General features: G+C 32.7%; 5 protein-coding genes across 10 annotated transcripts; 2 read left to right on the top strand and 3 right to left on the bottom strand.

The window, feature by feature from the left end:
• Window positions 1–19,853: 19,853 nt before the first annotated feature.
• LOC114341213 (V-type proton ATPase subunit H) lies at window positions 19,854–117,451 on the bottom strand. 3 transcript variants are annotated; one of them, XM_028292008.2, is made up of 9 exons: window positions 117,269–117,451; window positions 116,865–116,946; window positions 94,985–95,174; window positions 89,906–90,124; window positions 74,731–74,874; window positions 35,883–36,242; window positions 34,934–35,068; window positions 30,569–30,768; window positions 19,854–20,294 (listed from the first exon to the last, which is right to left on the bottom strand). In XM_028292008.2, exons 1-9 carry the CDS (start codon window positions 117,342–117,344, stop codon window positions 20,093–20,095), a joined length of 1,608 nt encoding a protein of 535 aa, XP_028147809.2. In that variant the 5' UTR covers window positions 117,345–117,451; the 3' UTR covers window positions 19,854–20,092. The 3 variants fall into 3 exon arrangements, with proteins under 3 accessions (XP_028147809.2, XP_028147815.2, XP_028147822.2); XM_028292014.2 differs by lacking the exon at window positions 74,731–74,874 and adding an exon at window positions 69,636–69,746 and having other exon boundaries at window positions 117,269–117,450; XM_028292021.2 differs by lacking the exon at window positions 74,731–74,874 and having other exon boundaries at window positions 117,269–117,449.
• Window positions 117,452–117,527: 76 nt separating this feature from the next.
• Window positions 117,528–118,573, top strand: LOC114341233 (COX assembly mitochondrial protein homolog). 2 transcript variants are annotated; one of them, XM_028292038.2, is made up of 2 exons: window positions 117,528–117,863; window positions 118,212–118,573. In XM_028292038.2, exons 1-2 carry the CDS (start codon window positions 117,812–117,814, stop codon window positions 118,514–118,516), a joined length of 357 nt encoding a protein of 118 aa, XP_028147839.1. In that variant the 5' UTR covers window positions 117,528–117,811; the 3' UTR covers window positions 118,517–118,573. The 2 variants fall into 2 exon arrangements, with proteins under 2 accessions (XP_028147839.1, XP_028147831.1); XM_028292030.2 differs by having other exon boundaries at window positions 117,537–117,863; window positions 118,203–118,573.
• Window positions 118,574–120,477: 1,904 nt separating this feature from the next.
• Window positions 120,478–138,119, bottom strand: LOC114341201 (tRNA-splicing endonuclease subunit Sen2). Its single transcript, XM_028291997.2, has 2 exons — window positions 137,326–138,119; window positions 120,478–120,790 (listed from the first exon to the last, which is right to left on the bottom strand). Exons 1-2 carry the CDS (start codon window positions 137,933–137,935, stop codon window positions 120,516–120,518), a joined length of 885 nt encoding a protein of 294 aa, XP_028147798.2. The 5' UTR covers window positions 137,936–138,119; the 3' UTR covers window positions 120,478–120,515.
• A 97-nt stretch (window positions 138,120–138,216) lies between these two features.
• Window positions 138,217–157,570, top strand: LOC114341192 (dehydrodolichyl diphosphate synthase complex subunit DHDDS-like). Its single transcript, XM_050651657.1, has 2 exons — window positions 138,217–138,663; window positions 156,855–157,570. Exons 1-2 carry the CDS (start codon window positions 138,397–138,399, stop codon window positions 157,491–157,493), a joined length of 906 nt encoding a protein of 301 aa, XP_050507614.1. The 5' UTR covers window positions 138,217–138,396; the 3' UTR covers window positions 157,494–157,570.
• An 11,115-nt stretch (window positions 157,571–168,685) lies between these two features.
• LOC114341169 (sodium-independent sulfate anion transporter) lies at window positions 168,686–295,777 on the bottom strand. Of its 3 annotated transcripts, XM_028291953.2 has the most exons (11): window positions 295,616–295,777; window positions 264,394–264,558; window positions 230,331–230,540; window positions 227,921–228,141; window positions 222,701–222,875; window positions 218,158–218,322; window positions 215,693–215,995; window positions 208,642–208,940; window positions 201,037–201,184; window positions 178,752–178,871; window positions 168,686–168,791 (listed from the first exon to the last, which is right to left on the bottom strand). In XM_028291953.2, the coding sequence occupies exons 1-10, from the start codon at window positions 295,653–295,655 to the stop codon at window positions 178,801–178,803; spliced, it is 1,797 nt and encodes a 598-aa protein (XP_028147754.2). In that variant the 5' UTR covers window positions 295,656–295,777; the 3' UTR covers window positions 168,686–168,791; window positions 178,752–178,800. The 3 variants fall into 3 exon arrangements, with proteins under 3 accessions (XP_028147754.2, XP_028147775.2, XP_050507611.1); XM_028291974.2 differs by lacking the exon at window positions 178,752–178,871; XM_050651654.1 differs by lacking the exons at window positions 168,686–168,791; window positions 178,752–178,871 and adding an exon at window positions 182,315–183,021.
• Window positions 295,778–497,544: the final 201,767 nt, after the last annotated feature.

Here is a 497,544-nt window from a genome sequence, read left to right as displayed (position 1 = left end):
TTTCTATAATTTGTGACGCACTGAAAAATGTTCATGAAAAGGAGAATATATTATACATTTTAAAGTAGAAGACTTTAAAATGATATCGCCAATATTTATGAGTTGCATTCCTGGGACGACTTTACTAAAATTGCCAATATAAAAGAGTCAGATTAAATAAATTATTAGAAGAATTTTTTTACTTAGCAACAACATGTTTGTTTATTTTAATAGTATTTTGTATTTTGACAACGAACCCCGATTTGGGCTTCGAAACGTTAATAAATTCATTTTTTAGTAAAATTGTGGCTTATTTCCCATAAAAAATACGTAATCATATATAGTTATTAAAAAAATAGCTGAAATTATAAAATTATTTTATTTTCGATCTTAAATAGAAAAAAATATATTATTTAAAAATAAAAAACCTGATACATACAAGTTTTTAATTTGATTCAACCCCTAAAAACTACCCCGTGTCATAAAAATTGGGGAAAAAATCTTTTTGAAAGCTTGAAGTAATGGAATTCGTTAAAACAATAAAAATTAATTATTGCTTATGAAAATAGAATGATATATTTATAACATTTGTATCCCATAAAAATATATGTTTGAGGGAAATTAAACTTTTTTAACTTCACATTTTGATGGCAATGAAAAATATTTATTTTACAACATTAAATTAAGTATAAAATTAATATGATTTTTAAAGTACATATATATATCAATAACTTAACTTCAACTTCCAATTTCGTCTATTTTTTCTGCATCAACTTCCTGTTTTTCTGGGTTGACAGGAGGACAATTTTGGCAGCTATCACCAGAGCAAGAATCTCAAGATTGATTGCAATATAATCCAAGTTTGCGACACCCACAAGTTGAGCCACATCCTTTTTTGAAATTGCAAAATATCATTTTAAGTAGTTCTTCTGTTGCAGGAATATCAGTCATTTTGTTTGGCACCAAGGTGCCATTCACTTTTGTCCATCCCCAATCAGCAAAATTAATAGTTTTGTTGCCCGATATGTAAATACAAAGCAGTCACTGCATGTGTAAAAGAACTCGTACATGTACTCAAGAACATGTACCCCAAAAACATCAAAATTTAGACGCTCCGTAATTTTCAAACATTTTTATTGTCATTGTCATTTTTTCTCTTTTAAATTCGAGGTATTTGACTAATTTTCGTCATAGCTTAATTTTCATGCTAGAGGCTTTTATCGAAGCTAATTTTGAAGGTCTAAAATAGTTATTTTCCTCACAAGTGCAGAAAGTCATTCTTTTCCGCACGCGACTGCAGTTTGCCGAACGACGCGAAGCGGGAGTTTGGCAAGCAGTCGAGTGCGGAAAAGAGACTTTCTGCAAGATTTAGGAACAATATTTTTTCTAAGAGTCTTTAAAAAATTACCAAATCTTAATCAATTAATTTAATTAATATGAAATTTTTTTTTTTTATTTTATTCTGGCCTTGGTTCAGAACCTTTAGCCACGTAACTACATATTATTATACAATTATTATTCGTTCATAAGTATAAAATTGTCCAGTATACACTTGATACACTTTAAATAAAATAAAAATTTTATTTATTTTTTTTTCATCTTCGTCTTTTTTCATCTTTTATCATCTAAATATTAGTTTATTGCATGTATTATAATTACTTTAAGGCCATATTAACACGCGTGCGGAAAAGTAAAAACCGCGTGCAGAAAAGTAATACGCATGCGGAAAAGTGAAACTTTCTAAACTAAAATGCGTGCGCGAAAGTAGACATTTTTGCACGCTCGTAATTTTATTTATTTTTTTTTTCATCTTCGTCTTTTTTCATCTTTTATCATCTAAATATTAGTTTATTGCATGTATTATAATTACTTTAAGGCCATATTAACATATTAACACGCGTGCGGAAAAGTAAAAACCGCGTGCAGAAAAGTAATACGCATGCGGAAAAGTGAAACTTTCTAAACTAAAATGCGTGCGCGAAAGTAGACATTTTTGCACGCTCGTAGAAAAAAGTACTTTAATAGTATAAGTTCCACTTATAAATATTCCAATGTAGTTATTAATCAATGGTCTCTCATAACGTTTTCTAACGCTAAGTTGAACAACGTGCATGATGATGATAGCGCATCTCTCTGACGCAGTGCTCTGTTAGTTTTAAATGGCTCTGAAACGTCCCCGCCCATCATACTCAACTTTCCTCATTATCATTTTAGTTAATTCTATTACCTAAACCTTTTAGCCCGGTACTTTATGTGGTAATACTATATTATTAATCTATGACTTTATGTCTCCGTTAACAGCCGGTTAGTTAACGGGGGTTTAATCGAGACTACTTTAGGGTCTCTTGCGTTGTAATAAATGCAATTATAATTATTATTATACTTACCTATTTATAATTATAATAATACTTGTAATTGCATTTATTACAACGCAAGAGACCCTAACGAGGTCCCGATTTAACCCCCGTTAACTAACCGGCTGTTAACGGAGACATAAAGTACCGGGCCTCAAATTTAATCATAGCAGAACATAATTATGATCTGTCAGCAGTATCGTCTACGAAGGTGTAGTGGCAATCTATGTCATACCTTTTCCTCCGCTTTTTATAATATTTGACAGATGGATCATATTATAATCGTAGATCTGTTTTTCAAAAAGCCCCTTTAGTGGCATTCTATTATATTTTCGATATAGTATACCACTAATTCGTTAAGTATCAGCAGTTTATGATTCCATTATAACCCTTGACTTGGTTTGCTTATTGTCGCTTGAAAACTTTTCTTTTTGTGTTTGTTGTAAAATTGTTTGTAAAATTAAAATTTTTTGCGTTCGTGTTCTCTATTTAGGTTTTTCATTCCTTAAAACTCTTTATTGATTAATCGCTGCTTTTTCTGTTTTTCTTTTCTCGTCTTTGCCCTCTTCTATGGACGATGTTGTACAAAACTATTCACTAAGTATACATGCAATGTTTGCAACTCCTTGTGAAGTTATTCGATAAAAATGAAAGCTTAAAATATTTTTTGTTTTAGTCTGAAATGATTTTTGCTAACGCTCAACAACTAAAATGGTACTACTGGAATAAGAAAAATCATCGCTTATGATGTTTCTTTTAGTAACGCAACAACCTCTAGAATTGCATTGTCACGGATTTCTCGTTGAAAGTCGCGAGATGTTGCTTAAGGTTATAAAAAGTTTGTTTTACTAAAATACTAAATATGCAAAATATAAAGATATTTTTATCACCATTTAAAATTTTGTTCCTGCAACGCTGTAGTTGACAATTTGTGTGTTGTTTATTAAATGATTACCAGTAACTCACTCACAAGAGTGCGAATAAATATTGCTTTTAGGCTTTGATGGACGTTTGCCCATTTTTTGTATTTACATGTATTAGTACCTAAGCGTATCTACGAGTACCTTGTGTCACTACCTGAGCTTCTTACTTGTTTAGTACATTCATTCAAGCAATTCACCTCGCAATTCATGGATTTGTTTGAAATTTTGACAGTAGCTCAAAAATGATGCATATAACAAACCTGACTTGATGCCAATGTATGCGTCCACCCCGGGGGTGAATACCATCCTTTCTCGGGGGTGGAAGTTTAAAATTAAGTGACACCGGGAATCGGTAGAGAATTAAATTTTATGAAGAAAATGTAGAATACAATTTTTTACTTAACTTAATAAATTCTGAGTTATTCGCGATTGAAGATTCCAAAAAATACACGTTTTTCAATAGTTTTTCGCGAATATTAAATTCCTTCCTTATTAAAATTGAAGCTCATAAAAAAAACAAAGAAACTAGTCAGTTTTGATTAAATTTTTTAGATAATATTAAACAAACTTATGAGTCATTGAAAACGAATTCTTTGTTTTTCGTAAATTTATGCAGAGATTTGAGCTCAAATAACGGAAAAATGATTAATTTTTCATAGAAAATGTTAATAAACATTTTTTTCTTCAAACGTCAAATAATGATGACATTACTTATCTAACTTGATCCTGTCAAAGTTTGATGTCTCCGCCGGCAGCAGTTTTTTTTCCCATTTCTTTACGGCAGGGAAAAATGTTGTCATGGCAACAATATGAAACATGTCACAAAGCAACAATACAAATGTCATTAACCACAATTAAACATCATTTTTATTTATAGTAATATTAAAAGTACAATTAGTTAATGAGGCATTTTCAAAATTGAAACCGTGCAAAAATGTTCCCGACTCTTGATACGCATTGGTAATTGTTGATGATACTGATGGTCGAGCACAACTTTCAGCAATCATTCCCGATGTTGGCGAATCATGAGGGTTTAAAATTTTTTGAGCATTATCGTTCTTATTTCTTATTGAATCCTCTATATATCCTTCGGCAACCGTGCTTGATTTCCAGCCCCCATGTCGTTTGAGGCATTCTAGATTTTGCTACGTTTGAAGAAAAAATAGTACACTTTATTCGGCAAAGAAGCGACTTTTCTTGACTTGCCCTCTATTACGCGCCTCACTTCGTTCGGCGCGTAATATCGGGCGCGTCAAGAAAAGTCATCCTTCTCCGCCTCATAAAGTAATATACTATTAAAGTACTTTTTTCTACGAGCGTGCAAAAATGTCTACTTTCGCGCACGCATTTTAGTTTAGAAAGTTTCACTTTTCCGCATGCGTATTACTTTTCTGCACGCGGTTTTTACTTTTCCGCACGCGTGTTAATATGTTAATATGGCCTTAAAGTAATTATAATACATGCAATAAACTAATATTTAGATGATAAAAGATGAAAAAAGACGAAGATGAAAAAAAAAATAAATAAAATTTTTATTTTATTTTTAATATTTAGATATTATTTACTAATTTATTTCAAATATATCTTATTGTGTTCCTGTTTTAATGAAATTAACGCGACAATTCGATGAAATAAAATTATTTTGACATAATATTCGAAAGTCAAATCGGTAGACAATAACAGTCGTTTTGAATCATCGTCATGGAAACCAAGATCGTCGTCATGCTAACTAATTATATTGAAAGTTTGGTTTTGACAACCTTGTCAAAGAATTAATTTGTGTATGTATTTTCATATTAATTAAATTAATTGATTAAGATTTGGTAATTTTTTAAAGACTCTTAGAAAAAATATTGTTCCTAAATCTTGCAGAAAGTCTCTTTTCCGCACTCGACTGCTTGCCAAACTCCCGCTTCGCGTCGTTCGGCAAACTGCAGTCGCGTGCGGAAAAGAATGACTTTCTGCACTTGTGAGGAAAATAACTATTTTAGACCTTCAAAATTAGCTTCGATAAAAGCCTCTAGCATGAAAATTAAGCTATGACGAAAATTAGTCAAATACCTCGAATTTAAAAGAGAAAAAATGACAATGACAATAAAAATGTTTGAAAATTACGGAGCGTCTAAATTTTGATGTTTTTGGGGTACATGTTCTTGAGTACACGTACGAGTTCTTTTACACATGCAGTGACTGCTTTGTATTTACATATCGGGCAACAAAACTATTAATTTTGCTGATTGGGGATGGACAAAAGTGAATGGCACCTTGGTGCCAAACAAAATGACTGATATTCCTGCAACAGAAGAACTACTTAAAATGATGTTGTTCTGAAGCTATTTTCTTGCGGCATTTTTACAATCTTAACTATTTAGAATGGGAAATAAGCCACAATGCTATTAAAAATGATTTTTATCAACGTTTTACTTAAAATGATATTTTGCAATTTCAAAAAAGGATGTGGCTCAACTTGTGGGTGTCGCAAACTTGGATTATATTGCAATCAATCTTGAGATTCTTGCTCTGGTGATAGCTGCCAAAATTGTCCTCCTGTCAACCCAGAAAAACAGGAAGTTGATGCAGAAAAAATAGACGAAATTGGAAGTTGAAGTTAAGTTATTGATATATATATGTACTTTAAAAATCATATTAATTTTATACTTAATTTAATGTTGTAAAATAAATATTTTTCATTGCCATCAAAATGTGAAGTTAAAAAAGTTTAATTTCCCTCAAACATATATTTTTATGGGATACAAATGTTATAAATATATCATTCTATTTTCATAAGCAATAATTAATTTTTATTGTTTTAACGAATTCCATTACTTCAAGCTTTCAAAAAGATTTTTTCCCCAATTTTTATGACACGGGGTAGTTTTTAGGGGTTGAATCAAATTAAAAACTTGTATGTATCAGGTTTTTTATTTTTAAATAATATATTTTTTTCTATTTAAGATCGAAAATAAAATAATTTTATAATTTCAGCTATTTTTTTAATAACTATATATGATTACGTATTTTTTATGGGAAATAAGCCACAATTTTACTAAAAAATGAATTTATTAACGTTTCGAAGCCCAAATCGGGGTTCGTTGTCAAAATACAAAATACTATTAAAATAAACAAACATGTTGTTGCTAAGTAAAAAAATTCTTCTAATAATTTATTTAATCTGACTCATTTATATTGGCAATTTTAGTAAAGTCGTCCCAGGAATGCAACTCATAAATATTGGCGATATCATTTTAAAGTCTTCTACTTTAAAATGTATAATATACGTCTGAATTGCCAATATAAATGAGTCAGATTAAATAAATTATAAAAAGAATTTTTTTACTTAGCAACAACATGTTTGTTTATTTTAATAGTATTTTGTATTTTGACAACGAAACCCGATTTGGGCTTCGAAACGTTAATAAATTCATTTTTTAGTAAAATTGTGGCTTATTTCCCATAAAAAATACGTAATTATAAAAATGCCACAAGGAAATAGCTTCAGAACAAAACTATATATGAGGGGTAGTTTTTAAGGGTAGTTACATATAAAAATATTGAACTATTAGTTACATTGAAAAAACAACAAAAATTTAACAAGTTTAAACATTTATTAATTTTCAATTTTTTTCCTAAGTTTTATTCTGAAGGTGGTTTTTGGTGGTTGCATTATTAAAAGAATTAAGTGTCAGATTTCTTGTACTTGCAGGAAAGAAATTCTTCTATTACGATCCAAAATAAAAAAATTTATGTTTCTTGACCATATTTTTTAAATAATCTTTGTATGAGGGGTTGTTTTTAAAGGTTGTGAGCTGTAAAATATCAATAAAGTCATGATTCAAAACAATTAACATTTAACATATTTGAACATAATTATAGCCCATTACCGCTTTAATTAGTTTTCAATTTATTGGAGTAAGGTGTAGTTTGCACCCCTTAAAAATAAAAAGCATACTTTGCGACCAAGTCAGGTTTGAAGAGGAGGGTAAAATGAACTTAATTCCAAAGGACATCGCACACATCTTATGGAAAATATGTCACTCAAATTCAATAAAATTTATACGATTAGATTCGTTTTAATATAACGATCAATTCTTATCATTGCGCCAACTCTTAATTATGATTAATTACGGCGCAAATTGCAATTAAAGTTTATCGAAATCACATTTTTGGAGTCCATAAAATGTTAGTTTACAGTCATTATTGCTCTGAGTGCTATTCATAACAGCTTAAATCCCGCTGGGCCTAAGCGGATTAGTGAAACTAATCCGCTGATTTATGGAGTACCGAAAATCTGGGTATTTTAAAATATTTTTTCTCACTCTAACTTATGTACGTACCCATTTGATTTCAGATTTATTTATATCAATTTCTGCTCTTATTTTTGAAAATAGAGAGTTGGCGCAATGATAAGATTTGATCGTTAATTTAAAACGAATCTATTGGTATAAATTTTATTGAATTTCAGTGACATTATATTTTCCATAAGATGTGTGCGATGTCCTTTTCAAGAAGATCGATGAAGGCAATTACAATTGCGAGGTATGGATATTTGGATCCATTTTAAGCTTGAATTATTGTACTAGTTATAAATTTTAGTTCTTTCCTCCATAACGACATGTCTGTATAGTCCGTCCGCTATAACTTTTCCCATGCGGTACGATTCATTTTTAATCAAATTAAGTCAAAACAGAAAGTGAAACGTACGCCGATGTGTGTAGTATATAGTATACAGTATACAAAATGTATATACACATCGACGTTCGTTTCAATTTATGTTTTGACTTAATTTGATTGAAAATTAATCGTACCGCATGGGAAAAGTTATAGCGGACGGACTATATATAAACTTTTCCTGTCACATGTCACATCTCGATGACCATAACGAGGACGCGGATTGGTAGATGGTGGTCATTTAGTGACGGAATTTGACGTTTTCATAAGCTAATAGTTACTGTTAAATATTATTACGATATAAAATATGCAGCAAAATCGTTTTGAATTTCTACACTCTTTTCAGGTTATTATTTTTGTAAGTTTTATTAGTGGTTGCTAAAACCTCTTTCATTAAATTGGAGTCTCCCTTTAATTAATATAGGACTATGCTCTAATTTTAGTGAGTTTAAAAAACGGTAATTTCCTCAATTATCAAAATTTTTCGTTTTCTGTCTTATGAGTTTTTTTTCTAGTCCTGTTTGTAGTTTTTTTCTAGTTTTGTTATTTTTAAAAGATGTGTCTAGTGTCTAGAGCAGTGATACTCAACCTGCGGCCCGCGGGCCGCACGCAACCCTCTAGCGTTTTTCATGCGGCCCGAAGGCTCACTAAAAGGCCCTGTAAACGAGTAAATTATTTGTCAAATTTCACGTGTTTGTCAAATTATTTGATAGTGTGCCGCTGTGTTTGTGCGTGAGGCAGACAATTTGATGACTTTAATTGTGAAATTATATTCAAATATTTAAGAACTCTGGGATTAAAAAGCAGGTAATATTAACTTTTATTAATAAATTATTAAAGTTAGTGAACAAATACCCATTTTAAAAATAATCAACACTTATTTACTACACTGGAACAACCCATTTTTAGTAATCACAAGAAAAATCCAAGTCCGGATTAATAAAAAAAATATAAAGTCATTGTGACCTTGAAACAACACCCTGTATATTTAAATTTTCAAGATTCATTTGCACATTTGAAAAGAGCACAAAAAACTGAGTTTACATGTTCGCTTTAATTTTGGGCACAGAAAATTTACTTTTTGGGACTTTAATTTTGACATTAAATATACTGAAATTTTTAAGAACTCTAAGATTAAAAAGCAGGGTTTTAAAGCACTTTGAATAATAAATTATTAAAGTTAATGAATAAATACTCATTTTAAAAATAATCCATAATTATATACTACATTTGAATGACACTTACCTACTTATCACAAGAAAAACCCAGGTTTGAATTAACAAAAAAATATAAAATAATTGTGACCTCGAAACAACATCCTGTATATTAAAATTGTCAAAATCCGTTTGCACATTTAAAAAGAGTACAAAAAACCAAGTTTTAATACCGCTTCAATTTTTTGTGCAGACAATTTAATGACAATAATTTCGAAATTTAATCGAAATTTTTGTTATGAGTGTGGTCTTTTCAAATGTGCAAACGGGTTTTGAAAATTTCGAGATATACAGGATACTGTTTCAAGGTCACAATGAATTTAAGTATAATTTTTTTAATCCGGACCTGGATTTTTCTTCTGATTAGTAGTTCTATCGTTTGGGTTCTAAATAAGACATACTTGTATCAAATATCAAAAAATATACATGGTGGTTATAAAGTTATGGATCCAGACAAAAATAAGCAAAATCGATAAAAACACCCTGTAACTCGGTTATAAAAATGGGTGGGGCAATAAATATAGAATATCTAGAACCGCCTCAGTGACCTTATTCACCATTTAAGTAGGTATTTCCGTTTCTTAATGAAACACCCTGTATACTACTCCACGTATATGGCCCGCAAGCTGTGGCAATAGCTAGGATGTGGCCCAGGGGGAAAAAAGGTTGAGTATCGCTGAGTCTAGAGTAAAGTGAAGTAAAAAAACGTGGGGTTGAGGTTGACATGTAAGTCGAAGGGGGAATTTGAGAAGCTTTCTACTCCAATAACGGCTTATTTTAAGATACGTTTTCCTTATATTCGTTATTCATAGTTATACTAACTTTTTAGGTAGGGAAAATAATACAAGGATTTGTAACATACTATCAAACAGTCAGTGCTTCAAACTAAAACTAGAAAGGTCTGGTTTGTATCTTTTATGGATTAAAAAAAAAAACGAACGTAATTAGAAACTTTACGTACTAATATATGTAGTAACAGTAGAACCCCGATTATCCGTGCTCCACGGGACCGGACGTGGCACGGATAATTGAAAAGCACGGTAATCCAAACATGTAGTTCTTATATTAGTACGTTCTTTAAAGGTAAAATATTGCAAAACCTCTAAATTTTAAAGAACCACTTGGATTGACATGGAATTTGGTATACACATAGCTAACAAGTCAAAGAAAAAAAGTGATATTGTGCCGATGTGTGCTTTTGCCATGGGGGGTGAGTTTCACCCCCTTTTGGGGGTGAAAAATATATGTTCGAAATAAGTCAGGAAATAGATAAAACGACTAATTCTAAGCAACTTTTGTTCTATAAAGTTTTTTTACCAAGTTAATACTTTTCGAGTTATTTGCGAGTGAATATGTTAATTTTTCTACAAAATAACCACGTTTTCAGACGGTTTTTCGCAAATAACTCAAAAAGTAAGTATTTGGTCGAAAAAAAATTCTTATCAAAAATATAGCACGTAAAAATGTAAAAAACATAGTGTATATATTAGGTCACCATACCTAGCAGAAGCAGAGTTATAGCTAATAAAAAATAGGTTCATATTCGTCAAATTCCAAATCGAATATTCTAACGTGCGATAACCAAAAAACGAAGCAGTTTTTTGTAGAAAACTCATTTTAACTTTTTTAAAGTGTTTAAAAATGCTTATTTTTGCTTTTAAAAAAAAATTTTAGCATCAAAAGTAAACAAGTTACGCTCAAAATAAATTTGTTCACTTTTTTGGTAAGAAATCGGGAAAATCACCCCCTAATTAGCATTTCAAATAAACTTAATTGTTACCACTTCACAAGTTTTTTACTCGCATATGTATTTATCATATGATATGTAAGTCTCATCGGTTCAAAGTCCTTATTTTTGAAAAAGCTGTAGTTAAAAGGGCTTTGAACGCGTCACTTAACACGAGTTTATGCAAATTTAGAAACACCAAATCTTAACCAATTTTTGTCTTACAGAAAAACAAAAAATACAAAATATTCAGAAAAGTAAAGCCGACTTTTTTTATTGTTTAAGATTTTTGGTATCTCTAACAATTTTTAAGTTATTTTGAAAAAAAGCATTTTTTTCAAAACTAAAATTTTTAAAAATTTTACTTTAAAACCAATTTTTTTTTACAATAAGCCATTTGAATCGATGAAACTCAGATCATATAAGCACAACATAAGTAAAGTAACTTGTGAAACGGTAACGTTTAATTTCATTTAAGTTGCTAATTAGGGGGTGATCTTCCTGATTTTTTTTGCCAAAACAAAAGGGACCAACTTTATTTTGAGCGTAACTTGCTTACATTTGATGATAGAAATTTTTTTTATAAAAACAGAAATAAAGATTTTTTTAAACACTTCAAAAAAGTTGTAATGTGTTTTCCCCAAGATTGCTCATTATTTGGATATTTCACATTGAATTATTCTATTTGGAATTTTTCGAATAATAACCTATTTTTCACTTTTTCATAGGCTATAGTTTTACTAAGAACATTTGCTTAAAATTAGTCAGTTTATCCATTTCGGTACTTATCTTGGACATATATTTTTTCACCCACGAGATGGGGTGAAACTCACCCCCAGTGCAAAAGCACACATCGGCACAATATCACTTTTTTTTCTTTGACATGTTAGCTATGCGTATGCCAAATTTCATGTCAATCCAAGCGGTTCTTTAAAATTTACAGCAAAAACTGTGAAAGAATGTACTATATATTTATAATACATATGTATATATTATGTAGGTACATACAATGTACCTACCATAAAAGGGTAACGGAAAAAATAAATCATTCATTATGAGTCTCCCTCTCGGCGTATAGAGTTTCCGTCGAGTGATTTACGGTGATGTTACTTTGATAAAACCTCAAAAATGCAATTTGAGTAATAGAAAATCAAAGCACGGTTAATCCGCAGCCCGGATAATCCGCACAAGCATAATCGGGGTTCTACTATATAATATTTCTACAAAACATTTGAGAAGAAGTTTTTTCGTAATAGTTGTTATTCATTTATAATTAGTCCCACAAACTAAACTAATAAATAAAAAGCTATATATGCTATAATTATAATATAATAAATAAAAGCTATATATTTGACTAATAAATTTTGTGTTTCATTTTGATCACTTTCTTTCGAAGTCTCATACACCTAAGCAGACAATATTAAACCAGGAGGATATAATATCTTACTACAAACATGACAATGATTAATATATACCTACAATAATTATTAGTCCAGGAACCGAAGCTTTTCACCTCACAATTTTTACAGAATGGATAGATTTGCTTGAAAATTTGAGAATAAGTAGTGGATAGTCCAAGGATCAAAATCTATATGATGTCGAAAGGTACTTTTACCATGGGGGTGGTTGCCACCCCATCTCGGGGGTGAAAATTTTTTATTATATTTTGACCGCAAAAGTTGATAAAAACATTAATTCTAAGTAAAAAATGTTCTATACATTTGTTTGATAAAATTAATAGTTTTCGATTTATTCGCTATCGAAAGTGTTAGTTTTATATCGAAAAAATCAATGTTTTTCGATATACTTATTTACGATTCACTCAATTTTTGCCGTAGACAAAATTTTTTCAAACCAATTTCTTGGGAATTCTACAAAAATTCGTTATTCGCTTTTAACTCCAGTTTTTTTAAAACTTATCATTCTAAGCCAATCAAACTTCTAGAATGTATTAATAATACATAAATAAAGAAGAATGAATAAGGTCAATGACTAAAAACACCGCTAACTTACATTATTATGCTTCCAATTGGATTTCTCCTCTTTTTTTTTCAAAAAATATATTGATTTTTTAACCGTAACTTTATATTTTTTATCTTGTAAAGTTTGGTAAAAAGAGTTTTGTAGGTTTTTAGAAGATCTATAAGCGTATTTATATTAAATCCTTTTAAAATCCTCAGTCGCAAAAAGAGGTGTCTTTGAAAGGGTTGGTAAAGATGTTTTTTGCATGTTATTACAAGTTTTAATTGTCAATAGCTCACTCAATTTTTGCCGTAGAAAACATTTTTGCAAACCAGGTTCTTGGAAATTAAATAAGCTACAATTTCATATTTAAACATGTTTTCGTATCTCTGATGTTAATCTTTCTATTCTGAAGAAAAGTACATTTTTTTCCAAACTACAAAAATTCGTTATTCGTTTTTAACTCCATTTAACCTATTAATAATACATAAATAAAAAAGACCAAATAAGGTCAATGACCAATTTTAATTAGGGTGGTGATTAGGGGGTTGCTTCCGATCACTTTTTCACTGAAAAAAATAGGGACTGACATTAAATTCATTATAAGTCACTTAAGTTTTGAGCTAGAGACCTTATTTTATTTCTGGAGAGATATTTTTAAATACTTTAAATTAGTTTGAACAAGTTATCCTCGAAAAATGCATAGTTTTCCCGTCTTTTGACTTTGAAACTACAATATTTAGCATTTGACGAAGAAGAGCTAACATAATAAAGTATAGCTCGATTACTATTGGCCTTAAAATTAAAAAAAAACGGTTTTGTTTATTTTTTCAAAACGTACATTTTTGTTAAGTAAAGTTGGTTTGATAAAACGAAAACTTTAGAGTTATTCAGAAAACTTATTGAAAGCATTGATTTTTTCGATATAAAACTAACACTATCGATAGCGAATAAATCGAAAACTATTAATTTTATCAAAAAAATGTATAGAACGTTTTTTGCTTAGAATAAACGTTTTTACCAACCTTTTTCATTTTAATTTCATTTTTTCAAAATATAATAAAAAATTTTCACCCCCGAGATGGGGTGGCAACCACCCCCATGGTAAAAGCGCCTTTTGGCATGATATAGATTTTAATCCTTGGATTATCCACTACTTATTCTAAAATTTTCAAGCAAATCGATCCATTCTGTAAAAATTGCGAGGTTTTGCCCTATTTTAAGCTTTATTACTTGGACTAAATATACTACCACGTACACACTACCGCATCAGGACGCCGTTATTAATACGAATTCACAGTTGGCACAGTGTACAAAATAACTGTAATTTCGAGACGAATATATTCATGTAAATTTTATTGTACCTATTTGAGTGACATTACATGTTCCATAAGATGTGTGCGGTGTCCTTTACAAAAACAGTTTATTTACAATAATCTGCTATGGAAACAGCTTTGACCATTTCGTTTTTTTTTTAGAATCAAGCAGCCTGTAGTAACTTAATAAGAAACAGTGTGATACCTCTTTTAACGTGCTATTCTATGCCATTGTCTAACATTTTCAAAAGTACAAATCTTGGAAATACAATAATCAGTAATGAAACCAAAATAAAACGACAACATATACTTTATTATAAAGGCTGTATGACACTATGCATTTTCTTGTATTATTTCTAATATCGTTTCTGATATTAGAAAGTTATATACATTTTCTTGTATCGTTTCTTGTACGTACAGCTGGTTCCAAAAAAAAACTGATACGACTCTCAAAGCGTATTTTGTAGAAAATTGAGCAATGTACTTTCTTCTTCTTTTTGTTTTTGGTCTCGCCGCAAGGCAATTATCAGCACGATTTATAGGCGATCTTGATGTAGTCTGGCTCTAAGCCATATCAAAATCGCTGACTACATTCTTGTAAAAAGATTTTGACGAGGTGTGATATAATGAATATGAGTTTAATTATATTGAATTTATTATATTTTGAAGGATAAATAGTTATTATTTACATACTGTCACTGTCACTGCCAAATCTTAAAATTTATCAGATAACTTCAACCTCAAAAAATCGCTGTTTGTTTGTCTATTTTATTATTTGTCTGTCATATAATAAATATAATATAATGTCAGACCAATCATACACTGCTCTAAATGATCAACTCTTACTAAGAGTCGTATCAGTTTTTTTAGGAACCAGCTGTACATTTGTGCCCTGTATGACACTATGCAAGTTCTTATATCGAAAATTGTATGAAATTCGGCACGTGATTGGTCGAAATTTTGTTTGTCACCCTGTGTCACGTTACATTGGTATGGTAGTACTGCGTCTACAGATGATTTTAAGGATTTTATAAAATTTATAAACTTTTAAAAACTTATAAATTGAACATTTTAATGTTAACCAGAATATTTACGTTGACTGTTTGAGGTTGATTATTTTTGTATTTTTATTTTGTTTTGATATTTGTGCTAAAATATTTGCATTAGAATTATCTTCAGTTTGATCCAAATTAGGAACTATTGTATTTTCTTCTATTAAAATTATGCAACATGAAACCCAAAGTTATTCGCAAAATTAAATTCCAACAGAGGGCGCTCAAAATTTCAAAGATGGACGACAACGCTAGGAAAACAATTCATTTTGTCATTTGAATTCACAGTTCTAAAACGTTAAATTAAAATCATTTACAGGAGTGTTTTGCCAAAGTAACCACTAAGCTTTGCAACTAAGACATCTTATAAGTTAAAGACAACTCAAAATTATGTTTAATCTTTATGCATTCATTAAAATTTGATGCTAACTACTGATTTGTTTTTACCTTTTTTTTCATAAAAAAATCTGGCCCCCTATAATCACACAGCGTTCTAAAAATTATTAATCTATCTTAGGATTTCTAATTTTGTTTTTAATTTAATTAATAGGTGCACTACAGTTTATTTTACACCGACAGATAACAATTTTTAATTAAATTAAAACTGGAAACTTGGAAACTAAGTAGGTGAATTTATTTTATGATAATTGTGTTCTGGAAATTACGAAGTGGTCGGGATATTTTTCATAACAATGTACATTATATGTACAGAATATATACTACATTTTATTCATTTATTTAATTTTGCAGTCGCTTAAACATTAAAAAATACTACGTTTAATACAAACGTTAAATTAACAAAATGTGTGATTTGGCATTGGTTAATTTAGGTCATTACGTAGAGTATAATAGGAATGAATACTGAGGAACACTGCAATAGTTTTTTTAAGTCGAAATTATTGTTAATTACAACATAAACTGACCGCAAATATGTACACAAGTTAATGGCAAAGTCAATGTTTTCCTTGAGTTGATGCTTTTCAATTTCGCCACCAGGCGTCGCCCACTTTGCGGTTCCTCGCCAATAGTTTGAACTTTACTAGGAGCTAAATATATGGTTATTAGTAGAACAGCAGTCCATCCTAAACGGTATATTAAGTATCAGTAAAAGATTTATAAATAATACCTACAAAAAACACAAATAAATTCATCAAGACATATTATGATCCTATTTTCAGCCGCCATTATGACATTTAGATGTGTTACCAGCAGGTTTTACGTTTTTGGTCTTTGCGCAGAAATTGGCGCAGTTCTTGTACAAGAATCTGTGTCTGACACAAATTCTTGTATCCGTGTATGACACTATGCATTTTTTTTGACATATCAGAACCGATACAAGAAAATGCATAGTGTCATACAGCCTTAATACATACTAACAATCAGAAAAAAGTTACTTTAAAAGAAATATTTTTAAATGTTTAAAATGTGCATGGTTGATTATTCGTTATCGTAACAATAATAAAATATGAAAGGAATGTATACATTTACAGGAAATCGATAAAATTTTTACAATGATTTTTAAATTTTCTACAATTATTGCAGTAAACATCTTTAAATACTCTTCCCGGTCGTATTTACGCCTTTCCTGCGACAGGAGCTCCACCCTTTGCCGCGTTTTTACTTGTACTTTGTTTTGTCCTGTCCAACTTGTTCTTCCCATCTCATTCTTGGGCGGCCTACTTTGTTGTTATTTTGTAACCTGACTTCATACACTTTTTTGTTATGCTTATTCGTTCATTCTATGGATGTGACCTAGCCGTCTTTCCCCTATAATTGTCTCTATGGGTTTTAACTTCAGAGTTTGAGTTATTGTGTCGTTTATTATTTTATCTCTTCTTGTGAACCCTTCTACTTTTCTTAAGACATTTCTGTAGCTTTGATTTTTCTTTTGTTGTTCTTTGTTAGCGTCCACGACTCACTCCCATATACGATTCATGGCCTTACCACTTTTTGGTATACTTGTGTTTTTACTTCTTTGGGCATCTCTTTCTTTCCAAAGAACGTATTTCTTAATGTATTATAAATTGTCCCTGCTTTTCCTACTTTATTATTTATTTCTTTGTCTATTTTACCATCTTCCACAATAATTGTACCTAAGTAGTTGTAGCTGTTTACTTGTTTTAAAATTTGTCCTTTTACCTTAATTTTTATTATTTTTTCGTAGTTGTCATAAGCATTGCTTTGCTTTTATCGGTGTTTATTTCCATGTTAATTTTCTTAGTTCTTTTAAATAAATGTTTATTATTTGTTACAGTTTCTCTTCCGTATCAGCTAACAGCACAATATCATCTGCAAATAGTAATTCTTGTATTTCTACATTATTCATTTTCCATTTCCCCAGTATCATGTCTTTACTTTTCTACTTGCATTGCTTTATTGCATCATCAAGTACTATTGAGAAGAGTAATGGACTTAGTACGCAGCTTTGTTGTACTCCTATCTTTGCCTGGAATTCATCAGGTTCTTGATTATGAGTCCTTATCTTTATATAAGGCTTTTATGATTTCTATCATATCCTTTTCTATTCCATTTTTCTTCAAACATTTCCATATATCTTCCCATCTTATTCTATCAAAAGCTTTTTTCAAATTAATAAAGGCCCTTTGCCTTTCATCAATAGTTTTTCTCCTATTTGTCTCAATATACAGTGTGTCCACGGATAAGGTGCCCAAGAGGGAAAACTTTTTTATTTTCAATTTTAGCGAAAAATATCATTCTTGATAAAAAGTTTTGCTTGTTCTAAAACCCCATAAAACGAAATAAAATTCTAGTTTTTCAAAACCTGCTCAAATTTGTAGCCAATTTTATGTAAATTTCGATAAATTTTTACACTAAACTTTTTCTCATGAGCATCTTTCAGTGCGTCACAATGTTTCGATTTCTTTCTAACGCAATTAATTGTATGTGACAGAAAAAAAGGCACGTCGGTGATTACAGACATTTATAACATTTATTCTAGTTGTCGATAGATGGCGCTATAATCGAAAAAAAAATTTACGAATTATATAATATATCTACGAATATAATCTGTACAATTTATAAGACTATACAAATCAAAGAAAATACCATCTGATAAATGCAATAAACACAATTGATTTGTTTTTATGCTAAATTGCAAATAAAATTTGACAACTGTCAGATTTAACTAAAATGTCATGTTATAATAAATGTTATAAATGTGTATTATCACGGACTTACCTTTTTTTCTATCATTTGTGACGCACTGAAAAATGCTCATGAAAAGGACTACCTAATAATCTAGTGTTGCCAAGCTACAATGTAACTTAGTAACTGTCAATTCCGATAAATAATTTGCCAATTATCATTTTTTTCGACAATGTTCAGCATTCAGCAATTATCTATCACTTAAAAAAAAAACTTAAAATTCATGTCGAAATAAATGATAATTCGCAAATTATTTATTGGAATTAACCGTTAATAAGCTACATTGTAGCTTAGCAACACTAGATTATTGTTATGATTTCGAATTTAGTGCAAAAATTTATAGAGATTTACGTAAAATTGGCTACAAAATTTAGCAGGTTTTGAAAAACTTGTTTTAAAACAAGCAAAACTTTTTGTCAAGAATGATATTTTTCGCTAAAATTGAAAATAAAAAAAGTTTTTCCTCTTGGGCACTCCATCCGTGCACACACTGTAAAAATCAGATGTCGAGTACTCCTTCCTTTTCCGAAGCCGTGCTGAGATTCTTCTATTAAATATATTGGCAGGAACGGTCGTTAGTGCAATACCCCCATAATTTTCGCAATTTCTTGCATATCCTTTCTTAAACAGTGGTACTATTATAATTATATCTGTTTTCCAATCCGATGGTATTTCCTTTACTGTGATTATTTCATTTAGTAATTCTCGGAATTTTTCTTTTTAATTTTCACTCATGTACTTAACATTTCAGCTGTGATTTCATCTTGGCCTGGAGATTTTCCCAATTTTAATTTGTCAATAGCTTCAGTAATTTCCTCTTTTGTTATTTGTTGCATTTCCTCTCTATTTTCGATCATGTCTTCCTCTCCTTTTTTGTTGATATTGTTTCCATTCTGTTAGATCTTCAAAGTGCTGCTTCCATCTTTGCATTATTTCTCTTTCTATAGTTAATATATTTCCTTTTTTATCTCTTATATTTCTTAATCTAGGTGCGTTCTTTTGTCTTAGTTATTTCAATGTGCCATACAATTTTTGGTTATTAAAATAGTTTTCATTCATTTTGTGTCCAAAATCTTCCCAGGACTTCTTTTTTGCCGTTTTAATTTCTTGTTTAACGTCGTTTCTGACTATTTTGTATTTTTCGTAATCGTCCTCCTGTAGTTTTCGTAATGGTTTTTAAATCTTTTTCCAAACCTTCATGTTCACTCGCAAATAACTCAAAAGTATTAACTTGGTGAAAAAACGCTGCAGAATAAAAGTTACGTAGAATTAGCCAGTTTATCCATTTCCGGACTTATTTTGCAAGTAAATTTTCACCCCCGAGAAGGGGTAAAACTCACCTTTAGGCAAAAGCGCACATCGGCACAATATCACTTTTTTCTTTGACATGTTAGCTATGCGTATGCCAAATTTCATGTCAATGCAAGCGGTTCTTTAAAATTCGGAGCAAAAACCGTGAATAAATGGACCATAATCAGTAATGAAACCAAAATAAAACGACAACATATACTTTATTATAATACTAACAATCAGAAAAAAGTTACTTTAAAAGCAATATTTTTAAATGTTTAAAATGTGCATGGTTGATTATTGGTTATCGTAACAATAATAAAATATGACAGGAATGTATACCTATACAGCTATGTACAGAAATCGATATAATTTTTACAATTATTTTTAAAGTTTCTACAATTATTGCAGTAAATATCTTTAAATACTTTTCATGGTAGTATTTACGCCTTGCCTGCGACAGGAGCTCCACCCTTTGGCGCGTTTTTATCTGTACTTTGCTCTTTTTCAAGTTGACGACCAAGGTATTCCCAATTGTGGACCATCAATTTTTGGACTGCCAACAGAGCTTCATATCGTACATTGGGATCTTCGTGGGCTAAGAGTTGCATAACTAATTGCTTTCCTCCCAACTGCTCGATTATGCTACGAAAAAAGTAAAAATGATGAAGTTGTGAAAATAAAAACATTTATGCATTCGTGTCATAGTTACCGTGCTTTAATAATATACAGTGCGCTAGAATAAGTCTAATCCTCCATATTAACTTATTTGTTTTTAGCACATAAGCAAAACGCTCGGATACGTCGATTTTTAAGATAACACTGGTAAACACACAATTTGCTGCCGGAATTTTTTTTACCGTTTCTAGGTAATTTGGGTCTGCTGAATCCAAAAATGCCACCAGATTTGCTCCATAAGATCGTTTTCAGAAAATTCGAAATCAGATCACATATCTAACATATAGGGTAATTTAACGCAGCACCACCTACCTATATGATGTAGTGCTCCTACCCATCAAATAAACAAAATACGAATAAAAATAAGATATTTTTATTGTATAACAATATACTTACAAAAATCATTACATACAGTCCGTCTAATTTACTTACCGTTGCACGTTATTATCTACGTTAGAGATCTAAGTTGACATTGTTGCCCAATTACAAAAAATTCTTGAATTCATTTTGAATCAAATACGTCACACATTTTTTGCGGAAGTGGATTATACAGCAAAACAAATTAATATTCAATGTAAATAAATAAAAACTTTAGAAATAGAAAACAATAATTAATTTATAATCTTACATTAAGGTACATAATAAAAACAGTAAATATAATGAAACAAATACTTATAGTAAAGAATATAAACAAATATGAAGTGTCATCACCGTCAAATAAATGTTACCAATTTATGCCAAAATATCACCTTCGTTCGATTATAGTTACAGTGTATTCCGAACAAATGTGCTTCATACAAACGCTTTATAATCCATTTATACAAATTAAATGAAACATATTATTGTGTATTTCTTTGAGTTAACATTAATAGAAATCTTTAAATATTATTTTTACGCGTATATATTAAAATATGTCTAGTGGCTGTAATGCCAGTGTACTCGGCAAAGTGATTCTAAAAAACACACCTACCGCCTAAATATTTCGTGTTGGTATCATGTGACGTCACGGGCTATGACGCGGATGACGTGCAACGGTAAGTAAATTAGATTGAGTATATATCTGCCAAAAAAACATAACTTTTCATCTAACCTAACCGGCATCCCAGGACAAATCTGTTATTCAGAGTCACCTAAAAACTTCCTTTTCTATGATTTTCTTGCAATGGCTTTAAAAGGACGGTCCCTTTGAAGACTTCAGCAGTAATCCTCTATCATGTGAGTGTCCCATCTCCCCTGATACTTCTCTTCCATCGTTTTGATATCTTGGTGGAAGCGTTTCCCTTTTTCCTCACTAAGGTCACCAAGATTTTCTGGGAAACGGTCTAAGTGGCTGTGGAGGTAATGAATTTTAATACTCATATGACAACCGTGTTTGTTAAAATTCTTGAGCCTTTCTTCCACTATATCCCGGTAATTTTCCGATTTATTGTTTCCAAGAAAATTTTTCACAACTTTCACAAAAAAACATCATGCATTACATTCAATTTCAGTCATCGATTCTGTAAAATGCGAATATTTTATAAGTTCATATCTGAGGCCCATCAAATATTCCGACTTTCAATTTTTCTTTACTTAATGCAGGGAATTTGCTGGACAAGTATTCAAAACAAGGACGATTCTGGTCTAGGGCCTTTACAAATTGTTTCATCAGCCCTAGTTTAATATGTAACGGAGGTAATATTATTTTCTCTCGGTCGACCAATGCTTCGTTACCTACGGTAGTTTTCCTTAATCTAAAGCATCTCTAGAACTCCATTTTCTTCTATTTCAGTGCTGGTCCTTAGCCCTGCTATCACAAAGACACAGGAAACAAGGATATTTTGTATAGCCACCTTGTCCCAGGAAAAAGTTCACCATTTTAAAATCAACACAGATCGCCCACTGATGTTGATCATAATTGATGTTTTTTAGCACCAGCGATATTGTTTTATGTTCTTCTTTCATTTTTGTAGAGTGCCCAATTGGTATACTTCCATATTTGTTGCCATTATGTAGAAGGGAAGGACACACTTTAAACTTCGTTTGTAACTGTCGATAAAAAGACGCCAGTGATCTGGTGTCTACTCCGATACACTTATTTTTCTATAACAGTCCTTTAATATTGTTACAAAATACCATATCATCTTGCTGAGAAAAAAAAGGCAAAAGTTATAGTGCAGCTATAGTGGTGGAATATACAGAAATGTAAGAATATTCTGTTTGTTACATTCTGTTTGATGAGTATGTTATATCTCAAAAAAACTAAAGCTGATACAAAGAAAAGGTTTGTATTTTTGGAATCAGCACAAATGAATTAACCAAAATCAGTTGATTTTTTTTCGGCAGCAAGACAAAAATGTTTTTTTGTTGGGCTGTGTAATCATAGTATATTATAGCATCAATGTTTTGAATTTTACCCGATCCCTCTTCAGGTGATAGTCATAACTTTGATTTTTTTTTGTATGAGAAAGTACATCACGTGACACCTCATTTAAAAGCTTGTGAAATACTTTTTACAAAAATGTATAATACTTGCGCAAAATTTCGGTCCAATGCTTTTTTTAAATGCATTCATTTTTTTAATCCTGAGAAAACTAATAAGAATTTTTGAAACATTTAAACGCAGAATGAAAGATTATATTATTACCGAGGGCCGAAAGTTACTAAAAACTTCTATAACGTTTATTTTAGTAAGTTACAGGGGTGAAAACGAAGAAAAAATTTAGATTTTTGGTCCTCGGTAATAATGTAATCTTTCGTTCTGCGTTTAAATTTTTCAAAAAGACTCATTAGTTTTCTCAGGATTCGAAAAAAATGAATGCATTTAAAAAGCATTGGACCAAAATTCTGCCCAAGTATTATACATTTTTGTAATCAGTATTTCAAAAGCTTTTAAATGAAGTACTTTCCTATGATGAAGAGGGATGCGTCACCTGAAGAGGGATCGCGTAAAGTTCGAAACTATAATGCTATAATATACTATGATTATTTTAAAAATCGACCTGTCCGAGCGTTTCGCTTATGTGCTAAAAATAAATGAGTTAAGATGGGGGGCAACACTTACCCCAGCGCAATGTATATTGATTTTACACAAAAATCAGAAAAATATTTCTACTCCAATTGATAATATTTAAATGTTCACTCAAATCACAGCGTAAATATCAAAAAAGGAATTATCAAATCATTATAATATGATAGCAAAAAACCTACTGATTGTCGTCATATTTATAAACAAGGAATTCCACATTATAGAAGAGAGAAAACAATACAACTACTCTGGGCTAATTAACAAAATACAAGGAAAAGTTATTTACCAGCAATTTTATTGCTGGAATCGAATCTTATTATTGTATGTATTAATAATATAGGTATGCAAACTGCGCAGATAGTGTGCTACTTTTTTATAAACAAAATGGCGCCCGAAAATCGTGTTTTTTTCAATTTTTGCTCCATAACTCCAAAGATTTTAACTTTACACCAAAAATACCCAAATAAAAATTCACCGCAATTAAATTCTGCATAGAGAGGTGTTTTCCCGATTCATTTTGACGAAAACTTTCCCCGAAAAAGGCGGGTTTTTCCAACTAAAATTTTAGATAAGTAATTGTTAATCAATAATTAAATAACTTGGTAATGTAAAAGCCCTTTTCACATAGATTATAATTCCACAATCCGATGGAAATTGAATGAACAGTTTAGCAACAATTGAATTGTTAATTAAAAATTTACGTTCGCTATAATAACGACAATAATTATGATGCATAAGAATAACTATGATTTTTTCATAAAAAGACACTATACCTATCTAATGTACTTTACAGAATTGAAATTGGACTATTTAAGCGGCCTCAGGAATATTTTAAAATTATAAAGAATTTTTTGGTTTATAAACAAATAGAATATCTCAGGAAATATTAAACTAAATTAAAATGTGAAAACGGCATTCGAAAAACAGTGGCAGGACGCTTCTTTTAAAAGAAAAATCGTGTAATTGTGACGAGTGGTTCCTGAGATACAACCGGTGAAAGTTGACCGGACTTTACGGCAAAGATATAAACAATAGGATCATAATTTTTAAACCATCACCTTTTTATTTTTGTCCTCTTTCTCCACACCAATTTTCATATCTTTAAACGACTCATAACATATATTATTATAATAAAAACTATCGATAATACGTGTGAAAATTGCCAAAAATAGCAAAATTCCTATCAAAAATTAGGTTGGAGAAAATGTAACCCTCAAAGTTCAAAATCGGTATACGTTAAAAAAATGCATTTTCTCGGCTTCCCATGCAGCAATTTCCTTCATTCTTTTTTTGTTTACAAGTAACTCGAGTAGAGACATCGAACTAATGCATTATTAAATGTCAAACTTGCTTTTGTTTTGTTATAATAGATTAATTTATTTTGTAAGAACAGAAAACTACATATGTTTTCCAGTTGTAGGCTTTTTTTTAGATAAACTTACTACAAGTGTACCTTTTAAAGTTAAAAACATAAATATTCTCATTTGAAAGCTGTATAATTATTTAAACAGTTTTTATTTAAACAAATTAAAATTTTGTGTTATAATAAATAAATTAATTTATTATAACAAAACAAAAGCAAGTCTGACATTTAATAATGCGTTAGTTCGATGGTTGTACTCGAGTTACTTGTGAACAAAAAAAGAATGAAGGAAATTGCTTCATGGGAAGCCGAGAAAATGCATTTTTTTTAACGTATACCGATTTTGAACTTTGAGGGTTACAGTTTCTCCAACCTAATTTTTGATTGGAATTTTGCTATTTTTGGCAATTTTCACACGTATTATCGATAGTTTTTATTATAATAATATATGTTACGAGTAGTTTAAAGATATGAAAATTGGTATGGAGAAAGAGGACAAAAATAAAAAGGTGATGGTTTGAAAATTATGATCCTACTGTTTATATCTTTGCCGTAAATTCCGGTCAACTTTGACCGATTGTATCTCAGGAACTGCTCATCATAATTAAAAGTTTTTTCTTTTAAAAGAAGCGTCCTGCCGCTGTTTTTTGAATACCGCTTTCACAATTTAATTTAGTTTAATATTTCCCGAGATATTCTATTTGTTTATAAGCCAAAAAATTCTTTATAATTTTAAAATATTCCTGAGGCCGCTTAAATAGTCCAATTTCAATTCTGTAAAGTACATTAGATAGGTATAGTGTCTTTTTATGAAAAAATCATAGTTATTCTTATGCATCATAATTATTGTCGTTATTATAGCGAACGTAAATTTTTAATTACCAATTCAATTGTTGCTAAACTGTTCATTCAGTTTCCATCTGCTTCTGGAATTATAATCTATACGAAAAGGGCTTTTACATTACCAAGCTATTTAATTATTGATTAACAATTACTTATCTAAAATTTTAGTTGAAAATTAAAGATTTTGTTGGAAAAACCCGCTTTTTCCGGGGAAAGTTTTCGTCGAAGTGAATCGGGAAAAACACGTTTCTATGCAGAATTTAATTGCGGTGATTTTTTATTTGAGTGTTTTTGGTATAAAGTTAAAATCTTTGGAGTTATAAAGCAAAAATTGAAAAACACACGATTTTCGGGTGCCATTTTGTTTATAAAAAAAGTAGCACACTATCTGCGGACTTTGCATACCTATATTATTAATATATACAATCATAAGATTCGATTCCAGCAATAAAATTGCTGGTAAATAACTTTTCCTAAAAATGGCCTATTCTCCGATAATCAGCCCAGACTAAACACCCACAAGAAGGGACTCAAGGATGACGACAATACCACATGTAAAGGGCTTATCAGAATAACACACTCAGATATATTCTATCTAAAACCAAAACCACAACTGCATCTAGAAAATACTCTGTGAATGCAACAATGTCTATGTGGGAGAAACTGTTATGCTGAAGTCGCAATTTTAATCTCCGATAACGACGATAACCTACAGCGAATGGCACAGATTTTCAATACAGTGGCGAAGAAACTAGCTACAGCATGAAAATATCAACAGCTAAGACCAAATCCCTGGTAGTGTCAAGGGAGCCCGTAAGATGCAAAATAGTAATTAACAACGAACTAATTGAACAAGTCTCGAGATTCTAATATCTGGGAGTCGAAATGTGTAGTTATGGAGATGTTAAAGAGAGCGTCCGAAAGCATGCAAATAAAGCCAATTACGGGTCAGGATATGTGAGGGATGTCATCTGGAGAAATAAAGATATGAGGCTGGAAGGGAAAGTATGCATATACAAATCATCTGTAAGACCGATCATGACGTACGCGTTAGAAACAAGATGTGACACAGCAGAAAGCAAGAGGAAACTGAAAACATCAGAAATGAGAACGTTGAGGTCAATAACTGGGAAAACACTAAGACAGAATACTGAAAGATAGAATAAAAGATCTCTGTAACATATAAGACATAGTACGGTTGGGAAGACAGAGAAGACGAGAGTGGAATTAGACAAGGCGAAATCGGCGGGTTCGAAGGGAAAAATATTCCCATGAGATTTTTTTGCATAATCACATTCGTGAGATATCCCAGAATAAGGTTCAAGAAGTCGCCCACGTGAAAAGTGGGCCAATTTTTTTTTAACAATTTTTTTTTAATCAAATTGCAAGAATTATTATTTTTTGCCCGAACAATTTTTTCTTTAATTTTTTGGACCATTCTGGACAAAAAAAGTATCTTATAATTTTTCTCTAAAGTTGATCGTTTTCGACTTATAAACAATTTAAAATTGAAAAAAACGAAAAATGGCGATTTTCAAGGCTTAATAACTCGGTTAAAATTTATTATTATGAAAGTCAATATATGACTAAATTAAAGTTTATTGATTTCTTCAGGATCATGTAGCGGCGACTTTAAACTTTGATTTAGTCACTTTCTGACTTTCATAATAATAATTTTTAACCGAGTTATTAAGTCTTAAAAATGGCCATTTTCGCGTTTTTCAAATTTTAAATTGCTTATAACTCGAAAAAGATCAACTTTAGAGAAAAATTATAAGAAAGCTTTTTTGTCCAGAATGGTCCAAAAAACCTAAAAAAATAGACCGGGCCAAAAATATTGATTTTTTGCAATTTGATTAAAAAAAAATTGTTAAAAAAAAATTGGCCCACTTTTCACGTGGGCGACTTCTTGAACCTTATTCTGGGATGTCTCACGAATGTGATTATGCAAAAATATCTCATGGGAATATTTTTCCCAACGAGCCCGCCGTTTCCGCCTTTTCTAAATGAGCATGTGGCGAGAATGGACGGCGAGAGAATAGCCCGTATAGCCAGAGATTCAAAGCCAACAGGCAAGAAACCAATAGGAAGGCCCTTTAAAAGGTGGTGAGACAGCTGGCAGTCAACATCACAGCTACGAATACAAGCTCAAAATCGGTTAAGAACAGGTCAAGAGGCCTAATATAAGAAGAAAAAGAAGAAGAAGACGAAAAAGAGAAACCGTAAGACCACTAAGAGTCAGGATAAACGAGCATGAAACATACACAAAAAATGGGAACTTCGATAAATCCCAGATATGCAAACATGCCTGGGACAATGAACAGAGGCCACAGTTAAAAGATGCATCATAGACCAGTAAGGATCTGCGAAAAAACGTCTATTTTTGGATGTGAGAGGTGGCATTCGGATTTTTGCAGATAATTGACTTATGCTCCTTCTCAAATATGCCCGGAACATTAATAAAAAAATTAAAATATTTAAAAATTTCGAAAAACATCGATTTTTTTCTGCTTTCTTTGCTTATAACTTTAAAACGATTCGTTTTGGAACAAAGTCGTACAGAAATAAAATAAAGATAATTGAATTTTGTATGATATACGACTGATAAAAAATGTCTTAAGGTATTACCTTTTCTGCAATATAGCAATAAATACAAAATAAGGGGGCAAAATAAGTCTGTTGTTATTCAATATTTTTTAACCACTTTGGTGGCACTTATAACCTTAGTAATTCGCTTAGGAAATTATTTGTAACATACTTAAATCGTGTACCAAATTTCATTAAAATCGACCTAATAAATTTTGCATAATAAATTTGCAATCCAAATGTTTTTAAAAAAGTTCAAATTTTTTAAAATCTTTCTGAACAAAAAGTAGACCATTTAGAAGTTGGCTAATTTTTTTACATATAAAGAGGTGCTCTACCTATCTAATACACTTTAAAGAATTAAAATCGGATTATTTAAGGGGCCTCAGCAATGTTTTAAATTTATAAACAATTTTTTGGCTTATAAACAAATAGCTTTGTTTAATAATAAAAAAATTAATTTTTAGCAATGCAAATAATTAAAACCAGTATACTTTGACTTAAACTTTCAAATGCTGTCAGCAGAATTGCTATTTTATTTTTTAATCAAACGTTATTCGCGTTCAAAAATTGCAATTTCTCGATTTTTTGAAAGTTCCACCGCGTTTATCTCGAAAACTATGCATCCTACGAAAAAACTTGTAAGAACATTTTTTGCTTAGAATTACCCAAGAAATACAAAAAATTTTTATTTTGCGAAAAATCGATGTTACGTAATTCCTCAACTTCTTTGTTTATAACAATCTTATCGACATCCGGATCAATTGTTACCCAAAAAATTCGTGTTCTACGGGTCAAAATAAATAAAAAAAAAAAATTGGGTAAGTCCAACTAAATAAAGGAGCCCGTAGCACCCCCTCCTGGCCACAGCACTAATTTGTTTATAAGCCAAAAAATTGTTTATAACTTTAAAACATTGCTGAGGCTGCTTAAATAATCCGATTTCAATTCTGTAAAGTGCATTAGATAGATGGAGTACTTCTTTATATGTAAAAAAATTGACAAATCTTTGTATGTTCTAGTTTTTGTTGTGCAAGATTTTAAAAAATTTTAATTTAAAAAAAAAAGTATTATTATACAAAACTATTATACAAAATCTAGTAAGTCAATTTTAATGAAATTTGGTGTACGGTTTTAGCACATTACAAAAATTTTCTAAGCGAATTAGGAAGGTTCCAAGTGTAACCTAAGTGATGGAAAATCATTGAATAAGGACAGGCTTGTTCTGCCCCCTTATTTTATATTTATTGCTATTTTGAAGCCAGGGTGATAAATTAAGACATTTTTAACCAATCGCATCTGATAGAAAATTTAATTATATTTGTTTTATTCCTATACGACTTTGTTCTAAAATGAATAGTTTTTAAGTGATAAGCAAAAAAAGTAGAAAAAAAAACGAAATTTTTTGAAATTTTTAAATATTTTATTTTTTTTATTAATTTTCCGGGCATATTTGAGAAGGAGCATAAATCAATTATTTTTAACGAAGTTATCACCTAACTTTATCCGCAAAAATCTGAATGCCACCTCTCACATCCACCTAAAAACAGATCCTTACTGGTCTATCAATAATCATGAAGGAAACAGACATGAGAAAGAGATAATGGTCTAACAAATGGTAAAGTTACAAAAAACCAATCCTAAGTCTTTTCTGTTATATCTACCGATACCTCGAATAGGCTGGCTTGTACACTGAAGTTTATAGAGTATGAAGTTATGGTTAAAACTCCGTTCCAGCCAGAAATTTGAATTCCAAGCGTAGCAGTTAAAATCTCAAGTGGGCCTGTGAGTTTGAATTGGTAGTCACGAGTATATGAAGTCAGTCGATAGATGTATAAATAATAGATATATAAATATTGGCAAAAGGTATCATTTTAAAGTCTTCTACTTTAAAATGTATAATATATGTCTGAATTGCCGATATAAATGAGTCAGATTAAATAAATTATTAGAAGAATTTTTTACTAAGCAACAACATTTTTGTTTAATTCATTAATATTTTTTGTATTTTGACAACGGCATCCGATTTGGACCACAATCGGATTTGGACCACAATGGATAAAAATGCCACAAGAAAATAGCTTCAGAACAGTCGATAGATGAGAAAAACAGTCTCATCCATCGCATGCAACTGTGCTTACATAAAACAGTACTTTCATTTGTAACAAGGCCACCTATAGGCTAAGTCGACAGCTCTTACCTTGCTTGAGCACATATTAAATATTTGCTACAACAGAAAAAATCGATATTATTTTCGTTTTTGATAGCTTTAGATAGAAAAATTCCCAAAAAACGTAAAAGATATTGTTTACAGTAAAAAAATCGATATTATTTTTCTTCTAATAACAATTTCTAGACTTATGGTAACTCTAGATATAAAAATTTACAAAAAAAGAACGAAACAACTAGGATTTGATAGTCAACGAATTGAAGAATACTTACTGTTTGCCGCGAGGATAATGGCGAACATACTCTCCAATATCGAAACTAGCTACGCTCAATACCAAGGGGTCCTTGCTGGTTTCTAACAAATGAATGAGAATACGGAGTAATTCGTAGTTTTTCTCGTTGAGGCGTTGCGCATTTTCCCGCCAGAACTTGCTCTTGTGTACTGGAGACCATTCCAAACGTCCAGATTTGACCTTGAAAAATAAGATTTTATTAATTTGCTCACTTGCGTATTTGGGAATTGACGATACAGTATTTATTTCAAATTTAGTAGGTACGAGTTTTTTATTCAGACTGAATTTTTACAATCAAACTTTCCCTGTATATCTTTAGTGAACCGTTATCTGGAATTCCCCTGACCGGTGTGGAACCCAGATAGGCGTAGCTTCAGCCTGACTATTGTCGAACTCTTTACCAGACGGGTTTGGTAAACACTATAACAGTCCGAAGGTCAACGACCACCCCTTAATTTTTTTGTGTTAAGACAATAACTATATTACGACCCCAGTATAAGCGTTTTGTCTAATAAATTCGTTAAATTCATATTTGTTTATCGAAGATCGTAAGTTCTCACAAATCTTTCGTATTACGTGATTTATTCTTGATTCTCACGAATAGTCGAATGTATAATCTGTTTCTACACAGAATGTGACGTAATTATTTTTAAGTGTATCAGCGGTGTTTGCCGAGAGGTTCACCGCCAAAAAACATCAAAGTCATAGATCTTTCAGTAAATTGTTTTTACCGAGAGAAAGTCGGGGGTTTTATCTATTTAGAGTTGGAATATCGATAAGAGCTTTTTGAGTGTGTTTATATAATGTAACAAGTGTCCTTATTGCTGACTTAAGCATTTTTGATGGGAGCAGGCCTGAGTTGCGATTGTAGCTGATTTGGCACTTTCCATGGAAAGAATGGGTGGAGTGAAATATTGAGGTCTCTTTGTGTATTCTTTTCATTGATTGGATGAGCTGTTTTTGGTATACGCCAAAGGGATTACCCTGGTGCGTAATTTGCAACTTCTTATTGGTTAGGATTTGATTAATTGAGTGTTTTGGATCTGATGTTGGTAGAATGGGAGGTAACTTCTTTTTTTTGAAAGAGGGAACCCAAGTTTGAGGAGATCGGTCAAGTTAGTTCTGTTAGAGAGTTCCATCTGGGCCGTCTTCAAGTTTACTTCAGGAAAGAGAGAGAGAGAGAGAGAGAGAGAGAGAGAGATAGAGATAGAGAGAGAGATAGAGGAGTGAGAGAGGAGAGAGGATGAGAGAGAGGAGAGGGAGAGAGAGGAGAGAGGAGAGAGAGAGAGAGAGAGGCGAGAGAGAGAGGAGGAGAGAGAGAGGAGAGAGAGAGAGAGAGAGAGAGGAGGAGAGAGAGAGAGAGAGAGAGAGAGAGAGGAGAGAGAGGAGAGAGAGAGCGAGAGAGGAGAGAGGCGGCAGAGGAGGAGAGAGAGAGAGAGAGAGAGAAGACGAGAGAGAGAGAGCGAGAGAGAGAGAGAGAGAGAGAGAGAGCGACGAGAGACGAGAGAGAGAGAGAGCGAGAGCGAGAGCGAGAGGAGAGTCGAGAGGCGATCCGAGAGCCTATCGACAAGTCTAAGCTCTTGCGGTTGCCTCGGGGCCGCGATATGCGGCTACCGGCAAAAGTAGCAAGGCAGTTCCAGCTAAGTTTTGCAAGTGTATTGCAGAAGTTTTTTGTGATTAGTTAGTGTTGGTCCCATCATGGTCTAAGCAAGTCGTGGACCACCGCGTTTTCGCCGTTTCAAGCGAACGCGATGTCCTTGTACCACTGTTGGTACCACCGTTCTTTACAAGCAAGTAAAAGTTAAGAAGTTTTTGTGTTTTCAACACCCTAGTTAAAGCACGGAGTTGCTTTCATTTTAGTATTTTTGATCCAGTTTAATGAACTAGATAACAAGATTTTTTTAAATATTTTTGTTCGAGTACCTAAGTGCTAATTGATTTAGACAATGCTGAATTTTTCTATAAATTTTTTTATGAACTATTGGTTTCATCAAATATGTAGGTACTGTTGCTGTATCTATTAATATTGTGGAATGACTTTTGTGCAGTGAAATCGCGCCTTGGGCAACCACAGGAAGACTCAAGGACAATGATTACAAGGTATTTTTTTTATGTAGAACTTTTCTTTCATTTATTTAATTGGTAATCTCGATCTCAATCTGTAACACCGTGAGATCGCAGATTCATCATTTCATCATATATATTGTATATTTTTTATTTGACTGTTTTTTGTTTTATCTTGATTTATCTATCTTTCCTTTATTTCTATTTTTTGTAAAATTTTTGGTTCTCTTTAGGTAACCAGTGGCGCCCAATATTTTATTTTAATTTAACATCCTTATTTTGTTTTTTCTATTTTTTTTAAGCTAATAAGAGTATACTATAACATCCCTTAAGAATCCATTTTTCTTAGATCTCTGAGACTAGAGCGACCGTGGCCATGTTCTTCATTGTGTAACATCCCCTTATATGACATATCAACATCTTGTCAAAATTCTATTACCTTTTCATGTTATAACACCTCCATAGTCGACACTCCTTGTTGCCATATTCTACATTTGAAAAAATATATAGGGAATAATAAGATTTTTTTAACATGCCTGACATGCCATTCCTGTTATAGAGGGCATTTCATTGGGTAGAATAAGTGACGAGTTTATATGACGTCATTAATATATTTGGAGAGATTGTAAATAGTAACTGATGTCTATCATAATATTGGAGGTTAAATATAAATTTCAAATTATATTTTATTTATTTAGTTTATGTTTTAACAGTGGGAAAACAAGAAGAGACAGAGTGAGAAATACAGACATTATAGAGCAATGCAAAATTTAAGATATTGTAAGATGGGGAAGGCGGCGCAAGAGGATGTGGTACAACCATGTAAGACGAACGGATGAGAATAGACTCCCAAAAATTGCCCCTAGAAAACAACCCGCCCCGGTTCAAGACCCCTCGGAAGACCACCTAAAAGATGGAGGGATAGTTGGCAATCTACCTCCCAGGAAATTAACCAGAGGCAGCTTCAGAATTAAACAGATCGAAAGATCTCCAAGAAGTAAAAGAAGAAGAGAAGATGCTTTAACAACAGTTTATTTTTTAAACCTTTCCCTTCCCTATCTTTGATTGGTCGATTAGATTCATAAGAGTTTTGTTGTATGGTAGGTTTAGGCGTTAATTTTAGAAATGTTGCTGGCTAAATGGACACAACTCCCATTGGCCATAAAAGAAGAAAAAAAAATAAACAAACAAAAATTTTACATAACCTTCTATATTACAACATGACTTTGACACGTATATTACAGATAGTTATCTTTGTTTCACATTCTTAAGGAAAAAGAGAAACAGCGTAGCCGGTAGCTGTTTTCTTAAATACATATTATGTTTTCTATTTGGCAACAGTGCTTTCCTGCTAAACCTAACGGTAGCTAAAAAACTAACATATGAGGGAAAATTTGTTGAATTTGTTTGTCATCAAGTTTGTACTAGTGATACCATGGATCGACTTTATTTACAGAGATATAATGCAAATGTCATTCTCTCTTAGGGTGTTTGGTAAAGAATGGGCCATAGCTTAACCTTAGATTCCTGAGCTTAAAATAGGCCGACTTAAGCTAACTTACCTTAGTACTAAAGTTGATAATAACCGAACTACACGGTGTCAAAGTTAAAGCTCTATTTTATTCATTTTTTAATATTTCGTGACAGATATGGGATAACAAAGCGAAATTTGGTAGGCGGGGGTTTTTTGAGACGAAAAATGTAAATTCGCCACCAAAAAAGCCTTATTTAATACGTTTCATTTTTTCTATCCCTCTTTCTACATACTTTTTGACTCAAAACTTTTATTCTCTTAATATTTTTACTTAAAAAAAGGTATAGATACTACCCGAAAAATAAACTAGACACCATAATATTTGTATAAGTTCTCATATTTATGTCATTGCATCGCAAATTCTATTTTAAGGAATTTGCGATACATTTTTTAAAATTATTATGGTTTTAAGTTTATTTTTCGGGTGCAACTCCAATGATATTATGCAAAAAAAGATGTTGTACCTCAGATTAAAATGCGTTTATCTCGAAAACCGTTGAGTTTAGCGAGATGCTTTATTATGTGTTTAAATTTTTCAAAAATATTTATTAGTTTTCCCAGGATTCGGACAAAACTTAAAAAGCATTGTAGCTGAAATTACTTAAGGTCTACCTCTTAAGGAAAATTTAATTGGTAATGGACTAGATATATCATGAACTTCTAATGAACAAGTAAACCCCTAAATATAAAACTTATTTAAACCCCTAAAGATAAAACTTATAACTAAAATCAAATCCGTATACTTACTTCAGTTGAATATTCATCGAAGGAACTCAGATCCTGAACAGAACTCTGTAGTCTTTCAGTTAGAAATTCGACATCAGCTGTCACATCTTCATCATCGAACTTGCGCTGTTCTAAAATGGCCAATTGTTTCAATACCTGCAAATATTTATACATATTGAGTGAAAATGATTATAATATCTTAAATTTTGGAGATTTAAATTCCCAGGCAGTGTAAATATTGCTTCGTCGGAAAAACATATCTTAATACCGAAGCTTTCGTAAGGTTTTTATACATCATTACCTACTAAACTGTAATCTACGGCCATAGTCATTTAATTCTTGCAAAAATGGATTTTGTAGGGTTTAAATGGAAACAGTAATTTGTTCTTTTTCATTTAACACCATCTTTATTGTAGAGATTTTAAAAACACATAAAACAACTGTAGTTATTAATAAAATGTATTTTACAAAGCTTTTCAATAAACGTCATAAGCTATTATTAGTTTTATGAATTATTGGGTGCGTTCGGACGACCATAGCGGCTGGCTGCCAGCAGAAATCGGCTGAGTGGTTGCATCCAGCCGTGATAGGGAAAGCTTAGTAAATCTCTCAGCGGCTGACTTCCAGCGGTGACGTCTGACAGCTACTGCTGGCTCAGCTGTCCAGCCGCTGTGGTCGTCCGAACGCACCCAATGTCAAAAGCACAGCATTATATTTTTTTGCTGAATTACTTCAAAATTATTTACTGGGAAGTCTTATTTATTTAAGACATTCGTGAAGGTAAAATACCAATTGTTCCTACATATGGTTGAACTCGTATTGAAGTGAGGATTCTAATGCTAATATAAAAATATATTATAGAGTGTTGTACCTGACCTAGTACTTTTAGCATAATTCTTTTTTTGAAACGCCCTGTATATAAATATGATGATTTTAAAGTAGATTACGAATACTATCTAAAGTAACTTACTTTGCATTGCACCATAGCTATACAATGTTCTTTTGAAACTTGTTGATCTTCGGGTTTTTCGATCAAATTCCTGAAAACAGCTAAAATAATTCTGGTTACTTTCTCCTTTACCGAATCGCTCAAAATATCTGCCAATATAGGAATAACGTTGAATTTGTTCATCTTTTCGGCTAACAACGGGTTGAAAGTGAGTACCCACAAGCAGAATATCAGCTGGTACTGAACTTGGAAATTTACTCTTCCAGAGAGTACCGACAACAGAGTGGATATTCCATCGACGGACACGAAGGCAAAACGGTAGTCGTCAATTCGGAGCATCATTTGAAGGCATCTTGCAACCGATTGGATGTATTCGTTGTTCTAAAAAGTGAAGAAAAAATATTACGATAAATACACATTAGAATTATTGTTATATATTCGATCCACAAACTCGCCTCATACAAGAAAAGCTAGATCAGTTATATGTAAATTACGCCAAAGAAAGCTAGAGCTCTTTAAAGACTCCGGCATAACGTACGCTTACTGTATGTATCTTGAATAATTGTAAGAACGACTGAAACAGAGGATGAAACGAGAAGGAAAGTGTATCAGTTCGGCTAGTTCACGAAGACGTACCAAAGCTGTGGGAGGTGGCAGAAATCATAATGATACCAAAATCAGGGATATCTTCACAAAAAGTTTCTTCACATCGGCTATTTCACTAGTAACTATCATGGCGAAATTATATTATTACCCTTAAACAGCCTAAAACCGATTATAGGTGCACAGTGCACAGACGTTAGATTGTAAGACTGAAGATTATTAGAGGAAAAAAATCTAATTCTTAAATCAGTTTGAATTTAGAGAAAGCCACTCAACGATAGATCAGGTGCATAGAATAACAAATATAATAGAAAAATACTAGGAACGAAACCATCCATTATTCTCAAATGTAGTCTAGAGGTAATGAAGAATTTAACTCTAAGATAAACCACAATAATTTTATTAAACCTAAAGGTTAAAATATTGGACGCGTTTCGGCCCAGAGCCATCATCAGCAATTACAAAAAAAAAACAAACTGACCAACAGGAAAGAGAGGAAGCATCGGTTAGACTAAATCAGATAAAATCCACATTCCACATACACAAATACATTAAAATTAGACTAAGTTTTCACTCTAATGGCATATAAAACAACATAATGCTATTCTACATCCCACCAGAATGAAAACAATGGGATTTTTCTCTGGTTACACCTCCGAGGCTTCTACAATTTGCAAGCCATACGGATGCTGAGACTGAGGAAGATGAGGGAATTCTACAATTTACAATTCACGTCCCATCTGCTCAGCGCGGTAAAGTTCCAACGAGAATGGTTCCCTTCATACTCCAATCAGAGTAAATGTAAATCAAAAATGAATAACCATTTTCAATTTCGTTGCAAAACGAAAATACAGCCGAGCCATATTCCAGTCCAATCAGAGAGTGCAGCAAGCACCTCTACCGGTTTCGAAACTTATTAGTCTCTCATCGGGAGGCACATATGCTGCTCTCTCTGATCCAACCAAAACAAACCTCAGCGGGCAGTCCCGGATTGCAACGAACGAAATGGCATAGATGCCTAGCGGCAACTGCTAGCAAAAAGACTAAGTTTTCACTCTAATGGCATATAAAACAACATAATGCTATTCTACATCCCACCAGAATGAAAACAATGGGAACCTTCTCTGGTTACACCTCCGAGGCTTCTACAATTTGCAAGCCATACGGATGCCGAGACTAAGGAAGATAAGGGAATTCTACAATTTACAATTCACGTCCCATCTGCTCAGCGCGGTAAAGTTCCAACGAGAATGGTTCCCTTCATACTCCAATCAGAGTAAATGTAAATCAAAAATGAGTAACCATTTTCGATTTCGTTGCAAAACGAAAATACAGCCGAACCATATTCCAGTCCAAACAGAGAGTGCAGCAAGCACCTCTACCGGTTTCGAAACTTATTAGTCTCTCATCAGGAGGCACATATGCTGCTCTCTCTGATCCAACCAAAACAAACGGATGTGTAACCAGAGAAGGTTCCCATTGTTTTCATTATGGTGGGATGTAGAATAGCATTATGTTGTTTTATATGCCATTAGAGTGAAAACTTAGTCTTTTTGCTAGCAGTTGCCGCTAGGGCATCTATGCCACTTCGTTCGTTGCAATCCGGGACTGCACGCTGAGGTTTGTTTTGGTTGGATCAGAGAGAGCAGCATATGTGCCTCCTGATGAGAGACTAATAAGTTTCGAAACCGGTAGAGGTGCTTGCTGCACTCTCTGATTGGACTGGAATATGGTTCGGCTGTATTTTCGTTTTGCAACGAAATTGAAAATGGTTATTCATTTTTTACATTAAAATTAAGTTAAAAATGTAATGGTTTACATTTTGTTCTCGACTAACGCAACGGAATCAAAGAGGAAGATACTGCAGAGGAGGAATGGAGACAATTAAAAACAATAACAACGGAATCTGCAGAGGAAACTGTCGGAAAAGCCAAAAGGCAAAGAAATGCGGAATGGTATGATGATGAATGCGGAACTGTAGTAAAAGAAAAAAGGCAAGCTAGGCTTACCGAACTCCAAATAAACACAAGAACTAGCAGGGAAATTTATAACGAAAAAGGAATACAAGCGACTAGAATATGCAGAAGAAAAAAGAGAGGCTTTGAAAAAACAAGTACAAGAAATCTTAGAGCATAACAACAGACACTAAAGCAAAAAATTATATAAAAGAATAAAAGAAAGCACAGAGTCATTTAGAGAAAAAATGCAAAGACAGGGACGGAGATTCACTAACATAGAAGCAAAAAATTATAATGAGATGGAAAGAATTCTTCGAGGAAAACCTAAATGCAGAAAATGAAAACGATTAAAACGAGACAATATATTATACAGCGGAATAGCACATTGAAAAACCGAGTTATGAAGAAGTAGTTCAAATAATAAAGAAACTAAAAAACCATAAAGCACCAGGAACGGACACAATTTCGGCAGAATTATTAAAACATGGAGGATCCGAACTCTGGGGAAGAATTAATTACCTAATACCATTAATATGGACCAAGGAGCAAATGCCGGAGGAATGGGCAGTTGGCCTTATACAGCCAATATTATATAAAGATGTAGATAAGAGGGAATTATGGGCAAATTACATTGCTCAATGTACTATACAAAATCATTTGTGGTATTATCTACAATAGTCTAGTCCTAGTCGCAACATAGGGGGTCCCGTGGGCACTTTTAGCCCGCCGCGATTTGATGGTGGTATTATAGGTTTTTTGGGTCTCTGAATCCAATGGAAGTGGTTTGAAAGCCCAAATGTGGTGCGTTTATTTGTTATTAACAAATTATGGTAAAATTAGGTGTTTTTCGGGAATTATTAGAAGCCCTGTAAATAAATTGATAGTGTTAAGGTCTTCTCTGGTGTATTTTTGGTCGCTGAATCGAATGCGATTAGTCGCGATTACTCAAAATGTGTTCTTATTTTGTTAATAACAAAATAATTGTTTATTCGCCGAAAAGCTCGAAATGCGCTATCTACAGCAAGTTTGTAGTCTTTTTCATAGTATTTTTATACGCTAAATCGATTTCCACTAGTCGTGATAGCTTAAACCACGTTCCGACTTTGTTATTAATAGATTATTGCAAAAATAATGGTTTATAGTACGTTAACTCATGGTTTTTGCTCTAAATTTAAAAAACCATTTGGATTGACATGAAAATTGGCATGCACGTAGCTAACATGTCAAACAAAACAAGTGATATTGTGCCGATGTCTGCCTTTACCCTGAGGGTGACTTTCACCCCTTTTCGGGGGAGAAAAAAAAAACCTTTAAAATAAGTCCGGAAGTGGATAAACTGGTTAATTCTAAGCAACTTTTGTTCTATACAGTTTTTTCACTAAGTCAATACTTTTCGAGTTATTTGGATTTTTTGTTGAAAAATGAACATAATATTCACTCGCAAATGACTCGAAAAGTATTGACTTACTGAAAAAACTCTATAGACAAAAGTTGCTTAGAATTAATCAGTTTATCCAATTCCGGACTTATTTTAAAGGTTTCTTTTTTCACCCCCGAAACGGGGTGAAGCTCACCCCCAAGGTAAAAGCACACATCGGCACAATATCACTTGTTTTGCTTGACATGTTAGCTACGTGCATGCCAAATTTCATGTCATTCCAAGTTGTTTTTTAAAATTTACAGTAAAAACCGTGAGTAAACGTACTATAAACCGTTACTTTTGCAATAATTTATTAATAACAAAGTCGGAACGTGATTTAAGCTATCACGACTAGTGACAATCAATTTAGCGTATAAAAATACTATGAAAAAGACTACAAACTTGCTGTAGATAACGCATTTCGAGCTTTTCGGCAAATAAACAATTATTTTGTTATTAACAAAATAAGAACATATTTTGAGTAATCTCGACTAGTCGCATTCGATTCAGTGACCAAAAATACACCAGAGAAGACCTTAACACTATCAATTTATTTACAGGGCTTCTAATAATTCCTGAAAAACACCTAGTTTTACCATAATTCAGCGACCCAAAAAACCTATAATACCACCATCAAATCGCGGCGAGCTAAAAGTGCCCACGGGACCCCCTATGTTGCGACTAGACTACAATACGATTGTTAGAATACTCAGAAAATATAATTAGTGATTATCAAAATGGGTTCAGACCAAAGAAAGCCACTACAGACAATATATTCATACTAAGAATGATACAATAAAAAGCTTATGAATGCGACATAAAACTTTATAATATGTGTATAGACTTTTAACAGGTTTTTGATAGTGTGAAAAGAGACAAAATGCTGGAAGACCTTCGTAATCTAGGTATACCAAAATAATACATCAGTCTATCGTATAAACGCGTCCAATATCTTAACCTTAAGTGTTTAAATAAAATTATTGTGGTTAATCTTAGCGTTGAGTACATACTTCATTAGTAGAAAAATTCCAGACGAATGAAACGATTGTTCTGCAGCTTTTCTCGATGCAGTGTAAGCTTTTGACAAAGTGTGGCATATACTGTATCGCAAAATGAGATGCTTCTTCCAAAACATTGTTCTCAACTACTAGCATTATATATACCCGACAGATATTTTCGTGTTAAACATGGGTAAGTATATACAGAATAGGAAACTTGCACATTCTTTTTATTATACAAGGTGTCCCAAAAGTAGGGGAACGGTCGAATATTTCGCGAACTAAACATCGGATCGAAAAACTGAAAAATATTTTTTCAATCATTTTCAAAAATCTATCCAATGACACCAAACACCAACCCCCACTACACCCCCTGGGGGTGGGGTGGGGGGTAACTTTAAAATCTTAAATGGAAACCCCCAGTTTTTCTTGCAGATTTTAATTCGTTACGAAAAAGTAAGCAACTTTTATTCAAGACATTTTTTCGAACTGTGGATAGATGGCGCTATAATTGGGAAAAACGATTTATCCTGATACCATAGGTAAATTATAGAAACGGTCTAGTATCTCACGAAATGCACTTCCAAATGAGAAACTAAAAAACAGATTTTTAATCTTTTCGAAAACCTTTCGAATAACACCAAACGTGACCCTCCAGCCCACCCCCTGGAGGTGGGGTGGGGGGTAATTTTAAAATCATAAATAGCGGATTAGCAGAAATAGCTTAAATATTACAGATTCGGATACGTCATAAAAAATTAAGCAACATTTATTCGAAACATTTTTTAGAATTTGTTAATAGATGGCGCTTTAATTGGAAAAATACGATTTATTAGCGCCATTTATCAAAAATTAAAAAAAATGTTTCGAATAAATGTTGCTTAATTTTTTATGACGAATCCGAATCTGCAATAAAAAGTAGGAGTTGCTATTTAAGATTTTAAAGTTACCCCCCACCCCACCTCCAGGGGGTGGGTTGGAGGGTCACGTTTGGTGTTATTCGAAAGGTTTTCGAAAAAGATTAAAATACTGTTTTTTAGTTTCTCATTTGGAAGTGCATTTCGTGAGATACTAGACCGTTTCTATAATTTACCTATGGTATCAGGATAAATCGTTTTCCCCAATTATAGCGCCATCTATCCACAGTTCGAAAAAATGTCTTGAATAAAAGTTGCTTACTTTTACGTAACGAATTAAAATCTGCAAGAAAAACTGGGGGTTTCCATTTAAGATTTTATAGTTACCCCCCACCCCACCCCCAGGGGATGTAGTGGGGGTTGGTGTTTGGTGTCATTGGATAGATTTTTGAAAATGATTGAACACGTATTTTCAGTTTTTCGATCCGATGTTTAGTTCGCGAAATATTCGACCGTTCCGCTACTTTTGGGACACCCTATATAATAATGTTCAGTTTTGTTTAAAAATGAGATTTCCAAAATTGCACGCTTCAAAAACTCATAATAACTAGAAGTACAAATTTAAAATCTTCTGTGATTTAAAATAGTTCAAACGACCCGTGACGTCACATAGTTTTACTATATGGTTATGTTTATCGTTATATTTAGGTATATTATTCTTCCTTAGTTTATTGGCCTCCACCTACTTGGGTATTTGGCCAGCTCATCGTCTCGGAATAAGGGAAAATATTTATATTCTAATGACATCTATGTTATGTCACTGTAATAATATATACCAGTTTGTTGAGATTGGAGTTTGATTTAGTTTTTGAAGGAAAGGAAAGAAGGTTTACTATGGAAAATAAAAGAAAACAATATAATTGTTGTTTAGTGCCATTTTGTAAAAGTACAAGTTGTCTATGTATTTAAAATAGTACAAACGATCATAAACACTTGTGACGTCACATAACTGTATTTTATACTGACGTTTATAAGGTCTAATTTAAAATTATATTATACAATTTTGTTTACTTTGTTGGTGCAGAATGTAAACACACAACCATATGACGTCACGACGCGTTTTGGGCTAGCTGCAATAATTTGAATTTAGAATCGTCTTTAGGGGCCAAACGGAACACAAAAACAACTTTTTTATCATTGATACATGTTTTAAATTATGCTCTGTTGCGATTTATAACATTTTTTTCGAATTTAAAATTTTATGCAAGTTCCCTATTAAGAGGCTACAGTAGCGATCAACAGATAGCAACAAATGCGTTCCAAGATGGCGGCTGTAATTTTGAATATTTTGTCGAGATATTTGGCACACATATTCGTAATATACTAAAGAATGGCGGTACAGAGCCCAAATTGAGAAATATATTAGTATGTGTAAATTACTCTGTAATTAAATACAATATTAAAAAAACGAGCATGTACCGCCATTAAGAACAAAAAAATAAACTTTCTTCAAATACACTTTTTATCCCATGTCTAGATTTTGTGTAATCTTGGATTTACTAAAATTTTTATTTCTAACAAGAAATCGAACTTATTATAACTAATAACTAATTAAGCAACATAGAGAAATTATCACTGTCATTTTGACAAACCTGCGTCAGATTTTCTTTAATCTGTTCTGTCATCTTTATCGATATCTGTTCAGTGCAGTAGTGTGTTAAGGGGGGAAATAGGTTTAGGAGCCCGATTTTTCATGTATTTTTGAAATTTTATTTTAGGTAGAATTTTTTTTAAGTTATTATATTTAAAAATAGAGCAGTTGTAGGCCGCAACCCGTGGACGTTCGCCGCACGAACATGTCGCTTGCGTGACATGTAGAGGTCGTAATTTCCGCCTAAAATGAAAAATCCAAAAATTTTTACGTTTATTACAAGTTTCTCTTCGATATGAACCTCAAATCGGCTAAAAAAATCAAAAATTTGAAAAATTACGCAAGTTTGAAAAAAAAAAAATAAATTTTTACCGTTTTTTTTTTCAGGTATTTGCCCTTAAAACTGCGCTTAAAACCCATTTTTTATTCCGATTAGAGGTTCATATCGAAGACAATTTAATAATGAACAATAATCACTTTGGTTTTTTAAAATTGGTTTATTATTTTTTGAGCTAGACGTCACGCAAGCCGAAAAAAAGTCGTTTCGAGAAAAACGCGTTTGAAAAAAATCTCATCGATTGCGCTCTACACGAGCGCGCTGCGTATAATTCTCATAACTTGGGAAGGACTTCGAATTTTGCTTTGAAATTTTCAGAACACATTCTTGAATAGTAATAGTATAGATTCATGCTAGTTCCAAAAATTCGAAATTTTGAAACCTCTAAACCTATTTCCCCCCTTAATTTAAGAATTCGTTATTGTTGTTTCATAGGAAAGTAGTGTTTATTGATAGTTAATTTATTATATTTTTGTTGTTGTTGTATAAGTTGTTGGCCTCTTTGAAAGAATAGATCGTTGTTAATTATTGTGAGTTTTAGTTATATGTAGGTAGGTAACTATATTTTACGTAAACATATTTCGAATTCTAATGCGAGTATAGAGTATATAAAGTTTTATGAGGATTTTGTATTGTAAAAATATTATCAATAGTTTAACAAAATTGAAAAATAAATCAAACGAAAAATACAGTGAAACCGTCCAAGAAAAAGTCCATTAAAAACCGTGCCAAAATTATGCGAAAATCGAAATTTGTTTCGCTTCACAATGAAAAAAAATGATTATTTATTATTGTTTTATTATTACACATTTCATGCAAATACCTATCTTAACATAAAATTTTCACCAAGTTTGGTTTATTTTTATCAACATTTATTTACTAATAATAAAATCGTTTTGTATTACTTCCATTTAGCGCGACTATGACATTGTCAAAATATTAATCTTAGATAATGTCAAAGATTACCACTGTTGCCAAAGTTTATGATACTATCTCCCGAAGTTATATTTTGTTGCTACCTGTTGATCGCTACTGTTGGCTCTTAAGAAAAGTTAAAGTTCCACCAGGAAGTGTTCTAGGATCAGTGCTATACCTGCTCTATATAAGCGATATACCAATATCAGAACCTAACCCAACTGCAAAATTTGCAGGCGACACATGCATTTTAGCAGTCGGTAAAAACCACGAGGAAGTAGTAACCAAACTACAAACTTCTGTTAAAGAAATTAACATCTGGATCAGGCAATGGCGTATCAAGTTGAATGAAACAAAATCTGTTGATGTCAACTTTACCAACACAAGGATGCAACATATTTCAGTCAGTATAAATAGGGACAAAATAACTTATGCAGATAGGGTAAAATATGTGTGTATGGCATTAGATTCAAACCTACGTGGAAGACACATATTAAAAGAAGAAAAAAAGGTTGAATTAGGAATTAAATTCAGAAAGACGTACTGGTTGACGAGAAAAAAACTGCGCTCTGTCTACTTACAACAATTTGTTATTCTACATATAAGAAAGTCTGTAATAAACCGATATGGCCATAGAGATACAGCTATGTATAACGGCTCTCCAGCTTAGGACTTATGAGAACAAAGCAGTTTGAATTAGTGGGATTAGTGGAAATGGCGAGCAAGGTACGACTAAATTGTAGAAATTAGTGATTAGTGTAATTATGCATTATTAGGTGTTGTTGGTGAATATTACCTTACATGAATCTCCTGTAGTGTTAAATTAGGATAGAATATTTGTGTGTGGGTGTGTGTTTGTGTTTTATTGGCAATGATTCTCACAACCAACTGACCTGTCAATTTCATAATGATTTTAGACTATTTGCGATTAGTTTATCACTATCTCAGGGGAGTAATGTATAGTGTGTGTGTTGAGTAAATATCTTGTTACTTAGTAAAGTCGACAAAAAACTGGAATCATTCGAGCTGTGGGTGAACAGAAGAATTCTGAAAATATCGTGGACAGAACACGTCACAAACAAAGAGGTTCTAAGAAAGATGAATAAAGAAATGGAAATCCTAAATATCATCAAAACAAGAAAATTTTAATATCTCGGAGATATTAAACGTGGAGAGAGATACAACTTGCACCAATTGATTATTCAGGGGGAGAACCTAGAAAAAATAAGCATAGGGAGACGCAGAATATCGTGGCTGCGCAACCTGACAGAATGCTACATCAAATGAACTTTTCAGAGCAGCCGTTTCTAAAGTCCGAATAGCTAGGATGATTGCCCGCCTCTATCGCGGAGACGGCACTTGAACTAGAAGAAGCTCTTTACCTGTGGGAAATAGGAGTAGGTACACGCCAAGATTAAGGTGAGAGGGATGATGTAAACGAAGACAAGAGGAAACGGCAAATTAACAACGATTAGAAATGATCTCAATCCCAACGAAACTCGACCAAGGTTTTAGTACCAACGATGAATATTTTGATGATTTAACTATCTGTACAGTAATTTTGGTCTCTAGACACATGTCTGCATAAAATAGTCACGATATTGGCCGGACATCGTCCTATGTGACTTTTTCTATTCTCCATGATCAAAATAGTCTAGCTTTACCATTTTTAAACAACGATGGGCAAAATCTTTAACTAGAATGGTAGATCACATTCCAGAAGAAAAAGAGGTAAGTAATTTACTGAAGTGGATTACCTAAGATTATTTCATTCATAGGAGATTCTGACCAATAGAAAGCTACATAAATCTAAATTAAATCGATAATTTTTGATAATTTCCCGTCAAGTATATTACGTCAGATGCCCTTCGTTGCTACGAAAAAATACATTCAGTGACATTAATGACAATTAATGTTTTAAAAATTATAAAAGTGATGACTTTCAACCGTCAAATTAATATTTATAAAAACTGTGTGTTTAATTGTACTAATTTGTACTTACATACATAAATTACAATAAAATTTTGGTGTTGAACAGTCTTATTCATGAAATAATCGCAACAAATTGCACTCGATCTCTAAAATTAATATAGAATTTTTGCCCTCGTGACACTTTGACATAATTTCACTCGCCTTCGGCTCGTGAAATTAAAACTGTCAAAGTGTCACTCGGGAAAAACTCAATAATTTTAGAGCTCTTGTGCAATTACTACTGAAAAGTTACACTACAGAAAACTGTATCGTATAACAGTGATCAAATTTATAGAACCTATTTCATCAAATTATCTAATAATGTAATATTCGCCTCAGTATTTTTACAAAATCCCCTCATGCAGTATTGGACAATGCTGTAGCTACAGCTTCTTCAAAAAGTTCTAGCCATCTTATGGAGAATTTTTATATAATTTTCCAGGTTTTTCTTTTTTTTTATTTAAGAGTTTGTGGATACAACATTTCAGACCACACAGACATAGTCGACTTAACGAAAAACTTAAACACAATTATAATTCTATTCACAAGTAATGAAGAAAGCATTTCATCCTAGAATGCGTTTAGTCTTCAAGGTTCAATCAATGTTACCGCGACGAATTAATTTATGCTATACAGCTTATATAGTTTATTCAGCTTTATCTACTATGTCCTATTAAGTTAGGTACAAAGTAATAATAATAACAATATTGGTAATAACAGATATTAATAATATTTAACATATCGAATGCTGCCTTTGATATTAAGTGTTTATTTCAAAGTTAACCAGTTTTAAAACATTAAAACTATAAACTTATAATTATTATCACAAATATACAGGGTGTAACAAAAATACAGGTCATAAATTTAATCACATATTCTGGGACCAAAAATAATTCGATTGAACCTAACTTACCTTAGTACAAATGTGCACATAAAAAAAGTTACAGCCCTTTTAAATTACAAAATGAAAATCGATTTTTTCGAATGTATCGAAAACTATTGAAGATTTTTTATTGAAAATGGACATGTGGCATTCTTATGGCAGTAGCATCTTAAGAAAAAATTATAGTGAAATTTGGACACCCCATAAAAATTTTATGGGGGTTTTGTTCCTTTAAACCCCCCCAAACTTTTGTGTACGTTCCAATTAAATTATTATTGTAGTACCATTAGTTAAACACAATGTTTTTAAAACTTTTTTGCCTCTTAGTACTTTTTCGAAGTCAGTTTTTATCGAGATATTTAGAATATTTGTCAAATCCACCACATATTTGTATATGGTTAAGTACGATTATTACCCCAGGCTGTGGGTGAAAAATAGGTCGATTTCAGGAATTTTTGAAAGCTATCAGGTGTTGTAAAGGACGATGCCAGGAATACCTTCTACTAAAATGCAACCAAAAATGTGCGCTTTTTTTTTATTGCGATTTTCATTTGTTAAATTTGCAATTTTTAATGATTTTTAATTTTGCAGCTTAGGATATTGATTTTAGAGAAAAATTTTTTAATAGAAAGTTGTAGTAAATTAAAAAACCTACAATTTGAGGTATGGTAAGTTTAATTTCGTTAATTGGTTATTGCAAAACAGCCTGCGAAAGGTCCAAAATGGCCGTTTTTTACAATTGCAATATTTATTGTACAAATAATTTTTTTTATTTTTTAAAGCTTTAAAATGAAGATCTTTCAATTCCAAACATAAAAAAAAATTGTAAAGCCAGATTAACGAATTTGTTGCGTAGATATTATAAATTGTTTATCCCAAGAGGTCAAATGTCGAAGGCTACAACTTTTTGAAAAAAAATCGTAGATAGTTGGTGAAACGTCTAATCTCCTTCTAAAGCGTTATATTTTCATATTCTGATGTAAATAAATGCATAAAACATTTTTAAACCTCTAATTTTTGGGTTTGAAAATAAGGGGGCAAATTTCGTTATAAACATTTAGAGCTGAAGCGGCCCTGTACATCCTATGAGTTTTTAACTTACATATTATTGTTGCTGAAGATGAAACGAAGATTTATAAAAAAAATAAAAAATTTCTACGACCAACTGAAGCCGAGATAATTTTTGGGTTTGAAAATAAGGGGGCAAATTTCGTTATAAACATTTAGAGCTGAAGCGGCTCTGTACATCCTATGAGTTTCTAACTTACAGATTATTGTTGCTGAAGACAAAACGAAGATTTACAAAAAAATAAAAAATTTCTACAACCAACTGAAGCCTAGATAATTGTTTTTTTTTCTTAAGTCGTAGTGCCTTTATTTATAACAATTAAGAAATTATTTTACAGTCATTGACTAAAGAAAGACTTATATTATCTTAAAATAAAAATTATTATAAAATATAATTACATTTAATTATTAAAAATTATTTTTAAACTCGGTGCTTTTGCGAGCGGCCGAATTTTGCAAATCGCCAGGCTCGCTTCAAATCCGCGCGGTCGGAAAATTTTTACGTAACTTGTATTAAATTTTGACAGAGAACAATTTAATAATATTACCATTATAATATACAGTCTATTTACCACTGTTATAAACTTTGTTTTTCTTGATAAACTTTTATATGTGAAATTTCATTTCTGAAGAAATAATATTACAAAAATGATACATATATATGAAATATATAACTTAATTTTTAATTTTTTCATTGTTATATAAATATAATAATAATAATGTTACTTCTTACTATAATATACAATATAAAACTTTTTCTTCTTGTAGTGACTATTCTTTTTGGATTTCACATATACAAGTTTATCAAGAAAAACAAATACAGTGGCAAATAGACTGTATATTATAATGGTAATATTATTAAATTATTTTCTGTCAAAATTTAATACAAGTTACGTAAAAATTTTCCGAGCGCGCGGATTTGAAGCGAGCCGGGCGATTGGCAAAATTCGGCCGCTTGCAAAAGCACCGATTTAAAAAATAATTTTTAATAATTAAATGTAATTATATTTTATAATAAATTTTATTTTAAGATAATACAAGTCTTTCTTTAGTCAATGACTGTAAAATAATTTCTTAATTTTTATAAATAAAGGCACTACGATTAAAAAAAAACAATTATCTCGGCTTCGGTTGGTTGTAGAAAATTTTAATTTTTTTATAAATCTTCGTTTCGTCTTCAGCAACAATAATCTGTGAGTTAGAAACTCATAGGATGTACAGGGCCGCTTCAGTTCTAAATGTTTATTAACGAAATTTGCCCCCTTATTTTCAAGCCCAAAAATTAGAGGTTTAAAAATGTTTTACGCATTTATTTACATCAGAATATGAAAATATAACTCTTTAGAAGGAGATTGGATGTTTCACCAACTCTCTACAATTTTTTTTCAAAAAGTTATAGCCTTCGACATTTTGACCTCTTGGGATAAACAATTTATAATATCTAAGCAACAAATTCGTTAATCTGGCTTTACAATTTTTTTTATGTTTGGAATTGAAAGATCTTCATTTTAAAGCTTTAAAAAATAAAAAATTATTTGTACAATAAATAATGCAATTGTAAAAAACGGCCATTTTGGACCTTTCGCAGGCTGTTTTGCAATAAACAATTAACGAAATTAAACTTATCATACCTCAAATTGTAGGTTTTTTAATTTACTACAACTTTCTATTAAAAAGTTTTTCTCTAAAATCAATATCCTAAGCTACAAAATTAAAAATCATTAAAAATTGCAAATTTAACAAATGAAAATCGCAATAAAAAAAGCGCACAATATTTTTGGTTACATTTTAGTAGAAGTTATTCCTGGCATCGTCCTTTACAACACCTGATAGGTTTCAAAAATTCCTGAATTATATCACGTTTTTTCACCCACAGCCTGGGGTATATGGAGACTTGGTAATAATATGAACATTTATTTATGATTTACATTTTTAGGGATATTTTGAACCATGTTAAAAAAGAAGTCACATCTCGATAAAAGGTGCCTTTTCAAAAACAAACAAACAGGCAAAAAAGTTTTAAAAACACTGTGTTTAACTAATGGTACCGCAGTAAAATTTTAATTGGAACGTACACAAACATTTGGGGGGTTTAAAAGAACAAAACCCCCATAAAATTTTTATGTAAACATATTGAAAAATAAGCCTCAACTAGATAAAAACTGCCGTATCGAAAAAATACTAAGAGGCAAAAAAGTTTTAATAATATTGAATTTAACTAATGGTACCACAATAATAATTTAATTGAGACGTACACAAAAGTTTGGAGGGGGGGTTTAAGGGAACAAAATCCCCATAAAATTTTTATGGGGTGCACAAATTTCACTATAATTTTTTTTAAGATGTTCCTGCCATAAAAATGCCACATGTCCATTTTCAATAAAAAATCTCCAATAGTTTTCGATATATTCGAAAAAATCGATTTTCATTTTATAATTTAAAAGGGCTGTAACTTTTTTTATGTGCATATTTTGTACTAAGGTAAGTTAGGTTCATTCGAACTATTTTTCGTCCCAGAATATGTGACTTAATTTATGACCTGTATTTTTGTTACACCCTGTATAGAGGGAAAAATATCTGCAACAACTTGGTAGAAGATAAATCAATATGTCTCTGATGATATACGTCCTGTTGTTTATCAAAATGTATTAGGTAGGTAACCATTTGTGCTATTTCATATTTATTAGGAAAAAATGTAATGAAACCAAGAGAACTAAACGTGACATTAGATATAATATGAAATTTGGATAAATACCATTGTTCAGCGCCGACAGTGAAATACTGCTATACTCTACTCACTGAACAGTCTCAAATATCTATACCATATTTCAGACATGCGATTCAGTGTACGGAGAATAGGGCCACTGCAAACTAAATGAGAATTTTGTTGAGCGGTGCCGCTCTCAACGGTAGCCGCTGTGGAAGGTAGTTCCATTAGGCAGGTACTTGTAGAGGATTATGGCTGTTAACTGCTGTGAAATACTAAAGGAGTATTTATTTATGATAATTCACAGCATGGCAATCTCGCTTGCAATATACAACCATACTGATTCTAACGTTTGAAACGGAGAATAGTAACTTTAGTAATTAATTTTATGTAAATTTTACACTTCGACTGGAAGGGGCTGGAAGTTACTATACAACCAAGCACACGAGCCCATTGTCAATATTAATAATCGTAAAAAATATCCACATGCTGTTTATGAACAAAATAAAACTGCATCAATTAGAACAAAGGTTTAAATAAATGTTTACTATTGAAATTTTATAGTCGTTCATAGACTAGCATTGACATATAAAAACTTTTTAATCAAAATTAATGAATATACACTTCCATTATTCATGATTATTTTTCTTTTGTCAAATAAAGAAGTTTGCAACAATAAGTTTATTTCAGGTTTTAATAATGAGTCGTGGGAATTTTTATGTTCTGTGTTTCCAATGACTATTACGAGGTTTGTCTTTTTAGTTTAGCATATAGCCGCTTTGAGGGCGTCACCAATAAAACATTCCGACAAAAATGTAACCTCAATAAATAAAGAGTTTCATTGCGATATAACAAATCGTGTAGATACAGTGAATTTTTAAAATTATAGTGCAGCCGATATGAGAAACAATTCTGCATTTAATGATAGAAGTATATAATTTGGACCACATATACTACACCTTAGTCCTGTCGCCAGGGGGGGTACAACGGCCTCGTTAATTCAGATGGACTTACTCAAGTTTTTTTTATGTATGTTGACCCGTAGAACACGAATTTTTTGGGTAACAGTTGATCCGGATGTCGATAAGATTGTTATAGACCAAGAACTTGAGGAATCAAATAACAGCGATTTTTGGCAAAACAAAACAATATTTTGTATTTTTTGGGCCATTTTAAGTAAAAAATATTTCTACAAGTTTTTTCGTAGGATGCACAGTTTTCGAGATAAACGCGGTTGAACTTTAAAAAAATCGAAAAATTGCAATTTTTGAACCCGAATAACTTTTGATTAAAAAATAAAATAGCAAGTCTGCTTACCGCATTTGAAAGTTTAAGTCAAATTATATCGGTTTTGATTATTTGCATTGGTAAAAATTTATTTTTTTATTGTTTAACAAAGCTATAAACACGTAGGGTTTCCCGTGCTTTTACATGCGTTTTAACGCATGTAACGTAGAAATAGTCTTGATTGCACTAGTACCTATTCTACCTACTCGTTCGATTTTAAATGAGAAATCATAGAAACATCACTCACGCACTAGTTGTTTGTAGCTTTGTTTAACAGTAACACAATAAATTTTTAGCAATGCAAATAATCAAAACCGACATAATTTGACTTGAACTTTCAAAGGCGCTAAGCAGAATTGCTGTTTTACTTTTTAATCAAAAGTTATTCGGGTTTAAAAATTGCAGTTTTTCGATTTTTTGAAAGTTCAACCGCGTTTATCTCGAAAACTGTGCATCCTACTAAAAAACTTGTAGAAATATTTTTTGCTTAAAATGACCCAAAAAATACAAAATATTGTTTTGTTTTGCCAAAAATCGCTGTTATTTGATTCCTCAAGTTCTTGGTCTATAACAATCTTATCGACATCCGGATCAACTGTTACCCAAAAAATTCGTGTTCTACGGGTCAAAATACATAAAAAAAACTTGGGTAAGTCCATCTGAATTAACGAGGCCGTTGTACCCCCCCTGGCGACAGGACTACATATAAAGGTTCAAATTTAGATATGAGGCCATCTCAGATTTTGCCTTTTACAAAAATGGCGGGCATTCAAAATGGCGACTATACATATGTGACTAATAGCACGATAACTTTTGAACGAGACGTCAGATTTCAACCAAATTTGGTATTAGGACCGTGCAAGGTCGGAAAAGCGCGACACCTGGTTTTTTCGCTCTGCACTTTTATTCGCACTTTTAATTATATTGGCCAATCATATGGTCCTGGTTACTGGATAATTGTCAAGGCCATAGTCCAAAAAAATAATAAGAATAAAAAATAAGATTTAGGTTATGTTATTAAAATGTAAACAATTGTATGTACATAGCAAATAAAATTAGTTATTAAAATGCAGTACTGCAAGCAAAATACAATTAATTAAATTTACCTTTATATAATAATTGCATATCATATCAATATTGCGGAGCAGTATATAATTTTTCTTCTTAAATGACAATAGGTATAAAATGTACGTCAATTTGACAATTTTAATTGACAATATGAATTATTTAAGAAAGTTGCAATATTTCTCCGCTATTCGCGCACGATCGTTTCGCGTATCCCTTCCAAGTACTTGCACGCCGCGAATGTAGGTTCCTTTTTTGATGTATAAGATCGAGGTCTTAAACTGGAAGAATCGGTTTACCAGAAGTTGTGTTTTTCCTGGTTTTTATGTAAAAATATATTGTTTTTTTTTTTCAATTCTTTCACCCTGTATGTATTAATTTTTCAAAAAGTTAATACTGCCATTGAAAAGAGCGTAAAAATATTTTTTAGGAAATATTTTGAACTTTTTAGTTATGTCAATTACCATTTAATAAATGCATAACTTATCTTCACATGTACCTACGTGCGGAAGATTCGTGCAAATATATCTAAGAATTATTGTGCATTTAATGGTAGAAGCATATAATTTGGACCACATATACTACACGTATAAAGGTTCAAATTTAGATATGAGGCCATCTCAGTTTTTGTTCCTTTTACAAAAATGGCGGGCATTCAAAATGGCGACTATACATATGTGACTAATAGCACCATAACTTTTGAAGGGGACGTCAGATTTCAACTAAATTTGGTATATAAATTCTTTTTTTGATGAATAAGATCGAGGTCTTGAATCGGAAGAATCAGTTTACCAGAAGTTGTGTTTTTACTGTTTTTTTATGTAAAAATATGTTGTTTCCTTTTCAAAATCTTTCACCCTGTATATATAAATTTTTCAAAAAGACAATACCGCCATTAAAAAGAGTGTAAAATTTTTTTTAGGAAATATTTTGAACTTTTTAGTTATGTTAATTACCATTTAATAAATGCATAACTTATGTTCACATGTATCTATGGGCGACAGATTCATTTTGAAAGCAATCCATTTTTGTAAAAGAAAAAATTTGAGATGGCCTCATATCTAAATTTGAATCTTTGTATGTGTAGTATGTGTGGTCCAAATTATATGCTTCTACCATTAAATGCACAATAATTATTATATTATTATTTGCACGAATCTGCCGCACATAGGTACATGTGAAGATAAGTTATGCATTTATTAAAAGGTTAACAATTAACATAACTAAAAAGTTCAGAATATTTCATAAAAAATATTTTTACGTTCTTTTCAATGCCGGTATTACCTTTCTAAAAAAATAATATATACAGGGTGAAAAATGAAAAAATAAACAACATATTTTTACAAAGAAAATTAGGGTAAATCACAACTTCTGGTAAACCGATTCTTCCGTTTCAAGAGCTCGATTTTATACATCAAAAAAAGAACCTATATACCAAATTTGGTTGAAATCGGACTTTTCGTTCAAAAGTTATCATGCTATTAGTCACATAATATGTATAGTCGCCATTTTGGATGCCCGCCTTTTTTGTAAAAGGCAAAATCTGAGATGGCCTCATATCTAAATTTGAACCTTGTATGCGTAGTATATGTGGTCCAAATTATATGCTTCTACCATTAAATTCACAATAATTCTTATAATATTTGCACTAATCTGCCGCACATAGATACATGTGGAGATAAGCTATGCATTTATTACATGGTAATTAACATAACTAAAAAGTTCAAAATATTTCCTAGAAAATATTTACGCTCTTTTCAATGCCAGTATTACCTTTTTGAAAAATTAATATATACAGGGTAAAAGTATGTATTAAAAAAAACAACATATTTTTACATAAAAAATCAGGAAAAACTCAACTTCTGGTAAACCGATTCTTCCGGTTCAGGAGCTCGATCTTATACATAAAAAAAGAACCCATATACCAAATTTGGCGGAAGTCGGACTTTTCGTTTAAAAGTTATCTTGCTATTACTCACATATGTATCGTCGCCATTTTGAATGCTCGCCATTTTGAATGCCCGCCATTTTTGTAAAAGGTAAAATCTGAGATGGCCTCATATCTAATTTTGGACTTTTACATATGTAGTGTATATGGCCCAAATGATATGCTTCTATCATTAAATTCACAATTCTTATAATATTTGCACGAATATGCCGCACTATTAGCAAATCGGTCGACAAATGGATCTTGGCCGAGAACATTTTAGAGCAATATTTGTTTACAATTTTCGGAATGGATTATCCCAACAACAATAGTTGGCTGGTGTGATGCTTCATTCCCAAACACAAAAACCATTTCAGCGAGGCATTGCTGTTGCGATAATCCATTCCGAAAATTGTAAAAAATTATTGCTCGAAAATGTTGTCGGCTAATATCCATTTTTCGACCGACTTGCTAATTTCAAAAATTCACTGTATTCACTTGTTTAAAAACTCTTTTATGTCAACAAAAGATTAATAGCCCGATCAGGGAACACAAAATTTTACGAAAACCTCCAAAAAAATAAAGGAAGGATGAAAATTTGGGAATAGGTAGTTGAAATTAGGGAGTTTTTGTTGCTACGTAACGTACGCATCTCCGTATACGTAAAGCAACTAACGTGTCGTAGAGTATGAATGTTAAAATAGGTAGTTTTTGTAACTGCCTTAACGTAACGTAAAGCAAATCGTAAAGTCACTTTTAAATTCCGTTGACATTCAAAAAAATAAAACAATGTTCACACAATATACAATTAATATACAAATGTAAAAAAAGATAAATGAATAATGAAATTGTATGGTTTTAATTGCTTCTATTTAAATATAAAAATATTATTTTTCCTTAGGTTAAAATTTTTTTATTTTTGTTTATACCTACTTTTTAGTTGTAAATTATTGTATTCCTACATCAGAATTCCAGTAGGTATAATGTAAATAGTGTGGTAATATTTATTTGAAAATTTTACTGAAACTAGGTCATTTGTTTATCTAGTTATTAATTGTGGTGATCACTGTATTTCTTAAATTAATACAAGATTTGTTTGTTTTGCTTTATTAATAGACAACTTAAAAACAATAAAATTTTAAATCTATTATGAAGTTCCAATTTCCAATTACAAACAGAATAATTTTACTCAAATAGACTAAACCAATAACCAATATAACGTTAAAATGTTTATAAACGGATAGCACGCTGATGAAATGTTCATTTGGTAGGTAATCGGGCAAGATCCTCGTGTGCATTCGGTGACTTTCGGCTCGATAGGGATGCGTATGAACCTAACGTACCAGCCCGTAACCTTAGGTAATACGTATCGCGATACGGGAGTTCAACCATTAATGCGCAAGCGTATATGTCAAAAAGATGCGTTACGTTTACGTATTTGTGTGCACAAAAACTCCCTAATGTCTATTATTATACAGGGTGTTTCATTAATAATTGTCCATATAGTAACTGGAGAAATCTTAGCACAAAATACGAAGATTTAACCTAAAACACTTAAATAAAATGTGGTTCCTTACTGAGTTACAGGGTGTTTTATCTAAAAATTTAAAAATTATTTTTGCTCAGCATTTTAAAACTATTCGACGTATCCTTTTCATACTTGGGAGAAAGTGCGACTACTAGACACACTACTAAATTAAGATAAACAAACGTTTCTACCTACTACTAAAGACGTACGACAGGGGATGGTGAATGGTTGACCCTTCTCAAATTCTACGCCACTGGAGGAATTACTATTTTAGTGTCATTTTTAGATTCTCCAATACTTTCTACGTAAATAATTTACTCTTGATTGGTAACGATAAAGTCATTAGTTTTCGAGATATTTGAAGTTAAATATGAAACGGCACAGTTATTTTGATTAATTTATGATATGATTCATATGATTAAAATTTAAAAATTATTTGTACCCAGTACTTTAAAACTATTTGGCGTATCCTTATCATACTTGGCAGAAAGTGTAGGTACTATACACCGTACTAAATTAAGATAAATAAACGTTTCTAGCTACTACCAGAGGCGTACGACAGGGGATAGTGGCTGGTTGACCCTTCCCAAATTCTACACCACTGACGAAATTGCTATTTTAGTGCAATTTTTTGATTTTGCAATACTTTTTATGTAGATAATATACTCTTCATTCGTAACGATAAAATGATTAGTTTTCGAGATATTTGAAATTAAAATGAAGCGACACAATACACTGATCAAAATAACCGTGTCGTTTCATTTTTTAACTTCAAATATCTCGAAAACTAATGACTTTAGCGTTACGAATGAAGAGTATATTATTTTTATAGAAAGTATTGCAGAATCCAAAAATTGAACTAAAATGGCAATTTCGCCAGTGCCGTAGAATTTGGAAAGGGTCAACCATTCACTTTCCCCCGTCGTACGCCTCTGGTAATAGCTAGAAACGTTTGTTTAACATAATTTAGTAGTTGGTACAGTACCTATACTTACTACCAAGTATGAAAAGGATACGTCGAATAGTTTTAAAATGCTGAGCAAAAATAGTTTTTAAATTTTTAGATAAAACACCCTGTAACTCAGTAAGGAACCACATTTTATGTAAGTGTTTTAGGTTAAATCTTCGTATTTTGTGCTAAGGTTTCTCCAGTTACTATATGGACAATTATTAATGAAACACCCTGTATAAGAAAAAGTTTACAATTATACATCCCCTCCATTTTACAAAAATTGGGAAATACGGGGTGAAAATTATTTTCTCGGGGGTGAAAAAATATATGTTCAAAATAAGTCCGAAATTGTATAAAATGACTAATTCTAAGTAATTTTTGTTCTATAGAGTTTTTTCACTAAGTTAATACTTTTCGAGTTATTTGCGAGTGAATATGTTCATTTTTAACAAAAAAAACATGTTTATGGACGGTTTTTTGCAGATAACTCAAAAAGTAAGTATTTTAGCGAAAAAAATATTCCTAGCAAAAATATAGCTTATAAAAAACTGAAAAAAAAAAAATGATGTATGCATGAGGTCTGTAGACCCAGTAGAAGCAGAGTTGTAGCTAATGAAAAGTAGGTTCTTCTTCGTCAAATTCCAAATCGAATATTTCAATTTGAAATAACCCAAAAACGGAGCTCTTTTTGGGGAAAATTCATACAACTTTTTTAAAGTGTTTAAAAAAAGGTTTATTTTTGTTTTTTAAAAAAACTTCTAACATTAAATCTAAGTGAGTTGCGCTCAAAATATTGCTGGTCTTTTTTAGTTTTTGCTAAAAAAATCTCGAAAATTACCCCCTAATTAGCTTCTTAAATAAAATTAATCGTTACCGCTTCACAAGTTACTTTACTTATGTATTGTTTATATTATCTATAAGTTTCATTGGTTCAAAGTGCTCACTTTTGAAAAAAATTGGGTTTAAAATAAAACATTTATTTTTAATTTTGAAAAAAAAAATGGAATTTTTCATGGAATTAACTTAAAAATTATTAATTATATTAATTATAATTATTAAGTATATAATACCAAAAATCTCAAAGAGTAATAAATGTTCGTTTTGCTTTTCTGAATATTTTTAATTTTTTTTGTTTTCTTGTTAGACAAAAATTTGTTATGCTATGGCTGTTCAAAATTTGCCTAAACTCGTGATTAGTTACTCGTTCAAGCCATTTTAACTACAGATTTTTCAAAATGAAGCAATTTGAACCGATGAAACTTACAGATCATATAAATAATACATAAGCATAGTAACTTGTCAAGTAGTAATGATAAAATTTATTTGTGATGCTAACTAATTATGGGGTGATTTTCGCGATTTTTTTTACCAAAAAATAAAACAGACCAACAATATTTTGAGCGTAACTTACTTACTTTTAATGATAGAAGTTTTTTTAAAAAACAAAAATAAACCTTTTTTTAAACACTTTAATAAAGTTGAAATGAATTTTCCCCGAAAAGTGCTCCGTTTTTGGGTTATTTCACATTGAAATATTCGATTTGGAATTTGACGAAGAAGAACCTACTTTTCATTAGCTACAACTCTGCTTCTACTGGGTCTACAGACCTCATGCATAGACCGATTTTTTCAATTTTTTATAAGCTATATTTTTGCTAAGAATATTTTTTCGCTAAAATACTTACTTTTTGAGTTATCTGCGAAAAACCGTCCAAAACCATGTTTTTCTTTGTTAAAAATGAACATACTCACTCGCAAATAACTAGAAAAGTATTGACTTAGAGAAAAAACTCTATAAAACAAAAGTTGTTTAGAATTAGTCATTTTATCCAATTCGGGTCTTATTTTGAATATTTTTCACCTTTGAGAGGAGGTATTCCCCTCCATTTTTGTAAAATGGAGGGGATGTAGAATTGTAAACTTTTTCTTATATAATAATAGACAATTTCAACTACCTACTACTAAATTTTCATCTTTACTATATTTTTTTGGGGTCAGATTGTTCTTTGATCGGGCTATAAGGTTACATTTGTGTCGGAAGGCGTTTATATCGGCGCTATTTTATTTTGTATCTTCTTCTTTGTCAACCATTTTTGAGGTCTTCCCATACTTCGTATCGTCCCCCTTCGTCTCTATTCTAGGATTCTCTGTGTCCACCTGTTATTATCATATACGTATCAGGATATGTGACCGGCTAGCACCATGTCATTTTTATTGTTTCTTACACGCTATTTCTGATCTTCTTTCATCGTCTTATCTCGGTGTTTCTAACCTCTCTCAGTGATATTCCAAACATGTATCCTTCCATTGCCCTTTATGTTGATTCTATAGTCCGTCCCACCTTGACTTTACAATATAGGCAATGCAGCCCTATGAGAGTTTTTAGCGCGGTGATGCCGATTTTATCAATAGTACGTTCTTTAACGGTAAAATATTGCAAAACCTCTCAATTTTAAAGAACCGATTGAATTGACATGAAATTTGGCATACACATAGCTAATAAGTCAAAAAAAGTGATATTGTGTCGATGTGTGCTATGGTTTCACCCTACCTTGGGAGTGAAAAAATATATGTCCAAAATAAGTTCTGAATTCAATAAACTGACTAATTCTAAGCGACTTTTGTTTTCACCCAATTTTGAAAAAATGTGAAAACTTTGAATTATCCACGTCCGTCTGTCTGTAATCACAACTCCTTCGTCAATATACCAGCTAGAATGACAAATGAGGTGTCAAATGAAAGCTTATAATCCAAGGATGGTACTAAAGGTGAGATATTTGACCTAGGCTGTCTGTCCGTCGGTCTGTCCGACCGCGAATATAACTCCTCCGTCATTATACCAGGTATAATGACAAATGAGGTGTCAAATGAAAGTTTATAATCCAAGGATGGTACTAAAGGTGAGATATTTGACCTAGGCTGCCTGTCCGTCGGTCTGTCAGACCGCGAATATAACTCCTCCGTCATTATACCAGGTAGAATGACAAATCAGGTGTCAAATGAAAGCTTATAATCCAAGGATGGTACTAAAGGTGAGAAATTTGACCTAGGCTGTCTGTCCGTCTGTTCATCCGACCGCGAATATAACTCCTCTGTCATTTTACCAGGTAGAATGACAGATGAGGCGTCAAATGAAAGCTTATAATCCAAGGATGGTACTAAAGGTGATAACTTTGATCTAGGCTGTTTGTCCGTCGGTCTGTCCGACCGCGAATATAACTTCTCCGTCATTATACCAGGTAAAATGACAAATGAGGTGTCAAATGAAAGCTTATAATCCAAAGATGGTACTAAAGGTGATAACTTTAATCTAAGCTGTCTGTCCGTCGGTCTGTCCGACCGCGAATATAACTTATCCGTCATTATACCAGGTAGAATGACAAATCAGGTGTCAAATGAAAGCTTATAATCCAAGGATGGTACTAAAGGTCAGATATTTGACCTAGGCTGTCTCTACGTCTGTCGGTCCGTCCGACCGCTAATATAACTCCTTTGTCATTATACCAAGTAGAATGACAAATGAAGTGTCAAATGAAAGCATATAATCCAAGTATGGTACTAAAGGTGATAACTTTGATCTAGGCTGTCTGTCCGTCGGTCCGTCCGACCGCGAATATAACTCCTCCGTCATTATACCAGGTAGAATGACAAATGAGGTGTCAAATGAAAGCTTATAATGCAAGGATGGTACTAAATGTGAGAAATTTGACTTAGGCTGTCTGTCCGTCCGACTGCCAATATAACTCCTCCGTCATTATACCAGGTAGAATGACAAATGAGGTGTCAAATGAAAGCTTATAATGGAAGGATGGTACTAAATGTGAGAAATTTGACCTAGGCTGGCTGTCCGTCTGTCCGTCCGACTGCGAATATAACTTCTCCGTCATTATACTAGGTAGAATGATAAAGGAGGTGTCGAATGGAAGCTTATAATCCAAGGATGGTACTAAATGTGCCAAATTTGACCTAGGACTTCCGGTTTTACAAATGCGACCAGAAGTACTGTTTTAAAGTCACCGGAATAGTACACGTGATATATTATTCGACGCTACTTCGCAAGAAGAGAACAAATATATACTTCCGGTTTCATGACTGTCTGTTCATCTGTCTTTACGTCCGCGAATACAACTCCTCCATTATTAATACAGATAGAATGACAAATGGGGTGTCGAATGAAAGCTTATAACCCAAGGATGGTATTAAAGATGAAAAATTTGACATCGGATTTTCGGTTTTAGAGTTCAACCGTATGAACTGTTCTAAACTCACCGAAATAGTATAAGCGATATATCATTCGACGTGCCTTAGCAAGATAAGAAAAAAATTTGGTTTTGGTTTTTATATCATTTCCGCTTAAAAAGGTCTAACCAGAAGTGCCGGTATAGTCGCAGAAATAGTATATGTAACACATCAATCGAAGCGTATTGAAAAGTTGAGTTGTAATCTTTAATTCCTGTTTTGTAAACGAAGATATATAAAACAGCCAAACAGAGAGCAAAGAAAGCAAAAGATTTTAATCAGATTAGATGTATCCGAGATGAAAATAATAAAATACTAGTTCACGAAAGGGAAGTCAAAAAGAGATGGAGAAAGTACTTTGACAGCTTATTAAATGAAGAATTTTGACAGACAGCCTGTAGAGTCAACGGAGACAGTAGCAGCAATGGCCACCAAAATAACCAACGAGGAAGTGGCTCAAGCGCTTCAAAAAATAAAGAAAGGAAAAGCGGTAGGACCAGATGATATTCCTGGGGAAGTATGGAGAGCATTGGGAGAGACAGGAACAAGATGGCTAGCAGGTCTATTTAATAGAATTATGGAAGTCGGACAAATGCCAGACGAATGGAGAAGCAGTATACTGGTACCTGTTTACAAAAACAAGGGAGATATACAACAATGTACAAACTACAGGGCTATAAAACTGCTTAGCCACACCATGAAAATATGGGAAAGAGTAATTGACAGACGGATACGTGAAGAGACCGAAATATCCGAGAATCAATTTGGCTTTATGCAGGGTAGATCAACAACAGATGCAATTTTCATTATAAGGCAGTTGATGGAAAAATACAGGAGTAAAGAAACAAGCGCTCATATGGTATTCATTGATCTTGAGAAAGCATATGATAGAGTTCCTCGAGAGATTCTGTGGTGGGCACTCAATACGAAAGGAGTCCCTGGTGAATATGTAAAGATTGTGAGGGATATGTATGAGGGAGTTACGACTAGTGTTAGGACAGGTGTGGGAGAGACTGATAAATTTCATGTGAAAGTAGGATTGCACCAAGGCTCGGTGCTTAGTCCGTATTTATTCTCATTAGTTTTGGACCAGATAACAGCGAAACTACAGGGTAACATTCCATGGTGCTTAATGTATGCTGATGATGTCGTGTTAGTAGGAAATAGTGAAAGAGACTTAGAACAAAAACTGGAACAGTGGAGACATGCTCTGGAGGAAAAAGGTTTAAAACTTAGTAGGACAAAAACAGAGTATTTGGAATGTTCATTTAAAGATGGAGCTACTACAAATAAAATGGTATCTTTGGATGGTGAAATGATTGTGAAAAGCAATTGTTTTAAGTACCTAGGATCGGTATTACAGAGTAATGGAGAAATAGATGGAGATGCATGCAGTAGAATTAGGGCTGGATGGATGAAGTGGAAAGAAGCGAGTGGTGTGTTGTGTGACAGAAAAATTCCAATGAAGCTGAAGGGAAAATTCTATAAAACAGCCATAAGACCGGCTATGATGTACGGAACTGAATGTTGGGCAGTGAAAAAGAAAGAGGAACAACGAATGCATGTGGCGGAAATGAGAATGCTTAAATGGATGAGTGGAGTGACAAAGAAGGATAAAATTAGAAATGAGTATATTAGAGGAAGTCTAGGTGTGGCACCAATTGATGCCAAAATGAGAGAGCATAGGTTAAGATGGTTTGGTCATGTTCAACGTCGAGACGTTAATCACCCAATACGAAGAATAGCTGAAGTGCAGATTCCTGGAAGGAGTAGGAGAGGAAGACCAAAGAAGACCTGGGGGAGGCGATAAGGCAGGACATGTTGGTAAAGGGGATTAACATTGATATGACCCAAGACAGAATTGGGTGGAGAAATGCAATTAGGGAAGCCGACCCCGCATAGGGATAAGGCAAAGAGAATGATGATGATGATGATGATTTGTAGTCATTTCTGTTTAAACAATGATGACCCAAAGTTTAGTTAAAATGACTCAAAATTAGTAAAATCGTATATCGATCGACGCAAAGTTACACGAAGCGTTCAAATATCGACTTTCGGTTCTACTTTAGATTACTTTGGGTGAAAACCTAGGACTTACGAAGTCCAATTACTTGTTGTTCTATAGAGTTTCTTCACCAGGTCAACACTTTTCGAGTTATTTGCGAGTGAATATGTTCATTTTTCAACAAAATAACCTCGTTTTTAGACGGTTTTTCGCAAATAACTCAAAAAGCAAGTATTTTGTCGAAAAAAATATTCTTAATAAAAATATAACTTATAAAAAAGTAAAAAAATGGTGCATATAAGAAGTCTGTAGACCTAGTAGAAGCAAAGTTGTAGCTAATGAAAAGTAGGTTCTTATTCGTCAAATTCCAAATCGAATATTTCATCGAGAAATAACCAAAAAACGGAATACTTTTCGTGGAAGACTCTATAAAACTTCTTTAAAAAGTTTAGAAAAATGTTTATTTTTGTTTTTAAAAAAAAACTTTAACATTAAAAGTAAGTGAGTTACGATCAAAATATTGTTGGTCCCTTTTATTTTTTGGTAAAAATAATCGCGAAAAGCACCCCCTAATTAGCATCCCAAATAAAATTAATCGTTACCGCGTCACAAGTTACTTTGTTTATTTATTTTTTATACGATCTGTAAGTTTCATCGGTTCAAAGTGCTTATTTTTGAAAAGGCTGTAGTTAAAATGGCTTGAACGAGTCACTAATCCCGAGTGTATGCAAACTTTGAACAGCCATAGCATAACCAATTTTTGTCTAACAGGAAAACAATAAATCCAAAATATCCAGAAAAGCAAATCGTACATTTTATTACTCCTTAAGATTTTTGTTATTGCTAATAATTTTTAAGTTATTTTGAAGAAAAGAATTTTTTTCAAAATTAAAAATTTTAAAAATCTTATTTTATGAACCTTGAATCGATGAAACTTATAGATTATAAAATATAAACACAACATAAATAAAGCAACTTGTGAAGCGGTAACGATTAATTTTATTTAAGTTGTTAATTAGGGGGTGTTTTTGCCCATTTTTTTTGCCAAATCAAAAGGGACCAACTGTATTTTTAGCGTAACTTGCTTACATTTGATGCTAGAATCTTTTTTTATAAAAATAGAAATAAAACTTTTGAAACTCTTTAAAAAAGTTGTTTTAATGAGTTTTTTCCAAAAAGTGCTTTATTTTTTGGTTATTTCACGTTAAATTATATTTATTTGAAATTTGGCGAATATGAACCTATTTTTCTTTAGCTATAACTCTGCTTCTACTAGGTCTAGATACTTCATGTGTACACCATTTTTTTTTTTCACTTTTTCACAGGCTATATTTTTGCTAAGAATAATTTTTTCGATAAAATACTTACTTTATGAATTATTTGCGAAAAATTGTATAAAAACGTGTTTGTTTTGTTGAAAAATGAACATAATTCACTCGCAAATAACTCGAAAAGTATTGGCTTAGTGAAAAAGCTGTATAGAGTAAACGTTGCTTAGAATTAGTCAGTTTATCGAATTCCGGACTTATTTTGAACGTATGTTTTTCACCCCAGAGAAGGGGTTAAACTCACCCCCAGGGCAAAAGCACACATCGACACAATATCCCTTTTTTTCTTTGACATGTTTGCTATGCGTATGCCAAATTTCATGTCAATCCAAACGGTTCTTTAAAATTTACAGCAAAAACCGTCAAATAATGTACTACAAAAAGAATTTGTAATCGAACATTAATTAAAACTGTTTTAGAAAGGCAATCTACAATTTTACTATTCATATGCGTAAAACCTGTAGTATATTAAATAAACTTAAACGCATACGAATCCTAAAATTGTAGATTGTCTTTCTAAAACAGTTTTAATTTTTTAATCTCTCTAATGTTAGATTACAAATTGTTTTTATAAAATCGGCATCACCACGCTAAAACTCTCATAAGGACTGCATTGCCTATGTTCCCTATACTGTAAGGTCAAGGTGGGACGGACTATAGTGTTTTAGCAGATTTCAGGGTAAGGGCTACGGTCTCCGCGATGTATTCCACACAATGTCAATGTAACCTGACGTAACTTTACTAAACCCACAAACCATCATCATCTTTGGCTCTACAGCCCATGCTGGGTCTTGGCCTGCTCTAGAATCAGCTTCCATCCCTTTCTATCCTTCGCCTTGGATTTCTAATTTCGTACTCTTAACACTCGTAAGTCGTGTTCCACCTGGTCTTTATCGTGATCTGTCCCTGCCTCTTCGCACTCAAACCGTTCTTTGGTTATAAATATATTTCGACGGCTCCATCTCGTTCATTATCTCTTAAGTGGCCTAGCCACCGCAGCCTGTTTATTTTCATGGACCTACCAATACTAGGCTCACTATAAAGGCGGTAAAGCTCAAAATTATAGCATCTACACTACACCATAATCCGTTTTCCTGCACGCCTTTATAAATATGTCTGAGGATGTATTGAATAAATATCACGTTTATTGAGCTCCACGGCGGAAATTAACTGGAATAGGCTTGAAACCACAGAGACGTCATGCTACCGGCTCATCCAATGCAACCATCCGAGAAACGTTCCAGTAAACACCACTGAGGGGGGTGGCCGAAAACATGACTTCATATTTCTTCCACCAGGCAAGAAGAAGACTCCTAAAGACCAGAGACATCAGTGTGATCAGACAATAGTCAGGTGGTTGCAAAACCGGTACATAAAAGATGCCACAAAAAGTATCTACAGAAGATGTCTAGACCAGGGGTCACCAATTAGTTTCCCTGAGGGTCCGTTTCGAAAACCTATGACACTTCCGGGGTCCGGATTTATACTGCCTGTGTCTGACTGTTTTGATTCGGATTCTTTGTCGATTCTTGTTAAAAAATATCCCCTATAAACAAATCAGAGGGTGCCGGTCGAAATTTTTGGGCAGAAATTGTTTAATATATTTTTTAACAAATTCAAAACATCACCTTTTTTGCCCGCGAAAATATGTTTATAGCATTTTTGGGTCATCTTAAATAAAAAAATCTGTCATTTAAGAGTTTTCAAGCCTCGCAAATGCATATTTTCGCATTCTTCAGATTTTAAGTCGCTTATAACTCGAAAACTATCAACTTTTCATAAATATGACAAGAGACCTTTATTGTTTATAATTAACCAAGACACCTAAAAATACATTTTTCGAGGCAAAAAAGTAATTTTGAATATGCTTAAAAAATTGTTTCACCCGGCACCCTTCTGATTTGTTTAAAGGGGACATTTTTGAACAGGAATCCGCAAAGAAATCGAGTCAGAAACATTTTTCATACGAAAGTGGCGTCACAGATGGACGAATATGGCAAGGAAAACTAATAATATCTGATTGTTTTTTGGTTACTGTATACTTTTCTGCAAGTTTTCCTGGTACAATAAATAAAATATAAATTCATTGTGTATTGTTTTGATGTTATTATCAGTATATTTTGAAAACAGCAGTATTGTAAATTGTTACTGAGAATATTTTAAAAATTAGGAATTTATATTTTGAATGCTAATGAAGTTTTTAGATATCTTCAATTTTGTAGAAAGGAAACTGAGGAATTTAAAATAAATAATCATAGTACAAAATGCTAATTAACATGTTATCTTTTCTACATTAGTTTCAATGCAAGGTGTTTGTTGCAAACTTAATAAATCTGAAAATTATTTTAATTAAATGCACATCTGAAAAGTACATCTTTGAACTATACAAAATATACCAGGATCCGGATATCATAACATTCATTAAGGGGTTACATAGGTCTTGCGGGTAAAAAACGTGACTTTAAAAAAAAATTGTATCTCGAAAACTAAAAATTATTTTTATTTATAATTGGAACATGTAAAAGTATAGTACTTACGGTACTCTCAAAAAAAATTTCAGCAAAAAATATTCATTTTTGTAGAGTTGACTTCAATTTTTAGACAACAGCCCTTTTTTGCGGTGGGCAGCATAACTAAGTCCAGTTTCATCTGAAATCAAAAAATCAAAACATTCTTGTAGTTTATACCTCTGGCTAGTGAATGAACGAAGGAATTTTTATTAGGTGAAGTTGTTTTTGTTTTATAAAAAAAAAACTACTTTAAAAATGGTCATTTTTGAAAAAATGAGAAAAATTGGGGTCGAAAATGTGTTTAAACTTATGTAAAATCTTCAAATTTCATTTTTTTTTAATTCCTTCGTTCATTCACTAGCCAGAAGTATAAGCTACAAGAAACTTTTTGATTTTTTGATTTCAGATGAGACTGGACTAGTTGTGCTGCCCACCGCAAAAAAAGGCTGTTGTCGAAAAATTGCAGTCAACTCTACAAAAATGAATATTTTTGGCTAATAATTTTTTTGAGAGTACCTTAAGTACTATAATTTTACATGTACCAATCATAAATAAAAATAACTTTTAGTTTTCGAGATATAATTTTTTTAAAAAGTCAATTTTTTACCCGCAAGACCTATGTAACCCCTTAAAATAGGACGGCTGCGTTGGATGGGAGATGTAGAAAGAATGGAAAAGGCGAAATACCAAACAAAATATTCAAACAGATGCCAGTAGGAAAAAGAACAAGAGGAAGACCGAAGCTGAGATATTTAGAACAAATAGAAAATTATATAATAACCTTAAAAATAAAAAACTGGAGAAAAAAAGCACGAACCAGATCAGAATGGAGAAGAATCCTGGAAGAGGCCAAGACCCAGAAAGGGTTGTCGAGCCAGTGATGACATCTGAAAAGTACTCCTACTTAACATATAATATAGTAGAGAGGAAATGAATATAAAAAAATGCACATGACAATTTTATATTACAGCTTACTTAATTTCAAAATTAATGATTAGTAATTATATCAATAAGGGGGAAAACTCATTACAAAATTAAATTATCAGGGACAAAAATGACATTTTTTTATGTACAACCTGGCTGAAGTTTGGAGCGAGTTTAGTGCAACTGAGTCTCATTAGGGAGTCGAGATATTCATCTGTTAAGTGAGATCTCAACCGATTTTTAATAAAGTTCATTCTTGATAAAGCGGCTTCGCACATAAGTTGAGCCAAACATAGTACACAATTTCATGGCCAAACATTTTCAAAATTGCCAAACACTAGGTACATTCTGAATTTATTGGTACAAAACTATCTCACGGTCCGGATGTGGACCGCGGTCCGCTAATTGGTGACCCCTGAGTCTAGACGACCAAGGCAAGAAAGATCAGGGATCCACAACGGAAGCGGTTCAAAGGAGATGGTGCAGCAGCTAAACATCGAAAAAGAAGAAATGAAATATCTTGATATAATGATATATTATTAGGCAATAAACGTTTTTATTTTTATTTTATATATCACGTTTAGTTCTCTAGGCGAACGATGCATGAACTCTACATTCTATTAATAGATACAATCGTATACCGATATCTCTTGAGAGGAGGATTGCTGATCGAATCCTGATTCCGTGTAATGTTCCGTAGCCGCTCCCTTTAGAGTATCTGAAACTGCTTGCGATGCAGCCAGTGCTTCGTACTAAAAGTGACATCTAAAATAATTCTTGGTACTAAAGTTTTTGACTTACCGCCACCAAAACATAGCTTGGTCGGTTAAGAGTTTGTTATTTCGCTGCAGGAATATTGTTAGTTAGTGTTAGAATTGACAGATCAATAGAAAAGTTACTGATTAAAACAATGATATACTACTACAAAACGTTCAACACGTTACTTATTTTTGAATGTATATAAAAAATTACCTAAAACACCCTGGTTTTCCATACCCCAAATTTAAGTGTCTTAAACTGTGTCAACACAATAACTCACATTCCGTACATTGATACACCCACTATTTGCACATAAGTTACCTTCAAAGCATGTTTTATTTTCTGTTTCACGTATGTAGACCACTGATATAGTTCTTCCATTCTATATTTGCACATGCATGAAATTATTCACGAATTACTTTTTATACTAAATATGTAGGGTTACCATAATTTATTACGACCAAATCCGGACAGGGGTAGTCCAAGGGGTTGTAGACAATGTAAAATGTGAATTTGACTGCGTTGCTACCTCTACATTGTACATATATGCGAAATGCATATGGCAGCATTACAGCTGTTTCGCTACAATATGCAACTAACATTGAAAATCTCTGCCAGTTTAAAATACATATACCTATGTTTTAACATATTTTAGACCTAAGGTGCTGCGCAGAATGAAATTTCCCACCGTTGGGCCTAGTATTTACCATTTTTTTAGTAAAGCAAAAAAATCCGGACATTTCTCATATCCGGACCCAATCCGGACATGTCTTTCAAATCCGGACTGTCCGGACGAAATCCGGACGTATGGTAACCCTATAAATAGGTATCTTTTTTACTCACAGAGACTAGTATCGCAAAATAAGGGAGGGGGGGTATGGTTTGAAAATTTTGAAATATTTTTTTTTTGTTATTTTAAATAAAAGCACATAATTTTTCACTTCAAACTGATTTCATCAAAATTACCGGAAATATAGCATATTGAATATAAAACAGTTGAGCGTAGTGATAAACGTTCTACCCTCCCCTTCTCTTTTGTAAATTACTCCACGATTATAAAACATTCCGGTGTTCATCACTTTACGATTTGACAGACGAAAAATTAATTTGAAATAAAGTTGTCAAAAACTTTAAACGCGTTTTTCTCAGAACTTCTTTTTTCATTGTGGTGGACATTATAACTCAAATACTACTTGACCGATCTACCTGAAATTTTGCATAATTTTCTTTAGACATTTCATGAGGTAACACTGTTGAGATATTTTTTATTTTATGCTTATTTTTTGTTTAACAATAATAAATACAGTTGAGTCCGCGAGTCTTTACCCGTGCCGTACGTCATTAATACTTGGGAGATAAAACACATACTTTTTTTCTAGCATCATTTTCTTCCACGCAAGAAACTAATGACAAACCAGCTGCCTCCTGTTATTAAGTAAAAACACATGTTATTTTTATGAATGGTCTAGACTCAGTGCATTGAAAAGAGATAGGTACAAAGAAATACGACTGGGGATGTTTTCACATATTTTAAGTACAATTTCTGACGTTTTGGTTTGTTTACTTTTGTGGCCGTCAGTTTGTTGAATTTTTTGCTGTTATTTTGTCGAATTTTTGCATTTTGAAGTTTTTTATAGTATACAAACAGTTGGTTTCACAACTAACTTTATATTGGAGTTAGAAATTTTATAAGTTTGTTATTTTACGATAAATTTTGACAACGTACAAATAACCTCATTGTTGACAAAGTTAAGGAATGCTTGTATTTAATGTTCCGCCAAAGTGAATAAAATAACAAAAATAAAATATGTTATCGAGATTTTTTTTATAAATTGTTTATTTATTTATTAATCAATGATAATAAAAGAATTTATTAAGCTAAGTCAAATGTAGCTGTAATTATGCACCAAAATTTTAAAACAAAACCTAAATTTGACATTCTATTTATTTGATAAAGTCAAATTTTATACTATAACCCGTGATCGGAATAATACCCACTTTCTGCCACTTACTGTTGCGTTTAGTAAATTTCCGACTTATTTCGTATGCTTTAAACTTTAAATGATGACGCACATGTCAATTTCAAATTAACCATACCCCCCCCCCCTTAAACCGCTTGTCCATAGAAACCACACTATGTTAAACATGGATAAACAATACGGCATATCTTTGATACCTTGTTTACTATGAATTATAACGTTTATCATATTCAGCAACAATGAAATTAGCTTATTTGTTGTGTTTATTGGAACTTATATTATTGTGTTTATTTTATGAAGTTATATTGTGTTAAATATATTATTATTATGACATAGTTCAATATAAATGTACCTATATCAATGATATTACATATCGACATACATGTTAATGTTTTTATTTAACTTGTTTGCAAATGAATCATGACGTTTGTGCAATGCAAAGGTAGGCATAATGGAACAACTACACCTTAATATTAGACCATAGGATTTCAAATACAAGTTCAGCCACGATTTTATTCCTCATGCCTTTGAGAATACCGAAAGATAAAATCAAGGAGAGCAAATACGTGAAAACTGTGGAGCTTCTTAGGAAAACGCATATTTTGTAAAGAAAATCGCATGTGCTGCGACGTTTTTCTTCAGTATGCCATTTTACGAATGGGTAGAGTAGTATTGATTCTATTGACTGTATCATAAACAATGGTAGAATGCGTCTATTACATCTCATCATGTTTCTCCAGAAAGAAATATAATATGATTATTTGCCTTAGCTCTGCAACACTTGCTGGTTTAGTTTTATAAATTCTACTTTTCAAGCATCCCCAATAAACATAATCTTTAGGATTCAAATCGGGTGAACGAGGAGGCCATTCAACACTACCTAATATACCAATCCACCAAAATGAGCTGGAGCTCCGTCTTGCTGAAACCATATCTCATTAAAATTGGTTCCAAACTTGTTAGTCCTACTATAATATAGTATTATCCGACCATACATTTAGGTTTTGTGGCCATTGAGTATGGTTTTCGCGTATCCAGTGGGGATTTACCTCACTCCAATACCTTAAATTTCGACAATTTACATTCCCACACACTATCATAATATACATTTAATTCTTGCAACAACTGGATTTTGTAAGGTTTAAATGAATTCTTATGGCAAATTTCTTATTGCCCAAATAGAAGCAAGATTGAATAATGACCTACATCATGTACTTGCGTAGCTCTGCGTGTGGATGTACCTAGATCTTCAAGTTTCCTCAAATAAATTACATTCTCCTATCCTTATAGATAGGAGAATGGTTTGGGAAAGTATCGTTGAACAAGTTGGCTACTTCACTATAAGATCTTTTTCTATTGCCGTAGCCTCTCACCATTAAAACAGTAATTCTCTCTTTTTCATTAAAAACCATTTTTATTCTAGTGCTTTTAAAGCCCATACATAAAACACTTTGTTACTCTCCAACTGGTTCTCCCATGTGACGACTGCATGGGAGAAAGGACCGTTAAAGAATATCTTGTATACTAAGTTCAAAAGAATTATACTTATTTAAGTCTTACTGTTGAGAATGAAGATGTAGATTCCTTATACACTTTAGTCAACTTTGGATAAATATTATTGATTATACACTATTTAAAACGCAGGAGAGTCTTATGCGGAACATTTATAAGAATTGATTTATTTTATAAACAAAAACTAATTTTGCAACAATGCCAATCTACGAGCTAAGCACAAAACAGTTGAAAAACTGATAGATTTTGTACACACTTCAATGAATAAAGGAAGTGAAAAAAATTCGTATATAAAAGTGTGTAAAGGTATTTTATTTTCCTTAGCTAAGCGCTTTCGACAAAATTGTCATCTTCGGAGCTAATGGTCAATGTATAAAACACAAGTAACACTACTTAGGGTTGTGTGTGTGTGCGCATCGTATTGAACATTGGATATTGGATGTTAAAAATGCATTAAAATATGTAGATCTAATGTTGCAGTTGTCTACTGTGCAACTCCGGAGTAAATAAATACATATAAAACAGCCACTCGAACATTACAAACACATAAAATTTTTGTTCATGGTATGGGTATTTTTTCACCCAACCATTACAGTTGAAGAGTAGTTGATTGACTACTGGTCTGTCAGTAGTTGACTGGCTGACTAGGTCAGTCAACTACTTCTCTTCAACTGTAATGGTTGGGTGAAAAAACCATGAACAAAAATTTTATGTGTTTGTAATGTTTTGCATGTATTTATTTTTTCATCCTCTCGAGTTGCAACATTAGATCTACATATTGTAATGCATTTTTACATCCAATATCCAATGTTCAACACGATGCGCACACACACAACTCTAAGTAGTAGTACTTCTTTTTTATACATTGACGTAAGTTAAAAAAACTTTTTGTACTAAAACATCTTTTTACTTATTAGATTAATTTTCATTGTAGCATTAGCTCTGAGATGACATTTTTTTCGAAAGCGCTTAGCTTAGCTAAGGAATATAAAATACCTTTGCACATTTTAATAGACGAATTTTTTTCACTTCCTTTAAGAAAAAAACTTTTCATTATGACTGCTCGTGTATTGATTCTGGATAAATAATCACGCGCATGCCAATCGAAAAATTTATATCCAACAATGTATTAAAGCTAAAGCATAAGCAGAGTCCTCTTCCAATTTGTTACAATACATTGCTTGGTCTAATAACAAGTATAATTTTTAAAATATTTTACTTTATTAATATCATTAATAAAAAAACATGTGGAATGACTGAATGCTTATCATGTACTAAGATACTTTAAAGATAATTATCAGCAAATATACGGACAATGTTTTAAAAATACAACACTGTAAGTCAAGTTCAGTGTGACGTTCTACAGATTGTACTAAACAAGTGGCTGTTAGTTTTAAAATTTTGTTAGAACACCGAAAACACAACACCTAACGTTACCAGATGGCGCCAGTGTATCGATTATATTTTCAAAACTAGTAAAATGTACCTCTTGGGCAACTCTCGTTGCATCTTCAAGGGACATTCCAAATAATATGGAATTGGCACCGTGAATGATGTCGATGCAACTACGTTTATCTTTTTTGGTGGGAATACTCGGAGTGGCGGAGCATGCCATTTTGTACTTGTTTTCCTGTAGGAACGTTTCATTGATAACATATAATTTCAAAAGAATTTTACGCAGAAGCGAATATTTTTGCGCCAATTTGGGCGGGTCAATTATATGTAACAGTAAGAACATCGAAGGAAACAACGATAGACTATAGTCCAAGTAATGAAGCTTAAAATAGGATAAAACCTCGCAATTTTTACAGAATGGATCGATTTGCTTGAAAATTTGAGAATAAGTAGTGAATAGTCCAAGGATGGAAATCTATATGATGCCGAAAGGCGCTTTTACCATGGGGGTGGTTGCCACCCCATCTGGGGGGTGGAAATCTTTTATTATATTTTGACCACAAAAGTTGGTAAGAACATTCATTCTAAGCAAAAAACGTTCTATATATTTTGGTGCTGAAATTAATAGTTTTCGATTTATTCGCTATCGAAAGTGTTAGTTTTATATCGAAAAAATCAAAGTTTTTAATAAGTTTTCTGCTAATAACTCCAAAAGTTTTCGTTTTATCAAAACTACTTTACTTAACAAAAATGTACTTTTTGAAAAAATAAACAAAATCTTTTTTTTTTTTTTTTCTTTAAGACCCACAGTAATCGAGCTATACTTTATTATATGAGGCGGTGAAAGGAAAAGTGGTGTAAGTCACTTTTTTATAGAATAGAGATAAGTGCATATTCAAAATCTCCATTTTTAAATCTATCAGACGCAAGAGTGGTGTACGTCATAACTCCTCCATTTGCTCATAGATAGCAGCACAAACTTGACAGTCAAACAAAGTCTCTGTTGTAGTAGAGGGAAAAGTGGTGCAAGTCAGACTTACACCACGATTCCTTCATTCCTGTGACAGTTGTTTAGTATTTTTCAGTTGTGATTTTTCAATACAATGGATGACGACAGTTTAAGTGATGTGAGTGATGACCTTAATGTTACATTGCTGTATCGCTTGTACAGTGAGTACTGTCAGGAACAAGGTACTGTCCCCGTTTCCAGTGATATTTATCGCCGTACATTCAATAATGAGTACAACCTTCATTTCCATGTACCACAAAAAGATACGTGCTCTAAGTGTGATGCTTACAAATTAAGAAAAGCTGCAACAATAGATAATAATGAGATAAGACAGATTGAAATTGAGCACGAACTCCATCTTAGGAAGGCCGAGCTTGCATGTACTTCTATGAAAAATGATACAGAAAAGGCCCAGACTGACTATGATTCTTACTGTGCATTCACTTTTGACCTAGGAAAGCCATAGTTTTCCCAAAACTAACCACATCTATCACATACTATAAACGTAATATGTACATTTACAATTTGGGCTGCCATGAGCTATCATCTGGCTTAGGCTACATGTATGGATGGGATGAAACAGCAGCTTCGAAAGGATCTCAGGAAATCAGTGCCTGTGTCACAAAGCACATAAAATTACGTGCAGCAAACTCAAAACATGTTGTATTGTACAGCGACAGCTGCACCGGCCAAAATAGAAACTGGAATTTTGCCTTGGCCTTGTTACAGTTAGTTCAGAGTGAAAATAATAGTATCGAAGTAGTCGATCACAAGTTTATGGTAAGCGGACACTCTTACTTACCAAACGACTCAGACTTTGGTTCAATTGAAACTCACTCTAAAGGTAAACAGATTTATGTGCCTGAAGATTGGTTTTCCGTCATAGTTCGGTGTAGAGAAAAAAGCTTCTATTTTCACAAAAATACTTAGAGAAGACTTTAAAGATCTGAAAAATCTCACTAAATCAATTACAAACAGAAAAACCAATACGGATAACCAACCAGTGTCATGGTTAAAAATGCAGTGTATTAGAGTCAAAAAAGACGAGCCATTTTCATTGTTCTATAAAGAAACACTAAATGAAGATTTTTCCTTTTCACAAATTAATATCCAAAGCAAGCAGAAGGGAAGACCAACATTGTTGAAAAATCTTCAACTGGATTGCCTGTACACAGCACCTCGACCAGTCACGCCAGCTAAAAAACGGGATATGTGTGATTTACTACCATACATTCCTCTAGTCCACCATTCTCATTTTAGAAATCTTAGATCATCTGATGAACTCAATGACGAAGCTGGACCACTTCCTGATGTAGAAGAAAATAATGACTAATAAGCTAGTGAATTTATTTTTGATTTTCTAATTTAAAAACAATAAACATATTTTGATTTCTTTGCGTTCTCTTTAAACTCTTGAAGGAAAAGTGGTGTAAGTCATTTCACCCCTTAAAAACTACCCTGAACATAGTTTTATTTATACAAAAATGTTAGTAGAGTTACACATGTTCTTTATAAATAAAAAAATACCACAAGCATGTTTATAAATGTTACGTAGATTTAATTACAATGTTTCTAGTAAAACCTTTTATATCTCAAAATCATGCTCATGTGACTTACACCACTTTTCCTTTCACCGCCTCATATGTTAGCTCTTCTTCGTCAAATGCTAAATATTGTAGTTTAGTTTCAAAGTCAAAAGACGGGAAAACTATGCATTCTTCGAGGATAACTTGTTCAAACTATAAAGAAGTTCAAAAATAGAAAAAAAGTCTCTAGCTCAAAAATTAAGTGACTTGTAATGAAAAGAATGTCAGTCTTTATTTTTTTCAGCGAAAAAGTGACCGGAATCAACCGCCCTAATCACCACCCTAATTCAAATTAGTCATTGACCTTATTTGGTCTTCTTTATTTATGTAGTATTAATAGGTTCGAGAAGTTTGACCGGCCTAGAATGATTGGTTTAAAAAAAATGCAGTTAAAAGCGAATAACGAATTTTTGTAGTTTGGAAAAAATGGCTTTTCCTTCAGAATAGAAAGATTAGCATCAGAGATACGAAAAAATGTTTAATAATAAAACTGTAGCTTATTTAATTCCCAAGAGCCTAGTTTGTAAAAAAATTTTCTACGGCAAAAATTCGGTAAACTATTGACAATTAAAACTTGTAATAACATGCAAAAACCATCTTTACCAACCCTTTCAAAGTCACCTCTTTTTGCGACTGAGGCCTTTTAAAAGATTTAATAATAATACCCTTATAGATCTTGTAAAAACCTACAAAATTATTTTTTACCAAACTTTCTAAGATAAAAAATAAAAAAGTTACGGTTAAAAAATCAATATATTTTTTGAAAAAAAAAAAGGAGAAATCTAATTAGAAGCATAATAATGTAAGTTAGCGGTGTTTTTAGTCATTGGTCTTATTCATTCTTCTTTATTTATGTATTATTAATAGATTCTAGAAGTTTCAGTGGCTTAAATTGATTAGTTTTTAAAAAACTAGAGTTTAAAAAAAAAGCGAATAACGAATTTTTGTAGTTTGGTAAAAAATGCCATTTTCTTCAGAATAGAAAGATTAGCATCAGAGATACGAAAAAAGGTTTAAATATGAAATTGTAGGTTATTTAATTCCCAAGAACTTGGTTTGAAAAACTTTTTTCTACGGCAAAAATTGAGTGAATCGTAAATGAGTACAATTGGTAAAACATTGATTTTTCGATATAAAACTAACACTTTCGATAGCAAATAAATCGAAAACTATTAATTTTATCAAAAAAATGTATAGAACATTTTTTGCTTAGAATGAACGTTTTTATCAAGTTTTGTAGCCAAAATATAATAAAAAATTTCCACCCCGAGTTGGGGTGGCAACCACCCCCATGGTAAAAGCGCCTTTCGGCATTATATAGATTTTGATCCTTGGACTGGCCACTACTTCTCTCAAATTTTCAAGCAAATCGATTCATTCTGTAAAAATTGCGAGGTGAAAAGCTTCGGTTCCTTGACTACTATACATATTGCAGTCTAAAATCAGGCCGATTATTTCTTTTAATCCAATTTTAATTTAATTTTTATAACCGAAAACAAAGAACTGTAGAAATAAGTGGCTAGATCTTGTATCACAATAATTTAGTATTAACACCAGTGTAAAACATACTAAGTACTTGTCTTCAAATTGTGGGGAATCCTTCGAAGATAATTTCATTAAAATTACAAGACAGTCGAACCTTCTATAACGACTCCCCTAACTAGCGACCACTTGCTACTATTTCCCAAACTATGGTTTATTTTTTAACCAGGAGGAGTAAGACAGATTCACGCCCAAGAAAGTCACTAGAATTATCACCAAATACATCTTTTTTGGTTGATCATGTCGGCCCTCGACGGTAATCCATAAATATTTTATAATATTATATAATACGTATAATTATTATACAAGGTGTCCCAAAAGTAACGGAACGGTCGAATATTTCGCGAACTAAACATCGGATCGAAAAACTGAAATACAAGTTTTCAATCATTTTTAAAAATCTATCCAATGACATTAAATACGATCCCCCACTCCACCCCTTGGAGGTGGGGCGGTAGGCAACTTTAAAATCTTAAATAGAAACCCCCAGATTTCATTGTAGATTTGGATTCATTATGTAAAAGTATGCAACTTTTATTCGAGACATTTTTTCGAGTTATGGATAGATGGCGCTATAATCGAAAAAAAACCATTTATCGTGATGATACCACAGGTAAATTATAGAAACGGTCTAATATCTCGAGAAATACACTTCCAAATGAAAAACCAGAAAATACGTTTTAAATATTTTTCAAAGACCTATCGCACAACACTACATATAACCCACCACCCCACCCCTAGAGGTGGGGTGGGGGTAACTTTAAAATAATAGCAACTTCCATTTTTTATTACAGATTTGGATTCGTCGTGAAAAATTAAGCAACATTGATTCAAAACATTTTTTAGAATTGTTGATAGATGGCGCTATAACTGGAAAAAGACGATTTATTAGCGCCATCTATCAACAATTCTAAAAAATGTTTCAAATAAATGTTACTTAATTTTTCATGACGAATAAAAATCTACAATAAAAAATGTAGATTGCTATTGAATATTTTATAGTTACCCCCACCCCAACTCTAGGGGGTGAGGTGCAGGGTCATGTTTAGCGTTATTCGATAGCTGTTTAAAAAATATGAAATAAGTATTTTTTGGTTTTTCATTTGGAAGTGTATTTCTGGAGATATTAGACCATTTCTATAATTTACCTATGGTATCACGATAAATTGTTTTTTCAGATTATAGCGCTATCTATCCATAATTCGATAAAAGTCTCGAATAACAGCTGCTTACTTTTACATAAGGAATCCAAATCTGAAATAAAAACTGGGGGTTTCTATTTAAAATTTCATAGTTACCCCCCACCTCTAGGGGGTGGAGTGAGGGGTCGGGTTTAGTGTCATTCGATAGATTTTTGAAAATTATTGAACACGCATTTTTCAGTTTTTCGATACGATGTGTATTTCGAGAAATATTCGACCGTTCCGTTATTGTTGGGACACTCTATATAATACGTCACTAAAGAGTTCTAAAAACAACTGCTTTTTATATAAAAGCAGACTAAAAATCTAAAAATTAAAGGAATAACGCAGAAAATTCAAAAAATCGCCGATATAACATAATTAACCTATGAAATGACAATTGTGTCAAAATTTGATAAATGTCATTAGTGTCAAAATTTTATAACAGTGGAGTAAACTTGCCTGCGGTTGAACCAATTACAAACAAGCGTTACAGTGCGGTAAATTTGAATCACTCCTCTTGGTTTAAAAACAAACCATAGCAACGTATAGCAGCTCCGACTAACGTGTATTTCCCCAATAAATTTTATTAAGGTGAAACAGTAGCGAAAACGCGTTCCAAGATTGCGGCTGTAATTTTGAATATTTTTTTCGAGATATTTGGCGCACGTATTCGTAATACCGGGTGTCCACTTATATTTTCCCCCATTTTAACTGCCTGTAACTTCTAAACGGCTTAAGATAGAAATATGCGGTTTTCAATGAAATGTTTTATTTTAGTAAAAGTTTTGTCTGAATGGATTGAATTTTTTATATCGCTTTCAAATACGAAAAAAAATGGCGGATTTTTGAAAAAAACGTTGTTGACTTTTTTTTTAATGGAACACCCAGTATATTTTTTTGTAAATTGAAAGAAAGGTCATTCACCTATCCAGCGATATAAAGTTTTTCAAAATCGGTTGTCAAATCACTGAGTAATTAATTTTTAAAATGAGCGGTGCAACGTGGATATCACATACCTAAATAACATAACTAAGCAAAACTAACGTAGCAAGACTAACGTGTATTTCCCCAATAAATTTTATTAAGGTGAAACAGTAGCGAAAACGCGTTCCAAGATTGCGGCTGTAATTTTGAATATTTTTTTCGAGATATTTGGCGCACGTATTCGTAATACCGGGTGTCCACTTATATTTTCCCCCATTTTAACTGCCTATAACTTCTAAACGGCTTAAGATAGAAATATGCGGTTTTCAATGAAATGTTTTATTTTAGTAAAAGTTTTGTCTGAATGGATTGAATTTTTTATATCGCTTTCAAATACGAAAAGAAAAATGGCGGATTTTTGAAAAAAACGTTGTTGACTTTTTTTTAATGGAACACCCAGTATATTTTTTTGTAAATTGAAAGAAAGGTCATTCACCTATCCAGCGATATAAAGTTTTTCAAAATCGGTTGTCAAATCACTGAGTAATTAATTTTTAAAATGAGCGGTGCAACATGGATATCACATACCTAAATAACATAACTAAGCAAAATGATGTGATTTCCACATTGCATCTTTCATTTTAAAAATTATTTGCTCAGTCATTTGACAACCGATTTTAAAAAATTTGATATCGCTGGATAGGTAAATGACCGTTTTTTCAAGCTACAAAAAATATACTGGGTGTTTCAATAAAAAAAGTCAACAACGTTTTTTTTTCCAAAAATCCGCCATTTTTAATTTAAAAGCGACATAAAAAATGGTCATTTACCCAAAAACTTGAAAAAACGGTCATTTCCCTATCCAACGATATATTTTTTTTTAAAATCGGTGGTCAAATGACTGAGCAATTAATTTTTAAAATGAGAGATGCAATGTGGAAATCATATAACATAATATCAATTTGCTTAGTTATGTTATTTAGGTACGTGATATCCACGTTGCACCTCTCATTTTAAAAACTAATTACTCAGTGATTTGACAACCGATTTTGAAAAAATTTATATCGCTGGATAGGTGAATGACCTTTCTTTCAATTTACAAAAAATATACTGGGTGTTCCATTACTAATGAAATAAAAAATTTTAGTAGTTCCAAAATGACAAAATCTAGGCATCGGATAAAAAAGTTTATTTGAAGAAAGTGTATTTTTTTGTTCTTCTTAATGGCGGTACAGGCTCGTTTTTTTAATATTGTATTTAATTAGAGAGTAATTTCCACATATTAATATATTTTTCAAATTGGGCTCTGTACCGCCATTCTCTATTATATTACGAATACGTGTGCCAAATATCTCGAAAAAATATTCAAAATTACAGCCGCAATCTTGGAACGCGTTTTTGCTACCTGTTGATCGCTACTGTTTCCTCTTAAGTAAATACTTCTTATTGCTTGGTATGATGTTTTTGCAAGGGTCCGAAATAATACGTGTGGTATAAAAAAATTATAACAATTCAGGAACAAAATATCGAAACCTCATAACTCAAAAGCTAGAACTTTTTAGGAGAGCGAAAAAACTTCGATAATAATTAGTACATAATATTTTACTTTTTAGGTATGCATTTCATTATTTGAAAAAAATACTAAAACATACTTTTCTTGAATTTAGGGTTTTGCCAGAATATTCGGACAATATGTTTAACCCAAATCGTCATAAATTTATAAGGGGACAATTTTTGACTTATGAGGTTTCGACATTTACCCGTTGATATAGTAAAAACGCGCTATAAGAAGTATTTGCTTCTGTCGGCACTACCCAAGTGCCACGTCTCTTTTTTTTGTTGACCTGAGACTACGGGCTACACCTGTATAGTAGCAAATTTAAGCATTTCTCATCAGTGGTCGTTATTGGAGGCTAGGCTGTAGTACCTATTATTCATATTTACAACTTTTCAATTAATTTTGTTCTGAAACTATTTTCTTGTGGCATTTTTGCAATTAACTAGTTTTGATGGGAAATAAGCCACAATTTTACTAAAAAAATGATTTTATTAACGTTTCGACGTCCAAATCTGGTGTCGTTGTCAAAATACAAAAATTATTAATGAATTAAACAAAAATGTTGAATTTTCGTTAATAACGAAATAATTAAATTAATAACGAAAATTCATTCTTAGTAGAAAAACAATTGTTAATATGTTTTATTAAAAAATGATTATCCTTTTTCGTTTATAAATAAGGAATTGTCAAGATTGGATCGAATGGAACAGAACAACTTAGAACGGGATCCTATAGCATTCACAAGAAATAATACGAGGAAAATATCAATACTATATATAAAAGGACTATCCGAGAAACTTAAAACAATAGCAAATAAATTCAACATTTCAACAACATTCAAAACAACAAACACGTTGAGATCTATTCTATCTAAAACTAAACCTAACAGTGAACAAGAAAAAACAAAGAATTGTATTTATAAAATACCTTGTGAATGCGAACAATTTTATTTAGGTGAACACATCAAGACCATTAAACGTTAGAGTAAGTGAACATCAGTCTTATATTAAAAATAGAGAATTTGATAGATCTCAAATATGTCAACACGCATGGGATAATGAACATAGAGTTCAGTGGAGAGATTCAAGTATAGTCCTGAAAGAAACAGATAGTAAAAAGAGAAAAATCAAAGAAGCGGCTTTAATTATGCTAAATGAAACCAATTGTGTCGCAAATTCCTCGGTAGAATGCAGTAGGATGTGGTTACCCATACTAAAAGAGGAAGTCAATAGAAAGAAAATACCAGGATTAGTAAGTCAATAACATCTAGTTAGTACATATTTTATATTTTAGTATTGTTTATATATCTATGTATTATTAATATTATTTATAATTTAAAATAACATATGTACATATTAAGATCAGAATTTGGTATTAGTTTTGAGAGTAAACTAACATAAGACCTAATACTTACGATGTCGGGATAGTATCACAAGGTTTTTTCCTGGTGTTCCCTCGTGATTTACTATGCAATCTCTAGCGCGATAATTTTACTGTAACCGTTGCATGTGGTTGTCTTTCTAAAGACAGATCACATGTTATGAATTTTTTTGTGACGGATATTCTTGAGTTGGGGTTGAATTCATGTAATCGAATGAACTATCTTTCAATAAAGTCGTCCCAGGAACGCAGCTCATAAATATTGGCAATATCATTTTAAAGTCTTCTACTTTAAAATGTATAATATATGTCTGAATTGCCGATATAAATGAGTAAGATTAAATAAATTATTAGAAGAATTTTTTTACTAAGCAACAACATTTTTGTTTAATTCATTAATAATTTTTGTATTTTGATAACGACACCCGATTTGGGCGTCGAAACGGTAATAAAATCATTTTATTAGTAAAATTGTGGCTTATTTTCCATCAAAACTAGTTAATTTTCAATTAATTATATCATACTTTCTTAATGTTTTCGATTTTTTTAAATATCATTCTGAGAAACTTTACAGGAACAGATAGCAATCCCTTGTCGAAACATAATTAAGGACAACCTCGTTAAAATAACCGAATTCAATTTCAGAACAATATTTACAGGAACAGATAGCAATCCCTTTTCGAAACATAATTAAGGACAACCTCGTTAAAATAACCGAATTCACTTTCAGAACAATATTTTTCAGAAGCATAAATTAATTTGTCTAAACTTTTTCAAGCCATATGTAGCTGCAATCGAGTAAATCGCTTTGAAAAGACTAAAGCTAATACATTTAAGTATATCAGACTTATAGTCTAAGAGCTAGTGAACCCTCCCCTCCGACTAACGGTCTTCTTGTAAGGCTAGAAATTTGTATAGTGATAATTCATAGCACACCAAGGCTAAAAACCATGACCTGGCAGGCATCAGCCCTGCACGTGTGTCTACCAGGTGAATCGAAAAGTGCATAGTTTAGGGGAAAAATAAACTTTCTCCTGTGAGGTTTAAATTTAAGTATGTGTTTCAGTAATAGACCAGAAAGCCACTGCGCATCCGCTAGGAAAAATATTCTAATTCGGATTTTTTGCACAATCTTACTCAAAAAGGACCCCTTTTAACAAATTTGCATGTTGCCAGGACCAAAAGTTGGTCAAAAATTCTTTAAACGTTTTTTTTTGTTTTTTTCCTAAAATTATTTTTTTTGCATGGAACAAATTTTTTTAAAGTTTTTTGGATCATTCTAAACAGGAAAGGTATTTAGTGACTTTTCTCTAAAGTTGATAGTTTTTGACATACAAGCGATTAAAAATTGAAAAATTGCGAAATCGGCCATTTTTAACCCTCAAAAACAATGTGAAAAACTGAAAATTTGAATGTTGCCAAGGTAGGTAGATATTATTTAAACATCGATTGATGAAATCCCGAAGAGTTTTTTGCAATACAATATCAAAAACCCCTTTGTTTTTTAATTGCCAATCAAGCGTGCGCGACACTATTTTCCGTATTAAATGTAAATGAATAAATTCGTTATTTCGTAAACCGGTGACTTTAAGGAAAAATTCCAAAACAGGTCGGTTTTTAATTTTAAGTTATGATATTGTGGCATATATAATATACTAGTGATGTCATCCATCTCGGCGTGATGACGTAATCGATGATTTTTTTAAATGAGAATATGGGTCGTGTGCTGGCTCATTTGAAAGGTTCTTCAATTCTCTATTCAGTAATATAAACATGTATATAATTATTTATACAGGGTGTCCAAAAATGTTTTATTAAATTAAATCATTTGGCAAATTGACAAAAAAATTAAATTATTGGACACCCTGTATAAATAATTATGTAAATGTTTACATTACTGAATAGAGAATTGAAGAACCTTTCAAATGAGCTGGCACACGACCCCTATTCTCATTTTAAAAAATCATCGATTACGTCATCACGCCCAGATGGATGACGTCACTAGTATACCATATATGTCACAATATCATAACTTAAAAATAAAAATCGACCTGTTTCGGGATTTTCCCTTAAAGTCGCCGGTTTACGAAATAACGAATTTATTCCTTTCATTTGCACCATACTGCATACACAATAATACACATGCAACGGTGGAAAATAGTGTCGCGCACGCTTGATTAACAATTAAGAAACAAAGGAGTTTTGAATATTGTATTGCAAAAAACTCTTCGGGATTTCATCAATCGATGTTTAAAGAATATCTACCTACCTTGGTAACATTAAAATTTTCAGTTTTTCACATAGTTTTGGAGGGTTAAAAATGGCCGATTTCGCAATTTTTCAATTTTTAATCGCTTATATGTCAAAAACTATCAACTTTAGCGAAAAGTCACTGAAGACCTTTTCTATTTGGAATGATCCAGAAAACCTAAAAAAAAATTATTCCATGCAAAAAAAATAATTTTAGGAAAAAAACAAAAAAAAACGTTTAAAAAATTTTTGACCAACTTTTGGTCCTGGCAACATGCAAATTTGTTAAAAGGGGTCCTTTTTGAGTAAGATTGTGCAAACAATCCGAATTAGAATATTTTTCCTAGCGGATGCGCAGTAGCTTTCTGGACTATAAGTCATTTAGAAGAAATGTGCACAATGCCAGGCGATTCTAAACAGCATAATACCTTGCAAGGCGAGGGGAAAGATTAGGGGTTTTTCCTAAAATTATTTTTTTTTGCATCGAACAAAGTTTTTTTAGGTTTTTTGAATCATTCCAAACAGAAAAGGTCTTGAGTGATTTTTCTCTTAGGTTAATAGTTTTTGTTATATAAGCGATTAAAAATTTTGAAAATTGCGAAATCGGCCATTTTTAACCCTAAATCGGACATTTAACTAAAAATTTCAATGTTGCCAAGTAGGTAGATATTCTTTAAACATTGATTGATGAAATCCCGAAGAGCTTTTTACAATACAATATCGAAAACCTCTTTGTTTTTTAATTGCTAATCAAGCGGGTGCGACACTGTAGTATAAGTGAGGACGTTTGAGTTTGCATAAATTCATTATCTCGAGAATGGGAAAATTTGAAGAGAAATACTCAGACAGGTCGATTTTTATTCTTAAATTAGGACTTTTTGGCATATATATAATACTAGTGACGTCATCCATCTGGGCGTGATGACTTAATCAATGATTTTTTTAAATGAGAGTAGGGGCCGTGTGATAGCTCATTTGAAAGGCTATTTAATTCTCTATTCAGTAATATAAACATGAACATAATTATTTATACAGGGTGTACAATTTTTTTTTTCTTTTTTTTGTCTAAATTAATTTAATAAAAAAAATTTTGTACACCCTGTATAAATAATTTTATTAATGTTTATATTATTGAATAGAGAATTAAATAACCTTTCAAATGAGCTATCACACAACCCCTACTCTCATTTAAAAAAAATCATCGATTACGTCATCACGCCCAGATGGATGACGTCACTAGTATTATATATATGCCAAAAAGTACTAATTTAAGAATAAAAATCGACCTGTCTGAGGATTTCTCTTCAAATTTGCCCATTCTCGAGATAATGAATTTATGCAAACTCAAATGTCCTCACTTGAAGAGTACAGGGGAAAAACAAGGAATGCAACATTTTATACACATTGAGATAAACACCAATAAAGGTTTAATTCTTATGATATCTAAAAACTATTTAGGAGATTCTTAGCAGAATTCTAGCAATTATTGGTCTATAACCTTAATATAATATTAATCTATATTAAGTTATTAATTTAATAATGCACCAGAAAACTTCTAACATTCCTTGTTTTTGCCCAGTGGCGTGCGGACAATCCTGGTCCTTCGCCTGGATACAAATTCTTAAAAAATTTATATAGACTTATCTTTCTGGTTATTGTTCTGAATCGATAGTCTAGTCGATAGTACTCATTTTTTGCTACCACATGGCGAGAAAAGCCAAAATTCATGAAAAAGTGACATTCCTTGTTTTTCACCTGTACTCTTCACTTATACTACAGTGTCGCGCCCGCTTGATTAGCAATTAAAAAACAAAGAGGTTTTCGATATTGTATTGCAAACAACTCATCGCCATTTCATCAATAAATGTTTAAAGAATATCTACCTACCTTGGCAACATTGAAATTTTTAGTTAAATTTAGGGTTAAAAATGGCCGATTTCGCAATTTTCAAAATTTTTAATCGCTTATATAACAAAAACTATTAACCTAAGAGAAAAATCACTAAAGACCTTTTCTGTTTGGAATGATTCAAAAAACATAAATAGACTTTGTTCGATGGAAAAAAAAATTTAGGAAAACCCCTAATCTTTCCCCTCGCCTGGCAAGGTCTTATGCCGTTCAGAATCGCCTGGCATTGTACACATTTCTTCTAAATGACTTACTCAAACACATACTTAAATTTAAACCTTACAGGAGAAAGTTTATTTTTCCCCTAAACTATGCACTTTTCGATTCACCAGGTAGATACACGTGCAGGGCTGATGCCTGCCAGGTCATGGTTTTTAGCCTTGGTGTGCTATGAATTATCACTATACAAATTTCTAGCCTTACAGGAAGACCGTTAGTCGGAGGGTTCACTAGCTCTTAGACTATTATTAAGTAACTGACAACACATTCTGATATTCAGAAAATGTATCGAAAACTTTACTAACCCATTCGCTGCCGATCACGCGCCAGATCGTGATATGGTTACTTCAGTTAGGTGCCGTTAACGCATCATCATCATCATTTGGCTCTACAACTCTATGTGAGTCTTGGCCGCGTTTACTATTTCTCTCCATTGTTGTCGGTCCTGAGCAGCTATTTCCCACTGCTGTACTCCCATTTTGCGTAGACCACTGGCCAGTGCGTCCTTCCATCTCTTTCTTGGGCGGCCAACTGACCTTTTGTCATCGGGCCTTTCCCAGAATGTGGCGTTCAGAATTCTTTCGTCACTCGATCTTAGCACGTGACCCGTCCATCGTATTCGGTTTGCTTTAATGTAGCGTACTATGTTTTTATCTCCATATATTATCTGGAGTTCATCATTGTGTCTTCTTCTCCATTCTCCTGTTGTCTCTTCTCTGCAAGGCCCATAGATAGTACATACGGCCTAGTCATAGTCCATACGGCCCATAGATAGTCTCCGTTCACGCGCCAGTAAGTAATTTGGTTACTTCAGTCAGGTGCGGTTCAACAGAATGGCTCCTAGCCGAGTTCCATCCTCTTCGATAGGCAGCGAATGGGTTAAATTTAATGTCGTCAGAAAGAGTGTGTGGTTTCGAAGTTATTTTGAATCGTGTTATTTTATCTTCCACATTTAAAATGCCTCTCTGAAATTATTTCCTTTGCAATCGTCCCAATTAAGCGATTTATACAGTTCCAGTAAACAAGTCACGAAAGACCAATATGTTAGATGTCAAGTTTTTCATCGAAGTTCTTATTTTCAGAATTATTCCAATATGTACGATAGAGGACAAAATCTATTTTGAGTAAACATTGACTTTTGCGTGTGCTGTGCGACTGACTCCACTCGATGATACACTCAAACGTTGTAAAACTTCTAATTTCAATCTATTACGAACCTTTAGTTTTCGTAGATTGATAAAAGCTGCACAGAAACGAATTTTTGACTTTATTTTGTAGGGGCAAAATTTTTGGGTTCTCGACCAATAATTCCTTTTATACATGACTTAAAATTCTTACTACTTCAATTACAATATTATCGTCAAGAATTAAATTTAATGATTGCCGCCTTTGAGCTGTCTTTAAGTTTGTGCAATCATTTGTAACACCAAAACTTTTTAGTTGCTGTCAAAAACTTTACCTTAAGAAATGTCAAGATGAAAGTGTTTTACACCTAACGAGACAATGTAAAAAAATAAACTATATTACATATTTCACGTCGTATTATAATGGCATAAATATAGATTATACAAAAAAGTTTAACATCAGAGTTGTTAAGCTAAAATCAAGACTTGCGAGATATTAAAACGAAAAATAGAAGCATTTTATAACAAAAAAGTAAACATAAGCAAGCAAAAAACCTCTGAAACCAATTAAATGTTCCATACCTGAGTTTTTAGTTGGTCTTTTAACCAGGTCAAGTAAAAATGAAGGTCAGAACGATCCATAAGTGTCTGCGACCAACAAGCAATTTTAGCGATGATCCTAGAAGTCATGTTGGTAATAAATCCATCCTGGCGGTTAAGAAGGTTCAAAAATGGACCCCAAACAGATTCTTTCTTTTGGTTGGCATATTCGTGAAATATCTCTACACGACTTCTGTTCTCCTGAAAGAATTATGGAAAATGCTATAAAATATATTAAATGTACAATTTAAAACAACCATCTTCAATGCATTATAAGATTAATAGGAATTTACAGTTGATCCCAAACCCTTTTTTGGGCACGCGAGCTTTCCCCAACACGACTCTACCTTATCGGCAGAGTCTACGAGAAGTGTACGGTAAATTGAAGCTGTAATTACAAAGGAACAAATTTGTATGTCTTTGTACTCACTTTATAACGCCTAAAAAATTACGGGATCTGGATTTCAATAAATATTTTTTTTTATAATTCTCGTATCAAAGTTACGCGTGAAGTTAGTCGTATTGATGACAGTTGGGGAAACATCCGCGACCCCCCTTTTTTCAGTGCGTCATAGTTTGTCGAATTCGCTCTAACGCATTAAGCTCGAAGTGACAGAAAAAACGTACGTCCGTGATTATTATACATAGCACTTCGAAAATTATATATTTATTCAAGGGTAAGTATTTCCACATTAAAGCGACTTATACTTATAGATGTATATTTGGTCGACAATTACAATACTCTAAATAGATAACCAATCCATGATGCAAATAAAGATAATTTGAAACAAAAGTAATCTATCGTGACAGTTGCTTCACAATGTTAACGGATAAAATGACAATATTGTAATTCTAGGTTAGAAATTTGTCAACAATGCAAATATAAATATTTTATGTCATTGGTCGTGACCAAGCATCTCGTAACGCGACGAGTGGTAACGGACAACTCGTAACGGCGACAGTTCGTAACAGCGACACTTCGTAACGGCGACAGTTCGTAACTATACAAATTCCTACCGGACAATTCGTAACGTCAAAATTGAATTATTCTGTTTATTTTGTTAACGTGGAAACTAACTGTTATTACAGTTATAATTAAAGTTATGTTTATCAATTTAACGAATCATTACCGGGATAAACATCTTTAACACATTTTATATTTCGTGTTTCAGAATATATTAAAAGTCTTTAAACACAAACAAATATTTAAATACATACAAACTTTTAACAAGATTTTCAAAAGTTTCTTCCTCTTATTGTTCCTTAAATTCGCATATACCTAGACAAAGGAATAATTAAGTAATTCGTGAAATCTTTAAGCCGACAACTGTCTTTAGACATTCCCAACTTTCTAAGTAAACATTGTGTAAAGGAAAGATTATAATTATGTTATTATAATAAACCTTGTGATTGGTTATAGCGTTGGGATATTCAATCAACCCATATACAGTACCTGGCCAAATTATTAGGCCAAGCAAAGAAAAATTTACTATATGAAGTTATTTCTCTAATGATTATGAATATTTGAGAAAATACCGTTTTGTTCCTTTTTTGTGAATATGTATTAACTTTAAGGCGCGTATCCATTAGGTTTGGTGCTCCGTGCTCCCTGCAACTGCTCTAATCGATACGGCATGCGCTTCTCTACATATAAACCGCCACCGATTGGAGCGCCGAGGCGGAGCGGCCACTGTTGCATGGTCCAGTTCAACTATGTAGAGCAGTTGCAGGAGCGCGGAGCGGCGAACCTCATGCATACGCCCCTTTATATGTAAACGAGCGCATGCCGTTGGAACAGTTGCGGCGAGCGCGGAGCAGCGAACCTAATGAATACGCACCTTAAGAGTTAATATTCGCAAAAAAGAACAAAACAATATATATGTTTTCAAATATATTCATCATCATGCATGAGCGAAATAACTTCATATAGTAAATTTTTTCTTGCTTGGCCTAATAATTTGGCCAGGTACTGTAGTTATTAAGAGATAAGAGGGATGGCTTCAAATAATATCATAACACGAATTTGATGCTGATTCGTTAAATTGATAAACATATTTTCATTTATAACTGTAATAACAGTTAGTTTCCACGTTAACAAAAATAAACAGTAAAATTCAATTTGGGCGTTACGAATTTGTATAGTTACGAACTGTCGCCGTTACAAACTGTCGCTGTTACGAATTGTCTGTTACCAGTTGTCCGGTTACGAACTGTCGCGTTACGAGATGTCATGAAACCGTCTTTGGTATATTCAGGCACTGTATAGTGAAATTATTGTATTCTATATTTATTTATTTTTTCTTTAAAACATTTTAAATATTAATATTCTGGCAAATATTTATACAAATATTGATATTTATATAAACATAAATATAAATATTCTGACAACTGTCAGATTTAACTAAATTGTCATGCGGCGATTCGCGACATTCTTAAAATCCTATATGACGTTAAAATTAATGATGCGCTGAAAGAAGGGTTTGATATCAACTGTAGACAAATCAAATGACACCAATATTCGTCTTCAACAATAGTTATTAACGAAAGAAAGTTACTGTTTTGTCTAGATTCCGTGAGATGCTGCCGAAAGAAAGTCATTACTGTGTTGCCTGTACTCCGTGAGAGGTTATAAATATAATCTCATTCGCAAGCTTTTTTGATCCTGATAAAAAGCGAGAAATCCATTGCACACAAACTTTGTTTTAATTCAGTTTTTGTATGGTACTTGCCCCTGATTATAATTCAAATTTCGACTCAAAACAAGTCGCAATCAATATGGCGACGTTGAAATGCGACTGTGCGAGCCTTGTGGATTTTAGTTGAACTAACGAAATTATGTCATGAAATAGCGACTTATCGAAATTAATTGCGACTCCAAAAAAGTGGTTGATATTATAATTTCGGGTCAAAATTATTGTGACACGGACATGATGAATGACCGAAAGCGAGGTTAGGTTTAGTTTAGGAGATGTGTTTTGTTTGTTTCTTGCAAGGAAAACTAAAGCAAAAGGTATTAATATGACTGGGTTTTATGGAAATTTGCTGGTTTGGAGGAATTAGATAGAATAGTATTAAATTAGAAAAATAATTGAAAATGTTCACAACGTGAATTATTATCAACTCAATGAAAGATGTAAGGTAATAATCTGGGAAAATTAACAAATTAGCGCTCCGAAATCTTTGTTTCAATTGTTGCTCTGTAACTCATAAGATTTTAACGTTAAACCAAAAACACTCACATAAGATTTTTTTTTTGATTTCCTTCGGCAGAAATTTTCCTCGGAAAAATCGGGTTTTCCAAACAAAATTTTATGTACAAAGAGGACCGGAATAAAAAGGTAATGGTTCAAAGATTGAAATCCTGTTGTTTATAACTCTGCCGCAAATGCCGGTCAAATTTGACCGGTTATACCTGGAAACACTCAATTCGATTTTCTTTTCTTCGAAGAAGAAGCCGTGCCCTTTTCAACAAAGATACTTATTTAATTTAATCTGATATTTTCTGAGGGGTTCCATTTGTTTATAAGCCAAAAAATTGTTTCTTTATAACATTCCTGAGACCGCTCAAATAGTCCAATTTCAATTCTGTAAAGTACGTTGAATAGGTAAAGAGCTTTTTTATACGAAAATCATAGTTATTCTGGTGTACCTATCATAATCTTTCTGGTTATTATTTCGACCGAAATGTTTTAATTAACATTTTAATTATTGCTAAACTATTGGTTAGATTGTCGCCGGCCTCCTGATATATAATCTACTAGGTATAAAAAATCTTTCATGTCACCAATTTATTTAATTATTGATAAATAATTACATTCCTAAAATTTTAATTGAAAATTGCACATTTTTTTGGAAAACTCGGATTTTCCCAGTAAAATATTTGTTGAAGGAAATCGGAAAAAAATATCTTTGTGCAGAACTAAATTACGGTGAATTTTTATTTGAGTGTTTTTGGTTTAAAGGAAAAATCTTAGGAGTTACAGAGCACTTATTAAAAAAAAGAAGATTTAGGAGTGCTAATTTGTTTATAAATAAAATAACACACTTTCTGCGGACTTGTCATACCCCATATTAGTAATATATGCAATCTTAAGATTCGATTTTAGCAATAAAATAGCTGGTAAATAACTTTTCCCACAATGACATTTTTTTCGATAATTTGCCCAGACTATCAACAAACGTTGCGGTGGTTGCATAGCCAATAGATCCAATAAACAGGAGAACCAACCCAAATTCTGAGCAGTGTCAAAATGATAACGTTAATATCCCCAGTTGGAACTAATATCGAAATGAATAAGAATCGCTATAAATTGCATCTGTCATGGCGGAGTCGAAATTAAATTGCGACATCGAAATGAATTAGAATCAGGCCCCTGATTGAAATTCGACGATTTTATTCCATCAAGCCTTCCACACATGCCACATTTCTGTCTGTTGATGCAGTACTCAATACACCTAGTTGATCACCACAAATAGCACTGATTTGCAAGCTATTTATGAGCTTTCATATCCCGCAAATTAAAAATTTTGAGCTCGTTACACTGGGCAGGAATTTAGTATTTTTGTGTGAGTGTGCTGTGTCAGCCTCCCCAGAACTTGAAAATATTGAATCGATCTTTGAGGCAGAATTACGAGCTATTTATAAGTTTTCGAAGTGATATAGTTTATCCCCTTATAGCTCATCCCCTTAACCCCCAAACAAACTTTAACTTATTCAACCCAAGAAAAAAAATGTTGACAAAAATTAAAATATTCGTATTGCGGATGTAATTTTTACAGCGTATAAATTTTAAAAATAAACTCTTACAATACGCGTGTTTCGATTATTCAGCTACAGCCCCTTCGCAAGAAACCTCCCAACCTTCCCGGCCTAAGAGGGAATTGTACTTTAAATAAATAAAAGCAAATATTGTAATTTTGTAAGTTAGCTTAAATTGACCTATTTTAAGCTCAGGAATCTAAGGTTAAGCTATGGTCCATTCTTTACCAAACATCCTGTATATTATACAAAGTTTTTTCGTTACATTTTACTGATAGCAATAATGTACTTCGTTACTTTACCTGTAACATATCATCAACCAAAACTAAAATGTACTGCAGAGTTTGGTCCTTGGATACATGCCCCAAAAGGTTCAACAATGTTTGAGCACATTGGTTTCTGTCGCTTTTCAGGAGAGCTTCTCTTTTTGCACTATCAGTCACATCAAAAGCTACTATGAAGTTGTAGTCTTCCTGCGAAATCATTTGTGACCTAAAAAAATAAGTTATTTTATATTCTGTTTAAGGTTTTATAACAAATTTAATAAATATTCTATAATGGTAAATGTATAGGGGCATTATGTAGGTAGTAAACAGACCTCATTGAAGTGTACTGCGAAAATCGGATGCTTTTGTTTATGGTAGGGGAGCCCAAGCGGGGATTTTTGCAGTTACTCGAGCGCGTCAGATTATCATATGGAAAGAAACCTGGTACCCTGCAGATGTACCTCTACCATATATTGGCTCTTAACACAGGGAAGTTCGTTAAGGGAGGCCCGAAAAAAAAATTTATACTTAAAAATACTCGAAATTGTCAGATTAAGATAAGGTAAGTTAAGTACATACAAAAGAGTGTACATTTCAAAAATCTGACGATCTGAGTAAGTAAATGGTTGAGTCAAAAAGTTTCACAAAAAAAAAGCGAATATTTCGCGGAATGAACGTCAGATCGAAAAACTAAAAAATACTTCTTCAATGTTTTTCAAAAATCTATCGGATGGTACTAAACATGACCTCCCACGGAGAGGGGTGAAGGGTAAATTTAAAATTTCAAATACAAACCCCGCGATATTTTGCAAAATGAACATCAGATTGAAAAACTGCAAAATACACTTTCAAAATGTTTTTGAAAAATCTATCGAATGGTACCAAACACGAACCCCCACGGAGGTGGAGTACTTTAAAATCTTAAATGGTACCCCCAAATTTTTATTGCAGATTTGGATTCTTTACGTAAAAATAAGCAACTTTTATTCAAGACATTTTTTCGAATTATGGATAGATGGTGCTATAATTGGAAAAAACGATTGTTGGAAATGGAAAATTAAATTAAAAAATGGAAAGTCCCCAGTAAAATGGAAAATTTTACTTAAGGTTTTAGGACCTAATAACCACAACCCAATAGGTCCCCATAACGCTCGAGTGACTGCCAATTTAGCATACTTTGCTCCCCTACCATTATAAGATTAGCCCTTTTCACATATCTTTTCACAATAAAAAGCTGTCTCAGAATGACACCACTGAATTCGAAATTTTCATGAAATTGAACACAATTTTGTAAATATGTTTTTTAACCGATGAATGGCTGATATATATTTTTTAAGGAATATTCTGAATACGCGTTTGATTACAATGGTTTCATACATAAATTGAAAAATTGTCAATCAATTAGAAAGAGAAAGAAAAAAAAACAAAAAAAAGAAAGAAAACCTGGCAATGTGTGTTAAAAAACTGAAAATAGGCAGTGTGTAAACTTAGTTAAAAACATCAGAGCTGTTCGGCAGATTCTCAAACTTACTTTACTTTTTCGTGTCTGGATCCGACTACAGTTTTTCTGCTCAGTATCGGGCTACGTCTACACCCTTTGTATTTGCGAGCCATAAATCATCGAGGGTGCACTGTGATGGGCAAAGTCTGCATACTCTCAGGTGCTCCACATTCTGTATTTCCCCACATTCGTTATCTGTCAAAGTGCGTCGTTATCTGTCTTGATGCCCCATTTAATAAGGTTCTGTTATACAGGGGCAACACTTGTATGTATGCGGTTGAGTGTCCGCCAGGTTCTCCAGTCCAGGTTCATTCCATTAGGTCGTTCTGGATGTAGGGGAACAGTTCGGGCGGTTCGACGCTGACATTTCTCATAAACATTTTCCTTGATTTAAGTCGGCTGGTTCCTGGCGGTTCATCAAACCCGTATAATTGGTGCCTTTCATCGAAAGTTTGCCTGAACTTCTCCACATATTGTGAGGCGCATCTACGGTCGTCTGGTGATGTGAATCCAGCTGACCGGTACAGTAGGGGCAGAGGGGTAGGTTGCATACAACCAGTAATTATTCTACATGTTTCATTTAACGCCGTGGTGACTTATTGGGCGTGTCTAGATCTACCCCAGACGGGACAAGCATATTCCCCTGTTGAGAACTGTTGACTTTAAGACCTGGGTGTTTGCACCCCACTTGCTCCCTACAAGTTTCCGGAGAAGGTTGTTTCTCATAGAAACCTTTTCTCTTGTGCTCTGACAGTGGAGTTTATACGTTAGTGACCGGTCTAGTATCACTCCAAGATATTTGGGCCTATCAGTATGTTCCAAGCATTGTCCCTCCTAAGAAACATTCAGTTTTACATGCGCCAGATGGTTGTTGAGACGGAATACACATACTCGGGTTTGGCTTTAATGAGTTTTGTTTGTGGTAAGTTGACATCATGTTTAAAGCCTCTTCGATTGTCGACTCTACTTGTGTGAGTGTTTTCCCCTTTACGGCGATACCAAGGTCGTCAGCGTAAACAAAACTCTCAGTCTGGGGTGCATTGGTTGGTCGTTGGTGTAGATGTTAAATAGGGATGGCGCTAGAACGCTTCCTTGAAGTAGGCCATTTTTTTGGGTTCTTCATCTGCTCTTCTTTCCATTTAGCACAACGTGGAAGCGTCTATTACATAACAGTGATCTAATGATATTTACCAGGTCATAGTCAAGCACAGTGTTATAGGTCTTAGTTAGCAAGGTTCTGTGGTTTATCGTATCATAGGCCGCTGTGAGGTCTATCAAGGCCACTCCCACTATCTCTTTCTGCTCAAATCCCTCCTCTATGTACTCTGTTAGGTTCAGCACTTGGCCTGTGCATAATTTACCTGGCCTGAAGCCTGCTTGTTGTGGGATTAGTTTTGCATCTATTTTTTCCTGGATGCGGTTCAAAATGAGGCATTCATATAATTTATACAAATGGCATAGAAGAGATGATATTGGACGGTAGCTACTCGGTAGTTCAGGGTCTTTCTCAGATTCTCAAAAAATTGTGTTTATGGTGAGTTGGGGAAGAGTTAAATTTAGTTTAGGCATCAGTTGGTAACATATTCAGCAGCATGTTATTCTCTCGGTGAAATCTCTATCTCCATATGGTGAAATTGAAAATTATCAATAATTAGTTTTTTAACCATATTTTGGATGTAGTAAGAACTGAGTTGCTCAAAATTCATCACAATAATTTATCTTTTCAATCCCAAACTGAACAGAAAGGGGAAAATCTATCCTCGTTTTTAAGCTAGGAGTAATTCAATTTACCAATTACAAACAATGCTTGTTTGTAATTGGTGCAACCACGGGCATGTTTATTCCACTAAATTATGAGATTTTGACACTATTAACATTTATGAAAGTATGACACTATTGACATTTAAAATTCATAGGTAATTTAAGTTACATCGTAGATTTTTTGTGTTTTCTGGGTTATTCATTTAGTTTTCTGTTCATGTTCTTTCGTTATAATTAAACAGTAAACAAAATTACTGCAGAATGTCCTCGACAGGTGCGAGAAGAATAAAAATTGAGATATTCCATGACAAGCTGTACAAACAAAAACCACAAAACGACGTCAATGTAGGTACAACCAAACAAAGAAACTATTAAAAATGATAACAAAGAAACTAAATCTCCTCCAATCTTTGTGTATGTAGTAAGAATCTATGGGAGATGGTAAATAAACTTAAAACTACAGTAGAGGACAAGCAATACACCACTAAATGTCCAGCCGATAATCAGTCGTGTGACGAATTACCGAAGTTATTTTTAACGTGTGCGTTAAAGTTAACATAACTATAACATATAACTATCTCCATAACTAAAAAACGTAAATTCGGTGTGATGGATCATCCACAGTTATGAGATGAGTTAGCAGTTATAGACGGAAGAAAATATTAAGTTGTCTAAAAAGAGAACCTTATATAGAATCAGTACAAGTTTGGGCGAGAAAGAGAATCACGAGAAGTTGGTATACCTACCCACGGCTACCGATGACCGAACAGCTGTTCGATGTTGGGTGTCGTTCGGTTTTGAATCGTAAAAGTAGATAGACAGAACAAAGAACAGTATCTACTTAAAACCCTTGGATGTTTATAAATAAAAATTTCCATTTGTATCTCTCGTTCGCCTTCTTTTTGCTCTGACGTTGTATACATATTGTTTGCAAAATTTTTAATTTTTTAATGTGTACTTAATAACTATAAAATTATATTAAGTAGTATAACTCACGCCATTTACTTGTTGTCTGTTTCTGTTTTTGTTTTGTCTGTAGTTTTTTATTACTTTTTGTTTTTTATTGTATTTTTTTATTTTGTATAAGCTTTGTCCACAAATTGGTAAAATTTTTTGACAATAAAGCATACCTTACTTTCTTACTTACTCGATTTGATTTTTGTATAATTTTTAAAATGCAAAATTTTTAAAAAGAACAGTATCTACTTAAAACCCTTGGATGTTTATAAATAAAAATTTCCATTTGTAATCCTCGTTCGCCTTCTTTTTGCTCTGACGTTGTATACATATTGTTTGCAAAATTTTTAATTTTTTAATATGTACTTAATAACTATAAAATTATATTAAGTAGTATAACTCACGCCATTTACTTGGTGTCTGTTTATGTTTTTGTTTTGTCTGTAGTTTTTTATTACTTTTTGTTTTTTATTGTATTTTTTTATTTTGTATAAGCTTTGTCCACAAATTGGTAAAATTTTTTGACAATAAAGCATACCTTACTTTCTTACTTACTCGATTTGATTTTTGTATAATTTTTAAAATGCAAAATTTTTAAAAAGAACAGTATCTACTTAAAACCCTTGGATGTTTATAAATAAAAATTTCCATTTGTAATCCTCGTTCGCCTTCTTTTTGCTCTGACGTTGTATACATATTGTTTGCAAATTTTTTAATTTTTTAATGTGTACTTAATAACTATAAAATTATATTAAGTAGTATAACTCACGCCATTTACTTGGTGTCTGTTTCTGTTTTTGTTTTGTTTGTAGTTTTTTATTATTTTTTGTTTTTTATCGTATTTTTTTATTTTGTATAAGCTTTGTCCACAAATTGGTAAAATTTTTTGACAATAAAGCATACCTTACTTACTTACTTACTCGATTTGATTTTTGTATAATTTTTAAAATTGCATTACCCTTCAATTTTTAAATTATTAGCTTTCTTTTTCATTTTTTTTATTGTTTTAATTTTATTACCTACGTGTTTTTGTTATCTTAGGTCTATGTTTTTGATAATTTTCTGCTGCTTTATATTCGATATTAAATTTGATTTATTAAATTAATAAAATGCCGCACAAGGTCCTGGGACAATCTGAAGCAGCATTCTACATTAAATTAATATTCACTTGATTTCTATCTAAAAACAAATCAAAACATAAACCTAACCTTACAATCCTTAACATAACTACAGAGTTATCTCATAACTTGAGGTTTAACGTCGCGTTATAAAGTGACATTTGATATATCAGATAACTCAAGACTGTCAAGAAATAACGCAAGTAGTTAAGTTAAATATGATACATCACACCAATTCGAGGATTATAACTTAACTACAGGATAACTTTACGTTAAAGATAACTTTGGTCATCCATCACAGGGCTGATTGCCACAAAAATTAACAGTGTTACCCCAGACATCATAACCTGCTAACTCAAAGAAGACAGTAAAGACTCCGCCTAAAGCATCGCCATAAAATATTTGCATTAAAAAAATCAGATGCCAAGTTAGAAAAACACAATAAACATTTGACATAGAACAACAATAGAGCCTTTGAACTTGTTAAGGGGTTACATAGGTCTTGCGGGTAAAAAAGTGACTTTTTAAAAAAATTATATCTCTAAAACTAAAAATTATTTTTCCTTATAATTGGAACATGTAAAAGTATGGTACTTTTACCATAAAAAAATCTCAAAAAAAATTTTTGGCCAAAAATATTCATTTTTGTAGAGTTGACTGCAATTTTTCGACAACAGCCCTTTTTTGCGTTGGGCAGCATAACTAAGTCCAGTCTCATTTGAAATCAAAAAGTTTCTTGTAGTTTATACCTCTGGCTAGTGAATGAACGAAGGAATTTTTATTCGGTGAAGTTGTTTTTGTTTTATAAAAAAAACTACTTTAAAAATGGTCATTTTTGAAAAAATGAGAAAAATTGGGGTCGAAAATTTTTTGGTTTGAAAAATTGGGGTCAAAATTTGGGGTGTTTAAACTTATGTAAAATCTTCAAATTTCATTTTTTTTAAATTCCTTCGTTCATTCACTAGCCAGAGGTATAAACTACAAGAAACTTTTTGATTTCCGATGAGACTGGACTTAGTTATGCTGTCCACCGCAAAAAAAGGGCTGTTGGCGAAAAATTGCAGTTAACTCTACAAAAATGAATATTTTTGACTGAAAATTTTTTTGAGAGTACCTTAAGTACTGTACTTTTACATGTTCCAATTATAAAAAAAATAATTTTTAGTTTTCGAGATATAATTTTTTTAAAAAGTCACTTTTTTTTACCTGCAAGACCTATGTAACCCCTTAATGTCTATTAGAACTAGCCAACAGTAACAAGGACATCTACCAACTAAGATACCTATAAAATAGAACAATTTTGATACAACTGCCAGAAAAGATCAAAGGAATTACTAAACAGTGCATAAAATGTCAACAATATAGACACTCCCGATCGTACTGCAACAGACCCTACATTTGTGTTAAATATGATGGACTACACAATACAAGATTTGTATAAAAACCCAGCAAGATGTGCCTTATGTAAAGCTCCGCACTTTGCCAACTACAAGAAATGTGAATTCTGCTACAGTCTCCTGAGAAAAACCAATGCAAACAAGAGGCTAAACATACACATAACCAAATTTATATGGAATCACCATGTATTTCAAAGCAATATTTATTTCTTTTGAAAAATCGATATAACAATCGGATAGTACAGCTCGGTACGGTATAGATTATTTGCTTGAGTTGCAAATTGAACGAAAATAAATAAACTAACTTTTGTGTCCAAAAAAACGAAAATATGCCTCATGTGTGGTTATAGAACTTACAACGGGGAAATATTATTGTGGTCTTGTGGAGCAAGTAATGTTCAAAGGGGGACATAGCTGCAGAGCTAAGCGTAGCACAGGGCGTTCTGTCCAAAACCTATGCTAGGTAACAGGAACTAGGAAAGCTAAAAATAAAGCAAGGGATGGTCGTCAAAAAGTAATAACGGCTCGCCACGATCGTTTAATTGTCCAATTAGCTGGAAGACACCCAACCATTTCTCACCTGCAGCTCCAAAGGCAGCTGTTGGAAGCTACAGGTGTAAATGTTTCAGTTGAAACAATAAGAAGAGTTCGTACCAAGACGTATACAGCAACACACAGTTATGGGTTCCCGAGTTATCCAGGCAGCACAAGATTGATCACTAGTTTTTATCGACTGTAGTCCTGTAGTAGCTAAAACTTTTAATGCCCGGTAGAAGGGAAACGACTCTATAAGTCAAATACAAAGAGCACTTGATTCATTCAGTAACGCCCGGTTCCACCAACGTGATCTAAGTAAAATCTTAGGTAAGTTTTGCTTAGTCAAAAAAATTTCTTAGTAAAAATTTGCGTTCCACCATACAAGTTTTTACTTAACTTAGCCAAGAAAAAACTTAAATTATCAGAGATACCAACTTTGCCAAATTGTCAAAAGTTCTTAACCTTTTGACTCGTTTTTAATGAAAAAACACCAAAAAAGAAGAAAATTTGTGCCATTTTTGACATTAATGTCATTAGACATTAGAAAATGTCATTTCAATATTTATTGTAAATTGTTATTAGGTATACCTCGTCCAATTTACTTACCGTTGCACGTCATCCGCGCTATAGCCTGTGACACGATACCAACACGAAATATCTAGGCGGTAGGTGTGTTCCCCTTTAGAATCATTTTGATTCTAAAAAAGAACGCACCCACCGCCTAGATATTTCGTGTTGGTATCGTGTCACAGGCTATGGCGCGGATGAAGTGCAACGGTAAGTAAATTGGACGAGGTATATATGATTCTTGTCATGTTCTTGTGTATTTTTCGAAATTATTTGCCCATTTAAAATTAATCTAGTTGAGAATTACTAATTAGTTTAGCATTAATTTAGTTGCTAGTTTTAAAATATAATTGATGTATGTAATATTTTTGATTTGTCAGAGTATGGAAATGGTTTATAAGAATATGAAAAAATTAAAAAAAGAGTAAACTTTTCTGATCAAAAAACGGGGAATTGGTTTCCTTGGTGTCCAAATACAAGGACATCATTGAAAATAAAAAAACCAATGGTGTGTATACCAAAGATAAAGAGACTACACTACACTATATTATATACTATAAACTATGATATACTACTTTATACCATGATACTCTTTATATTATATATTAGGGTGGAATTTACAAAAAATAGGAATATATAAATCAAAATAGATCGCAAAAATGCGAGTTATCCTAACGTAATATCAACAGAAGAAATTTAACCTCACTTATTTGTCAATATATGACAGAAGATGAATTTCAATGCATGCGTGAAGTTAAAATTTTTACTTAAATCGTCATAATAGGTGACTTAAGCTTAAGCAAAAATATTTGTTCTTAAGTAATTATTTTTCGTTGGTGAAACGAAACTCAACGGGACTTAAGTAAAAATTGTTTCTTAAGATCAAATTTTCACTTAAGTCACGTTGGTGGAACTGGGCGTTAAAAGATTCATTGACGATTAAAATTAATTGCTAAAGCAATTTTTATAGTTGATAATATTACAGTCTTATCTACTTTCTCAACGATATCACGTTACATGCGATTTCATCACTTTTTTATGTACAATATATTTGAATTTTGATTAGTTTACAGGGAAGCGTTGTCCACACCCGTCCTGCCGGTCATTCTTGCAAACCGTTGCCGTCCCGAAAGGGGAACCGGGCCTTGGTGCAATCCTACTTTCACATGAAATTTATCAGTCTCTCCCACACCTGTCCAAACACTAGCCGTTACTCCCTCATACATATCTATTTATTTATTTATTTTCAACGGGCTGCTGCCCAATATGATTACAAGTTTATAATATAATATTTCGATATACTTATATGTGTCAACAATTACTAAAATATAATAAAATAGGTACAATAATACAATAAAATATAAATATCACAAACAGATTTACATATCACAACAATGACCATCTATTCCACAACTACTCAAATAAACATACGCCTGAGGCCTGAAATGAATTCAGCTTTCGGCGCAAAAAATCTAGTTCAGGGCAGTGGTGTCATGGCAAAATTAGCAGTGCCGGAAAGCACTGATAATTTTTGTTTACAAAACCTAAATTCTCTATTTATTTTTTTCCTTTCCTTAACCAGTGCCGGAACGGCGCTCCCGCACCATCACACCACTGGTTCAGGGTGAATATTTGCCCATCTTAGTGCTCGAGATAAAAAGTTTATATAAGCATAGTTGGTTCTGTGAACAGGAACATAGAAAGTTTGGTTTAATCGTGTTCTGCGGAGAGGTACATGGAGACCAACCTGCTCAAGTAGCTGAGGACACAAAACTGTTGAATTCATCATCATCATTAGTAGCTCGACAACCCTTTTTGGGTCCTGGCTTGTTCTAGGATTTCCGCCATTGTGTTATGTTCCTTGCTTTGTTCTTCCAGTGGGTAATTTCAAGTGTTTTCAGATCTTGTTCCACTTGTTCCATGTATCTAAGTTTGGGTCTTCCCTTTGACCTTCTCCCTACTGGTGTTTGCTTTATTATATGTTTTGGTGTTTTGGTCTCCAACATTCGTTCAACATGGCCCATCCAGCGCAGACGTCCGATCTTTATGGATGTTATGACGTCGGGTTCGTTGTATGCTGCGTATATGTAGTTCAAAATTATATCTTCTGCGCCATACGTCATTTTCTTTCACCCCCTTATATATGTGTGTAAGGATTTTTCGTTCAAACGTACCTATAAGTTCTCATCGCTTTTCGACAGTGTCCATGTCTCTGATCCATATATAAGAACCGGTTTTATCAGGGTTTTGTATATTTTGCATTTGGTTTTTCTCGTGATGTTGTTAGATCTTAGATATTTAATGAGTCCATTATATGTTTTATTAGCAATATGTATTCTTCTCTTAACTTCTTCGCTGACATTGTTATCTGCGGTAACTAGTGAACCTAGATATGTAAAAATGTTGACGCTTTCGATGTTATAGTCTCCTATTGTCAGATTCTGTAGGTTTCTTTGGCCTGTCGATTTGCTGGCCTTCATGTATTTGGTAAAACTGTTGAATTAACTATGCCATAAAGCACCTTTGCATCTTTAATTATTCGTCGGTTTCGCAATGAGAAATTGCCAAGTTGGGTTTCAATTTGATGATAATTTACTTGATTTAACTCAAAAGGTATACCCAGTTTATATGCTACATATTTCAAGAACTTGTCTTGGACTGTCTCGATTTTTGATATGTAAATATTATAAGATTGAGACCATACACAAGAACAATACTCTAGATGAGGTCTAACTAAAGAACAATATAGTAGTTCAATTGCTTCAATATTCTGAAAGTCTCTAGTGCATCCTTTTATAAAGCCAAGTATCTGTAAAGATTTGGAAATTTTTGACGTATAATGTGATTCAAATAAAACTTTACAGTCTAAGTTAATTCCCAAATCACGAATTTCACTAACCCAGTCAACAGGAATATTCTGTATATTATAATTATATTCCATTGGGTCTCTCGATAGTCCAAAAGAAATAGCATGACAGGGCCATGGCATTCAACATACACCACTCACTCAACCGATCAAGATCATGTTGAAGATTAATACAATCTTCTGTATTGTTGATAATTGTATAGAACTTTAGATCATCTGCAAAAAGAAGAGGTGAACTGTGCCGGAAGCAGTGGTGTATATCATTGATGAATATGTTAAATAACAGAGGCCCCAAATGCGAACCCTGAGGTACTCCTGAATGAACCTTAATCTCACTGGAAACAAAATCCCCGATACGCACCATCTGAACTCGGTCAATCAAGTATGTTCTCAGCCACTCAAGAAGTGAATCATTACCTTGGAAACCTTGGAGAAATTGGTGTATAGTGCATGTACCCTACAGCCCCTCTCCAAGGCCTTCCTCAGGAAGTCCACAAACACTAGTATGTTACATTCGGTTGATCTGCTATTCCGAAATCCAAATTGTTGGTCAATTAGCTGTTTTTCAAGTGAAGCTTTAAGATAGTCACATACAAAACATTCAAATATCTTTGGTATTACACTATTTATACTAATTGGCCTGTAATTATTCACCAATGAATTATTTCCCGCTTAATAAATAGGTGTTAAGAAACTATTTTTCCAACATTCTGGAAATTCACCCTCATTTAAAGGTAGATTAAAGATGTGAAAAAGAGGTCTGGATAATATGAAACAACAGTTTTTGAGAAAGCTGGGAGGCAATCCCAGAAAGACCAAATGTAGGTGAGTCGCTGGGTATGACACATTGAGTTGAATATACTGTAGAAAAATATTCTGCAAAAAGATTTACAATATCTGGTCCATGATTGGATTCAACACCACCATACCTTAACACAGCGGGCAATGATGGCTTTTCTTTCAGTGAGTTCACAAACGACCAAAATCCCTTCAAATTATTTCTTAGTGATAATTCTGTTAAGTAAATATGATTTCTGTAGCTTTCAGCTTTTAACAATTATTTACAATTAGCCCTCAGTTGAGAAAAAGTCTGATAATCCAGAACTGATTTAGATAAAAGATATTTTTTGTGAGCTTTCTTTTTCTCAACTATCAGGTTCTTTAACTCTAAAGAGAACCAAGGAGAGAATCTACGTTTTGAATACCTTTTTAGGGGTATGAATAATTCTATAGCTAACTAAACTATATCATAACAATATTTACAATTTGATTCAGTGTTTTTCCTAAAAATAAATTATCCCAGAACTGTGACAAAAAATCAGTTATTTTCACATAGTCAGCCGACTTGAAGTCCCTATAGAAACCGTCACTAACCAAACCACTATCATTGGGCCGCCTTTTGGTCATCTCTATCTCAAATTCTGGGGGTGGGTGATGCATATCCTCCCTCAAAACAGATATCTCTCACAATCTTTACATATTCACCAGGGACTCCTTTCTTATTGAGTGCCCACCACAGAATCTCTCAAAGGAACTCTATCATATGCTTTCTCAAGATCAATGAATACCATATGAGCGTTTGTTTCTTTATTCCTGTATTTTTCCATCAAATCAATTGCCTTATAATGAAAATTGCATCTGTTGTTGATCTGCCCTGCATGAAGCCAAATTGATTATTGGATATTTTGGTTTCTTCACATATCCGTCTATCAATTACTCCCTTCCATATTCTCATAGTGTGACTAAGTAGTTTTATAGCCCTGTAGTTTGTACATTGTTGTATATCTACCTTATTTTTGTAAACATGTACTAATATATGTCCTGCTTCTCCATTCGTTTGGCATTTGTCCAACTTCTATAATGCTATTAAATAGACCTGCTAGCCAACTTGTTCCTGTCTCTCCCAATGCTCTCCATACTTCCCCAAGAATATCATCTCGTCCTACTACTTTTCCTTTCTTAATTTTTGAAGTGCTTGAGCCACTTCCTCGTTTGCTATTTTGGTGACCATTGCTGTTACTGTCTTTGTTAACTCCACGGGTTGTCTGTCAAATTCTTCATTTAATAAACTGTCAAAGTAATTTTTCCATCTCTTTTTGACATCCTTTTCGTGAATTAGTATTTTATTATTTTCATCTCGGATACATCAAATCTGATTAAAATCTTTTGCTTTCTTTGCTCTCTGTTTGGCTATTTTATACATCTTTGTTTGGCCTTCCCTAGTATCAAGTTGATCGTATAGGTTTGAATACGCTACTGCTTTAGCTTTTACTACTGCTAGTTACGAAGATCTGTGTCCTTTGTTATTATTCTAATTAATCTAATATCTGTTGTTCTGAAGCTATTTTCTTGTGGCATTTTTATAATCAAGTATATTCAAATGGGAAATAAGCCACAATTTTACCTAAAAATGATTTTATTAACGTTTCGACGCCCAAGTCGGGTGTCGTTGTCAAAATACAAAATAATACTAAATAAACAAAAATGTTGTTGCTTAGTAAAAAATTCTTCTAATAATTTATTTAATCTGACTCATTTATATCGGCAATTCAGACACGTATTATACATTTTAAAGTAGACGACTTTAAAATGATATTGCCAATATTGATGAGTTGCGTTCCTGGGACGACTTTACTAAAAGATAGTTCATTCGATTACATGAAATCAATCCCAACTCAAGAATATCCGCCACAAAAAATCATAGCATGTGATCTGTCTTTAAAAAGACAACCAAATGCAACGGTGGTACTGAAATTCTCGCGTTAGAGATTCCATAGTAAATCTCGAGGGAAAACCAGGAAAAACCTCGTGATACTATCCCGACATCGTAAGTATTTGGGTTTACATTTAGTTTACTCTCAAAAAATTAATACCAAATTCTGACTTGATATTTTAAATTTTAAATAATACTAAAATACTAAATATGTACTAACTCGATATGTTACTGATTTACTAATTGTGGTATTTTCTTTCTATTGACTTCCTCCTTTAATATGGGTAACCACATCCTACTGCATTCTACCGAGGAATTTGCGACACAATTGGTTTCATTTAGCATAATTAGAGCCGCTTCTTTGATTTTTCTCTTTTTACTATCTGCTTCTTTTAGGACTATACTTGAATCTCTCCACTGAACTCTATGTTCATTATCCCATGCGTGTTGACATATTTGAGATCTATCAAATTCTCTATTTTTTATATAATACTGATGTTCATTTACTCTAACGTCTAATGGTCTTGACGTTTCACCTATATAAAATTGTTCGCATTCACAAGGTATTTTATAAATACAATTCTTTGTTCTTTCTTGTTCACTGTTAGGTTTAGTTTTAGATAGAATAGAATTTAATGTGTTTGTTGTTTTGAATGTTGTTGATATGTTGAATTTATTTCCTATTGTTTTAAGTTTCTCGGATAGTCCTTTTACATATGGTATTGATATTTTCCTCGTATTATTTCTTGTGAATGTTGTAGGATCCCGTTCTAAGTTGTTCTGTTCCATTCGATCCAATCTTGACAATTCCTTATTTATAAACGATATGGGATAATCATTTTTTAATAAAACAGATGTTAACAATTGTTTTTCTTCTAAAAATGAATTTTCGTTAGAACAAGTAATTTTGGCTCTATCATATAAGGATTTAATGATTCCCTTTTTAATTAATTTAATTAAGAACACTTTTATATAGGTGAAACGTCAAGACCATTAGACGTTAGAGTAAATGAACATCAGTCTTATATAAAAAATAGAGAATTTGATAGATCTCAAATATGTCAACACGCATGGGATAATGAACATAGAGTTCAGTGGAGAGATTCAAGTATAGTCCTAAAAGAAGCAGATAGTAAAAAGAGAGAAATCAAAGAAGCGGCTCTAATTATGCTAAATGAAACCAATTGTGTCGCAAATTCCTCGGTAGAATGCAGTAGGATGTGGTTACCCATATTAAAGGAGGAAGTCAATAGAAAGAAAATACCACAATTAGTAAATCAGTAACATATCGAGTTAGTACATATTTAGTATTTTAGTATTATTTAAAATTTAAAATATCAAGTCAGAATTTGGTATTAATTTTTTGAGAGTAAACTAAATGTAAACCCAAATACTTACGATGTCGGGATAGTATCACGAGGTTTTTCCTGGTTTTCCCTCGTGATTTACTATGGAATCTCTAACGCGAGAATTTCAGTACCACCGTTGCATTTGGTTGTCTTTTTAAAGACAGATCACATGCTATGATTTTTTGTGGCGGATATTCTTGAGTTGGGATTGATTTCATGTAATCGAATGAACTATCTTTTAGTAAAGTCGTCCCAGGAACGCAACTCATCAATATTGGCAATATCATTTTAAAGTCGTCTACTTTAAAATGTATAATACGTGTCTGAATTGCCGATATAAATGAGTCAGATTAAATAAATTATTAGAAGAATTTTTCACTAAGCAACAACATTTTTGTTTATTTAGTATTATTTTGTATTTTGACAACGACACCCGACTTGGGCGTCGAAACGTTAATAAAATCATTTTTAGGTAAAATTGTGGCTTATTTTCCATTTGAATATACTTGACTAATATCTGTATTCACACCCACATATTTAAATTGATGTTCAAAGGGAAAAACTTTTTCAGCACATAAAAAAATACTATGGTCTGTTTTTAAACCAAGAGGAGTAATTCAAATTTACCGTGTTGTGATGCTTGTTTGTAATTGGTCCAACCTCAGGCAAGTTTACTCCACTGTTATGAAATTTTGACATTAATGACATTTATGAAATTTTGACACTTCTGACATTTCATAGGTTAATTACCTAAGTTATAACAGTGATTTTTTTTTGTGTTTCTGCGTTATTCCTTTAATTTTTAGATTTTTAGTCTACTTTTATATAAAAAGGAGCTGTTTTTAAAACTCTTTAGCGACAGGTAAAAATTTACAGAAAGGGTAGACCTTGAAAATGCCAATTTTTTTATGGACTTTGGAGCCTGAAAATTGCAAAAAAGCTGACATTTTACTGTTTTCTTTGGGGGAAACTAGTAAAAGTGCCCAAAAATGAAGAAATGCATACTTGAAAAAAAAAATCAAAAAATGTAATAATAACCAAAAAAATTTACGTGAAAAGGATACAAAAGTATATAGAATGTCTTACTAAAACAGAAACATAATAAATATAACCGATTTTTACAATTAAAGAAAAAATACGTAATATTGGTTAAAATAATAAATTTTTTTCATATTTCAAAACAATATGGCGGACAGGTGCCAAGAAGTCAAATTTGACAGTGTTGCCAGTTGTAACCTTTAAAAGATCTAAAAATTTAATGAAAATTACTTACAAAACAGATATAGATGGATGCAAATGAGAGTCCAAAGCCAAATTCGTGGCTTTAAATGTAATAAAGTTTCCACCAACATAATTATTTCCTCTGCCGGCAGTTTACTCGCTTCCAAAAAGGCCCTTTCTTTGTGAATATAGGTATTAAAGCCACACCTTAATTGTACTTAAATTTACTTTCGTAACACCTACATTCCATTTAGTCTCACTTCACCTTTATTTAACGACAAACTCACTTCACTTTATTACAAATTTGTATATGATGCAGCAGACAACGCCCAAAGCCCAACTAACAAACTAACAACTAACAAGAAACTGTTTAAAAATGCGTGGATCTACCAATTTTTCAAAAACAGTTGCCAAATTTAGAGGTTTGCATAAATATGAAGATGAAGAATTTATTCAAAATTAGGTAACCCTAATATACAGTTACAATTGAGATATTTTATAATATGTATATACAATTTAAATTATTTGACAATAGAAAAGTGTTAAGATACAATATCCAAGTTATAATAATAAAAATAAAACAAAAAACACTTAAAATATTCCATTACAATACAAGCATTAAAAATACTACATTACTCAAAATATTACATTAAACTACAAGCAGTTAAAAACACATTTAGAAGCCACATGAGACATTAAATACGATTTGCAACATAATTCTTTAAATTTTTCCTATACATGTTAATTGAGGTCTTCAACCTGAGTTCCTTTGGCAACTTACTGAAATTATCAAAACGTTTATAGAGAAGTGAGTTCATAGCACCTGTAGTATTGGTTCTTCTGATGTAAATATTATTAGAATTTCTCGTAAAATAAGGGTGAATATCTGAATTGTAACTAATAAGATCGAGAAAATATTTAGGTGCCAATCCATGTACAATTCTAAAAATCAATATCATAGTCAAATAAAAAAGACGTTGCGATAGAGAAAACCACTGCAAAGTATTCAACATCAATGTGACAGGTGTTAATCTACTTGTACGTAAAATGATCCTCATTCCACGATTCTGTAATTTTTGTAATTTGGCTAGTTGGTTAAGATTATTGGTTAAGTATTATTTTGTATTTTGACAACGACACCCGACTTGGGCGTCGAAACGTTAATAAAATCATTTTTAGGTAAAATTGTGGCTTATTTCCCATTTGAATATACTTGATTATAAAAATGCCACAAGAAAATAGCTTCAGAACAACATTAGTTGGTTAAGATTTAAAAGATATAAGATGGATGCACAAAAATCAAAATGAGGTTGGATTATCGATTTATATAGAGTGATCCTTGACTGAAGTCAAATTCTTAGAAATTCTTGTAAAGAAATACAATTTTTTTTGCGAGTTTTTTTCACGTATACTCGAGATGCTTGTCGAATGATAGAGTATTATCTAATTGAAAACCAAGATATTTCATTTGTGTCACTAGTTCAATTGGTTCCCCATCAATGTCTAACATTATATTGTTAGTATTAAGACTCCTGTACTTAAATTTAGATGTAACTATCATGGCTTTTGTCTTACTTACGTTTAATTTAAGTTTATTAAGTTTTAAGTATTTAGACACTGAACATAAAACGTGATTCATTTTGTCAACCACCCCTTCAATAGAACTATCGCTACAAGCCAAAAGGGTATCATCAGCGAAAAGGTTAATAAATTCACAGTCCAAAAACAAATTTATATCATTTAAATATAATATAAAAAGCAATGGTCCAAGTACACTACCCTGCGGTACACCAACGTTATTACTGACAGTTTCAGATAATACATCAGAGATTTTTACTCTTTGCTTTCTGTCAGTTAAGAAGTTCCTTAGCCAATTCAGAACAGCTCCATTAATGCCATAGGTTTTTAGCTTATCCAATAAAATGTATCTATCAATCGTTTCAAACGCTCGTTTAAGATCTAGAAAAACTGCAACTGTATAATTATTTCTATCTATTTCTTGTTTAAATTTACATATTGAGAGTTGAACAGCCGCTTCACATGAATGATTCTTATGAAAACCGGATTGATGATTAATTAAAATATGGTTCAAATCTATGTGATCAAGAATTTGCTCGTATACAACCTTTTCCAATACGTTCTCCAAGAAGCCGGTAACATGTTGGTAGGTCTAAATTCGCTCGACTTAATAGTATTTGTCACTTTAGGGATAGGAACAACTGTACTTATTTTTAAGTCAGATGGAACAATGCCACCATCTAGGGAAGTATTAATTAAATTTAAAATAACATGACCTATGGTTTCAAATACTTCTTTAATCATTTTACTACAAAGAATGTCTTGTGGATTGTACTTACTATCAAGAGAGTTAATGATGTGTCTTAGGTCAGAAAGTGATATTAATTTAAATTTTGTAAAGGGCATATATAAATTACTATTAACGTTAATCCAAGAATCTTGTAATTCCATACTGTTAACTATATCCTCTATGCTATTAACACAATACACATTAAAATTGTTTGCAATGTCCACCTTATCATGACATACGCTTTTCTGACCATTAAACTCAAATTCTATATTATTTGGAAAATCCCGACCGTTCCTGTTAACTAATTTTTTAAGTCTTCCACATTAATTTATCAAAGTAGTATTGGTCCTTTTTGACTTTCAACACATTCACAACCTCATTTCTAAGTTTTTTAAAAGTTAACCAATTATTATCCCTCTCTTGACCCAAAGAATTCTTAAACACGTTGTAGCTGCTATCCCTAGCTCTTATTTTATTGGCTACTTCATTATCAAACCATGGCAAGTGACCCCTATAACTACACATTTGGATGGGAGCTACATTATTTAATGTTCTACCACAAGTATCATGTAACTCTTGGTATAAAATATTTACATCAACATTATCCAAAGACCAACGGTATGAAATCAAATCAGTTTTAATTTTATTCATATTAGTACTACTTAAGTTCCTAAAAGATCTTGATAAATTGGTAATGTTATTAATACAGTTTGAAAAATTCACTAAAATTACTGAATGATCGGTAAATGCAGGTGAAGAATGGACATCAGACACGCAATTATTTTGATTAACTAACACATAATCAAGAAGAGTTTTACTTACATTAGTAATTCTGGTGGGCTCAGCAGTTAGCTGGCTAATCCCATACATTGTTAGTATATTTTTAATTTTATTAGTATAAAAACTGTTGCTTAAGTAATCCAAATTAAAATCCCCTACTAAAATACATAAAGAATCAGATGCAAAAAGTTCACAAATATCCACAAATTTATCCAGAAATATTGCATCAGAGGAATATGGAGAGTGGTACAGACAACCAATAACCACTAGAGACGAACCAATTGCTATTTTTATAAATTTGCACCAATAGTTTCCCTCCAGAGTAAAAGTTTTAAAAACAGAGTAGTGAAAACAGTTTTTTACATAGATATTAACACCACCGCTATGACGACTCGTCGAATCACATCTTACTGCATTGTACCCCTCAATGTTAATTTCGACATCTTCAATGTCATTAGTTATTCTAGCTTCACTTACCAAGATTAATTTAGGATCATATGGAACCAAACATCCTTCAATTTGATCTTTATTGCATAGAAGACTTTGGGCATTTAAATATAATATATCAGTATTAAGACGTATACTAGGGTCATATTTTAGTTTTTTCTTCTAATAAGTCCATTATTATTAACAATAGTGGGTTTGTTATTAATGTATTTAATAGTTTTGGTATTATCCCCTGCTGCAGTGATGTTTTCAAGGTCTTTCTTTATTTTCTGGAAGTATTCTCTTTGAAGCTTAGTTTCATCTGCCGAAATTTTTACTCCAGGAACTTTAATCTCCTTTTTATTTTTTAATATTTGTTTAACATCTTCATTAGATTTTAAAATAACTTTAACTAGCCGAGCTTTGTTGACTGTGAATTTACCAATGCAAAATACTTTTAGATTGTCTTTTTCTATTGAAAAATTTTCCAAAACCTTTTTAACCACTGCATTATCCTCTTTATTACGTTCGCTCTGAATGTTTTTGTTCAATTCATTGATGTTGTAAATAATTATATCGTTTGCTCTATTTTGTCTGTCCCACAACTCCAAAATAACATTTTCCATACTACAATTATCAACAGTGTTTACCGGACTGGCAGTACTAGTGTTACGTTGATCTAATAATTTATTAAGATTTTCTTTCATCTCAGCAACCTCCTTAATAAGCATTGGAACTTTGTAAAAACCTTCCTCACAGGCATCACAATAAAATTTCAATTTTCGTTTGGTTTTTAACTGTAAGCACTTGATCTCTGATGCCGTTGATATTCCAAATCAATGGTATGCTTAAATGGACAAAAATCCATGTTTTCAGTAGTAATTGCACAAGAGCTCTGAAATTATTGAATTTTTCCCGAGTGACACTTTGATAGTTTTAATTTCACGAGCCGAAGGCGAGTGAAATTATGTCAAAGTGTCACGAGAGCAAAAATTCTATATTAATTTCAGAGGTCGAGTGCAATTTGTTGCGATTATTTCATGAATAAAACTGTTCAAAACCAAAATTTTATTGTAATTTATTTATGTAAGTACCATTAAACACACAGTTTTTATAAATATTTGACGATTGAAAGTCATCACTTTTATAATTTTTGAAAACATTAATTGTCATTAATGTCACTGAATGTATTTTTTCGTAGCAACGAAGGGCATCTGACGTAATATACTTAACGACGGGAGATTATCAAAAATTATCGATTTAATTCAGATTTCTGTAGCTTTCTATTGGTCAGAATCTCCTATGAATGAAATAATCATGTGAAATTATCTTTTGTCATTCACATGGCAACATGGTTTCAGTTATGATCTTTGTAGCTTCGGAAATTAGTGACAGTACATAACTACGAAATACATAAAATGTGTTTTCAACCGTTAAAACTGTGTTCTGGGAATCCTACAGAATTTATTTATTACAAATATAATCATAAATCACTATAATATTAATAAACCTATTGTAATCTAACCTAACGTAACGAAACCAAACCAGAACTAACCTGACCCTTGTAATAAAGCAGTTATTTTGTGTTAAAAATGGGTCGGAATCAGTAAAATGACATATTTAAAATTTGAAAAATTGTAATTTTCATAAGAAAACATATTTTATATAACTATGGAAACACTGTTAGGATTTCCCTTCTTGAGTTTATAAAACGGTTGTCATTCCTGTCGTTTCTTGTTGTTTCATGGTATATAATGGCGGAAAATGGCAGTGGTTTTTAAAAATAAGACCTATTTTAAATTGCAATTACTTGAAAAATAACGCTCGCCCCCCAATAAAAAATTATTGTACAATTATCAGTAAGTGAAACAGAATTCATTGGTATAAATTTCATATCCATAATCCGTCTACCCATAAAGTAAACTAGAACCAAGAAGATGTATTTAGTGATTTTTCTAGTGACTTTCTTGGGTGTGAATTTGCCTTTTTAGTTTACTCCTCTTGGTTTAAAAACAAACTATAGTAAGAAAATGTGTAAAACAGTAAAACCTCTACAAATAAACAACTATGTGTCTTTTAAATAATTAAACTGGCAAAATATGTTCCATATCTGCTGTAAGAAATAGTTTACCTACATCCACAATTGTTTAACAGAATTGTGTATTGTTACGACTTTAACAATATAGCAGATTAAAATAATATAAACATTATTTAAGGTTACCAGGACACATAATATAACCTATTTTACAGTTTTATAAGACCAACTCATCAAATCCATCCTACAAGTCTTCATCCTAGTTTGATATAGCAATAGTGAACAATGAAAATTCCATTGTTCTATAATTATCTTTTAGTCTTGGAACTTTTTACAAAGGATTAATTATTTATCAAAATATCTCAATGATTGGTACTTACTGGAAATAGGATTGCCAGTTTACATGTTGATTTCTTATATCTGTAGCTCTTTGCTGCAATACACTTGTAGCAGCCAACATATCTGGAACAATCATGATAGTTAAAATTCAGTGTACTACAATTTTGCGAAAATATTTTTGGATCGAGGTATAAAATATAATGACGGATCGAAATGTTGGTGGTCACTGGTACAATAAACCAAACAAAATCAAAATATTTTGTTGTCACGTGAGTTATTACACCCGTATTCTGTTTTTTTGTATTATTTAAATTGTCACATGAATTCTATCAAGAATTAAACACAGTTTCATTTTTTCTAATAAAGTTTTGAATTTTAATAAATTAAAAAAAAATTATTTAATTTATTCCTGCAAAATTTTATAAATTAAATTTTAGTTAAATACCTGTTTTGTCATCGTCCAAAGACGACATTATATCCTGTATTTTAGGATTTGCTCCCGCAACTAAATTGGATGCCATTTTTTTAAATTAAAATTACAACCCTTTTAATAGAAGACCTAAAAAATTAACTCTGACCCAACTCCCAACTGGAAGTCTTGTGATATAAATTTTGACACTGACAGAAGTAAAATAATTATTGATTAGATCAGTTTTGCCAACTTCCTGTCATCCTATTGTCTATGATATCTGTCTCATGGGTCTCATCATGTACACATTTGTTCATAATCCATAAATTGAAATAATTACCATAACAGTGGAAAGTTACATCCAAACAGCTGGTGAAAAGTGCCTTTATAAGAATATATATTTTATTATTATTTCACAATGGATACAAAAGTTTTGTAGTTGTCTAGCAAAACGCATAACCGTACCTGTAAACACCAACCTTAGAAGACCACAGTGCCACAGAAGTCAAAGTCAAAGGGAATAACCAAAAAAAACTATATTTTATGAAATAATATATTTTTATGTGAAAAATAGTTAAAATGAGCCCTACTAGTGTGTATGAGAAATATAAATCAGGACCACATGGCTTGGGTACTATTAAATGTTTTATTTTTTTTACCTCAGATCAAACATGATTCCTTTGATACTAAACAATTTAGGGCCGGTACTTTATGTCTCCGTTAACAGCCGGTTAGTTAACCGAGGTTTAATCGGGACATAAATATATGCAAAACATAGACATAAACGCAATTATACTTATTATTATATTCATAAATAATTATAATAATAATTATAATTGCTTTTATTACAACGCAAGAGGCCCTATGGGGTACTTTTCTGTCCCGATTAAACCCCGGTTAGCTAACCGAGGTTTAACCGGGACATAAAGTACCGGCCCTTAATGTTCTTTAGTGCTATAACACATTTCAGGTGATCCAGATGATCTCTCCTTAAGAAGAGTGGAAATAGATGTAATGGTTCCTAAAAAGATGAGGGAAATAGCAAGAGTAGAAAAATGCTTCAAAGAAGTAGCCGAGTTTTCTACTTGTGGTAAAGATGCAGGCCTGTTAATGGTTTTTAAATGTAGGCAAGAAAATGACAAGCTTAAGAGTTGTTTAACAAAGTGGTATGAAGATGCAGAATTTAAAGAGAGGTGTAAAAAGGAATATCTGCAGGAAAGATCTGAATATAGACGAACTGGTATAACAACAAAAGAGAAACAAAGAATTGCAAATTTGATGTAAAATCTATATCATTAGTTATTTTACAATTTTTTAAAATAAAATATGTTTTAGATTGTTTGTCGTAGGATTATTAATTCATGAACTCATCATGATTCATTGATGTTGTTTTTATCATTTATTGGTTTAGATATCTTAAAACGTAATTCAGCAAAAGATGAACGTAAAAATAGAAGAAATCCTGATACAGTAGACTCCCGTAAGTTCGGTCTCCGCTTAGTCCGGCCGGCTCTCTAAGCATTAGTCACACACTTTGCACATCACAAATTATTAGAAAATAAAAATTCAGACAAAAAAATAATGACTTTTTTAAGTGTTTAAGAAGCCAAACCACCAATGTGCAATATTTTTAAATTTTATTAGGCCTAGAGTTCTGCAAGTCTTGTTTTATAGTATTTTTGTAACGGTTTATCTTTTAATATATGTTAAATATATGTCAGAGTATTCCTCTGTGTTGTCTAATGTATAAGTGTTTTGTTTTTGCTAGATCCATACAAACAATAAATGGACATTTTTTAGATAAGCATCGGTTAGTTCGGCCACTTTTAAGTTCGGCCTAGGGTCCGGTCCCGAGGTGGCCGAACTTACGGGAGTCTACTGTATATGAATAAATCTTATACTTTGCGATGTGTATTTAAAGAGTTTCTCTATTTATCTAAATACTCCTCACACTAGTCCATTAGTCACTCAACTTGGGACTATTTTGACAGATTCGTTGTTTGAAACACAAAAATTCTAAGAATTAATAGCTCAAATAAACTTACTGTTATTTACCATTTTACTTAGGTTATTTTTTAATGATTTCAACTTCCAATCATCTAGTAAGATTTTTCATCACATCTTTAATTTTGTCCAATCAGATTATTATTATACTGGGAATATTTTTAGGTAGATTGTTTCTGTTTAATTATGAGTTTCCTAGTTTTGATAACTGTCACATTTAAGAAAATGAACCCTAATAAACTTTCAGTTCTCCATCTAATGTCAAATTGTCATGAGAGCAATCAAAATAGGCAATTTAAGCTCTTGACTGTACTTCGTGGGATTATTTTATGAATAAAACTGTATTTATAATTAATTTTAAGTAATATTTTATTGATATTTTCGTCTGAATATTTGCTAAACTGTGCTGTTCACTTTGACAAGTTAAAAAATGTGTGTCACAGTATTTGGGATAAATGTCACTGAATATTTTTATGCAGACTTGAATTTTGTATTATTAACACGTTGAACGCCGCACAAATCATATACGAATCACGCTTGTTTTACTTACAAGGCCGCGCGAATCACACTTGTTTCGCAGGGACTGCTATACTGTATGGACCACGGCTAAGTCGGCCCAGAGGGCCGTAATATTATATACATTACGGCGTTTAACGTGTTAAAAATAACCGATCGAATATCACACGATAGTAAGGATAACTAAGAAAATGATGCCCAATTTTCCCAAACTTGTTTCCATTCAGCAATAATCACTCAAGCCCTCCTGGCTCTCTTAGAGTTCTTTTTGTATTGGCTCCATACGAAAGTGACTGAAATATAAGTGGCAGTGAATGTGTTAATAACAAGTGTACAAATTTTTATATTGTATGTTTCCAATTTCCAACAATAATTCTGCCAAAATTTTTCCTAGCTCACTGACTCAACTATAGATTTCTTTCATTGTCTATTAAGGAATGTATGGTTTTTTGTTTTCATTATGAAGCAAGACTGTTTTTAACAAAAAAAAAACTTAAAATGCTACTTTGAAATTGAGATCACTTTTTAAGCATTTCTATTTAATGAACTTTACTAAATTTATTTCTGTTAAATTTTACTAAAAAATTCAGATATTACCGTAGCAAAAATCACATGGATAATGGGTTCCATAGGAACCCAAAAACAGAATTTCCCTTTCTGTGTATTCTCAACAACACATTTTTCATTTGCACTCAAAACAGAGAATGGGAAAAGCATACAAAACGCATTATAAAAAATATTTAATATACTATAGTAAAGATATTTAACAATCATGATTTGTCTTACGTTTAAACAAAATTTCTTTTATTGTTACATTTCGTAAATTGTCATAGGATATACAGTTACTTTCATCTAGTTTTAGCTGGCACACCATGAGCTGTTTACCAGCAGTTTGGCATAATCTATTCAAGCATAATAATGAAGTGTTTTCCAAAGGGCGTCTACACAATTCTTGAATTCTTTGTAGTTTGTTGTTCAAAACATCAACTACCACCACATAAGAAGCATGGTAGAACATAGGTCCTTGTTTATATAACACTGGAATAGAAAATTTGATTAGGATTGATTGCATGTTTATATAGTGTTAGTGAACATATAGAAACTATGTAAAAAAATGTGGACATTTTAACATCCTCCCACCCCTTCGTTGTAAAGTGTTGTTTAAAGTTGAGGCCAACTTCTTGTCAACGTCGTAGTTGCAACTCATGACCCCCCCCCCCCCCCCCATTTCAATGATTTTTAACAAAATCCAATGTTATTTTTGGATTTTTTAAAATGTACTATAAAACTATTTATGAATAATGTATCATAATAATAATAATTAGCGTGTCCAGCCTATTAGGCCCATGGCTTGATTAACCATTCTCCTCCATTCATTCTTGCCCATTGCCTTCATCCTCCAATTTGTAACGTCAAGTCTTTTTAGATCCTCTTCTACATCCATTTTTCACCTCGTTCTGGGTCGAACTCTTCTCTGGCGTCCTCCAATTGTACTTGACAGTAGAATTTTCAGTCTACCCTCTGGCATCCTCTGTATGTGTCCTAGCCATCTTAGTCGTTGGGTTCTTATTATTCCTAGTATGCAGGGCTCCATATAACTCTCTCAGATCTTCATTTGTCCTTTGGATGCAAAGGATGTTCTCCACTTTCCTCCAAATATTTTCCTTAGTACTTTTCGTTCTCATATCTGCACCATTTCTTGTTGCTTTTTATTTAATGTCCAACAATGTATCATAACAAGATTAATTAATTTAGATTGATAACACAGCCCAACAAAAAAAAATTTTGTCTTGCTACTGAAAAAAAAATCAACTGATTTTAGTTAATTCATCTGTGCTGATTCCAAAAATACAAACCTTTTCTTTGTATCAGCTCTAGTTTTCGAGATATAGCATACTTATCAAATACTTAAGTATTCTTACATTTCTGTTTATTCCACCACTATAATTGCAATATGTTTATAAACAAACTTAACAAATTCTAAGACAAATGGGCAAATGAACAAAAGGGCCTATTTTGGTGTTCATTTAGGAGATCAAGATAAATCCTGAGCTCCACATGTAGTGTGCAAAATTTGTATTGAAAACTTGCGACAGTGGACGAAAGGACAACGAAAATGTTTAAATTTGGTTTTCCAATGGTATGGAGGGAACCAAAAAATCATTTTGACGATTGCTATTTCTGTCTTGTGAATACAAAGGGCATTAATCGTAACCATCGACATACGTGAACATATCCTGACCGGGATTCAGCAATAAGACCAATTCCACATCAGCTTGAGCAGATACCCATTCCAATATTTAGCAGTCTACCTATGTTACCAGAGCATAATGCCGAAACGTTATTTGACGAACTGCAGACTAATATATTTGAGGAAGACGACAGTGATTTTAAAGGGGATTCAACAATTCAACACGTCCGAGCGCTTTACTCAGGAAGAGCTAAGCGATCTTATCAGAAATTTGAACCTTCCAAAGGATTCTTCCGAGTTGCTTACCTCCAGACTAAAACAAAAGAATGTTCTTCGCCCAGACACCAAAATTACATACTACCGTAGTAGAGATAAAAGATCTTTTGCCTTTTTTCTCAGCAAGATGATATGGTTTTTTAAAGGACTGTTAGAAAAAATGGGTGTATCGGAGTATACACCAGATCACTGGCGTCTTTTTATCGACAGTTCCAAACGAAGTTTAAAGTGTGTCCTTCTACATAATGGCAACAAATATGGAAGTACACCAATTGGGCATTAGAGTGGAATAAATGCTCAACAGTTCTAACAAACACGGTTGTCATATGAGTATTGTATTAAAATTCATTACCTCCACAGCCATTTAGAACGTTTCCCAGAAAATCTTCAACAAGATATCAAAACGATGGAAGAGGGGTATCAGGGAGATAGGGCTATCACATGATGGCGGATTACTGCTGGAGTCTTCAAAGGGACCGTCCTTTTAAAGCCTTTGCACGAAAATCATATAAAAGGAAGTTTTTAGGTGACGCCGAATAACACTTTTTGTTGCGACGCTGCCGGTTAGGTTAGATGAAAAGTTAAGTTTTTTGGCAGATATGTGTGATGATTTTTGTAAGTACATTACTGTACAATAAATATCTTACTTTTTATTCGTATTTGGTTTATTTCATGTATAGCAGCACTACATATAGGTATGTAGGTAGTGCTGCGTTAAATTACCCTATATGTTAGAAATGTGATCTGTTGTCGTATTTTCTGAAAACGATTTGATGGAACAAATCTGGTGGCATTTTTGGATTCAGCAGACCCAAATTACCTAGAAACAGTAAAAAAACTTCCGGCAGCAAACTGTGTGTTTACCAGTGTAATCCACTTAAATAATTTACTCTAATAAAAAGATATGAACCTATACTTAATAATATAGGATACATATAAAATATTTTTAAAAGCCTTTTCTTTTCCCAACCACCCGCTAATGTCATTAAAACTTATTATTTTTTGTTTTACTTTATTTTTTATGAGAAAAGTTACTTCAGGATATATATTTTCTATGTAAATTTATTCTAAATATTCAGACTTATCAGAATCTTTCAAAGTGTTTCAGCTTCTCTTCTTTAGAGCACATATTCTGTTTTCCCATAAACTATCAATCCACATAGTTCTGGAGCTTTTTGGCGGGAAAATATATACCACATTTTACACTTACATGTTCCCCCAATTGGCATTGAATTGAAGGACAGTAAAAATCGTAAGGATATTTCTTAAATCAGGCAATACTAGTTAGTCTCTGGCACTTGGTTGTAAGGCCTTTGTACCTGATCTTGTTTTCCCTTAAACTCTAAAAAGTTCTGTGACCCCAATGAAGGCCAACAGTTTTCTTATTGGTAGGTTTAGGATCTCTTCTGGTTCAAACCTCAGTTGACCAGTGAATTTCTGCCTTACATCACTTAGCACATTGCAATGGCATAGTATGTGTAATTTTTTATTTATTTATTAAAAAATATAGTAAAAGTAAAGATCATGTACAAAAAACATCAAAAATCAACGAATAAAAGACAATTAAACAATAAAATTTCGACAAGGGAAAATGACGAGCATACTCAGTCCTATGAAAAGGAGTATAAAAGAGTGCAGTGTGTCGAGTTCTATGTATTGTGTTTAAGTAGACATTATCCAATAACGAGGGACAATTAATAGCATTGTTTAGAATTTTAAATAGAAACAACATATCCGCTCTCAACCTGCGGTTCTTCAGTGTAGCAACATTAAATTGAGACATTCATCATCATCAGTAGCTCGACAACCCTTTTTGGGTCCTGGCTTGTTCTAGGATTTTCCTCCATTCTGTTCTGTTCCTTGCTTTGTTCTTCCTGTGGGTAATCTCAAGTGTTTTCAGATCTTGTTCCATGTACCTTAGTTTGGATCTTCCCTGTGACCTTCTCCCTACTGGTGCTTGCCTCATTATATGTTTTGGTGTTTCGGTCTCCAACATCCGTTCAACATGGCCCATCCATCGCAGACGTCCGATTTTTATGGATGTTATGACGTCGGGTTCGTTGTATGCTGCATATAGTTCAAAATTATATCTTCTGCGCCATACGTCATTTTCTTTCACCCCCTTATATATGTGTCTGAGGATTTTTCGTTCAAACCTACCTAATAAGTTCTCATCGCTTTTCGACAGTGTCCATGTCTCTGATCCATATATAAGGACCGGTTTTATCAGGGTTTTGTATATTTTGCATTTGGTTTTTCTCGTGATGTTGTTAGAAAATGGAGACATTATTCCAGAATAATCTATGACGAAATTTTCAGTATTTCTTATATGTATTAGTATGTGCTTTATAAGCTACAGATCTTAGAAACTTCCGCTGAACGCTCTCCAATCCATCAATATAAACTTGATGAAATGGAGACCAAACAACAGAGCAGTATATTCAAGTCCTGAGCGCACTAGAGAGCAGTACAGTAATTTGAATACAGTAGGTGAGAGATCATGACTGTTGCGATAAATAAAACCAAGATTGCGAAATCCTGTTTCCTTAATTTTAAGATAATGGCTTCTAAATGTCAATGCACAATCCAATAATACACCCAAATCTTTAATCTCAGTAACTGAATCCAAGAGTATATCATTAAGAACATATCTATTAGCTGTTAGATTATTTATACGACCAAATGAAATACAAGAACATTTAGTCGGATTTAGGCTTAAACCATTTTGTTTCGACCATAAACATATATTATTAACATCATCTTGCAGAAGATCTCTATCTGATGTATCATGTATGTAACGAAATAACTTAAGATCATCAGCAAATAGTAGAAATTGTGAGTTTTTGATAGCCTTACCAATATCGTTAATGAACAAGTTAAAGAGCAAGGGACCACAATGAGACCCTTGTGGGACACCAGAACAACAATGTAATTCTTTAGAAACATAATTGTTGATACGAACTTGTTGTGTACGTCCCATCAAAAAGCTTTTAATCCAATTAACAATGGGTTCACCAAAGCCAGACGCATGAAGTTTATGAACCAACAGGTTATGATTAACCCTGTCAAATGCCATTGAGAAATCAGTATAAATGCTGTCGACCTGAATCTTATTCTCAAATGCACCCAACAAGTATTGTTGGTAGTTGACAAGGTTTGTTACAGTTGACTTTCCATTAGAAAAACCATGTTGCTCATCAACAATTATGTTTCGGCAAGCCCAGGTAAGATTTATCGATACCAATTTATCTAGAAGTTTTGGGATTGCTGATTGAATAGTTATACCTCTATAATTATTTACACACTCACGATTGCCAGATTTATAGATAGGTGTAAGAAAACTATTTTTCCAATAATGTGGAAACATAGATGATGACAAGATAAATTGAAAATTTGTTGTAAAGGTTTACAAAGGGAAAACATACAGTTCTTAATAAGTGCTGCAGGTATACCATCAGGCCCTGAAGAATATGTAGTTTTTAAACTCATAATTCCCTCAAAAACATCTGTCAGACTAAATTCCAGAGTTTGGATATCTACACTGTACTCTAATTCAAAGTTAGGTAAATTATACTCACTATCATTATATGTACCCGAAAAATAATTGGCAAATAGATTGACTATTTCCTCACCACACTGAGCTATTACATCCCCACCTTCATTAGACATTACATTAGGATAAGCGTTAGACCCACGTGTAGCATTAACATGTCTCCAAAAAGAGCGGGGATTGCTTAAAAGATTTGCTTGAATATTCTCTAAATAGTTTTTATAACATACTGCTTGTAATGATTTACACCTTTCCCTTAACACTGAAAATTCCTCATATGAGTTGCCTGACGATTTAAAATTCCGGTGAACTATTTTTTTCTGTATGACAAGTTCAATCAATTCTCGTGAAAACCAAACTGGAAAGTTCAACGATTTAAACCGATTGACAGGAACAAACATACTGATGGCGTCATGTAAAATATGGTAAAAATTTTCTATGCAGCAATTAATATCTGATACATCTAATACCTCGTTCCAAGGAATTGATGCTAAATGTTCATTTAAAACCTGATAATTACATTTTTTAAAATCATGATAAAAGACATCATATTTAAGAAACAAATTTAAATTAGCTGCAGGTAACAATATAGTATAAGCTGAATGATGTTGAGAAGTATTCAATAGAATATCAGTAGAAATCGACACAACTGCATCCCTCTGCGTACAAAAAACTAGATCTAAAAATTTATTATTAAGGTTAGGCAAAGTATTTACTTGTGACGTATTAAGAAAATTGTAGCAAGTACAAATAATATTTGCTGGATAGTGTTGCGGACACTCAACTGTTACACCATCACTAAGATTATACCAGGATGCCTCAGGTAGGTTGTAGTCACCACAAATACAGAACTCACAGTCAGTGAATCTATCTGCTAAGTCCAATATACAGGTGGAATGCTCCTCATATAATGACCCGGATGACCGTGGAGGAAAGTACACAGCACCAATGATTAACTTTTTACAGAGGAATCGATAGGCTTAATCATCATTGAATGAAAGCGCTTATGGATAGCAATAAGGACACCACCACCACGAGTCTTCGAACTAGTTTGAGTGTCTCTGCCGTGCCTATACACATTAAAGTCACTCAATCCCAATTCAGCATCTAAGATTTTAGAAGTAAGCCATGTTTCAATGATAATAATAATATAACTAGAAAGAACCGCAGCATGTCTGAAATTTTGAAGTTTGGTGCACATACCCCCAGCATTCTGAAAATATAATCTCAATGATCGTTTTTTGAATTATTGAATTTCTTGACGATTCTGGGCACCCCATTAAAGTACTTGATCCTCAAGTCCTCTTCACCCTGTGTTTTCCTGTGTTCCAATTCCTGATAAACTGCCTTCACTTTCTAACGTTTCAATAGGGTAAGATCAGCTCCAATTCGCAGATTTGAACCCATTAAGGCTCTGAGCTGTTTTAAACAAGAGATAACTAGGGCTGAATCATTGAATGCGACTTTAAGAGGTCTTGTTTTATCCGCTAGTCGACCAAGACGAAAGGCTTTATAGGTGCTGTTGGTTACACCCATTTTATTAAGAACTCCACGTACCTCATTTCTGTCATGTTCGGCACGGATGTTAGAATCACTTGAATGGTTTTCAGGTACATTGTATATAATAATATTTTTGGCTCTCCGGCTCCTGTCTTCTATCTCCTCAAAAACTGCATCAGTATTTAGTGTTGGGGAAGATTTTAACTCCTGAATCTCCTTTTTAAGACTAACCACCTCTTGTTGAAGTACCTGGACAATCCTGACCACCATGGGCGCTGATTTAAATGTATTACTACACTCAACACAAAGATAGAGAAGGTTTCTTTTTTGTAGAACCACAGCCCTTGTTTCTGAGCTAGAGAGGCCTGAGCAACCCTCTGACAAGTGAAACACTACACGGCAGCAGTCACAGTATAAGGGTTTATCTTCACCTTCAATGGAATATTTGCATTTAGTACACAGTTCTGAAGGCATGGTTATCCTCACTTTTGAATTTTAATTTAATGCAGAAATGACTATTAACAGCTAAATCTTATGTGTAAAATATAAATAAATAAAGATATTAATCCTGATCACGGAGTAGGCAGTCTCGTCTTCCATTTCACATTCTCTGCACCATGATTTATTCAGTGTACCTAGTTTGTATAGGTGGTTGCTAGAGATTGCAATTGCAAGAGATTCGCAATCCAGCATCCAGCTGGATCCAGCGCTTTTTTTACATGCTGGGTCCAGCAAACCGTGCTGCATCCAGCAGCGCGGATCCGCAAATGTGTCAAATTTGAAATAAGTTACTTAATGTCTTCATTAGCCTCTTTATTCAAAGCTGAGAGTCGGCAACTTGCCATTCTATCGCGCTGGCAGTAGCTCAGTATGCTGCAAAGTTTCTATAGCTTAAAAGTTTGAATCAATAAAGCGTTAATATACATTGATTCTGCGATAAAATTCTCTGCTGGCGAGTGGTCAATAATCAATGAGCTGTAGAAGCTCTTTGCAGAATAGAGTCCACTTTGTTAACGGCTGACTCAACCATGAAATTTGTCTTAGACAAACTAAATAGCCAGGACTCTAGCCTTAATGCCGATCTACCGGACGCACTACGCAACAGAATCACGGAACAGCGCCTCTCTGAGATTACAGGTACATTAGTGTATTGACAAAATCAAAAAAAGTATGACGAAGGACTAAACAATCCTGGTTACTTCCCCATGCCGAAAAAGAATGCAATGCAACAAGAGATGAAAAATTTGTTGATTCATATAAATAAACAAGTAACTGTGGAACCAGTGCAAGATATAATGGAAGAAGATGGGCCAACTAATCCGGAGCCCGTGAATTTTACTTTGGAACAAGAACTTGAGATTGAATTAAAACGAGAAAGAGAAAACATTTATAGCCAAAAAAAAAACTGGGTCTCAAAAAAATTACGAAAAGATTTTGGAAAAGGAAATGGCGGTTTATGAGACTGCAGGAGAAGGCGATCGTTTGTCAATGGTCTATGACTATTTGATGACCTTAAAACCGACCAGAACAGAGGCCGGAAGGGCTTTTTCCGCAACCAGCTATATGTGCAGTTCTGTGCGAAGTAGGTAAGGCCTATGTATCACTTTCAAAAAACTAAATAATTCATGTTTCTGTTGTTTAAAAATTTAGCATACAGACAAAAAAAAAACATTAAAATCGTGTTTTTATTTTGATTCCACATTTTGCTGGATCCACGCTGGATTCAGCCCATCTTGCAAAAATCCAGCTGGATTGAAAATGCTGCTGTGAATGCTTAAATAGCTATGTCCAGGCACCATTTCAGTGACTGTTTTGATCTCTCATTTATTGAGGTTCATCAAATTGATTGAGAGTTTTTCTTATCAATATTCGTGATTATTTTTTTAGTCTGGATTTGCCTTTGAGCTGCTCTCCATTTCTTTTGATGATTCCTTATAAACCATTTCTGAACCTCATTTTTTGTAGCATCTTTAGTGATGCCATAAAAAGATTCTGTGCCTTCAAAACTTTCTCTCAAACCTTGTTTAGAAAACATATCTACTTGTCCATTCATTCCCATCCTCATGACCTGGCACCAGTATTAAAGACACCTAGAAGACAGATAGCAGCCTGGCTATCTGTGTAAATGTTGATTCTCTTAGCTATAGGGTCTTCCAAAGCAAAAACTTCAGCCTGGAATACGGTTGTAGGCTATAAGATTTATTATAGTTGCATGTTTGCCCAAAGAATAGTAATTCAGTACCAGATGCAGTTTTAGATCCATCAGTGAACTATATTAAGTACCCATTAATATTTGGGACCTTTTGTTCCATGGATGGTACAATAATTGTTTTAATCTTCTCAGTGAAGATTAGGTGTCATCATATCCGAGTTTATCATAAAGATGGATTCCTTAAATATACCTATTCACAGTAGTGTTTGTGTGTATATTCAATACATAATTCTGCCTCTAATTATTGGTTGTTTTGAGTCTCAGAATGGTCATAAAGGCTACCACTGAAGTATGTAATTCCAGTGGAGGGGTGATAGCCTCTAACGAAGCTAACTACAATGACGCAGATTTACTTGCTACATTAAATATGCCACCCATTTCTATGCGTCATAAGAAGAGGGATTTTATTACCTTTTACAATATTCTGCATGGTAGAGCTGCTGCTTCTTCTTTGCTCAATAAAATTAATATACATGTTCCATCTATACCTACCAGATCTATATCTAGTTTCCATTACCCTATACATCGAACTTACTATGGATTTAACAACTTCATTTCAAGAACTGCTAGACTAGTATTCGATTGACTGTCGGAAGAGAAGCACGTGAATGTGACTCTATTCTGTAGTGAAACGAAATCAGTATAAAAGCGGTAAGCCGTTCTTTTATTTGAATATAATTTATTAGTATCTGCAATTAGTATACAATAGAAAAACAATAACAACAAAAGTTGAGAGCAGGTCTTGTCTCCGCAAAGTGGGACTGGACAGGCCTGCTATCGCTATGTATGTTTTTATCGTTTTTATCGCATGTGTTATAAATAAAAATAAAATAGGCCAGTCCTTCAAACAATAATTATTAAATTAGTCAAATTGTTTATTTATATGAATTATTGTAAATATGGCTTACAACCAGCAGCCTGTGCTTGACACACAGGAACCAATGGCAGAAGCCAACCAAAATATGATTATGCAAGTGAACCAGGCGCTTTTTGAAGAAAATTATAAAAGGTCGCAAAACGAACAGACTCTATTTAATGCTTGGAAAGCTGCCGAGAGCCACAAAACCAAATTGTGTGATACAGTAAGCATACTTGAAAGAGAACTAGCACAGTTAAAATCTCAATATACAGAGTTGGCAACAAAAGTTAATTTAACTGAAAAAGAAAATGAAATAGAATATTTAACAGATGAAGAAGAGCTCGCTAAGGAGACAGAGTGGATTAGGGTTCAATCAAGAGCCAGTAAGAAACGTAAGATGGATACTTCACCATACATCTCACCACAAAAACATAGCTCCAAAGAAACTGCAGTTAGGAAAGCCAAAATGCCTCCACCTGTGGTAGTGGAAGGCTTCAAAGAATATGAAGTCCTATATAACTTCCTTAAATCGAAGATAACAAACTTCACTACTAAACTGGTGAATAGTGAAGTGATAAAAGTTAATGTACAAGACGGTGAAGAGTACAGAAAATTAATAAAAGCTTTAAGAGAGGAAAATATCCAATATCACTCATACGAAAACAAACAAGAAAGGCCGATAAAAGTTATAGTAAAGAGATTACATCACACTTGCTCGTCCCAAAAAATTGTTGAAGATCTGCAAAAAAGAGGCTATAAAGCCATAGACGCAGTTAAAAAGCTAAAGTGGCAAACCAAACAGCCATTAGACATGTTTATGTTAACCTTCAAACCAGACGAAGATATCAACAAAATATATGGGATAACGGACATCCTAGGAACAAAAGTTGAAATTCAGCCTTTTAAAAATTCCAAACTAATACCGCAATGCAAACGATGTCAAGCATATGGTCACACATGGAAGTTCTGTGCTAGAGGGCCAAGGTGTGTTAAATGCACAAAGAAACATCTTACTAAAGATTGCGACAAACCTGAAAATGTTAAACCAAAATGTGTCCATTGTGGCGAAAACCATCCTGCCAACTACCGAGGATGTATCGTCGCAAAGGAAATGCAGAAAATAAAAAACAGAGGTCTGAAAAAGACGAATTTGCCACACCCTCCAGACAGAAGGTCAACTGAAACCAAGTCAAATGCTGGTGAAAGAAAACAAGCACAGAAAGTTACTAGTAATAAGACATATAGTGCGGTAACAAAAGGTCACAATGAAAATTATCAGAATGATAAATACCAAAAAACAACAGAGATTGAAAAAGAAACAGAACAAACCCTACAAATGATATTATAGGAGTTGAAAAAATTAAATGAAAGGGTCACTTCCCTGGAATATAGAGCTCAAGGTGCTATTCCAAAGGTAAGAAATGGCTAATGATCTTAGAATTGTCGCATGGAATGCCAACGGGTTGCTTAATCATCAACAAGAACTACAAGCAATCCTTAACATCGAAAAAATTGATTTGTTTCTTGTCTCTGAAACGCATTTCACAAATCAATCCTACATCAAATTTAAAGGATAAAAGGTATATCATACAATACACCCTGACAATGCGGCCAAAGGAGGCAGTGCAATCATCATAAAGGATAATATATGTCATCATGAAGAGTTGGAATATAAAACTGAACATATTCAAGCCACTACAGTACACATAAAAACTAAAACTTTTAAAATAAATATAAGTTCAATATACTGCCCACCTAAACATTCCATTAAAAAAGAGCAGTATAATGAATTCTTGAAAAGCTTAGGGGAAAGGTTCATTATTGGAGGTGACTTCAATGCAAAGAACACACACTGGGGCTCTAGAATCACTACTACTAAGGGAAAGGAGCTTTTGTTAGCCATTAAAGAACAGAGGTGTGAAGCACTATCAACTGGTATACCAACCTACTGGCCTACGGATAGAAACAAGACCCCTGATTTAATAGACTTCTTTATTATTAAGAATATTTCAACTAATTTCATAGACATTGATGACTGTTGGGACTTAAATTCTGATCATTCCCCTATAGTACTAACCATGAGTGACAGGATTATTAAAAAACAAAGTAACCCCACATTAACAAATAAATGGACGGATTGGGATAGTTTTAAGCTAAGCCTTGAAGAGAGAATAAATCTAAGTGTACCAATACAAAACGCAGAGCAATTAGATAAAGAAGCAGAATTGTTGGTGAACAATATCCAGCAAGCAGCATGGGAAAACACTCCTACGCTGAAACCTAGGCTAAAAGGAAATAATTATCCAAAGGAAATAAGGAACATGATAATTGAAAAAAGAAAACTGAGAAGAATCTGGCAACAAACAAGGTCTCCTCAAGATAAGACTAAACTAAATCGTGCAAGTCAACAACTCAAAAGAACTATCCTACAATTAAAGAATGACTCGATTAATTCTTACTTACAGGAGCTAACAGATGACGGTAGTACAGATTATTCCTTATGGAAAGCTACTAAAAGACTGAAAAGACCTATTATGCACTCTCCTCCTATTAAACTAGAAAATGGTAACTGGGCCAGAAGTAGTGCACAAAAAGCAGAGCTATTTGCCATACATCTTGAAAATACATTCAAACCAAATGAACCTCAAGGGGATGAAGAAAGATGGGAGGAACCTGTTCAATTAGAGGAAGAAATTAGGCTAACTACACCAAAAGAAGTACTTGAAGAAATAAGGGAAAATATTAATCCGAAGAAAGCTCCGGGCTATGATCTAATTACGGGTGAGCTGTTGAAAAATCTTCCCCGAAGAGCTATCGTAAAACTAACAAACCTCTTTAACGGTGCATTCAGATTAAAATATGTACCAATGATATGGAAGATGGCGGAAGTCATTATGATTCCTAAACCAGGAAAACCAGCACATGAGGTTTCGTCATACAGACCGATATCTCTGCTTCCTGTAATATCGAAGCTGTTTGAGAAACTGCTCCTTAAGCGAATAAAACCAATTATTGAAGCAAGGAATTTGATACCGACACATCAATTCGGATTTAGAAATAAGCATTCAACAATTGACCAGGTGCACAGAATCACAAATGTTATCGAAAGATCCCTAGAAGAAAAGAAAGTCTGTTCAACTGTATTTCTTGATGCTGCACAGGCTTTTGATAAAGTCTGGCATGAAGGTTTAACATACAAACTAAAATGTTTTTTACCTATACAGTACTCAAAACTTTTACAGTCATACATAAAAGGACGACATTTTAGAATTAAGCAAGAAGACTGTTTTTCAGACTTAAAAGAAATTAGAGCAGGTGTTCCACAAGGCAGTGTGTTGGGTCCGGTCCTATACCTACTATACACGTGTGATATACCTGTAATGGAAAACAACACAGTTGCCACCTTTGCTGATGATACAGCTATTCAAGCAGTAGGGACGACAAGTGAAGAGGCGACCAACAAGGTCCAAATAGCAGTTAACCAAATCTATAAGTGGACACAAAAATGGAGAATCAGGCTAAATGAAGCTAAATCTGTCCATGTTAATTTCACCAACAAAAAAATACAATATATACCAGTTATAATCAGCAATATCCAAGTACCATATGCAGATACTGCTAAGTATTTGGGTATAACATTAGATGCAAAACTACGCTGGAAGGTGCACGTTAAGAAAAAAAGGGAAGAACTAAATATAAGATATAAAAAAATGTATTGGCTAATTGGAAGAAACTCCACACTGTCGATGCATAATAAGTTACTAATTTACAAACAAATATTGAGACCTGTATGGACTTATGGATGCCCACTATGGGGGTGTACTAGACCAAGTAATATAACAGTAATACAAAGATTCCAGAACAAAATACTAAGAAATATTGTAGATGCTCCTTGGTATGTTACAAACAGTGATCTCCATAAGGACCTAGGAATGGAAACTGTGGAAATAATCATCAAGAAGATGGCAGGAAGTCACGAGCAACGACTTCACATGCACGAGAATATTGAGGCAATCCAGCTCCTCGATACTATTGGGCAAGTTAGAAGACTGAAGAGGACAAAACCTTATGAACTAGTTTAAGTGATAGGTGATAGTGAAAAGCAGAGCATAGTGCTTGTGCGCGTTAGTGTGTATGCTAGAATAGTGCACTATTTTGTTAGGTTAGATAAGCAGGGGCGTCATTTGGACGTCCAGGGGGGGGCATTTGCCCCCCCCTGGCCCTAAAAAATGACTGAAATTTACAAAAAATACATCAATATTCATCATAACATCATATATAATGTATTGTATATATAGTGCTTGCCCCCCCCAAACAAAATTTCAAATGACGCTCCTGTAGATAAGAGACGCTATGGGGCAAGCTCTTAATTTTAAGGAACAGTAATAATTTAGGTTAGATTAAAATTGCTCATTGGTCAAGTATGACCAGATTGTAATTGTAATAATCATCATCGTAGTGATGATTATGGGAAAAAAAAAAATATATAAATAAACAAGTAACTGTGGAACCAGTGCAAGATATAATGGAAGAAGATGGGCCAACTAATCCGGAGCCCGTGAATTTTACTTTGGAACAAGAACTTGAGATTGAATTAAAACGAGAAAGAGAAAACATTTATAGCAAAAAAAAAAAACTGGGTCTCAAAAAAATTACGAAAAGATTTTGGAAAAGGAAATGGCGGTTTATGAGACTGAAGGAGAAGGCGATCGTTTGTCAATGGTCTATGACTATTTGATGACCTTAAAACCGACCAGAACAGAGGCCGGAAGGGCTTTTTCCGCAACCAGCTATATGTGCAGTTCTGTGCGAAGTAGGTAAGGCCTATGTATCACTTTCAAAAAACTAAATAATTCATGTTTCTGTTGTTTAAAAATTTAGCATACAGATAAAAAAAAAACATTAAAATCGTGTTTTTATTTTGATTCCACATTTTGCTGGATCCACGCTGGATTCAGCCCATCTTGCAAAAATCCAGCTGGATTGAAAATGCTGCTGGATTGCAATCCCTAGTGGTTGCTTAAATAGCTATGTCCAGGCACCATTTCAGTGACTGTTTTGATCTCTCATTTATTGAGGTTCATCAAATTGATCGAGAGAGTTTTTCTTATCAATATTCGTGATTATTTTTTTAGTCTGGATTTGCCTTTGAGCTGCTCTCCATTTCTTTTGATGATTCCTTATAAGCCATTTCTGAACCTCATTTTTTGTAGCATCTTTAGTGATGCCATAAAAAGATTCTGTGCCTTCAAAACTTTCTCTCAAACCTTGTTTAGAAAACATATCTACTTGTCCATTCATTCCCATCCTCATGACCTGGCACCAGTATTAAAGACACCTAGAAGACAGATAGCAGCCTGGCTATCTGTGTAAATGTTGATTCTCTTAGCTATAGGGTCTTCCAAAGCAAAAACTTCAGCCTGGAATACGGTTGTAGGCTATAAGATTTATTATAGTTGCATGTTTGCCCAAAGAATAGTAATTCAGTACCAGATGCAGTTTTAGATCCATCAGTGAACTATATTAAGTACCCATTAATATTTGGGACCTTTTGTTCCATGGATGGTACAATAATTGTTTTAATCTTCTCAGTGAAGATTAGGTGTCATCATATCCGAGTTTATCATAAAGATGGATTCCTTAAATATACCTATTCACAGTAGTGTTTGTGTGTATATTCAATACATAATTCTGCCTCTAATTATTGGTTGTTTTGAGTCTCAGAATGGTCATAAAGGCTACCACTGAAGTATGTAATTCCAGTGGAGGGGTGATAGCCTCTAACGAAGCTAACTACAATGACGCAGATTTACTTGCTACATTAAATATGCCACCCATTTCTATGCGTCATAAGAAGAGGGATTTTATTACCTTTTACAATATTCTGCATGGTAGAGCTGCTGCCTCTTCTTTGCTCAATAAAATTAATATACATGTTCCATCTATACCTACCAGATCTATATCTAGTTTCCATTACCCTATACATCGAACTTACTATGGATTTAACAACTTCATTTCAAGAACTGCTACACTAGCCAATCAATATGACAACATAGATTTCTTTGCAACCTTTGGCTCATTCTTGGGTAAGGTTTTGTGTACTCTTGGCTCGAGTAATAGAGATAGAGATAATAGATATAGATAACTTTTGTATTACATTGTAACCGTAGATACAGTTGAGTCCGCGAGTCTTTACCCGTGTGTCATTAATACCTGGTGAGATAAAGCACATACTTTTTATCTCGCATCATTCTCTTCCACGCATGAAAGTAATGACAAACCAGCTGCCGCCTGTTATTAAGTAAAAACACATGTTATTTTTATGAATGATCTAGAGTTTCAAGGCTCCTGTTATATTTAGAAGTGTCTGTTTTTGTAGGGTGGTAAGAGAGGTCACAAACAAATTGCAAAGCCATCTTTCTCCACCAATGTACTGAACCATAATGTCATCGTCAGAGCCAAACCTCATATGTACATACATATTTAATAGTATAGGTATTTAATAGGTTTGGGTCTGATGGCGATGATAAGTAACTATCTGTTATTGGAATAACACTGCCCTCTGGTAGAAGCTAGTATCGGATGTGCACTTATGCCTTTCCTCCCACCTGTCATATACCATTGTAATAAGAATGTCCCCCTTCCTCTTCTCTATGATGTAGTTTATGGATGCTCCCTTATATCTGAGCAGCTTAGAGAAATAGTGGTATAACTGCATGTAACTTAACTTTTGGTAAATGAAAGATTTTGCATGTTAACAAACTAAAAAATCTCAGTAATACTAACTGAGCCAATTGTGACGGATTATTGACAAGAATTTGTTGAAATTTATAAGTATGGGATGCCAAATTGCAATGATTGAATTTGATTGCAATTAGAAAAATACCATTTCACCAACAAATGTTTGTAGTGAGTTACCTATACCACTTTTCCTCTGAGTGGCTCATCCATTGCTTATATGTTAAGGAATGTTTTATATACATACCAAAATCACCTCCAAATTTAATTCCTGGTTTTACTACCCAATTCTTTGCTCGAAAATAGTTATATACTGCATAATTATATGGAAAGTATAAATCAGTGTCTGTAAATAAAGACCACAATTTCTCAGAGTTCAAAACACAGGAGTTATGAGAAATTTCTAGCACTTCCACACAGTGTGAGAGAAAAAATGCTTCTTCTAACCCTAAGAAAACTACTTCTTCCAATCCAGATGTATCTTTCACACACTTAGGTTCAAGTTCATTAAAATATTTCTCATATTCGTCATCGGAATCTGGCACTACAAATACATCTGTCTCTTTACTCTGGTTAGCTTGTCCCCAGTACTGTCGTATTTGATACTGACGGTCCCTCAGAATACTATGTCTGCCATTATTGTTGAATATTGGGTAACTTCTTGAAAAATTCCCTTTGCCAAAATAGCCCATACCAACAACTTTTTTGTTATCTTCAGTTTCATCTATTTTTACAGAGAAACCATTAAAAGTAGCTTTTATCTTGTATATTTCATTATCTTCTGTAAAAATGATGGGAAATTCTAAACCTGGAGACAGTTTGCAGTTTTTTTGGGCTCTTGGACTATCATGTTCCATTATTTTGGAATGTACATAATAATTGTATTGACTATTTCAACTTTAAAAAATCTAATAGAATTAGATTGAACTAATTTCAATAATTAACACAAGTTACTTTTCCTTACATTTTAAATCATGGTACTTTTGGCCTAATATAAAATAATATCAATTTAAAAAAAAAGATAGGTTAGTTAGTACCGTCAATTCTTCTGTTTGAAAAGCACGTACACGTAAGCACCATAAGACCAACAGTTGTGTGATAAATATAAATGGCTGGCAAATGTATCTGTCACTGTCAAGTTCAAGAAGTCAGGTTAAAACATTAGGTTAAGATCATTATCATTTAAGTTTTTTGTCCATAGTATTATCCATTAATTTAAGAATATAAGTATTGTTGGTGATGTTATCACCATTATCCATTACGTGTATGTGTTAATCTATCAACGTGTTATTGGAGTGTATGACTATAGATTTCCAACATGTCTTGGTTAGGCCAAAACAATTTAACTAGTTTCCAAAAGTTTTGTATCAAAGTTTTGAAATATGGACCTGTGCCACAACACATTGCAATTATCATGGATGGCAATAGAAGATTTGCTAAAAAGACAAATGTCCAGAAAGCAGAAGGCCATTCCAAAGGTTTTGAAAAACTTGCTGAATGTTTAAATTGGTGCCGAGAGCTGGGTATCAGAGAAGTAACTGTGTATGCATTCAGTATTGAGAATTTTAAAAGGTCACAAGATGAGGTAAGCATACCTATATCATGAGTACCAGTGTAGTAAGAGGTAGAATTTCTACAAACCTGAAATTTGTATCAACTGATATGGCTGATTTACCAGCAGTATACCTACTGTTGCACAATATCCACTGTTGTTACATATGGAGAAATATGTAATGTAATGTTTATTTACGGACTTGCTATTTTGTTTACAATTTTCCTTAAGGGGATGGGTACGAACTTTCGGCTTCAATACTATTTAAATGGGATTCATTTTTTTTGAGTCCTGAGAAAACTAATAAGTATTTTTGAAAAATTTAAACGCAGAATGAAAGATTACGTTCTTACCGAAGGCCAAAGGTCCCTGTAAACTTCTATAATGTTTATATTAATTAGTTACATGGGTGTAAAACTAAAAGAAAAAATGTAGTGTGATTTTTAATTTTAAATATCTTGTTCAAAAGAAACATTTTATTTATTCTAAGGGACTTTCGGCCTTCGATAATAATTTAGTCTTTCATTCTGCGTTTAAATTTCTTAAAAATATTTATTAGTTTTTTCAGGATTCGAAAACAATGGACACCATGTCCGTGGTGAACATTCGCTATCTTTGTCGTACAATGCACTGAGTCGAATAGAATATATGCTGACAAGACAGTGACAATTTTAAATATTTGACATGGCATCAGGAATATTTTGAGTTGTTGATTAATAATATTGATATTCTTTTTCTCATGATCATCTTTCAGTGCGTCACAGTTTTTCGATTTCTCTCTAACGCATTAAATTGTATGTGACAGAAAAAAAGGCACGTCTGGGAATACTTCGGTAATTATTCTAGTTCGGTGATTATTCTAGTTGTCGATAGATGGCGCCATAATCAAAAAAGAATTATTTATTAAATAAAATAATAATATTATCAATATAATCTGTACAATTTATAAGACTATACAAATGAAAGAAAATACCATTTTATAAATGCAATAGACACAATTGATTTGGTTTTATTCCAAATTGAAAATAAAATTTGACAACTGTCAGATTTAACTAAAATGTCACGTTAGAATAAATGTCATAAATGTGTATTATCACGGACTTACCTTTTTTTCTATAATTTGTGACGCACTGAAAAATGTTCATGAAAAGGAGAATAGTGTATTTTTGATAAATAATTGATTTAAGACGTGAACTTAATAAAAAGTTATTTATTGTTGATTATTTATGGAAGATTCAACCAGAGAATACACCAGGATAGGTATATTCAGTGATCCAAGTATTTTGTTGTTAAAGATGTTCAAAATTGTAAACGTTTCATAGTAACAATATATTACAGTGAAACCTCGATTATCAGTCAGGGCACCAGACCAAGGGTATGACGGATAATCGGAAAGACGGATAACAGAACATTAAAATATTCTAAAACCTTTGTTTGTTTTACTGGTGCTTCACATTTTGCAACGGCTGAATTTCTTAATCGGCGTAAGATCATGCAATCTACTTTATTGGCTTCCTCTTCACTGCTTCGTTGAGAATACCACTCGATGAATTGTTGCACGTGCCATGTTGTTTCTCTAGCTTCCTTACTCAAATCTAGCTTTTTCCCCCAGCTTCTTCAAATCTTTGTCAGTTGTAATAGCATCATCGACGTCGCCACCGTCAAACTCAGTCTGTGTCAGCTTCTGAATCTGTTTCGTCCCCCTCTGTTGAAATTTCAATGATTTCATCATCTGTTAGCAATCGATAGCTGTTTGCATCCTCGTCATAAATTAACCATTCGTTTGGCTTATCGCAATGCTCATACAAAATGAATTGATGACTCAATTTTTGCTTATGTGGCCAATAAAACTTATGTACGGACCCTGACGGTTAACAGAGGTGACAGTTAATGGAGAGACGGATAATCGAGGTTCCACTGTATTAAAAATCTTTTCCTCTTTTCTCGATTGAGTATTAGTTCCTGTTGTACAGTAGATAAATTATTACAATCACTGAATACATAGATAGCACAGGAACAATATTTAATAGATCAGTATAAATTCTAGCATATTTGCAGACGATGTGGACATTATAACAAGAACCAGGGCGAGAACTGTAGAAATCCTAACCGAACTAGTAGCAGCAGCTGAACGAATGGGGTTACATATAAATCAAAATAAAACCAAATTAATGACGACTAACACAAACAAAAGAGCTGGAACTGTTGACGCAGATCTAATCATCAATGATCAAAACTTCAAAGCAGTCAAAGAGTTCATATATCTAGGGACATCAGTTAACCCCAATAATAACACATCTGAGGAAATCAAAAGGCGAATAATAATGGCAAACAGGTGCTATCATGGTCTATCAAAGTACTTATCTAACAAACATCTGTTTCAAAAAACTCTTATAAGGCTGTATAGAACATTGATAGTCCCCGTTCTCACATATGGATCAGAGGCATGGACGCTAACTAAAACAGATGAATCCGCTCTATCAATTTTTGAAAGAAAGGTGCTACACAAAATGTTCGGAGCGGTCTGTGAGAGCGGAATATTGAGGCGTAGATATAACTTTGAACTGCAGAATATCTACAAGCATACGTTTGGTGGAAAAGATATTATCACTGTAATTAAGCGAAACCGCCTGCAGTGGGTAGGACACGTAGCCTGGGCCCTGAATCGAACATTTATTTATTTATTTTTATTTATTTATTTATTATTAGACGGGAAACCCCCATTACAAAAAAAAAATAATAGTACATTTTTGATTAAAGGCTATATCAAAACTAATCTAAATAGCATCCTATTAAAAAAAGCTTAAAAGATACATATAGGTACAAATATATCACATACAGAATGAACAAAAAGTTATTTAAATAATAAATCCATTAGGTACATAAGTTATCACTAATAAACTGACACATATGTAATAGCAATATAACATTAAGATATTTCCAAAAGAGTTCTCTTAAATGACTGAAAAGAGTTATTAAACACATCCAATCTATCTTCTCTATTCATAAACTCTAGGGATCGATTCATGAATGAGTGTCTACCATAATTTGTTGCATGAAAGCCAATAAAAAATAAGTTATTTTGTCGAAGCATTCTCTGTGGAACAGCAAATTTGATTTGTGAAAGAATTTCTGAACATGATATATTTCCATTCAATAGTTTGAAAACAAAGCAAATATCAAACATGGTTCTTCTCTTCTCTAATGTATCCAGTTTAAGATACCTTAAAATATGAGAATAGTTGTGGTCAGGAATCATATTCAGATTGAACATATAATTATAATATCGTAGGAATTTATGTTGCACACTCTCCAGTAATGACTTATAGACATTATACTGAGGAGACCAGATAATTGACCCATATTCAAGCTGTGATCTGACCAACCCAACATATACTGTCTTCACTGCCTCCAAAGATAACCCTTTACAATTTCTTAGTGTAAAACCTAACATCCTGTTCGCTTTTACTGCTAGTTTATCTATATGATCACTAAAATTCAGTTTGGAGTCAAATAGTATACCCAAGTCTTTAGCTACCTCATTTATTTTAAGATTTTGCCCATTTATAGAATAGAATGATGGTATTCTATTTTTTTTTCCTATGAAATGAAATCTGAAAGCATTTATCAATATTAAGGTCTAAGAGATTATGTTCACACCACTGAGAAAGACTATCCAAATCTTTTTGTAGTAAACTAATGTCAAGATCATTACGTATAGTTAAAAATAATTTGAGATCATCAGCAAACATGAGAAAGTCACAATACTTCAAGACCTTTTTGAGGTCATTAACAAACAGGTTAAATAACAAAAGAGAGCAGTGTCCCCCCTGAGGAACCCCTGAACATACCTCAATCACTCTAGATATAAAGTTACTGATTTTAACTACTAGCCTTCTATCGCACAAAAAACTATGCAACCATTCCACCAATCTATCAGAGAAACCTATATTTCTCAGCTTCTCAACCAATAACAAGTGATTGACCTTATCAAATGCCTTGGAGAAGTCAGTATACACAGCATCAACTTGATACCCCCTCTCCAAGGCATCCAACAACCTACCATGGTATAGAAGCAAGTTGGTCATTGTGGAATGACCTCCTCTAAAACCATGCTGTTCATCAATAATGATGTGTTTGCAATGCCAGTTCAAATAACTATACATGAGACTATCAAATAATTTTGGGATAGATGATTGTATGGATACACTACGATAGTTTTTTACATCATTTCTGGAGCCTGTTTTAAATATAGGCGAGATATAACTTTCTTTCCAGATATGGGGAAAAATTCCAGTAGATAGAGACAAATTAAACAGTTTACACAATGGCTGAGATAATGAATATTTGCACTGTTTTAAAACAAGATTTGGAATGCCATCAGCCCCAATCATTAGCTTATTAGGAAGAGTCCCTAACTTTTCGAAAACCTCAGATACACGTATCACAGGACAATCTATGTTAATTTGGCTATAAAATTTTTCAGGAGACATTGCCTTTGCATTTGAGAAGACTGTAGAAAAGTGATTAGCAAATAAGTCAACAATTTGTTGACCATTGGTAGCAACTGAATTATTTAGAACCATGTTTTTCGGAATATTACTTGATGTTCTCCTACCATTAATGAATTTCCAAAAATTCTTTGGATTACTAATCAAATCCCTATTTACAGATGTCAGATAATTTTTGTGACACTCTCGACTCAAATGTTTACATTGTGCTCTCAACATACTAAATTCATGATAGTCCCTTTCACTATAAGACAGCTTATATTTTTTATGTTTACTCTTTTTTAGTGATATCAATTCTCTTAATTCCCTAGAGAAGAAAGAGGGATAGCTGGATGTTCTAAATTTTTTCTGTGGAATAAAACATTGAATACCAAAAGTTAAGATATTATAAAAATCTGACACAACAGTGTCAATATCATTATGTATAAATATATTGTCCCAGTGTACTGAAAATAAGTCATCATTTAGACCCTCATAATTGCCATTCTTAGAATCAAAATAAAATTCCTCTATTTTAAGTGAATCTAACATTTCATTTTTCCCTATTTTAAAATTACAGGTATAAGAGGTATGGTGAATAGAGTCACAAAAAAGTGGATCTAAAGACTTACAACATTCCATTGAATTATCATTGGTAAAAAGAAGATCCAGAAATACATTTCTGCTATTTGGTGTATTAATCATTTGGAACATATTATAAAAACCATATGTTTGTGCTAGATAAAGAGCTGGAGAACCTGAAGAACAGTTTACTTTAACACCATTATTAGAATTTGACCACTGTACACTAGGCAGATTAAAATCACCCACTATGTAAAACTTGGTATCAGGATATGTAGCACAGATTTCTTCAACAGCCAGACAGTGGTCACTGTATTGATCCTCAGTTGATCCAGGTGGTATATATACACCGCCCACCACAAAACTTGTTCCAAAATATTTACATAATATAAACAACTGTTCGATGTGGCTTTCAGTTTTCTTAATAATTGAAGCTTGGATGTAACTTTTAACCAATACCAATATGCCGCCACCTCTGGTTTTTGATGTAACATGATCAAAAAGATTCTAACAGCTCAACCTGTGGGAATGAGAAGCCGAGGTAGACCAAGGTTGAGGTGGATGGACGGGGTAATACAAGATGCCGAGAAGATTGGAGTCGGCAACTGGAAATGCAAGCAAGGGACAGAACAGAATGGCGTAGAAAGCTTAAGAAGGTCGAGGCCCTCTGAGGGCTGTAGCACCAAGATGATGATGATGATGATGATGAGGAATACATAGTTAGTGAAAAAATTATCATATTAATTAACTGAATTAATAATTAAGGCAATTAATTATACAAGTAACAGTTATCCAAGAACATTCAAAAGCCATCTCTTTAAAGTTAATGATGACATTGTCAAGTAAAGTTTACATATCCATACCAGTGAGAATTTTATTACACATAATTTGCCATGCAGAGACAGAAAAAGTAGGGATAGCCGTAAAATATTTTCGAATTATGTACCGATGGCCTTAAATTCAACTAAACCCTTTCAGCTCTAGTGATGCATACTCACGTCCAAATATGAGTATAGATTAGTCCCATCGCCAAGTAAGCGCACTTTGTGTATAGGTGACTATTAAAAAATATTATACTGGCATCACGTTGCTGCTTGGAAATATTTAATAGGATCTGAAAGGGTTTACCATTAGAGCTGAGTCTGATTATATAAAAATGTATTTTAAATCTAATTCTTAATAAAGAACTTTTTCTGCACTCTTTCTAACAGATCTTTGTAGCATTTCTAATAGAGCAGACATTGCTACCATATTCCAAAATGGATCTAATAAGAGAACAGTACCTAGATGTTTTTAAGACAATAAATATAGTCAAACCTGCCATATATGGATCAATGTGGAGACAGACCGATCCGGATATGAAAAAATCCAGATATCAAGACCACTACTTCTTTTACAGTCTCTGAAACGTTTTCTCCTTCATACATTCCAGTAATCAACGCCGTCAATAACTTTCGTCGATAGACATGTTTTATAGATTCTATAATACATTATTTCGCCATCTTTTAGTTCTTCTTTTAGTGCGTTGTCCAACAGAAGGACTGCCTTTCTCGGTAGATTTCGGTAGATCCGGACGGCCCAGAACCGTCCGGATATGGGGAGGTCCGGATATGACAGGTCCGCATATGGCAGATTGTACTGTATTATCAAATTCAGAGACAAGTAAGAAAAATGGTCCTTAGAATAGAATAGAAATATGCTTTATTGCCATGAAAAATTTTACAATTTTATCGACAAAGCTTATAAATAGTCAAAAAAACAAAACAGTAACAATCCAATTTACTAAAATGACATAAATCGTCAATATATTTAAATAATAATAATAATAATGAAGTTAAAACAGAAATAATCAATTGCAAAAATTTAAATAAATTGCAAATGCATATAGACAAGGCGGAAACGGCGGGTTCGTTGGGAAAAATATTCCCATGAGATATTTTTGCATAATCACATTCGTGAGACATCCCAGAATAAGGTTCAAGAAGTCGCCCAAGTGAAAAGTGGGCCAATTTTTCTTTAACATTTTTTTTTAATCAAATTGCAAAAATCAATATTTTTGGCCCGGACTAATTTTTTTTAGGTTTTTTGGACCATTTTGGACAAAAAAGGTCTCTTATAATTTTTCTCTAAAGTTGATTTTTTTCGAGTTATAAGCAATTTAAAATTTGAAAAACGCGAAAATGTCCATTTTTAAGACTTAATAACTCGGTTAAAAATTATTATTATGAAAGTCAGAAAGTGACTAAATCAAAGTTTAAAGTCGCCGCTACATGATCCTGAAGAAATCTGTGTCATCAATTTACTACTAAGCTGTTATTTTTAATTAATAACAATGAGCGGTTAGATCATATTGACTCGGCTGTAAATGTTAGTGCGAGTAAGATGCACAATTGAACTGCTGGAATGGCTTCTCTCTCGCACTCAGCATTTACAGCCTCCGCACACGTGCATGGCGCTTATTATTATTTCTTAAAAATAACAGCTTAGTAATAAAAGAATGACAAAAATTTCTTCAGGATATTGTAGGGGGGGCTTTAAACTTTGATTTAGTCATATATTGACTTTCATAATAATAACTTTTAACCGAGTTATTAAGCCTTGAAAATCGCCATTTTTCGTTTTTTTTTTTTCAATTTTAAATTGCTTATAAGTCGAAAAATATCAACTTTAGAGAAAAATTATAGGAGACATTTTTTGTCCAGAATGGTCCAAAAAAATTGTTCGGGCCAAAAATATTGATTCTTGCAATTTAATTAAAAAAAAAATTGTTAAAAAAAATTGGCCCACTTTTCACGTAGGCGACTTCTTGAACCCTATTCTGGGATGTGTCACGAATGTGATTATGCAAAAAAATCTCATGGGAATATTTTTCCCTTCGAACCCGCCGATTTCGCCTTGTCTAATAGTGTACCTAATAATTAATAAAAAAGGTTTAAAAGTTAAAAAGTTAAAAAGTTAAGCTGCTGCATATGACACCCAAATATAGATAAAAAAATAATAAAAATACTACTTGTGCAAAGGGTACTGTAATTTCTTAGTTATTGACTAAAAAAATCTTCTACTGAATAATATGGTCTTTCAGACAGGTAGGCTTTTGTCAGTTACGGAATTTGTGGAAAGATGGTGCAGATTTTAGTTGTAGGGGGAGATGGTTGTACATTTTTTTTGCGGAATATAATATCGATTTCTTTACTAACTCCAAGGACGGGGTCGGCAAATAGACGTCAAACGTAGAATTTCTCGTGAAGTAGTCATGATTAGGTCTTGGTGGAAAGACATGTAGATGTTTACGAATTAAGCAAACAGTTTCTAAAATATACAAAGATGGAAGGGTTAAAATTCCGTGATCTTTGAAATAACTTCTGCAATGTGTTGTTCTTCTGAGGCCAAACAGATATCTTATTGCTCTTTTTTGTAATTTGAAAATAACATCGAATTGGGCAGCTGTACCAGAACCCCAAAAAGGAAGACCATAACGAAGATGTGACTCGAACAAAGAAAAATATGTTATTTTGGAAGATGCTAAATTGAGTTCATTCGAAACAGATCTTATAGCATAGCAAGCTGAAGAGAGTTTCTTCCGTAACAAATCGATATGGAGGGACCATTTAAGGTTGCTGTCTAAAAAAATACCAAGAAATTTTACAGAATCAACGGTACTGATCTGGCTGTTATTAAGAGGTAAGGGTTGAAGAGCTCCTTTATAAGACAATGCTACTGTTTTATCTACGTTAAACGAGAGTAAATTTGAGTCAGACCAGGTTTTTATTGTAAGTAGATCAGAAGTTATAGTAGCATGAAGAGTTGCAATATTTGAGTTGCTCCAAGTGATACTGGTATCATCAGCAAAAAGAAAGATTTTTCCATCGATTTTTAAATTAGTGATGTCATTAATAAAGATAAGGAAAAGTAGAGGACCCAATACTGAACCTTGAGGTACCCCACATACAGTGTTTTTGAGACTAGAGTCTGTCTCATTTGCTCTAACCAGTTGTTTCCTATCATCCAAGTAAGATTGGAACCAATCTAAAGAAATGCCTCGAATTCCGTAGAAATTTAGTTTTTTTATCAAAATGTTGTGATTTACACAATCAAAAGCTTTGGCGCAGTCCCAAAAATCGGTGGCAGTGTGAAGATTATTGTTCAGTGCTTGATAAACCTCATGTAGTACAGAAAACATGGCATCAGTGGTGCATTTATTATTTAAAAAGCCGAACTGATTTTGTGATAAAATGTTGTTTTCAACTAGAAATGACATAAGTCGGGCTTTTATGAGTCTCTCAATGATTTTGGAGAGTACCGGTAGTAGTGCAATAGGTCTATAATTTCAGGTATTAGATATTTCACCACCCTTATGAAGAGGAATAATGATGGCTGTCTTCAGGCACTCTGGAAATTTACCTTTCTCAAAAGAATCATTAATTAGTGAGATGAGGACTTCTAACACATTTTCTGGAAGATTAGAAAAAAATTTGATCGATAGACCATCAGTACTACAGGAAGATTTGCTTTTGATACTATTGATTGTTTGGATCAGTTCAGATTTATCGACTGGTTTTATAAAGAATTAATTCGAGACCTTTCTTGAATTAGGGAGATAGGAAATGGGATCTTGTTGTGGCAAAATAGTTGATGTAATATTTTTACTCACATTAACAAAGTATTCATTTAGATTTTCAGGGTCTGGAAGGGAAAATGTTTGAGCAGTGTGGGTTTTATTTCGAAGATCGTTTATTATGGACCAAGTTTCTTTTGCAACACTTTTGGAGCTTCCCAGACGGTTCTGGTAGTAGGCTTTTTTAGCTGATTTTATAAGTTTAAGATAGGTTGCCCTGTACTTGGTGATATATTCAGTGATAGAGACGTTGGTAGTAAATTTCTTGATATAGAGAAGAGAACGCATATTCTTGGAAGATATTCGGATACCTTTAGTAGTCCAGGGTTTGTGATGTTTTGGCTTAATTGCAATTAAAGGAAATGCTTTATTGAAGATACAGATAAGCTTATCTAAAAATTCACTGAAATTATTATCCACGTCCATGGCAGGAAAGCGCCACTCAGAGGTTAAGCATAAATTTTGGAATTTACGAAAGTTCCGGGTGGAAAAAATCCTGCCTAACCTGCCTTAACCTTTAACTACTCGCACATCAAGTTATAACATAAGTACACATGTGGCATACTTTATAACCACAATAAAATATACTTTAAAACAGAGTTTTTTTTTTTTGAAAATTACACTTAGTTGTTTGTTATAAACTTTATTCAGCATCAGCGAATACTTCGAGTTCCTTCTCAGTAAATCAATTGGGATTTCAATCCCTTGAAAAATAAAATTACTAATAACAATATTTTTGAAATGTGATATTTTACATAAGGGATCGTTCAAGTATTACGTAACGCAGGTGGGGGGGGGGTTAGAAATCTTCAAAAATCGCGTTACGTAATAGGTCTGGATCCCGCATATGAAAAAAAAGTTGATTGATAGCACGCTGAAAATTTGTTAATAGCTTAAGGGTGTCTAGTCGGACAAACTTTGATATATGGGAACACTGGAACAGGGGAAGTTTTAATTGTGGAACAGATTAAAAATTTGGAACGGTCAGACCACGAAAACGGCACATGTATTTTGTCCGACAGAACAGACTTAAACTCTCCGAACAGAGATCAAACTCTCATGCAAAAATCAGACTGCTATTTATCACCAAATGGGCGTTTTAATGAGTGGAACATGTAGAATATGTCAAATGACATGAATTATGACAGGTGATAAATAACAGTCTGATTTTTGCATGAGAGTTTAATCTCTATTCGGAGAGTTTAAGTCTGTTCTGTCGGACAAAATAAATGTGCCGTTTTCGTGGTCTGACCGTTCCAAATTTTTAACCTGTTCCACAATTAATACTGCCCCTGTTCCAGTGTTCCCATATATCAAAGTTTAACCGACTAGACACCCTTAAGCTATTAACAAATTTTCAGCTTGCTATTAATCAACTTTTTTTTCATACGCGGGATCCAGACCTAAATACTTGAATGCTCCCTAAGAAAAAGTATTGTTTATAAAGAAAAATATATTATGTGCCATAATGACCAAAAAAACAATTGAAAGATATACTTACATTACTACAATTGTTGCATATTTTGTACACCACCGGAAACAGCAAATAATAATCTGGTAATTACGATCTCAGAACGCCGATTATAACGAAACTAAAACCAATTTGTAAAATACGTTCCATCCAGTGATAGGTTAGACAGATAAACAAGGTCAAAAATTATATTTTTAAATATATTTGCAGTAGGGTCAAAAATCATTAAAGGTAAAGGATTCAATGGACAAAGGTAAAGGACATAATGTGTAGTTTAAACACATAGTCTGATTTAATGTTTAAAATACAACATAATCTTACTAACATCGCATTGAGACAAAAGGATGATATTTATGTAGAAAGTATCAAGAATAAAAAAATGTTGAAATGATTATTACGACAGTGGCGTAGATTGTGGGGGAAAAATTAAGTATATATACCTACAACACGCCTCTGGTAACAGCGAAAAACAGTCTTTTAACACTAGTATTCTACCATGTGTAAACAGTTTGTCAAGTTTGAACAAAAACTATTGGAAGGTGTTAAAACAATGGGCTGAAATCATTTTAGGATATTTGTAATAAAACACTCTGTATCTCGGTCAGGAGGAATATTTTATTTAAGTGTTTTAGGTTAAATCTTCATATTTTGTGCTAAGGTTTCTCCAGTTACTATATGGACAATTACTAATGAAACACCCTGTATATTAAACCAAAAAGTATACAAAACTGTTGATACTGGGATTTACAGTTTCAATTCTTGGATATTATGTACGGTATTTCTCATGATCATCTTTCAGTGCGTCACAGTTTTTCGATTTCTTTCTAACGCATTAAATTGTATGTGACAGAAAAAAAGGCACGTCGGTGATTACATTTCGTCGGTGACATTTTTATAACATTTATTCTAGTTGTCGATAGATGGCGCCATAATAAAAAAATATTTTTTTTTAAATTAGATAATAATATTACAAATATAATCTGTATAATTTATAAGACTATACAAATCAACGAAAATACCATTTTATAAATGCAAGAAACACATTTGATTTGTTTTTATTCCAAATTGAAAATAAAATGTGACAACTGTCAGATTTAACTAAAATGTCATGTTAGAATAAATGTCATAAATGTGTATTATCACGGACTTACCCTTTTTTCATTTGTTACGCACTGAAAAATGATCATGAAAAGGACAATACACACCCTTTCACTTCAGTTAGACGTCATAATGATTTTATCATATTATCAATTATTGTTCTCTTCAAAAATATGTTAATACCGTGCAGTATCAGATGACCATAAAGTACTAAACCCTTAAAATGGTAGCGTCATTTTCATCAGCCTAAAAGATAATGGTCTGCATTAAAATGTACGACATCATTTTTTCCTAATTTATTTATCTAAATACTATTTAAAACAAGGGAAAAATGTAGAAAATTGCTATATTTTATTAATCTATGAATATTTAAACTTTTGCAATAATTTAAAAAGTTTCTGTTTTTGTATTTCTCTATAATTTTTTTAGAGCAGTTTTTTTTGAACGGCAATACTATATAACAATTGTATTTTACAATATCATGTTAAAAAAAAGTTGCCGTACGGAGTCAAATGATTTTACAGCTTTATAAGTATCAAGTATACCATGAAATAATTATTAATATACATTCAAATGAACAATAATTTTTTGACGGAATTATTTTTAATAGTACTTTTGAGTGCTAGATAATGTTTTAAAACCGAAGCCGTACTTTTTCAAATCACCCCCTGAACCACGGAAAGAGAGGGGATTGCAACCCTCGATTTTTTCCTCTTGTCGCATGATTTTTGTACGGTGTTGCGGAATAATGGATTAGAAGCTGTATAGGGCTTTTCATTCACAGTCATTTGTTTCGAGCTTCTGTCATGTGTCACATAATATTAATATATCTACGTCATACGTTATTGGTATCTGGAATGATACAAACCAAAGACGTATGGCGTAGATATATTAATATTATGTGACACATGACAGAAGCTCGAAACAAATGACAGTCGATGAAAAGCCCTATTGAAACAGTATGAAACTGATGCGACGCCGTACAGAATGAAATGACCAAATTTACCCTGGAAATTGTCAGTATTGAGTCAGTATCAGTTTGAATTCTCACTAGCCAGTGTTCTCAGACCTCCTGAAATTTCAGGAGACCTACTGATGGCGACCCTCGCCTACTGATCTACTGATGGCGTCCTTAAACCTCCTGATGAAGTGATGAAATTCTGAAAATCATCTGGTTTTGTTCCAACTCGATACAAAACCGTTCTTGAATGATTACGAGGATGCGCAGTAACGAAAAATGTGTTACTGCGCAGCATTATTTGTCATTGCGCATGCGCGTAACGATTCAAGAACGGTTTTGTATGGAGTTTGAATTTTTCAGAATTTTATCCTATTTCATATTTTTTTATTTTTATGCTTTAGCCGCCATCTAGCGTTGCCACAGCCGTCTCTTACAGATTTTATAGAGTTGCATGTCTACCTATAAACGTAAAAATACTCCACCAACTGATTCTAGTGATTTTTCGTGGCGACATCTAGTTGCCAATCTATAAACGTAAAGACTGAAGCTACAGAATTCTACCAATTTTTGAGGCGAGCGAGTCTCCTGAAATCCCCTGATCGTTCGTGGCGATACCTCCTGATCCTCAAAAAAGTCATCTGGGAACACTGTCACTAGCACTCAGTTGGACAGCTTACAAGTGACGGCATAGTGCTGAATCTTATTATTTTATGCTCTTATATCGTCCTATATACGTCACTTGGTGGTTCATATGACCCATCCATTTTTTGGACATGGGCTTGTAGTCTCTAATCTAGGGTCAAAAATGCTTAAAATTAAAGGCAAACAAGTGATGCGATAAAATAGACCTACCTAAAACTAGAACTCCATTTTCCCGGCCCCTTTTGATTTCCCGGGAATCGAGAGTTGGTAATTTGGATTTCCCGGGAATCGGGAAATTTCAAAATTAAAAGAAGAAATTCTTTTTGTTCTAATTTTTCAATGCAATTAGTATAAAAAATTTGATTACAAATTAATAATGTTTAGAAAAATTCAAAAATTTAAAAGAAAATTAAAAATTTTAAAGAAAATTTTAAAAATAGAAAGATTATAAATTTGTGTAATCTGAATTTTCGTTGTTTTTATTATTATTAAAATATGTTTTTAAAAAACATAAATTGTTGAGTGTTTGATCTTTCAGGCTGGCTCTTTTTTTGTACAGAAATTTGCTGAAGTTGAAAACGCACTTTTGTTGATATAGGTCTGATGCTTTTTAGTGTAGTGAGTAATTTTTTAAACTTCAGGTCAGCTGATTTGCACTAATCTAATACCGTATTAAATTTCCTATGTACTAATTCTTCATAAACATAATTTTATTTCAAAATAAATATTTATGTTATAATTCTGGATGCTTCAAAATGAATCGGATCGTCGCATAAACAAAAGAATGTTTATACTGACGGATGTGATACATTCTGATTTTACCCCAAAATTGGAAGGTTTAACCCGAGAGCAGCCGCGCCAAAAAATCTAACATTTTATCCTCTTCCGTGATAACTTCAAGAAAAATTTTGTAACATAACTTTTCACTCGTAAGTGCCTCGAGGAAGATTGTAGTAATGCGTGGGAATTTTTTTAAAAAAATTTTTAAGTTTTTTTTAAATTTTTTTTTGTGAAATTTACATCTTTGGTGAGAACCAATTAGCTTTAAAATTGTTAGAAATAGATATTTTTAACGTAACAAGTCAATAAAAATATTATACAATAGAAATTTCTTTTAAATTCGCATTTAAATTCGTATTCTGAGATTTTTTCTCTACTCGTGACTACTTACGTGACAGAAGTGAGCGCGATTGCTCCCGGGTTAAAATATAATTGAAAAATAAATATTTTAAGTGGAATGATTTAAAATGATTATTAAGCAAAGATAATAATTGTATCAGAATCATTTATTCATTGTGAGTTAGTAATATCTCCGTTCATAATTTAAAATAAAATATTTTAAAATCCGGGGAAATCTGTAAAAATTCCCGGGAAATCGGGATTTCCATTTTTTACTGATTTCCTGGGAAATGTGCCACGGGAATGCAGCTCTACCTAAAACGGACGCATATGACCGGTACTAGAAATTCGCAATTTTCGTTTTTCTAAATAGGTTTTTTTAAATTTTTTTTTTCAAATTCGCAAAACGAAAAATTTGTGAATTTTGTGAAAAAACTCTATAAAACCCCCAAGTTTTTTCACCCCCCAAGTAAAAGCTACGCTGGGCTCAAGTCCAGTTATGAAGTAGCGGGTAAGAGGGACCTATATCCAAATTTTCAAGCAAATCCTTCGTAATAAGGAAAATTACATTCCACAACAGTCATTTACTGGGCTGGACAGACGGTTGCTAAATTTGCAGGAGTGAATATGATCCACCTCCAATCAACTCTCTGTATATGACGACCGGTCGTTGTGTTATTCACAATTTAACGCTCGAATAGGTAACCAAGTAATACCCGGAATTAAGCAAAAACTCAATGAAAATGTTAAAAACGAAAATGGAGAACTGATGATAAACTTCTGCACAAATAACGAACTTAGAATAAACAACACATTTTTTGACCACAAAGACCAACACAAATATACATTCAATAACACCCGTGCACAAAGATATATGATAGATTATGTTGTCACCAACAGAGATCTACATCCATCAAAAATAATCGACGTAAGATGCCTCAACTCAGCAGATGTAGGTAGCGACCATAGCCTAGTATTATGTAAAATAGGAATCATTATGAAATATTTCACACCTAAGAAGGCAGCACCAACACAAACAAAAATCAAAAGTCGAAGGACCAGATACGGAATCCACGGAATACTTATACAGGAAAAGAATATCAGAGAAGATTGCTGAGAATGGAATATTAGAAAACGATAACATCGATGAAAGCTGGCAAAAACTCAAAGATAACATAATCGACGCTGCAACAGAATCACTTGGAGAGAGAAAAGTAACGAATACTCACATATTAAAGAAGAAAACCCCGTGGTTTAGAGAGGAAGTTAAGATTAAATGCGAAGAAAAGAAGAAAGCCTTTTTATAATACAGAACAAAACAAACACAACAGGCATACAACCACTACAAACGAATCAGAAACGAAACGAATACTTTAGTGAGGCAAATAAAAAGGGAGCACTGGCAGAGTTTCTCAAAACAGATGGAACACGACTTCTACGGAACACAAAAAGAAGTATGGAGAATGATCAGAGGGCAAAGAAATGAGATGAACGAATTAATGAAAGCGAAACACATTCAGAAGGAAACATGGGCAGACTACTTCCGATCTCTATTTGCTAAAGGCGACGATAATGAACCACCAACACCTGAAGTTACGACAAACAAAGAAATAAATATGGAGGAGGGAGAGGTGAAGGAAGCATTAAGAAAATTAAAAAATAGAAAATCTCCAGGAGAAGACAGAATATCGAACGAACTCCTAAAGTACTGAGGACAAGATCTAACTAAACAACTATTAAAACTAATACACAAAATAATAGAACAAAACAGAATACCACAAGAATGGAGATCAAGCACCCTAATACCTCTCTTCAAAAAAGGAGACAAATCAGACCCGGATAATTACAGAGGGATTAATTTATTAAACATAACATTAAAATTAACAACAAAAGTGATAACAAACAAATTGAATGAAATTATAACATTAGCAGAAGAACAACAAGGTTTTAGGTCGGGAAGGTCATGCACTGACGCTATATTTATAATGAGGCAAGTTCGAGAGAAATCGTTGGAATACAACATACCGGCATATTTATGTTTCGTGAACCTTAAGAAAGCGTTTGACAGGGTCACATTAAAGTACGTTATCCACTTGTTATCTCGAGAGAGGTACCTCTGGGAATAATTAAAACGATAGAAAACATCTACCAGAACAACAGAATAAAAGTAAAAGTGGACGATGAACTAACTGACCCAATTGAAGCCGGCAATGGAATAAGACAGGGGGATTCCTTGAGCCCTTTATTGTTCAACCTGATTATGGACGAAATAATAAAAAAAGTAAGAACTAAAAAAGGATACCAAATGGGAGAAAAACAACTTGAAATAATCTGCTATGCGGACGATGCAATACTAATCTCTCAAAGTGACGATGATTTACAACGTATGCTGCACCAATTCAACATAATCGCCAGAGAATTTAACATGTTAATTTCCTCAAAAAAGACAAAATGCATGGTTATAACAGCAGATCCAATAAGATGTAAATTGGAGCTGGAAGGTCAGATAATAGAACAAGTGATGGAGTTTAAATACCTAGGCATCACACTATCTAGCTAGGGAAGGCTCGAAACAGAAGTGGAAGATCAAATGAATAGAGCAAACAGAGCCGCAGGTTACCTGAATGACACAATATGGAGAAATAAAAATATCGGAAAAGAAATGAAATGCAGAATTTACAAAACAGTCATCAGACCAGTAATGTAATAGAGAGGACAAAAAGATGCTCGAAACAGTGGAGATGAAAACCCTTCGAAAAATCGATGGTAAGACTCTATGGGACAGAGCTAGAAGTACAGATATACGACGGAGATGCAAGGTGGATAACATTAATAACCGGGTAAGAAACAGAAGAATAGAATGGAATGACCACATAAGCCGAATGACAACAAATAGGGTAGTCAGGACAGCGAGAGACGGTTCCCCAATAGGAAGACGATCAGTGGGAAGACCACGAAAACGATGGAACGACAACTTACTAGAGGCACATTGAAAAAACAGACAGAGTCATGTCTATACAAAAAGAAGAAGAAGAAGAAGACAATTTATCGTTAAGCAGCGTCCAGATCTTTTGAATTTCAATATTTTTCAAATAAATTGCCAAATTACCATTTAATTATTCTTTGAATACTTTGTCCCCTAGCCCTAGGCCCTAGACCATTTTGATGTGTATAGATTTGAAATTTTATATTATTTATGTGACTTAATTATAAACGATTTTTATAATTTTGTTGATATGATTTTAGGTAGACCACCTAATGCAATTGGCCAAAGAAAAATTCCAAAAACTATTTGAAGAAAAAGAAAGATTGATGCAAGAAGGTATTTGTATAAGAGTAATTGGTGACTTATCTTTACTCTCTGAAGATTTAAGAAAACTAGTTGCAGAAGCTACTCTTCTTACCAAAGATAACAATAGATCCATATTAAATGTAGCATTTTCTTATGTTTCCAGGGAAGAAATAACTAATAGCATCAAAACAATTGTTAAAGGTGTGGAGGAGGGTTATTTAGAGAACAACGACATTTCTGAAGAATTGATTTCAAGTTGTTTATATACCTATTTGAGCTCCAGTCCTGATATCTTAATACGAACTTCAGGAGAGGTCAGATTAAGTGATTTTTTGCTTTGGCAGATATCACAGAGAACAGAAATTTGTTTCACTGATGTCTTATGGCCAGAATTTTCAATTTGGAATTTACTAGGAATCATTTTTAAGTACCAGAGAATGGTGAGAAATAATGTATTCCACGATGAGGGAAATAATACATTCCAAGATTATATAAATAAACCCACTGATGGATGTCATCCACGGATAGAAAATTTTAGTAGAGAAATTGAAATTAAAAGGAGAAAACAACTGGAAATATATGCAGATGCATAAAAATTGCAATTATTTATGATCAGTATCTTTAAGTACAAAATAAAACAATTATTTAGAAAATAAAAATTATATTAAACTATTATTGTATCATTTCTGGACTAAGAACACCCTTTAGCCCCGGCGCAAATTGATCCTAAGCCAGACACAACCTGCGTCGGCGGACTGCGTAGACCGTTCTGCGCATCCTACTATCAGTTCATGCGTTCGCAGATCGAGCTTGGGAAGGCCTGTCGTCAACGTACAGTTTTCTGGGCCTTGGGACGGGTGACTCACCGCCAGATGTATATTTTTACGTGTTTTTGTTTGCGAGATGGAAGTATCTGAAATGAATAAGCGGCAATATATTTTACACTATCTTTATGAATAACATTTCATTGCTCTGTTGTATCAATCAGCACTACTCTACAAGTTTTCGTTTATTCGTTTTAATATTTTATTGCAATAGTAGGGAATATAATATATCTGATTAATACAGTGAATTTTTTACATGTTAATTATTTTTAATTTCTTGTGAAGTATCTAGTGTGGCTTTAGCCAATAAATCAAAGTTATGCGTTTACAAGAGCATGTTATTTGAAAAATAAGGAGTACCATAATGTGTCATAATTATAATCTCCTTTATACAGATCAAAAAATTGTTTAGTATTATGTATTTCTAAATCCACACAATCATTGGAAAATGATTCATGGTAAAAAATATCTATTAATGACACTGTTATCGACAAAGTCGATCAATTTTAAACTTGTCATCATATATTTATTAGACTTTTGTTTATCGTTAAAAATTAAATGATGGTTGTGAATTGTATTTGTTGTGTTATTTAATATTTTAACAAAATACATAATCAGCAAAAATCTTATTTAAAACATGCGAAGAACCGTTTTTGCAATCACAATCAATGCAGTGTTTAACTTATGCTTGTTATTATAAAGGTATGTAGAAATAAAATACTCAGTGTAAGATATCTTTTTATGCACCTGCTTATGATCAAATTCGATGTTTTCGAAAGTCATACCGCTACGACTACTAGGGACGTGTAAGATATTTTTAAAACGTTACTAGTTACAAGTACGGAACTACCGATTTTAAGTTGCCTACTCAATTCAGTAAATACAAGGATCAGATACATCAGTATTTTGTAATCAGTACCACTTAGAACCGGTATCAAAAGTAACCGTTACATGTCCGCACTGATTTTGCGAACATGCGAACCGTTTTTGCAATCACGATCAATGCAGTGTTTAACTTATGCTTGTTATTATAAAGGTATGTAGAAATAAAATACTCAGTGTAAGATATATTTTTATGCACCCGCTTATGATCAAATTCGATGTTTTCGAAAGTCATACCGCTACGACTACTAGGGACGTGTAAGATATTTTTAAAACGTTACTAGTTACATGTACGGAACTACCGTTTTTTAGTTGCCTACTCAATTCAGTACAAGGATCAGATACATTAGTATTTTGTATTCAGTATTTGTACTCAGTACCACTGAGAACCGGTATCAATAGTAACCGTTACACGTTTGCACTTATTTTGCCCGTCTCTATTCGTTACGGCGACAGCCGACGGTCGGGTTGGCTTGTGTTCAATATGCGGCACGCTAGAAAAATAACTGCACATGTCACCCGTCCCGCCGGCGCAGGTTGTGACTCGCTTAGGTTCAATTTGCGCCGGGGCTTATACTCATAACTTAGCTGTATTAACCTGGTAGTATTTATATATGTACTTATGCTTTCTCTGTCTCTGTGATGGGGTTTATTAGTGTTTTTAAATCTTTGTGACTTAATAAATGGTTAAGCTAATAATAAAAATTATATGAAAAGTGGGAAGAAAAATTTAGCCCAACATGTTATTTATATATATATATATATATATATATATATATATATATATATATATATATATATTGTTATATTTATTTTTTTCATGCTATTTGTTTTCAATTATAGCTTTTACTTTTCTGAGAATAGTAGTACTGCTCTTTTGGTACGGTATACTCTACCTATACAGCCAAGTATACTCTAGGTATAGTATTTTTACTACAAAAACGTTATTACGTAGGTCAAAATTTTTGACGTAAGAGAACTGTCAAAACATTAGAATGTGACTTTTCATTATTGCTATGTTTATTATAAACACGGCAATAATGAAAAGTCACAATCTAATGTTTTGACAGTTCTCTTACGTCAAAAATTTTGACCTACGTAATAACGTTTTTGTAGTAAAAATACTATACCCATAGAACTCATTACCAACTGCCTAGTAAATTTAGTAATTAATTGTGTGGTATATTGTTAAATTTTGACAGGAAGTTATTATACAAACAAGCACACATGCTCATTTACTTACAGTTCAAAACATGCCTTGTATAGTCCAGAAAGCCACTGCGCATCCGCTAGGAAAAATATTCTAATTCGGATTCTTTGCACAATCTTACTCAAAAAGGACTCCTTTTAACAAATTTGCATGTTGCCAGGACCAAAAAGTGGTCAAAAATTTTTTAAACGTTTTTTTTTTGTTTTTTTCCTAAAATTATTTTTTTTGCACGGAAAAAAGTTTTTTAGGTATTTTGGATCATTCCAAAGAGAAAAGGTCTTTAGTGACTTTTCTCTAAAAATGATAGTTTTTGACATATAAGCGATTAAAAATTGAAAAATTGCGAAATCGGCCATTTTTAACCCTCAAGAACTATGTGAAAAGCTGAAAATTTGAATGTTGCCAAGGTAGGTAGATATTCTTTAAACATCGATTGATGAAATCCCGAAGAGTTTTTTGCAATACAATATTTAAAACTAATTTGTTTTTTAATTGCTAATCAAGCGTGCACGACACTATTTTCCACCGACAGTATGGTGCAAATGAAAGGAATAAATTCGTTATTTCGTAAACCGGCGACTTTAAGGAAAAATCCCGAAACAGGTCGATTTTTATTTTTAAGTTATGATATTGTGGCATATATGGTATACTAGTGACGTCATCCATCTGGACGTGATGACGTAATCGATGATTTTTTTAAATGAGAATAGGGGTCGTGTGCTAGCTCATTTGAAAGGTTCTTCAATTCTCTATTCAGTAATATAAACATTTACATAATTATTTATACAGGGTGTCCAAAAAATTTTTATTAAATTAAATTATTTGACAAAAAGAAGTAGAAGGACACCCTGTATAAAAAATTATGTAAATGTTTACATTACTTGATGGAGAATTGAAGAACCTTTCAAACGAGCTACCACACGACCCCTATTCTCATTTAAAAAAATCATCGATTACGTCATCGCGCCCAGACGGATGACGTCACTAGTATACCATATATGCCACAATATCATAACTTAAAAATAAAAATCGACCTGTTTCGGGATTTTTCCTTAAAGTCGCCGATTTTCGAAATAACGAATTTATTCCTTTCATTTGCACCATACTGTCGGTGGAAAATAGTGTCGCGCACGCTTGATTCGCAATTAAAAAACAAAGGAGTTTTGAATATTGTATTGCAAAAAACTCTTCGGGATTTCATCAATCGATGTTTAAAGAATATCTACCTACCTTGGCAACATTCAAATTTTCAGTTTTTCACATAGTCTTTGAGGGTTAAAAATGGCCGATTTCGCAATTTTTCAATTTTTAATCGCTTATATGTCAAAACTATCATTTTTAGAAAAAAGTCACTAAAGACCTTTTCTGTTTGGAATGATCCAAAAAACCTAAAAAAACTTTTTTCCATGCAATAAAATAATTTTAGGAAAAAAACAAAAAAAAACGTTTAAAAAATTTTTGACCACCTTTTGGTCCTGGCAACATGGAAATTTGTTAAAAGGAGTCCTTTTTGAGTAAGATTGTGCAAAAAATCCGAATTAGAATATTTTTCCTAGCGGATGCGCAGTGGCTTTCTGGAATAGTAGGTCTATGGCAAAAACTTACATTTAAAATTTTTTTTTGAAACGTTTATTCAGCAATCTGTTAGTTATAAAAATTCTAACAATAAGCGTCTTTGGGGTTTGAAATAAAAAAGAATTGACGTTAGAGAGGACAGTCCAATGACTGGACCTCTAGTATGGAACAAACATGACATTCCGATAATATGCTACATACAAACATACATTTTACATTTACAAAAAATACATATATCTAAAATATAAACACAATTACGGTGAGGTATAAAACTTATATATAAATAAGGTCCAGTGGATTTTTACGTTTTAGGGCCGGTACTTTATGTCCCGGTTAAACCTCGGTTAGCTAACCGGGGTTTAATCGGGACAGAAAAGTACCTCATAGGGCCTCTTGCGTTGTAGTGAAAGCAATTATAATTATTATTATAATTATTTATGAATATAATAATAAGTATAATTGCGTTTATGTCTATGTTATGCATATATTTCTGTCCCGATTAAACCCCGGTTAACTAACCGGCTGTTAACGGAGACATAAAGTACCGGGCCTTAGTCTGTGAGTTTGTTGACTATTATCAAGCAAGTTTATTGCCAGGGCATTTGGATGGCTTTCTAGGCGTTTTATGTACCGAACACTGCACTGAACTTTGTTACATTTAAAATACTTTGTTATTTTTCACTGAAGTTCTTAACAGTATTTCTCGATCTTGTGATGTTACTCTTCTCCAGTTCATGATATACTAATTCCTTTAAATCACTGTCAACCTTTTCTACGCATGATGCTCTCGTTCGTTCCCTTCTTCTACTTTCTATGGGTCTTCTATGTAAGACCATCTTTAGCATTCGGTATGTATTGCCATTCTTTTTGTATTTGATATATGTCGTAATTTTTGGTTTCTCATATACTGCTCATATACACTTGAGAGCAAAATAATCGACTCACTTGCTGAATTGTGCAGGTTAGAAGTCTCGAATTTCCTAAACCTGTTGTCCGCTTTGAGTGATTTTTTTAGTATGTTGTAGCCTTATTATTTAAGAAAATCGAAGTAATATTATTGTTGCTAGACATGTAAAGGTCATTTTATACGGGTGTAACAATCATACTGTGTTTTTTTCTTAAAGTTCGGAACACCCTCTGGAATATTCTAGCCTTATAAAAAATATTTCAATTGAAGCCTTAGGCTTTATTAACATCTTCGTTTTTGATTCATTTGCTTATGTTGGATAATAAAGAAGTTAGGTACGTTAACAACTAGCGATGTTTTTCATCAATAAATCCTCATTTTTTGCGTAGTCTAATAAACAAGCCCAAAGTAGGCTATGGGAAATTAACAATTTAATGGATGTCAAATGGTTAACAGACAAAAAGTGTCTGGTTTGCTGTGAGAATTAGTAGATTTATTATTTAAAGCTTCATTTAAGTACGTAGTTTTTTTTGTTATTTGGTGGAAATAGAACGCGCTACAAGGAATTTGACCCGCAATGAGTGTGTTCAAGCAGTGATCTTACATAGCGAATGACTTAGCTACCGTGCTATGTGCTATCGGCTCCTTATATTGGTAACAATTTTTTGCTAATGCACGATAATGCAAGACCTCACGTTCACGGACTGTAACCGAATATTTACAACAGGTAAATCTTCGGGCTTTGCATTGGCCATCGCATAGTCCAGAACTTAACCGGATCCAACATTTGTGGGACATAATTGGCAGAAGACTACGACAGCGTTTGCCACCTCCTAGAACCTTACAAGAGGTAGAAACAGTAGCTCTCGAGATTTGGAATGATATTGATTAAGACCAAAAATAGCATACCTCATTTGTAATATAAAAGTACATATCTCTTTTATTATCGAACATAAGCGAATGAATAAAAAACAGGAAGTTAAGAAAGCCTAAGGCTACAATTGAGTTTTAATTTAAATATTTTTTATATGCTAGAATATTACACAGGGTGTTCCGAACTTTAAGAAAAAAATACAGTACGATTGTTACACCCGGTATAAAATGACCTTTACCTGTCTAGCAACAATAATATTACATCGATTTTCTTAAATAATAAGGCTATAACATACTAAAAAATCACTCAAATCGGACAATAGGTTTAGGAAATTCGAGACTTCTAACGTGTACAATTCTGCAATTGAGTCGATTATTTTGCTCTCAAGTGTACTTTGTGTTTGGTTTTTCTTCTCCATCTTTCCACACTCTTTATCCCTCTTAAGTCAGTATTTTGCGTTCCCACTTTCTAGCTACTCCACTTTGACTTTATTTAACACTCATGTCTCGCATGCCTACTAGTCTGGGCAGATTATCGGAGAATAGGCCATTTTTGGGAAAAGTTATTTACCAGAAATTTTATTGCTGGAATCGAATCTTATGATTGTATATATTAATAATATAGGTATGCAAAGTCCGCAGATAGTGTGCTACTTTTTTTATAAACAAAAGGGCGCCCGAAAATCGTGTTTTTTTTTTAAATTTTTGCTCTATAACTCCAAATATTTTAACTTTACACCAAAAACACAAAAATAAAAATTCACCGTAATTAAATTCTGCATAGAGACGTGTTTTTCCCGATTTACTTCGACGAAAATTTTCCCCGGAAAATCCGGGCTTTAACAAAATCTTTAATTTTCAACTAAAATTTTAGATAAGTATTTGTTTATTAATAATTAGATAACTTGATAATATAAAAGATCTTTTCATATAGATTATAATTCCAGAAGCCGATGGAAATTGAATGAACAGTTTAGCAACAATTGAATTGTTAATTAAAAATTTACGGTCGCTATAATAACCACAATAATTATGATACATACGAATAACTATGGTTTTTGTATAAAAACACTGTACCTATCTAATGTACATGTACTTTACAGAATTGAAATTGGACTATTTAGGCGGCCTCGGGAATATTTTAAAATTATAAACAATGTTTGGGTTATAAACAAATAGAATATCTCGGGAAATATTAAATTAAATTAAATCATGAGAACAGTATTGAAAAAAAAGCGGCAGGACGCTTCTTTTAAAAGAAAGAACGTTTAATTGTGATGAGTGGTTCCTGAGATACAACCGGTCAAAGTTGCCGGCATTTACGGCAAAGATATAAACAATAGGATCATAATTTTTAAACCATCACCTTTTTATTTCGGTCCTCTTTCTCCACACCAATTTTAATATGTTTAAAATCCTCATAACATAATATTATTATAATAAAAACTATCGATATTACGAGTGAAAATTGCCAAAAATATTAAAATTACAATCAAAAATTAGGTTGGACAAAATGTAATCTCAAAGTTCAAAATCGGTATACGTTAAAAAAATCCATTTTCTCGGCTCCCCATGGAGCAATTTTCTTCGTTCTTTTTTTGTTCCCAAGTAACTCGAGTGAAGCCATCTAACTAACGCATTATTAAATGTCAAGGTTGCTTTTGTTTTTATTATAATAAATTAATTCATTTATTAAATCAAAAATTTTTAATTTGTTTAAATAATTATACAGCTTTCAAATGAGAATATTTGTGTTTTTAACGTTAAAAGGTACACTTGTAGTAAGTTTATCGAAAAAAGTCTACAACTGGAAAAAATATATGTAGTTTTCTTTTCTTATAAATAATTTAATCTATTATAACAAAACAAAAGCAAGTTTGATATTTAATAATGCGTTAGTTAGATGGCTCTACTCGAGTTACTTGGGAACAAAAAAAGGATGAAGAAAATTGCTCCATGGCAAGCCAAGAAAATACATTTTTTTAACGTATACCGATTTTGAACTTTGAGATTACATTTTCTCCAACCTAATTTTTGATTGGAATTTTGCTATTTTTGGCAATTTTCACTCGTAATAGTTTTTATTATAACAATATGTGTTATGGGTATTTTAAAGATATGAAAATTTCATAAAAGATACATCTTTTCATAATTTCATAAAAGATACATACGGAAAAGATACATCTTTGCCGTAAATGTCGGTCAACTTTGACCGGTTGTATCTCGGGAACCACCCATCACAATTAAACGTTTTTTTTTTTATTTTAAAAGAAGCTTCCTGCCGCTTTTTTTAAATACCGTTTTCATAATTTAATTTAATATTTCTCGAGATATTCTATTTGTTTATAAGCCAAAAAATTGTTTAATTTTAAAATATACCTGAGGCCGCTTAAATAGTCCAATTTCAATTCTGTAAAATACATTATATAGCTACAGTGTCTTTTTATACAAAAATCATAGTTATTCTTATGAATCATACTTATTGTGGTTATTATAGCGATCGTAAATTTTTAATTAACAATTCAATTGTTGCTAAACTGTTCATTCAATTTCCCTTGGCTTCTGGAATTATAATCTATACGAAAAGAGCTTTTACATTGCCAATTTATTTAATTATTGATAAACAAATACTTATCTAAAATTTTCGTTGAAAATAAAAGATTTTGTTGGAAATACCCGCATTTTCCGGCGAAAATTTTCGTCGAAGTAAATCGGGAAAAACACATTTCTATGCAGAATTTAAATACGGTGAATTTTTATTTGGGTGTTTTTGGTGTAAAATGAAAATCTTTGGAGTTATAGAGCAATAATTGAAAAATACAACATTTTCGGGCGCCACTTTGTTTAAGAAAAAAGTAGCACACTATCTGCGGACTTTGCATACCTATATTATTAATATATACAATCATAAGATTCGATTCCAGCAATAAAATTGCTGGTAAATAACTTTTCCTTGTATTTGGCTAATTAGCCCAGAGTATACGTATAATAGTTGGGATCATAACCCTGGGTGGGTCTTTTTCTGTTTGAATATGTTCTTCCATTCAGACCTCTCTTGTGCCCTTCTCCTCCATTGTCTTACTCAGAATATTCTCCGCTTTATTTTCCTGGATGAAAACTTAGAACCAAATTCTTTTTCTTTAAGTGCCTTCTCCCAATCGGAGGTTGAATATCATCATCACTATCTCTACTATGACTACCGTTGCTCTGAAAAGTTCTATAGAACTGCATTTAAACCAGTCCCTTTAATTTTTCAACCATGACACTCTCCTGATATTTCCCCTGTATAATGTCTTAGCATTTGATATCGCTGTCTCCTCTTGTCTCTTAAGTGTCCCAGATATTTTAACTTTCTAATTTTTATTATGTTGATTATTTCGTATTCTTAGCCCATTTCTCGCAACACTTGTGTTGTAAAAGCAACTTATTTTATTTCATTCTAAATATATCCAACTATTATATTTTAAAAACTTATATAAGAATTGTAAATGCATGTGTTTGCGTTCGAAAACTAGTTTTAGTTCCCCTAATATGAACCTTTATTTGTTAAGACTAGTTTTCTGTCTCCATATCTCCCCGCGTGAACCCTTGATAGTTTAGAATCACGGCAGTCTTACAATGACCTCTCTGAGGTGAAGACAAGTGTGTTTTTTCGCGCTTCTGGTGCAAATTTACACCGGTCTTTTATGTTATTCGCATATATTACCTGTTTTCACTCAACCCTCTTTGTGTTTACACCCCCGAAGCACTATAAATATAATTAATATTTGTATAAATCTCTTTGTATTTAGAATTGCGATAAGTTGTCAATGTTAGAATCAGCCCTTATTTCAGTACAGTACACTTATATTAAACAAATTATCGAAGGAATTCTGTTTAATTGGGTTATAATTGCTCCAGTGGTCCTTAATAAATATTTTGGAGAAATTTGATGTCCATCTACTCCTCTTAAAAAAGTGGAAAGTTTGGCATTAAATGCCGTCCCACCAACTTCCATGTTCGTTTTCTCCTGTGTCCATTGGTCTAGCATCCTTCTGTAAACCACAGTTCAAATGACTGTAGCTTATGTATGTGTTCTTGCTTCAGTGTTCAGCTTTTAAGTTCAGTAGTCCATATTGTATCAAAAACACATACCTACCATCTGAGCTCTTACTCTCAGTTCTAATCTAAGGTCTTGCAGAGAATTGATTTTATTTTTACAAACACATTTCTTGTTATTTCTATCCTGGCCTTTATTTCATATATGAATTATTTGATAATTTCTGGATAATTATTTACCTGGATTATTTGATCATTATTTTCCGAAATCCAGATACATATTAAAATTTGTAATTATCAATCCTTTCTATCCGTACATTTTGTATTTTTGTATATTTGTTTTCGTAGTTATTATCATATATTTAGTCTTTTTTATATTCACTTTTAGTTCATATTGTTCACACAATCTTAAGGAGGGGGAGGGGCTGTATGGTTTGAAATATTTAATTTTTTTATTATTTCAAATAAAAGTGCATACTTTGAAGAATACTCTCTGAAAGTTTCAGATTGATCGGAGTAAAATTACCAAAGATATACAGCGTGTTGAATATTCCTACCTTCGACTCGCTTTATCGCGGCTTCGCGCCAGCACGCTTGAGCATAGTGAGAAACGTTAAACAACTGTTCGCCTTCTCTTTGGTAGATTACTCCGCGATTCAAAAAACATATTCCAATGTGCATCACTTTACGATTTGGCAGACAAATAAGAAGATGAAGATGCAGTTGTCAAAACTTTAAAGGCATTTTTCTCAAAACTACTTTTTCAAATGCGGTGGACATTTTGCATAAATTTTCTTTAGATATTTCATGAGGTAACAACGTCGAGATATTTGTCTTTTTTGTGCTTATTTTTTGTTTAACAATAATAAATCTGTTGATTTTCACAAAATTTTTACCAAAAATTTCGTATTTTTGACTTCTGAGTGATACCAAAAATTCAAAAATCATTAAAAATAAAAAACTCGACGTTGTTACCTCAAGAAACTCATGATCTAATTAAATCTTTTTGAATTTTTTGTTTCGTATGATCCAATGACAAATTCTGATGTCCACCGCAAAATCCATTTTTTTGTGAGCTGCCTGTCAAAATTGGTCACCAATGGCTTATTTTTCAATATTTTGGATTGAATTTTTTTTTAAATATTCTTTGAATTGTACTTAATAGTTTATTTAATTTAAAAATTAAATAATTCTACCATAGCTTCGAAAAAAATTCACAAAAATGTGCTTGATATGTTGATTTCAAACCAAACCCCCTCCTTAATAGACCACAAAGATAAATAGGTACTAATAGACTTCCATGTTTCCTATTGCCTCTCCACTTGTTTTCAATATTTCTACACTTATCCCATTTATTTTTCTTTGGATCTGGAATTGTGTCAATATTTTCTATTTTATTGACACTTTCATCTCAATGACTTAAGCTTTTCCCACGTCGGATTTGATAGACAAAATTATTTAACTAAAACTACAAACTTGATAAAAAATTTTATTAAACAAAATAAATTTATTTAATACTAAAATATGTTTAAATAATTAATATTTAAATAAAACAATACTTGACTTTGAGCGGTTTAGGAAGCTGAAACAGAAATAAAGAAAGTTAGTTATATAAATTAAAAATCTTTCTATAAATTATTTAGCAAATATTGTTTTTTAGACGGTTTTTCTTCCATTATAGAGAGCTGTTTAAACTGCAAATATTATTAGGTTATAATCTGAAGCTTAAACGTCCTGGACACTAAAATTGGTTGAGAAAAACCCTCATTTTCAGCTCTGTTATTATTTCCTCTAGAAATGCAAATGCACAAAGAAAAATTATACTCAAAATACACTTCTCCAAAAAATAACGCACCATCTTAAAATTGGAACATTTTTGATGTCTCGAATTTCCTAAACCTGTTGTCCGATTTGAGTGATTTTCTTAGTATGTTATAGCCTTATTCTTTAAGATTATCGCTGTTATAGAGTTGCTAGACAGGTAAATGTCATTGTATGCCGGATGTAACAATCATACTGTGTTTTTTTCTTAGGAACACCCTGTGAACATTTATACAATATTGAAATTAAAACTCAATTGTAGCCTTAGGCTTTCCTATCATTTTGTTTTTAGACTTGGTTTATGTTCGATAATAAAAGAGATATGTACGTTTATATTACAAATGAGGTTTGCTATTTTGTCTTGATCAATATCATTCCAAATCTCGAGAGCTACTGTTTCTATCTCTTGAAAGGTTCTAGGAGGGGGAAAACGCTGTCGTAGTCTCTGCCACTTATGTGCCACAAATGTTCGATCGGATTAAGATCTGGAATATGTGGTGGCCAATTCAAAGTCCGAATATTTACCTGTTGTAAAAATTCGGTTATATTTCGTGCAACGTGAGGTCTTGCGTTATCGTGCATTAGCAAAAAAGTGTTATTAATATATAAGAAGCCGATAGCATGGTAGCTAAGTCCTTCGTTATGTAAGATCACTCCTTGAACACACTTATCGCGGGTCAAATTCCTTGTAGTGCTTTCCAGTTCCACCAAACAACAAAAAATTATATACGGACTTGATTGAAACTTTAAATAATATATATATACACCGTTATTAGGCGTCAACCCCTTCGGTAGGGATCTATGTAGGAGTATCACCAAGCCACAAGCCCTTATCCCTTGCCGTACCGCTCCTCCATAGGCCGATCAGACACCAGTTTATTCCAGACCAAGTCGTAGATTCTATTAAATTTTATACTACAACGTTGGCCTTTTTATTAATTTCAAATGACCGGGCTGGGGCTCGAACCTCGATCGCAAATCCACTAAACTTGTCGATCGACTGCGCCTCAGCCAACTGAGCTGTGTGACCTGACTTTAAATAATAAGTCTACTAATCAAGAATATTGATAAAAAAACTCTCGAACAGTCTGATGAACCTCAATTAACGAGAGATCAAAACGGTCACTGAAATGGTGACTGGACATTGCCGTTTAAGAAATCACCTATACAAACTAGGTAAGGTGAATGAACCATAGTGCAGAAAGTGCGAAATGGAAGAAGAGACTGCCATACACAATGTGTATACTATGCCATTGCAGTGTGCTAGATGATGTAAGGCAGGACTTCACTGGTCAAATGAGGTTTGAAGCAGAAGAGATCCTAAAACTACGAATAAGAAAACTGTTGGCCTTCGTTGAGGCCACAGGACTTATTAGAGTTTAAGAGAACAGGGTTTGGTACAATAAGGTCTTATGATCAAGTGCCAGAGACTAACGAGTCTCACCTGAGTTAAGAAGAAGAAGAAGTCTACTAATTTTCACAACAAATCAGACATTTTTTGACTGTTAACAATTTGACATTTATCAAATTGTTAATTTCTCATAGTCTACTTTAGGCTTGTTTATTAAACTAAGCAGAAAATGAGGATATACTGATGAAAAACATGGCTAGTTGTTAAAGTATTCTTTGCGTCAAGATATAAGAAATTTGGCCTGGCGCTGGTGTGATGTCCCTACCGATTTAGTATCATAATAACAAACAACAAACCCTCCAGGAGCGGATTCGCTAAAATTAAGGGGAAAGGAACAAATGCAAAATTTTGACGCCTGTCAAAATTTTCAATGTGTTTTAAATGTAATCATTTTTTTCGAATCCTGAGAAAACTAATATGTAAGTATTTTTGAAAAATTTAAACGCAGAATGAAAAATTACTTTATTACCGAGGGCCGAAAGTCCCTTGGAATGAATTAAAAGTTTCTTTTGAATGAGATATTTGAAATTAAAAATCACACTAAATTTTCTCTTAGTTTTTCACCCCTGTAACTAATTAAAATAAACATTATAGAAGTTTTCAGGGATTTTCGGCCCTCGGTAATAACGTAACGGCTTAAAGCCGAAAGTTCGTACCCATCCCCTTAACAAAAAAAATTCAAGTCTTCAAGTAGATATAATATTTTAATGGGGTTGGAATAATAAATATAAATTTAAATATCATATCATTATATTTATTACGTATTTATATCTATGTAGTTATTATATTGTACATAATATATTATTATGTACAATGAAATAAGAGAAATGAACAAATTAAAGAAATTAAGGAAATTAATGATAATAACAATAAAAGATTAAAAGAGTGGTAGCAAAAATCAGAATTAAAAAGATAACATAATAAAAAATAACATAGAAAATAACATAGAAAAATAATTTTAAGCTTAGCCGGAAAAAATAAATACAAATTACAACTCTATGTCACTATCGCTGTCATCAATCGTTATCTAATGTTATAATCATAGAGTTATATATTAGCATAGAGAGAGTGTCATTCAGAGCGAAGTGACGACACCATCTTTTTTATTTGGATTAGTGCTCTTTCACTCTTACGCATAGTAAAGCTGCTACAGTTGTCCTCCTCTTCCGTGCCTATATTCACACTGAATGTCATCATAGATTTTCGATACAATGTGTTAGAAAGAGATGCCGCAAACCAGTCCATGAGATCTTGTCGTCAGGAAGCGCGGAAGGTAGGCTCCCTCTATGTTAATATATACCTCTATGGTTATAATTATTGGTTTAATATGTGAGGTTAATGTTTTGTAATGATCTTCCGTTTTTGTAACATGTGAAACACAATTTTGCCACAGTGTTGGGGAAATCTTTTTTATTTCTTCTACAACATGTGACACCGATTCGCTACTAAATTTGGGACAGCAGTTGTTTCGCCGTAAACTTTCCTTAAGTTGGCTCCAGATTAATTCAATGGGGTTGAAGACACAGTAGTAAGGAGGTAATCGCAATACATTATGACCATCACGTTTGGCTAATTCGTCTATAACAAATTGTTTCTCAAACACTTTTGTGTGAAGAACTTCTAACATTTCTTTTTTTGTATATGTTTCTTCAAAGTACAAATCATTGTCATACAAAAAATCAGATATAGTATTTTTACTACAAAAGCGATATTACGTAGGTCAAAATTTTTGACGTAAGAGAACTGTTAAAACATTAGAATGTGACTTTTCATTATTGCCATGTTTATAATAAACATGGCAATAATTAAAAGTCACATTCTAATGTTTTGACAGTTCTCTTACGTCAAAAATTTTGACCTACGTAATATCGCTTTTGTAGTAAAAATACTATATCTGTTTTTTTGTCGAACCTACACCGGGGATTTTTCTCATTTGTTCGCTGTGATACGTTGCGTTATCCATTACAATTACATTTTTTGGAGGCAAATTTGGCAACACCTTCTTTTCAAACCATTCCTTAAACAAGCTACTCGTCATATTTTCATGGTAGGCCAGCTTTGAATCTTTAATGTTTTTTGCCGATAGTAAAAAACTTTCCCCTCCAAGCCAGCCATTTTTGGATCCAATGTTCAGAATAATTATTCGCTGACCTCTATTAATTGGATAATTGAGTGCACATTTAATAGAATCGTCTGTCCAACCTTTTTGAGCAGTATCGTGGGTATCGAACCATGTTTCATCTAGATAAAATATCGGTCTTCCTTCATCTCTAAATTTAGATATAGCATCCAAGTATTCATTTCTCCATTTAATTAGACGAGGAGAATCCATTATTGATGATCGCTTATTAATTTTCTTGTATCGAAAACCAATGTGATTCAAAAATCTTGATAAAGTTGAAGGCGAATACGTAATTGAATAGTCTTTAACAAGTTGATCGTAGATCATAATAAGCGTTGGAACTAGGTTCTTTGAATAGAAATTGTAAATTGCTCTTCTAATTACCTCAGCATCTTTTTCATTTACTGCTTTATGTGTAGAAAAGTCACTCCGCTTTTTACGAGGTTGAATTCTATTCGTAACAATTTTCCACACTGTTGTATATGGCATCCTTGTCAGTCGAGATGTTGTCTTGATGAGGAATTTACCGTCTTCTGGATTTGGATTATCTTCTTTCACAGTTTGATAAACATTCCTAATAATTTCTTTGGCATCATCAGATAAATGTACACGTGTCTTACACTTAGCACTAGCTTCACCGACTTCAGACATTTTACTTGAATACTCGCGATCTAACCGTCTATCTAAATGCAAGAAAATAACTGCCTGAATGTGCAAATGTCAAACTTAAATATGTTTGCCCCCCTTTCATAATATTCCATAATGTATGTTTTCTGGATAAATAAATGATACTTAATTTTACCTAAATACCTATAAGCACGAGAATTATGTGTAAAGCTATAGAATAATAATTAGAGGTATATCTTATCTTTAACTAATGCTCTTTCTAATGATTCTTTAATTTTTTTATTTAAAGATAGAAAGCTGCATTATCGGAAGTCTATTTTGTTTAAAGTGAAAACGATATAAAACACATTATAATCTAACTCCATAAAATTCACGTAATGAGCGCATTGGACATAAAAATTGTTTGTCATCGTTTGTAATTGATTCCAAGCAAGTTAATTTCAGATGACTAAACGAATTCGTCTACAGTAAACAAAATTTTTAATACATTGTCTAGAAATTTTAATTTTAATAATTTATTTGCATTGATAGGTAACGAGTCAGTTCTGTAAATAATATAAAGTACGGCCCTAGTAGCTGTTCCAAAACTATTGCCACCCGTCGCAAAGACAATTGAGGGATTAGTAACGTCAACTATTTATTATGATACTAAATCGGTAGGGACATCCCACCAGCGTCAGGTCAAATTTCTTATATCGTGACGAAAAGATACCTAACTTTTTTATTGTCCAACATAAGCGAATGAATCAAATAGAAAATGTTAAAGAAACCTGAGGCTATACATAGTTGGGTTTTAATTTCAGTATTTTATAAATGCTAGAATATTGCACAGGGTGTTGCGAACTTTGAGAAAAAACACAATTTAATTGGTATACCCGGTATACAACGACATATTAACATTTTTTCTGTCTAGGAACAATATTATTACAGGGATATTGTTAAAGAATAAGGCTATAACATATTAAAAAAATCACTTAAATCGGACAACAGGTTTAGGAAATTCGAGACATCAAAAATGACCCATTTTTGAGGCGCGTTAATTTCTTGGAGAAGTGTATATAAGGGAAATTCATACACAAGGGCTCAAAGTACTTTTTTTCTTTAAAAATGTAATAAAAACTGAGCAAAAGTGGGTAAACAGCAACACATTGTTTGAATGCATAAGTAATCAAATGCCTAAATATGCGAAAAATATGACGTATAGTGATGGGACTTCATTTCACTACCAGTAATTTAATCACCGGTAATTATCGTTCCTTGTTAACCTTGATCAGGGCTGCGTTTAGGTCAATTGACGCCCTAGGCAATTCTCTAGTAGCCGCCCTTCAAGCATGTACCATTTTTGCGAAAAAAAAATTGCAAGCAGATTTTTTTATTTAAATAACAATACATAAAAATTGTCATTCCAGTTCGATCATCAGATTTCTTTCTTGATTTTTCTTTGGAAAAATCATCTATAATGTCGTCATAATTTATCGCTTTTGTTACGTCACTTTCTATGGACAAAATGTGAAAACGTTCTTGCGTCATACTTGATTGGAAATTCTTCTTCTTCTTCTTAACTCAGGCGAGACTCGTTAGTCTCTGGCACTTGGTCATAAGACCTTTGTACCAAACCCTGTTCTTCTCCTTAAACTTTAATAAGTCCTGTGGCCTCAACGAAGGCCAACAGTTTTCTTATTGGTAGTTTTAAGATCTCTTCTGGTTCAAACCTCATTTGACCAGTGAAGTTCTGCCTTACATCATCTAGCACACTGCAATAGCATAGTATGTGTATGGCAGTTTCTTCTTCCATTTCGCACTTTCTGCACCATGGTTCATTCACCTTTCCTAGTTTGTATAGGTGATTTCTTAAACGACAATGTCCAGTCACCATTTCAGTGACCGTTTTGATCTCTCGTTTATTGAGGTTCATCAAACTGTTCGAGAGTTTTTTATCAATATTCTTGATTATTTTTTTAGTCTGGATTTGCCCTTGAGTGGTTCTCCATTTATTTTGATGATTCTTTATCAGCCATTTCTGAACCTCGTTTTTCATAGCATCTTTAGTGATGCCACAGAAAGGTTCTGGGCCTTCAAAAGTTTTTCTCGAGCCTTGTTTCGCTAACATATCTGCTCGTTCGTTCCCATGCACCCCTTCATGACCCGGCACCCATATTAAAGACACTTTGTTGTCTTTTGCCAGGTTATTGAGGAGAGCTTTGCAGTTTCTTACCAGTTTTGATTTGGTGAGAGGGTTCTTTACAGCCAGAATAGCCGATTGGCTATCTGTGTAAATGTTGATTCTCTTAGCTTTAGGGTCCTCATCAATTATTTCATCAATGCAGGCCACCAAAGCAAAAACTTCAGCCTGGAACACCGTTGTATGTTGATTGGAAATTATTTTCATGACTATTTTAAATTCTTGACATTTTCGAAAATGACCTTTCAGCGGACACGTCGGTTGGCAACTGGGAGGCACAAATAAATGCTCAAAGCAATATCAAAATTAGGGAAAATATCTTTCAATCCACTCTTCTTTAAATATTTAGATATATCAATTATTGGTGATTGATGAATTTATTGTGGTATCCAAATGAACCTGTAAGTGAATGCATTCATATATGAATGGTGAATAGGTATCTTTTAGTGCAGTCAATTAGGGTATTTGGCTCCGAATTCCATCTTACTGCATCGATTTACTTGATATTTTCACTGTAAGTAGGGACTAGCTCAAGAAACAAAGTCTAAGCAATATGCTATGACGGTTTTAACTTAGGGGTGGTTCACACCCGTTCTCGGGGTGGAATATTTTTTATCAAACTAACACCGGAAGTGGCCAGAGAACCTAATTCTAAGCAATAACTGTTTATAAATTTTTTTGAAAACTCAATACTTTTTGAGTTATTCGTGGTTAAAAATTTGCCATTTTCATTGAAAAATGACACTGAATACCATAAAAATTGTGAATCTAACGAAAAAAACTATATAAAACATTTTTGTAGTTTATGAAAAATCAGAGAGATTCATTTTTTCACAAATCTTCTCGTTTTAATAAAAAAAGAGATAGTAGGCAAAAAAAAGATTTTTTGGTGCATGCTCAAATCGGTGTATTCAACATAAAATAACAGAAAAATTGTCGATTTTAGGGGTATAATGCTACAAATACCTTTTGTAGTGCTTGAAAAGACCTTTAAAACGAGAACTGTTAAATGTCAATTACATTCAAATTAAGCGAAGTATGGTGCAAAAAAACTTATGACTAATGTATTTTAAGGAAAAATGAGAAGTTTATTTAACCCCTCATCCTCCAGAATTTAAATGCATCGTTTTTCTTCTAGAATACCTTCTACTATAGTGTTATTTCTATATTCAAAAAGTTGGACAGGTTTAAAATGAATGCTTTTTGAAAAGAATAAGATCAAATTATAGAGCGCATTTTTAAATTTTCTTAAAAATCTTTCCTTTTCTCCATGTAATTCGAAAGTGATAAGAGATACGTAAAAAAATACCTTACAAAAATGTAGGTTTTCTTTTAGATAACAATTGTATTTTTCATTCATTACTGTATCTCATTATCATTTTCGAGTTACATAGAGAAAAAGGCAGATTTTAAAAAAAATTAAAAATGCTCTCTATAATTTGATCTTTTTTTTTCAAAAACCATACATTTTAAACCCGTCCAACTTGTTGAACATAGAAATAACACTATAGTAAAAGGTATTGTAGAAGCAAAACGATGCATTTTCTGGTGGATGAGGGGTTAAAATATACGTACTTCGCATTTTATATTAAAATAAATTAGTCATCCTTTTTTGTTGCACCATATCTCGCTTAGTTTGAATGTAATCGAAATTTAACAGTGCGGTCGTTTTAAAGGTCTTTTCAGGCAGTACTTACAAAAGATATTGACAGCATTATACCCTTAAAATCGACCATTTCTCTGTTATTAAGTTGAACACACCCATTTGAGCATGCACAAAAAAAATTTCTTTTCACCTACCATATCTCTTTTTATGTTATCATTAGAAGACTTATGAAGAAACGAATCTCTTTGATTTTTCATAAGCTACAAAAATGTTTTATATAGTGTTTTTCGTTAGATGCATAATTTTTAAGGTATTCGCAAAAAACTGTCGACATTTTTCAATGAAAATGACAAATTTTCAACCACGAATAACCCAAAAGGATTCAGTTTAAAAAAATATAGAACAGTGTGCCCGCCACCTTTGCGGTGCTGCCGATGGCCCAATAATCCCTAAATTTACGACTTTAGTCCTTTTTGAATAAATAGTGTTAAGAAAATGCAATTTGTTTTCTAGAAATGAATACCCACTTATATTCCATTAATGGATGTACGATGTACTTAAATGTTATTCGATTTTAATTTTTATATACAAATATTTTTTGTAAAGTATTTTTGCCGCCCTCTCATAATTTGCCGCCCTAGGCAACTGCCTATATTGCCTAATGGATAAAGCAGCCCTGACCGTGACCAGTGACCAGATATATCTGAAATAAATTTCACGGTCACCGTTTCACAAATGGTTTATACCAAACATTTCGTTTTCGATTAGAGATAGGCGACTCAAGGAAACGCTAAAATCGGCAACAGTGCTTATTGAGAATGAGTTGCATTGCTACTGTAGAATCGACGAATGACTGAATAAATCCGCGCGACTCAGGTGCGGGAAGCGGGGAAGCAGTGTTGTCATGTATTGGGTGTAATCTAATTTAAAAGTAAAACACGGTATAATAGATATTATATTCTCGATGAAAGTAACTAAGGGAACGGTACTCGGTACTAACATCTGGTCATTTAACAACGGTGATTTTTTAGGTACGGTGAGGTTATTAGTACTGGTAGGTTAACTGACTGAGAATTTCAAGGTTGTGGTTTGAACAGTATGTAGACCATACACATAATAAGAATAGACTAGGCATGGTAGGCAAAATAGTGTAACGCGGAACGCGGAGTAGTCGATAGGTGGTCTATATATCTCTCTTTACCACGCGATCCCGCGCATGTGACACATAAAGATGGCTAGACCACTTAAAGTGAATATAGGGCTTTTCATTCACAGTCATTTGTTTCGAGCTTCCGTCATATCTCGTATAATCCGTGTATATTAATAATTATACACAGATTATACAACATATGACAGAAGCTCGAAACAAATGACAATCGATGAAAAGCCCTATTGACTAATGACAATGGTGTACTTGATAATTGGCGTTACACCTCGATGCACAGAGAGGCCTATACCTTACCTAGTCTCTCCTTATTATATATGTAGAGTGTCTTTTACGAAACTATAGGGGTTCTTTTGTACAGATTATCGAAGTTTTAAGCCTTCAAAAATGCACTGACTGTGGATGGCCTACTTGCACAATAATTTGTTTGCAACTTCATCGCAGGTGTTTAAAAGAAAAGAACTGCGGGTGAAAAATGAAGCTATAAGTGAATTAAATAAGTGGACCGAAAGATCAAGTGACAATTTTGTATCAACTCGGATAAAGTTTTGGTGTTTTCGATATCATACATAAAAAGTTTAGTAATAAGCCTTAAAATATATACATACACCCTAATATTCTATTCAGCTGTGGGTCGGACAAAGTACAGTTTCAACATCAACAACGTGTAACAGACGACATGCTATCAAGTAGACTTTTTTTGGGCTCCGATTCTGGCTTTGTAAACTCTAAAACGATAAAAGCATGAAATGTGTTGGTCAATGTAAATAATTAATATTTACTTATAAGACATAAAGCATATGTAGGCACAAAAAATTAAATAAAAGCCATAGAAAGAATGCAGACGTATATATCTAGCAAATAGAGCGTACTATGGATTAAAGAAACTTTTAACATCAAAACATAGTCACAAAAAGAACAAAAGTATTGATATACACTACAGTACTATAATCAAGCCAGTCCTCACTTACGCGTCAGAAACGTGGACAATAACAAAAACTGATGAAGAAAATATACAGGGTGAGGCAAATAAAGGGCCTATTAGAAATATCTCGAGAACTAATGGCAGCAGAATCATGAAAATTTGAATTAAGGGGTTTTGACGAGTTATCTGTTTAATGAAAATATTTTCATCTATTTGCTACTTCCGGTTATACCGGAAGTTGCTTATAACTTCGTTTTTTAAATGGGACACCCTGTATATTTTTACATTTTTGGATTCTCTTCGATGTCTTCTTTCTTAAAATATGAGGTTTTGTAATGTTATACAGGGTATTTTAAAAGATAATTACGTTTTGTTTTATTAACTTCGTAGCAACATTCACACCCTGTAGAAATGTAGTAGTTTGACATCTAAAACTCTACTTACGTTCAAATGATTTTTAATATAGTCTACTATTGTTAAGAATCATTAGTATAGCTAAATTTTTAGTTTTAGTATACAGGTTGGTCGAAACTCGGAATAAGTATTCTCCGAGTTTTCTTAAATGGAACATCCTGTATTTTAGTATTGTAATGAAATGATATTCTATGGTACTTCTTTATTTCTTAACCATTCCCTATACCTAACTGCTTTAATTTGTGCTTAATTGTTAATCGCACCAACAATCTTAACTACGTAGGTATTTTGATAGCTAAACCATTATTGGTAATTTTAAGGATCAATCTGGATTAACATGTATTTATTCCTGAAAAAATTTTTGTGATTGAATATTTTCACGGCCAACCTAATAAAATTTTACGTATTTTTTGTTGCAATTAATGTTTAGCTTGAATCACCAATAACTCACAAATTAAAGCAGTTAGGTATAGATATACTTATAAAATAAAAAAGTACCATGAAATATCATTTCATTGCAATACTAAAATACAGGGTGTTCCATTTAAGAAAACCCAGAAAATTCATTCCGAGTTTCGACCAATCCTGTATACTAAAACTTCAAAATTAGCTATACTAATAATTCTTAATAATAATAGACTATATTAAAAATCACTTGGACGGCGTTATGCATAACTCGACCAAGCGCCATTTCTTTAAAATCGAGATAACAGCGGATTCTGGTGACACATAGCTAAAACTATCTTGGAAAAAATCCCTGTTATTGTTACGTTAACGGTTACTAAGAAAAACAAAATTAAACCAAGCGACATTCTGTCTATCAAGGGTTTTTAGTTTTGCATAACAAGACTATTGACTATATCCATAACGGCCATTCTTAGTTTCGCAATAGTAGACTAAGCGCCGACTTTGGTCTGGTTATGCTTAACTAAGCGTTTGGACAGAATAACATTTTTGTACCCCTTAATGTACACATTAATTTTGGAGCCTCGATCAAAAAATGATCGAATTGTTTTAAAGTGAAAATGTTATTTTTATGTATAATTAAATTCAAAAATACAAATAATCTATATAAAATCTCTATACCTATATAAGGCATAAAATAATTCTAAGAATAAAAAAAACACGATTTACTTCAGACTGCTTCAAATACCCTTATGCTTTGTATAAAAACAAAATACTGAAAATTCTACAAAATTCAATTCGTATCGATTGTCAAATGGTTCGGACTGCAAGTTATTAAGAAATAAATCTCATTTTACGATGTCCAACACTGGCTAAGCAATAAAAAAAGGTATCTATGTACCGCTGTTTAGTACACTAAACGCTTCGAATAACAACAGATTTTAACAATTCAACAAAATTAAATTTATGAATTGTCAATGGTCCCTACTGCAAGTTAATAGATAAATAAATATCATTTTACATGACAACACAGTCTTGGCAATTAAAAAAGGTATAGATGTAAAAAAGATTTTACCACGAGTTTAAAAACTTTGTATACACCAATTTTTTATTGATATAATTTTAACTGCATTGGAATTAACGCTATTGAATGGTAAAATAAATTTAGAGCAATAAAATGAAAAAAATATATTTAATGATAATTGAATTGACTATACTTTAGCAATACACGTTTAACATAAAAATTAAAAAAAATACTAGTTTATTTATTTAGTGATTACAAGAGGCATATCGCAATATTTTGTTTTGCATTAATAGGCCAAATGACATAAATATGGTAGTTGGTCTAGGAATGTATAACAGCTAAACTTCCTAAAATATATTTAAAGCATAAGTAGACCAAGCGACATTTTATTTTTTTTTCTAGAATATGGTAGGTGCGATTATATTAAAACTTTGCAACCAAAAAGAGTTATAGGCGATCATTCTTCTGTTAAAATTTTGTGCAAATATGTTAATAAATGCATTTTTAAGAATCGAAAAACTTTGAAGCCATTTATCTCAAAACTATGTTTTGGCGCTTGGTCGAGTTATGCATAACGCCGTCCACTTGTACGTAAGCAGAGTATTTAATGTCAAACTATTACAATTCTACAGGGTGTGAATATTGTTACGAAATTAATAAAAAAACGTAAATATCTCTTAAAATACCTTATATAATATTACAAAACCTCATATTTAAAAAAAGAAGATATTAAGGAGAATCCAAAAATGTAAAAATATACAGGGTGTCCCATTTAAAAAAAAACGAAGTTATAAGCAACTTCCGGTATAACCGGGAAATGCAAAGAGATGAAAATATTTTCATTTAATAGATCATCCTTCAAAACCCCTTTATTCCAATTTTCATGATTCTGTTGCCTTTAGTTCTCGAGATATTTCTAATAGGCCAGTTATCTGCCTCACCCTATATATCTATGGTAAAATCCAGACATGTTTATAAGGCGTGTAGGAAATAGTACGTTCTTTAAAGGTAAAATATTGCAAAACCTCTAAATTTTAAAAAACCGCTTGGATTGACATTAAATTTGGCATACACATAGCTAACAAGTCAAAGAAAAAAAGTGATATTGTGCCGATGTGTGCTTTTGCCCTAGGGGTGAGTTTTACCACCTTTTGGGGGTGAAAAATATATGTTCGAAATAAGTCAAGAAATGGATAAAATGACTAATTCTAAGCAACTTTTGCTCTATAAAGTTTTTTCATTAAGTTGATACTTTTCGAGTTATTTGCGAGTGAATATGTTAATTTTTCTACAAAATAACCACGTTTTCAGACGGTTTTTCGCAAATAACTCAAAAAGTAAGTATTTGGTCGAAAAAAAATTCTTATCAAAAATATAGCACGTAAAAAAGTGAAAAAAAATGGTGTAGGGGAAGGGTGGGCAAGTTGACATAGCCGGGCAAGACGACACACTGCCCCCACCACGAAAACTAGTCCATTATTCGTTCAGTCCGTACGCTCGTTAGAATCTACTCCTTCACAGTAATCGTTTGATAGTCTTTGGGTGCGGATGCTCCGTACGTTTAAAAAAATATTTACGTTTTTGTGTCATTGTTGTATCTTGGTCCAATGTAAGTACCATATGTTTCGTTATATATTTATGCCATCGTAGCATTTCTTGTCGTGATTTATTTTGGAGATAAAAAGGGCGTTCCTAATCTTTACCTTAGGATATTGTAACTGCTCTTAGGGTTATATTTTATCCGACCATGCTTTCATGTTATGATCACCGAGCTAGCGGGCAAGTTGAAATATAGCTGTGTCATCTTGCCCTCTAAAGGACGGATCTATGAAATATTTCTGGGGGAGGGTAAAAAAACTCTGGGCCCAACTTTTATCCAAAACTCCTTTAAAATAAAATGCTCAACTAATGTTTTGGGCACTTGCTATTAATATAGAAGTAAAAACATGGGTACCTATATATTTTTTAGTATATTTTTAAGCTCTTACCTATAGTATTTATATCCAGTTTTTTCCATTTATTTAAATTATGGTGGGACCTGTCTGGGGGAATAATTATCCCCATTGCTCCTCCCCCGTCCCACCATAGATCCGCCCTTGGCCTTTATGACCTAAAATTTGCAACTGCTGTTTTTATTTACAGATGGTTTCTAATTATAAAAGAAAAACCAATAGAGGGACATGGAATGAGAAGAACATGGAGCGAGCGTTGCAGGCTGTAGAAGAAAAGCGCATGGGTTGGTTAAAGGCTAGCAGGCATTACCAAGTGCCCCAGGCAACACTTCGTCGCCGTGCCATGAATCGAAATAAAATAGCAGTTGGTACAAGAAAGCATCTTGGCAGACATGAAACAACCTTAAATCGAGAACTAGAAGAGGCTCTAGTGGAGCATATGCTAGCACTGGAAGCCAGATTTTTTGGTTTAACGACCGTAGATGTCCGCATTTTGGCATATGAATTTGCAGTGAGAATGAAGTTAAAACATCAATTCAATAACACGAAAAAAATTGCAGGCAAAGGTTGGCTACGCTCTTTTCGACTAAGGCATCCGAATATATCTTTACGTCAGCCAGAGGCAACATCAATGGCACGCGCTGAAATTTTTAACAAACCACAAGTAAAGACCTTTTTGAAAAATCTACGTAACGTAATAAATAATGAAGACATCGACAAAAGTATGATTTTTAACATGGACGAGTCAGGGTTGACAACTGTACAAAATACTTCTAAAATTTTTGCGCTAAAAGGAAAGAAACAAGTGGGTGCTATCACCAGCGGGGAAAGGGGAGTACATTCAACTGTAGTAGCGTGCATGAGTTCAGGGGGAACTTATATTCCACCTGCTATAATTTTTCCTCGGAAGAAATTCAATCCAACATTATACGACGGAGCGCCCCTTGGGACTTTATGTTTGTACAATGAATCAGGTTACATGACCGGGGAACTATTTTTAAAGTGGATGGAACACTTTATTAAACATGTTCGACCGAACACCAAAAACAAAGCCCTGCTAATTTTAGACGGGCATGTCAGCCATAAAAATTTAGAAGCATTAGAACTTGCAAAAAACAATTCAGTGGTGCTATTTTGCTTGCCTTCACATTGCACACATCGTCTCCAACCTCTCGATGTGTGCTTTCTCGGGCCACTAAGTAACTACTACGATGCAGCAGCAACTCAATGGTTGAAGGAAAATCCGAGTCGTGTCATCACTCTTTATCAGGTCGCCTCGCTTTTTTCTTCCGCCTACAATAAAACCGCAATACCAACGATAGCTTTAAGCGGATTCAAAGCAACAGGGATCTCACCTTTCAACCCGGATATATTTCCAGAACACATGTATTTGCCCAGCACAGTAACTGACGTACCACTTGAGGCCGATAATGCAAACACTGAATCCCTTAATCCGGGTGCATGTTTCGCTGCAGCAGAACATTTGAATGAAGAAGATCCGCAGTCATCTACAACAGTAAATACAAAGCCACATGAACGTGTAGAGTCTTCAGCTAATACCGTCACAAACGTTTTGTTGCAAATTTCACCTCTTCCTCAGGGAAATGCAAGAAAGTTCAGAAGAAGAAAGGCCAATAGTTACCAAGATGTTCTTAACACGAGTCCATACCTCCAGAGTCTTCGCGAACAACAGAATATTAAGAAAGCGAGAGAGGTAAGAGGGAATAAGCAAAACTCAGTAAAGAAAAATGTGTTTGATGGTACCTTAGAATGTGGAGATAAAGACACTTAAAAATATTGTCGAGATAAGAGAACCGGAAAATTAAGAAAAAGTGAACGAAGTGCGGCAGTTAAAATCTATGAAAATAAATCAGACTATGAAGAGCCCTTTAATGAGGACGACGACGATGATTGCGCATGCCTCTATTGCAATGAGTTATATTATAGCCTATCCAAATGTCAAGAAGGCTGGTTACGTTGCCAAATGTGTAAAATGTGGGCTCATGCACAGTGTGCAGGACTATCAATGAAGGCTAAGAACTTTATTTGCGAATTATGTTTTGATAATTGATCACTTTATGTATAAATCCACGTATATGCCGTCTTGCCCTCTAGGGTAGGGCAAGATGACAATTTGTCTCTTTTTTGTTTTACATTTACAGTTTTAAAATGGAGTTCTGATTTTGTTTTTCACTTGATAAATATTAAAAAAGAATGTTTTGTTTGTATTATGGCGCTTTTTAATTCATGTTACCTTTTACATTTTTCAAAATAAATCGATTTTACCTTCGAGTATGTCGACTTGCCCACCCTTCCCCTATATATTAGGTCACTATACCTAGTAGAAGCAGAGTTATAGCTAATGAAAAATAGGTTCATATTCATCAAATTCCAAATCGAATATTTTAACGTACCATAACCAAAAAACGAAGCATTGTTTTAGGGAAAACTCATTTTAACTTTTTTAAAGTTTTTAAAAAATGCTTATTTTTGTTTTTTAAAAAAAATTTTTAGCATCAAAAGTAAACAAGTTACGCTCAAAATAAAGTTGGTCCCTTTTTTGGTAAGAAATCGGGAAAATCACCCCCTAATTAGCATTTCAAATGAACTTAATTGTTACCACTTCACAAGTTTTTTACTCGCGTATGTATTGATCATATGATCTGTAAGTTTCATCGGTTCAAAGTCCTTATTTTTGAAAGAGCTGTAGTTAAAAGGGCTTGAACGAGTCACTTATCACGAGTGTATGCAAATTTAGAAACACCGAATCTTAACCAATTTTTTTTTTTTGGTTTATTGGCTTTGGGAAGAACCCGTTTTGCCACGAAAATTTATAACATTTAAAAGTCTATACATATAACTGAACACAATTTGGTACAAATACAATTTTTACAAATCTGTACATATAAATACAGTAACTAAATACAATTATTTGGTACAAATACAGTTTTTACAAATCTATACATATATATTTAATACCTAACTGAATACAATTTGGATTGGTTGATACAGACCTAAAAGTTGAGGAAATTATAAGCGTCTCCTCGTACGACCCAAAAAGTTACAAAAAATAGCTCTTACTTCGGGATTATGGATGCACTCCAGCATAATGGAAAGATAATTTTGAGGAAACGGGATTTTTAATTTAGTTAGTTCCGTAATAAGGTAAGAGGTGGCATTAGAATTATGACTGCATTGAAAAATCAAAGTCGTCAAAACTGTCACTGCAGTCACAGAGGGGGGATGTGGCCAATTTCATCTTATAAAGCTTGGAGTTGACTGCTCCGTGTCCAAAGAGGCACCTAATGTATTTGGTGTTAATTTTTCTATTGGGATGGCTTCTTTTAGAAAGCTTTGTAGAAGGAAGTGTTGGAAAAAGCGTGCAGTACTGAAATGCATTGTTAGATCTAATTGTTGTCCATTTGTCTGCCCATTTAGTTCTTAAGTTTTGCTTACATATAGATAATGCGTCTTGTAGCGTTAATTCGGGGGCTTGTTTGCCATCAGTGATAGCTCTTTTTGCCAGTTTGTCAGCTGTTTCGTTTCCCGTTATGGAGGAATGCCCTTTGGCCCATATGAAGAATGTATTTATCTGTTTATAATCTAAGGCTCTTAAGGTTGTCAAAATTTCCACGATTATTGAGTTATTGTATATGGAGGTAACCGGGTACACCAGAGCTGATAAAACAGATTTCGAATCCGATATTATGGCCAAGTTTGACAAGGGTAGCAGTGAATTGTTTGCCCAATCCAAAGCCTTAAATATAGCAAGTGCCTCTGCTGTAAAGATTGTAGAGTTTTTGTTTAGTTTAAACAACAAACTTTCGTTTGTGTTTTCCCTATACACTGCACATCCTGTTCCAGTAGGGGATTTGGATCCGTCTGTAAAAAATTTATGTACATTACCTAATTTCTCTAATTCTATTTGCATAGATATGTTATTAATTGCTGGGTTATCATTATATTCTGGAAAAATAATATTTGGTTGTGTAAGACATATATCGAATTTAGCCGTGAAGAACGGCAAACCAGAATCATCACGTAGTTCGATGTTTGAGACTGTTGCAAATGCATCAGCTAGAGGGGGACAGTTTCTGTTGTGCCAGTATTTATTAGTGTAGCTATATGCAGTTAAGATGCCTAAATTTTTAATAAGGTCGTTGTGTGTAAATCGTTTTTGTTTAACGACGAATTTTTCAGCCAGTAACTGTCGTCGAAGTTGCATGGGGGGTTCGCCACACTCTGCAAGGAGAGCAGCTGTGGGAGTGGATTTAAATGCACCAAGAACAATGCGTAGAGCCTTGAACTGTACCCTATCTATTTGTGAAAGTCTGGAATTAGTGGCTGATCCATACAAGAAACAACCATAATCTAGGATAGATCGAGTGTACGCTCGGTAGAAAATCAAGTTAATGTTAGGGTCAGCGCCCTAATGATATCTGTTAATTGCTCTTAGGATATTAAGACTTTTTTCACTTTTCTTAATGCATCTTGATATGTGATCGGACCAGGTCAGTTTGCAATCAAATGTGATACCCAAATATGTGTATGTTTTGCAAACAGGTATAGTGTGATTTTGAATTGTAAGGCTATTAAGTTCTGGCAATTGGTGTCTGGTAAAAAATACAATAGCAGATTTATGAGGTGATATTTCAAATCCCTGTTCAGGAAAGTATTTAAAGCAGCAATGCACTATATACTTAAGATTACTAACACATTGAGAGTAGTTTTTATTAGTAGTGTATATAGAAAAATCGTCAGCATATTGTAAAATTCTTGCGTTCATACCAAGGTTGTGAACATCGAGGGTATAGATATTAAATAGAAGCGGGCTCAACACCGACCCCTGTGGCAGACCCGAGTTAACCTCTCTAGGACCTAGAGTATTTGTATTGCATTTTATAAAGATCTGTCGTCTGAGGAACATATTAATAAGAACAAATGCAAATTGTGGTGGTATATGGATGTATGTTAACTTTTCATATAAACAATCCAACAGCACGCTTTCATAAGCACTAGAGATATCTAAAAATAAGGCAGCTGAATAATGGTTTTCTGAAAAAGCCAACTGAATTTCCGTTGCAAGATTGGCTGCACAGTCGAGAGTACCTTTACCTCGCCGAAAACCAAACTGGGATTGGGGGAGGATGTTATTATTTTCTAACCACCATTCTAATCTGAGTTTGATAATTCTTTCCAAAGTTTTTAATACACAAGACATTAGAGAAATGGGTCGCAGAGCTTTGTTGTCACTGACCTTAGGAATAGGAATAATTAGACACTGTTTTAGTGAGGGGTAATCCGTATCTCCTGAAAGTATATTGTTATATATTTTGCAAAGAAAGTGTTTCGCCGAGTCAGGGAGCTTTTTAATCATCATATAATTGATGCCATCTAAGCCTGGAGCAGTAAGTTTTGACGATTTGATATTAAGTTCTAACTCTCTTAGTGTAATTGGGGCTAGAAGAGAATGATCATGATTACTGGTGGGTGTGTAGTGAATGTAAGGACTAACAAAACTTGGAGCTAATTTATGAAAAAGTATTTCCGCCTCATTTTCTTCACATGGTTGGATATCATTTTTCTTCTTTTGAAATCTATTAATCCGGCGCCAAATTTCCGAGGGATTTGAATTCCTATTGAGTTGAGTACAATAGTCTGCCCAAGCCTGTTTGGCTTTAAATTTGAAGGTTCTTTTGCAGAGCGCATCTATTTTTTTTACATTGATATAATTTGAAGTTATCATATTGCGCTTGTACTTTTTGTAAGCTTCCTTCCTTTGGGTAACTAACTGTTGACATTCCTCATCCCACCAAGGGGGATGAGGAGCCTTTTTAGGAGAGAAGGGGTAAGTTTTTTTAAGAGCTGAATCCGCCGAGGATGTCATTGAATTGGTGATAAAGTTAATCATTTCGTTAGTATTGTTGAAAAGCGGAATCTCGGAGAAATCTTTATCAATTTTTGTTTGAAACAATGCCCAATCAGCTTCTCGCATAGACCATTTATGAATGGGGGTAATATTAATATTATCAATTCTGAGTTGTTGTAACACAAATGTGATAGCATAATGGTCAGAGCCATACGTATCTGCTTTAACAGACCAAGAGAATTGTGAGCTAAAGTTGGACGAAATGAGGGTAAGATCAACACATGATGGAGGAGAGCCAGGGGCAGATACTCTGGTAGGAGATCCGTCATTTGCAATGATAAAGTTGTCGAAGTATTCTAAAGCTTCCATGAGTATGTTACCGCTATGATCATTGTTTATAGAGCCCCAGGCTCCGTGATGGGCGTTAAAGTCGCCACCAATAATAAAATTATGCGGAATTTGTTGAAAAAGAGAAACATAGTCGTTCACTGTGACTGCAATGCTACCTGGACGATAAATACTAACCACAGATATTTTGGTGCCATTGACATCAATATCAATGCCACAAACTTCAATATTTTTATTAAATGTTTGGTTGAATACTATATTATTGTATTTAATATTATTAGAGATAATTATGCTAACACCTCCACCTCGTTTATTACGTCTATCTTTTCTAACAATATTAAATCCCTGTAAAAACATTTCATACTTAGGTTTGTACCAAGTTTCCGAAATAAGAGCTATATCAAAGTGTTCTTCTGTAAAAAGTTGCGTAATAGAGTTTTTATTAGAGTACGCTGATCTAGCGTTCCGCTGGACAATTTTTAAACCGGCCATATCAGGTAAAGAAATGTTTAATCACGCTGTTAATTATATTTTCTACATCTTGTATAGAGGGAACTGAACTATTAATCGCAGGGTTTCGAGCAGGAATGTCTGAAAAGAAATTATTGATTGAATCCTTCAAAGTAGTAGCGAATTCATTTTTAAGATGTTCATCGTTATTTTTAGATACATTTTTATTATAGTTTCCGAACTGGAATACGGGGCTAGCACAAAAACTAAATTCGCTTGGAGCGGTAATAAGCGTAGGAGACGATGGGTGTATTTTTCGTTTTTTTCTAGTAGAAGCTGCAGTATTTGAAATATTTGCAATGGAAGGCAAATGTTTTGATGAGCTTTGAGCAATATTGGAATAGATATTTGGCCTGGAAACTAATGAAGGGAATTCAGTAGTGGATGACAGTAACGGAGCAAATCTGTTTTTTTGAACAATACTAGTGTAGGCAGGATTGTCAATAACTTTTTCGGCCTCTTTGAAAGAAATATTAAGGTGTGCCATTGCTTCCTTAGTTCGTTTTTGTTTTTTATACTCTGAACAATCTCGATTTGTCGAGTTGTGTGAATTAGAGTTACAAAAAATGCAGAAGTTATCACATTGAGTGCATTCGTTATCATTTTCTTTGCCGCAGTTTCGGCATTTCTTTTTTCCTTTACATTGAGATGCAGAGTGACCGTAACGAAGACAATTGTAACACTGCATAACAGGATGAACGTACGTGTCTACAGGACATCTCACTTTATTTATATAAATAAATTGGGGAATTTTGTTCCCTGCAAATGTGACAATTATCATTTGACGGGGGATTTTTTCAATCACTCCGTCTTTTATTACTTTTCGAAACATTCTTTGCACCTTACGAACAGAACACTCTGATTTTATAACTTTAACAAGATCATTTTCAGTCAGATATGTATCGACCGATCTCACAATACCTTTTTTTTCAGTTAAATGTGAGGGGATATAAGCTATCAGTTTATTGTCCTTGAATACCGAATTTTCCACTAATTTGTTCGCAACTAACCCTGAATTAACTTCAATTTTAAGTCTATTACGACCCACGCTACTAATTTCTAAGATCGATTTTTCGTATTCCGAAAGTGCTAACAGTTTTTCACCAAGTCTCATTGGATGCAATCTTCCCACATTCAAAACTTCGTGTTCCACAAAAATTAAGTACGGACCTGTATCTCTTGACGTAAATCGATTATTAATGGAAATATCGCGTTTGAAAGACTGGTTTGGCTGGTCTAAATTACTTGCTGTTGTTGTTAATGAGCTTTTATTGTTATCATTATCTGCTGGAAAAACTTGATTTTTGTCCCCTGTTGCAATATTATTCTTATCGGCTTCTGTAAATCCGCGAAAACCATCTTGATTAATATTTACATTTGAATCGTCGAGTTCCATGCCATCCAGAACCCTGATATCCTCGATTCTTATATTTGAAGATCGCGGCGGCTTCCCGCCGCCAGGTGAAGTTCCCGACATCCGTCCCAGACAGATGTCGGATTTTTAAGTATAATTTCCCAGGATAAATTAAGTAATGAATCGACTTACTTGTAGAAATCCAAAAAACTTAACCAAATAAATGAGTAAAAGGTAAACAAACTGTGTATTTTTTGCGGCAATTAGTGAATCGACTTTTAAATCAAACACGTCTAATCACTAAGAGACTTGATAGACAACTCCTTAACCAATTTTTGTCTTATAGAAAAACAAAAAAAAAAAATACAAATTATTAAAAAAATTAAAACCGACTTTTTTTATTGTTTACGATTTTTGGTATCTCTAACAATTTTTAAGTTATTTTGAAAAAAAAAGCATTTTTTTCAAAACTAAAATTTTTACTTTAAACCAAATTTTTTCAAAAATAAGCACTTTGAATCGATGAAACTTACAGATCATATCGATACATCAGTATCAGAGTGCACCAACTCAAAAAACAGTTCTTCACAAATCAACTTTAACTGATTTTTTCTGGGAGCAAATATTTTTAATCTGTTGTAAATAGTCCATTTGTTTTTCAAATAGAACAAAATTTTGGAATTAGATGTTTATTTTAAGGTTCTTTTAGATGATAATTTTTAGTTCATTTTTTTTTTAAGAATACAGATTTTTTTTGAGTTGGTGCACTATGAACCTGTCTACACATGATTTTTTAACAGTTAGTGCATTTTGTATAGGGTATTTGTATGGAAATCAAATAAAATTATTTAAATATTTTTTTCTTATAAAATCATTATTGTTTCCTTGTTATTAAAAAATATAATAAAATCAAAATAATTCTGAATTGTCACTTTCTTCAGCAGCGGCAGCTGTGGCAGAAGTTGGTACGTTCTGGAAAAACTGGAGGTTTATTGGAGAGGATGAGAGATGGTTCGTCATAAGCCACGTTCGTCCTGTTTTATCGAATATTTATGACATGACATTATAATTTTCGTCAAAATAAGACTTATTTTACATTATTTTGTGTGGCTGGTTTTTCTCAACTCTTAGAATTTGTATTTCGCTCCATTTTATTTTGTCTCCGGCTTCATTTATATTAAAAATTTTCCCAATTTTTTGTAAATTTTTACTTCATACACTTCGGCAATTTCTTCTGTAGCATACCTGGCCGTCCAGTTTTCTTCTTCTCTTCTTCTTCTTCTTTTTGTATAGACATGACTCTGTCTGTTTTTTCAATGTGCCTCTAGTAAGTTGTCGTTTTCCATCGTTTTCGTGGTCTTCCCACTGATCGTCTTCCTATTGGGGAACCGTCTCTCGCTGTCCTGACTACTATATTTGTTGTCATTCGGCTTATGTGGCCATTCCATTCTATTACCCAGTTATTAACGTTATCCACCTTGCATCTCCGTCGTATATCTGTACTTCTAGCTCTGTCCTATAGAGTCTTACCATCGATTTTTCGAAGGGTTTTTATCTCCGCTGTTTCGAGCAATCCTTTTGTCCTCTCTGTGTCGGGTCGTGTTTCTGCCGCTTATGTCTTTATATGGTCTGATGACTGTTTTGTAAATTCTGCCTTTCACTTCTTTTCCGATGTTTTTATTGGAAGTTTTCTTAGCCAGGCTAATAATTATCGGTACCATTTGCGATAAAATATAGAGCGGGCTTCCTTTTAGGTATCTTTTTTTCTTTTTCTATGAGGGCATGCATCGCATCCCCCTCATTTTGAGTATGTCCAACTACTAAGCATTTGTGGGTTATGCTTTTTATGGCTAAGTTTTGACAGCAATATAAAAACAAGCAAGCAATGAACTTTTTTTTGGCCCAGGCAATTATCGGAGTAAAATATGTGCTCATATTGAGGTCCCATGGTTCTTTAGATACTGCCAAAGATACGTACTTATTTTATTAACACCTCTGCTTGCGAGACGTTCGTGCCACAAAAAACTATAACAATGTTTGTGAGAAATATCAAATATAGTGAAGTTGTAACATGATAGGCGTCTCATGTAAAAAGAAAATCACTCCGATCTCCATTTTAGTAGTGATAATACAACTTGGAGATGAAAGCAACAAACTACAGTACTGTAGTGAATCTGATTTTTTTTTCTGATATGTGCATCATACTTAAGTTGTTGTACTACTTTTTACACTGGTCTTTTTTGGCTGAAAAAAGGCAATATTAAATTCCCTGTTGAAAATCTTGGTGTAATAATTGAGTTTTACGGAAATTTTCAGTTCTCCTCTACATTTTTCTTGGTACAGTCTGTACATGGTGGCTAAGTTTAGAGATTTGTTTTTTCTTGCTTCGCAATAATGAGAGTCAATTACTGGAAAAATTTGATGTGGGACCTCACGAATTCTTTTTCATCATCTAGCACCCTTGGTCGCCCAGCATTTTTTTCCTCCTCGATTGTCATTCTGTGCAAACCCTAGCTCTGTTTTTTTTTAAATTGCTGTGCATGCTTTTTCATTATTATCCTATTCGAAATGTTTAAAGTGTTCATAAACCAAACTTTACATACTCTAATTTTTTCATTTCTCATCTCGAAGTAATAAGCTATATTTTCGCTTCTATGACTCCCTTCTTTCTTATATTGATATTTTGGCTTAACCGGCATTACATTGTTAACTATAAAATCGCGCTGCCTATTTAAATCACCAAGACCCCAGTAGTTATTTAACAGTTCTTCTCTTTTTGTATCACTAAATTTTTCCGAACATTTAATTTAGCAACGGTCAGTGCAAGCAGCTTTCACAGACCATTTTGAGTTAGTAGCTGACAGCAGTTCTACCGATCAAGTTTCATTATGCACTAACTCAAAGTGATGCGGTATGAAACTACGACGTTCTAAAAAAATATTCGATTCTGCATGTTGACAAGTCAAAATTTTTACAATGGGGTTGGAATTTTGAGATGGTGTAATTTGAAACTGATAAATAAACATATTTTAACCATTTCCTAATACTTATCTCAATATTGAAAAATTTTGAGTTAGTGCAGTCTGATACTGATGTAACATAAGTGAAGTAACTTGTGAAGCGGTAACGATTAATTTCATTTAAGTTGCTAATTGGGGGGTGATCTTCCTGATTTTTTTTGCCAAAACAAAAGGAACCAACTTTATTTTGAGCTTAACTTGCTTACATTTGGTGGTAGAAATTTTTTTTATAGAAACAGAAATAAAGCTTTTTTTAAATACTTTAAAAAAGTTGTAATGTGTTTTCCCCAAGAATGCTTCATTATTTGGATATTTCACATTGAATTATTCTATTTGGAATTTTTCGAATATGAATCTATTTTTCATTAGCTATAACTCTGCTTTTGCTAGGTATAGAGACCTAATATATACACCGTTCTTTTCACTTTTTTATAGGCTATAGTTTTGCTAACAATATTTTTTTCGACAAAATGCTTACGTTTTGAGTTATTTGCGAAAAAAACCGTCTAAAAACGTGGTTATTTTGTTGAAAAATGAACATATTCACTTGCAAATAACTCGAAAAGTATAGATTTGGTGAAAAAACTCTATAGAACAAAAGTTACTTAAAATTAGTCAGTTTATCCATTTCGGGACTTATCTTTTTTCACCCCCGAGATGGGGTGAAAGTCACCCCCAGGCAGGGACCCTGACCGAAATGAAATAAAAGGTTCCGGTCCGGTTCTGGTTCTAGTAAAATTCAAAATTTTAGGTCCGGTCCGGTTCCGGTTTTGTTAAAATATTTCGATTCGGTTCTGACAAATTTTTTCGGTACAAACGGTTTTTTTCGGTTCCTACAAATTTTTCAATTTCACAGTCTGATAAAGAAGTAAATATATGGTCTAATTTCTCTAAGTACATACAAATTTTTTATGCAAGATATATAGTAGGGGAGGAAAGTATACTAAATTTGCAGTTACTCGAACGTTATGGGGACCTATATGGGTTGTGAAAATTGGGTCCTAAAATCAGAAAAAGTTAAGTGTTTTCCATTTAAGTGGGGACTTTCCATTTTTTAATTTAATTTTCCATTTCCAACAATCGTTTTTTTTATTATAGCGCCATCTATCCATAATTCGAAAAAATATCTCCAATAAAAGTTACTTATTTTTACGTAAGGCATCCAAATCTGCAATAAAAAACTGGGGGCTTCTATTTAAGATTTTTAAAGTAACCCCCCACCCCACCTCCGTGGGGGGCCGTATTTGGTATTATTCGATAGATTTTTGAAAAATACACTGTTCTGCATTTACTTAACTTGCCTTATCTTAATCTGACAATTTCGAGTTTTTCTACGGGTAGATCTTTTTTTCGGACCCCCTTAACGAACTCCCCTGTATGCAATATCCAATATATGGTAAGGGTACATTTACAGAGTACAAAGTTTCTCCCCATGTGATTTTCTGACGCCATCGAGTAACTGCAAAAATCCCCGCTTGGGCTTCCAATACCAATGGCTCAATTCATTTCATCACAACCAACTCCAAAGATTTGTCACCGATTATCAATAATTATTAGTGACCACTGATCAGGTGCAAAAGTTAACAATGGATAGAATAATTTTATTATTTTAGAATTTGCTAAAAAGGCATGAATTTAGTTAAATAAAATATTTGACAATATTCTGAAATACAAAAATTTTTATTTTCCTCAACAACTTCAGAAACATTTGTTGACCAGAATTGAAAGAAGAACTTATTATTACATAGTTTTTTATGGTTTTTGAGTTGATTTTAAAAATAATGAAACATCTTGAAATGTATTTTTTTATTTATTATCAAAAGTAGAAAACACGGCAAAATTGTTTGCATTAACTTTAACAAAAACAAAAATAACAATATTATAAACAACAAAACCGACAAAAACCGATAAAACCGTTTGAAAAATTAAGTGTTACGGTTCGGTTTTCTGTTTTTAGCGGTACGGTCCGGGTCCCAGCCCCCTGGGGCAAACACACATCGGCACCATATCACTTTTTTTCTTTGACATGTTAGCTATGCGTATGCCAAATTTCATGTCAATAAAAGCGATTCTTTAAATTTTACAGCAAAAACCGTGAAAGAATGTACTAAAAACGGAGGTAGACGCTATAATTTTGAACTTTACGCCTTTCAAATCTTTCAGGTCTATCAAAATAAACAGGCTGCGGTGGATAGGCCATTTAGAGAGTAAATTAGATGGAGCCGTCGAAATACATTTATAACCAAAGACAGAATGGAGCGAGGATAAGAGGCAGGCTCAGAACACGATTTGAACACCAAGTAGAAGACGACTTACGAGTATTAAGAGTACTAATGTTGTTCTGAAGCTATTTTCTTGTGGAATTTTTGCAATTAACTAGTTTTGATGGGAAATAATCCACAATTTTACTAAAAAAATGATTTTATTAACGTTTCGACGCCCAAATCGGGTGTCGTTGTCAAAATAAAAAAATATTAATGAATTAAACAAAAATGTTGCTGCTTAGTAAAAAAATTCTTCTAATAATTTATTTAATCTGACTCATTTATATCGGCAATTGAGACATATATTATACATTTTAAAGTAGAAGACTTTAAAATGATATTGCCAATATTTATGAGTTGCGTTCCTGGGACGACTTAATTGAAAGATAGTTCATTCGATTACATGAAATCAACCCTAATTCTCGCGCTAAAGATTCCATAGTAAACCACGAAGGAAAACCAGGAAAAAACCTCGTGATACTATCCCGACATCGTAAGTATTAGTTAGGTCTTACTTTTAGTTTACTCTCAAAACTAATACCAAATTCTGACCTTAATATATGTTATTTTAAATTATAAATAATATTAATAATACATAGATATATATACAATACTATAAAATATGTACTAACTCGATATGTTATTGACTTACTAATCCTGGTATTTTCTTTCTATTGAATTCCTCTTTTAGTATGGGTAACCAATTCCTACTGCATTCTATAGAGGAATTTGCGACACAATTGGTTTCATTTTGCATAATTAAAGTCGCTTCTTTGATTTTTATCTTTTTACTATCTGTTTCTTTCAGGACTATATTTGAATCTCTCCACTGAACTCTATGTTCATTATCCCATGCGTGTTGACATATTTCAGATCTATCAAATTCTCTATTTTTAATGTAAGACTGATGTTCACTTATTCTAACGTTCAATGGTCTTGATGTTTCACCTAAATAAAAGTGTTCGTATTCACAAGGTATTTTATAAATACAATTCTTTGTTCTTTCTTGTTCACTGTTAGGTTTAGTTTTAGATAGAATAGATCTCAACGTGTTTGTTGTTTTGAATGTTGTTGAAATGTTGAATTTATTTCCTATTGTTTTAAGTTTCTCGGATAGTCCTTTTATATATGGTATTGATATTTCCCTCGTATTATTTCTTGTGAATGTTATAGGATCCCGTTCTAAGTTGTTCTGTTCCATTCGATCCAATCTTGACAATTCCTTATTTATGAACGATCAAGGATAATCATTTTTTAATAAAACATATAACAATTGTTTTTCTTCTAAGAATGAATTTTCGTTAGAACAAGTAATTTTGGCTCTATCATATATTTTACAATGGAAAAGGAATATAATAACACCCTACCTTTCCTCGATGTTTTAGTCTCAAAGAAGGATACTGGATATGAGACTCAAGTATATAGAAAACCAACACATACCAACAGATATCTCAATTACAAATCAAATCACAACATCAACGTTAAAAAGGGAATCATTAAATCCTTATATGATAGAGCCAAAATTACTTGTTCTAACGAAAATAATACGAGGAAAATATCAATACCATATATATAAAAGGACTATCCGAGAAACTTAACACAATAGGAAATAATTTCAACAACATTCAAAATAACAAACACGTTGAGACCTATTCTATCTAAAACTAAACCTAACAGTGAACAAGAAAGAACAAAGAATTGTATTTATAAAATACCTTGTGAATGCGAACAATTTTATTTGGGTGAAACATCACGACCATTAAACGTTAGAATACGTGAACATCAGTCTTATATTGAAAATAGAGAATTTGATAGATCTCAAATATGTCAACACGCATGGGATAATGAACATAGAGTTCAGTGGAGAGATTCAAGTATAGTCCTGAAAGAAACAGATAGTAAAAAGAGAAAAATCAAAGAAGCGACTTTAATTATGCTAAATAAAATCAATTGTATCGCAAATTCCTCGGTAGAATGTAGTAGGCTGTGGTTACCCATACTAAAAGAGGAAGTCAATAGAAAGAAAATACCAGGATTAGTAAGTCAATAACATATCGAGTTAGTACATATTTTATATTTTAGTATTGTTTATATATATATATATATATATAATATATTATATATGTATTATTAATATTATTTATAATTTAACATAACATATGTACATATTAAGGTCAGAATTTGGTATTAGTTTTGAGAGTAAACTAAAGTAAGACCTAATACTTCCGATGTAGGGATAGTATCACAAAGTTTTTTCCTGGTTTTCCCTCGTGATTTACTATGGAATCTCTAGCCCGAGAATTTTACTGTCACCATTGCATGTGGTTGTCTTTTTAAAGACAGCTCACATGTTATGATTTTTTGTGACGGATATTCTTGAGTTGGGGTTGATTTCATGTAATCGAATGAACTATCTTTCAATAAAGTCGTCCCAGGAACGCAACTCATAAATATTGGCAATATCATTATAAAGTCTTCTACTTTAAAATGTATAATATATGTCTGAGTTGCCGATATAAATGAGTCAGATTAAATAAATTATTAGAAGAATTTTTTTACTAAGCAACAACATTTTTGTTTAATTCATTAATATTTTTTATATTTTGACAACGACACCCGATAAGGGCGTCGAAACGTTAATAATATCATTATTTTAGTAACATTGTGGCTTATTTCCCATCAAAACTAGTCAATTAATGTCCAGTTGCACCAACAATTAAACGATTGATTTTTTGATTTGAATTTCCCGTTTATTTTAAAATATAATAGTTGTCAAAAAACTGTCAATTAAAAACAGAAATTTTAACGATTCTCCCGAAAAATATTAAATTTTTTACCATCAAATATAATAACAGAACACTTTTCTTTTCTTTCGAAAAAGGTTAAAATTTAATATTTTTTGGAAGAATCGTTAATATTTCTGTTTTTAATTTGACGCTTTTTTGACAATTATATTTAAAAATAATCGAGCAATCCAAATCAATCGTTTATTTGTTGGTGCAACTGGACATTAGAGCAATAAATTGGAAAAAAAAAGACGAAGGATAGGAAGGAATGGAACACGGTTCTTAGACATTACTACGGTTGCCTAGATCGGCGAACCAATGAACATTGAGGGTGCGATTACGTCACGAGAGTGTACTGTCATTTGAATCGTAATATGATTTTTTTCGAATCCTGAGAAAACCAAGTAAACATGATAAAAAGGATTCTAACAGCTCAACCCGTGGGAATGAGAAGACGGGGTAGACCAAAGTTGAGATGGATGGACGGGGTAACACAAGATGCCGAGAAGATCGCAGTCGGCAACTGGAAAGTGCAGGCAAGGGACAGAACAGAATGGCGTAGAACGCTTGAGAAGGTCGAGGCCCTCTAAGGGCTGTAGAACCATGATGATGATGATGATGAGAAAACCAAGTATTTTAGAAAAATTGAAACGCAGGATGAAAGATTACATTATTACCGAGGGCGGAAAGCCCCTTAGAATAAACAAGCAGTTTCTATTGAATGAAATATTTGAAATTAAATATCACACTTCTCGTTTATTTTCAGCCCTGTAAATTATTAAAATAAACATTATAGAAGTTTTCAGGAAGTTTCGGCCCTCGGTAATAATGTAGTCCTTCATTATGAGTTTAAATTTGTCAAAAATATTTATTAGTTTTCTCAGGATTCGAAAAAAATGAATACAATTAAAACACATTGAAAATTTTGACATGCGTCAAAATTTTGCATTAACTCAATGTAAAATTCTAAACTGTTGAATTTCAGCTTCCCTAATTATTTTACATCAAAAGACATTAGAAACTATTTGTAGAGGATTGAAACCTGTATTGAAAACAACTGTTGAAATTGGTCTACGTAATTAAACATATTCCAAAATTTTGTAAAAATGTAATACATTTTAGTTTTCAGCCCAAACTTAGGCCACACACAATGCAATAATGTTCACATTTTTGAACTGTCAATATTTTTATTTTATCATCTACTGTTTAAAAACAATACAGTTGATAAGATACCCTCATTTGTGGAGAAAGTATTAATAATAAAGATTTTTTATTCAGTCAATGGTGTGAGCACTGTCAGCTAAATAGTTACGTGTGGCCTAACTTTTACACTCATACCTATTGTGGCAAATGTATCATATTTTTCAAAATTTTGGAATGCATTTAAATAGTAGAACAATTTTAACTTTTGATTTTAATACAGATTTTAATTCTCTACAAGTATTCTCTCATGACTTTTGATGTAAAATAATTAGCGAAGCAGGAATTCAACAATTTAGAATTTTACATTGAGTTTCCTATGGCCCTTTTCAAAATTCACCACCCGGTATAAGATAAAATGTGTACTATTTGTTTTATTATTTCATAATAACACAAATAATACACATATATACACAATAACACACATTCAATGATCGAAAATCATTTAAAAATATGGAAATGTGTACTCTTCTGACGTAAAGTCAAAAATATAAGTCTCCCCACCACCGTCGGTCAAGGCAACCGTAATAAAGTCTAATAACCGTGGGAATGGAAGCTGATTCTGGAACAGGCCAAGACCCATCATGGGTTGTAGAGCCAATGATGATGATAAAAATAGTATCTAGACAAGAAAGAAAAATAGGTGTCACATAAAAAAATACAAAAAATATAAAAATTAGGCGGAATTAAGTCAAAAGTGGTTTATAAAAACAAACAACGTCTTAAATCACAGAACCCTATATAGATTTATAATTTGACGAGTAAAAGAAATAACTCGAATAAAAGTAGCTGAATCAGAATATAGGAACAAATAATACAAACCTATAATTTGTTGTAAACTGTCTTCTCTGAAGTTTTCCTTGAGATTCTCATTAACTCCTAGGCAAGTTTTAATCACAGATTTTTTGAAATTCCAAAATATAACTTTTTGGTTCCTAATGTTCAGTTCATCTTGCAGAACGTTAAAACTCTGCAAACGAAAATAAAATAGTTATAAAAATTAACCAAAGTTTATTTATTTAAAGGATATAATATCATTATTTTTTTATTTATTTAAAGGATATAATATCATTATTTTTACATAAACATTTATTTATTTTTAATTGAGACTTTGCTTGATAAAATACGCTATTCCAAAATACCAAAAAGAGAGAGTACAAACGATATAACACAGAGTGAAGCCGGTCAAATAAGCGTGCATATTATAGATACAAGTTTCCGATGCAACCGAATGGCTGATGGGGGACGTGGGACGTCATAATATGTAAAAATAAGAAAGGTGTAAATAAGGCATAACCAAATAAATACACGGGATCAACTAAGAACGTGGCTTGGAAGCTGCAACTATATCATTACTGTAGATTTGTCAATTGAACATGCAGCGTATAGGTGGACGAGTTCTGCCTTATGTGATGCCCCAGAGAGCTGACGAACTCTGGGGCATTACAGGGTGTTTGGTAAAGACTGGGCCATAGCTTACGTTAGATTCCTGAGATTAAAATAGGTCGATTTAAGCTAACTTACCTTAGTACAAAAGTTGATAATAACCGAAATACAGGGTGTCAAAGTATAACTTTTATTTTATTTATTTTTGAATATTTCCTGACAGGCATGGGACAACAACACGAAATTTGGTAAGTGATGCTGCTACTGTACACCCTTCAAAATGATGTTAAACAAACGTTTCTGGCTAGTACCAGAGGCGAACGACGGGAGAACGTGAATGGTTGACCCTTCCCAAATTCTACGCCACTGGCGGAATTGCTATTTTAGTGCAATTTTTTGATTTTTCAATACTTTCTATGTAAATAACATACTCTTCATTCGTAACGATAAAACCATTAGTTTTCGAGATATTTGAAGCTAAAAACGAAGGAGCATAATACATTAATCAAAATAAGTGTGTCTTTTCATTTTTTACTTCAAATATCTCGAAAACTAATGACTTTATCGTTGCGAATGAAGAGTATATTATTTGCATAGACAGTATTGGAGAATCTAAAAATTACGCTAAAATAGCAGCTTCATCAGTGGCGTAGAATTTGGGAAGGGTCAACCATTCACTTTCCCCTGTCGTACACCTCTGGTAGTAGCCAGAAACGATTATTTAAAATAATTTATTAGGGTGTACAGTGCCTACACTTGCTGCCAAGTATGACACGGATATGGCAAATTATTTTAAAGTATTCTTTTTTTTAATAATTTATTCTTTATTTAAAACTTTAATAACTATGTGTGCCCGGTACTATAAAACTCTTTGACATATGCTTATGATACTTGGCAGAAAGTGTAGGTACTGTATACCCTACTAAATTATGTTAAATAATCGTTTCTGGTTAATACCAGGGGCGTACGACAGGGGAAAGTGAATGGTTGACCCTTCCCAAATTCTACGCCAATGATGAAACTGCTATTTTAGCATAATTTTTAGATTCTCGAAAACTTTCTATGCAAATAATATACTCTTCATTCGTAACGATAAAGTCATTAGTTTTCGAGATATTTGAAGTTAAAAATGAAAAGGCACACTTATTTTGATTAATGTATTATGCTCCTTCGTTTTTAGCTTCAAATATCTCGAAAACTAATGGCTTTATCGTTACGAATGAAGAGTATGTTATTTACATAGAAAGTATTGGAGAATCAAAAAATTGCACTAAAATAGCAATTCCGCCAGTGGCGTAGAATTTGGGAAGGGTCAACCCTTCACGTTCCCCCGTCGTACGCCTCGGGTAGTAGCCAGAAACGTTTGTTTAACATAATTTAGTAGGGTGTACAATACCAGCATCACTTACCAAATTTCGTGTTGTTGTCCCATGCCTGTCAGGAAATATTCAAAAATAAATAAAATAAAAGTTTAACTTTGACACCCTGTATTTCGGTTATTATCAACTTTTGTACTAAGGTAAGTTAGCTTAAATCGACCTATTTTAACCTCAGGAATCTAAGGTTAAGCTATCAGGTTGGCTCTAAGTCATATCAAAATCGCTGACTATGTTCTTGTAAAAAGCTGTTGATGAGGTGTGATATAATGAATATGAGTTTAATTATTCTCCTTTTCATGAACATTTTTCAGTGCGTCACAAATTATAGAAAAAAAGGTAAGTCCGTGATAATACACATTTATGACATTTATTCTAACGTGACATTTTTGTTAAAATCTGACAGTTGTCAAATTTTATTTTCAATTTGGAATAAAACCAAATCAATTGTGTCTATTGCATTTATAAAATGGTATTTTCTTTTATTTGTATAGTCTTATAAATTGTACAGATTATATTGATAATATTATTATTTTATTTAATAAATAATTCTTTTTTGATTATGGCGCCATCTATCGACAACTAGAATAATCACCGAACTAGAATAATTACCAAAGTATTCAAAGACGTGCCTTTTTTTCTGTCACATACAATTTAATGCGTTAGAGAGAAATCGAAAAACTGTGACGCACTGAAAGATGATCGTGAGAAAAAGAATATATTTAATTTATTATATTTTGATGGGTAAATACTTATTATTTACATACTGTCACTTCCACTGTCAAATCTTAAAATTTGTCAGATAACTTCAACCTCAAAAAATGGCTGTTTGTTTGTTTATTTTATTATTTGTCTGGCATAATAAATATAATATACAGGGTGTAACAAAAATACAGGTCATAAATTTAAACACATATTCTGGGACTAAAAATAGTTCTATTGAACCTAACTTACCTTAGTACAAATGTGCACATAAAAAAAGTTACAGCCCTTTGAAGTTACAAAATAAAAATCGATTTTTTCCAATATATCGAAAACTATTTGAGATATTTTATTGAAAATGGACATGTGGCATTCTTATGGCAGTAGTATCTTTAGAAAAGATTATAGTGAAATTTAGACATCCCATAAAAATTTTATGGGGGTTTGGTTCCTTTAAACCCCCCAACTTTTTGTGTACGTTCCAATTTAATTATTATCGTAATACCATTGGTTAAACACAATGTTTTAAAAACTTTTTTGCCTCTTAGTACTTTCTCGAAAAGTCGACTTTTTATCGAAATATTTTGAATATTTATCAAATCCACCACATATTTGTATATGGTTAAGTACGATTATGGAGACTTTGTAATAATATGATTTATTTATGATTTACATTTTTAGGTATATTTTGAACCATATTAAAAACGAAGCCACATCTCGATAAAAGGTGCCTTATCAGAAAAATACAAAGAGGTAAAAAAGTTTTAAAAACACTGTGTTTAACTAATGGTATCGCAGTAATTTTAATTGGAACGTACACAAACATTTGGGGGGTTTAAAGGAACAAAACCCCCATAAAATTTTTATGTAAACATATTAAAAAAGAAGTCACAACTCGATAAAAACTGTCTTATCGAAAAAATACTAAGAACCAAAAAAGTTTTAAAAATATTGAATTTAACTAAAGGTACCACAATAATAATTTAATTGAAACGTACTCAAAAGTTTGGGGGGGTTTAAGGGAACAAAACCCCCATAAAATATTTATGGGGTGCACAAATTTCACTATAATTTTGTTTTAAGATGTCCCTGCCATTAAAATGCCCCATGTTCATTTTTAATAAAAAATCTCTAATAGTTTTAGATATATTCGAACAAATCGATTTTTATTTTGTAAATTCAAAGGGCTGTAACTTTTTTTATGTGCATATTATCACTAAGGTAAGTTAGGTTCATTCGAACTATTATTGATCCCAGAATATGTGATTTAATTTACGACCTGTATTTTTGTTACACCCTGTAATGTCAGACTAATCATACACTGCTCAAAATAATAAAATCTTACTAAGAGTCGTATCAGTTTTTTTAGGACCCAGCTGTACATACATGTACAAAGTGGGTTGTACTATTATGACGTATATTCAGTACATTTATTTCTACTAGCCACCACTGATCGGTTATTAGAATATCCCGGTTATAGAAATATTTTTGCTTGGCACGAAGGCTATTCCAATAAGCGGGTTCGACGTAATACGTTCGATAATGTCTTCTACTTCTGGTTCGTCTACGAACTTCCTCATTTTTCGGTATATTTCCCAAGCATTGATCTCTCCATTTTACTGTGTACCCATCTCAATTTTTCCGCTAATGTTTTTGTGAGAGTTAAGGTTTTTGCTTCGTATGTATGGACTGGTAGAAAGCATCGGTTGAAAGCTTTCCTTGGGTGGGGACATTCGTTCTTCTTCTTAAATCAGGTGAGACTTGTTAGTCTCTGGCACTTGGTCGTAAAGCCTTTGTATCATAGCTTGTTTTTTTCCTTAAATCTAATAAGTTATGGGGCCCCAACGAAGGTCAATAGTCTTCTTATTGGTAGTTTTAGGATCTCTTCTGGTTGAAACCTCAGTTGACCAATGAATTCCTACCTAGCACATTGCAATGGCATAGTAATGTGTATGGCAGGCAGTCTCTTCTTCTATTTCGCACTTTCTGCATCACGGTTCATTCACCTTACCTAGTTTGTATAGGTGGTTTCTTAAATGACAATGTCCAATCACCATTTCAGTGACCGTTTTGATCTCTCGTTTATTAAGATGCATCAAATTGTGCGAGAGTTTTATCAATATTCTTGATTATTTTTGAAGTTATGCTTGTTTAGGCGCGATTGAAAGTAAAATTTCATAATACTGCGCGCATGCGCGCACAGACAGTATGGCGTTTAGTTGCTAAATCTTTCTAGTTATGTATAAATATATCAGTGCAAGAAAAGGTGTGAAAAGAATATATTAGTGTTTTTAGTACATATATTTATTATAATTTTTGTGTCTTTGGATTTGTCTTCCTCAGGAGTAAGATGAGTATTATTAAAACATTTTATTGTATATTTATTATACATCACCTTGTCTGTTTGTTACCGTCAATTGTCATTAGGTACGTTCGAACCGATACAGACACAGTCTTCGTAGCGCATTTGGTATAGAATTCGGCCAGAGATCGAGAGGTCTTGAGTTCGAATCCAGTGCAATCCTATACTTTTTTTTTTATTTTTTTGAAAGCGGTAAGCACAAAATTAGTTTGGTGTTTAAAAAAATGAAACAAACTGTTTAAAGTATATTTATTTTTAAGAGATCATATAATAGAAGTATAACTTCTTACGTGCGTACAAAGTACACACACATTCTTTTTTTTTAGGCCGGATTTGCCCTTCGGTGGCTCTCCATTTCTCTTGATGACTCCTATCAACCATTTCTGAACTTCATTTTTCGTAGCAGCCATAGTGATGCCACAAAAAGGTTTTCAAAGATTTCTCTGGAACCTTGTTTTGCCAAAATATCTGCTCGTTCATTCCCATGTACACCTTCATGACCTGGCACCGATTAAGATACTTTATTGTCCTTTGCCAGGTTGTTGAGGAAATCTTTGCAGTTCCTCACCAGTTTTGATTTAGTGTGTGGGATCTTTACTGTCAGAATAGCCGCTTGGCCATCTGTGTAAAAGTTGATTCTGGTAGCTGTGGGGTTACCTTCTATGACTTCAGAATATGCAATGCACACTGCACTGCCCACATTTTTAAAATTTTTGTTTTGAGTGCTCAATTATAAAAATAGTTATATTAAATACCTACTGAATGAAGTTTGAAGTTCATTAAAAACGACAAATTTAAATTATTTTGGATATTTAAATTCTTTATCGATTTGGGCTTCGAAACGTTAATAAATTCATTTTTTAGTAAAATTGTGGCTTATTTCCCATAAAAAATACGTAATTATAAAAATGCCACAAGGAAATAGCTTCAGAACAACATTTAAAGTCTAATATGGTATTTTTCAAAGCGCATTTTTTCCGCCTTCTAATTATACAGTATGGTGCAAATGTCTGGAATAAATTCGATATTTCGTAAGCCAGCGACTTTAAGGACAAATCGTGAAATAGGTCGATTTTTATTTTTGAATTATGATTTTTTGACATATACATATTTATATATTATACTAGTGACGTCATCCATTTGAGTGATGACATAATCGACAATTTTTTTAAATGAGAACAGGGGTCGTGGTGTGCTAGCCTAGCTCATTTGAAAGGTTATTCAATTCTCTGTTCAGTAATATAAACATTGACATAATTATTTACACAGGGTATCCAAGAAAAATGATTTTGAATTAAATTAATTGACACAAAAAGAAGAATGTATGTAATTTATTTAATTCAAAATACATTCTACTGCTGTCAGAAAACAGAAAAAAATGTTCATTTCATAAATAAACATTGATTTTCTCCCAAATTCAATGTTCTAACTGCCAAGAGGCAGATGGGTGGCAGCTTGAATATTAAAATTAACCCTTTCGGCCCTGCCGGTGGCAATTGCGAAGCCTATAATTCAGCACAGATATCTGTGGAACGACTTATTTAATTTTAATGTAAATCTAATAGAGGGCAGCTACAGTTCGTATATAAGATGATTTACATACATGTATTTAAGCCATTTGGAATGTAAACAGGTTTTGTTGTTCTACTTGAAGTAACGGCGGGTGAAAGAAATCATTTTTATCTTGGTAAGTACATATTTGTTTATTTTTTCTAATATTGCTATTGTGTTGAAAAAAGCTTCATGTAGCTGTTGGTATTTATTAACTAACATTATGAAAAGTTCATTTATGAATCAATTGTAATTGTTATTGCATTTGCTAATTTTTGGTATGGTCCTATAAAAGGCGTACGCAAATGCCACCAGTAGGTGTTAAAAGTTACAAAAGTGGATTAAAGATTAGAATAAACAATGAATTCTTTTCAGATTAAATTCCTACAATTGTATTTTTCAGGAAAGGCTAAACTGAAGTTGATGCGACCCTTGCCCAAGCAGAACAAACATTAGCTGCCCTGAATGACGACAGTTCTGATATATAAGATGATGGAGATCCAGGTTATGAGGGGGCTGATCTATCAACATCAGATAAGGATTAGCAGCATTAGAAAAAGAAGAATATTTGAGAGAAAATAGGCAAAAATATTTGGAAGAAAGGAAAAGTTATGCCTCCAAATGGTACTTTCGACGATCAAGTGAAACTAATTTTAGTAATTATGGAAGTGACAGTTCAGAAGAGCTACAGGTAGCCCTGCATATTGTAATGGCGATTATTAATTTTCCGAGATTAAGACTTTATTGGGCTCCCCGTACACAATAATATGTTTGATTAAAGATATTGGTAGGTATGTCCTGAAACCGATTTGAAAGTTTACGTAATCATTTCATATCTCAGATGTCAACACCGAAAAGAATACCAACGATAAGCTTTGGAAAGTAAGAAAAATAATTTCTAGCTTTGAAAAACGTTGCAAAGAATTAATGCTTGAAGAAAATAACTGCATAATTAGATAATTATACCACTCAAGGTACAATTTTCACTAAAACAGTATATTAGAGTCAAGCTTAATCCTTGAGATATAAAATTCTTTAGACTAAACTTACCTTAGCTACAGTGGCATCTACGTTGCCAATATATTCACCATCAATAATGACGGTGCTATTGGCAGTTTTACACATTTGTAGTATATTTTCCCTTAAATATTCGGAAGCGGTATAGTGCAATCCGGTTTTGAATTTGACTAAGTAATACTGAGGAGATAATTCTTCAATTTCTATCTTTGGTCGTGCCGAAGAATATAGTACGAATACAATATTTACTGCGATTCCGATTAAAATTCCATACTCTAAGTTGATCAGTAGACAGCAGACTAACGTTGTTGTAAGAGGAATGAGATCGAGTTCTAAAAACAAAAAGAAGGAATACAAATTAAACAAATAAAACTGAAGGAATAAAAAATAGTGGAATGCCAAGCATTGATAGTATACCATCAATTTACAAAATAAGTTTGAACATATTGTATCAGGTATATATATATTTTTTTTTGAAAAATGGCTTTGGCAGAGCCAATTAGCCAGACTTGTTTGTGATTGATTGCAGATTCATAGTAACTATTGTAAAAATTAGTGTACAGCTTTGAAATTTTTGTCAAATGAGGGTTCTTTGGTGCTTAATGTGTGATGAAAATTACAAGGCAATTAATTTAATTGTTTAAATTTTATTCAAATTGTTTATCCCAGAAAGCATTTTTTTTGCAATAACATAAGTCAGAAAAAACTGACGGTAGAACCATTCCATACATCTCTAATGAAATATCATGAGCTATATTTTCAACTTTGTTTAAAAAAAAGTGAATAAAAAAGCATTTATTATTAATAAATAATTTTGCAAACGTATCGTATTTATAACATAACGTATAACATACATACATACATACATAATAGATGATCCTCTTATACCGTAAGGTGTCGACGTGTCTGCTTTACTCGTTATTCTCTGCGAACTTACGCCACTTTTTTCGGTCCCTAGCTAATTCTTTGGCTTCCTGCCACGATTTTCCTCTATTCTGCAATATTTCTATCACACTGTATTCCACGTATTCCTTGGTCGGCCTCTCCTGTTTTTCCCTATCGGCCTCGCTTCCCATGTCATTTTAACCTGTCTGCCGTCATTCATTCTAAATAAGTGCCCAGTCCATTTTAATTTCTTTTCATGATTTTTTTCCTTTAATGATTTTACTTTTAATTCTCTTCTAATAGAGCTTTGAAATTTTTGTCAAATGAGGGTTCTTTGGTGCTTAATGTGTGATGAAAATTACAAGGCAATTAATTCAATTGCTTAAATTTTATTCAAATTGTTTATCTCAGAGAGCATTTTTTTGCAATAACATAAGTCAGAAAGAACTGACGCACGGTAGAACCATTCCATACGTCTCTAATGAAATATCATGAACTATATTTTCAACTTGGTTTAAATAAAAAGTGAATAAAAAAGCATTTATTAGTAATCAATAATTTTGCAAACGTCTCGTATTTATAACATAACGTATAAATTATATATATTTATTACAATTTTTATCAATTATTATATAAATAACATTACTTGGTAGTTGTGCACATAAAACAGGGTAAAAAAATAGATTTTTTTGAAAAAAATTATTCAACAAGTTTATAAGGAAAAATTGACGATACTTTTGAATAATTATTTATTACTAATAAATGAAGGGTACACGGAAAAAACCGGCTAAGTCACAGATTAACAATTTTGAGGTATTGGATGTTTTAACTTTTAGTCCGTTGTATCTTTGTCGCCAGCTTGAGTCATAGATTTTTAACAAAAATCTATAAAAAAGGTATATTTTTCACATTCTGCGAATAGTTTAACTTTGCTATAATAATTCCAGCCCTGAGAATCCATCATTGTATTTTAAAGGGTAGTGACTTAGCCGCTTTTTCCCTTGTTCAATAAAAAAAAACAATTGCTTTATAGTAATTTTTTAATTCTCCGGATTAAAGAAAATAAAATAACATTCTGTTTATGTGGCGTTGTTATAACAGACCGTCTGATTGATACCGAAATAAGGAAGCCGTCGCGTCTGAATGTTTTGGACTTAGCTTGTTGTTTTCCTGTTCCGCGTGGACTTAGCTTATTTTTCTCGTGTATGGGCATATATTTATGGGCTTTTTCTCGTGACTGGAATTTACTACAAGATGGCATAAAAAATGCAATTTCTACAAAAATGGACTTAGCCAGTTTTTCCCGTGTACCCTTCAAATGCATTTTTCATTCACTTTTTTAAACAAATTTGAAAGTTTAGCTCATACTATTTCATTTGACATCTTTAGAATGTTTTTAAAATCATTTTTTTCTGACTTATGTTATTGCAATAAACAGCTCTCTGGAATAAATAATTTGAATAAAATTTAAACAATTGAATAGATCGCTTTGAAATTTTTACCACATATTAAGCACCAAAGAAACCTCATTTGTCAAAAATTTCAAAGCTGTACACTAATTTTTACAATAGTTATTGCGAAATTAATGTTTTTGCAATTTTGACATCTTTTCGCAATTATATTAACAATAAATGAGTATATCAAACTTTGTGACACGCCATATTAAAGATTTTTCCATGCTCTCGAAGATGTTTGTACTAACAAACCATAAGTTTCACCGTTTTCCAATGATTAAAAAAAAAAGAAAAAAGGCCGTTTTTTGATATTAAACTGTTTATAAATAAAAATGGCCGCCAGATCCTACGCAGCAAATAGTTACAATTTGTTCTTATAGGTTATTACCTCTCGAAAAAACGCTTCAGTACCCTGGCTGTTGAAGTGTCACGAACAGGGTATATTTTTGTCTTACCCTGGCCTACTATGTGTCTGGATTCTGGAGATACTTTAATGTTTAAGCATGCCAAATTTTTACTCTTTGCTGATGATCTTAAACTATATGGAGATAAAATGTCAGTCTAACCAATTATTTTAAAATTCAGGAATACTTAACCTTTTCTAAGTATAGTAAATAGTAAGTATAGTTCTAAGTAAAGGCATTTGAGTTTGATTATCAGATATATAGATAGATAGATTTAAAGAGGTGGCTTTTGGCTGATTCCACTGCGACCTATTCAGATCTATTGTGGTCCTCTAGTCCTAGATTACATTCTCTAGCATGACCCTTTTTAAAAATCTAATATCTTCGAGACTGAACGTTGCATGTAGCTATTTGCCGGTGTATTTTCTTCTCCAAAGAATCGCACGTTTGCTAGACTTTCACACTGACATAGAATGTGCTCTGCTGTTCCTTCTTCCAGGAGACAGAATCTGCACAGGGCATCATCTGCAAATCCCATCAGTTTCAACTGCCTATTCAGCTAAAGTGCCCTGTTAAGGCGCATTTAAATCAAAGCGAACACGAACGAACGAACGAAGGAACGAATTCGTAGGTGTTCGCTTGGTCATTCGTTCGCTACAAAGTAGGGCCATTTACATTGGAGCGAACGTTCGCATTCGTTGATGATCGGGAGTGCATATTGCCCGCAGATGTTTTTAAGATGGGCCAGTGCCAGTCCCACATTGTGTTTAAGTTTATTTGCGTGTTTCTTGCTGGGTAAATTTTAATACAATAATAGCTTACAAAAATAGCAGGTAGCAGGTATTATACGCTGTTTGAGGGAGCTTAGAAAATACCATAATAAAGAACCAGCTTTCTTAAAATTCTTCCTCGAAAAAGTTACTTGCTCTTGATATTATGACTATATTATGTTCAAATAATAAATTATAAAATTGGTGTATCAAAATAAATTTGCTTTTAATTAATTTTAGCAATTAATTTGATTTGGTTACCTCATTAGTGTTTCTGGGTTGAAATTTATCCAATAAAAACATTAGGCTTTTAAAAGCAAACCACTTCGAACCCTCTTTTTGTCTTTCTCGTCTAAATGATGCCAGAATCTAATTCATTTTTTTAGTTCAGAGATATCACAACCCATTCCTATAGAAATGTTAAAACATGCATCAGTTTTTCTGTTTATTATTTTATATAGCTTCGATTTTGGGTTTCATAGGCATATTCCATATTGCAAAATTATGTTTTCACAACTACACAATAAACAACCCTCTCAAATTAATGTTTGTAAATAAATTAAATCAGTATGTACTTCTAAACAAATTCGTTCGCTACCGTCTATCCACTGTCCACATTGAACAACGATTTTCTTTGATGATTCGCTCACTTACCGACATCCGTTGGAACATGTGCGAATGCGAACGAATTCGTTCGGTCGTGCTCGATTCGCTGTACAAATACAATAAAGTTAACGAACGAATTCGTTCGTTCGTTCGTGTTCGCTTTGATTTAAATGCGCCTTTAGCAGACCTACTATTGCTATGACTGTTTTTCTGTTTTTGCGTAGGTCTGCGTAAATTTTGTCGAATGTTCTGTAATGAACTGTTTCGCCTGCCTTTGTCCTCGTGAATTCCTCCACCATTGCAAAGATTTTGATTATCCGATACATTCAAATATTTTAAGTAGAGTGAACGAAATTCGACATCTTGGTGTTGTATTTGACTCATCATTAACTTAATACACCATAACCCCAAGGGAATTTTCAGTAGGTAATGGCCTATATGTAGCTATACAGGGTGTCCAGAAACTCTACCGACAAACGAAGACAGGAGATTCTTCAGATAATTTTAAGATAATTTAACCCAATTCACTTAGTCCGAAAATGCTTCCTAAGGGAGCTAGAGCTCTTTGAAGATGGCGTCTTGTAATTAGTTTTTCTTAAATACCTCCAGAATGCTTCTATTTAGAAAAACAGAAATTGGTACGCGTATTTTTCTTCAAGATATAAATCTAATCCATCTATTGCAAATTTCTAGTACCGATTATAGGCGTCCGTTTTAGGTAGGGCAACGGTTATTTTATCTTTAACTTTTTTATCTTTAACTTTTATGCATTTCTGATACTGGATTATTAAATATTGAAGTATTCTAGTACTAAAAGGTACTCTTGTTTTAAATCGGTAGGACACACCGTTTTCTAGAAAAATCGATTTGAAAATTTTTCGCTTTATGAATTAAAAAAAAATTAAAAAAAAAACTGTTTAGAAAGACGAAAACTGGTACATTTATTTATATTCCAGAGATAAATCGATTTCATTAATTGCGAATTTCTAGTACTGGTCATAGGCGTCCGTTTTGGGTATGTCAACTGTTATTTTATAGCATACCTTTCTTGTCTTGAATTTTTGAGCATTTTTGACACTAGATTATTAAATTATGAGGTATTTGCGTACTAAAAGTTACTCTTACTTTATGTTGGTAAAATACTTCGTTTTTTGTTGAAAAGTTCTTTCAATTTTTTTTCAAATTCCAAAAACGAAAAACTTTCAAATCGATTTTTCTAGAAAACGGTGTGTCCTACCGACTTGAAATAAGAGTACCTTTTAGTACTAGAATACCTCACAATTTAATAATCCGGTGTCAGAAATGCATAAAAGTTAAGGACAAAAAAGTTATGCGATAAAATACCCGTTGCTCTACCCAAAACGGACGCCTATGACCGGTACTAGAAATTTGCAATGGATGGAATCGATTCATCTCTGAAAAGTAAATATGCATACCAATTTTCGTTTTTCTAAATAGAAGCGTTCTAGAGGTATTTAAGAAAAACTAATTTCATGACGCCATCTTCAAAGAGCTCTAGCTCCCTTAAGAAGCATTTTCGGACTAGGTGAATTGGGCTGAATTATCTTAAAATTATCTAAGGAATCTCCTGTCTTCGTTTGTCGGTAGAGTTTCTGGACACCCTGTATATAGGATTCTTTATTTGACTCTGGTACGTAGTATTCTATCTAATGACTCAACTGTTTGGTCACCTTGTTACCAGTGCCATATCGATTCTTTAGAAGCAGTGTAGAAAAAGTTTTTTAGAGATTGTTCTTGGAAATTGAGATTCCGAGGTCAAGATCTCAACAACATCTTACATCTTCCTCCACTGTTGAGGTTAAGGATCAATACTAATTTCATATTTCTATATAAAGTATTATATGGTATTATGGATTGTTTTGAAATTCTAGAATTGCTTGGTCTGAGGGTGGGAAATCTACGCACAAGAGACAGGTTGTTGTTTCATATGGGATTTCATGCTACAAACAATGGGGACAATACCACATTGGTTACTACTTCGTTGAAGTGGAAATTAATTTTGTATTTCACATGATTTATTGGGGTATTCAAATTTCAGAAGTGGAAATAAATTTTGCATTTCACATAATTTATTGAGGTGTTCAGTGTTCCAATTCAACTGCTAATTGTTTCATTCCGGTCATTAATTTGAATCTGTGTTTTTAAACTGTGTATTTTTTATTTTTTTACTACATATTTTGTATTTTTTAAGATTTATTATAGGTTGTATTAATATGTAGATAATTAACTGTAAAAAATTTTATGTCTAAAGGGGCTTTCCCGTTAACAAATAAAAAAATGACATTCAGTTATTGAGATATACTTATATGGTTCTTTTCATGAGGATTTTTCAGTGCGTCACAAATGATAAAAAAAAGGTAAGTCCGTAATAATATACATTTATAACATTTATCCTAACATGACATTTTAGTTAAATCTGACAGTTGTCAAATTTTATTTGCAATTGGGCATAAAAACAAATCAATTGTCTTTATTGCATTTATAAAATAATATTTTCTTTGATTTGTATAGTCTTATAAATTGTACATATTATATTCGTAGATATATTATATAATTAGTAAATAAATTTTTTTCTATTATAGGGCCATCTATCGACAACTAGAATAATCACCGAACTAGAATAATTACCAAAGTAATCACCGACGTGCCTTTTTTCTCTCATATACAATTTAATGCGTTAGAAAGAAATCGAAAAACTGTGACGCACTGAAAAATGCTCAAGAGAAAAAGCATATCAGTCACTGCTTCATTGGCACGATTTGTTTCAATTCAATACTGTTGCGACCGTATTCATTCGCACTGTTATCCATTTCGATTCTAAACGTAGAGCCGCGAACCATCAAGAGTATTTTGCAAGAAATAAAAATATATAAACTTAACTGTAAGAAATAAAAATATATAAACTAAACAATAATTGAATATTAAGATTAAATTACATACTTACTTTTTGATTTCCACAACAGTTTAAATGCAGCAAAATCACACAGATAGTACATAGCTACCATTATAACACCAGCTAATGTACTCTTTGGAATGTATTGAAAAGTGGAGGTCAAAAATCCGAGAGCGAGTAGCACCATGATACCTGTGATTATTCCACATGTTGGAGTCTTTGCACCAGATGCGTGGTTTACTGCTGTTCTCGTAAAGGAACCGGTTACTGGCATTGATTGAATTAACGAGCCCATGATGTTGCATATTCCCAGAGCCAACATTTCTTGGGTGGCGTCTAAAGATCGACCCTTGGCTAAAATAAAGCATAAAGTATAATCCCAGATAGCATGTAAACTTGTGGCAAGTTTGATTCTTCTTTGATTTTAAATTGCTGCGTCAAATATGACGAGGCAAGTTTGTGTCAAGTTTGCTGCAATATTGTTATGACAAAGATGATGATTCAAGTTTGTAGCAACTTTGCTGCAAGCTTACAGTTGCAAAGCCACGTCACTCGTGCCATCTATTTGGTTGACTTACACGTTACGGTCGGTTCGGTTCGGTTTCGTTCGTTACCCTGACTGATGTCACGCCCACGAAAACGAAAGTGTTGCCACTGGAGTGAAATGTCCCTTTTTGCGAGAATTTTCAACATAAAAGGAAAAAGTTAACTTATAAGGGAATCTTTGCTCTAGTCCAAATTGTAGAAATATTTGAAAATAATTCAATATATTTTCACAGATTTTTTAAATAGGAGCATAGGACGGAATTTGATCATAAAAGTGGCAATTTTTAAGGTACGTTGAGGGAAAAAGCTTACTCGACAGCTGGCAATACGAGAAAAGTAACCTGCCCTGCCAAAGCCAAGCGGTGATAATTTGTGATTATGTCCTATCCTATGCTGATATTTTTCTTTGAGTTTTTTACAACATTTACCATAAGGAGCATAGGACGGAATTTGATCATAAAAGTGGCAATTTTTAAGGTACGTTGAGGGAAAAAGCTTACTCGACAGCTGGCAATACGAGAAAAGTAACCTGCCCTGCCAAGGCCAAGCGGTGATAATTTGTGATTATGTCCTATCCTATGCTGATATTTTTCTTTGAGTTTTTTACAACATTTACCATACAATTCTCCGAGACCATTACTTTAATTATTATTACTAAGCTGAAGCTTCTTTTCTTCAGTTTTTCATAGACCCACCTGATTGTGGTGATTAGATACATATTGGTATTCTTTTTGCTTTGGTGAAATTGAGGTAAGTTTTTTTATGTTTTTTGGTAGCTTCTAAATAGCTGTATTTACATACTATCTACAATAAATTATATTTATAATATATTATGTATAAATAAGTTTAAGGTTTTATTGTAAAATTGCTACTTTAACATCTTTTTATCTCTTTTAATAGCAAATATTAATTCTGTTCACACAGCAAGAGCTTATAACAATTTCTTTTATTTGTTTCAGAGCTAATAGACAAAACTGAGCATCGGAATCTGAAGCTAGCGGGTTTAATGTAAGTTCCAATAAATAATTTTAGACAATAGATTGTATTTTAGTTGAGTGATTAATAAATAGTTATATAAAATGGTATTGTATTTTTTATTCACCTTGTTTTATTCAAATTGTGGCTAGTATATCAAAACAAACCGTAAACAAGTTTGTATCAAGTTTGAAAAAACAAACTTCATTCAACAAAACAAAAACAAACCTTCAGCAAGTTTGTTATATAAAGTTTGAAAAAACAAACTTCATACAAGTTTGTCACATTGTAACTAGCAAGTTTGATTTAAACTTGCTGCAAGTTTGCAAAGTTGCCATGGCAAACCTGCAGCAAGCTTTCATGTTTGATGGATCAAACTTGTTGCAAGTTTGAAACAAGTTTATATTGCTATCTGGGATTTGAATCATTTTATTATGTTAATAAAATGATATGAATGGTACTACGTCTTACTATAAAGTTTTGAGCAACGCCAGTGTTATAAATTGAAATCTGATCTCAGTATCATGAAGTGTGGCATTCTAGTGTATCGGTGGCTTAAGTTCTCCGTAACATTGGGCACACATGCGCAATGGTCTTGCATATTTGTGGCCATATTTGAAAATATAGACTGTTGTATCTGAAGCTGAAGAATTAAGCCCCATCGCGGGCCATCGTGTTTCTGCAGTTTTATGAATTTATTGTTGGTTTTACGCCCAATCTATTAACCTTGGTAGCAAGCCAGCATTGGGTGCGTTCGGACGATCACAGCGGCTGGACAGCTGAGCCAGCCGTAGCGTTTAGACGACACCGCTGGAAGTCAGTCGCCGAGAGATTTACTAAGCTTTCCCTATCAACGCTGGATACAACCACTCAGCCGATTTCTGCTGAACGCAACCAATGTTTGTGTCAAAAATTAATTAATGCAAAACATTTAAATATTTTAATAAATTTAGAAACGCTAAAATGTATAAACAATAAGAACTTTGCATACTTACAAAAAGCCTTGGCAATGGCAATATGTTCTAGGACGGCAATTAATGGACAAAATACAACTAGTGATCCATATTCATTCATCATATCTTTGAAAGAAAAATGTGTACCATTAAAATCAGTACTAAATGGTGGCAAACCGAAAGACGGCAGTCCGCCTTTGACTTCACCTATAAAAAAATAGAATATGGTGTATTCCACGAATATACGACTGTTTTGGATTATCGCGACAACGAATATTTTAGTGTGCAACATAAGAAGTACGAAAGTATTTTGCTCTAATAATTACTGCAATAAACAACAATATAATTTGCAATTTACTTTCGTTCTTCATATCTTTGCACAGTAAAATATTCGTTGTCGCGATAATCTAAGAGGGTCGTATATTTGTGGAATGGGGTATATGTTTAAAGAAACTAACACAAGAAAAAATATTGTATTTACGCTTTCAATTATAAAACAATATTATAAATATGCGCAACCAAATTTATATGGAATCGCCATGTTTGTCAAACTAAGTATTATTTATTTATTTTGAAAAAACTTGTTATTGTTACGAAGAATAAAGGTTTTTTTCTACAACCGTGTTAAAAATGCAATTTTTAGCACTCCATACGAGCGTTAAAAATGCTACTTTAAGGCACTAGTGCTTTAAAAAAATTTTAAGGCACTGCAGTAGTCCTGTCGCCAGGGGGGGTACAACGGCCTCCTGTATTCAGATGGACATACCCAAGTTTTTATTATGTATTTTGGCCCATAGAACACGAATTTTTTGGGTAACAGTTGATCCGGATGTCGATAAGATTGTTATAAACAAAGAAGTTGAGGAATTACACAACAGCGATTTCTCGCAAAACAAAACATTTTTTTGTATTTTTTGGGCCATTCTAACCAAAAAATGTTCCTACAAGTTTTTTCGTAGGATGCATAGTTTTCGAGATAAACGCGGTTGAACTTTCAAAAAATCGAAAAATTGCAATTTTTGAACCCGAATAACTTTTGATTAAAAAATGAAATAGCAATTCTGCTTACCTCATTTGAAAGTTCAAGTCAAATTCTATCGGTTTCGAATATATACATTGCTAAAAATTTATGTGTTTATTGCTAAAAAAAGCTATAAACACATAGTGTTTCCCGTGCCTAATACATGCGTTTACATGCATGCTACGTAGAAATAGCCTCGCTTGCACTTGTACCTACTCTACCTACTCGTTCGATTTTAAATGAGAAATCATTGAAAACATCACTCCAGCACTAGGTGTTTATACTTTTGTTTAACAATAAAATAATAAATTTTTAGCAATGCAAATAACTAAAACCGATATACTTTGACTTGAACTTTCAAATGCGGTAAGCAGAATTGCTATTTTATTTTTTAATCAAAAGTTATTCGGGTACAAAAATTGCAATTTTTCGATTTTTTGAAAGTTCCACCGCGTTTATCTCGAAAACTATGCATCCTACGAAAAAATTTGTAGGAACACTTTTTGGTTAGAATGGCCCAAAAAATACAAAAACATGTTTTGTTTTGCGAGAAATCGCTGTTATGTAATTCCTCAACTTCTTTGTTTATAACAATCTTATCGACATCCGGATCAACTGTTACCCAAAAAATTCGTATTCTACGGGCCAAAATACATAAAAAAAACTTGGGTAAGTCCATCTGAATACAGGAGGCCGTTGTACCCCCCCTGGCGACAGGACTACAGTTCGTATTGACCGTATATGCAATTTTGATGTAATGTCAAAAAAATATAAAATTGGAATGTCAGTCAAGTTCAAGTAAAAGTTTTTGTAGATATTGTCCTGTAATTACGTTTGTAGAAAAAATATTGTATGATATCCGTGTTAAAAAGTACATTTTTAAGGCACTCATGTGAATTGTAGAACTCGCTGTCGCTCATTCTGCAAACTTTCGCATGCGTGCCTTAAACGTGTACTTTTAACACTTATATAATAAATAACTATGTATTATTGAAACTCAACAACCGATAAAATAATCAGATAGCACAGCTCGGTACGTTATAAATGATTTGCTTTAGTTGTAGGTAAATTGAAAGAACATAAATAAACTAACTTTGGCGTTATAGGATTTGCAAAGAATAAAGATTATTGGTCTTCTGGAGCAAGCAATGTCTCAGAGAAATATAGCTGCAGTGATAGGCGTAACATAGGCGTTCTGTCAAAAACCTATGCTAGGATTCAGGAATTAGGAAAGCTTTAAAAATAGATCAAGGCAAAGTTGCCAAAAAGTAACAACTACTCGCCACGATGCTTTCATTGTCCAAGCAGTTAAAAGAGATCCAACACTTTCTCACATGCATCTCCAAAGATAGCTTTTGAAACCTACAAGTGTAAGCGTTTTACTTGAAACTTTAAGAAAAATAATTCGTGCCCAAGGAGTATACAGCAGGAGACAGTTACGGGTTCCCGAGTTATCCATATAGTACAAGATTGATCGCATAAATTGGTGTCTTCAACACCAAAACTGGAATATTGGGAATTGATAAAATGTACTATTTTCAGACGACACCAGGATTTGTGTAAAATTAGATGACCGACGAATTCGTCTACCTAGAAGGCCAGGAAGACAAGCAAGAACGAAAATTGCCATATCTGTTCACAAATATAAAGGAGAAAGTGTCACTTTCTGGGGAGGCATTATGATTGGTATAAAAACTCCTTTAGTTTTCACAAAAACTCCTTTAGTTTTCACAAAAACTCCTTTAATCAAATAATAAAAACGAGTAGACTGGCAGGATGCCTTAATGGCGAAACCGACATATTAACACTGAGATGAAGTCCAGAAGTTATAAAGCCAGTGTAAGACTAATAATAAGATATGCATCAGAAACAAGACCCGATACAGCCACAAGCATTAGTAGCCGTTTAACTCTATGTACTCTACTCTACTAAATCTAGTACCTTACTCGACCAATTACTATGTTTTCATTGGTGGAACTACAGGGATAGTCCAGATTACTTGCCCAGATTACTCGGCCACTAACTCTACTAATGAAAACAAGGCTTTATCCCAAAATTGACCTAGATGCATAAAAACCTGATCATGTTCAGGTACGTGACTGCCCCGTAAAGTTAAAATAATACACACAGAAAGATTGAGATCGAGGTGGACCGAGTCAAGAGACGCTTCACAAGCAGAGAAACAGGCTAGAGAGAGAGATAGAGAGAGAACGGAAATATATAGTTTTATTAGGACTCATATAACTGGTTTAACTATTGCACTAAGAAACAACTATTATGATTTTCACATAATATATTATATTAAAATCTTTTTATTAAAATATTATTTTAATAAATATTATTTTAATAAAATATTAAAATATTAAAATAATATTTATATAGGGTGTCCCAAAAGTAGTGGAACGGTCGAATATTTCGCGAACTAAACATCGGATCGAAAAACTGAAAAATACGTGTTCAATCATTTTCAAAAATCTATCCAATGACACAAAATACCAACCCCCACTACACCTCCTGGAGGTGGGGTGGGGGGTAACTTTAAAATCTCAAATAGAAACCCCTAGATTTTCTTGCAGATTTGGATTCGTTACGTAAAAGTAAGCAACTTTTATTCAAGACACTTTTCGAACTGTGGATAGATGGCGCTATAATTGGGAAAAACGATTTATCCTGATACCATAGGTAAATTATAGAAACGGTCTAATATCTCAAGAAATACACTTCCAAATGAGAAACCAAAAAAACACGTTTTTAATATTTTTCGAAAACCTATCGATAAACACCAAAAATTACCCTCCAACCCACCCCCTGGAGACGGGGTGGGGGTAAATTTAAAATCTTAAATAGCAACCCCCACTTTTTATTGCAGATTCGAATTCGTCATGAAAAATTAAGCTACATTTATTCGAAACATTTTTTAAAATTGCTGATAGATGGCGCTAATAAATCGTATTTTCCAATTAAAGCGCCATCTATCAACAATTCTAAAAAATGTTTCGAATAAATGTTGCTTAGTTTTTCATGACGAATCCGAATCTGTAATAAAAAGTGGGGGTTGCTATTTAAGATTTTAATGTTACCCCCCACCCCACCTCCAGGGGGTGGGTTAGAGGGTCATGTTTAGCGTTATTCGATAGGTTTTCGAAAAGTATTACAAACCTTTTTTTTGGTTTCTCATTTGGAAGTGTATTTCTCGAGATATTAGACCGTTTCTATAATTTACCTATGGTATCAGGATAAATCGTTTTTCTCAATTATAGCGCCACCTATCCACAGTTCGAAAAAATGTCTTGAATAAAAGTTGCTTACTTTTACGTAACGAATCCAAATCTGCAAGAAAACCTAGGGGTTTCCATTTGAGATTTTAAAGTTACCCTCCACCCCATCTCCAGGGGGTGTAGTGGGGGTTGGTGTTTGGTGTCATTGGATAGATTTTTGAAAATGATTGAACACGTATTTTTCAGTTTTTTGATCCGATGTTTAGTTCGCGAGATATTCGACCGTTCCACTACTTTTGGGACACTCTGTATATAATATTATTAAAATATTTCCTAGTCATCCTACCTGTAAGTTTGAAGGGCGTTTCTCCATTTTGCTTGTATATGTAGGCAAGCACACTGCAGAAAATGACCACAAGGGCATTACTTGCCAACGAAAACATAAAAATGGATATTCCAAAGATATTTCTTCTTCTTGACCAATCGGATCGCCTTTTTAATGATCCAAATCTTCTGATTTCCTAGAAGACATAACATTTTTTTATAATAGATATAATATACAAATTTGTATTATGTAGTATGATGCAAAAGTATGAAAAGTCACATTCTAATGTTTTGACACTACTCTTACGTCAAAAATGTTGACCTACGTAATCTTGCTTTTATAGTAAAAAGACTATATATACAGATTATACAACACATGAAAGAAGCTCGAAACAAATGAGAGTCGATGAAAAGCCCTATTATTAATTTTTTAGTAGTGACTAGTTTTCTCAAAGAACGGATTATTTCAGAAAACAGTGATTCTTTCATGGATATCCATGCTTTCATCCGCATTTTTATTATATCTCCGCTTTTATTATATCTCCTCCTTTCATTCTCTATTGGTCGTTTACTACAATATTATTTCATCGTTCGAATTTGTCATGCTTTACATTCAAGTTCATATTTTTTACTACAGAATCTCTAAGGGTAGATGTGCAGTTGAATAAACTGCTACAAATAATTTATTTTGAGATGACCTTTTCAAGCTAAAGATACACAACGTAGAAAAGTGGAACTGATTATCTAGCACCAATTATTATTGTATCATTGTCCATTTCATGTCCAAGTATTCAGTTTTATGGTAATATTGCCAGATAGTCTTAGAAAAGTAATAAATGCAAGAAGTATAGAACAATTTTAATACAACTGAAAATATTCAGTAAAATACGACAAACCAACATTTAAAATGGAGAGAGCATACTTAATAAATAGAGTAAAGTAGGAATGCAAAAAAGAACTGGTTGGAGATAGTTAGAAGACCAAACATTGTGAAGGAGGCTAATGCTGGTAGCTGATATGCTTCAAGATGTAAACGTATGAATTACTTAATTACCAAACTCTACCACACTTAGGAATAGAGGAAAAGAAAAAGATGATGATAATAAATAAAATCATCATCATCAATCAGCCAATCGCATCGACTGCTGGACATAGGCCTCCCTCAGTTCTTTCCAGTGTTCTCTACACTGGGCCGCTTGTAGCCAGTTTCCTGATACTCTTTTTATGTCATCGGTCCATCTAGTCTATTCCATGATTCGTCGTGTCCACCGTCCATCTTGTGTTCTAGCTAAGTGCCCTGCCCAGTTCCACTTAGGCGTCGTAGCTCTTTCGATGACGTCTTGAACTAATGATCTGTGCCTGATTTGTTGGTTTATTATGTGGTCTCGAAGGCTCACGTTCAGTATTGCACGTTCCATGGCTGGTTGTGTAACTCTGAGTTTATTCGCGGATTTTTGCGTCAGTGTTAAACTCTCTGCTCTATAAATTTGTACAGGCAAAACACATTGGTTATAAACCTTTCGCTTGAGACACATGGGAATTGAACTTTTTAGAATCTGCCTTAGTTTGCCAAATGCTGCCCATGTAAGGCCTATTCGCCTCTGTATTTCATGTGTTTGATTGTCTCTACTTATTTTGATCTGGTCTCCCAGAAATTTGTAAGTGTCTGTTTGTTGAATGGTATTATTGGCAATAGTTATATTTCCACTCATTACAAAAATTGTCATAAGTTTAGCTTTCTCAAAGAAAGTTCATTTTTAATCCTGCTCTCTCAGACAGAGTTTTAAGCGAATGTATCATAGAAACTATATATCCTGTAAGTTATCTGCGATTAATAGGTACAACATCATCCGCAAACCTCACATGATTAAAATCTCTCTCCATCTATATTGATGCCCATATCTTGCTACTGAGTGTTCTTAAATATTGACTCTACAGCTGCCGTGACCCGTGTTGAGCTGCCACCCCCCACTTGCAAAAATTAAAAAACAGCCCTGATTTATGAGCTATTTATGAGCTCTCATATCCCGCAAATTAAAAATTTTGAGCTCGTTCCACTGAGCAGGAATTTAATATTTTAGTGGGGGAGGGGGAGGGGGGCTGAGTATGATATAGTTTCGATTTTTGAGCTCATCCCCTTTACCCCCAAACAACCCTTTAATTGATTTAACTAAAGAGAAAAATGTTGAGAAAACTTAAAATATATCGTATTGCGGATATAATTCCTACAGCTTATATATTCTAAGAATAAACTATTAAATCACGTGCATTTAGATTATTGAGCTACAACCCCTTCGCAAGAAAACTACCCCATCTTCCCGGTTTAAGAGAGTTGTACTTAAAAGACATTAAATTAATTATTTGGCAACTACATATCATTTAATAATTTATGAGCTCAGAGATTATGAAATTGCAATTTATTTTGTATAGTGCAGTCACTGAAGGTAAAAATCAACGATTACCTTCAATTTCGATGAACCTTCATCGATTCTCACGAAAATTGGTCAGTGGTTAGAGGATACCTCAAGAAACAAAGGTGACATGGTGCCACCTTGCGCCTTTACCCCGAGGGTGGATACCTCCCCTTCTCGGGGGTGAAAATTATTTTATAAAAAATAACTGCACAAATCAATAAAAGGACAAATTATAAGCAACATTTGTTATATAACGTTATTAAAATAAGGCAATACTTTTTAAGTTATTAAAGATCAAAGATTTTAATTATTCGTGAAAAAAAAATGCATGTTTTGAAGCGGTTTTTCGTAAATCACTGAAAAACTGTAAGTTTTTACAAAAAAAGTTAGTAGTAGTTTAATTCGTATACCTAAGAATAAACTCTTAAATCACGCGCATTTCGACTATTGAGCTACAACCCCTTCGCAAGAAAACCATCCCATATTCCCGGCTTAAGAGAGAGTTGTACTTAAAAAAATTTAAACTAATTATTTGGTGACTACATATCGTTTAATAATTTATGAGCTCGCAAAATATACGCATCTCAATTATTTAATTGCAATTTTCTTTTTATAATGCAATCACTGAAGGTAAAATTCAACTATGACCTTCGATTTCGGTAAATCTCCATTCATTTTCACGAAAATTGGTGAACGGATAGAGGATACCTCAAGAAACAAAATTAACAATAGCAACTTGCGTTTTTAGCCTGGGGTATATGTCAGCCCTTCTCGGGGGTTAAAATTACTTTATTAAAAATAACCCCACAAATCGAGAGAGGGACAAATTCTAAGCAAAATTTGTTATATAATGTTATTAAAATAAATCAATACTTTTTGAGTTATTAATGATCAAATATTTTAATTTTTGTGAAAGGAAATGCACGCTTTAAAGCGATTTTTCATAAATGACTCAAAAACTGTAAGTTTTTACAAAAAAGTTTTCATCACTAAAATTGAAGCTAATAAAAAATATAATAAGTTGCTTACTTAAAAATAATGTTAATTTAAAGTAAGTTATAGGTAAATAAATGTATATTGTTTCTGCGACTATTCAAATCTAAGGATTCAAGCTTAAATAACGGGAAAGAGATGCATTTTATGCAAAACTTACTAAATACTTGTCAAAGTACTTAGAAATACCTATCAAATGAGATCCAGAAAAAGTTGATAGCATCAAAATTTATACTCCAAAAATTTTTCCAAAAAAATGATTTTTTTAATAACTCTGTTAATTTTTATGATATCAGGCACATTCAACTATTTGAAAGGTAATTTCAAGAGCTATGAAACTGTATTACATTTAATATTTCAAATACTTTATTTTTTTAGGATAATAGTAAAGGGCTCCTGTTACATTGTTATCGTAGTAAAATTTAGGCTTAAACGTTTCTATCTTCGTTATTTTGATTCATACAGAAATCAAAAGACAAGTAAAATCTTTGCTAATAAAAAAAACTCATATTTTGTTATCTATCATTTTTTACGTGTATCGAGTATTGTTGGAGTTATTATCAAAAGCAAATAATTTACAAAAATTTGAAAAATTTTAATTTTTTTTTAAATCATATTTAAAATAATAACTCCAACAATACTTTACTTTAAGTACAACTCTCTCTTAAGCCGGGAATATGGGATGGTTTTCTTGCGAAGGGGTTGTAGCTCAATAGTTGAAATGCGCGTGATTTAAGAGTTTATTCTTAGAATATAAGCTATACGAATTAAACTACTATTAACTTTTTTGTAAAAACTTACAGTTTTTCAGTGATTTACGAAAAACCGCTTCAAAACATGCATTTTTTCACGAATAATTAAAATCTTTGATCTTTAATAACTTAAAAAGTATTGACTTATTTTAATAACTTTATATAACAAATGTTGCTTATAATTTGTCCTTTTATTGATTTGTGCAGTTATTTTTATAAAATAATTTTCACCCCCGAGAAGGGGCGGTATCCACCCTCAGGGTAAAGGCGCAAGGTGGCACCATGTCACCTTTGTTTCTTGAGGCATCCTCTAACCACTGACCAATTTTTGTGAAAATCGATGAAGGTTCACCGAAATTGAAGGTAATCGTTGATTTTCACCTTCAGTGACTGCACTATACAAAATAAATTGCAATTTACTGATCTAAATGCGCGTATTTTGGGAGCTTATAGATTATTAAATGATATGTAGTCGCCAAATAATTAATTTAATGCATTTTAAGTACAACTCTCTCTTAAGCCGGGGAGATGGGGTAGTTTTCTTGAGAAAGGGTTGTAGCTCAATAATCGAAATGCACGTGATTTAATAGTTTGTTCTTAGAATATATAAGCTATAGGAATTATATCCGCAATACGATATATTTTAAGTTTTATCAGCATTTTTCTCTTAAGTTAAATCAATTAAAGGGTTGTTTGGGGGTGAGGGGGATGAGCTCAAAAATCGAAACTATATCATTTCAAGAGCTCATAAATAGCTCGTAATTCTGCCGCAAAAATCGATTCAATATTCCTATTTTTAAGTAGTGGGGGGGGGGCTGACTCAGCCCTCCCCCACTAAAATATTAAATTCCTGCTCAGTGGAACGAGCTCAAAATTTTTGATTTACGGAATATCAGAGCTCATAAATCAGGGCTATTTGTTTTTTAATTTTTGCAAGTGGGGGGGGGGCAGCTCAACACGGGTGCTGCCGTGAATAATTTAGGGGAAATATTGTCTCCTTGTCTTACTCCAGGAGTAAGACCATTTACTCGAGGAGTAAAACAATAAATAAAATAAAGAATATAATTTTGATATGATACATACCTTTGCCATCACTAAGAATATAATAGTGAATAATCCCATCAAGGAATCTGCCAGTCTCGTTTGTTTGATGTTTTCAAAAACAGATATCCAAGCAGTCAGGAATGTATCTGATTTCCCAGTAATTCCCAAAAGCGATTTTATTTGAGAAGATGCTATGTTTAAAGCTGCTGCCGTCGTAAATCCTGCTATCACTGGATATGAAAATAATTCAACTATAAAACCTGAAACCAATAAAAGCATACATTAATGAAGCAATACTTATTATGAACAAAAATTTGAATTTTGCGGTTAGATGCAGGGAATGAGTGGTACAATACTTTCGAGTATTCGTTACAAATCGTTACTTTTGTATAAAGTAATCATTTACAGTATTCGTCACTTTGATTACTATGATTACTTTTGTTACTTTTGTAATTGAGTACCGGTAATCATATCGAGAATCGTATTTCTCAGTAGGTAGGTATTTTGTATAGGTATATGTCCGATATAACAACGACCGTCACCGATCTGGGATCGGTGACGGATAACAATTATTTGATTACTATGATTACTTTTGTTATTTTGTATTTTGTAACGAAGTAATCAGAGTAATCAAAGTAGATACAATAGTCGTTACTCGCTCTGATACGATTGGTACGAAGTAACGAAGTAATCAGAGTAATCAAAGTAACGATTTGTCTCTCTGTATAGTAATCGTTACTTTCGGTATTCGTAAGTATCTAACGAGTACTTTGTAACGAATAGTTACTTTTTCAACATCACTAAGGACCACACCATTGTCTAATATTGCGCAGTCGTGAAAGTTTTTTTTGACCAATCTCTTTTCCTCCGATTTTCCTATAAGGCGAAGTAGAGGGTATTTAGGTCCTCAAATTATATGGCCGAAGTATTCTGTGTTTCTCTTCTTTATTATGATGTTTATGAGCAGACGTCCTGAATTCATCATTTTAAGAACATATTCATTGGAAATGTTATATTTACGATATCTTTAGGGTCCGTCGATAGCACCACAATCCGAATGCTTCTAATTTGTTTAGAATTGTGATTTTTAACGTCCATATCTCACAACCATATAATAATATAGACCATACATAACATTTCAAGACCTTACAAATATGTATCGATAGGTTTGTGTTACATAAAACTAGTTTCCAAGGCATAAAAGCTTTACGTGCTATTTCGATCCTGGTTATCACTTCATTAGAGTCACAATTTACATTTAACCAGCTGCCCAGGTATTTAAAATGGTTTAAACGTTCTATCTCCTCTCCATTAGAAGAAAGCAGACGTTGATCGACATTAATCTTTCCAACTGCCATCCTCTTTGTCTTTGAAATGTTGATTTTTTAGGCCTCTCCGATAACTTGCTTTACTGACTAGATTTACTAATGTTTGAAGATCTTGTAAATTTTCTACAAGAACGGCTGTATCGTCAGAGTATATGATATTGTTCAATATTTTTCCGCCTAGTCTTGCTTTCTCTTGTCTGTCATCCAAAGCCTCCCTAAAGATTTTTTTCAGAGTATAGATTAAAAAGACTGGGTGACAAAACACAACCCTGCCGTACTCCACGTTTGATGCTTAGTTTTTCAGTACGACTATCTCCAACTTGGATGGAGGCTACTTGATTGTAATACATATAAGTATTTTAGCAGTCTTATATCGTAGTGGTCAAGTCCTGCTGCCTGCATTCAATAGAAAAGTTTTTTGTAAGAAAACATGCTTACCAAATGGTGCTTCTCTAGTTCCTACACCATTTCTAAATCCAAATTACTTGCTACCCATTTTACTTTCGCACAGAAGTAATACTCGATTTTGTATAATTCGTAAAAGTATCTGAGTATTTGTACAAGTGTGTGACTCATCAGCTTAGTCTAAAATCTCTGCATTTGGTGGACCTGCTTTTCTTTAGCAATGTTATAAACAGTGACAGTATTATGTAGGTAATGTTTTCCTCCTCCAAAAGTTTAAGTAGCTCAGCAGGGATTTGATCTGGTGCAGGTGCTTTATTATTTTTGGCTTGCTATATTTCTTTTCTGACTTCTGATTTCAGTATACTAGGACCTCTGTCTAACTGGTTGTCACCAGTGGCGTATGCAGGGGAGTTACAACCCCCCTTCAATTGGGATGTACATTGAGCTTAAATTGGCTGTATTCCATACCCCCTAGAAACCCACCAGTAGTTGTAACCCACCCCCTTAGGATGATCTTGGTTACGCCGTTGGTTGTCACATGTAGTATGCATCGTTAAAAAAGTTACTGCTGTATCCCTCCATTTCTTTGCACTGTTGTTCGTGGTCGCAAAATATTCCGGCTGCGTTTTTAAGTATATCTAGGAGGCATATTTAAGTTTCTTATGGAAGTTGAAATTGTCTGTTTTTTTTTGGAGATCTGATATTCATACACTTACCTAAATTAAAAAGTCCACATAGGAAGATAAGACAACCCGACAGGAATGTTATCAAAATCCCTCCTGCAACTCCCAAGGCAGTTACGTAGGGCTGTATCATTAGTGCCATAATTGCCGTAGGTCCAATATTGATGTCTTTGCAGCTACCGATAACAAAGTACATGAAACAACCCATGAATCCGGCGTAGAGTCCATATTGAGAAGGAAGACCTAAAATGAATTGTTAATTAGTCGCTTTGAGAAACCTTTTTTTGTAAAAAAAATAAAAACCTTATATCGTAAAAGGTATATTTAAAATCACTAAAAAGGGCTATATCACAACAAAACGATTTCGGAATCAATATTCCATCACCAGTGTTATTGATTCCGAAAACGTTTTGTTGTGATATAGCCCTTTTTAGGGATTTTAATAGTCCAGAAAGCCACTGCGCATCCGCTAGGAAAAACATTCTAATTCGGATTTTTTGCATAATCTTACTCAAAAAGGACACCTTTTAACTTTGCATGTTGCCAGGACCAAAAGTTGGTCAAAAATTTTTAAAACGTTTTTTTTTTTGTTTTTTTTCCTAAAATTATTTTTTTTGCATGGAACAGATTTTTTTTAGGTTTTTTGGATCATTCCAAACAGAAAAGGTCTTTAGTGACTTTTTTCTAAAGTTGACAGTTTTTGACATATAAGCGATTAAAAATTGAAAAATTGCGAATTCGGCCATTTTTAACCCTCAAAAACTATGTGAAAAACTGAAAATTTGAATGTTGCCAAGATAGGTAAATATTCTTTAAACATCGATTGATGAAATCCCGAAGAGTTTTTTGCAATACAATATCAAAAACCTCTTTGTTTTTTAATTGCCAATCAAGCGTGCGCGACACTATTTTCCACCGTTGCATGTGTATACAGTATGGTGAAAATGAAAGGAATAAATTCGTTATTTCGTAAACCGGTGACTTTAAGGAAAAATCCCAAAACAGGTCGGTTTTTATTTTTAAGTTATGATATTGTGGCATATATAGTATACTAGTGACGTCATCCATCTGGGCGTGATGACGTAATCGACGATTTTTTTAAATGAGAATACGGGTCATGTGATGGCTCATTTGAAAGGTTCTTCAATTCTCTATTCAGTAATATAAACATGTACATAATTATTTATACAGGGTGTCCAAAAAATTTTTATTAAATTAAATCATTTGGCAAATTGACAAAAAAATTAAATTATTTGACACCCTGTATAAATAATTATGTACATGTTTATATTACTGAATAGAGCAGCGGTTCTCAATCTGTGGTACATGTACCCCAGTGGTACATTTCATTTTTTGAGGTGGTACACAAAACGCAAAAACAGCAAAAATCAGCACCACTATTATAGTTAATTAGATCACCTAGTTAGATATATATTTCAGTTACGTGGTACCAAAAATAATAAAAAGTATTTGGTGGTACATGACACAAAAAGATTGAGAACCGCTGGAATAGAGAATTGAAGAACCTTTCAAATGAGCTAGCGCACGGCCCCTATTCTCATTTAAAAAATTATTGATTACGTCATCACGCCCAGATGGATGACGTCACTAGCATACCATATATGTCACAATATCATAACTTAAAAATAAAAATCGACCTGCTTCGGGACTTTTCCATAAAGTCGCCGGTTTACGAAATAACGAATTTATTTCTTTCATTTGCACCATACTGCATACACATGCAACGGTGGAAAATAGTGTCGCGCACGCTTGATTAGCAATTAAAAAACAAAGGAGTTTTGAATATTGTATTGCAAAAAACTCTTCGGGATTTTAATCAATCGATGTTTAAAGAATATCTACCTACCTTGGCAACATTCAAATTTTCAGTTTTTCACATAGTTTTTGAGGGTTAAAAATGGCCGATTTCGCACTTTTTCAATTTTTAATCGCTTATATGTCAAAAACTATCAACTTTAGAGAAAAGTCACTAAAGACCTTTTCTGTTTAGAATGATCCAAAAAACCTAAAAAAAATTTGTTCTATGCAAAAAAAATAATTTTAGGAAAAAAAACAAAAAAAAACGTTTAAAAAATTTTTGACCAACTTTTGGTCCTGGCAACATGCACATTTGTTAAAAGGGGTCCTTTTTGAGTAAGATTGTGCAAAAGATCCGAATTAGAATATTTTTCCTAGCGGATGCGCAGTGGCTTTCTGGACTATAAATATACCTTTTACAAGATAAGGTTTTATTTTTTGTAATTTTTGGTATACAGCCAGTTACAGGAATTTTTCCTTGTGATATTTTTTTGTAAATAAAGGTGTTTGTAGACGACATATGGACATAATTAAGAAAAACATGAATTTAAACGTAATTATATAGGGCGTGTAGTGTTACTTTCTGCATAATATTATTATTATTGTTGTCATTATGTCATTCTCTCATGTCATTGTCATATCACTATGTCACAGTTTGTCAGTCATAATGTATGTACAATTTTAGTTTATTAAAACCTTTAATTCTCAAGGTTTTCATTATTACAATTTAATAAACTAAAATTTATCCAATAATGGATAAACTACTCAAGCCTGATCGACTGGACATCGATTCCAATTCAACAAATGCAACACAACTCTGGACACACTACACACTGGAAGAGAACTTTTCATTCAAAACTTTCTAGAATCAGCTAATGTATCTGAAGACAAAGATAAACTGAATTTATTGGTGAATTATGCAAATCCTGTAGTGTAGTATATGAAGCTATAAGTTAATGTACCACCTACACTGATGAAACTGTTACCTTAGAAAAACTATACATAAAACAAAAGAGTGAAATATTTGCCCGCCACACCTTATCCACACGAAAACAACAAGTGGGTGAGTCAATTGATCAATATTTACTAATCTTAAAACACTTAAGTAAGGATTGCAATTTTCAAACAGTGTCTGCTGATAGAAATAAAGACGATTACATCATCAAGAAACATGTTAGAAATTCGAAATATGAACCTCTGGTGGAAGAAGTCCAACTCCTAGAAGCAAATTCAGATTATGCACATGTCAGATTACCAAATGGAAATGAAACCACAGTATCGGTCCGACACTTAGCTCCGAGAGGAAATACTTCCCTTTTGGCATTAGATGAGGCAACTATTGAAGATAATGAAAAACATGTAGAAAACCAGTCCCCCATGATAAATCAAAACATGGAACCATTGAACAGTGTAGAAGAAATTAATACCATAGATAGTCAACTTCAACAACCTTCTTCTGCTCCTGGTGACGGTCCAACTACTTCAACTTCAGTTTCCCCAGAACTGACATTGCAAAAGCGAATAAGAAAGTCTCCTACCTATTTACAAGATTATGTCAGAAACCAACAGCGTGGATGAATGTGGTGTTCCTTTCTGCATAATATTATTATTATTGTTGTCATTATGTCATTCTCTCATGTCATTGTCATATCATTGTGTCACAGTTTGTCAATCATAATGTATGTACAATTTTAGTTTATTAAAACATTTAATTCTCAAGGTTTTCATTATTACAGGGCGTTTTGTAACGAATGGCCATATCTTAACCTTGGATTACTGAGGTTAAAATAGGTCAAGTTAAGCTAACTTACTTTAGTACGAAAGTTGATAATAACCGAAATACAGGGTGTTAAAGTTAAAATTTTATTTCATTATTAAATTTACTAAAAAAATCGTCTTGGTAAAAGGTATATTAATTTAAAAAGCCCCTAAAAGGGCTACAAATATAAAAACAAAACGTTTTCGCTCTGTAACAAGAGAATCATCAGTGTTACAAGAGTGTTACAACAGTGAAAATTAGTGTACAGCTTCGAAATTTTTGTCAAATGAGGATTCTTTGGTGCTTAATATGTGACAAAAATTTCAAAGCGATTCATTCAATCGTTTAAATTTTATTCAAATTGTTTATCCCAGAGAGCTTATTTTTGCAATAACATAAGTCAGAAAAAAAATATGTTACAACCATTCCACACATGTCAAATTAAAGAGCATGAGCTAAACTTTCATATTGGTTTAAAAAAAAGTTAATAAAAATGCATTTATTAGTAATAAATAATTATGCAAAAGTATCGTCAATTTTTCCTTAAAAACTTTTTAGCCGGAAAAATAACGCAAAACATGGAAAACATATTAAGTTGTGAGATAAAAAGAAATGAAACTAGTATAGTCGAGGTGGGAAATTTAGCGAAAAAACCTATAAATTTACATTCTATTTATTATTTTCACCTTTAGACGTATCGGACTAGTTTGGCAACTGCCACTGTGACAGTGACAGTTTTAGTTGACATACTCCTCTGATACGTCTAAAAATGGGAAACAATAAATATAATGTAAACTTATAGGTTTTTTCGCTAAATTTCCCACCTACACTAGTGTCATTTCTTTTTATCTCACAACTTAATATGTTTTCCATCTTTTGAGTTATTTTGCCGGTAATCAGCGCGCTCATCACTGTATAATAAATTATATAATATTTATTGAAATTTTTTATCAATTATTATACAGGGTGTTTCATAAATAATTGTCCATATAGTAACTAAAAAAACCTTAGCACAAAATACGAAGATTTAACCTAAAACACTTAAATAAAATGTGGTTCCTTACTGAGCTACAGGGTGTTTTATCTAAAAATTTAAAAACTATTTTTGCTCAGCATTTTAAAACTATTCGACGTATCCTTTTCATACCTGACAGGAAGTATATGTACTGTACAAACTACTAAATTATGTTTAACAAACGTTTCTGGCTATTACCAGAGGCGTACGACGGGGAAAGTGAATGGTTGACCGTTTCCAAATTCTACGGAATTTACAATTCTGGCGGAATTGCTATATTAGTTAAATTTTTGGATTCTCCAATACTTTCTATGAAAATAATATACTCTTCATTCGTAACGATAAAGTCATTAGTTTTCGAGATCTTTGAAGTTAAAAATGGAACGACACGGTTATTTTGATTAATGTACTGTGTCGCTTCATTTTTAATTTCAAATATCTCGAAAACTAATCATTTTACAAATCGTTACGAATGAAGAGTAAATTATTTACATAAAAAGTATTGGAAAATCAAAAATTTACACTAAAATAGCAATTTCGTCAGTGGCGTAGAATTTGGGAAGGGTCAACTAGCCACTATCCCCTGTCGTACGCCTCTGGTAGTAGCTAGAGATGTTTATTTATCTTAATTTAGTAGGGTGTACACAGTACCTACACTTTCTGCCAAGTGTGCGTGTGCGTGTGCGTGTGCGTGTGTGTGTGTGTGTGTGTGTGTGTGTGTGTGTGTGTGTGTGTGTGTGTGTGTGTGTGTGTGTGTGTGTGTGTGTGTGTGTGTGTGTGTGTGTGTGTGTGTGTGTGTGTGTGTGTGTGTGTGTGTGTGTGTGTGTGTGTGTGTGTGTGTGTGTGTGTGTGTGTGTGTGTGTGTGTGTGTGTGTGTGTGTGTGTGTGTGTGTGTGTGTGTGTGTGTGTGTGTGTGTGTGTGTGTGTGTGTGTGTGTGTGTGTGTGTGTGTGTGTGTGTGTGTGTGTGTGTGTGTGTGTGTGTGTGTGTGTGTGTGTGTGTGTGTGTGTGTGTGTGTGTGTGTGTGTGTGTGTGTGTGTGTGTGTGTGTGTGTGTGTGTGTGTGTGTGTGTGTGTGTGTGTGTGTGTGTGTGTGTGTGTGTGTGTGTGTGTGTGTGTGTGTGTGTGTGTGTGTGTGTGTGTGTGTGTGTGTGTGTGTGTGTGTGTGTGTGTGTGTGTGTGTGTGTGTGTGTGTGTGTGTGTGTGTGTGTGTGTGTGTGTGTGTGTGTGTGTGTGTGTGTGTGTGTGTGTGTGTGTGTGTGTGTGTGTGTGTGTGTGTGTGTGTGTGTGTGTGTGTGTGTGTGTGTGTGTGTGTGTGTGTGTGTGTGTGTGTGTGTGTGTGTGTGTGTGTGTGTGTGTGTGTGTGTGTGTGTGTGTGTGTGTGTGTGTGTGTGTGTGTGTGTGTGTGTGTGTGTGTGTGTGTGTGTGTGTGTGTGTGTGTGTGTGTGTGTGTGTGTGTGTGTGTGTGTGTGTGTGTGTGTGTGAAAATGGCTTGGATGCGGGTCCGTTAGCCACAGATTTTTATTTTATTTTTACCTCAATTTATTAGTTTTGTTATATTCCCACCTATCTGACTCAAATGACTATATTTGTTTCTTTCAAGTAGTTTATGAGTAATTTAAACATTTCCATTTTATTACAACTTAGTAGATATTCTATACTAATTGGAAAATTAACTTGTGTTTGTCGTAAATTGTAATACAATTGATTTATATATCTCTCGTTAATTTTGCATTCAAAGAAAATATGGTTCAAATCTCTAATCGAAACATTATCACAAAAACAGACTGATGAATTAACTATTCCTAATTTGTGCAGATGTGCCTCATATTTTCCGTGTCGAGTTTTTAATCTGACGATAGTAGAAATATCTTGCTTTGGCAGGTTATACTTAAATATGTATTCAGGTGGCGGAGGAAGTTCTTGATGTAAAGAAAAATATAAATTTTTTGATATGCTTGAAATATTTTTCCATTGTTTTTTCCATATTTTATTTATTCTATCTTTGACGTCATTTATTGCATCTGTCGATAAGATCTGAGTTAGGATCTCACCATTTTTTATTGCATCTTTGGCCAACTCATCCACTTTCTCATTACCCAGTATACCGGCATGCCCTTTTGCCCATATAAATACTACTTCCAGTTTAGACAAATTATTTTTTATATTACATAAAATTTTTGATTTGTATGAATTAAAATCAGTGTTCTGAATTGCATATATTGCAGATCTGGAGTCTGTTATTATCACAGCTTTTTCAATATTATTCTCTTTGATCCATTCTAGAGCTTTTTCGATGGCTATAATCTCAGCTGTAAAAATACTACTAATACTAGATAATTTATAATTATTATGTTGATGGGTATTTTGCACATACATAGCACATCCTACTCCTGTTTGATTTTTAGAACCATCTGTGTAAATTACTGTATAATCCACAAAGTCGCTCAGTATAGATTTTACTAAAATATTATTTAAATGATTTGATTCTGTATATTTAGGAATTATGATTCTTGGTTTTTTTATCAAAGTTTTATACGAAAATTTATAAATTGGTAATAATTTCTGCCAAGTATGATAAGGATACGCCAAATAGTTTTAAAGTAATGGGTACAGTGCCGGCGCTAGAGTATAAGGTGCCCGCCTGCAAAAAATAGCACAGGCGCCCCCCTCTTCACACACACACATACATACAGATACTCGTACAACCCTCGCCTCGGGGACAGTATGTGTGTTCTAATGGAACAGTGAGAGTGAAACCCACATGTCCGAAGATCAAACCGGTCACACTGCGTAACCTGGAGTGGTACCTATCTGACCCCCAAGATATAACACCATCCCTCCCCACCGCAGCATGTAACGAATGAGGATGCTTTGTTCTGAACGTTACCTTAGGTGCCCTGGGTGTTACTTTATGTTGTCTTGGATGCCCTACCTGATTTTAGGGGTAGCTGGAAGAGCTTTTCTCCCTATTAATGACTTGATTATGGACTTGTGTCCTAAAAATGTGTGTTCCACACAGCGAGAGCGAGGCACCGACTCAAGTCGGTGTCCCGCTATCCGCAAATATCCCCGGTAAATATAGTTCGGTTACAGTTTTATTCGGCCCATCATCTGACAAAAGAACTTCACTTTAACTTTTTTCAGAAATTGGCTAAGAGAATTAAGATTGTTTTTTTTGTCATTTCTTCTTTTTCGGCTTTTCTTGTTCGACTTGTGCCCCAGGCCCCAGATAATTGTTTTTTGAATCCATTTTTACTGAACTAAATAAAAATAATAACTTTAAAACCTCAAGATTATGCTTCCGAAGTAATGTAAAACAGTAATTTAATAACAGTACTGAGTACTTAACAAATTTAATTTTATATTAAGTGAATGCAACACTAGATAGGTACTTTAATTGCAGAGTACAAATAATACTATAATAAAGAGCTCTAAACTAAATTTTATGTAAAATGTTTATTTTAAGTATTATGTTTTTATGAGATTAATACTTGACTTGATACCCTTTAATAAATTAGACAGGCGGCAAGAAAACAGTATCAAAATCTTGTTTATTTTACTAGAAATGTAGAAATAATTCATCCTCTCATAACTGCTGATATACAACTAACAACTTGCAAGAAATTGGAAGAAAATAAACAAAGCATTCTCTCGTTGTTTGGTTGAAATATGATATCTTTGACCAATAAACTATATTACTACATTACATGGCATACATGGAAATAAGAATTCTATGCGGCATTGCATATTTTTGTATATTTTACATGTGTGATATGCAAAACTAACATTATGACGAATTTAAACTACATTTAAAAAATGAATTTTTCTATTTTAGTATTTTGTATAACACCAGCAGAAAAAGCTCATTCTGGCGCCCCCAAACAGGGGCGCCCGCCTGCAGTGCATCCCTTGCAGGCCCGTTATCGCCGGCCCTGCAGACTGGGTACATACAAATAATTTTTAAATTTTAATCATATGAATCATATCATAAATTAATCAAAATAACTGTGCCGTTTTATATTTAGCTTCAAATATCTCGAAAACTAATGACTTTATCGTTACTAATGAAGAGTATATTATTTACGTAGAAGGTATTGGAGAATCTAAAAATGGCACTAAAATAGTAATTCCTCCAGTGGCGTAGAATTTGAGAAGGGTAAACCATTCACTATCCCCTGTCGTACGCCTCTGGTAGTAGCTAGAAACGTTTGTTTATCATAATTTAGTAGGGTGTATAGTAGTCGCACTTTTTGCCAAGTATGAAAAGGATGCGTCGAAAAGTTTTAAAATGCTGAGCAAAAATAGTTTTTAAATTTTTAGATAAAACACCCTGTAACTCAGTAAGGAACCATATTTTAAATGTTTTAAGTTAAATCTTCATATTTTGTGCTAAGGTTTCTCCAGTTACTATATGGACAATTATTAATTAAACACCCTGTACACATAACATTACTTGGTAGTTGTGCACCTAAAACACGGTAAAAAAATAGATTTTTTTGAAAAAAGTTATTCAAAAGGTTTATAAGGAAAAATTGACGATACTTTGGATAATTATTTTTTCTACGAGCGTGCAAAAAGTCTACTTTTCCGCACGCGTTTTAGTTTGGAAAGCTTTACTTTTCCGCACTGAGTTTACATACATATTGTGCTTTTAATGCCCAATTGCTTCGCATGTCTTAGTTCGAAGATAACGTATAACTCAAAATTACTAAATATTAGGTAAGTTTAATATAAAGTCAACTTTTTAACAATTTTATTATTATCAAGTACAAAATATGTATCACAAGGAAAATTTCCTGTAACTGGCTGTATACCATAAATCACAAAAAATAAAAACCTTATCTTGTAAAAGGTATATTTAAAATCCCTAAAAAGGGCTATATCACAACAAAACGTTTTCGGAATCAATATTCCATCATCAGTGTTATCACAGGTTTACATGCTTTAAGCCACCAAAATATACGGTAAATACCCTTGAGTTGTTTTTAAACAGTTGAGGTTACATTATATTATCCGATTTTAAAGGATGTTAAAAATATTTCCAGAATAACCCCTGGTATCACATGACATCAACCATATTGGTTGGGAATTTGTAGGTAGGACCTTACATGGCAGAGTTTAGGTGACAACTAAAGCCTGTATCTGTCCAATACTATGTAATTTGATAAGAAGAATACAAAAAACAATGTTATCTTTAACCGAAATTCTTGTTATCTGAAATGGCCTCCCCCCCAATTATTTCGGTTAACGGAGGTTTTACTGTACATGTATTGATGTTGTTTGTTATTATTCCGGTAACAAATTTTTTTTGCTTAAATTGCATTATACGGGGGTGAATGGAAGCGTTGTATTTTCTCCTACGTTTAAAAAGATCTGTGGAAAAATTGGAAAGCTGATTTTGTTTCATACCTCTTTCGTACTATCTTGGAGGTATCCCTAAGATTTTGTTTTTTGAATTATCCAAATATCTTTTTTCTTGTGAAAGCTGTAAATAAAACCACTGCTTTGAATGCTTATTTAATTAAAAATATCAAACGCACTAAAATTAACAACACAAAACAAAATTATGTAACAACAAAACAAAACAAATCAATAGAGGGTATGTCCACCTCTCGCAACAACCACTGCTCGCAATCTCTTTGGCATCGAATAAATAAATATGTGTTATCTTTGCCTGGGGAATAGCCCGATATGTATACCTCTACCAAGGCCATAACTGTACCACATTTTCTGGAGATCTAGGATGACGGCGAATAGCTATTTTTAATTCATCCCACAAATTCTCAATATGATTGAGATCTGGGCTGCATGCGGGCCATTCTAATCTTATTAATCCAATCTCAATTTAAGATATTTATGTTTATGAGTCAATCAGTGTTTTTATTTACAAACAATTGTACAGCTCTTAGAAAAGAAGAGATATTCGAATAATTCAAAAAACAAAATCTTAATGATACCTCAATGATAATACGAAAACAGTAAGAAACAAAATCAGCCCTCCAATTTTTTCACAGAACTTTTTAAATTTAGGAGAAAATACAACGCTTCCATTCACTCCCGTATAATGCCATCTAAGCAAAAATTTATTGCCTTCGCATTGCAACTGAATAAAAATGGTACACTTTTATTTTTCTATTAGTATTACTCTTATAGAGTAACTAGGTCCATTTTCCGTTGGAATTTACCAAGCTGTAGACGAGGTTGTGAATTGCAACTTTTAGAATTCCCTCTTGTCTTCACTGCAGCGTCCATCTGGCTTGCAATTTTTAGAAGCCATGGAGGTGTCACCAGGAAAATGGTCCAATAAGTTTTTCAATTAAATATCTTTTAAAAATATTTTTATTAGGTTGTAAAAATTTGACTTTCAAAAATTTTTTGTTACCCGGATAATAACACACAATACCATTACATGTATCCACAAACTGATGCAAGAATCTTGAAAATCGGAGTACAAATAATTAAGTTATAAAATGTCAAATTTAATCAAAAATTTTGAGTGGCGGAATTTTGTGATGGTGTGTGTATTATATTAAAGATATAAAAATTGAATCGGTGAAAAGGATAATATTCCATTTCTGCAAAATTTAGTTAAGATAGCAGCTCTGTTCACTTGACCAAGCTCTACAGACTTAGTCAAAGAGAGATAAGATTCCATCACATAAAATAGCTATTTAGTGTGATGGAATGTTCTCTAAGTCTGTAGAGTTTAATCAAGTGGGCAAAACTGCTATCTTAACTAAATTTGGCAAAAAATGGAATATTATCCTTTTAGATCTCACCGGTTCAATTAAACATTGGAGTTATAATAAATCCTTAACATTTCGCAACTTTTATTAATATATTTTATGGTATTATTATATTATACACAATTAAACAGTTACTTTTATGACCTATTAACCGTCAATGAGACATATCAAAAAATCTTTATCAAATTACATCGTCAACATTCCATGACCTGAAAGACCCGCAGAAAAAATTTCTGGCGCCTACTATGATTTGTGAAAAGAAAATCCCATAACAAACAGAAAACTCATAACATGCATTATAAACAAGGTTAATATATACATTTTATCTTTATTTTCGAAAACATAACTTATTTATATGTACTTCAATAAAAAGGTTAACTTAATGAAAAAAAAATATCAATTCCGAAAAGAGCAAATATAAACAAATCAAGATTTAATTTTGTTTTAACCTCGGCACTAGTAATAAACTCAGCATAAATAATAATATGTATACATAATATATATTTGAGTAAAAGTATAATTTACAAAGTATTATCTTATCTAAAAAATACCATTGCAATATAAAATTGATTAGAGTAATTTAACCATGTATCAAACATTATTGTGGTTTGTTTCTGATTAGATATTTAGTCCAGGAACCGAAGCTTTTCACCTCGCAATTTTTACAGAATGAATCGATTTGCTTGAAAATGAGAATAAGTAGTGGATAGTCCAAGGATCAAAATCTATATGATGCTGAAAGGCGCTTTTACCATGGGGATGGTTGCCACCCCATCTCGGGGGTGGAAATTTTTTATTACATTTTTGCCGCCAAACTTAATAAAAACGTTCATTCTAAGCAAAAAATCTTCTATACATTTGTTTGATAAAATTGATAGTTTTCGATTTATTCGCTATCGAAAGTCTTAGTTTTATATCGAAAAAATCAATGTTTTACCAATTGTACTCATTTACGATTCACTCAATTTTTGCCGTAGAAAAAATTTTTTCAAACCAAGTTCTTGGGAATTAAATAACCTAAAATTTCATCTTGAAACATTTTTTCGTATTTCTGATGCTAATCTTTCTATTCTGAAGAAAATGGCATTTTTACCAAACTACAAAAATTCGTTATTCGCTTTTAACTCTAATTTTTTAAAAACTAATCATTTTAAGCCACTCAAACTTCTAGAATCTATTAATAACACATAAATAAAGAAGAATAAATAAGGCCAATGACGAAAAACACCGCTAACTTACATTATTATGCTTCCAATTGGATTTCTCCTTTTTTTTTTCAAAAAAATATATTTCAATTAGGTATTGCCGTAGAAAAATTTTTTGCAAACCAGGCTCTTTGGAATTAAATAAGCTACAATTTCATTATTAAACATTTTTTCGTGTCTCTGATGCTAATCTTTCTACTCTGAAGAAAAATCCATTTTTTTCCAAACTACAAAAATTCGTTATTCGCTTTTAACTCCATTTTTTTTTTAAACCAATCATTCTAGGTCGGTCAAACTTCTAGGACCTATTAATAATACATAAATAAAGAAGACCAAATAAGGTCAATGACTAATTTTAATTAGGGTGGTGATTAGGGCGGTTGCTTCCGATCACTTTTTCGCTGAAAAAATGGGACTGATTCTTTTCATTATAAGTCACTTAATTTTTGAGCTAGAGACTTTTTTTCTATTTCAGCAGATAGATATTTTTAAATACTTTAAATTAGTTTCAACAAGTTATCCTCGAAAAATGCATAGTTTTTACGTCTTTTGACTTTGAAACTACAATATTTAGCATTTGACGAAGAAGAACTAACATATATAATGTATAGCTCGATTACTATTTGTCTTAAAGAAAATTAAAAAGAAAACAGTTTTGTTTATTTTTCAAAAGGTACATTTTTGTTAAGTTGTTTTGATAAAACGAAAACTTTTGGAGTTGTTAGCAGAAAACTTATTAAAAACATTGATTTTTTTCGATATAAAACTAACACTTTCGATAGCGAATAAATCGAAAACTATTAATTTTATCACAAAAATATATATAACGTTTTTTGCTTAGAATGAATGTTTTTTACCAACTTTTGAGGTCAAAATATAATAAAAAATTTCCACCCCCCAGATGGGGTGGCAACCACCCCCATGGTAAAAGCGCCTTTCGGCATCATATAGATTTTGATCCTTGGACTATCCACTACTTATTCTCAAATTTTCATGCAAATCGATCCATTCTGTAAAAATTGCGAGGTTTTGTCCTATTGTAAGCTTCATTACTTGGACTAATTCTATTATTACAACTTATTATAAATATAATAAATGCGATAGTTCGTCATAGCGAAATGTTTGGTTTACACTTAAACGTTTCCCAAACTAAAATTCTGTATGTATTCTCAAAGACACCAATAAACGTACATTTGTATGCCAAGGGACAAAAAATAATAGAGAACGCTCATAAAATATTTGGGAGCAAATGTCAATAGCCAGTGTAACCCAAAAAAAAAAGAAATCCTATCTATCCTATATCTGGGAGTGATTAAGTAATAGATGATTTTTTTTAAATCAGAATAGGGGTCGTGTGATAACTAATTTGAAATTATATTCAATTCTCTATTCAGTGATATAAACATTAACCTTATTTATACAGGGTATTCAAAAAAATTTGTAACTAAATTAATTGGCAAAAATAAAGAAGAATGTATGTATGTAATTTATTTAATCTAAAATACATTTCACAAATAAACATTACTTTTCACTTAATTCAATGTTTAAGCCAGCTCCCGCCAGCCACCTGCCTCTTGAAAGTTTGAACATTTAATTTCAGCGAAAAGCAATGTTCATTTGTGAAATAAACATTTTTTCTGATATCTGACAGCAGTAAAATGTATTTTGAATTAAATAAATTGCATACGTTCTTCTGTTTTGTCAATTAATTTATTTAAAAAAATGGCTACCCTGTATAAATAATTATGTTACTGTTTATATTACTGACTATTTCACTAGACTGTTTTTAACTGATAAAACGGCATAGCAACGCATCGTTTCCTACTGACGCAACTCCTTAGCGACGTGATTTCTCAGCGACAAAATTATGACAGATCCGTCACGAAAGTGTCTGGTAATAACAAATAAGTAAAGATTATATTTCGTTGCTATGGTGCATTAATTGTCTCGTGAAATAGTCTTGTCGAATATCATTCGAGAGAAAATTATTTGCCGGCAAAATTTTCTCCTGGTTTCATTCAAGTTCGTTGCCTTTTGGTAATTTTCGCTTATGAAATTTTGACAAAATCACTCGACTGACGTCTCGTGATTTAAGTCAAAATTTAATTCGCGAAAATTGCCAGGCAACAAACTTTCATACCAGTCGAAAATATTCCCGGCAAAATTTTCTCTCTTGTGATATTATATACGAATAGAGAATTTAATACCCTTTCAAATGAACTATCACACGACCCTTAGTCTCATTAAAAAAAATCATCGGTCAGATGGATAACTTCACTAGTATGATAAATATATTCCAAAAAAATCTATCTGTTTCTGGATTTTTCCTTAAAGTAGCCAGTTTGCGAAACAACGAATTTATTCCTTTTATTTACACCATACTGTATGTAATAATGTATAGCGTTAACAGGACTGTTAGGCCCATTACTGGATGGATAATTTCGATCGTTTTTTGTTCTTAACTGTGAGCTTCCAATCTTTGATTCCCATCTCACTGACGTCTTCCATTACTGTATCTCTCCATTTCCTTCTTGGTCTTCCTCTCTTTTTTGCCCTCAGTTGCTCTCTAGCCAATATTCTTGACTTGTCTGCCCTCCTGCATTCTTTCTAGATGGCCGAGCCAGTCTAGTCTGTGTTTTCTCACTATTTTTGATATCGCGGGTGGTTAGCATACAGTTGGTACACTTCTTCGTTCGTTCATCTTCTCCATTCTCCCTCAACTAATTTTTCGTCAAATATTCTGCGAAAAAATGAAATAACCGGCAGATTGGATGCAGAAAAGATTGATGTATAAGCTACTATACAAATAAACGGCATACTATCGGATAAATAAATCACCATACAAAAAAGGTAATTGTGTGCAGTATCATGGGACGACCCCAGATGACAGATGAGATGGGGAAATGACACTAGAAAGATAGGAGGAACACACTGGAAACAGAAAGCACTAAACAGAAGCGAATGGAGGAAACTGGCAGAAGCCTATGTTGAAAATTTGACGAATTAAAGCACAAAAAAGAAGAAGAATCATGACATAATATATAAGGCTATAATATTATAGGTACCTACATTTCTTTCTTAGAAGTTTGTAACGTTTAGTTTATATAAAAATAATAATGTATTTATTATTTATAAATCGCTAAAATAGAGTTTATTATTAATAAATATTGTTTTTTACACGCCAAAATGTTCTAAAATTTCTTTTTCTACAACCGTGTTAAAAATGCAATTTTTATCACTCCATACGAGCGTTAAAAATGCTACTTTAAGGCACTAGTGCTTTAAAAAAATTTTAAGGCACTGGAGTTCGTATTGACCGTATAGGCAATTTTGATGTAATGTCAAAAAAATATAAAAATGGAATGTCAGTCAAGTTCAAGTAAAAGTTTTTGTAGATATTGTCCTGTAATTACGTTTGTAGAAAAAATATTGTGTGATATGCGTGTTAAAAAGTACATTTTTAAGGCACTCATGTGAATTGCACAATTTGCTATCGCTCATTCTGCAAACTTTCACATGCGTGCCTTAAACGTGTACTTTTAACACTTATATCATAAATAACTATTATGAATTGTTCTAAAAAAATAAGCTATTACGAAAATTAGATCTTTAATCAAATAATATTTTTAGGATTCACGTTCAAAATGATTTAGAATTTGCATCCGTTAATAAAATTGTTATTTTTCTACTTAAATACACTTACCGGCACAAAATTCCGCCACTACAAATGTTTGATTAAGTTTGACAATTTATAACTTTATTATTTGTACTCCGATTTCCAAGATTCTTGCATCAGTTTATAGATACATGTTTTGGTGTCGTTTGTTATTATTTCGGTAACAAAAAATTTTTGCGCTTAGATGGCATTATACGGGGGTGAATGGAAGCGTTGTATTTTCTCCTAACTTGAAAAAATTCATGTTTGGAAAAATTGAAGGGCTGATTTTGTTTCATAGTCCTGTCATATTATCCTGGAGGCATCAATAAAATTTTGTTTTTTGAATTATTCGAATATCTCTTTTCTTGTAAGAGCTGTACAATTTTTTGTAAATAAAAACACTGATCGACTCATAAACATAAATATCTTAAATAGTGATTGGACTGATAAGATTAGAATGGCGTACATGCAGCCCAGATCTCAATCCTATTGAGTATTTATGGGATAAATTAAAAATAACTATTCGCCGTCATCCTAGGCCTCCAGAAAATTTGGTACAGTTATATCCTTGGTAGAAGAATATCGGAGAAAAAATTCATGTTTGGAAAAATTGAAGGGCTGATTTTGTTTCATAGTCCTGTCATATTATCCTGGAGGCATCAATAAAATTTTGTTTTTTGAATTATTCGAATATCTCTTTTCTTGTAAGAGCTGTACAATTTTTTGTAAATAAAAACACTGATTGACTCATAAATAAACATAAATATCTTAAATACATCGTACATTAAGTACAATCGTGAACAGCCGTAGTGCAACGGCATGACAACTGGTCTCATAAGCCAGAGCGCCTGGGTTCGAGTCCCAGCACAGACAATCCATTTTTCATTTCTAAAAATGATACGAGCTGTTCACCGTGCCTCGGTGAACACGGAGGCACGGAGTACGTTAAGCCGTCGGTCCCCCTGGACGAGTGTTAGTAAATGGCGCCGGAACCTGTCCGAAAGGATCTCCCCGGCAAAAATGCCATACGATATTATTATTATTATATCTTAAATAGTATTTATTTATTTATTATTAAATAGTGGTTGGATTGATAAGATTAGAATGGCGCACATGCAGCCCAGATCTCAATCCTATTGAGCATTTATGGGATGAATTAAAAATAACTATTCGCCGTTATCCTAGGCCTCCATAATATTTGGTACAGCTATTGCCTTGGTAAAAGAATATCGGGCTATTCCCCAGGCCAGGAGAACACATCTTTATTTGATGTCAAACAGATTGTGAGCAGTCGTTGTTGCGAGAGGTGAACATACCCGCTATGGAATTGTTTTGTTTTGTTGTTAATTTTGTTTTGTGTTGGTAATTGTAGTGCATTTGGCATTTTTAATTAAATAACCCTTCAAAACAGTGTTTTTATTTACAACTTTTACAAGAAAAGAGATATTCGGGTAATTCAAAACACAAAATCTTATGGTAGGGGAGCCCAAGCGGGGATTTTTGCAGTTACTCGAGTGCGTCAGATTATTACATGGGGAGAAACCTTGTACCCTGAAAATGTACCTCTACCATATATTGGCTCTTAATGCAGGGGAGTTCGTTAAAGGGGGCCGAAAAAAAATCTATCCTTAGAAAAACTCGAAATCGTCAGATTAATATAAGGTAAGTTAAATACATGCAAAACAGTGTATATTTAAAAAATCTGACGATTGGAGCGGGGCGTGAGGAAATGAGTGAGTCCCACAAGAAAAAAGCGAATACTTCGCGAAATGAATGACATATTGAAAAACTAAACGAGCTGAAAATGCGAGCATTGTCATAACGAAAACTTTGTATATTTACGTATTTTAATTCATAATATGGAAAATTTCTATTATGAAAAGTAGTTTAGAATTAATAATTATGTTTTAATGTGCAATTATATCATTCTAATTTAAATGTTATGAACTATAAAGGTAGTTTACTCTTGATCGAAATTCATATTTTTTATATACCTCGTATAAAATTAATAAAATTTTATACAAGGTGTCCCAAAAGTAGTGGAACGGTCGAATATTTCGCGAACTGAACATCGGATCGAGAAACTGAAAAATACGTGTTCAATCATTTTCAAAAATCTATCCAATGACACCAAACACCAACCTCCACTACACCCCCTAGAGGTGGGGTGGGGGGTAACTTTAAAATCTCAAATGGAAACCCCTAGATTTTCTTGCAGATTTGGATTCCTTACGTAAAAGTAAGCAACTTTTATTCAAGACATTTTTTCGAACTGTGGATAGATGGCGCTATAATTGGGAAAAACGATTTATCCTGATACCATGGGTAAATTATACAGTGCTAGTCAAAAGTCCGTACCCCCTCGTATCTTTTGAACGGTTATACCTACAATGGTGAAATTTGGAGGGAGGAAATAAACGGACGTAAGCTTCTTAACTAGTCATGACAGGTGACGTAATTATGACAGATGACTTTACAGCGCCACTGTGACAGATAATTTTAAATGGGACTTTATGGCAAGTGATACATCGTTTGAAAGGTATTGAAAATACCTATTCAGTCATACTAATTTTGTTTGAGTTTAAGCTAATTTTGATGAATAAATGAAATAGGTATAAAATTGTATTTTCGCATTTAATTAATAAAAATTCAAAATTCCTTCTATGATTACTTGTCAAAAAGGTTGAAGTTGACGTAAAAACTACTAGAGAATTGAAAAACGTCAACTTTTTAGACAAAAAAACCATAGGCGGACATTTGAATTTTTATTAATTAAATGCGAAATTACAATATCATATTTATTTAATTTAATCACCAAAATCAAAATCAACTTAAACCCAAAAAAATTAGTATGACTGAATAGGTATTTTGAATACCTTTCAAAGGAGGTATTACTTGTCATAAGGTTCCATTTAAAATTATCGGTCACGGTGGCTCTGTAACGTCATCTGTCACTATTACGTCACCTGTCATGACTAGTTAAGAAGCTTACGTCCTTTTATTTCCTCCCTCCAAATTTCATTCTTAAAGGTATCACCGTTCAAAAGATACGAGGGGGGGTACGGACTTTTGACTAGCACTGTAGAAACGGTCTCATATCTCGAGAAATAGACTTCCAAATGAGATACCAAACAAATTTTTTTAATACTTTTCGGAAACCTATCTAATAACACTAAACATGACCCTCCAACCCACCCCCCTGGAGGTGGAGTGGGGAGTAACTTTAAAATATTAAATAGCAACCCCCACTTTTTATTACAGATTCGGATTTGTCATGAAAAACTAAGCAACATTTATTCGAAACATTTTTTAGAATTGTTGATAGATGGCGCTTTAATTGGAAAAACACGATTTATTAGCGCCATCTATCAGCATTTTAAAAAAATGTTTCGAATAAATGTTGCTTAATTTTTCATGACGAATTCGAATCTGCAATAAAAAGTGGGGGTTGCTATTTAAGATTTTAAGCCTCCAGGAGGTGGGTTGGAGGGTCATGCTTAGTGTTTATCGATAGGATTTCGAAAAATATTAAAAACCTGTCTTTTGGTTTCTTATTTGGAAGTGTATTTCTCGAGATATTAGACCGTTTCTATAATTTACCTATGGTATCAGGATAAATCGTTTTTCCCAACTATAGCGCCATCTATCCACAGTTCGAAAAAATGTCTTGCATAAAAGTTGCTTACTTTTACGTAACGAATGCAAATCTGCAAGAAAAACTAGGGGTTTCCATTTAAGATTTTAAAGTTACCCCCCACCCCACCTCCAGGGGGTGTAGTGGGAGTTGGTGTTTGGTGTCATTGGATAGATTTTTGAAAATGATTGAACACGTATTTTTCAGTTTTTCCATCCGATATTTAGTTTGCGAAATATTCGACCGTTCCCCTACTTTGGGGACACGGTTGCATCATAAATCTTAGAACAAGAAGAGCTTTTTATGAAGAATAACTTTTATTTTTCAAGTTAAAAATAAAAGAGTTATAAATGAAAATGTTCTTGGTATCCATAATTTGAGAAAAATCTTCAAATATTTTTTTCCATTAGAAGGATGTACACAGACACAATACTGGCTAGTGATTTTAGTCAATAAGTGCGTTCGCGGGTGCCTGTCGACGACTAGTCGTCGACAAATTAGCAGCAAAACGCATGCGCACTTTAAAATGATATAAATAATATCGTTAATAGATAAATATACAAGGTATATTTACCTAGTATAATTTAATAATTAGCTATTAATATTAATTAAAAGTAAATATACCTTGTATATTTATCTATTAATGCTATTATTTATATTAAGTGAGGTTAGAAATTGTCGGCGACAATTTGTCAACTGTACCCGCGAACGCACTTAATAATCCATCTGAGCGTGATGACGTAATCGATAATTTTGTTAATGGGAATAGGGGTCGTGTGGTAGGTCATTTGAAAGGGCGTTCAATTCTCTATTCAGTAATATAAACATTAATATCATTAGGTATTTATACAGGGTTGCCAAAAAATTTTTTGAATTAAATTAATTGGCGCAAAAAGAAGAATGTATGTAATTTATTTAACTCAAAATACATTGTACTGCTGTCAGAAAATAGAAAAAAAGGTTTATTTCACAAATAAACATTTCTTTTCGCTTAAATTAAATCACAAACAGCCTCCCTCCTACCTATTGGCAGTTTGAACATTTAATTTAAGCTAAAAGCAATGTTTATTTGCAAAATAAACATTTTTTCTATTTTCTGACAGCAATAGAATGTATTTTGAGTTAAATAAATTACATGCATTCTTCTTCTTGCGTCAATTAATTTAATTCAAAAAATTTTTTGGCCTCCCTGTATAAATAATGATATTAATGTTTATAATACTAAATAGAGAATTGAACGCATTTGTAAATGAGCTACAACACGAACCCCTATTCCTATTTAAAAAAATAATCGATTACGTCATCACGCTCGGATGGATGACGTCACTAGTTTGAAATATATGCCAAGAAATTTAATTTAAAAATAAAAATCGACCTGTTTCGGGATTTTTCTCTAAAATCGTCCATTTTAGAGAAAATGAATTTATTCCATAATTTAGCCCCTCTCTGTATATAGGAGACCGGCGACAATCTAACCAATAGTTTAGCAATAATTAAAATGTTAATTAAAAAATTTCGGTCGAAATAATAACCAGCAAGATTATGATACACCAGAATAACTATGATTTTCGTATAAAAAAGCACTATACCTATTTAACGTACCTTACAGGATTGAAATTGGACCATTTGAGCGGTCAAATTTGACCGGCATTTGCGACCGAGTTATAAACAACAGGATTTTAATCTTTGAACCATTAGATACCTTTTAATTCCGGTCCTCTTTGTACATACAAATTTTCATATCTTCAAGACACTCATAACAAAAAAGATTTATGTCACTGTCACCAAATTATTTAATTATTGATAAATAATTACTTCCCTCAAATTTTAGTTGAAAATTAAAGATTTTGTTTGGAAAACCCGAATTTTCCGAGGAAAATTTCCGTCGAAGGAAATTGGAATAAATTATCAATGTGCAGAATTAAATTACTGTCAATTTTTATGTGAGTGTTTAGGTTTAAAGTTAAAATTTTCGGAGTTATAGAGCAATAATATAAAAAAAGATTTCGGAGCGCTAATTTGTTTATAAACAAAATAGCACACTTTCTGTGGACTTTGCACAGCTATATTACTAATATAGGAAACCTTAAGATTTGATTTCAGCATGTCGAGCAATAAAATAGCTGGTAATTAATTTTCCTTGTTTTTTACTAATTTTCACAGATTATTACCTTACATCTTTCATTGAGTTGATGATTCATGTTGTGGACATTCTCAATTATTATATTTCTAATTTAATACTATTCGATCTAATTCCTCAAAACAAGCAAATTTCAATTAAACCCAGCTATATTAAGTGCGTTCGCGGGAGCCTGTCGGCGACTAGTCGGCGACAAATTAGCAGCAAAACGCATGCGCACTTTAAAATGATATAAAGAATATCGTTAATAGATAAATATACAAGGTATATTTGCCTAGTATAATTTAATAATTAGTTATTAATATTAATTAAAAGTAAATATACCTTGTATATTTATTTATTAACGGTATTATTTATATTAAGTGAGGTTAGAAATTGTCGGCGACAATTTGTCAACTGTACCCGCGAACGCACCTTTATAATACCTTTGCTTTAGTTTTCCTTGCAAGAAATAAACAAAACACATCTAAACTAAACCTAACCTCGCTTTTGGCCATTCATTCATCTCCGTGTCAAATAATTTCGACAGTCGAAATTATAATATCAACACCCTTTTTAAAGTCGCTATTAATTTCGATAGTCGCTATTTCATGACGTCACTTCGTTAGTTCAACTAAAATCCACAAGGCTCGCACAATCGCATTTCAACCGTCGCCATATTGAAAGCGACTTGTTTTTGGTCGAAATTTGATTTAGAATCAGGGCCCTGATTTCGTCTGTTGATATATCAGGCATCAATTCCGATCCTTGGTTGACTAACCTTTTTCCTGAATCTTCTAGTGACTCATCATGGTTTTGTTGGCTGTTGTACAGTTCTGTATAGAAGTCTTCTACTACCCTTAATAATTCATCTCTGTTGATGATGATATTTCCATCTCTATCCTTTAATTTGGTAATTTCTTTTTTGCCATTTGTTAATTTTCTTCTTAGAACTTTGAGGCTCTTGTTATTTTCAATTGTTTGTTGAATTTGTTCGTTTTTATATTTTCTGTTGTCCGTCCTAATAGATTTTTGTATTCTTTTACTTATCTCTCTAAGTTCGTGGTGTTCTTTATTTCTATTACTTTGCATTTTTCTCCGCTCTTCCATTAATGCTTGTGTTTGGGGGCTTACTCTTTTGTTATGTGATGTCTTTTGGCAGTGTATCTTCTGGCTTTCTTCTATAGCTTGTATTATAATGTCATTAAGGGTGTTAACATTAAGGTCTGTATTCCTGTCGCTTTCGAGAATGCTGTTGATATGTTCTTCAAATGCATTTATATTTTTAGGCTCGGTCCAGGTAGTTGTGGACTTCTTTTAGATCATGCGGTATCTCTCTTTCCCAAGGTCTATTTCTATAGAGGCTTTTACCATTCTGTGGTCGCTACCTGTTGAAAACTGGTTTAGAACTGTAACGTCTTTAAAGATTTGCTTCTTGTCGGTGATTATAAAATCGATCTCGTTTCTAGTTTTTCCATTTGGGCTCTGCCACGTCCATCTACGATGTTCTTTTTTGTAGAAGAAGCTATTCATTTGAAATAGATTTTTCTCCAGCAGGAAACTAAGTAAAGTTTCACCGCGTTCGTTTCTATCTCCCAAACCAAATTTTCCCAGGGATGTTTCTGTATCGTCTGCCTTTCTCCCCATTTTAGCGTTAAAGTCACCGCATATTATGGTATAGTGTGTTGTTGTATCATTTAAGGCTAGAACAATGTCATCGTAGAATTCCTCTACTTCGTAGTCCGCATGGTCACTTGTTGGGGCATATACCTGTACGATTTTTAAGGCATACCGTTTATTTAGTTTTAAGGTTAAAGAAGCTACTCTAGTAGAGAAACTTTTTACTGGTATGATGTTGCTTTCATGCTTTCTATGTACAAAGAAGCCAACGCCTCCTGTTGTTTCAGTTTCACTACCGATCTGATAGAATAAATGACCTGATTTCAGCTTTTTCAGGATTTCTCCTCTCTGTTTTACCTCGCTGACGCCTATCACATCCCATTTAATTTTCGACATTTCTGCTTCCATCTCTATGATTCGTTCTTCAGTTGCCAGGGATCTAGCATTATATGTAGCGACGTTGAGTTTTAAGGGTTTTCTAGGTTTGGTATGTTTAATTGTCATAATCTTGTCCCACCCAGAATCCGAGTTCGTGGGACAGACTATCAGTTTAGTGCGAGATTCTGGAAGTTTTTTCCTACTCGCCTGGGGTACTTCACTTTTAGATAATGACATTTTCATTTTGTTTTAGGGGGTATTTGGCGTGATTTTAAAACCTGCTGCGCTTGCCAAGACGTGTTGGCCGGTTTTTATACTGGTATAAACCTTTTTAAAACTGTTAATAAATTATTGCTTTTAAAATATTTATACTCAAATTTTTGAACATTTTATTTATTTTATATAATAATTAAATTCACTATCAAATGTCATCGATGTTTTATTAATACTTAATTTAAAATTTAGTTTGACATTCACGAAGTGTCAAACTCAAATGTAAATAACCTATGCTTGGCAAATCGAGAATTAAAAAAAAGTAGCCTACTTCCTAATCAACCATTTGAGCTGACGTTTAGTGCGTCTGTAGGAGATAACCGGATTGTGACGTCACATTTTAGACTTTGAGGTCGATTATCTCGAAGACGGTTAGATATATCGAAATGCCGTTTTCAGATTTGGATTCAGAAGGCAAAACTACATAAGAATCCATCGATACACCTGCTCTAAGTATTGCAGGAGCGGCAACGCAATAACACAGACTTTTGCAAATTTATAAACGAAAAGTTTTCGTTGAAAATACGTCCTCAATATTTTTCAAAAATCTATGGAATAATACCAAATACGACTTCCCACAAAAATGGGTGGAGGTAAATTTAAAATTTAAAATACGAATCCTGCGATATTTCGCGAAATGAACTTCGAAATGAATTTCGAAAATCCGAAAAATACACTTATTATATATTTTTCAAATATCTATCGAATGGCACCAAACACGACCCCCCACGGATGTGGGGTGGGGGGTTACTTTAAAATCTTAAATGGGAGCCCCCATTTTTTATTGCAGATTTGGATTTCTTACGTAAAAATAAGTAACTTTTATTCGAGACATTTTTTCGAATTATGGATAGATGGCGCTATAATCTAAAACAACGATTGTTGGAAATTGAAAATTAAATTAAAAATGGAAAGTTCCCACTAAAATAGAAAACTTTACTTAACTTTTTTTGGTTTTAGGACCTACTTTTCACAACCCAATAGGTCCCCATAACGCTCGAGTGACTGCACATTTAGCATACTTTGCTCCCCTACCATTAGGGATCTCTCTGAGATAATACGATATAAGATATAAGTATTCATTAAAATCAGTCCTCCAATTTTTCCACAGAACATTTTAAAATTAGGAGAAAATACAACGCTTCTATTCACCTCCGTATAATGCCATCTAAGCAAAATTTTTTTTTACCGAAATAATAACAAACAACACCAAAACATGTATGTACCTATAAACTGATGCAAGAATCTTGAAAATCGGAATACAAATAATAAAGTTATAAACTGTCAAACTTAATCAAAAATTTTGAGTGGCGGAATTTTGTGCCGGTGAGTGTATATTATGAAAAATATAGATATAGAAAAGAAGAACAGTTTCCTTTGCTTATTTAGAACTGTATAAATACGCACGTGTTGGCCAATTTTTGTAAAGATTTTGACTTATTGATAAGATTACTCATTGGCAATGATTAATGGGCCATTAAACGTTTATCGAATCCTATTAAAATACATTTTATGACCAAAATTCTGCAATAATATGGATATAAAACGATTTGCATGACTTGCCCTCTTTTAAATTAGAATAAACGTTTTCATCAGAGGGTAAATTATTTCCTTGTCAACTGCACGAACTGCACCATCTTTATGAAGGTATATGTCATTCCTGATCTGTACTACTGTACTTACTTCCATCCCTTCTTAGGGAGTATTGGGCGCGATTGTGTTTCTTGGTTAAAAGTTTAAGATTGCTGACTGGCCAGATCAGCGCAAAATGATGTGTATATAGTTTTATATTATTATTCTTCTAAGGTTAACTGTTCTATAATATACCATGGATGGATTCACCAAATGAATTTAACTCCATACTCAGATTAAGAACCGAAAAAATACATCAATACTTGAGGAGCAAAGTCAACCTGTGCATCCTTCCTATCATGATAAATGGTACACGACAATTAGACCGAAATCATTAGATCGAAAACAGTAGACCTAACTCATTATACCGAAAAGCACTTTACCGAAACCTCACTAGACCGAACAGCATTAGACCGAAATGGTACATAAATTTAAAAAGATTGCAGTAAATTATGCTAAGATTTTGTATATCTGTTTTGTTTATTGTATTTTTGGCTTTAGCCAGAAGGCCCACAAGCCAGAAAAAATGAAGAGATTCTGCTGACAGATTAAAACGCCTCGTCTGTAACTTTGATGTTCATGGTAACATACTTAATTACTTAAGGGGGATGGCACATAACTTTAATTTTTAGTATTGTACATACTAAATAAAAAATAAACCAAACATAAATAAAAATAAAAAACAAAGCAAAAAACAACCTCTAAACTTGTCAGTACTTTGTGCTGCCAGTCCTAAGCCTGGATAAAGGGTGAAGGGAGGTTGATGTTACCCTTGCTCAGATTACAATCTTGTTTGAGAGCACCCTGTATTATGTACCTAATACTGTTCGGTCTCCTGCTTTTCGGTCTCCTACTGTTCGGTCTAGTGAGGTTTCGGTAAAGTGCTTTTCGGCCTAATGAGTGATGGATGTCAAACTTGTACCCTATCCAAGGCAAATATGAACAATAACTACTGTATTGTAGGGGAGCCCAAGCGGGGATTTTTGCAGTAACTCGAGCGGGTGAGATTATCATATGGGGAGAAACCTGGTACCCTGTAGATGTACCTCTACCATATATTGTCTCTAAACACAGGGGAGTTCGTTAAGGGGGGTCTGAAAAAAAAATCTATCCTTAGAAAAACTCGAAATCGTCAGATTAAGATAAGGTAAGTTGAGTACATGGAAAACAGTGTATATTTTAAAAATCTGACGATTTGGGCGTAAGGAAATGGGTGAGTCACAAAGTTTCACAAGAAAAAAGCGAATATTTCGCGAAATGAACGATAGATCTAAAAACTAAAAAATACGTGCTCAATATTTCTCAAAAATCTATCGAAAGATACCAAACACCACTTCCCACGGAGAGGGGTGGGGGTAAATTTAAAATTTTAAATACAAATTGCGCGATATTTCGCGAAATGAACATCAGATCGAAAAACTGAAAAAAACACTTATTCAATATGTTTGAAAAATCTATCGAATGGCACCAAACACGATCCCCGACGGATGTGGGGTGGGGGTTACTTTAAAATTTTAAATAGGAGCACCCATTTTTTATTGAAGATTCGGATTCCTTACGTAAAAATAAGTACAGTGGAACCTCGATAACTCGGATTAATCGGGACCGCGACTGATCCGGGTTATCGAAAATCCGAGATAGCCGGAGAATATGGTAAAAATTAATAAAATACGGTATACTTACAGATAAACTCCGTTAGAATTGAAATAACATGAAATATATTTATAAATATGCACAGTATTCACAGTAATACCTACTCATTAAAATTACTAAAAAAACACCAAACCCAAACGTAAGCAAATGGAAGCGAACAATAAAAGACACACAATACTAAAGACCATTGTTTATAAAAGAATTTTTTAAATAGTCTTTCCTAAACAATGCTGACAGTTTGAAATAAAAAGGAATAGATACTACAGACAGGTGGCTGTTGTTTCTGCGGCGTGTGCTATGAGTCATTTTTAATATCGTATAGTTCAAATTACACACATACACATTATCTCTCAAATATTATATTACATACATTTTTATTGTTGAAAGGTTTGTCTGATAATTAACTATTTTGATTGGAAATAAGCCACAATTAAATTGAAAAATACAAAATATTGAGAATCAAAATGTTTACCTGATGAAAATCGGTCCGGGTTAGCCGGACTTCCGGGTTATCGGGGGCCGACTTATCGGGGTTCCACTGTAACTTTTATTTGAAACATTTTTTCGAATTATGGATAGATGGCGCTATAATCGGAAAAAACGATTGTTGGAAATGGAAAATTAAATTAAAAATGGAAAGTCCCCACTAAAATGGAAAACTTTACTTAACTTTTTTTGGTTTTAGAACCTACTTTTCACAACTTAATAGGTCCCCAAAGCGCTCGAGAAATAAGCCACAATTTTACTAAAAAAATGATTTTATTAACGTTTCGACGCCCAAATCGGGTGTTGTCAAAATATTAATATTTTTTGTATTTTGACAACGAGACCCGATTTGGGCGTCGAAACGTTAATAAAATCATTTTTTTAGTAAAATTGTCGCTTATTTCCCATCAAAACTAGTTAATTGCAAAAATGCCACAAGAAAATAGCTTCAGAACAACATTAAAAATATGAACAAACTAACCACAACTACTGTTCTTTTTTATGGTGTGAAATCGTGGACCTTGAACGAAGATATGTGCAGAAAATTGGAAGCATTTGCGTTGTGGCTATATTGGAGAATACTTAAAATCTCGTGGACTGAGCGAGTCACAAATGAGGAGGTCATCAGAAGAATGAAGAAGAACCGAGAGGTACTGACTACCATCAAATCTCTAAAGTTACAGAGTACTTCGGACACATTATGCGAAATGAATCCAGATATGCCCTTCTACAAGCCATCCTGCAAGGAAAAATATTTGGAAAACGGGGTCCAGGAAGAAGAAGAACATCCTGGTTGAAGAACCTCAGAACCTGGTTCAACACAAGATCTGTGCAGCTTTTCCGCACTACAGCAGATAAGGTAAGCTTGCCATGATGTTCTCCAACCTTCGTCACGGATAAGCACATCAAGAAGAAGAAGAACCACAACTAAAAGAGCAATTGAAAGGTTAATGTTATAGTCTAGGCGCCAGAGGGGTCACCGTGTCATATTCAATTCTGATGGACAAACTCAACGGTTTCCTATGGATTTTTGGCTGCTGATTACGAATTTCGAGGGGGGATTTCGATCCGAGTGGTCAAAAAATTGTTATAAACAATTTAATTGTTTATAAATTGTTTATAAGGTTCTGGCTCATAAACTAAAAGAGACAAAAAAAAGTTTCAAATAAAATTTGTTCCTTAATAAAAAACTAAGAAAAAACCGTTTATTAAACTTAAATATAACAATTAGAACTCAAGATATTGTAAAATTAGTGCACAATGCAAATTGCAAAATAAGTATTTTTCGAAGCTTTATCGATCGTAACTCGGCTTTTACGCATGCAAATAAGTCTTAGAAGGTGTCGTTTTAAAGCTTAATTAACAGGCTTTCAAACAAAGTTTGTTAAATTACTTGATCTTCATTTGTTTTAAAGTTATACCCGTTTGAAGTTACAATTTTCTTAAAAATATTGTACATTCATTTGTTTATAAGGGTTTCAAGCAAATTTGAGCTACAAACATTTATACTTTAATGAACAATAATGATAGAACAACTCAAAAGGAACAATTTGGGGTTATGAAAATGTTCATAAGTTTATTTTTGGCCAAGATGTCGATATTTTAATGGCGCGCGCTATGAGGCGCAAGATCGGCTCACCGCGTAAAGGTTCACGCGCTAACTTCTCGGTGCAAATTATAATTTCTATGTATACATACGTTATCCTCATTTTTCATTTTTGAAGATCCTAATAAAATTTTATCATATTATAATTCTTATAATTAAATCATCATACTGTACCTCGTATCACCTTTCATTCTACTTACATTGCCTTCTATTTTTTGCACTAAATGAGAAAAAAACATTAAAAACTAATATTTCAGAAGTATAACTAAAAAGTAAGTTGATATTATTTATTAATACTATTTTTACAAACATTTTTTCATGCATCTGCAAATCTGCATAGAGATATACAGGGAATATCAGCTTTTTTACATCTGCATAAGTTCTTAGCGAAATTTTAACAGTTACATGGTGGTACAAGTCTGTTCTTGTAGGCAGTAAAACTAAAACTTTTTGAGGCTTCAGAGTCTAATTATCTATATGATATCCATATAAAGTGGATCTAGTTCTTTTGCAGCATCATCAAGTCCCGTCAATTGTGTGTATGCCGCCACATCATAAATGCTCGTTTTATATGCAATGATGATGCTGCAAAAGAACTCGATCCATTTTTATATGGATATCACATATTGGCTCATTTTCATGCGTAGAAGCCGAGTTGCGATCGATAAAGCGTCGAAGAATACATACTTACGTGACTGTGAGCCAATCTTGCGCCTCATAGCGCGCCATTAAAATATCGACATCTTAGCCAAAAATAAACTTACGAACATTTTCGTAAGCTCAAATTGTTCCTTTTGAGTTGTTTTATCATTATTATTAATTAAAGTATAAATGTTTATAACTCAAGTTTGCTTGAAACCTTTATAAACAAATAATTGTACAATTTTTTAAAGAAAATTATAACTTCAAACGAGTATAACTTTAAAACAAATGAAGATCAAATAATTTAACAAACTTTGTTTGGAAGCCTCTTAATTAAGCTTTAAAAGAACATATTATAAGGCTCATTTGCATGTGTAGAAGCCGAGTTACGATCGGTAAAGCTTCGAAAAATACTTATTTTGCAATTTGCAATTTGCATTGTGCACTAATTTTACAATATCTTGAGTTCTAATTGTCGGATTTAAGTTTAGTAAACGGTTTTTCCCTCGTTTTTTATTAGGGAACAAATTTTATTTGAAACATTTTTTTATCTCTTTTAGTTTATGAGCCAGAGCCTTATAAACAATTTATAAACAATTAAATTGTTTATAACAATTTTTTGACCACTCGGATCGAAATCCCCCTCGAAATTCGTAATCAGCAGCCCAAAATCCATAAGAAACCGTTGAGTTTGTCCATCAGAATTGAAAATGACACGGTGACCTTTATTTGGCGCCTAGACTATTAGGTATACGACTGTCTGCTTCAGATTGAAAGATGAACGACTTGGTAAGATCAAAAACAAAAGTCGAGAATGTCACAAGAAAAATTGCTAAACTCAAATGGAGCTTCGCAGGCTATACTGCTCGACAAATAGATCGACGTTGGAAAGCCATAATATAATATTGGACACCGTACCTTATACCAATAGAAAACAGTAAATGGCGGATATACGTCATTGGAGACTTAACGGAAGAGTAGGAATGAAAGATGAGACAGTAACGGATATAATTGGAAGGTATGGTGAAGAAGTGAGAAATGATAATGGAAAACGGTTAATAGAATTCTGCGTACTAAATAATTTAATAGTAACAAACACACACTACCAACTCAAAGACATACATTAATTTACTAGGCAAGGACCAAGAGAATCAGAAAAATCGATAATTGATTACATACTAATAGAACGCGACAATCGAAAGGTAATTCAAGACGTTAGAGTCAGAAGAGGACCAGAAATAAGTAGTGAACATTATTTGTTCGAAGCTAGAATAAAGAATAAAAACAAAAAACTCCAGGAATATACAAAAGAAGATAAAAGAAAAATTTAATACGAAACAATCAGAACTTACAAGCTCAGAAACAAAGAGATTGCCCTAAGATACAAATAAATGGTTGATTTGGAAATAACAGCTCTGGAAAATGCAAATGATAATAACAACCTACAACAAAAATGGCAATAATTTAAAAATATATTATTGGAAGCGGTGAAAAAAGTATGTGGCATTTGTAAAAAGAATGACAAGGTGAAACAAACAAACTGGTGGAATGCTGAAATAAAACAACAAGTGAAAACTAAGAAAAAACTTTGGAATAATTATTTAGGAAACAAAACAGAAAACAATCACAACAAATAGAAAGAGGCAAGAACTGCAGTAAAAGATATGATAAAAACGGAAAAGGAAAAGAGTTGGCATCAATTTGGACAACAGCTGGAGCATAATAGCAAAGAAAATCAAAAACTTTTTTACAGAACATTAAAATCCCTGAGAATAGACAAACCTAGTAAGGATATGAGAATTAAAAACAAAGAACGACAAATAATCACAGAAGAAGAAGAAATTATTGAAAGATGGCGGCAACACTTCCAAGAATTATTAACTACCACGAAAGTGGATAGGAATAAAGAAAACAGTAACGCGACAGGTAGTGAAGAACAGAGAACAAGCGTCGAGATAACAATCGAAGATACAATAGAAGCAATAGGCACACTTAAAAACGGAAAGGCACCCGGACACGACCATATACCACCGGAAATGCTGAAGTACATGGTAATAAAAGGTGTACAACAATTAGCTGAAATATTCAAAGAAGCAAGCAAACAAGAAACAATACCGAAGGACTGGGAGATAGGAGTAATATTGCCGATATATAAGAAAGGAGACCCCAACGATTGTAACAACTATCGAGGAATTACACTGTTATGTTCTTCACTCAAAGTCTATGAAACAGTACTAGAAAAAAAAGCTGAGAAACATTACAGAAACTACTTTGAGTGAAGCACAGAGCGGCTTTAGAAAGGGACGTGGAGTACAAGACCATATTTTCAAGGTAAAACAAATAATTGAAAAAACGTTACTGTCTAAAAACAAAGCATGTATGGCCTTCATAGACCTGGAAAAGACATTCGACAGGGTGAAATGACAAACTGTGTGGGACAGCTTGATAAGAAGAGGGGTTGACGATAAACTAGTTAAAATCATCAAAAGTCTTTATAAGAGAAATAGAAACTACATAATACATAAAAACATGAAATCAACAGAATTCGAAACAACTGAAAGACTAAGGCAAGGAGTTGTCATGAGCCCAACCCTCTTCAACATCTTTATGGACGAAATCATGAAAGAGTGCACACCACAACTAACGAAATTGCATGTAGGGTACAGGAATCTCCATAGCGTAACCATTTCGGAATGTGCATTCGCAGATGATGTCGTTGTTATCTCAAAAAAAAAGAAGACCTGCAAAATAACCTGCAGGCGTGAAATCACGCATTATGTAAACAGGGTATGAAGATAAATACACATAAGACGAAGACCATGGCAATATCGCAAGAACCAGTCGTAATAAATATACAAATTAATGAAGAGGAAATAGAACAAGTAAACCATTTCCAATACTTAGGCGTTACAATTGAAAATAATGGAAGGCAGGACAAAGATGTTGAAGAGAGGATTAGTAAAACATCAAAACTATTTCATGCAATAAAAAATAGCTTCTTAAACAAGAACGAAATCACAAGAAAAACTAAACTAACTGTATTATTCAACAACATATATAGACCAGTGCTTACATACGGCTGTGAATCATGGATACTAACAAAAAAAACTAAAGAGTAAGATACAAGCCCTAGAAATGAAGTATTTACGAAGAGTTAGAGGAGTGACAATGAGAGACAGAATGAGAAACACAGATATACGCACAGATCTTAAGACAAAATCAGTACTTGAGTATATTGAAGAAAAACAACTAAGTTGGTGGGGACACATGAAAAGAATGAAAGACAACATATCGGTGAAGAAAATATGGGAAGCTAGGATACAAAAGAAAAGAAATAGAGGAAGACCAAGAGAAGATTTGGATACAGTAGTCGCTAAAATCATCCAAACGGGAAAACAATAGCAGAAGCAAGCCGATTAGCATACAATAAGAAACAATGGTCAACATTTGTACACACGTGAAAAGACGTGTCAGTCCCGACATTGAAAAGTAAAAGGGACTCAAAAGACTATATAATATATACACCTTACAAAGGTAGAGGACCAAAAGGAAGACAACAGATGAGATGATTAGATGACATAAAAAATAGCCGGAACAAATTTGAAGTGTGCTGCTCAGGATAAAGATTAGTGCAAGGAGTTGGAAGAACCTATGTCCAACAATTGACGATAGAAGGCTAAGATGAAGAAGAAAAAGAAGTGCCGCAATCGAACTCGAGCCGTCCGGCTTAGCAAGCCGTTAGCTAGACACTGAAGTACAACCACCACATGTGTTATTTAGCGTTACATTTAGCCACCACATGTGTATCTTATAAAATAGATCTAAAAAAAAAGTATATTTAAGTAACTTACCTGCAACGACTGCATATGCGATACCTTGTGGAATTTCTGTAAGACCAACGGTAAATCCAGCCAGAAGATCCTGTGAAAACGTTTCTAGATCATAAGATGGGAGCCATGTTAATATTGGAAGTCGTTTCTTTGCTAGGTTTCTTATACTTGAATTTTCTACTGTTCCTGAAAATAAAGAAATAGTAGTTAGGTATTTGATACACAGCCAATTTTTAGTACACAAAATATATATTTTAAACATATACCATGACCATGTAAAGAAGACACAGACTGAAACATTGTCGAAAGCAACGACCAGAAGATACTTATATTTTTATTAGAGAATCTGGTCCGACACAAACCTGTAATCTGTTCAACCATAAAAATCCGAAATATAAAATAAACAAATATAGTTTGTCCCTTTGTACTGTAGTTTGTATTTTTATCTAAATGATAGCCATAATAGACCTCTTAGGTCGAATGGAAAGGTGGTTAAGCGCTCAGTCATATTGAACTAACATAACCTAGTCTAAAGGTTCGATGATAAGGAGAAAGAAATCTAATTTGGACCCGCGTTAAGAGTTTTTATCTGAAAATTTCAAAACATTACTCTAAATTTGTTTAAGACCAATTCTTCGTAAATGGTATATTTCGTTTTGATAACTTTTTTATATAGATAGTAGGATACAAAAATTTAAATGCAATAACGATTAACTCCCTTCTATACGCTGACGGTAAATAGTTTTAATCACAGACCCAGTAGAGAAATTAATCTCAATAAAGCAAAACTTATGATAATCAATGAAAATGAGAAAAAAGAAAGAACTACCAATATAATAGTAAAGGAACAAGAAATAGAACAAGTATGTATATACTTTTGAATATTTGGGAAATATAATAACAGATGATGGGAAAACGGACGTGGCAATAAGTAAAAAACTGAAAAAGGCTACTAACGTGTATTACTCTTCAAATAATACAATTTTTGGAAAGTCAGAAATAGATAACAAAACTAATCTCGGAGTATATACCTAATATAACAGCATAGTAAATCCGATAATGACGGAAACATGGATTGTGCAAAAGAAATAGTCCAGTCGGGTTAGACGAATAACAGGCCTATGACCTTGCATTAGGAGCTGCCCCAAATTTTTTTCTTCTAATCTTTAGGGAGGGTCAATAGTAGTGTAAATTTAAAATCTCGACTGAATTGCGCAGTTGCGTTAGCAGCCATCTTGATTTTAAACTAGAACCGTTTTTGCTCAATATCTCCGCCATTTTCAACTTTTCGACAAATAGTATACGAACCAAAATTGATGAAAATGTGATTTTCTATAATTTCTGTTATTACAATTTTTTCGGGCGGTCGATATTTTCCGAGTTAAGGCGAAAAATATTGACAGTTAGAGCATAGTTATTGAATTATTTCGTTTATTATTAGTTTCACGACAAAAATGTTCCTATACAAAAATAGAGAGAATTAAATTCTACACAATTTTAATTTCTTTCATTTTTTTGCTAAAATTAATATTTAAGGTAGTACGTATGCGGTAATATCGCGAGCGTAAGACCTGATTGATTTTATATCAAGTGTTTTTGTTCAAAATCTACAATATTTTCAATAAAATTGTTCAAAATATGATTTCCCACAATTTCTTTTTAACAATTTTTTTCATGCGGTTGATATTTTCCGAGTTACATGGGAAAATAGTAAAAAGTGGTGGGGTGAGTAAATTATTTAATTGAATCTTGTTTCCGAGCTGCCCAAATTTTATAATTCTATCCTTTAGGGGAGATCAATAGTAGTGTAAAGTTAAAATCTCGACTGAATTCCGCGGTTGCACTAGCCACCATATTGATTTTAAATGAGAACTGTTGTTGCTTAATATCTCCGCCATTTTCAACTTTTCGACAAAAATGGTGGGAACTAAAATTGTTGGAAATGCAATTTCCTACAATTTCTTTTGCACAATTTTTTTATGCGATCAATATTCTCCGAGTTAAGGGGGAAACTAGTGGAAGCGGAGGGGAAACATAATTATTGAATTGTCTCATTTATTATTAACTTTACGATATAATTGTACACAAACAAAAATAAAGAGAATTATATTTTATACAATTTTGGAAACTTCCAATGAAACATCAACCAAACTAAGTATATAAAAGACAAAAATAATAACTTATATGCATTAAGTTCACTTAATTTTATTAACTAGCGGGTTCTATTGGTGGAATTTGTTTGTCGATATTTTAAGTTTCATGTCAGCTAATATATTTTAATATTTCAACAATTTTTTTTAAATTTTGGACCCTGTTGGGGGAATTTTCCCATTCCCCCCTTGTAGACCAGCCACTGGTTCTGTCGAAAAATTGTAGTAAATAGTAATTGCAACAATTTCAGTTCTTACACTTTTTGTCGAAAAGTTGAAAATGGCGGATATATTGAACAAAAACAATTGCTATAAAATCAATCAGGTCTTACGCTCGTACCTTTACCGCATACGTACCACCTTAACCCTTATCCGGGCAAGGTGGGTCCAACGGGCCCGAGACGCTAATTCTTTTATCATAAACTGATAAAAAAATTTTATTGAATTTTATGCATCACTGAATTTGTTTAGAAGTATGTTTACTTCAACATAGTCATGAGCTATTCAAAATATTCATTATCATTTTTGAAATTATTGCGTCGAAATAATTTTGTCACTTAAAGGGGCAACACGGGCCCATCGGACCCTATTTGTATTTACACCTAAAGTGTAAATCTTTGTTACAGAAGTTAATCTGGCAGTCAGGTAATGTTTTTGTGGATTATCTAAACGACTTTATGATTCCGTAAATCCAATAATAAAGTCTAAACGTGTAACAAACAATGTAATCATCTATTTTATGTGAACATCAAAGAGATGTCGACAATAGGTGTTATATCTATTCTAAATGAATTTTAAAAACTGATAATCATTGTTGAAATGAAATAATATTGTTAGGTGGGTACCTATACATCTTTTGAAATAAATAATGCATCTGCTATCAGTCGTTTGATATCGATGTTAGTGTCTACAACTAAGCTCCTAAAATTAGATGGAATTACAGTGAAAGTACATATTGCGAATAAAATGTACCGAAATCCATTATCAGCTGCAGAACTGCAAGATATTGCTAATAATTTATGGGACTCCGATGATGAAGAATCTCCTGAAGTAGGTGGTATTGAAAGTGACTCTGAAATTAAAGATCAGCTTTCGGAAGCAAGTGAAGAGGATGATCAGCAAGTAGTATTGACTGATAATGAAGAAGAATGTGTAGCTACAAGTTCCCCAATTTCAGAGTGTGTAATTTTTGAAACTAAGGATGGAATTAACTGGAAGAATCAACTACAACTGACAGGACGTATGCGATCCTGCGACATAATAAAAAGCAAAGTGCACAAAGTAATGTTTGCCCCTGGTCAAAATGTAGATGGTCCTGTTGATCCCTTTTATTTGTTTGTGGACGAAAAAATTGTGAACGAAATAGTGAAGTGTACAAATAGAGAAGCCGAAAAAGTCCTGGGGATAGGGAACTTGAAATATTGCAACTCTACAGAGCTATATGCCTAAGGATCGACAAATTAGCAGCAATACGCGATGTGTGGAATCAAGTTAACCAAAACTTTGAGAAGAAAACTATTTACCAGGAAAAAATTTAACGGTAGATGAGCAACTTGTTCCGTATCGAGAAAGGTGTCCTTTCAAGGCAGTATATTCAAAGCCAGTTAAGTGTAAGCACCCTCGAGGTAGACCGCATACTATAAGAGCACCTTTTTTTAATCTAGACAATTTAAATTTAACTTTAATAAAAAATAAAAAAAAGAATATTAGAAAAATATATGGGTAAATATGAATAGTACATTCAAGAACAGTGGTGGGCCCAACGGACCCGGGTTGCCCGGTTACGTAAGTAAAATGTGTTGCCCGGATGAGGGTTAAATATTGATTTTATCAAAAAAAGAACGACATCAAAATTATACAAAATTTAATTCTCTTCATTTTGTAAAACTAATAATAAACGAGATAATTCAATAATTCCATAATTATGCTCAAACTGTCACTATTTCCCCCCATAACTCGGAAAATATCGACCGCACGAAAAAAATTATAATGAACAAAATTATAGAACATCGCATTTTCAACAATTTTAGTTTCTACACTTTTTGTCGAAAAGTTGAAAATGGCGGCGATATTGAGCAAAAACGGTTCTCGTTTAAAATCAAGATGGCGGCTAACGCAACGGTGGAATTCAGTCGAGATTTTAAATTTATACTAACATTGACCCTCCCTAAAGGTTAGAAAAATAAAATTTGGGGCAGCTCGTAATGCAAGGTCAAATGCTATCCCGACTGGGCTAAAACATAAATCAATGATAAACGCGACCAAGATGAAATACATAAGAAGATAACTTTTTGTAATAAATTTAATTTTTGTGATAAATTCGTTAGTCCTGTCGCCAGGGGGGGTACAACGGCCTCCTTAATTCAGATGGACTTACCCAAGTTTTTTTTATATATTTTGACCCGCAGAATACGAATTTTTTGGGTAACAGTTGATCCGGATGTCGATAAGATTGTTATAGACAAAGAACTTGAGGAATTACATAACACTGATTTCTCGCAAAACATGTTTTTGTATTTTTTGGGTCATTCTAGGCAAAAAATGCTCTGACAAGTTTTTTCGTAGGATTAATAGTTTTCGAGATAACCGCGGTTAAACTTTCAAAAAATCGAAAAATTGCAATTTTTGAACCCGAATAACTTTTGATTAAAAAATAAAGTAGCAATTCTGCTTACCGCATATGAAAGTTTAAGTCAAATTATATCGGTTTTGATTATTTGCATTGCTAAAAATTTATTATTTTATTGTTAAACAAAGCTATAAAAACCTAGTACGTGAGTGATGTTTTCAATGATTTCTCATTTAAAATCGAACGAGTAGGTAGAGTAGCTACAAGTGCAAGCGAGGCAATTTCTACGTAGCATGCGTTAAAACGCATGTATTAGCACGGGAAACACTGTGTTTATAGCTTTATTTAACAATAAAAAAATTAATTTTTAACAATGCAAATAATCAAAACCGATATAATTTGACTTAAACTTTCAAACGCGGTAAGCAGAATTGCTACTTTATTTTTTAATCAAAAATTATTCGGGATCAAAAATTGCAATTTTTAGATTTTTTGAAAGTTCAACCGCGGTTATCTCGAAAACTATGCATTCTACGAAAAAACTTGTAGGAATATTTTTTGCTTAAAATGACCCAAAAAATACAAAAAGATGTTTTGTTTTGCGAGAAATCCCTGTTATGTAATTCCTCAAGTTCTTTGTCTATAACAATCTTATCGACATCCGGATCAACTGTTACCCAAAAAATTCGTATTCTACGGGTCAAAATATATAAAAAAAACTTGGATAAGTCCATCTGAATTAAGGAGGCCGTTGTATCCCCCTTGGCGACAGGACTACGTGGAATATTTAAATTTTTTTTACCTATAGTATAAAAATTTCCCGGAACACTGCATTTTGTGAAACATTGCGTTTGACATGGACATTTTTCTTGCCCGTTAATGACGAAACAGACGACCAATACGAGAGAACCAAAGTCTGCATCATCAAAACTTGCCTTAACCCTTGTAGAATAAATAAGGGCATACGAGATTATAAAACAAATTGATTTAAAGAAAGAGAAAATTCTCTTTAGGTCGGAATGCAGAATCCTTGGTAACAATCTATCTTGGTTAAATCTAATAGGGATCCAGCGTACTAAAAAAAGTTGATTAATAGCAAGCTGAAAATGTGTTAATAGCTTAACGGTGTCTAGTCGGACAAACTCTGATGTATGGGAACACTGAAACAGGTGAAGTTTTAATTGTGGAACAGGTTAAAAATTTGGAACGCCAGACTACGAAAACGTTCCACGTATTTTGTCGGACAGAACTTTCAATTGATTTGTTAACCCTTTCATCAAACACTCATGCAAAAATCAGACTGGTATTTATCACCAATTGGGCATTTTAATAAGTCCGACAGGTAGAACATGTCAAATGACAGGAATTCATCATCATGGCATCTACACTCCTAGCGGAGTGATTGCCGCCCTCTTTGGGCTCTTCCGATTCGTTTGCCGCGGTGAATCAATTCGCACATTTTGGTTTTACAATTGGTTGTGTGACTTGTTATCTTCTACAATTTTTCTCCATTCGTTCCTGTTTTTGCTTCTGGTTACCCATTCTCTAACTCCCATCTTCTTAAGGTCCTGACAGGAATTATGTTGGTGATAAATAGCAGTCTGATTTTTGCATGAGAGTTTAATGAAAGGGTAACAAATCAATTGGAAGTTCTGTCCGACAAAATACATGCAACGTTTTCGTAGTCTGACGTTCCAAATTTTTAACCTGTTCCACAATTAAAACTTCCCCTGTTCCAGTGTTCCCGTTCATCGAAGTTTGTTCAACTAGACACCGTTAAGCTATTAACAAATTTTCAGCTTGATATTAATCAACTTTTTTTTGGTATGCGGGATCCAGGCCTATAAAGCGGTATTTCCTTAAATCGATTTAAATTTCTATACCCACTGGATAAATAGTCGGCAACATCGTATCAGCGACATTGAGCAACATGGAATGTATGGAATAATTCGCGATTGAAAATGAAATAGAGGGCAGGTCGAACGCAGTAAAATGGCCGATATAAATGGTATAAACCAGTGATGTGGATGTGGGAGAGAGGTGATACGACATAAGGGATGATTTTGTATTTACTAAATGGGACCACTTGATTTGACACTTTTGTGCTACATCCAACTTGGCGACGGGCAGATTTTTATACGTTATATATGGAATGTGTTATTAATTAGTTATTAAAATTATTAATTACATATTTATATATTTATATAATATAATATAATTTTATAACTATATATTTTATATAGAGCAGAATATACTATATACCAAAGAGTTGTTCCGCCATATTGGATGGAGCGTTTTGCGAGTGAAACCGAGCCCATCTACTTCACCGTATGCCGCATCCCCTCCCTCCCACATCACTGGTATAAACAAACATTCACTTGAGGAACAGAATAATACCGATTTTATTTAAAATATTTTTTCTACAAAAGTGTGTGTTAAAATAGTTATTTTTCTACGGCCGTGCTAAAAGAGCCACTTTCACGCACGCATTTCGTTTCCGAAAGTTGCACTTTCCCGCACGGCGTGCGTAAAAGTAAGTTTTTAAAAGTAAGTGCGGGAAAGTAAAATACCTTGTAATATGGCATTATAATATATTATAATACATGCAATAAACTAATATTTAGATATTATTTACTAATTTATTTCAAAGGGTACCCCCGTTAAGATAGGCAAAATGCCCTCACTCTCAGAATTCAATATTTTTAATTTTTTTACGTTCTGTGCAACTAAAAAATGAGATAACGCGGATTTTTAGCTCGCCACCCCCCTTACCCCTCCCCCACAGCCTAAAATGTAGATTTTTAGATTTAATTTTTTTTAGTTGGGTTGCAGTTGACATAAAAATTTCAAAAAATTCACACGTGTAACTGAGGCTTTTACAAAACATGTCCATTTTTTATGGACCCTTAGGTCGAGTGTACATAACCTCAATATTTTTTTTTAACTTTTTTAAAACCTATAACTTTTTTTGGAGGGAGCTGCAGGTCCAATTTTTCTTGCATTTTGTGTATTTTATCAAAAGCTATCTCTCTGATTTTTTTCAGATTTTTCCGTCAGGTGCGCCATCTTGAAAAATCCGGAAAACTGTTTTTTCAGGGGGTTTTTAGGGATTTTCTCCATTTTATAGACTGCAACATAGATCAACTTAAGGTTTTGTTAATAGATTATGTATAATTTGAAATAACTGAGTATTTTAGGATTATCAAAAATTGGGCAAAATACCTTTAAACCCCCCCAAAAACCATGTTCTTTTAAGTTATGTAAGGGTTATTGCGGGCTTAATGATATTTTTTGAGGTCGATACAGCCTGAATATATTTTTTATTTTTTTACGTTCTATATGATTTTAAAAAATTAGGACTCACCGCAATTTTAGCCCACTTCCCCTATTCCCCCTCCCCCACAGCCAAAAATGTCAATTTTTCGATTTTATTTTTTTTTTAATTTGGTTTGCAATTAGGTTAAAAATGTTGTTCTGAAGCTATTTCTTTGTGGCAGTTTTGTAATTAACTATTCTAAATGGGAAATAAGCCATAATTTAACTAAAAAATGATTTTATTTTCCATCTGTAATGCGATAGAGAGAATTCGATAATCTGTGACGCACTGAAAAAATGGTTTGGGACGATCTATATAAATAAGTCAGATTAAATTAAATTATTAGAAGAGTTTTTTACCAATCAACCTTTTTGTTTAATTTATTAATATTTTGTATTTTGACAACGACGTCCGTGGTGGACGTCGAAACGTTAATAAAATCATTTTTTAGTTAAATTGTGGCTTATGTCGCATTTAGAATAGTTAGTACCTAATTATTAAATTATAAATTACAAAAAATTCACACGCAGAGCTGAGCCTGTTACAGAACGTCTATTTTTTATGGACCCGAAGGTCGAGTGTACATATTATAACCTCATTTTTTTTGTTTTTTTATAGGTACGTATAAGTTTTTTTGGCGATGGCTGCTAATTTTTTTTTTGTCTTTTGTGTATTTTACAAACCATCTACGTTTGGCTCCTAATGCAAATAGTCCACGCTGTATGCTTGTCCCGTTAGGTAAATTATTCCGATTATTTTTTTGCACAAACTTACTCAAAAACAGGTTCTTATAACAAATCCACAAGGTACCAGGCAGTACCGCGATCGGAAAATTGTTTCAACATTTTTTTAAACGAATTCAAAAAATCAATTTCTTCACTTCGGACAAATTTGTTTTAGATTCTCTGGATCAAGCTGAGCAAAAAAGGTATCTTGTGATTTTTCTATAAAATTGACTGTTGACGAGTTACATGCAATTTCAAATTTGAAAAATGCGAAAATGGCCATTTTCAAGGCTTAATAACTCGGTTAAAAATTATTATTATAAAAGTCATAAAGTGACCAACTCAAAGTTTAAAGCCTCCCTGCAATAGCCTAAAGAAATTTTTGTCATTATTTTATTGCTAACTATTATTTTTAATAATTAAAAATGAGCGCTAAGCATGTATTGAAGCGGCCGTCCGCGAGAGAGAGATGTACATGTACAATATTCATTGGACATTTTAAAAAAATATCGAATGGAAGTCAAAAATACGTGTTAGAAAATAAAAAAGGAATTTTGAGGTTATATGTATGTATTGTACACTCGATCTACACGGGTCTATAAAAAATAGATATGTTTTGTAGACGCCTCATAAAAATTTTAAATTAATTGCAACTGTAAACAAAAAAAAAAAAATAGAAAAATTGACGTTTTTGTGGGGGCAGGGGGGTGGTGTGCTAAAAATGCGATTAGTCTTATTTTTTATTCACATATAACGTAAAAAAAATGAAAAAAAAATTCAGGCTGTATCGATCTCAAAAAATAATATCATTAAGCCCGCAAAAACCCTTACATAACTTAAAAAAACATGGTTTTTGGGGGGTTTAAAGGTATTTTGCCCAATTTTGATAATCCTAAAATACTCATGTATTTCAAATTATACATAATCTATTAACAAAACCTTGAGTTGATCTATGTTGCAGTCTATAAAATGGAGAAAATCCCTAAAAACCCCCCAAAAAACAGTTTTCCGGATTTTTCAAGATGGCGCACCTGACAGAAAAATCTGAAAAAAATCAGAGAGATAGCTTTTGATAAAATACACAAAATGCAAAAAAAATTGGACCTGCAGCCCCCTCCAAAAAAAAAGTTATAGGTTTTAAAATAGTTAAAAAAAAATTTGAGGTTATGTACACTCGATCTAAAGGTCCATAAAAAATGGACATGTTTTGTTAAAGCCTCAGCTATACGTGTCAATTTTTTGAAATTTTTCAATCAATTGCAACCCAACTAAAAAAAGTTAAATCTAAAAATCTACGTTTTTGGCTGTGGGGGGAGGGGTAAGGGGGGTGGCGAGCTAAAAATCCGCGTTATCTCATTTTTTAATTGCACAGAACGTAAAAAAATTAAAAAAATTGAATTCTGAGAGTGAGGGCATTTTGCCTATCTTAACGGGGGGTACCCTTTATCTTATTGTGTTCATGTTTTAATGAAATTAGCGCGATTATTTCATTCATAGGAGATTCTGACCAATAGAAAGCTACAGAAATCTAAATTAAATCGATTATTTTTTAATGATTTTAACTTCCAATCGTATAGTAAGATATTTGATCACGAGTTTAATTATGTCCAATCAGATTAAAATTATACTGAGAATTATCTACTGTAGAAAATTACCGATATAATTTTTTTAAGTAGATTGTTTCTGTTTAATGGCAACCAGTTTCCTAGTTTTGACAACTGTCACATTTAAGAAAATATCCATAATATACGTATTAAAAAACAATCTTACGAATATCACACGACAGTAAGAATAAATAAGAAAATAATGCTTAATTTTTACTCAAATTTGTTGTCATTGGGCAATAGCCACTCGAGCCCTGCGGGCTCTCGTGTCTATTGCCAGACAATAAATTTTCGAAAAACTGTCGCATTATTTTCAATTTATTCTCACTCTCTTGTGATATTATACCCGATAATTTTTGATAATTTCCAGTCGTCAAGTATATTACGTCAGATGCCCTTCGTTGCTACGAAAAAATACATTCAGTGACATTAATGACAATTAATGTTTTAAAAATTATAAAAGTGATGAATTTCAACCGTCAAATTAATATTTATAACAACTGTTTGTTTAATTGTACTAATTTGTACTTATATAAATAAATTACAATAAAATTTTGGTTTTGAAGAGTTTAATTCATGAAATAATCGCAACAAATTGCACTCGATCTCTAAAATTAATATAGAATTTTAGAGCTCTTGTGCAATTACTACTGATTATTTCATTCATAGGAGATTCTGACCAATAGAAAGCTACAAAAATCTAAATTAAATCGATAATTTTTGATAATTTCCCGTCGTCAAGTATATTACGTCAGATGCCCTTCGTTGCTACGAAAAAATACATACAGTGACATTAATGACAATTAATGTTTTAAAAATTATAAAAGTGATGACTTTCAACCGTCAAATTAATATTTATAACAACTGTGTGCTTAATTGTAATAATTTGTACTTACATAAATAAATTACAATAAAATTTTGGTGTTGAACAGTTTTATTCATGAAATAATCGCAACAAATTGCACTCGATCTCTAAAATCAATATAGAATTTTTGCCCTCGTGACATTTTGACATAATTTCACTCGCCTTCGGCTAGTGAAATTACAACTGTCAGAGTGTCACTCGGGAAAAATTCAATAATTTTAGAGCTCTTGTGCAATTACTACTAATAATTCGATGAAATAGAATTATTTTGACATAATATTTAAAAGTCAGATCAGTAGACAATTACAATGGTTTTGAATCGTCGTCATGGAAACCAATATCGTCGTCTGGTAACCCATTATATTGAAAGTTTGGTTTTGACAACCTTGTCAAAGAATTAATTTGTGTATTTTCACTTCTAAATAAAAATTGATAAAACTCTATTTTTTGTGGCTTTTTTCCAAACGTACGGCCCTAGAAAAAATATTGTTCCTAACTCATGCGGAAAGTGTCTTCCCCGCACTCGACTGGTTGCCCTATCGCGTCGTTCGGGTCAACGGCAGTCTCGTGCGTGAAAGTATCACTTTCCGCACTAGTTAGGAAATAGGTAGTTATTTTAACTTTACGTCGACTTTAACACTGACGTCGGTCACATTACTTTACGAATTCTTCAACATTTTCTTACTTTCACTGCACTCAGCTCTCCTTTCAGCGAAGCTAGAATTTTCAAGGTTTACACCTTATCGTTAAGTACTGCAAACGGTATTAAAACTCAACAGTGCGCTTAAATTAAGGTAATCATAAAAAATAAAATGCATTTAAATACACAGACAAAAAAACGTGTATTACCATTTTTAATAGTTTAACTATCACCTGGCCTACAATTTCCTATGGTTGGTTGCTTTTCTATAATTAACAGGAGTAAAATAAAGTTGCGCTTATTCAGTGACGACAGGAAAATAAAAAATAAATAAATAATTGTCATGGAAAATACATCAGTTTTGGAAAGAACTATTGGGAACTAATGCAGGATTACTTCTGGCAGTTAAGACATTAAATATTTTTTGCATGATAAATTAATAAATTCAAAAATACAGATATAATTCTGAATGATCAACTTGAGAGAAACAGCTCCCTTCTTTTCAACTTATTCAGTTAAAGACTAAAATAATAATAATAATATCGTATGGCATTTTTGCCGGGAAGATCCTTTCGGACAGTTCCTGGCACCACTTGCATCTGTAACCCTGTTAGGTAAGTTAAGTAACTAGTGTCGAGTTAAAAGTAAAAGTGTAGATTGAAAAGGTCAGCAATTTACATTTTCACTGACGGAAATTATTTCACAGTCTTTTCAAAATGGCGAATAGTCCTGGCGCGGTGTTAATAAGTAAAGAATTACTAGAAGAATGTCGAAAATTAGAAAAAAATCAGGGAGTTTGCCTCTTTCAACCACAATAAACGAGGAGTATAAACATCAGCGCTTTCTGCTCCACTCTTTTCTGACTTCCTAATTTTTGCTAACTCTACAATAATAGCGAGTGTGGATAGTTTTTATTTTTGATTGTATGTCGCCCATATTTAATCCAGATAAATGTAGCTGTTTTAGTAGGGACCGGTTTGCATTTTCACAAACAATATATTTATTTTATGGTAGTCCTCAGATTTATTATTCCACAGGCACTCATAATTACGATATATTTCTAGAAACATATCGTATCACTGAAAAGTCATTTTACGTAGGCATCAAAATATAAATTTATGACAAAAATACCGAAAAAAACAAGTTTACACTTTACACTAGTGGTTCATTGTGGAAGAATCATCCAACCATTTCATCAAAAGTAGGAACACCTTCTATTTTGTTCCCTGTTTACTTTGGATGTGCATCTTAGATGAAATGTAGACGAAGAGTATGTTTATACCTTTCATTGCAGATGAATCATTCACAGTGTACATGAATAGTGAAAGTGTAGATTGAAAGGTCAGCAATTTACATTTTCACTGACGGAATTCGTTTCAAAGCGTTTTCAAAATGGCGAATAGTCCAGGCGTGGAGTTAATAAGTAAAGCATTACTAGAAGAATGTTAAAAATTAGAAAAAAATCAGGGAGTTTGCCTCTTTCAACCACAATAAACGAGGAGTATAAACATCAGCGCTTCCTGCTCCACTCTTTTCTGACTTTATAATTTTTGATAACTCGGAACAATAGCGTGTGCGGATAGTTTTTATTTTTGATTTTATGTCGCCTATATTTTAATCCAGATAAATTTGGCTGTTTTAGTACAAACTAGCATGCATTTTCACGGATGTATATTTTACGGTAGTCCTCAGATTTATTATTCCACAGACACTCATGATTACGATATACTTCGAGAAATATATGCATATGTTCGTCTTTCCACTGAAAAGCCATTTTACAAATTGTATCAAAATATAAAAATGTATTCGACTGTGTTTTGATGCCATCGAATGTTTAGTGATCCGAAAAAAACAAGTTTACACTTTACACTAGGGGTTCACGGTGGATGAATCATCCAGCCAGTTCATCGAAAGTAGGAAGACGTTCTACTTCGTTCACTGTTTACTTTGTATGTGCATCTTGGATGAAATGTAGATGAAGAGTATGTTTATACCTTTTGTTGCAGATGAATCATCCACAGTGTACATCTAAAGTGAATAGTCTAAATTCGCCTTAAGGCCTATAACGTACTCTCCGAGAAACGGTGAACAGCTCATATCATTTTTAGAAATGAAACATGGATTGTCTGTTAAAAACTATAAAGTGAAGACACACAGTAAAATACATCACTTGAAAAAGTCACTCTGCTGAAACATCTGTAGTGACATTAATTTGTAATCAATTTTGTGGAAGTATTGAAAACGAAAGTTGTCATTGTTTTATTGTTAGATAAAATGAACTTCCATCAGGTCGAATTCATCGCTTAGTACAAGAAACAAAATAGCTATTTGTATAACAAGGGAGGAAAGTGCTACTTTTCCTCCCGAGAATGAAGTTTACTGCCCGACGCGTAGCGGAGGGCGGAGGGAATTGCAAAAAAAATATTTTCTGAATAACTGTTGTAAAAATTGTTGTACAGCTTTGAAATTTTTGTCAAATGAGGTTTCTTTGGTGCTTAATATGTGATAAAAATTTCAAAGCGATTCATTCAATTGTTTAAATTTTATTCAAATTGTTTATCTCAGAGAGCATTTTTTTTGCAATAACATAAGTCAGAAAAAAATGACCTTAGAACCATTCCACAGGTGTCAAATGAAAGAGCATGAGCTACATTTTCAACATGGTTTAAAAAAGTGAATAAAAATGCATTTATTAGTAATAAATAATTATGCAAAAGTATCGTCAATTTTTCTTTATAAACTTTTTGAATAACTTTTTCCAAAAAAAAAATAACTTTTTTACCCTGTTTTAAGTGCACAAGCGCTAAGTAATGTTATCTATATCAGTATTGATAAAAAATTGTAATAAATATGTATAATTTCTTATTTAACAAAATAAAAAGTTTATAAGGAAAGATTTACGATACTTTTGCATAATTAGTTATTACTAATAAATGCATTTTTTATTCACTTTTTTTAAACCAAATTGAAAATATAGCTCCTGATCTTTCATTTGATACCTGTAGAATGGTTCTAACGTCATTTTCTTCTGACTTATGTTATTGCAAAAAAATGCTCTCTGGGATAAACAATTTGAATAAAATTTAAACAATTGAATGAATCGCTTTGAAATTTTTATCACATATTAAGCACCAAAGAACCCTTATTTGGCAAAAATTTCAAAGCTGTACACTAATTTTTTACAACAGTTATTGCGAAAATATTTTTTTTGCAATTCCGACCTTTTTTCGCAATTATATTAACAATAAATAAGTATATCAAACTTTGTAATACGTCATTTTAAAGCTTTTTCCATAATCTCGAAGATATTTGTACTAAAAAAACCATAAGTTTCCCTGTTTTCCATTGATTTGAAAAAAAAGTGAAAAATGCCATTTTTTGACACTTAATTGTTTATAAATAAAAATGGCCGCCAGACCCTACGCAGGAAATAGTTACAATTTGCTCTTATTCGCGGTGTGCAAGTACTCGGAAGGGATACGCGAAACGATCGTGCGCGAATAGCGGAGAAATATTGCAACTTTCTTAAATAATTCATATTGTCAATTGAAATTGTCAAATTGACGTACATTTTATACCTATTGTCATTTAAGAAGAAAAATTAAATATTGCCCCACAATATTGATATGATATGCAATTTTTTTTACCACAATACCTTCGAACCAAAGTGTTCGATTCTTGTATCCTTCCCGTTCTCACTTACGGAGCTCAAACCTGGACATTCACAAAAATGAACATGGATAAGATTAGAAAAACTCAAAGAGCCATGGAACGACAGATGCTTGGTATCTCACTAATAGATCGGCAAACAAACGAAGCAATCCGAAACAAAACAAAAGTAAGGGATGCCGTGGAACAAGCGGCTAAATTAAAATGGAAATGGGCTGGACACAACGAACGTCTCGAAAATGGTAGATGGAGCAAGGAAGTTGGAAACTGGCGACCGTACGAAGCGAAGAGACCAAGAGGAAGACCTCAAATGCGCTGGAGCGATGACATCAGAAGAGTCGCAGGACCAATGTGGAAACGCCTCACACACAACAGAGATGAATGGCGAGAAATGGGAGAGGCCTTTATTCGACATTTCGAATAGAAAAAAGGCTATAAAAAAAAATGCAATTATTATATAAAGGTAAATTTAATTAATTGTATTTTGCTTGCAGTACTGCATTTTAATAACTAATTTTATTTACTACATACAATTGTTTACGTTTTGATAACATAACCTACATCTTATTTTTTCTTCTTATTATTTTTGTTTGGACTATGGCCTTGACAATTATCCAGTAACCAGGACCATATGATTGGCCAATATAATTAAAAGTGTAAATAAAAGTGCAGAGCGAAGAAACCAGGTGTCGCTTTTCCGAACTTGCACGGTCCCAATAGGTATTACCTGTCGAAAAAACGCTTCAGTACCCTGCATGCCCCGCGCACTCTAATAAAAAACATGTAATCGTATTTATTTTCCTTCCATTTTGTCAGAGGCGCTGATGTCGGCATTGTGATTGGTGGAACATGACTTTTGACAAATCCTGCGCTATCCGTGAATCTGTGTTCAGTGTTCGTGTTCCTTCGTTCGTTGTCGTTCAGTTATTTTATATGGTCGGTTATGTGATGTGTTTGTGTCACGATAAAAAGCTGATATTCAGTCGTGTTTTTTGATATTTTTGTTATTTTGTAATCGAGTACCTTTTTAAAGGTAAGTTTTTCTGATTGTAAGGTAGAGATTTTCTGATTGTAGGTACTGTTTATCCAACAGTTTTAAAATACACACTTTATTTCGCGTTTTGTTTAAACATAAAGTAAACATTTATTTAATCCAAATTAAATACTCATATTTCTATGTAAAATGTCACATTATTGTATAAATAAATAATTAAGAAACAAAAGTTGTTTGTGTTTTACCTTTATTGTCCACTTGAATAAAATAATATTAAATATTGGAAGTACCGTATGGAGGCTATGATGTACCTAGTATGGAGGCTAGATTACGCTACCCTTCCTATCCAATCAACAACAAGAACGTTTAAAATTTCACACCTATCATGTCGAAGCTACAGACCACTTACGTGGAGGCCAGATTTGTAATATCCTTCCAATTAACCAGGGCCCGGATTACGTACACTCGATACGCATCGTATCCGCCATGTTTTACTGTAGCGCCTTATGGGAAAACATGGCGGATACGATACGTATCGAGTGTACGTAATCCGGGCCCTGGTGCTGAAATACGTGACATATTTTTGGAAGGGTAAGATCGCATTCTACCCAATCACACAACACTTTTTTCTATGGTACCCTGGCTGTTCAAGTGTCATGGAAAAAAGCTTATTACCCTGGACTAATTCGTTTATCGCGTTAAAACGTTTTGCTATTACTCCGTACAGAAAACTACTTCTTTTTCGTGCATTGTTCTCGCGTTAAACTAAAATACCCGATAAAACAGGCAAATTTCATTATCCTTGACATTTTAGACATAATGCAAAATACAAAATAATGCAAAAAACTTTCTGGATATTGTTTTGTTAAGATGTTATTTTTTTAGGGGTTTGTTTTAAACTGGGGTCGATACTTTTTATACCACCGTATAATCTGCAATAATTCTTTACAAAAAAAGATTACTCGTATATTTGACTGTTCTGTTTTATTGGCATGAATTTAAAATATATTTACATATTTTACTACAAAAGGATACACAAAATACTACTATTTTTATTGTGTCGTTACTTAACGCTTATAAGGCGTAGAGAATGAGTCAATACGAATGAATTATTATGTTTTATCAACCTTGACAATGCCAATGTGTTTGGCTTGCTCTCTCTTTGTTTTATAAAAGAAAAGTGTCCATTAAGTAATTGTTGAAATTCAAACAATTCAAAGGAAGTTGTTGGTAAAGAAGTTAATGATTTAATGAAATGTCGAAATTTGTGCCATACGCTAATTGAATGGGACTACTCCTACACATGTCACCTCTATTCCTATTGGTTATACAGCCCACATTAGGTGACAATCTAGTAAACGTATTACTGGACACAACTCAACAACGCGGATGTAATATGTCTCTTAAAATCCATTTTCTTCATTCCCACCTTGACTTTTCCCCCAAGTTGTGGAGCTGTGCATGATGAACATGGAGAAAGCTCCCATTAGATCATTTTAATAATTGAAAAAAGATTCCAAGAACTATGGAACAAGGTTATGTTTGCGAATTACTGCTGGTTTATATGTATACGAGCCCCTTCCAATGTCGGTTGCCCAACCTATGGAATTTGCAGTTTATGGCGATTACCATAAACAAATCATAATTTAGGTACATGCTATTATAGATTTCCATTTTAATTAATATGGCATTTTTAAGGTGGCCCCTTTCTTTGTCTCTCTATTTATTTCGGTTTTCTTTATAATCTACTTCCTGTGCAGTTAGTACGATGTTTTACTTTCTTTTTGGCTTGGTTTTGAATACCGCGTCAGTATCTCCAGTCTAGATATATTGATCCACTTTCCAACGCTCGTCGTTCAAAACACCTGAGGGTTGGTTGCATTGTGAACGTCTTCAAACCTGAATTTTTTCGTTGAATCTAAATTCAAAGACAGAACATCCCCTTGGATTCATTTTTACGATAAAAATTAAAATAGTACCCAACTTCTGGGCATCTTTTCTACCCATTAGGTTGACAGTATGTTAAACTAATTTGGCGCCCAACATGGGCCCAAATCTTTTTCATTTTACCTACATTTGATTATTTCTATCAGAAAATTTTACCCACTACTAGGGGACCTTACAAATTTATCTAAAACCTACTAACTTAATTTTCTGTTTTTGTTATCTTTTGTGAAATAACAAATTACCCTTTTGATCACTTTATAAACAATCACACACTTAATTAGCGATAGTGTTACCAAGAGAAGGATTGATGAAAGATATTTATTTAAATTGTATTAAGACTAAGTTTTCACTATAATGGCATATAAAACAACATAATGCTATTCTACATCCCACCAGAATGAAAACAATGGGAACCTTCTCTGGTTACACCTCCGAGGCTTCTACAATTTGCAAGCCATACGGATGCTGAGACTAAGGAAGATGAGGGAATTCTACAATTTACAATTTACGTCCCATAAATTGTATTGTTAATTTATTTATATGTAATAACCCATGAAAAATTACGCGATTTGATTCTAGACAATATAAATGTTGATGACTGTCAGACTGCTATTAATTATTTTTATCTTCTTTCCGTTTTTGTTTTAAACTTTCGAATTCGACTTTTCATAAAACTGTAGATGCAGTTCTTCAGATTTAAATATTTTATTCGTGTTCAGCCTTTGTCAAATCAAGTTAACATTTTAGTCGTCTTCTTTTTTAGTTTTTTTTTAAATCTTTTAATATAGTTTACCAGAACCTTTTAATAAGGTTTAACCGATTAATTTATTTGGATATAGCCTTTTTCAAATACACTTGACGTTTTGAATCCTGGTTATATGGTTAGTTAGGTCTATTAAAAAAATCATACATCACTTTTTAGTGTAGGAGTTTGGATCCATTTATTTTCTGAAAATAAATACTTTAGTTACTTGATAGAAGTACATTTTATCTAAGTATAACACACTGAAAACTTTTGTTTTAGATACTTCCAGAAAATTTGTTACAAAATAATGTCACTATAGCTGTTATTTCCATGTTAGCTGTTATGTAATTTCCAAAGATTCTAATAAGGATAACTTAAGGCTTTTATTTTGAATAAGGGGAATTTTAAGTTTGTTATTAAAATAATGATTATGATCTAGAATCTAGAAGGTGAAATACGTACGTAGAATCTGTTTTTCTATTATTGAAAGTCTTTTTGTGCTGCTATATGTTTGTAAAAGGTTCTACCAGTTTGTTCTAACACTTTCTTATGTGTTGGCTATTTTAGTTGATATTTTGCCGGTATACCTATGTAATCAAGCAGAAGATACTCGGAGTTTTCTCAGTGGAAAAGTGGTGGAAAGACACCATTTTAATATTTCTGTTTGACATAAATAAATTTATTCAATTGATATCGCAGTCGATCGTGGAGGAGGCTACAGGTCGTAATGAAAGAAGATTTTTGCTTAGGGAGGCCAGTGCTCGAATTGGGCTGTTCAGCCATGGGATAGATGGAAATTTATTCATGTTCATAAATTATATTCCTCGATGATTGCAATTTCTTAAGCTGACATAGCATTATTACACTTTAAAAAAAATTTATTACACATGTTAATATTAGGTACAACTGAAACATTTTGGTTCCAGCAAGATTTTTACTTTTTACGCCAGTCAATGAGAGTAAGAACAGGATATTACCTCCGAATTCTAACCTACTGCATGGATTTTAATGAAATTTTGGAAATAGGCTCTACTTATCTCCTAGTTCAAAGTCTACCCTATATGCTATGGCGCTTTTATTTTGGGGGCGGTTCTCACCCCTTCTCGCGTTTGGAAAATTTTTTGGTTAAAATAAATACGGAGGTGGCTAGAGAACCTTTGAAAACTCAATACTTTTTGAGTTATTCGTTGTTGAAAATTGGCCATTTTCATTGAAACACGACACCTTTTCGGACGGTTTTCTGCGAATACCTTAAAAACTATGCATCTAACAAAAAAAAAACTATATAAAATATTTTTGTAGCTTATAAAAAAAAACAAAGAGATTCGTTCCTTCATAAATCTTCTAGTTATAATAAAAAAAAAGAGATACGGTACATGAAAAGAGTTTGTTTTTTTTTATGCATGCTCAAACCGGTGTATTCAACTTGAAATAACAGAAAAACGGTCGATTTTAGGTGTATAATGCTAACATTACCTTTTGTAGTGGTTGAAAAGACCTTTAAAATGAGCAATATTAAGTATTATTATAATTATAAATAAGTATAATAATAATTATAATTGCATTTATTACAATGCAAGAGACCCTAAGAGATCCCGATTAAAACCCGGTTAATCGAGACATAAAGTACCGGGCCTAAATGTCGATTACATTTAAACTAATATGCTGCAAAAAAATTGATGACTAATGTATTTTAAGAAAAAATGAGAAGTATATTTAATCCCTCATCCACCAGAATTTAAATGCATCGATTTCTTTCTACCATACTTTTTATTATAGTGTTATTTCTATGTTCAAAAAGTTGCACGGGTTTAAATTGAATGGTTTTTGAAAAAAATAAGATCAAAAAGTCGAAAACTTTGGATAGCGAATAAATCGAAAACTATTAATTTTATCAAAAAAATGTATAGAACGTTTTTTGCTTATAATGAATGTTTTTACCAACTTTTGCGGTCAAAATATAATAAAAATTTCCACCCCCGAGATGGGGTGGCAACCACCCCCATGGTAAAAGCGCCTTTTGGCATGATATAGATTTGGATCCTTGGATCCATTACTTATTCTCCAATTTTCAAGTAAATCGATACATTCTGTAAAAATTGCGAGGTGCAAAGCTTCGGTTCCTGGACTAGTTGGCCGTTTAGGATCTGTTATTTAGAATATTCTAATTTTGATATCATAATTCGTATTTAGTGAGGTCAAAAACCTTCCCGCACCAATTTAGGTCCAATTAATTCAAATTTTATGAAATTTGGTCCGCTATTACGTATTCGCCATTTTGAATTTTTCAACTTTGACATAAAATCGTAATCAAAAATTAAATAGATGGATAGAATACTTTAGACTTTAGGGAATTATTCGTTGATAATAGGTCAGAAGATGGTAAAGAACCAGACATCTGGGTTGTAAAGGTAGGTCCAGACATGCTCCGGATGCCGTATCGAACCTCGTCCCGAACATCGAAGCGATCAACAGAAGATCACTAAAAATCATACAAACAATGAGGAAATCTTAACTATATCTAATACAATAATAAAAACAGTAAGACACTATAAATAACTTAACGTATGGATAACGAAAGATACAGAAAGAGAAAAAGATATAAGACGCCGCCGTACAGAAATAACAAGGGATTTCTTGATAATGAAAACTGTATGTAGAATACCGTAGATAGACTATATTACAAATGTAAAAGTGTTGCGAAGAATGAACAAAAAACACGAAATAATACAACCAGTGAAAAAAAACTTAAGTATTTTGATCATATTAGGGGAACCAGATATAAGATACATATTACGTCTAATAATGGATGAGAGATAAGGGACAAGCCAAGCATTGAAAGATGGATAATTATCAATCAGATTGGTAACTGAGTTATTTAGGAGAGCTGGGAATAAAGTTAAAATCGCCGTAATGATTTCAAGGGAGGCTTAAGATCAACGAAGCAAAAACGAAGAACATGACTATCAAAAGAACACCTGACAATGAAAATAATATCACAACAGACAACTATACTATTGAACGTGTGTATGCCTTCACGTGTTGTTGTCAGGCCATGGAGTTGGGGTGTTTACATTGTAAAATGGCGTACACTCTATCCTCCGTGCATATGACATGCTTCTCGGATGCCAAGATTCGGCAGGGGCAGGGAAAGAAACAACAGTAACGACAGGGCTTCCCAGGCGGTTAGTCAGCGAAATCCTTGTTCACTAAATATATACAAATCCACCTACAAAATCGCTACATGGAATGTAAGAAGTATGTATGAACCTGGGAAAATGAGGAATATACAGCAAGAGATGATGCGACTAGATATCGATATATTAGTAATAAGTGATACAAGATGGGTTATAGTCTAAGAGCTAGAGGCGAGAAATCATCGTCATAAGTAATATGGAGTTTGGCATGTGAAATGTGTCTATTGTATGTTGATAATTATGACCCCTTTCAGGCTGACACCTCAGTGGATACAGGGAGTAGCAATAAGGGATGAAAGGGGAAAGTTAACGCAGTCATTAAAGGTTTTCATCTCCTATTTTGTTAAACCTCCATCGATTTACATGAAAGTTGGTGAGTAGTTAGAGCATACCTCAAGAAATAAAACTGATATGGTGCCAACGTGCGCTTTTACCCTGGGGGTGGATGCCACCCCTTCTCACAGGTGAAAACTATTTTATTAAAAATAACCCCACTAATCGATAGAGGGACAAATTTTAAGCAAAATTTATTACCTCTAAATATTAAAATAAATCAATACTTTTTGAGTTATTAAAGATCAAAGATTTGAATTTTTCGTGAAATAAATGCATGATGTAAAGCGGTTTTTCGTAAATAATTCAAAAACTGTAAGTTTTATCAAAATAGTTATGATTACCAAAATTGAAGATAATAAAAAATAAAAGAGATTTCTTATTCGAGAAACCTTTGAGAATTAATAAAAAGTGAGTTATAGGTGATGGAATATATATTTTTTTTCGGCTACTACCCAAATCTATGTATTCAAGCTCAAATAACGGGAAAACGGTGCATTTTATAAAATATATTTACTGAACACTTGTCAAAGTACTTAGAAATATGTATCAAATGAGCTCCCGGAAAAGTTGATACCATTAAACATTATGCTACAAACATTTTTCAAAGTTTAGGCTCCAAAAATGTGGAGCTTAATTATTATATTATTTATATAAGTTTTTAAAATTGTTTTAAGACATTTATATAAAATATAGCAAAAATGTATTTGAATATTATGTCAAATGTGCCCATTATTGGACACCCTCAGTTTCTGTACATATTCAGTTTATACAGGGGCGGTTCTAGACCAAAAAAAGTGGGGGGCAAGGGAACACAACCGGTGAATAAACAAGATAACGTGCCTTTTCAACGAAAATTATAGTACAAAAGTACTGTAAAAACAGAAGGGGGGCAGCTGCCCCCCTGCCCCTGGCTAGAACCGCCACTAAGTTTATATCGATAGAAAAAATTCAATGAAATATCGAAATAATATAAAAATAATATTTTAGTAACATACATTTAATTAATAATAAGATGTTCTTTTTATTATTCGTAACTTCACGCATTTGCTCTTAAATTGTCGCTATTGTATAGGTACTTGCTACTGTCATTTCGGAGTCGGCGTTTGTATTGAATATATATTATACCTATACTCCAAAATATAACTGTTTTCAACATGGCAACAGAATACACTTGCGTGCTTAAAATAAATTGTACAATTGATACAGATACTGCTGTGAACTTATTTAGTGAAAAAACATTGGAAACTGCAAAAGAAAAATTAAATATTAGAAAAATGTGCAAGTTAAAATACTGTGATATTATTCTACCAGAAGCTGTTGATAATACGAGCGGATACCATCATGCTTGCTACAGACTTTTTACATCTGTAAATAAAAAAGTTTAGAAGTTAATCAAAAAATGACATCTTCACCTGTGACTTCTAATAATGCTGGTTAGTAATTTAATATATATTTAATATATATTTTGATGCATCAACTTTACCACCATCTCAATCTGAGCTATATCAACATCTTTTACGAACACGATACATTACAAGTATTTGGTTGAACGCCTATAAAAAAACGCCAGATCTGGTTATTGAACAAAATGGTTGGGAACTTGCTGAAGATAACACATATAAATTCAAATGGTTTGAAGGGCCTCAAATGCCAGAGATTGTTAGAGATATTATTTTTGAGAATGAAACAGACGATGAGATGGATGATGAGCAAGCTGATGATGACATTCATAGTAGCGAAAGTGATGAAAATAATTATGATAGCGATTTTACTAAATGTGACAGCGAAAGTGAAAAACAAATAGTATTTTCAACGAAAATTTTGATTTCGTTTATAAATTCACAAAGTCTGTTCGTTCGTTCCTGCGTTGCCACCCCTGCAACATCTGGAGCTTATGTACCGATGTCAATGTAGTTTTGTCTCCTGAATCCAAATCTGAAAACGGCATTTCGATATCTCAAACCATCTTCGAGATAACCGACCTCAAAGACAAGTTGCATCTCGGGACAGCAATTTATGATTTTTTAGCAATTTTAGATAGCGAGATAATTCTACAATGGAGACACTGTACGTAAAAATGTTAATGAAAATTTCATATTATTTCAAAAATATATTACTTCATATAAACTGTAAAAGAATTGAAATATCAAATAAATAAATATTACTTATTCATTTTAATGTAAGTAATGTTAAACGGCAGGTTACAAATTTTTGGTGCTGTCTACCCAATGATTTATGTATTATGTATATTATATTGTATAATATACAGTGTGTCTACTTAAGTTGGACACATATATTACGGGACACTTTTTTATTTTTAATTTTACGAAATAAAGTTATAATTCATAAAAGTTCTGCATCGTCTAAAACCTACGATTCAATCATCAGATAGCAAATTTTATCTATATTATAGGAGGTATTTTAAAAAATATGAATTTCGCTCAAGATTAAAGTACCTTTTTTCACACTGTTGTAAATTATTGTTACTTACTACGAAAAATTATTTGGAATTAAAAACTGTGTTCTAATATATATATACAATAGTTGTTATTATTATAATTAAATAATTAATAATTATTATAATAATGTCTATTATTTACATTCTTCTAATAAAAAGAAAATATTTAATTTTTTTCCCAAATTAGAGATACCTACCAATCATCATTTTCATTTATAACTCTTTTATTATTAATTTTACGAACAAAAATTATTCTTCATAAAAATATCTGCACGGTCTAAAATCCAAGATGCAATCATAAACATAAGATTATATAAAATTGTATCCATTTTAGTCGATGTGTAAAAAATATGAATTTCGCTTGAGAAATTCGCTCAGTAAAGTGCCTTTATAGCTCACAATATTTAAATAGTAGGATATAATTGCACATTAAACATAATTTTTAATTCTAAACAACTTTTCATAATAGCAATTTTCCATATTAGGAATTTAAATACATAAAAAACAAAGTTTTCGTTATAATAATGCTCGCATTTTTAACTTGTTATATTTAAATTGTAATAAAACGAACTTGATATTAAATTATAATCCTAACTTCATTCCCGAAATTCCTTTAAAAATTATTCTGTTAACTAATTTCAAAATAAATATATAAATAGCGTATGTTTTAATTTTCACTTTTTCCTAAAAACTCGAAAGGGTTCTCTTATTTTCATCATCACTTGCTTAGCTTTGATGTTATAAACTTCATCTGGAGCTCACTTGATAGGTATTCTTGAGTACTTTGACAAGTGTTCAGTAAATATATTTTATAAAATGCACCGTTTTCCCATTATTTGAGCTTGAATACTTAGATTTGGGTACTAGCCGAAAAAAATATATATTCCATCACGTATAACACACTTTTAAATAATTCTCAAAGGTTTTTCGAATAACAAATCTCTTTTATTTTTTATTATCTTCAATTTTGGTAATTATAACTATTTTGATAAAACTTACAGTATTTGAATTATTCACGAAAAACCGCTTTACATCATGCATTTATTTCACGAAAAATTCAAATCTTTGATCTTTAATAACTCAAAAAGTATTGATTTATTTTAATAATTAGAAGTAACAAATTTTGCTTAAAATTTGTCCCTCTATCGATTAGTGGGGTTGTTTTTAATAAAATAGTTTTCACCCCCGAGAAGGGGTGGCATCCACCCCCAGGGTAAAAGCGCACGTTGGCACCATATCAGTTTTGTTTCTTGAGTTATGCTCTAACTACTCACCAATTTTCGTGCAAATCGATGGAGGTTTAACAAAATAGAAGGTGAAAACATTTAATGACTGCACCAACTTTCCCCTTTCATCCCCTATTGCTACTTCCTGTATCCACTGAGGTGTCAGCCTGAAAGGGGTCATAGTTATCAATATACAATAGACACATTTCACATGCCAAACTCCATATTACTTATGACGATGATTTCTCGCCTCTAGCTCTCCGTCTATTAGCTCTGGCGAACTCAGAATACAGACAATGGACGAATCTATTACTCTGGAAGCAGCGACACCCAACACAGATATGGAGTTGCTATGATCCTCAGTGAAAAAGTAACGAGAACAGTAACAGGCTTCGTTCCGATGTCCGAAAGAATTATAACGTTGCAGTTATTGACAACCCAGATTTATGCGCCAACTGCTGATAAAAATGAAGAAGAAATAGAAAACCTTTATAGCGAACTTCAAAAAACATTACTTCTCACAGCATCTAGAGACATAACAGTGATCATGGGTGATTTCAATGCAAAAATTGGCGAAGGAAAATGCTACCCTAATGTAGGACCACATGGGCTTGGCGAACGAAACGACAGAGGGGATCGCCTAATAGAAGTTCCAGCTGACAAAGACAACAAAATCGTCAGAAATCAAATTGACTACATCCTAATAAAGCAATGATATCGAAACTCAATTCAGGCAGTAAAGGCATATCCAGGAGCGGACGTATCTTCTGATCACAGTCTTCTTATTGCTAGGTTTCAATTTCAACTAAAAAAGACGCAAAAAAGCCGCAACAACAATAAACTTAACATACAGAAACTAAAGTCAGAAGAAACAAAAGAAAATCTGAAACACGAAATCAACACAAATCTAGACAGAAACCCAGGAAATAATTGCAACGTAGAACAGCAGTGGCAATTCTTCAAAACCTCCATATTAGAGCCAAGTAAGAAAGTACTTACAACAACCAAATGTAAGAAAGAAGAATGGACGACGGAGGAAATTCTAGAGTTGATGAAAGAAAGAAGAAAAAACAAAACCATCAATAAGACCCGCTATAAACAGCTTCAAAACCAAATAAGAAGAAAAATTAGGGAGGCTAAAGAAACCTACTTCTCTGAAAAATGTAAAGAAATAGAAGAACTGCAAAACAGATATGACAACTTAAACCTACATAAAAAAGTCAAAGAACTAGCCGGAATAGGAAATAGAAGAACCTCAAATATATTGCTCGACAAAAATGGAAATATTATAATGGAGACAGAACGAAAACTACAACGATGGAAAGAGTACATCGAGGAACTATTTCATGACCAGAGAGAAGCTACTACATCCGTAGATAGCCAAACCGGAGATGTTGGCCCAAAGATAACCAAATCACAGGTTATTCAGGTAATAGACTCTATGAAAACGAATAAATCTGCTGGTCCAGATGAATTACCTAGCGAGCTGATAAAGTTGGCCAACGAGAAAAACCTGGACATAATAGTAGAACTGTTCAACGCTATCTATACTACGGGAATCATCCCTAGAGAAATGTTGACATCAGCATTTGTGTGTTTGCCAAAGAAAGTGAATGCCAAAGAATGCAGTGACTACCGAACCATAAGCTTAATGTCACATACCTTGAAAATTCTGCTAAAAATTATCCACGCCAGAATACACTCTAAACTGGAGCTGGATATTAGCGACACTCAATATGAGTTCCGCAATGGTATGGGTATCATAGAGGCATTATTCTCCTTCAACGTGCTGACACAGAGATGTTTGGATGTTAACCGTCCTCTTTACGTATGTTTTATAGACTACAATAAAGCGTTTGTTAAAGTAAAACATGATCGACTCATGGAAATTCTGAAAACTAAAAACATAGATGAAAGAGATTTAAGACTAATAACACACCTCTATTACAATCAGCGAGCAATAGTAAGAATTGAAAAAGAAACATCTGAAGAAATGGAAATAAAGATGGGAGTCAGGCAAGGCTGCATACTATCACCTCTATTATTTAACGCTTATTCTGAAGAGTTAATGCGAGAAACTCTGGAAGATGAAACAGTCGGCATAAGAGTAAATAGAGTCTTAGTTAACAACATCAGATATGCAGATGATACAGTAATAATAGCCGATAGTTTACAAGACCTGCAAAGACTCATGAGTAAAATAGTAAGGTGTAGTTATCATCAGGACTCTCTCAATATCAAAAAGACGAAGTTTATGAAAATTAGTAAAAACAACCATAATAATAACGAAATCTTGATAGTAGAGGGCCAGCAGATCGAAAGAGTAAAAAAGTACACTTACTTAGGAACACTTATAACAGAAAATAATGACTACACTGCAGAAATCAAAGTCAGAATCGAAAAAGCACGTTCTAACTTTATGAAAATGAAAAAGGTCCTATGTGGCAAAGATTTAACATTAGCTCTTAAAGTACGCCTAACAAAATGTTACGTATACAGTGTACTATACTATGGAGTGGAATCATGGACGTTAAATGTAGAGACAATGAGACGACTTAACGTCTTTGCAATGTGGACCTATAGAAGAATTATGAGGGTTTCCTGGGTAGATAGAGTTACGAACAACGAAGTACTGAGAAGAATAGGTAAATAGAAGGACGTTGAACTTACAATTACAGTTGAACTCGGACATGTGATGCGGGGCGAGAAGTATGGCATCCTGCGGCTCATAATGCAAGGAAAGGTAGATGGCAGACGAAGCATCGGAAGAAGACGAATTTCATGGCTGAAGAACCTACGAGAATGGTTTGGATGCAGCTCAAAACAACTATTTAGAGCTACTGCCTCAAAAATCAAAATAGCTATGATGATTGCCAACCTCCGTAGAGGAGATGGCACCCGAAGAAGAAGAAGATGCCTTCACATATCTGGGCACAGAATCAGAAGAATTCCGTAAGTAGTGAAATTAATGCACGTATTTTCAGCGGGAATAGCACATACTATGCTAATAAAAGATTGATGATATCGAAATTATTAGACAAAAGAACCAACATGACTATGTACACAACATTTATTAGACCCGTAGTAAGCCATGGTTGTGAATCCTGGGTAATGACAAAAAAGATGAAGCCCAACTCAGGATATTCGAGAGAAAAATACTGAGAAAAGTATTTGGCCCGGTGCAAGAGGAAGAAGGCACATGGAGAATCAGGAGAAACGACGAGGTTAGTGAATTGAATGAAGGTTATGATATTGTAAAATTTGTGAAAAGTCAAAGACTGTCATAGATGGGACATGTACAGAGACAGGACGATGCAAAAATAACAAACAAAATATTAGAACGAAAGCTGATAGAAAGGCGAAAAAAAGGAAGGGCCAGAACGAGATGATGGTTGGATGACGTGGAAGACGACATGAAAACCATGAATATAAGACAATGGAGGAGAAGGGCCCAAGAGAGATCTGAATGGAAGGACATAGCCAGACAGGCAAAGACCCATCCAGGGTTATGAATCCAAAACAAGAATGATTTCAAGGAGAAAAATTCACAAGAAGAACAGCTACTGCTGTCAAAAAATGATCAATCGCAACAGGTTGATCCAACATAATATATGCTCATAATAGGAAGAAAAAAAAACGGTAAGTTAAGGAATACATGTTTATATAAATACATAAATACATAAATACTTAAGAGGAAACAGTAGCGATCAACAGGTAGCGAAAACGCGTCCAAGATTGCGGCTGTAATTTTGAATATTTTTTCGAGATATGTGGCACACGTATTCGTAATATAATAAAGAATGGCGGTACAGAGCCCAATTTCAGAAATATGTTAGTATGTGGAAATTACTCTATAACTAAATAAAATATTGAAAAAAGGAGCCTGTACCGCCATTAAGAAAGACAAAAAAATACACTTTCTTCTACAATGAAATAAAAAATTTTAGTAGTTCCAAAATGACACAAAATCTAGGCATCGGATAAAAAAGTTTATTTGAAGAAAGTGTATTCTTTTTGTTGTTCTTAATGGCGGTACAGGCTCGTTTTTTAATATTGTATTTAATTACAGAGTAATTTCCACATATTAGTATATTTTTCAAATTGGGCTCTGTACCGCCATTCTTTATTATATTACGAATACGTGTGCCAAATATCTCGAAAAAATATTCAAAATTACAGCCGCAATCTTGGAACGCGCTTTGGCTACCTGTTGATCGCTACTGTATCACCTTAATGGCAACAAATCACCTGCCATATTTTAAATAAATAATTAAACGAACAACTGAATAAATTTTGATTTTGTCCTTCTTTTTAATTCAAACTTTTCGCGCGTATTAACTATACACGATATTTTCGTCAATTGATTAGTTTACCGGTATATTTTACGTTATAGGTTAGGTTATAATAGTGAGAGTGAGTAAATTAATGAATCTTTCACATAAACCGTGCACATACACATAAGAAGACGTGTAGTGTGTAGCATATTTTTATCTAATTTAAGAACTATGAACGATGTGGCACGCTTAACTGGACCATATTATAATCTATTCAAACTTTCAAAATTTTGGTTGGTGAGGTAAAATACACAAATACAATGATTCAACATAAGTTATCGCAAAACTAGATATGGTTAATAAACCATTCTGATAAGAGTTTTTGCAATAAATGCTTTAATATTTATCTTATTTCAGTTTAAATAAAACTTTCTCCTTACATAATACAGTGATTTGTTAGTCGACACGTGAAAGAATAAGATTAGTTTTTTAGCGTATAAGTTTTTTGATAAAATGATAAAAACTTACGTATGTCTCTGAGGAGTGATTGATAAACAACACTATCCATGTCTAGCCATGGAGTTACAGGCTTCCTGTTGATTCAGTGATGCCTGATTAACGATCAGACATCCTATCACTTCCACAATACCCGAGAGTGCATGCCTCACTGTTTTGTTATAGAACAAATCGATAGGTATTGGGAGGGAGCGATAAGTTATTTCGGTTATACACTGCCGGACAATAAAAAAACAGCTGGACAAAGATACAAGGTTCTGAAATTGTTTTCTTGTGGCATGTTGTTTCCACCCATTCTACATCATTAAAAAAATTCTGAAAACGTTGAATTATCCACGTGCGTCTATCATCAATCACATCTCCTTCGTTATTACAGAAGATAAAGAAAAAAAAATAAAATTGTCAAAAAATAGTACTTGAATAGGACAAAACAGTAAGTCCGTCCGCACATGGGTCGATCGAAGACACGTCTCGAAGTTCGCGCGTCCTGCTCGTCTTGTACGAACCCTGCGACACAAGCGATTGCCCTCCGCATACTAGTCGATTCTGTTTTTATAAATTAACGCACTTTTTATATAGTAACCAAAACGACTATTTCGATCTGTGAAAAGTAAGGTATTATTACAGATAAAGGCATTATTTCTATTTTCAATTCAGAGATCATTACCCTCTTTCTATGGCCATTTCGAACCCCTTAGTTCTCATCAGGAAAGCTACCGTAATGATGCTCTGAAAAGAAAATAAAAATCTTTGCCATTTCTGTCAATTATAAAATATAATTAACATTCGGACGCTATAGCGACATCTATTAACAACTTGTCGAAACCAAAAGACTCCATTTTCAAACAAATAAATGTTTAAAAATAATAAAATCTTTGGATTTCTTAGTTCGGAAACAGATTCTCTCTTATACCTATTCCCAATCCTTCTAAAATTTGCAAGGAATAAAGGGTGATGAATGCAGAGACGTGGGGGTCTATATAGTTGCACTCCACAACACATCTTTTCATCGAGGCAAAGATCAACGAAACTGTCTCCTTGTACTCAATACGTGAGTAAGAACGTAGGTAGATAAAGGCATGTAAAATAGAAATAATTCCTTTATCTACCTACGTTCTTACTCACGTATTGAGTACAAGGAGACAGTTTCGTTGATCTTTGCCTCGATGAAAAGATGTGTTGTGGAGTGCAACTATATAGACCCCCACGTCTCTGCATTCATCACCCTTTATTCCTTGCAAATTTTAGAAGGATGGGGAATAGGTATAAGAGAGAATCTGTTTCCGAACTAAGAAATCCAAAGATTTTATTATTTTTAAACATTTATTTGTTTGAAAATGGAGTCTTTTGGTTTCGACAAGTTGTAAGGTATTATTACATTTTTATACAGTTGAGAATATTTTTCTACTTCCTCCACGAATTTTATAATAAAAACCTAGAAACAGAAGTTCAATGTTTTCAGAATTTTACATTATAATTAATATATTTCCACAAAGCTAACAGTACTACAATCAACGAACATAACATTCACCGATCCTAAAATTTAATTTAGGTCAAAAATCAACAAAAACGAAGCAAACAAATAAAATAATGACTGTAAACGTGCGTCTCACTCGAACTTTCTCGTGCGCTTCAGATCGCACGGAACGAGAGTCGTAAACGACGAGGAGATTTGCAATCCTAAACGCTCCGTGTACGGAGCTCAATGCCACAACGAAAGAACTTAAATGACAGGGAGAGATCTACGCGATTGGATCTAGTCGATTACTTCGAGCGACGCTCCATGTGCGGACGGCCTAAGAGTAAATAATTTCGTTTGGAAGTTCCGGTTCTGGAGTTACAACCGGAAGTGACATATATTCATCATTTAAATGGGATATATTTAGTCCAGAAAGCCACTGCGCATCCGCTAGGAAAAATATTCTAATTCGGATTTTTTACACAATCTTACTCAAAAAGGACTCCTTTTAACAAATTTGCATGTTGCCAGGACCAAAAGGTGGTCAAAAATTTTTTAAACGTTTTTATTTTGTTTTTTTCCTAAAATTATTTTTTTTGCATGGAAATAAGTTTTTTTAGGTTTTTTGGATCATTCCAAACAGAAAAGGTCTTTAGTGACTTTTCTCTAAAAATGATAGTTTTTGACATATAAGCGATTAAAAATTGAAAAATTGCGAAATCGGCCATTTTTAACCCTCAAAAACTATGTGAAAAACTGAAAATTTGAATGTTGCCAAGGTAGGTAGATATTCTTTAAACATCGATTGATAAAATCCCGAAGAGTTTTTTGCAATACAATATTCTAAACTCCTTTGTTTTTTAATTGCTAATCAAGCGTGCGCGGCACTATTTTCCACCGACAGTATGGTGCAAATGAAAGGAATAAATTCGTTATTTCATAAACCGGCGACTTTAAGGAAAAATCCCGAAACACGCCGATTCGTGTATACTAGTGACGTCATCCGTCTGGGCGTGATGACGTAATCGATGATTTTTTTAAATGAGAATAGGGGTCGTGTGGTAGCTCGTTTGAAAGGTTCTTCAATTATCTATTCAGTAATGTAAACATTTACATAATTATTTATACAGGATGTCCTTCTACTTTTCTTTTTTATCAAATAATTTAATTTATTAAAAATTTTTTGGACACCCTGTATAAATAAATATGTAAATGTTTATATTACTGAATAGAGAATTGAAGAACCTTTCAAATGAGCTAGCACACGACCCCTATTCTCATTTAAAAAAATCATCGATTACGTCATCACGTCCAGATGGATGACGTCACTAGTATACCATATATGCCACAATATCATAACTTAAAAATAAAAATCGAGCTGTTTCGGGATTTTTCCTTAAAGTCGCCGGTTTACGAAATAACGAATTTATTCCTTTTATTTGCACCATACTGTCGGTGGAAAATACTGTCGCGCACGCTTGATTAGCAATTAAAAAACAAAGGAGTTTTGAATATTGTATTGCAAAAAACTCTTCGGGATTTTATCAATCGATGTTTAAAGAATATCCACCTACCTTGGCAACATTCAAATTTTCAGTTTTTCACATCGTTTTTGAGGGTTAAAAATGGCCGATTTCGCAATTTTTCAATTTTTACTCGCTTATATGTAAAAAACTATCATTTTTAGAGAAAAGTCACTAAAGACCTTTTCTGTTTGAAATGATCCAAAAAACCTAAAAAAACTTTTTTCCATGCAAAAAAATAATTTTAGGAAAAAACAAAAAAAAAACGTTTAAAAAGTTTTTGACCACCTTTTGGTCCTGGCAACATGCAAATTTGTTAAAAGGAGTCCTTTTTGAGTAAGATTGTGCAAAAAATCCGAATTAGAATATTTTTCCTAGCGGATGCGCAGTGGCTTTCTGGACTAATTATGATATATAATATATACAGTATGGTGCAAATGTCTGAAATAAATTCGATATTTCGTAAACCGGCGACTTTAAGGAAAAATCCCGAAACAGATCGATTTTTATTTTTAAATTAAATATCTTGGCATATATTTCATACGAGTGACGTCATCCATATGGACGTGATAACGTAATCGATGATTTTTTTAAATGAGACTAGGGGTGGTGTTATAGCTCATTTGAAAGAGTATTCAATTCTGTATACAGTAATATAAATATAAACATAATTGTTTATACAATGTCCAAAAAAACTTTTTAAATTAGATTAATTGGCAAAAAAACTTTTTAAATTAAAGTAGTTGGCAAAAAAAACAAGAATGTATGTAATTTATTTAATTCAGAGTACATTTTACTATTGTCAGAAAACAGAAAAAAATATTTATCTGACAAATAAGCATCGTTTTTCGCTTAAATTCAATGTTCAAATCTGCTCCCGCCAACTACCTGCATCTTGGAAGTTTGAACATTTAATTTAAGCGAAAAGCAATGCTTATTTGTCAAATAAACATTTTTTTTCCTTTTTCTGACGGCAGTAAAATGTATTTTGAATTAAATAAATTATATATAAATTATTCTTTTTTTGTCAATTAATTTTATTTAAAGAATTTTTTTTTGGACACTGCGTATAAACAATTATGTTAATTTTTATATTACTTACAATACAGAATTGAATACCCTTTCAAATGAGCTATCACACGACCCCTAGTCTCAATTAAAAAAACTCATCGATTACGTCATCCCGTCCATATGGATGATGTCACTCGTATGAAATATAAATATCGTAATTGAAAAATAAAAATCAACCTGTTTTGGGACTTTTCCTTAAAATCGCCGGTTTACGAAATATCGAATATATTCCAGACATTTGCACCATACTGTGTGTGAACGCGTAGTGAAAAGACGAGTTCAAATATAAGGTTCTGGTTTTAATATCTCATCCGGTTAAAAAGTTGAGACCGGAAGTTTTCCAAAAATATCTCAAAACTAGACCTATGACATACCAATGAACGCGTATTGACAAGACGAGTTCAAAGATGACAACAATACCATAATATGTAAAGGGCTTATCAGATAAATTAAAAAGGATAGGAAACGAGTATATCACAACAACATTCAAAACAACTAACACTCTGAGATCTTCTTCTTCTTCAAGTGCCGTCTCCTAATCGGAGGTTGGATATCATCATCATTATCTTTACTCTATCTACCGCTGCTCTAAAGAGTTCTATAGAATTGCATTTAAACCAGTCCCTTAAATTCTTCAACCATGACACTCTCCTTCTTCCTATACTCCTTCCGCCTCTTATCTTTCCCTGTATTATCAGTCTTAGCATTTCATATCGCGGTTCCCTCATTACGTGTCCCAGATATTGTAACTTTCTTATTTTTATTGTGTTTATTATTTCGCATTCTTTACCCATTTCTCGCAATACTTCCGTGTTCGTTTTCTTCTGTGTCCATGCTACTCTCAGCATCCTTCTGTAACACCACATTTCAAATGACTGTAGCTTATTTATGTGTTCTTGCTTTAATGTCCAGCTTTCAAGTCCATATTGTAGTATCGAGAACACGTAGCATCTCAAAGCTCTTACTCTCAGTTCTAAGCTAAGATCTTTGTTGTAGAGAACTGTTTTCATTTTTATAAACGCATTTCTTGCTATATCTATCGTGGTCCATATTTCTGTTGTTTGATCGTTTTTCTCTGAAATACAGGTTCCTAGGTATTTGTATTTATCAACCCTTTCTATCGGTACATTTCTCAAATGTATGCTTGTTTGTATGTTTGTTTTCTTAGTTATTATCATGTATTTGGTCTTTTTTATATTCATTTTTAGTCCATATTCTTCACAGAAATTGTTTGTTTTGTTTAGTAGTAGTTGGAGTTGTTCAGCAGAGCTTGCCACAATCACGGTGTCATCTGCATATCTTATGTTGTTAATAGATCTTCCGTTAATTATTATTCCTTTACTTTGAGATAGCAATGCTTCTTCAAAAATGGCTTCACTATATGCATTAAAGAGTAATCGAGACATAATACATCCCTGAGATCTATCTTATCCAAAACCAAACCCAACAACACACAAGAAAGATCAAAAAACTCAATCTACAAAATACCCTGTGAATACGACAGCTTCTACGTGGGAGAAACTGCAAGACCACTGCAAGATCACTGCAAGTGGAAGGGTTAAAGAGCATGAAACACAGATCAAAAACAGAGACTTCGAGGGATCCCAGATATGCAAACATGCTTGGGGCATGAAGCACTGAGTATGATGTTAAGATGTATCAATAATCGTGAAAGAAACAGACATGAAAAAAAATAAAGAAATAGCCCTTATCCTATTCAACGAAGAAAATGTGTAGAAAACCCATCCGTAGAATGCAACAGTTACCGATACTAAGAGCAGAAGTCAATAACAAGGACATACCAAAAATGGCCGAATGAAGAGCAGACAGCTGACCATCAAAAAATCTCATAGCCAATATACCTATACTCCGTCTAATATACTTACCATTGCACTTCATCCGCGCCATAGCCCGTGACGTCACATGATACCAACACGAAATATTTAGGCGGTAGGTGTGTTCTTTTTTAGAATCATTTTGCCGAGTACACTGGAATTACAGCCACTAGACATATTTTATTATATACGCGTAGAAATAATATTTGATGATTTCTATTAATGTTAACTTAAAGGAATACACAATAATATGTTTCATTTAATTTGTATAAATGGATTATAAAGAGTTTTCTGAAGCACATTTGTTCGGAACACACTGTAACTGTAATCGAACAAAGGTGACATTTTATCATAAATTGGTAACATTTATTTGACAGTTGCGGTGATGACGCTTCATATTTGTTTTTATTCTTTACTACATATAAGTATTTGATTTATTATAGTTACTGTTTTTATTATTTACTTTAACGTAGGATTATAACTTAATTCTTGTTGTCTATTTTTAAAGTTTTTATTTATTTACATTGAATATTAATTTTTGTTGTATACATTGTGAGCTTCGCTGGTGTCGCTCCTAGCGGATTAGTAATACAACTTTCACCGGTAATTTTTAAATTTATTATTTAATTGTTATCGCTTAATATTTACAACGCAAAAAAGTAATTAAATTGTAATCGATTTTTTTAAGATTTTGCTAATCATTTTGACGTTCTATTGATGAAATATTAATTTCTTACTTCGGATACTTTCACAATTATAGTGTAGATGGCGCTAAGATTAATAGATTAATTTATAATTACATATTACGGAACATTAAAAAAACTTAAATGCAGTATTTAAAACGTAAGTATATTTAAGGTAAAAATAAATACAACAGCGTTGACCAACTAATATTTTTTATAATTAATGTTTTTATTTTTAATTTTAAATTAATCACTTTGACATTTATGTCAAATTTCCAGTAAACGTTTACAGACTTGTCACTACTGGCGCTCGCGAATTTTTAAATATCCCTCTACGTACGAGCTCACAGTGTATAGGGCTTTTCATCGATTGTCATTTGTTTCGAGCTTCTGTCATATATTGTATAATCTGTGTATACTATTAATATACACGGATTATACGACATATGACAGAAGCTCGAAACAAATGACTGTGAATGAAAAACCCTATAATCCACGTTTGCAATAATCATGTGATCTATATGATTTAAAATAGATTAATGACTTTTAATACTTTGGCATCTATGTCAACTTAGATCTCTGACGTAGATAATGACGTGAAACGGTAAGTAGGTACCTATATTAGACGCACTGTATATGCAACAGATAACACAACCGTGAAAGGAAAAAAATCAAGTTTTAATTTAATTAAATAAATTGTTTTAGAGACTATTGTTAAATTTAAATTTGACAATGGAATTTTAATTTTAATTTTTAAATTTAATTTTTTCAACAATCACATCTACGATACAGATAACACAAACAAATTAACACAACAACAGTCAGAATTTGACATCTCTAGGGTAATAACATCATTTCAAAAAATGTTTTTAACCAAAGATTGCTAGAGTCCATAAGAGCGCATAGATATATAATACTCTAGATTGCGCCCTGCGATCTTAAAATGGGTGACGGTTGCGACAGAGATAAATGAGCCTATTTGGTCGGTAGTCTCTTTTTAATTTAAGGGGAATATCAACGACGTGACTATCCCACTTTATCGAGTAATATATGTTGACAGTTGGAGCGGGTGGTGACGAGAAAATGGTCTTTGGTTTTCGGACGTGGATAATCCTGGTTCCAATCCCATACCAACTTTACCTTTTTTATTTTTATTTAATCAATATTGCGTTTATTAGATATTTTTACATCTGAAAAATGGACCTAAGTAAATCTAGCAGATAATAAATGTACCTATGCATAGTAAGTTAATATTGGAATACATAATTTGTGAACTGCATAGTAAAATAAAAGTCATTCGTTACCTATTAATATAAATTCGTCCTTATTCGAATGATGTGAATAATATTTGTTTTGCTTCTACTTTTTTTAAAAATTGTAACAATAGTTTCATAAATAAAAATAATGTCTAATTACTTATAATTGAATCGGTCATTTCAAAAACAGCAAAGTCCACAATTTTGAGAAACTAACTTTTTGAGAGGAATAGACTCCTTTAAGATAAACGTTGTGTGCAAAAACGACACCAGTCCAGTAAAAACATCAGGAACAAAACTACAATATAACTCTGAATTTTGATGTCATCCATTTCATCTATTTTCGACTATATAGTTAAGTTTTCTTTGCTCTTCTGTAAAATTAGGAATATATGTGACTCGTGTTGTTTTTGAAATGACCGATTCAATTAATAAATCGATGGTACATTATGTTGATATTAATTATTGGTAATTTTTTACGAATATGTTTAATTACTTTATACTATTCTACCATTAACTTACTAAAAAAATAACATTGGCTTTTATATTTTTAAAAATCTATAGGTACCTACACAGTTTGTCTTATTTGTTATATATTTCTTTGCATAGATTTATTTTAGAGATGTAATAATATCTAATAAACGCGATATTGATTAAAGAAAAAATAAAAAAAGTAAAGATTGGTATGGGATTCGAACCAGGATTATTCACGTCCGAAGACAAACGACCAGTTCTCGTCGCCATCCGCTCGAACTGTCAAACCATCTAAAATACTCGACGACAGAGTAGGATAGTGACGTCGTCGATACTCCCCTTGAATTAGAAAGAGACTACCGACCAAATAGGCTCATTTATCTCTGTCGCAACCGTCACCCATTTTAAGATCGTAAGGCGCAATCTAGAGTATTATAAATCTATGTAAGAGCGAGACCAAAATTTCATTTGTTTGAAAAGTACAAATACACTTAACCTAAAAAGATCAGGTTATTTCCAGGATTTTCAAACTAATTTCCTTTTAATTGTTGAGAACGATTTCCGGAGTGGAAGTCGAAACTAGGGGTCAACAAGACAAGAATTCTTGTCTTGAAAACAACTTTTTGTCTTGTCTTGAAAAAAAATCAAGAAATTTAACAAAATCTTGTCTTGACGATTTCTTGACATCTTATATCTTATCTTGACTCAAGAAATTTCAAGATCTTGAAATTTCTTGATTGCCCGGTTCGGTGCTTCCCCGGCGACCTTTTTATTGCGTTACGTGCTAACACGGCCTCCACTGCACTGGGTGAGGCACCGATCTGCATTTGTTTTCTGACTAACGCAAAACTGATGTGCAGTTGCATGCTTAAAATAATCATTTTGTATGTTTCGCAATTTCGCATATATTCGTAACCTAACTGTTCAAGATTTCATAAAAGTTGTTGTGGCAAATCGAAACAGTTTAGACATCGAAAAGGATTTTGATTATTTGGAGGATGAGATCAAAAAAGAAAATGATATAAATGATACTGCTTTAGATTTCAACTCTCCTGCAAGTAAAATTAAATACATTGTCAAAAAAATCAAAAACTCAGGGCAAATGCAACTTAAACTTAACAGTGTGTGTGAGGCCATAAATTGTAAGATGCTATCATGGGTTTGTGTAAAAAATGCTATATTTTGCGACAACAACGAAAATCTAAATAATTGCAAAATATTAGATAAATAATTATTCTGATCAGTAAATTTTGTCAGTATCTGAGAAGCTTTAAAACATTTTCTTCAATTCTCGAAGGGGACAAATATTGCACATCAATTGGTGGTAATTGGAGTAAATTTACTTTTAGACAAACTGGAAATATGGGCTCAAGAATAATAATAAAATTGATAGGGACGCTATCGATGAGCAATTAATTTATTGCCTTCAAGCTGCGAGAGATAAAATACTAAAACACTAGTTACAACAAAACTAATAATTATATATACTGTATAGTTCTTATTTTGAATCCTCGGCCTAAAATAGATGCATTTTCCTCTTCATCTTGGGGAAAACTTCTATAATCAGAGGCAGTACAAAAATTTCAAGGAATATTTAAAGCTAACTAAGTATTTTAAAAAATCCCAGAATGATCTACTGAATCCAATACCAGAGCCAGTACTTAGTCTGAAAAAAGAAGATAACGAATTTGAATTAGATATTACTTACCCATTTAAGAAAGCTGATAATGATAATTTACAATCTTGGAAGTATGAAATTGAAAAATACTTAAATAAGCCTAGGTCAGAAGATTCTGAGTATATACTTGATTGGTGGAGAAGACACGAAAATATCTACCCGTCATTATCGAAAATGACCAAGGATTTTCTCGGAACACCAGGAAGATGTGTACCTGCAGAAAGGCTATTTTCAAGAGCAACTTTAACAATAACAAAGCCAAGAAATCGGCTAGGCGTCGACTCCATAAGAAGTGTTATTTTCCTTAATTCATGGCTTATCAATTCCGGTTTAAAAATGTGCTAAATTTGTTGTTTAAAATAAAATCTAGTTTTTATTATTAGTCAAGATATTTCAAGATTTCTTGTTTTCTTGACAAAAAAATATTGGTATTGACATAAAATTTCTTGTCTTGTCTTGAAATCTAAAATTACTTCTTGTCTTGATCTTGTCTTAAAATCAAGACAAGATCTTGAAATTTTCAAGAAGTTGGTGACCCCTAGTCGAAACGTCCAGGCGTAATATACCGGGTTAATCCCATATAAACATAATACTAAAGACAAAGATACAGATGAAACAAATCTGAGTTGGCTAAAAAAATCGGATTGTCTAATATAGACATGGGCTAAACGTTTTGAGACAAAAAAAAAATAGTAACAGGATAGAACCCATTGTAAAAGTAAGAAAATATGACAACAATTAAAGTAAAAATAATTTAGGGGCGATCTGCGACCAAGAAGTGGAACCTCAAATTCTATGCTAAAAAACTTTTTTTTTATTTTTCAAGAATTTTTTTCTTTCGCGAAATTTGGTAAAAACTTACATTTTTATGTTCCAAACACACTGTAATCTTTTTTATTTAAAATATTTATTTTCTTATTTTAATTTAATATCGAAAATGCACAATAATTTTTAATAAATTCTCACGCCATAATATACGCTTAGAAAAAATCAGTATGATTTTTCTCAGAAGATGCAAAATACCATTTTTTACTCAAATTCGTTTTTTTAATTATAGTAGGGGAGCGAAGTATGCTAAATGTGCAGTCACTCGAGCGCTTTGGGTACCTATTGGGCTGTGAAGAGTAGGTCCTAAAACCAAAAAAGTTAAGTAAAATTTTCCATTTTAGTGGGGACTTTCCATTTTTAATTTAATTTTCCATTTCCAACAATCGTTTTTTTTTAGATTATAGTGCCGTCTATCCATAAGATAAAAATAAGAAACAAAAAGCTTGGTTATTTGAATTGTTCGCATAAATTTAGCCCAAAAATTTCCATCCAAAAAAATGAACCCACTGAACCCCACTTTATAATGGCAAAGAAGACTTAAAGATTAATACATGCGATGTTGTAATTGACAGGCTTTATTCAGAATTGAATGAAAGGTCCGAAGTTTATTTCAGTCTTAATGAAGAATTTGGATTTTTAAACAACTTATCGTCAATTTCCAATGAAGAACTCAGGGGAAAAGCTGAAGCTCATTCACGAAAAACAGTTAACAACATTATTTCCGAATATGGACACGGTTTTGCTCATTCTACTATGCATGATGACATCTAATGCATCTGGAGAAAGATCATTCAGCATGTTGAAAATAATCAAAAACTATGTACTTGCGGAACTCGATTCTAGATTGTCTAGTTTGGCTAGTTTTGTTACAAATGCTGAGCTTTGATTTCATTAAAGATTTTGCAGCCAAAAAAGCTAGAAAAGTGAGTGTTTAAAGTTTAAATATGAGATTTATTATGAGTATGGAGTGGAGTGAGTGTTATTAATCACTAATCCAACTTTATCCAAATTAAGAACATGACATTGACCTTTTTCAGTATAAGAGAATAATGTGAAAATTGAACGATCTAGATCTAGAAGTTTATTTGTTGTATTCTTAATATTTTTATTTTTCAGTAACGTAGCCTATTACTAGTACAGTTCACATTATTTTTATTATTTGCTTGTTCTCTTACTTATAATGTCTGTTCAACTCGGCTTTTTTTAGTCTTGTGTTGTCATCTGCACTTTTCCCTCCGAATGAAACAAATGATATTTAATTTTAACAATTAACTGCAATACTAATTTAAAATATAAAAATTATTTTAGCAATATTAATAATTTTACAAATAACTGCTGTGTGCTAACATTTTGAATTAATATAATATTTTCTATCTTCTTCTTAAGGTGCTTTCTCCATTACTGAAGGTTGGCTATAACTACAGCAAATTGCTCTCTATCTTGAGCGGTTCTTAGTATCGAATGTGTGTCCATGCCTGTCCAGTCTCTTACGTTCTTCAGCCAGGAGCATTTTTTCTTCCGGGACCTCTTCTTCCTTCCACTTTCCCTTCCATTATGAGTCGTAAAAAGTTATATCTTTCTCATCTGTAAATATGTCCTAGATAACTCGTTTTTCTGTTTTTTACAATATTTAGGAGTTCTCTCTCAGTGAGTTCTCTCTCAGTCCCCATTCTTCTCAGCACCTCGACCTCGTTGTTGGTCTCATGGTCTGTCCAAAATATCTTCAGCATCCTTCGAAAAACTCACATCTCAAAGGCTTCTATAAATATATAAATCGTTCTATACATTTTCTTTTTAGAAATTTCTATAAATATAAAAATTGTTGTTAGATCTGTTTTTGGGGTTTTAGTTAGCCAAATTTGCAAACCAAGATTATTTAATTAGTGAATACACTTCAACCTATTTATGTACCGTATTCAACTAGAACATTAGTGGCGTTCTTATTCATTTATGTTATGCCTTGTATGTTAGTATGTTGTACCAGTTTTAAAAAGTAAAATTAAAATAAACGTTATGTATTAATATGAAATGTGCTTTATGCGTTAATTACATAATCGTGAAGTTCTCGGGGCCGCTCGGGGTAATTTGGCCTAGGGCCGCAAGTACCCTAAATCCGGCACTGGGTATTTGAGATCAAAATCTTAACAATCAGGGAAGTAGGAACTTATTCGACGAAACTTTATATTATGACGAAAAAAGTAACGGTCATTTTCTGAAGTGTGCTTGCCTACATATATGTATATAAGCAAAATGGAGAAACGCCCTTCAAACTAACAGGTATGATTACTAGGGAATATATTTTAATACATATTTACGCTTATTAGTACAATAGGTAAACTAGTTGTAAAAGTCATAATAAAATTATAATACCTACATATTATGTACCTATGCTATACACTTGAAGCGAATTCAAAACTTATTTCGAATAAATTTAGGATCACTTACCAAGAAGCAGGCTTTCTGTCTCTCTCTCTCTCTCTCTCTGTCTCTCTCTCTCTCTGTCTCTCTCTCTCTGTCTCTCTCTCTGTCTCTCTCTCTGTCTCTGTCTCTCTCTCTCTCTCTCTCTCTCTCTCTCTCTCTCTCTCTCTCTCTCTCTCTCTCTCTCTCTCTCTCTCTCTCTCTCTATCCTCAGTCATGACTCCCCGAAGGGAATGTTTGTGAAGTCGTGTATTGTCTCTGTCATTTCTATTATTTCATGCATGGGACTTTTGCACTTTCCTGTAATTTTTTTTTCAGTTTTTACCTATCCTAGAGACGGTGTTACCTTTTTCTGAAACACTCTGTATATTGATACTGAATTAACGTTAAAAAGCTTTGTCTAAATATTATTTGCGTTAACGTTAGCAACATGTCTGATTTTGTGTCCAGCAGTGTATTAAGCAAAAGGTCAGACTATATCTCTAATATTACTGATATTGTGTAAATATTGCAAATTAATAAAAAGTTTGAAATTTAATTGAAAATTTATTGGCAAGTTAGTAGAAGGAATTCAATGATTTTATCGTCAAGGTGAAGCAAAAACGAATTTCTCATGCCAGTGGATAAAAGATTAATAAAATAATGACTTGATTTTAAGTGCGAAATAAGTTAAATTGACAGAAAATAACAAGTTTTTATATCATATCCTAAAGTGTAATCTAGAGATCTGGAGACCAGGAAGAAATTCAATTTTTCGTCCATCTTTCAATGAATACATATTAGGAACTAGCTTCAAGCTATTTAGTCTTTATTTAAAGTATTTTGTTTTTTTAATGTCCCTTGTATCTTTAGAAACAGATGGTTTTATTTTTTAACTGAAACAAAACTAAATTAACAATATAACAGTTAACAAAAATTTATAAACAGAAAGGCTCAACGTTATAGACGGAGAGCTAGAGCCGAAAAATCATCGTCATAAGTAATATGGAGTTTTTCCTGTGAAATGTGTCCATTGTATATTGACAATTATGACCCCTTTCAGGCTGACACCTCAGTGGATACAGAAAGTAGCAATAAGGGATGAAAGGGGAAAGTTAGTGCAGTCATTAAAGGTTTTCACCTCCTATTTTGTTAAACCTCCATCAATTTGCATGAAAATTGGTGACTAGTTAGAGCATACCTCAAGAAACAAAACTGATTTGGTGCCACTTGCACTTTTACCCTGGTGGTGAATACCACCCCTTCCCGCGGGTGAAAACTATTTTATTAAAAATAACCCCACAAATCGATAGAGGGACAAATTTCAAGTAAAATTTGTTATATCATGTTATTAAAATAAATCAATACTCTTTGAGTTATTAAAGATCAAAGATTTGTCTATTTAACAGCATATGAGTGAAGTTACGGATGATAAAAAGAACATGTTAATTAATTGTATGTTAGTGAAATATTATTTTTATATTATTTCGATATTTAATTGAATTTTTGTTATTATAAACTGAATATGTCCAGAAACTGGATGGGGGTGTCCAATAATGGGTAAATTTGACCTATTCGAATAGACTTTTGCTAAATTTATAATATCGAAATAATATAAAAATAATATTTTAGTAACATACAATTAATTAATATTTTATTTTTATCATCCGTAACTTCACGCATGTGCTTTTAAACAGACAAATCTTTGATCTTTAATAACTCAAAAAGTATTGATTTATTTTAATAACATGCTATAACAAATTTTACTTATAATTTGTCCCTCTATCGATTTGTGGAGTTATTTTAAATAAAATCGTTTTCACCCCCGAGAAGGGGTGGTATCCACCCTTAGGGTAAAAGTGCAAGTTGGCACCAAATCATTTTTATTTCCTGAGGTATGTTCTAACTAGTCACCAATTTTCATGCAAATCGATGGAGGTTTAACAAAGTAGGAGGTGAAAACCTTTAAAGACTACACTAACTTTCCCCTTTAATCCCTTATTGCTACTTCCTGTATCCACTGAAGTGTCAGCCTGAAAGGGGTCATAATTATCAATATACAATAGACACATTTCACATGCCAAACTCCATATTACTTATGACGATGATTTTTCGGCTCTAGCTCTTAGACTATTAACAGTTCTGGTCGATATCTATAAGAGTTATTTGTCGACCATGTGAGCGGTATGCAGAGCGCAACATAAGATAGACGAGATTGTTTAATGGATGCTCTGTGATGTTTTGGGGTGAAATTTCTTTGAGAGTAAGTACGGATTTGGAGTCTTTACGTGGAGGCTCTTTAAATAGCGAAAGGTACATTACACAGATTTTCTTTCTTTGGACACGTTGTTTCACACAAATTTCATTTTAGTGTATGATAAGATATGACCTCATCACATACTGCATGTCGTTACTCCATGTTTAAGTGAAGTAAGTAAATATTTAGATATTAAATTGGCCCCCTCTTGCTCGACATGACTTCAATTGATTATTATTTATGGTATACTGTCGGCAGACAATTAAGACTTCGTCAGCCCCTTCCTGTTTCCCTGCAAGATATAGAAACTAGGACTACTACTATCTTAAACTACATAGACCAAAATCAAATAGTCTGCTACATATTTAGCGATGTGAAGCTGTTATTAGAATAAGATAAGCAACACGCGATATTTAGGTATTAGTTTACGTTGTTTGTTTATGTTTTTCAAGTTTTGTTATAGTCCATGTGGTAAGACCGCTCCCGTCTGAAAAACATTTCTAATTCGGTTTCTCTGCGGATTCATATTCAAAAATGGGACATCTTGGCTATTAAAGCACCCTATGAAACGCACAGCCGGCACAGCTGAATGTTGCTGAATTTTTATGTACAGTGTTGCCATGCTGTTTTCTATATATTTCTTTCATAATTTCAATCAATGTTAAATGTACCTACAAGAATAATAGAATAATAACATTTACTTCTCCGTCATTATACTAGGTATAATGACAAATGAGGTGTCAAATTAAAGCTTATAATCCAAGGATAGTACTAAAGGTGGGAAATTAGATCTAGGTTGTCTGTCCGTCTGTCTGTCTGACCGCGAATATAACTCCTCCGTCACTATAACAGGTACAATGACAAATGAGGTGTCAAATGAAAGCTTATAATACAAGGATCGTACTAAAGGTGAGAAATTTCTCACCTTTAGTACCATCTTTGGATTATAAGCTTTCATTTGACACGCCATTTGTCATTCTACCTGTTATAGTGACGGAGGAGTTATATTCGCGGTCGGACGGACAGCAGGACAGACAGCCTATGTCAAACTTCTCACCTTTAGTACCATCCTTGGATTATAAGCTTTCATTTGACACCTCATTTGTTGTTCTACCTGGTATAGTGACGAAGGAATCATATACGCAGTCGGACAGACAGACGGACAGACAGCCTAGGTTAAATTTCTCACCTTTAGTACCATCCTTGGATAAGCTTTCATTTGACACCTCATTTGTCATTCTACCTGGTATAATGACGGAGGAGTTGAGTTTGCAAACAGACAGACAAGACGGACGGACGGACAGACGGACGTGGACAATTCAATGTTTTCACATTTTTTCAAAATTGGTAAAAACAACAACATAATAAACTTTACTTAATTGGTGTTTCAAAATTACTTACTTTTAACACATTACACAATATTACAAGGTTTCTAGCAAGTTAAACGTCACAATGATTTAAAATAATCAAGTAAAAACCTATATATACATAGCATATTAGAACATACCTAAAATACACAAAAATGATACATTTCACACACAAATATAATATCACAAAAAATTGTAACGTGATAGTATGAAAAAATAGAGGATACGGCAACGGTGTTACATGTGACGGTCGGACCGAGTCGGATCCAATGCCAATATCTACACAGACATATTAGGGCGCTTTAATATTCAAGATGTCCCAAAAATGTCCCCTTTAAACAAATCTGAAGGGTGCCGGACGGAATTTTGGGCAGAAATTGTTTAAACAAATACAGAAGATCACCTTCTACTGTTCCAAAAAATATATTTTTAGGTTTTTTAGGTCATTCTAAACAAGAAAGGTATCTTGTGATTTTTCTCAAAAATTGACAGTTTTCGAGTTATAGGCGATTTAAAATCTAAAAAAATGCGAAAATACGCATTTTCGAGGCTTAAAAACTCATATTTAAATTAGTATTTTTAAGGGAAAGAAATCTTCAAGAAAGAGACTGGCTAGATCGACAGGCTTGGCGATTGGGTACCGGAAGGCGTAGAACGCTATAGAACCGGTTATATATATATATATACAAAATTATTCATTTTATATATATATATATATATATATATATATATATATATATATATATAGATATATATATATATATATATATATATATATAGATATATATATATATATATATATATATATATATATATATATATATATATATATATATATATATATATATGTCAAACGATGACTACCGGGACTTTTTTTAAGGTGTATATACAGACCCAGAATCTTGAGTACATTACTATTTTCTACACGGTACACTATATACTTTTTAAAAAACTGTAATATTTTTGAGTTTCTCATATATTGATGAGTTCCGGTACATTTTAATTTTTCTCAGGTAACGTATTTAGTTAATTATTTATGTCAAACGATGACTACCGGGACTTCTTTTAAGGTATCTATCCAGACCCAAAATCTTGAGTACATTACTGTTTTCTACACGGAACACTATATACTTTTAAAAAACGGTAATATGTTTGAGTTTCTCATATATTGATGAGTTCCGGTACATTTGAATTTTTTTCTGGTAACGTATTTAGTTAATTATATGTCAAACGATGACTACCGAGACTTCTTTTAAGGTGTCTATACACACCAAAATCTTGAGTCCATTACTATGTTCTACACGGTACACTATATATGTTTTAAAAACAGTATACAGTGTATAAAGAAACAGTATATTCTACACTTTGAAATATTGCGATTTAAGCCAACTTACTTTAATAAAATGTTGATATGTATTAAGAATTATACAGGGTGTTGTGCAATTTTAAATTTTTTTTGCTACAACTTTCATGAATGTGGACATTTATGTATAAAAATTTATGACTGGAGGAGTCTGAGTATGTGCAACTATAATTTGATACATACGTTGATGTAGCTTATATAGGCCGCCACATATGCCACGTATACGGGATAAATTTGGGCGTAACTTTTTGCTTTTCAAGTTATCGCTATTTGTGTGAAAAAACTTGTTAATAACTTCAAAACTCAACAGTTTTCGAGCTAATCGCATTTTTCAAATCAGCCATGCAGGTTACCTCGTAATTTGAATGGTGAGAACTATTTACATTTTTTACAAAATGATTTTATTGATTTGTTGGTAGAATTGCCATTAAACTTAAGGCAAAATTTGTGGTTCATGCAAGATGATGCACCCCCACATTATACGAGGGCAGTGAAAACATACCTAAATACCGAATTTCCTGAACGCTGGATTGGTCGTGGTGTATGGAGGTACATAGGGAGCAAAGAAATAACGTGTTTACAAGAATCCCATATACATTCGCAAACCAACTTTATTCGCAAACCAACTTTGGGAAGAAACAGATAATACAGCAGTTTGTTTTGAACCAACGATGCTATTTAATATGAGACGATCTTTTATGCAACGTATTGATACCTAAATACATTGAAGAAATTGGTGGATATATCGAACACTTACTTTGAAAAAAAGTTTAATGTTATTCAGTTTAACTATTTCTTACTTTGGTTTATAAATAAAATTTATTTTATTATGACTTTAATTTAATATGAAACGTAAAATGTTTGATATCAAATCCTATAAAACGTTATTAAGTATCCTACTGATGTATGTAAAAAATATTAGCGTATACTATTTTTATCGTCAATCTTTTGGAAACTATCAATTTAGTCAAAAGTACTCGTATTCACAAGTATTATTGTTTTTGTTTTTTTCCTTTGTTGCCTGCAGTAATTGCATTTAAGCCGAGTTATGCAGCTGATCTGAAAAATACGATTAACTCGAAAACTTTTTAGTTTTGAAGTTATTAACAAGTATACAAGTATATTTTTATACATAAATATCCACATTCATTAAAGTTATAGCGAAAAATAAAATTTTAAATTGCAATTTCAACACCCTGTATCTTTCTTAATATTAACATTATCATATTTTAAAGTGTAGAATCTACTGTTTATTTTTGTACAATTACTTAAGGACAACCCTGTATACAGACCTAAAATCTTGAGTACATTACTATTTTCTACAGAGTACACTATAAACTTTTTAACACACTCTAATATTTTTGAGTTTCTCATATATTGGTGAGTTCCGGTACATTTTAATTTTTTTTAGATAATTTATTTAGTTAATTAGTATTAAGGTGTAAATACAGACCCAAAATCTCTTACTATGTCCTGTTTGGTAGGTACACTATATACTTTTGAAAAAACTGTAATATTTTTGATTTTCTCATATATTGATGAGTTCCGGTACATTTGAATTTTTTTCAGGTAACGTATTTAGTTAATTATATGTCAAACGATGACTACCGGGACTTCTTTTAAGGTGTCTATAGGAGTACAGATCAAAATCTTGAGTACATTACTATTTTCTACACGGTATACTATATACTTTTTAAAAACCAGTATATAGTGTATAAAGAAACAGTAGACTCTACACTTTAAAATATTGCGATTTAAGCCAACTCGCTTTAATAAAATGTTGATATTAAGAATTATACAGGGTGTTGAAATTGCAATTTTAAATTTTTTTGCTATAACTTTCATGAATGTGGACATTTACATATAAAAATTTATGACTGGAGGCTTCTGAGTATGTGCAATTATAATTTGATACATACATTGATGTAGCTTATATAGGCCGCCACATATGACACGTATATGGCATAAATTTTGGGCTTAACTTTTTTGTTTTTCAAGTTATCGCTATTTGTGTGGAAAAAAGGTAAACTTGTTAATAACTTTAAAACTCAACAGTTTTCGAGCTAATCGCATTTTTCAAATCAGCCATGCGAGTTACCCTTGTAATTTGAATGGCGAGAACTATTTACATTTTTTACAAAATGACCTTATTAATTTGTTGGAAGAATTGTCATTAAACTTAAGGCAACATTTGTGGTTCATGCAAGATGATACACCCCCACATTATACGAGGGCAGTGAGAACATACCCAAATACCGAATTTCCTGAACGCTGGATTGGTCGGGTAGTCATTTTCGTTGGCCACGACGTAGCCCAGAATTTAATCCGCTCGATTTTGGTGTATGGTGGTGTATATGGAGTAATGAAACAACGTGTTTACAAAAATCCCATAAACACTCGCAACCAACTTTTTAGGAAAAAATAAATAATACAGCAGTTTGTTTTGGTAATGTATTTAGTTAATTAGTATTAAGGTATAAATAGAGATCTTACTATTTTCTGTTTGGTAGGTACACTATATACTTTTAAAAAAACGGTAATATTTTTGATTTTCTCATATATTGATGAGTTCCGGTACATTTTAATTTTTTTCTGGTAACGTATTTAGTTAATTAGTATTACAGTGTAAATACAGACCCAAAATCTTGAGTACATTAATACTTTCTACACGGTACACTATATACTTTAAAACAAAACGTAATATTTTTGAGTTTCTCATATATTGATGAGTTTCGATACATTTTAATTTTTTTGAGGTAGGTAACATATTTAGTTAATTAGTATTAAGGTGTAAATACAGACCCAAAATCTTAAGTACATTACAATTTTCTACACGGTACACTATATACTTTTACAAAAACGGTAATATTTTTGAGTTTCTCATATATTGATGAGTTCCGGTACATTTAAAACTTTTTTCAGGTACCGTATTTAGTTAATTAGTAATAAGGTGGAAATAGAGACCCAAAATCTTGAGTACATTACTACTTTCTACACGGTACACTATATACTTTAAAACAAAACGTAATATTTTTGAGTTTCTCATATATTGATGAGTTCCGTTACATTTTAAACTTTTTTCAGGTAACGTATTTAGTAAATTAGTATTAAGGTGTAAATAGAGACCCAAAATTTTGAGTACATTACTACCTTCTACACGCGACACTACATACTTAAAAGAAAAACGTAATATTTTTAGTCTCTCATATATTGATGAGTTTCGGTACATTTTAATTTTTTTGAGGTAGGCAACATATTTAGTTAATTAGTAATAAGGTGGAAATAGAGACCCAAAATCTTGAGTACATTACTACTTTCTACACGGTACACTATATACTTTAAAACAAAACGTAATATTTTTGAGTTTCTCATATATTGATGAGTTCCGGTACATTTTAAACTTTTTTCAGGTAACGTATTTAGTTAATTAGTATTAAGGTGTAAATAGAGACCCAAAATTTTGAGTACATTACTACTTTCTACACGGGACACTAGTGTAGTGTCCCGTGTAGAAAGTAGTAATGTACTCAAAATTTTGGGTCTCTATTTACACCTTAATACTAATTAACTAAATACGTTACCTGAAAAAAGTTTAAAATGTACCGGAACTCATCAATATATGAGAAACTCAAAAATATTACGTTTTGTTTTAAAGTATATAGTGTACCGTGTAGAAAGTAGTAATGTACTCAAGATGTACTTAATATTAGTATTAAGGTGTAAATAGAGACCCAACATCTTGAGTACATAATTTTTAAAAACGGTAATATTTTTAAGTTTCTCATATTTTGGTGAGTTCCGGTACATTTGAATTTTTTTCAGGTAACGTATTTAGTTAATTAGAATTAAGGTGTAAATACAGACCCAAAATCTTGAGTACATTACTAGTTTCTACACGGTACACGATATACTTAAAAAAAAACGTAATATTTTTGAGTTTCTCATATATTGATGAGTTCCGGTACATTTTAAACTTTTTTCAGGTAACGTATTTAGTTAATTAGTATTAAGTTGTAAATAGAGCCCAAAATCTTGAGTACATTACTACTTTCTACACGGTACACTATATACTTAAAAAAACGTAATCTTTTGAGTTTCTCATATATTGATGAGTTCCGGTACATTTTAAACTTTTTTCAGGTAACGTATTTAGTTAATTAGTATCAAGGTGTAAATAGAGCCCAAAATCTTGAGTACATTACTACTTTCTACACGGTACACTATATACTTAAAAAAAACGTAATATTTTTGAGTTTCTCATATATTGATGAGTTCCGGTACATTTTAATTGTTTTCAGGTAGTTAACATATTTAGTTAATTAGTATTAAGGTGTAAATACAGACCCAAAATCTTGAGTACATTACTATTTTCTACACGGTACACTATATACTTAAAAAAAACGGTAATATTTTTGAGTTTATCATGTATTGATGAGTTCCGGTACATTTTAAACTTTGTTCAGGTAACTTATTTAGTTAATTAGTATTAAGGTGTAAATAGAGACCCGACATCTTGAGTACATTACTATTTTCTATATGGTACGCTATATACTTTTAAAAAAACGGTAATATTTTTGAGCTTCTCATATTTTGGTGAGTTCCGGTACATTTGATTTTTTTTTCAGGTAACGTATTTAGTTAATTAGTATTAAGGTATAAATACATACTCAAAATCTTGAATACATTACTACTTTCTACACGGTACACTATATACTAAAAAAAACGTAATAATTTTACTCATATGTTGATGAGTTCTGGCATATTTTAATTTTTTTCTGGTAACATATTTAGTTAATTAATAGAGAGCGGATTTCGTTCGGTCAATTTGTAAAAATCAGAGTTGTAATCGGGAACTCGTGATATAACTAAAAGGAGGTTACCACTTTTTTCTAAAGAAAAATTAATTGGGGTTTTTTGGAGTGACTAAATTACGATTTTGTCAGATTTAAAATCCAAAATAGTGGATTCGGTATGGTGGACTGCTTATTAGAAATTTATAGCCCCTTTACACGATGCAAGTAATTGCGCAATTAATTGCTCAATTTCTTGCGCAAGAATTGAGGGCCATAACCACCCCTTGTGGGGTTAGAGTGTTTAATATTTAGAGACCGGTTACCTGTTTACTTATCTTTATGTCTATGAAAATCGCATTGAAGACTGTCAACTTATCTTTCGTGCAAAGTGCATTCGTATTTAACGAAATGATAACAGTAAACTCAGACAAAAGGGCGTGTAGAAATTACCGCAAATACTGCAGTACGTTGAAATTGGCCATACCGCATATTCATCGATGAGTCAGTTTTTGACCGCTAGGACGAAAGCGGTTTAGTTGTTGGTGACGTCTTCAAGTGTGATATAGGTATTATAAATATGGCTGAATCTAACACACAACTTAGAGTACCTATTGCAATAACAGTGAAGAAGTAGATAACTAGTAACCCGTAATTTAAATATAATGGTACTCATATATACTATGTTAACAATACATTGCTTATTTAACGAAAAGCAATATTGTGGATTATGGGGTCGCGAGAAACAGAGTTCAATTAAGACTCGATGGAACATTCGGAAGTTAGTGAAAAAATGATCGTCAGATTTGTAGCAGAGTGAGGACAGACAGGTGAAGTTTATATAACCGTGATAAAGACAAAGCAGTTCCCATTCCCATCTTTATATTTCATTCACAGGTTAACCTGAAATAACCGGACGATATCCGTTCTCTATAAACTAATTAACGAGGAATTTGTTTTAAACTTTATAAAGATAAGTATTTATTTTTCTCATCAATCAGTTTCTCGATAACACTACTATTTATCGATTAGAATTTGATGGAAGGTTGTATATGGCAAATTTTTGCGAACGAATTTTTGTTATGTAGGTACTTAGTTCTGTTGTGCAAGGTACATACTTATGAAATAAGTACAACTTCAATGATGTCATTACTCTTATTCCTTATTATAGTTCGAGAAATTTATATTGTGAAACAGCTTTAAGGTCGGCAAAATTTGGTATTCTTTGTCAAAGATGTTTTAAGAGGCGGTTCGTTTGATGACATCTGTTTTTCACACCCACATAATCGGTCCTCTCAGACATTTACAAGTTTTACAAAACTTTTAGTTCAGTAGTATGTCTTACTGGAGTATAGGTGTGTGATTTAAAGCTCGATAATGGAGTGTAAAATGTTGTTTAATTTAAGATTAATTAATAATTAATTTTAGCACATATGATATGTCCTGCTTTAACGGTATATCTAAGTAAAAATAAATATTTTTAATTACATATTTAATCACCAGAAAAAACAACCAGCCTCCGAACTATATTAAAGGGGAACTAGCAGGACTTACAAATCTGACCCGTTTCACTGTATTGGTTACTTAAACTATACCACCAGTCGTTAACGAAAAAAAAAAAAACAAAGTCAGCGATAGACTCTGTCGGTAAATGTTCGCCACCTATAATATGTACAACTTCAATGATGTCATTACTCTGTTACTCCTTATTACCACCAGTTATTAACCTTCCGATGACCAACCTTTTTTTGTTACACGGATGACCAAGAGGGGGAAAAATGACCCCAGGTCAAAAATGTCAAAAATGGCAATTAACAAAAATAAAGTTTTTTTTTTAATTTTTAATTTTGTTCGGCATCCAGTCACAAAATGAGTATTAGTGTCATGTGTAGCGTGTATGTTGAGTAAGTGTCTTGTTACTTTGCAAAGTCGACGTCATTAGCGTAAAACTACTGGTAATTACACATAATAGACGCTATTTTATTAAACATCAACTTCAGAATATATTTTTTATTCGTAAAATATAGGGATTTTTTTTTATTTCAAAATATGAGGATATCTAGAATGATATTAAAGTCAAATAAAAAAATAATGAGTTAAAAATTAAAAATACTTTTGAATTTATTAAACAAAAACATACGCTGGGGTCACAATTTCCCCCGCTTGGTCATCTGAAGGTTAAGGAAAAAAGCAAAGTCAACGATAGACTCTGTAGGTAATAAATGTTCGCCAAATGTTTGTGAATCACAGGTCTAAGCTAAACAAAAAGAACTGACCCTGAACTAATCACCATACATACGTTTATGTTCTATTGATCGTTTCCATGACACAATTTTTAATTTAATGAATGATTCAAAATATTTTCGTTAATTCGAATTTATTTCAGTAATCAACTCGATTCCCGTACTTTCGAATAGGAACCGAAATCTTCAACATGTAGGTATATATATATATATATCCCGTTCACAGCGTAATACGCCTTTGGGTTCCCGTTCGCCAAGCCTGTCTATTCTGCCAGTCTTCTTCAGATAGATTTCTTGCTGACATTGCTTTTGAGATTCCTTGGATCCATGTTGTTGGTGGTCGTCCTCGTTTTCTTTTCTCTGGTGGTACCCATTCTAATATCTTTTTGGGTAGTCTTTCTTCCCCCATACGTCTAACATGTCCGTACCATATTAGTTGTTGTTTTTCGATGTCTTCTATAATTGATCTTTGTACTTTCATTTGTCTCCTGATGTCCTCATTTTTCACATGTTCTAATCTAGACTTTCCCGCTGCTCTCCTCCAAAAATCCATTTCAACTGCCAATAGGTTACCTTTAAGTTTTTGTGATAACTGCCACACTTCTGAGCCATAGACGATTACTGGTTTTAATATGGTATTATATATTCGTTTTTTCGTTTCCGGTCTTATATTTTTTTGCCATAATACTGAATTCAACGCACCTATAACTTGTTTTCCTTTGGTTATTCTGTCTTTTATGGCTTCATCACTTCGTCCTGTCTTTGTCAGTTTTACCCCCAAATATGTACATTGGTCACATTTCTTAATAGTTTCATCTTCTAAGTCGAGGTCATCTGGATTATTTTCTCCTCCTGCGCAAAGATATTGTGTTTTTTGGACATTTACTTCATTTACATTTACTACATTTACTTGGCAACATGTAGGTGCCAATTTTTAATTTGTACATAATAGACCTTCCTTTACAAATAGTTGAAAATAACTAATCTTATAATATCTACGAAAACCGCTAGCGGCAAAATTTTCGTGGGCGAATGTCCCGGTAGTCGTGTATATATCCATATATTTAAAATGTCTTGTAAGTCAAAACACTTTTATATGATTGATAAATAATTAACGGCAACAGCGTTGCCAGGCTCAGTTGAAGGAAAATCAGTATGGGTGTGGTCTGAAGTGCAGGTTGATAGAGAAGTCATTTTTTAGTCACCTAAATAAGTATGTGTTTGCTGAAGCACCACATTTGTTAAAACTCGTATTAATTTGGATGCTAATTATAGAACTGCAGTTCTCACGGTTTCTAATTACCGTCCATACAGGGTGTAGGTGTACTATTTCATAGGGACAGTATTGGTATCTCGTAAAGTAGGGGAATTTTTTTAGTGGGTAGTTACTTCTTGAGCTAGCTGTACATGCAGGCGATAATTTTTCGTAACTTAATAATAGCGATAGCAGGCGATAATTTATCAACGATTCAAATATTAACCATTTCTTGGGCGATGCGATTTTATGAATGTCTGAAAGTGTTTTTAGTACCTATTATTGATTAAAAGTTTGGTTCAAGAAACTTTTTAGTAAAAGAGAATGTCAGTAGTAGTTATGTTGAAAAAGCAACTATTCGTTACAAAGTACTCGGTACTTACGAATACTGAAAGTAACGATTACTATACAGAGAGGCAAACCGTTACTTTGATACTTTGATTACTTTGATTACTTCGTTACTTTGTACCAATCGTATTAGAGCTGGTAACGACTATTGTATCTACTTTGATTACTCTGATTACTTCATTACTTCGTACCAATCGTATTAGAGCGAGTAACGACTATTGTATCTACTTTGATTACTTTGATTACCTACTCTGATTACTTCGTTACTTCGTACCAATCGTATTAGAGGGAGTAACGACTATCATATCTACTTTGATTATTCTGATTACTTCGTTATTTCGTACCAATCGTATCAAAGCGAGCAACGACGACGACTATTGTAGTTTTTATATCGGAATACCTATACAAAATACCTACCTACTGAGAAATACGATTCTCGATATGATTACCGGTACTCAAATACAAAAGTAACAAAAGTAATTATAGTAATCAAAGTGAAGAATACTGTACATGATTACTTTATACAAAAGTAACGATTTGTAACGAATACTCGAAAGTAACTATAATCAACATCACTAGTCAGTAGACTGTACAAATTGGTGTCATTGGAATTTTTGATCTTATGGTTTGGTTATTAATATTAAACATACTTGAAAACGTCTCGTACATTTATAACTTATATGAGCTCATAAAATAAGTATCCTACTAGATTGATGACTATTTTTGCGAAATCCTTAAAACTGATTTGTACCGGAAGCAGGCATTATACATAAATTGATTTCCGGGACAGTCCTGGAAGTCATCATTAGACGTATAGGAATTCCGGCCAGACCCGGAATTCAGCAAATGTCCCTGAAGTCATCGTTAGGTCGCTTAGAATGTCCCGGGACTCATCGCTTGACATATATATATATATATATATATATATATATATATATATATATATATATATATATATATATATATATATATATAACAAAGGAGCACTCGTAAGTGTAGGGTTTTATCGGTCAAGTGGGTGAAAAAAGAGACAAAGAATTCAGCTACTTCATCTATTTATTGAAGACGTTTCGTCTACTGCTCAGTAGACATCATCATAGACATCTCGCCAAGAGGCAGGCAACCTTGAAAAATTATAACAAAGAGTGACTGACAACTGCAGTGCAGCGCGGTAAAATTTAAATTGATGTAATTAAAACAGTTATAAAAGTGTTTAAAAAGTGAAAGTAATATCAAGAAGTAATCAAGGGATGTACCTTATACCTCGTAGACAAGAATCACAGTTTATTTTAAACAAGTGAGGGCAATTCACACAATTATATGGAAAAGTGCCTACGTTAGTACTGGTTATCCAGTTAACTAACTAATACATAAGATAGTACAACAGTATAACTCCCATATATCGCAGCTCAAAATGCAAGAAAAAATATGCAATAATTTAAGAAAATTTATAAATCAGTTTAGCAAATTGTAATTTATAATTAATATCAATAATGCAAAATTTTATCCTATGGAAATTTTAAATTGTTCAATCTATTAAGTAAACTGTTATTATCAAAAAAAGTGGGAAAAGCTTGAAAAAACCACAAAAAAAAACTTTTTTACAATAAAATAATTTAAGTGTAATAACATCGACTGATTCCGCAAGATCAATATTAGAGAAGTGGGAAAAGCCTGAAAACCACAAAAACTTTTTTACAATATAATAATTTGAGTGTAATAATACCAACTAATTCTGCAAAATCAATGCATCGTATATTTGACTCAAGTTACTGATGTCAGTTCTCTTGTTAAGTACATTAGAGGTTTTTAATATGAAACACATCTCTAAGAACTGTCTTTTCGAGAGGTTGCGTTCATTGCAAAGGATCTTGGCTTCATCAAAGTCCACCTTATGTTTTGTATCTATTGCATGTTGGGCTAAGGCACAAGTTGGTTTTTTCAAATTGATATCACTACGGTGTGAAATTAAACGTGATTTTAAAGCTCGCTTTGTCTGCCCTACATAACATGCGTCACATTCAGCACAAGGTATGTGGTAGACCTCATTAACTTGTTCCAAAGGGGACAAGGGTGTTTTAGTCTTAGAGAACAAATTTCTGACTGTTCTTGCGTTCTTAATTGCAATCTTAACAGGAATATTATTATTTTTATATAGTTTAATAAGTTTGTCAGTAACCTGAGGAAAATAAGGAAGTGAAGAAAACTGGGAAACAGGAGTCCCAAGATTAGTAGTAGGCAGAATTGTGATGTTAACAGTATTATTCGATATTGATCTAAGTTGGTCACCATTGGGTATGTCGTTCAGAGAAGAACCGTAGCTTTGGGAAAAAAGAAATTTATTGATAAGGGAGGAAGGGTAGGAATTATCTACCAATATACTTCTGAGTAGCAGAAGGGATTCCCTTCGATTAACCGGATGTGTCAACCTATGTAGCCTACAGCTTAAAGCTTTAATAAGATTTATTTTATATTTAAAAGGATGACAAGAATGGTAGTTGAGAAACCTATTAGAGGCCATTGGTTTCCTATACCAACTTGTACAAAGTGTGTTATCTCCACTTCTAGTGACACGCATGTCCAAGAAGGGGATACTATGGTTGATGGGGTCCTCGAGTTCACATGTGAACTGCAAATGAGGATCAAACCCATTGAAGATGGACAAGGTGGCCTGAGTCTTGTCTGGTGGTAAGGCTAGTAATAGGTCGTCCACATAACGTTTAACAAAAGGAACTTGAAAATCTAAATGACCCAGACGGTCAGAAACTAAATCATCCAAAACATAATTCACTAGGATGGGTGAAATCGAGGAACCCATTGGTGTCCCAAAAATTTGTAAATAAAATTTGTCGTTGAAGACCAAAAAATTAGTGTCAAACAATAATTGGAGCAATTCTGCAAACACTTCCCAGGAAACTGGAGAATTAGGTTGGATAATATTCCAATGATTTCTTAGTGAAGTAAGGACACTAGCCAAGGGAAGGTTAGTAAAAAGTGAAACTACATCAAAACTCACCAAAATATAACCATGTGGTAGCTTAAAGTCATTAATAAATTCACTAAATTGAAAAGAGTCAACAATGTTGTAATCATTATTGTAGTTATAAGATTTTGACAAGATATCAGTCAAAAATTTAGCAATATGTATGTTAGGTGAATTAATTGAGGAAACAATAGGCCTCATGCTCAATGTGGGCTTGTGAATTTTGGGCAGACAATAAAATCTTGGAGCATAACCATCATAATTATGTAATGACTTAGCTAAAGTTTGATCTATGATCTTAATATTTTTTAAGTGAGTAATGAATTTATTATATATATATATATATATATATATATATATTGTTATATTTCTATTTGATATAAAAATTAAAATTTAATAATTATAAACAAAATTCACTTTAATATAAAATATTTTTAATTTTCTCAACCTCGGGCATATAAATTTAGAACAACCTGTATACAACAAATTGTTATATTTAATTTTAAGAAGTGATTAGAATAAGCGTACGAAACTCGGAACAATGTGCTTAGATAAACAAAGTGAATGACGCGTACCATTATCGTTCTTCTCGGAAGGTCGATCATTAGCCTATGCTAAATAAAACTCAGTGAAATAGATGATAGTTCATTATCGTTTTTCGCGGAAGGTTTCGATCATTAGCCTATGCTAAATAAGACTCATTTGAAAGAGAGAATAGGTCATTAAAATTTGTAAATAGTTAGAAAGTATTTTAGAATGGGAATTAAATATTTTCTTTTGAAATCCATTAAGCATATTTAGAAAGATTAAAAATTGGTTTTGAGGAATATTACGAATGAGAGTTGGTGGTGGAAGATTGATTTGTGAATCTGGAAGGGATGTTTAGAAAGTAGGGGAATGGATGACAAAGTGAGATGAGAATGTTTTGAGCTGTCGAGAAGTGAAGTCGAGTAGTAGACGGTAGTGTACGGAGAGTGAGAAAGCCGATGTAGTTCCGTGAGTGTGGAGTATCTATCGTGGAACGAGAAGTAGGCCAGGTCGAGAGTAAAAGAACCTCCTTGAGCCAAGAGTGTCCCGGTAGCTGATAGCAGTTTCGAGAAAGGTAGAACACAGCATCACGACAGACGCAGGAACGAGAGCTATACGAGCTAGTTTTTCAAAGGAGAACATTACTGGAAGCCAGGACGAGGTTTGATCGCAGCCAAGGATAGCAGGAAACGGGTCTTGTGTGAGGACATTTTCAGTTCACCAGGAAAAGGTCAGTCTCATTTGTTTGGACATGAATGTATGGGTTTTTCGTATTAAATTCCACATAAAAAATTGAATAACATAATCAATAATATCAGAAAAGCTTCATCAAACTTAAATAGAGTTGTTCCTAATAACTCCTAATAGTTAAATGTTAATAAAAACTTTCAATTGAAAACCAAAAGGAAATAAGATTCCCATTTGTAAATGTTATGTTTAAGAATAATAAGAAATAGCAAATATTAAGCATTGATTGCCTTTTAAATAAAATAAAAAATATTTTGATTATAATTGTAACCCATATGTGTATTTTTTTTACTCTTTTCTTTTCTATCCCGATTAGGAACCATTAAGAAATATTTAGAAGCCACGAAAGTAAGTAATTAATTTATAATTCGCCCTGAGATTGAAAACATATTGATATGTGATCTGGTTAATTAATTAGATTAGTATTAATACATTGATTAAATTAAGTGACATATAAGAATATTATCTCATATCAATAATCAAGATCACATCAATATATATATATAAGAAAAGAGTCTTAGTTTATATATATATATATATATATATATATATATATATATATATATATATATATATATATATATATATAAACTAGAAATGATATATATATAAATATATATATATATATATATATATATATATAAGGGTGCCAATAACTTGGATTAAAGTTTAAACATTCCTTTTAAAGATTACGAAGAGTGATTACGAAGAGTCTAACTTCAATTTAGACCGTAGTTTTTTAATTGTTAATTATGCGTGTCTATCCGTTTTTTTTGCAGGTGCGGCGAGCCTTCCCATTCGAGGAAGAAGTAAAGCCTAAAATGGTAATAAGGGGGCTACCAACGAACACCAAAGAGGAAGACATCAAGAATGACATGGCAGATCAATATAACATTGACTGCCAAGCAGCAAAGAACATGTCAACAAGAGCCGGCCCAAGAAGACAGCTACCTATGTTCGTCATTACTCTGGATCAGGGGGACGTCGAGGCGGCGAGGCGCATAACCAACCTGTGCCACATGAAGGTCGTGGTAGAGGATCTTCGAAAAGCGACAGGACCAACGCAGTGTTTCAACTGCCAGGGCTACCACCACGCCCAGAACGCGTGCCACAAGGATCCCAGGTGTGTCAAATGCGGTGAGGATCACCCCACTAAGATGTGCAAAAGGGCCAAAGAAGTCAAAGCTACATGTGCTAACTGCAAAGGCAGCCATCCAGCCAGCTACAGAGGATGCCCTACATGGGGAAGACCCCCACCAAGGAGGTCGCAACAACAACAACCACAAGCAAGACGACCACAAGCTACCGGCACCACCTACGCCCAGGCCACGCAGAATAAACAACACCAAGCAGCGATCCCTGATGAAGACTACATAGTCAGAATAGTGACTAGGGTAGTCAAAGAAGTTATACTAGGTACCAGGGAGGCACAGAAGTAATGCTGACAGACAGGGGATATTTGAGGATAGGCTCCTGGAATCCGGGCGGTATATCAACGAACCAAAACATCATGGATGAAATCGCCAATAGATATGAGATGGACATCGTAGCAATCCAGGAGACCAAGCTAACAAACAACTTCAACCTAAAGTTTCCTGGGTACGATGTATATAGGAACGACCTCACTAGAAGATCAGGAGGAACGACCAGATTCACGACTCCACCACTAGTTAACATGGAGGCAACAACAGTAGAAGTGAAAATGAGGCAAGGCGCAGTCAGAATAACATCAGCCTACGTAAGACCGCAACACCCATTAATGGACGATGACCTAGATGCGTTCCTTAACATCGCTGAAACATCCATCATAATAGGAGACCTGAATGCAAGATCCCCCAACTGGAACGATAGAGCTACGAACAGAAATGGAAGACTACTAAATAGTTACATAGAAAATAACGAAGTTACAGTGGCAATGGGCCCAGAAGAACCAACACACTTCCCAGGAAATGGACTTCCCACCCATATCGACATAGTTGTGGCCAAAAACCTAGGACTACAATCAGAACTAATCACGCTGGACGAAGGATCAACAGACCACAACCCCATTCTACTAGAAATTGGAACATGGGAAGAGACAAACCCACCGAAAAGAACAAAAAAGAAAACAAAGTGGACGAACTATAAAAGATTAGTGAGTGAAAGAATAAATATAATGCCAGTTATAAATAACCCTGAAGAAATAGAAGTAAAAGTCCTAGAGCTCGAAAACATCATCCAAGAGGCAATCAGAAACAGCACAACAGAGGAAGAAGTCGAGATCCATACGGGAAGGTTCAAAGACATACCACAAGAAACTCAAGAGTTGATAAGGGAAAAAAATAGAGCGAAACAAATAGCCAGAAGAACAAGAAATCGAGTAGACAAAACCTGGGCAAATACATTAAACAGAGAGGTCAAAACGGCCCTACAACTCCACCGCAGCAAAAAATGGGACAACTTTGTACAAGAGATGGAAGAACTAGACTCAAACATGAAAAACGTTTGGAAGCTCCAAAAAATGTTGAGAAGCGACAGAAAACCCATCCCCCCATTACATGGAAGATACGGCATGGTATACACCATAGAGGATAAAGTAGAGGCGATGAGGGCTACACTCGAAAGAGAATGCGACCTAAACTTCCATCAAAACGAAGACGACGACTTCCTGGAAGAAGTCGAAGAACAAGAAGAAGAACCAGAAGACCCAGAGGACATCATTCCCCCAACATCACCGGAAGAAATCAACGAACACATCAGAAACAGTTCACCGAGAAAAGTGCCTGGTCCAGACGAAATAACAAACAGAGCCCTAAAGTATTTGCCCAGAAAAGCTATAGTATACTTCACAAACATAGTGAACGCGATACTAAGATATAAGATATTCCCGAACAGGTGGAAAATGGCCCATGTCATTATGATCCCAAAACGTGGTAAGAACCACACATTCCCGCAGAACTACAGGCCAATCAGCTTACTTCCAGCGATCAGCAAGATAGTGGAAAGAATCATTCTTAGCAGACTGCAAGCGGAAACAAATAGACTAAACATTATCCCAGAAGCTCAATTCGGATTCAGAGCAGAGCACTCCAGTGAGCTACAAGTACTCAGATTAACCGAGTACATAGCAGCTGGGTTCAACGACAGGCAGTACACTGGAGTAGCGTTCCTGGACGTAAGCAAAGCGTTCGACAGAGTATGGCATAAGGGGCTTTTATACAAAATGAGGGGATACGGGTACAGCGGGGCGATGACGAGGCTAATCTCGTCGTACTTGGGCGGCCGGAGTTTCAGGGTTCGGATAGGACAAGTCCTGTCCGAACTCGGGAACCCGGAGGCTGGAGTACCCCAGGGAGCGGTCCTGTCACCCCTGCTGTACACGATATACACCGCTGACATACCTAGAACACCAGGTACCCTTATGAGCCTATACGCCGACGACACAGCGATAGCGGCCAAACACAGAAATGTAGATATAGCAGTGACCAACCTGCAAACAGCACTACAAGAAATAGAGGAATGGAGTATAAAATGGAAGATATCCATCAACTCGGAAAAGACACAAGCGGTTCTATACAAGAAAGGAAGACAACAACCAGAGGAACAGCTGACGGTACAGAACACCCCCATCGAGTGGAAAAACGAAGCTAAATACCTAGGAGTCATCATGGACAAAGGATTAACCTTCCAAAAACACGTAGAAGCCACAGTCCATAAGGCCAACATAGCGAAAGCAACACTAAGAGGACTTACAGGCAGAAAAAGCAAACTAAGACTAAAAACAAGGTTAAGATTGATAAACAGCATTATACTACCGGTATTAACATACGCATCTCTCGCATGGGGACAAGCATGTAACACCCACAAAAAGAAGATTCAAGCGGTCCACAACAGTAGCTTGAGAGAAGCCGCCAGAGTCCCAAGATACGTAGCAGAAAGATTCCTGTTCAGAGAACTCCAACAGGTAAGAGTCACCGAAATCATGACAGACAAGGCAAGGGTCAAATTCGCGGAACTGGAGCACCACCCAAGTCACATACTGCGAGAGATGTTAAGGTATAATGAGTTCCACCGATGGAAGCACAGAAGACCGAAACAGCAAATAGTGGAATAAAGTGAACAAAAGTGAAAAGTGATAGTAGTCAGTTCGTAGCTCAAAAACAAGTGCCGAAGATAGCGTTACACACGAAGATCCAACACCACGATCACCTTCAAGGTAAGACAATTACAGAAAATTATAGAAGGGCGCAAGCCCCCAAAAAAATATATATAAAAAATAAAAAGGCGTAAGCCCCCAAAAAAATATAATAAAACAAAAAAATCGCATAAAAACTCGAGCAACAAGTCATTGGACAGAGCCCAATAGGGCTCAGCACGATGACTTGGGGCCCAAGCAAGCAATTTTTAGTACCGCGGTTAAGTAAGTAAGACGATAAAGGTATAGAGCGCATCACGCTGAGCCTAAGATTTTTGCATTCGATTAGGGTACCACATGGAATCTTATTACCCAGGATTCCATTGTGAAGAGCATTTGGCTACGATAGTTGTGCCCTCATCGCGCATCAGCGTGCTATGGGGGGGAAAGGGATGGCCTGGGGCATTGGAGCGAGGTGGGGTGATCCCTGTTTACACTCGGGTCAAAACACCTCGCCTCAATGAATTGTTACACCCGAATGTACTCTTTCGACAGGGTGGACATTCCCACAGGTCGGGTTGAATCAAATTGCTTGCTTGCTTGGCGGGTATCTACCATCCACCATCCTAGCAAACTTCCTGCACTGCGGCATCGGCCTTAAGGATAGCTATGAAAAAAGTGCTTCAAAATACAAATTCTATCAAAGTTACTCTTTTGCGGCGCGTTTTACTTCAAATTTAGCAAATATTATGGAAACATCTTTTAAAATAAAACTAGAATTTTATTTTCCATCAAAATGAAAATCATTTTCGCGCCACGTAATATTCATATCAGTTCTTTTGTAGCTGGAATATTGTACGCGCCACTCATTTTACGGCGTTTAGCAGTTTTTTATTCTTGTATCAGAAGTTTTTCAAAGTTATTTATAAATTAAATGTATGAAGTTGTCGTAGAAGTCCACGTTAAGCGTTATAAATGGTCGCCTTTCTAGCATTATCTCTCAAATGATCTAGTTTCCATCGAATGTACACTAGATATTTTTTCTATTCGAGATAGATTAAAAAAAATATTGGAAGATGGCCGGTAAATGAACTCGGATTGCCTTATCAAATTTAGCGTCGTAACCACTACAACTACATAAACCATTTCGGCGATAATGGTCAAATGGATTATACTTTAGAGCTTGATAACTTCGAAACGGCTCAACCGATTTTGATCACTAAACATGGGTTTGAAAGGTATTAACAAGTAGTATCTGATGCATCTAAGGTCAAGTATGATAACTGAAGGGATTACAGTAATTATTGAGCTTGAAAAACCGGTTTTCCCATAGAAAATAGATTTGATCACACTTATAAGGCCTATAACTTCAAAATTCGAATTTTCCCAGGTATGGGGTATACACCGTTAGGCGCGACTAGAGTCTTCCTACAAACGCTCAGTTACTGGCGCAATTCGTAGGTTGAAATTTTGAGTAATTGTCGAAAAACCAAAATTCTCAAAGTTTAGTTTTTCAGTTTTTCGGCTATACTGAGCCGTGTGTATGTCTGATCATAACCGCGTAGGCACCATTTGAAAGCTTAACTCAACGCTATTGATTTGGTGTATTTTCGGTTTTCCTGTCTTTCCTTGAACCTAAGATATATGCCCCCAAAAAATATGCCGTTTTGTACCTACCCAGTCCTATAGCTGGCTTATGGGTGGTCGAAAGTCACAAACTACACCGGTTCTGAATCGGCGCTGACCCCTCTTGAAACACAGAAAAAAAATTCAGATCGGTCTAATTTTTCCACAAACATACACACATACCCATATACATACATACATACATACATACATACAAACATTTTCCCCTTTTTAAATAGAAATTGAATAAAATTTCTTAGCTCGGTTACTTTTGAATGGTATAACCGATTTTCAAAATTAAACATGCGTTAGAAACGTAATAGGTCTGGATCCCGCGTATGAAAAAAAGTTGATTAATAGCAAGCTGAAAATTTGTTAATAGCTTAAGGGTGTCTAGTCGGATAAACTTTGATATATGGGAACACTGGAACAGGGGTAGTTTTAATTGTGGAACAGGTTAAAAATTTGGAACGGTCAGACCACGAAAACGGCACATTTATTTTGTCCGGCAGAGCAGACTTAAACTCTCCGAAAAGAGATTAAACTCTCATGCAAAAATCAGACTGCTATTTATCACCTGTCATAATTCCTGTCATTTGACATATTCTACATGTTCCACTCATTAAAACGCCTATTTGGTGATAAATAGCAGTCTGATTTTTGCATGAGAGTTTAATCTCCGTTCGGAGAGTTTAAGTCTGTTCTGTCGGACAAAATACATGTGCCGTTTTCGTGGTCTGACCGTTCCAAATTTTTAACCTGTTCCACAATTAAAAATTCCCCTGTTACAGTGTTCTCATATATCAAAGTTTGTCCGACTACACACCCTTAAGCTATTAACAAATTTTCAGCTTGCTATTAATCAACTTTTTTTTCATACGCGGGAACCAGACCTATAATAATCAGTATTAAATATCAGAAGCCGCAAAGGTAGGACATACATTTTTGAAATTTTTGGGAGCTTTGGGGACGAGAACGAAAAACACACAATAAATTGGAAGGGCCGTAAAATCCACACCCTTGTACCCAAATAGGTGGTTGACATAGGGCGAGTCTTTTCCTATACAAGATGGCATTTGGCCCAATTTTCAATTCAGTCAGATTTAGAAAATCGAAAATTTCGTGTGTATTATAGTGTCGCATGTATATGTTTCGTGTATATATTGTGCGCCACTGGCGAGAACTACCGTTCTCTGGGATGTATGACGTATTCCATTAACCCAGTGTTTTTATTTTTAATCTCAACTTTTTTAAACAAAGACTGCAAATAAATGCAGTTTAGCGATAAGATATGAATGTCTAATAAACAGGTCATTATTTTTATCATTTGGTAATAATTGTTGTATGTCAAGTTCAATATCACGATAGCTGTAAGGATATACGATACTGTTTTTTTTATAAACCGTGTTGATATGCAACTCGTACGTAACGTACCATACAGTGTTATAATCTAAAGCGAGCTCCACACTACTCGCGAAGATGATCGAGGTTAGGCTAATACGACAGTGTGGAGAGGCACTTCGTACATCCTTGGCTTGCCTCGGACAACTTCCACTTGTTGTCGGTTTTTGCGACCGAGTCAAAGGACTCGAAGTTAGTATCTCCTCGCGCGAATGTGTTCCTCGAAGGTGAACGAGTGTGTAGCGATGTACTTCGGACAACTTTCCCTAGTCCTTCGTCGAGTAACTTCGCGAGTAGTCTGTGCTTTACGATTGCTAAATGCCGTGACTGACAGGCGAGTAAAATCGCGGTTTAATGGCTCGTCGGTAAATCGTTAATTTTATTTAGCGACGATATACCGACTCTTGTTTGTCATATTTTTTTTACTTGGCTCGTCATGTAAAGGCTCATTTACACGATGCTAGTAACTCGGACGAGTCACTAAAACCGAGTACTGACTTTTAGTGTTCTCCTTGTGTAAATTGGTGTTCAATATTCCATTAGAGTAGGTTATCGCTGTGAGTGTTCATACCAGTCCAGTAAATAGAAAGCAACTCTATTTACTGGAACGAGTATGCTCCGGTAAATACTAACTAGCATCGTAGAGACCGGTTACGCGCCTTTAGCTGGTACGGTATTAGAAGTGGTTAGTTGAGGTGCTACAAAGTCTCTGATAGCTCGTCTACACATTAAAAAACGATTTTAGCGTGTAGACACCACTATCCCTGTTAAACAGTCGCCTCGAGTACTCACCCCAGTAATTCGTACGAGTTAGTAGCGTCATGTAACTGAGCGTTAAGACCGCGTGTCAATCATGGCCGGCTAGGTCAGCAGTCTTTGTCAGATTTTTTCAATATTTCACTTTTTGCAGTATACATAGTGTTTAATTTTTGTATTATTGATGTCGCTAAAGGCATCATTGTATGTATGATTCTTCAGACATTCTAAGATCATTTCTGTAATCAAGTGGTTCCACTAACATTTCTTGCCTTTTTTCTATCCAACTTTTAACCCAAACTCTACAATTCGATATTTTTGAAAAATCTAGTGAATGACACCAAACACGACCCTCCACAGAGGTGATGTGGGGGGCTACTTTTAAAATCTTATATATGAGCCCCCATTTTTTAATGCAGATTTGGATTCTTTACGTAAAAATAAGTAACTTTTATTCGAGATATTTTTTCGAATTATGGATAGATGGCGCTATAATCGAAAAAAAACGATTGTTGGAAACGGAAAAATAATTTAAAAAATAGAAAGTCCCCCACTTTATGAAAAATTTTACTTAACATTTTTTGGTTTTAGGAGCTAATCTTCACAACCCAATAGGTCCCCAATGCTCGAGTAACCGCAAATTTAGCATACTTTCCTCTCCTATCACAAAACATTTCATATGCACAAGGCAATGCACCTCCAACGAAATCTAAATATGGAAGCTGTGGGCCAAGTAGTATGTAGGTATACACGTTCGTAGAAATTATGAGCCAAATAATACTTTTCTTAAGACAAATAGAATTATTACAGTTTTTTTATGAATAATAATTTAGTTCAAATATCCGTATTCCGTATTTACTTTAAAATCATGTATTTATTACTAAAGATACTATCGATTATCGATTTTTATGAACTTGAACTCTGTAAGTTTATCATACTTTATTGTAACGTAAACACGTCAACATATTATATCTGTTATAATACATAGTGTGAAACAAATAAATAAAAAAACACAGTATTACAGTTTTTCTACAAATTGCTTCCAGAAAAGTAGTCTTCGTAAACAAATAAGTCAATTTTTAACACAGACCTTTATTAAGTTATTCAATTTAAAATTAACAAAAATAATGCTTTACATGAAACAATACTCACCAAAAATAATTCAAGTCAGTTTCAGTTCAATTCACATCAGTTTTATCAAAATTGAAATGAACTTCTAACAGTTCTTAAAAGTGGTCTTTTTATTAAACAATAAGTATTCCTGTTCCTATTGCATTAAAGTAAACTTGACTGCACCGAAACACCTAAATATTCAACAGAATGATGGTATTTCTGCACTAAGATTTTGAACTAATTTTAATAGCATTTGATGATTATCTGCCTCGATATTACTTGACTTAACCCCGACCTATCGTCACCTATCTTCAGGTTACTTGCGCGGCTACATGTGACGCCAATTTAAGTTTAAGTAATTGCATCTTTTCAAAAAATGGTAACTGTTTACTTAATCAACTGATTATTGCTCTATTCTAAGGGCCGGTTGTTGGAACGCTAATCAAGAAGTTGATTATAATTAAGTCCCCTTAACAACCGTCAAATAACAACACCCCTCATTCGTAGGTCAATCAGTTGATTGTAATCAATTATGTTAATTATTATTATTATAATTAACTTAATTGATTGATTAAATAATTATTAATTAACATAACAATTATTAACATACATAATTGATTAATAAATCTCATAATTGTAATCAATTATGTTTAAAGCAACCCAAACAAAGTTTACATTGACAGTTAGTGACAGTAATTAAATATTTGATAATGATCAGTTATCAGTTGATTCCATTTTTGATTAGCGTTCGAGCAACCGGCGCTTAGGGCCGGTTGTTCGAACGACAATCAAGAAGTTGATTATCATTAAGTCCCCTTAACATCCATCAAATAACAAAATCCGTTGATTGTAATCAATTATGTTAATTATCATTTTGATAATTAACATAATTGCTTGACTAATTAATTATTGATTATTAATTAACATAACAATTATTAACATAATTGACTAATTAATCAATTAATCTCATAATTGTTATCAATTATGTTTTCAGCAACCCAGTAAAAGTTGACATTGACAGTTATATAAATATTTGATAATAATCAGTTGATTCCATTTTTGATTAGCGTTCGAACAACCGGCCCTTAGAGATACATTTAAAAGTAATTTGCAAATAATCAAATATTTTATTTTTGAACATTATCAATTTAATGAGGTAATGAACTGATACCATGCACAGGCTGAAGCATCGGGTGGCTGCGTACGGTACCATAATAACTAATCATGTAAGCTCAATAATAATGTATAGAACTGAATTGAATACTTTACTTTTTCATCTTTTACATTTTGTCACCTTTTTCAAAATATATTTACATAATTTAATGACTATTTATTATTAATATCAACAGTAACTTGTAAAACTTTTTTACATGGCGACTCTGAGTGTGATATTGAACTAAGTTCAGAAAGTAATGAGATGTTTCGGGCGATGTCAAGGAATATTATTAATGACGAAAGAGTTCATCAAAAACGTAATATTCTTTTTCTCATGATCATTTTTCAGCGCGTCACAGTTTTTCGATTTCTTTCTAACGCATTAAATTGTATGTGACAGAAAAAAAGGCACGTCCGTGAATAGAGACATTTACAACATTTATTCTAGTTAATCTAGTTGTCGATAGATGGCGCCATAATAAAAAAATATATTTTTTAATTAGATAAGATAATAATATTACAAATATAATCTGTATAATTTATAAGACTATACAAATCAAAGAAAATACCATTTTATAAATGCAAGAAACACATTTGATTTGTTTTTATTCCAAATTGAAAATAAAATGTGACAACTGTCAGATTTAACTAAAATGTCATGTTATAATAAATGTCATAAATGTGTATTATCACGGACTTACCCTTTTTCCTATCATTTGTTACTCACTTAAAAATGCTCATGAAAAGGACAATGCTACTCTGGGCTAATTAGCAAAATACAAGGAAAAGTTATTTACCAGCAATTTTATTGCTGAAATCGAATCTAATCATTGTATGTATTAATAATATAGGTATGCAAAGTCCGCAGATGGTGTGCTACTTTTTTTATAAACAAAATGGCGCCCGAAAATCGTGTTTTTTTCAATTTTTGCTCTATAACTCCAAAGATTTTAACTTTACACCAAAAACACCCAAATAAAAATTCACCGCAATTAAATTCTGCGCAGAGACGTGTTTTTCCCGATTCATTTCGACGAAAACTTTCCCCGGAAAAAGCGGGTTTTTCCAACAAAATCTTTAATTTTCAACTAAAATTTTAGATAGGTAATTGTTAATCAATAATTAAATAACTTGGTAATGTAAAGGCCCTTTTCGTATAGATTATAATTCCAGAAGTCGATGGAAATTGAATGAACAGTTTAGTAACAATTGAATTGTTAATTAAAAATTTACGGTCGCTATAATAACGACAATAATTATGGTGCATAAGAATAACTATAATTTTTTCATAAAAATACACTATAACTATCTAATGTACTTTACAGAATTAAAATTGGAATATTTAAGCGGTCTCAGGAATATTTTAAAATTATAAACATTTTTTTGGTTTATAAACAAATAGAATATCGCGGGAAATATTAAACTAAATTAAATTATGAAAACGGTATTCGAAAATCAGCGGCCGGACGCTTCTTTTAAAAGAAAAATCGTTTAATTATTACGAGTGGTTCCTGAGATACAACCGGTCAAAGTTGACCGGAATTTACGGCAAAGATATAAACAATAGGAAGGATCATAATTTTCAAACCATCACCTTTTTATTTTTGTCCTCTTTCTCCACACCAATTTTCATATCTTTAAAATACTTATAACATATATTATTATAATAAAAACTATCGATAATACGTGTGAAAATTTCCAAAAATAGCAAAATTCCAATCAAAAATTAGGTTGGAGAAAATGTAACCCTCAAAGTTCAAAATCGGTATACGTGAAAAAAATGCATTTTCTCGGCTTCCCATGAAGCAATTTCCTTCATTCTTTTTTTGTTCCCTAATAACTCGAGTAGAGCCATCGAACTAAGGCATTATTAAATGTCAAACTTGCTTTTGTTTTGTAATAATAGATTAATTTATTTATAAGAACAGAAAACTACATATTTTTTCCAGTTGTAGGCTTTTTTTTAGATAAACTTACTACAAGTGTACCTTTTAAAGTTAAAAACATAGATATTCTCATTTGAAAGCTGTATAATTATTTAAACAATTTTTATTTAAACAAATTAAAATTTTGTGTTATAATAAATAAATTAATTTATTATAACAAAACAAAAGCAAGTTTGACATTTAATAATGCATTAGTTCGATGGCTCTACTCGAGTTACTTGGGAACAAAAAAAGAATGAAGGAAATTGTTCCATGGGAAGCCGAGAAAATGCATTTTTTTAACGTATACCGATTTTGAACTTTGAGTGTTACATTTTCTCCAACCTAATTTTTGATTGGAATTTTGCTATTTTTGGCAATTTTCACACGTATTATCGATAGTTTTTATTATAATAATATATGTTATGAGTATTTTAAGGATATGAAAATTGGTGTGGAGAAAGAGGACAAAAATAAAAAGGTGATGGTTTAAAAATTATGATCCTATTGTTTATATCTCTGTCGTAAATTCCGGTCAACTTTGACCGGTTGTATCTCAGGAACTACTCATCATAATTTTAAACGTTTTTTCTTTTAGAAGAAGAGTCCTGCCGCTATTTTTTGAATACCATTTTTACAATTTAATTTAGTTTAATATTTACCGAGATATTCTATTTGTTTATAAGCCAAAAAATTCTTTATAATTTTAAAATATTCCTGAGGCCGCTTAAATAGTCCAATTTCAATTCTGTAAAGTACATTAGATAGGTATAGTGCCTTTTTATGAAAAAATCATAGTTATTCTTATGCAACATAATTATTGTCGTTATTATAGTGACCGTAAATTTTTAATTAACAATTAAATTGTTGCTAAACGGTTCATTCAATTTCCATCGGCTTCTGGAATTATAGTCTATGCAAAAAGGGATTTTACATTACCAAGTTATTTGATTATTGATTAACAATTACTTATCTAAAATTTTAGTAGAAAATTAAAGATTTTGTTGGAAAAACCCGATTTTTCCGGGGAAGGTTTTCGTCGAAGTGAATCGGGAAAAACACGTCTCTATGCAGAATTTAATTGTGGTGAATTTTTATTTGGGTGTTTTTGGTGTAAAATTAAAATCCTTGGAGTTATAGAGCAAAAATTGAAAAAACACGATTTTCGGGCGCCATTTTGTTTATAAAAAAAGTAGCACACTATTTGCGGACTTTGCATACCTATATTATTAATATATATGTACCATCATAAGATTCGATTCCAGCAATAAAATTGCTGGTAAATAACTTTTCCCAAAAATGGCCTATTCTCCGAAAATCAGCCCAGACTATACCTACAGTTGAGTCCCTGAATCTTTATCCGTGCGTCGTGCGTCATCATTTAAAGCATATGAAATAAGTCGATGATAAGTCGGAAATTGAAATTTACTAAATGCATCTGCAAGTGACAGTAAGTGACTTAACTTTTTGATATCACTCAGAAATCAAAACAACGAATTTTTTTGCAAAAATGGGTAAAAATCAGCAGATTTATTATTGTTAACCAAAAAATTAGCATAAAACAAAAAATATCTCGACAGCGTTATCTTAAGGAATGTCGAAAGAAAATATATACAAAATTCCAGTCGGGTCGGTAAAAAAGTTTTTGAGTTAATAGTATATTACTTTATGAGGCGGAGAAGCATGACTTTTCTTGACGCGCCCGATATTACGCGCCGAACGAAGTGAGGCGCGTAATAGAGGGCAAGTCAAGAAAAGTCGCTTCTTTGCCGAATAAAGTATACTATTTTTTCTTCAAACGTAGCAATTTTCAACATAAATAGTACAATTCATACGCTATTTTTACTCGAAATTAACTGTGACAACTATCAAAGTCGTCTAGATGTTAGAAATTAAAATAATTGATGAAGGCGGAAATCTAGAATGCATCAAACGACATGGGGGCTGGAAATCCAGCACGGTTGCCGAAGGATATATAGAGGATTCAATAAGAAATAAGAACGATAATGCTCAAAAAATTTTAAACCCTCATGATTCGCCAACATTGGGAATGATTGCTGAAAGTTGTGCTCGACCATCAGTATCATCAACAATTACCAATGCGTATCAAGAGTCGGGAACATTTTTGCACGGTTTCAATTTTGAAAATGCCTCATTAACTAATTGTACTTTTAATATTACTATAAATAAAAATGATGTTTAATTGTTGTTAATGACATTTGTATTGTTGCTTTGTGACATGTTTCATATTGTTGCCATGACAACATTTTCCCCCCGCCGTAAAGAAATGAAAAAAAAAACTGCTGCCGGCGAAGACATCAAACTTTGACAGGATCAAGTTAAATAAGTAATGTCATCATTATTTGACGTTTGAAGAAAAAATATCTACCTCATTTGAAAAAGCAGTTTTGAGGAAAACGCGTTACTCATACGTGTATCGAGTTACCTCGATCGATAAACTCATAATCTAATAAAATATTTTTGATCTTTTTATTTCACATGATCCACTGATGAGTTATCCGCCGCAAAATCCATTTTTTGGGGTGTTTTTAAAAAATTGCCACCGTTAGCTTATTTTTCAACATTTTTCCTTGAATTCTTGTTTGAATAATCTATAAATTGTACTGAATATACATATGCTTATTTAATTTAAAAATAAATTAATTCTGCCATACTTTCAATAAAAATTGCCTGAAATGTTGATTTCAACCCCTACGTCTCCCCCTTTACGGATAGCTATTATATATATATATATATATATATATATATATATATATATATATATATATATATATATATATATATATATATATATATATATATATATATATATATATATTGTTATATTTCTATTTGATATGAAAATTAAATTTTGATAATTATAAAAAGGATTCAATTTAATATAAAATGTTTTCAATTTTCTCAACCACGGGCATATAAATGTAGAACAACCTGTATACAACAAATTGTTATATTTAATTTTAAGAAGTGATTAAACGAAACTCGGGAAAATGCGCTTAGAATAAACAAAGTGAATGGCGCGTACCATTATCGTTGTTCGCGGAAGGTTCGATCATTAGCCTATGCTAAATAAGACTCAGTTGGAATCGATAATAGGTCATTATCGTTGTTCGCGGAAGGTTCGATCATTAGCCGATGCTAAATAAGACTCAGTTGAAGTAGATAATAGGTCATTAAATTTTGTAAATAGTAGAAAGTAATTTTAGAATGGGAATTAACTATTTTTTCTTGAAATCCATTAAGCATATTTAGAAAGATTAAAAATTGGTTTTGAGGAATACTGCGAATGAGAGTTGGTGGTGGAAGGTTGATTTGTGAATCTGGAAGGGATATTTAGAAAGTAGGGGAATGAATGACAAATAGAGATCAGAATGTTTTGAGCTGTCGAGAAGTGAAGTCCAGTAGTAGACGGTAGTGTACGGAGAGTGAGAAAGCCGGTGTAGTTCCGTGAGTGTGGAGTATCTATCGTGGAACGAGAGGTAGGCCAGGTCGAGGGTAAAAGAACCTCCTTGAGCCAAGAGTGTCCCGGTAGCTGATTGCAGTTTCGAAAAAGGTAGAATACAGCATCACGACAGAAGCAGGAACGAGAGCTATATACGAGCTAGTTTTCAAAGGAGAACATTACTGAAAGCCAGGACGAGGTTTTGATCGCAGCCAAGGATAGCAGGAAACGGGTCTTGTGTGAAGACATTCTCAGTTCACCAAAAAAAAGGTCAGTCTCATTTGTTTGGAAATGAATGTATGGGTTTTTCGTATTAAATACCACATTAAAAATTGAAGAACATAATCAATAATATCAGAAAAGCTTCATCAAACTTAAATAGAATTGTTGCTAATAAATCCTAATAGTTAAATGTTAATAAAAACTTTCAATTGGAAACCAAAAGGAAATAAGATTCCCATTTGTAAATGTTATGTTTAAGAATAATAAGATCTAGCAAATATTAAGCAGTGATTGCCATTTAAATAAAATAAACAATATTTTGATATAATTGTAACCCATATGTGTGTATTATTTTACTCTTTTCTTTCCTATCCCGATTAGGAACCATTGAGAAATACTTAGAAGCCACGTAAGTAAGTAATTAAATTTATAAAAAGCCCTGAGATTGAAAACATATTGATATGTGATCTGGTAAATTAATTAGATTATTATTAATGCATTGATTAAATTAAATGACATATAAGAATATTATCTCATATCAATAATCAAGATCACAACAATATATATATATATATATATATATATATATATATATATATATATATATATATATATATATATATGAAAGGAAACGGCAATTGCATTTTATTTCACTTCGACCACCACCGATATTCTACACGACGTGTTTCGAGCTCATGTCAAGCTCTCGTCAGGAACATCTAGGTGGATGGTCGAGGTGTAACAAAATGCGGTTGGCCTTTCTGGTAATAATAAAATAACCAGACTTCAGTACACTTGGTACGACATCTATATGAATTAAACGAAAAGATTTCTCTGATATGCAGAAGAAATCTTTTCCGTAGCGGACGCGAAAATGTAAATTTCAAAGTCTTCATAAAAGACGATGAACGACAAAAGACACCTCTTTGTGTCACAGATTTGTCTACAAAGCCACGTTATTCGCTACATATTCTTCAATAACGGAGAAACCGTGATATGAAAGGAAACGGCAATTGCATTTTATTTCACTTCGACCACCACCGATATTCTACACGACGTGTTTCGAGCTCATGTCAAGCTCTCGTCAGGAACATCTAGGTGGATGGTCTAGGTGTAACAAAATGCGGTTGGCCTTTCTGGTAATAATAAAATAACCAGACTTCAGTACACTTGGTACGACATCTATATGAATTAAACGAAAAGATTTCTCTGATATACAGAAGAAATCTTTTCCGTAGCGGACGCGAAAATGTAAATTTCAAAGTCTTCATAAAAGACGATGAACGACAAAAGACACCTCTTTGTGTCACAGATTTGTCTACAAAGCCACGTTATTCGCTACATATTCTTCAATAACGGAGAAACCGTGATATGAAAGGAAACGGCAATTGCATTTTATTTCACTTCGACCACCACCGATATTCTACACGACGTGTTTCGAGCTCATGTCAAGCTCTCGTCAGGAACATCTAGGTGGATGGTCGAGGTGTAACAAAATGCGGTTGGCCTTTCTGGTAATAATAAAATAACCAGACTTCAGTACACTTGGTACGACATCTATATGAATTAAACGAAAAGATTTCTCTGATATACAGAAGAAATCTTTTCCGTAGCGGACGCGAAAATGTAAATTTCAAAGTCTTCATAAAAGACGATGAACGACAAAATTCGTGTAGAATATCGGTGGTGGTCGAAGTGAAATAAAATGCAATTGCCGTTTCCTTTCATATCACGGTTTCTCCGTTATTGAAGAATATGTAGCGAATAACGTGGCTTTGTAGACAAATCTGTGACACAAAGAGGTGTCTTTTGTCGTTCATCGTCTTTTATGAAGACTTTGAAATTTACATTTTCGCGTCCGCTACGGAAAAGATTTCTTCTGTATATCAGAGAAATCTTTTCGTTTAATTCATATAGATGTCGTACCAAGTGTACTGAAGTCTGGTTATTTTATTATTACCAGAAAGGCCAACCGCATTTTGTTACACCTCGACCATCCACCTAGATGTTCCTGACGAGAGCTTGACATGAGCTCGAAACACGTCGTGTAGAATATCGGTGGTGGTCGAAGTGAAATAAAATGCAATTGCCGTTTCCTTTCATGTCACGGTTTCTCCGTTATTGAAGAATATGCAGCGAATAACGTGGCTTTGTAGACAAATCTGTGACACAAAGAGGTGTCTTTTGTCGTTCATCGTCTTTTATGAAGACTTTGAAATTTACATTTTCGCGTCCGCTACGGAAAAGATTTCTTCTGTATATCAGAGAAATCTTTTCGTTTAATTCATATAGATGTCGTACCAAGTGTACTGAAGTCTGGTTATTTTATTATTACCAGAAAGGCCAACCGCATTTTGTTACACCTCGACCATCCACCTAGATGTTCCTGACGAGAGCTTGACATGAGCTCGAAACACGTCGTGTAGAATATCGGTGGTGGTCGAAGTGAAATAAAATGCAATTGCCGTTTCCTTTCATATCACGGTTTCTCCGTTATTGAAGAATATGTAGCGAATAACGTGGCTTTGTAGACAAATCTGTGCCACAAAGAGGTGTCTTTTGTCGTTCATCGTCTTTTATGAAGACTTTGAAATTTACATTTTCGCGTCCGCTACGGAAAAGATTTCTTCTGTATATCAGAGAAATCTTTTCGTTTAATTCATATATATATATATATATATATATATATATATATATATATATATATATATATATATATATATATATATAAAACAAAATATGCACAAGATGGAATGCAACCATAGACACGTGTTTCTGACTTATTAGTCGTCATCAGTATGATATAGCTACCTAGTATGATATAACCTAACCTCTCCTTATATATATATATATATATATATATATATATATATATATATATATATATATATATATATAAAACAAAAGATGTAGATCTTTGAGACACACTCAGTGATCAAAAGATCTACAGGTACTGGTTTAACGACCACTCGTACGAAATCAACGGCAATCATATATATATATAGTGACTGTACACCCCGATATGGGGCTAAGTCGCGTAAGCTTTCTAGATCCTATTTCTTAGGAGGATCAGTCCCTTTTGCTTATGTTATCTTCTTAACGATTTCTCTCCATTTTTTCCTATCTCTAGTTTTTCCCCGCCATTCTCAGACTCCTGCGTTTTTTAAGTCTTCTTCAACTTCTTGCAACCACTTTGATCTTGGTCTTCCTCTTTTCTTTCTTCCTCCTGGATTCCATTCTATCATAGCATATGTCACTGCTTCATCTCCTGCCCGCCAGATGTGACCTAACCATCTAACTCTGCATTGCTTTATTTTGGTCACGATATCTTCTTTTAGTACTTTCTTAATCTCTGCATTTGTTCGGCTTCGATATTCATTTTGCTCTGTTCTGATTGGTCCCAGTATGGTTCTCATGATCTTTCACTCCACTATTCTTAAGTTTTCTTCATCTTTTTTAGTCATCGTCATTGTTTCTGCTGCGTATAATAATATTGGTCTAATTATGGTGTTATACATTCTCATCTTGGTTTTAATAGACAGTATTTTGCTTTTAAGTAGTGTTTTATTTGCAAAATAAGCTTTATTCGCTGCCAATATTTTTTCTTTTATTTCTGGTATTCTTTCACCTGTTTTGCTTATTGTCACTCCTAGGTATTTGAAATGTTCTACATCTTCAAACTCTGAATTTCCTATTTTGGTTTTTCCTTTTATTGCTGGTTTCCCTAGTCTTAATATGTTCGTCTTTTCTTCATTTAATCTGAGTCCCATTGTCTCCCCTTTCTCTTTTATTTCTTCCAGCATTTCTTTCATTATGTTTCTATTTTTTGCAATAATAACAATGTCGTCTGCATATGCGATTATTTGTGCACCTCTTGTTCTTAGGTTTCCTTTGTTTATATTTCGTAGTACATATTCTAAAGCTAGATTAAACAGTGTCGTGGATAAGGCATCCCCTTGTTCCACTCCTTTATTTATAATGAATTCATCTGTCTCGCCTCTTTGCGTCTTTATGCTAATTTTGGTAGTTCTCATTGTCATATTTATTAATTTTCTGAGTTTATGTGGGATTTTTAATTTTTTCAGGGCAATCATTAGTTGTTTTCTCTTAATCGAATCAAATGCCTGTTTTAAATCGATGAATAGCATTTCTAATTGCAGTTTGTATTCATTTGCTTTTTCTATTATTTGTTTTATTGTGTGTATAGCATCTATTGTTGATCTTCCTTCTGTGAATCCACATTGGTACTGTCCCACTCTCTTCTTCGTGATCTTTGACAATCTTTTTCTTATTATCGAAGTCAATATTTTATATGTTGTGCTTAGTAGTGTTATTCCTCTATAATTTTCACAAATTTGTTGGTCTCTCTTTTTATGTATTGTTATTACCTGAATATATTCCATATATTTTTCAATAGTGATAGTATTTTTTCCTTGAGTTCCTTTCCTCCATATTTTATAAGTTCCATGTTAATTTCGTCTTTTCCTGGAGCTTTTCCATTTTTGCTCTTCTGTATTACTTCCTTGAGTTCATCTATTGTTGGCTCTTTTGAGACTGCAATGTGTATTTCGTCTGCTTCTTCGTCCACCGTTTCCTCTTCTTCGTGCATTTCTTCTCCAGTGTATTCCTCCGTCAAGAGTTCTCTGTAGTGATCTGCCCATACCTGCCTATATTCATTGTCTTCTACAATGACTATTCCCTCTTTATTTTTGATTCCGTTTGTTTTACCTTTGTATTTTTTGGTTTGTTCTTTAATATTTTTATAGAAATGTTTTGTGTTTCTATTTGTTCTTTCCTGTTCTATTTCTTGCATCTTTTCATCTGCCCATCTTCTTTTATTTTGCCTTATAATTTTCTTAGCGTCCTTTCTTAATTTTTCATAACTTTCTCTGTCTGTCTCTTTATCCGTTCTCAGCCATTTAATTCTTGCTTGCACCTTTTGTGCTGTTAGTTCTTTACATTCGTTGTTATACCATTCGTTTTTTGTTTTCTTCTGGTGTTTGCCTACCTGCTTTTTTGCAGCTTCTTCTATTGACTTTTTGATCATGTCCCATTCTGATTTGATGTCCTCTGCTTTATATTTCTCTCTTATTTGCACTGTTACTTCTTCTTCATATTTTTTTCTTATATCTGCATTCTGCAATTTATTGACATTCCATTTTTTCTGTTGATTTTTCTGTTTAGTTTGGATTTTAACTTTTTGTCTTATGGTGGCTGCGATCATATAGTGGTCTGAATCCGCATACGCACCTCTGAAAGTTCTCACGTCCTTCATTTAAGATTGTTTTCTTTTGTTTATTAGTATGTGATCAATTTGGCTATACGTTTTCTGATCAGGTGACCTCCATGTTACTTTATGCATTTTAGGGTGTTCAAATTTTGTTGAGCTTATTATCATGTTTGTTCTTGTTGCTAGGTTACATAGTCTTAGACCATTATCATTAGTGTTTTTGTGTACTGTGTGTTTTCCTGCAATTTGCTGTAAAAAATCTTCTTTTCCAATCTGGGCATTGAGGTCTCCTAGTATAATTATAACATCTTCTTTGGGTATTTTTTCCATCTCTTCTTCTATCTTATCATAAAAATCGTCTTTATCGTCTGTGTTGCTTGTTTCTGTAGGTGCGTATAGGTTTAATAGTGATATATTGAATGGTTTATTATTTATTCTTACATACGCAATTCTTTCACATATCGGTTTAAAGTTTATGACTTTTTCTCTTAGCTGTCCTAGAATCATGAATCCCACTCCTTTTTGTCCTTGCTTCTTTCCTCCTGAGTATAATAGTGTAAAGTCTTGTTTATCAATCTGTCCTTGTCCCTCCCACCGTATCTCTTGCAGTGCTGCAATATCTATTTTATACTTTGCTAGTTCTTTGCTTATTTCTAGCATTTTTCCTGGTGGCAACATCGTTCTTATATTCCATGTGCTTATTTTCAGTTCTTTATGTTTTATATTTTTTTGTTTTCGTCTTGTATTTTTGTTTCCTTGTCTGCTCTTATTTATTTCTTTTTTGTGATACATCAATTTATCTGCACTCATTTCCTTTTTATTTGCCTCGTCCGTCGCCAAATAAGTATTGTCTTGTATTCTCTCATCAGTTGCTAGTTTTTTGAAACGTTTTGAAAAACCTCATCCAACTGATTCTTGTTCTTATTCCATTTCCTCTCCCGTCCATCTATTATCAATTTGTTGTGCTTAATTTGGACACGTTTTCCTTTCTTTATTTCATCATTTGCTATTTTGACTATTTCTTTTTGTATTTGTAATTCCTCTTTCGTTAAATCATTGTTTATATATATTCTTTCTTCTTTTACTTCTTTAAGTTTTCTTTTATTTTCCATTACTTTTATTTTTTCCTCTTTGTTTGGCAATCTGACTAAACATGTTTTGTTTCCTAATTTCACAGCTTCTTCTATCTTTATATTAATATCTAGTTCTTTTTTCATAAAGTTCTCCATTGTTTCTTTTAGTAATCTTTTATCTCCCGTATCTATTGTCATTCCCTGTACTATAACATTATTTTCTTTTCTTGCTCTATCGAGTCTTTCAAGGCGCACTTTTACATCTTCCAGTTCCTTTTTCATATGTTCATTTTCTCTTCGCACTTCACCATTCTCTTGTCTTAATTCTTCTAAATCAATTCGGAGTTCCCTCATTTCTTCTCTGTATTGCCTTTGCTCCTCTTTAATTTCTTTTACGTGAATTTTCAGATCTTGTGTCTCTTTCGTTAAGTTTGCCATCATATTTAATATTTGGTCTAGTTTGTCTTCCTCTGTGTTCCTTTTATCTGGGGTTCTTGATACTTTTTTGCTTTTCGAAAAAGACTGCTCTTCATTTTCTCTATATCTTTTCCGATTATCGTCGGATATGTAATCGTCGGGGTTCATTTTCTTACCGAAATTGCTCGCGATAAAATCACCCTCCCCACCTATCGCGCCGGAGGAAGATGATTTTCTCAAGCAATATGTTTCTTTTTCGAATGTGTTACCCCTAAATTGAATTAAATTAAATTAAATTATTTATAGCTATTACATGACACAATTTTGATAGGCAACCCATGCAAGAAATATTTGTCTCCTTCTTTTTAACGTGCCTTATCAAGTACCCTTGACGTTGGGGATTAACATGGTGAAACTGTCTCTGTCTCGAGCTATTCTAAATAGTTGCTCTGCTTTCTTTATGCCTGTCTACTCCCTGATATTCTTCAACCAAGAGGCCTGTTTTCTACCAATTCATCTGCGTCCTTCATTTTGCCCATCATAATAAGTTAAAGAATATTATATCCGTCTCCCCTTACTACGTGTCCAAAATAGGCCATTTTTCTACATTTGATATTATCAAGCAGTTCGCGAGTAGCATTTGCTCTCTTAAGAACTGCCACATTTGTCAGCATAGCCGTCCATGGTATTTTTAATGTACGTCTGTGTAGCCACATTTCAAAGGCCTCCAAACGATTAATGGTGGATATTTTTAATGTCCATGCTTCGACACCGTATAAGAGGACTGACCAAATGTAACATTTAATCATACGCTTTCGAAGTTGAAGCTGCAAGTTATCATTACAGAAGAATTACCTCATTTTTAAAAATGTTGTGAGGGCTATCGCGATTCTGCATTTTATCTCTTTATCTGGACCTAGTTGTTCAGTAATATGGCAACCAAGATATTTAAAATTGGGTACTTTTTCAATTATATGACCATGCCATCAATATATAACCGTGAATGGTGATGTGCTAAACGGCTAAACACCATGTATTTTATTTTTAAACAGTTTATGTTTAGGCCAAACTCTGTTCCCACTGTGTCAAAGGCATTTAAAAGACATTGCAATCCATTCATGTCTATTTTAAGTGATGTCTATGTATGAAATTTAATAAAAAATGTTTCATCCGGAAAGCAGATGGGTGCAGGTCGACCTTTATTCGGGTCTTAGAATGTTATGAAAATAGCCGAAATATATTGGAATTAAGGTCGCGTCATATTATAATGCACGTCGCGTTTTCGGCACGTAGCGTTTCGTTTGCGAAAAATATAATTTAATGGTTTTTAAATTGAACAATTCATATTGTGCGTATAAGACACGTAACGTAGCGTATAAGACACGTTACGTTTGCGTTCGGTTCATTCGAAAAATAATATTTTTCGGATGTTGACAGCTACGGGTCGTTTTCTCCTCGTTGTTTATTTAGGTATTTCTTTGAATTTGATACAGAGTATTTAGACCGGTCAGTATCGTCGCCCTCGCTAGCGAAATTATTCCGATTCGATTTTATGCACAAATTTACTCAAAGAGCGGTTCTTATAACATATCCACAGGGTGCCAGGCGGTGCCGTGGTCGAAAAATTGTTTAAACAATCTTTTTTAAACAAATTCACAAAAATATTTTTTCATTCGAGCAATATTTTTTTTAGATAATTTGGGTAATTCTGAGCAAAGAAGGTTTCTTGTCATTTTTCTCTAAAATTGCGAAAATGGCTATTTTCAAGGCTTAATAACTCGATTAAAAATTATTATTATGAATTTCAATAAGTGACCAAATCAAGTTTCAGTCTCCTTCTTCAAGGTCCTGAAGAGATTTTTGTCATTATTTTATTACAAAGCTGTTATTTTTAACTATTAACAATTACCGCTATAGTCCAACTGTATCGTCGCCCCCGTTAGCGAAATTAGATTTTTTGCACAAACTTACTCAAAAAGAGGTCCTTATAACACATCAACAGGGTTTCGGGCGATGCCGTGGTCTAAAAATTGTTTAAACAATTTTTGTTAAACAAATTCACAAAAATAATTTTTTATTAATATTTTAATTAAACCCAAATTAATAATAATTTGAGTTATTCTGGGCAAAAAAGGTCTCTTGTGATTTTTCTCTAAAATTGATTGTTGTCGAGTTATATGGCCATTTCCGCATTTTTGCAAGATACGTTTTTTGCTAAGAATAACCCAAATTATCTAAAAAAAATCGTTCGTAATGAAAAAATTACTTTTGTGAATTTGTTTAATAAAAATTGTTAAAACAATTTTTTGATAACAGCACCGCCCGGCACCCTGTGGATGTGTTTGTTATAAGGACTCTTTTTGAGTAAGTTTGTGCAAAAAAATCTAATCGAAATAGTTTCGCTAACGGGGGCGACGATACAGTTGGACTATAGCGCTAATTGTTAATAACTAAAAATAACAGCCTTGTAGTAAAATAATGACAAAAATCTCTTTGGGACCTTGAAGAAGGGGTTTGAAACTTGATTTGGTCACTTATTGAAATTCATTATAATACTTTTAATCGAGTTATTAAGCCTTGAAAATGGCCTTTTCGCATTTTTCAAATTTTTAATCGTATGTAACTCAACAACAATGAATTTTAGAGAAAAATGACAAGAGACCTTTTTTGCCCAGAATGACCCAGTTTATCTAAAAAAATATTGCTCGAAATGAAAAAATATTTTTGTGAATTTGTTTAAAAAAAATGTTTAAACAATTTTTCGACCACGGTACCGCTTGGCACCCTGTGGATATGTTATAAGGACTTCTTTTTGAGTAAGTTTGTTTAGAAATATCGAATCGGAATAATTTCGCTAGCCGGGGCGACGATACTGCCCGCTCTAATTTAAAAAGTAGTTTTCGAGGCAATCTCTCATGTAAGCATGTGTTGTGACAATAAACACATCTGCACCGCACCAAACTGAAACCAACGGAAACGTTCTATGTATGAAAATGTGAATGGGCAGTCCGATTGCCGGTCTGCAAACGCTACGTGCCGAAAACGCGACGTGCATTATAATATGACGCGACCTTTAATATAAAGAGTACCTACACTCCTACACTATGTCAATATTCAGCTATTTGCCCAATTATTTCCTTCTCCTTAGAAATGTTTATATGTATGGAGAAAAATTTACAACCATGCATATTTTGAAATTAAATAAAAGTTCTTGGCCTGATCCCAAACAGTTAAAACCATTTTTAAGACATTTTTATTTATTTATTTATTAATTAACCATACAGACTAAATGTCTCATTACATGGCTAAAAAAATATAAATTTACAAATCTATTCGCGGTGTGCAAGTACTTGGAGGGGATACGAGAAACGATCGTGCGCGAATAGCGGAGAAATATTGCAGCTTTCTTAAATAATTCATATTGTCAATTGAAATTGTCAAATTGACGTATATTTCATACCTACTGTCATTGAAGAAGAAACATTATATATTGCTCCACAATATTGATATGATATGCAATTATTATATAAAGGTAAATTTAATTAATTGTATTTTGCTTGCAGTACTGCATTTTAATAACTAATTTTATTTACTACATACAATTGTTTACGTTTTAATAACATAACCTGAATCTTATTTTTCTTCTTATTATTTTTTGGACCATGGCCCTGACAATTATTAAGTAACCAGGACTAATATAATTGGCCAATATAATTAAAAGTGCGAAAAATGTTGCTGAGCGTAGAAACCAGGTGTCGCTTTGCCGAACTTGCACGGTCCCAATATTGTTAAATATGTAGATAACTTTTTGAGTTATATAAAAATTATACAAATTATCTCATTATCATTATTTCCAGCATTGTAGGAATTTGCATACTTTCTTACACAGAGGTGTTTAAAATTTGACTTAGTATCAATTTATAAAACTTTGGCCGATACAAGGACCAATCTACATCGATTAAAATGTTTAAATTATTTAATAACTTAAGTGCATTGGTAAGGGGAGATCTCGTTGCAACAAGATTGTGAGGTATATTGAACATTAATCAAGATCGTGTCCGACGAGGAGCAATATTGGAAGGTATGAGTGAAAGTATATATGGGCTGTTAATCTTATTGTTATTTATATTGTATATAAACATAATTACCATTTAAGTCCTTTCTTTGTCCTAGAGACAATATTTTAAACTCATTTCTTAAGTGTGCTGACCTAACAGAATTATAATCAGACCATTTTTTTGTTTTTTTTTTTAAATACAAATACCGAAGAACTTTATTTTGTACCTTTTCTAATTCTTTAAATATTGACATATACTCACAAAGCCATATTACGCTTGCAAATTCCAATTTAGGTCGCACTAAAGTAAAATAGAGAAATTTTATTGTATTAATGTTTGTAAATGCCATTGTCTGTCTTCTAATAAATCCAAATAATTTGTTTGCCGCTGAGATCGACTGATTAAAGGAAGAATCATATTCCGTATCATATCCGTTCCAGCACGTAGCGTTACGTTTCCGAAAAGTATTGATTTTAATGGTTTTAAATATGAACAATTCATACTGTCCGGAGCGTATAGTATCAGACAACTCTTTGTAGTAAAATCAGGTTTTTCGGAGACTACGTTACGTGCCGGAACGGTGCGGGCATGATAATATCATTCTTGCTTTATATGTTTCCCAAACGAAAAGACTTGATTGTATGTTACTCCAAAGTCTTTTACTTCAGTAACCCTAATCAATCTCTAAACCTCCCATCTCATAATCAAAAATAACTGGTTCCTGTAACCGAGTTATCGACATAACTTTACATTTATTAATATTAAACTCTAACTTATTAACTATACTCCATTCGTAAATACTATCAATGTCTTCCTGTAACTTAATACAATCACGTACTGACTGAATAATTTTGTACATTTTTAAATCATCTGCAAATAAAGGACACTCACACACTCAGTATAGTTACAAATAGAAGGAAGGTCGTTAATGAATATAATAAAGAGAAGAGAGTAAATTTGAACCCTGAGGAACTCCAGAATTGGCGTAAAACTTTCCTGATACATTACCTTTGTGCCGAACTACAAAAATAATTAATATTACCCTCCACATTTTGTTGCAGTTGTTTTAAATATTTATTCTCTTCAATTTTTATTAGGTATTTTAATGCACGTCCTGCTTTCCTTGTATTTTTCAAAATAGTAATTTGATATGTTCTGTAATTTTCTGAATTTGTTTTTATTTTGAATGAGATCTTTTCTTTCTTTTGTATACCAACTAAAAAATAATTTGGAATTATGAAATGTTTTAAATCTTGGTACACAATCCTGTATAATTTTATTCCATATCTCATAAAAAGTTTCTAAAGCTAAGTCTACATTTGTTTCATTTTTTACTGCGTCCCAATTTGTATTACGGACATTATTAACCAACAGTTCAAAATTTGCTTTTTTATAATTATATTCTTTGATTAACTTTACTTCAAATTCAATGGCCAACTGAGTTGGCCATTGAAATCCAATATGTGAGGTTTTCTCCAAAAAAAGTTCCAACCACGTGGGGAGAGTCCTGTGTTGCCCTGGGTAACATCCAGGTTTATCTTTAACATCAGATGATTTTTATATAAATATGTAAAATAACTTTATCATTTACATTTAAAGGGTTTTTACCCAATACATTTTGGTGGCTCAGGCATGCAAATTTTGGCTTTTAAACACTGATGATGGATTCCTTAATCCGAAAACGTTTTGTATTGTGACCCTTATTTAGGGTATTTTAATATATACCTTTTACAAGAAACTTGGTATTTTTGTGATTTATGGTATACAGCCAGCTACAGGAAGTTTATTTTCCTCGTGGATTTTATTTTAATTGTTCATCCCAGAGATCTTTATTTTGCAATAACATAAGACAGAAAATAATGAAGATAGGGCAATTCTGCGTATGCCAAATGAAAATAGAAAACTGATGCTATCAAAATGTACTAAAAAAAGATAAAAAAAATTATCTAATATAGTCAAAAATCCTAATGCCAAATTTGTGAAATTTTGTAGTTTATAAACATTTAGAATAACTTTAAAAATATTGTCCGTAGAAAAAATCATTTTTCTACGGCCGTGCTAAAAGAGCCACTTTCAGGCACGCATTTCGTTTCCGAAAGTTGCACTTTCCCGCACGGCGTGCGTGAAAGTAAATTTTCTCGCACCACGTGCGGGAAAGTAAAATACCTTGTAATATCGCATTATAATATATTATAATACATGCAATAAACTAATATTTAGATATTATTTACTAATTTATTTCTTTATCTTATTGTGTTCATGTTTTAATGAAATTAGCGCAATAATTTCATTCATATGAGATTCTGACCAATAGAAAGCTACAGAAATAAAAATTAAACTGATAATTTTTGATAATATCCCGTCGTCAAGTATATTACGTCAGATGCCCTTCGTTGCTACGAAAAAATACATTCGGTGACATTAATGACACTTAATGTTTTAAAAATTATAAAAGTGATGACAAATAGTATTTATAACAACTGTGTGTTTAATTGTACTAATTTGTACTTACATAAATAAATTACAATAAAATTTTGGTTTTGAACAGTTTTATTCATGAAATAATCGCAACAAATTGCACTCGATCTCTAAAATTATTATCGAATTTTTGCCCTCGTGTGACACTTTGACATAATTTCACTCCCCTTCGGGTCGTGAAATTAAAACTGACAAAGTGTCACTCGGGAAAAATTCGATAATTTTAGAGCTCTTGTGCAATTACTACTGATTATTTCATTCATAGGAGATTCTAACCAATAGAAAGCTACAGAAATCTAAATTAAACTGATAATTTTTGATAATTTCCCGTCGTCAAGTATATTACGTCAGATGCCCTTCGTTGCTACGAAAAAATACATTCAGTGACATTAATGACAATTAATGTTTTAAAAATTATAAAAGTGATGACTTTCAACCGTGAAATATTTATAACAACTGTGTGTTTAATTGTACTAATTTTGTACTTACATAAATAAATTAGAATAAAATTTTGGTTTTGAACAATTTTATTCATGAAATAATCGCAACAAATTGCACTCGATCTCTAAAATTAATATAGAATTTTAGAGCTTTTGTGCAATTACTACTGATAATTCGATGAAATAAGAAATTATTTTGACATAATACTTAAAAGTCAGATCAGTAGACAATTACAATGGTTTTGAATCGTCATCATGGAAACCAATATCGTCGTCGTGGTAACACATTATATTAAAAGTTTGGTTTTGACAACCTTGTCAAAGAATAATTTGTGTATTTTCACTTTTAAATAAAAATTGATATAACTCTATTTTTTGTGGCTTTTTTCCAAACGTACGGCCCTAGAAAAAATATTGTTCCTAACTCATGCGGAAAGTGTCTTCCCCGCACTCGACTGCTTGCCCGAACTACGCTATCGCGTCGTTCGGATCAACGGCAGTCTCGTGCGTGAAAGTATCACTTTCCGCACTAGTTAGGAAAATAACTATTTACATAAAGTTTGGGCAGATTATCGGAGAATAGGCCATTTTTGGGAAAATATATTTACCAGCAATTTTATTGCTGGAATCGAATCTTATGATTGTATTTATTAATAATATAGGTATGCAAAGTCCGCAGATAGTGTGCTACTTTTTTTATAAACAAAATGGATCCCGAAAATCGTGTTTTTCTCAATTTTTGCTCTATAACTCCAAAAATTTTAACTTTACACCAAAAACACTCAAATAAAAATTCACCGTATAGTATGATAGAATTGATCCAAAAGATGGCATAACCCAGACATCCAAAGTGAAAGTTATCCTCCAACACCAAATTGTTCTATATGGTCCACATAATGTTCAGAAAAAAGTCACACCATTTTGAGCGTTGGGTTTGGTGGGAAGAGGGGGGAGAAATCGGTAAATTAGTAGTTTTTTTACGTTTTTCGTCAATATTTCTAAAACTGTGCGGTTTAGCATGAACAACCTTCAATACAAAAATGTTCTACATTAAATTTGAAATAAAAAAGGTCCTATGCATAATCCTTCTAAAATAAACGGTTTTAAAGTTACGGAGGTAGTATAGTATAATTGGTCCAAAAAGGCCTAACCCAGACATCCAAAATAAAAGTTTTCCTCCTACACCAAATTGTTCTATATGGTCCACATATGGTTCAGTAAAAAGTTAAACCATTTTGAGCGTCCGGTTTGGGGGGGGGGGAGATGGGGGAGAAGTCGGTAAATTAGTAGTTTTTTTTACGTTTTTCGTCAATATTTCTAAAACTATACTTTAGCGTAAACAATGTTCTATGCAAGAATGTTCTACATAAAATTTAAAACAAAAAAGGTCCCATACATAATTGTTATAAAATCAACGGGTCCAGAGTTACGGAGGGTGAAAAGTGGAGGTTTTCGATATTTTTTATATTTTTTCTGCAATTAATGATGATTTTGGGTGGTGAGGTTGACGTTTCTTCAAGGGCTTATCACTAACATACCATCGGGCACTAAAATAGTAAATTTGATTTATAAAACACAATCCTGTTAAAGAAAATCAGTAGGAAATTGCCCAAAAAATATAAAAAGTATCGAAAACTTCCACTTTTCACCCTCCGTAACTCTGGAACTGTTGACTTATGTATGACAATTATGTACACGACCTTTCTTGTTTTAAATTTTATGTAGAACATTTTCGTATAGAACATTGTTTACGCTAAAGCATAGTTTTAGAAATATTGACGAAAAACGTAAAAAAACTACTAATTTACCGACTTCTCCCCCATCTCCCCCCAAACCGGACGCTCAAAATAGTGTAACTTTTTACTGAACAATATGTGGACCATATAGAACAATTTGGTGTTGGAGGAAAGCTTCTACTTTGGATGTCTAGTTTAGGTTAGGCCTTTTTTGGACCAATTATACTATACTACCTCAAGTAACTTTGAAACCGTTAATTTTAGAAGGATTTATGCATAGGGCCTTTTTTATTTCAAATTTAATGTAGAACATTTTTGTATAGAAGGTTGTTTATGCTAAATCGTATAGTTTTAGAAATATTTACGAAGAACGTAAAAACTACGAATTTACCGATTTCTCCCCCCTCTCCCCCCAAACCCGACGCTCAAAATGGTGTGACTTTTTTCTGAACATTATGTGGACCATATAGAACAATTTGGTGTTGGAGGATAACTTTCACTTTGGATGTCTGGGTTTGGGTCTAGTTATACCATACTAGTAATTAAATTCTGCATAGAGATGTGTTTTTCCCGATTTACTTCGACGAAAATTTTCCCCGGAAAATGCGGGTTTTTCCAAAAAAATCTTCAATTTTCAACTAAAATTTTAGATAAGTAATTATTTATCAATAATTAAATAACTTGGTAATATAAAAGCTCTTTTCGTATAGATTATAATTCCAGAAGCCGATGGAAACTGAATGAACAGTTTAGCAACAATTGAAATGTTAATTAAAAATTTACGGTCGCTATAATAACCACAATAATTATGATACATAAGAATAACTATGATTTTTTTTATAAAAAGACACTGTACCTATCTAATGTACTTTACAGAATTGAAATTAGACTATTTAAACGGCCTCAGGAATATTTTAAAATTATAAACAATTTTTTGGCTTATAAACAAATAGAATATCTCGGGAAATTTTAAATTAAATTAAATCATGAAAACGGTATTGGAAAAAAACGGCAGGATGTTTCTTTTAAAAGAAAAGATGTTTTACTGAGATGAGTGATTCCTGAGATACAGCCGGTCAAACAATTTTTGAAAAAATTATTCTTTCCCAAAAATCCATGATTTTAATCATACTATCGTTATTAATCATAGAAAAAGTTAAGGTATACTTTAATAAATAAATTATCTTCAATAAATACTTATCTAATAAATATTATTTATTTATTAAAGTGTACTTTAACTTTTTCTATGATCATTAACGATACTATGATTAAAAAAAAATAGATTTTTGTAAATATTTTTTCGAGAATTGTTTAAACAAATTAGACTGTTTACTAATTAATAAATTTATAAACAAATTGCATATTTGTTTATAAATTTATAAGGTACAATATTTGTGCAAATTTTTTAAGAAAAAATACAAATTCCGTTCTTTAAAATGGCATTAATGAGATTTCTTAATAATTATCAACAAATTAGCTGTGAATTAAAAAAAACATATGGCTAACTTTGTCCCAAATGAACCCAGGCTAAATTTTTTTATTTGAAAATTCGTGTTAAAATACTGTCTTTTCGAATATATAAAAAGATTATTTCTACGGATAACATTTTTAAAGTTATTCTAAATGTTTATAAACTACAAAATTTCAATTTGGCATTAGGATTTTTGACTATATTAATTTTTTTATTTTTTTTTAATACATTTTGTCACTCTTCTACTTTCATTTGGAATACTCTGAATTGCCCTATCTTCATTATTTTCTGTATTATCTTATTGAAAAATAAAGGTCTCTGGGATAAACAAATAGAATAACTCTTAAACTAATTAATGGATCGGTCTCAAATTTTGAAGGTTTGTTAAGTACGCCAATACCCAACTTTGGGTGAAACACTAAAGTTCTAAGGTAGCTTTAGTAAAAGTTATTAACAAATAACGATTTTCACTTATTTTGCAGTTTGCGTAGCAACAAATTAACTTTTTAACTTTCAAAAATCGGCATTTTGATGGTTTTTCAATGTTCAAAAAAACTGAATATTGTAATTTTATGTTAACTATTTAGCTTTTGAATGGAGTGCAAAAAATCGAAAAAATCGCGATTTTTGCACTAAATTGTTAATAATTAAAAAACGGACGCGAACTCTAGGCAGGAAACAGGTAGGTTTTCTTCCTATAGGCCTATAATAACCAAAAAAGTAGTCAGCTGCCTGGATCTTTGAGTGTCCCGAGAAAATCCTTATTACTCTGGACTATTCTGACACTGTTGCCAGTACTGACATAAATCTTTCCGTTCATTGACCACGCACTTTTAACACCATATTTTTTCTTAGCAGCTAAGAGAAGTTTCAACCGAACTTTAGTAACATCTTCATTCACAAATATTCCCGTATTTTTAAGTTTGTTTCTGGATTTATAAACTTCATTCCGTTTCAGGTTGGTTACAAATTCAACGATGATAAGTACTCTTGGTTGAGTTTCGCAGGTTTCTGCTCATCTTCAATCTTGCCCACCCTAAATATTCTGTTTACTTCTATTAGCGAACATTTAATCTTCATTTCGTCATTAATCAATGTCATAACTTTGCTTATCACATTCTCAGGCGCTTCTTCTTTTACTCCAACAAATATTAAACTATTCATTCTTGATGTCTCATTCAAATTATCCAATGTCTGATTAATTAATAGAATTTTCATTGCATTGTTTTCTTCTTTTTCTTCTAGGCGATTCAGTTTTATGACTGCTTTCTTCAGTGTTGCATCTAATGCTTCAAATTTTTGAGTTAATGTGTCAGGTTTATCTTCTATTTTTGTAAGTGAATTCGTCAACACCTTTGTGATAATGGTTTCCATGGCATTTTCATCGGTTACACTATTACTGCGCCCACATCTCGTACTCATCATAAAACTTATGAGAACTGGCAACACAGGATAGACAATTTGATTACCGATATTAAAGTAAAAAAAAATGGATGTAACCAAGAAAAACAGTAATTGTAAGTAATTTTTGTAATCTTACTGATGCGATGGTTTATCCGTACTTGATATGCAGTGGAGACAAAACATAAAACTTTGTAAAATTCCACTTAAAAGTCACAGTATTCTGGAGCTCACTGAATGTGGTGTTCACAGTAAGAAGGTCATTACTACTCTTTTGTAATCATCTTCCAAAAATGACGATTTACTGTGGACTACCATATTGGCTTTGGCTACCATATAGCCAGATCACGTGGATAGAGTCACGGATGTCGAGGTTGAGAAGAGTTGAGAATATTGAGAAAAATGGGAAAAGAAAGAAAGGTTTTAAATACAAATAAAGTTAGAACACTGCAATATATCTGGGACATGTCATAAAGGGCGAGCGTTATAACTTGTTGCAATTAATAATACAAGGAAGAATACAGAGTAGAAGGAGTCCTGGAAGAAGACGCATCTCGTGATTAAACAATTTGAGAACTTGGTTTAACTGCACCTTGCTGATCTTTTTAGAGCAGCTGTTTTTAGAGAAGATGGCACATGAAGAAAAAGATATAAATATGACACTTTAAAACATCGCATTTAGAAAAAAAAATCCTATTCCTATGACACTGGGGGGATGAGTTTAACAGAACAAAAAAATTCATTTCACATGTTAATTTTAAAAAACGTAAAAAATATAATATTTGCTTTATAATAGTTCACACATTTACATTTTTTTTTGTTTTTAAGACAAAGTCACAAATGAAACTATCTCAGGATATGTTATACACAATAGTCAATATCGGTAAGCATATTTACAAATGCTCCTTACTACGGCACCAAAGTGCTGAAATCGGTTAGCCTTTGAAATACACTATTACCGTTGATTTTGATGTATTGCATCAATCAATGCTATTACGCTACAAACCCTCATTGATTTAGGTACCTATTAAATTATACGACATGTATTAAATTATGGTACCTAAGTTTTTACTGCAATTAATATTATTGTAAGGGCCGGTTGTTCGAACGCTAATCAAAAATGGAATCAACTGATCATTATCAAATATTTAATTACTGTCACCAACTGTCAATGTCAACTTTGTTTGGGTTGTTGAAAACATAATTGATTACAATTATGAGATTTATTAATTAATTGTGTTAATAATTGTTATGTTAATTAATAATTAATTAATCAATCAATTATGTAATTATCATAGTGATAATTAACATAATTGATTACAATCAACTGATTGACGTACGAATGAGGGGTGTTGTTATTTGATGGTTGTTAAGGGGAATTATTTATAATCAACTTCCTAATTACCGTTCGAACAACCGGCCCTTAGTATTGTATATTTCAATTTATTGTATTCAAATAGAAATGTCGAAACTGCAATAAACCAAGCATACTTAAGAATGTGTTTTTTGACCCTAACCCGAGAAAAAAATAAAACAAAAATTAAAAAAAAAAAACGCCAATGAATAAAAAACAAATAAATATTTTTTAATGTTGTTCTGAAGCTATTTTCTTGTGGCATTTTTATAATCAATTACTTTTAATGGAAAATAAGCCACAATTTTACCAAAAAAATGATTTTATTAACGTTTCGAAGCCCAAATCGGGTTTCGTTGTCAAAATACAAAATACTACTAAAATAAACAAAAGTGTTGTTGCTAAGTAAAAAAATTCTTCTAATAATTTATTTAATCTGACTCATTTATATTGGCAATTCAGACGTATATTATACATTTTAAAGTAGAAGACTTTAAAATGATATCGCCAATATTTATGAGTTGCGTTCCTGGGACGACTTTACTAAAAGATAGTTTATTCATGAAGATTACATGAAATCAATCCCAACTCAAGATCAAGAATATCCGTCACAAAAAAATCATAGCATGTGACCTGTCTTTAAAAAGAACCAAATGCAACGATGACAGTAAAATTCTCGCTTTAGAGATTCCAAGTAAATCACGAGGAAAAACCAGGAAAAACCTCGTGGTACTATCCCGACATCGTAAGTATTTGGTCTTACATTTAATTTACTTTCAAAAAACTAATACCAAATTCTGACTTTAATATGTTTAAATTATAAATAATATTAATAATACATAGATATACACTGAAACCCGATTTGGGCTTCGAAACGTTAATAAAATCATTTTTTTGGTAAAATTGTGGCTTATTTCCCATTAAAAGTAATTGGTTATAAATATTTTTTATTTTTATTTATTTATAAAAGCAGATATAATTACTCGTATACAGTGCGTCCATAAAGTAACGCATAAATTCATTATTAACTAAATAAACGACATTATTAGAAATTACCGAAAAAGGTCAATTTTTGATTTTAATTTATGATTTTTTGGCATATATATCATACTAGTGACGTCATCCGTCTGGAATAGATGAAGCAATCGATGATTTTTTCAATAAGAATAGGGATCGTGTCCAAAAACTTTTTAATTGAATTGATTGACACAAAAAGAAGACTTGGCATAGTTTATTTAATTCAAAATACATTTTACTGCTGTCAGAAAATAGAAATAAAATGTTTATTTCAAATATAAACATTACTTTTTGCTTAAATTCAATGTTTAAACTGCCATCCACCTGTCTTTTGACAGTTTGAACAATTAATTTAAGCGAAAAGCAATGTTTATTTGCCAAATAAAAATTTTATTTCTGTTTTATGACAGCAGTATAATATATTTTGAATTAAATAAATTACGCACATTCGTCTTTTTGTGTCAATTAATTTAATATAAAAAAATTGGACTCCCTGTATAAATAATTATGTTAATGTCTATATTATTGAATAGAGAATTGAATTGCCTTTCAAATGAGCTAGCACAGGACACCTATTATTCTCCTTTAAAAAATCATTGATTACGTCATCACGTCCAGATGAATGACGTCACTAGTATGATATATATGCCAAATATCATAAATTACAATCAAAAGTCGACCTGTTTCGGTAATTTCTAATAATGTTGTTTATTTAGCTAATAATGAATTTATGCGATACTTTATGGACGCACTGTATACGAGTAACTATATCTGTACCTATAAATAAATAAAAATAGAAAATATTTATTTAAATAAAATTAACATGAAGTAAAACTCCCTAGTGTAGTTGGTATATTTAATAAAAATTATAAAATTTTTTAAAAATCCAAACGGATTACGTTCAAAACGTTTTCGGACTTATCAGTCCATCATCAGTGAACTCTCTGTCCTTGCTAAATAGCCACAATGCCAAACACTGGTCAAGATGTATGTTCTAACTACATGGTGAAATCTGATCTACAATTTGGCTTACATTGGATGCCAACGGATTAGTACTAGGAACATGATGCTCTACTCCATTAATTATCTTTGACAGACAAATTGGTGGGAATGGAGTGTTTGAGGCCGAGATTCAATAGTTTTAATTCATCATCGGAAAATTGAACTTTGGAAAGATTTTTGATTCTTGGATGGAATCGAAAATTGGAGAACTTATTCTTGTTTAAAGTTTTTTGTTGATCAGATCTAATCTTATTGTTAACCAAACGTTGTAATTTATTATTGACTGTATTGAATTTAACTGTGCGAGAGTGATCAACCTTATCCTGAATGTCTGACATTAAAAAATTGATGTTGATATAACCTAAAGTATCAAGTAGAGAATCATATGTTACCTTAAGTTTACAATTGATGTAATTAAGCTTACTGTAGTGCTTACAAATTTCTTTCCTCAAAATTTTATTCTGAATGGAGATCCTGGTATTGGGATGTACATTATTGGATGTCTTAACTCTACAAAAGGTTGGAAAAACTTTATTGTGTAAACATCTTGAGATGAACCATATGTCCAGTTGAACATTGCTCCGCTGTGTGGCTAGTCGCAAGTACTCTAAAGCCAAATTGACCATACTGTCATATACAAAAATAAAACGGGATAATACCCGAAGGTTGGCTGTATACCATCTAGTTAAATAAAATTAACATGAAGTAAAACTCCCTAGTGTAGTTGGTATATTTAATAAAAATTATAAAAATTTTTAAAAATCCAAACGGATTACGTTCAAAACGTTTTCGGACTTATCAGTCCATCATCAGTGAACTCTCTGTCCTTGCTAAATAGCCACAATGCCAAACACTGGTCAAGATGTATGTTCTAACTACATGGTGAAATCTGATCTACAATTTGGCTTACATTGGATGCCAACGGATTAGTACTAGGAACATGATGCTCTACTCCATTAATTATCTTTGACAGACAAATTGGTGGGAATGGAGTGTTTGAGGCCGAGATTCAATAGTTTTAATTCATCATCGGAAAATTGAACTTTGGAAAGATTTTTGATTCTTGGATGGAATCGAAAATTGGAGAACTTATAGAAAATATTTATTTCTTTTTTATTAAATGGCTTTTTTTATAATTTTTGTTTTATTTGTTTCTCGAGTTAGAGTCAAAAAACACATTCTTAAATATGCTAGGTTTATTGCAGTTTAAACATTTCTATTAAAAATTTCGACATTTCTATAAAAAAAATAAAATTAAAGCAACAAAATGTACCTATGTATCTATAACAATAATATTGTAGTACTTATGTTATGAAATAATAAATTTATGACTATGAATCTGCAATCAATCACAAACAAGTCTGGCTAATTGGCTCTGCCAAAGACATTTTTCAGAAAAGAAAAGACATTTCTATTCCTGTTTTTCAATCAATAAATTGAAATATAAATATACAATACTTACAATAATATTAATTGCAATAAAAACTTAGACACCAAAATTTAATAAATGTCTTATAATTTAATAGGTGCCGAAATCAATGAGGGTTTGTAGCGTAATAGCGTTGATTGAGGTATTGGACGGTATTACCCGGTATTGGACCCATATTAATATTTCAATCAACGGTAATAGTGTATAGTGTATATCAAAGGCTAACCGATTTCAGCAATCTGGTGCCGTAGTAGGTATATAGGAGCATATGTAAATATGCTATCGGTAACAGTTATTAGTGTATTATCTATTTCACCGTATAATAACACTAATGAAATATTACTACATATTCATTAAACTTGATATTTTCATTCATAAAAATAAATAGATACTCACGGGTACACGGAACCATTCTAATGAGTTTTTCTGTTTCTGGCACATCAAATTCGTCACTACTCACCAAATCACTACTGTAGTCTTTGTGTTCGCACGGATCCTATTTAAATTTTGGAGTACGACATAAAATGATTAAAGATAAGCTGAGGTATGTCTATACAATCATAAAAGCGCCACTCTAGTTTATTTAGCAAATATTGCGAATTTTTCAATTAGGTGAGTTATTGTCTCGCTATTTTCTGATAAAATGCTCTTATAAAATCGGTAAATTGTTACTCACTAGACAAAGGAACTGCAGAAATAACTTAAAAAACGAAGAAAAAGCATATTATTATTATGCATCATGCAGAAAAAACACGCACTGTGATTCATTTAGATTTAAAACAGAGCTATGTGTTTCCTTTATGTTTTTAATGTTTTTTAAATGTCATGTAATAAAAGTTCTTCTTCGAGATACAATTTAAAATGTTTATTCTTTACAGGGTATTTTCCGTTAACGTAGGTAGTATTCACTAAATGTCACAAAGAAACACCGAATATCCTAATGCATAACAAGAACATTCCTAAAAATGATACTGTAAAATATCTTGGATTATACCTTGATAAGGGGCTAACATCTAGAACACACATCTGGATGAAGAGGAAGCAATTAGGAATGAAATTAAAAAAACACTATATATTGGTTACTCGGCCGAAAATCCACCTTATCCTTATCTGCCAAAATATTAGTGTATAAAGCAATGATCCGGCCCATCTAGACATACAGGATTGAACCGCTGGGAACTGCAACAGACAGCAACCTAGCAACACTGGAGCGATTCAATCCAAGGTTCTTCGTGCTATCACAAATAACCGTGGTTCATTCCAAATGCAGACATTTTCAGGGACTTAAAGATCGAGACAGTGAAGCAGATGATCGTCAAATGCAGTGATAAATATTTCAAATGACTGGAAAAGCACCCCAACAAATTAGCAGTGAATTTATTGGACAACTCTACACAACTAAATAGACTGAAAATTAGAACTCCTCTTGACTTGCCATTTAAAAAATAAGCGTTTTAAAGTGTTTAATTAAGTGAAAATAGGTGTTAGTTATTAGTAATAGACCTAGTAGGAGTTGATAGTCATTGGACTAAAACTCCTCTCACGTTTGTTCATTTAACAAAAATGCTTAGTGTTACCTACTGTGATTAACAGATGTAGATGTAACAGATTGTATTTCAAAACAAATAAAAAAAATAGTGACTTTTTTGTTAAAACACATTCTACGCCACTGGATACAGAATGGCTTCAAATAGGTATAACAAAAATTTCATTAAATAGTTATTTATGAAACAGTTCGTGAGGTATACTTTTTTGCGAACGCACGCGATGTTTAAAGCATGAGCGTAGCGAGTGCTATATATCGCGTAAGTTTGCAAAAAGTACTTCACGAACAGTTTCATACAATATTATTTATCTACGATAAACAAATAAAAAAACTGTAACTCTTCGTCACTGGAATTCATTTCTATTCTACAATATTTAGAGCTTTTACAGTTAAAAATTATAACTTCTTTCAAACCACAAAACTGTCAAAACTCTTGTTGTAATTTATTGCTCTCATGTCATCACCATGACAACGAGAAAGTTAAGGATATTTGATTATATAAAAGTGTGCCATGCGAAAAAGTAAATCCCATTTAAAATACATTGTTACTTCACGAACACTTTAAATTCTGCATGCACTGCTATCTATAATGACAGTTTTCACAAACTAAAAACTTACACATAATATGAGATAGAGTATATAATAGTATATTACATACCTAGCGGGAAAGTACTCTATTTCAGCCGAGCGGCAAGGTAGTTTACCGAGGTGCGAAGCACCGAGGTAAACTACAGACGCGAGGCTAGAATGAGTTCCCGCGAGGTTTGTATACTATTTTTACTCACAATCGGTTAGTAGTTTATGGATTTCTAATACAATCTACCAATAATAATTTCGTTTCAAATATCTGTATCCATTTTCATTATGTGATAAGATGAATTATTTTAAGTAACCTGTGAGATCGTTGCTAGGTAACAAAACAAGTTTGTTGAATCTGACATTTAGGCGATACACGACGCCATTAATTGTACTGTTATGATCTGCTTTTTATTGATTTCATATTAATTATTATTTATTTGATTAATTATTTAATTGTCGCAAATCATACATAAATATTGACTAAAAAAATCTCAGGGTGCCTTTTTTATACCATAAAAAAATCCAAATTATCTCACGTTATACTTATCTTCTCTCGTGGGTTCAGTATCTCTTAGTTGATCCTAATCGGGATAAAATAGGGAAAAGAAATAAAGCAAAATATTAAAATAAAAATACAGAATTGTCTTTTATTTATCAAAATCAATACTCTGAAATCTATCGAATCTGAAAACCTGTGGACACAGATGTCCGAATGAAATTTTTACCACTTAAATTTATTATAGTTAAAAATAAACAATTTATCGGTTTGTTCCCGATGACTTTGGTAAAACAAACTAAACAAAAACAAATTTATGTATTCGCAAGATTACCTATATTTACTATTTATATTTTGAAATATTGGAATTTTAATTCATATTCCTTTTACTCAAAAATTTAGTTTCCGAACATAAAAATCTCTTTCACATAAATTGACTGACCTTTTGCTTCACTCACTCTGATGTCTTCTCGTGACCCAAAACAGCTCTCCCTCGTTGACTATGTTAAAGGCTACTCACCAAAGCCCTCTCCTTTGTCCAGCTTCAAAACTATCAGCATACCAGCACCAATTCTCCAACAAGCCGGGTCTCTTTTGACACGTACTCGATTCAAACAAAACTCCCAAAAATTCTCTGCTCTCCTTCTCACAATAATACAGAATCAAAGAGGTATTTCGTCTCAATTTGATCTGTCTCTCGTTCCACTTTTCAACACTATTTTCCACTATCAAACAGCCACTGGTATCTGGTAACTATCTATCCACTAACAACGTCGAACCGCTCCTTAGCGATGCCAAAAACATAATGCCTTCCTTTTCAAACTCTCTCAATCATTCTAACTACTTTTCCCCTTCCACATTGCCAAGCATCAGAAACCTCGACTTTTCCATTCGACAAACAAAACAGTCATTTTCAAAATTATTCCGACAATCCTAATTACTTTCGGAGAAACTCTCCAACATATACTCGTGTTGAAATAAAGATATTAAAATTCCAACTTTCTTTTCAATTATCAATTTCGAGAAATTTATAATTACCTATACCCTAAACAATCTTTTTCCATTTTAAATCTAAATACATCGTTATTTTCACTTTAATTATTCACAAAAGTCTTTAATGGTTCATCGGAAAGCTCATTAAAAGAGAAATCTACTTACATCCAAACTACATTCTAAGAAATATCTACAGCTCAATATACAGGGTGTATCAAATTTATGTGCCCGCGTTATTTAAAAAAATTTAATTTAATTTTTATTTTGCTTTTGATTGATAAAATTGAAAACACAATAGTACATATAATCAAATTGTGTTTATTTTACAAAAATGTCTGATAGTGAATTTGAATGTACGCCACCAGAACTGCGGGTAGCTGCAGAGAGACATTGACATTTGCAGGTAGAAAAGTGACAGATGCTAGCCGGGAAAGTACTTTCCCGGCTAGCTGGGAAAGTAAAGTAAGTAATAAGTCGCTTCCTGATTACTTCAAAGGTTAGAAATCCATAAATTACTAACCGATTGTGAGTACAAATGACTCGAAAGCTCGAAACAAATGACTGTAAATGAAAAGCCCTATTGGGTAGCCATGTGTGATGGGTACACATGGCTATAGGGTTACTTTTGGCTGGTGCCAAAACAAAACCTTGTGAACTGCTCAGGAGTGCCAGAGCTATCTTTTCTTAATTTATTATCGTAGAACAATTTTACAAATACCGTTCACCAAATAGCCCGATCAGGGAACACAAAATTTTACGAAAACCTCCAAAAAAATAAAGGAAGGATGAAAATTTGGGAATAGGTAGTTTAAATTGTCTATTACCATATAAGAAAAAGTTTACAATTCTACATTCCCTCCATTTTACAAAAAAATTGGGAAATACAGGGTGAAAAAATATACGTTCAAAATAAGTCCGAAATTGTATAAAATGACTAATTCTAAGTAACTTTTGTTCTATAGAGTTTTTCACTAAGTTAATACTTTTCGAGTTATTTGCGAGTGAATATGTTCATTTTTGACAATGTTTTTGGACGGTTTTTCGCAGATAACTCAAAAAGTAAGTATGTTAGCGAAAAAAATATTCTTAGCAAAAATATAGCTTATAAAAAACTGAAAAAAAAATGGTGTACGCGTGAGGTCTGCAGACCCAGTAGAAGCAGAGTTGTAGCTAATGAAAAGTAGGTTCTTCTTCGTCAAATTCCAAATCGAACATTTCAATTTAAAATAACCCAAAAACGGAGCTCTTTTCGGGGAAAATTCATTACAACTTTTTTAAAGTGTTTAAAAAAAGGTTTATTTGTGTTTTTTAAAAAAACTTCATTAAAAGTAAGTGAGTTACGCTCAAAATATTGCTGGACTTTTTTATTTTACTAAAATCACCCCCTAATTAGCTTCGCAAATAAAATTAATCGTTACCGCTTCACAAATTACTTTACTTATGTATTGTTAATATTATCTATAAGTTTCATTGGATCAAAGTGGTCATTTTTGAAAAAAATTGGGTTTAAAATAAAACATTTTTTTTTAATTTTGAAAAAAACTGGAATTTTTTATGAAATTAACTTAAAAATTATTAGTAATACCAAAAATCTCAAATGTTCGTTTTGCTTTTCTGAATATTTTCTATTTTTTGTTTTCTTGTTAGACAGAAATAGTGATGAGCAAAACAAGAACAAGACCAAGACCAGGCTAGTCTTGGTCTTGGTCTTGTTCTTGAAAGCTTGGTCTTGGTCTTGCAGCTAAAAGGCAGTCTTGGTCTTGGTCTTGGTCTTGCACTAGCCGGTCTTGTTCTTGGTCTTGGTCTTGCTGCAAGAGTCTTGCTGGTCTTGCTTTTTTAGTAGTAATAATTTGAACCAAACAATTTCGAATAAAACGTACATTGAAATAAATAAAGATGTGAAGAATGTATTTGCTTTAAAATTTTAACAGAATGTAGAATGTAGTTTCAAACGGATACCAATTTTAACATTATACATTCACCTAATGACCTAATTATTTCTCTCTATATAAAGAGACTAGAGTATATTTTTATAATGGTGATGTTTATTAGTAGGAAAAACCTGCATTTACAACCCTTGTTGCAATTGCCGGCCTTCGGTTTTGTCACGTTGTGTTTTGCATGCTGTCGATACCTGCCGCCTGCCTTCAGACCACGTCTTGAGTCTGGATTATTGTTTATTGCCCCTGTATTTTAATAAAATGTTAAAGAAAAAGAGCTTCTTAAAGGTGCCACAAATGGTCGAGGACCTTCAATTCACGGATTTTACGAAAAGGGATAAACAGTTTATAGTTGTTAACAGATAATGATCTGCTCCTTTCACTCGAACACTGTAGTATTTATCCTACGAGGGTCAAATTTAAGAATATAAATTAAATTTTTTTAAGATAACACAAAAATCAAATATTTTTTACTCTATTTAATCATTATTTAATATAATTAACTTTTTTTATAAACTAACTAAAACATACTTTTTAGTAAATACGTTCATATTTACCATATCTATTTATAGACCTAATACTACAACATAATAACTATACCTAATGGGGAGTTATAAACGCTTAATTCTGTAATTTGTTATCTTGTAGTTCTTTAATTTTATTTAAACTACATTGCTCTCGTAACACGAGTTATTCGCACTTTTTATTTTCACATATTTTTGGATTGAATACCCATTACGACATTTAAAAAGTTGAAAATATTCGGATGTGGGTAGTAAAAACTAGAATTTAAAACACACTGAAATGATGCGCATGCATTTCAAGTGCGGCACATACTGTTTGTAGTACTGGCCCTTTCTGGGGAAAACCTAGATTCTTCCAAATAGTTTTCAACTATGAAATCAGTAAACTTCTTTACGCGTTTGTCATCCGGGATTTTCACAAATAATTCAACTTCCAACTTTCGTTGATTGTAAAAAATTAATCCAAAAAATAATTTTAAAAATTTCCCAGTATCGGAATTTTTGTCATTATATTCAGAAACTGAACCTAAGCTTTGGATTTTGCGATACCAAGCTTGACACATTACAATCGACAACCAGTTATCTTTTATTCAGGCCACAATGCTTTCACAGCATTAAAATTTATTATGATATTTTTTGTATTAATTTTAAATTTAACGACCTACATTTTTCCTCGATTATGCGAAAAGAATTGAAATAAGTGTCAGTACTTATTTTTATTAGACAGAAAAGCGAAAACTACTGGTACATAAAAACCGTTTTTAATTGCATTTCTTTTTAAATGGATTACCCTATATATAATTACATTTTTTTGTCTCACAAGTAATTTGAATTGTCCTTGAACTGTCGCCGTTTGAAAACTTGCCTTCTGGACACTTTGAAGGTTGAGAAAATGCAAACCGTTTGACTTAATCAAAACGACTTAAAAATATAACCAAAATATTATGTATTTTAAAAATTCGATATTGTTTCTTACAATGTCAGTATATATATTATTGAACTAAAAAATAAAGTTAAATAATAAAAACCAATTTTTCTCAAAAAAGTGCAAGAGTCTTGCAGGTTGGTCTTGTTCTTGCTTGGTCTTGCAAGGTTCGGTCTTGGTCTTGGTCTTGTTCTTGCAAGCTTGGTCTTGGTCTTGGTCTTGCAACCAAAAGGCGGTCTTGGTCTTGGTCTTGCTGCAAGACCAAGACCAAGACCGCAAGACCAAGACCAGTCTCGCTCATCACTAGACAGAAATTGGTTATGCTATGGCTGTTCAAAATTTGCCTAAACTCGTGACTAGTTACTCGTTCAAGCCATTTTAACTATAGCTTTTTCAAAAATAAGCACTTTGAACCGATGAAACTTACAGATCATATAAATAATACATAAGCAAAGTAACTTGTCAAGTGGTAACGATAAAATTTATTTGTGATGCTAACAAAAAAAACCTTTTTTTAAACACTTTAAAAAGTTAAAATTAATTTTCCCCGAAAAGTGCTTCGTTTTTGGGTTATTTCACATTGAAATATTCGATTTGGAATTTGACGAAGAAGAACCTACTTTTCATTAGCTACAACTCTGCTTCTACTGGGTCTACACACCTCTTGCATACACCATTTTTTCAATTTTTTATAAGCTATATTTTTGCTAAGAATATTTTTTTCAATAAAATACTTACTTTTTGAGTTATCTCCGAAAAGCCGTCCAAAAACATGTTTTTTTATATTCACTCGCAAATAACTCGAAAAGTATTGACTTAGCGAAAAAACTCTATAGAACAAAAGTTGCTTAGAATTAGTCATTTTATACAATTTCGGACTTATTTTGAATGTATATTTTTTCACCCCGAGAAGGGGTATTCCCCTACATTTTTGTAAAATGGAGGGGATGTAGAATTGTAAATTTTTTCTTGTATAATAATAGACAATTTCAACTAGCTATTCCCAAATTTTCATCCTTCCTTTATTTTTTTTGGGGTCAGATTGTTCTTTGATCGGGCTAAAACACCATTACAAAAAACAAATAATTTTGTAACCATGGATATTTGCTACTATTAATGTGTTGGAAAGAAAAGATTTCAGAAAATAATTTTCAATCATAAACCAAAAAACTTAAAAAATTCAAAGACTAAGTTTTTAACCTATTAAAAATATTTGTAAAATAAAATAATTTTTAAAAGAATTTTAATTGAAAAACTAATTGGCCCATTTTCCTGGTGACACCTCCAAGGCTTCTACAATATGCAAGCCAGATGGATGCTGCAGTGAAGACAAAAGGAAAGGAATTCTACACTATGCAATCCACAACCCCCGTCTGCAGCTTGGTAAAGTTCCAACGGAAAATGGACCTAGTTGCTCTATAGGAGTAATACTAATATAAAATAAAATAAAAATGTATACCATTTTTATTCAGTTGCAATGCGAAGTCAAAACCGTCTTAATTTTTACTTAGATTAGAGAGTGCAGCCAGCACTCTTATCGACGATTTCATCTCTTGTTAGAGGCTCTTCAGAGAATGCATAGACTGCTTTTTCTAGTCCAGGTAAAAATTTTTCGACATATTAGTCCCCCATTGCAACTGGCGTGAAGGTAGTAGGTGCGTACCGGCATCTGCTAAATGAAAGACTAAGTTTAAATGGACTAAATGGTATACATTTTTTTTATTTTAACAAATTAAATTTTCTGACTTTGTTCGAGGTCAGATTGTCATTATGTCATGTCCTCATATCATAATAATTTCGTATTGTATCTCGTTGACCCAGCCTGCCAAAACGCTGTAGTAAAAGAACAGTGTACTGGCCTAATTACATTTATAAAAAGAAAAATTTTATCATTTGCAAATAGTTTAAGAATCACCTTGGTTTCTGTCTATATACTAAGATTTTACAAGTACATATTATGTTATTGTAATTAGTTTATTTTGTCACCAAGCAACTTCACATGAATATATCACTGGACATAAACACACTTATTATTTTTTGAATAGTGTAAGTAATTATAGATAATTTTATAAACAATAAGGGAAAACTTATCTACCGGAAAATTATGTGGAATGAGGAGATTAGATCTATCTACCAACGGCATGAACACATGGATATTTTTTTATAATTTTTATCATAGAGTTGTATCATATTGTTTAAATCATACAAACCAAATATTGATGGACAATATAGTGCATACAACTATTTTTCAATTAAATTCCTTAACGTGATTATGACAATTTCGCAATGTAGGTCGTAAACGTAGTGCTTACAGAAATTAATATTTGAGCCCATCAGAATCAAAACCTAATCAAAAAATTATAATTTTTCGTTTTGCCTTTATTTACACTTTTTGAAAGTTCAAGTATACAATCTACAGGCAAAAGGTTTCGGCTCAAAACCTTCTAAATCCGCTTTAAAATACCAGTCGAATGTAGACGTTATCCACCCTGCGTTATCCGACGGATCAAACCCTGCTATGTCCATTACTTTTATGAACGATAAAATACTTCTTATTCTTGTATATTTTGTATGTTTTCCTCAGTGTTGAACCACTTCACATCAAAGTGGTTCAACACCCACTTTTAGTGCATTTATTACACTTAAAACAGTTAAAAATGAGGAATTTGGACAATATTATGTGAGATTAGAATCAAAATCTACTAAATCCAAAATAAAAATACAAATTTCTGAATATGTAAGGGGGTGCAGAAAAACGACTATACCAAATTAGTATGCCATTTTATGACATTTATCGATGCCCCTTTGATTAAGAAATGCCGGATACTTTTTGGAAAATTTACATTTTTAATGTTTTTTGTCACCTGAAAAATTTCAAAACATGGATCTAGCAGGATTTGATTCTATAGGCCTCATTTCACTTCACATTACCCCTACGGATAGTGGTAAGGTGACCCAACTCATCCGTGGATAGCAGTCTATAGTCCAATAGACTAAGTATTTTTTCAGACTAAGACACTGGTGTCCGCCACCGGTGTTCAATTGCAGCAAAGCAGGTTCACCTTCAAAATAAAAATAAATGTTTTTTAGGGGGTTTTGGATTTCAAAATAGATCACATCAAGGTGTTTTATAGAATATAATGTAAAATGAAGTAAATGAGTCCTCTGGAACATTCAAAAATGGGATAAATACGTTTAAACCCCCAAAAACCCCATAAAAAACAAGTTTTTCTTATTTTTGAAGGTGTCGAAATTTACGGAAATGCCTGAAATAAATTTGAAATATAGTATTTGATAAAATACACAAAATAAAAAAAACATTAGACCTGTAAAAATCTTAGTACATTTGGACGTTGAGAGGTGACTCAAATTTTTTTGCAGAAATTGCTTGAAAATAACTTAAATAATAATATTTGAGTTATCCTCCCTCTCAGAAAGGTCCGGAACATTGTTTAAATAATGAAAATGTCAAAAAATTAATAGTACTTAATTCATTTCCGAGAAAAGTTGTACTGATATAAAAGTTGCGTAATTAAATTTCCTACAATATAGAATTGGTTAAAAATTAAAAAAATAGTCACCCTTGTTGCAAAATAGCAATAATTGCGAAAAAACCATACAAAAACAAGTATTCGCATTTTACATTTTTCAACCATTTATGCTACACTTAGGACCTTCATATTTCACCCAGAAAAACTTTATGATACAGTAAAACAATACTGTAAATTTCATTAAGATCGGCTCAATAGATTTTGCAAAATAAATTTTGCAATCCAGCTTTCGCAAAAAAAATTCATTTTTACAAAATGTTACAGGACTGAAAATAAAGCAGATAGCAAGTTGAAATTTTTTTTGCGTATAGAAGTGTACTGTACTTTTCATTTTCAATTTGCAAAATTAAAATCGTTTAACTACCACGGCGTCAGGAATTTTTTTAAATAAACATTAATTATTGGTGCTACGCGCGGGACAGCGGATAGTTTGCTCTGATTGGGCTTTCCAATGACCTTTGATAATGATTGATACATTTTAATTTTTATTGCATTTCGATATAAATAAATAAATTTGTTGATTGCAAAATAAAACACATACTCTATCCTTTGAAATAACACTTTTTTTAGCAAAAACTTTCTTTGTTCATATATTTTAACTTAGAGAATAAAATTTTATTATTTTTAAACATATGCAATTGTTTAAACAATATTTCACAAACAATAATAAAATTAGTTTGATTTTTGTGGAATTAAAATATTAAAATACAACAAAATATAGAGTAAGAAAATAATATATTAGATAAAGATTGGAAGAAATTTTGGTGGAAATCAACTTGTGTGAATCGAACACCGCTGTCCTGCGCGTAGCACCAAAAATTAATGTTTATTAAAAAAATTTCCTGACGCCGTGGTAATTAATCGATTTTAATTTTGCCCATTGCAAATGAAAGGTATAATACACTTCTATAAGCAAAAAAAAATCAACTTGCTATCTGCTTTATTTTCAGTCCTGCAACATTTAAAAAAAAAATGAATTTTTTTTGCGAAAGCTGGATTGCAAAATTTATTTTGCAAAATCTATTAAACCGATCTTAATGAAAAGTTTTTCTGGGTAAAATATGAAGGTCCTAAGTGTAGCATAAATGGTTGAAAAACGTAAAATCCGAATACTTGTTTTTGTATGTTTTTTTTTCGCAATTATTGCTATTTTGCAACAATGGTGACTATTTTTTAAATTTCTAACAATTCTATATTGTTTGAAATTTATCTACGCAACTTTTATGTGAGTTCAACTTTTCTCAGAAATGAATAGTTTTAAAGTTATAATCAAAAAACCAATAAAAAAATCGAATTTTCTCTTCATATTTTGACATTTTGATTATTTAAACAATGTTACTAATACAAATACTATTATATACTAACAAATACTATTATTTGAGTTATTTTCAAGCAATTTCTGCAAAAAATTTGAGTCACCTTTCAACGTCCATCTCAAAATAGATGCGCCCTAGACTACTTATATTTACGCTTTTTTCCAAAAAACAAAAAAATTTTTTTTGAGGTTTTGTACACTTAACCTACTTTATAAAAAATAGACATGTTTTGTAAAAGCATCAACTATGCGGGTGAATTTTTTGAAATTTGAAAATTGATTTCATTCCACGTAAAATATAAAAACGAAAAGGAAGGGGGTTAGTGGGTTAACATTGGGATGAGTCTTATTTTTTAATGACACAGAACTTAAAAAAGTCGTCCTTGAAATAGAAACTTAGTGGTAAATAAGGCTTCACTCACTTTCTTGACTATTTAGAAGTTGAGGTCCGAACTTGTAAAACTCGTTATAATCCAGGAACCGAAGGTTTTCGAATGGATCGATCAGCTTGAAAATTTAAGAATGCTTTGAGAAAAAGCGGCTTTACCATGGGGGTGGTTGCCACCCCATCTTAGGGGTGGAAATTTTTTATTATATTTTGATCACAATAATTGGTAAAACGAATAATTCTAAGCATAAAATGTTCTATACATTTTTTTGATAAAATTAATAGTTTTCGATTTATTCGCTATGGAAAGCAATAAACAACTCTAATTAACAAAAATGTCATCATCATCATTTGGCTCTACAACTCTATGTGAGTCTTGGCCGAGTTTACTATTTCCCTCCATTGTTGTCGGTCCTGAGCAGCTATTTCCCATTGCTGTACTCCCATTTTGCGTAGATCGCTGGCTACTGCGTCCTTCCATCTCTTTCTTGGGCGACCAACTGACCTTTTTCCAACGGGCCTTTCCCAGAATGTGGCGTTTAGAAGTCTTTCGTCACTTGATCTTAGTACGTGACCCGCCCATCGTATTCTGTTTGATTTAATGTAGCGTACTATGTTTTCATCTCCGTATATTGTCTGGAGTTCATCATTGTGTCTTCTTCTCCATTCTCCTGTTGTCTCTTCTCTGCAAGGCCCATAGATAGTCCGCAGTATCTTTCTTTCAAGTACCAGTAATTTTGTTGTTTCCCGCTGATTCAGAGTCCAGGTTTCGCTTCCATACGTTATTGTGGGACGAATTATTGTCTTATATACTCTTATTTTTGCTGGTCTTGAGAGTATTTTTGATTTAAGTAGGGTCCTTAACGAGTAATATGCCCTGTTTCCTGCAATAATCCTGGCTGCCACGTCCTTTTCATAGTTATTTTCAGATGTTATGATCGCTCCCAAGTACTTAAATTCTTTGACGACTTCAAAATTGTATTCATTAATTGTTACGTTTTGTCTAACCCTTGGTCTTGGGTTCTTCGTAACCACCCTGTACTTGGTCTTGTCCTCGTTGACCTTAAGACCAACTTCCTTGGCTCCGTTCTCGAATAGGGTGAAAACTTCTTTTGCATCTCTGGTGGATTGTGCAATTGTGTCCACGTCATCCGCAAAGGCTAATAGTATTTTTGATCCTTGGGCGGCAAATCCGTTTGTCAGTTGTGGCTGAGCTTTCCTTACTGCATGTTCCAGTGCGAAGTTAAACAGCAGGGGGGCGAGAGGATCTCCTTGTCTAAGTCCGGTGTCAATGAGGAATTCCTCCGACGTGTTGCTGCCGACTCTGATTCGTGCGGAAGCGTTCTCCGTGCTCACCTTTGCTAATCGTACCAGTTTTCCAGGTACTCCCATTTCTACCATAGTCTCCCACAATGCTTCTCTGCTAACAGAATCGTAAGCTTGTTTGAAGTCCACGAAGATTTGGTGTACATCGCGGTTGAATTCCCAGTTTTTTTCCAACACCTGGCGTAGGACGAAGATCTGGTCTATAGTCGACCTTCCCGGTCTGAATCCGCTTTGGTAGTCGCCTATTATTTCCTCTGCGTATGGAGTTAATCTTCTAAACAGTATTATGGATATTAACAAAACTGTACAATTGATATTAACTGATATTAACTGTACAACTGATATTAACAAAAATGTACCTTTTGAAAAAATAAACGAAATAGTTTTTTTTTTATTTTCTTTGAGACTAATATTAACGAGCTATACTTTTATATAATAGGTTAGCTCTTCTTCGTCAAATGCTAAATTTCGTAGCTTCCAAGTCAACAGACTGAAAAACTATGCATTTTTCGAGGATAACTTGTAGAAAGTATTGTTAAATTCTTTAAAAAGTTGTATCTTAAAAAATGGATCGATCAACTTCAAAATTTGAGAATTTTTGAGAAATGGCGCCGTGTAAGGTGGTTGTGGGTGCCATCCCATCTCAGGGGTGGAAATTTTTTATTATAAAGGTTCATTATAAAGATTCATTTAGAGGTACTTTTTTAAAAAAGAAAAAAAAACAATGAAAAAAATGAATTTTATTTGAAAATCTTTATTGTCGTAAAAAAGAACCATTCTTTACAATTACTTCTTAAAGATAATTTCTTTCAAATGTTGACTATGACTGCGGTTAAGACGGTCCATTCTGAAGGTCTAATTCTCGATGACGCGTTCGAGCTTTTCGATTGGTATTTGACCAGTGACTCGAGTAATACTGGCCTCTAATGCCTGAATCGTAGCCGGTTTATTCATGTAGACTTTGGACTTGAGGTAGCCCCAGAATAAAACGACTAGACGTGTGATGTCACAGGATATAAGCGGCCAAGTCACTTTCACGGGATGTATGGCAGTTGGCGCCATATTTTTGGAACCAAATATCACTTATTTTCGTAGGTACCAAATAGTCAAATAGGTATTTCTGGTACCAAATAGTCCGTTATCATGGCGCGATAATGGTCTCCATTCACAATAACATTCTGGCCGGTCCAAGACATGGACCGACCATGACACCGACCCATACACCACACCAAACAATGGTTTTTCTGAATGTATTGGCAACTCTTGGACCTCTTTGGGTTGCTCGTCAACCCAAATAAGGGCATTTTGTTAATTCACGTCCTCATTAAGCCAAAAACGGGCCTCATCGGAAAACATTTTTTTTTTGCTCTAAGCTCACGAAACACATTCCTCATTGAAGGCCTATTTTCGTAACACAGCTAAATAATTTCTAGACGTTGTACCGAGTTAAGTCTTTCTAGGATGAAATGTCAAACAATACTGAATAAGAAACCAACTTTTGGTGATACCATTCATGCACGATCTCCCAACAAATCCTCACCAAAAAAAGTACCTCTAAATAAATCACTCTTTATTTTGATCACAAAAATTGGTAAAACGAATAATTCTAACCACAAAATGTTCCATACATTTTTTTGATAACATTAATAGTTTTCGATTTATTCGCTATGGAAAGCAATAAACAACTCTAATTAACAAAAATGTACCTTTGGAAAAAATAAACGAAATGGTTTTTTTTTATTTTCTTTGAGACTAATATTAACGAGCTATACTTTATTATAGGTTAGTTCTTCTCCGTCAAATGCTAAATTTTGTAGTTTTCAAGTCAAAGGACGGAAAAACTAGTCATTTTTCGAGGATAACTTGTAGAAACTATTGTTAAATCCTTTAAAAAGTTGTATCTTTAAAAACAAAGAAAAAGTCTCTAGCTCAAAAATTGAGTGACTTATGATGCAAAGAAAGTCAGTCCCTATTTTTTTTTGCTTCAGCGAGAAAATGAGCGAAAACCACCCCATAATTACCACCTTAATTAAAATTAGTCATTGGTCTTATGCAGTCTCCTTTATTCAGGTATTATTAATAGATTGTAGAGTTAGAAGCGAATAACGAATTTTTGTGGTTTGGTAAAAAATGTCATTTTCTTCAGATAAGAAAGATTAGCATCAGAGATACGAAAAAAACGTTTATATATGAAATTGTAGCTTTTTAATTCCCAGGAAGTAGATTTACGAAATTTTTTTGTAAGGCAAAAATTTGGTGAGATATTGACAATTAAAGCTTGTACTAACATGCAAAAACTATCTTTACCAACCCTTTCAAAGTCACTCCATTTTGAGACACACTATCTTTCTAATCATGCTTTTTCTTCTTCTTATCAATCAATTTTCTTCTATCAAAATACATATTTTGAAAACGACGTCAAATGTGGACGTCGAAACGTCAATAAAATTATTTTTTTTTTAGTTTAATTGTGGCTTATTTCCCATTTATTTTAATAAATTGAAATACTCAGAAATTATATTAAAAATATCAAACCATTATTACCTAAATCATCCGATCCAAATGTTATCCTTTTTAAACTTTTTTTGAGCAATTTTCAGCAATTAGGGATACTTTACACCCTTAAAAATACAATTTTAAGGGTTGAAACAGTCAATAATTAGAGTATTAGAAAACCATTATTTAATGCATCTGAACAAATTTCACTCTTTTTAAGCTTTTTTTATAGATTTTGACAATAAGGGGTAGTTTCCACCCTTAAAAACTAAAAAGCGCCTGTCGGCACAATTGAGATTTTGAAGTAGAGGGTAAGGTGAACTTGATTCCAAATTTTCGTGCAAATCGGTACATTCTGTAAAAATTGCGAGGTTTTGTACTATTTTAAGCTTCATTTCTTGGACTACTATGTCGTAATTGTACTGTATTTGTTATTTATAATGTTAGTCCATTAAAATGTTACATTTTTTAAGCCATACCTTGCATTTGTTAGAGGAGTCAATTTTATTTCTTTATTGTGTAGGGGGGATCAGTAGAAGCTTAAGTTCAAGTTTTTGGGATCGCCACCCTTGTCCCCTGGCCTTCATCTTGGAAATGGGGTGCAAAGGGGTTTCGCGCTATATCTCGTAAACTACCAACTTTTTATCGTCAAGTGACCAACAAAAAAGATATAAACAAAAATATGTAAAAAATTTTTAACAAGTTTCCTTTTGGAGGTTATAACTTTTTTTAAGTTCATTTTAAAATAAAATAACATTATAGCAATTTTGTAGAGGGTTTTTCAGCGGACAATTTCCACTATAAAGCGAGCGTTCAAGTATTACGTAACGCGATTTTTGAATATTTTTGACCCCACCTCCCCCCTACGTAACGCACTCTAATGGGCGTTTAACTATTGCGCAACGCAATTTTTGAAGATTTTTTACCCCCCACCCCCCCCCCCCCCCCACCTGCGTTACGTAATACTTAAACGGCCCCAAAGTTGTTTAATTCTATTTATTTATATAGGTTTTACATCGCTCCAAACTTGACCAGATTCTCGAATGCTCATAGGGATACAATAAAAACAAAAGCTATATAGGCTTACTTTTCAATCTATATATATTTTTTATTCATACAATTTATTATGATTTTAACATTCCTATGCTATTATTAATCTGTTTTTGACCTTTCTCCCCACTATAAAACTTATAACCCTAAGCATATATAGGGTGAGGCACATAACTGGCCTATTAGAAATATCTCGAGAACTAAAGGCAACAGAATCATGAAAATTGGAATAAAGGGGTTTTGAAGGATGATCTATTAAATGAAAATATTTTCATCTCTTTGCAACTTCCGGTTATACCGGAAGTTGCTTATAACTTCGTTTTTTTTAAATGGGATACCCTGTATATTTTTACATTTTTGGATTCTTTTCGATGTCTTCTTTCTTAAAATATAAGGTTTTGTAATATTATACAGGGTATTTTAAAAGATAATTACGTTTTTTTTATTAATTTCGTAGCAATATTCACACCCTGTAGAATTGTAGTAGTTTGGCATCTAAAACTCTACTTGCGTTCAAATGATTTTTAATATACTCTACTATTGTTAAGAATCATTAGTATAGCTAAATTTTTAATTTTAGTATACAGGGTTGGTCGAAACTCGGAATGAGTATTTTCTGAGTTTTCTTAAATGGAACACCCTGTATTTTTGTATTGTAGTGAAATGATATTTTATAGTACTTTTTTATTTCTTAAGCATTCCCTATACCTAACTTCTTTAATTTGTGAGTTATTGGTGATTCAAGCTAAACATTAATTGCAACAAAAAATACGTAAAATTTTATTAGGTTGGCCGTGAAAATACTCAATCCCAGATAATTTTTCAGAAATAAATACACATTAATCCAGACTGGTCCTTAAAATTACCAATAATGGTTTAGCTATCGAAATACCTACTTAGTTAAGATTGTTGGTGAGATTAACAATTAAGCACAAATTAAAGCAGTTAGGTATTGGGAATGCTTAAAAAATAAAAAAGTACCATAAAATATAATTTCATTACAATACTAAAATAGAAGGTGTTCCATTTAAGAAAACTCAGAAAATACTCATTCCGAGTTTCGACCAAGCCTGTATACTAAAATTAAAAATTTAGCTATACTAATGATTTCTAACAATAGTAGAGTATTTAAAAAATGATTTGAACGTAAGTAGAGTTTTAGATGTCAAACTACTACAATTCTACAAGGTGTTAATTTTGCTACGAAATTATTAAAAAAACGTAATTATCTTTTAAAATACCCTGTATAATATTACAAAACCTCATATTTTAAGAAAGAAGACATCGAAGAGAATCCAAAAATGTAAAAATTTACAGGGTGTCCCATTTAAAAAAACGAAGTCATAAGCCACTTCCGGTATAACCGGAAGTTGCAAAGAGATGAAAATATTTGCATTTAATAGATCATCCTTCAAAACCCCTTTATTCCAATTTTCATGATTGTGTTGCCTTTAGTTCTCGAGATATTTCTAATAGGCCCTTTATTTGCCTCTCACCCTGTATAGAAAACGCTCAAGAAGTTGTTTGAGGACAAATTCGCCAGTTCAGAAGAAGAATGACGCAACCACAAAATGCAAAATTCTTAAGAAGAGCAAAAAAACGATTTTTGATATCAAAATCATAAAGTATGATCAAAATTAGCCATTCACCACACCGTGGTCAGGATCTCGAGATTTAAGCGTTTTTTGGGTTGTGCCGCTTGTCTATGAAGTAACATAACTTTTTTCCTATTGTATATTTTGACTTAAAATTTTCCAAAAAACTTCTTCATGAATTATATTTTATTGTTGTGTTGGTTAAAATTATAAACTAAAAAGTTTGTGACTCAACTTTTTTAAGTAAACATGAAACTAACGAAATATGATGACAAAATGTTTAAAAATTAACAACTCCTTTTTTAATGTGTTTAAACATTTTTGACAAATTTCATTGTTATCTACATACTTCAGAGATGACACAGTAAAATTTTCAAAAGGAAATATTTACAACGACCAAAGATACAGCGAGGTCAATTTGAAAAATCATCAAAATTGATTTTTGGCATTTTTGTATAAAATTTGATTTTTGAACATGTTCCACCAACTCTAGATAAAAATAAACTTCATATTCGGATTCAGCGACCTCGAAAACATAAAAATAGGCAAAAAATGGCCATTCACCTTAAATTTGATTTTTGTGGTCGGCATAACGGTTGATGCCGCTCGCCTATAATATATTGATAGAAAAATATTGTTTTTATTGCATTCCTATGAGAATTCGAGAATTTGGTCAAGTTTGGAGCGCTGTAAAACCTAGATAATAAATAAAATTAAACAACTTTATAGTGAAAATTATTCATTGAAAAATCATCTACAAAATCGCTATAATGTTATTTTATTGCGAAATAAACGGAAAAAAGTTATAACCTCCAAAAGGAAACTTCTTACAAAATTTTCTCTTATTTTTGTTTATAACTTTTTTGTTGATCACTTGACGATAAAAGTAATGGATATAAAATTGTAGAAAATTTAATTTGCTACATTTTATGAGTAATTAAATTTTCTTTAGGATTGCTAGTTTAGGAGATACAGCGCGAAAGCCCTTTGCACCCCTTTTTCCAATATGGCGGCCGGGGGACAAGGGTGGCGACCCCAAAAACTTGAACTTAAGCTTCTACTGAACCCCTACACATTAAAAAAATAAAATTGACTCCTCTAAGAAATGCAACCCTAAATGTAACATTTCAATGGACTATGTATGTGTTAGGTACTTTGTATCTACCCCCCTTCAACTTATGAGGAGACTGTAACAAGTAGTTTTTCAATACCTTCCAAGATCGTTGAACTTCTAATTCCAATGCCTAGGTATATACTCTCTCCACTAAATTGACCAGACGGAATACTGACTGAGTGCTATTCTGCTGCCATGAAAAATATCTATATTTAATTAATTTGAATCCAAAATTATTTTTTCGTTATGGTGTTGAAGCAACCATAAAGATTTGTGCTTGGTTGTTACATTTGTATGTATGTAGGTACCTTCAGAGGATTTTCCGCCCCGTCATATTCAAGGGCAATCCAGTATAGTTATTTTCCTAACAAGTGCAGAAAGTCATTCTTTTCCGCACGCGACTGCAGTTTGCCGAACGACGCGAAGCGGGAGTTCGGCAAGCAGTCGAGTGCGGAAAAGAGACTTTCTGCAAGAGTTAGGAACAATATTTTTTCTAAGAGTCTTTAAAAAATTACCAAATCTTAATCAATTAATTTAATTAATATGAAAATACATACACAAATTAATTCTTTGACAAGGTTGTCAAAACCAAACTTTCAATATAATTAGTTAGCATGACGACGATCTTGGTTTCCATGACGATAATTCAAAACGACTGTTATTGTCTACCGATTTGACTTTCGAATATTATGTCAAAATAATTTTATTTCATCGAATTGTCGCGTTAATTTCATTAAAACAGGAACACAATAAGATATATTTGAAATAAATTAGTAAATAATATCTCAATATTAGTTTATTGCATGTATTATAATTACTTTAAGGTCATATTAACATATCTAAATTAACACGCGTGCGGAAAAGTAAAAACCGCGTGCGGAAAAGTAACACGCGTGCGGAAAAGTAACACGCGTGCGGAAAAGTGAAACTTTCTAAACTAAAATGCGTGCGCGAAAGTAGACATTTTTGCACGCTCGTAGAAAAAACAATTAAAAACCTTCCAGGAAACAAAAATTCTTTTATCGGTTGTCTAACCTTTATTCTGCTTCAATTGTAATAATAAAAATATATTTATCATTAACACTATGACCTTTTTGTATATTAATTGTTTAAAAACAATATAGATATGACCTTTAATGGAGGAAATTTCTTTACCGATATTTAGTGAAATTCTTCTCGCTTCGGCGAGATTACTAACTGATTTTTATATATTTTTTAAATTCATGGTTTAATATCCTAATTGATAACCTCACGAGTGATATGTATGGTTAAAATATTCTAGAACTTTGTACATATTTTTAAATAAGGTTTTATTTATTTTGGTATATTATAGTGCAGTCACTGAAGGTTTTCAGCTCCGATTTCGTTGAACCTTCAACGAAAATTTTCGAGTAGTTAGAAGATACTTCAAGAAACAAAAGTGGGAGTGGATGCCCCCCCTTATCGAGGGTAAAAATTATTTTATTAAAAATGACTTCACAAATCGATAGAGGGGCAAATTCTAAGCAAAATGTGTTATACAAAATTATTCAAATAAATAAATATTTTTGAGTTATTAAAGATCAAAAATTCTAATCTTTCGTGAAAAAAATTGCATGTTTTAAAGCGGTTTTTTATAAATAACTCAAAACAAGTTTCTACAAAAAAAATTAGCATAACCAAAATTAAAGATAATAAAAAATCGAATAAATTCCTTATTTGAAAAACCTTTTTATATTAATTCAAAGTGAGTTATAGGTAATTAAATGTATATTTTTTGGCGAGTAGTCAAATCTAAGTATTCAAGCTTAAATAATGGGAAAACGAAGTACGAAAGTACTTAGAAATACCTATCAAATTAGCTCCAGAAGAAGTTGATAACGTCAAAATTAGACAAGTTATGATGAAAATAAGAAAACCCTTCTCAATTTTTTACAAAAAAGTGAAAAATAAAACATACGCTATCCCCTCAAAAATTAAAATGTAGGTATATGTTAGGGACCGTTCAAGTATTACGTAACGCAGGTTGGGGGGGGGGGGGCAAAAATCTTCAAAAATCGCGTTACGTAATAGTTGAACGCTCCCTTACGCTCAAACTCCGAATTCGGATTTCCGAATGTCCGAAATTTTTACTCACTTCGCTACGTGGACAACCTGAATTATCCACGTCGCGGAGTGAGCATTTTATTCGGACATTGGCCGAAGCGAAATACCCAGAACGCGTTATGGGTAAACGAAAGTACTCAATTGCCGAAATAAACAGGTTCACCGGAGATTGAGCAAAACCATAATACCCATAACCCGATGTGGGTAATCTGTTTTACTCACGTGTGGTTGTGGGTATTTCTAGTTTGCGCAAACGCCGAAAAAGTGTTAAAATTATTCAAATTTAGGTTTTTTTTGTAATTAAGTAATGTTACGGTTTTCAGGTTATCGAGAACCTAGCCAGTAAATGGAGTACCATAAAACTAGTACATGGAAAACCAAGACACTCGCAGAGTCAAGGGTCTGTCGAACGGGCCAATCAAGACGTTCGAGATAGTCTTCTAGCTTGGATGGCTGATAACAACACCTCAGGATGGACAAATTATCTCAGGATCATTCAGAATACTAAGCACAACAGTTACCATAGTGGGATCAAGAGAACCCCTTATGAGGCAATGTTTGGTTCGCCGCGTAAAAATGGAATACTAGATTCCCCTTTGATAGCTGACGTCGTAAAAAATAACTACTGGGGAAGAACTAGAACGAGAGTTCTCTTAGCTTGAAAAAAGTTTTAATGAAGAAGATAACGAAGAAATAAATGCTGTGGATGAAGATGCTTCGGCGATTTTGACAAGGACTGTCGGAAACAATAAACACGTAGAAAAAGAAACTATGTCCAGCGATAACTCAACACTCTGTGATATTGATTGTGACAAAGCAAACATCTGTTTTGAATGTGGTCAGCACATCCATGATGAAGTTTCAAATAACGAAGAATTAGACTTACCTTTGTGCACTCTGTGCTCAAGAAAATCTGCCAGAGACACAACACGAGAAAACTGTGTAACTGCATTAAAAGTCAGGCAGCCAAAATGTTAAAGCTTACTGAAAGAAAATTAACCCCTACAGTTTCACTCGGCGATAACGATTTGGTAAAAATTCCTTGTGTCGACCGGGACCTACTAGCTCCAAGAAATGTACTGGCTGTTGTAATAAATAAAGATGATGAATGAACATGTATGAAAAAGACTCATATAAAAGACGTATGTTATATGTATGAAAACTTTTAATAATTTTTTTTCTATTTTCAATAATAAGATAGTTGTATTTTACTGTTGAGTTTTTTGAAGTTATACTTCTTAACGATCGAGAGTGAAATTTTGTGCTAATGCCGGGCGCATGCGCACACAGACAGTATGTATTTCGTTGCTAATCTTTCAAGATATGTATGTATCAGCGCTGTCAGCGCAAATAAGTCATACTATATCATATAAAATGATATATTAGTGTTCTTAGTAAATGTATCTATTATTTATTATAATTTTTGTGTCTTTGGATTTGTCTTCCTCGGGAATAAGATATTTTATAATAATAGTAAGTATATTTAAAGTATTCTTGCATACTTCACTTTTGGTCTATTAAATTTGTCAGTATGTATAAGAAATCTTGTAACCTGTCAAAGCAAAAGGGATATAGCTCAGTGGTAGAGCGTGTGACCGGGAATCAAGAGGTCCCGAGTTCAAATCCCGGACGATTCATATTCTTTTTTTTTATATTTTTGGTATCGTTTTAATAAAAAAATTTTAAACGTGGTAGGTAAAGAAAGTTAGTTTAATATTTAAATAGAATACAAATAACCTGTTAAGTATATTAATTTCGTTGACATTATAATAATAGAAGTATAACTTCTTACGTGCGTACAAAGTACATACACATTAAACTAAAAGGGAAGTTCCCTAGGTTTGCTGTATACCATATAGTTAAAAAACTCTAACAAGAAGTAAAACCACTTCTATGTAAATTGGTATATTTATTAAAACTTAAAAATCCCAATGGATTGAATAAAATATGTCCAATTCAGAACGTTTTCAGACCTATCGGTCCATCATCAGTGAATCTACAATAAAATAAGTAGTCCCACCATTAGAATTGAAAGATGGTTGAAATTTTTTAAAAAGCTAAAAATTTGGTTAGATTACTTACGTGCATACTTGCTAAATAGCCCCAGAACCAAACAATGGTTGAATTTAAAATTCGATTTACATTATTTAAAAATAATATTCAACAGGCTAAACGCCGATGTTACAGGATATTGCCTATGGGAACATGGTGAAACCCTACCAAAACCTCAATCAACCATCTTAGGCCAACTTTGACTATAAAGTGACACTAGTGTGTATGAAACTGTTTGAAGTGACATTGACAGTAGAGAAAAAGGTAGTCGATTTTATAGTTAATTAACCAAAAGGTCATGACCCACAACAAATGATAAAAATTTTTTAATATCTGAAAATGTCTAACATTTTAAGGGCCGGTTGTTCGAACGCTAATCAACAATTATCATTATCAAATATTTAATTACTGTCACCAAACTGTCAATGTCAACTTTGTTTGGGTTGCTGAAAACATAATTAATTAAAATTATGAGATTTATTATCAATTATGTTAATAATTATTGTTATATTAATTGATTATAGTCTCAGAATTGTAATCAATTATGTTTTTAGCAACCCAACCAAAGTTGACATTGACAGTTTTGACAGTAATTAAATATTTGATAGTGATCATTGTTGATTAGCGTTCGAACAACCGGCCCTAAATCTATTGGTTATTGAAAAGAACTTGTGATATACAAAATTAATTTAGAATATAAGATTATTTATATTGACTGTATACCATAACATTAGATTGATCAAATTGATAGAAAGAAAGTTGAGCTGCTGTCAATAATGATAAAAAGATAAAAATAGATGAAGGTGAGAGAAGAGAAAGAATCAGGTTGGAATGTTATTGTACAAAATGAATAAATTGGTAGGCAATTTAATCTAGTCTATATTGTATTGGTGGTTGTATATGTAAAAGGAAAATATTGTTATTTAAAAAATAAATGTAAATTTTTGTAAATAATGGATTTGAGTTAGGATACAGTCAAATAATTAAAAGTGTGTAATATGTGAATGAAAAAGAATTGTAATTATTATGAGATGTTTTATTTTTTAATTTTATTTCAAAAGTTTTGAGAGAATTCTTGTGACAAAGTGAGGGTATGTGAAGTTAGAGATAAAGAAAATTATGATTATAGCTGTAAGTCCAGTTGATACACGAATGAAATTAAAATGAAAATAATATTGAAAGTGTACTGAATAAAATAAAACCAAAGTAAGAAAAAGAATATTGATATAATTTAATTGTAATGATAATGGATCTGAATGTGAGAACTGAAATTAAGTGATGTGATGTTAGTTGGAGAGGTAAAAATTTCTCTTGGAAAAGTCAAAGACAAAAAGTAGAGGGCTGTGGTGTAGGGTATAAAGACAAGAATTTTTAAGGGAAAGAGAGGGATAAAGAAAAGATAAGGTGTGGAATTAAACTGAACGAAGTAATGAAATGAAAAAGAAGTAAAAAGATAGTAGGGTGAATTAATGAGGTGATGGTTAATAGGGTTCAGTAGTTAATAATGTTAGTCGGGTAAAGGAGTTTGAAACAGTGAAGGATAGAGGAAATTTTGAAAAAGAAGGGAGAGAAAGTTGAAAGAGAAAGAATGGGATAAAAAGAGGAAGTTGAAAAATAGGAATTATGAGAATAATTGGCGGTGAATGGGGACAAAGTTGCGGTTAAGGGATGTTTGTCTATTGACACAGTTGGGACTCTTCTTCATGTCCTTGCCAATCTCCAAATCTTCGTATAAGTCTAAACGGAGTGTATTGTTTTGTTGAATATTGTGTATCAACTGGACACCTTCAGGAATCTTAAGTTCATGTTTATTGACTTTTAAATGGTGTGAAAAGGCAGAAGTGGTATCTCTCTTGCTGTGTTCAGCAGATCGGGTAGAAAGGGATCTGTAAGTTCTGCCGATGTAGGTGGCATCACAATCTGAACAAGAGAGTCTGTATACCCCACTCCGGTTCATATAATGGATAGGATCTTTGGTATTAGTTAAACTTTTGCTGAGAGTGTTATTAACTTTGAAAGATATTTTTATGTTGTCACAAGAATTGGAAATGATATGTTTGACTCTTTCAGATAATTTGGAGTTATTGAATGGTAAGGAGGCGTAGATGGGAGTAGTTGTGGATGATGTAGAGAAAGCGGATTGTTGTAGTAATTTGAGTTCTCTTTTTTGTTGAAGTTTAGTGATGATGTCTGGGTCATAACCATTGTTGACTGCAATCTGTTTGATAATATTCAACTCATTGTTGAATTCAGTTACGGATAAAGGAATAGAGTTTAATCTATGTATAAAACTGCGAAAAGCTGAGAGTTTATATGATAAAGGGTGATTAGAAGTAGAATGGATAACATGATCTGTCTGTGTTGGTTTACGGTAGATACCAAAGTTGAAGTGGTCATGTAGTCTGGTAATAGATAAATCCAGAAAGTTAATGGAGTTAGAAGATTCTAGTTCCATGGTAAAGGTGATCTTAGGATGGATTTGATTAATTTTGTGAAGTAAGTTGTGAGCTGAATCAGAGTTACCAAAAATGAGGACTAAAATGTCATCAACATAACGGAACCAGTGTAAGATCTCTGGATTTTTTATGATATAGTTGGATTCTAAGTGATCCATAAAAACATCAGCTAAGAAAGGGGATAAGCAACTACCCATTGCTAAACCGTCAGGTTGTTGATAAAAGTTGTTATTAAAAACAAAGTAATCTTGAGATAGACAAATTTTGAGAATGTTTATAATAGACGAAGTGGTGGTGGAAGTGACAGAATTATTTAAGAGGAGTGAATTAACCAGACTAATCGATTCATTTTTTGGTACTGAAGTAAATAAATTGCTAACATCAAAAGAAAGCATAACAATATTTGGATTAAGATTGACAAGTTGAAGTTTTTCAACTAATTAGCGAGAATTCAAAACAGTAAACTGTGGGGTAAAGTTGATAAAGTTTTTAATGGTGTTAAGAATGAATTTAGATAAAATAGAAACTGGAGTGTTAATGAAGCTGACAACGGGACGAATAGGAATGTCAACTTTGTGTATCTTTGGTAAACCGTATAACCTGGGGGTGAGTGGATTTGATGGAATTTTAGTATATGGTGCTTCAAATTCAGAAAAGAATTCAGTAAATTGCTTTAAGTTGGTTTTCATCTTCGAAACAAAAGATTTAGAGGGATCAACGGGAAGAGAAGTAAAGTTATTGTTGTCTAGGAAAGAGGTGACTTTGTCAGTGTATAATTGTTGGTCTAAAATAACAAGGCAGTTACCCTTATCTGCTTTGCTGAAGATGAGGTGGTGGTTTTGGATCTTATTTTTGATAGATTTGAGTGTGGAGAGAAGGGATTTAGACTTATTATATGAGAAATTGGGAAAAGAGAGAGATGAAGAAGTTTGTGTAGAAGTAGAAGGGGAACTGATGTTGGTAAGAGTAGAGTTATTGTTGGAAAGAAGTTTCGTTTTGAATTTGTTGATAGTTTGGATGCAAGAGTTTCTGATTGAAGTTTTTTGTGTGAGTGAAATGGAAAGATTCTGAATAACCATGTCGGTCTCTATGGAAAGACTCTCAAGATCTTTGATAGATAAATTGCTAGGAATGGAGTGTTTGAGGCCGAGGTTTAAGAGTTTTAATTCGTCATCAGAAAATTGGACATTTGAGAGATTTTTGATTCTTGGGTGGAATCGAAAATTGGAATAATTTTTATTACGAGAAGCTTTTTGTTGATCAAGTCTAATCTTATTGTTGATTAAGTGTTTTAATTTATTATTGACTCTATTAAATTTAACTGAATGTGAATGATCTACCTTATCCTGAACGTCTGACATAAAAGAGTTAAGATTAATAAATTGTAAAGTTTCAAGTAGAGAATCATATGTTACCTTTAGCTTACATTCTATGTAGTTGAGTTTACTGTAATGTTTACAAATCTCTTTCTTCATGAGTTTAATCTGCATGGAGGTCCTGATGTTAGGATGTACATTATTGGATGTTCTAACTCTACAAAATGTTGTTCTAACTCTACAAATTCTTTTTTTTATGATTAAAATAAATGGAATGTCAATAAAAATTTGATTTTATTTTACTGGTACATTCCATGTCAAATCACTCAGGCAAAAAATTTTGGATCTCCGATTTGTCTGAAAATTGGTATATAGCTTCTGCGGGACGTAAAAATAAGATATTTAAGGTCAAAAAATCTTCTTCTTCTTTTTTTCTCAAAATGTGATTTTATGCGATTTTACAGTGATTTGGTGTTTATTTAAACAAATTTGCATTTTCTGTCGTAAAGTATCAATGAAAAACATAATATTTTAATAGAAAGGACTCAAAAATGTCATTATATGGCATTATAACAAGTTATTTTGAATCAAAACAAGTTTTTGATCAAATTTTATAGTGTAAAAAACGTTAAAATACCGTTTTTTACATTTTCCTCCATTCCCAAAATACATCATCATCGATTTGGCTGAAAATTTGCCCACAGATATCCAAAAGATAGAACTTTAAGTGGTTAGAAGGATTTGAATTATATTACAATACCAAAAAAGTTACATGCAGTAATATCAGACTCAAAAGTATATATTAGTCCAGTCGGGATAGCATTTGACCTTGAATGCCGAGCTGCCCAAAATTTTATTTTTCTGATCTTTAAGGGAGTCAATAGTAGCCTAAATTTAAAATCACGAATGAATTCCTCCGTTACGTTAGCCGCCATCTTGATTTTATCTCCGCCATTTTTAACTTTTCGACAAAAATGGTAGGAACTGAAATTGCTCCAAATAAATCGTATTTACAATTATTACAATTTCTTTTTAACAACTTTTGTCGTGAGGTCGATATTTTCGAGTTAATTTTACTTACAGTAGACGCCTATATTTTTGACTATAATATTGCATGTAACTTTTTTGGTATTGTAATATAATTCAAATCCTTCTCACCACTTAAAGTCCTATGTTTTGTCTATCTGTGGGCAAATATTCAGCCAAATCGATTATGACGTATATTGGGAATGGAGAAAAATGTAAAAAACGGTATTTTAAAGTTTTCTACACTATAAAATTTGATCAAAAGCTTGTTTTGAATCAAAGTAACTTGTTATAATGCCATATAATGACATATTTGAGTCCTTTCTATTAAAATATTATGTTTTTCATTGATACTTTACGATAGAAAATGCAAATTTGTGTGAATAAACACCAAATCACTGTAAAATCGCATAAAATAACATTTTGAGAAAAAAAGAAGAAGAAGATTTTTTGACCTTAAATATCTTATTTGTACGTCCCGCAGAAGCTATATACCAATTTTCAGACAAATCGGAGGTCCAAAATTTTTTTTGCTCCAAAATTGAGTGATTTGAAATGGAATGACCCTACTTGTTATTATGGAATTAGTGTAGGATATGGGTGTTAGTCCTGTCGCCAGGGGGGGTACAACGGCCTTCTTAATTCAGATGGACTTACCCAAGTTTTTTTATGTATTTTGGCCCGTACAACACGAATTTTTTGGGTAACAGTTGATCCGGATGTCGATAAGATTGTTATAAACAAAGAAGTTGAGGAATTACATAACAGCGATTTCTCGCAAAACAAAACATTTTTTTGTATTTTTTGGGTGATTCTAACCAAAAAATGTTCATACAAGTTTTTTCGTAGGATGCATAGTTTTCGAGATAAACGCGGTTGAACTTTCAAAAAATCGAAAAATTGCAATTTTTGAACCCGAATAACCTTTGAATAAGAAATAAACGCCTTTAAAAGTTTGAGTCAAATTATATCTGTTTTGAATATTTGCATTGCCAAAAATTTATTTTTTGATTGTTAAAAAAAGCTATAAACACATAGTGTTTCCCTTGCCTAATGCATGCGTTTTAAAGCATGCTACGTAGAAATAGCCTCGCTTGCACTTTTACCTCTTCTACCTACTCGTTCGATTTTAAATGAGAAATCATTAAAAACATCACCCAAGCACTAGGTGTTTAGGTATAGCTTTTTTTAACAATAAAATAATAAATTTTTAGCAATACAAATAATTAAAACCGATATAATTTGACTTGAACTTTCAAATGCGGTAAGCAGAATTGCTATTTTATTTTTTAATCAAAAGTTATTCGGGTTCAAAAGTTGCAATTTTTCGATTTTTTGAAAGTTCAACCGCGTTTATCTCGAAAACTATGCATCCTACGAAAAAATTTGTAGGAACATTTTTTTGTTAGAATGGCCCAAAAAATACCAAAAATTGTTTTGTTTTGCGAGAAATCGCTGTTATGTGATTCCTCAACTTCTTGGTTTATAAGAATCTTATCGACATCCGGATCAACTGTTACCCAAAAAATTTGTGTTCTACAGGTCAAAATACATAAAAAAAACTTGGGTAAGTCCATCTGAATAAAGGAGGCCGTTGTACCCCCCCTGGCGACAGGACTATATATTTGAAGGATTTTCGGCGTTTACGTAAATTACAAATGCCCACAACCCGACTTGGGTAAAATATATTACCCACGTCGGGTTATGAGTATTATAGTTTTGCTCAATCCCCGGTGAACGTGTTTATTTCGCCAATTGAGTACTTAGTTTAGCCACAACGCGTTCTGGGTATTTCGCTTCGGCCAATGTCAGAATAAAATGCTCACTCCGCGACGTGGGTAATTCACGTTGTCCACATCGCGAAGTGAGTAAAAATTTCGGACATTGTCCGAATTCGGAGTTTGAGTGTAACATATATAGTAATCCCTATTCGCTCCGTACGTGACCATGGTGGGGATACACGAAACTATGCCAGCGTCCATAGAGGCGAAATATGACAATTTTGGCGAATTTTTGTAATGTCAGTGCCATTGTTTGTATAACAAATTTGATCAAAAATGGTAAATAAATATTATATATTAACGTCAAATAGGGCATATGTGTATCACATGCTTAACGTCAAATTGTGGTCGCCAAAAATGGCAGGCGACTACGCTAGGTGTCGCGTTAGCCATGCACGGAGTGAATAAGACTTTCTTTATTTTAGCAAAAGTAACAACCTCAAAAATTTTGGCCAGTTTAGAACGCATCTTTTTGAAAAAAAAAATGATTTAAAAAAATCAGAATTTTTCAAATTTTCGTAATTTTCATTTTCTTTGGATATTAACTCCAAAAATACTCGATATACGTAAAAAATCATAGAAAACCATATTTTATTTTTTTTAACAAATATTTTAATTTATTATTATTTTTGTAGGATAAAAAATAACCGACATATAAACGTTTAAAGCCTAAATTTTACTGCAAGAACCATGTAACCGGGGCCCTTTAACGTTGAATCTTAAAAAAATAAGGGATGTAAAAGATTAAATTTCTGTATAATTGTGTAAAATTAAATACGCAGACATACTGCGTATATCTGCGTAAACGAATTTTTAACATTCATTCATTTTTTTAATTGATATTGTTCTGTTTTCACATTACATTTTTTTATTTTTCCCAATTTTCCCAAAAAGAAGTTGTTTATATTATTTTTCACACTAAAATAATTTAATGCATTTTAAAGATTACATCTTAAACTTTAAAAAAACACCTATAACAGTGTAAGATGTCCCTTTAAACTTCAGTAATATTCTTTTAAGGGGATCGGAGCAAAATGCAAAATTTAGACGCATGTCAAAATTTTCAATGTGTTTTAAATGTATTCATTTTTTTCGAATCCAGAGAAAACTAATAAGTATTTTTGAAAAATTTAAACGCAGAATGAAAGAGTACTTTGTTACCGAGGGCCGAAAGTCCTTTAGAATAAATAAAAATTTTTTTGAATGAAATATTTGCAATTAAAAATCACACTAAATTTTCTCTTTTATTTTCACCCCTGTAACTTATTAAAATAATAATTATAGAAGTTTTCAGGGACTTTCGGCCGTCTGTAATAATGTAATCTTTCATTCTGCGTTTAAATTTTTCAAAAATATTTATTAGTTTTTTTAGGATTCCAAAAAAAAAAATGAATACATTTAAAGTACATTGAAAATGACATGCGTCAAAATTTTGCATTTTGCTCCGTTCCCCTTAAAAGTGGTAGCGATTCTGTAGAACTGCGAAGTTTTCAAAAATTACAATTTTTGAGACGTCGTATCATTTGAATAAGATTTGTGAGATTTTTTTGAATAAAACACCGTTTAGCACGATGTTTGAAAAGTAATGTGTGTAAAGTAAGTTTTAGGCTCTACGTAAAATTGTATTAGTAAGACATTTTTAAATAACTTTCAAACAAAATTCATGTAAGTTACACTTTTCGCCCACACTGCACCTACTTATACACATATTTTTTGTAGAATAACTGTAAAATAGCTTTAATGTTTTTCTTTCATTTCCAATTTCCAAAATTTAATTTAATCAATTTATTAAAAAGTTATGTTAAATTATGCTAATCGCACGCTCTGCCGAATGCTGCCGTACAGTGCGTCAATATCTGTGAGAGGGGTGACTCGAGCGTTATAAATAAAAAAATATAGACGGCGTAGATTTAATCTTCGAAAAATTTTTATTTATGGTTTTTTGCGTAAAATTTTTGAATTTTTCAATGGTTGGTCAGTTCTTTTCTAAAATAATTTATATTTTCGTAGGTATTTTAAAAAACAACTAATTTTTCAGTTCAAATTAAGCACCCACTTTTGGAGTAGAACTTTTTGATAAGTTGTTTATTATAAATTTCTTAATGAACTTACACTCCGCCAAAAAAGTATCGCATCACCTTAAAAGTGGGACATTTTTAATGTCTGATATTTCCTAAACCTGTTGTTCGATTTTAGTGATTTTTTTAATATGTTATAGCTTTATTCTTCAAGAATATCGATGTAATAATATTGTTGCTAAACAGATAAGTGTCATTGTATACCGGGCGTAACAATGATAGTGTGTTTTTTCCTCTAAAGTTTGGAACACCCTGTGGAATATTCGAGCGTATATAAAATATTGAAATTAAAACTCAACTGTAACCTTAGGCCATCTAAACATTTTGTTTTTTGATTCATTCGCTTATGTTGGATAATAAAAAAGTTAGGTACTTTAACAACTAGCAACGTTCTTCATCAATACAGGGTGTTTCTAAATAAGTGCGACAAACTTTAAGGTGTAATTCTGCATGAAAAAATAATGACCGTTTACTTTATAAACATGTGTCCGCAAATGCTTCGTTTCCGAGATACGGGATGTTGAATTTTTTCTTACAAACTGACGATTTATTTATTGCTCTAAAACCGATTGAGATATGCAAATGAAATTTGGAAGGTTTTAAGAGGTAGTTATTGCACATTTTTTGACGTACAATTAAGAATTTTATATTCACCATTGGCGTGCATACGGGTCATATTACCCGGTCATATTACACGGATGCACGCCAATGGTGAATATAAAATTCTTAATTGTATGCCAAAAAATGCGCAATAACTACCTCTTAAAACCTACCAAATTTCATTTGCATATCTCAACCGGTTTTAGAGCAATAAATAAATCGTCAGTTTGTAAGAAAACATTCAACATCCCGTATCTCGGAAACGAAGCATTATTTTTTCATGCAGAATTACCCCTTAAAGTTTGTCGCACTTATTTAGAAACACCCTGTATTGATGAAGAACGTTGCTAGTTGTTAAAGTACCTAACTTTTTTATTATCCAGCATAAGCGAATGAATCAAAAAGCAAAATGTTTAGATGGCCAAAAGTTACAGTTGAGTTTTAATTTCAATATTTTATATACGCTAGAATATTCCACAGGGTGTTCCAAACTTTGAGGAAAAAACACACTATCATTGTTACACCCGGTATACAATGACACTTATCTCTTTAGCAACAATATTATTACATCGATATTCTTGAAGAATAAAGCTATAACATATTAAAAAAATCACTAAAATCGAACAACAGGTTTAGGAAATATGAGACATTAAAAATGTCCCATTTTTAAGGTGATGCGATACTTTTTTGGCGGAGTGTATAAAAAGTTCTAGGTCTGGATCCCGCGTATAAAAAAATTGATTAATAGCAAGCTGAAAATTTGTTAATAGCTTATGGGTGTCTAGTCGGATAAACCTTGATATATGGGAACACTGGAACAGGGGCAGCTTTAATTGTGGAACAGGTTAAAAATTTGGAACGGTCAGACCACGAAAACGGTACATTTATTTTGTCCGACAGAACAGACTTAAACTCTCCGAACAGAGATTAAATGGCAGTCTGATTTTTGCAAGAGAGTTTAATCTCTGTTCGGAGAGTGTAAGTCTGTTCTGTCGGACAAAATACATGTGCCGTGTTCGTGGTCTGACCGTTCCAAATTTTTAACCTGTTCCACAATTAAAACTTCCCCTGTTCCAGTGTTCCCATATATCAAAGTATGTCCGACTAGACACCCTTAAGCTATTAACAAATTTTCAGCTTGCTATTAATCAACTTTTTTTTCACACGCGGGATCCAGACGTATTCTATCTTGTTTGATTTTTTCCTTAAGTAAAAACTCCATTGACTGCACTATTGTAGAAATATTTATTTTGTGTTCAGATTTCAGATACACAGTTTTTTAATTTTAATTTAAGTTTTTAAGTTATGAGTAACAGCCAAAATGATAATTATTATGGAGATGCACAATGAAAACAGAGTTAGGTAAGGTCATAAAACCTTAAACTATTTTAAACTATTAAATAAATAATTTAATGGAAAACTTTTTATCCTAAATTAAATCTTCAAATAGTTTAATCTAATTTTAGCAAGGCCAAACAATAAAAACATATTGTCAATGTACCGTATCCTCACCATATAACCTTAATGTAATTACTATTTTTAAATTTGTGATGGTCATTCGTAAATAATTTAAAATTTAGTTACATTTCATAATTTACCTAAAAATTAAAGTATTTTTTGTAAACAAAATTCTCATAGTTGGAATAAATGAATGCTATTTATTTTCTGTCAGTTGATATAATTACAAGGACAACCAAGAAAATAGTATTAACAAATCAACAAAACGAAGAAAAATATGAAGCAAACCCATTAGCACAACTTAGCAGGCTTTAGTTGCCAATACTAGAAGAAGTTAAGAAGTCAACAATAAGAATGCGGATAAGAAAATTTATGAGACATCGTCTAAACTACAATCATACACAATACGTATGCACCACACAATACATAAACGTAATAACACTATAACGTAAACAACACTATTTTAAATTCATAACCAAAAATTGACTACCTGTCTTGTCATGTCGCTTCTGTCTGATAATTAGATTGTCATCTCCTTCACTTTTGTTGATCTGTGTCAATTGAACTGGCAAGAACCACAAGTTCTTATCGAGCAGGGAACCATGTTGCCCTTTGAGCACTCCTAACACATTCAATCTTTTAACATCGGCTTGGAGTCGCTATAAATATCATATAAGTATCGTGTAAACCATATTTCTCAATGCTAAGAATTTCATAAGGTTGCTAGTTTCATGTACTAAGCAGAACGTAAGTATTACCACATTTTTTCTTCAACTAGTCACAATTTTAACCTTTTGCATTCATTCTAACGTGGAAATACTTCGTTCTAGGCACTGAAGATGGTCTGATCTAGATCGAAAACGTTTTGCGAATCCTTTTGGATGACTTTTAATGGTTTTTAATAAACTTTTTTATACCATTGTACAAACGAAGTTTTTACTTCTGTATGATAAACGTAATACACGATTACTCACACAAAAAAAGTAGGAATCACATACAAATAATGCAGAAACACACAGAATAATCAGAATTTGATGTTCCATAGGGCAAAAAAAATCCATCCTCAGATCGTTTCAGCCCTAGAATGGCTGTTGCCTACAACATCGAGGTTAAGTAAGTCAACCTCAATTTTGAAAAGACACAACCTCTTCAACAACTCGGCAGTTATACCATGGACGTATACGGACTGTTTAGTTTTCAATTAGATATACGCAATATAAATGGCAACACTGCTTCCCCGCTGCCCACGAATGCATCAGCAGTGGGATTAAGAACACTCGATACGAATCGCATTCGCCATGTTTTACCGTAGCGCCTTACGGTAAGCTTACGGTAAACATGGCGGATACGATTCGTATTAGACAAGCCGAAAACGGCGGGTTCGTTGGAAAAAATATTCCCATGAGATTTCTTGCATAATTACATTCGTGAGACATCCCTGAATAAGGTTCAAGAAGTCGTCCACGTGAAAAGTGGGCCAAATTTTTTGAAGTGAAAACTTCTTTAGGGACGTTGTGCACTTTATGGATAGGGGAAAAAGCATTGAATTCGCGACAGTTATCGCTTATGCTATATATTATGTGTATGTATATATATATATATATATATATATATATATAAATTGTGTAGAGGTATTTAAATTTAAAATAATAATGTAAAACATATTTTAAGATGGGGAAAAATGATTTATTTCGCGACCGTCATCGCGACCGTCATCTCTTCGGCTAAATAAATTTTGTAGGTATATGCATTATGTGTATGTATATATAAATTGTATAGAAGTAATTAAATTTAAAATAAATGTAAAACCTATTTTTGGATGGGGAAAAAGGACGTACGTTTTTGGTACGTATATACATATATTATGTGTATGTCTATATAAATTGTATAGAAATATTTAAATTTAAAATAAATGTAAAACCTATATTTGGATGGGGAAAAAGAATTTTTTTGGCGACCGTCATCTCTTCGGCGAAATAAATTTTGTACTTATATTTATTATGTGTATGTATATATAAATTGTGTAGAAGTATTTAAATTTAAAATAAATGTAAAATCTATTTTAGGATGGGTAGAAAAGATTGATTTCGCGACTGTCATCGCGACCGTCATCGCTTCGACGAAATAAATTTTGTACGTATATTATTATCAGATTAAAATGCACGTATAGTAATAGTAATATTGTTGAAGTGAAAACTTCTTTAAGGACGTTGTGCACTTAATAGGTGGGAAAAAAGCATTGAATTCGCGACCGTCATCGCTTCGGCGAAATAAATTTTGTACGTATATGTATATTATTATGTGTATGTACATATATATAAATAGTGTAGAAGGCACGCAACGCGTATATAATATTGGTATACCTATTTTTGGATGGGGATAAAGAATTGATTTCGCGACCGTCAGTCGAAATAAATTTTGTATGTATATATATTATCTTCTTCTTCAGCCTGTTTGCATCCACTCCTGGACAAAGGCCTCCCCGTGAGTTCTTCATTCTTCTATGTTTTGTGCTATTTGGTGCCAGTTTCTCCCCGTTTTTGCTTTGATGCCGTCTAGCCATCGTTCTTGTGGTCTTCTTCTACTACGACTGTGCTCGCGTGGTCTCCAATGTACAATGTTTCTCGTCCACGTTTCGACGTTTTGTCGTGCCACGTGTCCTACCCAGGTCCGTTTCATTTGCATTTCAATTCTTCCAATGACATATTCCACTTTCGTCCTGCTTCGCACGTCCTCATTTTGTATATGTTCCCTCAGAGATACCCCTAACATAGCTCGTTTGATCGCCCTCTGTGTCGTTCTCAATCTATTATTAGCTGATACCTCTGTAAGTGTCATCGTCTTCATTCTGTAGGTCATAATTGGTAGAATTCAACTGTTGAATACCCTTTTCTTTAGATTTATTGGTGTTCTTAAACACATGTCCTTAAACACATCTCTTGTTTGTTTGGGCAGCTACTGCTGCCCAAGTCATTCGGATTCTTCTAGTTATTTCTGTCGTTTGATTCTGTTTGGCTAGTTTGATCGTGTGACCTAGGTATATAATTATACTTTTCGACACTTTCGATATCACTTCCATCTAAATCCATTGTGATATATTGATTTGTCATCACTTTTGTTTTATTTGTTTTTGTCCTCTGTCTAACTTTTCTCTTTGTTCTTATATTGTTTGTTGTTAGACCTTTTGATACAGTTATTTGCATAGTTGCATTGTCCTATATGTATTTGAGGAGTATTCTATATCTAGAATCAATCCTTGCGTTATTCATTCCTTCTAATACGGCCCAGAGTTCTATGGAATCGAATGCCTTATTGTAATCCACAAATGCCAAATTAAGAGGTTCATTGTATTCGTTGCACTTTTTGATAATATTGTCTGTGGGTGTTCTATGATACTATGTAAACAGGCTGGTAACTATCGAATTTATTTGATAGCCTGTTAGTAATTATTTTGGTAAGCATTCTGTACGGATATGGCAACAGGTTTATTGGTTTGAAATTTTCGCGTTTGTGGTACCTACATATTGGGTGTATGGTGTATGTATATATAAATAGTATAGGACGCACGCAACGCGTGTATAATATAGGTATAGAACTTCTTTTTGGATTGAGAAAAGGCATTGATTTCGAAACCGTCATAGCTACGGCGAAATATTAGTAATTTATATACTATAGGTTGAATTGCGTATGTATTATGTGTATGTATAATATACATAAAACTAAAGATAAAGTGGATGCAATCGCTAATGCAAGAGCACCAACAAATAAAAGGGAAGTTAGAGCTTTTGTTGGTCTATTAAACTACATATTATGGGCGGTTTTTAAAGAATATAAGTCACATCTTACATCCAATATATAACCTCCTTAAAGATGGTGTAACATTTAGATGGAATAGGGATTGCCAAAAAGCATTTGACATATATATTATATAAATAGTATATGCACCCAATGGGTACATAATGTAGGTATATCACTTCTCTTTGGATGGGGAAAAAGCATTGAACTCGCGATCATTATCGACACGGCAGATATTAGTAATTTATATACTATAGGTTAAATTGAGTATAAGTTCGACCGAAGTTATAATGGTTGGAGGAGGGATAGAGTGTGTACTCGAAGGTGCTTGCTTCGTAAGAAGTTTTCACTTCTGTCGGCACTCCCACGAGTGCCCTAATTTTTTTTAACAATTTTTTTAATCAAATTGCAAAAATCAATATTTTTGGCCCGGACAATTTTTCTGTAGGTTTTTTGGACCATTCTGGATAAAAAAGGTCTCTTATAATTTTTCTCTGAAGTTGATCGTTTTCGAGTTATAAGCAATTTAAAATTGAAAAAAACGAAAAATGGTGATTTTTAAGGCTTAATAACTTGGTTAAAAGTTATTATTATGAAAGTCAGAAAGTGACTAAATCAAAGTGTAATGCCCCCCCTACAAGATCCCGAAGAAATTTTTATCATTATTTTATTTCTAAGCTGTTATTTTTAAGTAATAATATTGAGCGGCCATGCACGTGGTAGCCGGCCGTAAATGCTGAGTGCGAGAGAGATGCCACTCCGGCAGTCCAATTGTGAATCTTACTTGCACTCACATTTACGGCCGCCTACCACGTGCATGGCTCTCAATATTACTTAAAAATAACAGCTTAGTAATAAAATAATGACAAAAATTTCTTCGGGATCTTGTAGGCGGGGGGGGGGGGGGGGGCATTAAACTTTGATTTAGTCACTTTCTGACTTTCATAATAATGACTTTTAAGAGTTATTAAACCAAATTCTGACTTTAATATGTTTAAATTTTAAATAATATTAATAATACATAGATATATTAAAAATATAATAATAAAAAATTTATTATAATTAAAAATATACTAATTAATAAATCTTATATTAAAAATAGAGAATTTGATGGATCTCAAATATGTCAACACGCATGGGATAATGAACATAGAGTTCAGTGGAGAGATTCAAGTATAGTCCTGAAAGAATCAGGTAGTAAAAAGAGAAAAATCAAAGAAGCGGCTCTAATTATGCTAAATGAAACCAATTGTGTCGCTAATTCCTCGGTAGAATGCAGTAGGATGTGCTTACCCATACTGAAAGAGGAAGTCAATAGAAAGAAAATACCACGATTAGTAAGTCAATAACATATCTAGTTAGTACAAATTTTATATTTTAGTATTACTTATTGTATATCTATGTATTATTAATATTATTTAAAATTTAAACATATTAAAGTCAGAATTTGGTATTAGTTTTTTGAAAGTAAATTAAATGTAAGACCAAATACTTACGATGTCGGGATAGTATCACGAGGTTTTTTCCTGGTTTTCCCTCGTGATTTACTATGGAATCTCTAACGCGAGGATTTTACTGTCATCGTTGCATTTGGTTGTCTTTTTAAAGACAGATCACATGCTATGATTTTTTTGTGACGGATATTCTTGAGTTGGGATTGATTTCATGTAATCGAATGAACTATCTTTTAGTAAAGTCGTCCCAGGAACGCAACTCATAAATATTGGCGATATCATTTTAAAGTCTTCTACTTTAAAATGTATAATATACATCTGAATTGCCAATATAAATGAGTAAGATTAAATAAATTATTAGAAATTTTTTTTTTACTTAGCAACAACATTTTTGTTTGTATTTTGACAACGAAACCCGATTTGGGCTTCGAAACGTTAATAACGGCGGGTGTAATTTCCTCACCAAAATAATTTTTTGCCTGCGTTTGGATGGGTATGTCATAATCCTACAGGTATTTTCCTCACCAAAACTGAAATGGTTGTTTCAGGTAGATTTTACTAAAAGGCATTCAGGGAAATTATTTATCTTTTATAACATTACGGTAGGTACCTATAATGATTAATTAATTAATTATAGTATTTTATTTTTAGTCATAATTGGAATTTTGACAAAAATGGCATGTTTAATAGAAAGTAATCGTGGTAAACCTTTACTGGTATCTGAAAATTTTATTTTTTATAAGGTGAAAGTTTTAAAAAGTGAAGAAGTTTTCTGGAGGTAATAAAACAACTTATAGTGCGAAATTGTTTATTATTGGGGCAAATTTTACAATGACTAGAAGTATCCTATAACATAATCATGAACCCGATCGTCAGAAGATAGATCGAAAAATTGTTTCTAACTCTTGTAAACGTAAAGCCGAAGAGAATATACTGAAAAACCAACAAAAATTATTCGCCAAGAGCTTGCAGCTAATTTTCCTGAAACAATTACTGCGATTGATGTCAGTTACATAAGAAAAAATATATATTATACATAATTATCAACGAAAAATGATGCCAGGTCGACTTCCTTCCAATGTTGATGAGGTTAAAGAATTTGTGAAGAGCTGTGCTCAAAAAACAACCAAGGGGGAAAATGTTCTCTTTATAAACTGTGTCAAAACTGAGATAACTGTATTTAGTTATGAAACAAATATAAGACTTTTAGCCACATTGAATTTTATACAGAGAGGGGCAAAATTGTGGAATATATTCATTTTCTCTAAAATGGACAATTTTGGAAAATAATCCGGAAACAGGTCGATTTTTATTTTTAAATTACAATTTTTTGGCATATCTATATTTCATAATAGTGACGTCATTCATCTGAGCGTGATGACGTAGGTACCTAATCGATGATTTTTTTAAATGCGACTAGGGGACGTTTAGTAACTCATTTGAAAGGATGTTTAATTTTCTATTCAGTAATATAAACATTAAAATCAATATTTATACTAATACAAAAAATAATTTTTGAATTAAATTAATTGACGCAGAAAGAAGAATGTATATAGTTTATTTAACTCAAAATACATTGTACTGCTGTCAGAAAGTAAAAAAAATGTTTTTTTCATAAATAAACATTTCTTTTCACTTAAATTAAATCTCAAACAGCCTCCCCTCCTGTCTCTTGGCAGTTTGAACATTTAATGTAAGCGAAAAGCAATGTTTATTTACGAAATAAACATTTTTTTTCTATTTTTAATGGCAGCAATAGAATGTATTTGAAGTTAAATAAATTAAATACATTCTTCTTTTTTCGTCAATTAATTTAATCCAAAAATTATTTTTTGGCCACCCTGTATAAATAATTATGTTAATGTTTATACAGTGAAACTTGGATAATTCGAATCTCAGGGGACCGTTAAAAAAATTCGAATTATCCAAAAATTCAAATTAAAAAATAAATCTTTAAAAACAAGGATTAGCTACAAAAACATCTGCAAATGATAAATATCAGTAGTTGATCAGCAAAAAAACAGTAGTTGATCATTTTTATTGCTTGGAGATGTTTTTGTTCCTATTCTTGCCCGAGTTTTGTCAACCTAAAAAAATGGGCTAACAAAATTCGGCCAAACAATTAAAACATTTGCAAGCTATAAAAAAGATCGACTTTATTTTTTTCCAAAGCGATCCGAAATTTTTAGCTGCTTTTTAGAATTTAGCTTCTCAGTAATGACCAAACATTCTAAGATATTCAGAAAAGATAGCAGAAAAGTTCGAATTATCCAAAATATAATTCGAATTATTCACGACTTTTTACCATTACTTATATAGGAAATGCTAGGGACCAAAATAAAAATTCGAATTAAAGAAGATTTCGAATTATGGAAGATCGAATTAAGCAGGATCCACTGTATTACTGAATAGAGAATTTAACACACTTTCAAATAAGCTACCACACGACTCCTATTCTCATTTAGAAAAATCATTGATAACGTGATCACGCCCAGATAGATGACGTCACTAGTATGAAATATCGGCCAAAAAATTGTAATTTAAAAATAAAAATAGACCGGTTCGGGATTTTTCTCCAAAATCGTCCATTTTAGAGAAAATTAATTTATTCCATAATTTTGCCCCTCGTATATTATGTATGGCACAATTACTGTACCTCCTATTATTTGTAATTATTCACCATTCATGGGCTAATTAATGGGCATTATATTTCTTTATTATACCTACTGTTCAGAATATACTGAAGTAGGCAAGTGGCTCAAACATACTTTTGGCCTTACATTATATAAAACCAGAAGACGTATCAGATTGTTTTGTGTTTGATTTAATGTCATGCAAACCAGAAAATGAAATTTTTTGATTATTGCAGTTTGCAAGTCTGCATATTGCAAAACCTATCAAAGATAAAGATGTTAAGCTGAGAAAAATGTAGAAAATTTATTAATAAGTTATCAGTAGTAATTGCACAAGAGCTCTAAAATTAATGAATTTTTCCCGAGTGAAATTATATCAAAGTGTCACGAGGGCAAAAATTTTATATTAATTTTAGAGATCGAGTGCAATTTGTTGCGATTATTTCATGAATAAAACTGTTCAAAACCAAAATTTTATTGTAATTTATTTATGTAGGTACAAATTAGTACAATTAAACACACAGTTGTTATAAATATTTTACGGTTGAAAGTCATCACTTTTATAAAACATTAATTGTCATTAATGTCACTAAATGTATTTTTTCATAGCAACGAAGGGCATCTGACGTAATATACTTGACGACGGGAAATTATCAAAAATTATCAGTCTAATTTAGATTTCTGTAGCTTTCTATTGGTCAGAATCTCCTATGAATGAAATAATCAGTCTAATTAAATGACTATAATGGATTTTGTAAAGTGTGTCTCTTATTATAGTAAATATTAAATAATAATTTATACGTTTTACACATTATCTATATTATAAACTATTATTATATGTAAGGAAATATGTCTTTTATTCGGATTTCGGATGCTTTCATAATAATCATTCTTAAATTACATCTATATTTTTATTTTATTACCTGAGTGAGTTGGTGAGGAAAATACCTACCGGATTAATACAAACCCTTAAGTTTGGTGAGGAAAATACCTGTCGGAGTATATGGTTTTACTGGTTTGTGAGGAATTTACCTCCGCCCGTTAATAAAATCATTTTTTTGGTAAAATTGTGGCTTATTCCGATTAAAAATAGTTGATTATAAAAATGCCACAAGGAAATAGCTTCAGAACAACATCAGATATAATATCAAATTTTATGAATATTATACGAGGTATGTAAAAAATATGAATTTCGCTCAAGAGTAAAGTAGCTTTATGTTTCACAATATTGAAAATTGTTATTGTGAAAAGTTGTTTGGAATTAATACTTATATTCTAATATGCAATTTTTTTTAATTATGGATAACCAACATTATTTTCAGTTATTTCAATTATGATAACTCTTTTATTATTAATTTTACGAAAAAAAGTTATTTTTCATAAAAAGTTCTGCATGTTATAAAACCTAAAATACAACCATCTGATTTTATCAATTTTATACGAGGTAGGTACCTATGTCAAAAAAGATGAATTTCGACTAAGAGTAAAGTACCTGTATAGTTCAAAAAATTTCAATTAGAAGGATGTAATTACCTATAGGAACATAGTTTTTAATTCTAAAAAACTTTTCATAATCACCACTTTCGAAAATGTGAAAAATAAAGGTAAATTACTCCTGAGCGAAATTCATATTTTTTGCCATACCTCGTATAAAATTGATAAAATTTGATATGATATGGTTGTAAATTAGGTTTTAGACCATGCAGAAAATTTTATAAAGAATAACTTCTTTTCTTAAAATTAATAATAAAAATGTTGCCATAATCGAAATAACTGAAAATAATGTTGAATGTCCATAATTTAAAAAAAAATCACTATTTTTCAATTAGAAGGATGTAATTGCATATTAGAATATAGTTCTTCAACTTTTCATAAAAACAATTTTCAATATTGTGAAAAATAAAGCTACTTTACTCGAGCGAAATTCATATTTTTTGACATACCTCGTATAATATTCATAAAATTTGATATCTGATGGTTGAATCTTTGGTCTTAGACCATGCAGAACGTTTTATGATGAATAACTTTTTTTCGCAAAATTAATAATAAAAAAGTGTTCCATGTGGTTTCAACTTACAGTGACATACTGTATAATATTACGTCTTATGTAATTTTAGAATGATTGATAAAACTCTTCTCGTCTTAGTTAATGCACTGGAATAGACCATCAAAATACTGTAGCTCGTATGTACACTCCAGGTACCCTGTCCTATCCTATGACAGTTTCTTAGCGATAAACGAACATACCTAAAGGGTTTAATGAAAAATCCACCACAACAAAATTCTTTAGTTAGTCCATGTGGTGAGACCGCTCCCGTCTGGAAAAATTTCTGATTCGGTTTCTTTGTGGATTCCTATTCAAAAATGTCCCCTTTAAACAAATCTGAAGGGTGCCGGGCGGAATTTTTGGGCAGAAATTGTTTAAACAATTTTTTTAAACAAATACAAAAGATCACTTTTTTTTGCTCCGGAACATATATTTTTAAGTTTTGTCGGTCATTCTGAACAAGAAAGGTATCTTATAAATTTTCTCAAAAATTGATAGTTTTCGAGTTATAGGCGATTTTAAATCTGAAAAATGCGAAAATACGCATTTTCGAGGCTTAAAAACTCATATTCAAATTAGTATTTTTGAGGTTTCCAGATACTTAAGTTGAAGACTAATTATTCAGCTTCCAGATTCTGAAAAGTGATCGCGTCTAACTTTAATTTATACCGTTGTTTTTTAATTGTCAAATATGCGTGTTTATCCGATTTTTTTGCCGGTGCAACGCGCTGCGTTTCAAAAATCTCCTATTTTCCTCCGAAAAATATTTTTTCTAGATTCTTTGGGACATTCTAAATAAAATAAGTTTCTTGACATTTTTCTCAAAAGTTAATAGTTTTAAAGTTATAAGCGATTTAAAATCCGAAAATGCGTTTTTTGTCATTTTTCGGATTTTTAATCGCTTATAACTTAAAAACTATTAACTTTTGAGAAAAATGTCAAGAAACTTATTTTATTTAGAATGTCCCAAAGAATCTAGGAAAAATATTTTTCGGAGGAAAATAGAAGATTTTTGAAATGGAGCGCGTCGCACCGGCAAAAAAATCGGATAAACACGCATATTTAACAATTAAAAAACAACGGTATAAATTCAAGTTAGACGCGATCACTCTTCAGAATCTTGAAGCTGAATGTTCAGTCTTCAATCTAAGTATCTGGTAACCTCAAAAATACTAATTTAAATATGAGTTTTTAAGCCTCGAAAATGCGTATTTTCGCATTTTTCAGATTTTAAATCGCCTATAACTCCAAAACTATCAATCTCCGAGAAAAATTACAAGGTACCTTTCTTGTTTAGATTAACCCAAAAATTCTTAAAATATATGTCCCAGAGCAAAAAAACATGATATTTTGTAACTAAACAATTTCTGCCCAAAAATTCCGCACGGCACCCTTCAGATTTGTTTAAAGGGGACATTTTTGAATAGGAATCCACAAAGAAACCGAATCAGAATTTTTTTTCAGACGGGAGCGGTCTCACCACATGGACTAAGTATAATTTTAAATCATTTTAATCTGTTTACAAAGATCCTCATTTATAATAGAAACTATGAGCTTGATAACTAGGTATGCATTATTATGCTAATTCTTTTGTATGATTAATTCCTTTGATTGATTATGAAATAAAGAATGTTGGTTCAATAGTTTGTAGACGTACTTGGAGTTTCAAAAAATGGATTCGTTGTACTCGTAGTTGGATTTTCCAATAAAGCAATGCTTCTATTTCACATTATCGGAAATGACCTAACGCTACTAACTTAATCAAATGAATTAACACCTTTATATTCACTTAGCTACTTATGTATAAATATTTATATAGAAGACACTCGAATATGGAAAATACGTACCTATTTGTTTTAGGAAATAAAATTAGGAAACTTGCATAGAATCTGCGTCCTGTTGATCGCCACTATAGTCCGTTCTTTGAAGGTAAAATATTGCAAAACCTCTAAATTTAAAAAAACTGCTTGGATTGACATGAAATTTGGCATACACATAGCTAATAAGTCAAAGAAAAAAGTGATATTGTGTCGATGTGCCAATGTGTTTCACCCCCTTTTGGGGGTGAAAAATATATGTTCGAAATAAGTCCGGAAATGGATAAAGTGCCTAATTCTAAGCAACTTTTGTTCTATAAAGTTTTTTCACCAAGTTAATACTTTTCGAGTTATTTGCGAGTGAATATGTTAATTTTTCTACAAAATAACTACGTTTTCAAACGATTTTTCGCAAGTAACTCAAAAAGTAAGTATTTGGTGGAAAAAAAATTCGTATCAAAAATATAGCACGTAAAAAAGTGAAAAACTTGGTGTATATGTTAGGTCACTGTATCTAGTAGAAGCAGAGTTATAGCTAATGAAAAATAGGTTCATAGTCGTCAAATTCCAAATCGTATATTTTAACGTGCCATAACCAAAAAACGAAGCACTTTTTTGGGGAAAACTCTATTTAACTTTTTTAATGTGTTTAAAAAAATGCTTATTTTTGTTTTTAAAAAAAAATTTTAGCATCAAAAGTAAACAAGTTACGCTCAAAATAAAGTTGGTCCCTCTTTTTTGGTCGGAAATCGGGAAAATCACCCCCTAATTAGCATTTCAAATGAACTTAATTGTTATCACTTCACAAGTTTTTTACTCGCGTATGTATTGATCATACGATCTGTAAGTTTCATCGGTTCAAAGTCCTTATTTTTGAAACAGCTGTAGTTAAAAGGGCTTGAACGAGTCACTTATCACGAGTGTATGCAAATTTAGAAACACAGAATCTTGACCAATTTTTGTCTTACAGAAAAACAAAAAAATACAAAATATTCAGAAAAGTAAAGCCGACTTTTTTTATTGTTTAAGGCTTTTGGTATCTAACAATTTTTAAGTTATTTAAAAAAAAGCATTTTTTTCAAAATTAAAATTTTTAAAAATTTTACTATAAAACCAATTTTTTTTTCAAAAATAAGCACTTTGAATCGATGAAACTTACAGATCATATAAACATAACATAAGTAAAGTAACTTGTGAAGCGGTAACGATTATTTCATTTCAGTTGCTAATTGGGGGGTGATCTTGATTTTTTTTGCCAAAACAAAAGGGACCAACTTTATTTTGAGCGTAACTTGCTTACATTTGATGCTAGAAATTTTTTTTATAAAAACAAAAATAAAGATTTTTTTTAAACACTTTAAAAAAGTTGTAATGTGTTTTCCCCAAGAATGCTTCATTATTTGGATATTTGACATTGAATTATTCTATTTGGAATTTTTAGAATATTAACCTATTTTTCATTAGCTATAACTCTGCTTTTGCTAGGTATAGGGACCTAATATATACACCATTTTTTTCACTTTTTTATAGACTAGTCTTTCTAAGAATATTTTTTTAGACAAGATGCTTACGTTTTGAGTTACTTGCGAAAAACCGTCTAAAAACGTGGTTATTTTGTAGAAAAATGAACATATTCACATGCAAATAACTCGAAAAGTATTGATTTGGTGAAAAAACTCTATAGAACAAAAGTTGCTTAAAATTAGTCAGTTTATCCATTTCGAAACTTATCTTGAACATATATTTTTTCACCCCCAAGATGGGGTGAAACTCACCCCCAGGGAAAAAGCACACATCGGCACCATATCACTTTTTTTCTATGACATGTTAGCTATGCGTATGCCAAATTTCATGTCAATCCAAGCGGTTCTTTAAAATTTACAGCAAAAACCGCGAAAGAATGGACTACTAGAGAATGAGGCTGCGCATTGCACATGACCAAATCATTAGTAGCCCAGTAAATGACCATTTTGGAGTGTAATTTTCAGTTCAACTCCGAATTCCATGAAAATTTGGATTTAGATTTACCCTCCACTTCAAAGTTGAACTTGTGCCGTTGGTTGCATTTACTTGGGGGGGGGGGTGACAATCACCCCTTCGCGGGGATGAAAAAAAGCACGTTTAATATAAGTCCGGAAAAGAATCAATTGACTAATTCTAAGCAACTTTCGTTCTATAGAAATTATTATTTAAGTAAATCCATACTTTTAGAGTTATTTGCGATTGAAAACGTTTAATTTTACTCAAAATATAATAACTCAAAAGTTTTACTGAAAAAAATATTCTTGACAGAATTCAGAATTATAGACTATAAAAAAACAAAGAATGACGCTATTGACGGACGCTTCGAACTTTTAAAGCAAAATCATGACACTTTTTCGTTCCTTCAAAAATTAAAACACTGGAATGATTTAGAGTTAGATACAAAAAGAGTATATTGTTCTAATTTAGAAAATAAATTGTGCCATGTTGGCTCTTAAGACGTAAATAGGTTTGAGTATGCTTTTGAGGAGTTCATTAATACTGCGAAAACTGTAGCAGAAGAATTCGAGGCAATAGCAGAATTTTTCACACCTGCCCGCCCGCGTACTCGTAGAAATTTTTTTAATTATGAGGCGGAAGATGAACCAGTAACTGACGCGAAAATACATTTTCAAGTAAACTTTCACTATTACCTATTAGATACCGCAATTACTAAGTTTGACGGATGCTTCGAACTTTTAAAGCAAAATAATGACACTTTTTCGTTCCTTCAAAAATTAAAACACTGGAATGATGTAGAGTTAGATACAAAAAGAGTATATTGTTCTAATTTAGAAAATAAATTGTGTCATGTTGGCTCTTAAGACGTAGATAGGTTTGAGCTCTTTAATGAAATTCATTTATTACCAATGGATATTTTAAATTACTTGTATACAAATAAATTACTTTCAGTGTTCCCAAATTTGTTCACTACTCTTAGAACTTGCCTCACATTGCCAGTGACAGAGCGCACAGTGAAAGATCATTTTCTATAATTGATGGATTCGACCGTTACTTGATGGAAGTTCATTTTATCTAACAATAAAAAACTGAAAACGTTTGTTTTCTATACTTCCACAAAATTTATTATATCTAAGTGACTACAGCTGTTTCGGCGGAGTGCCTTTCTCAAGTAATATAGTTTACAATGTGTTTGCCTTTTTAATCTTCAACTGAAGAGGTTGAGGAGTGGGGAGCTGTAGTCACTTAGATATAATAAATTTTGTGGAAGTATAGAAAACAAACGTTTTCAGTTTTTTATTGTTAGATCATTTTCTATGTACTCTATGTACTATGTACTAGTACTAGGTAGGTACCTATTCGACTATTCCATTTTGACTGTGCGTCTACCAAAGGGCGCCAGGGCATCGACTGCACACGGGCGTTACATGGGCTAGAGCCGCCTCTGCACGGGTTCCTAGTCCGTTTCTGAACCCAAAGTGACTATCATAATCTATTCCTTCTTCCAGTTTTTTATTTATACGACCATGTATTATTTTCAAGAATAATTTGAGAAAATAATTTGAGAATGTGACTTATTAATGATATTGTTCTGTATTCACTGCAATCTTTAGCGTTTGTATTTTTAGGGATAGCGCAAAAAGGTTGTGAGTACATAACCATTGGTTCGGTATGTGTCCTGTTTTGTACACTGTGTTAAATAATTTTTTTGTGTGAATTTGATGGCCTTGGCTGAGCCAATTAGCCAGACATTTTATTTTAAAAACATTTTTTTTTCAATCAGAGGAATTTTTTCTGTATTTCTAACTCTAAATATATGTACATAACAAACTAACATACAAGTATCTAAAAAATACACTGTTTTGGATGTAAATATTTTTTTGTATATTTTTTTTATTATATTTTTAATTTGTCTTTTTTTTCTTTTTTTTTTAATTGTTTTTTTTTTACTACGCTAAGACATAAACCCGATAAATGTGTTAAATAAGTCTACTATAATGTCTAAGGTTTCATCATTTATGCATTTTATGATCTCTACTGGAATTTGGTCTGGACATGGCTTTACTATTTTTGCTGTTTTCAATGCCATTTTAATTTCCTCTTTTAATATCCTTAACACCAAACTCATAGTCATAATAAGGTTTTTCTGTTTGTCATTGAAAGCGAAATGTTGACGCCTACTGAGAACTGTCCTTATTTATATCTGTATCGTTCTTGAACGAAAAAAAGTAGTAAATCCGCGACGTGAATACTAAGTATAAACACAAACTTAAATATTAACTGATTAAATAGTTTACACAAGAATACAATACATATTCTTATGATTTGCGTGTCACACTTATGGTCCATTCACTCACGGTAAAATATTGCAAAACCTACGAATTTTAAAAATCCGATTTAATCGACATGAAATTTAGCACACATATAGCTAACATGTCAAAAAAAAAGTGATAGTGTGCCGATGTGTGCTTTTGCCCTGGGGGTGAGTTTCACCCCTTCTCGAGGAGACTAATTCTGCGCAACTTCTGTTCTATAGAATGTTTTCACTAAATCAATACTTTTTGAGTTATTTGCAAGTGAATATGTGCACTTTTCAACAAAAAAAAAACCCATTTTTAGACAGTTTTTCGCAAATAACTCAAAAAGTATTTTATCGAAAATAACATTCTTAGAAAAAATATAGCTTACAAAAAAGAGAAAAAAATGGTGTATGGATGAGGTCTTAAGACCCAGTAGAAGCAGAGTTGTGGCTAATAAAAAATAGGTTCATATTCGTCAAATTCCAAATCGAATATTTCAATGTGAAATAATCAATCAGAGGAATTTTTTCTGTATTTCTAACTCTAAATATATGTACATAACAAACTAACATACAAGTATCTAAAAAATACACTGTTTTGGATGTAAATATTTTTTTGTATATATTTATTTTTTTGTATATTTTTTTTATTATATTTTTAATTTGTCTTTTTTTTCTTTTTTTTTAATTGTTTTTTTTTACTACGCTAAGACATAAACCCAATAAATGTGTTAAATAAGTCTACTATAATGTCTAAGGTTTCATCATTTATGCATTTTATGATCTCTACTGGAATTTGGTCTGGACATGGCTTTACTATTTTTGCTGTTTTCAATGCCATTTTAATTTCCTCTTTTAATATCCTTAACACCAAACTCATAGTCATAATAAGGTTTTTCTGTTTGTCATTGAAAGCGAAATGTTGACGCCTACTGAGAACTGTCCTTATTTATATCTGTATCGTTCTTGAACGAAAAAAAGTAGTAAATCCGCGACGTGAATACTAAGTATAAACACAAACTTAAATATTAACTGATTAAATAGTTTACACAAGAATACAATACATATTCTTATGATTTGCGTGTCACACTTATGGTCCATTCACTCACGGTAAAATATTGCAAAACCTACGAATTTTAAAAATCCGATTTAATCGACATGAAATTTAGCACACATATAGCTAACATGTCAAAAAAAAAGTGATAGTGTGCCGATGTGTGCTTTTGCCCTGGGGGTGAGTTTCACCCCTTCTCGAGGAGACTAATTCTGCGCAACTTCTGTTCTATAGAATGTTTTCACTAAATCAATACTTTTTGAGTTATTTGCAAGTGAATATGTGCACTTTTCAACAAAAAAAAAACCCATTTTTAGACAGTTTTTCGCAAATAACTCAAAAAGTATTTTATCGAAAATAACATTCTTAGAAAAAATATAGCTTACAAAAAAGAGAAAAAAATGGTGTATGGATGAGGTCTTAAGACCCGTAGAAGCAGAGTTGTGGCTAATAAAAAATAGGTTCATATTCGTCAAATTCCAAATCGAATATTTCAATGTGAAATAATCAATCAGAGGAATTTTTTCTGTATTTCTAACTCTAAATATATGTACATAACAAACTAACATACAAGTATCTAAAAAATACACTGTTTTGGATGTAAATATTTTTTTGTATATATTTATTTTTTTGTATATTTTTTTTTATTATATTTTTAATTTGTCTTTTTTTTCTTTTTTTTTAATTGTTTTTTTTTACTACGCTAAGACATAAACCCAATAAATGTGTTAAATAAGTCTACTATAATGTCTAAGGTTTCATCATTTATGCATTTTATGATCTCTACTGGAATTTGGTCTGGACATGGCTTTACTATTTTTGCTGTTTTCAATGCCATTTTAATTTCCTCTTTTAATATCCTTAACACCAAACTCATAGTCATAATAAGGTTTTTCTGTTTGTCATTGAAAGCGAAATGTTGACGCCTACTGAGAACTGTCCTTATTTATATCTGTATCGTTCTTGAACGAAAAAAATTAGTAAATCCGCGACGTGAATACTAAGTATAAACACAAACTTAAATATTAACTGATTAAATAGTTTACACAAGAATACAATACATATTCTTATGATTTGCGTGTCACACTTATGGTCCATTCACTCACGGTAAAATATTGCAAAACCTACGAATTTTAAAAATCCGATTTAATCGACATGAAATTTAGCACACACATAGCTAACATGTCAAAAAAAAAGTGATAGTGTGCCGATGTGTGCTTTTGCCCTGGGGGTGAGTTTCACCCCTTCTCGAGGAGACTAATTCTAAGCAACTTCTGTTCTATAGAATGTTTTCACTAAATCAATACTTTTCGAGTTATTTGCAAGTGAATATGTGCACTTTTCAACAAAAAAAAACCCATTTTTAGACAGTTTTTCGCAAATAACTCAAAAAGTATTTTATCGAAAATAACATTCTTAGAAAAAATATAGCTTACAAAAAAGAGAAAAAAATGGTGTATGGATGAGGTCTTAAGACCCAGTAGAAGCAGAGTTGTGGCTAATAAAAAATAGGTTCATATTCGTCAAATTCCAAATCGAATATTTCAATGTGAAATAATCAAAAAATGAAGCAGTTTTGTGTTTCATTTTCACAAGTGTTTAAAAATAGCTTTATTTTTGTTTTTTTTTATAGTTCATTCGCTTTCAAGATGAGTAACGACGCCAGTTTCAGACGCCTGATTCGAGGTTTTTTCATGTCGTCGCAGCTTGTCGTTTGCTATAAATTAATTTCTAACCAATAACAAGCTGCGACGACACGAAAAATCCACGAATCAGGCGTCTGAAACTGCCGTCGTTACTGATCTTGAAAGCGAATGAATTATAGCTAAAATTATAGCTAAAAGTTTATAGTTTAGTTTCTAGCACCAAAAGTAAGCAAGTTACGGCAAAATAAAGTTTGTCCTTTTTTTTTAATAAAAAAAATCGTAAAAATCGCCCGCTAATTAGCATCCAAATGAAATTAATCGTTACCGCTTCACAAGTTACTTTGATTATGTATGGTTTATACATGATCTGTAAGTTTCATCTGTTCAAAGTGCTTATTTTTGAAAGGGCTGTAGTTGAAAGGGATTGAACGAGTCACTAATCACGAGTCTATGAAAATTTTTGAACAGCCATATCTTAACCAATTTTTGTCTTACAGAAAAACAAAAAATCTAAAATATTAAGAAAAGCAAAACCTACATTTTTTGACTGTTTGAGATTTTTAGTATCACTAATAATTTGTAAATTATTTTAAAAAAAGGCATTTTTTCAAAATTTAAAAAGTTTACATTAAAACCAATTTTTTTAAATAAGCACTTTGAACCGATGAAACTTATACTTATACATAGTAGGGGAGGAAAGTATGCTAAATATGCAGTCACTCGAGCGCTTTGGGGACCTATTGGGTTGTAAACAGTAGGTTCTAAAACCAAAAAAAGTTAAGTAAAGTTTTCCATTTTAGTGGGGACTTTCCATTTTTAATTTAATTTTCCATTTCCAACAACCGTTTTTTCCGGTTATAGCGCCATATATCCATAATTCGAAAACATGTTTCAAAAAAAGTTGCTTATTTTTACGTAAGGAATCCGAATCTGCAATAAAAAATGGGGGCTCCTATTTAAAATTTTAATGTAACCCCCCACCCCACATAAGTGGGGGGTCGTGTTTGGTGCCATTCGATAGATTTTTCAAACATATCGAATAAGTGTATTTTTCAGCATATGTTAATTTCGCGAAATATCGCGGGATTCGTATTTCAAATTTTAAATTTACCCCCCACCTCTCTCCGTGGACAGTCGTGTTTAATAGATTTTTGACAAATATTGAGCACGTATTTTTTAGTTTTTAGATCTATCGTTCATTTCGCGAAATATTCGCTTTTTTTCTTGTGAAACTTTGTGACTTACCCATTTCGTTACGCCCCGCCCAAATCGTCAGATTTTTTACGTATACACTGTTTTGCATGTACTTAACTTAGCTTATCTTAATCTGACGATTTCGAGTTTTTCTAAGGATAGATTTTTTTTTCGGCCCCTCCTTAACGAACTCCCCTGTGTTTAGAGCCAATATAGGTAGAGGTCCATCTACAGGATACCAGGGTTCTCCCCATATGATAATCTGACGCGCTCAAGTTACTGCAAAAATTCCCGCTTGGGCTCCCCTACCATTACGGAATATACATATAAACAATACATAAATAGAGTAACTTGTGAATCGGTAACGATTCATAAGTGATTTTCACGATTTTTTTGATGCTAGAAACTTAAAAAAAAAAAACAAAAATAAACCATTTTTTAAACACTTTTAAACACTAAAAAAGTGAAGAGAAGTATCCATATTTCACAAATGTGGTCTCGAGGTAACAAAGTACAAAAAACTCGAAGTACCACAAGATTTTTTTTTAAAGATCAATACAATTGGACTCGTTTCGGCTCAATAAGAGCCGTCATCAGCATATAAGTACAGGAACACAAACATCAAGAGCTGACCAGAACAAGAAGGAGGAAGAATCAACTAATTTAAAAGACAAAAATTACTGCACAAATATTCTTTGGTTTTGCTGTTAAGCGATTTTTACATTGTATTATAAATAAAAAAGTAATTGTGTAAGGACATATTCATGTGGAGGAACCATCTTGCGATCAGATCAGTTGTATACATAATATAATGTAAAAATCGCTTAACAGCAAAACCAAAGATTGTTTGTGCAGTAATGTTTGTATTTTAAACTAGTTGATTCTTCCTCCTTCCTGTTCTGGTCAGTTCTTGATGTTTGTGCTCTTGTACTTATATGCTGATGATGGCTCTTGTTGAGCCATCTGAATTATTTCACATTGAAATATTCGATTTGGAATTAGACGAATACGAACCTATTTTTCATTAGCTACAACTCTGATTCTACTGGGTCTACGGACCTCATATAGACAACATTTTTTTCTCTTTTTTATAAGCTATATTTTTATACATATAGCTTCACACTATATAGCAGGGGTGGCCAAGCTCCTTGACAGCCAGAGCCACTTTTCATAAGTTAAAATTTTTCGCAAGCCGCAATTAAAAACATATTCAAAAAGTATGTAAAGAAGGTATGTACAATGTTTTTTAACAGAACTTTTATTTATTGAAAACAGAAATAAAATTACAAAATATTAAAACTTAATTGCATTTTTGTTTTCCTTATTCTTCTTCTCGTTGTCCTTATGCCCAATAAGAGAGTCGAACTCTGCTATCACCTATCACCTATCCATCTTTTACCCATTTCTTCCACGCCTTCCGGCCTTCTTCCCATTTCCTTCACCTGTTGTGCTGTTTTCCGTCTCTTGGTTCCAATTTCCTGGATTTGTTCCATCCACCCCTTTCTACGTCTGCTCCTTCTTCTTTTCCCCTGTCTCTTGGCATTTGTCACCTTCTTTAAGTACTAGTCTGTTCTCGTTCATTCCAGTTATATGTCCAAACCAATTCAGGTTTTTTTTCAATTTTTTCTCTCTGTTGGTCCCTGGCTTAGCATGTTTCTAATGTTTTCTTTAAAATATGGTGAATAATTTGTGGTAGCACTTCTCAGTAATTCTTTCAGATGCTGGTTAGTTAATACTGATGTGTTAGGATTTCACGAATTTTAAAATGGAATTAAATGGCCCATACAAGTACGTTGTTTCTAATATGGAAATAATTCGACAAACATCCTTTTTTAATTTAGAGTATGTACTTCGATTTTGGTACAAATTTCCAAAATTCGGTAATCGGCGTCGACTTATAGTTTTATTTTCGAGCTTTATCTTCTTGCGTCTCGATTAATTTTAATTCACCAGATCTTGTTTGGGTCAAATATTGGTAATACATACAAAAATTCACCTTATGGATTATGTATATTTCAAATGAATTCAGAAAAAAAAAATGAAGGGACCATTTAAAATATTTTAAGTCTTGAAATAAATTTTGGACTTCGGTCAATATTCCTTTTGGCTTTTTTATTTACTCGTTAAGTTTTTCTAGTTTAATATTGTAACAAATTTTTTTAAGTCGAGTAAAATTACTAATCATGTATATAAATCGGTCTGGAGTGGGTTAATTACTGACTTTTATGTCGCGCCACTCTTAATATTCTTTCGCGCAGTTTTCGATTTGTTATATCACTCTTAGCTTGGATGGAAATGGAATTTGTTACAAAGTTGCATTTGGTCTTTCATATTTGTTGTCAGTAATTTAAAAGACATTCTGAAACACATATGGAACGATAATAATTGTTTTAAATAATAACACAAAATTAAAAAGGATCTCGGGTACATTTATCGAGAGCCACAAGCAATTCTTCAAAGAGCCGCATGTGGCTCGCGAGCCGCAGTTTGGCCACCCCTGCTATATAGGGTGAGGCAGATAAAGGGCCTATTAGAAATATCTCAAGAACTAAAAGCAAGAGAATCATGAAAATTGGAATACAGGGGTTTTGAGGTATGAACTATTTAATTAAAATATTTTGGTCTTCTTGCTACTTCCGGTTATACCGGAAGTTGATTGTAACTTCGTTTTTTTTTAATGGGACACCCTGTATATTTTTACATTTTTGGATTCTGCTCGATGTCTTCTTTCTTAAAATATGAGGTTTTGTAATATTATACAGGGTAGTTTAAAAGATAATTATGTTTTTTTTATAAATTTTGTAGCAAACTTCACACCCTGTAGAATTGTACTGATTTGATATCAAAAACTCCATTTATGTTCAAGTGATTTCTAATATAGTCTGTTATTATTAAAAATTAATAATATAGCGAAATGTTTAATTTTAGTATACAGGGTTGGTCGAAACTCGGAATGAGTATTTTCTGAGTTTTGCAACAAAAATTACGTGAAATTTTATTAGGTTTGCCGTGAAAATATTCAATCATAAATATTTTTTTGAAAATAAATACATGTTAATCTAGAATGTTCATTGGTTTATTAATATTGGATGAGATACCAAAATGCCTACGTTGTTAAGATTGTTGATGCATAAAATATTGGCTATGGTTTTGACACTAAACTTGATTAAACATTAGACATTATATTTATTATTTTTATAGTTCCAGTTGCCATTACTAATATAAATTTTTGTAATGGGGAACTGATGAGCAAAGTTTTTGGTGTAGAAGAGTATAACAAAAAAGTACTACTAGCAATAAGAATTTATCATCTGCAACTCCCTGATAGACGACAACCAAAAAGAGAAACTTTTCCAAGTATACTAGAATAGTTTCGACGTGTACTAGACACCTAGATTACGAGAACGTTCATACTAATATTCAGATTCTCAGTGACACTAACATTTAAGTAATTCATTTTAATCATTTACAATAGTTTTTGTTTGATCAAATTTTTCGTAATCTAAATGTACAGTTCGTTGAAACTGCTCTAGTAAATTTTGAAAAAATTTTCTTTTTGGTTGTCATTTATCATGGAATTGCTGATGACAAATTCTTATTGCTAGTAGCACATTTTTATTTGTTATACTCTCCTAGAACAAAAAAACATCTGAATCAGTTCCTCATTAGAAAAATTCATATTAGTGATGGTAGCAAAGCAATTAAAACTTCAAAAATAGTAGAATGTTTAAGCAAAGCAAATGTTTAAGGCTGTTTAGTGTTAAAGTCATAACCAACTAGATAGAATATTGTATGTTTTTATTAATACATATTAAACGCACAACACACCAACAATCTTAACTACGTAGGTATTTTGATATATCAACCAGTATTAATAAATTAAAGGCCAGTCGAGAATAATATATGTTTATTTGTTGCAATTAAAGTTTGGCTTAAAAAACTACGAATAACTTACAAATTAAAGCAGTTAGGTATAGGGAATGCTTAAGAAATAAAAAAGTATGTACTATAAAATATCATTTTATTACAATACAAAAATAGAGGGTGTTCCATTTAAGAAAACTCAGAAAATACTCATTCCGAGTTTCGACCAACCCTGTATACTAAAATTAAACATTTCGCTATATTATTAATTTTTTATAATAATAGACTATATTAAAAATCACTTAAACATAAATGGAGTTTTTGATATCAAATCAGTACAATTCTACAGGGCGTGAAGTTTGCTACAAAATTTATAAAAAACCGTAATTATCTTTTAAACTATCCTGTACAATATTACAAAACCTCATATTTTAAGAAAGAAGACATCGAGCAGAATCCAAAAATGTAAAAATATACAGGGTATCTCATTTAAAAAACGAAGTTACAATCAACTTCCGGTATAAACGGAAGTAGCAAAGAGACTAAAATATTTTCAATAAATAGTTCATACCTCAAAACCCCTGTATTCCAATTTTCACGATTCTCTTACCTTTAGTTCTCGAGATATTTCTAATAGGCCCTTTATCTGCCTCACCCTGTATACAGCTCTAAATACCGGGCTATTGAAGTGTCCCGAACCTCCTTAAATTTTGATTATTTACCTGAAGTAGTACTTCAAAGTTACCATTATATTTTTATAAAACCTTCTGTGCTTAAAATTATAATCACTCACGTACAAAAGAATCTTGTAAAAAATGTGAACAAGTCTAAAGGTAAACGAATGGTTTCACTGTGCTACTTCTGGGGAAAAACCATGCCGTAATAACAGAATTAATTTAATACGAATTCAAATTAAACAATCACCGACACGGAAATTTACCATTAGATTTTTTACATTCAACTGCTAAAGGACTAAAAAATATTAAAAAATACACTTAAAATGAAAGAAGATGAAGGTAAATATATACGATGTAAAAATTGTTCAATTGCATTTTTTGAAGAAAAGAAAGTCCAAAAAGGTATTTAAAAAACGACAAACGCTCTAAAGTAACTTAGATAAATGGAGTGCCCGTTGTACGCATTGAAAAGATAACATGAACAGTTACCTACAACAATAGAAGACATTTTAGTGACCATAATCGTACCATACTTTTTTTGGTTTCCTCAGGACTAATCAACAAAATTTAAATTGTATTCTGTTTTTATATTTTTGCTACCAACATTAATATCACAAGAATAAATTGGAAATAATGTGACAATTTTTCGAGAACTTGTTGCCCAGCAATAGACAATAGACCGAGAGCCCGCAAGGCTCGAGTGACTATTGCCGAATGGAAACAAGTTTGAGAAACAAAATGGAGCATTATTTTCAATTTATTCTCACTGTCTTGTGATACTCGACAGATTATTTTTTAATACTTACATACAAAATTCAAGTCTTTGGAAATAAATATTCACTGACATTAATCAAAATTAATGTTTTACAACTTGCCAAAGTGAACAGCATGAGCTGGTTTACCAATATTCACACGATCTTGAGCGTCCGGTTTGGGGGGGAGATGGTTTTTTTACGTTTTTCGTCAATATTTCTAAAACTATGCTTCGCGTAAACAATGTTCTATACAAAAATGTTCTACATAAAATTTAAAACAAAAAAGGCCCATACATAATTGTTATAAAATTAACGGTTCCAGAGTTACGGAGGGTGAAAAGTGGAGGTTTTCGGTACTTTTTATATTTTTTGGGCAATTGATGATGATTTTGGGTGGTGAGGTTGACGTTTCTTCAAGGACTTATCACTAACATACCATCGGCCACTGAAATAGCAAATTTTATTTACAAAACACGACCCACGAAAATTTCTTTCATCAGTAATAATATTATAAATTGTCCAAAAAATATAAAAAGTATCGAAAACTTCCACTTTTCACCCTCCGTAACTCTGGAACCGTTCATTTTATAACAATTATGTATAGAACCTTTTTTGTTTTAAATTTTATGTAGAACATTTTTATATACGCTAAAGCATAGTTTTAGAAATATTGACGAAAACCGTAAAAAAAAACTACTAATTTACCGACTTCTCCCCCATCTCCCCCCAAACCGGATGCTCAAAATGGTGTAACTGTTTACTGAACAATATGGTCAGAACAATTTAATGTTTTTAATGTTTTAGATATTTGGCTTAGGCCTTTTTTTGGACCAATTATACTATACTACCTCCGTAACTTTGGCACCGTTCATTTTAGAAGGATTATGCATAGGGCCTTTTTTATTTCAAATTTAATGTAAACATTTTTGTATAGAAGGTTGTTCATGCTAAACCGCATAGTTTTAGAAATATTGACGAAAAACGTAAAAAACTAGGAAGTTACCGATTTCTCCCCCCTCTCCCTCCCAAACCCGACCCACAAAATGGTGTGACTTTTTTCTGAACATTATGTGGGCCATATAGAACAATTTGGTGTTGAAGAATAACTTTCACTTTGGATGTCTGGGTTTGGGTCTAGTTATACCATACTACTGGTAGAAATGGAGGATCTGGAATCCCATAATTAAATTATCTACTTGAAATAAGAATCAGTAATGTAAACCATGAAGATTAATTATTCAATTATTGCATTTTTTGAAAAAAAGAAATTCAAATAAAATATTTAAAAAACGGTAAAAGCTCTGAAGCAACTTATGTAAACTTGAAGGGCATGAGCTAACTAAAATTATATATAAAAAAAGAAAAGAGATGTTTACATCTTGGAACAGTCCAATTATGATATCAATACGCCGAAAAGATATCACCTAAAATTTCCCAAAATACAGAGAAAAATTATTCTACCAGATTCGGTATTATCCAAAACAATTTTGAAAGAAATCATCCACCGGCGATCACATTTTTACAAAAAGACGATTCGGACTATCAATGTAATATTCCGATAGACTTCAAAAGGCATATGACAAAGTGCACTAAGCCAATCTACTGGGAGAAATGGAAGATCTGGAATTCCATGAAAATTGTATAAAATTGTATAAAAAAAAGAATGTGTGTGTACTTTGTACGCACGTAAGAAGTTATACTTCTATTATATGATTTCTTAAAAATAAATATACTTTAAACAGTTTGTTTTAATTTTTTTAAACACCAAACTAATTTTGTGTTCACCGCTTTCAAAAAAATAAAAAAAAAAGTATAGGATTGCTCCGGATTCGAACTCAAGACCTCTCGATCTCTGGCCGAATGCTATACCAAATGCGCTACGAAGACTGTGTCTGTATCGGTTCGAACGTACCTAATGACAATTCACGGTAACAAACAGACAGGGTGATGTATAATAAATATACAATAAAATGTTTTAATAATACTCATCTTACTCCTGAGGAAGACAAATCCAAACACACAAAAATTATAATAAATATATTTACTAAAAACACTAATATATTCATAACTTGAAAGATTTAGCAACTAAACGCCATACTGTCTGTGCGCGCATGCGCGCAGTATTATGAAATTTTACTCTCAATCGCGCCTAAAGAAGTATAACTTCAAAAAAGAAGATGTTTACGTCTTGGAACAGTCCAATTGTGATATCAATATACAGAAAAGATACCACCTAAAATTTCCGAAACTACTAAGAAATAATTCTTCTAGATCCGGTATTAGCCAAAACAATTTCGAAAGAGATCACATCGGTCAACGTCAACAGAATCATATCAATCACCTATTAAATTTTCACGAAAGGACAATATGTAATTGAATTAAGGCGGGTTGACATTACTATTGAATAACGAACGTGGCTCACGATTACGTATTTTGCCCGTGCTATTGTTAAATATTTTATTATCTATTTTCAAACTCGAGAAGTACATTTGTATTTATGCAATGCATAGATACAAATGTACTGATCGAATTTGAAAATATGTAGTTAATAAAATATCTAACAATAGCACGGGCAAAATACGTAAGCGTGAGCCACGTTCGTTATTCACTAGTAATGTCAACCCGCCTTTATGGATGAAATATTCCTATTCATGCAGTGCTCATCTATGAAACTAAACCAAAATGAACTAAACCAATACAGTAAGGTCTCTTTTTATGCGGATTATTTTTATGCGATTTTGAAGTTATGCGGTTGGTATTTCATTCAAAAATGTCTATTATTAACAATTAGTATAATTAATATTACTATTCCCATCCAGTAGTCTGAGAGTTTGCAATTCGGGTATTCCCCTTGTTACATGATGTACCATGCAGCTATTACATAATATCAATCTGAATTTCGCATTGAAAGGTATTAGGTCTGGATCCCGCGTATAAAAAAAAAGTTGATTAATAGCAAGCTGAAAATTTGTTAATAGCTTAAGGGTGTCTAATCGAACAAACTTTGATATATGGGAACACTGGAACAGGGGAAGTTTTAATTGTGGAACAGGTTAAAAATTTGGAACGGTCATACCACGAAAACGTCACATGTATTTTGTCCGACAGAACTTCCAATTTATTTGTTACCCTTTCATTAAACTCTAATGCAAAAAATCAGACTGCTATTTATCACCAAATGGGCATTTTAATGAGTGGAACACGTAGAACATGTCAAATGGCAGGAATTATGACAGGTGATTAATAGCAGTCTGATTTTTGCATGAGAGTTTAATGAAAGGGTAACAAATCAATTGGAAGTTCTGTCGGACAAAGTACATGTGACGTTTTCGTGGTCTGACCGTTCCAAATTTTTAACCTGTTCCACAATTAAAACTTCCCCTGATTCAGTGTTCCCATATATCAAATTTGTCCAACTAGACACCCTTAAGCTATTAACGAATTGTCAGCTTGCTATTAACCCTTAAAGGACGGACTTTTGTTTTTATTAAAAAACTGAAAAAAAGTTCGTGATTTATGTTTTATTTTGAACAAATATTAAAATTATTATAAAAAAATTAGACAATTTAAGTATTTTTTATAAAAAAAGAAGATTGCCATATGGCAACCGTAGTCCTTCCTACTACCTATATTATAATAAACATAAAAAATTACTACAACTATAAATAACAATAAAAACTATAAATTATTTAGTGTGAAATTGCACATTGCACGCTAGGCATAAGCCAACGTTACATTTAGAGCACATCGTTATCATTATAGACTTGCACGTTTTATTTGCACATTTCTTTTTCTTATTTTCCGGAGTAGATACCACAAATGGCTAAGATTATCATACCTAATATCATCACTAACTCTACTATTAGTGCTGGATGATAAGCTTAACGAGGGTCGACCTAAAATTTTTGGTGGATCTCGAAACTTAGCAGACGCTACTTTTACAATATCATGTCTAAATTGTAGCTGTGTACAGTTGTGGCCAGACTTCTTGTAATAATCCACGCATTTTGTATCGATATATCAATAAGCCAAGAAAAAATGCACCACCACAATTTTTTACCCCTCATACTTATTCCATACCTGGCTATATTTTCGTCCTTGAGATCTGCCCTTCCCATTGCTAAATTGTATTTACCGAAAACATATGGTCTAGGAACTAAAATATTTTTCATTTCTTTTTGGGAAAACCTTTTTACTTTCTGTAGCGGCAAAATTCCGATAAAACTTTATCACGTATATTTGTCGTAAAAATACAAAATATACCTTGGTAGCGTCTATTTTCTCCATTGCAAAATCCTTTTCGTTCGAATTGCGAACCTGAAGCTCGGCTGAAGCTCGTAATTGGCTTGCTGGTAAATTATTTACCATACCACCATTATCCTCATCAGCAGAATCTTCATCGGTCAATTCATTTTGTGTCTGGTGGTTCAATCTAGATTCCCCCCACATCTAAATCGTCCGCGTACGCCATTTGTAACGCCTCTTCAAGTAAAGCCTCTTCTAAAATAAAATAAAAACATTCAATAATAGGTACTGAAAGAGACTCTGGTTGCCATATGGCAATTTTAGTTTTTCCCGCCCTAAAATAATTACACACTAAAAGAAAAAGACAAACTAATGTAACATTTTTAAAATCTAGTCTATTCTTATAAATAAAATCGTATACTAAACAAAAAATAATTTATATTAGGTATTAAAAAGTTACTTACAGAAATCTGATGTACATTTTCTTGCACCAACAAAAATCGGATATATACACAACGATGTTAATCAAACAAACACTAACTTGAGACTGAACTTTCAGTACTACCTTAAAATGTACTTATTTTACTATTCAGAACAGCATGAGCCATCTGCTTTTTAATAGAGAAACCTACTGAAAAAATTATTTAGATCACTGCTTACAATGGTTGCCATATGGCAACCATAGTCTTTTAAGGGATCAACTTTTTTTTCATACGCGGGATCCAGACCTATATAACCTGTAATAATTGTTTTGAAATTAAATTTAAATGTTGCTGATTTCAAGTTGCAGTATAACAAACAACACATTTTGATTTCTGGATTGAAACATTTAACCAGATGCGGTTTTGTCTTTATAACTTTTCAAAATATTTTTATTTTTATTTATCCCTCCAGGTAATTTTAGAAAATATATTACTAAATCGTTTTTTTTTTTTATAAAAATTATCAAATATAATTTAAATTTTATACTAAAATTGAAATTAACTCCTCGGGGCACACAGTGCCAGAAACCTCTGCCAGAGACATTCAACAATATACAAGTCGAAGGTGCAGCTTTTGTGCCAGGGCACATGATAGAAAGACACAAATATCATGTAGTACATGCAGAAAACCAATTTGTACCATACATCGAGAAGAAAGTAAAACATTTTTATGCCCTGACTGTAAAAGTCAGGAATAAAATCAAATTGTAATTACAGGTAAAAATAAAAAAAATGTAAATCTTTTTAATAATAAAAACAAATTATTTCAGTTAGTAGTGCCTTATTATATAACTTTCCAAACAGTAATGTAAAATTTAAATGAATTGTTAAAGTATTTTAGTGGGGTAACATAGTTGCCCCGCACGGCCAGCAGCGTAAGTTTTTATAGCACGGTTCCGGAAAGGTTAAAGAAGAAATTAAAAACGCAGACCAACGATATTGAGATTGCAAAAACCTCTTCTATATGGAACATAAAACTTTATGACACTTAATAGGAAACAGTAGCGATCAACAGGTAGCGAAAACGCGTTCCAAGATTGCGGCTGCAATTTTGAATATTTTTTCGAGATATTTGGCACACGTATTCGTAATATAATAAAGAATGGCGGTACAGAGCCCAATTTGAAAAATATATTAATATGTGAAATTACTCTGTCATTAAATACAATATTAAAAAAACGAGCCTGTACCGCCATTAAGAAGAACAAAAAAATACACTTTCTTCAAATAAACTTTTTTATCCGATGCCTAGATTTTGATAGATATTACTAATGAAATAAAAAATTTTAGTAGTTCCAAAATGACACAAAATCTAGGCATCGGATAAAAAAGTTTATTTGAAGAAAGTGTATTTTTTTGTTCTTCTTAATGGCGGTACAGGCTCGTTTTTTTAATATTGTATTTAATGACAGAGTAATTTCACATATTAATATATTTTTCAAATTGGGCTCTGTACCGCCATTCTTTATTATATTACGAATACGTGTGCCTAATATCTCGAAAAAATATTCAAAATTACAGCCGCAATCTTGGAACGCGTTTTTGCTACCTGTTGATCGCTACTGTATCTCCTTAAGATTTTATTTGGCCCAATGAAGAAAAAAAAACATCAAAGACACAATTTTTGGTGGACAAACGTCCACCATTTTATGTGATTTTAGAAAATCACGGAACGTATCCCTACTTTTTCAATGCAAGTAAAGTCTTTTTTTATGCGATTTTTTATATGCTGTTTTCTGAAGAACGTATCCACCGCATAAAACGAGACCTTACTGTATACTGGAAGAAATGAAATATCTAGTTGAAATAAAAATCAGTAATAGACCAGGGCGAATCTGTAAAAATATTAGTACATTTGGACGTTGAGAGGTGACTCAAATTTTTTTGCAGAAATTGCTTTAAAATAACTCAAATAATAATATTTGAGTTATCCTCCCTCTCAAAAAGGTCCGGAACATTGTTTAAATATTCAAAATGTCAAAAAATGAAGGAAAAATTCGATTTTTTTCTTCGTTTTTTGATTATAACTTTAAAAATATACATTTTCAAGGAAAGTTGTACTAACATAAAAGTTGAGTAATTAAATTTCCTACAATGTAGAATTGGTTCAAAATTTAAAAAACAGTCACCCTTGTTGCAAAATAGCAATAATTGCGAAAAAAACATACAAAAACAAGTATTCGCATTTTACGTTTTCCAACCATTTAGTACCTTTATATTTCACCCAGAAAAACTTTATGATACAGTAAAACAATACTGTAAATTTTATTAAGATCGGTTCATTAGATTTTGCAAAATAAATTTTGCAATCCAGCTCTCGCAAAAAATATTCATTTTTTCAAAATGTTACTGGACTGAAAATAACGCAGATAGCAAGTTAAATTTTTTTTTGCTTATAGAAGTGTACCGTACCTTTCATTTGCAATTTGCAAAACTAAAGTCGATTAACTACCACGGCGTCAGGAATTTTTTTAAATAAACATTAATTATTGGTGCTACGCGCAGGACAGCGCATAGTTTGCTCTGATTGGGCATTCCAATGATCTTTGATAATGATTGATACATTTTAATTTTTATTACATTTCGATATAAATAAATAAATTTGTTTATTGCAAAATAAAAACACATACTCTATCCTTTGAAATAACACTTTTTTAGCAAAAACTTTCTTTGTTCATATATTTTAACTTTGAAAATATAAGTTTATTATTTCTAAACATATGCAATTGTTTAAACAATATTTCACAAACAATAATAAAATTAGTTTGATTTTTGTGGAATTAAAATATTAAAATACAACAAAATATAGAGTAAGAAAATAATATATTAGATAAAGATTGGAAGAAATTTTGGTGGAAATCAACTTGTGAATCGAACACCGCTGGCCTGCGCGTAGCACCAAAAATTAATGTTTATTTAAAAAATTTCCTAACGCCGTGATAATTAATCGATTTTAATTTTGCAAATTGCAAATTAAAGGTACAGTACACTTCTATAAGCAAAAAAAAATTCAACTTGCTATCTGCTTTATTTTCAGTCCTGCAACATTTTAAAAAAATTAATTTTTTTTTGCGAAAGCTGGATTGCAAAATTTATTTTGCAAAATCTGTTAAACCGATCATAATGAAATTTACAGTGTTGTTTTACTATATCATAAAGTTTTTCTGGGTAAAATATGAAGGTGCTAAGTGTAGCATAAATGGTTGAAAACCGTAAAATGCGAATACTTGTTTTTGTATGGTTTTTTTTTCGCAATTATTGCTATTTTGCAACAAGGGTGACTATTTTAAGTTTTTAACCAATTCTATATTGTACGAAATTTAATTACGCAACTTTTATGTCAGTACAACTTTTCTCAGAAATGAATGGTTTTAAAGTTATAATCAAAAAACCAATAAAAAAATCGAACTTTTCCTTCATATTTTGACATTTTGATTTTTTAAACAATGTTCCGGGCCATTTTGAGTGGGAAGATAACTCAAATATTATTATTTGAGTTATTTTCAAGCAATTTCTGCAAAAAAATTTGAGTCACCTCTCAACGTCCATCTCAAATCAGATGCGCCCTGGACTATAATGTAAAGATGAAGAATATTTTAGAAGTCTTGAGACAAACCCATGTTCAATTTGGTTCTATAATTTAGTAAATAAATTACACTACACAGAAACCTATACTAAAATCACAATCAAGATGGACTAGAAATAAACAAACCACGACACTTCAATGTTACGAGGAGCACTCTCGAATCATGATTTACAATGTATAAACTTTGTAAATCATGATTTGGGATTTATACAATGTATGTATATATTATTATGTACATTGTAAATCATGATTTGGGAGTGCTACTTTTAACATTCAACGTGTCTTGGTTTGTTTATTTCTAGTGCAGCTTTATTGTGATTTTAGTATATGAACAAAATAGCCATCAAATATTGGCTTGCGAGCATACTAATGTAATACAAACGGTAAAATATGTAACTGTACATAAAACTGTATAATATTACAAGAATAAAAAACCGCTAAACGCCGTAAAAATGAGTGGCGCATACAATATTCTAGCTACAAAAGATCTGATATGAATATTACGTGGCGCGAAAATGTATTTTCATGTTGATGCAAAACAAAATTCTAGTTTTATTTTAAAAGATTTTTCCATAATAGTTGCTAAATTTTAAGTAAAACGCGCCACAAAAGAGTAACTTTGATAAAGTTTTAATTTTGAAACTCTTTTGTGGCGCTTTTACTTCAAATTTAGCAAATATTATGGAAAAATCTTTTAAAATAAAACTAGAATTGTGTATTGCATCAAAATGAAAATACATTTTCGCGCCACGTAATATTCATATCAGATCTTTTGTAGCTAGAATATTGTATGCGCCACTCATTTTTACGGCGTTTAGCGGTTATTTATAAATTAAATGTGTGAAGTTGAAGAATGCAATGTTTCTCGATTACATGTTAAGCTTTATAAATGGTCGCCTTTGTCGCATTATCTCCCAAATGATCTAGTGCCCGTCGAATGTACACTAGATTTTTTTCTATTCGAAATAGATTGAAAAAAATATTGGGATGGCTGGTAAATGAACTCGGATTGCCCGTTTCCAGATCAAATTTAGCGTGGTAACCACTACAACTACATAAACCATTTCGGGAATAATCGTTAATTGGATTATACTTTTGCAGCTTAATAACTTCTAAACGGCTTAACCGATTTTGATCACTAAACATGAGTTTAAAACGTATTGACAAGTAGTATCTGATGCATCTAAGGTCAAGTATGATAACTGAAGCTATTACAGGAATTATTGAGCTTGAAAAACCGTTTTTCCCATAGGAAATAGATTTGATCATACTTATGGGGCATATTACTTCAAAATTTGAATTTTCCCGGATATGGAGTATACACCGGTAGATTCGTCTAGAGTAGAGTCCTTCTACAAACGCTCAGTTATTGGCGCAATTCGTAGGTTGAAATTTTGAGTAATTGTCGAAAAACCAAAATTTTCAAAGTTTAGTTTTTCAGTTTTTCGGCTATACTGAGCCGTGTGTATGTCTGATCCTGACGGCTTACACACCATTTGAAAGCTTAACGCAGCACTATTAATTTGGTGTATTTGAGGGTATCCTGTCTCTTCTTGAACCGAAGATATATACCCCCAAAGAATATGCCGTTTTGTACCTACCAAGTCCTATAGCTGGCTTATAAGTGGTCAAAAGTCACAAACTATACCGGTTCTGAATCGACCCTGACCCCCTCTTCAAACACAGAAAAAAAATTCAGATCGGTTTAACTTTTCCACATACATACATACATACATAGATACATACATACATACATATATATCGACAAACATTTTCCCTTTGTTAAATAGAAATTGAGAGTCATATTTCTGAGCTCGGTAACTTTTGAATGGTATAACCGATTATCAAAATTAGACATGCGTTGGAAAGGTAATGATCAGTAGTATGAGAAGCCGCAAAGGTCGGACTTAAATTTTCGAAGCTTTTGGGAGTTTTGGGGACGAGAACGAAAAACAGACCATAAATAAGAAGGGCCGTAAAATCCATACCCTTAGTCCAAAATTGATGGTTGACATATGAATGGGTGAGTCTTTTCCTGAACTTTAAGATGGGAGTTGGCCTAATTTTCAATTCAGTCAGATTTAAAAAATCGAAAATTTCGTGTATATATGTATAGTGTCGCGTGTAGGAGGGTATTGGTGTGCGCCACTGGCGAGAACTGCCGTTCTCTGGTAATGTATAGTTTATAAAAATGAAAACATCACAAACCAGATCAAACGAAATTTACTATTTTAGTTTACCACAATTTTACTTTGAAATTAAGTTTATTTGGCGTTTCGATTTCCGCTTCGAAAATCGTTATCAAAATACAAAACATTAATAAATTAAACACATTTTGTTTTTGTTGCTTTGTCAAAAAAAGCTGCTCTAATTATCTTAAATGAAACCAATTGGGTCGCAAATTCTTCGGCAGAATGCAGTAGGATCTGGTTACCCATATTAAAAGAGGAAATCAATAGAAAGAAAATACCACAATTCATTAATACAAGAAAATACCATGAGTCAATATCACATGTAGGATACAACATTTAAATTTTTAAAATACCATACCTACTATAAAATCAGAGTTTGGTCTTAATTTTGAGAGTAAACTAAATGTAATACCAACTATTTACCATGTCGAGATAGTATCACGAAGTTTTTGTTTCCTGGTTTTTTCCTCGTGATTTACCTAGTATGGGATCACTAACACGAGAATTTTACTGTCACCATTGTATATGGTTGTCTTTTTAAAGACAATAATTGCACATGCTATGATTTTGCTGACGGATATTCTTAAGTTAAAGTTGATTTCAGATAATCGAATGAACGTAATGTAATGAATGTAACATAAGGAATGAATCGAATGAATGAATGAATGAATCGAATAATCGAATCTTCCAATAAAGTCGTTCCAGGAATGCAACTCATAAATATTGGCAATATTTTAAATTCTTCTAGTTTAAAATGTATCATATTATGGTGTGTCAATTTGAAAAGTTGCCACCCCCTATAATTTGGTCCCTACAGAAAATCTGAAAATATGCAAAAACACGTCAAATTTATTTGTGAGTGGGACATTTTATACACCAGTTTTCAACTAAATTACATCAACCCTATAGCGGGGGCGGACACAACTCCCAAAATCTTTAATGGAAAGGGGGGTTGACTGATACCTCATTTTGAAGGTCATTAAATTACCTTTTCAAAAATACCACATGCCTTATATTTCTTTTCTGTACTTTGGAAAAATCTTGGACTCAAAACTCTAAAAAATTTTGGAGTTCTGAACTCGATACTTAATATATTTACGGTTTTACTTGATTTTTCCAAAAATACCTCAAAAAAACACTCTAAATACTTCCAACACCCCAAAAAAAAATTCAATTTGGAGTTCAATCCTCCAAAAAAAATTTTGGAGTTAAATTATTATAACAATTTTTTACCAAGCAACAAAAACAAAATTTGTTTAATTTATTATTGTTTTGTATTTTAATAACGATTTCCGAAGAGGCAATAATGATAAAAAGGGGTAAACAAATCTTTAGATAAAATTAGTAGTAAAAATGAACTAAAAATAAAATACGGATAGATAATGCAGCAAACTCTCATTATATTATTTAGAATTTAATTTTTTGTTTCTACTTTGTTAAACCTTTATTAAAAATTCATATAATTAATAAGAAATAAAAAAATGTACGCTTTTCTTTAGTTACGAGTGACTAAAATTAAACATAAAAAAATCAACTAAAAAGCAAAGTAATAAATAAATAAAATTTAGAATAAACGGTTTTTGCACCACGTTTTTCTTTAACGAATGTGTTAGATTTTTTCAACTTTTCAAAAGCGTGGCGCGTCTTCATCGAATAAACGGATTTTGCACCACGCTTTTCTTTAACGAATGTGTTAGATTTTTTCATTTTTTTATTTTTTGCTTTTTAGTTGATTTTTTTATGTTTAATTTTAGTAACTCGTAACTAAAGAAAAGCGTTTCTTAAAAATATTTTTTTCATATTTTTTTATTTTTTACTTTTTAGCCTTACACTTTTCAAACATTAAAATATATCGTCATGTTTATTAAAATATGTATAAAACATATGATGAACAAACATGAAAAGTAGTCGGAATCGGCAAAAAATTTCAAACTTTATTGTTTATTTATGAAGCATAACGTAAACAATTAACGAAAAAAGTGAAACTATGTATAGTTCATATAATTAGCTACAATCTGTAAAAGTTTTTCAAGTTTCTTCATTGTAAAAAACAAGAGAATTTGAGCATTTTCCGTCAAAATCGTTTTTTTATTTAAACAATTAATAAACAAAAAATTTTTTATTGACTATTCGTGTATTGTTCCCGAGAATGCATATGTCTGCAAATTTTTAGTCCTTTGCATTGAAGAAAAGGCAGTGAAATTAACGTCCAAAGATTAGACCCAAACGATTGAACTAAAGAAAAGCGTTTAATTAATTAATACGACAAAACGAATTCTAATGTTAATTGTAGCATAAAACGTCTCTACTGGTGGTTTTTCTAAGACTACGATAAAAACACGAATTTTTTGAATTCGAGTTTTGGTTGAAGTTTTGTTTCGTATCGTATTGAAATTTGACACGAATAAACGCCGATTTATATATAAACAAATATATAAGCGTTCAAAATTTAAAACTTTATTGTTTATTTATGAAACATAACGTAAACAATTAACGTAAAAAGTGAAATTATGTATAGTTCATATCATTAGCTACAATCCGTAAAAGTTTCAAGTTTCTACATTGTAAAAAACAAGAGAATTTAAGCATTTTCCATTAAAATCGTTTTTTTTTATTTAAACAATTAATAAACATAAAAAAAATGTTATTGACTATTCGTGTATTGTTCCCGCGAATGCATATATCTGCAAAGTTTTATTCATTTTCATTAAAGAAAAGTCAGTCAAATTAACGTCTAAAGATTTGATGCAAACTATTGAAGTAAAGAAAAGCGTTTAAAAATGTTATTGTAAATGATGCTTAAATTATTGATGTCAGATTTCTTTGATACAATCAGGTACAATTTGGTTTTTTTTTCTACACTATTTTCTTTTAGAAATTTTCTTTATTCTTTTTTACATAAATTAATTTCATTTTCCAAAATTGTTGCTTCTTGAAAATTGAAAACATAATTTTCTTTGACTGCCAAGGCACACACGATGTGTGCCTTGACAACATACTCTGACAAGGCACACGATGTGACATTTCTCTTTATATCGCTTTTATGAGAAGTTAATTTAAGTATACATTTTTATAATATGCATATCTACATAAAACATAATGATAGTTATAATACTATGTAAGTAAGTCGATAATAAGGCGAAATACTGACACCCATTACCATGATAATATTTTGATTTAAATAAAGTTATCACGCCGGCAGCGTTAAACTGAAAGTCAAAAGTCAATAGAAAGAATCAATTTCTTACCTTTCACTGATATCGTCATCTTAATGCACTTAATCGCACAAATGTTTTCGCGAACTGAACCGGAGAGTTTAACTTAAAAAAATAAAGGTTTAAAGAAATTCCCAATGAGATAAAGATACGACCATGATGGTGAGGGATTCGCGGAAAAATGATGTTTGCGTAGTTGTACACTGTTTATTGTTTACCAATTCGCAGACCAGGGATGTCCACTTCAATGCGAACAATTTAAAAAATTGTTGCTCACTGTGTGGAAAATAAGTGATTAGGATTTGATTATAGAAGCGCTCAACGAGATTTGATTATTATAGTTTACACTTGGCGGGAATAATTATTTATAAAAACCTTAAAAAGATGTAATCAAAATATAAATACAGTGTGTTGCAAAATATAAAATACGGAGAAAGCCAGATTTTTCATTCGATATGTAAAGCCGGGATCCCATGGCGTGTGGTGTGGCACTCTTCATCAGTTTACGTCTTCTTCTTAAAGTGCAGTGCATTTCTGCGTAGGCGTTCACCGTACATTGTCTTGTCTGGTGAGATGTTAGATATTCAGGATTAAATAATTCTATTTTTAGCAGCATTGCAAAGCATTTCATAGCTGTGAATTCCTGTCCATTGGCGAATATTCGCAGCCATGACATCTTTTTACGTCCCAGACCCCTCTTACCCTCTATCTTCCCTTCGAGTATCTGTTGCTGAAAAGTGTATCGTTCTCCTCGTAATATATGCAAGGGCGGATCCAGAGAGGCCATGGGGGCCATGGCCCCCTCCGATAATTTAAAAAATATAAATTTAAATATTTGCAGTTCAAATGTTTTTAGTTTTAAACACATATACATATTTATATGTACAAAACAAGGGATAAATAAATATTATGTCTTCTGGACTAGACTTCAACAAAAGCAGTAACGGAGGTTTCAATAATGACATAGAATGTTTTGTAAATCAAAACGTTGATAATTTTACAAAGTGCCAATTGTTAGAACGACCTTGGCAGCCATCAAAATGATATCAATTTCCATATTCTGTACACACAAAGAATAAAAAGAAAAAGAATAAGAAAGAAGAATGAAAAATATGGTTACAATAAAGGGATGACAGCCCAAAACCTTGCCACGAAACCTTAAACATCTTTCCCCAAACCGATGGGCACAGACGGAGCCATACAAACCCATGAAAAAACATCATAGCACAAGGAGTGCGTTCAGGTTGGGCTGGATTTTCTACAAAGTTATCGCAACCCGCAAAAGTCAGTCATTAACCAGATATACTCTCAGAGGTCTAAACAGATACAAGAAAATAGAGAAAGACTACGACCAATATTAGAGTCTGTAGTGTTTTTAGGTCGACAAAATATTCCTCTAAGGGGCCATCATGATGATGGCCTTCTGCTTCTGGACGAAGATGCTGGACCTATCAATGAGGGAAATTTCAGGAAATTGTTAAGGATTAAAATCCCATCAGAAGATGAGACTCTTAAACAACACCTATCCACAGCATCTTCCCGAGAAACATATACATATTGTGGTGAAGAAATAATTGAACAAATAATGAGCCAAGTACAAATGTACAAAGTTCAAATTATTACTCTGTCATATTTGACGAAACGACCGACGTATCCCACTATCCCACGTGGAACAGCTTTCTCTAAATTTGAGATACATACACAATAACAACATTCGTGAAGATTTAATCAAGTTCATTGATGCTTATGAAAACATAAAAATACTTATAGGGGAGTGCAATTAGAACGAAAACATGCGTTGTTTCGGAAAAATTCAAACAAGCTTATATTTTTCTAAAACTTTTTTTGTTAGTTTATATACATGTTAAAGTAAAAAGTTCTACTCGCAGATTTGGCCGCTAATTGTTTATTAATTGTTTAAACAATATCAATTGTTTTGTATAAATAATTTAAAAAATATCGTTAAATTCATCATTTTACTTTGATCAAATATGTTTCTATTTTGTTTTTGATTATGCTGAATCCGAATATGGCATTTCAATTTGAAAATTCTTATACAAAAGCTCTTATACAGTGTGTCTGCGTAGCTAGGAACCACATGGAAAACTTTTTTATTATCAATTTTTCGAAAAAAAGTTATTCTTAATAAAATGCTCTGGATAGTCAAAAATCTAAAACTCAACCATCAGATATCAAATTTTATCAATTTTATACGAGTTATGTCAAAAATATGAATTTCGTTAAAGAGTAAAGTACCTTTATATTCCAGAATATCAAAAAATGCTATTATGAAAAGTTGTTTGAAATTAGAAACTATGTCTAAATATACAATTACATCATTCTAATCGAAAAAAAATTCAATTTTTTCTCAAATTACGGATACTCATCATTTTATTACAATTATGATAACTATTTTATTATCACTTTTACCAAAAAAAAAGTTATTCTTCATAAAATGCTCTCCCTGGTCTAAAATCTAAGATACAACCATCAGATATTAACATTTTTAATTTTATACGAGGTATGTAAAAAATATGATTTTTTCTTAAGAGTTAAGTGCCTTTATTATTCACAATATTTTAATTAGAAGGATGTAATTGAACACTAAAACAATTTTCTTAATTCCAAACAACTTTTCTTAATAACAATTTTCGAGATTGTGAATTATAAAGGTACTTTACTCTTGAGTGAAATTCATATTTTTTGACATACCTCGTATAACATTAATTATATTTGGTATTTGATGATTGCATCTTAGATTATATACAATGCAGAGTATTTTATAAAGAATAACGTTTTTTCTTAAAACTGATAATAAAAAAGTTATCAATAGGTTCCAAGTTACGCAGACATACTGTATAAGAGCTATAAAAAATTTTTTTGATGAACATTTATTATTTTTAAAGCTTATTATTAAATGTTTTTCAGGTAAGTTTTACAGAAAAAAGTTTTGATCACTTTGTGTAAACATTTTTTTAGCTGGTAATTTTCGGTTTTTGTATTACATTTTTATTATCTTTCTTAATTTTCTTAAAAAGAAATAGTTTATTTCATCTCTAAAGTAAAATAATTTGGTGCATTTTAAAGATTACATCCTAAGCTTTAAAAAAGCACTTATAAAACTATAATAGATCTGTTCAAACTTGAGTAATACCGTCTTAAAGTGGTGGTAATTCTATAAAACTACGAAGATTTCAAAAATTACATTTTTTGAGAAGTCATATCATTTGAATTAAATTTTTTAGATTTTTTTTGAACGAAACATCATTTAATAAGATACTTGAAAGGTAAGTTGTGCAAAATTGAGAGTTTTATAAGGAAAATTGTATTAGTTACACATTTTTAAATCATTTTTAAACAGAATTTATGTAAGGCTCACTTTCCGCCCACACCGTACTTATGCCCATACATTTTATTTCTTTCTTTTATAACCATAAGATAGCTTAATTATTTTTCTTTCATGTTTAATTTGCAAAATTTCATTTGATCCATTAGTTAAAGAATTATATTAAAATAACTCAACCGTGCACTTCGCCGTACGTTAGTTTACAGTGCGCCAATGTTTGTGAGAAGGGTGAATTTGGCGTTATAAATAAAAAATTATAGAAGATTCTTTATATATTCTTTAGATTCTTTATATAATTCTTTATATAAGGTTTTTTTTTGGAAAATTTTCTGAATTTTTCAATAGCCAAGTCAGTTTTTTTCTAAAATTTATATTTTCGGAGTTATTTAAAAAACATCTAATTTCGTAGTTCATTTGTTTAATAAAAAATGAAGCACCCACTTCTGGAGTAGAACTTTTTGATATGTTGTTTATTAAACATTTCTTAATGAAATTACAAAAAGTTCTATCTTGTTTGATTTTTTCCGAAGTGAAAATCTATATGCACTCCCCTATTAGTGAAAATCAAGAAAGAGGGCAAGAACAACGCCTGACAGGAGAAGCCTTGGAAAAAATAGTATTAAACTTGTTGAAAGAACTGCACTTGGATCCGAAGAAATGTGTAGGAATCGGTACTGACTTTAATAATACTTTAATTACGATAAGTATTGAGTGTCTTTATGCCACTCAAAAGTATGTGAAAAATGCCTTAAAACTCACCACGTTAGCCATAATTTTTAAAAAAATTCCCCGTCCACCCTTACTCCCCCAAAAAAGCCCATGGCCCCCACCGAAAATTGGCCCAGGACCCGCCCTTGAATATATGCCCCAAGTATGTAGTTTTCTTACTTTTAACATAATTTAAAAGCTCCCAATCCTGTAAGCCCGCTCTTCTTAGTACATACTTCCTCATTTTTGACTTTGTCAATCAGGCATATTCCAAAAATAGAAACCTATTTACTGCCTTCATTGATTACAAGAAGGCCTTTGATTCAGTGCCGCATGAATGGCTTATAGATATATTAAGAATATATAAAGTCGATGATAATATAGTGACCTTTTTAAAGCATATAATGACAGAGTGGAAGACTAGAATTCACCTTCAAATACCTGGTGAAAATAACATCAAGACTGAAAATATCGCAATCAGCCGGGGCCTGTTCCAAGGAGATTCGTTAAGTTCACTGTGGTTCTGTCTAGCTATGAACCCCTATCTCAGCTATTGAACTCCACTGACGCAGGTTTTAGCATCAAAAATAACAACAATGTGGTGGCGAAGCTTAATCATCTGTTGTATATGGATGATCTGAAATTAATGGTTTCCACTCGAAACCACTAGATGAGATGCTAAGAACTGTAGAATCCTTTTCAAATGACATTAGTATGCACTTCGAACTAGACAAGTGCCGTGTTTTAAATATAGTCAGAGGAAAAGTACAGCTCGGAGGATTCGATATGCAAAATGGCCAGAACATCGAGGACATGGATGAAAACGATATGTATAAATATCTTGGAGTAAAGCAAGCGCGGAAAATTGACCATAAGCAAATGAAAACTGAGATAACTGCAGAGTTTATAGGAAGAGTAAAACAGCTGCTTCGTTCACACCTTAACAGTAGAAATTTGCTTAAGGCACTAAACACCTACGTATGTTCCGCGCTTAGCTATTCGTTTGGCATTGTTAAGTGGACAAAAACGGATATAGAGAATCTTCAGCGAAAAGTAAGAACACACCTCACAAAGGCACAAAAACATCATCCTAAAAGTGCAGTAGAAAGAACGACATTACCACGAAATCTAGGAGGAAGAGGACTTATGGATATAGGTGAGCAATTAGATAAACAAATTGCTAATTTAAGAACTTATTTTCAGATGCAAGCTGTAGATGACACAACACCGATCAAACTGAGGGAACCAGAAATGCGCATAAACCACCTCACTGAAGTTAAAAAAATGCGCACCTGGATGAGTTAACCTCTGCACGGGCTACATCCCAATGAGGTCGGCCAAGACTATGTCGACAATACAGCGTCGAACGTCGAACTTGGTTGACATCAGGAAAAATGTTCCCTGAACCTCAGGTTCAGGTAAAAGACCCTCAGGTTCAAAACAACAGATGCCGATATGAATGTCAAGCCCAAGAAACCATCCAACATCTTACAGGGGGCTGCCAGGCATTTGCTGCAACTGAATTCAAGGAACGGCATGACGCAGTGGGAAAAATCCTTCATCAAGAGATAGCTATCAAGCTGGGACTTCTCCAAACGGACCATCTCCCATATTATCAATACGTCCCTGAGAGTATGCTTGAGGATGCCAACTACAAGCTATACTGGGACCGTACTGTGCTCACAGACCAAACAGTGGCACATAATAGACCAGATCTCGTACTAGTTAATAAATTAACAAGATAAACAACACTAATTGATGTGGCGATACCTAACAACAATAATCTACGTAGTAAATTTACTGAAAAGATCGCCAAGTACAGAGATCTGGAAATTCAAATACGGAGAGAATGGAGAATGCAAATACCGATTATTATGTCTAATACTGGAGTCATTCCGAAGACTCTCCTCGAAAGCATAAAAAAGCTGGGTCTCAATGAACATCTTTATAAGACCTTGCAGAAAGAGCTAGTATCGTTCACAAAAGAATTGAGTTTTTAAAAAAAACTATAATATTTTTAAAAAAGACTACGCTTCATTTGCTTATTTAGACAAAACTTGAATTTTCGCTAAATGTGGAATAAAACGGATTTGTCAGGACGTGAGTATAAAATCCATAAAACCCACTGCTACTGAGGGAAAGAGATATACATAATATATTGCATATATTTCAAACTGGTGAAAACATTCGAAAATTTTAAATAAGAAAGACCCTACTGAAGATACTACCATGATGGTGAGGGATTCGCTGAAAAATTATGTTTGCGTAGTTGTACACTGTTTACCAATTTGCAGACCAGGGATGTCCACTTCAATGCGAGCATTAAAAAAATGGTTGCTCACTGTATGGAAAATAAGTGGTTAGGATTTGATTATAGAAGCGCTCAACGAGTTGATTATATTATAGATTACACTTCAGGGGAATAATTATTTATTAATAAAGATGTAAAAATATAAATACAGTGCGTTGCAGAATATAAAATACGGGTAGAGCCAGATTTTCGTTCGATATGTAAAGCCGGGATCCGATGGAGTGTGGCGTGGCACACTTCACCAGTTTACGTCGGCAAAGAGAAATAGAAAATTTATAATACTGAAAAGAAAAGATAGCACGGTTGGCATCCCAAATTACTGTGAAATTAATAAATATTTACTTTTTGATAAAATTGGGTTAATTCGATGGAATAATTTATAACCGGATTCCGGATTCACAATAAGTGTGAAAAGTTACTGTGTTCACAGAAAGGTATCTTAAGGTTCAAAAACGGCTCTATGTGTGCTTTGTCGATTATTGAAAGGCCTTCGACAGCATCAAACACGGAAAATTATTCGAGGTGCTAAAAGAAGTAGATAGGGTTGGACGGACACGACATGGCTATCATAAGTAATACATATATAGGGTGTCAATTTGGAAAGTTGCCACCCCCTATAATTTGGTCCCTATAGAAAATCTAAAAATATACAAAAACACGTCAAATTTATTTATGAGAGGGACATTTTATAGACCAGTTTTCAACTAAATTACACTAACCCTCTAGCGGGGCGGACACAACCCCCAAAATATTTAATGGAAAGGGGGTTTGTTCGATTACCTTTTCAAAAATACCACATACATTATATTTCTTTTCGGTAATTTTGGAAAAATCAAGTGAAACCGCACAGATATTAAATATCGAGTTCAGAACTCCAAAATTTTTTTTGGAGTATTGAACTCCAAATTGAATTTTTTTGGGGTGTTGAAGTATTTAGAGTATTTTTTTGAAGTATTTTTGGAAAAATCAAGTAAAACCGTAAATATATTAAGAGGAAGCAGTAGCGATCAACAGGTAGCGAAAACGCGTTCCAAGATTGCGGCTGTAATTTTGAATATTTTTTTCGAGATATTTGGCACAAGTATTCTAGTCTAATAAAATAAAAAAAAGTCAAAATGTAAATTCGTACAGGTTAAAACAAATTTTATATCAAAGTTTAGGTGGGTACAAAAGATATTTTCAAGAAAGTATCCAAATCATACAAGGGGATCATTGTTTAAATAATTAAAAAGGGGTCATTTTTGCAAAAAAAAATACTTTTTTACCTGCTGAGGTAATCCACTTATCGATGAAGGTCTATGGGATTTTTTTCTGAAAAGTTGAAGATAAAATCTTTCACAAAAGACTTACTAAATTAAATTTGACCCTCTATTTATTTAAATATTTGTATATAAAACTTTAAAAACAAATTTGCAAAAAAATATTTTTAGCGTTTTAAATAAGCACTATAAAATATCTTTTTTTACAGACTAAGTTGCGCTATGTTACCAGTATTAAGCAAAAAAAAATTGGTCAAAAAATATTTAATATTTTTTGAGATATTGAATTTGTTTATTAAATGTTACTATATTTTCAATTGCAAAAACGCGGTTGTTGCCAAAGAAATATTCACCTGCTTGATCTCATTATTTTTATTTTTATGTATATTTTCGATAAATGTATTGATAAATTCAAATTTCAATTAAACTCTCCCCTAAAATGGCATTTGAAATTATTCAAATTTGTTTATAATTTGTTTTTTTAATAACGTCGCGGGGATTAAGTATTTTGAAATGCCGTTTCGATAATTGGGTTCCTGGGAATTTTTTACTAATTAACAAAAAATTTTGTCGTTTTTTCTTCTTCTTTTTTTTTTCTTAGAGTTATATTACTACGGGCCCTTTTAGGGTTAAATTTTATTAAGAATGTCGAATCTCTGAGTTGTAGATTCTAGACCTAAAAATATTAAGATTTAACTAAAATCTCTTAAATAAAATGTGGCTACTTACTGAGTTACAGGGTATTTATTTAAAAATTTAAAAATTATTTTTACCAAGTACTTTAAAACTATTTGACGTATCCTTATCATACTTGGCAGAAAGTGTAGCTATTATACACCCTAATAAATTGTGATTAATAAACGTTTCTAGCTAGTGCCAGAGGCGTACGACAGGGGATAGTGAATGATTGACCTTTAGCAAATTCTACGCCACTGAGTGATTTACTATTTTAGCGAAATTTTTCGATTCTTAAATACTTTGTATGTAAATAACTTTATTGGTATCGATAAAGTCATCAGTTTGAGAGATATTGGAAGTTTAAAATGAATGAATGAATGAATCAAAATAACTATGCCGTTTCATTTTTAACGTCCAATATCTCGAAAACTAATGACTTAATCGTTACCAGTAAAGAGTATATTATTTACATAGAAAGTATTAGAGAGAATCTAAAAATTTCGTTAAAATAGTAATTCCCTCAGTGGCGTAGAATTTGGGAAGGGTCAACCATTAAGTATCCCCTGTCGTACGCCTTTGGTAGTAGCTAGAAACTTTTGTTTATCACAATTTAGTAGACTGTATAGTATCCACACTTTCTGCCAAGTATGATAAGGATACGTCAAATAGTTTGAAAGTACTTGGTAAAAATATTTTTAAATTTTTAACTAAAACACCCTGTAACTCAGTAAGTAACCACATTTTATTTAAGTGATTTTAGACCAATCTTAATATTTTTAGGTCTAGAATCCACAACTTAGAGATTCGACATTCTTAATGAAACTTAACCCTAAAAGGGCCCGTAGTAAACACTTTCTGCCAAGTATGATAAGGATACATCAAATAGTTTGAAAGTACTTGGTAAAAATATTTTTAAATTTTTAACTAAAACACCCTGTAACTCAGTAAGTAACCACATTTTATTTAAGTGATTTTAGACCAATCTTAATATTTTTAGGTCTAGAATCTACAACTTAGAGATTCGACATTCTTAATGAAACTTAACCCTAAAAGTAATATAACTCCAAGAAAAAAAAAGAAGAGGAAAAAAAGACAAAAAATTTGTTAATTAGTGAAAAATTCCCTGGAATCCAATTATCGAAACGGTATTTCAAAATGTTTAATCCCCGCGACGTTATTAAAAAAACAAATTATAAACAAATTTGAACAATTTTCAAATGCTATTTTAGGGGGAAGTTTAATTGAAATTTGAATTTATCAATATATTTATCGAAAATATACAAAAAAAATAAAAATAATAAGATTTAATACAGGTGAATACTTCTTTGGCAAACAACCGCGTTTTTGCAATTGAAAATAGAGTAACATTTAATAAACAAATTCAATATCTCAAAAAATATTAAATATTTTTGGACCAATTTTTTTTTATTAATACTGATAACATAGCGCAACTTCTTCTGTAAAATAAGATATTTTATAGTGCTTATTTAAAACGCGAAAAATAATTTGTTGCAAATTTGTTTTTAAAGATTTATGTATAATTATTTAAATAAATATTGGGTCAAATTTAATTCTGTAAGTCTTATGTGAAAAATTTACCCTTCAACTTTGCAAAAAACAATCCTATACACTTTCATTAGTAATTGAATGACCTAAGCAGTTAAAAAAGTAAGTTTTTTGCAAAAATGACCCCTTTTTAATTATTTAAACAATGATCCCCTTGTATGATTTGGATACTTTCTTGAAAATATCTTTTGTACCCACCTAAACTTTGATATAAAATTTGTTTCAACCTGTACGAATTTACATTTTGATTTACATGTAGTGTAATTTTATTTTACTAGACTATTCGTAATATAATAAAGAATGGCGGTACAGAGCCCAATTTGAAAAATATATTAATATGTGGAAATTACTCTGTAATTAAATACAATATTAAAAAACGAGCCTGTACCGCCATTAAGAAGAACAAAAAAATACACTTTCTTCAAATAAACTTTTTTATCCGATGCCTAGATTTTGTGTCATTTTGGAACTACTAATGAAATAAAAAAATTTAGTACGAAAAAAATATAACGAATATTTTTTGCTTCATTGAGAGGTCTTCCCGTGATTTGTCTCTCGGTATTTCCCCTGCAATGTTCAACAGATACATCGCTTAGATGTCGTTGAAAACCTTCCTTATCAATAATTATATTATGTAAAATACAAATGCATTTAATAGCCTGCATATGTAAATTACACCAGTTTTTAGTTAAACGGTATTCCACTTTCTCATAAATATAATTAAAAGTCTCTTGATTCATTATCATATACTGGAAGAATTGTCCATTATCTTCTTTTAATTTTTGAAATAAATGATGATATTCTCCATAAATTAATCTTTCTCGATTAATAGGATGTACAGCAACTCTCTTTCTTTTCAGTTTAGTCAAAACAGAATCTAAAGCAATTATATCGTCATCAGAAGACGAAATTTTGCTATAAGTTATAGACGCGACTGACAAATTTGAACCATTTTTCTCGCATTTACCCGTCTTCACTGTGTTACCATACCCGCGCGCGACAACCGCTCAGACTCGCGCGGTTTGCCCGTAAGCGGAAGCCGCTTCCACTATGTGTGCCGCCTAAGAAGTACGAAAACAAGTTGCTAAAGTAACATTGGAATAAAAAAATCCGTTTAGAATCTTTTTTTTTCGCCATTAATAAGTAGCTATTTAAAGTACTTAAATCCTTTTGATATGATTCATGTGTAAAGCACATTTTACCTGGGAATGTTTGTTAACCTAGCAGTTTTACCTTTTTTGCTCAACATTAAATAATAGAGTTCCACGTTAACAAGGTTATGAAGACATTTAGACTTTTGAAACATTTGTCTCTCTCTCTTTGATTGTCCTTCTTATATTTCTAATTTCCATACTCCTTAAGTCTTCTTCCACTTGCTGTCTCCATCTCGGTTTAGGTTTGCCGCTGGTTCTTTTAACTGGTGGTATGGGTATCCATTCCGTTCTAACTTTTAACGGATTGCTCATCTCTCTTCTCATTATGTGTCCGTGCCATCTAAATCTTTGTGCTTTCATTGCTCTAACTAATTTCTCTTGGCCCATTAATTCTTGTACTTTTTCGTGATTCATCCATTGTTTTGCATCCTCTTCATTTTCCCTCTTTGCTCCCAGTATTTTTCTCATAATCTTCCTGTCAAAAACTTTCAGCTGTTCGTCTTCTCTTAGAAGCCTTTTTACATCATTTCAATACGTACATAAACGTATGTGTGATGCATTGTGTATTAGTAAGACAAAACTCAGTTTCCGAAAAAGTATAAAAAGCGAAGTAGAGATCACAAAATATAAACCTAGACCACACCTTAACACTTAAGATTTTCCTGAGGGTGTAGAGAGGACTTAAAAAAAAATTAAAAGACAGAAACACATTCGAAATTTCCAAGGCAAATCTCTGGAGAGTTTTCAAACAGACTGGGTTCAAAATAGAAGACAATAGAAAAGCCTTGTATAAAAGAGCAAAGAGCCAGTATCGTTCACCAAAGAATTGAGTTTTTAACAAAGCTATGATATAATATTGTTATATCTGAAATCTGCTGACCCTAGTCGCCGTAATGGCAGACAGCGAGGCAACCGAGACGAGTAAGCGAGTTCCTAGCTGGCAGGGGTTCGATCGGATACCAGAAAATTCTTTTACCTGAGTTTAATTATTGATCTTTTTAATTCGATAAAGTTATCTTGTTTACTCAACCTTTTTCTATAGCTTTGATCGCGAAGGACATCCTGGGTATACCCAGAGGGAGAACGCCTGCGCATTACAAAATTGAGCGTTCGCGGAGGTTGAATCTTTCCCTCTGAACACCCTCCGGATTTTTAATTCGGTGTTCGCGCAGTACAGAAAAAATATCCTGAACGTGTCCGGGATACGCTCTCGACCAACGTTCGAGGATTTTGTTTCGGATTTTAAGTTCGCACAGGCGCACAAAATATTTGGAAAGAATTTCTTGACATTCTGTTCTTACTCCTTCCGATTCTTAACCTAAAATATTGTTTTGTTAAACAACTTGTAGATGTAGATTCTGGTTTTTAAAGTTTTGAAATTATGTAAAGTGTTGTATCATTTAAATATTCTTCAAACAAATTTTAATATTTTTTTTTCTACAACCGTGTTAAAAATGCAATTTTTAGCACTCCATACGAGCGTTAAAAATGCTACTTTAAGGCACTAGTGCTTTAAAAAAAATTTAAGGCACTGCAGTTCGTATTGACCGTATATGCAATTTTGATGTAATGTCAAAAAAATATAAAATTGGAATGTCAGTCAAGTTCAAGTAAAAGTTTTTGTAGATATTGTCCTGTAATTACGTTTGTAGAAAAAATATTGTATGATATGCGTGTTAAAAAGTACATTTTTAAGGCACTCATGTGAATTGCAGAACTCGCTATCGCTCATTCTGCAAACTTTAACATGCGTGCCTTAAACGTGTACTTTTAACACTTATATCATAAATAACTATTATATTAAAGCTTTTTTAGTTGTTTTTGTCAATGTTTTCCATTTCGTATGTTTATAAATAAGTAGGTACCTTTTCTAGTATTATTTTCATTCGATATTCGATAATTATCTATTACGGTAGTATGTATTACATACAATAAATTGTACTCTGTTTTTACTTAATTTCTTCTATCTAGATGAGATTATAAGTACCTAAATATTCTTGTGGGTTATTTTTCAGTTTAATTTATGAGTTAAATTAGTCTCTTATTGAATATAATGAAACATAAACAACACATCAAACTTATTCTGAAACTATTTCTTGTGTCTTGTTATATTTCATTATTTTTGTGGTGTAATAAACCACAACACAATGCCACAACCTATCAAATTCAATACATATATATCAAAATTGGAAATGATTGCTTTACTAAATTAATCCTTCCTTCAGATAATGTTCAACCCCCAGGAGGTTAAAGGTAATTTTTATATCTAAATAACAAGCTGCAGTTTCCAAGTAACATGACAATCTTTTACTCTCTACAAAAATGTAAGCCGGATTTCGGCGTGGAAATACCAAATTATAGATGTTGTCGAAATAATAAAGAAAGACGCTAATCAAATTTCTAACTTCTAAGAAATGCATTGAATAGAAAGTTAATCCTTTGCCTGTTGCTTTTATTCTCTTTCTCTTTGTTGACATACAAATTTGGTTGCATTTGCATTTTTTTGACATTGATTTCGAAATAAGAAAGGGACAACAAAAGGATTCCTTCTGTAACCTTAATGTATGCAACCCGTCATTACATTACGAATCCGAAAATTGTTCGCGGAGCGAAAAATCCTGAGCATGTTCAGGATAAGTTTACGTTGACGCCTGCGCCTTGGAAACTAATCCCGAACTTACTCTGAATACGTTCATGTTGTACTGCGCGAACACTACTTATTTGTTCACAACTGTTCGAGATGTATTTATCTTAGGGTATATAAAGGAAGTTTTGTTTTGAGCCCGACAGTTTTTAGTTTTTAGTGTTAATTTGAGTTTTTTGAATGGGTCCGCCGAATAACGTTGTAAGTGCCACACTGTTCGTTTTTGAGAAGTCGAAAAAGTTTTAAAATTGTGATAATGGTGAGTTTATACATTTTAAGGGTGAGTAATACAGTTTGTAATTTGTATTTACAAACTGTATTACTAACCCTTAAAATGTATAAATTTGCAATTGTTATAATTTTAAAACTTTTTATTCCATTTCTTAAAAACGAGTGATGTGGCGCTTACAACGTTATTCGGCGCACCCATTCATTTGTTTTTAGTATTAGTTGCTTTGTAAATATTTTAAGGGTGAGTAATACAGTTTGTAATTTGTATTTACAAACTGTATTACTAACCCTTAAAATGTATAAATTTGCAATTGTTATAATTTTAAAACTTTTTATTCCATTTCTTAAAAACGAGTGATGTGGCGCTTACAACGTTATTCGGCGCACCCATTCATTTGTTTTTAGTATTAGTTGCTTTGTAAATATTAAATAAATGAAAGTGTTTGTAATTAAACGAATATAAAAGTAAGTGTTTTTATTTAAATATAAGTTAGTGTCTAAATATAAATCAGTAAAAATAATAGTAAATTCAATCCGTGTGACAATATTTTTAAAAAAGAAGACGCTTCATTTGTTTATTTAAACGAAAATTTAATTTTCGCTAAAAGTGGAATAAAACAGATTTGGCAGGACGTGAGTATAAAATCCATAAAACACACTGATACTGAGGGAAAGAGGCATTATTGCATATATTTCAAACGAAGCTAGGACAAATAATTACGGACAAAAAATCCCCACAAATTATCCCTGGACAAAAAAACCCCAGACAAAAAATCCCCGGACAAATAATCCCCGGACAAAAATCTCCACAAAAATCCCGGACAAATAATCCCCACAAATTTTTTTGGACCAAATATCCCCACAAAGTATACCGGACAAAAAATCCCCAAGAAATATTTGCTGTCGAATAGTTCTCTAAAAGTTTTCCTGAAATTTTAACAAATTTCGAATTCCAATTCCATGCTGAAAACTTTAAATTAGGCATGACAAAAAAGTGTGAGTTTTTTCAAAAATCGTGGAAAATATGGGGAATGAGCTAAGGTCCCGTTTTCATGACAGGTGCTTAACGCGCAATTACAACTACACTTGAGTTCGCGAGTCTTTACCAGTGCGTCATCATTTAAAGCATACGAATTAAGTCGATGATAAGTCGGAAATTGAAATTTACTAAACGCAACAGCAAGTGACAGCAAGGGAAATTTCAATTTCCGACTTATCATCGACTTAATTCGTATGCTTTAAATGATGACGCACGGGTAAAGACTCGCGGACTCAACTGTATATACATTTTACTTGAGACCGTTCACATGCCAACGCGCGTCTTAATGACCTAAAACGCGCGTTAGTATGTGAACGGTCTTCAGTAAAATGTATGTAGTTATCAAAACACGCGTTAAGCGCGTCATGAAAATGGGGCCTTAGATCATTCCCCATATCTTCCACGATTTTTGAAAAAACTCACACTCTTTTGTCATGTAAAAGAAGTTTTCAGCATGGAATTGGAATTTGAAATTTGTTAAAATTTTGGGAAACATTTTTAGAGAACTATTCGGCAGCAAATATTTCTTGGGGATTTTTTGTCCGGGATTTTTTGTGGGGATATTTTGTCCAAAAAAATTGTGGGGATTATTTGTCCGGGATTTTTTGTGGGGATTTTTTGTCCGGGTATTATTAGTCCGGGGATTTTTTGTCCGGGGATTTTTGTCCAGGAATAATTTGTGGGGATTTTTTGTCTGTGATTATTTGTCCGGGGATTATTTGTCCGGACCCCATTTCGAAGGGGTGGGAAACATGGTTTTATTGATGGAGCGGATCTTGTGTTTTCGCAAAAACCAAAATCGGATGATTATCGCAATAACATGAATACGGAGATGTTCGTAAAATGGTTGAAAGAAAACTGCTTTCAAGTTTATATAAACCACCTGTTACAGCTTAAGGTAATGTCCCATACCATTCGAAAATCTTAAATAAGCAATACCCTACTGAAGATACTACCATGATGGTGAGCGATTCGCGAAAAATTATGTTTGCATAGTTTTACACTGTCTATCAATTGGCAGACCAGGGATGTCCACTTTAATGTGAACAATTTAAAAAATGGTTCCTCACTATACCTACGGAAAATAAGTGATTAGGATTTAATTATAGAAGCGCTCAAGGCTCAAAGAGATTTGATTATTATAGTTTACACTTGACGGGAATAATTATTTATAAAAACTAAAAAGATGTAATAAATATAAATACAGTGCGTTGCAAAATACAAAATGACGGAGAAAGTCAGATTTTTCGTTCGATATGTAAAGCCGGGATACGATGGAGTGTGGTGTGGCACTCTACACCAGTTTACGTCGGAAAAGAGATATAGAAAATGTATAATACTGAAAAGAAATAGTATATTGTAGTGAGAAAAGTGAGAAAAAAGACATTTCTCACGACCGCAGAAGTTTGTTGGCATGAGCCGAGGCAGGAGGCGAGTGTCGCAAATCGAGGGAGAAATATGTCATTTTCCCACGTGTTGTACACTGTACTTTTTCTATGGATGCGTTTTTGTCAAGAGTTCAAACTTCAAAATTAAATAATTTAGGTGCTTTTAGGTATATTATATGCCTAAATTGAAATAAAATACATATACACATATGTAGGTAGTTATTTAATATTCTTAATATTGATATACTTTATTCATTTACAATTATAATTAACAGTTAAACAACAAAAGTTTTGCTTCAACACATTTTGTTTAACAACAATAATTGTGTTTGTATTGTGCATGTTGCCATGGAAACGGCGATCATATGTATGAAAAACCGGCGGAGAACCCGTGAGAAAAAATATTTCTCACTGCAATGGCGGACTTTTCTCACTGCGTGAGAAATTCTTCGTTTTGAATGTATGTAAGTAGTGAGAGAAGTTGTACATTGGTGTTAAAAAGTCCTGCATCACCTAAGCGCCCTATAGTTTTTGCCCTTAATCCGAGAAAATTATGAGGTGATTATTAAGTGGTTAAAGTACTATTAAATTGAATCTTAATAACAAATTTGCCACATATTTTGACTATATAAACACTGTAGTTACCCTAACACATTTATTCGCTCTTTGATTTTTGATAAAAAGGTCAAAATGTCATCCCAGACCAAACAAACTAAATTATCAAATAAAATGCGTTTTGAAATTATTTTTCACCATAAAAACGACAAATCTAGTCGCGAAATAGCATCAGCAGTAAACTGTAATCAATCTACAGTAATTAGAGTCATTAAGAAGTATGCTGAACAAGGAAAAATCGACGACAGACCGCGTATTTGGTAAGGTGATGCAGAACTTTTTAACACCACTGTACATTGTATAGCACCCTCAGAAAAAGCAGTTTTCCAGCAGATTTTCCTAGGAAACCTCACATTTTCACATATTTTATTCTCCTTGATTTTATCAAGGTTTTGATTTTCATTTTATCTAGTCAAAATATTATTTGCCACTTCAATATTAATCAAAGGCAAATGTTTAGAGACTATGGTATTTTTTTACGTTTACGTTTATGTTTTTATGTTTACATTTATTTGTAAAATAAAATTTTATATAAAACAAATGTGGTAAAACATGAGATAAAGTTCGTTAACATCCTAAAATGATATTTTGACTTTACTTTTTTATCTTATTATACGTACACAGTCTAGCCTTTTAGTAATAAAAACTGATTTGAACCGAAAATAGAGCAAAATTGTTATCAAAGGTATTAACAAACCAAACTAAATAATAATAACTCAAATTAGGTATTATACCGGGTGTCCACTTATATTTTCCCCCATTTTAACTGCCTATAACTTATAAACGGCTCAAGATAGAAATATGCGGTTTTCGCTGAAATGTTATATTTTAGTAAAAGTTTTGTCTGAATGGACTGAATTTTTTATATCGCTTTCAAATACGAAAAGAAAAATGGCGGATTTTTGAAAAAAACGTTGACTTTTTTTTTTAATGGAACACCCAGTATATTTTTTTGTAAATTGAAAGAAAGGTCATTCACCTATCCAGCGATATAAAGTTTTTCAAAATCGGTTGTCAAATCACTGAGTAATTAATTTTTAAAATGAGAGGTGCAACGTGGATATCACATACCTAAATAACATAACTAAGCAAATTGATATTATGTTATGTGATTTCCACATTGCATCTCTCATTTTAAAAATTAATTGGTCAGTCATTTGACCACCGATTTTAAAAAAATTTATATCGTTGGATAGGGAAATGACCGTTTTTTCAAGTTTTTAGGTAAATGACCATAAATACAATAAATAAATGACAATAAATAAACTTATGTCGCTTTTAAATAAAAAATGGCCGATTTTTGGAAAAAAAAACGTTGTTGTCTTTTTTTATTGAAACACCCAGTATATTTTTTTGTAGCTTGAAAAAACGGCCATTTACCTATCCAGCGATATTAAATTTTTTAAAATCGGTTGTCAAATGACTGAGCAAATAATTTTTAAAATGAAAGATGCAATGTGGAAATCACATAACATAATATCATTTTGCTTAGTTATGTTATTTAGGTATGTGATATCCACGTTGCACAGCTCATTTTGAAAATTAATTATTCAGTGATTTGACAACCGATTTTGAAAAACTTTATATCGCTGGATAGGTGAATGACCTTTCTTTCAATTTACAAAAAAATATACTGGGTGTTCCATTAAAAAAAGTCAACAACGTTTTTTTCAAAAATCCGCCATTTTTCTTTTCGTATTTGAAAGCGATATAAAAAATTCAATCCATTCAGACAAAACTTTTACTAAAATAAAACATTTCATCGAAAACCGCATATTTCTATCTTAAGCCGTTTAGAAGTTATAGGCAGTTAAAATGGGGGAAAATATAAGTGGACACCCGGTACAGTGAGGGATCAAATTATGACAAATAACAAGAAAATCTAACTATTTGTTTCAGAACTGTAAGTATTCTTGAACTATAAAATAGGATTAAATCTTTATGTCTATATAAATGGGTGTATTTTCGCAATTCTGGTTTTTTGTAGATCGTTAGATCCGTATTTTTCATTTTTTTACTTTAATTTCTATACGAGATCGGTCGACTTTCCTTTCCTTTCTCCCCGCGTTTTTACCTTAGGATTTGGGATATACCAAAGTCCAAAGTTAATCTCTTTAAGACATGTCTCGCTTAGGCCGATGCCACATTATGCGTTTTGACCGGATGCGTTTCCGCCGCATCCGGTGAAAACGCATAGTGTGACAGATCGGTCCGGTTGCGTTCGAAACGGATGCGTTTTGAGTCATCGGTACGCGCTTACAAACTGCACCAGACTAAACGCATAGTGTGACAGGTCGGTCCGGTTGCGTTGGAAACGGATGCGTTTTCACCGCATCCGGTCAAAACGCATAATGTGGCATCGTAAGGCCGATGCCACATTATGCGTTTTGACCGGATGCGGTGAAAACGCATCCGTTTCCAACGCAACCGGACCGATCTGTCACACTATGCGTTTTCACCGGATGCGGCGGAAACGCATCCGGCCAAAACGCATAATCTGACATCGGCCTTAACCATCTATCACCTTGTCTTCTTCAACTTACCTCCTCTAACCGTCATAACCCACGCTCTGGTACATTGACATCAATCGGTCCTTATCTGGGCTTCCGCTAATGTAATTTTTATTTTTATCCGCTTTTTGTTACTACATTTATCCATCAAGCATTCTCACTTCAACTAGTCCTGTCGCCAGGGGGGTACAACGGCCTCCTTAATTCAGATGGACTTACCCAAGTTTTTTTTATATATTTTGACCCGCAGAATACGAATTTTTTGGGTAACAGTTTATCCGGATGTCGATAAGATTGTTATAGACAAAGAACTTGAGGAATTACATAACAGCGATTTCTCGCAAAACAAAACATCTTTTTGTATTTTTTGGGTCATTTTAAGCAAAAAATATTCCTACAAGTTTTTTCGTAGAATGCATAGTTTTCGAGATAACCGCGGTTGAACTTTCAAAAAATCGAAAAATTGTAATTTTTGAACCCTAATAACTTTTGATTAAAAAATAAAGTAGCAATTCTGCTTACCGCATTTGAAAGTTTAAGTCAAATTATATCGGTTTTGATTATTTGCATTGCTAAAAATTTATTATTTTATTGTTAAACAAAGCTATAAACACCTAGTATGTGAGTGATGTTTTCTATGATTTCTCATTTAAAATCGAACGAGTAGGTAGAGTAGCTACAAGTGCAAGCGAGGTAATTTCTACGTAGCATGCGTTAAAACGTACGTATTAGTCACGGGAAACACTATGTGTTTATAGATTAGTTTAACAATAAAAAAATTAATTTTTAGCAATGCAAATAATCAAAACCGATATAATTTGACTTAAACCTTCAAATGCGGTAAGCAGAATTGCTACTTTATTTTTTAATCAAAAGTTATTCGGGTTCATAAATTGCAATTTTTCGATTTTTTGAAAGTTCAACCGCGGTTATCTCGAAAACTATGCATTCTACGAAAAAACTTGTAGGAATATTTTTTGCTTAAAATGACCCAAAAAATACAAAAAGATGTTTTGTTTTGCGAGAAATCGCTGTTATGTAATTCCTCAAGTTCTTTGTCTATAACAATCTTATCGACATCCGGATCAACTGTTACCCAAAAAATTCGTATTCTACGGGTCAAAATATATAAAAAAAACTTGGGTAAGTCCATCTGAATTAAGGAGGCCGTTGTACCCCCCCTGGCGACAGGACTAAACAACATGCATGTGTTCTTCTTGTTTTCTTTTAACTGCCTAAAATTTTATGCGGTATCCATAGCTTGTCTTACGACTGCCTTATAAAAACTACTGTAATGGTTTCAGTGTATAGTCGAGGCATTGAAAGGATTGAAGTGTCGATTTTTTTGCAGTAAGACGGATTTTAATGCGGATTGGTGCGTTGGATTCGTGAGAATGTGAGGAAATTTTGTGAACTAATGTAATGAATAAGAAATCTCAAATTGCATTTGTGCATAAGAAAAATGCATTTCAAAAGTGCACTCGGTAAATAGTGGGAAAAATTGACTCAATTTTCTTACTCGGGGGGTTTTTGGGGTCGCTGAAAACGAACATGAAGTCGGCGAGAGTGTGTAGACTACCTGATGCCTGCAGCGGGTGTAATAAACGTCTTCCTCTGGAGTATTATGGTAATTTGTTAAATAATTGGCCCAAACTTGTAACTCGGGGGTTTTTGGGGTCGCTGAAAATGAATATGAGGTCGGCGAGAGTGTGCAAAGTACCTGGTGCCTGCAGCGGGTGTAATAAACGTCTTTCTCTGGAGTATTATGGTAATTTATCATATAATTAGTTTAAACTCGTTACTCGGGGGTTTTTGGGGTAATCTATTTCTTCGATGTAACTATAGTGATCGAAAAGGGTGGTGTTTTTATTATAAATAAACATACATTTTTATTATTATAACATATTTATGGTTAAAAAAGTTCATTATACAAAATTTATCGTAATTTATCTTTAAAATTCATTTTCTTCATCACTATCATCTTCTTCATTATTGCCTTCCTCTCTCGAGTCCAATGCAATATTTGTGCAATCAGAGCCTGCACAATTTTTGCAGGCTAAAATACAAACTAACCCATCCTTCCTGCACCCGCATGAGTTGCCGCAGTCTGACTTACAACTACAGAATATTATACCCCCGAGTAACAAGTTTGGGCCAATTTTTTAACAAATTACCATAATAGTCCAGAGGAAAACGTTTATTACACCTGCTGCAGGCACCAGGTAGCTTGCACACTCTCGCCGACCTCATATTCATTTTCAGCGACCGCAAAAACCCCCGAGTAATGAGTTTAAGCCAATTATGTGATAAATTACCACAATACTCCAGAGGGAGACGTTTATTACACCCGCTGCAGGCACCAGGTAGTTTGCACTCTCTCTCTCCGACCTCATATTCATTTTCAGAGACCCCAAAAACCCCCGAGTAATGAGTTTAAGCCAATTATGTGATAAATTACCACAATACTCCAGAGGGAGACGTTTATTACACCCGCTGCATGCACCAGGTAGTTTGCACACTCTCGCCGACTTCATATTCGTTTTCAGCGACCCCAAAAACCCCCGAGTAAGAAAATTGAGTCAATATTTCCCACTATTTACCGAGTTACAAATTTATAATTATTGCCTATTTCAAAATACACTTTTGAAATGCATTTTTCTTATGCACAAATGCAATTTCTTATTCATTACATTAGTTCACAAAATTTCCTGACATTCTCACGAATCCAACTCACCAAACTGCAATAAAATCCGTCTTACTGCGCCAAAAATCGACAGTAAGGCCTTTTTTGTGCTTCAATGTCTCGACTAGTAACAATAAAATAAGCGTTTCGTATTTATATACGACTATTATACAATTTTACATTATCGAATTCTATCTATAACTAAAACTAACTTAAAGTAACATTGTCCTCGGTTTATATATGCGATAAAGTTATTCTGGAACATTCAGGAGAGATTCGCTCTCATCTCCAGCCACTCGCTCGATGCTCTGACGTCACGGCTACTGTTCTCTCGAACAGTTGGAATTTTCTAGTCGTGGGGACCGTTTATTGCGCCTATTTGAAACTCCTTCGTTACACTACCTTGTACTGTTTGAAAACATTGCCCAAGTGACATTTATTCATTGTTATGCCCATAAACTTAATTCAGATTTATCTCAAACTGCCGGTTTCATTAAACAAGTTAAAGTTTTGTGTTTATATATGGAACTATTATCAAGGTGTGTAGTCTTTCGCGGGCAGTGCTTTGAAAAATACATTATTATCGTGGATTATAGGTCATACTCTCGTATCACACCAGTTGCTCATTCACTGGTATGAGCGCACTCTAATTCATAAAGCCAAGATAAGGGCTGATTAAGAATTCATAAAGGAAGTGAACAAATTATATATTAAAGTGTGTAAAAGTATTTCTTCTACAACCGTGTTAAAAATTCAATTTTTAGCACTCCATACGAGCGTTAAAAATGCTACTTTAAGGCAATAGTGCTTTAAAAAAATTTTAAGGCACTGCAGTTCGTATTGACCGTATACGCTGTGAGCTCGTACGTAGAGGGGATATTTACAAATTCGCGAGCGCCAGTAGTGGCAAGTCTGTAAACGTTTACCGGAAATTTGACATAAATGTCAAAGTAATTAATTTAAAATTAAAATTAAAAACATTAATTATAAAAAATATTAGTTGGTCAAAGCTGTGGTATATATTTTTACCTTAAATATACTTACGTTTTAAATGCTGAATTTAAGTTTTTTTAATGTTCCGTAATATGTAATTATAAATTAATCCTGCGCCATCTACACGATAATTGTGAAAGTATCCGAAGTAAGAAATTCATATTTTATCAATAGAACGTCAAAATGATTAGCAAAATCTTTAAAAAATCGATTACAATTTAATTACTTTTTTGCGTTGTAAATATTAAGCGATAACAATTAAATAATAAATTTAACAATTTCCGGTAAAAGTTGAATTAATAACCGCTAGGAGCGACACCAGCGAAGCTCAGAGCGTATAGCAATTTTGATGTTATGTCAAAAAAATATAAAAATGGAATGTCAGTCAAGTTCAAGTAAAAGTTTTTGTAGATATTGTCCTGTAATTACGTTTGTAGAAAAAATATTGTATGATATGCGTGTTAAAAAGTACATTTTTAAGGCACTCATGTGAATTGCAGAACTCGCTATCGCTCATTCTGCAAACTTTCACATGCGTGCCTTAAACGTGTACTTTTAACACTTATATCATAAATAACTATTTTCTACAACCGTGTTAAAAATGCCATTTTTAGCACTCCATACGAGCGTTAAAAATGCTACTTTAAGGCACTAGTGCTTTAAAAACAATTTAAGGCACTGCAGTTCGTATTGACCGTATATGCAATTTTGATGTAATGGCAAAAAAATATAAAATTGGAATGTCAGTCAAGTTCAAGTAAAAGTTTTTGTAGATATTGTCCTGTAATTACGTTTGTAGAAAAAATATTGTATGATATGCGTGTTAAAAAGTACATTTTTAAGGCACTCATGTGAATTGCAGAACTCGCTATCGCTCATTCTGCAAACTTTCCCATGCGTGCCTTAAACGTGTACTTTTAACACTTATATCACAAATATGTAACTATTATTTCCTTAGCTAGAGCTTTCGACAAAATTGTCATCATCGGAGCTAATGGTCAATGAATATAAAAAAAGTACCACTACTTATAGTCTAGGAACCGAAGCTTTTCACCTCGCAATTTTTACAGAATAGATCGATTTGCTTGAAAATTTGAGAATAAGTAGTGAATAGTCCAAGGATCAAAATCTATATGATGCAGAAAGGCGCTTTTACCATGGGGGTGGTTGCCACCCCATCTCGGGGGTGGAAACTTTTTATTATATTTTGACCGCAAAAGTTGATAAAAACATTCATTCTAAGCAAAAAATGTTCTATGCATTTTTTTGATAAAATTAATAGTTTTCTATTTATTCGCTATCGAAAGTGTTAGTTTTATATCGAAAAAATAAATGTTTTTCCATAATACTCATTTACGATTCACTCAATTTTTGCCGTAGAAAAAATTTTTCCAAACCAAGTTCTTGGGAATTAAATAACCTACAATTTCATATTAAAGATTTTTTCGTATCTCCGATGCTAATCTTTCTATTCTGAAGAAAACGGCATTTTTTACCAAACTACAAAAATTCGTTATTTACTTTTAACTCCAGTTTTTTTAAAACTAATCATTCTAACCCAGTCAAACTTCTAGAATCTATTAATAATACATAAATAAAGAAGAATTAATAAGATCAATGACTAAAAACACCGCTAACATACATTATTATGCTTCCAATTGGATTTCTCTTTTTTTTTTTAAATATATTGATTTTTTAACCGAAATTTTTTTATTTTTTATCTTAGAAAGTTTATCAAAAAAGAATTTTGTAGGTTTTTACAAGATCTCGAAGCCTATTAATATTAAATCGTTTTAAAATCCTTAGTCGCAAAAAGAGCTGAATTTTAAAGGGTTGGTAAAGGTGGTTTTTGCATGTTATTACAAGTTTTAATTGTCAATAGCTCACTCAATTTTTGCCATAGAAAAAATTTTTGCAAACCAGGTTCTTGAGAATTAAATAAACTACAATTTCATATTTACACATTTTTTCGTATCTCTGATGCTAATCTTTCTATTCTGAAGATAAGGCCATTTTTTTCCAAACTACAAAAATTCGTCATTCGCTTTTAACTCAATTCTTTTTAAAACTAGTCATTCTAAGCTGGTCAAACTTCTAGAACCTATTAATAATTCGTGAAGAGAAGTATCCATTCTCAAATGTGGTCTCGAGGTAAGGAAGTACAAAACTCAAAGAAGTACCACAAAATGTATATATTAATAAAATGGTCATATAAGGACGCGTTTCGGCTCTTCACGAGCCATCATCAGCTTAAAAATACAGGAGCAAAGACAAAACTGACCAGACCAGGAAGGAGGAAGAATCTACTAGTTTACATTTTTATGGTTCTATAGACTTCATTATTAAAGTTTTTTATTTTTTTTTATATGTTGTATTAACATTTAGTTAATTTGAATGTAATTTTTTTTAATTCTTTAAGACTTCCACGTTGGGAGGAACCATCTTGAGAACAGCTATTAATAATTCATAAATAAAGAAGACCAAATAAGGTAAATGCCTAATTTTAATTAGGGTGGTGATTAGGAGATTGCTTCCGATCACTTTTTCGCTGAAAAAAATAAGGACATATTATTTTCATCATAAGTCACTTAATTTTTGAGCTAGAGACTTTTTTTTATTTCTGGGAGATAGATATTTTTAAATACGTTAAATTAGTTTGAACAAATTATCCTCGAAAAATGCATAGTTTTCCCGTCTTTTGACTTTGAAACTACAGTATTTAGCACGAAGAAGAGCTAACATATAAGGTTTGTTCTAGCAAACAGTCAAACTAGTCAGAAACCGTCAGCAAACAGTTGGTCAGTGAGAAAACATAATACAGTCACCAGTGCTATCCCCTCTACTCGCGCTGGTCCACTATTCGCTGATGGTTTCAAACCGTTTGAAACTGATGCTAGAACAAACCTATAATAAAGTATAGCTCGATTACTATTGGTCTTAAAGAAAATTAAAAGGACGGTTTTGTTTATTTTTTTAAACGCTTTTCTTTACTTCAATAGTTTGCATCAAATCTTTAGACGTTAATTTGACTGACTTTTCTTCAATGCAAATGAATGAAAATTTGCAGACATATGCATTCGCGGGAACAATACACGAATAGTCAATAAAAAAAATTTATGTTTATTAATTGTTTAAATAAAAAAAAAACGATTTTAATGGAAAATGCTTAAATTCTCTGGTTTTTTACAATGTAGAAACTTGAAACTTTTACGGATTGCAGCTAATGATATGAACTATACACAATTTCACTTTTTACGTTAATTGTTTATGTTATGCTTCATAAATAAACAATAAAGTGTCAAATTTTGAACGCTCATATATTTGTTTATATATATATATATATATAAATCGGCGTTTATTCGTGCCCAATTTCAATACGATACGAAACAAAACTTCAACCAAAACTCGAATTCAAAAAATTCGTGTTTTTATCGTAGTCTTAGGGCCGGTTGTTCGAACGCTAATCAACAATGATCATTATTAAATATTTAATTACTGTCACCAAAACTGTCAATGTCAACTTTGTTTGGGTTGCTGAAAACATAATTAATTACAATTATGAGATTTATTATTAATTATGTTAATAATTATTGTTATATTAATTGATTATAGTCTCAGAATTGTAATTAATTATGTTTTAACAATTGACATTGACAGTAATTAATTATTTGATAATGATCATTGTTGATTAGCGTTCGAACAACCGGCCCTTGGAAAAACCACCGGTAGAGACGTTTTGTGCTACAATTAACATTAGAATTCGTTTTGTCGTATTAATTAATTAAACGCTTTCTTAGTTCAATCGTTTGGGTCAAATATTTGGACGTTAATTTGACTGCCTTTTCTTCAATGCAAATGACTAAAAATTTGCAGACATATGCATTCGCGGGAACAATACACGAATAGTCAATAAAAACATTTTTGTTTATTAATTGTTTAAATAAAAAAACGATTTTAACGGAAAATGCTTAAATTATCTTGTTTTTTTACAATGAAGAGACTTGAAACTTTTTCATATTGTAGCTAATTATATGAACTATACATAATTTCACTTTTTACGTTAATTGTTTACGTTATGCTTCATAAATAAACAATAAAGTTTGAAATTTTTTGCCGATTCCGACTACTTTTCATGTTTGTACATCATATGTTTTATACATATTTTAATAAACATGACGATATATTTTAATGTTTGAAAAGTGTAAGACTAAAAAGTAAAAAATAAAAGATATGAAAAAATATTTTTAAGAAACGCTTTTCTTTAGTTACGAGTGACTAAAATTAAAAATATTATAAAAAAATTAACCAAAAAGCAAAAAATAAAAAAAAATTGAAAAAATCTAACACATTCGTTAAAGAAAAGCGTGGTGCGAAAACCGTTTATTCGATGAAGACGCGCCACACGTTTCTTTGACGAATGTGTTAGATTTTTTCATTTTTTTTTATTTTTTGCTTTTTAGTTAATTTTTTTATATTTTTAATTTTAGTCACTCGTAGCTAAAGAAAAGCGTTTCTTAAAAATATTTTTTTCATATTTTTTTATTAAAAGGTACATTTTTGTTAAGTAAAGTTGTTTTGATAAAACGAAAACTTTTGGAGTTATTAGCAGAAAACTTATTAAAAACATTGATTTTTCGATATAAAACTAACACTTTCGATAGCGAATAAATCGAAAACTATTAATTTTATCAAAAAAATGTATAAAACGTTTTTTTGCTTAGAATGAATGTTTTTACCAACTTTTGCGGTCAAAATATAATAAAAAATTTCCACCCCCCGAGATGGGGTGGCAACCACCCCCATGGCAAAAGCGCCTTTCGGCATCATATAGGTTTTGATCCATGGACTATCCACTACTTATTCTCAAATTTTCATGCAAATCGATCCATTCTGTAAAAATTGCGAGGTTTTGTCCTATTTTAAGCTTCATTACTTGGACTATAAGGCACATCAAAGAAACATAAAACGTAAATTACGTTTCATGGAAATAAACCACTGCTAAACAAATATATGTCCGGCCATTTATGAAACTCTCCGAAAATAAAAATGTGTCATGAGCATGAATCACACTCGTTTCATTGGTAGGCGGACTTTGAGATTTGTTTAGCAGTGTTTTCTTTTCATGAAACATGTTTTTCGTTTCATGTTTCATGTTTTTCGTTTCATGTTTCTTTGGTGTGCGGCTTGGCTTAGAGTTGTATGCGTGAGCATCATGTTGAACATTAGAATTCTAAGTGTATTACAATACGTAAATTAAATGCTTCATTTGTCTCTTGTGCAACCCCCGGAACAGGAAAAAACATGAAAAACAGCCACTCAAACGTTGAAAACACATTAAAACTTTGTTCATGGCGTGAGTTTTTTTCATCCAACCATTACAACTAACGAGGAATAGTTGACTATTATAGAATAGAGTGATACGAGAATAAGTGTATGGCCTATTATAATCCACGATAATAATTGTATTTTTAAAAGCACTGCCCGCGAAAGACTACACACCTTGATAATGGTTCCGTCCATAAACACAAAACTTTAACTTTTTTAATGACACCGGCGCGGTGGTTTATGATAATTCCGAATTAAGTTTATGGGCATAAAAAAGAATGTGTGTGTACTTTGTATGCACTTAAGAGTTATACTTCTAATATATGATTTCAACGAAATAAATATATTTTAAACAGTTTAATTGTATTTTTATTTATATATTAAACTAATTTTAACACTTACCATTTTCCAAAAATTTTTATTTTCCAAAAACAATACCAAAAATTAAAAAAATAAAAGAATAAAACACTCACAAACACATTGAAAAATGCCACAAAGAAATAATTTTTGAATAATTGTTGGCAAAAATATTAACTAAATACGTATTTCCTGAAAAAAAATTTAGGTATATAATATAATATACTTATAATCGTAAAATGTATAAAAAATATAAAAAATAAATATTTACGTTGGGAATCGAACCCGTGTATATTAGGTGATAAGGATGTGAAACAGGCAAGTTAAAATGCAGCAAATTAGACGCACAAACTGAACGTTTTAAACTGTTTGACAGTTGGTCATAGTTGCTTATTGTGTGAATTAATCAAATTAGTTTGATTCTTGTGTGAAGAAAATAGTAGTGAAAAAAAAAATGAGTGAAGAAAACGTAAATAAACCGAAAAAAAAGTTAATATATTACATGAAGATTGGCAGAAATTTTGTTGGAAATCTAATTGTGTAAATCGAAGCACTACCTACTACATTTTACATTTTCCAAATGGGTAGGTAGTAGGTATCTATAGTATTTTTACTACAAAAACGTTATTACGTAGGTCAAAATTTTTGACGTAAGAGAACTGTCAAAACATTAGAATGTGACTTTTCATTATTGCCGTGTTTATAATAAACATAGCAATAATGAAAAGTCACATTCTAATGTTTTGACAGTTCTCTTACGTCAAAAATTTTGACCTACGTAATAACGTTTTTGTAGTAAAAATACTATATGTAACTTTTTATTACAATACTAAAACATTTAGGTACAGTTTACCTGTTACTTTTAAAAACTATTTAAAAAGTCACTACAATATTATAAACTTACTTTTGCCTCTGTTTTCACAACAATAAAAAACACAAAATTTATTTTGCTTACCCACATCCGCCATATTGAATAATTTTTGATAGGTCATTGGAATACCCAATCAGAACAAACTAATAACGTTTTATCTGCGCGTAGCGCTAAACATTTTTGATGAATTCGCGCACATTTACATTTACTCCCAATCGCGCCTAAAGAAGTATAACTTCAACAATGAATAAATGTCACTTGGGCAATGTTTTCAAACAGTAGAAGGTAGTTTTTATTAGGCAGTCGTAAGACAAGCTATGGATACCGCACCAAATTTTAGACAGTTAAAACAAAACAAGAACAACACATGCATGTTGTAGAAGTGAGAATGCTTGACGGATAAATCTAGTGACAAAGTCTAGTGACAAAACTTAACTCCAACGCAATATGTCATGAAGTTATCAAATGTAATGTAGCGAAAGAATGAATCACCGGCCGCAAGTAGCAGTTCCAAACGGTTCCATCTCCAGAACATTCTGGCGGAACCACGATATACGTGGAATCGGTGGAGAAAGACGTGCGATATGTGGAAGGTCACACAATAGCTAGAGGTGGCGAAGTCTGGAATGATCGAGAATAACGTTATTTGCTATTTAAGCGGAACGCGCTTTTATTTGAGTTTAGTTTAAGCTAGAGTTTGTAAAAGAAAACTTGTATAAATAAATAATTAATAAAGTCGTATATAAATACGAAATCGCTCGTTTTATTAGAGTGGTGTCAGGTGTGGGGTAAACTTAGTGCGATATAAATAAGTGAATTCGACACCCCCATCGAACAAGGTTGTAACTCATTTTTAGCAATTTTACAGGAGAGGCAAAAAACGAATAAGGGATTACTGTGAGATGTATGCTTTGTAATTTTATTAGCTATTGAGAATCTTGAGTTAGATTGAGATACAACCTTGAGATTAAACATGAGTATTCGTAGAAAAAGGTTGTAACTCGCCTAACAACCATTTTACACTCTCCGTGTTAATTATTTTTCCCGTTTACGTATTAAAAGGTTTTATGTTTCGAGTTATTTGCAATATAGCTAGGAGAAAATTAGTTTTTATGGTATATTTAAACAAAATATCAACTCACAGTTTACACAATTTTAATTGGAAATTATAAATTTTACAATAACAATAATATTCAACACAACTTCTATCAATATTAAAAAATCATGGTACAAAACATCTCAAATTTTTCGCATTTTTATTGCGTATCTGTAAATATTTAATTTTAAACCATTTTACTTCATTACTTTACTCTTTTACTATTAATATCTACTTCAAAATTAACATGTGTGCCCTTAAATGGGTTAAAGTTTAGAATTTGCTTCTGATTTATTTCACTTACGGATTTAGGCTTGCCTGATGCTTTGGCATATCGTATCATGGTTATCCATTGGTGTGGAGCATATACGACTCAATATTTCTGTTTTTCTGTAAGGGCATGCATTGAATCACCCTCGTTTTGTGAATGTGCTATTTCTAAAAATACATGTGTAATGTTAATATTAAACTTTTTCACTACATAGAAGTACGTAACACTATTCGATACTTATTTTGTCCACCGCATCTACCAAAAAGGAAAAAAACTCCGTAAATCCGTTTTTACTTTTATTTCGATAATTTGACTTATGAAATGCACCATATGTTTGAATACGTTATAAATTAAACATACGTGCAACAAAGTTGTAACTCATTTAAAAACCTTGTTAATCGTCAAGTATAAAGAAAGTAAATATTTTACATAGGGAGTATCCAGTGTTACTGCCTTCTTCAAGCTAAAATGGAGTAAAATGGCATACGTAACTTAAAATACAACTTCTTATTAGCCAAACTATTGAGAATTAAACTATGTCGTTTATATTGACGTGTGCGCAATTTTTTGCTGAATTCGCCTGTGTTGAAATCTGAAAAAAGATGTAACTTGAGTTACAACCTTGTTCGATGGGGGTGTCGAATTAGAGAAAGACTTTAAAAGACTTTTGAACTTTATTCGTCGGGGAAAAATCGGAGTGCGTTAATTGTTCGGTATTCGGAAAGACTTTTAAAAGACATTTTGAAAAGTGCCGACCAAAGATGTACGTATGCTCCGTGAACAATTACAAGAGTACGAGTTAGATGCCAGTGGGTCCAAGAAAGTCCTGAAAGCACGACTTGAGGAGGTCCTCAAGAAGAATGGAGATGACCAAAGACGTTCCACTTCCAGTCAGCAGAACAAGCAATCTTATCGAAATTCGAAAGTGTTTCTCAAAAGATCGATGAAACTTCTAGAAAGAACAATGAGAAACTTGAAGAAGTTAGTAGACAGATCAACGAGAAACTTGAAGAAGTTAGTATACAGAACAACGAGAAATTCGAAAGTGTTTCTCAAAAGATCGATGAAACTTCTAGAAAGAACAACGAGTAACTTAAAGAAGTTTGTAGACACAACAACGAGAAATTTGAAAGTGTTTCTCAGGTAATTAAAGAAGTTTTTAGAACAACCGATAAGATATAGAAAAGTGTAGACGACAATAAAGAAATGTTAGAAGAGAAGATCAAACAATTAGAGACCGTAAAAGAAAAGATCAAAGAATTAGAGAGCATACTAACCAATACGAAGATGCAACCGTCAGTTGATGCAGTAGCTTTAGATCCTGTAGTGAAAGATGAACTACCGAGAGACGAAACGTCGCATCATATGAGATTTAAATTACCACCATTTGATGGAAAGTCTTCTTGGTCCATATACCTTAGACAATTTGAAGCTATTGCGACAGCCAATCATTGGACCGAACAAGAAAAGGCTGTTTCCTTGACTGCTGCTTTACGAGGTGATGCTGCAGATATATTAAGATCAATTCCTAAGGGCCCAGAAAAATGTTACCAGACCTTGTTCACTCGTCTAGAAAAACGCTATGGAGATGCCCATCTACAACAAGTATACAAAGCACAACTGCGAAGTAGAAGTCAACGAGCAAGTGAGAATCTGCAAGAATTTGAAGCAGATGTGGCTCGTGTGGTGCGGTTGGCTTATCCGGAGGTGCCAGACAGCGTTTTAGAAGAAATTGCGGTAGATACCTTCGTCAATGGGTTGAAAGATAGTGAACTACAGAAAGCTTTACGACTAGCAAGACCGAAAGTTTTAGATGAACCGTAGAAAAAGGCGATAAGAGAACAGATGAACGTTTGGAGGAAATGGTAAGGAGGGTGATTCGTGACACGATGCCGAACAGACGCGTGAAGAGGGCTGGAAGAGTTAGTTCAAATACAGATGCTTCCTCGATACGCCCATGCGGTGAAAGTTGTAATCACCGGCTTAAAGTAGAGGAACAGCTTTGCCCTGTGAGATAAACCACCGTCGTTAATGAGCAATGGCAGCCCCAACAGTTACCAGACGCCCAAGAAGATGATCCATGTATAAAAAAAAAGTATTGGATTGGATGCGACAAGGTGAGAGATCTAGTTTGCAGAACATTAGTGCATGTAGTCCAGAAGTCAAGGCCTACTGTAGCCAATGAAATTGCCTGGTACTAAAAGATGATCTTCTGTACAGAACCTTTGAGAGTGATGATGGTACAGAATCCAAGCTTCAGTTAATTGTACCTAAAAGTAAAGTGTCAGAAGTATTGCGTCAGTTGCATGACGGTGCATCAGGTGGACGCTTTGGTATTACGAAGACTCTACAAAAGGTTCGAGAACGGTTCTATTGGGTGAACTGTAAAGATGATGTACGAAGATGGTACCGGAAATGTGAACTGTGTGCATCCAGTAATGGTCCAGTTGGTAAAAAGAAAGCACCCATGAGACAGTACAATGTTGGCAGTTCTATGGAAAGAGTAGCAATCGACATTGCAGGTCCATTTCCAGAAACCGATACTGGAAATAAATACATCTTGGTAGCCTTGGATTATTTTACGAAATGGACCGAGGCCTATGCATTACCTAATCAAGAAGCTGTTACCGTTGCAGAGGTACTTGTTAAAGAATTCTTCAGCCGATTTGGTGTTACCTTGGAGATCCACTCCGACCAAGAGCGAAACTTTGAGTCAGCCCTTTTCCAAAACGTTTGTAAATTGATTGGTGTCAATAAGACCATAACGACACCCCTGCATCCTCAATCAGATGGAATGGTCGAGAGGATGAACCGAACGATGGGTAAACACTTGTCCAAAGTTGTATCTGAACATCAGCGGGATTGGGACCAACACATTCATTTATTCCTGATGGCCTACCGCTCGGCCGTGAATGAAACTACAGGTCAAACAACAACCTGCCTGATGTTGGGTCGTGAAGTTCGTTTGTCCTGCGACCTAGAGTTTGGCTGCAGACCTTCCGAGGAACATGTTACAGACGAAGAATACGTCGACCGCCTGAAGTTACGAATGAATAACATTCATGAACTTGCCTGACAACACATCCAGATAGCCAGTGACAGAATGAAAGATCAATAATATGATTCTCGATGCAAGAATGAAAGCTTTGAAGTAGGTGATCTTGTCTGGCTGTATAATCTACAACGTCGTGGAGGCTTGTGTCCTAAACTGCAAAGACAATAGGAAGGTCCATATGAAGTTAAGAAGAAAATAAATGACGTAATATACAGAATTAAGAAGTTGCCAAACGGTAAACCAAAAGTTATTCACATAAATCGTCTTGCACCATATGCTGGCTCAAATGAAACAGAAGAAACCCGAGTCCTCCAACAGGAGATGAAAAATGCCGCACAGCCAAGTTTTAAGGAATTTATGTCCAATTACGCAGAGAGAAAGAGTGCTAGATTCGGCGTGACCACAGAAGTTCAGCAAGATCTGTTTAGTGTTCCAGAAAACGTCTCTCTAGCCCACTGTGTTGCCCAAGACCTCGAGATGACTAAAGGAATCTCGTCCGTATTCAATAGAAAGTTCGGCCGCCTGGACGAGTTAAGAAATCAGCAGCCTAAAATTGGAAGAGTACTGCGATTGGAAGATGGTCCTCGATTTTTGCTGTATATGATGACCCGGGAGTCTTATACGGACACGCCAAGCTACGAGAACATATGGCGTGCTCTAACTAATTTGAAGAAAATCGTGTGTAATTATGACATCAAAGATTTGGCTTTACCAAAAATAGGCCATGCAGTAGAAAATCTGGATTGGAAGATTGTGAGAAGCATGCTTGAAATGATCTTCAGAGAAACTGGCGTACGAATTACTGTGTGTTGCATGAACCCGAAGATGCCGTACCCTTTAAAGACAGTAGACTGTTATTTCTTCTTAAAGGGTGTAGGCAGAGCTGGAGAGTCGTGTAGATTCCGCCACCCTGGGCTTTCATCTAGAGTTGCTGATCGGGACGCTCAGATCTTAAGAGGGGAGCAATGTAGCGTAAGAATGAATCACCGGCCGCAAGTAGCAGTTCCAAACGGTTCCATCTCCAGAACATTCTGGAGGAAGCACGATATACGTGGAATCGGTGGAGAAAGACTTGCGGTATGTGGAAGATCGCACAATAGCTAGAGGTGGCGAAGTTTGGAATGATCGAGAATAACGTTATTTGCTATTTAAGCTGAACACGCTTTTATTTGAGTTTAGTTTAAGCTAGAGTTTGTAAAAGAAAACTTGTATAAATAAATAATTAATAAAGTCGTATATAAATACGAAATCGCTCGTTTTATTACAGTAATATCAGGAACAAATCACATATCAACATTACGATGGAAAATTGGTTCTCTTCATTCAAATTAGCACGGAAGTTGCGCAAAAACAAAAGGGAAATACCGATACAATTTTTGGATGTAAAACGCCAATAGATCCCTCTATCAGTTTTTGCTTTTTTAAAGACATTACCTTAGTTTCCCATGTATAAGAAGAGAAAACATGCGTGGTATTAATAAGTTCAAAGCATTTTCAAGACAATATAAATTTAGAAATCAAAGAGCCAGAAATTACAATGTTCTACAATTCGACTTATGGCCGGCGCCCACTTATACGGAACAGCCCGCTACGGAACGGACCGCGTCGATCTGCATTTTAACATTTTCGTGTATCATATCGCACTGAGCCATTTGAACACACGCAAATATTAAAATGCCGATCGTCGCGATCCGTTTCGTAGCGGGCTGTTCCGTATAAGTGGGCGCCGGCCTTTAATAGTCCATTCACTCACGGTAAAATATTTATTGCAAATCTCTTAATTTTAAAAAACCACTTGTAGGCGAGCGGCAGCAACCTCTACAAATTACGTTATACCGACCAAGAAAATCAATTTTAAGGTGAATGGCCAATTTTGGTGACTCTTTATGTTTTTGAGGTCGCTAAATCTGAATATGAAGTTTATTTTAATCTAGAGTTGGTGGAACGTGTTCAAAAATCAAATTTTAATGCAAAAATGCGAAAAATTAATCTTGATGATTTTGTCCAAACGAGCTTTGTCCAAAATGTTTAAACGAATTACAAGAGGAGTTGTTAATTTTTAAACATTTTATCGTTAGATTTCGTTAGTTTCATGTTTACTTAAAAAAGTTGAGTGACAAACTTTTTAGTATTAATTTTATTTAACACAGATAAAATATAATTCATGAAGAAGTTTTCTGGAGAATTTTAAGTAAAAATATACAATAGAAAAAAAGTTATGTGACTTTATAGACGAGTGGCACACCCCAAAAAGCGCTCATTTCTCGAGATACTGTGTGGGGTGATGACCACGGCGTGGTGAATAGCTAATTTTGGCCATACTTTATATTTTTGATGGTGCTGAAAACTAAAATTAGGTTTATTTTGAATTTTACGTGGGGGAACATTGGCAAAATCACAATTTTACCCTACAAATAAAAAAAGAATGAAATCACATTTTTTGCGTTTAAGTGGCTACAACAATGTTCCATTTTAATATTTTTTCTGAAATTTTTATAGTATATTTATATTTCTTACCTTTCTGAAGACAGTGGTACCTGTTTCAATCTTTCTGTCTTATTATAATAAAAGTTATGAATTGTTTAAAGTAAAAGGTGCAGATTTCCGAATTGCAAAGTTTAATCGCAAAAGTTAAGTGACAAAATTTGAAATTTAGCTTTTTATTCAAGTTCATGTTAAAACACAGGTACAAAGTATAAAACGTTTTACTTATAGAAAAAAAAAATGGTGCAACTTTTAATATTAATAAAAACGTGATTTTATTTTTTCTTATTTTTAATGTAAATTAAAATAGCCTAGCATAAAATAAGACTCAAATTAGCCATTCCCCACACCGTGGTCATTATCTCGAGAAATAAGCGTTTTTTGGGGGAGTCCCACTCGTCTATAAAGGCACATAGCTTCTTTCTTATTGCATATTTTGCCTTGAAATTTTCCAGAAAACTTCTTCATGAATTATGTTTTATTGCTGTGTTGGTTTAAATTATAGACTAAAAAGTTTGTCGCTCAACTTTTTTAAGTAATAATAATAATATCGTATGGCATTTTTGCCGGGGAGATCCTTTCGGATAGTTCCGGCGCCATTTACATCTTTAACCCTGTTTTAAGTAACTAGTGCCGATGTACACTAGCCCAGGGGGAACGACGGCTTTACGTGCTCTCCGAGGCACGGTGAGACGGCTCGTGTCATTATTGGAAATGAAAATGGTTTGTCTTTGGCAGGGCTCGAACCCACGTCTACTGGCGTATGAGGCCAGCGTTTATGCCGTTACTCCACGGCCACTCACAACTTTTTTAAGTAAACATGAAACTAACGAAATCTGACGACAAAATGGTTAAAAATTAAGAACTCCTCTTATAATTTGTCTAAACATTTTAGACAAAGCTCGTTGTTATCTAAATACTTTAAAGATGTCACACTAAAATTTTCAAAAGGAAATATTTACAGCGACCAAAGATACAGCGAGGTAAATATGAAAAATCATGAAAATTGCTTTTTCACATTTTTGCATAAAATTTGATTTTTGAACATGTTCCACCAATTCTAGATAAAAATAAACTTCATATTCGGATTCAGCGACATTGAAAATATAAAATATGACCAAAATTTGCCATCTACCTATCATGGTCGCTTTTTCGATTTCTAAGCCTCAAATTAGGGTGCCGCTCGTCTATTAGATTTACATGAAATTTGACATAAACATAGCGAACATGTCAAAAAAAGTGATATTGTGCCGATGCGTTCTTTTGCCCTGTGGGTGAGTCTCGCCCCTTCTCTAGGGTGAAAAAGCACATTCACAATAAGCCGGAATTAAAAACTGACTAATTCTAAGCAATTTTGTTCTAGAGTTTTTTGACTAAGTCAATACTTTTTGAGTTATTTGCGAGTGAATAAATATGTTCATTTTTCAAAAAAAACACATTCTTAGACGGTTTTTAGCACAATCTTAGCAAAAATATACCTAGCTTATAGAAAAGTTAAAAAAATGGTGTATATAAAAAATAACCAAAAAATGAAGCACATTTTGGGGAAAACTCATTAAGTACAACTTTTTTAGTGATTACATTAACAAACTTTAGGTACAAACTCATTAAGTGATTAACTTTCCGTGGCTAACATTGGGTCTGTGAGACCGACCAGTTAGAGTTTTTACGATTATATCCAAATCGTTCGTTATGAATCTTCGCCGCCATCAGTAGCTGCCTGATTTATGTGCATGTTTTTAGTGTTAAAGTTTGAGTCTTCAGTGTCAACTAATTATGCAATTATCGGCAAATCTTGCCTCAGAGACCCACGTTGGACTCATGATCTACTTCATTGCTCAATTGCCAGGAGTAAAAAGTGAACCTAGGTACAAGAAAACAGCAATGGAAATATTGAGGTTGTTTTTGACAAATCAGTTGTTATGTGAGTGTTTTATTTTCTTTGGTACTTTGCTAATGTTAAAGAGGTTTAATCATTTAAAAATAGGTATCATTTATGTTTAATTTTACTCCTTCAGGGAGTAAACACAATCCCACGCTTGAAAGTGTGTCAATGGAAACATTTTTTTATGTCGGTCTCTGAGACCCGATGTTAGCTTTAATGTTCAGAACACCTATGTTAGTTGCGGAAGGTTAAAAAATCTTTATTTTTGTTTTGTTGACAAAATGTAGATGTAGATGTGTAAAATATGGGCCCGACAGATCGAGTAGTTTTTAAACAATTCTATTGGCTTTTCCCATTTGAGAAAAAAAGGTCATTTTCAAATGGCTGTAGAGGTATAGGTGCTTTGCCAATATTTAGGACTTTTTCGTCTAATTATCTTCGTGAGCATAGGCGTAACCAGGGGGGGTTTTGGAGGTTATACCCCCCCATTGGGATGTACTTTGGGCTCTATACGCTTAACACCATAGCCCTCAGAGACCTTTCAGTAGTTGTAACCCCCCCCCTTAGGATCATCCTGGTTACGCCTATGTTCGTGAGGTCTCAAATTTAAAAAAAGATTATTCATTTTTAATTGTTTACAAATAATTGATGCAGAATGAAGTACAATTTTTCGCCTTATAAACAATTTAATTATCTGCGCCTAAATTATTTTAACCTTGACAAAAAAAACAAAGTACATAAATATGAAATATACCATCTGAAAGTTATGAAAAAATACATATTAAAAAAAAGAAATTTGTACGACTCATAGAACCAGAGATATTTTTTTAATTCACAGTGCAATTGTTTTAGGAGGGTGGCTTTTGTCAAAAAAAGGTCAATTTCATACCCACAAGACACCGCACACATCTTATGGAAAATATAATGTCACTCAAATGAAATAAAATTTACATGAATAGATTCGTCCCGAAATTTCAATCATTTGATACCATTGCGCCAACTCTGAATTTTGCTTAATTAGGGTGTAATATCCCCAAAACTCTTCACCTTAGCTCTGGAAGACGTCTTTAAAGAACTGGAATGGGAAGAACTGGACTCAACTAGCACACGCATCCAGGGCTGCTTTATCCATTAGGCAATATAGGCAGTTGCCTAGGGCGGCACATTATGAGAGGGCGGCAAAAATACTGTACAAAAAATATTTTGTATATAAAAATTATGGATCTGGTTCTGTCATTCAACATGTCATACTTTACCGCAAGGAAGCCAAAAAAGAGAAAAAGAAAAATTCAATTTGACGAGGGTGTCGATGATGAACTAAACTTTTCAGCTAGTGATGAGATGAAAATCCACACATTCTATATTATAATCGACATTCTGATAAGAGACCTGAATAGACGTCTGGAATCTTATCGACTTATTTATCAACGTCAAAATTAAGCAATGAAGAAATTATTAAAGAAGCTGAAAATCTGATACAAAATAAAGACGATCAAGATACATCATCCATACATGAATGCATTCACCTAAAGCGTTATTTGGATACCACAATAAAATCACCAATTGCCATACGTATCTTAATATTTAAAGAAGAGTTAATGCAGTCACTGAAGGTGGATATGAGCTATTACCTCCAATTTCGTTGAACCTCCATCAATTTGCATGAAAATTGGCGAGTGGTTAGAGGATATCGCAAGGAACAGAGGTGACATGGTGCCAACTTGCGCTTTTACCCTGGGGGTGGATGCCACCCCTTCTCATGGTGAAAATTATTTTATTAAAAATATCCCCAGAATTCGATAGAGGGACAAATTCTAAGCAATATTTTACAAAAAAAGTTATTACCAAAATTGAAGCTAATAAAAAATGAAATAAACTCCTTACTGGAAAATCTTTTAATGTTAACTAAAAGTGAGTTATAGGTAATTGAATGTATATTGATGAGTGCGCTAATAACCGGCCAAATAGCGCAAAAGATGGAAAACATAATACATTACGAAGCAAAAAGAGATGAAACTAGTGGAGGCGAAAAGTGGAAATGATCGTTATAAACGTATAAATTAACGTAACATTACATATATTTTTTTCTGTGAGTCCACAAATCTAAGTATTGAAGCTTAAATAAGGGGAAAATGATACATTTTATAACATAACCTTATTAAACATTTGAGCCCCGAACAAGTTGATAGCATTAAAATCTTAGCACCAAATATTTTTCAAAATTTATCTTTTAAAAATTTTTCCAAAAAAGTTATTGTTTTTTTTTTAATAACTCCGTTAATTTTTACGATATCAGGTTTGCCTAAAAACCATTTGAAAGTTAATTTTAATGGCTATTAAACCACGTTGAATTTAATCTTTTAAATCCCTTACTTTTTTAAAAATAAAAGGTTAAATGGCTCCGGTTACATGACTCTTGCAGCAAAATTTAAGCTTTAAACGTTTCTATCTCGGTTATTTTTTACCCTACAGAAATAGTAAAAAGGTAAAATATTTGATACAGAAGAAACTAAAATTTGATTATACATAATATATAACTTTTTACATATTATTAAGTATTTTTGGAGTTATTATCAAAAGAAAACGAAAATTACGATCATTTTAGAAATTCTTATTTTTATAAATTATATCTCTTTTTCAAAAATATACATTCTTAACCGGTCAACATTGTTGAAATCATTACTTATGCTAATATAAAGAAATTCTTCTAATGATTACTATAAATTTTAATTTTTGTGGAAATGGCGTATGTTTTATTTTTCACTTTTTCCTAAAAACTTCTAAAGGGGTTATTTATTTTCATCATAAATTGCTTAATTGTGATGCTATTAACTTCTACTGGAGCTCATTTGATAGGTACACCGAAGTACTTTGACAAGTGCTTAACAGGTATATTTTATAAAATGCATCGTTTTCCCGTTATTTAAGCTTGAATACTTAGATTTGAGTACTCGTCGAAAAAATATACTTTAAATTACCCATAACTCACTTTGAATTAACATCAGTTTAGTTCTAGTGAGGAGTGTATTCAGCTTTTTATTATCTTCAATTTTGGTAATAATAACTTTTTTTGTAAAAGCTTATAATTTTTGAGTTATACGTGAAAAACAGCTTTAAAACATGCATTTTTTACGAAAAAATAAAATCTTTGATCTTTAATAACTCAAAAAGTATTGATTTATATTAATAACTTTATATAACAAATTTTGCTTAGAATTTGTCTCTCTATCGATTTATGGTATTATTTTTAATAAAATAATTTAAAAAAAATTCACCCCCGAGACAGGGTGGCATCCACCACCACGGTAAAAGCGCAAGTTGGCATCATGTCACCTTTGTTTCTTGAGGTATCCTCTAACTATTCACCAATTTTCATCAAAATCAATGAACGTTCAACGAAATCGGAGGTGATAACCTTCAGTGACTGCACTAAGTGGACTGAAAGATATTTTTCCCAATTTTGACATTGCTTTGCACATTTATTTGTGCATCCCAGTTACCAATGTGTCCGCTGAAAGGTAATTTTCGAAAATATCAAGAATTAAAAATAATTTCCCATCAAGAATGTGTCAACAATTTGTCGATTTTGTCAAGAAAAAATTTTTTTTGAAAAGAAGTCTCTGATATGATCGAACTAAAATGACAATTTTTTCTGTTATAGGTATATAAACATCGTAGCGTTGATTGATAAATACTGATAAATACCCCTATATTTATCAGTCAACGATCGTAGTTTAAATCCATTTTTAGTGTATTCTTATTTAAATAAAAATTTCTGCAATTTTTTTTTGGCAAGATTGGTACATGTTTGATGGGCGGCTACCAGAGAATTGCCTAGGGCGTCAATTCACCTAAACGCGGCCCTGCACGCATCAGATAAGATAGGAATAAAAATGAACATGAGTAAAACCAAAATCATGACAAATACAAACGACAGAATAAATATAAATATAAATAATGTCAATATTGAGATTGTTGACGAATATATATATACCTGGGTGAAATAATCAAAGCAAATAAAGAGAACCAAACAATTGAAATACAAGAAGAATCCGATTAGCGTGGGCAGCATTTGGAAAGTTAAGATGGATACTAAAAAGAACAAAGATACAGATACAACAGTACCTAAAAACCCGTGGATTTGACCAGTGCATCCTTCCTGTTCTGACGTATGGCTCAGAAACATGGACATCAACAAAGACCAACATAAACAAAATTGAAATAACTCAGAGAAAAATGGAAAGATCCATTTTGGGAATAAAACTACAAGACAGAAAAACAAACAAATGGATAAGAGAGAAAACAAAAGTAAAAAATGTAACTGAACATATAACAGGGTTAAAATGGAGATTTACGGGTAACAATGCGAGACAGGAAGATAAAAGATGGAATGCTGAAATACAAAACTGGAGACCATGGACAGGAAGAAGAGAAAGAGGAATACCTCAGATGCAATAGAAGGACGATATTGTAAAAGCTGCAGGAACTAACTGGAAAAATGGATATGGAAAGATTTGGGGAAGGCCTATGTCCAAAGTTGGATAGAAATGGGCTAAAGAAGAAGAAGAAAGAAGAGGGTCGTAATTGTAATTAACGTTTATCGAAATCGCATTTTGAAGTCCATAATTGGCCGATGCCACATTATGCGTTTTGAACGGATGCGGTGAAAACGCATCCGTTTCCAACGCAACCGGACCGACCTGTCACACTATGCGTTTAGTCTGGTGCAGGTAGTAAGCGCGTACCGATGACTCAAAACGCATCCGCTTCCAACGCAACCGGACCGATCTGTCACACTATGCGTTTTCACCGGATGCGTCGGAAACGCATCCGGTCAAAACGCATAATGTGGCATCGGCCTTAAACTGGCATTCATAAATAATATTAGTCTAGCGGCTATTGAAAACAGTCTATTCACCATTAACTTAAGCCGATTAGAGGCGGTACAACTGACCAAATTGTACCTACTTTATTATCAATAATAATAGAATAAGATAAGAGTAAACCTATGCCCAAGGCCGATGCCACATTATGCGTTTTGACCGGATGCGTTTCCGCCGCATCCGGTGAAAACGCATAGTGTGACAGATCGGTCCGGTTGCGTTGGAAACGGATGCGTTTTGAGTCATCGGTACGCGCTTACAAACTGCACAAGACTAAACGCATATTGTGACAGGTCGGTCGGGTTGCGTTGGAAACGGATGCGTTTTCACCGCATCCGTTCAAAACGCATAATGTGGCATCGGCCTAAGGCCGATCTTGCTCATGATGCTACTCAAATTCTTATAATACGTGTTACTTGTATAAACTTTTTCATTATATGTATTATCATGTATAATATGATATGCATAATCCGTTTAGAACGTCTTTCGACGTTATCCGATTCCATTTTTCATTCAATTCGGCTGTTCCATTGATCTTCTCTAAGTTCTTTGGATTTGAAGCTCATTGAGTTTCTTATTATTTTCATCCATGTTCTCTTAGGTATTTCTCTCTTCTGTATTCCTGTAGGTGACAATGCAATTACTTGTTTCGGGAGTCTACTGTTTTTCATTCGTTGGACATTTCCGAACCATTTGAGCTGCTTTCGTTGTCTGTCATCCATGACTGTACCTTGTATTCTCATGCGTGCTCTAATTTCTTCATTTCTTATCCTCTCCCGTTTCGAAATTACGGCACTACAGCCCAAATTGAGCCCTGGCCTCCTTTATTTTTTGCCTCCACCCTTGCCTGTCTGTGGCTGCTCTTCTCCATACACGGACTCCTAAAAGGACTTGTGCGTCGCTGTTTACTATGTCTTCCCAGCGCTTTCTTGGCTTTCCAACCGGTCTCTTTCCCAGCATTCTAGCATTCTATGCTTTTTTTGGTCGCCTATCCTCTCCCATTCTTATCACATGTCCGGCCCATTGCAATCTTTGTATTCTAATGAAGTCTGACAGGGCTGTTTCCTTATAAAGTTGAGAAAGCTCGTTGTTGTATCTACTTCTGAAGATTTCATTTTCCCTCGCAGGTCCTAGTGTCCTCCTCAGTACTTTCCTTTCGAATGTGTCGAGCTTGTTTTTGGATGTTTCTTTCAGGACCCAGGTTTCACTTCCATAGCATGTTATTGGTCGAATTAAGGTTTTATAGATTCTCATCCTTGTATTTCGGTGGACACTTTTAGACCGAAATATATGGGAGAGGGCAAAATAAGCTCTGTTTGCCTGCGTTATTCTCTTCCGTATTTCTCCATCTTCTGATCCGTTGGCATATATTCAATTTCTACTCCCAGGTATGTAAACTTTTCAACCGTTTCAATGTCATCTTCATGTATAATGTTTTGTGGGATTAAATTTCTTCTCATCTGAGTCATTATTTTTTTTTATGTGTTAATTTCCAGACAATAGCGAAGTACTTAGCGTTCGTCTTATTACATCCATTTCCGCGGCTTCTGTCTTTCTTATATTTCTCTCTGTTAATCGCCTCATTTCACAATCGTATAAAAGCATGCTTTTTACCAGTTTCATAGATATTAAATTATATCTTTTCTGTTATTTTCTTGTTCCAGAGAAAGGCATCCTATAGCTTTTTTTGCTTTTCTTTGTTTTGTACAATGAGGAAATTTATGCCGCTTTCCATTAGCTGGGAACGGGGTATCCATTTATACACATATTAACAATCTTTGTAATCAGTCGACTTAGTTTTTTGGTGCCACATATAAGGAGTTCAGTTCGTCGTCTATTGATTCAATGTAATCACCTTGCTTAGCAGTTTGCTGTTTCCGTGAGAACATATTTTTCATATGTTTTCATTCTGGTAGGATGTAGAGTAACATTATGTTGTTTTATATGCCATTAGATTAGAGTGAAAACTTAGTCTTTAACATATATTTAATATATTATATTCAATTTTACATTTTCCATATCTTTAACTATCAGTTCATGTTTGTTATTGATTTCATGTATATTTCATGTTCCTAAATTCATTATCCGTTTCAATTCGCCCAGCAGTTACGTAGGCAGAGATTTCAAATTAATTTTAATCATAATTATTATAGGCTATGCTTCATAGACATAATTTTGGGAGCATGTCAGCTGGAACCTGAAAGGAATGTGTGTATTCTACGGCAGAACCCATAGTAGAAGAATCTACAGTCGAAGAAGACTCTAGAGCTATCCATAAACATAAAAACCACAAAGCGCAGGAACCAACACTGTATCTGCAGAATGTGTGAAAAATAGAGGAGACACACATGCCTTTCGTAAGCTGATTTGCCAAACTGGAAAGAAGATCAATTACCAACCTCCTGGAAGGAGAGTGTTATTATTCCGATACACAAAAAGGTGATAAATGATGAGATGGATTGCACAAACTATAGAGGTATAGTTTGTGCTATACCTCTAGGCAGTTAATGGATAAATACTGGGAATGCATCAAGACACTACACCAGCTTTTTATTGATTTTAAGCAGGCATATGATAGTAGTATACGAGTGGAACTGTGGAATGCCATGGTAGAACTAGGAATACCAAAGAAATTGATAAATATCACAAAAGCATATATATGTAGACGGAGTTATGAGTGCTGTAAGAATTGAAGGAAAATAGTCGACATTCTTTACAATCAACGGTAGTCTCAAACAGGGAGATACCTTATCCTCACTTCCCTTCAGTATCGCTTTGGATCGTATTGTGAGGAAAACGAGCACATAAACACTCCTCGCATTATATTACATTATCCTCATATTATATACCTATAACAAAAGTGCTTCGCATTATACTAGCTTTCACCGATTAGGCGATTATATAGATATAGTAGTAGGAAATACAACGATCAGTGTCAAGGAAGAGTTTATTAGACTGAGAAATTCCGCAAAACAATCCGAGGAATAAATGAGGATAAAACAAAATATATAGCTACAACATGAACGGGGCAGCGAGACAGAATAGGGCAAAACGTTACAATGCACCAGAACAACTTTGAAAGGAAAGGGTTCATCAGTTTAAACATTTGGGAGCTACGATCACATCTGATAATAACATTACTCATAAACAATGATTAACAACAAAATACAAAGTGCCAATCGTTGTTGGTTTGCGTTACAAAAAAATATTGAAATTAGATTATGTATCCAGTTGTACGAAAATAAGCATCTACCATTCTGTAATAAGACCTAAATGACGAATGCCTGTGAAACATGGACAATAACAAAACTTAAAAATCGCAAAAAGAACAATTCTTAGAGGAATATATGTAGCAGTTAAGGATGGCACCAGAGAACTTTAGACAGTGAGAACCAACCAGGAATTGAAAGAATTATATAACCAACCAGATCCTATATAGTTAAAATAATAAAGTCACAAAGACTTATATGTCTAGGATATGTCAAGAGGCAAGAGTATCGTGTCGCCACATTCTCAACATTTCACAAAAATGTATTACATTTCCAAGCCTTAATCAACGTTTAAATTAAGACAGCCAATTTGTCCTTAAAAAAATGACCTAAAAACAAAAGAAAATATAAGACATTATATTTTAAAAAACCCAGCAATACCGTGACCTAAAAATATCATGCTGTACGCTGTGCCTATCTAATTTTGTTTTATTTAAAAATTTGAAATCTAAATTAATATTGTTCTCGAAAATATAACTTTGCACGTTTCTACAATAATTTACAATGTACATTCTAATTACCTACCCATAATCCCACTGAAGAAAAGAATGACCACAAGTTAATCGTTTTATTGTTTAGCTTCTTAACTGTCACCCAGGGGGTGTCCGGTTTGTCTATCGGCTCGATAACAAGTGAACAGAATTTTTGATCTGGGCTTTCTGCACGTAAACGTTTACGTGTAGAAAGAAATTTTTGAGAGAGAGGATATTCACCGTTATGTTTTAGAAGGAATGGCCTTAAATCAAATTCAAAAATAAAACATGAGTACAAAGAAGTTTTCTGGAAAGTTTTGGATCAAAATGTTTTATAGAAAACAAATGGTGCAACGTTTAACATCTACGTTATAAAACCTCAAAATAACGCTAATTGTTCGAGATACTGATCATTGGTGGTGAATGGCTAATTTTAGTCTTACTTTATGTTTTTGATGGTGCTGAAAACGAAAATCAAGTTTATTTTGAATTTTAGGTGGGAGAAAATTGTCAAAATCGCAATTTTGCCCTAAAAATAAAAAAAAGTTAAACCACGTTTTCCTTAAAATTAAAAGTTGCACCATATTTTTTCTATAACACATCTAGACCTAAAACTCCCCACAAAACTTCTTTGAACTCTATGGTTTAACATAAACGTAATCAAATAGATAAATTTTAAATTTTGTCACTTAATTTTTGCGATTTAACTCTGCAATTCACGAATCTGCACCTTTTATTTTTTTAAATTTATAACTTCTATAAAAAAAAAGACCGAAAGACTACAGTTACTTTCATAGTCTTCACAAAGGTAAGAAATATATGCCGTAGAAATTTTAGAAAAAAATATTAAAATGGAACAGAGTTGTAGCGATTTAAACGTAAAAATTCGTGACTTCACTTTTTTTTCATTTTTAGGTTAAAATTGCGATTTTGACAATGTTCCGTCACATAAAATTCAAAATAAACCTCTTTTTAAGATAAATTTTTAAATAAAAAATTCATAACTTTTACTAGAATAAGACTAAAATCTTAAAACAGATACCGTTGTCTTCAAAAAAGTGAGCAACATATAGTGTACAAACCTTAGATAAAAATATTAAAATCGACCAGAGTTGTAGCGAGTTAAACGCAAAAAACGTGATTTCACTTTTTTTTTATTTTTATGGTAAAATTGCGATTTTGACAATATTCCCTCACCTAAAATTTAAAATAAATTTCATTTTCGTTTTCAGCACCTTCAAAAACATAATCTAAGACCAAAATTAGCCATTCACCAGCCATGGTCAGTATCTCGAAAAATAACCGTTATATTAGGGATTTCTAATGTCGATAATAAAAGTTGCACTATTTTGTTTTCTATAAAACATTTTGATCTAAAATTGTCCAGAAAACTTCTTTGTACTCTCTATTTTAACATAAACGTGATTAAAAGGCTAAATTTTAAATTTCGTCACTCAACTTTTGCGATTAAACTTTGCAATGCACAAATCTGCACCTTTTCCTTTGAAAAATTCATAACCTTTATCAAAATAATAATTAAAGCTTAAAGCAGGTACCGTTGTCTTCAGAAATGTTAGAGCTATATACTGTAAAATTTCAGAAAAAAATATTAAATTTGAACAGAGTTGTAGCGAGGTAAACGCAAAAAAAAAAACGTGATTTTTTTTTATTTTTAGGTTAAAATTGCGATTTTGACAATGTTCCCCCACATAAAATTCAATATAAACCTCATTTTCGTTTTCAGCACCTTCAAAAATATAAAGTATGAATAAAATTAGCCATTCACCTCTCCGTGGTCAGTACCTGGTCATTTTAGGGGTATCTCCCGCTCGCCTTGATATAACAACGACCTTCACCAATCTGTTTAAGGGATAAAAATTATTTGATTTCTATGATTACTTTTGTTACTTTTGCATTTGAGTACCGGTAATCATATCGAGAATCGTATTTCTCAGTAGGTAGGTATTTTGTATAGGTATTCCGATATAATAACGACCTTCACGAAGTACGAAGTAATCAGAGTAATCAAAGTAATCAAAGTAGATATAATAGGGCTTTTCATTCACAGTCATTTGTTTCGAGCTTCTGTCATGTGTCACATAATATTAATATATCTACGTCATACGTTAGTGATATAATACAATAATACAAACCAAAGACGTATTACGTAGATATATTAATATTATGTGACACATGACAGAAGCTCGAAACAAATGACAATCGATGAAAAGCCCTATAGTCGTTACTCGCTCTGTTACGATTGGTACGAAGTAATCAGAGTAATCAAAGTAATCAAAGTAGATATAATAGTCGTTACTCGCTCTAATACGATTGGTATGAAGTAACGAAGTAATCAGAATAATCAAAGTAATCAAAGTAGATACAATAGTCGTTACTAGCTCTGATACGCTTGGTACGAAGTAACGAAGTAATCAGAGTAATAAAAGTAACGATTTGCCTCTCTGTATAGTAATCGTTACTTTCGGTATTCGTAAGTAACGATTACTTTGTAACGAATAGTTACTTTTTCAACATCACTAGTGTGCGGTGTCCTTTTAGATCACGTTGCCAATATTAGTATATTATGCAACGAGCATTTAATGATGGTCATTATGAAGCGAGTATGAGGGATACGAAACGAGCCGTATACGGCCAGTTTCGTATAGAGTACGAGCTTCACAATGATAATTAAATGCAAGTTGTATACACTATTTTTTCTATGATCATTCACAACAAAAAATATATTCAAATTTACTAATTTTGTAACACAAACAAATTAAGTTGTTTGTCAGTTTGACAGTTTGTTTACATATTGAGAACTGTCAAAGCGTATGTATTTGACTCGCCATTGGTCACTGCGCGTGTATACCACCTTTATCGCGAATGCCATATCGCGATTCTATTGGTTAAAAATCTGTATCTTAATGAAAATCTGTATCATAATGAATATATTATTATAGTATGAGAATAGAAAATAGCTATTTGTATAACAAGGGAGGAAAGTGTAACTTTTCCTCCCGAGAATGAAGTTTACTGCCCGACGCGTAGCGGAGGGCAGTAATCATTCAAGGGAGGAAAAGGCACTTTACTCCCATGTTATACATATGGTTTTTCCACCTTCCTCAAATAACAAGTAATTTTGTCATTTTTACTTAATTTATTTATGTAACTAACCAACAAAATTTATTAGAACTAAAACAACAAGTAGGTACAATATAACTGTCAGCTGTCAAATATAAGTCAAATTATTAATGTAAACATTGTTAAATCAAAATAACAATTTACTGTTTTTTACCATTCTGCAAAATATAGGATGTTTTATAAATAAACGTTAAAATGTATAGATACTCCGTAATAGAAAATAGATATTATACAGGGCGTCAGTAAGTTATATTTCATGAATGAAATATTATGACGTCACTTTTACTTTTCCTCCCTAGGGAGGAAAAATATTTTCCTCCCTAGGGAGGAAAAGTACAACTTTGCTCCCTACAATCAGGTCCGGAAAAGTATACTTTCGGTAGAGGTAGGTGGAAAACTATATTAAAGTTTACCATAAATTTTCCATGGCCACCTATTTATTACAATTTTTAAACAAATTCTAAAAAATTGCTTTGCTCTCGCTTCGAAATTACTTTTTTATAATAATTTCGGTTATTTTCAGACGAAAGTTATTCTTATTTTATGTCCACTTTACATCAACAATAAATTGAACAAGAAATTGACAAAGTTATTCAAGGCCAAATTTAACGTGTACAAAATGTATGGTTTGTAAAAGAAAATGAAGGAATTTGATGAAATAGAACAATTGGATATGTTTTATTTTGTCAAATTTCTTTATTTTCTTTTTATTCACGGCAAAATTGGGTGTTTTGTATAAGTCAAATTTGACCTTGAATAACTTTGTCAATTTTTTGTTCAATTTATTGTTGATGTAAAGTGCACTTTATGCATATTTTTTCGTAGTATACTTACTTTGAACGTAAAATGCAAATAAACAATTAAAAATGGCGAAATTACGAATAGAACGAGACCAAAAAGCCGTTCTAAATATTGACAAAGCACCTGTACATCGATTTATTTAACAAATAAAGTAATTAGAACGAAAACATGCATTGTTTCGGAAAAATTCAAACAAGCATATATTTTTCTAAAACCTTTTTTGTTAGTTTATACAGGGTGTCCCGAAAAGATTTGTCATAAATTATACCACAGATTCTGGGGTCAAAAATAGGTTGATTGAACCTCACTTACCTATATACAATAGTGCACACAAAAAAAGTTACAGCCCTTTGAAGTTACAAATAGAAAATCGATTATTTTTCATATATCGAAAACTCCTAGAGATTTTTTATTGAAAATAGACATGTGGCATTCTTATGGCAGTAACATCTTTAAAAAAAATTAAAATGAAATTTGTGCACCCCATAAAAGTTTTATGGGGGTTTTGTTCCCTTAAATCCCCCCAAACTTTTGTGTACGTTCCAATTAAATTATTATTGTGGCACCATTAGTTAAACACAATGTTTTTAAAACTTTTTTGCCTCTTAGTATTTTTTCGATAAGCCAATTTTTATGGAGATGCGGCTTCTTTTTTAATATATTTACATAAAAATTTTATGGGGGTTTTGTTCCTTTAAACCCCCCCCCCCCCAAATTTATGTGTACGTTCCAATTAAACTATTATTGTGGTAGCATTAGTTAAACACAGTGTTTTTAAAACTTTTTTGGCTCTTAGTCTTTTTTCAATAAGTCACCTTTTATCGAGATGTGGCTTCTTTTTCAAAATACACTTAAAAATGTAAATTATTATAAATACATTTTCAGATGATTAACAGGTGTCTATTCAAATCGTACTTAACCATATACTAATATGTGGTGGATTCGACAATTATTCAAAATATCTCGATAAACACTGGCTGATCGAAAAAGTACTAAGAGGCAAAAAAGTTTTAAAAACATTGTGTTTAACTAATGGTGCCACAATAATAATTTAATTGGAACGTACACAAAAGTTTGGGGGGTTTAAGGGAACAAAACCCCCATAACATTTTTATGGTGTGCACAAATTTTATTTTAATTTTTTTTAAGATGTTGCTGCCATAACAATGCCACATGTCAATTTTCAATAAAAAATCTCTAGGAGTTTTCGATATGTGAAAAAAAATCGATTTTCATTTTGTAACTTCAAAGGGCTGTAACTTTTTTTGTGTGCACTATTGTATACAGTGTGTCAATTTTAAAACTTACAATGGGCTATATCTGACGAACAAAAGCTGATATCGAAAAATGCGTGAAACCGTTTCTAGGACAGTAAGGCTACGGCTCCACGGGCGGGAAATTGACGCTAGCAGTAGCAGTAAAATGAATTTAAGGTTCCGCGGAACGGAATAGGGATAGCCGAACTGTACCGACTACAGGACTTGTGCGTAGTCGGTTCAGTTCGGCTATTCCCATTCCGTTCCGCGGAACCTTAAGTTCATTTTACTGCTACTGCTAGCGTCAATTTCCCGCCCGTGGAGCCGTAGCCTAAGGGGGAACTAAAATGACATGAAAGAGAACTCCCCCACCACAACCAAAAAATTTTAAATTGCAAACCCCTACTTGTGATACATCATTGAAAAGACTGTAAAAAATGCTATCCAATGGTATAAATAATAATTATACAGGGTGTTAATATCAGCCGTTTTACTATGACTTTTGTATTTGTAATGCTATCTTCCGGACTATTATTTTGAATGATAAGTGTCCGTGGGTACTTTTTTTGTTAAATAAAAACAATTTGCGGTTCTTGCAAAACAAGTTGAAAACATCTGTTTTTTGGGTTCTGTCAGATTCAATAATTTTTGGTTTATTTGAGACTTGAATGTCATTAGTTTTCATCATTTGTACGATCGGTAGGTACTACTGTCATTCAACTGTAGTTGTCACGATGGTTTACAGTATACCTGAACCAGTGTTATTTACGAACAGCTTAAATATTTAATGAAAGGCATTCGGACAAAAATATAAGTCACGTGTACGTTCGCGATTTAGAGAAACGAGAAACGGGATCAGTGCAAAATAAAAAAAGGAATGCCCCAAGATTACTGAATGAAGCATCCCAAATTGAGGTCCTTGGAAATTTTGCAATAGAGCCTACTGCATCAACACGTCAAGTGTCTGCAATGACAGGACTTTCACATGAGTCGGTTAGAAAGGTGTTGAAATTACATAAGTTTCACCCGTACAAAACACAAATTCTTCAAGAACTAGGCGATGATGGTCCAGACCGACGAATTGAATTTTGTGAACGTATGAGTGAAAGAATTCGGGTTGAACCGAGAATGTTAAAAAATATTTGTTTTACTGATGAATGTACTTTTATGCTGAATGGTAATGTAAATAAACAAAATTGTCGGTACTAGAGTGATGCGAACCCGCATCAATTCAGAGGTCACACTCAATATCCTCAAAAACTGAATGTTTGGGCAGGAATATTAGGCGATGCTATAATTGGCCCCTTGTTCATACCAGGTAATTTAAGTGGCCTACATTTATCTCGATATGCTGGAAAACAGCATCGAACCTTTAATTGTGCATGAATTAGAGAACCAACGGGACGACCAAGGCAACCTAGCTCTATACGAAGATTTGCTGCACTTCCAACAAGATGGAGCACCTCCTCTCTATCCAGCTTCCGTTAGGCACTGGTTGGATACTAATTATCCGAACAAATGGATTGGAAGGAGAGGTCCTATTGAGTGGCCACCGAGGTTACCCGACTTACCGCCACCTGACTTATTTCTATGGTGTTACCTCAAGTCAGTTGTTTATAAAACTCAACCTGCGCCACTTGGGGAATTCTGAGAAAGAATTACGCAAGCATGTCGCGCTATTACTAGAACATTTGCCAAAATTCGTGCATAATTTGAAAATAGGCTGTATTATTGTTTACAAAACAACGGAACCCACTTTGAACATTTACTTAATTGACATTTTTAACAAATTTGTTGTTCAACAAAAACCTCATTAAATTCTCCATTTAAGCCAAAGTTTCACAATTACTGTTCACCCTGTATAATTATTATTTATACCATTGGATAGCATTTTTTATAGTCTTTTCAATGATGTGTCACAAGTAGGGGTTTGCAATTTAAACTTTTTTGGTTGTAGTGGGTGGGGCCTAGACGGTTGATGAGGGTGAGTTCCCTTTAATGTCATTTTAGTTCCCCCTTACTGTCCTAGAAACGGTTTCCAGCATTTTTCGATATCGGGTTTTGTTCCTGAGATATACCCCATTGTAAGTTTTAAAATTGACACACTGTATAGGTAAGTGAGGTTCAATCAACCTATTTTTGACCCCAGAATCTGTGGTATAATTTATGACCAATCTTTTCGGGACACCCTGTATACATGTTAAAGTAAAAAGTTCTACTCGCAGATTTGGCCGCTAATTGTTTATTAATTGTTTAAACAATAACAATTTTTTTGTATAAATAATTTTAAAAATATCGTTGAATTCATCATTTTACTTTGATAAAACATGTTTCTATTTTGTTTTTGGTTATGCTGAATCCGAATATGGCATTACAATTTGAAAATTCTTATACAGAAGCTCTTATACAGTATGTTTGCGTAGTTAGGTACCACACGGAAAACTTTTTTATTATCAATTTTACAAAAAAAAATTATTCTTCATAAAATGCTCTACCTGGTCTAGAATCTAAGATACAACCATCAGATATCAAACTTTTTTAGTTTTATACGAGGTCTGTAAATAATATGAATTTTTCTTAAGAGTTAAGTGCCTTTATTATTCACAATATTTTAATTAGAAGGATGTAATTGAACACTGAAACATATGTTTTAATTCCAAACAACTTTTCTTAATAACAATTTTCGATATTGTGAATTATAAAGGTACTTTACTCTTGAGTGAAATTCATATTTTTTGACATACCTCGTATAAAATTAATACAATTTTATATTTAATGAATGCATCTTAGATTATATACGATGCAGAGTATTTTATAAAGAACACCTTTTTTTCGTAAGACTGATAATAAAAAAGTTATCAATAGGTTCCAAGTTACGCAGACATACTGTATAAGAACTAAAAAAAAAATTGTTTTGTTGAACATTTATTATTGTTGAAGCTTATTATTAAATGTATTTTAGGAAAGTTTTACAGAAAAAAGTTTTGATCACTTTGAATACAAATTTTTTAGCTGGTAATTTTCGGTTTTTGTATTACATTTTTGTTATCTTTCTTAAAATAGTTTATTTCTTTTCTAAAGTAAAATAATTTAGTGTATTTTAAAGACTACGTCCTAATTTAAAAAAAAACACCTACAAAACTGTAATAGATTTGTTCAAACTTGAGTAATACCATCTTAAAGTGGTGTTAATTTTGTAAAACTAAGAAATTTTCAAAAATTACATTTTTTGAGACGTCGTATCACTTGAATTAAATTTTTGAGATTTTTTTTTAATAAAACATAGTTTAGTAAGATACTTGAAAGGTAAGTTGTGCAAAATTTAGAGTTTTATAAGAAAAATTGTATTATTTAGTTACACATTTTTAAATAATTTTTAAACAAAATTCATGTAAGCTCAATTTCAGCGCACACCGTACTTATGCCCATACATTTTATTTCTATTTATTATAACCGTAAGATAGTTTAATTATTCTTCTTTCGTGTCCAATTTGTAAAATTTCATTTGATCGATTAGTTAAAGAATTACATTAAAATAACTCACCGTGCACTTCGCCGTACGCTAGTTTACAGTGCGCCAATGTTTGTGAGAAGGGTGACTTTAGCGTTAAAAATAAAAAATTATAGAAGCTACAGATTTAATTTTAGAAAAATCTTTATATAAGGTTTTTTTTTGTAAAATTTTCTGAATTTTGCAATGGTTCAAGTCAGTTTTTTTCTAAAATTTATATTTTCAGAGTTATTTAAAAAAACATCTAATTTCGCAATTCATTTGTTTAATAAAAAATGAAGCACCCACTTCTCGTGCAGAATTTTTTGATATGTTGTTTATTAAACATTTCTTAATGAAATTACAAAAAGTTCTATCTTGTTTGATTTTTTCCGAAGTGAAAATCTATATGCACTCCCCTATAAAAACTATTCGCTTCGTATACTAAACATATAGAGGAAAGGCACCAAATTTGAGACACTTTTTTTGAAAAACAAATATAAAACAGAATATTCAAAAGTTTTTAAAACATTTATATCGAACACTTAAATTTAGTGTTTCTACAACTCAACAAAAAATAAATATAGCGAATAAGACATATATTTTTGCAAAAAAAATACATTTAATTTTTTTGCGACATTTAATATTAAAAATAAAAGGTTGCCTAATTTGGGATAGCCAGGTATCCAAATTTGAGACAGGTACCCCAATTTGAGATACTATTCAAAAAAGCCCTTTCCTTCACAGAAAAGACAAATAAATGTGCTGGACTTTATTTCTCCACAGTCTTCATGTGTACCCCTGCCACATTGGTAACACTTTGCCCATCGTTCTCCATATTTATTGTCGGAAAATTTCCGACAAACTTTGCTCTAATTCTTCTTTGTAGGGTGTTATTCAAAGTCCCTAAAAATATGGCGACAAATAGGGACCAATCCAGTTTTTCGGAAACCATTGCAAGATATTTCCATCGTCGCAGCTTTGTTACACGCTTTACAAAAAATACTGGCAATGGCATAAGGCGACACAACACTCAAAAGATTTTCTCTAAGCCAGTTTTCTATTTCTTGTGCGTAGTAAGTTTTCAGCGGTGCCATAAAAGCAACATCCAACAGTTGCATTTTATGTGTAGAATGTGGTGAGAGGCAAATAATCGTCACATGATTCTGTTTGGCCAAATCTATTAGAGCAACGTTTCTCGTATGAGAATAGTGGCCATCAAGGATGAGAAGAACAGGGTCTGCAGCTGAAGGTTTAGTGAATTTTATGAAGTGTTGTAGCCATCTAGTGAAAATATCGGCCTGTACCCAACCTGACACATGGCATTCTGCGACTGCTCCAGTGGGAGCTCCTAGCATCAACTCTCTGTTTTCATATTTTTTCTAGGGAAGATTAATAATGGTGGTACGAAAACTCCTGCAGCATTCATACATGAAATAACAGTAATCAGCTTGCCCCTTTCTGCTGAAGTAAGTGACGAAACCTGCTTCTTCCCTCTCAAAGAAATGACTTTGCTATGTTTGTGCTGAACAATTGTAATACCTGTTTCGTCTACATTGAATATACGTTGTGCAGGGTAAGCTTAAGATATTCTGGTTCATACAGGTCAAAGAACTTGGATACATTTTCATGAGTAAACGATTTTACTCGAGCAGATGACATTCCCTGAGGAGTACGCATAGAAAGAGTCGGATGCCTTTTCAGAAAGAGTCTCAACCATTTCTTTCCGGCTGATTTTTTGACTCCGCTAAATGGATGTGGTATTGTTTCGTATTGCAAGTTGAAATGCCAGTCGTTTTATATCACGCGCTCTTAGCCCGAAATAACGTTGCTCCATAGTTAGGGCATACTCAACCAACTCATTTTCTAATTCCAAAGGAAGAATAGGTCGGCGGCCAATTGATATCCCGACGAGTTCTTCTGGAGTCTTGTCTTATTTCACATATCGTTCTAAGGTACCTTTTGGTACTCCAAAAACTTTTGAGGCCTTCAAATGGCCCATCTCTCTATTTCTTACTGTATTTACAGCCCGTATCATATCATTTGCATTCCATTTTTTATTTTTTGGCGGCATCTACAAACAAAAAAATACATAAAAATAAAAATTTTACACGGGGTCCTAATTTGAGACACTCTTAAATTTGAAACCTACAGGTGTCTCAAATTAGGATTTTTCCGTTAAAAATAAAAAGAATTTTTGTTGGTTATGTACGCCACACAATTACCATTTAATTTGCATAAAATGTATTAACTAATATTAAACTACCAAAAAAAAAATAACTGGAGTAAATGTAATCATCTTACCTTGATGTATTGTATTTATAAATTCTGAAAAACTTTGTGTATGGTGTACATCAAATTAACGTCGACAAAACAACAACGGTCAATTCTAAGCGCCAACTAAAAGCAGATCTACTACTATCTTCATATAATGATCAGTTTTCAATATTTTCTCTAGATGTCAACCCATCGTACACAAATATACGACGGTGTCTCAAATTAGGCGCCTGTCTCAAATTTGGTGCCTTTCCTCTACGAAACGAATACGTTTGATAACGAAGCGAA

The sequence above is a fragment of the Diabrotica virgifera genome, chromosome 5 (genome assembly GCF_917563875.1).
Source record: "Diabrotica virgifera virgifera chromosome 5, PGI_DIABVI_V3a".
Taxonomy (NCBI): domain Eukaryota; kingdom Metazoa; phylum Arthropoda; class Insecta; order Coleoptera; family Chrysomelidae; genus Diabrotica; species Diabrotica virgifera.
Note: the sequence above shows the minus strand (reverse complement) of the source record. Positions and strands in the feature narration are given on the sequence as shown.

Bases quoted from the DNA above. Each gene is read 5' to 3' on its own strand.
- LOC114341213 (XM_028292008.2), bottom strand. From the start codon at position 117,344: ATGGCATCCAATTTAGTTGCGGGAGCAAATCCTAAAATACAGGATATA. The intron at 36,243-74,730 runs GTACATTTTACT...TTCACTTTTTAG, and splicing joins CAACGAGAGTTGCCCAAGAG to AACAACGAATACATCCAATC. The intron at 20,295-30,568 runs GTAAGTATTCTT...CTTTTTTCGTAG, and splicing joins CATTATCCTCGCGGCAAACA to CATAATCGAGCAGTTGGGAG.
- LOC114341233 (XM_028292030.2), top strand. From the start codon at position 117,812: ATGAGCCCTACTAGTGTGTATGAGAAATATAAATCAGGACCACATGGC. The intron at 117,864-118,202 runs GTACTATTAAAT...AACACATTTCAG, and splicing joins ATCAGGACCACATGGCTTGG to GTGATCCAGATGATCTCTCC.
- LOC114341201 (XM_028291997.2), bottom strand. From the start codon at position 137,935: ATGGAACATGATAGTCCAAGAGCCCAAAAAAACTGCAAACTGTCTCCA. The intron at 120,791-137,325 runs GTATGTATATAA...TTTCTATTCCAG, and splicing joins TAAATTTGGAGGTGATTTTG to TGTTATATAAACAAGGACCT.
- LOC114341192 (XM_050651657.1), top strand. From the start codon at position 138,397: ATGTCTTGGTTAGGCCAAAACAATTTAACTAGTTTCCAAAAGTTTTGT. The intron at 138,664-156,854 runs GTAAGCATACCT...ATATGATTTTAG, and splicing joins TTAAAAGGTCACAAGATGAG to GTAGACCACCTAATGCAATT.
- LOC114341169 (XM_028291953.2), bottom strand. From the start codon at position 295,655: ATGGATAGTGTTGTTTATCAATCACTCCTCAGAGACATAC. The intron at 218,323-222,700 runs GTAGGATGACTA...ATTTTTTTATAG, and splicing joins AACGCCCTTCAAACTTACAG to GTGAAGTCAAAGGCGGACTG. The intron at 215,996-218,157 runs GTAAGTATGCAA...GCTTTATTTTAG, and splicing joins TGCCATTGCCAAGGCTTTTT to CCAAGGGTCGATCTTTAGAC.